This window comes from Homo sapiens, chromosome 8 (genome assembly GCF_000001405.40).
Source record: "Homo sapiens chromosome 8, GRCh38.p14 Primary Assembly".
NCBI lineage: Eukaryota > Metazoa > Chordata > Mammalia > Primates > Hominidae > Homo > Homo sapiens.
This window is the reverse complement of record NC_000008.11, coordinates 94,806,190-95,382,905: the sequence shown is the minus strand read 5'-3', so window position 1 is coordinate 95,382,905 and position 576,716 is coordinate 94,806,190. Positions and strand designations below refer to the sequence as shown.

Genomic DNA, 576,716 nt, shown 5'->3' with positions numbered 1-576,716 from the left:
CATCCAACTAAGGGCAAAATCTAAAGATAGATTGGGGGGTGGGGAGCAATCAGGAAGCTATGTGGGAGAAGAGGGTACCTTCGTGGGCAGGCACAAGACGAGCTTCACCCACTTCATATCCTTGTTGAGGATCAGGCCTGACTGGTATGCCAGGGTCCTCTAGACATGAAGGATAGCATGGTTCTGGTAAAGTTCCAGAACTGGAAAAGGACTTTCTAAATCATCAGGCCTACCGTCTATTCTGGAACGTAAGACCACCTAAGAACTATAGCAAAGGCAGAAACATCTGCTTAATTACTGAAGAGACCATTTCTCATGAGCCACCAAATAGATTTTTTTAAATCCCTTTACTGCCTCCCCCAACTCAAGAAACACTTGTGGGTTGACCTCAACCAGCTCTGAGTGACAAGCAGAGAAAACAAAGCAGTAAAGAGAAGGGGGAAACGTGTCCAATTAAATCAGTCAGACTTAATTGCCCATATGGAGTTAAGCTGGACGAGGGTGATATCAAAGGACAGCTGGAGGTGAGAATATCTGCATGCTTTAGGGGCTGAGTTTGGGGGCTAAGAAAACCCTGTGGCTATTTAACCCACTTCTGTTTAGTCCTCAGGCTGTGCTGATGTTAATATCAGTGTAACTTCCATCACTAGATTGCTCTCAGGGAAGACCAGAAACAAAGCAGCAACGCCTACTCGTTCATTCTGTCATTGGAAGCTTGCTGTGTACCAAGGGTGCACCCAGGCCTCTGCCAGGAAGTTGGGTGGACACATGACGTTGCCACCCCTGGTCAGAGAAGCCTTTGTAATCTGAAACACCCTCTCCAGACTGACCATGACCACGCGTGAAAGCAAGATGTATACTCTGCTTCCCTCTTTTCATGGCTCACATCAACATAGGGCTAGGCACCTTGGAGGTGCTCGATAAATCCTCACTATTTGATAATCCAGAAGACAAGTTCCCTGACCTCAGGATAGAATTTAATCCACAAAACACAACTTCTTTGGAAAGACCTGTTTTATAGAGTAGATTTCAAAAGACTAACTTTGTGCTCAGAATAAGCAAATTGACATGATAAAGGCCACATTCGGGGTGCCCCTAAAGTATGGGCACATGTGGTACAGGACATGAACGAGCTCCAAGCTTGCAATTGCTTTGTTTTAACCTTGGCAGCCCTGCAGCTTGGCTCCCACATTCAAAGGGATGATGTATTTCCCCATATTTATTATTTGCAGTAGACTACTGAGGAAAAGAGCAGAGCAGCAGGCGATGTGTCTCAGTGTGCCTGCCAGGAATAACAGAGAGGCCTTGCACCAGCGCCTCATTAGCTTATGGAAAACAGTTCCCTAAGGAAACTGCAGGGTGTAAGTAAATTTAAAACATTTCAGCCTTTTGAGGCCTGTAGATGCCAAATTTGTAAAAGAGTGGTGGCTCAAGAACGCCGTAACATTCTGTTGCACGTCTCACAAATTTAGCATAAGTTCTATAGTCTGTTTATAAGCAAAATAATGTGATATCATGAACATACTCTTTTAATGTAATATCTAATACTTTATTATTTATAAAAAGAAAAACTATTTGGTAAATTCAGTAGTTAAAAAAACAGGATAGTTCTAGAGATAGTCATGTATATACCTTCCTAATTCGGGGCCCTGTTTAAGAAATGTCATCTGTAGACGCTATACAGTGCCATAGTATATGAGCAAAGCTTGATGCATCTCCATGCATTATCCATGCCTCAAACAGGGTGTTAGAGCATTAAACATGAGAGAAGTGAATGAAGTCTAAACTTAAGCCTAACTGAACATTTCTCTACTGACGGTTAATAAGGCATGCAAAGAGAGTGGTATCATAGACTTGAAAGTCATAGACAGCATTTAATCTAAACACCTCACTTCATAGACAAGAACACAGAGACCCAGAGAAGCAAAGTGATTTACCAGAGTCACACTGCAGGTTAGTGGCAGAGCCGGGAGAACAGCATGAGAGTCTTTGTCCACTGCTCATGAGACTAATAGAATAAGGGTTGCATAGCTCTTAGCACCCTGCCTGGCACATCATGAGCACTTAGCATGTACTAACTATGACTGCCACTCTTATCATCATCATTTCTGTTACCCCAAGATGCCAAGTAATACAGCTTATTTTCATCTCTTTGCCAACAGTGATGACTTCTCTAAGAAACTCAAACTAGGGTTACTTTCGCACCTGCTATCAAAAAATGTTAAAGTGTCATTTTAACCCAGTTTCATCATCCAATTCATTAGGTGATCCTCCCTAATATTAACTCCTGAGTCCAAGAAATCCCAGAAACTCTTAGTTTCCCTTAGTAATAAAGAATGTACTATGTTCTGCTAAATCATCATAACTTTATGAGGGCAAGAACCACATCTGTTTTGCTCATCGTTGTAAGCCTCAGATCCTAGTGCATAGTAGGTGCTCAACAGACATTTGACAGGCGCGGTGCTAGATAATGAGACACAAAGGCAAATAAGGCATACCCCTCACCTTAAGAGTTTCACAGTCTCATGACGCTAACTCTTCTTGAACCTATTTCAATATAGTCCATGCCATCCCATATATTTTATATTTACCTCTTCACAATGTAATCCATATTCCTACTAACCCAAGAATAGTCTTCAAGCAAGATTTCATACAAGATATGCCTTAGATAATAGCCCTAACAATAACAATAAAGCACCCCAAATATATTAAAGAAGGGTGACTCTTAAGAGACAAATGGACACTTGGGCTATATAATAAAAGAAAGCTGTGTAGCTTATGCTAAACAATAAGTCTACATCATTTTTTCAAAGAAGCAAGTGAAATTTAACCTAAATTTAATTCCAATCAGGGAAAATGAACCACCCTCAATAATTAAGTTCTGTGAAGCTATTTGGTGTCTAGCACATCAAAAGGTGTCTAGCCCATCAGTTAGCAGAGCCAACAACTCAACACAAGTATAGGATTCAGAACATACAAACTAGTGCCAAAAACACCTGGCCACAGGCTAAGGCTAGCCCAAAAAGGGAGTAGCTGGGCAGCCTAGAGAGGTACAACCAAGGTCCCAATTCATAGAACTTTCCAGGGGGTTCTAGCAGTGCTTCTCAAACATAAATTGCATCAGAATCCCCTGGAGGGCTTGTAAAAACACAAGCAACTGGCCACACCCAGGGTTTCTGGAGTGGAGACAGAGTCTGTATTCGTAACAAATTGCCAGGTGATGCTGATATTGCTGGTTCAGGAACCCTTGGTTAGGGAAAGCACAGTACACATGTGCCCCAAGATGTCTAGACAGCAAGGAACTAGTGCCAACAGCCTGTAGTAGATGTCCTATTTTTGCTTTTTTAAAAATTTCTTGTGGCAGTCACCAATTATATCGGGTGACTCTCAAGCCAAAGGAGAACATAAAAGAATTAAGAAGCCATCTCAGTAAATGGGGCAGAATGTAGGAAATAGGCTGAGATGAAAGTCAAAAAGGGAAATAAAAAGTTTCTGTGATAGAGAAGAATCAGAACCAACTCAAGGGGGTGGTTGGAAGAACTTGACCGGGGAAAGCGGATGAGAAGAAACGGCACCGCAGAAGCCGTGTGCCGAGGAATTGGGATTCCCCAGACTGTGAACACAGATCTTGTAACAGCCCCATTTACTGAGCTCATACTACTGTTCCAGGCCCTGTCCTAGGGGCCACACATCTCTATCAAACCTCACAACATCCTCTGAGATAGTTATTATCTCTCCTTTACAGATACAGAAAGGGAAGCTGGCCAGGCACAGTGCCTCATGCCTGTAATCCCAGTGCTTTGAGAGACCAGAGTGGGAGGATCACTTGAAGACAGGAGTTCAAGACCAGACTGAGAAACATAGTGAGACCTCATCTCTACAAAAAAATTAAAAAAGAATTAGTCGGGTGTGGTGTCATGCACCTGTAGTCCCAGCCACTCCAGTGGCTGAGCCAAGAGGATCGCTTCAGCCCAGGAGGATGAGGCTGCAGTGAGCTATGATCACACCACTGTACTCCAGCCTGGATGACAGAGTGAGACCCTGCCAGAGTGGGAGGATCACTTGAAGACAGGAGTTCAAGACCAGACTGAGAAACATAGTGAGACCTCATCTCTACAAAAAGATTAAAAAAGAATTAGGCGTGGTGTCACGCACCTGTAGTCCCAGCCACTCCAGTGGCTGAGCCAAGAGGATCACTTCAGCCCAGGAGGATGAGGCTGCAGTGAGCTATGATCACACCACTGTACTCCAGCCTGGATGACAGAGTGAGACCCTGCCCCCCAATCCCCCCCCCAAAAAAAAAAACATAAGAAATGAAGGTTCAAAGAGATGAAATAATGACACAAAGGTAGCAAGTAAGTGGTAGATTCAGGATTCAAACTTGTGTCTGATTCCCAGGCTTGACTCTTAACATCTAGGTAGTCTGCCTCCCCATCCCTCCTCTCCAAAGATGAAACCTACAGGGGAAGGTACTGGGGGAACCACAAGTAATACATATGGCTGTAAAGAAGAAGGGCAGGCCAAGCATGGTGGCTCACATCTGTAATCTCAGCATTTTGGAAGGCCGAGGCGGGAGGGTCGTTTGAGCCCAGGAGTTTGAGACCAGCCTGGGCAACACAGTGAGATCCCCCTTCTCCACCAAAAAAAAAAAAAAAAATTAGCCAGGCATGGTGGCACATGCCTATAGTCCCAGCTACTCTGGAGGCTGAGGCAAGAGGATCACTTGAGACCAGGAATCCAAGGCTGCAGTGAGCTATGATGGCACCACTGCACTCCAGCCTAGGCAACAAAGTGAGACCATGTCTAAAAAAAAAAAAAAAGATAGAAAAAGAAGTAGGGCAAACAGTGGGTGTCCTATGCTGACGCAAGCTTTGGCTTTGGAACTGGATAGGTCCGCATTCAAATCCCCACTTCAGGGGATGTAGTTTTGGGCAAATCACTTAATTGGACCCCAGTGTCCTTATCTGTCTAATGGGGATATTAATATCTACCCTCTGATGTTACTAGAATGAGTGTAGGCCATTTTTACATTGAACTGTAGACACCTACTACATTTTTTTCAGTACATTTCCTAGCAAATAGATATTCAAAACTGAAGGTCATCGTGGTGATGATGGCAAAGGCAAGACTGAGATCCTAGCAGTGGAGGTGCTAGGAAAACATTTGACAGCTTTAAATAAGTTTCAAGTCTCCAGGTTTGAATCAAGCCTATACTCAATACGAAGAGAACCTGCCACTGTCAATTCCCAATGTGGAATGTGAGAAATGGAGACAGAGACGAAGACTGGAAATGAACAACTTCTTATCCTATTTTCAAAAATATCATGTATATTCCAGAAATTGCAGACTTTCAAGCTTATAGTTGAACTTGTATTTATGCAGCAGTCAGGTATCACAATGGAACATTTATTAATAATTTAGAGATGGCCGGGCACGGCGGCTCACGCCTGTAATCCCAGCACTTTGGGAGGCTGAGGCAGGCAGATTATGAGGTCAGGAGTTCAAGACCAGCCTGGCCAACATGGTGAAATCCCATCTCTACTAAAAATACAAAAATTAGCTGGGCATGGTGGTGGGCGTCTGTAATCCCAGCTACTTGGGAGGCTGAGGCAGGAGAATCGCTTGAATCCGGGAGGTGAAGGTTGCAGTGAACAAAGACCGCACCATTGCACTCCAGCCCGGGTAACAGAGCAAGATTCTGTCCCAAAAAATAATAATAACAATAATTTAGAGATAAAACAAGTTGCCCCCTAAGCATTATCCAATAAAATCAACATATAATGCTGGAATTAGACCAGAAGCATTCAAAGTCACCTTGAGGAGACATTGGCTCAGTCTCCAACAGTTTTCACTGGAACCTAATGGAACCTAATATTTAAAGAATTAAAGGAATAACATAAGGAGGTTGATACAAAGTAGACATAAGAAAAGATGGAAGTTGGCAACAGTGGCCAGTAACTTTACCAAGAAGACTTTGTGCTGGTCCAGTCCCTGGCATTGAGCCAAAAGCTCCTTGAAGACAAGAACTGTTCCTATTTACCTTGGGGTCTCCAGGCACAAGCACAGTGCCCAGCGATGCAACTTATGAAAGCCCCAGTGTGATGACAGCCTTCACAGAGGATGGGCTGGCCCCTGTGCTCTGCTTTTACATGTCATTCAAAAAGGTTCCTAGGTTTTCCATGGGAAACCCCTAGTGTGAGGTTGCAAGTCATTCCTAGCCTGACATTCTAGCCTCATTCTATTTTCCTTTCTACTGGGGTTCCCCATTCCATTTCCTAAATCAGCTCTCTACTCTTTCCAAACTGATCTACTCATGCCCCTGCCCCACAGAAGCCTTGTATTATCTTGCCTCTGTGTATTTTGCTACACTATTTGAACCATAAATGCTCTCTCTACCTTTCTGCACCTTCTGAGATCCTATCACTAGAAACTCCCTCCCTCTGACCATCTCAGGAGAACTTTCTCTTTCCCACTTTCAAACTCTTTGAGCCATTGTTCTCCTACCACTCATTCAGCAACCACCAAGTACCATCTTTTCTTAACATTTGTGTTTTTTCAAGTAATTTTGTCTTATCTCCCCAGACAAACCACAAACCTCATGTCTTATTTACTGTTGCATCTAGCCTTGGGCCTTACACAGAGTTAGCACTTAATAAATGTTTGTTGCTGTTGTTAATGACAAAAAACTAACACTTCGGTAATTCTCAGGCATCTGACACACCCAACTCCACTCAGACTTTATGTCATCATTTCTTCCATTGTAGGTAAACACTGTCCTTCCACCAGCAATTTCCCCCAGTTTCTCCCTGACTAACCAGGGACAAAAGGAAACACTTGTTATTTGTTTTATCCCTAATAGAGGCTCACAGGCCCTCACACTCCCCGCAGTGTCTCTCTAGACCTTATTTTGGTTGCCAACCAGCTATAGGATCTTCTAAAAAGCACTCAACATCCCTGGACCTCTGGCCCTAAATGTCTCTGCCTTTCCACATGAGGTTGTCACTAAGATAAGAGAGATAACAGATCTGAAATTGCTCTGAGAAGTTTAAAGTCCTATCCCCAAGAGAAGTAATATTTTTAGGAAGCCCACTTAGCTCTTTCAGGTCTCTAGGAGATCACTTAGATGGTACCTTGGCACCCTAGCCACTTGAAAGCATTGTACTCAGGCTAGGAGGAGGAGCCAAGATGGCCGAATAGGAACAGCTCCGGTCTACAGCTCCCAGCATGAGCGACGCAGAAGACGGGTGATTTCTGCATTTCCATCTGAGGTACTGGGTTCATCTCACTAGGGAGTGCCAGGCAGTGGGCGCAGGTCAGTGGGTGCGCGCACCGTGCGCGAGCCAAAGCAAGGTGAGGCATTGCCTCACTTGGGAAGCGCAAGGGGTCAGGGAGTTCCCTTTCTGAGTCAAAGAAGGGGGTGACGGACGGCACCTGGAAAATCAGGTCACTCCCACCCGAATACTGCGCTTTTCCGAAGGGCTTAAAAAAGGGCGCACCAGGAGATTATATCCTGCACCTGGCTTGGAGGGTCCTACGCCCACAGAGTCTCGCTGATTGCTAGCACAGCAGTCTGAGATCAAACTGCAAGGCGGCAGCCAGGCTGGGAGAGGGGCGCCCGCCATTGCCCAGGCTTGCTTAGGTAAACAAAGCAGCCTGGAAGCTCGAACTGGGTGGAGCCCACCACAGCTCAAGGAGGCCTGCCTGCCTCTGTAGGCTCCACCTCTGGGGGCAGGGCACAGACAAACAAAAAGACAGCAGTAACCTCTGCAGACTTAAATGTCCCTGTCTGACAGCTTTGAAGAGAGCAGTGGTTCTCCCAGCATGCAGCTGGAGATCTGAGAATGGGCAGACTGCCTCCTCAAGTGGGTCCCTGACCCCTGACCCCCGAGCAGCCTAACTGGGAGGCACCCCCCAGCAGGGGCACACTGACACCTCACACGGCAGGGTACTCCAACAGACCTGCAGCTGAGGGTCCTGTCCATTAGAAGGAAAACTAACAAACGGAAAGGACATCCACACCAAACACCCATCTGTACATCACCATCATCAAAGACCAAAAGTAGATAAAACCACAAAGATGGGGAAAAAACAGAACAGAAAAACTGGAAACTCTAAAAAGCAGAGCGCCTCTCCTCCTCCAAAGGAACGCAGTTCCTCACCAGCAACGGAACAAAGCTGGATGGAGAATGACTTTGACGAGCTGAGAGAAGAAGGCTTCAGACGATCAAATTACTCTGAGCTACGGGAGGACATTCAAACCAAAGGCAAAGAAGTTGAAAACTTTGAAAAAAATTTAGAAGAATGTATAACTAGAATAACCAATACAGAGAAGTGCTTAAAGGAGCTGATGGAGCTGAAAACCAAGGCTCAAGAACTACGTGAAGAATGCAGAAGCCTCAGAAGCTGATGCGATCAACTGGAAGAAAGGGTATCAGTGATGGAAGATGAAATGAATGAAATGAAGCGAGAAGGGAAGTTTAGAGAAAAAAGAATAAAAAGAAATGAGCAAAGCCTCCAAGAAATATGGGACTATGTGAAAAGACCAAATCTAAGTCTGATTGGTGTACCTGAAAGTGATGGGGAGAATGGAACCAAGTTGGAAAACAATCTGCAGGATATCATCCAGGAGAACTTCCCCAATCTAGCAAGGCAGGCCAACGTTCAGATTCAGGAAATACAGAGAACGCCACAAAGATACTCCTCGAGAAGAGCAACTCCAAGACACATAATTGTCAGATTCACCAAAGTTGAAATGAAGGAAAAAATGTTAAGGGCAGCCAGAGAGAAAGGTCGGGTTACCCTCAAAGGGAAGCCCATCAGACTAACAGCGGATCTCTTGGCAGAAACCCTACAAGCCAGAAGAGAGTGGGGGCCAATATTCAACATTCTTAAAGAAAATAATTTTCAACCCAGAATTTCATATCCAGCCAAACTAAGCTTCATAAGTGAAGGAGAAATAAAATACTTTACAGACAAGCAAAGGCTGAGAGATTTTGTCACCACCAGGCCTGCCTTACAAGAACTCCTGAAGGAAGCACTAAACATGGAAAGGAACAACCGGTACCAGCTGCTGCAAAATCATGCCAAAATGTAAAGACCATCGAGACTACGAAGAAACTGCATCAACTAACGAGCAAAACCACCAGCTAACATCATAATGACAGGATCAAATTCACACATAACAATATTAACTTTAAATGTAAATGGACTAAATGCTCCAATTAAAAGACACAGACTGGCAAATTGGATAAAGAGTCAAGACCCATCAGTGTGCTGTATTCAGGAAACCCATCTCACGTGCAGAGACATACATAGGCTCAAAATAAAAGGATGGAGGAAGATCTACCAAGCCAATGGAAAACATAAAAAAGCAGGGGTTGCAATCCTAGTCTCTGATAAAACAGACTTTAAACCAACAAAGATCAAAAGAGACAAAGAAGGCCATTACATAATGGTAAAGGGATCAATTCAACAAGAAGAGCTAACTATCCTAAATATATATGCACCCAATACAGGAGCACCAAGATTCATAAAGCAACTCCTGAGTGACCTAAAAAGAGACTTAGACTCCCACACATTAATAATGGGAGACTTTAACACCCCACTGTCAACATTAGACAGATCAACGAGACAGAAGGTTAACAAGGATACCCAGGAATTGAACTCAGCTCTGCACCAAGCAGACCTAATAGACATCTACAGAACTCTCCACCCCAAATCAACAGAATATACATTTTTTTCAGCACCACACCACACCTATTCCAAAATTGACCACATACTGGGAAGTAAAGCTCTCCTTAGCAAATGTAAAACAACAGAAATTATAACAAACTATCTCTCAGACCACAGTGCAATCAAATTAGAACTCAGGATTAAGAATCTCACTCAGAATGGCTCAACTACATGGAAACTGAACAACCTGCTCCTGAATGACTACTGGGTACATAACAAAATGAAGGCAGAAATAAAGATGTTCTTTGAAACCAACGAGAACAAAGACACAACATACCAGAATCTCTGGGACACATTCAAAGCAGTGTGTAGAGGGAAATTTATAGCACTAAATGCCCACAAGAGAAAGCAGGAAAGATCCAAAATTGACACCCTAACATCACAATTAAAAGAACTAGAAAAGCAAGAGCAAACACATTCAAAAGCTAGCAGAAGGCAAGAAATAACTAAAATCGGAGCAGAACTGAAGGAAATAGAAACACAAAAAAACCCTTCAAAAACTTAATGAATCCAGGAGCTGGTTTTTTGAAAGGATCAACAAAATTGATAGACCGCTAGCAAGACTAATAAAGAAAAAAAGAGAGAAGAATCAAATAGACGCAATAAAAAATGATAAAGGGGATGTCCCCACCGATCCCACAGAAATACAAACTACCATCAGAGAATACTACAAACACCTCTATGCAAATAAACTAGAAAATCTAGAAGAAATGGATAAATTCCTGGACACATACACCCTCTCAAGACTAAACCAGGAAGAAGTTGAATCTCTGAATACACCAATAACAGGAGCTGAAATTGTGGCAATAATCAATAGCTTACCAACCAAAAAGAGTCCAGGACCAGATGGATTCACAGCCGAATTCTACCAGAGCTACAAGGAGGAACTGGTACCATTCCTTCTGAAACTATTCCAATCAATAGAAAAAGAGGGAATCCTCCCTAACTCATTTTATGAGGCCAGCATCATCCTGATACCAAAGCCAGACAGAGACACAACAAAAAAAGAGAATTTTAGACCAATATCCCTGATGAACATTGATGCAAAAATCCTCAATAAAATACTGGCAAAACGAATCCAGCAGCACATCAAAAAGCTTATCCACCATGATCAAGTGGGCTTCATCCCTGGGATGCAAGGCTGGTTCAATATACGCAAATCAATAAATGTAATCCAGCATATAAACAGAGCCAAAGACAAAAACCACATGATTATCTCAATAGATGCAGAAAAAGCCTTTGACAAAATTCAACAACCCTTCATGCTAAAAACTCTCAATAAATTAGGTATTGATGGGACGTATTTCAAAATAATAAGAGCTATCTATGACAAACCCACAGCCAATATCATACTGAATGGGCAAAAACTGGAAGCATTCCCTTTGAAAACTGGCACAAGACAGGGATGCCCTCTCTCACCACTCCTATTCAACATAGTGTTGGAAGTTCTGGCCAGGGCAATTAGGCAGGAGAAGGAAATAAAGGGTATTCAATTAGAAAAAGAGGAAGTCAAATTGTCCCTGTTTGCAGATGACATGATTGTATATCTAGAAAACCCCATTGTCTCAGCCCAAAATCTCCTTAAGCTGATAGGCAACTTCAGCAAAGTCTCAGGATACAAAATCAATGTACAAAAATCACAAGCATTCTTATACACCAACAACAGACAAACAGAGAGCCAAATCATGAGTGAACTCCCATTCACAATTGCTTCAAAGAGAATAAAATACCTAGGAATCCAACTTACAAGGGATGTGAAGGACCTCTTCAAGGAGAACTACAAACCACTGCTCAAGGAAATAAAAGAGGATACAATGTCTTCTTTTGAGAAGTGTCTGTTCATGTCCTTCGCCCACTTTTTGATGGGGTTGTTTGTTTTTTTCTTGTAAATTTGTTTGAGTTCATTGTAGATTCTGGATATTAGCCCTTTGTCAGATGAGTAGGTTGCGAAAATTTTCTCCCATGTTGTAGGTTGCCTGTTCACTCTGATGGTAGTTTCTTTTGCTGTGCAGAAGCTCTTTAGTTTAATTAGATCCCATTTGTCAATTTTGGCTTTTGTTGCCATTGCTTTTGGTGTTTTGGACATGAAGTCCTTGCCCACGCCTATGTCCTGAATGGTAATGCCTAGGTTTTCTTCTAGGGTTTTTATGGTTTTAGGTCTAACGTTTAAATCTTTAATCCATCTTGAATTGATTTTTGTATAAGGTGTAAGGAAGGGATCCAGTTTCAGCTTTCTACATATGGCTAGCCAGTTTTCCCAGCACCATTTATTAAATAGGGAATCCTTTCCCCAGAAGACATTTATGCAGCCAAAAAACACATGAAGAAATGCTCATCATCACTGGCCATCAGAGAAATGCAAATCAAAACCACTATGAGATATCATCTCACACCAGTTAGAATGGCAATCATTAAAAAGTCAGGAAACAACAGGTGCTGGAGAGGATGTGGAGAAATAGGAACACTTTTACACTGTTGGTGGGACTGTAAACTAGTTCAACCATTGTGGAAGTCAGTGTGGCGATTCCTCAGGGATCTAGAACTAGAAATACCATTTGACCCAGCTATCCCATTACTGGGTATATGCCCAAAGGACTATAAATCATGCTGCTATAAAGACACATGCACACATATGTTTATTGCGGCACTATTCACAATAGCAAAGACTTGGAACCAACCCAAATGTCCAACAATGATAGACTGGATTAAGAAAATGTGGCACATATACACCATGGAATACTATGCAGCCATAAAAAATGATGAGTTCATATCCTTTGTAGGGACATGGATGAAATTGGAAACCATCATTCTCAGTAAACTATCGCAAGAACAAAAAACCAAACACCGCATATTCTCACTCATAGGTGGGAATTGAACAATGAGATCACATGGACACAGGAAGGGGAATATCACACTCTGGGGACTGTGGTGGGGTCGGGGGAGTGGGGAGGGATAGCATTGGGAGATATACCTAATGCTAGATGACACATTAGTGGGTGCAGCGCACCAGCATGGCACATGTATACATATGTAACTAACCTGCACAATGTGCACATGTACCCTAAAACTTATAGTATAATAAAAAAAATAAAAAAAAAAACAAAAAACAAAAAAAAAAACAAATAAGTCAATCTGGGTAAATGGCAAAAAAAAAAAAAAAAAAAAAGAGGATACAAACAAATGGAAGAACATTCCATGCTCATGGGTAGGAAGAATCAATATCGCGAAAATGGCCATCCTGCCCAAGGTAATTTACAGATTCAATGCCATCCCCATCAAGCTACCAATGACTTTCTTCACAGAATTGGAAAAAACTACTTTAAAGTTCATATGGAACCAAAAAAGAGCCCGCAACACCAAGTCAATCCTAAGCCAAAAGAACAAAGCTGGAGGCATCACACTACCTGACTTCAAACTATACTACAAGGCTACAGTAACCAAAACAGCATGGTACTGGTACCAAAACAGAGTTATAGATCAATGGAACAGAACAGAGCCCTCAGAAATAATGCCGCATATCTACAACTATCTGATCTTTGACAAACCTGAGAAAAACAAGCAATGGGGAAAGGATTCCCTATTTAATAAATGGTGCTGGGAAAACTGGCTAGCCATATGTAGAAAGCTGAAACTGGATCCCTTCCTTACACCTTATACAAAAATCAATTCAAGATGGATTAAAGACTTAAACGTTAGACCTAAAACCATAAAAACCCTAGAAGAAAACCTAGGCATTACCATTCAGGACATAGGCATGGGCAAGGACTTCATGTCTAAAACACCAAAAGCAATGGCAACAAAAGCCAAAATTGACAAATGGGATCTAATTAAACTCAAGAGCTTCTTCACAGCAAAAGAAACTACCATCAGAGTGAACAGGCAACCTACAACATGGGAGAAAATTTTCGCAACCTACTCATCTTACAAAGGGCTAATATCCAGAATCTACAATGAACTCAAACAAATTTACAAGAAAAAAACAAACAACCCCATCAAAAAGTGGGTGAGGGACATGAACAGACACTTCTCAAAAGAAGACATTTATGCAGCCAAATAACACATGAAAAAATGCTCATCATCACTGGCCATCAGAGAAATGCAAATCAAAACCACAATGAGATACCATCTCACACCAGTTAGAATGGCAATCATTAAAAAGTCAGGAAACAACAGGTGCTGGAGAGGATGTGGAGAAATAGGAACACTTTTACACTGTTGGTGGGACTGTAAACTAGTTCAACCATTGTGGAAGTCAGTGTGGCGATTCCTCAGGGATCTAGAACTAGAAATACCATTTGACCCAGCCATCCCATTACTGGGTATATACCCAAAGGACTCTAAATCATGCTGCTATAAAGACACATGCACACGTATGTTTATTGCGGCATTATTCACAATAGCAAAGACTTGGAACCAACCCAAATGTCCAACAATGATAGACTGGATTAAGAAAATGTGGCACATATACACCATGGAATACTATGCAGCCATAAAAAATGATGAGTTCATGTCCTTTGTAGGGACATGGATGAAATTGGAAACCATCATTCTCAGTAAACTATCGCAAGAACAAAAAACCAAACATCGCATATTCTCACTCATAGGTGGGAATTGAACAATGAGATCACATGGACACAGGAAGGGGAATATCACACTCTGGGGACTGTTGTGGGGTGGGGGGAGGGGGGAGGGATAGCATCGGGAGATATACCTAATGCTAGATGACGAGTTAGTGGGTGCAGTGCACCAGCATGGCACATGTATACATATGTAACTAACCTGCACAATGTGCACATGTACCCTAAAACTTAAAGTATAATAAAAAAAAAAAAAGAAAGCATTGTACTCCTTAGAGCCTAGCTCTGTTTTTTTTTTTTTTAATCAGAAAAAGATTAGAGCATTAGAGAGACATTGGCTCAGAGAAGAATCTTTAGGCAGGAGAGCATTTTAAGAGTTCATTACATTGTGTTGTGTTCATTTTCTTCTATGGCCAAATTCTGCAATTAGACATGCTAAAAGGTGCTTCGTTTCTTTCAAAAGCTTCAGAGAATAGCCCTGAGAAAACAACAGAGATGGCTTAAACATGCAAGACAGCTGAGAACAGAAGGTCAGGCAGGCTTGGGAAACCTCAGTCCCTCCAGATTTCTCCAATTCCATAGGCCGTGGTTAGATGTGGAGACTCCACAATAACCCCCAATTGGCTGAGAAGAGTCAAGGGAAAAGCACCAGGCTAGAACCCCTGGTAGTTCTTTCTTCTACTAAGAGGCTGCTTCAAGTTGACAATGTCCCCAAAGAAATGTTCTTTCTCCTCTACAGGATGCCCCAATTAGTGTCTACTGATGAGTAGATGCTGACATGTTCAGCTAACTAACTTTCAAACATCTACTGAGTGCTTACTGTATGCCCAGCAGGGCCACAAGGCTAGCATGCTTTGGATTTCCCATATATGACTGGAAGGACCTGACGTTTGATATACCACAGTTAGAAAATCCTTTGGCCAAAATATTAGTGCCTGCTCCACTACAATTCCCCTTGAAAGGGTTTCTTCTTTATCAGGTCCCACCATTCATGCTGCTGATTACATCAGGCCTTTCTTGAGAGCAGATATGGATAGGTAGACAGATGATGATAAAAGCACACGGAAGGTGGACAAGAAGGTAGAGGAAAAAGTAAGAAGACCTTTCCCTGACCTATCACACATTAAAAAAAAAAAAAAAAAAAAACTGGTGAGGCCTGTTTTAGTCAGCTCAGGCTGCCATAACAAAACACCATAGATAAACCTTCAGTCCATACACGTATCTGTCAGAGAGTGATGTTCACATCATCAGAGTGGTTCCAAAGATTTACTCAAAGCACAGCATTGAGCCCTGCAGGCAGTGGATAAAACACTGCTGGAGTTCTCAAAGGAGCTTACCGTTTAGTGCAATAGGCAGACAACATACAAATCAGACAAGGGAGTAGAGGGGGTGGGCTGCAGATGAAGGTTAGGTGCTGAGTGGGAATCTCCGGGTTCTAAATCTGGGTCCCAGAAAGAACTGCTTTTTAGTGTCGAGGTTGTGCAGGAGCAAGGCCAAGACTCAGTGGGTACACAACTGTGCACTATAATGGCTGTTAAATATGGAAAGACCAGTCCTGGTGAGTCAATAAAGGGTCTGGGAACAGCAGGGGCCTCCAGGACCCAGGCCAGCCATTGTAGGTCTATGGGAGTGGTTGGATGGCAAGTGTTTTGAATATCATGCCCATAGGTGAGAGCACACTCTGGAGAGAGATTCAGACCAAGGGGCCCCTGGGCAGAAGCAGGAGATGGGAGAGACCATTAGGCTTTTTAGCATCCTTAGTCTTTTATTAAATTAGTTCCTAGGTGCTTGTGTAGAAACAGAATTATAAGTGATATTATGCTTATGTTGTGTGCAATATGTGATAAATTCCTAATCTCTAAGACTGTAAAATAAAATAAATGAAGGAATAAGGGTGAGGGCAGAGGTTCAGGGCCCACCACTCTTCTCGACTTCCAACTAAAGCCAAGTGGAAGTCAATGGGATTGCAGGCTGTGTAGAAATTCAAGGCCATTATCTTACTAACAGAGGTGAGGTTCTGATTCTTCTAGTGGTGTAGAGAACAGCTCCATAGATCCTCTGTGGTGCTGTTATGGACTGAATGTTTGTGTCCACCCCTACACACACACCATTCATATGCTGAAGCTTTAACCCCTGTGTGATCATATTTGGAGATAGGGCCTTTGGGTGGTAATTAGGATTAGATGAAGTCATGGGGGTCAGACTCTCATGATGAAATTAGTGCCGTTCTAAGAAGAGACACCAGAGAGCCTGATCTCTCTCCCCACCTCTCTCTTTCTCTCCCTCCTCTGCACACAAAGAGATCACGTGAGCCCACAGAACAATGGTAGCCACCTACAAATCAAGAAAAGAGGTCTACGAACAAAACCTACCTAGACAGCACCTAAATCCTGGACGTCCCAGCCTTCAGAATTGTGAGAAATTTCTGCTGTTTAAGCCACCCAGTCCATGCTATTTTGTTATGGCAGCCCAAGCTAAGACAACATGACATTCTTGTTTCTCTCAAGACAATGCTGTGAGGTAGGTACTATCATCTCTGCATAATAGAAATAAAAATTGAGGCTTAGAGAGGTCACTTAATCCATCCATGATCATAGAGACAGTAAATCCAGAATCAGGTTCAAGTCTACATTCAATGGAACCATAGGAAAGACTGCCACCTAGAATTGCCTCACAATAGAAATAACCGTCATCATCAATGCAATAATTATAGCTAACATACAAGGTATCATGCTTAGCACCTGGTTTTTTTTTTTTTTTTAAACAAGATCTTGCTCTGTCACCCAGGCTGGAGTGCAGTGGCATGATATCGGCTCACTGCAACCTCTGCCTCCCAGGTTCAAGCAATTCACCTGCCTCAGCCTCCTGAGTAGGTGGGATTACAAGCACACACCACTGTGCCTGGCTAATTTTTGTATTTTTGTAGAGACAGGGTTTTGTCATGTTGCCCAGGCTGGTCTCAAACTCCTGAGCTCGGGTGATCTGCCTGCCTCGGCCTCCCAAAGTGCTGAGAATACAGGCACGAGCCACCGCGCCTGGCCAGGCACTTGCCATTTAAACTCACTTCATCCTCACAACAACCCTCCGAAGTAGGTGCTATCATTCTCCCCACTTTAATAGCACCTATGAAAGAAGCCAAGGGCTTTATGGCTCTCTTCACTCTGACTCCTATCAATATTCGACTGTATCCCATGTGTCTCCCTATGACCACCTTCACCAAATATTTATGGAGACTCATGTGCCATCTCATTGGGCTGTGTGCATCGTTCCAAAGAGCCCCTAAATTCTTTCTGGAACAAGGCAGGGTATGCCCTGACTTTTCTTCTTCAAATCCACAAAACAGCAGGATGTCAGAGCCCCACTGGGCTCACAAGGACGATGTCTGGAAAAGAGCCAGACAAGATGCTTTCTGCTGGTGGTTTCTTATTTTCTGTCAATTCACACGAAGCCTGCGGTCTGGTACTGAGGGAAGCAAATCACATCCAGGCACACGCCAAGGAACAGGTCCAGCCCCACTCCGCTGGCAGAGCTACAGCCCCCACCCTGCCTCCTCCTCCCTGCTCAAGCAGGGCTGGAGCAGGCCGCCAGCACCACACTTCTCAGGTTACACTGAAGGGTGGAGGGGCTACCACTGCAGCGGCAGATGTTGTCCAGTGCACCACCATCCATCTTCCCTGCCTCTTCCAGGATGTGAGCAGAAGTTGCTAGATTGATTCTTTTCCACTGGGAGTCAGAAATGGAGCCCCTGCCTTCAAGCCCAACCTCTCTCCCAAAGCTCCTAGAACTGACCGCATCTCCTCTAGACTCCCAGGCTTCCTGGGGTTGGCTTCATCCCTTTGCAAGGCTTCGGGGTAAAGTCTGACATCACAGCATGACCAGAGTGTGAAGTAATAAGTGGCCATGTGCCAAAAAACTGTCTTTTATCCTTGCTGGACCCCCGGAGCGGCCCAAGGAAGGGCTGTGTACCCTCAGAGCAGGTTTGCAAAGTTGAGAGCAGCACATTCAGGCACCTCACTGATTCATTCAGGAATCAAATGGGGTAAGATGGCTCCTGGGAAGATCAACTCCATCCCAAGTGCTGTGGCTACCTGAAAGGGAGCAGGGGATGGACATATTCTTTTTTTTTTAGAAAAGGGGGCCAGGTGTGGTGGCTTACACCTACAATCCCAGCACTTTGGGAGGCCGAGACAGGCAGATCACAAGGTCAGGAGTTCAAGACCAGCCTGGCCAACATAGTGAAACCCTGTCTCTACTAAAAATACAAAAAAAATTAGCCAGGCATGGTGGTGGGTGTCTGTAATCCCAGCTACTTGGGAGGCTGAGGCATGAGAATCGCTTGAACCTGGAAGTCGGAGCTTGCAGTGAGCCGAGACCACGCCACTGCACTCCAGCCCAGGCGACAGTACGAGACTCCATCTCAAAAAAAGAAAAGAAAAGAAAAGGGGACACCTCGTGGTTCAGTGCTTGTTATTATCAACCTTCCCTCTGGTTATTTTCTTAAAATAATAGTATTGCTGTTATCTTCTGACTAGTTATTTCTAAGGACATGTGTTTCCTCCACAGTCACTAAAGCATCCTCTGATATGGGAAAGTCAGCTCTATCCACACCCAGGGCAGTTAGGACTCACTTGGTTGGACAGGTGGGGTCCTGAAAGGCCCACCTCACCAAATCTCTCCTCCACCAGCCTGGCCTACTGATCTTGCTGCAGGAATGCCCACCATAAAGTTGTCCTTTAGTCAAGAAAGCCAATCAGAACAAACTTAGCCAGAATTCATCACTGTTATTGAAAAGGATTGCAATTATTTTTTCTAAGTGGTAATATCTGTATCAAGGGTCTTAAATTAACACACTGCCAATCTAATGTGCAAAACAGTTGCTTCTTGGCCAGGCACAGTGGCTCACACCTGTAATCCCAGCACTTTGGGAGGTCGAGGCAGGTGGATCACCTGAGGTCAGGAGTGGAGTTCAAGACCAGCCTGGCCAACATGATGAAACCCCATCTCTACTGAAAATACAAAAATTAGCCAGCCATGATGGTGCGTGCCTGTAATCCAAGCTACTCAGGAGGCTGAGGCAGGAGAATCGCTTGAACCCTGGAGGCGGAGGCTGCAGTGAGCCAAAATTGCGCCACTGCACTCCAGCCTGGGTGACAGAGCAAGACTCCGTCTCAAAAACAACAACAACAAAAAGAAAAAAAAACAGTTCCTTCTTTTATTTTTCTACATCTGAATGGAGACTGTTCAAAAGCCCATTCCCCGGCATGGTAGAAAAATAATAATAAACTTGCAAGTTAAGTTTACTCGGTCTCTTCCTATTGAAAGCAGTTTCATTTGGGGGTAAATATTCTCTCAAAGTTCAAACTCACTTTCAGTTGGGATTGTTTCTTTCCTCCAAAAGGAAAACATGGAGAGTGGGCATGAGGTGACACTTTTGCATCCTTGAGGCACTGAGAGGAGGGGTGTCCCATACCACCCTTCTCCGTTGATCACTGTGATGACTCCTAGTACCTGGGAATTGGCCTCTGTCTACTGCAAACTCTAAAGTGTCCATAGCTGGTGATGCATGCGGTCTGTTTCCTTGGCCAAAAGAGGGCCCAAGGACCCCCACTTTGGCTCTTGCTGTGCTATAGGTCCTCAGAGTGTCAGCCACATGCTTCCTCTGATCTATGGACTGTCCACTTCAAAGTTCCTGGGCATGCTCACTTTGCCCCATCAGCACAGCAACCCCACAGGGCAGATGCATTCTTTCTCCACGCTCAGATGTTTTCTTAGTTCCCACTAAAGGCACAGAACCCAAACACTTCTTATCCCCTACCTTTCAGACTAGACCAAACCACACGGTCTATTGTTTGATTTTGCAGTGGCTATTCAACCCACTACCTTGTTCACGCCTTTATCTCCTACAGCCTGTTCTCAACACAGCAGTGATCCTTTTAAAATAAAACTTAGTCATATCACTCTTTTACTCAAAACCCTTCAATCGCTCCCATTTGACTCAGAGTAACAGCCAAAGGCCTTAAAATAGCCTACAAGGTTGCACAGAGTGGATACCCACGTCCTCCCTAGCCTCATACCCTCCTTCCAGTCACCTGCTTACTCCACTCATCACAAAGGCCTCATTGCTGTGTCCCACCTAGGGCTGGAAGGGGAAAGGAGGAAGGAAAACAATAGAACGTAGAATCAGAAAGGGGGAAGGTATGGAAGAAAGGGTTAGAAACCAGAGGGAAGAGAAGCATATGTGTATGGGGCCTCACAGTGGGCTTCAGCAGACACAGGAGAGGACACAAGAAGCTGGCACCTCAGCCCCCATCACCTTCCCCCATACGTGCATGTGGCCAAATGCCTGTCTCCTTCATGCCTTTGTTCACCCCTCACCCTCTGCATGAGGCCTCTTCTGCCTTTTAATACTGCAGTCTGCTCCCTGAAACTCATGGGGCCCTTATCCTATTCTCTGTTTCTATCTTTCTATAGTACATATTACCTAACATACTCTGTGAACTACATATTTATTACGTCTGTCTGGGTTATCTTCCCCACTCCCTCACCTGCCTCATTCCTCCAGAGCAAGGATCTTTGTTTTGTTCACTAGTATATCCCAAGTTCCCAAGTGCCTAGAACAAGGTCTTATACAAAGTAAGATTTCAATAAATGACACTTTTTTTTATTTTTTTGAGACAGAGTCTCGTTCTGTTGCCCAGACTGGACTGCAATGGCATGATCTCGGCTCACTGCAAACTCCACCTCTCGGGTTCAAGCGATTCTTCTGCCTCAGCCTGCCCAGTAGCTGGGATTACAGGCGCACGCCACCACACCTGGCTAATTTTTGTATTTTTAGTAGAGATGAGGTTTAGCCATGCTGGCCAGGCTGGTCTCAAACTTGTGGCCTCAGGTGATTTGCCCCACTTGGCTTCCCAAAGTGCTGGAATTACAGGCATGAGCCACCATGCCTGGCAATAAATGACTTTTCAATGAGCAAGTGACCCTTATGGATCCTTTCCATCCATGACGGAGGTGGAGGAGGCCCGGGGAGTCTCCCAGGCCCTTTTTCTGCTGATGTATTCCATCAGGCTACCATTCCCACCTCAGCCACCCTGTGTCATGGGGCAGCATCCCCTGGAATTCCAGGTTGAGTTTGGAGACTCAATATCACCTCTGTTTTTGGCTTCCCCTTCAACCTATCTGGCATTTATCTTTTCTCCCTGTCCCACCATTCTCTGCCCTCCCCCTATCAGGTGGGAGGAACTTCTACATCATATCCTATATGGCATAAATAGAAAGAAAATAAGATCTGATAATCCACTAAGCTTTACTTTTAATATGAGAATTTAGGAAATCAGGACTCCTTTTCATCTTTCAAGAAAGCCTGGGTTTCTGGGCTGTTAGCTCCTTATGATCCCAAAGGCATAGCAGTGACAGCTGTTTCCTGCTGCTCCTGCTCCTCCCTTCTCTGGGGCACCCAGCCTGGAGGCTTCGCTGTCATGATGGGGAAACAGGCTGGCAAAGCAGGTTGTGGTCCACTGACAGTTGTCCCCAAAAACTATTTGCCCATTCTTCATTGTTGTAGAATTATACCTGGGCACATGGATGCCCAGATGAAAACATACTTCTTAGTCTCCCTAGAAGCCAGTGTGGGGATTGGACTGTGTTCTGATCAACTGAATGTGAGCAAAAGTGATGTGTGCAACTTCTGGGTCTTGTCCTCAAAAAGATTAGATGTGGGCATCCCTGACCCTTTCCTGTCTTCCTGCCAGCTACTGGGAGATGATGAGAAGTAGAGTAATGTGTTGAGGGTACTTCCCATCACCCTGGTCCTCTTCCCCACAACTCTGATGTAAGAGAGAAATGAACTTTTAGCTTTATATAAGCCACTGTATTTTGAGGCTCCTTCTGTTACAGCTGCTTAGACCATGCCCTAAATAATACAAAAAGAAAATACATTTATCATTAAATACCTAAATATAGAGACCCTCACCTGAGATCCAGAAAACCTAAATTCTAGTCTTGCCCCAGACCAATTAAATCTCAATCTTTGGGAGTAAAGCCAAAATAGGCATACTTTAAAGGCTTCAGGTTTGAAAATTATGGAAAAATCAAGAATATTTTTCTGAGTAGTAAATCTCAAAAAAAAATCTCAATAGGTAGCAACAATTAGGCTTTATTCACTCACCAAAAAGAAACGAATCTAAAAATTAAACAAAAATAAACCTTACAATCAAGAGAATAAAAAACAATTTTAAATAAATTATATCAATCTTAGAGCTTAAACTTTTGGCCAGATTTGATTCCCAGGCTAATAGGGCAATATAACTAAGTAAATGTTAACAGATACTTACATAATTTTATAAATAAATACATGTACATGTATGTTGATACATATCAACATTTATCTAATTTATATATGTATATATGTATATACATATGGGTGTGTTCATTATCTTCTCTCTAATTAGACATTCTTGATTTTTTTCTCAGTAAATCCTTCATTTTTTCCTTAAACTTAAATATGGCAATTTCAACTCAGAAGCAACCAATTATTTTAAAAGCCTAATGTACAAGAAAATGAAAATAAGTATTTTATAAGTAATAAAGCATTTTCAACATTAAAAAAATTAAAAAATAAATTATATCAAAGAGAAAAGTAATAACATAAACTCGAGATATCAGTTCCCTTAAGGACAAGGGCAAGGTTATGATGGAGAAGGAATAGACAGCTTCTGGGGTCTTGCCAGAGTTATTTTCCTTTACCTGAGCTACTCATGTAAAACTAGACATCTTAAACTAGACATGTAAGTTTTATGCATAATGAAAATGTTTCAGGGAAATAATTTAAGAGATGGTATCCAGAGCATCCTCAAAAGTAAATGCAGTTTTCAATCCATGTATCACTACAAAAGGGTATGGGTTGGGAGTTATGCAGATATGGGTAATAGATCTCCCTTTTATGCGGACAAAAGGGAGGTCCTGAATTCCTAAACTCCCACTATATTAGAAGTACAGTTTAGTGGATTAGAATCTAAGGCATAAGTATAGAGAAAACTGGACATGATGCAGATGGAGTTTGCATCTCTGTCTGCCACAACTACTACGTCCCTTCAGGCAGGTTACAAAACTTGCCTGAGCTTTATTTTACTTTGTCCATCTATACAACAGAGATAATATAGGTATCTATTCTCAGAAGGTTGTTATCAGGATTAAATGAGATAAAGTAATAGTTTCCCCAATGCTGGTTTTCTAATTAGGAAAGTATTCACATAGTTAACACACGTGGAAGGTCACCTACCTCTGCCCTTTCCTACACCATGTATTCACCGCAGATACTGGCTGGATGCACTAGTTGGGACTATGAGAGGCCTGGAGACCAGAAAGCACATTGGGTGCCCAATGTTGACAGCGGGGAAATCATTGCTCATGGAGCCTGGCCCCTGGTAGGTACTCGATGTGTGTTTATTAATAAAATAAGTATTTAAAAAGGCTTTTTCTCAATAGAACAAAAAGTATTTCCAGGTTTAGAAGATTCTATGAGCAATGCAGTTCACTTAGATGAACTGCACTTACTTATTTCTAGACTGTAAATAAATGCAATTCATTTAAAGGTCAGTGGATAAAATTTGAGCCTTCTCCCTTTACATCTCAAATCTGACCTGTGTCCCATACATCCTCATATTGTCTCTTAGAAAGCAGCAAGTTTAATAGGTGAGAGGAAATGACTTTCCTCTGTGATGTCAACCTCATAACTTTAGCATGTACCTAATGGTTTCCCTGAAGAATTTACCCTCCATGACTTAATTGTATGCCTCTCAGACCTATTTATAACTTGCTCCTAGACCACCCTGTAGATATGGTACATTCCTTATGTCCACTAGCAATAGTGTTACGTTGGAGCTTCCAGCATAGCCCCCAGTCTTACTGGATTTTATAAAATGTAATCATATGCCCCTTGCAGACTAAAGAGTCTTGTTCTTCATAGGGATGCCCCTGTGGCCCCAGATTATTTAAAATGTCCTTCTCCATATGAGAGAAGAGATTGCTGGATCTGCCTGGAGCCCTAACATAAGGTGTTTGAGAAAGATTTCCAGCACCCCCTTTCTCTTCTCCCAAACATCTCTGCAAAGCAGATTTTATTCTCTCCTTTCCCCCACTGCATTCCTACCCCCTCCTCTTTCTGCCACATACCCTAGGCTAACCTCACACTTCCTATAATACAAGTTCGATCATTTTCAGAAACCTACACCTCAGTGTGAATGAATCTCAGATGCTTGCCCAAGTGCAAGACCAACGAAACAAGGGGAAAAGGAGAGGGGATCTGAGTGCCTTAAAGAACCAGGAAGCAACGGCCACTGAGGAGAGGAAAGGCAGTGAATAGGAGGCACCAAAGAAAAAGAGAAATAAGATATGGTATCTTTTCAACATCTGTTGTATGCCAGACACCATGGTATGATTTGACTTTACACAAACTTATTTCATTTAGTCCTTTTCCTCTTTTCCATTTTCCATTTTCAAAGGAGAAAACTGACTGGTTCAGAGGTAAGGGATCTTTCATGAGATTAACTCAGTCAACAAAAATTTAATGTGCTCTAGGAAGAGGCATGAAGGAAATTAGCAAGGCGCAGCACCCATCCTTAGAAGACACTACCTGCTAAGGCCCAAGATAGCAGAGGACACAACCAACTTCTAAACACCTGGTGCCACATGCTTTCCCCTACACTGAATTGCCCACATCCCTGCTTTTCCTGAAGCCAGCCCTAGCAAACATGGCCCCACTATGGGCATCTGGATGATTCCTCTGAAGAACAGTGCTTAGCGCTAAGGCAGGCTGACCGCTCTCCCTTTGCACCACCAGATGGGAGCCGAAGGAGACACAAAACATGAGCAGTGCCTTCCCTGCTCTCCATTGTGCACAGAGCAAGATGAGCCCGGGCCAGGAGTACTACCTGGAGAAGGTAACACTTGCCACCTCCCTCCTCCAGATCCCTCTAAATACTGCCCAAAATTTCTAACAACCAGAAGTGCCCTACAAAGAATACTGAACAGTGTAATCCAAGGTTAATGTTTGAGTCTTTGTACTGGAGAGATGTGCTTCCCCTGCTCAAGGAAACACTCAGAAGACAAGAGTGGATGTTTACTTCCACGAGGCCCACACAGACATTGGCAACAGGCCAGTGGGTAGAGGGGTCATTATCAGCGAGATTTACACTCCCCCAGAAGGAGCCGAAAGGCAGCCCAGAGTTACATGGCTCACTGAAGTTCAGGGTTAACGGATATATCATTAAGAACATAAACCAGTGGTTTCTGAAGGTGACCATTAACCACAGCACTCAGTTTTCTTGGGTCTGGTTGGCATTCTTCAGAGCATCCCACTAAAAGCCTTTTTATTATCAGCAACTCTCCTTTAAAAGATCCATGCAGCTAGCCACGCTGTAGTGTGCCACTTTTCCTGCCAAGATAGGCTCAGGGAAAGTAAATTTTTTCCACTTAAAAAAGTCATATTAAAGTCATTTATTTTAACAAAAAAAAACAAAGCCACATATAGAAAATTTTCACTTAGAAACCAGGATGCTGCTTTAACAACACTCAATCACAAAATCAAGTTGCTAACACCTGGACCATGCTGGCCACAGGCTCCTTTGCACACTGTACCCTGCCAGGGTCCAATCTGATCTGTACCCTGAAATGGGTGCTGTGTCTCCTTACAGTTTGGTTACATATATTCCATCTGAAAAAGAATGTGAAAAGGACTGAGGATTTTTCCTAAAGTTCAATCACTCTGCAAAAACCAGGATACAAATAAAAGCCTTCTAACACTTTAGAGGTGATCCTGAAAAGAAAGCAGACATTGGAAAGCGAGAAAACAAAAATACGTTCTTATGAAAAACGCATAGGAAATATTCTTGAATAGTTGCCCTTCTGTCAGCTTCTTCTCGAAGGACTTACAATACCCGCAAATACCTGGATGGCAAACAACAGTGATTCCTTGGAGGCCATTCCCAACCACCTTTGTCTTTAGCACGTTCCCACCACAGAGGATGAGAAAAGCCAGATACTCAATTTCCAAGCCTCCCTTTCAGTTAAGGTGATCATGATACCCACTGCTGGGCAGGGAGATGCATAAGGACATCTGGGACAGATTTTTCTGCCCTAATGAAATGAGAGAGGCTCATTTGCCCTCAAATTTCAGGCTTGGTGACTAGACTATGCAGCCATCGTGCAACCATGAGGGGCAGATAAAGAGAATACCGGAGACACAGAGCATCAGGGCATGCTAGATGTGTTCAACCAGTCCTGGAACCACCTGACTCCAGACTTCTTATTAATAATAAATCGTCTTTGCTTAAGGTCATCATTTGTTGGTTTTCCTGTTACTAGCATCCAAAAATGTGATGGCTTACAGTACCTCTTCACCCAACTGTACTTATATGCGCCAATGCTATGATCTCCCCTGCAGCGCAGAATACAATGGGCATCCTCTGTTCTTGCTTCCCTATCTGCCTTGAAGCAGAACTTGGCACTTCACTGCAGCCCCTAAAAGCAAATCCCGTTCTGCCAAGTATTAGCAATTAATTTTTGCTGAAAATCTTGTGGGCCTATGAAGAAGATGATTAAGCCACATAACACCTAGTAAAATTTAACAAAAATCCAGAAAAAAAATCATTTGTTTCCCTCCAAAGTCCCAGTTTGGTCCCAGTGACCTTATTTCCACTTGACTTTTTTCCCATGCAGACTTCCCAGCCTTGTGATTCTGTCTTTGCTGGAGTATTGGAAATTCCCAATTCCCAGCCCTATTTTTTTAATCTCTGACAATTTAGCCCTCTCCTGGATTCTCCAATAATGAATCATTATACTTATCACTCTATTTGGCAAATAAAAGGCATTATTTAGTAGGATCAGTCCTCTTTAGAAGACAGAGTCTATGGATAGTAAATAGCAAATAATCCTTCTTGTCACAAATAATTTGTTTCTTACCACAGTATACTTTCTTCCACTGCCAGAGTTCAATTGGCTAACTGGGAGGGAGAAAGGAAAATTAGGGAAGTGGAAGAGAGGAGGGGAGAAGTGACCAGAGGGAAGGGAAGAGGAAAAGGAAAAAGAAGGGAAGGAAAGAGAAACGAAGTGAAGGCTTCTCTTCATTGCTCACTTTACTCTCATTACCCCTTTGTATTAGTCTGTCTTCATGCTGCTGATAAAGATATAGTCAAGGCTGGGTAATTTATAGAGGAAAAAGTGGTTTAATGGACTCACAGTTCCATGTGGCTGGGGAGGCCTCACAATCTACATGGCAGCAGACAAGAGAGAATGAGAGCAAGCAAACAGGGAAACCTCTTATAAAATCACCAGTTCTCATGAGACTTATTCACTACCAGGAGAACAGTATGAGGGAAACCACCCCCATGATTCAATTATCTTCCACTGGGTCCCTCCCACAACACATAGGAATTATGGGAGCTACAATTCAAGATGAGATTTTGGTGGGGACACAGCCAAACCATATCACCCCTTCATCACCCCCTCCCAAAAAAAAATACTTTCTTCTATTTTTCCCCTCTATATTTTGCCTTTGAGATCTTCTTCCATTAGCTGGAAAAAATTTTGAAAGAGCAACTGACACTCCCTGTTTCTCTTTTCTTGCCTCTCATTCACATCTGCACCCGATCTATGGCTCTGACCTCTCAGCATCACTCTGGAACTGCTTAGGTGGAGCCTAAATCCCCACGGTACCAAGACAACCCATTCAAGTGGACTTAAATTGCTGTCATGACAGTAAGGGGCTGCTTTACTTTAATGTAAGTTCCTATTACAAGCTAGGACCCCCATCTGAAAGTATCTTTGGACTGCAGCTCAAATTAAAAGACAAAACAAATTACTTTTTAATCCCCTATCACTATCAAGACATACACACACTCTACAGTCATTGCTTTTTAACAAGAATCTCTACCTAATTGTGACAATACTGGCTTGGGCCCCAGAGACCGGGGAGCCACATCCACCCAGGACCCACTTGGGTAGAAGCCGGTGCCTAAGAAGGTGGAAAGCGCAATCTATGACACAACAGGTGGCAAGCAACGGTGCTGAGCAAATGAATGCACGGGCATCAAGGTTTTCCAAGATACTTGCTGCGCCACGGGTAAGGCAGGTATGCTATGCTGAGATGGCCTACAGCACCTTTTCACCTGACTGTAATGACATATGCCAATGCTATGATCTCCCCTACAGTGCAGAGAAATAAACCACAGGCCTCAAGAAGCTTTTGCCATGGGTTTTTTTTTTAACATTCTTTCTTAAAGCATGGACTTTTTTCAAGTTCAAAAGATTCCCTACCCATCAGGGTTAAAAGTTGAAGGCCAAGAGTGTGGTTCTAGCCCTTGAACATCAGCATGGGCTGCCTATAACCAGAGGAATGCATGAGGCTCTTGGGCCTCCTTTCCTGGGCTTACAAAGGGAGCTTAGGATGGGGGCCTGGAATTTGGAACTGGAACATTCTTTTGTCTTACAACTGCAAATGGCATGAAATTGAATCATGTGGAAAGGAGGAGGGAGGAGTTGCTGGAGCTATGGGGCTCTTGTCTTATGGCAGCACCATGGCTGAGCTTGGAGCTAAACGCCTTTGCCATCCCCTGAGAGCTAGGCTTGATAGGGTGACATATTGCTGGCCTCATCTTAGCCCAGCCATCACTTTCAACTCAATTTTTGTCAGGCATCATGAGGCCAAGGAAAAGGCTAGAGAAGTAAACCAGGCATCTGTTTATTCAAGTGTTTTTTTGTTCAAGTGTGTGTGTCATTGCACTTTGCTCTTTCCCAGCCCCGCTTGTAGAAAGAGCAACTTTACCAGAAAACCCGGTAGCACCAGCTGCTTCAGAGAGGTGATTCACTCAGAGCCCAGTGGAGGCCAATTACCTGTTTGCTTGTCTAAGGAGGTTTCATTCAGCCAGGATTTGCTAAATGCAAGCTGCCTTGGAGGGCGCACAATCACTCAGCTGATTTGATTTCGTATACATGTACGTAGGGCAGGGATTCGTTAGAAAACATGTATTGAGTCTAATCATTGTGCATATCACAGAGCTGTTTTTCTGCCATATATTGGGGGTTAGGGAAAATGCAGGGGAACTGCTTTCTTGCAATTAAAAGGGGGAAAAAGTGCTAGGGGCACATTGCACTACATCCTAGAGCCTGACCAGAAGACATCCTCATCTTGCTTGTATCCCTACCCCTCTTGTTCCTCTACTAGCACAAACAAGGCCTCCAAAGCCCACCCAGGACCCTTCCCCTGCACCAGCACTGCCCTCTAGGAAGGAACTAGGAACTACTGGGTGGAGCTGGCGCCTGTCTTTATATAGCCAAATTAATCCCATTGTCAGCTCTTTATCTTATAAGAATCGTATTTTGGTAAAATTATCAAATTATGTGAGTCTCCTCCTCTAGACCACAAGCCACTTGAGGGAAGAGACTGTGGCTTATTCATCTTTCTATTCCAGCCTCTTACTTGGCACACAAGAGTCGCTCTACAAACAGTGAAGCCAAATTGATCATTTCCTGGAATTAAATGGGTTGAGTTCTCTTTTTTTATATTCACCAAGCAAAGTCCCAGTTATCAGCTTTTCTTACGTCTTTAGGAATCTCAAAGTAAGCCAAATTTCTTCAAAAATTTTTCCTTAGGTTTCCTTAGGCCTGCCCTGGTTTACTGCTATTAGTTTTATCATCATTTTCATTATTTCATTCCAAACATGCCTCAATCTGAAGTATAAATTATATGGTCATCTGTGTTGATCTAGGCCCACTGAAAAGCAGTCACCAAGATGAGATTTCACAGGCTAGACCTTATTAGAAGAAAAACCTTTATGAGAAGAAAGGGGGAGGAAGCTAGGTAAAGCTGAGAGAGCTGCTAGGTCACAAGGCAAGACTGACTCCCAGTAAAGAAAAGAGAGAGAGGAGGTGGACGAAGTTTCTGCAAAGCAGTCAGGGAGCTCTGGAGCCAAGCTTGGCCATCAGAGGATACACATCACTCCCAGGAATAGGCCTGCCTCAGGATCCCTGTCCTGCTCAGTCATTGGCTGGGAGCAGGCTGTGAGAATCATGACCTCAACATGAAAGTGGCAATGGATGTGCCAGGAGAGCCTGGCGGCTAGAGCCTTCGGTCAGTTACCTCACTCCCCTACCCGCCCCCCGCCGTTCCCCAGCCCTGTAGGTGGCAGTCTTCGAGAGAGGAACACTTCCATGGCCACCACATCACTCTACTTAGGAGAGGGATTATTAATCTCTTTATGTTGCTATGCCATGCCTCTTGCTCTCTTCTCAGCCTGATGAAGCCCCAAGTTTTGGAAAAACAACCATTACAAACAAATCAGCTGTCCTCCTGGAAGTCAGAAGGACCCTGGCTAAATCCAACTATGGTTCACCTTCCTCTGCCACAGCCAGGCCTGGGAAGTGACAGAAGCAGCTAAGAGCTACATATCTTGGCAAAGGATACCTCTTTGCAGAAGGAATTAGCAGAAGTGCCTTGGCAGGGACTCTGCTGCACAACTTCAGGGGCAGCAGTCACACTGTACCCTACATGGCTGGTACCTGCTTGACCTGTGTAAGGCAACGTCCACTTGAAGGGGCTTTGGCTAAACCCCTGTTACCTCTATTGGACCCTGTAGCTGCCCATAATAAACACATTCTAAGTTAAAAGCAGTGTCCTTGTTCGGCCAACAGGATGCTGCTATCTCCATGCAGAAGCAACTTAAGAGCCCACAAGGTATACGACAGCCCACATTCTGCACTTCCCAGGCAGGCAGGCTCACCAAGGGCAAAGAGCCCCTTATGCCAAGGTCTGATACAGAGTCATCCTATGCCCTATTTTTGTTTTGTGTCTATTGATTTGAAAAAAAAAAAAAAACAAAACAAAAAACAACAAAAAAAAAAAACAAAGAATGAGACTGCAATGGGAAAGGCTGGCAATACGAAGTCCTGCCTTTTCTTCCCAGAAGAAAGCCGTCAGACAACAACATTTCTCCCCTCCCCGCCCCCATCACATCATGAACCTCCCTCCTTTACCAGAGCAGTCAATCCAACACCAGATTTTATAGCCTTCCTCTAAGACAAGAGAAGGCCAAGAGAATTTGGTGGCAAGGTCTAAATTTATCTTGAAGTCTGGCGAGAAAACTGCCCCAGCCCACCAAAATGTCCACTCCGTTGTTTCACCATGAAGAGTATGCACACGGAAAGACAATTATCTCAACTTACCTTCCTACTCTCTAGGCACAATCACTCACCCAGGCATTGGGGAGAGAGGAATGTTTCCGAAACCATCAACCCCAAAGGTCTCAGTTCTGTCTTTAAGTTCTGTATTCTCCTCACGTTCTCTCTGCACTCTGACAAGTCATTTGTCCATGTGCCCTTTACATAGCCTTGCACATGGGAGATGCCTGATGAAGGCTGGCTGACATAATTGCCCATCCCTGCTGTCCGCAATGACAGCCAATCTCCTTATGCTGCCCATGTACCCTGCACTGAAACAGGAGTGGACCCCTTGAAAGCCATGTTTGTACTATATAGGTCACAGCTGATAGGGTCCAAATGAATACCCAGCCCAAATTGGGCCAATCAGATCGTCTATCCTAGGGACTTGGAATTAGAATTTTAAAGCTGATGGGATGTGTATTTGTGGCCGGGAGTGATAGAAAGTCATATTCCATCATGTTGACAGAGAGAAAGAGAAAGCCCATCTGCAGAGATAACAAGTATCTAAAGAAGATGGAGAAATGCAGGTGTGGTCTGTGCCCCACCCAGCAACCTTGGACTTCTCCGCTTTAGTGCACACTTATCAAATTCCAGCTGCCAGCATTTGCCCAAGAGATTTCTTCGAAGTCTCCATCAGCATATAAACATCCCAGCTCCCTCACCACCCAGGTGGGAAAACTCTGTGTGTTCTAGAACACTGGTTATAAACTAGGGGCAATTTGGTACTGTCTGAGGATGTTTTGGGCTGTCACACACTGGGGAAAGGGAATATGACTGACACCTCTGGATAGAGACCAGGGATGTTGCTAAATATCCTACAATGCTCAGGAGGGCCCACACACAATAGAGAATTATTCAGCCCCAAATGGCAAGAGTGCCAAGGTCGATAAACTACTCTAGAGAAAAAGATTAAGGACTAAGCTCCAGTCACCCACAGCTGGCAACCAGCTCAATAAAATAACCTTTACTGGCTGCCTTCTCCTTCTTCTCTCACTCTCCTCTTCCCCTACCAGTGCTTGCCTTCCTCTCTCAAATAAGCAACTTGCCCTTCTATCCTTAACTCAGGATCCACTTCTGAGGGAAAACAAACTAAGAGACGAAGATTCTATTTTCAGTTCCTGATTCTAATGCTTCCTAAGGTTCAAAAAATTCAGGACAACTGCAAGAGTTAGTCAACTGTACCGTTTTAGAGAGGCACTGCGGATATACAAAAGTGCCCTCACTTCTGCCACCAATTGCAGACTCAAGGGGCTATCAAACCCACCCTCATTTTCGACCCAGAGGTTAAACCAGGCTAGATCTGCTCACTTTGTGCAGCTTTCTTTGATTGAAGCACCCACTGCATTCTCCAATCAGAATCTCTAATGAGATTAAGATGACCAACATTTCAGTTTTCCCAGAACTATCCTGGTTTTAGCAATTTAGGTCCCACTTCCCAGGAAACCTTTCAGTGCTGGGCAAATTGGCCATCCGAATTAAGATTCAGCATTAAGACGGTTTTAGGTTATTGGAAGCTTGCTTGGCCAATGGATACTTTGGTCTCCATCTGAAATCAGTGTGCACACATTTTATGGGTCAAAATATCTGGGCAGGGTAAGAATGAGTGGTTGGATTTGGGCACATTCCCCAGGCTCATAATCTTATGAACACCAAAACTGCAGACTGGCTGGACTGAGAGACCTCACCCAGGGCCACATGGAGTCCCTTGGCAGTGAGGCATCACAGCGTGGTGGTGAGGTCATGCCTAGAAAGACTTCTGAAAATGTGAACTGCTAAGATTCATCATTAATTATATATTAGATGGCACTCAACCAGGAGATTCTCCAATATTATTCTTGGAGAATATGAAGATTGCTTGGAGAGAGACTCAGAGATACCCCACAGGCAATAAAAATAAAATTGATTGTCCCTCAACATTGAGTCTGAGAGAATCTAGTATTATCCTGCATTCCTGGTACAGGTACAATAGTCTCAAAAAGCTCAAAATCTGTCCATAGAAATGACAAAAAGAGTGCAATGTATAAGCAACCACCACAATATGTGCAATAGACAGCAGGCTCTCTAGGAGTTTGTTACATTCGTTTGTCCTGTAAGTGTTGTTGAGTATTACTGAGCATGTCAGACACTGTGCTAGGCACTAATAATGGGGAAAAGTCAGGTATCCCTGCCCTCATGAAGCTCATATTCTAGCAGACACAAAACTCCTGATGACATAATTATATAAGGAACAAATGTTTGATAAACACCATGAAGGAAAATGAGAACAATAATACCATGTGAGCAATAATGTTTATTGTTTTAAGCCGAAAAAAAAAATCAGCATTGTCATAACTTAGGTGAACACAACAGGGAGAATTATAGGGAAAGGGAAGTCTTGACCAAATAAAGATCCCTTCTCGAGGGCTGGAGTGAGTCTAGCAGGCATTGATTCAACTGAAGAAGGAAAAAGGGTGGCTTACTTTCAAACCAATGTAGAAAGTGAATGAGAGTTATGAATGTATGACTGGCTGGTATGGTTTAAATGTCTACTCCAAAATTCATATTGAATTTTTTTTTTCTTTTTTTTGAGATGGAGTCTCACTCAGTCGCTCAGTCGCCCAGGCTGGAGTGCAGTGGCGCGATCTCGGCTCACTGCAAGCTCCGCCTCCCGGGTTCACACCATTCTCCTGCCTCGGCCTCCCGAGTAGCTGGGAATACAGGTGCCCACGACCGCGCCCGGCTAATTTGTTGTATTTTTAGCAGAGACAGGGTTTCACCGTGTTAGCCAGGATGGTCTCGATCTCCTGACCTCGTGATCCGGTCTCGGCCTCCCAAAGTGCTGGGATTACAGGCATGAGCCACCGCTCCCGGCCCATATTGAAATTTAATTGCCATTGTGATAAGAGGTGGCGCCCTTAAGAGGCAATTAGGTCATGAGAGCACGTCCTAATGAGCTGATCAATGTACTTATCACGGGAATGGGTTCCTGATAAAAGGATGAAGTTCCAGCCCCATCCTTTGCCTTCCCCACTCCTCTCTCTCACCACATGATACCTTCTGCTATGTTATGATGCAGCAGAAAGACCCCACCAAATGCAGCCTCTCAATGTATGACTTCCCGGCTTCCAGAACAGAGAGCCAAATAAGTTTATTTCCTTTATAAATTACCCAGTCTGTAGTAGTCTGTTACAGCAGCAGAAAACAGACTAAGATACTAGCATTTTGTGAAAACTACTGGTATCTTCCTTTGCTACCTGCTGTTCTCATCCTCCACCTCCATTGATTCATTCAATAGTTACTGAGTCTCCCCACTCACTATGTGGCAAGCACTGTGCTGGATGCAGAGTTTGTACAGTGCCAAAAGAGATGTAAGTGCCCTCAAAGGACTTGCTGTCTGGTGGGGGAGCAAGGCAAGTAAATAAGTCATGTCAGTTGTGGTAAAGCCACAATGGGGGTAAGTATAGAATGTCAAAGTGCTCAGTTCCCCACTAATGCCTCCCACTACTCCAGCCCGAGTCACTAATTGTGGCTCCCCTCACTTTGCTGACTATGGATGTTGTTCCTTCCCTTAATGCCTTCTCCCATGCTGTTCCAGATGCTTGGAGTTTCCTCCTGCTTCCCCCCTTCATCTGGCTAAGTCATGCTCATGTTCCACCATTCTCCCATTCACATGCTGTGACTTCTCCTTTTTTCTGTCATTATACATACCACTCTCCTACATATTATAATACTTAACACACTGTACAGAAATTCTTGGCTTATGTAATATTTCTTCCCTACTAGACATGAGGAAAGAGCCTGCCCATGTATTATTTTTGTTGTTTCCAAATTTATTCATTCAGCACAGTAGTGGTTTTTGAATGAATGAGTGAACTGAAAAAAATGAATGAAATGGAATTATCAAAAAAAACTATCTTCCAGGAAATCTAGCTTCTAGGAAAAATAGGAAAATGAGATTGATAATTCTGAACAAAGATAGGCAAAGATGACTGTGCCATTAGGTAGGATTTTGCTGGCCCTTGAGAATAAATAGAATGCAGACTTGCAAAGATGAGAGTGAAGGGCCTTGTGCATGAGGCCACCAGAAGAGCAGAGGCACAGGTAGGAGAGGGGTACCAGGGACATGTCACTGAGGAGATCCTCAGTCTCTTGCAACGATGAGGTAGGATGGGCATTCATCACGGTAAAGAGCCAAGAAATTAGGATATGATCCTTCTTATTCTTGCTAACCAAAAATATTCTGAGGGACACTAACCAAAGATCTTCCATCAAGGGCAAAAGATTATTGTAAATCTAAGCTTTAAAATAGCAGTTAAAAAGAAAAACCAGGCCAGTGTGGTAGCTCACACCTGTAATCCCAGCACTTTGGGAGGCCAAGTCAGGAGGATAGCTTGAGTTCAGGAGTTTGAGACCAGCTGGAGCAACATGGTGCAACCCCGTCATGAAAGGAAAGGAAAGAAGAAAGGAGAAAGGAGAGGAAAGGAGAGGAAAGGGGAAGAAAGGGGAGGGGAGGGGAGGGGACGGGACAAGGAAAGGGGAAAGGAAAGGAGAAAGGAGAGAGAAGAGAGGAGAAGGGAAAGGGAAAAAAAAGGAAAGGAAAGGAAAAAAGATAAGAAAAAAAGGAAGAAAAAAGAAAAAGAAGGCAAGAAAGCAAGCTAGCAAGAAAGAAAGACCATTCCAGATCAACCAATACACCCTATGGGCAAGATGCGGAGACCTCCCAGTTCTTTGTCCCTGCATCCATGCAGCTGCAAGGGGGAGCTGGTGGTCAGGACTTTGATGGGAGCATCAGAGGCTTGAAAAATAGGCAGACACTGTTCGCCTCAGCAGTTCAATGTCTAAGCACCTAGCCTAAAGAAATAAACAGAGTTATGAGCAAAAATGTGCAGCTCAAGGATGTTCATTGCTGTGTTGCTTATGGTAGAGAAAATGTACCACCAAACCAAATCTGTAAGGTAAGAGATAAAATACAATGCATATCCTTGTACTTAAATTCGGTGCAACTATTAAAATCCTATTTTAGAAGAATATTTAATGACATGAACAAACTGTTCATGAAGTATTGAGTAAAAAGAACAGATTCCAAAACAAAACATACTATACAGTGTAGTATACATGCTACACCACGTGATGATTAAAACTCAAACTGAGTTTAAAGGTTCCTTTGCCACTTACTATCTGTGTAAGCTTGGGCAAGGAGTTAAACTTTCTGTGATCAGTTTCTTCATCTATAAAATTAGATTAAAACAGTACCCACTTTATGGAGTTATTGTGAGGTTATATTACTTATTATACAATAAGGCACATGCTAAGAATTTAAACAATAGCAATTATGAATATTGCATGACCTTAATTTGTGATAAATGTATGTGGTATATGAACATATATATATACTTGCACTCACACATCGCCATAATATATATGTATGTTATGTATGTTTTCCTGCCTATACTTGTACAAGAGGAAGAGAGAGGGAAGGGGAAACAGAGAAAGGAGACTGAAAGTTTTAAAGGATTAACACAGAGAATGTTAAAAGGGTTATCCCAATAGAATTATGGATGACTTCTCTTCTTTGCATTTTTCTCTATTTTCAAATTTTTCATGAGAATGATTACTTTAATGACTATTAGGGTCAGAGAAGATCCCCTACTTCATCCATGCTCTGAACCAAGTTAGAGAGTGTCAAGGACTCAGCAAGATGGAGATCCCAGTATCATCCTTATTATTAATAAACATTGTGCACATGTGTATGTACGTATGTCATGGCCAAGACTGGCCAAGAAACATGATAACTTTCCACGGGATTGAGCTTATGCCAAAACCCCAGGCTCCAGTCTGGGAAGAGTTCATGCCTTGCCAGGCTTCCTGCCAGTCTAAAGGTAGAGAAAGATGCTACTGCCTTGGGCTCCCAGAGAGAGGGCTGACCTGGCTGGGCTCTCAGCCCCATTCCTTCTCCAAAGCTCTCCCACCTTGAAGGAGTAAGAAAGGAGGCCAGGAGTATCTCTCCAGTGGAGCTCCCTTTGCTCTGAAATGTGAAGTCTTGGGAAAAGTCCCCCAATCCCAACCACCTCCCAAACACAGTAACTAGAAAAGCAATGTTAAGGGAAGTCCAGACCCTCCAAGGTGTGGGTTCCAGACTTTCAGAGCAATTTTGAGATTGTGATCCCTACTGTAATATATTCGACAGGACCTCTCAATAATCACTGATAGTTCAGGTTCCCCTCTGAGATGTAAAGGAAAACCTCACATCAACTCTGATGATCTAAGTTCGTCGCTGATTATGGGAAAGAATGACCTGCTGAACTTTCGCTTTCAAAGGGTATTTAAAAAAAGAAAAGGAAGAGAGGCCATGCCGACTTTTAGATTCAATCACATCACAGTGATCTGTGATATTTACAGCGCCCAGGTGCATTTCACCTGATCCAAAATATAAATACCCTTTTGCATGCATAGGTACGCATGACCTGCTGTTTAGCCTTTTAATCACAAGGAAAAAAATACATTTATTTTCTGAGAACTGTAATGTATAAGCCCCTGAAGCACTCTGTAGTGCAGCATCTGGAATTCATCACCAAGGTTATGCTATTCAAACAGCCAGAATAAGGGAGATAGGCTAAGCTTTCAAATGTATACAAACATGGAAGTGGGCTGAGGCAGGGCAGATTAAAAGCCCATCTTCAACTTGATTTTGCTCCTGAACAATTAATTTGCAGGTTGAATGGAATTTACTAATAGGACTAAGGCTGCCAAAGCCATTAAAAACATTGATCTAGAAGCAAAAAGCTGGGGGAGGTTGAAAGTCTTCAAAAAAATCCAGATACCTCTCAATATATGGCTGTTTTTTTAGACTTAAGGGTGTGTGTGTGTGTGAGTTGCTTCTCATTGCTGAAAACCAGAATCCTACCACATTTTTACCATAAAATAATCAGGGTGGTGTTCTGTAAACTGTCCCAGGTACCTTACTGGGGCTTCCTGCCCCTCAGAAGTGCTGCAACTTTGATGAGCTTTTAAGTAATGGATCATTCACCAGGCGTCAGACTGCCTTGTGCCGAGCACTGCTCTTAGTGAGGGTTTTATAGCCCAGATGAGCACCTAAGTCACCCTGACAAGGCAGAGCACACCTGCAAAAGAACCAAGAGCCACATGAGGGAATTCCCAGGTCAGACACCTAGACTGAAGAAGAGTATGAATCATAGAATCACAGCTGACTTTAAATCCTGGCCCTGTTTCTTTAGAGGTTGGAAGGCTTTGGGTACTGACCACAGATTCCCAAAATGTCAGAACCAGAGAAAGCCTGAGAAATGGTATAGGCTGAGTGCTTTTTAAAATTTTCTTTAGACATAGACGTTGACCTTCAAACAATAATTTTCTGTAGAAATTCAGACGTCACAGAGCTAATTTGTTTTTTGCAGGGTGAGGCGGGGAGCAGGGCAGAAAATGCCTGCTTGCTACTCACCCCCATGCCTGCAGTGATACCCTTGAATCACATCCACAAGACTCCCAAGTACCCAAATAACACAGAAAACTAGTGGTCTCATACACCCCTTGTGTTTTACAGTTGGAGAAACTGAAGCCCAGAAAAGCAAAGTCACTGCCCCAGTGTTACTCAAGGGCTGAATGACAGAGCCAGATCTGGGATCCAGGATGTTTTGCCATGTGATGATGATGGTCAGCCCCTCCAAGGGATCAAAAAGAAGGGGAAAGAAGAAACTTGTCTCTGTGGTATTCCCCACCCTCCCAGCTAGCACCCTCTTTCTGTATTATCTCTCAGTTACCCAGTGCCCTCATCCTAACCTTCTGTTGACAAATATTCTCCCTCCACCACTCATGTAGCACACTCTGGTCTTCCCTCCCTGAAGTATCCTATCCTCCAAACCTCTTCTGTCTCTTACTCCCTCTTAAAACTTATCTGTCCACTCTCTTGTTCACTTAAGACCCCACTTGCTGATCAACATGTTGGCAAATAGATCCATAAACATATTTTTGGATGCTTATATATTATCTAATTAATTTCTATAATTACATTTTGACAACAGCCTTCTAAATGCTCTTTTTAAAAAATAACTGTAAGAGGATATTCATGCTGATCACCAGGAAGTTTTAGACATGTGTTCTTTCAACTCACACGATGCCTTACCTGGACAGTAAATACCAGGATGACTCCACCAGCAGCATCAGTCACTCTGGCCACACCTCTGACCCCAATCATGCTCTCATTTCTCACTCACCTCCAAACCCAGCCAACTTACTACTATTGTGGGTTATCACACAGAGAGAGGACCTTGGTAAGTCACAGAGGAAAGTAGGAGCTGAATTAAACATACTGCTATGGTCTGAATGCCTCCCAAAATTCATATGTAGAAACTTCATCGCCAATCTGATAGTATTAAGAGGTGGGGCTTCTAAGAGGTGATTCAGTCATAAGGGCAGGGCCCTCATAAATAGGATTATGGCCCTCAGGAAAGGGCCTGAGGTGGTGAGTTCACTCTCTTCCACTCTCCTGTCATGTGAAGACTCAGCATTTGTTCCCTCCAGAGGATGCAGCGATAAAGCACCACCTTAGAAACAGAGAGCAGCCCTTCCTTGGAAAGAGAGAGCAGCCCTTACCAGACACCAAACCTGCCAGCACCTTGATCTTAGACTTCCCAGCCTCCAGAACTACGTGAAGGTAAATTTCCATTATCTATAAGTTACCCAGGCTGCGGTATTTTGCTATAGCAGCACGAATGAACTAAAATATCCTAAAAGGAAACCTGATTCCACAACCCCCCTGAACTTTCCACAAATACCCTCCTCATTCACTGTTCTCAAGCACCTGATGGGTAACTACACCTGAGCGGTGCAAAAATCACAAAGACTTTGATTGGACATAGTGCCACAGAAATAACTGGCAGTCAACGGACCCAGATTCCAGACCCAACTCTGCCATTAACTAGCTAAACAAGCTGGAAATTCTCATTATCCCTTTAAGCCCAGGTCTCTTCAGCTGTAAAATGGAAATGGGAATATAATGGCTCTAAAGTCCCTTCAGATCTAATGTTGTATGGTTCTTTCATTTTTCAAGTTGTTTACCTTCTGGAAAGGATGGTGAAGATAACAGGCCTCCAAACATGTGGGCTGTTCCTTCTGGAGCTTCCCCTCCTCCACTGGGAAGCAGCAGCCTCACCAGGGGCTACTCCCAACATCCTTGAGCCTGGGTGCAGCCATGTGATGAGTTCTCACCAACAGAATATGAATGGAAGTGGGCCAGGTGTGGTGGCTCATGCCTGCCTGTAATCCCAGCACTTTGGGAGGTCAGGGCGGGCACATCGCAAGGTCAGGAGTTCAAGACCAGCCTGGCCAACATGGTGAAACCCTGTCTCTACTAAAAATACAAAAATTAGCCAGGCATGGTGATGGGTGCCTGTAATCCCAGCTACTTGGGAGGCTGAGGCAGGAGAATTGCTTCAACCCTGGAGATGGAGGTTGCAGTGAGCTGAGATCGCACCACTGCACTCCAGCCTGGGTAACAGAGCGAGACTCTCAGAAAAAAAAAAAAATAATAATAATAATAATAATAATATGAACGGAAGTGGTGCCCATCACTTCCAGACAAGGCAATTAAGACAGACATCCCTTTCCCACACTCTCTTCCCATCTCTGGCTGGATGCCAGGGGCCTATAGGAAGCAGAACCACAAAATAAAAGGAGCCTGAAAATAAGAATTACCCCATGGAAGAAGCTACCTCTGACCAGACACACTCTTGCTGGACAATTCCATGAATGGGAAATAAACTTTCCTGAGTGAAGCCACTGACATTTGGTAGTTTGCTCCAGGCAGCTATCCTTACCCTAACTACTACAAGAAGTACGGAGTGCTGTGAGATTTAGAGTCTCACTACAACTTGAAAAATACTCATGCAAAGCAGTATGATAAGAGCTGTGGATACTACACAACAAGAAAAATATAGTCCCCTCGCAGGCTTGAAAGTAGCAGAGCATAGAGACATATATTCAAGTTACTAAATTACGAGGCAAAAATGAGGTAAGTTCCATAAGAAAAGCAAAGATCTGTAGAGAAGGTAGAGAGGGAGAATGAATAAAAGCTACCCAACTCACCTCACTGAAGACTGCTCTGGAAAATATCCAAGTGAACCATAATTACTTCCCAGATTGAGTTGAAAGTATTTGTTCCAGTTAAGTCATGTCTCCTGGTACTCAAAGTGACCCACACCACCCTCTGGTTAACACACATGGTGTGGGGGCAATGGCTGCTTCCTCTGAATACAGCATGACTCCCAGCATGCCCTGTGCTAAGCCCAGGCACAAAGAATGTGACTTGCCCCAGAGCAATAGTTCATCCCCTCCTAACTCTTTAATTCTCACAGATAAAGGAACAAGATATGTCAGGCCCACCGACCACCCAGAGGGACTGGGGGGAAATACAATTATCATCATGGGAAAGCACTCTAAAAGAACTTATCCCAAGGTATTTCAAATTTGCTAACATATCTGAAAAGAGAACAGTTGGCTATCAGGTGGTCACTAGCCACTGAAAGTTACTCTAAACTACTCAGAGTTTGAGAATATTGCCATTTATTATTTGGGGACTTGTCAAAGTATTATTTTCATTTCACTAATAAATACTGTAAATGTCAAAATAAAAAATACTCTAAGTTCTGGAACTTGTCTTATCTAAATCTATATGATCTGGAAATATTTAGCAAGGGAACTCTGTAATACAAAACAGATACAGAAAAAGGGTCCCGAGGAAAGCCCTGGGGAAATGCCAAACTATTAATTACATGTTAAACTGAAAGTCTCTTTAACAGCAATTGCCTATGCTGCAAAGAACAAAGCCAAATGTATTCCAGGGAAAGGAGTAGAGAAGTCCAAGTTCTTTGGCTCCTTTGAGTAAAGGCCCTTTAAAGATAAAATTGTGATGGGTATGTGAATTTTGTTTGGATTATGGGGAGAGGGAAGGAGAAGTTGTTGTATTTTGTTTCTCAGATTTAAAATAAATAATTCTGATTTTTTATTTTACTATAATCATACCCAAACTAAATTTAAGTAAAGATGATCTGAGCGAAACTCCAAATGGGACAATTTGCCAGAAAGACTCTCACTCCCTGCAAATCTGTCTACAAGCACTCTTTCCACATGAAATTCATGTTATCTATCAAAATATTTTTATTTTAAATCTAAAGAAGAAAATAAAAATGACAAAACATGAACATTCAAAAGTGACCCTAATACATATGCATGGCTAAATAGCTCACCCTTTTTAAGGATGCCAGCATTAACGTAGAGCTTGTAACTATGTGATATGTGTTCTTTGAATTATTCCACGTTAAGAGAGCTTAAATAATTATTAAACAGCAATATTGACAATGCAGATTGATTCCGTCAAATTCAGAATGAAGATGACTGTGACCTGCATACAGAGGACACAGTTTGACCCAGTTTGCAAACAGATCATAAAAAGATCTCAACCTCCTACCTAAATCCAGCAACTTACCTACACTGCCCAGCTCAGCTCTGCGCTTTTCCAAAAGCCATAACCACCCACAGTGACGCATCCTTGGGCACCAGCAAAGACTCCATAACTACTAGTACACTACACCAGGCCTATAAAGCCTGTTTTTAAGTTTGTTTATCTTTTATTTATGTGCTGAATTCCCCCACAGCCTTCTCTTTGAGGCCATTAAGAGCTCATTTCTGAAGCTGGTGCAATCCTTATTTTTCCTTTGGCTTTTGCCATTTAAATCTGGGTTTCTGCCCCTGAGTCCCTGGTAGCCAGCTGGCTCTTGGATACCTGCTTGGCACAAGTTACTTACCCTTTTATTCCATGCTACCTGGCTTCTTCCTGCCACAAGGAGGTTTTCCCAGAGCGGATGGAAGGCATTTCACACAGGATGAGCAATTATTTGTGTTGTGTTTTACCACCAAGTCTCTTTATTGCTCTCCCAGGCAGATGTGATAGAGTTCCTCTGAACAGCCAGAAAGGATGTGAACCTGGGGAAGTTTCTAGTCAGTTATTTCATTGGCTATGATTATGGCATTGACAAATTTTATAGTGTTTTAAAAATCTACTTGTTTCTTCAAAAGACATTTCTGCCAGATATGGATATATTTTTAATCTGTTGTTAAATATTAGTGATAAAATAAGAATTCTTTAGGGTGTGAGATACTGTTGAAAACACTTTTCAGACTCTTCGAACTTACATGTGGGTAGTGAGTACTAGTAAAATTCAAATGATTAACTGCTTTCATATTAAGACTAGTTTTATAAATTCAATCTTACCTTGAACCATATTTAAAGTTACAATAGTAGATTCATAGAAGTTGTATAAAGCTTAGTCAGGTGATGGTGAACAGAACGCACATTGTTCTACCAAAACACAAAAAAAACTTCAGGATGGAAAATGACAGGCTTACAGAAGAGCAGTCGATATCACATATTCCAGTGAATTATACATGGAGAAGCTCCTCATCCTGCATTTGGCCCTACCAGCAGGGCCTCAACCTGTAAAGATGTCTCTCTGGCAACCATGAATTGACTGCCTTTAAATCAATTCCTGCTTCTCCAGCCACTGCAAAGACCAAGCACTGAGTGATGAGTTCTCAGTTGAATGATCAGTCCATTTTGCTTACTTCAACTCCTCAAATACATGTCAACAGAGTGGCAAAATACATATAGGCACAGCCTACACAAAGTAAAAATGAATTCTAACTTAAATACTAATCCAGACTCTATAGGAATATATAAAGTATGTAAGTATAAAGTAAACAAAGAATATATAAGTAAAATATTTCAAGCATAAAAGTATATAAGTACATATACTTACATAAGTCAATAAGTATAAATAGAATATATAAGTAAAGCAAATACACCTAAAGGTATAAGTATATAAAGTATAAAAATACTGATTCAGACTATAAAAACAGTGATTTCTTTTAGATTAGGTGTTTTGGGAGAATTGCTTCACAATTCCTGTGGGTTGAGGGGGGACCGCTACAGACATCTACAAATGAACCAATCACCTCTCCACTTCAACACTACAGACACAGCTAGTACAGACAAAATAACTGGGAAACGTTAGACCAGACAGTTTTTCTTATAAATAGCACTTTTTTTCACATAACCTTTTTTATTTATTTATTTATTTGGTATAGCTTTAATATTACTAAGAAACTTGACATGAAATAAAAGTCTCTGCTTCTGATGTGGTTTTGCACTTCACCCAACTTTTACACAGAGAAAAACACTGAAAAAAATGTGTCAAAAGCAAGTAATTTAAAAAAAACAAAAGAGCGGTAACATTTCTAATTTGTATAGTACATTTCAGGATATTCACTAATTTTAGAAAAATAGACAATATTCTGCTGAAACCCTCAGCTGTTTCCCTATAAATTTCTAAGGAAAAAACATGGAGAAATCCATTTCACCACAGAGTAGTCCTGGTGTTCATGACTTCAGAGTTTCAGATCAAATTTGAACCTCTTAGGGTTCAAGTTTGTTCGCTCTCTGTGATACATGGTTTCCTGTTTATAAGAAAAAAGAAAAGTCCTTAAAAAGCTTATAAAAAACTCAAAAGGCTTCTTGGACCTTGAATCCCTCTTGCAAAACAACATTTTGATGAGTTAAGTGTAAATAAATCTGAAACATACGATTAAATTTCCATTAAAATGCACATGGGTTTAAAAATTAGAAGGAAAAAAATTCTAGGCAAAAGAAGTTTTACGCTTTGCTGACCCCATAGCACTTAAAAAGTGGTTGGATGCATGCACACGGTCACCAGCTTTGCCATCGGTATGTGAATATACCTTTCCAAATTTTTAATGTAATGCTCTTCATTTGAGTGCACCATTCATCACCCCAGAGCTCTGCCACAGGAACAAGTACCAATGTGACCTTCATTCTGCCATCTGGTATGCTCCCCTCAGCTTGCACCCCAGAGTCTAGGCTCCCCACCCCCTCCTGAGGGAATGGGTCCAGACCAGGATGTGCTAACAATGCCAGAGCTACCCTAGGTGTTTGGGCTGCTTCCAACAGCTCAGAAAACAGAGAAGTGTAGGAAAAGGGGAGGGGGTGTCTTGGCTGTCCACACTCAGAAGCTATCCTGGAAGACCCCTCCCCAACATGAAGAAAAGAACTGGATTTGCAGTGCATTGGTTGAAGTGACTATTTTTGTCATTTGGCCTTCTTTACTGTACTCCAACCTAAACCATCCCTTTGGTTCACTTCAGCAAATATTGGCAGTGAATCAAAGCAGTACTGTAAGACCATGGATCTCATTTTCAAACGAAACATGGAAAGTAAGCAGGGAGAGCAGGAGGTAAGGATCTGAAGCATGCTCATTTTCCTATGGGACATGTTCCTTATGACACCCCACACTGCCTACATCATGGAAAGCACCCTCAAAGGAGTTTCCAAAAGCCACTGTTCATGTCTCCAGGTACTCTATAAAACCCAAGAATTGTACAGCTGGAAGGGACCTTATAGGACTGTCATCTCTATTCTGCCCTTGCTCTACAGATAAGGAAACTGAGACCCAGAGAAGCTAAAGAAACTCACAGACATCACACAGTTAGTTGGCAGCAGGTCTCCTAAGCCTGGGCCCAGAACTATCTGCACTGCACCAGGCTTGCTATTTGCCTTTAGTCTGTGGCCCTTAAGGCCCTGTTTAAGAGTGACAAGGTAGGAATTTTGCAGCTAGCTGGGAGAATCGTCTCAGCTAAATGATGATACAGTCTGCTGTACCATCTGCATCCAACCAGCCGATCCTCTGAAGCAAGGAGAAGAGCAAGTCTGGAGAATTCATAGTACCTGACAATTCCTATGCCAGACACAATGTGATTTGTCAGCCACAACAGCAAATCTCTTTCAAAATTAAATCTAACGTTAGGAACAGAGATTAGAATTCAACAATGGAGGTGTGGCACACAGGACCCTGAACCATGCTAGGTGTCACCAAAGAATGAAATCAGCAGAAAAAGAACATTTTAAAAAATAACAACACACATGCATGTACACAAAGGGCACATGTAAGCCTTAGGAAGTGATGAGAGAAGCTGCCCCCTTTCTGCTCTCTGAAAAGCTCCCTGCAGTGCCGTCTGGAGTCAGGAATAGAGAATAAAGCCTGAGGTGCTTAATGAGGTAAAACCTGCAACAGTTAAGACCTTTGCATGGTTTCTGTGATTATGTACTTGCACATCAGCACCATTTACAAATTGCATTTACCTTTTCAGGGAACTATTTAAGCATTTTGCCCTAAGTTTAAGTAAAATAGGTCACTGCCTTTTTCAAAGGCTCTAGAAAAACCCAAAGATCAAAAATACCACCTTCACCCTGGCCTGGTGTCTAGAATGTTCCTCTTGGGGCTTGTTTTGATTATCTATGGCTGCACAGCAAACTGACCCACATATTAGTGGCTTAAATAAACAACTATTTTACCATCTCTTATAATTCTGGGCTGAGCTGGGCAGGTCTTCTCTTCCATGTGATGCTAGCCAGGGCTGCAGTCATCTGAAGGCCCAATTGAATGGAAGCATTAATGTCACATGGTTGGTAGTTGAGGTTGCTTTTGACCAGAGAGCCCACATGTGGCCTCTCCACATGGCTTGGGCTTCTCCACGGCAACTGTGTTCCAAGAGTATGCATCTCAAGAGCACAAATTCCAAAAATGAGAACATAGAAGCTGCCAGTTCTATGAAAGGTAGAGCCTGGAGCAGGCAAAGTGTTATTTCCACTGTGCCCCATTGATCAAAGAGCCTCTGACCCAACCCAGATGCAATGGGATGGAGAACTAGATGCCACCTCATGGTGGAGGGAATGACAAAGAATACGTGATCATCTTCAGTCCCACCATGGAGCTCCATTTCTTTTCTTATTGTCATATGTATAAAAGTAGATGGACATGGTAGTGGCAACACATTAGGTTTTGCACAAAACCATCATTGCAGCTCAGTGGAAATGTTGCTTAGATCCTTTCCTGAAGGACAGTTGTATAGGAAGAAAGGTATATTATACCTTTCTATTCCTATACACCAAAATCATGGCCCCAATTATTTACCCCTTTCCATACCCATGCCCTTTGCCATGTTATTTGGCAATACCCTCCACTCTCACTCTGGGATCATCCATATTATTTGCTTTGGCCAATGAGATGTTAGCAAATGTGATGCAAAAAGATTTCAAAAGTGCTTCACAATGAAGCTTTCCCTCCTGCTCACACCTTGCCCTCCTGCTTCCACCTCTAACAACACAATGAGAACATGTCTGGGCTCACCTGCTAAAAGATACAAGACACCTAGCACAAGCCAAGTTGCCCCACCTAAGGTCATCTTAGGTCACTGGACAGCCAGCTGTCCCCAAACAGGTGAGAAAGCCCAGTTAAAATCAGCAGAGCCCTCTAGTGAAACCCTGGCCAACTTAAGAATGAGCAATGAATGCTTGTTATGGCACTGAGGTTGCATAGTTGTTTGTTATGCAGCATTATTGTGGCAATAGATAACCAATAGAGAGTGTTGAGACTAGGAATGTCTGAGAATGGTCAAGGTTGTTATCAAGAAAGAGATAGAAGACAGAAATCAAATAATATCTAATCGATTGAACTGTAGGTATTTCACAGAAGTGATTCATTTGCAGCAGGGAATCATTTGGCACCAAGAGAATGGGGCTTATAAACAGCTTGTGATGACAACAGGAAAGTGCAAAGAAAGAGCCCCACTTGGTTTTGCTGGAATGAGTCACATCTATGGGCACTTGGGACTAGATGCAGCTCAGTAGAACCCAGAGCAAAATGACAAATGGGGCCCACTGACTGCGTATACACTGGAGGGAACTCTGACCTTTGGCTTCAGTTCATTGACGAGATTGAGGTTTCTTCTTGAAAACCTGGGCAGCAGCTTTGAGAGTCCTTCCAGGGATTTAGTCCTGAGTTAACAGGCAGATGTAAAGGCTCCTTTTGTCTAAGTCTGGGTGTTTTGCAAGGTTTTAGCCATTGAGCTTATTTATTTTGTTTGCCATAAATTACAAGCATAATGTGTGTATGTATAATATATGTGTATAAGTATATAACTATATACACATCTGTGTGTCTGAATATATATCTATCTCAATCCATGTGAGTATGCAGGGGTAAGTCCTATAGGAGCTATAATAAATAATGGGAAATGCATGGAGCCCTTAAAAATGGTAATAATCCATGATTCACATTGTTTATGACAACCACACAGAAATTATAGCCTCCTTGCAGGTGCAGTTTTACAGATATTGCTATCTTTTCTTTCTAGCAAACAGCCTCTGTTATCATGATGACTGTAAATTGTCTTATTATGTAACACATTGCCCTGAGCTTATGCAAGCTAGTTTTAACAAGAAGTTCTCAGCAGTAGATGGCTTTTTCCATTGTAGATATACCCCCAAAATGTGTAACACTGTAAAATACAAGCAAAACTACAGTTAACTATAAATTTGGAAATAATAAAAATAAATTGAATTTTCATGGTAACATTAAATTATTGCATTCTAGCCCTCTTTCATTTAAAATCTATAATTAAATAAAATATGTATACAGACAAATGAACAAATGGTTATGCAACCAATAACAGAAGAGATTCACACTTCATTTCTCAGGCATGACAGATGTGTTTTATTTGACACATAGTGCTCAAGGTCATATAAACTTGAACACAAAAATGAATCTAAAGGAGCTAAGAACACAAATTAACAGAACACATACTTAGGTGCTTACACATTTTTCAAATATCTAATTAAAACTTATAGAATTCTCAAAGAATATATTCAACTATATGATGGTTGGATCCATACATCTTAAAGTTCTTCTTTTGCACTATGAAAACAACAGTAACTAGAACAGTTTTAGGTCAAGAAAACATCTTTGGGGGTGGACCACTCCACAAATGGACAAATGTAGTCCGGTATGCAGTCTCCCTAAGTTGTGAGTACACTGTGAGGTTGGGTTGGAGGAGAGAGAAGAGTTGAGAGAAATGGGAAAGTGGGCCACTTCTGAAGATCTAGCCAGATTTACAGAGCTTTGAGTTGCCCTTACAGATGGCCATGCTCTCTAGGCAGGTAGGTGGCAAGTGTGGAAGCCTATATCAGAAAGAATGAAAGAAACCGATGAAAGCAGATGGATGTTTTTCACAAGACTCAATTATCTGTTTCAAATTTATTTTTCGCACTTGTAGCTTTAAAACTCTTTGGGACAATAGTTTGCACAAATATATATATATATATATATATATATAAATATATATATATATATATATATATAAATATATATATATATATATATATATATAAATATATATATATATATATATATATAAATATATATATATATATATATATATATATATATATATATATATATATGTGCCAGACTATTTCCAAACAAAAATTTAGAAGAATCATCATCTATTCATCAATGACTGGTACTTACTTTTTTAAATAAAGAACCACAAAGCTGTTTGTATCCAAAGAAAATTTGACATCCTTAGTTTCAAATTCAATTCTGAAATCTACCTCCTACCTGGATGCAAGGAAAACCCTTCCTTCCCCCAACCCCTCCTCTATTCCTCCCTCCAGACACATTCTGGGTGGCAACTAGCCCTTTTTACTTAGAAATCTCAGAACCTTACGATCATGCCAAAGAATAACAATATTAATCACTTACTGAGCACTTAAAAGGTACCTGGCACTATGCTAAGTGGATTACATCATCATCTCACCTAAATCTTCCCAACACTACTCCAAGGTTTATGCCATTCTCATCTAACGGGTGGGAAACTGAGGTTTAGGAAGCTTTGTGGATCATGGAAGACAATTCCTCTGTCTTGGGGTAGAGGTGACTTGACCAACATCAGCCAGCTGGGAAGTGACAGAGGTAGGATTAAAATGCAGGTCTTCTGACCACCCAGCCAGATCTCTCTCAGTCACACCTAGCTTGCTCCTGGAAGACTTTCCCAGGGCGGGAATGGGACAGTGCCTACGAAGAAAAAATGGCACTAACCAGCTATCTCTGGGAAGAGTGGAAAACCATATCCTCATCCTCCAAACTCCTCCTGCCACCCTATCCCACCACCCAACATCATGGGAATCTGTCAGAGCTGCTTTTTGCATTTCCACATGAGTCCAGGCCCCACCCCACTGCAGGAGAATGGGACTCAGTGTTTTTGTGTTACCTGAAGATGCTACATAAGTGTTCAGTGTCATCCTGATATTGTTAAAGTATTTCCAACTTTCCCCAAGAACTTAGTGTTCGGTTCGAACAAACCTAAAAGATATTTTGCCCTGAGCTTTTTCACATAACTTTAAACCTAAAATTATTTTATGAGAAATTTAATCCATATGTTTCTGATTAATTTGTTAAGAGTCATTTGATGTCCAAGGGCCTTTTAAGTTTTTATAAGCCTTTTAAAGACTTTCACTTAGAGATGTTTTACCAAGAGAAAATGAACTTAGTTCTCCCATAGTTTTAGTACCAATCTCAACAATGATGGGACTCTGCTGAAACTATACTTCTTGCTGCTCTAAACTGATCATCTACAGCTCCAGGTGTAATTAACTCATCCCTTATTCCTTTTCTCAAGGCTCCTAGTGAGATATTGCTTATCTCATAAATGGGATGATGGTTAAGTCACATTACCAAATACGTATCTCACAATTTAGCCTACATCCACACCAGAGAGACTCTTGCAGCTGAGTTGAATAACTGATTCCATAAAGCATTAAGATCAATCGCTATAGAAAAGCTCAAGATTTTTTTCTTTACCAAATAAGATTATTTCTCTATTGACAATCTGGCTTCTACTCTCAGGTCTATAATTTACTAGTTGTATGACCTTGAACAAGCCACTTACTGTCTTTGAGCCACCATCCCCTTAAATTATAATTCCAATGTTATAGTTATGTCCATTTCAAGGATTAAAATTATAATGCCTGTCAGGTTCCTGGAATATAGTAGACCAGTGGTTCCTAAATTTGAGTCTATAGACAGAAAAACAGACAGGATGAATAGGATTAGATAGATGATTGATTGATTTAGAAATCATCTGAGGAGCATGTTGTAAGTGAAAATTCCTGGACCCCACTCCAAAAGTCTACTTCAGTAAATCCGAATCTGTATTTTTAAAAGTTTCTTGGGTAATACAAACTAGCTGAGGACTGTACTTCGAGAAACTTTGGTAATGTGGGAGGAAAGAGAATAAAACATAATAAAGGTATAATGAGATGACGATGATAATGAGGACATGTTGGCATATCAAAGGAAGGTTATGAAATACTTAAGGGAAAATGATGCACTACAGTTTCTGGACACTTTCTTAATTATTTGCATTTCTCAAAGGGAAACATAAGCACACACACAAAAATAAATTCATAAATGTTTCTAGTTAACATTCAAATTGATTCAGTCCCTTGCACACTGTTGGTGGGAATGTAGATGGGTGTAGCCATTATGAAAAACAATATGGAGGTTTCTAAAAATGCCACCTGACCCAGCAATCCCTCTTCTGGTATATACTCAAATGAAATAAAATCACCACCTCATCAAAATATCTGCACTCCCATGTTCATTGCAGCATTATTCATAACAGCCAAGATATGGAAACAGCCTAAGTATCTGTCCACAGATAAATAAGAAAATTGTGATATATATAGATATGTACACAGATATAGACACACAGACACACACACACACACAATGGAATATTATTCAGCCTTAAGAAAGGAGATCCTGCCATTTGCCACAGCTTGAATGAGCCTGAAGAACATTTTGCTAAGTGAAATAAGCCACTCACAGAAAGAAAAAGAAAAATACTACATAATCTCACTTATATGGGGAATTTTTAAAAAGTTGAATGCATAGAAACAAAGAAGAATGGTGGTTATCGGCAGCTGGGGAGTTGGAGAGATGGAAGTCAAAGGGTGCAAAGTTGCAGTTATGTAGGATAAATAAGTCTAGAACAGCATGAGTACTAACTATAGTTAATACTATTGTATTGTGTACTGGAAATTTGCTGAGAGAGTCTTGGTGTAATTTTACCCCCCAAAAAACACACACTCACAAATAAGATAACCATGTGAGATGATGGATATGTTCATTTGCTTGACTGCAGTAATCATTTGACTGTTTATGTATATCAAAACATCATGTTGTATGCCTTAAATATGTATAATTTAAACAGGTAAATAATGTAAATGTTAAATTTTTTAACTTAACCTATAATGTGAATAGGTTAAATTTTTAAATACTTCCACAAAGATAGAATTGAGTAGAAGAATTGAGTAGGAGAAATGAGTTCAATTTTATGGCAAAGATTGTTAAAATTTTAATTATAATGCAACTTGAAATTGAAGAAAACTATTTTATTATGATAGAAAATGGTAAATTTTAATTTATAAACCAAATTTTCAAATTCAGCCCTAATTAATAGCTCAAATCAGAAGACACAGATTTTTAATAACAGGAAAGTTGAGAGATTGAGAAATTTTAAATTTCTTACTCAGGACTTTGAAAATACCAGTGCATTATAGGCAACTAGAAAAATATGAACATCTTTAAAAGAAAAGATTCTCTGAAGACATTACAGATAAGTGGAAATAAATGAAGGCCAACCAAATGAGAATAGGTGAAAGCTATTTATTTAGAGCTTGCTTTAGTAAGAGTCAGTTCCCACAGTTTGCAAGGACTCAAAAGCAGGTAGGGGAGTGGGAAAGCTTTACAGTAGAAAAAGAGGAAGCCATCAGATAAGCCCTAATTAGAGGCTGTTGACAGGGGGAAGCTGTAGACCTGCTAACTAGAAGTGGGGCATTACATGTTTAGGAGAGTGCAGTTGGCTTTTTCTTATTGGTTTTATGTTGGAAGTAGAGGCAAAAATTAGGAAGTTACTAATTAAGTCCTTGTCATTTGGGGCCAATTGTTACAGGGGCTATGGTTTGGTATACTGGGTTGTTACTACAGATAGCAACCTGACTTCCTATAAGTCTGACTTATAACAGGTTGGCTTCCTGGGCTGCTTTTGTAGATAAAGGCTTGGTTTCCTATCCAGGTTGTAGGTTAGAATTCTATTTTTATGTATAGTCAGGTCATTTTCCATTTAGATATTCAGTCTCCCAGATAATAAATTTTTACCAGGATCAGGGTGAAGGTCTTATTTCAGATTTATATTTGTTTTATATCTTGTCATTGTAAAATGAAATATTTATAAGAAGAAATGAATTCTAGTTAATTAAAATGATTTTATATAACCTTAAAATTGAGACTACAGTATATATTTACTTATAAGAAAATATGGCCAGGTGTGGTGGCTCATGCCTGTAATCCCAATACTTTGAGAGGCCAAGGTGGGAGGATCACTTGAAGCCAGGAGTTCAAAACCAGTCTGGACAACATGGCAAGACTCTGTCTCTACAAAACAATAAATAATAAAAAAATTTTAAATACATATTTACTCACTGATTATCAGAAAATTAGTATAGCACTATTTAACCTAACTGTAATTTAAATGATACTGTTGTAATTAATTCAACCAATATAAAAACTATTCACATCTTGAAGATGGGAAACACTCATCTTTTATCAATCATGATACAAATAAAAATACACAGTGACTCCAACAGAAAAATACTATGCCATCCTTCAACTTCTTCTTCACAATGAAGAACTAACCCAGAGGCAGATTTAACCCTCTCTAATTGGAAACACCTAAACAAAGCTTTTGCTATTTTTGTAGGTAATCTGTAAGAGTTACTATTTTTGTATGTGATCTTAAAAAAAATAAATAAATACCTAGAGATATCATCAAATTGCTGGCTAACCCTAAATTCTTCTGGTTAAAGAAAGAGCATTAGAGAGCTGATCTAATGAAAGATCTGTGATCAGATGTGGTGTATATGCTGTCACGGATCATTCATGGCCACAGAGAATGGACCGTGGGAGCGTATCCAGGTCAAGACTGAGTTGGGGGCTGGAAGAACTGAGTGGCCATTGAAAGAGGTAGTCTTATTCAATCTAAGCATAGGATTCAAAGACTACAGCAAGTTCATGATGCCTCAAGCGACAGCTTGCACTGGGCAGTCCATCCAGACAGGTAGAGTCCTGCAGGGGTACTCAAACAGAGAGAAAATCTGGGGGTCAGCCAGGCAAGCAAATGCCAATCAGAATACCCACTCATGGCCATAGGACAGGCTTGAGTCAAGACCTTCATCCCAGAAAGCGAGCCTCAAAAAAGGAAGGCAGGTACCAGGGTCTGCAATCACTCAGCCTGACCACATGACCAAGAGAACCTCAACAAACTTAGAGCACAGGAATCATATCTGGCAGTGTTCAACTGGAGGAAACAAAACCACTCTAGCAATTTTCAGGAAAAAAAAAGAATTCAACATAGGGAAATCCTGCCTGGAATATCATTGGAAAGCTGGAAGTTTGGGCTCTAGGATGAGAATCCAGAAGTAACTCCAGGAACACTGCCAAACTGGCCCACCAAAGGAGCTGCTCCCTCTGCCATAAAGGAGGAGGTGTGGAATCAAGAAGCATCTACCAACTACACTATCACCACCACAACTTCTTGGCCCCACAAAGCTACGGAGTGGGCATTGGATGCTGCTGCAGTCAGGGCAATCTGTACCAAACTACTGCAAATGTCCCTACAACCTTCCCATGACCCTCACGGATACCAGAGCACTGCTGCAGAAAAAGCCAACATCTCCTCTATCTTGCTTGGCAATAGAAAATAACCAGTGTTCCAAATATCACACTAGGGTATCTGATTGGTGGAAATGGATTCTCATCCAGAATCCCAGTGGGCTTCCCAGCCTCCACCATTCAGAAAGCCATGTGGGAGCAAGGATAGATGCTGAGTGTAAAACCTCTAAGCCCAGATCAAGTCCCATGGAATGGAAAAATAAATTGCTTTCCTCAGAGTTAACAAGTACCTAGTGGTCACTCTTGGAGTATCCTAGGGATGTTTAATAATTGAGCAACTCAAGAAGTAATAAGGGAGTCCAGTAGTAGTCATAATTAGAAAGACAGCTACCATTTTCTGAGCATCTATGGGCCACTTTATATACAGTTTCTGAAAATTAATCCTGCGAAGTAGATAGTATCTCCACTTCGCAGGTAAGCAACTGAGTTCTAACTAATGTAAGAAACTTACGAAGACAGACAGCTAGTAAGTAACAGAGCAGAAACCAGAGGCTGAATGTAAATCCAAAGCCTAGGTACCTCCTACTGTACTACACTATCTCACAGTGTTAACTAAGCCACCAGTTCCAAAGTCCCAAAGAATAATTTAATTCTAAACCCTACCAAAGGTTGGCATCATAGCTGCTGAAAAACCCTTTCGTAGATCAAAACTGACTCTGGACCTGCTGTTGCCACAGCCTTCAGGTAAAGATGCAGCCCAGTGAGATAGAAAACATAAGTCAAAAGCTGGTGTTATAAGTCTCTGTAAGTAACCGAAAGAATGCTAAATCTATTTTAAGTAAACAACTGGAAAGTTATTGAAAATATGCATATAGAATGAAAGGTTCTAGAGAATGAACTTTGATCCAGGAAAAGGTTCTCACATTTACTGTAGTTTATTCTCAGAGAATAGTAGGTTTATTCTCAGAGAACCAGTAGGTTCTATGTTCTGCTACCATCTGCCTTAACCTTTGTCTTTAAACCAAGAGGCCTCAACAATGTCGCCCCCTCCCCAACCCTATTTGTGGCAATTGGTCAGAGGCTTTTCTCACCCTGCTTCTTAATTGGTCTTGTTTCTTTTTTTTTTTTTTTTTGAGATAGAGTCTTACTCTGTCACCCAGGCTGGAGTACAGTGACATGATCTTGGCTCACTGCAACCTCTGCCTCCCAGGTTCCAGAAATTCTCCTGCCTCAGCCTCCAGAGTAGCTGGGACTACATGTGCCCACCACCACACCCAGCTAATTTTTTGTATTTTTAGTATAGACGGGGTTTCGCCATGTTGGTCAAGATGGTCTCAAACTCTTGACCTCAGGTGATCTGCCCACCTTGGCCTCCCAAAGGGCTGGGATTATAGGCATGAGCCACTGCGCCCAGTCAGTCTTCTTGTTTCTAAGACAATAATTCTATTTTTCCTCTGGGTTACCTCATACGAGCCACTTTGAACAACTGCCCCTCCTAATTGAGTTCCAGCTCAATCAAGAACATTCCAGCCTCCCTTCATTTCAGGCTTCCCTCAAAGAGAAACAGTCATCAGTGGCCCAAGGAGAATCAAGAATATTCAAACAAAACAGAAAAATTAGTTGTGCCCTAATATAAAACTGCTGGAACATTGTATAAAAATTGATAATCAGATGTTAAAAAGCATATCATGAAATGAGGACATTTTTTGGAAAGAGGCAAGAGAAGGTGGTAAAAGGCAGGCACAATACATGCAGATTTGACTACTCATGAAGGAACACAAGAAACTCAAAGAAGCCATGATCAAACTATATAAAACCATGAACCATTTGGATAGGAGGTGAGCAAATCCTGCTGAGACCTATGGTGGTTAAGTTGAGGGCTGGAATTAAACTACTGGAAATGTGTTCACCAAGTACTGAAATGTAAGAATTCTAGACCACCTTTTAAAACTTAAGGAACTTAAATTTAGGAAAAAATAGGGAGTACTGTTCCCAAAGTATAGATTCATGGAACTCATTACAAAAAAGTGGTAAAAAGGAGAAGTGTAAATTAAGCCCCAAAAGATTTGGAAAAAATTATAAATGACCAAGCCAGAAATAGCTACTAAGAAAATCTAAGTTACAATTAAGTTTTAAGATTTCCATCTAGCGTTCCTTTGTTGAGGAGGGATTGTGAGGAGAGTGGAGGTTGGGTCCTGCAGTGAGGAATGTCCAAGCGGGCTGATGGCCCAACAGTGGCCAGAAGATCAGCTACATTCAGAGAGATTAAACAAGTAAATAAATATATTAAAGAAAATGGAAATCAGATTTATCACTATTGGAGAAAGGAGGTACAAATATGGAAAGCATGAAAGATAAATGAACTCTGTCATGTGTGACTGGAATTGAAGATAGCAGAGTGAATTGTCTTTAATATATACAGATACAAAAATAAATACAAATGCAAATATGTGCAAATATATTTATACGCATATATATTTCCTAATGCTGCCTTCTGAGATAGCCTGGAATCAGTTACATCTCAGTAATAATGAGCACACCTACTGTTCAGATACTGATTTCTAAATGCCACTCTTCACTATAAGAAACCAAGGCTCCTTGGAGAAATGGTTGATTCCAAGACTAACACAGGGAAAACATAAGATGAGCCTTGAACATCTTGTTCTGTGAAGCAAATAGGAAAGTGCTCAAAGAATGATAGGGACATGTAAAAAGGACACAGAAGCCAGCTTGTAAGGTTTCCTACTGGCAAAGTCTGGGACAATCTGAGCATCAAAATAAATAATGATAGTAACGGACTAAGAACCATTGAGTAAAATCCAGGAGTGCACACTCATATAAATGAAAAAATAAATAGAGACAAAAGAAAGATCTTCCTTACAGTAGAATGCCAACCACCAAATACAGAAAGAATGACAGAACTACAAAATCACCATTTGGCAACATGATAGTAGTCACTAATTGAGACAGGAAACATCAATGTATTTGAAAACTAGTGGATAAAAGTGGTGTGAGGAATGAGTTTTACAGAATCTCAAAGTATCTGTCTACAAAATTCTTATGAATTGTAAAGGGGAAAGAGGGAGGAACTTCATAGTGATAGAACCTGGCAGACACCATCTCCAGGAAGTTATCAATGCTAGCACTACCAGTGATGGAGCAGATCAACATCATGTGCCACAGTATAAGATATGATATCAACACATTCACTTCTGTGGTATTCCAGCCAAAAATAAAAAACTTGAGGCCTAGTCAAAAAGATACATTGGACAAAGCCAAGTTGAGTAATATATTACAAAATGGCCTGTAATCTTTAAAAATATTAAAATCATAAAAGCCATGGAAGGACTGAGGAACTGTTCCAAACTGAAGGAGACCACAGAGACGTGATAACTAAAAGCAACATATAACTTTGACCTGGATTCTTTTGCTCTAAAGAACATTATTGGGACATTGGCAAAACTTGAATGAGGTCTCTGGATGAAGAATATACGGGAGTTCTTTGTACCATTCTTGCGACTTTCCTGTAAGTTCAAAATAGTCTCAAAATATAAAATATTTTGTTAAACCCTTCTTAAGTTGTTTTATAAATATCAACAGATTTTTCAAAAATCAAAAATAAGGTCAAAAGGTAAATGACAAACTGAAGGTTTGCGAACAAGGGGAGACTGACATTAGGAAGAAACACAAATGCTCCTGATGACATTACTTGGGATCAACCCTTTGCAAAGGAATACTGAATAGGATTAACCATAACTCCAACTCAGTATGGCTGTAGCTGTCGCCCCAAACTTAAAGTGGAATGTTGTCAGTGAAACCACAAAGATAGAGGCAGACAAATGCCTAGGCAGATAAGGGAGGGTCCCCAAAGAACCTCTGGCCCACCCAGGTCATTGTGCACAGGGGGTTTACCTAAACATGCCCAAGGTGAAAAATTCCATCCCTTAACACATGCACAGTAAGGGAAATAAGTCAATGTAGAGTGGCTCAGACTAAGGGCCTGCATGCACACTGGAAAAATGGGGTGGAGCCACCAGAAATTTGGGCCTTATGCAGGGGAGGAGCCTGGCCTCTTCAGCTCGTGTGTGGTGGCCTGGTATTCAATTTGTGAGGTGGAAACCTGTGTACAGGACCCCAGCTCTTTGCTGAGAGCTTTCCTTTCGCTTAATAAATTCCATCCTCCTCACCCTTCAATGTGTCCACGTGCCTAATTTTTCCTGGTCATGAGACAAGAAACCAGATTTCGCTGAACTAAGGAGCAAAAACTCCTGCACCAACAGGATCCTAAAATTATGCCACTATATTCAGAATCACCTTTGAAAGTCATGGAAACCAGTCGTATCAATTATCTATCATATTACACACAGAGACACATCATAATTTACACCTCAGGGCACTAATTTTATGGGATAATAATGGATGTGATTTTAAAGGGGGAAAGGGGAAAGAAGTGAGATTTATACAGGCAAAGTTTGTGGAAGGATGGGATACAGGACTCAGTTCACATGCCTCTCCGCCTTTGCTTGGCCCTCTCTTTTCCCATACCATCAGCCACCAGGGCCTCCTCTCCACAATGCCACAGGCTGTCTCAGCCTTCCCCAGAGTAAGGACAAGGCCTTAACAAAGTCACCATCACATCCTCTGCAGAGGCACAACAGAAGATTCAATGTCCAGATCTAACCCAAGGGCCCAAGGCCATGTTGCAGAGCATGGAATCTGTCTAACCCAGCAGCTGCCCAAAGACACCCGGTAACACAACCCCTAAGTGCAGTGACATTAATACTCCATGGTTAAACTCTGAACAAGATAATTCCAATGCATGGTGGTTCCATACAGCCTGTCTAGAAGACATAGCCCTTGCTTGGTCATGAGGTGCTCCTCCTTATGAAACTGCAGCCAGATGGGTACTACATCAACTAGCACTTGCTTTTCCTCTTTCTCTATTTCACGTCCCTTCTGGCCTCACTCTTGCTGCCCTAGGATTGTACCTCCCAATAAATCTTTAGACTGTAACTTCAGCTCAGATTCCATTTTCTAGGAAACCATGTAAAGATCACACTTTTGAAGTTAACCCATTTTCTTTAAAAGACTTTTATGAGCCTTTAACATGCTGATATTCATTGTGAGTCTCCAAGATGGCATATTTTGTGCTACAACCAATTATATTTTAACAGAACCCTTTCCTGGAGAACATCTTGCAGAAATACCGCTCCATGCAACAAAAATTTAAAGAAAGCCAATGTTGTAGATTTCCATTACAAAAATCATTATTATATGAATTTAAATATTCCACCAATTTAACCTTGTCTTCCAAAACATACAATTGATAAATTTAAATAAAACCATTATTCTTGAACCTAGGTTTTAAAATCAATGATATAAAATGGGGACTCTCTAGAGAGTCAGAGGATGTGAAAACACTTCATAAATTGCAGTTATGGCTGGGCTGGGATCATGCCTATAATCCCAGCACTTTGGGAGGCCGAGGCGGGCAGATCACCTCAGGTCGGGAGTTGGAGACCAGCCTGAACAACATGGAGAAACCCCATCTGTACTAAAAATACAAAATTAGCCATGGTGGCACACGCCTGTAATCCCAGCTACTTGGAAGGCTGAGGCAGGAGAATTGCTTGAACCTGAGAGGCAGAGGTTACAGTGAGCCAAGATCGTGCCATCACACTCCAGCCTGGGCAACAAGAGTGAAATTCGGTCTCAAAAAAATGCGATTACATAATGTATTTATTATAATAGTTAACATAAAAATTCTATGTGCCAGACAAAAGTCTAAGCCTTTACATACCAACCTAGGTAGACATTATTATCATTCCCATCATGTAGATGAGGAAACTGAGGCATACAGAGTTTTGTTAACTTGCCCAAGATGACACAGATAAGGAGTAGCCAGTCCAGGATTTGAACCCAACACCTGCATTCTTAACCACTGCATTGTCATCTCTACATGATAATTAGCTCGTATATTGCACTTTCCCCTAACGAAGATGCAAAACGTGATAGGATTTTTTGGTTTCTACCCAGCTTAATAGGGAATAAATAAGTCAGACTGTTGAAAGAATCCCAAAGCTTTGTCTTCCTTTGATGCCCCAGATCTTTACTACCCATCTCTTTAATTCTGCCAACACAGCAAACTGGTACCAAAGAGGAGCATCCTGTTTGGTAGGATTTGCCATGATAGCTGTGCCTCTCTAGGTCATTGCCTGTCACATGGCTTCCTGCAGTTGGAGACTCTCTTCTATCAGCTGGTATCTACTCATAAATCTCATATGCCTCCATGTGTCTACCAGATGGGTAGGTAAGAGTAGAGGCCAGGGGAAGGAACAGTGAGGAAAAGGAGCAGAAATGGAGAAAAGGAGGAGGTGCATTAAATCCAGCAGAAAGTAGAACAAAATCCTAGGTAGAAGAGAGTAAAGATTAGGAAGAAATCAGGTACATCTCCAAGGAGGTAGGTATGTGATTTAAGGTAATCAGGGGAAGCAGGTGTTAGAAGGAAGGACAGAACAGAAGGGGCTGGTGGTCAGGCTCTCGGAAAATTAGGTGCCCCTTCCTTGTACTAGTCTTCTAGGGCTACCGTAACAAAATACCACAGACAGTGGCTTAAACAACAGAAATTAATTTTCTCACAATTCTGCAGGCTAGAAGTACAACATCAAGGTGTTCCTGGTTTCTCCTGAGGCCTCTCTCCTTGGCTTGCAGATGGTCAACTTTTCACCGTGTCCTCACGTGGCCTTTTCTCTGTGCTCTGCATACCTGGTGTCTCCTCTTCTTCTGAGGACACCAGCCCTATTGGATTAGGACCTTGCCCCTGATGGCCACATTTAACCTTAATTACCTCCTTAAAGGCCCTATCTCCAAATATAGTCACATTGGGGGTTAGGGCTTCAACATATGAATTTTATGAAGACACAATTCAGTCCTTAAAAGCCTCTTAAAAGCAAAAATGTTTTGGTCCTACAAGAATCATAAGCATACAGCAGGAAAATAAACCAAGGTACAGTGTGGAGTCTCTGCTCAACTATTTCTTCCTGACATTTGTCTTTTTTAACAGTCACGTAACTTATCTGTAATGTAAGAACGCTGTGGAGATGGGTAGGAACTGAAAACCTCACTAAGTAAAAATGTTCCCAAAAAACTTGTGGAGAATGGACTTCCTATCAGTCTCATCACCCCCTTTTTACAGCTGTCTGTACAATTCTAAAACTAAATTGATAAATTATATAACATATATTTACAATTTCAGAAAACTGATCTACTAACTACAATGTAAAGGATAAATAAAAGTAATTTATAATAAAATGATTTGTATGTTAATATGTAAATGCTTATGCAGGACTGCAGTAGGAAACAATGAAATAGTCTAACGCATGTATTCACGCACACCGAATGCTTGTATTTGAGTAAAGACCAGAAGACATTCTGTGTGCATACAGAAAAATGAAAGAAGTGGGGTGCTGATGGATACTAAAATTTCTTATGATATATGTCAACCTATGGCAATTTCAAGTCTGGAGATAATAAGAAAAATGGAAGGCCCTACCTCGAAGATCAAGACATTTGAGAAGTAACTGGGAAACAAGATGATTATTGCAGTGTGGGGCAATTCTACACATTAGAGAATATTGTGCACCCTTGCGTTCTGACCACTACATGTTAGCAGCGCTTTGCAATAATAATGCTCCCACAGATTTCCAAAATGCCCCCAGTGAGATCCACTGACCTGAAAGTATTTGCCCAGAAATAAGCTACCCTCTTGACCTTTGGTGTATATCCACTTGGATCATCATAAATACTGGGTTCACTAGCAAGAGTTTAGAATTCTTTTTTTTTTCTTTTTTTTGGTGGGGGGATGGAGGGAGGGGCCAATACAACTAAGTCTATACAACAAATACAAACTGAAAAGCTTGTTATCATACATCAATTATCAAATGATCATTTATAAAGCTGAAATGCTCAGGTAAATAGTCCCATTCTTTTACTAAATCATAAAAGATAAACTTTGCCAAAAAAAATTCAGGTTTACATATTCTGCTTCAGATCATTAGGTAACTGCAAGTCTTCTCTATCATTAGACACCTTGCAATTCAAACCCTTTATGTTAGAGTTCCAAATATTAGAACCACAATTCTCATGTGGGAGAAATCTTAGAATGTAAAAGGAAACAAATGTATTGAGTCACTATTACGTAGCGGCCTCTAACTAGTTTGCTTTACGTATATTATCACATTTAATCCTTATTATAACTGTATAATGTGGGCAATATTATCATTGACATCTTACCGTGAAGAACCTGAGACCCAGTAACATTAAATAACTTGTCCTGGTCAAACAGCCAGTTCATGGCAGAGCCAAGTTCCAGGTTCCCACTCAGGTCAGACTCCAAAGCCAATGTTAACATCAACCATTGCCACCAAGAAATCAAAGCAAAAAGAGGCTGATATATTTTTTATGTCCAATCCACATGTCTTCTCTGGACCTATATTTCACACACATCATCCTTATAACCCAGAGAGAGGGAGATACTGTCATTGCCACATTACAGATAAGCAAACAAGCCCAGAGAGGCATTTAATTAGAATCACATAGCACAGATGTGTCTTAAGATGAGATTTGAAAAGCATAGCATGTGCTTTTTTTTTTTTTTTTTTTTTTTTTTTTTTGAGTTGGAGTCTCATTCTGTCATCCAGGCTGGAGTGCAGTGGCATGATCTTGGCTCACTGCAATCTCCATCTCCCGGGTTCAAGCAATTCTCTGCCTCAGCCTCCCGAGTAGCTGGGATTACAGGCATCCGCCACCACGCCTGCCTAATTTTTGTATTTTTAGTAGAGACTGGGTTTCACCATCTTGGCCAGGCTGGTCTTGAACTCCTGACCTCATGATCCACCTGCCTCAGCCTCTCAATGTGCTCATGTGCTTTTTACTACATCTTTGTGTTAGCCAGCATTCTTCCAGAGAAACGGAAGCAATAGGAGATAGATAGATAAAAGTGGAGATTTATTATGGGAATTGGCTCAGACAATTACGGAGGTGGAGAAGTCTCATGATATGCCATCTGCAAGCTGGAGAACCAGGAAATCACTGGTGTAATTCATCTGAGTCCAAAGCCTAAGAACCACAGAAGCTAATGATACAGGTCACAGGTCAAGTCTAAAGGCCTGAGAACCAGCAGCAGAGGGAATAGGGAGCTGGCGTTGGCTACTGGGGTAAGCCCTGGAGTCCAAAGGCCTGAGAACAAGGTGCTCCGATGTCCAAGGGCAGGAGACGATAGATGTCCTGGCTCTAGAAGAGTAAATTTGCCCACTCTCCACCTTTCTGTTCTATTCAAGCACTCAATGAATTGGATGATAGCTGCCCACATTGGGGAGAATGGATCTTCTTTACTCAGTCCACAGATTCAAATGCTAATCTCTTCTAGCAACGCCCTCACAGGCATACCCAGAAATAATGTTTTATCAGCTATCTGGGCATCATTTTACCCAGTCAAGTTGACACCTTAAATTAACCATCACAGTTGCTGTCTTTCATGAAAGGAGAACCATCACATCCATGTTCAACAACTAACTAGAAAAAGTTATCAGGCCTTTGCCTGAACCTACAAGAAAGTTGAGAACAAAGAGCTACAGTTGTTGCTTAGAAAATTTTTTAGATCATCTAAGAAGACAAAACCATTTTATTGTTCTCAAATAAAAAGATCTGTTTGCCTCAGACTATCATTTAAACAGAGTTTTTGGCTCAGTGGTGTACAGTCATTTGGTTTACCTTTCAGTAATATCCTGATGTCAAAAGGTAAGGAACAGGCTAACATTTTCAAACAGCGCATGGAAGGTTTGAGTCATATTGTTCCCTTTGTCAGAATCTGGAAGATCTTGACTTTCCTGCAGTTTCCTTTAGCCTTTTTGTAGTGTGGAGGATCTGATTCTTGGTGAGCTTCTGATTATTAAGTTGTTTGGTGTTTTTTTACACCACTGTGACCCACAGTCTCTGTGCAGGCCATATGGCTGATAAGAAACAGTATGTCCCTTGTTGCATAATTTCCTATCCGAAGTCATGCCAGGAAGACAAGATATGAAAGTTAAACAGACTGGAACTCTTCTACCCTGCTGATAAGAATGTAAATAGGTACAACCAGCTTGGGAAAATGTTTGCCTGGCAGTGCCTACTAAAGCCAAACACGTGTATGCCTGTGATATAGTCTTTCTTCTCTTGGGAATATCTCAAACAAAAATCAGTGGTTTCAAACACTAAAAGACTTGTATAAGATTGTCACTAGCAGCTTTATTGTAGAAAGTCATTACTGGACACAACCAAAGTGTTCATCATCCATAGACTATGACATGGCAATAAAGAAAAAACTACTGATACTCTCAACATCATGGATAAATATCACAGATATAATGTGCTTCCCTATCATGTCAGTAGCCTGCTCAAGGAGCTACAGGAGCCTCAGGTTGTCTTTCCTATGAGATATAAATGTGCCTTCACTGTCCCAGTCCCAAGGAATCAAATTCTTCTCTTGATTCACCCCATGAAGACCCCTCCCTTGCAGCCAGGGAAGTATCTCCTATGTTAGTCTTATTCACTTTCATTATTTGGAGTCAAGTAACCCTAAATTCTACTATCACCTCTAATATTCTTTGCATAACCCTAGTCTTAGTTTCCTCCTCCCAAATAAAGCAAAAAATTCCTACCACATTGTAAATTAATAAAGGAGATTTAATTTTTGAAGACAGTGGTAAAGCACTAGCACAGTGTCAGGCACGTATGACTGCTCAACAATAATTAGTTTTCTCACCTACCTGGCTTTTCCATTCGCATTTCTTCTCAGCCATCTTCCAGCCTGGAATTAGCACTTCCCACCAACAACTCCATAAACTCCCCTCTAAGAAACATGCCCTGACAAAACCAACTCTGTCTCCACTTTGATTTCCACATAATCTGCATTATCTATAGTCTAAACTAACTACAAATATGCATGCTTTATCTGTAAATACTTCCTTTATCACATCCCTCATTCAGGCCCCATCCTGGAACCCAGAAATGTACACACAATGAATTCTCAATCACATGTGGGCAATTTTAATTGTTAGGTATGGGAAGAACTGGTGAAAATGCTGCATGATGGTAACAACTACCTGTTAGGCTGACTTAAAAAGAAGGATTTAGACATGTTAATAAACGATCTACACTTCGGTAACTATTAGTCATGCTTGCCCAAGCAACTCAAGAGTAAGGAAAATATCCATTTTACTAAATTACAAGACTAAAGAACTATTAGGATAATTATCCCATAACAAATGCCAGAAATAAGTGGTTATATTGACTTAATTTTATAGACACTTTCCAAAGTATATATTCTAGCCTTACCAAAAAAAGGGCAGTACCATTGCTCAGATTTTACTAATCCATGAGCCCCTGGGAAGAAAGCCCTAGGTTTATCCTATAATGGCAGCTGGCCACTTTTTCTGTGGACATAAAAGAAATTCAATTTCTCCGGACACTTTTTTCCTCTGCTACCAATGAGCTCCAGGGACTGGTAAACTCCTAAAGGAAAACTATTAAAAAAAAAAAAAAAAAAAACCATAATCCAGAAAAAACAAAATCTAGCTAGTTAAACTATCACCAATAAGAAACATAAACAGGAACCATTTTCAGTTGCTTGGAATCAAAAGCTCAATTTTTAAAAAGCTTCAAAACAAGAGTTTACTGTTTCCCGGACATCTGCAGTTGAAAAAACACAAAAACAGTTCTGGAAAGTGCTATGGTTTACTTCATACTGAGTGATTCCCAGGTGCAGAGGGGACTACTGGGGCAGAATAAAAAATGAAATGAGCATGAAGCAAAAGTTTTTCAGAGCCACATTCATATGCACCTTTCTCCAACCTGGTTGGTGACTCTTCAGGTATAAATGTGGCATGGGGTGGATTGTTCGAGAACAGCCTTATCCTTGGGAGAGTTTAATGTACATTTCCCTCTGCCAGGCTCCACACAGACTTCTAACTTGGGGATCCTTGGAAGAAGGGCCTGGCTTAATATAATTTGTCATTGTCCCCATGTCTGGAACAGCAGGCAGATTCAAAACCTTTAAGATGGGGAGTGCCACAGCTTTAGAAGCAGAACTGCCAACCAGCTGTGTATGTGCCTCAGACTGTGGAACAAGCAATAAAAAGAAAAAAGGAAGAAGAAAATTGCCAACTTCTTGCAACATGGAGCCAGAACTCTCAGAGCCAAGCTGGTCATTTTTCCACCCAGCCAGCCCCAAGGTTGGCATCTGACATCAGTGTGGAGAATGACATCAGAGAGTCTCCAGTCACCTGCCTGCCTGACAGGCTTGCTCAAGAAATGCCATGAGAGCCAGCAAAGATGCAAGGAGGAGAGGAGGTGAGAGGAGGTGAAAGGAGGACTGATGTCGGTCAAAGTTCCCTTGCTTTTTGTTAAACAGACTACTGTTTTGACCAACAATGTAGAGCTAGTTTTGCAGAACAAGATGAAAGAACAAAGCATTTTTATTTTGGAGTTCAGAAGGAAAAAATAAGACTAGCAAATTTAGATTTAGTTTCCTGATTTGCAAGCAAGGAAAACTGACCTTGGCTAGTGTTATGGACTGTAAGTTTGTGTCCTCCCCCAGAGTAAGTTCATATGTTGAAGCCGTAACCCCACAGTGTGGACTGTATTTTGAGTAAGGAAGTAATTAAGGTTAAATGAGTTCGTAAGAGTGGGACCCTGATCCAACAGGATTAGTGTTCTTATAAGAAGAGACATCGGGGAGCTTGCTCCCTCATGCATGCTCTGTCCTTTCTCCTCTCTTCCCACATACATGCACAGAGGTTTCTTTTGGCCATGAGAGGCCAAAGTGGCCATCTGCAAGCAGGGAACAGAGCCCTCACAAGAAACCATAACACAAACTTACAGTCTACAGCCCCTGCTGGAACGTCAATCTTGGACTTTCAGCCTCCAGAACTGTGGGGAAATTAATTTCTGTTGTTTCAGCCTTGCAGTCTGTGGCAGCCTGAGCAGACTAATCCAGATGGCTAACTCCAGCCAAGTGAAATGAGGGGCTTGAGGAACTGACCAGAAGCTGCAGAGCCAGCCTGGAAGCAGGCAGAATCCAAGCCAGCTCCAGAGAACCAGGAATCAAGAACTAAGCACTGGTCAGGGCACCACCACTGAACTACAGAAATTCCAACTGTTTCTCTCATTTTTCCATCACTCACTCAAAATTCAAAGTCCCAGGAAGATGTGTCTGATTTCTAAGCTTTGGTGATATGCCACACCCATACCCTACCCCAGGCTATGCCAGGATAGGGAGAGAAAAAATCTTGTCCTTTTCACTTCCATAACAGCTAACTGACATAGGGATTGTCCCAAGACATCACAGTGAGCAAAGCCTTGCCTCAAAAGGAAATCAGGATGTTTCTAGGAAGGACGAATGAATGCTAGGTAGTATAAACATTTCAAATGTCCATTACACTAATGATCATTACAAATTCCATCATTCTCCTGGTATGCATACTGTGTGTACCTAGGATAGATTTCTGTGGCTATAGATTCAGGAACAGTGAATCCCAGAGGGGCACCTGCCCACAGGCAGAACGACAGGGTTGGACTTTCCCTCTGAGATCCAGACCTACACAGCATCTGTCCATGTAGCTAACTTCCTGATGTCAGGACTATCTACATAGTATTTGGCAGTCCTTGATCAAAATATTGATAAAAAGAAATGTCACTGACTACTCTATACTGTCATTCATTCATCAGTTCCATCACATTCTAAATACCTTCTGATTGTCCAATTATGTTTGTTGAACAGCTGTTGTCTATCATGCTTTTTGCAAGGAGTTTTATCCACACCAGCTTATTTATTCTTTAAAATAGCCCATGAAGTCAAAAAGGTCAACACTGAGGAACAGAGAAGGTAACAAAATAGTAGTCTAGTTCCTATCCTCTATGACCTTGGAAAACAACAAAAACTACAAATTACATAAACACAAAATAACCAGAGGGTAAATAAGCGACCTATGAAGAAGTAGGAAATTGGTGTAAACTAATTGTACCAGTACCAATAAAAGTGGAAAATACCTGGTTTAAGGTCTTGAATCTGCCACTTGACCTCAGACAAGTAATGTCTTTTCTGGGACTCAATTTCCTCAACTGTTCAGTAAGGCATGTATTAAATCACCTATATGGGGACTTGCAGCTTAGAGAGGATGTCATTCAATGCCTCCTAATGAGTTGAGTAAACAGAGTGGTGTGGAATTAGTCAGGAAAGGTTTCTTGAAAGGGGAGACATTTTCAACCTCTTCTCTGCCCGCCTAGAGGCCAAGTCCAGTGATTGCAGCTCAGCTCAGGCCTTACCCTACTTGACACATCTGTTGCCTCTGCACTGCTGACTGGTCTACCTTGCTTCACATTTCCTCCTCCTTCATGTCCCTGCAGCTCTCTTCTCCTGGTTCTCTTCTTGCTCCCCGTTCTCTTCTTGCTCCCTGGACTCCCCTCTTCTGGCTCCTCTTCCTCAATGTACCCTTAATGCCAATGATCCTGAGATCTGTCTTTGGCTTTTCTCTTATTCTTCCACATATTCTGACAATTTCATCCATACCTGCAGCTTCAAATACTAATTGCACAGAGCCTTATCTTTCTCTTTAATGGAGATACCTTCCCCAAATTCTGGATTCATTTATCAACCTTTATCAACCACCTACTAGATAACATGTTCTCAAAGGCCTTGACTGCCCAGGTTCAAAACTGAACTCGGAATATCCCCATCCACAACCTTGCTTTTGCCCTGGTTCCATGAATGATGCTGCAATCTACCCAGGCATCTGGAAGTCATCAGACCTCCCTTACATCACTGGTCATTAGGTCCTATCATTCTGCCTTCAACATGTCTCACAAGTCCTACCCCACCTTTTCATCCCCACTGTAACATCTCAGGATAAAGCCTCAGCATCCATCTCTCCTGATCACCCTGCCTTCCCATTCCGAACACACCAGAGTAGTCTTTCTAACATTTAATCATGACCCCCTCCCCACCAGCTCAATATCCTTCATATGTCAAACGCTGATGGGATAAAATTCGAACTCCTTTACAAGGCAAATTAGATCTCTGTACCTGCCCCCACCGGAGCTTGTATTGCCCTGAACTGTGCTGTAGCTGCTTGACTGTGTCTATCTCATCATCATATGCCCACTGCTTAGCACGATGCCTGAACATAGGGGCTCAAGAAACTACTAATAAATGAATTAGCAAATACCTAAAATACCTAAAGTTTCCTCACAAAATTTCTCCCTTTATACAATATTTCATTTTTGATAAAATGATATCAGTAAAGATATATTCAATTTTATTTTATCTTAGAGTTTTAAATCAGCTAGTGAGCATCAAATTCAGTGGTTCCGAATCTTGGGTGCACATTAGAATCAGCCGCAGAGATTTTAAGCTGGCTTCCATCCAGACCAATGGAATCAAAATTCAGCCTTTGTATTCACTGTGGCCATTTGAGTGATTTCATTGGAAAAAGAAAATAGAGATAACATTAAAGAGATTCACATCATGCTTGATGCAGAAGATTTTATACATGGTATCTTATTTACTCTTTAAAAGAACCCATGAAGCAAGATTCTCTATTTATTGGGCACTTGAAACACAGAGAGATTAATTTACTTGAATGGGGTCACCCAAGTCGTATGTGGTGGGTCTAGAATTCTAATCCAAAGCTACTTCCAAAGAACATGTACTTCCTTCTGCCTGATAAGCCTCCATGTAGGCAGTGCAAAACGTGTCAGAGGAGGGAGACAGGGAAAGAAGAACAGCATTTGCAGACACTAGATTTGAATGTGGGAACGACCCACAGTTTCAACACCACACAGTCGCCTTGAGTCCAGTGTGGTAAGAGTGAACCATCCATGGGCATACTGGCTTGAAGTTTTACATAAACGTTACCATTTGGCAAACACCTAAGCAATCATTGTTCCAGGCAAGAACTATAGATGCTAAAATGAGAGAATGAATGGGAAAAGGGAGACTTATATAGTCTCAAAGTATCCACCACGGGATATTCTTTTAAAGAGAAAGTAGTAACTTTATAGTGGAGAAGTCTGGCAGACCCCGCCTTAACTGACTGAGCAAAGTTTCATTTGAGTAATAAGACAAATTGAGATTATGCACCTCCTGACATAACATGCTGAGAAAGCCACAGCATCTCGTCCATGGCCCGCTTGCCAAAGATGCACAACTTTAAGTATGAAGAAACATCAGATAAACCCAAATTAGGAGAAAATCTACCAAATAATTTCAAAAAGGGTAAGAGAGACCACAGAACTGTTCCATATTAAAGAAAACTAAGAAAATATAGCTAAATGCAAATGTGTAGTCCTAAATTAGATACCGCCCAGAAAAAGGTCATTAGTAAGACAGTGTGTGAAATCTGGATAAAGTATGCAGATTAAGTAGTATTATAGTAATGTTAATTTCCTGCTTTTTATTATTATATTGTGGTTATACAATAAATCAATATTTTGGGAATTTGGATGAAGGGTATGTGGAACTTCAAACTATTTTTGCAGCCATGTTGAAAAATTTTAGACTTATAAAATTTAAAAGTTTTTAAAAATTAAAAAGTGAAAATGTGTGACAAAGTTATGAGACTGGATTTCATCCATGAATCTGAAGACAATTCTAAAAGCAGTACCAAATTATTTTGAGTGTTATGCGTGGCACTTGCCTCTCAAGATACTTTTTAATGAGACAGGGTTATTTTGCATGCATAAAATGTCACACTTGTTACATTACCAGTCTCATTTCATTAAAATTCTATACTTAAACCTCTATAGAATGTTTCTCACTATCCACTTCACCAGATGTCATTTGACACGTAAGAATCTGAGTGACTCCCACAGCTCACAAGGCCATAAACAGCAGAGACGGAACTGGAAGCAGGTGTCTGCTCCAGCTTCAGGGCTCCTTCCACACTGAGCTACACTGCCTTGCAGATCTTCTAAAGTTCACCCAAGACCCACAATTCAAGAAGTCAGAGAGACCAAAGAAGCTGAAGTCGAGGGAAAGCATGATAGACTCCATATCTATGAATTACTATACTGCAAGGTTCATAAACATCTCTCTCTCAAGTTAACGTTATAAAGTATATTCATTAAATATTTTACCTTTTGGGTTGGGGGGAAGCTAATCTGTCCTTTCTCCCGAGACCTTTAATAATAGTGATAAGAATAGTTAACATTTGTTGAGCAATTACTATTGCCAGTTATTGTTCCAAGTTCTTTTTTTTTTTTTTTTTTTTTGAGATGGAGTTGCGCTCTGTCGCCCAGGCTGGAGTGCAGTGGCGCGATCTCGGCTCACTGCAAGCTCCACCTCCTGGGTTCACGCCATTCTCCTGCCTCAGTCTCCCGAGCAGCTGGGACTACAGGCACCCATCACCATGCCCAGCTAATTTTTTGCAATTTTTTTTTTTTTTTTTTTTTTTTAGTAGAGACAGGGTTTCACCATAGCCAGGATGGTCTCGATCTCCTGACCTCGTGATCCACCCGCCTCAGCCTCCCAAAGTGCTGGGATTACAGGCGTGATTTAATCCCAGAAACAACCCTGTGTTGTAGATGTATTATTCTAGTTTTATAGATGAGGAAACTAAGTTACTGAGAGTTTGAGCAAGTTGCCTACAATCATATAGCTGAGGGATGAAAAAATTGGTCCAGGATCTTTTTTAGCATTTCCAGGATGCTTTTGCGTCTCCTACAGGCACTCTCAAAAGTTCTCTATTTGCACACATCTAGTCCACATCCCTTTCTTAACACTGCCTTCCATCACCACAGGCTCCTTTGAGATCTTTAGGGGAACTTGTTTCAAATAGTAAAATACAGATCATCATTTTGTCAAATACACTAATAGTGCTCATTCTGCCTAAAAGACCACACCTGAGAAAATGAGAGGCAAGGACAAGATAAAAGGAAGAGGGTCTGGTCCCTACCCTTAAGGTGTTTAAAATCTCCGCAAAGAACACCTTTAAAAATTAACTTGAAATTTTTCACTATCCTAAGAAAAGGCAGTGACTCTCCTCTCTGTTCATAGGGATTTGATGGGATATACATTTTATCCTATATCAGCCACTGCTGGATACTAATCCTACACTTACCAATGGTCAGGATACATAATGAGAGAGGGATCTGGTCAAAAATAATTGATTTACTTATTCAAAATGGTCCAGATTGTAAGAAACTTCTCAAATGAGATATAGTTAATTTTATAAGTCATCTGACTATGTCTCTTCAACAAGAGTATTTTCTTCTTGTCACACAGAGATATTATTGACTACACAGTGGTAACAATGGGAGTGAAGAGATTCATGGGGAGCCTACCCCTCTGATCAACAGCAGCAAGCTCTTTCTGGGGTTGGCAAACCTGCCAACAGCCTCTGAGGAAATCAGACCCTCACTCTTGACCTTGTCAGTTCTCGACTCTTCAATTCAGAGGCTGATTGGCCAATCTAGGACCTTTTGGGGCAGGATCATCTTCTGTATTCTGCTACATGTTATTTTCCTGTGCAAACTCATTTCAATCAAGTCTTCAGAGATTCCCCATACTATGGTGAAGCATTTCTTGGGCAGGATGCCTTCTAACAGATGGCAGCACAGAAAGCAGATTTTGAATTCTTTTTTGAAGATACACAAAACTTTCCAGGTATTTGCAGAAAAAAGAGAATCTCAGCATTTCTTATAATCCCACACAGCATTAAATGTTGAGTAAGACAGAATATTTGGGCCATCAGGCTTTGCTACTGCTATCTCTATAGAGTCAGGAAACCTTGAAGTTTAAGGCATAACTCCTTTTGTCTGCTACACACACACATTGTACTTCCCATTTTCTCTTCTGATTTACATTGAAATTCAGATAGAAATTCTGAGACAGTAAACCTCATAAGAATGGGGAAGGGGTGGTAATGCTAGTATAATATTAAGAATCATGAGCCCGTATACCAATTTTATTATTATATAGTATATTTGTAGACATTTCATAAGTTTGAAAAAAGCTTAGCTTATCAATGCTGGAAATCTTTCTTAACTTCGATATAGAGAATAATTTGCTATGATGTGGGGTGGGAAATGAGGCCACTCAGGGGCTTTTAGATGTGACTCGTAAATCAGAATAGCTTTTCTGATTCCTCTGTTATCTTTTGATGGGCCAGGGCTACAAGCATTCACTATGGAGAGTTTTTTGTTGTGGTTTTTTTGTTTTGTTTTCTTTGAGATGGAGTCTCCCTCTGTCACTAGGCTGGAGTGCAGTGGCGCGGTCTCGGCTCACTGCAACCTCCACCTTCTGAGTTCAAGCGATTCTCCTGCCTCAGCCTCCCAAGTAGCTGGGACTAGAGGTGCGCGCCGTTACACCCTGCGAATTTTTGTATTTTTAGTAGAGATGGGGTTTCACAATGTTGGCCAGGATGGTCTCGATCTCTTGACCTCATGATCTGCCCACCTTGGCCTCCCAAAGTGCTGGAATTATAGGCATGAGCCACCATGCCCAGCCTTCACTATGGAGAGTTTGTAAGTCAAAATCTCTACTGAACTCCTCTTCCTGCCACAGCCAAATCTCCTCCAGACACAGCAGACCCACAGAAAATGTCCCTAAGAGGTGAATGGTACCAAAAGCAAAGGCTAATGTTGATGGTTCAGTCTACCTACAACATAACAAAGACGTGCACACACGCGCGTGCGTGCACACACACACACACATTCCTCCTCTGGAAGATGGAGTCAGATTGAAATATGCTTCCAGCGGGCTATTTAACCACACCATGTTTAGAATCTTTTCAACCTGTCTAAAGTCCAGAGAAGAAGTTATTACTGAAAAAAATCAATATCTAAATACTTTCATATTTTTAAAATCAACTAAATTTTAAGTACCTTTTAGTCTCTCTTCTTCCTATGAATGGTGTCTTTCTGCCTGCCTTGGACACCCTTTCACATTCAAGAATCAGCTCACATAGGAACAGAAAACCAAATACCACATTCTCTCACTTATATAAGTGGGAGCTAAATGATGAGAACACATGGATGCATAGAAGGGATCACCACACACTGGGGTCTACTGGATGGCAGAGCGTGGGAGGAGGGAGAGGATCAGGAAAATTAGGCTTAAAACCTGGGTGATGAAATAATCTATACAACAAACTCCATGACACATGTTTACCTATGTAACAAACCTGCACATCCTGCACTTGTACCCCTGAACTTAAAAGTTAAAGAGATTATACAACAGGAAAACATGTTACAAAAAAAATTTTTGAAAAAGTTATATTTTCTATAAAATGGACTTCTTCCTCTCTCTCAAAAAAAAAGAATCTGCTCACAAACGATACCTGCTGATCAAGCCATGAATCTGAAAGTCAGATGAATGTCTTCCCTCCTTTATTTCCCAAGTTCTTACCATTTTTTCAGGGGAGGGGGGCCTTCCCTTCTTCCCATCATCTCACCCAGACCTACTGTTCATGCTCTAATCCTCTGGTCTTTTCCCTTCTTGGCAGAGTCATTCTAATTTTCATAATTTATGTAGAAACTGGTAGACGGTAGATCACAAAAGAACCCTAGATCCCTGTGAATCATGGTAACCAGTCATTATTATAATCTTGTCACAGACATAAACAGAAAACCTTCCAGCTAGTATCTGTTTCTTTTCACATAATCTTCCACAGATCCTTACAGCTTCTCAGAGTTAATTCGGAGATTCTACAGAATACTATCTGCACAGAAATAAAGAAGAAACTAAGACACCACTCTATATCATACCTCATTTTTATCTGGGCTTTTATTAGAGTTCCTCCTAAATTTCATCTGGTTTAAAAAAAATAACAACACTGGTTTAAGAAAAGGTCTGAAAACAACTTATACTCCAGCTTTCCAATTTTACACATGAAGAAACTGAGGCCCAGAGAAGACAAAGGAACAGGATGAAAAGCCAGGAAGTTCTTGAGTATCTACACAGCAAGACCTTGGTACAAGCAAATGTTTATAAAGATTATAACTAGCCTTGGATTGGAGCTGATGTCAAAGATTCATAGACTTTTACAATCTTGGGTTGGTGGGTATATAAAGACCTCTGGGGTCCCTCTGAATACACCCTCTCCATGGCAGCCCCCATGAAGCAGCCTAATACTGAGCTGACTGCTTTGGGAAATCTTAGTATACTCCCCAGAGCTCTAGCTTCCTATATAAGGTTGTCCAACAAATCCTCCTCTGTAGTAGGGAACAGCTAAAAATAGCCCAGATGTATATCCATGGACAATGGAATATTTTACAGCAATAAAAAAGAATAAGAAAACACTGTAGTACTAAAATAGAATTATCTCCAAGATATAATCATATTACAACCATAAAGCTAAGATGATGCGTAATTTGTAGAATGCATAAAATACTTCTAGAAAGCTGTGGGGAGGGGAAATTGGTGCCTGGTAGAAAGGGGTGGAAGACTTATAAACTTCTTTGCATCTTCTGATTTGAATCACATGAATGTATTCCCTGACGGAAAAATAACTTTGTTTTAAATTAAAATGCCCCAATTTCAAAACCTGCGTTGGGTTTTTGTTTCTGTATCTGTGACTCTTAAAATCTAAGATTTGTTTTCTATTTTCCATGGGTACCTCAATTTCCCTTCCTTGACAAAAAGAACTGTTTGTCCCTTCTTCATTTGATTTTATAATAAACTTGCTGCTGGCTTTAAGTTCAATTGCCCGACATGCAATAAAGCATCCAAGTATCCAATAAAGTCAGCATAAAAGATAGCTTCTTCCTGACATTTAAAAACACTCAGCTTTCATGCCTCTGGCTCCCCCGCACCCCCAATATAAGGCTGCCAGATCCTTCTTTTGGTGCCCTGTCCAAATACATCATAGTCACACAACGGTCATGTCTGAGACATTTTTCCAGGGACGTTAGGGTCCAGTACTTCACAAACACCTAGTTAGAACTGATCCCCTATCCTTCAAGCTAAAACTTCCTTCTTTAGCTAATCACATCTCAAGAACAACCGAGATCTTACATTTATGAGTAATCAATTTCTCAGCAAGTATTACTGTAGCTAAAATAGGTGTATTATATTCCATACTTCATGTTCCAATAACTTTTCATGAATGGGAGGTGCAGGAGGCCTGGGAATCTCACCCTGCAGTGCCCCCTACTGGTCATTTTGAGAAGCGGCTAAAAGGGAATGAGGGGAAGGGCACTGGCTTTCTAGACGGTGCTGTGGGAATAATCTACATGGGAGGGTTTTGTTTTATTTCCATACACCTTTCAAATTGGGTATCATTTTGGTCCATATGCCATCCTGGTTACAAGCTTACAGAGAATGTCTGTGACTCACGTTGGTGACGACCCAGTGTCAACAGAAGGGAAAGGCACTTCCACCTCCAGGGAAAGTAGAAGAGGACCCTCTAAGGAGGGACGCAGAGCGCCTTGAATCTCCACAGGCACTGCCCCGCCTCACTCCTGGCCCTAGACGGGGTGGCCACAACTGGACATAGTGTGAGTTTCATCTGCCAGAAACTATGCTGAATTTCTGTTGGATTTTTTTCCCTCTCATGAATTTTCCGTCTCTTTCAACACGCAGATAATTCTGGGAGAGTTAACTGCCTTGGTTTTGCATTTGTTTTAATGAGATTTCCTTGAAGAAGATTAGTTTTGTCTGACAACTAGTGAAAAACAACTTAGTTTGGAGTTAGATGGGACTAAAAGAGTTAAGACTTTTATTAAGGAGTTTGGGACATGGACAAGGGAAGCCCAAAGGCCTCCAGGTATCCAGGGGAAGCAGAAGGATCCTGAAGGAAGTGCCTGCAGTCCTGGCCATGAGAACACTTAACCTTATCTTGGTGAGGCAGGATGTTCAAATGGGACTCTTCCCATCTTAACATTTTGGCCATGCCCCAAAGCTGAGACAACAGATGTCAAGGCCTTCTCTTCAGGATTTGGAAGGGAGTGACCGAAAACATTGTTCTTCCAGTGGGAGCCCACCATGCACCTCCTGACAATATTAAAGAAATATAGAATTCATCAGGAAGACAGAAGTTAGGAGGTAGTTGGGATTTTCTCTGAAGAGAGTTATGGGTGTCCAAGAGTCCCCAAGGACAAGGAGAAGGTGGTGCTTCCCCCTCCTAATGCCAAGAGGGCTCTTCAAGAGGGCAACTTGGAGAGTTTTCTGTTTGTTCCCTGGAGATTGTGGACTAAAACCTGACTCGTCCCTCTAGTGTTGAAGATGAAAAGCTGGCTGGAATGGCTACCCGGTAGCAAAGAGGCAGAATGAAGGGAACAGCCAGGCTTTCCAGCGTTGAGTGGGAAACAGACATCCACAGAGTTCTCACTAGGCAACTGGAAACCCCATGGAAGAGAACCAGACTCTGGTTATCTTAAATGGATCCCCTGGAGGGATAAGGTGACCCCAACAGAGAGACAGACTGCCAGGAGCCAGGGGCTGAGGGGAGAGCCACAGATGTCCAACTGCAGGAGTAACTGCCCACATTAAGCGAATTGCATGTAGAAAAATGCTAAGACCAGAGTCCCTGAAAACTCACTGCAAACTCCCTCTGCCCACCAAGAGTAAGCACTAACACTGCATCATCCAAGCCGCCTCAGTGGCAGGTTACTACTGTCCTGCCAAACAGGACTTTCCCAGCCCCTTCACCTTCCCTTTCACCTCCACCTCCATCCAGGGCAGCAGAGTGAGTGGTGCAGAAGTAGAACAAGTTAGGGAAAGAGGCCCCAGCCATGCCTTTCCCCAGTTCCACATAGGCTTCAGCCCAGAGAGCCTGCGCTGAGGAAAAGGAAAAGCTTGGCTTCACCCGAACTTTGCAACCACGGTGATTATTCATTTATTTATCATTAAAAGAGAAAGAGAAACCTAGGCTCAGATCCCAGAATACCACTGCAGTTTGGTAATGATGCTGGAATACATTTTGTGTATGCCTATAGGTGGATCAAAAAACAAAAGACAAACTCCTGAGACCCCATGAGACATCCAATTTAATCTTCTAGGAAATAGGACTTTGGAAGCATAACGACTAATATTTAAATGGCACTCTACAAACCACATTCGCATACATTAGTAGTACATTTAATTCCCATAATAATCCCCATTTCAAAGATGAGAGAAATCAAGGTTCAGAGAACTAACTTGCCCCAGGATCAAGCACACTAGTGAGGGAATTTGAACCTAACCTATCTGACTTCAGGCTACTGACTCTGAAAACCATTTGTAAAACTCAGTCTGTAGTTTTGTGGGAAATTTCTGAAAATTTCAATGGATAAAAAGTGTTAATGCCCCCCACCATGCCCCACAAAAATTCATGTATTGAAATCCTCAACCCCAAGGTGATGGTATTAGGAGGTGGATCTTTGAAAGGTGATGGTATTAGGAGGTGGATCTTTGAAAGGTGATTAGGTCCCTTATAATGGGATTATTGCCTTTATAAAAGAGTCCTAAGTGAGATCTCTTGTCCCTCCTGCCATGTGGAGTTACAGCAAGACCATCCATCCATGAACCAGGAAATGGGCCTCCACCAGACACCAAATCTGCCACTGCATTGATCTTGGACTTCTCAGTTTCCTGAGAAATAAGAAATTTCTGTCGTTTCTAAGCCACCCAGTCTATAGTAGTTTGTTACAGCAGCCTGAATAAACTAAGACACAAAGAATCTCATGTTTTATTTCCTAGCTACTAATCCATAAATGTAACCTACTGGTTAACTATTAGATGCCTAACCCACCAGCCAATAAATACCCCTTTAAAACTAGCCTAAAAATATTGATTTTCTTGTGCTTTCTTGAATACCCTAAAACACATTTTTCCTTGAGAAGCGGTCAGCTTCAACTATCTAAAGAGAACTAGAAGATCCCTTTTACCTGGTCAAGCTCTTGACCTCTAATCCTGCCCATCCAGTCTCTCGATAATTTCACTGCACAGGCATATGTGACATCCTGTGTGCCGCCTTTGTCCATAACCCACAACCCACAGTAGGCTGCGGTGGTTCCTCAAAGCTGAGACAGGGTACTTTCATTCTAACAAATCCCAGCACGTGCTCCCCTAACATGTCTGTTTTACTAATTTTACATTATATACAATTTTTCATTTTAACCTAAAACAAAGCTTTCAGTTTTTCTCAAATAGCATGGCAGGTTTCATTAAATCAGATTATTGCCCAGTTCCCCCTTCTCTTTCATCAAAAGAAGGGAAGATAGAAGCAGAAGAAAAGTAGAAACAGTCCAAGGCAGTAATATAGCAAAGTGAAAAAATGTAAAGGAAGTTTAACTCTCATCCCTCCTCCTAGAGATCCAAGGTCTCAGAGACAGAACAGCAGCTTTTCTTTTTGCACCTCACACATTGAGAGAGACTAGACTTCACTTCCTGGCAGCCCTTTCCATTCCCATTTCACAGCAACGGCTGTAGACACAGCATTTCTATCTTAGTTACACCAACCTTTTGAGTTCTGAGCAGAGCACTAAAGACTCACGATGTGTTTAAGGCCAAGGTCGCTTGGGGACCAAGATAGAGAACCCAGAAACATGTTTGGAACTTCAAAAATGCTGGGGAGGTTGGGAGGCCTAGGAAGTGGGGGTGCAGGATTCACTGCAGTTGCCTCCATCCCCACCCTTCCACCACTAGCCTTAGATAAGCAGACAAGGGTTCCAGTCCTGGCTTTGCCTGGGACCTTGGAATAGCTCTGGCCCGAGATAAGCCTGAGAAGGGCTAGAGTTTGGAATGGTGGGTTTGTCTGCTTCATAGGAGTCCTTAAACCTGGGCCCAGGCATTTTCCTCCTGTCGGCCCCCAAGAGCAAACCCCAAACGAGCTGACTTCCTAGTGCATTGTAAGCACACCTGAGAGAAATCACAAGCATACTCTGAGAACAACCTCATATGGCAGACGCACCCGAATGTGTTCCGAGATAGGGAATCCGTAAGTCACCAACCCGGAGATTCATTCCTTGTCTGTTAGGAACATCTGAGCCCTCAGGCCGTCCCGTGGAACATTGGCCCTATGGGGGATGGAGGCCCTGAGTTTGGGGGTGGGGAGTGCGGTACATGAAAGCTACCAGGTGGAGATCATTAAGGAGAGGGTGTTAAATGAAAATGCTGTATAAACTGAATGCTGTTTGCAAGCAATTGTGGTTTTCCTGCCCAGCCTGCTGCCACTGGACCATACGTACAGTGGTTATATTGTCCAGCCCACCACCACTGGATTGTTTCTATAGGTAAGGTGTCCAGCTCGCCACCACTGGACCCTCTCCCCTGTAAGTAAGTCCCAGTAAAACCCCCAAGTCACATTTGCTAGCTCTAGGTCTCTTCTTTGGCCTCTTGAACTTGGTGCCTTCTCTATTGAGGTTAATAGGGGTTCAGCACAACACCTAGGCTTCCAGCACACCTCCCCATCACACCCCCCACCTCTTCTCCCCCATCAGATCCTGATTCTTTCCCTCAGCCTCAGAGTTCTGAACCCTGGCCCTATCCTCTAGCTATCAGCCCCAACTCTTGCCCACTGATATTTGAAGGTCTTCTTACCTCTCCTGCAGTTGCCGTTGTTCTCCCATAGATCCCTCTGTGGTCCCTCCATCGGCAAGTTCTTCCACGGCCTCAGAGAAAGACATCACCCTTCAGACTTTGGTTCTTTAGAATTTCATCCTGGTAGCCCCGCCTGTCCTCACCTAGGCTGCACTGATAAAGGTGCTGAGTCAAGCCCCCACGGCCCACCAAGGCAAGTTCTCAGGGCACCCCATCTTCCCAGTTGATCCCAAACCATTCCCTCTCACTCTTGTCTTGCTTACTATAAATCTTGCTTCTGTCTTCAGGCCCTCCAGATTAAAGACTTACCCATGCTCTCGTAGCACGGGAACCTCAGCTTTTCCCCATAGTTGGTGTCAACTCCCTGATCAAACTCAAACACCCCCATAACATGCTTCTATTGTTATCCCCATTTTACAGACACGAAAGTCTGCCAAAGAGAGCTTAGGCTGCTTGCCTAAGGAGTCTGAGTACAGACTCAAAATCTTCCTACACCAGTGGTTCCCAAATTTCAGTGGACATCAGAATCACCTGGAGGGAATCAGATGGCTGGGATTCAATCCCAGAGTTTGAGTCAGTAGGTATAAGATCTGATTATTTGCATTTCTAACAAGTTCCCAGGTGATGCCAATGTTATTGGTCTAGGGACCACACTTTGAGAACCACTCACCTACACTCTTGCTTCTGTACTTTTCACTACACTTTAAATAGGCCAATGAAGTCATAATCATTAGAGGTGAGCCCTAGACACCAGTGTTTTTTAAAAGCTCTCCAGATAATTCAAATGTGCAGGCTGATTTGAGAACTACTAGATATAGTCTTGCCAATCAAAGCATACTGGCAGCATCAACACCACCTGAGTCCACTCAGACCCTATTACCGGATGGAAGGTCTTGACTGAGTTGTCCAGGTTCTTGGCATGTTGAACAAAGAACGGAATAAAATGCACAAACAAAGCAACAAAAGAATGAAACAATGAAAGACAAACAACAACAAAAAGTAACGAACGCACAGATTTATTGAAGCGAAGCTACAATTCACAGAGTGGGAGCAGACTCCAGCAAGTGAAGCAGCACAAGAGCACCCCCCCCCACCAACAACAATTAGGCTTTTTATTAAGTTACAAAAGTTTAATAACTCCCCTAGATGCACTTTAGAGGCCTCCAATTGGTTACACCCTATGAAGGATTGGCCTGTGACCAATTAGAGGCTGAAGTGGAAACTTCTGTCTTGTTATCAGAGGAGCAAGGATGTGGCCTGTTTGCTGCCTAATCTTGCCTAGAACTCGCTGCACCTGCTGTTCTTTCCGTATACCTTAACCCTTGGTTACCCTAATTCCCTGTTCTCCTGCCTCACCCCCAGGTGATTGATATCTCATTAAAATTTAAGGAACGCTGATAAACACTCTACTGCCTCACAGTTCCTCCCCAGCTGTTCAGCCCTTTAACAGAGATCCCAGGCAATCGCTGTATCAGGTGGGGTTCTACCAGAGAAACAGAACCAGTAGGAGATCTTAGTAAGAGATGTGTTCCAAGGAATTAGCTTACAAGATTGTGGGACTGGCTAAGCAAGTCTTAAATCCAAAGGGCAGGCCATCACCCAGGACAGGTTGCAGCTCTCAGGCAAAGGCTGAAGGTGCTGTCCCCAGGCAGAATTCCTTCCACTCTCAGGGATACCTCAGCCTGCTTTTAAGCCCCTTCAATTGATTGAATCAACTCGGATTATTCAGGATAATTATCCCTTACTTAAAGTCAACTGCTATGGACTTTAGTCACATTTACAAAATACCCTCATAGTTTGAATGAATAACTAAGAACTGTAGCTTAGCCTCGCTGACACACAAAACTGACCATCACAACCACTGAGGTTGCTTGATGTAGTAATAGAGCCCATGGTTGGGTACCTTCTCTTTTATGAACAACCAAAGTAAATAGATCAGGCAGGGGCTGGTGGCTCACGCATGTAATCCCAGCACTTTGAGAGGCCAAGGTGGGTGGATCACTTGAGGTCAGGAGTTTCAGACCACTCCAGGCAACATGGTGAAACTCCGTCTCTACTAAAAATACAAAACTTAGCTGGGCATGGTGGCGCCTGCCTGTAGTCCCAGCTACTCGGGAGGCTGAGCCAGGAGAATCGCTTGAACCCAGGAGGCGGAGGCTGCAGTGAGTCAAGATCGTGCCACTGCACTCCAGCCTGGGTGACAGAGTGAGACCCTGTCTCAAAAAAAAAAAAAAAATAGATCAATATGTCTTTACCTAAGCATTGATTAATATATTGAGTCAGCTAGTGGCAAGTGATTACTTCCACTTCCTTCAGGTTTCATCACTGACTAGGTGCTCATAGATGACCATAATAAGTAAGCAACAAGAACCTCCTCTTTTTCTAAAAGATCCATCGGCTGATTTAAAACATAAGAAACACTGGTCATATAAGCAATAGAGTGTACTCATCTTTTGTGGATCTGAAGACTATACAAGACTATAGAGCCTATACAGTCTTCAAGCCTGTGCAAATTACAAAAGCTTATTCCCACTTTGAGCTGGACTCTAAATAATGCACCCTAATATTGTACGACATTTTCTAGCAGCCATGTCACATTCTTGGAGTGTTTTGAGCTTGAAAGCTACTGAATAATTCTCCCTGTTAATTCCTAAAAGACTGAATTTCTGCCGGTCTGTTAATTATTTGTTATCTGTTTATTATTTAAACCAAAGTTGGGGCTTCACAGTTCTTCCTTTATTCATTTACACAACAAATATGCTAAGCACACAACACACAGACAAGAAACTCCCAGCCAAGTGGGAGAGCAAAACCATGTGAGATGTCATGTCATAGAGATAAGCACAAAGTAAAAGTCCATTTTGCTAATTTGGGATCATTCTTATAACTTTTAAATTTTTTTCCTTCTGTTTTTAAGTGCATATCTATCTAACCCAGCTTCATCTTAACCACAAATTCAATAGGCACTTTTTTTTTGTCCAAATTGTTGCATATATATATATATATATATATATTTTTTTTTTTTTTTTTTTTTTTTTTTGAGATGATGTCTCACTCTGTCACCCAGGCTGGAGTGCATTGGCATGATCTCAGCTCACTGCAACCTCCACCTCCCGAGTTCAAGCGATTCACCTGCCTCAGCCTCCTAAGTAGCTGGGACTACAGGCGCACACCACTACGCCCGGCTAATTTTTTGTATTTTAGTAGAGACAGGGTTTCACCGTGTTCCCCAGGCTGGTCGCAAACTCCTGAGCTCAAGCAATCCGCCTGCCTCAGCCTCCCAAAGTACTGGGATTACAGGTGTGAGCCACTGCGCTCAGCTGCTTATATTTTAATAGCATTGGTTGGTACCTCAGAATTGATCCTCTTTGGGTTTGACTGTTTAATTACTGTAGTGGTCTGAATGGTGGCCCCCAAAATGTCAGGTCCATGTCCTCACCCCGGGACCTGTGAATGTGACCCTATTTGGAATAGGGCCTTTGCAGACATAATTAATTGAAGGATCTCAAGATAAGATCATTCTGGATTACCTGTAGGGGTCCTAAATCCAATGACAAGTATCCCAAGAGACACCTAGAGGCAGAGATTGGAACTACACAGCCACAAGCCAAAGAATGGCTGGAGCCACCAGAGCTGAAAGAGGCAAGGCAAGATTCTGCCCTAGAGCCTTCCAAGGGAGCTCAGTCCTGCCGACACCTTGTGATATGGTTTGGCTGTGTCCCCACCCCAATCTCATCTTGAATTGTAGCTCCCATAATTCCTATGCGTTGTGGGAGGGATCTGGTGGGAGATAATTGAATCATGAGGGTGGTTTCCCCCATACTGTTCTCATGATAGTGAATAAGTTCAAGAGATCTGATGGTTTTATAAGGGAAAACCCCTTTCACTTGGCTCTCATTCCCTCTTGTCTGCCACCATGTAAGACATGCCTTTCACCTTCCTCCTTCTGCCATGGTTGTGAGGCCTCCTCAGCCACGTGGAACTATGAGTCCATTAAACCTTTTTCTTTATAAATTACCCAGTCTCAGGGATATCTTTATCAGCAATGTGAAAACGGACTAATACATCTTGATTTCAGACTTCTGGCCTCCAGAATTGTGAGAGAATAAATTCCTGTTGTTATAAGCCACCAAGTTTATGGTCATTCATGACAGAAACCACAGGAAGCTACTACTACATGTTTAACCACTGCCTGTTGTGTGCCTCCTTGGTGGACATATTAGTAGGAGTCAGATGTTGTGTGAAGGGGGCAGCCAAAGGCACATACAGGCCCCAATGACACAAGCTAAAAGGCGTGAAGACAGAAATACAAGTGACTACACTCAGGGTCCTTCATAAGAAGCCTGGACTAGCCTGAAGGAAGGAATGCTGGGCTAATGGTGAGCAGTCAGCTTCAAGAGGAGAGCAGGAGATGGCAGGAGTTTGGACTTGATTTGATCCAAGGGGCAGCCTTAGGCTTTTGATTAAAGCCAGGTATTTTAATGGTTAAATTGGAAATAATATGCAGTATGGATGAGGATGTGGGCAGGGAGGGTAGTTTCTGAAAGAACGCTGTCTCAAGATTCCAAGCATTAGATTAAGACTGTGTCAAAGGAAGAATCCACGAGAATTAACACATTATAGAATTTCAAGGTAACAAATCCAATGTCAAACCTCAGAATACAAAAAAAAAAAGGGAATGGCTCTGTCCAAACTGGAAATACGAGAACAAAAATTTAGTTTGAATGACAGTTTAACCAGTGCCCATTTGAACATCTGATGCCTGCCCCTTGTTGGCACATACACAAGTCACTACTCCCTTACTCCTTCCACCTTTTCCCTGCAAGTTTCCCTTTGCAACTAGCAGTCACTGTCACTGGGCCTCTCAATAACCACAAAGTAACCCTGGTGCAGTCATGAGAATAAGCTCTGACCCATGTGGCCAGCTGCTCGATGTGCAGCAGGTACAATGAAACTCAAACAGATGAGGCTCAATTTGCTCCACCTCTCTCTGCTAATGAGATTTTCATGAGAACTTAAATTTTGGGACAGTGGGGGTGGTGCCTGAATGTCATTGAATTGGTAGATGTTTTAGCCCGATAAAATGAAGAGATGTAAGAAGAAACAGGTTAGCAGGCAGATGGGGAGGGGGGCAGGCATAAGCTGTACCCACAGATATTTGTCAAAGACATTTCTTCTAGGCTAAACAATTTTTAGCTTCAGTTTTGTTAAAAGCACAAAGTAGTCCATTATGGTCAATAATCCATTTAAAAAAGACAATGCAGTGAAAGTTCTAGGATTGAATCTGACTCAAAATCAAGATCAGTAGCTGGGACAGAACTGTACAGGGTTGGGGGACACACACTCACTGAGAATGTTAAGTACTAAGAATCAAGATATAATGGGTTAAATCCTTTCAGAAATGTTTATTGGGCATCTGCTGTGTGCTAATCCCTGTTCTAGATGCGGGGTATAGAGTGGTAAACAAGAGAGACTTATCCTCCACCTCCTTACATGGCTTGCCTAAGGGTGAGCTGAAAATGAAAGCAACATAACTTCGTAATCCAGTCAAAAGGACCCAAATGTTGTTATGTCTGTGAGATAAGCAGGATGTAGTCACACAAAAATATTAATGAAATGCAAAAGATATAAAGGAGACTGTAACCTCAATTACATCTTAGCAGCATGAGGTAATAGTGCTCTCAGAAGTGGATGTTTCCTTTTTAAAAGGAATTCAAGGACCTTTGTGATGATAGAAGAGTTCTGTATCCTGATTGTGATGGTGAACACACAAATCCACACATGATAAAATTGCATAGAACTATTCACACACACCCAAATAAGTGCATGTAAAACTGGTGAAATCTGCAAAAGATCTGTGGATTGCACCAATGTCGATTTCCTGGCTTGATATTGTACTCTAGTTAGGCAAGATGTGACCACTGGCGGAAATGAATTAAGGGTGTACAGCACCTTTCTGAACCATTCTGGCAGCCCGCTGTGAATCTATGGCTATTTCAAAATAAAAAGATTTTTTTAAGGAATTTGAGATTAAGGAATGTTATAATTGTGACTATGATCCACCCAGGACAGAAGGTGTCTGATTCTGCGACCGCTGTCAGAGTTCTAGACACAGCCCTGGAAGGAGACAGGGTAATCCATCCAGCTTCCTCAGCGTCCTAGAAACAAGTCTCCTCCTATGTAGCCCCTTTAACTATCCCAAGGATCCCACACCAGAGGCACACGTAAAAACCTATGGCAAATTCTGGACTCCAGCTCAGGAAATTCCTCCAGATGCCTCCCCAGGGCCAGCTTGAAGTCTCCTCATCACACATGCTTCTCGATTCTCTTGGCTTCTCGCCTTGGCTCCCTCGTGGCTTGTTGCCCAGGGTGGGGCTAGTAATGGTGCCCCAGACTCTTGGCACGGACCTGAGACTTCATGGGGCAAGACTTGGTCCTCACTCCTCAGCTCCAAGTTCTGATGTGCCTCTGAAAAATCAGGCTGAGGCCGTGTGACCTGGAGCCCAGAAAAAGTAATGATGTCCCCTGTTTCCTTACCCCTCCAATCCAATGAATATTTGTTACTGTCTTTGTTCAGGTTGTATTCTCAGCTAGCAACAATTAATCAATGATTTGGACTTTCCAGTAGATTCATTCACTGGGAGACAGTGATCAGAGAAAATAACCAATATTTATTATCATAGTTATTATACCCGTCATTGTAAAGAAATCCATTTCCACTCTGGTTTCAGCATGATTTAAGGCAGTCCCTCAGTACAGTATAGCAGTTATGACTCCAGAGCCAGGCTGCCTAGGTTTAAATCCTGGCTCTGTCCACACTTGCTCTGAAACCTTATATACTGCCACTTACTTGCTATGGGACCTCAGGCAAAAACCTCATTTCTCTGAGGCACTTTGTTTCCTCATCTGTAAAGTGGGATAATTAACAGAGCCTACCTCATAGGGCTGTTGAGAACATTAAATTGAGTAATACATCTAAAGTACTTCAAGTAGTGCCTACCTGCAGTAAGGGTTATATGGTAGTTATTATTACTGCCTGGAAGTTAATAAAATGTTGAAGACTGTAAAACTAAGAGACAGTCCTGTACCTATAAGGACTGAGTTAACCTTAAGCCCTGCCTCACTAGCAGACCCAAACTGAGAAATGGGCCAGCTTCTGAGACTTCTCTTGCCCCCAAGTCCCTATAGAATTGGTATTTGTTCTGCTTGTTGAGTTTTTAAAAAGGGCCACAAACCAATGCTAAGTTTTGCCCTTCAACATTAAAATCATCTGGCAAGTGATTCCGGGCAGAGAAACAACCTGCTGGGAGTCCATACAGACCTGTTGCTGCACTGACTCACCCATGGAATAAGAGTTGCAAAAACAGTCCATGTAAAGGTCTCTGAAAATATCTCAGGTAGCAGTGTTTTGACACAAGTACTGCTTGGGAAAGAAGCACAGTCAGTGAATACTTCGCATGGGACTAGGAGAAGTGAAACTGTTCTAGGCTCTATGATAACAGATCAACCAACTATTCCAGCAAAGTTGACCAAAGAAACTAACAAACTAATCATTTCATTCAATTAACTTGCCAGTTTAGTGAAAGATTCAGTTAACTTTGTGTTCAATTCCATCAAAAGTATTAAACATGTTTTGCTATGATCACAAGCTTTACCTGTAGCTCACTTGACAAAAAATAAAAATGACAGTTCACCCAGGGAAACATACAAGAGTTAGAAACTGGCTATCCATTTCGCAAACTTACCAAAACCAAAAATTAAGTTTGTATGGAAAGAGCTTAGAAAGTCAAGCTATAGTACCTGTCAATATCATTAAAATCTGGTTGCCCTAAAATGTGATTCTGGCTAAGCTGAAAGAAAAAAAAAGGAAAAGACATACCTTAAAAGCTGATCACAACACAATTAATAAATACCAAAGTAATGGCTGTATTTGAACAGGTGATGGGGTAATTAGGCAGGGAAAGTTGCTTGGGGCTGATTCCGACTGATTCCATTAAGTCAACCGGTGAAGTAATACTGCTGTTTCTCTGGAGACACAAGACATCTCTGAAGACCTCTTTTATTTTCCCTACCATGGGTCCCTGGGCCCCTGGAGGAGTTCCAAATGCAAAAATCCTACATCCATACTTTGCACAGATTTCAGAAGTTGGCAAAATAAAACCAGAGATTTTTTTAAAATGACACAATCTCAAGGATCAATAGAACTACTAATAGAAGACCAAGACCTAATAGAATTCTCCTAATTGTCCATTCGTGGAAATGTTATTAGAAGTGGGGTGGGGGGTTGGAGAATGGAGCTGGAACACGAAAGTACCAAATAACAGCCAATATTTGTTGGGTGCTTACGATGAGGCAGGCATGCTTCTAAGCGCTCCTGTGCATTAATTTATCTAATTCTCAGGAGAGTGGTGTTATCAGTTCCATTTCACAGATGAGGAAAACTGAGATGCAAAAAGATTAAGCATCCTCCCCAAGATCCACAGTGAATAAGTGGCAGAGTTGGGATATTTTATCCAGGCAGTATGGCATCAGAGGTTATTTAGTTCAATACTACACTATGAGGCCAAACAGAAGACCCTCCCTTAAACAATGCACCATGGGGCCAGATGAATCCATTGTGACCCCATCAGCTTAGGCGTACCTCCAGCAACAGTGGAGGTACATCTAAGAGCATGGGGCCAGTGTTTGAAAAGATACAGGCACTGGGACCTGTGGAGCAAACCCAATGACATCTCTTTTTTAAATGTATTTTATTGTCTTAAAATGAATTAAGTGTACAATACATTATTGTTGACTATAGGTACAATGTTGTACAACAGATCTGAGAACTCATTTGTCTTGTTAACTAAACTTTTATGCCCAGTGATTAGTAATCCTCATTTCCCTCTTCCCCCAGCCCCTAGTAATTACCGTACTACTCTTTGATTCTTTGAATTTGACTATTTTAGATATCTCATACAAGTGGAATCTTCTGTGACTGGCTCATTATTGTACTTAGCATTATGTACTCAAGGTTCATCTATGTGGTCATATAGTGCAGAATTTCCTTCTTTATTAAGGCTGAGTAGTATCCCACTGTATATATATACATTTTCTTCATCCGTCTCTCAATGGACACTAAGTTTGTTTCCACCTTTTTTGCTGCAATAAACACTGGAGTGCTACTATCTCTTCAAGATTCTCATTTCAACTGTTTTGGATAAACACCCAGAAGTGGGATTGCTGGATCATATGGTAGTTCTAGTTTTTAGTTTTTGAGGAACCTCCACACTTTCTCTTAGCAGCTACACCATTTTGCATTCCCACCTACAGTGTACAAGATTTCCAATTTGTCCACATCCTCACCAACAGATGTAGTCTTTTGTTTTGTTTTTTGATAATAGCTACCCTAACAGGTATGAGATAATATTTCATTGTGGTTTTGGTTTGCACTACCCTGATGATTAGTGACATTGAGCATTTTTAATATACTTGGCCATTTGTGTGTCTCCTTTAGAGATTAGACCATTATCCTCTATCATACACAAAAATCAACTCAATGTGGGTCAGAGACTTAAATTTATGACCTGAAATTATAAAAACTCCTAGAAGAAAACATAAGGAAGAAGTCAATGATTTCATGAATATGGCACCAAAAGCACAGGCAATGAAAACAAAAATAAGTCAATTACATCAAACTAAAAAGCTTCTGAACAGCAAAGGAGACAAGTAAGAGAGTGAAAAGGCAACCTATGGAATGAGAGAGAATACTTGCAAACCATACATCTGATACAGGGTTAAACTCCAGAATACCTCAGAACCCTCTACAACTGAATTTTTTTTTTAAAGTAACCTGATTTGTTCTTTTTGCTTAGAATTGCTTTGGTTATTACACACATACTTGGTTTTATATAAATTCTAGCACTGTTTTTTTCTAATTCTGTGAAAAAAACACATTGGTAATTTGATAATTGCATTGAATTTATAGATTGGTTTGTGTAGTACACTTATTTTAAAAATATTGGTTCTTTTGAAAAAAAAACTGGGCTAAGAACTTGAATAGACATTTCTCCAGTGACATATTTATAAGATTGGGAAGAGGGAAAAAAAGGAAGAAATTAGTGCTGTAACAAAATATTCACCAGGTATCAGTTTTTTTCTTATGAGCCTTTGCACAGCCTCTATAGGCTGGCCACATCCACAGGGGTTCTGTGCCTGGGAGGCATGGAAAACACTCTAAAACAGTGTCCTGGTAGCCATTTAAAAAAGGGTGGACTTAGAAAACAGCAATAATGAAGTGTGATTCCCCATTACTGCAGCCCTGCCAGGCCCTATAAACCATCTGAGAGCTCCTAGCACCTGTGGCACTAAGGCCCCAAAGCAAGTGAGGGGAGAAGGGAGTGGCTACCTTTCCTGTTTCAGAGATGTAGAAAGAGGTGAAGGATGATAAAGCCTGCTAGTGCACAGAAAGGAACACTCTCATCACAAGGAAAAGATATAGCCACCTGAAAAGTAAAAGTAATTATTATTATTATTAGTGAGAAATGAAATAATTAGTCTGGGAGCAGAGACCTGGCTATTAAGTATGTGTCTCACGAAACAGTCAAATATGGGCAAAGATCACAAAAAGAACTAGAATGGAGATAAGTGGAGTTATTTAGAAAATGAAAAAATATATATTTTTAAATCATCAGCTACAGTTAAGAATGGCCAAAATCTGAGCGCTTGTTTACAGAGGAAATTGACTGGAAACCCAGAGAGGTGTCCTCGGTCTACTCAGAGTTCTTGTTGGACCCTTCTAAGGAAGATAGAGGTGTTTGCTGTCCTTCATCCCAGGAAGCTGTCCTGAGTAGGGCAAGGCGGCATCACCCAAGCCATATGGAGCTTTCAAAGGAAAGAAGGAGAGGACAGTGAAGGTAAACCAGCTGTTTCTCACTGGGTTAGAAAAACTTCCAGAAAACCACACAGAGCCTTCTAAATGATGGGACATGCTGAACATGCCAAAGAGAAAGGTCCCATTGGGATGGCATTGGAGGGTATTTTCCCCCTTTACTTGTAATGATTCAAACACTGATGGATGCCATGCAAAATTGAGGAAGCAGTGGGGGGAAGGGGGATCTTGATGGAGCTCATGTATGCAACATATGGAACAAGTTATTGAAGAAAGTGCTTCTAACAGAGTTTATGAAAGTTAAGAAGAGGCAGTTATGCTTCTTTTAGAGACAGCAAAGATTAAGGGCGTGGTGAAAAAAATAGCGAAACAGGATTAAGATAAAGCAAAACAGAGGAGAAATATTGGACCAGATGAACTTTCACCTTCCCTAAAATGATTTATGTACTTATGAAGAGCTAGACTGGACTTGATTTCAGGGGGTGAGAGTTGCTGGTGAACCTGCATGTACCCAGTATTTCTGCAGAAATTCTGGACAAATCTACACTTCTACAGGCAAAGCCAACACTGAACATGCATGGTGATGAGGTTCTCTATTTAAATAGGACAAACACTTACTTGAGCACCTCATTCAGAGTAACAAAGAGAGAAGGAAATAAAAAAGGAAACAGCATCTGAATATAAAGAAATCTAAGTAAAGAAGTGGCTTTTTGTAATGCTCCAGTTTTTTTATCTTTGTTCTAGAAAATAATCATTTCTCTCTGTTTCATTTATGACTTATTGGTGTCAGAACTCAAGAGAGGCTCAAATGTGACAAAAGGCCCTGTGAGGACCCAACAAGATCTAACCAGTCTATTTCACAGTGGCTTAGGCCAGAGAGGATTGGGCAGAACAAAAATGGTTAGCATAGTGGTGAGCTAAATGTCAGTGTGTCTGACTAACTGTCACAGGGGAAAGCAGGAGCCAGAATCACCAGGAGATGAAGCGTAAGACTTGGAAACTTTACTGCATTGCAGGTAGTGGATGGGGAGGTTGAGGGAATGCAGACTAGCCAAGTCCAAGGCCCAAAGAGCCAGCTGAGGGTTGAGCCTGGAAGCTTTGCTAAGGGTTGAGATCCATGGAAGGGTCATGAAATCAAGGTAGCCAATATTTCTCCAGAATTTTAAAAGTAGAATAAGATAGGACAGGATAGGATAAGATATACAATAGATTATACTAGAAGAGTGAATTACACTCTACTAAGGATAAGTATTGTTTAGTGAAACTTTTAATTCAGAGGGGGTATATGTGGGTGTGTGTAGTGTTTCTGTGTACTGGGTCATTATATAATGACTCAAAAAAGTTTGAAACCACTGATAAAAGAGGCTCAAATAAAAATAGAGGAGGAGGAAAGAAAGTGTTATAAAATAGGAAAAACCCTGAGATCACTACACCTCTGGATTTAGATGTGTCTATAACTTTCCTTATTGTATTACCTTCCTTATTGGGTCAGGTTTTCTATTGCTTGATGCTGACTAAATCACAAGGTAGCAAGGCTGAAGTGAAGATTCAATTAGATAATCTGGAGTTGGACATGGTAGCTCACACCTGTAATCCCAGCACCTTGGGAAGCTGAGGCGGGAGGATCATTTGAGGCCAGGAATTGGAGACCAGACTGGGGAAGATGGTGAAATCCTGTCTCCACAAAAAATTTAAAAATTAGCCAGACAAGCCATATGCAGAAAACTGAAACCGGACCCCTTCCTTATATGTTATACAAAAATTAACTCAAGATGGATTAAAGACTTAAATGTAAGACCTAAAACCATAAAAACCCTAGAGGAAAACCTAGGCAATACTATTCAGGACAGAAGCATGGGCAAAGACTTCATGACTAAAACACCAAAAGCAATGGCAACAAAAGCCAAAATTGACAAATGGGATCCAATTAAACTAAAGAGCTTCCACACAGCAAAAGAAAGTATCATCAGAGTGAACAGGCAACCTACAGAATGGGGGAAACTTTTTGCAATCTACCCATCTGACAAAGGGCTAATATCCAGAATCTACAAAGAACTCAAACAAATTTACAAGAAAAAAAAACAAACAACCCCATCAAAAAGTGGACAAAGGATACGAACAGACACTTCTCAAAAGAAGACATTTATGTGGCCAACAAACATATGAAAAAAAGCTCATCATCACTCGTCATTAGAGAAATGCAAATCAAAACCACAATGAGATACCATCTCACACCAGTTAGAATGGCAATCATTAAAAAGTCAGGAAACAACAGATGCTGGAGAGGATGTGGAGAAATAGGAACACTTTTACACTGTTGGTGGGAATATAAATTAGTTCAACCATTTGTGGAAGACAGTGTGGCAATTCCTCAAGGATCTAGAAACAGAAATACCATTTGACCCGGCAATCCCATTACTGTGTATATACCCAAAGGATTATAAATCATTCTACTATAAAGACACAGGCACACGTATGTTTATTGCAGTACTATTCACAATAGCAAAGACTGGAACCAACCCATAATGCCCATCAATGATAGACTGGATAAAGAAAATGTGGCACATATATACCATGGAATACTATGCAGCCATAAAAAAGGATGAGTTCATGTCCTTTGTAGGGACATGGATGAAGCTGGAAACCATCATTCTCAGCAAACACAGAAACAGAAAACCAAACACCGTATGTTCTCACTAATAAGTGGGAGTTGAACAAGCAGAAAACATGGACACAGGGAGGGGAACATCACACACCGGGGCCAGTTGGGGGTGGGGGGCTAGGGGAGGGATAGCATTAGGAGAAATATCTAATGTAGATAACGGGTTGATGCATGCAGTAAACCACCATGGCACGTGTACACCTATGTAACAAACCTGCACATTCTGCACATGTATCCCAGAACTTAAAGTATAATAAATTAAAATAAAATAAAATAAAACATTAGCCAGACATGGTGGTGTGCACCTGTAATCCCAGCTACTCAGGAGGCTGAGGTGGGAGGATCCCTTGGGCCCAGGAGATCGAAGCCGCAGTGAGCTATATTGTGCCACTGAACTCCAGCCTGGGCAAGAGAGTTTTTTATTTTTTTCTCAAAATAAATAAATTAGATTATCTAAAAGTATTTTGTAAACTAGAGACAACTTATACAAATGAGAGCTTTTCTCCAAAATCACAATGTTTCAACTAACCTAGGTAGAAGGGATTTTTTAGGAAAAATCCTCAACTGTTGTAAGCCTCACCTTCTCTTTGTTGGGACATACTTGCCCTCTCTCTTGGCTCTGGAGCAGGGATTGCATTCTGTACAACACCTAGTGCATTATCAACACTTAATAAATGCAGAATAATGTGATAACTAACAAATTGCCACCAGATGTTCTTAAGGCTTTGCAACCTTCAGGTGAAACTGCACAAAATAATAGTTTAATTATTACAACATCCCTGTCAGTAATGATGAGTGTCTGTCTGTTTTAAGGCTGAAACCTCAAGTTAGGCTGCTGCTATAGTGTTTAAGACTAAATGCTCAAATATGGTCCCCAAAGGCAGATCTTGGGAACAGCTAATAATCAGCTTCTCTATACATCACCATGTTGAATTATTTTACTCAAAAACAAAGCTCAACATTCCAAATCAATATGTCAAAAAAAGTTTCTGGCTGAAATGAAGTTTCAAGAAGACGACAAGTACTATCAGCAGAGGCAGACAAGAAACAAAAAGCATTATCTGTAAGAGGTTAATGAGACGGTAGGATGGCAAGGCTGCTTGGAAGAACTCAAAGGAATTGCCTCCTCCAAAGGACATCAGGAAAGGAACTGGATCCTTCCATTCTCAGAAAATGTTTCTCTTCTCCAGTGGGGTCTCAACCCTGGTGTAGATTGGAATCACCTTGAAAGGTTTTTGGTATTTGGGGCTTTCTTTTAGCATCATGTCCCTGAACCCCACTCTAAACAGTTAAATCAGAATTTCTTGGAGAGGAACTTAAACTGTAGATACTGGACCAACATCATGAACACCACCTAGGAACTTGTAAGAAATACAGAATCTCAAGCCCCACTCAAGACCTATTTAATCAGGATTTGCATTGTCACAAATCCCCAGGTGATTCTTGTGCCCATTATAGTTGGAGAAATGCAAGAATCTTATTTTTTCTCACATAACAGTTCCAGGGTAGCAGTTCAGGGTAACAGGGAAGCCCTGCTCCACATGGTCTTTCAGGTACCAAGGTTCCTTCCTTTGTGCTGCTCATCATCCTCCAGGACATTGCTCACATCTGCCTGGTCAAAACTGGATTACTATGGGGTTCCAACCAGTAGCAGTGGAGGAGAGCATGGAGGAGATCCTTTTATTGCCCTGAGGCCCACACCGAGAAATGCCACACAGTATATCTGCTCTGAATGTGGTCACAGGAACACATCTAATGCAAAGTAGGCTGTGAAATGAAGTCTCGTTACAGGCCTAGAAAGAAAGAGAAAACAATTTTGGTAGACAAAGAACAGTCTCCATGCCAGACACACAGTGCCCAATAAATGATGGCTATTATTATTAACCAGGATGTATACTTCACCAGCTTAGAGTACAAATAGTGTTTCACTTATTTTTCTAGTGACTTGCTGAGGCCCAAGGACCTTACCAACAGAAAATCTGGTATTCCTTTCTTGGGGCCTTTCCCAATACTCTATCTCCAGACGATCCAACATTCTAGGGCCTTTCTCACTTCTAAAGGGTCAATTACACTTCCAAATGCCAGGTGGGAGAAATAACTAGAAAGTTCTATGAACCCACCAGCACCATTGCTTTGGTAGTTACCTCATAGGCATACTAAACACTGGTCTCGCTAGCCCAATGGCCAGTCATCCTTGTTTTGGAAATGTCCTTGCTGCTCACAGGTCACAGTCATGTCTTCACTTGTATTTTTAGGTCATTGCACTTGCTCAGTTGTCATTCCTCAGTGAAACTGTGCCCAGCTGGCTTGGTGTGGAGGTTCATCCCTCAGCCAACTACTAGAAGGAACTATCCTTCCCCATGAGATGCTGACCAAGTACCAATGTTGAATTCAGATCACCAAACCGGACATGCCCATGGTGAACTCCAATCTAGCCCCGTTAGTGTTCTTTCCAACAAACTTCAGTCCAGTTCATCTCAATACATCAGTATCTAATGACATTAACCCTCACAAGAGAAGGGCCAAGGACTTTATCCCTTTCCTTCCAGGGACTCCTTGCCCTCTTGGCAAAATTGTCCAATTCCTTACTCAGGACTAGTTTTATACACCAAGGGCTATGGTAAGGGGGCCACCTTTGTCAGAGCACAAACAAAAATCCCCTAATAACATTCCCCCAGGAGTAAGAGGTATCTACTGGCCTGACATTTTTACAACTATGGGGTGCACTCATGTGATTTTTTTTTCCTATTATAATGAAAATCTGCTCCAAGTCTGCTGCTCAATGTTGAAGAGGCAGTTACCATTTTTTTACATTTCATCTCACTGGTTCTCAATAACATCTAAGGTCTCTTTAAGCCAAGTATCACTACCTCTGTTTACCATTATAGAAATGAACAGTTTAAGAGACTTCCTAGTCTCCATGACCACAAAGCCAGGATTCAAAACCTAGTCTTTCTAACCCTAAAAACAATTAAATATATATATCATTTATTATACATTTTTTATTCACCAGCTACTTTTTAAAAACTTTTTAAAACAATTTACGTGCAGAAAAATACACAGATCCCAAGTATACAACTTGCTGAATTTTCACAAACTGAGCTTCTTAATATTGAGCAGCAGACTTGGAGTAGATTTTCATTATAATAGGAAAAAAATCATAGGAGTGCATCCCATAGTTGTAAAAATGTAAGGCCAGTAGATAACTCTTACCCCTGGGGGAATGTTATTAGGGGATTTTTGTTTGTGTTCTGACAACGGTGGACCCATTACCATAGCCCTTGGTGTACAGAACTAGTCCTGAGTATGGAATTAGCCCATGTAATCAGTACACACAACAAGAAACACACATTTCCAACGACTCCTAGAAAGCCATCTTATGGTACTTTCTATTCATTCTCCCAACTAGGGTAGTCATTATCCTATTGTCTAGTTTTGCCTGGTTTTAAGCTTTAGATAAATAAAATCATACAGTATTTACTCTTTCATGTCTGGCTTCTTTCATTTTACATTATATGTGTGAGTTTCATACCTGTTGCATGTACATGCAGTTTGGTCACTTTCATAGCAGTATAATATTCTATTACATAAATATACTACAATTTATCCCTTCTATTGTTGGTGGGCATTTGGGTAGCTTCCACTTTGGGGATATCACAAATACTGCTACAATGAACATTCTACTACTTGTCTTTTGGGAAACATATGTATTCATATCTATTGGGCGTATACCTAGGTGTGGTAAAGCTGGTCATATAGTATGTATAGTGTTCCAATGGTAGATACCAATCATTTAAGTGCTTTACATGTATCAACTCATTTAATCCTCATAATAGTCCTAATAATGTAGGTATTATTATTAGCTTTCATTTTTACATATGAGGAAATAAAGGCACACAGGGAGCAAATATATTAAATAGTACAACCAGTCAGTAAATAAGTTGACTTTTAAACTCAGGAAGTCTAGGTCCAAAGCCTGACCCATAACCACCATCCTGTATTCTTTTTTTTTTTTTTTTTTTTTTTTTTTTTTTTGAGACGGAGTATCGCTCTGTCGCCCAGGCTGGAGTGCAGTGGCGCGCGGTCTCTGCTCACTGCAAGCTCCGCCTCCCGGTTTCACGCCATTCTCCTGCCCCAGCCTCCCGAGTAGCTGGGACTACAGGCGCCTGCCACCATGCCCGGCTAATTTTTTTGTATTTTTAATAGAGACAGGGTTTCACCGTGTTAGCCAGGATGGTCTCCATCTCCTGACCTCATGATCCACCCACCTCGGCCTCCCAAAGTGCTGGGATTACAGGCCTGAGCCACCGCGCCCGGCCATCCTGTATTCTTAAACCAGGATTGACTCTATAACTATACCATTCTGTTATTTGCTAATTCATTTCCCTTGCCATTTACAAGAAGAGTTAGAGTACATGCACACATACACATGCACACACACACATATGCACACACAAACGAGAGTTCTAAGGAATGACAATTGTTAACACCATTGATATCATTGACAGAAAACCAGCCACAAGCTGGTCACTTACATGAGCAGTTTGTATATATGTGAAAGGTTTAGATCCACCGGGGGGAGTAGTATTTTTACTTATTTTACTTCTGGTAAAATTTGAAATATATGAGAAGAGGATTCCGGGAAGATGGCAGAATAGAAGCACCAGGAATCTTTCTCCCCACCTAGACAACAATTGCCCTGGCAGAATCTGTCTGATGTAACTATTTTGGAACTCTAGCATCTGTTGAAAGCTGGAAACTTCCAGGGGAAGGCCTGAACGGTAAAGTGGGGTTGATTTTGTTCAATTTCACCTCTTCACACAGCAGCAGTTACCCATCCTCTACCCCTAGCTCTATGGCACGCAGCTCTGCAAGTGTTCCTGCAGTAACCTGCACATAGCTTGCTGAGGCCAGGATGAGCAAAAAGGACCCTGTCCACCAAATACTGGGGACCTGTGCTCTGAATGGTGATTACTGCCTCTGGTCACAGAGGTGCAAAGAGGTAGGTGACCATTGTTGTTGCATCTCCCCACAATTATTGCAAGCCCCATCTCCTCTGGCATAGGTGATTACCAGGGGATTTAAAGAGCAGACACCCCCTTTGTTTTTCCTCTGTTCATTTTTCTTTTTCCCATTTTGGGGGCCAGGCACTGAAGACTAGGACATTCAAAAACAAATATATATATATATACATATACATATACATACATATATATATATACACACATATACATACAGAGAAAATTAGAAAGTGACTGTGCATGCACAGGGGAAAGTGAAGGCTCAGAAAAGACCTGAAAAGACTAAATGTGCAACTCAGGATGATCCTTGGCACAGAGGCAGCCTACGACAATCAACAAAACAAAAACAAAAAATAGCAAACAAAAACAATTTTTAAAAAACAGCAAACTCTAGGGAAGGAAGAGAATCTGAGTTCCAGAGTTACCACGTTATTAAATTCAAATGCCTAGTTTTCAACAAAAAAAAAAATCACAAGGCATACAAAGAAATAGGAAAGAATGGCACATTCAATAGAAAACAATAACAGAAACTCTTCCTGGAAAAGACCTTTTAGAAGAATTACTAAACAAATATTTTAAAATAACTCTTAAAGATGATTGAAGAACTAAATGAAGCTATGGGGAAAGTCAAGAAAATGATGTGTGAATAAAATGGAAACATCAATAAAGAGACACAAAACCTGAAAATAAACAAAAAATTCTGGAGCTTAGAAGTACAAATACTGAAATAACAAATATCACTAGAGGGATTCAAAGGCAGATTTGAGCAGGGAGAAGAAAGAATCAGTGAACCTGAAAATAGAACAATGGAAATTATTAGTCTGAGAGACAGAAAGAAAAAAGATTGAAGAAAAATGAACAGAGCCAAAGGGACATACAGGATACCATCACATGTACCAACATATGCATTGTGAATGTTTCAGAAGGAGAAGAGAGAGAGAAAGGGGAAGAGAGAATATTGAAGAGATAATGTTTGAAAATTTCCCAAATTTGATAAGAGACATGAAAGAAACATCCAAGAAGCTCAATAAACTCCAAGTAAGATGAACTCAAAAGAGTCCCACATTGAGTCTTGTGGGAGTCAAGTCCCTGATTTGAACAGTACTTTCTTCTTCCTATTAAATAAGAAAAAAAAAAAAAAAAAAAAGAGTCCCACATTGAGACACATATAATCAAACTTTGAAAAGACAGAATCTAGAAAGCAGCAAGAGAGAAGTGACATAACATATCATATACAAGAAATCCTCAAAAAATATTATCAGCAGATTTCTCATCAGAAAATTGGGAAGTCAGAAGGCCATGGGCCAATATATTCAAAGTACTAAAAGAAAAAAAACTGTCAGCCAAAAACCCTTTATCCAGCAAAATGGTCCTTTGTAAGTGAAGGGAAAGTTAAGACATTCCCAGATCAACAAAACCTGAGAGAATTTGTTACCACTAGACCTGTCCTGTGAAATGCTCAAGGGAGTCCTGCAAGGTAAATAAAAGGACACTAGACAATAACTTAAAGATATCTGCTGACAAAGATTTCAGTAAAGGTAAATACATGGTAAATTATAAAAGTTAGAATTATTGTAACTTTGGTTTTAACTCCATATTTTGTTTTCTATATAATTTAAGAAACCAATGCACTTAATAGAGTTATTAGTTTGTTTGGAGGCACACAATGCATAAAGATATAATCTAGTGACATCAACAGCCAAAAGGCATGGACATGGAGCTGAAAAGGATCAGGGTTTTGTGTGTTATTGAAATTAAACTGGCCGGGCGCAGCGGCTCACATCTGTAATCCTACCACTTTGGGAGGCTGAGGCAGGTGGATTGCTGGAACTCAGAAGTTTGAGACCAGCCTGGGCAACATGGCAAAACCCCATCTCTACTAAAAATACAAAAATTAGCCAGGCACAGTGGCATATGCCTATAGTTCCAGCTACTCAGAAGGCTGAGGCAGGAGGATCATTTGAGCCCAGGATGCAGAGGTTGCAGTGAGCCGAGATTGTGCCATGGCACTCCCGCCTGGGTAAGCCAGACCCTGTCTTAACAAAAAAGAAAAGAAAAGAAAAGAAATTAAATTGCTATAAGTTCAAATTAGAGTGTTATAACTTTAGGATGGCAAATGTAATCCCCACAGTAAGTACAAAGAAAATCACTTAGAATATACACACACCCAAACGAGAAAGGAATTTAAACATTTCACTATAAAAAAAAATCTACTAAACACAAAAGAAGACAGTAATACAGGAAATGAGGGGCAAAAAAGAAATAAAGCATATAGAAAACAAATGATAAAGTAACAAAAGTAAGTCCTTCTTTATCAGTAATTGCTTTACATGTAAATGAATTAAACTAACCACCCAAAAGAAAAAATTAGCAGAACGGGTAAAAACACATGATCTCATTATATGCTGTCCACAGAAACTCATTTTAGATCCAAGGACACAAATAAGTTGGAAGTGAAAGGATGTAAAAAGATATTCTACACAAATAGTAACCAAAAGAGAGAGCAGGGATGGATATACTAATATGTGAAACAGACCTTAAATCAAAAAACTTTACAAGAGACAAAGAATGATATTATATGTTAATAAAAAGTTAAAAACTGTAAGAACAGATAACAATATAAACATTTACACACCTAATAAAAGACCATCAAAATATATGAGGCAAAAACCAACAGAACTGAAGGGAGAAATAGATAGCTCTACAAGAATAGTTGGGCACTTCAATGCCCCACTTTCAATTGTGGATCAAACAACTATACAAAATATAAATAAGGAAATATAAGACTTAAAAAACACAATAAACCAACTAATAATAGATTTCATAGACATATACAGAACACTCTACCCATTGACAGCATCCACATTCTTCTCAAGTACATATAGGACATTTTCTAGGATTGGCCATATGTTAGGCTACAAATTAAGTCTCAATAGATTTTAAAAGATAGATATTATTCAAAGTATCTCCTTCAACCATAATAGAATAAAGTTAGAAATCAATACCGAAGTAACTGAAAATTTCACAAATTTTTGGAAATCAAACAACACACTCTTAAACAACCAACCAATGGATCAAAAAACAAATCACAAGGGAAATTAGAAAATACTTAGAGACTAATGAAAATGAAAACAACATACCAAAACATATAACACAGTGAAAGAAGTGCTAGGGGAGACATATATGGCTGTAAACACCTGCAGTAAAAAACAAGAAAGATCTCAAATCTACAACCTAAGTTTCAACTTAATGAACTAGAAAAAGAAGAGAAAACTAAACCCAAAACTAGCAAAAGGAAGGAAATAATAAAGATTGGAGCAAAGATAAGTGAAATAGAGAATAGAAAATCAAGAGAAAATCAATAAAATGTGAAGTTAGCTTTTTGAAAAGACAGACAAGATTGACAAAGCTTTAGCTAGACAGAACAAGAAAGAAAAGACAGAAGATTCAAATTACTAAAATCAGAAATAAAAGTGGGGACATTACTACCGATTCTACAGAAATAAAAAGGATTATAAGAGAGCACTATGAACAATTATATGCCAACAAATTGAATAGCCTAGAAGAAATGGAAAAATTCCTAGAAACACAAAACCTACCAAGACAAGATCATGAAGAAATAGAAAATCCGAACAGACCTATAAGTAGTAAGGAGATTGAATCAGTAATCCAAAATCTCCTGACAAAGAAAAGCCCTGCACTTGAGGGCTTCACTTGTGAATTCTACCAAACATTTAAAGGCAAACTAATACCAATTCTGCTCAAACCTTTCCAAAATATTGAAGAGGAGGAAACATTTCCTAACTTACGCTAGAAAGACCAAGGGACTTAAATAGCTTTCGGTTCTAAGAGTTTTAGTCATACTGTACTTAGAGCATGGATATTGATCTGGATTTCAGTCACAGGCCAGTGTGCAAATTCAGCACATGACTCCTTCCTTGAAATACAGACTTATAAACTTTTCCTGGCTGACTGAACTTGCTGGCCTTTTCCTTTACACTCATGTCTCTTTTCTGTGTATGTAGGATGGTTACTGGAAAATGTTAACAGTATACAGACACATGTTACACAAAACATGGCAATAAATGTAGAATAATGAAACTGGCAAGAGGATTACAAACTTATATGCAATAACAGACCTTGAACTGGAAAGATCCCCCAAACAAAAATTTAAGAATTAAGTTGTCTGGTTGAGAAAATTTGTCTGCCAAGTCCTCACAAGTAATTAGAAAATCAAATAAAGCTTATTCCTCTCCTAGTCTCAGTTTTGTTTTGTTTTAATGAGAAGGAGAGACAACAATAAGATAGATAATAAAGCATGTAAAATATAGTACAGCATGGTAAAATGAACATGAATTTTACAGTTAGACCCAGGTTATATGACCTTGGACTAATAACTTTACCTCTCTGTCCTTACTTCCTTTTTTTTTTTTTTTTTTTTGAGATAGGGTCTTGCTCTGTCACCCAGGCTGGAGTGTAGTGGCGCAATCTTGGCGCACTGCAACCTCAATCTCCTGGATTCAAGTGATCCTCCCACCTCGGCCTTCCTAGTAGCTGGGACCACAGGTACACGCCACCACACCCAGCAATTTTTGTATTTTTTTAGTAGAGACAGAGTTTCACCGTGTTGCTCGGACTGGTTTCCAACTCCTGAGCTCAAGTGATCTGGCAGCCTCAGCCTCCCAAAGTGCTGGGATTACAGGCATGAGCCACTATGCCTTTCTCTGTCCCTGTTTCCTGATCTACAGTGATTAAGTAAAATAAGTTCTATAAAGAGCTCAGAATAAGGTAGGTATGCAAAAAAATATGTTATACACATGATGATACTATAGCCAACACATCATTGCCAAGAGGCATGCAGAGACCTCGATACCAGGATGACAAGGAGATGGAAGCCATTCCAGTATGGCTCAAGCTAAAAGAACTGACCTGAGCTTGGGCTTATTTGTCCATCAGACTACATCACAGTATTTAAAGGCAAGCTTAATCTGATCCAGGCTGGCACTTATACCCAAGGGCCTAGAAATGGAGGCCTAGAAAGATATGACTGTGGAGATAGTCATAGTCAAGTGGTTAACAATTTGATTCCAGACAGACTCATTCATGTTAAAACATACCCTTGGCCAGGACCAAAAGAGATAAGGGGCTGATCCCCCAAAAACAGGGGTCAGCACAAGCCAGGAGTTTGTCAGGGCCCTTGTACTAGGCTGAAAAATGGCCCCCAAAATGATATCAAATCACATCGAATCCCTGGAACCTAAAAATGTGACCTTATTTGGAAAAAGAATCTTTGCAGATGTGATTGAGTTAAGGATCTGAAAAAGAGGCACTTATCCTGAATAATCTGGGTAGGCCCTAAATGCAATCACCTGTATCCTTATAGAATAAACACAGAGGAGAAGGCAATGGGAAGACAAAGGCAGAGATTATACTGATGTGGCTACAAGCTACAGAATGCCAAGGAATCCCAATAGCCACCAGAAGCTGGAAGCAGCATGGAGCAGATTCTCCTTTAGAGCCTACAAAGGGAGTATAGTACTGCCCATAACTTGATCTCAGACTTCTGGCCTCCAGAACTCAGAGAATAAACTTCTACTGTTTTAAGTGGTGATTTGTTACGGCAGCCCTAGAAGACTCCTACAGCCCTGGACAACGCTTTGGGGTTTGGACAAAATTTCAGCCCAAGAACAGAAATGGAATTCAATCTAGAAGTTGAGTAGAAGCCCATCCACAAGGGTTCATGGAGAAGACAGCAGTGTGGCATTTTGCTCAATGCGTACCAGACCTAGGCCATCCAGACCAATTCCAGATCTAACCATGATGGGGAGGAGCAAGTCTTGGGTTAGCTAGGAATTGGGTTCACCTTGCAGATGGGATATTTCAACAGCCACAGCCAGGCTGGGCAAACAGGAACTGGCAAAGCAGTGGGTGATGTTTTGGCAATAGATGATAAATGTCTTCTACAATCTGACCACATATAATTAGAGATAATGTCAGTTTCAAAAGGAAAAACACAAAGGGTCAGAAAATATGCTGCTCTTGCTGCGGAAGGAATCTGTCCAAGGACCTGGAATCACTAGTTCCTTCCCTTCACAGACCAGGCACACACTAGCCCTAGCTCTGGGGTACGGAGTGTGCCATCTGTTCTGGCCCTTTCTGTAGCCCCCATACCCTCTCTGGAACTAAGATCTCCCTGTGTGCTCAGGGAGACTCCTTCTTCAGCCAAGAGCTTCTGTGACTTGAACAGACCATTCTGTACCCATATTAGTAAGAAAGGAGAACTGGGAAAAGGAAGAATTTACTATCCCTACAGGGTTCAGACTCATGTCTGAGACTCAGCCTCATTGTTAGAATACAACAAGGATCTCTTACCTCCCCCACAACAACAAAAAAAAATGGTATCATAATGGGCTCTCAATTTAGATGTTCTCAAAAGCTATACTTCTCCCTCCCTATAGGAGAAATAAATGTGCATCAGTTATAGTCCCTGTCCTTCAGAAGTTTGTGTCCTCATACATAATATGAGGTCAAAACACAGTCACTAATCTGGAGAGATGTGAGTACAGTAGAGTGGCACAAGCTATCAGAGTTGAAGAAGTTGAGAACAGAGCATGAGAGATATTTGTATTAATATGTCAATGGCAGGAATGAAAGGATTCCAATATATGGCAATCTGACATTAAATTCATAGCATCAATTTTATGGCCACTAGACATAACCTGGGCAACATGGTGAAACCCCACTTCTACAAAAAATATAAAAATTAGCTGAGCATGGTGGTGTGTGCCTGTAGTCCACACTACTGGGAGGCTGAAGTGGGAGGATGGCTTGAGCCCAGGAGGTAGAAGTTGCGGTAAGGCATGATCATGCCACTGTACCCCAGCGTGGACAACAGAGTGAAACCCTGTCTCAAAAAAAGAAAGAGAAAGAAAGGGAGGAAAGAAAAAGAAAGAAGGAAGGAAGGAAGGAAGGTGGTGGGGAGGGAGGTAGGGAGGCAGGGAGGAAGGGAGGCAGGGAGGGAGGGAGAGAGGAAGGAGTCTTATCCAGAATGACCATCATGATGTTGAAATAAAAGAATGCAATGTATGGTTATAATGAAAATCTCTGAATAGTCAAAGAATTTCTAAATCATTTCACCACTCTGGGCTTGATCTTGATTGCTTTATCTATCAAATGAAAGAGGTGTTTTTTTGTTTTTTGAGACACAGTATGTTGCCCAGGCTGGAGTGGAGTACGGTGGCGTGATCTCGGATCACTGCAACCTCAGCTGAAAGAGTTTTATACATTATCACTAAAGTCCTTTCCAGCCCCCAAATATTCCTTAGACAGTTCATGGCAAGGTCGATACCAACAGGTACCTTTTGTAAGGCCATAAAGATTGGTTGACATGTGAGTCGGTAACTGAGGAAATAGAGCAAATTGGTCTGCATAAAACCTTGGGTTCCTTCCCAAGAGGCAATATGGCCAATCAAGGGAAATGGAAGACTGATGGACACCAAACCTAAGCCCAGGCCTGTGGAACATGTCCCATCACCTCCATCAATTTGGTTTCACTTTGCCTTCATTTTAATGCCTGACTGAAATTGCTATTCCCCTCCCCTATTTCCCCAATTTTTTTTTGAATTAGGCTTAACTTTCTAAAGCTTAAAAATTATAAAACAAAAAACAATATGAAAAAGGGGGGAGGGAAGGAGCTGTACTCACATAACTGTAGAATTGAAAGGACCACTGTGATGTTAAAGCCTCAAAAAGAGGCTGAACTACTGACTCCTCAGAGGGTTGACTGGTTTGAGCCACATATATTAGCGCTTGCCTCCTCAGACTCATCTGTTTGTTGGTTGCTATGTGGATGGTGATAAAATACCCATTTGGGTGGGGTCAAAAATTATATTACACTCTTATAGCACATCTGCAAATCCTGGCCTTTTGAACAAATGACCGCAGTACACCAGGCCTCTGTGCTGTCAGAAGCTGTTTCCCAAATACCAACTTTGAACCTAGCCCTACCATATGGACTCATGGGGTCAATGAAAAATGGTGTCTGAGGGGCCCCAAAGCATGAGAAGTTCTGGCAAAAAGTGACAGGTTTTATCCAGGCTGCTGAAGAGAAATGTACTGAGACTGGAAAAGCTAAGGAGGTGCACGCCTTCAGAACGTGTCTGTGGATCAAAATACACCCTAACAGATTCTAGAGAGAGCCCCTGGTGGCTGTGTTAATCTTGGCATTGTTATCATTAAGAGGCTATGCTCATTTCTGGCACCTAACACTGGACATATTGACAGCAACCGGGTTGATGGAAGAGGAAAGAATCTGTTTTGCAGTTAAAAAAAAAAAGTTCTCAGATTTCTCAAGCTATTTGAAATCACGCCACAGAAATACTTGATTTCAGCATTCTTCAGCTCTCTGCGATGATGCCGCAAGTGGTGTCCCCCACATGTGATGATGTATTTCAGAGCCAGAGTTTTCTCAAGATGTTCCAAGCCTGCAGGCTCCTGATCCTTTTTCAAATTACCAAGATAATAGTATCCCAGTGAGAGTTGTGATTAGTCTAAACTCTCCACAGCTGTGAGAGATGAATGTACAAATTCCAATAAAGATTCTGCATGTTCTGGGCTGAATTTACCTACATGACATCGAGGCCTAATTCAGGGACCACTTAAAAGAACTGGAGCTGCTTCGGTGCTACTCCATTCTTCCATGGCATCAGCTGCTAGGAGGCTTGCAACTGATCCAGGAGGATGCCTCCCCTCATGCCAATGTCACCGCCCACCAGTGGGTATTTGTTTAAAAGGCCTGCAGTATGCAGGGGAAAGATGCAGGGAAGGGAAAATTAAACCTAAGTACATGGGAATTCAAAGAAGCCTTGCAATTCATTATGTGAGCAGCCAGGGAGATTACAGAACACCTTGTAACTGAAGCAGTTGGCCTGAGGCGGCGTGGGACAGCAGAACCAGCTGCCTCACCACCTCTAACTCATTTATAATGGTGCTAGCAAGAAACCAGGCTCAGAGAGTTCTTCAGATTCTTGGGAAAGCCAACAGTGCTTTGGTTTCCTAATTTGGACACCTTTTACCTAAAATACTTCCTTGAATACTAAGTGAATGTAATAATACATGACATGCCCCTTTACCATGTTTTTTGTTTTGTTTTTAAGACAGTCTCATTCTCTTACCCAGGCTAAAGTTCAGTGGCACTATCTCGGCTCACTGCGGCCTCCACCTCCTGAGCTCAAGCCATCCTCCCACCTCAGTCTACCACATACCTGGGACCACAGGTGCAGCGCTGCCATGCCTGGCTAATTTTTGTAATTTTTTTGTTAGAGACAGCGTTTTGCCATGTCACCTGGGCTGTCTCAAACTCCTGGGCTCAAGTGATCCGCTCGCCTTGGCCTCCCAAAGTACTGGGATTACAGGCATGAGCCACGGCACCCGGTCTCCTTTACCATGTTAATAATTGTATCACCTGGAGGCACTTGCCTATTCTTTACGAAATACCTGACACTCAGCATGCTTTCCATGACTGGGAAAGACAGGGGACAAGGATTCACGACATTGTCTACACACGTTAACAATTATGGAGAAAGAAATAAGATTGTTAGTTAAACAGAAAGTTATACCAAAGGAATTTATAGCCCGGTTTAAAAAAAAATGATCTAATAGGATTTGCCTGAATGTAGAATCTTCTAAAGCCACACTACCTTCATCTTATACATCCACATCCATTGTTTAGAGCCCACTGAATTTTTAACTGTATAACTTTCTTTCTGACATCTGGAGATTTTAATAGTGCACTGTAATTTTACAGTTTATCACACAGCCATACACATATGTTACTCTTATGTGACATATGGCATTTCTCCTTGTAGACTCTGAACTCAACCTTTCACTCTCGGTGGCAAACCAGAAAGAGAACATGACTCAAGTCAGGAGACCCACCGGAGAGTTGAATGAGCCATAAATGAAATTCTCAAAATACCAAACTCTGGATGATCCATACATCCATTTTATTAAAATGGGAGTGGGCAGGAATGGAAAACCAAGTATCATATGTTCTCACTCGTAAGTAGGAGTTAATTTATGGGTACACAAAGGCATACAGAGTGGCATAATGGACACTGGAGACTCAGAAGAGAGGAGGACGGGTGAGGGGTAAAGGATAGTAACACTATCTATTGGAGGCTGGGTGTGATGGCTCACGCCTGTAATCCCAGCACTTTGGGAGGCTGAGGCGGGCGGATCACCTGAGGTCAGGAGTTCGAGACCAGCCTGAACAGCATGGAGAAACCCTGTCTCTACTAAAAATACAAAATTAGCCCGGCATGGTGGCACATGCCTGTAATCCCAGCTACTTGGGAGGCTGAGGCAGGAGAATCACTTGAACCCAGGAAGCAGAGGTTGTGGTGAGCAGAGATCAAACCATTGCACACTCCAGCCTGGGCAGCAAGAGCAAAACTCCGTCTGGGAAAAAAAAAAAAAAAAAAAGAACACTACCTTTTGGGTATAATGTACACTACTCGGGTGACAGGTGCACTAAAATTTCAGACTTCACCACTATACAATTCATCCATGTAACCAAAAACCGCTTGTACCCCAAAAGCTACTGAAAGTAAATAAAATCAATAAAATGAAATTTTAAAATGTAAACGGAATAAATTATCCAATCAAAAGACCAGAAAAATGGGAGTAGAAGTGAGGGAGCGAGGGAACACACTAATTTTTTTCTAATATACACAAAAAACAAAACACAGAAAACCAGAAACATTTTCTCTTTTATTTTTTCACCATCTCTCATTGCAAATCTTCTACACGCTAATAGATTCTTTTTTTTTTTTTTTTTTTTTTTTGAGACGGAGTCTCGCTCTGTGGCCCAAGCTGGAGTGCTGTGGCGCGATCTTGGCTCACTGCAAGCTCCGCCTCCCGGGTTCACGCCATTCTCCTGCCTCAACCTCCCGAGTAGCTGCCAGTACAGGCGCCCGCCACCACGCTCAGCTAATTTTTTGTATTTTTAGTAAAGACGGGGTTTCACCGTGTTAGCCAGGATGGTCTCCATCTCCTGACCTCGTGATCCGCCCGCCTCGGCCTCCCAAAGTGCTGGGATTACAGGCGTGAGCCACCGCGCCCGGCCGCTAACAGATACTTTCAACATTGGTACAGATCCCCTCAGATTTCATCTTCTCAAGAGCAAAATCAAATCATTAATGTAAGCCTGTTAAACTGGATGGCCACTAACTATGACTTCCCCTGGAACCATGTTGCAAGGACCGCTTTTTCAAGCAGCTTTTCCTTGCCTTTCTGCTAGAGACCGGTTCTAGGTAAAATCGCCCAGCAAGGCAACTTGGAAAAAAACTTTAAAAAATTAATTAGTTGGAAATCATAGAATATGCCAGGATTCTAGACAAATAACTAGTGTCCGAGTCCCCTCCTTGCCCCAACATTGTCTCCCCACCCTCTAGAGTTCTCTACTCTGACTACAAGGGTAATACATGTCAGGGTGCCTCTAGGATACTACTTAAGCATCCTGACAGTGTCTGATCTGAGTGGTCAGTGCTCAATGTTAAGTATTTTGCATAAAAATGCTAGTTTCCCCTGTGTGTGTAAATATACATATATGTTTATATGCATATTTGTGTGTGTGTGTGTGTGTGTGTGTGTGTGTGTGTTTAGGCCAGGATTCTAATAGCTAAAACAAAGATTCAGAGACAATAAATAGAGCAGCCCTGCAGAAAAGGGGAGTGTTGCCTTGCTGAGAATATTCACAGTTGGTCTGATGGTAACATGGGGTGTTCTACTAAATGACAGTTTGATCTAGATGATTTGTTTGTTCAAAGTATCTTTCATCTCCTAGGGATAAAAAGCCCTGCTTTGTCACATTTGCAATTTCCCTCATGTAAATAACACCCACTATGGCTCATTTCAAGCTTCCCAAGTGACATCACTGAATGGAAAGTTAAAGAGAGAAAGTCTTTCAGATGTAAACAATCTCAATTATATTTATAAATAATAGTAAAAGGTAGTGGAATCACTAGCATATGAATTTTGAGTATCATATTTGCTTTTAACATAATGTAATTGCAAGTTTGCATAATTTAATATTTAATAATAATTGCATTTAACAACTAGCTCCCAAAATCCTTGAAAATTTATCACTGGGTAGGAGTGAGCATGTCCCATTGGCTCCAGCACACCACTACATGTTGCTCTTCAGGGACCTTAAAAGATACTTTGAACAAACAAATCATCTGGATCAAACTATCTCCAGAGTTCCCAAGGGTGCCAACCTCTTTGCTACCCCACTTTAGAAATACCCAAAACACAGGTTAAACTATGCACAGTATTTATTAAGAATGCCATTTACAATACCTTACACTTGTATCACGCTTTACACTTTTCAAAGTAGTGCTTTTATGGCACGGTGGGACTGTCTGACCCTGCAGAGTGAATTTAAATCGCTGGGTAATAGCTTTTTAATGTATAATGGGTGAAAAGATAGTCCTGGGAGCCGTTTGTCAAAGAGAAAGGCGAAGGAGTGGAACTGGCAGCCCCACAAGGAAGTCGGGAAGCTGGTTGGCCCCTACCCGGTTCCTGGTTCTCTCCTGGAAATGGCTCCAACATTGTGCAAGCAAGTGGGTGTGCAATAGTTTTGAGCACGCATCTCTCTCTCTGTCTCTCTCTCTCTCTCTCTCGGATTTAATTAGAATTTCCGTTTTTTCCAACAAAGAGTTGGACGGGATACGTTCTAAGACTTTTACAAACTGTAAAATGATGAGCGAGGTAACATTCAAATATGCTCTTAACAGAACAGCTCAGTAATGGTTTCCTCCACATCAAAACGTGCCTATTGCTGCAGCAGACGCTTATGCAGAGTCTACATGCACTCTCACCGCAAAAATTCACACAGCCAGTAGTCGTGGCCGAGTGGTTAAGGCGATGGACTAGAAATCCATTGGGGTCTCCCCGCGCAGGTTCGAATCCTGCCGACTACGGGAATGTCAGCTTTTTGCCGTCAACACTTACTTTTTGTGTTTTAGAGCGTTCTGCTCAAACCTTCCACAGATTTCAGGAATTTACAAACGGCTGAAACACAACAGGGACCCAAACGGGAGAGGAGAGAATGAAGGGGCGAGAATGCGTGCTTGTGGTTACAACGTGGGCCCGGGAGGGGGAGACGGGAGGAACCACGCCAGACATGCTGAAAGGAAGAAACGCAAAGCATCGCGAGTCACACAGACACACTGCAGAGACAGCTCCGAACTCTGTCCCTGCATACGCCCGCCCCTCACGAACCCACCGCGTTCTCTGCCGCGAGCCCTCGTGGGCGCCGGGTTGCCACGGGAAGCGGTGCGCATGCGCGGGGACGCCTAACGGGGCAGGAGCCCGCCAGGTCCCCTCGTTACTCCTGGAAACCACCGGAGCCTTGGCGATTGGAGGGGAAAAGGCCAGGCGATTCAAGATGGCGGAGGACCTGGACGAGCTCTTGGATGAAGTCGAGTCCAAGTTTTGCACACCTGACCTTCTAAGACGGGGTATGGTCGAGCAGCCCAAAGGCTGCGGCGGCGGCACCCACAGTAGCGACCGGAACCAAGCCAAGGCGAAAGAGACGCTCAGGTTAACCGGGCGGGAGGGGTGGACTGTTCTGGTAAAGCCCTGCTCCAGGCCCTAGAGCTGCCCCTCCGCCGCCCAACCCAAAAGAAACGTGCCCGCGACCTCCAGCCCCTCCTTGCATCAGGGTTCAGACCCTCAGCGCCCTACCCTCCGCGGCAGCGCATTCGTCGACCCTCTTCGCGGATTCTGGCACCTCTTCACTCAGCGCAGACTCCGCCCCCCGGCATGCCCCAGAGGGCTGGCCCCCGCCCCGCCCCGCCCCGCCCCGCCCCGCCCCGCCCCGCCCGCAGAGCCCGCAGTCCGCGCCAGTCTCCTTCATCCTGTTTCTGGCTGCCAGCGCGTAGGAGGTTCTAGTCGGGGACCGGGATACCCCTCAGGCGCCCCGTTCTTAACCCCGAGAGGGCTGTGCTGACCTCGGCCGCATTTTGCCTCTGTGTGGCCAAGCGGTTCTCATCTCCCTGTGAGGTGCCCTGTTAGACAGCCTCATCCCATTGCCTCAGACCCCACTCCCCAGGTCAATCCTATTTGTCTTTAGCTCAGTTTTGTTGTTTTGTTTGTTTTTTGAGATGGAGTCTCGCTCTGTCGCCCAGGTTGGAGTGCAGTGGCACGATCGTAGCTCACTGCAGCCTCCAACTCCCGGGTTCAAAGATCCTCCCACCTCGGCCTACCCTAGCTGGGATTACAGGCACGAGCCTGTAATCTGGGATTACGTAAACTGGGATTACAGGCACGAGCCCGGTTAATTTGTATTTTTTGTAGAGACAGTCTCACTGTGTTGGCCAGGCTGGTCTTGAACTCCTGAGTTCAAGCTGTCCTCCCGCCTCTGCCTCCCCTAACTGCTAGGATTACAGTTGCGAGCCATCGCACCTGACTCAGTTTGTTTTATTTTTTTAACTCAGGGAGTTAAGATGAGATTAAATTCATTACAAAAGGGTTAATTATTGTGAACATTAAACCGTCTACCTTCCTTCTCTCCATGGCCCCCTAGTTAAGGGTGCCAGACATACATATGGAAATTTAAGGACATTTCTTAAGGTATTTTGGTTTTTTATCTAAAAACTACCTTTCAAATTTACCAGTCGTTTTTCCTCCATGTAATTATTAAATAATAGGATTTCCTTCACTTCCTCATTTCCCCCACAACCCCTCAAAAAAAAAAAACAAAATGTTTGCATAAGAATATTGACCTTCAGTAACTCTTGCTAGAATCTTTTGGAAATTGCCTCTTGCCTAGAATATTTTGGAAACGCTTGTGAAATTACACGGAGGCAACTTTGGATCAATCTAAGAACGTCATCTCCGTTAATTTTTTTGCTGCATCTTTGGTTTGGTTTTGGTTTTTTGGTGTGTGTATGTGTGATTTCCCAAAGTATTATCCAACTCTGTTACTATCCAGTTCACCTGGCTTACCTCCAGTGATATTTATTTATTTTATTTACTTATTTATTTATTTTTGAGTTTCGCTCTGTCGCCCAGGCTGGAGTGCAGTGGCCCACCTCAGCTCACTGCAAGCTCCGCCTCCCATTCCCCTGCCTCAGCCTCCCGAGTAGCTGAGACTACAGGCGCCCGCCACCACGCCTGGCTAATTTTTTGTATTTCTGGTAGAAACGGGGTTTCACCGTGTTAGCCAGGATGGTCTCGATCTCCTGACCTCGTGATCCACCCACCTCGGCCTCCCAAAGTGCTGGGATTACAGGCATGAGCCACCGTGCCCAGTCAGTGACATTTATTTATAAAAATTCACTCTGCGAAGATAAAAGCATCGAAAAAATTCTAAAGGAGTACATAAACAAAATTTCTAAAAATTAGTTGAGTTCTGAGCAGCATTTTAAAACAAAAATTAGAAACAACTATAATTACTATGAATGGGCTAACACTCATTTGGCTGGATGTTGTAAATATCACTCTCATTAACTTTTATTATCTTGTGTACTGGAATTCCTTATGTATCTATTAGCGCATCTACCATCCCTATCCCACAACAGTGTTGCTTTGCAATTTCTTTAGTACTTTTCGTTTGTCCTTCTAGGGGATAGAACTAGTCTATCAAGGAGCTTTTCAGAGCTGTTCATCTTAGGAGAACTAGCATGCGGAGGGGCAGGATGTATTGAAGCCAGCTGCTCAAAATGGAAAGGACTATTTATGTGGATCTTCTCCAACCATGGGTTGTGTCATGCCTGTTCTTGCTCTACTAAAATTCATCCATAATATTTCTAGTACCTCAGCCCACCTTAATACATTAGATTTTTTTAGTACTAAGTAACATAAAAGCCTTAGTGAAACAGTACTGTTGTCATTTATATTAAAACTTTTCATCTGGCAATGTAGTTGTAAATTGTACAAAAAACAGCAACAAAGGGCCTAAACCTTATACCAAATATAGTCCCAACCTGGTTTATAATGTTATATATTAAAATTTTTCCTTGAGCCAAAATTTATACTTAAAAGCTAGGAAGCAATTTATGTTTGAATTTATTGACAGGAGATTACCTACTAATTGTATAGCAGTGTAACCTGTATCTCTTATAAGAGTTAAAATACTAATATTACCTCTTAAAATGATACTATAAATGCAAATAATACTATAAATGACCATGCTACATCTGGATACCAGGAACAACTGCTAATGTAAGAGGTCAAAACATGCAATTTGTTGAAGTGTTCAAAATGATAAAAAGAAATATGTGATTAGTAAAAAAATTAAAAAAGACTGATGTGGGTTGAGAAGAACTGCAATAGGAATAAAGTGGTTCAGGATGATACAGATGGGAATATTTAAAGATAATATAGCTTTCTAGATGATAACTATAATAACAGCCAACATTTATTGAGCTCTTTCTGTATGCTAAGTGCTTTGTATATGTTATTTCATTTAATCTTCACAATCCCATGCGTGAATACTGTTATCCCCATTTCATTGACCAAATCAATGCTTAGTTACTTGCCTAAAGTCATATTGCTAAATCACAAGGACATAGTAGATCTAGATTTAAGCTTTCTATATAATACCTCTCACATTTAATTATAGGTTTAAGTGTTTATATTTTATCTTAAATATATGTTTTATTTTCAGCAGAAACTATATCTTTAAAAGATTAGAATGTCAGAAACAGAGTCAGAAAGGGAACCAGTAAAAGCTTATTAACATTTGATTGAGATTATTGTCACATCAAAAGACCAAAAAGAGTCTTATACAGTCCTTTAAAATTATGAGTTCTCAATGAAATGTTGACTTTATTGTTATTACTATAGCAAAGCATAGGCAAGTGTAGGCATTTTGAAATTGTGTGATCTAAGAACAGACCAGAATCTTATGTAAGCTGGTAATTTGGATCTGTAACAGTACTGATTAGGTTGGTGGAGTTTGGATGTATCTGATTCTTGAAATTGTGAAATTGCATGAGGGAGGAGAACCCGGAAAGTATGTCCTGAAAGCCAAAGGAGAGAATTTTAAGAGGACATCTTAGCAACCTCTTATCGAAAAAGAAATATAAGGAATTGGTACCCAACAGTGTCAGATGCTTCTGAAAGATTAAAGAGGATTGGAACTGAGAACCACCATTAGATTGTAGTGATTTGGGCAGTGGAAACCTTCGAGAGAAGAGTTTCACTATAGTTGAGGGATTAGAGGCCAGAAGTAGAATATTATACCTGAAAGAAATTTTAAATAGTCATCTAGATATCATTTTTATAGATAAAATATTTGAGTTTCAGAGAGATTAAATAATTTAAACTAAGTCGGTATCTCTAGACTGGTGATGATTTTGCCACCCAAGGGGCATTTGGCAATGTCTGGAGACATTTTTTATTGTCGCACCTGGGGAAGGGTGTGCTATTATTTAATAGCATCTAGTGGGTAGATGCTGTAAAATGTCCTGCAATATACAACAGTCTCCTGCCCCCACATACACACCCCAGAGAATTATCTGACCCAAAATGTCCATAATTCCAAGGCTGAGAAACCCCCGCCTAGGATTAGCACCCAACTGATTCTAAATCTAGTCTACTTGTAAGGAAGTAGAAATCGTGGATATAGACTATTCTTCAGTAGTGAGTAAGAAAGGGTGGCAGCTTCAAGACAGGGGTTTTTTGAAGTGTCTCTTTGAAGAAGCAAGCCTTGAGCATACCTCTAAGTCAAAGGAAGAAACCAGTATACAGTGAAAGACATTAAGGGTAAAAGTTACAGTACAACTGAAGAGGCTAAGCCTGGAGACAGAATCAACCATTAGGTAGTAGGCAGCCGTCTCTTGCTTTTCTTATATCAGGTTAAATTATTTTACTCCAAGATGTAATGAAGAAGGCCTATGTTAAAAATTGTCAGAGTAAATACATTTCTGAAATTAGAGAGTTTGACTAAAAAACTTGTCTTCTAAAACAAATAATTTAATGAAGTTATAAAGTTGATGTACAGCATCTACTTCATACAAACGCTAAAGAAAGTTAATCTTGTATAGTATTAAGTGCACGGACTGCCCTAGATTCAATTCCAAGCCTTTTCTCCCACTACTTATATGACCTTGAACAGATTTCTGAATCTCTCAGTGCCTTTTCTTCATCTATAAAACTGGGGTTAAATAAAGATATACTCATGTAAAGACTAAGGACAATGCCTGGGTTATAGTAAGTATTCAGTAAATACTTACTATTTAGTTATTAGCTATTTAGCATCAGCTATTAAATAGAAGTTCTATGCAGTAGTGGTTTATATTAATAATCCAGTGATGGCTTTGCCTGCAGAAGGTAGAGGTAGTTGAGTAGTTGAGATATTCTGTCTAACAAATAGCACCTTTTTTTGGGGTGGAGGTGGTCATTTGATTACATGACCTTCGGCCCCTCTAGTAAAGAGGTATGGTTGACTTACAATGCAACCTTTAGGGGAAAAGTCAGGAAGACTCGTTAAAATTATCTTTGTTTATAATATCAGGTTCTGCTTATTGCACATATTTTGTATTAAATACATGCTTTATGTAATTCAGATAAGTACATACCCAGCTTCCTCTTGAATATAATGTATATAGCTGTAAATGTCTGAAGTATGTAATATCAAGTATGTAATAGTATAGAACATATGTGAATTTGTACCTGATAAAGTATATCTTTGTCTCAACAAACTTAGACTATATCCACAGTGAAAAAAATTAAAATCACTTTTATCTTTCTATTATCAGCTCTAATAATGGACTTTAAGCAAAACTCTTCTGATACTAGCTTTCTCTGCTCATAAACCTCAGGTAAGTTTTCTTTGTGTATGTCTTCTTTTCAGATCAACAGAAACATTTAAAAAAGAAGATGATCTTGACAGTCTTATTAATGAAATACTTGAAGAGCCCAACTTGGACAAAAAACCCTCTGTAAGTCAAGTGTTATAAATATGTAGTAATTCTGTCATTATTTCAAGACATGTTTAGAATAGTCTTAAAGATGACACAAGTAGCTACCCATTATCTTTTGAATTCTGAGAAATACAATTACTTAAAGAAATTATTACACTTAAAGAGCAGTAGAAGCAGTAAAATATCAGAAACTCTCAGTATGTGTTTCCCTGTGCATTTCTCAGTAAGAATAACAAATTAGAAAAGCTGTTAGCATAGAAGTCAACTCACACATCAAGCTGGTCACTTGTATTTATTTGTAGTATCTAAGGACACTTTTCTAAAAGGCCAAAAACAAACAGCTTTCATTGTAGGAATGTGCTTAGCACCTCACATGCAATGCCATTGCTCTTATCCCATGAAGCAATGACTAAATTGTTAATATTTCAGTTTTTTAAATGTTTGTATGTCTATTTTAGCTGCATAAAAAGTTCAGAAAGTAATATAACAGCAACCTATATACTGAACATACCATGACAGCCACCCATATTAAACATATATTAATGTTTTGCCACATTTGCTTTACTGGACCTTTTTTTTTAAAAAGAAGTACAAATTAAAGATATAGTTTAAGACCTCTCTAAATCCTATTCTATTGCCTTCCTTCCCAAAGATAACCATTTATCCTTTCCATCCATACATTTATACTTTCATTACATATGTACATAACCATAAACAATTCTAACTGTGTACAGTAGTCCATTGTATAACTCTGCCACAGTTTATCCACTTCCCTGATGATGGACATTTAGATTGTGCTCAGTTGTTTGCTATTACAAATAGTGCTTCATCAGATACCTTTTTTTTAATCGGAGAAAAGGCATACAAATTTTGACATGTACACAGGGAAAACCAGTGATTACGCCTTCATTAGATATCTTTACATGGCTTCTTTTACCCATATACGGAAGTTTCTCTAGGGTGTATAAAGCTAGAAGAGGAATTCCTAGGTCATAAGGTGTGCTCATCTTCAACTTTTCTACCCATTGCCAAATTGTTTTCCAAAGTGACTTTATCACTTAACATTTTTCATACTGGGCAGTATATGAGAATTTATGTATTTTAATTTTTATCAGTATGGTGTGTGTCAAGCATTATCTGTTAGATTTAAAAGAAAGATACAAAAATAGAAGTCTAATTTACAAAGATCACAAAAAAATTTAAGAAATAACTATAGTACCAGGGTTTTGTTTTTTAAAGGATAGGGAAGATAAAAGCAAAACAGTGGACTGAAAATACCTAGGTAATGGTTGTGGTAAGAATATGGATAGGGACCACTTACATTTTTGTCACCCAGACTAAAAATCAAGTGACTAGTATAGATTTTAGAAAATTAAACTTTTTCAATTCACCTGAAGTAAATTAATAAGCACATGCCAAGTTGAATAATATGTAAACACAATAGCAATATTAAATACAGTCATTCCTTGGTATACTCAAGGGATTGGTTCCAGGACCCCCACATATACCAAAATCCATACATACTCAAGTTCCACAGTCAGCCTTACAGAACCCACCTTATGAAAAGTTGGCCCTCTGTACGTGGGGTTTCGCATGCCACAAATACTGTATTTTTGATCCTTGTTTGGTTGGAAAAATTCCACATATAAGTGGACTTGTGCAGTTGAAACGCATGTTGTTCAAGGGTCACCTGTACCCTGCAAATAGAATACTTCCTAAATACTGAGTAAGTGCATAAGCACTGAATAGTAATGCCAATTAGTAGTACTAATTAATGGTAGAAAAAAATTACATCATTTTGTTGCTCTTCATTAATCATCTGAGCAATTCATTGTTTATTAAGTACCAATAGGGTGCATATCTGTATATGAGGCGCTATCTTTTCAGTTAAGGTGTTTCAGAAGAAGATAAGTACTTCTCTGGTTTGGCTTTAAGATATACTAATTTGAAATAAAAGTAGCTCTTATAATCATGAAGAAGTAAATTTTTAATCATGATCTTTTCCTTTTTTAGTTATGTATTATGTCCAGTTTTCCAACCTTCAAAGGAGACAGCAGGTCTAAGTAAAACATTTATTGGGAAAAAAAAACATGTATTAACAAAAGAAACATAGATAAACAGATAGTCTATGCCAACGTTGTCATTAGAGGCTATATTATGCCCTGACAATACTACTCCCTTACCGCACCTCCTGCTCTCCCATTCTGTCGCATTTCTGAACTGTTCCCAGACCCACACAAGAAAGCCCAGGAACCAACAACAAACCTCAGAGTGTGCCAGCTTAGAGTCATAAGCCTGAGTCTGGATGGCACATGAAACATGCTCCCCAAACAGAAAGATTCGTGCATATTATTATTTTTCAAACATGTACCAAAATTTTTTCCATTTCTGCTTAACATCAAATAAGAGTTGAGAGACATAGTAAAACAATATTTTCGCCTCTATTAAATTTCCTCACCCACTATGTAAAATGAAGGCATGTCTCTGCATAGTTTAAATTGCCTTTTCTCCATCTCACTTCCTCTCCTTGGCGGTGGTCCTAGTGTGTGGTTGGTTTATGTTGTTTGGTACCATATACCAGTTAACACTTAATAAATGCTTGCTAATGATGATGATACTATGTAACCATATAGGAACTACTGTATGGTTGTGACTAGGTAGTTCTACATTTTCCTTGCACATTTATTGGTTGATGCCATTCCATTTGATCAAAATTAATATTCCTGAAGTTACACAGGAGCTTGGTTAATTTTAATTCATATGACGCACATTCACAGCCTTTAAAAATGAGTCTGAGGTTTTTTTCCTCCTCAATTGAATTTTTCTAGAATGAAGTTTTAAATAGCAGGTCCTTCATATTAAATCATTGAACTGTAATATTAACTGAAGAGTTATAAAGTGACTCTAAATCTTAGCATGCTAATAATGGCAATATATCAGTTTCCTAGCCTAAAAGTTAGTAGAGTAATTTGCACATTCCTTAGGGAGTTCTACTTCCCTTTTGCCTTTAAAAGGTTTTGATCATTGTTTTTATTTCAGAAACTTAAAAATGATGCCATGAAAATTTGTATTTAAGTCATTTAGAAAATATTCTTGTTATAAGGAATATTAGTTTTCATGTTACAGTTTTCTAAGTTACTCATGGCCTTTTATTGTTTTGCTTTTTTAACAGAAATTAAAATCTAAATCTTCAGGTAACACATCTGTCAGAGCTTCCATTGAAGGCCTTGGTAAAAGGTAAGTTGAGATTGCTTTGGTGAATTATACACACTATTGAGCAAACACTATGAGCATAGTCTAGTAGATTTTGTTACCATTTAAACAGCAGTGACATTGAACAACAAAGCATTGGTTGGCCTTCAGGAGAAAGACCAATAGCAATATCTTCAGTGTTCTTATGGTCTGTGACCCCCTTTGTGTAAAGGAAATTAAATGGGGGATTATTGCTATTGTAAATAATTTTCTGCCATTTAAAAAAAGTGTGAACAGTTTCTCAAAATTAATGTTCTGTTATATTCTTCAGTATTTACTTTGTCCCTTACATTATTTGGCAAACACATTTTTCTTTTACTCATTTTAATTCCTTGAGTGTTCCTGAATGTACAGGTTATATCCAATAAAGCAGTGATCCTACAATAAATATCTCTTCTTTGAAATGGTTGGCTTGCTAGGGAAAATAGACAATTTGATTACAAGAACATAAAGTCAATAAAACCAAAAATTTTTTTAACATGGCCAAATTAACTTCTCCTATTTTTTGTTATAACTTCATATTTTTGCATCTGTTGAACACATCTAGTTGCAGTCCGGTGTACCTTGGTGGAAGCTCTATTCCATGTGGGATTGGAACAAATATTTCATGGAGGTAGGTTGTCAGAAATGTATTATACTTTCTTACTAGGTTTTTTCCAAATGGATGCCCCATTGTTAAAATGTAGTTATCATCTTCACATCAATCTGTTTTATAAGGAGAGGTATTTTTATTAGCTAATCTAAGAATTCTTTGTTTTTTATTCTTGGGAGATAGCTATTGAAAGCTGTGATGTTAGGTACATATTATTCATTTTATGCCCTTTTCTAAGCCCCACTTGAAATGCCTGGATCACTCCAGTCCCAGCTTTGTTTCCACAGGACACAGGAGAGTGAACTTCCTTCCAGGCAGTGGAAGCAAAGTGGCCATGCAGATACATGATGCCTTACCCACACTGCCTTGGCCAATTAGCATGCAAAGCTACAGGTCTGCATTGCCCAAAACATTCTCAAGCGTAGTTGCTTGATTTTACATGTTTACATATTTCAAAAACAAAAACCTTATGTTCTTTGTCTCTTCCCTGCCCTTCCTGCCTCCACTTTCTCACTCAGTACCTCTTTCTGGGCAGTCTTATAGTCATGATGCCACCTACCCCAAACCCATATTAGCCCCATAGTCCTAGCACATTCCATTGGCATTTTCATAATGTGGGCAAACAGTTTGGCTTTAAGCAAACCCTACTCTCCTGCTGCTTTTGGTTCTATTTTTGGCAGAGGTCTACTTACCTAACTTACTTTATTAAAATACTTTTATCTAATTATTTCTAAAACACTTATTTTCTGTTAATTTTTTAAGAAAGAATGGCCTAAGTTATATGATTGCATGTTGACCACATTTCTGGAGGGCTAACTGTTGTATAGTCAAGTGTCACCAACAAGGATACATTCTGAGAAATATGTCATTAGTCATAAGTCATTATGACTTCCTCATGTACAAACATCATAGAGTGTACTTACACAAACCTAGATGATATAGCCTACTCCACACCTAGGCTAGGTGGTATACTAGCCTACTACATACTACTAGGCTATAAACCTGTGTAGCATGTAACCGCACTGAATACAGTAGGCAGTGGTAACACAATGGTAAATATTTGTGTATCTAAATATTAAAAAGGTACAGCAAAAATACATTGTAAAAGATTTTTCAAATGGTACAGCTGTATAGGGCACTTAGCATGGACAGAGCTTGCAGGACTGGAAGTTGCTCTGAGTGAGTGAATGAGTGGTGAGTGACTGTGAAAGCCTAGGATATTACACTAGTATAGACTTTATAAACACTGTAGCTTAGGCTACACTAAGTTTACTTTTAAATGTCTTTAATAATATTAACCTTAGCTTACTGAAACTTCATTTATAAATTTTTTTATTTTTTTAACTTTTGATTCTTTTTAATAACAATTTAAAATACATCGTACAGCTATACTAAAATATTTTCTTTCTTTGTATCCTTATTCTATAAGCTTTTTTCTATTGTTTCATTGTTTTTTACTTTTTTTTTTTTTTTTTTTTTGAGACAGAGTCTCGCTCTGTCGCCCAGGCTGGAGTGCAGTGGCGCAGTCTCGGCTCTCTGCAAGCTCCGCCTCCCAGGTTCACGCCATTCTCCTGCCTCAGCCTCCCGAGCAGCTGGGACTACAGGTGCCCGCCACCACGCCCGGCTAATTTTTTGTATTTTTAGTAGAGACGGGGTTTCACTATGTTATCCAGGATGGTCTCCATCTCCTGACCTCATGATCTGTTCTCCTCGGCCTCCCACGGTGCTGGGATTACAGGCGTGAGCCACTGCGCCCAGCTCTGTTTTTCACTTTTTAAACTTTTTTGTTAAAAATGAAGACACAACACTCACATTAGCCTGGGCCTATACAGGGTCTGGGTCATCCATATCACTGTCCTGCACTTCCACATCTTGCGCCACAGGAAGGTCTTTGTTGCGGGGGTACAACACGCATGGGGCTGTCATCTCATAGTAACAGTGTGCCTTCTTCTGAAATACCTCCCGAAGGACCTGCCTGAGGCTGTTTTACAGTTAACTTTTTTTAATAAGTAGAAGGAGTACATTCTCAAATAATGATTCAAAGTATAGCATAGTAAAAGTATGAACCAGTAACATAGTTTATTATCATTATCAAGTATTATGTACTATACATAACTGTATGCACTACTTTTATACAACTGGCAGCTCAGTAGGTTTGTTTACATCAGCGTCACCACAAACACATGAGTAAGCATTGTGCTATATAGGACAGCTATGATGTAACTAGGAATAGGAATTATTTAGCTCCGTTATAATTCTATAGGACCACTGTTGTATATGTGGTCCGTCATTGACCAAAACATCACTGGGGCAAATTAATTATATTGAATAATAGAAGTGGGAGTTAAAAAAAACATTGTTGGAGGGTTGTGGTGGTGCCAGCCTACATCGAAGGACAATGCCCAGAAGGTAGGGCTATAGGACAAAAGTGAAATTAGGAGTCTGGAGAAGCCTTATATGGGAACACCAGGCAGCCAACAGGCTAATATAAATCCACTGGAATGTTACCTACTGTTAGAGCTATAAAGAAGAATTAATAGTAATTGAATCACCATGTGTTGAGGACTCTCTGTACAAAAAAATTAGAGATACAAACTGCCTGTAGAGGTAGTGTTGTTGCTGTCAGTCCTAAATTGCCTGTCTCAACTCAGTTGGGACTTGTCTCCGTCATTTTCAGAGCCATGCCTCCTCTATTCCAGGCATCTCTCAAGTCACCCATGAGCCACAGCAGCAGTTTCCCAGTTATCATCCACTTACATCTTTTCTAATATCACCCACATATAGCATTCAAGATAATATCCCTAAAATACTATTCTGAGTGCCTCTCCTCTATTCAGAAGGGAAGTGAGAGTTGCCATTTGTCTCACATTAACTCTAAACTCACTATTTGCTTTACCAAATTGTTATCCTTGTTGTTCCTCTTCTCTCTTTAGTTCCTTCAGCTCCAATTAAAGCCTGGGTCAGATATTCCACTGCCACTGGGATGCTTGTCATTCTGTACTTTCCACTTATGTTTTTCTGTGTCTGAGTATATTTACATTTATTCCCTATCTGGAACAACACTCCCTTCTAATGCATGTCTCCTGCTGCCTTATCTGTTTAATTCACACACTGCAGATTGATTTTTCTATTTAAATTTTTTCGATTTTTTAAATCCATTGAATGCCCATGTCCTAAACCCTGTGCTAGCTTATCAATAAAAGGCAAAACACTGGCCAGTAAGGAACAAAGAAGCAAATGATTACTCCTGTGGCCTGAAATGGAAGGGCTCTGATGACAGAATGCCTGAGTTCAAAGCCTCACTCTGCCACTTACAAGCTCTGAAGCCTTAAGAAGGGATGTTATCTTCTAAAACCTGTTTCCTCACTCTTAAAAACTAAACATATTTCATGGAGATACTCTGAGGATTAAATGAAATAATACATGAAAACTATGCCTATGGTGCAAAAGACAGCTAGGTACTGCAGGCACACTGGGTTCTAATTAAGGTGTCTTTCTCATCCATTAGTCCTGCTTTCTTGTTACGTTATATCTCAGGGACAAGAATCTTTATTCTACTACTAGTTTTCCATTTTATCTCAGGAAATACATATAATTACAGGTGCCTTCTGTTTTTACAAATGATCTTTTAAAAAAATACATTCTGGTTTACTTCTAAAAAGTAAACATTTCATTAAGATTTTCTTATGTATGAAATATTTTGTACGTACTTTGATTTAGTTGTAGCACAGACAAAATCTATGTTAGATGGAATTTCAGTAAACCAAAGAACAGCCTGTTTTCATAGCTCGAGGCTCCTATCACATACTATTAGTCCAAGTGGGATGCCGAAATCAATTATACCTGATTTCTACCTCCTGCACAGCTGTAAGAAGAGATACCAGTTGCATATATATGCGCAGGTAAATGTTTGTATTCACAGATTTTTTATTAGTTGCCCCTTTCATGAAACAGAATTTGCACCCATAGAAAGACAAACACATGTGTTCATCTGCATATGCAAATTTTATGTGTGAAGTACTTTATACTGTCCAGAGCACTTTTTATATATGCATATTGACTTACCTGCTCCACAAGAGAAAAACCCAAGATGCTGATCAAGAATTTTTACCTCCATTTTATAAATGAAGAGATTGAGGTACTTGTGTTAAATTCATCAAACACATATTAACCACCTGATAGGTCCTAAGGATTAAATGAACAAATTTTGATGAACAAATAAATGGACACTTCCTGTCTTCAATGAGCTTTCAGTCTAGATGAGGAGATGGGCTTTAAATAGATTATTCCACAAATAAGTATTTATTTTCCATTTGATATGTGACATAAAGGGAACATATGGGATACTATAAGCATAGATAATGGACACTCTAACTAATATGAAGGGTCAGGGAATACTTCTCTGAGCAGATAATCAAACCACAATATGAAAAATGAGTAGGAGTTAGACAAAGAGAGGTGACCATTGGAGCCAGAGCACACGCATGTTTAGAAGCTCCCTGAGAAGGGGAGGAGCTGGGGGTGTTCCTCTGGTGGAAGGAACAGAGAGTATCTGGCCATGCTGGAGCATAATGAGTAGGGAAAGAATGGCCACTGACTGGGCTGGAGAGAGAGTGGAGGGACATTTGGCTTAGGGTCCTGTAATCCTTTTGAGGATTTTGGAAAAAGTTTGTCCTGTGTTCAATGGGCCAGATTTGTGTTTCTTAAAAAAGTCATGTTGGCTGCTGTGCAGAAAATGGCTTGGGAGTTGGAGGGGCAAGACAGGAAAGGACACAGGAAGACTAGTCAATGGGCAGTAGTTAGAGTGGTCCAGGAAAGAGAAGATGGGAGCTGTGACCTGCGTGGTAGCAATGGCTATAGGGAAAAGGTCAAATTTGAAATATTTAGAATATAGAATTGACAGAATTCAGTGATTGACTAAGGAGGGTAAGAAAGAAAGTTGTTAAGAATGACTCCCAAATAAGGTGCCTTGCTCAAGGTCATATCAGTTATTGCAAAGCAAGGATCCAGATTGGTTACTTGATTCCTAATCCATTATGCTTTCTATTATACCACTTAGCAGAAAGCCATGTAATATGGGAAGAATCTTAGCTGATGTTGCTGTTGGAACTGCTGTTATCTTCAAACTATCCAGACATCAAGTTTCTTTAGTCCCATTGTGCAGATCTGATAGGATTTAACAGAGAACCACAGTGTCTGGGCAGAAGATTGTATTGGGTTGGATTTGGGGCATTCCTGTCGTAAACATCTTTAAAATAGTGAATTCTACTTTTTAGCTGGACAAAAGAACAAAGCTCTTGGTGACATCTTATGTGTGATTCCCTCTACATTTTAGAGGGAAAGACCTGACAGTTTGTCTTTCACTGGAGTCATGACTTTATATTAGATATGCTTTTATGTACATAGTTATGAAAGAGAAATATATTTCAGCCCTGAAAAGAGTACTGATTTACATGGCCAGGGCATAAAGGAAATTGAATCTATCCTGCCTATTTGCGTTGTTTGATTTCTAGATACAGCTCTGGCTTGAGGTAATGCTGAATGACTTTAGATTTTAGAAAAAGATTTGTCTTTCACTTGTTGGTGGAAAAGGGGAGAGAATAGTAGTAGGAAGCATGGTGGCAGTAATAAGTACTACAGATAAAACGAAGGCATTTTCAAGCCAATCGAATTTTACTCTCAATTATTTTTTAAACAACTTGCAAGACTGGATTATTCCATAGACTGGTACTAATTATGATCTAATAGAGTAAATCGTAGCAGTGGAATGATTTCTTAGCTGCAAGTTAGTTTTATGTTTCTCAAAGGACAGTGTTTGTAGGAAAATGTGGTGGTGTGAATAGATTTGAATAAACTACTAAATTTTAAATTAAATTAAAAAGCTGTATTTAGCATTATGGTTGAGATTTTACACATACAAAATGTCAGGAAATTCTAAATTATAGTTCCCACAACAGCAATAATTCAGCCAAATTGCACATATGTATTAAGGCATTAAAGTTAACACTCTGTGCAATCATGTAATAAACTATATATGCATAAGAAAGCAGGTCATAGTAGCTTTGGGAACTATCAATTTGCATTTCCTGACTTGTACATTCGAAGTCTGAGTTCAAATGTGTACAAATGTAGTTGTTGAATTTCCAAATGTAGAAATGCAACTTCATAAATTGCTAACAGTTTGAAAGAAAATATGGACTTGCCTATGAAACTTGTATAGGTTTTAAATGTTTCATTATTATTATGGTTAATAGTATTTTTAGAAATACAAAGCATTTATTCTCAAAGAAATTTTCAGGCCAAAAGTATTTGCATTTTGAAATTAGCGTATCTGAACTTTGAAGGGAAATAAATGAAAAAAATCTAATGATGAGTTTATTTTTTCATTACAGAAGTATTATGTGCTTAATGAAAGAATAAAAACAAAATTGAAACATGTATAAAGAAAAAGATAATAATCTCCCTTCCTTCCCTTCAACCACTCCTGATGCAACCAGGGTTACTGTGTAGTATATAACTTTCTACATTTTGCTCCATGTTCTTTTTTTTTTGAGACAGAGTCTCGCTTTGTCGCCCAGGCTGGAGTGCAGTGGCGCGATCTCCCCTCACTGCAATCTCCGCCTCCCGGGTTCACGCCATTCTCCTGCCTCAGCCTCCTGAGTAGCTGGGACTACAGGCGCCCGCCACCATGCCCAGCTAATTTTTTTGTATTTTTAGTAGAGATGGGGTTTCACTGTGTTAGCCAGGATGGTCTCGATCTCCTGACCTCGTGATCCGCCCGCCTCAGCCTCCCAAAGGGCTGGGATTACAGGCGTGAGCCACCGCGCCCGGCCATTTTGCTCCATGTTCTTATAAACTTCTAGCCACCTATATAGGAATTTTTTGTGGGGGTCGTTTTTACAAAAATAGGATCATGCTATATATGTTAGTGTGCACCTTGCTTCAGATATCCCTCCAGGTTAGTATATAGTCTAGTTATCATGAGCATTGTTTGTTTCTTCTCTCACTGCAATCAAAGCTCTATGAAGACAGAATCTCATTAGCACATACCAGACTCTCAATAAATATTTTTTGAGTGAATGAATGCATTATGCCAAGTTGTGAGGAAGCAAACAAATACAATCTTTTCCCAGCGCTTAAGCAGCTTATCTGAAAAACAGATTCATTTCAATGTCATGTGACATATTCTTCGGTAGAGATATTCCTGAAAATTTCAGTAGGAAGGGGAGCATTTAAAGAAGTTAGCTTATATGACGATCTCCCTCAGACGTAATTTGAAAACCATGGAATTAAAAGATCTACAAATCTATTTTCTTTCATATCTATATAATATATGTGTAAGTTCAGTGTACAAGATCATAGTAAAATAGGTAGGTTTGTGCAAAAATTTAACCTTAAGGTTTAGACCGTAAATAATGCTTTAGTATAAAGATTTATAATCAGATTAATCTGTACTTTTCTGTTGTTTATTCAGTAATCTGTAATATGTGGTGTATCCTATAAATAAATCACCATGTTTTCATTGGTATTTAAAGATACCAATAATCTTTAATATACAATTTTTTTTCTCTGAACAGAGCATGTGACCATCTGCGTTGTATAGCCTGTGATTTCTTGGTAGTCAGCTATGATGACTATATGTGGGACAAATCGTGTGATTATCTGTTTTTCAGGTATGTTGCTAAAGAACTTCACTCTGAAAAAAGTACCAAGTAGTTTATATTTCCTATTTTGATATATTCTCTCTGGGTGGATTCAGCCAGATCTTGTGGGCTTCACCTCTTCAGTATAGTCATGTGCTGCGTTATGATGCTTCAGTCAACGATGGACTGCATATATATATATACATGGTGGTTCCATAAGATTATGACGGAGTTGAAAAATTCCTATCACCTAGTGACATCATAGCCTTTGTAATATTATACTGCAATGCATTGCACATGTTTGTGGTGATGCTGGTATAAACAGTAACATGCTGTAGAGGTTTGTAGCCTTGGAACAGTAGCCTATACCATATAGCCTAGGTGTGTGGTAGGCTATACCATCTAGGTTTGTATAAATTCACTCTTTGATATTCCCACAATGATGGAATTGCCTAACAAAGCATAAGCAATGCATGACTGTGTTTCTGTCATCCATCTCCTTCTCTCCATCTGCCTGCTGTCAGCCTAGATAAGGACATGTTACTTCTGGACAAGAATACAGAAGTAACCTCCTCACTGGTTTTTCTGGCTACAATCTCTTCTCTCAGACCATCCTTCCCTTGTTCAGAATTAAAGCATAGCTCAGAGTATACCGTCCTCCTGCTCAACACCCTTCCACTTACAGAATAATGTCCAAATTCCTTAGCATGGCATTCATGACCCTCCATAATCCAGCTCCCATCCATCCATCATCCAGCTTTGTCTTCCCACAATGTATATTTCACCTTTGCAAGATTTTAGCTACATCAGAGTACTCAAGGCTCCCATTCCCTCTGACTTTGTACAACCTCTTTACCTCTTGGGATGCCTTCCCACCATTTTATCTACCTAAACCCTACCTGTCCTTCAGAGTATAATTCATCACATGTCTTCCATGATTCTTTCACCACTCTCTCAACTGGAAGAAAACTCTTCCCTTCCTGTGTATTCACGGTGCTTTGGACCTATTATATACTGTAATATAAAACTGAAGCTCTTAGGTTGGTGTATGACTACCTCCCTCCTTGTGGCTGAGATAATGTCTTGCTCATATTTATATAATTTGTACATTCTTATACACTTACAGAATACCTACTATCTTTAAGGTGTTACAAGTTATAAAAATATATTTGAACTTTACATTGACATTTTCAAATAAAAATTTAAAGCTAAAAATTAATACAGTGTAATATTGCAGCACTTTTCAATAGCATAAAGAAAAGGGTAAGAGACTTTCCCCTACGCCTTTTTTGGCAGCCATTCTTGGGTAAATCTATGAGTATACCCTAATTTAATAGTTTTTAAACTTTTTCACATCAAGAACCACTTTGCAAATCTTATGAAAGCTTTGAATGCCCCTCATACACATACAATTCAAATATAAAAATACATGGAAAAATTATAACTTGAAAAATTTTACAGTTTCCAACCCAAATAAAGCCTAATGTACTCCCAAAATCTGAGGTTAGGAACCCATACTTTTAGGCTTAGCCCACTTTTTACCCCATAAGTGGAAAAGTTGGCTTTTAATTACAGGTTGACTTTCCCTTTTCTGACTTTTCTAAACCCTCTGCTATTTACTGTCTACTAGTTAATCTAATAAGTGGTTAATAATCCCCATATGTCACCAAGATGAAGCATGAATTTTTATAAAACTATCATAGGATAATAAAATGCATGTAACATCAAGGCAGTGGTGAACACAGGCATAAAGTAAACTATGGATAACCTAGTCGGTACTTGAGGAACTTGCAGCATCTCAGAGTTATCAAGAACACCAGTTGGTTTACCCTAGATCTGTGGCAGCCTGGTTTAAAAAATATATGTACTTTTAGATAAAACAGTGACAACTAGAGGATTTATTATACTATTAAAAATAAACAAGTAGTCATTATTTAAATCAGTAGAAAATACTGTCTCAGTTCTCAAGACACTTAGGAATATGTTTGGGAGATAAGAGAATGGAACAGCTAAAGAATAAGGCGGTCTCCACCATTAGGATATAAATCACTGATAGATTTATTTTGTACAATATATTGGTGTTTACCAGTAGACATTATTCAGCACCTAGTCTATGACACTCTTAGATACTGGGCTCATAAGATGAGAGGAACCCAGGGGAAGGGAGACATGGGTGGGGACAAGCATGTGAGCAGCAAGGTCATAGAGACAATAGGGTCAAGAGCACTGATGGGAGGTGAGCCTTGGATAGGAAAAGGAAGACCTCTGTGACTGAGAGGAAGCCAGCAAGGTACTGATGTGTTCAGGGTGAGCTTGCCAGGAAATTGAAGGCTTTCATACCTGGCGACCTGGTTTTGAGAATGAAGATGTGATCTGCTGAAAATAAGGGAGTGGAGGAGGATGTGGAATAATCACTGAGGAAACCAGAAGTGGACAGTGACCAAAGACAAGTTAAATGTTACACAGTGGAATGCTGTGCAGTTGTTTTATTGTCCTATTTTACAGATGAGAGAAATAAATGTATCCTATCTTTGAGAAGTTTTAGAACTTTTTTTTTTTTTCTGAGCCAATCTTGCAAACCCTGTTACCCAGGCTAGAGTGCAGGACTGCAGTTTCAGCTCACTGCAACCTCCACTTCCCAGATTGAAAGGATCCTTCGGCCTCAGCCTCTCGAGCAGCTAGGAATACAGGTGCGCACTACCACATCCAGCTAATTTTGTAGAGATGGGGTCTCACCATGTTGCCCATGCTGGTCTCGAACTCCTGAGCTCAAGTGGTCCACCCACCTTGGCTCCCCAAAGTGCAGGGATTACAGGCATGACCCACCACACCCAGACAAGTTTTAGAACATTGTAAAAGAAGTGTCAGCTATACTTACTGACCACCTTGCCACAACAGCTGAAGAAAATGCTTTTATTTTTCTATTAAATCGTGTTTTCTTTAAGAATGGAATGATTTTTCCCTAAGCTTTTAAGATACGTGCATTTTAAAAACCATTTCAAATGTCATAATTAGATCCCTGCCTATTCATGATTCCTAATCCTAAAATCGCTAAGGATTCAGTCAAGTATCAAATGTTAAGTTTTCAAAATATTTTGCAGATCAAATAAAGGACATTTTTCCTCAACAACTTAGTTTTGGCGGGGTTTTTTTCTTTCTGTTAAAATTTAGATTATTCATTTCTTCCCTTAGCTAAGTCGTTTAGCTAGTCAGTCTGTTTCCTGAAGTCAGACAGTTGGCTTGGAAAATCTGTCAGGTTTTGTGAGGTTCTAACCTTCTAAATTGTGCCTGAATTTCGTACAGTTTAATACTGAATATGGTGCCCATTGACCACCAGAGGGCACTTTGTAGCCTGCCTTCTGTTGCAGTGATATCCACAAGCAATGGTTAGGTACCGTATCTCTTTTTCTGGTATTCATACTGTATTTCGTCCTTTCACTTTGTATTTTTTCATCTTTTTTAAAAATTTTTTCTACTTTTCTTTGCCATGGAATGTTTATATGAACTCATTACATGGATTATCATGAAATCATAATTGATGTTTTTATTAATTAAACTTCTGTAGTCTTTTTTATAATAGTATGAAATCCAGTGTTTATCATTTTTACGATGGCCCTACTTGTTGATTTAATTATTTCAACATTATTAATATTTATTTCAGGATAGACATTTTTGTTGCTGATAGTATGAATAAACAGATCATTGAAGCTAATGAAAATTTTCTATAGTTAATTCATCAGAAACCTATGATCTTTATGCCTCTAATGTTCTCTCAACTTGCCATATTACAGGCTTTTAAAATATGGCATAGGTGAGTATCTGAGGTAGGAAATGAACCACCATCCTTTCCACCCTATTTTCATATTATTTCATCTCTGATAGGGCGTTTGTAATTCTTCAGCCTTTAGGTTATTGTGTTCTTCAACATTCAATAAACTGGCCTAGAGGATTGCCATAAAAAGTACAGATTATCAAAGAAATACCATCAGAAAGAGAACACTGAAGCATATCTTCTAGTGTTAGTGTGAGGGGATCTAGGTTGTTTAGTGTTCAGATACGGGGAAGATAAGAAAATAGGCTGGGCACCATGGTTCATGCCTGCAATCTCAGCACTTTGGGAGGCTGAGGTGGATGGATCACTTGAGCCCAGGAGTTTGAGATCAACCTGGACAACATACTGAGACCTCATCTCTACAAAAAAAAATTTTTTAAGCCGGGCATAGTGGCACATGCCTGTGGTCTCAGCTACTTGGAAGGCTGAGGGGAAGCCTGGGAGGTCAAGGCTGCAGTGAGCCATGATTGTGCCACCGCAATCCAGCCTGAGTAACAATGAGACTCCTAAAAACAAAAAAAGAAAAGAAAAGAAAGCAATGACCTTTTTTTTTTTTTTTAATCATTAAGCACTGAACAAAGCCACTATGCTAAAACTTTCCTGTTTTACTAATAGGAACAACATGCCAGAATTTCACAAATTAAAAGCAAAGTTGATAAAGAAGAAAGGAACACGGGCATATGCCTGCCAGTGTAGCTGGAGAACTATTGAAGAAGTGACTGACCTTCAGACAGATCATCAGCTTCGCTGGGTTTGTGGTAAACATTAAGAATGCAGACTGCACATTCGGACAGATGCATCCATGAGAGTGGTCTCCATGAATCATCATCATGTTTAGACAATAGTCCCTAGCAATACCATTCCCTGTGGGAAAAGGCAGTGAATTTTATTGATACAACTACATACATTTTTGAAGACCAAATGGACTAAGGAAGATCATGTATTATAACACTTTGGAATTATTCCTGATACATGGATGTTTCACTTAGTAACAGGCATCTACATTCTTTACTAATCTGTCTTCTGTTTAATAGAGGTTTGATTATGGAGTTCCATACAAATATCTAGTTTTTCATTAGCAACTGCAATATTGATTGCTAATACGTTTAGCAAATCATTCCCCAACTTGTAGCAGTTAAAGTGGATAAAGCCGGCCAGGGCAAAGAGATCATTTAGGGGTGTCTACAACACTTCTTCCAGTCAGATCTTTTGTTGCCAAAGATCATAATTTGGACATGGCAGAAACCAGGTGATCAGTGGCTGACTGAAGGGTGTTCAGAAGTAGTTACAGGTATTTTGCAAAAACACTGCCTCATAGCTGATCTTACCTCATCAACTCAAAGCAATGTTATGCACAATATTAAATACATGTTACCAGTTTTAGCTTATTTTTCCCTCTTTTGTTCATTTAACTATCAAAAGTTATTTTCTATTTTGATTACCCAATAATATATAAAAAGAGTTTGATGCACCCAAAATCACAAAAATCCTAATACATACAGGTTATTGTTGGATTTTCCAAGTACTTTCTATCCTTTAATGCCTAAAACTCCATCAAGGGAAGTAAACAGCAAGTAATATAATTTTTCAGGCAGCCTGTGGACTTCTCTGGTAGGATCAGGTTGACATATCGTTTATTAGGTGAGTAAGTGAAAAGACAAGTAAAGCATAACTGAACCAACAGGTAACCTGTTGGGCTCCTTCCTGACATCACTGAGATCTGAGGAGCCCTACAATAGCAGCACATTCAGGAAATCAGGTCCCTCAAAATTTCTAGCTCCCAACCCCATTGAGAGATTTTGGGAGCTTTCCAATCTGCCACAAACTCCCTGCTACATATGTACTATATAGTTCAAATGTGTGATACAGAGCACCCTGAAAGGGAATAATTGAAACAAAGTTATAATCTTCTTAGTCTTATGCTAAATTTATTCCAGCCACCCTACTGAAGGGAGGAAGATCTGATCATTAGAATCCTTTTCCTAGCCATGACACATTTACATACTTGTAAAATTTATTGTAGTAAGTCTAGCATTGCAACAGAATAGATCTTATAATGGCCAATCCTCACACTTTTGTATTAAGGATATTATGACAGACTAAGCATGGTAGCTCACGCCTGTAATCCCAGCACTTTGGGAGGCTGAGGCAGGCAGATCAGCTGAGGTCAGGAGTTCAAGACCAGCCTGGCCAACATGATAAAACACCATCTCTACTAAAAATACAAAAATTAGCTGGGCGCGGTGGTGCATGCCTGTAATCCCAACTACTCGGGAGGCCGAGGCAGGAAAATTTATTGAACCTGGGAGGCAGAGGTTGTAGTGAGCCAAGGTCGCGCCACTGCGCTCCAGCCTGGACAACACAGTGAGACTCTGTCTCAAAAAAAAAAAAAAGACATTATGACAGATTTTATCTTTTAATAAAAATGTATTATATCCCTAAAGTTATATCTATATGTAATTGAGTCAGAAACCTAGGGGGATGTCGATTGAAGTCGACTGCTGGAAAAAAATAGCAGAGCAACAAGATCCACACATTTAGAACCTCATAGAATTTGACACATTATTCATAATGGTGCAATTCTTTCTTTTTTATTCCAGTAAGCAAATTTACTAAATCACTAATTTGAAAAAAAAAATTTTTTTTTTGAGATGGAGTGTCACTCTGTTGCCGGGCTGGAGTGCAGTGGCACGATCTCTGCTCACTGCAACCTCCGCCTCGCAGCTTCAAGTGATTGTCCTGCCTCAGCCTCCCCAGTAGCTGGGATTACAGGCACACACCACCACGCCCAGCTAATTTTTGTATTTTTAATAGAGACAGGGTTTCACCATGTTGGCCAGAATGATGTCGATCTCCTGAACTCGTGATCCGCCCGCCTCAGCCTCCCAAAGTAGCCTACATTGCCTCTACTTTGAAGGGACAAAGTTGTCCTGGTTTTTTTTTCCCTTTTATTATTTCATTATAACTATCCTAAAACTTACATACATTGCCTATGTTTGGCATTCCATAACATAATAATTATAATAATCCCCCAATGTCAGAAATGTATGTGTGAGTTCCCATGTTTATTGGCAATTTATAAGCTTTTTAATATTGTACTATTTTAAACTAAAATGTAGAAAGAATATTATGTTTATATACAGTCAGATAAATTATTAACTGTTGTAATTTAAGCTGAAAATGAAACTATTTTAGTATCAGTATAGAAGAAAAGTATAGTTTCTAATCATCTATAATTTTAAAATGCAAAGCCTATAAAACTTTCAAGATGTTTTGCCTGTTTGTTTTTAAGATTTATAATAATTTTCTATCTTTAGCAAGTAGCTATTTTTAAGCCAGGTAACTTCTTTATTTGAACTGTATTATACTCTCAGACCCTCATCCTGCCTAGAAATGAATAAGTAATAAATAATTACTCTGTATTATTTACTTCTTTTATTTTATAGTAAAATATTCATTTGGATGGACATTAATTTGAAATCATTTTGATGTTTTTTTTTTTTGAGACAGAGTCTCTCTCTGTTGCCCAGACTAGAGTGCAGTGGTGCAATCATAGCTCACTGCTTCCTTGAACTCCTGAGCTAAAGCGATCCTCCCACCTCAGCCTCCCAAAGTGCTGGGATTACAGGTGTGAAGCACCATGCCCAGTCAAAAAAAATTTTTTTAATGTCAACAGAAAAGTTTCCAAGCATCCAGTTAAACAGATAATTTGTCTACACTGGGGAGGAGAAGTATGCCATAACTCTGATGTGTGTGTGTGTGTGTGTGTGTGTGTGTGTGTGTGTGTGTACATGCATGTGTAAAGAGAGTATGTGTGTGCATGCATGTGTAAAGTACCATGGGTATTCAAAGGAACAGGTCCAAGTTTAGGAAGAACAGGCCATGCTGACTTGGCGGTGTATACCTAGAACCTGTTCGTTGATGTCAGTAAACTTAGTACCTTTTTTTCTTAGGCCAGAGAATATGTCATCAGACTATGAATCTGAATTGCTTTCTCTCTTTTTCTTACTGATATTTAAGAATATGAAAGAAAAAGGTCTTTGTATCCAAAAGCATTGTGATGAAGCTTAGCCATGAATTTCAAATGCTGATATTTCTAATGTTTTAACAAAATCTCTATCAGCCAACCTAATGCTCCCAGTAATCAGCAATATCTCTTGTATAAAATAGTTCCTGAAAGAAAAAATTTAAAATACGCAATCTCTTTAGAGATTTCATATCTTATTGTATTTCATTGGGTTTGTGACATCATTTTGTGCCCTATTTTAAGAATGCACTAGAAAAACCAAAAAAGAAAAAAGATTGCATTAGATATGTATATATACAAGTACATGATAATTAAATTTGACTTTCCCCAAATGCCTTGAGATAAGGGATGACCAAATGAAGTTTAACAAAGTCAGAGTTCAGAGTCGTGTCCCTTAGAAAGTCACATGACATTTTGGGCTTCGTTCGCCTTAACTGTATGAATTATAATACCACTTTTGTAAGTTTGTTGTAAGGATTAAATCATATAACACATGAAAAGTGACTAGCATAGTGTTTGGTTCAGAATAGGTGCTTAATAAATGTTCTCATTCTTTTGTTATTATTATACTTTAAGTACTGGGATACATGTGCAGAACGTGCAGGTTACGTGCAGGTTTGTTAAATAATTATACACGTGCCAGGGTGGTTTGCTGCACCCATCAACCTGTCATCTATGTTAGGTATTTCTCCTAATGCTATCCCTCCCCTAGCCCCCTAGCCCCCAACCAGCCTCTGGTGTGTAATGTTCCCCTCCCTGTGTCCATGTGTTCTCATTGTTCAACTCCCACTTATGAGTGAGAACATGCAGTGTTTGGTTTTCTGTTCTTGTGTTAGTTTGCTGAGATGGTTTCCAGCTTCATCCATGTCCCTGCAAAGGACATGAACTCATCCTTTTTTATGGCTGCATAGTATTCCATGGTGTATATGTGCCACATTTTCTTTATCCAGTCTATCATTAATGGGCATTTGGGTTGGTTCCCAGTCTTTGTTATTGTGAATAGTACTGCAGTAAACATACGTGTGCATGTGTCTTTATAGTAGAATGATTTATAATCCTTTGGGTATATACCCAGTAATGGGATTGAACTTCTGGTTCTAGATCCTTGAGGAATCGCCACACTGTCTTCCACAATGGTTTGTTCTCATTCTTTTTCCTTTTAAAATAAATACTGTCTAAATTGAAGTAATAGTGCAGCATGATTCTTACAACAAGTAATTTGTAAAGATGTTTGTTTTATTTATTCCCTATGAGGAAAGCAGCAATGCGATCATTTATTTATAACTAGTGACTGTACACATGGCGACCTTTATTTTATATAAGTTGAAGCCACAACTTTTCTATTAAAAAAAAAAAAAAAGATGCTCCCCCTAGCCTGCCTCTTTCTGTGTGGCTTAAACCTAAGTGGGTCATCATGAAGGCATTCAGGCCTTTCACGATATCTTTTCAGTTTCATCTGCCTCTGCTTTCCTCCTTCTCCAACCAAACTGCGTACCTGCTGTTCTTCAGATATACTCCCTCATCTTATCCTTTCAAAATCCAACTCATTTTTCAAAGCCAGTATCTTGTACAACAGCAGTTCTCAAAGTGAGTTCCACTCTCAGGGGTCTTTCAGGTAGTCCACAAGATCAAATCTATTTTGAGTCAGAAGATATCAGTTTCCTTCTTCACTGTGTTGACGTTTGCGCAGATGGCGGAAATGGTAGCTAGCACTGCTGGCACCTGACTTAGCACCATTCAAAGCAATGATGCTATGCACCTCCCATAAAAAAAAAGCCAGTTTCAGTTAAGAATGTCCTTGATAAAGGCAGTAAAAATTATTATCTTAGCCTTCAACAACTTGTCTTTTAAATATTCTGAGTGACTAAATGGGAAGTACAACTAAAGCACTTGAGCAATTGTCTGAGTTGTGAGCTGAATGAACTGCTTTTTTCGTTGAACCCATTTTTGCCTAAAACAACAGCTGACAGACAAAAACTATGAGTACTCAGAAAAGTAATAATATGAGTCTCCTTCAAGAAAATAACTGACAGAATGTTAAGTGAAAATTAGAATTTCAAAATATTTGTATCCACTGCGAGCATGTCCCCATTATTTAAATTCTTTCCAGATAAGACTAGTGGTGATATTAACAAGCAATTTTTTATACTATATAATGAAATGTGACAATATTTGGAAGATCTGTATAATTCAGCAAACCAGTATTGCCAAAAGAACCAATACATGATATAACAAAACTATACATTTAAAATGCAAGACAGACCAATAGATTTTAACATAACTGCATGCTGAAAGTTCATTTGATATGATTTCAGTTTCTACATTGCAGCTAACTTTTAAGAAACTACTCCTTGTGAAGTTTTGATGTAGTATTGATAAATAGGTACAGTTATCTGAAAAGACTATTAAAATACTATCCTCTTTTCCAACTGTAAGTCTGCATGAGGCTGAGTTTTCTTCTAAGGCCTCAGCCAAAACAACCTATGTCAAGAGAGCGAATGAGCAGTAAATATGAGAATCCAGCTGTCTTCTGTTAAGCCAGAGATTAAACAGAGCAGCAGAAATAGAAAACAAATGTCACGCTTGTCACTGCATTTGTTTTGGAAAATGTAGTTATTTTCATAAAAATGTGATAACATATAATGGGTTTATTATTTTTAAGTATAGTCAATGTATATTTTTAATGTTCTTAGTTTTAATTACTAATACAGTAAAAATCAATAGATATAACCCCAAAAAACCAAGCTCTTGGGGTTAAGAATGTAAAAGGGCCAAAAACATACACTAAGGAAAAGACAATAAATGATGCTGGGAAAACTGGATATCCCTCTGCAGAAGAATGAAACTAGACCTCTATCTCTTGCCCTATACAAAAATCAAACCAAAATGGATTAAAGATTTAAATGTAAGACCTCAAACTATGAAACTACTAAAAGAAAACATTGGGATACACTCCAGGACATTGGTCTGGGCAAATATTTCTTGAGCAATACCCCACAACCATAGGCAATCAAAGCAAACATAGACAAATGGGATCATATCAAATTAAAAAGTTTCTGCACAGCAAAGGAGACAACCAACAAAGCGAAGAGACAACCCACAGGATGGGAGAAAATATTTGCAAACTTTCCATCTTACAAAGGATTAATAACCAGAATATATAAGGAGCCCAAACAGTTCCATAGGAAAAAACTAATAATCCAATCAAAAATGGGCAAAAGATTTGAATGGACATTTCTTAAAAGAAGACATACAAATGACCAGTAGGCATATGAAAAAGTGCTTAACATCATTGATCGTCAGAGAAATGCAAATCAAAACTACAGCAAAATATCATCTTGTACCAGTTAAAATGGCTTGTATCCAAAAGACGGGTAATAACAAATGCTGGTGAGGATGTGAAGAAAAGGGAACCCTTGTACACTGTTGGTAGGAATGTAAATTAGTACAACCACTATGGAGAACAGCCTAGAAGTTCCTCAAAAAACTAAAAATTGAGCTACCATATGATCCAGCAATCCCACTGCTGGGTATGTACACAAAAGAAAGGAAATCAATATATTGAAGAGGTATCTGCACTCCTATGTTTGTTGCAGCTCTGTTTACAATAGAAGCAACCTAAGTGTTCGTCAACAGATGAATGGATAAAGAAAATGTGGTACATATACACACCGGAGTACTATTCAGCCATAAAAATGAATGAGACCCAGTCACTTGCAACAACATGGATGAAACTGGAGATGATTATGTTAAGTGAAATAAGCCAGACACAAACATCACATCTTCTCACTTATTTGTAGGATCTAAAAATCAAAACAAGGAACTCATGGACATAGAGAGTAGAAGGGTAGTTACCAGAGGGTGGGAAGGGTAGTGGGGACCTGGCAGGGTAGGTAAGATGGTTAATGGGTACAAAAAAAAATAGGAAGAATGAATAAGACCTACTATTTGATAGCACCACAGAGTGACTACAGTAAATACATAATTAATAATTAATTGTACATTTTTAAATAACTTACAGAGTATAATTGAGTTGCTTGTAACCCAAAGAATAAATGCTCGAGGGGATGGATACCCCATTCTCTATGATGTGCTTATTTCGCATTGCATCCCTGTATCAAAACATCTCATATACTCCCATAAATATATACACCTACTGTGTACCCACAAATATTTTTTTAAAAAATTTTAAGTGTAAAAAAGTTATGAGACGAAAAAGGTTGAGAACCGTTGTACACAATCCTGATTACCCTTCCTAGGCCACCCTACCGCAGCCTAAAGATGTAATTTCTCCCTCTCCCATCTGCTTTCAGACTTTGTTTCTCATATAATACCTTGAATTGTAATTATTTGTGTGCTTATTGTATTGATCTTGGAGATTAGATTTCAAGTTCTTTAAAGTCTCTGAGTGGTACAGGGGAAACTGGGAGAGTTTTGTCACTAACTTCCTGGGATCACTGTAAGTAAGCCAGAGTGTCTTTGGGCTCATCTGTGAAAAGAGGGTTGGATTATTAAGTTTTCTTTGTTTGTTTGTTTCTTTGTTTGTTTTGAGATGTAGTTTCACTCTTGTTGCCCAAGCCGGAGTACAATGGCATGATCTAGGCTCACTGCAACCTCCACCTGCCAGGTTCAAGCAATTCTCCTGCCTCAGCCTCCCGAGTAGCTGGGATTACAGGTACCCACCACCATGCCCAGCTTATTTTTGTATTTTTAGTAGAGACGGGGTTTCACCATGTTAGCTAGGCTGGTCTTGAACTCCTGACCTCAGATGATCTGCCTGCCTCGGCCCCCCAAAGTGCTGGGATTACAGGCATGAGCCACCATACCCGGCCTCTTAAGTTTTCTTATAACTTGCAGATGGTATGAGTACTGTTCCTCTAAAAGTAGCTTGGTGCACCTGGTGTTGTCCTGTCCACACATTGGGAGATGTGATGTGTGTGGTGGGGAAGATCCCAGATTCTGGGGTCAGAGAGACATGGGTTCCAAAAGGCATCATCTATCTTCTCTGAGGCTGCACTAGAGACATAGGTAGGATTGACTTAAGAATTCAGTCTGTCCCATACAGTCCCATGAGATACAAATTGAACTAATTGTAAGAAGCAGTTGAGAGAGAAAAATGACAAGCACTTTTTCCAAGTGTGGTACTGAGAGTTATTCTCTCTCCTCTCCCAGAAGGATTGTATACCCTCACCTGTTGAACTCAGGAGGAGAAGAATGACATCCCACTCTTTGACATCCCACTCTTTGAGAATGAAAGGACCTCAGGAAGACAGTCCCAAGAAAGCCATGTTCAGTTAAGGCAGGGTGAGGGCACGAGGAGCTCACTTACCATGAAGCGGGCATTCCAGAAGGCATTTATGGCGAATAATTTGGCCAGGAGGCAACAGTGGGGGGTGGTAGGGGAGGCAGGGGATGGCAAGAGATGAGGAAGAACGAGCAGTATTAGGGTGAGAGCCTGGAAGGAACTCATATTTTAACCAAAAAACAATAGGGATCAGAGCCCTGGGGGGATTCAGCAGCCTTGATCTAACAGCAACTGGTCTCTGCTAGAACAAGGCGGTTTCCTTGTGTGATGTAAGCTCAGGCTCTGGCCCTGGGTGGTAGCTCAGGCTCTGGCCCTGGGTGGTAACCCAGGCTGCAGGGCAGGGAGGGAGGTGGGGGAGAGGGATTGTCACGTTGTTTGCATCCAGTCCAGCAGCCTACATCCTTTGCTCTCACTTTTGAGTAGAATCAATTTAAACAGAATCCAATTTGTTAGGAGACTGCGAAGTTCATCTCTGGCTAGAGAAGTACACAATACCCAAGAAAAAAATGTGTCGAAGTATTGTGTCTTTGGAAGGCCATTTCCAGGCGCTCTGAGTACTTGGGAATGAGGCCTAAGCACTAACTCTTACCAAGTCTTTGTTCATAAGAACAAGTTAGTATCAGGGATTAAGGGGATTGTGTGGTTCAGATAGATTTAAAAAGCAGGAAAGACTGAGGGTCCAGGCTTCAGTTTTGCTGGAGATTAATGCCAGAGAAGAGACATGGAAGAAACTGAGGCACAAAAACTTGCCCAAAATCACACAGGTTGTAAATAGCAGAGTAGTGTTCAGACCTAGCTCAGTTGAGTCACACAGGGCTTTCACCCTGGTATTCCCCCATTGAGCCTTGACAGACCAATAGATGAATACACTGGACTGTGAGAATATACAATCACAGTGTTACCAGAATAATACTTTCAGATATTTTGTGTGATTTTATTTAGAGGAACCAAGATACAGTGCCTGACTGTAGCTGTGTCTCAGGTTGTCTTCCCAATGCTCATGGACAGGCAGCAGATGAACAGTATGAGAAGGCCAGGTTAGGCACAGCAGGAAACAGTTCAGTGACCCATGAGTCAAGTCTGCCATGGGCTCAGGGGTGCGGAATGAGAGACTGCCATGGGTTTGCTAACACTGGCAGTCTCGGGACTGGGGGCTGGGTTCTTGTCTAGCTCAGTGCTTCTCCACTCTGGCCTCAGATAGAGTCAGCTGGAGAGCTTTAAAAAGTGCCAGTAACCCAGGCTTTAGGCCCAGAAAATCTGATTCATTAGTCTGCAGTGAGACCCAAGCATCGGTACTTTTCAACAACTCTCCCAATTATTCTAGCGTAGTACAGCCAGGGTTACAATCCACTAACAGCAATAAGACCTTGGGCATATCACTTCCCTCTTTGGGCTTTAGTATCCTCACCTATTAAAAAACAATTCTCTAAGAGTCCTTACTGCCAGTATAAAAATATGAGGTTATACTAAGTGATTTTTAATGTCCCTCCCAGAATAAAAGTTCCATGAATCTCTTTTCATAATGTAATCATTCAGAAAAGATTATTTCATTTAGGTTGAGTGTGTATTATGATCAATGTTTCTTTTAGTCCCCTAGAAACAGTCAATGCCAACTTCAAGGTTTGAGTTCCCTAATGACCAATTCACTTTACACAGAAAAAAGTAACAGCCTCCAAAGGTTGACAATACCAATTCCTCCCACTAGGAGAAGTATCTTAGAGTGCGTGGCCCTCTAGAAAGTGAGTCACTGGCACCATCTTCCATTGCAAAGAGCAGCACTTATTAGCAATGTTAGATAGAAAGCAGGACTCTAGAAAGTGGATGGAAAAAATAAAGAAAGTACATAACATAGAAACCATTTTAAGTTCTTAGAGTCAAGTAAAATTGACATTCACAGGTATGTAGGAAAAATTGTAAAAGATCTCTCAAAGAATATAATGTTTTATCCTTACATAATTTTTTGAGGGATGGGGGATTAGACAAGAGTTTTCCCCATGGAGTAAGGTATATTCTATCATAAATAGCTATAGCCTCAGCCTCTGGTGGTGGAAGGACCCCACAAACGCTTTTCAAGTCCCTTCCATCTGGCCTTGGTTTTCCTCCACAGCTGACTATGCACTAAAGGACTTCTTTCCACTCTTTCCACTCAGATTTTAAGGAACAGTTTTAGGTATTGTATTCGGTTACTAGCACAAATTTATTCTGAAATAGCCTAGGTCCAGTGATAAATCAAGGGAGTGAGAAGGAAAGGATTTGCATGGCCCATGACCCTGCCCCCAACCTTGAAGGCACAGATAATGTGTGCACTCATGATGCTCAGCACCACGTCCTCGGCAAAGGAGCTCCAGGCCACTTCTTGCCTTTGCCCCTGTTAATAAGCAGAGTCTCACATTAACAGGCTGCTGCATTGTGTGAGGTTATGAGCACAGGCCTGGGGTTAGACTGCCTTGATTTGAATACTGGCCCTATACCTTATGTGGCATGTGATGTTCTACAGGCCACGCATCCTCCCTAAGCCTCTTCTCCCCAGCCTGTGCAACAGGGTTAAGAATGCTCACCTCACAGAGAGTGATGCTGGGAGGAAGTGGATGGGATAATCTATGTAGAGCATTTAGCGAGGCTCCTGGCACATAGTAATTACTTAATACGTGTGAATTATTTGCTGAGATCTCTGTACAATGTAAAAATGCATACCTTAAAGATGGCTTTCTGCCATGATTCTACATAGGTTTTTTCCTTCAACATTCTTCTTTTTTTGCCTTAAAATGTTTAATTCCCACCAACTTTCATCTTACAACAGGAGGCTCAAAGTGACAGATTTAAAGAGAGCCTTCAAAGCGAGGACCATTTCACTTAAATGCCCACCTGCACTGTGCTAGGCATGGCAGTGGACCCAGAGGTGCCAGACACCAGACAGGAGCAAGGGTTGGCAAAACATGGGTCATTTCCTAAGGCATTGTAATCATTGGTCTTTTACGTAAGGTGTCTTTGACTCTGCTCAGTACCAGACATCAAGTACTACAGGCATAGTCCGTGTGTTTAGGCTGTTTCACAACTGAGTGAAATTCAACAGTGGCCATCCCCCTGTTGCTCATCATTGATTGTAATGTGACCAAAATGGAAACTGCTAACCTATGTGTCAATGCTTGTGCTGGAAACATACTGCTTCCAGATAGGGGGAAAAAAGCAATTCAGTTAAACGTCTCTTTTATGGTCTATAATTCTTACTGCAACTTCAGGTCGGCTGTTGCGTCATCAAGTCACATTCTGAACCCAACTCTGGCTGTTTCTCAGGCCTGAGGGACCCAGCAAAGGAGGGAGGTCCTGAAGCAGCCTTTCCAGGGGTAGAGTTAGTGACTTACAGCGAAGAAGAAAGAGACAAATTTGTCTCCAGGGACTCAGGGTTGTAAAAGACCCACCATCCTGAGCCCTCCAAACAGTGAAACAAGTTGAGAATCTAACCCATAGCGGGCAGACCTACACTGAGGACCAGATCTCATTTCTTTGTTGGGCTTTGGTCTCTCAGGAAAAGCACCCAGAACACTTCATCCAAATCTGCCTGCTGTTAACAATATCCCATAGTGGTGGAGGTAAATGTTTTTCTCTGGCTGAAAATAGAAATCCTCCCTAGCGTAAACCCCCTGTCTTTGCTTTTAGGAGAAAAGGATAGGCACCAAATATTAGGATCTTTCCAGGGAAGTTTACCAGCCCTTTCTACACAGAAGCACTTGTCATCTTGAGCTTGTGAGCTTGAGCTTGAGCGTAAGCTTGTGGGCTTGAGCTTTCTTTCTGGGAAAGAAAAATTGGAACCTTCTAACTGATTCACTTAAATAATCAATTCCGTAGCACTTAAAGGAATCTAAGTGGATCTAAAGTTAAAGAGAAACAATGAAATGATTCCTCACTCACAATGAAAGGTTGAAAATCGAGGTAACGACCTTGGTGAGCAGAGAGAGGAAATCGCAAGGGCAAGTGGGTTAATGCTGATGGGCTTTTTGAGACCAGGAAACCATATCTTCATGACCTTTGAGCATGATTGTTCAGCACAAATATTTCCAGAGTACAGTGATTTGGTTTTGTTTTTAATAGTTGTTGCTTTTTTTGATGGACTGAAAAACAAAATGAAAAATTATTTCATGTTCTCACTTTTTTGTGCATTGAAATATAGTACATAAAAAGCAGAAATCCCTCCATTATCCCAAGAGAAAAACACTGCTCATTTAGTGTCTGTCCTTCCAGATTTGGGGATGAATGGATGGATAGATGATAGAGATATTTACTGAAATATTTTTCTTAACGAAAATGGGTCCTGTCCTGTATATTATCCTGCCATTTGCTTTTGTTTTACTAAACAGCATATCATGGCCGTCTTTCCTGGCCAATATACACATATTTCTTAGAATGGCTTTGTGGTATTCATGATGTGGGTGTTCCATGAGTTCTCTAACCCTTCTTCTGTTTATGGAGATCTTGGTTTCAGTATTCTCCTGTTATAAAAAATGCTTCAGGGAATATCTTTGTACATATATTGGTACACATGCTTGCTAGTATTTCCTTAGAAACAGATTATTAAAAGTGGTACTGCTAGGCAGAGATTATGCATTTCTAACAAGCTTCAAGGTGATGCCTGTTTGCTGTTCTGTGGACCATATTTTGAGCAGCAAGGCCATGGATGTAGTCTGCCCTGCAACAAATTCAACTAATCAGATCAGCATGCCGTAGAGGCCACATGTGGGCATTCTGGTGGATAGTGCCAGTGGAGCCCACTCTTGCCAACTTCAGTGAAGCCATCTTGGGCCCTCCAGACCTGCCAATCTGCCATGCAAACACCAGCAAGTGACTTCAGCTGATGTGGAGCAGAAGCATTGCTGCACCAGGCCTGTCTGGTTTCATGGTTCATAGAATTGTGAGATGTATAATAAAATGGTAGTTCTGTTAAAACCCCACCCCAAAAACACAGGGATTGCTTGGTCATAGAATTTGCATGTTTTTAATTCAGATGATATTGCCAAATTACCTTTTCACAAGATTGTGTCAATTGCTATTAGTACAACTATGGATAAGAGCGACTAATATTTTTCCTAAAGGCATGGAAAGAGTCTGTGTTTGTTGAGCATTATTGACTGTTTAAAATATATTTTATCATGAAATATTTGAAATATACAGGAAACCACAGGGAATAGGATAAAATAATGGTTCAAACATTTTTGTTGGTTCTTGAGTCAAATTTAATGGTAATTCTGGCTGGACACACTGGCTTATGCCCATAATCCCAGCGCTTTGAGAGGCCGAGACAGGAGGATGGCTTGAGGCCAGGAGTTGAAGACCCTAGGTAACATACTGAGACCCATTTCTACAAAAAATGTTTTAAAATTAGTCTGGCATAGTCCTAGCTATGCAGGAGGCCAAGGCAGGTGGATTGCTTGAGCCCAGGAGTTCAAGATTACAGTCAGCTATGATCAGGCTACTGTGTCTAACCTGGGTGGCAGAGCAAGACCCTGTCTCAACAACAACAACAACAAAAAGTAATTATTCTTGTTCAGAGAATTGTCCACATCATACTTCAGCTAAATAGTTAAACTGAGATTTCAGTCAAAATGTGTTTGACTGCAAAGCCCAAACTCATTTTGTTTGCCAACTTCCCTTCTTATATAATATGACTCATAGTGTAGATATACAGTATTTAGCAGATGTCTAAGACTTTGGGTCATGTTGCCTAAGTAGCTTCTGAAGATCACAGAACTAAAAAGAAAAAGAACAACATCTGGCCTATCCTCTGGCTGTCTCTTCATCTCTCCCTCCCATAGCTGAAGTATCTCAGCCCACTCCCTTTACCTTGCCACCCCCAAGGGCTGTAGACAAGTTTGTGAACCATCACCTTGCAATCAGGGAAGCCTTCTACCAAGGGCTTCTTGGAAGAAGGGGGTGGGACATGGGCAGGGAGGGAGAAAGTGGATTTGTCAATGAGATTCCTGTTGGCAGGGATTGAGAATGGGAGAAGGTCAGGGAAAATTAGGGAAATGAAAAATGTTTAAGAAATACAAAGTAAGAGGAGTCAATCGAGGTCATATTTCTAAAAGAAATAGGTGTGTGAATTATGACACTCTGGGCAAAGAGAGTTCAGGCCATCTAATGCCAGCCACCAGGTGATAGGTACACAGAGCTCCCAGCACACAGGCCCCTGGCATGGGAAGGCACCTGACATCCAAAGGCACTTTCTTCACCCAGGGCAGCTGAAGGGCAGGGGAAGTTGGTAGAGGTAGGAAGACGCATGCCAAAGCCCTGTGCTCAAGGTTCCAGAACACAGCCAAGTGCCTCCAGCGCCATTCCAGCTCCCCATTGGCTACCTGGACAGCCATGAGCCACACTCAAAGGAGGGCTCTGGGGCCAGCCATATCCCAACACAGCCTCCCAGGGAAGAAGAAAAGCCTGGGTTACCTTCACTTATTCTGGCTCCAAGTCAGTTATAAAGATCTCAAAACAAGGCCACAAAATTCTGATACTGTTTAAATTGCTACATTGAGTAAATATATTAACATAAAAATACAAGACATAATAACTATAGAATTACATATACCATATATATACTAGATAACAGATAAACTATATAGAGCTGTATAGAGTTTAATTTTGTTTTTTACAGTGCATTATAGGCGGTGGGTTCTGCAGGGCTTGGAAGGCATCTTTCTCCCCACTCTGTTCTCTCATCTGTGAACAGCTGCTGCTGTTCTTGCCCTACCATAAGGGCTGAATGCCAGGAGCTGACAGCTTTAAGTGATATGAGCATATTTCAGTGCTGTCACCGTATTTCTGTGCCTGTATTTATTGTCCCATTTGCAATAATATCACAACCTAGGCTGGGCGTGGGGGCTCACACCTGTAATCCCGGCACTTTGAGAGGCCGAGGCGGGCAGATCACTTGAGGTCAGGAGTCCGAGACCAGCCTGGCCAACATGGTGAAACCCCGTCTCTACCAAAAATACAAAAATTAGGCGGACGTGGTGGCGCACGTCTGTAATCCCAGCTACTCGGTAGGCTGAGGCACAAGAATCGCTTGAACCCAGGAGGCAGAGATTGCAGTGAGCCAAGATTGCGCCGCTGCACTCCAGCCTGGGTGACAGAATGAGACTCCATCTCGAAAAAAAAAAAAAAAAAATCTAAACCTGAAGACTTGGTGAACTCCTGCCTTTCCACCACTTAGCAGCCTCTGTGCCTATGGCCCATGCCTACCCTCCAGCCCCACAGACCAGCCTGGCTGCTCCACCATCACCCGCACCAGGTCTATGTCCTTCCAGCCATCCTCAAATGCTGCCATGCCCCCTTTGCTGCCTCCTGGCCACTGCCTGACAACCACAGAAGCTGTCACCACTTTGTTCCTAAGGTAAGGGAGGGCCCTTCCTTCCCTGTGAGAATCTGAGGAGAGTGAGTACAGCAGCCTTTCTAGGGTCATGGCCACCAGCACAGATTTTTCAGCTCTGCTGAAGTCCCTTGGCCAGTGAGGGAGTGCGCTGTGTCACAAGGGTGTCAGAAGGCCTGTAAGGGAGCCCCAGAGGGTGCAGGTGAGCAGGTCAGGAAGTACATTGGGCAGCTGCATGCTCAGCTAATTCATCACCTGCTCCTCTGCTTAACCTCCATGAGCCATATTTAAACACAGGAAGGAACTGTGAATGCCCCCAGTAAATGCTTTGACACTGAAGCTCTCTTCAGTGTTTAAGCTTACTGTGTTACGAAGGTACAGGTTGTGTTCCCTGGTAATAACTCTTATCTTTTCTGAACAAGAGTGGGGCTTTAGGACATGGAGAGTCGGGGAGAAGACAGCGACGTCGAATGAGAGCGGCACAGGTCGAAGGGACAGTAGACTAAGTAACTCATCCAGCCCCATCATTTTACAGATGAGTCCACAGGCTCAGAGCCCTCAATGGACATGCCTGCAGACACACAGCATTGGTATAAGAAACTTTTTAAAGGAATAAAAGAGTCTTGGAAGTTATCAAGTCCAGCCAGGGGTTGCTAGGCCCCTGAGAAAGTATCTTTGATGTCCTACCCCTCTGTTTAGCCTGCCTCATTCTTCTCTCTCAGCGACCTGCCCAGTCCAGGCCTCTCCAGATGGTCCCCTGGCTTCTGCATCCCTCTTTCACCTCCTTTTTCCTCAACCAAGACAAACCACTCCTGTCCAGTCTATCAGGGCCTCCCCACTGAAACCAGGTACCCCAGCTGAAAAACAAACCAGTAAATAAATGTCCTCCCCCACAGCTGGGAAGAGCTGCTAATGGCTTCTAGTGGTTCTGTACTCTCAAGGATGTTCTTTTATTAATTTAATTTTTGAAAAGCCAATACATGCATATGGCTCAAAATTCAAACACTATAAAAATTCCCATTCCTGTGCCTGCCTCATTGCATCGGGGCAATTCCCATCCCAACTCTCAGTAACTGTCTTTTATTAGTTTCTTGTGTATCGTTTCAGTGTTTCTTTATACTCATATAACCAAATACAGACATATTTACAGAGAATTCTTAAGTGTTCTCAGAACCATAAGCCAAAGGAATCTTGCTAACAATAGAACTTCAGGCACTTTGTAAATTTTATTGAGCAACAAGTCTTTCCCAGGGCCCCTTTTGTCACACCGTATAAGTGGCTACTTTCTTGTAGTTGGAGTTCCTTGCTCTGAAGAAAATTGGTTCCAACAGGACTTTGTAACAATGTCATCACCCAGAGAGAACCACAATCTGCATCTCATTTCCAGGTATGAAAGGGTGAAGGGGTGGTGTTGGAGAAGTCCTGAGACCCCTCTCTTTATTATTCATTCCTTTGTTGAATACTCCTAGGCACCAGGCATTGAGCCAGGTCCTGGAGACACAAATACAGCCCCTGTGCTCATGGCAGAAGGAAGACAACATAGGTCGAGGAGACTGTTCAGTTGTGACTCACCAGATCCAACTCAGGCAGGTCTATATTTAAAAAGAGAATTGATTGACTCCTGTAGCTGAAATGTACAAGGATAGATTTGACTTTAGGGACAGCTTGATTTAGAGCTTAAATGATGTCACTAGGAGCCATCTGGCTGTGCACCCTCTGGGCTGGTTCAATTCTCAGGCTACTCATGGTGGCCCAGGCAGCTTCAGCCTCACATCACCACTGTAGACCATGGAAGTAAGTCAGGATCTCAAGAATTCAAACCAAAATTCAGGGACCAAGTGTCCTTAGCCCTGATTGGCTTATTTAGATCACCTGCCTATTTCTGAACCAATCACTGAAGCCAAGGGGCATGGATTCTCCTGATTGGTCTAGCCTTGGTCACATGGCCCACTCTTGGCTCCTAGGAGTCGGGTCAACTTTACCCAACGCACACAGGTTGACAGTGGAGGAGGTGTGGTACCTCAAAATAAAACCAGGGTACTATAGCCACACACCAAATAAAGAGAGAGGCTGCCAGGCCACAAAAATAGGTGCTGTCCCCCGCACCCATGTAATTACAAGTGAAGTGAATGTTTCAGAAGGGGAACTGCAAGGTGCCCTGGGAGGCCTGACCTGGGATGAGGCATTGGGAGTTTTCCCTGAGGAAGGAGCGGGCATCACCAAGTGAAGGTTGTTGGTTTATTCTTGGACAAGGTGACTCCAGCTGTCATGGGAAGGCCCAGAGGCAGGAGGAAACAGAGTCCTTCCAAGGAACTTAGAGCTTCACTGTGACTGGAGCTCGGAGAGCAGGGAATGGGGAGTGATGGAGTAATAGAGAGCAGAGGAAGTGACACAGGCGAGGTGGGAAGCCTGGATGCCCTGCGCCTTTCATCCCCACCACCTTTAACCCCAGCCAGGTTCCACTGCCGAGCTCCACACATAACGGGTTCCCCTGTGGGCTGCGTGTTCAGGCCTGTCTTCAGGCACCGTAGCTGGAAGCCAAGTGAAGATCAAATCTGACCAGGCCGTGTCTCTGCGTCTCTGCTTAAAATATGAACGAAGTTCCAGGTTCTCAGCATGGCCATCAATGCCCTGCCCACACTCCAGCCTCCTATCTCCCTGCCTTATCTTCTCCCTGCTCTGCAGGCCCCACGCCCCAAGGCCTCCTAGTGTTGCTCATCACTAAAGCCACAATTACTAAGGACATCCTCGGGAAGAAAGAGGGCTGAGGGGAGCTGGACTCTAGCCACAGGGTGCATGTTTCTTCTTAACAGAGCAGGTGGAAGAAGGCTGGCCAGGGGACGTGGGCCAGGTGTGGACATCAGCTGTGGGCCTGTTCTTAGGACTCGGTCTCAGGCACAGCATCAGGCCTCCTGGCTCATCTCAATGTACTCACAGAGGCCCCCTTGCCACTGGATGCCCATCATGGGAGCTGAGATCAGGGCAAGGGCTTTCACAGGGCAGAGATCACGGGCCAGAGAAGCCTGTGCTCTGTCTCTAGGCTCAGAAATCTGCCAAATGCTGATCCAGACTCAAACTTGGGACTCCTGGGGAAATTTTTCTTGACTTATTTGGAAGGATCCATGAGAAATGCAACTCCAGCAGAGTCACATATATAAGAAGGTGAAAAAAGCAAGACGAGAGGCTCAGAATTACATTTACTACCTAGTACCTCACCTTAGATTCTGGGCAGAACTTTCTCCCACTTCCTCTCTATGGTTTCTGATCTCTTTCTGACTTATTTTTAAGCTGCCCAGTTTACATATGTGGTTTTTTTTGTCTTGTTTCATTTTTTGAGATGGGGTCTCGCTCTGCCGCCCAGGCTGGAGTGCAGTGGTGCAATCTTGGCTTACTGCAACCTCTGCCTCCAGGGTTCAGGTAATTCTCCTGCCTCAGCCTCCCAAGTAGCTGGGATTACAGGCACCCACCACCACGCCCAGCTAGTTTTTGTATTTTTTTAGTAGAGACGGGATTTCACCATGTTGGCCAGGCTGGTCATGAACCCCTGACCTCAAGTGATCCTCCCGCCTTGGCCTCCCAAAGTGCTGGGATTATAGGTGTGAGCCAGCACACTCGGCCTACATATGGGTTTTTAATTAAAGTTGCTTCCATTACTTTCTTGAAGCAGATAAATAAATAAATAAGATGATGAAAGTGGTGTTTTTTAATTCCACAGAGGCACCATAGGTGTAAAATAATGTGTTATGGATCAACTCCAGGTCCTCAAATGTTTTAAAGCATTTCCTTTATATCTAGTCCATCAGAGGGGATCACAGCCATCACCAGTGGACCTTTAGCTTCCTCTGTTTAATCAGTTTCTCATGAATGCACAATATACAATTTCCTCCTGACAGCCCAACAAGTGTAACTACAGCTGCAAGTGCACATCTGTGTTTAGCTAACAAACCAGCCGGGCTCATGCCAATCATCTCTTTTATGCAAGAAGACCAAAAAAGTAAATAAAGCTTCACAGGGGTCCCAGTGTCCTCTTGAATGTGGTTTATGTGCAGTAATTATCATCTGCATTCTTTCATTCGTCAGCTAGAAAATTATGTTCCTCCAGATCTTCTCTTAGAATCTGACCTTAGAGATCAACCACTGCAACCCCTGGTAGCCAAATCTCTGACTGCAGCTCAGGACTCTTTCTTGTTACACAGCTCCTCCTTCGTTTCTGCACAATTCAGTAAATCTCAGTTTTGTATTTCTTGACATTAGAATTATGTGAAGCCAGCACAGTGCTTCTTACCTGCAAAAGCCAATGGCTAACAGAAAACTGTGGGAAGGCATCCCAGTTGAAGGCAAGGCCTGTGTGGGATCTAGACCCCAGCAGTGCAGGCAGCCACTTGACTGGGACATCAGCCTTACTCCTCAACATCCATCTGCATGTTTTCCTCTTTTCTGCAGAGTATCTCTGAGCACATAATGGAGATGGTTACAAGCTCTATAAAGCAAGACTTAATCTGTCTAAACGTCTGTGTGACCGTTGTTTCTTAAAGGCTGAACTGAACCCTTTCTTCCCCACCTCCCACCTTCCACTGGAGCCAAGCAGGAATGGAGTGATACGGTGGGAGAAGGTGGGTCTGGGCCCTGCATCCAGCTGCCTGCCCAGAGCAAGTTCCCCTCACTGACAATCCCAGGTACCTGCTAAGCCCTTTTTCAAACTCTTGACTTCAAGTGATCCTCCCACCTCGGCCTCCCAGATTGCTAGGATTACAGGCATGAGCCACCGCGCCCAGCCCCCACTAAGCCTTATTTCAACAGGCCTGGCCCCCACTAAGCCCTTTTTCAACAGAGAAACTGAGTCACAGCAAATAGCCTAACAGCCACCATCCACACATGGAGATCATGTCTGAAATAGCTATCCTGCTAAGCCTGGGATCACTTAAGATCTCCTTAAAAGCAAGCCCTGGGTGCCTCATCTCCCTCACACCAAGCAGTCTCCAAGGTGTTTTGCTAGATAAAAGGCCATCTCCTCCTGAGAGAATCATGTCGTCCCCTGCCCTCACCCCCAGCAGAAGCAGCAGTTCCTCTGATCATATGTGGCTGTGTATCAGCAGTTTCTCCTACACTTCAAGAAGAATCATGATGCAACAGTGAGCTGCAGGCATGGAGGTGAGGAAGGCTGGACAAAGCCAAACCCATGAGAAGGGCATTACCTGGGCCCTGACGGAGGGGAGAGGAGCCCTGGGGTGGAGTGGGGCTGGGGGAGGAAAGTGTCTGGAGCCCTGTGCTCACCATGTGGTCCTGCAGAGCAGCCAGGGCATCACCTGGAAGCTCATCAATCATGCAGACCCTCAGGTCCCACCCAGGCCTCCTGGATCAGGTTGTGCATCCTCCAGATCCCTAGGTGATTTGGTTATAAAGTTTGAGAAACACTGAGTCTGCAGGACTCCATGATCATTAGATCAGGGGAGAGAGTCTCTAGGTCCTTTCTTTGAACCTTCCCACACAGCAACTGTGAATAATAAATGCCAGGCACAAAGCTCTTCACTGTGTTAAGTAAGAAAATGCATGTTTTCTTATTTAATTCTGGTAACATGCCTGGGAAGTGGGCCTTATTACTCCCATTTGACAGATGAAGGAAAGAGGCTTGAAGAGGTTAAATAACTTACGCCAGGTCAAAAATTGAAGGAGCTGGGATTTCATCCTGGGGGCTGCTTGACCTCTACACCTACCACTATGATGCAAGAATTACGGCTTTTTTGCTCTGGGTGCTGCAAGCCTTAAAATAAAGCTCCAAGCAAAACATACCCCTCTCTAAACCAGAGCTGGAACTCACTTTAGGAATCTGGGCTGAGGCTCCTTGGGGCCTCCCTGCAGGGGTGGGAGGGACAGAAGGGGCCAGGCAGGGCTCCAAGCTGCTCCCATGAAACAGAGCTGGGCACAAAGTCCCAGCAACAGAGGCCCTGTCCAGGCTTGTCCTTCAGCTGAAAGCTCACTTGGAACAAAACAGAGTCCTCTGGGCCTCGGTGTGACTCAGCGGCTTCTAGGGCAGGGGACCTTGCCACAGATCGCATTGCTGTGGCCTCTCCTCTGGAAGCTGCCTGGCCTGCAGCTTCACCTAGCTACAGCCCCCAGGCCAAGCCCCAGGAAGTTTATCTCCAAGATCTCTCTCCAGAAATGTCATTTCCAGCTGCTTTCTCTGAATCCAGTGCTAATGTCTCCTCCGTGAAGTCTGCTCAACTGCCCCAGGCAAATCCAAAGGCTCTAGGCTCTGTGCTCCCATCAAATGAGGCACATTCATTTCTGCACACATTACTTAGGCGTATATTATTGCCCAGTAACCATACAGGTTGTGATTACATACTTTATCTCATTTAATCCTTGAGCTATGAGATAGGTACTACTATTCCCATTTCACAGCTATGAAAATTTAGGCTAGTGGGTTTTGAAGCTAGAATTTAAACCTGGAGTCCTAATTCCAAATCCAATACTTCTTAACCACACAAGTGCAACATTTTTCATAGATTTAGTATAGGACTTATATTATGCAAGTGTGTCTTTACCACTAAGCTGCACCACCTTCCGGGGTCCCCATCATATCTTATTCATTTGTGTTTCCCAATGCAAAGTACAGTACCTACGATAGAATCTATGCTGAATAGACTAGGTTGAACTGAATTATTCAGCAAACAGTTACCAAAAGAGTGTGTGCTGGACCATTTGCAAGGCACAAGGACCATAAAGATGAAAAGATTACCCCCCACCACCACATCCCCCACCCCACCAGCAAAAAACACCCCTGCATAAGACATAAGGACATTGCTATTTATTTAGGTTCTTCTAGCAATGGAAGATGAACAGAGTGTGCTGGAGGCCTCAGGAAGGAGCACTGGAGTCTGCATACAGGAAAGGGCAGGTGGGGGAAGCGGCCACCACAGCAGATGCAGAGCCTGAGCAAGACAACACAAGAGAGAAATCTGCCATGTGGGCAAGCAGGACAGGACATTTCCAGGGAAGAGCAGAGGCTACAACACAGAGGTGTGAGAGAGCCTGGTTTTCCTAGGACTTTAAGGGAATAATAAATAGCACTGTGGAGGGAGTGGGTTTCCTAATGAGTGACCCATATATTGAACTCCTTCTACCCAAAACTAGGGCCATTCCTACCCAAAGCAGAGCCCACCCCAATCCATGAACGTTGGAAAACAGACCTGAATGCATTTTGCTTCAAGACAAGAAAGGGTCGATGCCCAGCTGAGTGTGTTCTGTTTCTTTTCCCAGGTCACAAAGAGCCCACCCCAGCCCCAGGAGAACTGAGAAGGGGTCTGTAAGAAGCTCTAAGTATCTCTTCTTTACAGTTCCCTCTGGTAATCTGAAATTCCCTCCAGTCTATAGAAAGACAGATGCTGGGAATCAGTGTCCCCCACCCCAACCCAAACCCAGCAGGGTTCAGGAACTATTAGCTGTCCAGAATCACTGCTCATGAAGTGCTGCAGGGAGTGGCCAGAGGCTGGCAGGTAGCCTGGGCCATGCCAACATGGCCTTATCTGCTGTATGTCATCTCCCAAAGGTGATGGGAGCTACTGAAGAACGTTGAGGAGGAGGTGACACCGGGAAGGTCACTCTGAACCATGGAGGGTTAGGAGCAGAGAGGAGGGCACAATGAGGCAAAAGTGCCTGTAAGGAGTTTCCCCTGTAAGGATTCACCCCAAAACTCTGGCTAGGGCAGCAAGGATGGAAAAAAAGAGAGGGACTCAAGAGATGTTTAGGAGGTGACACATAGGGCCTTATGATTAACTACATATGACAGACAAAAGGAAAGACGGATTCAAGCTTGACCCAGGGTTCCAGCCTGGGCAGCTGGCTGGCTGGTGGTGTCATTCTGGAGGCTGAGAACAAGAGAGAGAGAAGTTTGCAGAAGAGAGGAGCTCACTTTGGGTTTGAGGTCTGGGATATCTAAGGCAAGACGCCCAAGAGGTATGGATATCAGGAAAGAAAGCCAGTCTGGAGAGAGAGATTGGGAGTCAGCCGACTATAAGAAGGCACATTTCCTAGGCAACAGGAGCCTGGAGTCAAAAATAGCATGACAGTGAGTCACCCAGGACAGCCTTTCTCTGCCTCTGCCTCCTCCCACTATTAGGGAACTCCAGCCCCTCTCAACATATTCCAGGGAATCCTGGCAAACCCTGGTATATGTGGGGGCAGGTGGGGGGGAACAGGAGGTTACATAAACTTACTTCTTGTACTAGACTTCTGTGCCACCTGGTATCCATGGTTCCCCCTTCCCTGCTCCTGCTCACTATGGTGGCGTCCTGGACCACCCAAGACTCAGAGCCATGCCTAGGTCCAGATGCTCATTCCAGGAGCCACCACAGTTTCCCTGTCTCACTGGGACCAAAGTACCCACTGTCAAGGGCATTGCTGTCTGCATTGAAAAGGAACAAATGCACAAAAAGCATGTGAGGTATGACCACAATTAGAAGTAGCTTCACTGGAAACCAACAGGACCCAGCCCAACCCTAGTCCCTCACCAGCCAAGCCTTTTCTAGGTCCTGGTCTGCCTCTAGATCAGGGCTAATTCATTCAGCCTCCACCCCCACCATCACCAACAACACCAACGCTACCATCACCAGGAAGGTCCCCAGCATCTCTGCCCCAGTCCCCACTGACACCCTGGCCCCTATCCAAGCATGCCTCTCCTACTTCAGGGTTAGCATCTTTCCACAATGATAGACATTGGGAACATCCCTTTGCTACAAGGAAAAAAGACCCTAATCCCACACTGTGCAATCTGAAGGCATAGCCCAAGTAGACAATAACACCCACCATCTGGATTACTCCGTCTTAAATAGCATCATCTGTGGGTCCACCATGAGCAAATTTTGTTTGTACTACTCTTGAAAAGGTAGCAGATTCTAGTCTCTTCTTACTACTTCCATTGCTCCCAGCCCAGACCCAGCCACCATTTTCTCTTGCCTGGATTATTGTCATAGGTCTTCCTGTTTCTGCCCTTTGGTATATTCTTAACACAGTGAGCCTTTTAAAACATCACTCAGAACACATCACTCCTCTGCTCAGAACCCTCCCTAGTCTTCCTGCCTCAGAGTAAAACCCAAGTTTTTACAAAGCCCTAAGTTATCAGCCCTAATACCCCCACCCTACACGCACACACACACACACACACACCCCTCCACCACTATTGGCCTGACCTTATCTTGGGGCCCTCCTGATTCACTCTGCTTCCTTCAGTTCTCAAGCAAAGAATTTTTGCTGTTCTCTCAGGACTGTTATAAAAAATCTTTTTAAACAAATTTAGTTGAAAGATCTACTTGGCTTTTATTAGCAATTCATGAATTGGGCAGCATACTGTCTACAGATTTAGAACAGGTACTCTGATGCACTGAGGTGGGGGGGCGGGGCTTACAGGCAGAAGAGGGCTGAAGAAGTAGAAATGGAGGACAAAGCGGGATGCTCGTTTCGAAGTGACTTTCCTGACAGTGTTAAAACACAGGGGTTTTCCTTATCATGCCGGCTCAGGTAAGCTGGTGCCCTTCTGATTATTTTCCTTTTTTTTTGGAAAATTGGCCCATTTTAAAGTTAAGTTTAATTATATGGCAAGCACAAGTGGCTCCATTCTGGCTTGGTCTGGTCTGTCGGACCCAGCACAAAAGCTCAGTCCAAAGCAATGGCCTCCCATAAGCTTCATTAAACCTGCTGTCCCTCAACCTGGAATACTCTCCACGCGCATGGTCACACACCAGCCCTTCAGTCTCTGCTCAAATGTCACCATCTCAGTGACTGCCCTATTGCAAATGTCAACATGCACACACACACACTGCACACACACACAGACACACACACACTCTTCCTATCGCTTCACCCTGCTTTTTGTCCTCAGCATTTCTTGCAATGTGGTCTTACTTATCTTGTGTCTGTCTGCCTCCATGAAGACCAGAATTGTGTCTGTTTTGTTCCCTGCCATACCCCCAGTTTCTAGAAGAGTGCTTATTAATGTGTGTAGAGTTAAATATGTTGATTGGTTGTCATTGAGGAGGCAAAACCACAGCTGGTTCTTTTCCGGGACACTGCTAGTTCCCATACAAATAGACCTGGGGTAGTCCGTTCACCAGGTCCCCAGACATGCCCAGAACTGCCTGAGGCCTGGCAAGCTCAGCTCCGCTCAAACCAGAAAGCTCTGCTGGGGGTAGGCAGCAGCCGACATCCTGGGTTTGAAAGATCACTGTGGGGAGGAAGATGGGCCCTGCGAAGAGAAGAGCCATGGGCTGCGGGAACGCTGGGAAAACAGCATTCCCAACACACCCAGATGAAAGGGGCTGGCCTGGGAGACAGCAGAGTGGAGAAACAGTCCTGCCAGGAAAACTAGAGGAGCAGAGGATTGCCAAGGGGTGGGGTGTGGCTGATGGTGTCTCCTGCCCCAGGGGAGTCTGTAAGTAGAGCCCCGGAAAGCCCACCTAAGTAGGAGCCTTTGCCCAGTTTCCAGGAAATCGTGAGAGCAGAAGCCAGAGAGGAAAGGGTGGGAGCCCAAATGGGGTGGAGAAGTGGATAAAGGGAGTGTAGACAACTTTCTCAACAAACTTTGCTGCAAAACAATCTATATAGGCCAAGAGATCGCAATACGTGGAGGACTTTTGTAATTTGGAAGAGATCTTCATATTCGTTTCCAGGGAGGAAGAAGCCGATGAAGAAGAGATTGAAGGCACAGGCGATGGAAGGATACTCCAAGGAGTAATCCAGAGAAGGCAGGAGGCTCTCTGCGTGTGGGCAGTTCAGTTTTAGCTCGGCAAGGGGACCACCCTTCCTCAGAGAAGGGGGCAGGGAGGAGAACGCAAGCAGAGAAGCTCGCTGGTGACAGGGCAGGAAGTGGAGGCGGCCACACCTGAGGACATCTCTTCCAAAAAACAGGAAGCAGTCATGGCTGGGAGGCAGGGAGGCTTGCGGAAAGTGCTAGGGTCTGAAAGGGCTGAGAAGGGAAATGGGACAAGGAGCTAACAAAGTCCATGCGAGAGGCTTTGGGAGCAGCATCTCCCAAAATGAAGCAACAACAAAACATGTAACTTCTCTTTGGGATGCAGCTGCTGTCTGAGGCTGCATAGTCTGCGCAGCAGAGGAGCGGGACTCAGCGGCTGAGGTGGAGGCAAGGGCTGGCTCAGCCAGGAGCAGGAGGAGCAGGGAGTATGTGCACAAGGACGGGAGACCATGAGGCTGGCAGGCAGTGGGGCAGAAACAGAAGTGCATTGAGGATGGGCTCTTTTACTTGGTAAGTGGGGAGGAGACCAGGAACTCAAGATCCCCGGGAGATCCTAGAAGAGGTTTCGTGAGAGAGAAGGGCAAGCAGGAAGGATAACAGTTCGGTGAGCTGGATACTTCCAAGTTGGGATGACAAGCTCCCTGCTGTGGCCTTGAGGATGGAGGCTGGATGGAGGGAGAGCTTGGATGGAGGCATCGAGAGATGGTTGATGCAGTGCTGAGGACTCCCAAGATGATGGCACAGTTTGAGGGAAATGGGCAATGAAGTCCTCGGAGCTTGTGAGGGGATACCTAAGATGTGTGGAGGCCAGTAATGAGGGTGATGTGGGAGAGACTGAGACCTCCCTCCCATATCCATCAGCCTCTTCTTCCTTAGCAAGAAGAGGTTTTTTAGCCAGAGCCATTGCATCCAGACTTTTTAAGATCACATTGCTCATCCTAGCTGGTCAGCGGGAGTGGCTGTGTCCCTGCTCTAGGGTGCTCTGGAAGCCCTTCCTGTTCCCTTCCCTCCGTGGCCGACCTGGAGCTCTGACATGGTGGCTGAGGTGTGGGCTGCATCCTGGGCCATAAGACGAGGCTCCCACCTTAAGAATGGGAGAACCATGAGTGGGAAGAAGCGTGGGTCCCCGAAGACTTCATGAAGCTAAATTACCTGCTCGGGACAGTCTGCTTCAGAGACTTCTTTAACTTAAAAAATAAAATCTCGAGTGTTTGAGATACTGTTATTTTGGGTTTTCTGTCAGCAAATGAACTAATTCTAAGCATGACAGATGGTCGAGGAGGAAGGCACAGATCTCAGTGGAGAAGCGTTTTCTAGAGGAGAGTGAACACATATTTGCCTGTAAACAGCAGTAAGAAGCTTCAAGAACACCAACAGTGGGTTCCAGGCCTTAGGTAAATGGGGGGCAGGAGAATGAGCAGCCTCCACTCGCAAGGGCTGTCACCCATTGTGTCCTCAGCTCCAGTGAGAAGGAGGAGAGGGCCCCAGCCATGGGGAACTCCTGTCAATGGAACAAGCTTCCTAGAAGGCAAAGCCGAAAGCCTTAAGAGCCAGGCAGTGCTGTAGTAGGAAGAGTTGGGAGCTGTGGAGTCAGAGTACTGTGTGGCTGAGTATAAGAAGGGTCCATATTGGATACAAAGGTCAAAAATGAGGCCCAGGGTCTCACCAGACCCAAAATTTCCCAAGAGAGTTTAGCCATTTCCTGCTGTGATTGTCAGGCTGAAGCCGACTCCGGTTCCTTCCTGCAGCTGACTCCTGAGGGCAGGAGGGGGAGCTGGCCAGGGCTAGAAGGGCAGGGAGAGAGGACGTCCCCTCCTGCAGTGAGGGCCAGCATGCCGGGGATTAGGCAGGGGAGCAGCCCAGAGCTGAGAGCTCTTGAGCCTGGGACAGCCATATCCTTTCCAGGGGTCATGATCTTAGTCTCAGGTTTCCCATTTTCTTTCCTCAAGGATATTAGTCTTGTTTTTCTAACCTAATTTCCATAGTAACTTCAGAGGACCCTACTGTATGTTTCTATTTTGAAGCGCAGATCCTATTTAAGCATTGGAAATGTAGATTCTGGACAAGCATGTGGGCCTTGAAGAGGGACTTTGTTTTTGTTTTTGTTTTTATTTTTGTTTGAGACAGAGTCTCGCTCTGTCACCCAGGCTGGAGTGCCGTGGCACAATCTCAGCTCACTGCAACCTCCACCTTCCTGGTTCAAGCGACTCTCCCACCTCAGCCTCTAGAGTAGCTGGGATTACAGGCACATGTCACCATGTCCAGGTAATTTTGTACTTTTAGTAGAGTCAGGGTTTCAACATGTTGGCCAGGCTGGTCTCGAACTCCTAACCTCAGGTGATCCACCCTCCTCGGCTTCCCAAAGTCCTGGGATACAGGCATGAGCCACCACACCCACCAAAGAGGGACATTTTATAGGAGGCAACCTGCCAGGAGGACTGCAGTGCAAAACTGGTCTGAGGAAGACCTGCCTACTCAGGCACGGTGGTGGGAAAGGAATTTAAGACTAAAATAGAAAGGGGCAGCTCCAGAGATCAAAGGCTAACAAGAAGACAAGATTCTCTTTCACTAAGTGAAACGCAGGGGCCACATGTGAAAAGGGAGCCAGGTTCCTGAAGAGGTCCTAAGCCTGGAGGAGCTGGGCAGGCCTGCAGTTACCCTAACCAGTTTCACAGTGCAGACCACAACCTGCTTATAGGAACCCAATGTCAGTGTGGGTGGATTAATAATCAGGAATTCTTGCTGTTGGCACACACTCTTGAGCTACGGCTGCCTTGATTCCCCCCACCCAGGGTGAGAATTGGGCTGTGGGCTTGGGGCAGAATGGGTGAGGTGGGGTGGAACTGGAATGGGGCTGAGATTAGGTTTCCAGCTGTGGGGAAGAAAAGGCCGGCAGAGGCCAAGGATCAGACAGGGCCAGATAGATTGTGCAGGAGCCTGCAGCCACAGCCATTGTCCTGAAACTCATTCCCCTTCTCTCTGTGAACCCCAGATGGAGGAATTTAGCCATGCTGCCAGGGACAGCTACCCAAGTCACAGGCGTGGTACCAGGCAAGAAGTAAATAGCCTCTTTAATGTAAACATGGACTCTAGAGCCAGGGTTCTTATTAGAATGCCTGGTGTGCTATGAAAAAAAACAAAACCAAAGCTTGTGCTCTGGCTGCACCCCAAAGCAATAAAATCAGACTCTCCAGGGATGGGAACAAGGCAGCAGTGGCTTTAAAAGCTCTCCAGGTGGGCCGGGCACAGTGGCTCATGAGCTGGTCGCCCAGGCTGGAGTGCAATGGCATGATCTCGGCTCACCGCAACCTCCGCCTCCTGGGTTCAAGTGATTCTCCTGCCTCAGCCTCCTGAGTAGCTGGGATTACAGGTGCGCACCACCACACCAGGCTAATTTTTGTTATTATGAGCTAATTTCGGCTCATGTCTGTAATCCCAGGCGAGTGGGTCACAAGGTCAGGAGTTCAAGACCAGCCTGACCAACATTGTGACACCCCATCTCTACTAAAAATACAAAAATTACAAAAATTAGCCTGGTGTGGTGGTGTGCGCCTGTAATCCCAGCTACTCAGGAGGCTGAGGCAGGAGAATCACTTGAACCCGGGAGGCGGAGGTTGCAGTGAGCCAAGATCGTGCCATTGCACTCCAGCCTGGGCGACAGGCTCATATGAGCATTGAATGTGCTTAGGCAGGCCCTGGCTCAGAAGAGCTCTTCAGCAAGTGCAAGCTGCTGTCATTTGTGGTAGTTAAGGATTCAGTTTGCAAATGCAAACCTGAATAGTGATGGCTCGCCTGTTTGGCTGTTTTGGGATTTGTCAAATGTCACCCTTTTGCAAAGTTGAGTGATTTGTGGGGTGGGGAGGAGTCAGGTTCTATGGTGCTGATGGGAAATGCATGTTGGTATTTCTAAACAGGACAGGGTCAGAGAGAAAAGTAGGTCCCACTCAGGCTGATAATTATATCTTAAAATGAGAAACTACCTTTCCAGGAAATCATCTACTTTTCAGCATTTAATTTTTTTTTTGTAAAAGTTTTATTGAGATATAATTCACTCATTTAAAGAGTATAATTCAATGGTTTTTAGTATATTCACAGAATTACACATTTTGTTTTGTTTTCATAAATCATATTCTGAGGGCTTGTTACATTTCTACTATATTTGGTGTTCCTGGTCTAGTCCTAGAAAAATGCTGTTTATCCAGCACTGACCTGCTCCAAACTTCAACATGCCCAAAATAGATGGTTCCTCAGGATGTGAACTGTGACCATTTGAACAGGGCACTGCTCCGAGTGTTATTTTCAAGTCCCTGTTACAGAGATCATGTCAGAAGACTAAGGCACCACCAGCAGCACCGGACTGGGTAAGCAAAGCTTCCCCTTGGCAGCCAGCTCCATGGAGGAGACAGAGAGAAGGTTCTAGAATCATCCTTAGAAAGACATGGGAGGGCAGGGGCAAGAACGGCAGCCTCTCCCTAGCTCACATCTCACCAGGGTTGGCTAAGCAGTCCTCCCCTTGCCCCACGAGTGGCAGGACAGCTCCCAACACTTCTCTAGGCTTAAAGTACATGTGGAAGGGCGAGCCTCCCAGGATTCTCAAACAGAAGCAGCCTGCCAGGCTGAGCCATCCAGAAGGTGAGAGCTCCACGTGGGGACTGCTGGCTTTCAGTCAGGGGCCTCCACTCTCAACTGAGTCTCCCGTTCCCCCCGTCTGTCCATGGGACCCCTCCTCATCCTTTGTTTTTATTTAGCGTTAAAGTTCCTCTGAGCACTGTGTTGGCTCTCAACTTCTACAATTTTAGCCAGTTCTTTTTTCCTGCCATCATCGAGGTAGTTTTCAGAAGTGTGAGGGTGTGTGCACACTTACATGAACACATACACAGACCGACAAAGACTGTGCTTTGCAATCTCCAAACACAACTAGCAGGCTCCACACCATAAGTGACACTTCCCTCCTAGATAGAGGTGGTGTTGCCACAAGGAATTGTGGATAACAGGGGAGACAGCCTTGGCTGGTCAGGGTGGCGCCAAAACCTCTCTCAACCACAGAAGGTTAAACCCACTTTAAACCAGTGCTTCCTTAACTGCTGAAAAGTTAAGAAGTACCTGATTAAAAATGTAAATTCCAAGAACCCATCTCCAACACCAAAAGCAGAATTTCCCAGAGAGGCCAGGCCGTGTCTTCAAGTGCCCCCAGGTGATTCTTACCAGAGGAAAGCTTTCTCTTTTTCAAAAAACTCAGACACCCCCCACTAGAGATTCCTCTGTTTTCACAGATGGGAGGGAAGGATGGGGAAGGCATAAGACTGGGGAGGGGCCACTAGACTGATGTTTTCCAAACACTTCCCAGAAGGGGTCTGATGTGCAGGAGAGCTTCAGCTGGGCTTTGTAATAATGATTTCTGTGAAGTTTTCTTTCTTCTGAATAAGGTTTTCATCATCATACCTTTTTGAAAAAGCTCTGAGTTATCAAATGCTGTACTATGCACCGATGAGGCATTTCATGCACATGCTGGCATTCAGTCCTCTCAACACTTTTTGTTGGTTCTATTGGTGTCCCCATTTTCCAGATGAGGAAATCAAGACAGGTTAAATCGTTTGCTTCAGGCCACTTGGCTGAGAAGCAGCAAACCTATTTCCAACAAATCCCAGGCCAGCCGCTGAGTGCCACATTGCTGTGCTCAGCCTGCCCGCGAGGGCCCATGGGGACAGGGTTGTTCTGAGAGCTATGGGGCGCTATTGGTCATATCCCAAGGCCAGTTCCCCAGGAGAAAATGGGGATCCTTCCAAAAGTGTGCACAGCTGCTTTGTACTGGCATGGTGGGCTGTGTTGGAAACACCTTTAGGCCAGTAATTCTTAGCTGATGATACATCAGCATCATCTGGGATCTTATTAAAAATGCAGATATCTAGGTCCTAGCCACAGAGATTCAAACTCAGTCTGTCTGGGAGGCAGTTCGGGAATCCACTTTTGTATAATTATAGCCAGTGATTCTGAGGCAAGCAATTGGAGGGGACTGCGCCGAAGAAAAGAAAGAGGAAGTCCTGAGTGAGGAAACCGCCCCCCGCCATCAGGATAAGCACCCCTCTTTGAGGGCAGGGGAGGCTGCATCCTGTATGATATTTTGTCCTTTTCCCCATATCCGGATAGTTTTGCTTCTCCTTTAAGAGAAGCATGTGACACCTCCCATGTCACACTTGCTCTGTGCCATCCTTCTCCATGGCTTCAGGAAGCATTCACCTCAGGAATTCCATAGACCTTTAAATCCAGGCTGTCCCTGGATTTAAAGGCAAAATCCAGGCACTGGTGCGTTTTCTTTAACCTATTGGCTCAAACGGTAGTTTTCTCTGCCTAAATCTCTGTGGGTAACTTATTCACCTCGAGGTGAATAAGTTACAAGTCCTATGCTGCTGTCTGCTGAGCTGCAGCTGGACAGCCCAAAAGCTGGAGAAAGCCCAGCTGCTGAGCTGAGGCTGGGTGGCCTGAGCAGATGTCCAGAGACTGGCAGGCACTGTTCATGCTCCAGAGGTGATATGGCCATGCCCCACACCCACACAGGCCAAGGCTCCAGGCCCCTTGAGAACAGTGGCCCTGCCAGACCCTTTTCTGAGCTGCCTGAGCCAAGTCCAGTGTTAGGGACCTGGTGAGCACTAAATCACAGCATGGAGTGTGACAGCTCCAGTCATGTGGCAGCAGCTGCCAGAGGGCTCTGTGGGCAGGATCAAGGGTGGTGCCGGGTTCCCCAGAAGGGATACTGAGGGTGATTATTGGCATCCTCCTTAGGTGTAGGAGGCACTTGCCTGCCACATGTTTGCCAGCTGTGTTCATTCCCTGGGGCTGCGGCAACAAATTACCACAAACTTGGTGGTTTCCAACCACAGAAATTTATTCTGTCATGGTTCTGGAAGCCAGAAGTCCAAAATTAGCATCACTGAGCCGAAATCAAGGTGTTAGCAGGGCCACACTCCCTCCAAAGCCTCTAGGGGAGAAGATTCCTTGCCTTTTCCAGCTCCTGGGAACCCTAGGCATTCCTAGATTCGTGGCTGTATCACCCCAATCTCTGTCCCCATTTTCCCATGGCCATCTTCCCCATGTGTCACAGTTCCCTCTTCTTTCTCTTATAAAGGCAGTAGATTCAGGCTGGGTGCGGTGGCTCATGTCTGTAATCCCAGCACTTTGGGAGGCTGAGGTGGGCAGATCCCTTGAGCCCAGGAGTTTGAGACCAGCCTGGGCAACATGGTGAAACCCCAACTCTACACAAAATACAAAAATTAGCCAGGCCTGGTGGTGCACACCTGTAGTCCCAGCTGCTCGGGAGGCTAAGGCGGGAGGATCTCTTGAGCTCAGGAGGTGGAGGCTGTGGTGAGCTGAGATGGTGCCACAGCCTGGGCAACAGAGAGACCCTGGATTTAGAACCACCCTAAATCCTAGATGATTTCATCTCGAGATTCTTAACTACATCTGCAGAAGTAGCTCATATTCACAGGTACTGGGACATATTTGGTGGGGGCGGGGGGGGACACAATTCAACCCACTGTGCCAGCCTTGCACTAAATCAACATCAGTGGTTAAGTACTTCCTCTCCCCAACCCCTTCCGCATGCAAATCTTTCAACACCTAATGCCAGTACACCTCTGCTTTCACCATGGATGGGCCTGCCTTGGTGTCAGTTTTGCCTCATTGCAGGCCTCCTCTCCAGCCATGAGGACAGCAGGGGATGTGGAGGGCCAAGAGGGACAGAAATCCTCCTGCACCAAAAGGATGATAAAATGAGCACCAAACCAGCTCACCGAGCTGAGTATGCCCAGGGTTGTGCCAGAGTCAGAACCCAGTGCATGCACGGGAGCCAAGGCCATGGTCAGGTGCCCTTGCCCCACCGACTCATGTAGTCCCCTGTGAGCAGCATGTGCTACCAGCAGCTATGCCTCTCCTGCTCAAAGGGCACCCACATCACAAAAGGCAGTTGTGGTATAGACCAGGCTGCAAAGGCCTGCCCTTCAATCCCCCTCCACCATCTTCTGTGCAACCTGGCCTGCTACCACTCATTTCACTTCTCTGAACCTCACTGTAAAATCAGCCTAGTGATAATACCTACAGGCTTAAATCCTTTCTCCAGCCAAGCATCAATAAGTAAATGCATTCTTCCTCACAGCTTTATGGAGCAGGCTAAATAAGTGAGTGTGAAAGCTCCAGGCCCACAGTAGCCATTGCATCAACTTCTTATGTGGAATAAAAAGCATCTGACAACACCGCAGGTGTGTCATTCAGTATTCACTGGCTTTGGACACACTCCTTATCTTTAACCTGCACCTGCACACTGGAAACTCCAAAATCTTTATCTTCCTCCTGCATATCTGACTGCCTGGCCCACCTCCACAGTCAAGCACCTCATCCCCCACCCCTCACCTGCTCCTTCCCCTGTCAGCTGGTTCTAAAGGAGTAACACTGCCAGTCCAAACACCTCACTGTCCCATCACCTTCTCCTTCTCCTTTACCCCCAAATCAGTCACCAAGTGCTATTGATTCTTCTTCCTTAATATTCCTCCAACCTCTTTCCACCTCCTTATGTCCACCTTGTCTTCACATGTTTAAGGCCACATCATTTCTCACCTGACATATTGCAACAGCTTCCCTTCTTAGTCCAGTCCCTAACTTATGTTGACAAGACTGACATTTCTAAGATATGGATCTGATCATCTGCCAGGATGGTATAGAGCCTGTGGGCAAAAGCCCAAATTCCTCAGCAGGGCTGCAAGGCCCCTGTGACTAGCCCAGCCTATCCCTCCAGCTGAATCCCCCCTCCTCCCCCTAAACCACAGCCACACTGAGCCCCACCCTCTCTCATTTCTGCATGACTTTGCTAAGCTGTTGCCTTTGCCTAGAACATTGTTTTATCCATTCCTCATGATTAATGTTATTGACCCTTATTCAACCTCCAAGACTTAGCTCCTTCAGAAGGCCTTCCTCGCCTTCTCTCTCCAGGCTATTATAGCATCTTTTTCTGTGCTTCACACAACATTTACCAAATTATGTCATAAATGCCTATTACTTATCTGTCTGCCTCACAAGCCACATATTCGCATCCCCTGCCCCAGACTGTGAGCTCTTGGAAGTTAGGGACTGTGTCTCTTCTCTCTATATTCCCACCAAGCACCTGGCCCAGTATCTGTCAATAGCCAGTGCCTTGATAAATGTTTGTTTAGTCTTGAATGCCAAGGACAAAGCAACAGGATGTCGCAAGATATAGAGCCTGTGGTTGATTTTTATTTAAAAATACCATGTTATACCATGAACAAAATGTGAGCAACATCCTCAATAATGTTTTGTTGGAACATACCAAAGTGTTCTTCGTGTGGCCATCTCTTCCAAGAGCTTAACATGAAACTCAACATGGTGAAGGGCTTCTGCTAGGAGACTGGGCTAATGTAGTCCTTCATAGAACTTTCTGGGATCAGCATCAATACATACAAGAATCATTGCTTAAAAAAAGTAGTCAAATAGCATACCCTTAGGAAGCCAAGATTTTGATAGGATCTAGATCACTATCAGCTCAAGGTTAAATTTCCTGAGTAGGGCTCAGAGAACATACATCCTGTGTGGTTGGTTAAAGAAGAATCAAGTGTTTGGGATAGCAGGTGTACAGGTGGCATGGTTACATTCTATTTGGAAGGCTGAGCAGCCTGTTAAAGAGATGAGGCCTGCCCTATCTCCACCTGTATGTAGGTCACAACCTCCTTTACAGAAACCCTACACTTCAGTTATGCTGGATATTCACTTTCTCTAAATACATCTTGCACTTTTCCTTACCTCTGACATTTTCTGGAAGGCACCTGAATGCCCTCTCATTCTAATTTTTACTTAGCAAGGCTCTATTTATATGCCAAGGTCCAACTCATTGTGATAGAGTCATGGAGATAATAATCCCTGTTATCTGTTTCGTCCACATTAAATTTTTGGCTGGGCACTTGGCCACCTGGCTATTGACTACATTTCCCCATCTCCTTTGTAATTAGATGTGGCTAAATGACCAAGTTCTGGCCAACAGGATATGTGAGCCACTTCTGGGTCTGGGCCCTAAAGCACCTGTTGTATATTCCTCCATCCTCTCCGCCCAGCCCATAAGCTGGAACACTAATGTGGCAATGACCAAGTTTTAGCCGTAGAGATGAGGCCAACACCCTGTGGAACACCGGAGCAAAGTAACAAGATAGAGCAGAACTGAGTCCCCGAATGACCTTGTGGAGCTGAGCTATCCCAGCAGCCTCAACTGCCACCTACATCCGCACCGTCACAGGAGAGAGAAATACAATTATATTTTAAGATTGATCTTATATAAATCACTGTGTTTTTGGGGTCTCTGCACTTTAACTTAGTTATTTAGACATCATTTCCTCTGGGAAGCTTCCCTAAGAGCTCTGTCTGAAGTCCCGACGTGCGTGTTTGGTGCTAATGCTCTCACCACACTCCACATGGTATCACAGTGACCTCCGTGCATGTTAGTGTGTCCCTAGTGAACTATAAGATTCCTGAGGGCAAAGGCCACACCAGTTTCATTTTTCATATCCCCCAGAGTAATCAGCACAGTGTCCTGTGCATGGAAGTCATATTTGTTGAAGAAATAAGAGAATAAACAGTACTTGCCACTCAAATATTCTTTTCAGAGGTGAAACAAAGATAGCAGCAGCAAAGTCAATACACACCATAGTTAAACAGAAACAAGAGAGAAAGCAGCTGGCAAATAAGAGGTCCAGTGTGCTGAACTGGGGGTGCTAATTCTCCAAAAATAAATGTATTGTGGCAACAAAGCCTGAGGAGACTTAGGGGAAAACACAGATGGTTACTGCAGCCCTGGATCAGAGCCTTCCCTCCACTCAGTGACCCTGTGTCCCTCAGAAGACCCAGGTGGAGGTGGCCACGTGCTCTCAGCACCTGGACTATCACTTCTGCAGACTGGACAACCATGCTGTGGGCACTTGTCCATAGAGCCAGACCTGGAAATACAGTTTCTCAGAGGTACCCGGAGAGGGGCACCAACTGTGTTCTCCCAGGCCATCCCAGAAAAGTGGAAGAAGAGAGCATTTCACAGACCATCAGGAAAACACTCAACCATAAGGGTGTAGGGCCTGGGGCCAGACTGTCGGGTTTGAAACCCAGCTCTGCCGCTTATCAGCTGAGCAAACTTGGATGAGTGACTTCACCTCTCTAAACCTCCATTTCCTCACAGAGATGATAATATTGCCTAGTAGTGAGGTTGTTGCAGGATTGAATTTATACATTAAGGCACGCTTTGTTCCCAAAATGGGTATTTTGAGTACAAAATGGGTATTTTTTACTCAAAATACCCATTTTGGGTAACGCTTTGTGCAATAGAGCAAACAAAATACCAATTTTCCAGGTTTTAAAGAAAGAACCCGAGGCTCAAAAAGATTACATGATTCGCCAGAGGTCCCGGTCAGAGATCAGGCCCCAGGCTCTCCCTCTAAACCGTATGCTATTGGGGAGCTCTGCAGCCTTTACCTGGGTGCTCTCATCCTGGGTCCTGGCCTCAGGAGGGAGCAGCCCCAGGAGGCTGAGAGCCGAGGGTGCTGTAATGCCCCTCTCCTGTTTCAGTGGTTTCTCAGGAATTGAGGGTGAGGAGCCCGATCTCTGCGGGCACCACCTACCTATCGCCCATCCCCAGCAGGCCCCAAGGAGCTGAAACTTCTGTCAGCCTGGGTCTGGGCCAACAGGATGGGACAGGGGGGCACCAGGAAGATGCCTGTATATTTGCTGATAAAAACGGATGAAAATATGTGAGGGGACTTGAAAGGCACGGATGACATTGTGAGCACGTGTTAAAAGAAGGGATGCATGAGGAAGTGTAAAGGAGAACATGGAAAAAGTGCTTGGGCAGGGCCGGAGCACAGGTGCTTCCTGAGGTGTCCTGGCCCTTCAGCTGAGGTAATAGGAATAAAGCCAGGCTCTGTATGAGAGACAGCAAGAGAGAGAGAGAGAGAAAAGCAGAGACACAGATGTGAGTGGTAGACAGAAATAGAGACCCGATGTCAAGGAGACACACAGTGAGAAAAGGAAAGATGGAGGGAGAAGAGAGAAAGAAGGGAAGGGGAAGAGAGGGGCAAGAAGAAAGAGAGAAACAGAGGAGAGAAGAGAGACAGAGAGCCACCTGGCACCCCCAAAGCTGTGGCTGCCTTCACCATGTCTGACTTTCAAAGTGCCATCCCCTTTGCCCCCACAAACAAACAAAAAGAGAACAGCGGCTTCTCTTCCTGAGGAATGTGGTGGAATGTTCTGATCGCTGGGTGCTGACTGGTATCCTCAACCTTGGGTCCTGGCTAAGGACGCCACTCCCCACTTTCCTTTCTCTTCCTGACAAGACCCCCTCCCTCTTCCCTGAGCTCTGTTTCTTCCATGAGGTTGAAGAAAAATGCCGTCGTGGTCCCCTGCCTGCTTACTCAGCGTGTCAAGCAGGAGTTCTCAGCTCCAGTGTGCCATGGAGGGCCTTGGGAAGAGGTCACATACCATTCCCATCCCCAGGTGAGAATCACATAAAAACCAAGGTCCAAGGTCCAAGGTCCAGGCCACACCGCATGCCCACCAAGGGTGGAGAGGCCTGGAAGCTCCTCTGACCCTCAGGGACTCCACCATCTTCCAGGGCCCAGCAGTGACTGCAATCATGGCTCCTCTCTAGCCTGAAAGAGTGCTGTCCCTGGAAAGGGCTGGCAGCTCTCTGGCCTGCTATTTCCAGTCCCCCCGCCCCCCCCCCTCCCCCACACACACACACCCTCGGCTGCAGGTCTCTGAGGCCCCTGGAGCTTGGCAGCTTCACACTTCAGCCCATGAACTTTCTTCCAGGTCAGGCTAGACTCCAGGCCAGGTTCCTCCACTGCCCTTGTGTTGACTACAGGAGAAACTTGAGCCAACACCTGACCTTGGGCTAGCTCCCTCCTCACATCTGCTTTGGAGATTCCAGTCTCCTCCTGCCCAGGCCTGTCTCTTAGCAGGGCCAGCAGGATGGGCTGGGGAATTCCTGCACCCCAACAGCTGCGTCCCCAGCTCAGTACCTGGACAACATGAATCCACCCCCATCGTCAATAAGCGTCTTTCAGAGCTGCCAGCTCCCTCTGGGGAAAGCCCTTTCCACTCGTTCTTTGAGGCCCAAAGCTGATTCTGGTCTAATTATAACTGTATTCCCAGCAGGTGTGACACAAAGCAGGTGCATAATAAAGATTCCTGGATGGATGACTCAATTTCTGACTCCTGGAATTCTATAGGCCATTTTTTTTTTTTTGAGACGGAGTCCCGCTCTTTAGCCCAGGCCGGATTGCAGTGGCACAATCTTGGCTCACTGCAAGCTCCGCCTCCCAGGTTCACGCCATTCTCCTGCCTCAGCCTCCCGAGTAGCTGGGACTACAGGCGCCCGCCACCGCGCCCGGCTAATTTTTTGTATTTTTAGTAGAGACGGGGTTTCACCGTGTTAGCCAAGATGGTCTCGATCTCCTGACCTTGTGATCCGCCCGCCTCGGCCTCCCAAAGTGCTGGGATTACAGGCGTGAGCCACCGCGCCCAGCCTATAGGCCATTTTGTAAAGTCCTCTTTTGTCCAACTCCCGTGCAGCTCAGCCTCTTCCTACCATTTCTGCCACAGGCACAGGAGCACTGAGGACCCTTCTTGACCTCCTGGATCAGAAAGGCAGAGGAAATGCTGGGCAGAAGTCAAGGTGTCAGTGGGCTGCCCTCCCTCCGGAGGCTCCAGGGGAGAATCTATTCCTCGCCTCTTCCAATTGCTGGTGGCTGATGGCACACCTTGGCTTGTGGCCACAATACTCCAATTTCTGCCTCCATGGTCACACTGACTTCATTTCTTCTGTGTGCATCAAATTTCTCTCTGCTCTGTGATTGCATTTAGGGCCCCTGGATCAGCAATGTCATAAAAGACCCCAGTTCTTCCCCTGTCTCCTCTCTGCCGTCTTTGGGGTGTTGATTTGACCCTTAAACTAATTTTCCTTATGGCCACAAGATAGCTGCCACTGTGTCAAATATTACATGCAGTCTCAATGAAGGCTAGAGATAAAATAGAATCATCTCATCCTCGCCTCTGTCTTAAGAATAAGGAAACCTTTCGCAGAAGCCCTCTAGAAGAATGCCCCCTTTCGTGCTTCCTTGGTCCTAATGGGTCACATGTCTATTCCTAAGCCAGTCCCTGGCAAGAAGAATGGAACGACCACCTTTGGCTTCCATTATGAGGATTCGCTCTCTGGGGTGGGAACATCCATACACTTATGTCAAGGAGAACAGATACCTGTTGGGAAGGAGGAAAGAGGGACAAGCGTTGGGCAGGCAACCCAAGGACCCTGCAGCAGTCTCCGTGACAACTTCTCTTCCTGGTGCCTCTGCGACTCTGATCATTTTTTCTTGGTGTCCTCTTTCTCTGAAGGTACCCTGAATTTTTATTTCCTTGAGTGTTTTATGCCCAGACTTTTTCTGGTCTTACTCCATACCCTCTCCCTGGCAGTCTCATTCACCCCTATCACTTTAATTTCCATGTATAATCCTGAATGACAGCAATGGGGATACATTCTGAGAGATGAGTTGTTAGGTGATTTCATTGCTGTATGAACATCATAGAGTGAATTTACACAGACCTAGATGTTCTAGCCAACTACACACTAGGCTGTGTGATGTAGTCTATTGTTCCTAGGCTACAAACCTGTACAACACGTTACTGCACTGAATACCGTAGGCAACTTTAACACAGTGGTAAGTTTTTGTGTATCTAAATGGAGATAAACATAGAAATGGTACCGTAAAAATATGGTAGAATCATCCTATGGGACCATATGCAATCTGTCGTTCAGTAAAATGTTGTTATGTGGCACATGACTGTATATGTCCAGAAGTCCAAATCTATATCTCCTGCTCTTACCTCTCTCTTGAGCTTTGGTGCCAAATGTAAAACTATCTGCTTCTGACATGAAGCCCCAAGAGATCCTCAAACTCAATGTGTCTAAAACAGAACCGCCTTTCCCTTCCCAACTTTCTCAAAGTTGTTCTTCCTCTCTCTTGTGTCTGTAGTTTGTGTTAGTGGAATCACCTTCCACTCTTGACTACTCCTTCTACCACATCAAACTAGTCATCAAGCCCTGGGACTCAAGGCTGAAATCTCGAACTCACCCATCCTCCCTATCCTTATACAGTGCATGGGTTGGAGCCTCATCATGTCTCTCCTGCTGCATCACAGCAGCCTCTCACCGGCCACTTTACACAGCCACCAGAACAATATTTCCAAACCACAGGTCACATTATGCCCCTCCTTACCCACATCCCCCAGCTTCTGAAGACATCCACTGGACCTTCCATGAGCAGGTCATGCCTTGGCCACACCTTCGCCTCACCCCTTGTCCCCTCACTCTGCATTCCAACAACAGTGAGCTTCCATAAGACGCCACCTCTCTGAGTCTTTGTGCATGCTGTTTCCACTGCCTGGTATGCCCTGCAAACTTCTATTCTTCCTTCAACACCTGGCTTAGTCATCACCTCCTCCAGAAAATCCTCCCAGATTCCCCCACTTCTAGAGTGAACCAGTGACTCCTCTGTGCAACAGCTTTCTTCATTCATTCAATAAACATTTCCCGAGTACTTACCATGTGCCCGGCACTGGGTTACAACAAGGAACAAGACTGACACGGTTCCTGCCCTGCAGGAGGGAGAGGAAAAGGAAACACAGGTTTCTAAGATTGTCGAACAACAGCAATTGGCATAATGAAGGGAAGGGCCTCGGGGAAGACTTTCAGGAGCACCTGAAGTATAACTAGGAGTTTATCAGAGGAAGGGGAGAAAGGGGTTCAGGCAGAGGGAACAGCATGTGGCAAGGCCTTGAAGTGGGAAGGAACGTGGTACATCTGGGAAATGTCAAGATGACAAGTCTGAACCTTGTACACACCTAACTTGTTGGGCTCCTCGTACCGGGTTCACCTGCCCATCTGCCCTACGAGGAGGAACCCCTAGAGAGTGGGCTTCACATCTGACTCACCTCTGCCTCTTACCAGCCACAGGACAGTGCCCAGGGAGAGCTCAGGACATTTCTGATGAAGTGAAAATGGACCTAACAAAAGTATCACTTGTTGTTATGCTCAGGGTTGGGGTCCAGTCCCAGCTGAGGTCCGAAAAGAGGGGATGGATGAGCAGATAGCTGAAAGAACACTCGGGGTGCTGTAGGCAGGTGAAATGTAATTTTATTCAGCAGCTCTCTCATCAGCAGCTTACACTAGCTCGTTTACACTGTTCACCTTTATTTTGGCTGCCTGCTCCAGCTCGGCGGCTCCTCTCAGCAGCCAGCTCCCACACACACCTGCGTGGCCAGCTCTCCCTTGCCTTCAGGGTCAGCAGCTGAACTCTTTCTCTCTCTGGGCATGAGTAGGCTGAGCTGTGTCCTGGCTCCCCCTGTCCATCTGCAAAGACCGACAGCTCTGGCTCTCTCTCTCTTTCTCTGGGTGCAAGTGCACCTGTACAGAGTCAGCAGGGCAATTATAGCTTTTACAGACAATAGTGGCATCGGGCCACATGGCTACATGGCTGTGATAACAAGTGGAGTTATATGCCTGCACTCTAAACTCACTGAGTCATGCAGGCCTGGATATCCACCTCGGCCTGTTCTTGACCAAAGCACATCCATATACCTTACACTTGTAAACTGGGAGGCTCTCTGTCCAGGCAAGCTTATCCTCAGGGAAGGGGTTGGGATGGAACTCCCTTTCCCCACCTCGTGTTCATGCCCAGACTCCCCAGCAGGCATCTGGCCTCATGGGCAGCAGGAGTGACACTGCCACCACTGACCCCTCAAGGACAGTGCTATGTTGGTGGCCCTCCCCACCGCCCCAAATTCATATGTTGAATCCCTAATCCCCACTGCAAAGGTATTAGGAGGTGTGGCCTTTGGGAGGTGATTAGGTCATGAGGGTGGAGACTTCACAAATGGGATTAGTGCCCTTATAAGAAAAGACATAAGAGAGGTGACCTCTCTGTCCCCATGTGAATAGACAGTGAGCAGTCGGCTGTCTGCAAGCTGAGAAGACAGCCTTCCCCAGAACTCAACCATGCTGGCACCCTGATCTTGGAATCCCATGCTCCAGAATTGTGAGAAGTGAACGTCTATTGTTTAAGCCACCCAGTCTATGGTATGGTGTTATAGCGTGAATTAGACAGACAGCCACCTGCTGATACATCCCTTCAGGCTCCTCTGCCCAGCAAAAGGACATGCAGATCCACCCCATGAGAGAGCTGCAGATGGGAGGATGCTGGATCTTTCTGGACCCCCCTACCCCACTCCACCCCTGCACCCCTTCCTCAGCCCCACCACCTGGCCCCTGCCCACTCGAGTGTGCCAAAGACGGCCTGTCCTCTCCTCTCTGAAAATGCGAGGTCCAGGCTGCTCTTTCACATATTTGACACAGAGCCATGTGCCACCAAACCAGCTCATCCCGGCACTTTAAAGGAGGGCCACAGATACAGGCAGAATAAAGCCTGGGCTTCAGGATCCAGGCTGGGTTTTTGGTTGAGCCAATCCCAGCACCACAGAGGCCCGGAGTGCCACCACTGGAAAGAGGCTTGTTGATCACCCCGTTTTCCCCCACTTCAGACCAGCAGATGGAGGAGGCCCAGAGATGCCTTCTGATCTGTGAAAACTCAGCGATCCAAAGCAGAAGTTCACCCAAGGCCACCTGAATCGTCACGCAGGACTCTGCCCAATATTCCACAATAGCTCTTGGTGCCCACAGGTGATGAATCAGATAAAAGGGAGGCAAAATAGACAAAGATTCTGCCCAGGGCCCCTAGGAGGCAGAGGTGAGACTACCAGGGAGGGCAGCCCATCCAGGCTGGAGACAGTTAAGCCCTGCAGGAAGGAAAATGCAGACTCTGTACCTACCCAACCCCCACACCAGCTGGGTATTAACAGGACTTGAGCCGAGAGGTCCTGGAATTATACTCTGCTGTACTCCCGCCTGTACCTGGGCACTCTTTACCTGGGTGGTCTAGGATACCCGATCAAAGCAATGATGACATCAGGGCAACTTACGAGAATATCTGAAGGATATCCCCTCTTATCCACTTTTTGAGGTTCCAGTTACCTGTGGTCAGCTGTAGTTTGAAAATATTAAATGGAACATTCCAGAAAGAAATAACTTATAAGTTTTAAATTTTGCACCATTCTGAGTACTGTGATGAAATCTCGTGCTGTCCCACTGCGTCTTGCCCAGGATGTGAATGGTCCCTTTGCCCAGCATCTCCACACCATAGATTCTACCTGCCTGTGAGGCACTTAGTAGCCAGCATCACTGTCAAATCAAAAAAACATAGTAGGCCGGGTGCAGTGGCTCACGCCCGTAATCCCAATACTTTGGAAGGCCAAGGTGGGAGGATCTCGAGACCAGCCTGGGCAACACAGTGAGGCCCTATCTCTATTAAAAAAAAGAAAAGAAAAGAAAAAACATGGTACAGTATATATAGGGTTCAGTACTCTTGGAAGTTTCAGGCATCTGCTAGGGGTCTTGGAACCTATCCTGCATGGATAAGAGGGGCCTACAGTATACAGGTCCCTAGAACAATAAGCCAAAAAGGTATTTGGAACCACTGCGGGCAGGGGAGTTCCATTAAGAGGGTGATGTGGAGTGGGCGTGTGTATAGACAAGCCTACTATATGCAGACACCCAGCCCCTTTCCATTTTCTTTGATCTTTCTTTTTCACGATCTGCTTGGAGACAGAAGACAGGTGCAGCAGCTTCAGGTCCCGGGGAATTTAAAAAGCAAAATTTACCACGTTTTGTAGGCTGCCAGCCTGAGGCTCCTTCTTACCTGACCTTTCCTTATGTGGCATCTGACCTTTTAAAATGATCTTCCCTTATCTCCCAGCAAGTTGTTCTGCTTCTTCCACTAACCCCTGCCCTCCCCATGGGAGAGTGACTAATCAGCACTGTTCAGGAGGAGATGGGGTGCCCATCAGAATGCCCAGGGGGCCCTCGAACCCGGGCCCTAGTGAGGATGGGCTCCCTGCTCCTCCATGTGCCACTACAACATGAGAGTCAAGTCTGGGATCTGCTTTGGCGACGCGAGTGGAGGTCTGCTGAGGAATGGGCTCTAAGGGCAAAAGGAAGTGGTTCTTAGACTTTCCATAGTAATGGAGGCTCCCACCCATGGGCATGACAGCTTTCCCTATGAACTGGAGTCCTCGTCGACACCTCTCCCTGAATTAGAAGTGTTTAGGACCACGTGTCTTCTCCCCAACCAGGCTCCTCAGTGAGGGAGTGACCAGCTCCCTTCAGGTTTCCATCCCCTTCGTGAGTGTGGCAGATAGCCACCTCCTGATCCCCACTCCCTGTGGCTGCCACCGATACAGAAAAGAGGGAGGGGCACTTTGCTACCGGATCCAGGATTCTGAAATGAGGAGATGATCCTGGATTATCCAGGTGGCCCTAATAAGGCGGAGGCACACACAGGAGAGGAGAAGGTGATGTGACCACGGGGGCAGAGACTGCGACCACAGCCAAGAAACGCTGCAGCCGTCAGAGGCTGGAAGACATGGATTCTCCCCTAGAGCCTCCAGAGGGAGCGCAGCCTGCCAGCACCTTGATTTCAGCCAGTGACACTGATTGTGGACTTCCAGCCTTCGGAACTGTAAGAGAAGAAATGCCTGCTGTTATAAGCCACCAGGTTTACAGTAATATGTTACAGGAGCCACAGGAAACTAAGTCAGTGAGTAGCCTCATAAGATTCTTTTCTATTTATTCATTCAACAAACATTTAGCAAGTGCTGTACATGCCAGGCACTGTCATAGGCGGCAAGATGCAGCTGTGAACAGGACAGGGCAGGCCCTGCTCCATGGAGCTGCAGCCCAGTCAGATAACTGCCTGAAAGAGTGGTGCTTCCAATAATTATGGACGAGCATCACAGGTAAGCAGGAAGCAAAAATGGCAGCTAAAAAAACCACACAGACCTCCATAAAATAGTGCCAATTCCTGTACAAATTATATACAAATGCACTTGTGAAGACAGATGTCACCTTCAGAGAAAACACAAGGCTATCTAGATCCCAGCTGCACCCCAGAAAGCCTGAGGGAACAGTACAGGTCAGAGGGAGTGGGCAGAGTCCCAGACACACTGCCTTTCTTCCCCTTCAGGGGGTTCAGCCTCCTGCAGAGGAACCAGGTACAGCCATTGCCATTGCAGCTGCAGCCCCACAGAAATGGCCTAACCCCCCAGGGAAGGCCCCTAAAGGAAAGCGCCCTGAAAGAGTGGCTTTCCAATGTTTACACAGAGATTGCATGGAATTTACACCAAACTTCAGGGTGAGGTCATGACCCTGGGTGAAGGCTTGCTTCAGATGAATCAAAACATGTTGGACCTCAGAGACTCCAGCAAACAGCCTGCTTTCCCACAAGTAAGTTGGTCACATCAGGTGGGCAGTGACCTCATGTAATCGCCCAGTGTGGTGTACTCCACAACAGGTCATCTCCAAAGCTGCTTAAGCTCCCTGCACAACCCTGGCATTACCAGATACCTGATTCTGCAAAATATCTGCTGATCTTCTTGACCACAGGACTCGCTCTGTCTGAACAACCTGGGAGGAGGAGTCAGGGTGTGGCAGGGTGAGGGAAGTAGCCAGGACCCTCCACATGCTGCCCCTGCTCCCTCATCCCATGACCCTGGTGAGCCCCAACCTCCAGGCCAGGCTTAACAACACCCCTTCTTTCCACCTCTTTTGAGGATTAAATGAGACAACAGATGGAAATACACTGAAAAGTGTTAGGTGCTAAACCCAGGCCAAGTGATATTTTTAACCTGGAACTACTCAGTTGCCTCTGAAAGCAATGAACTCTATGCTGTCTTTGCAGGTACAAAAAGAAATCTTCCACTAAATTGTGTTTCAGTGGCTACAACTATGTGTTAGCTAATTCTTCCACCCTCTCACCTACCTCCAGCTGCTCCAAGTGTGCAGCTCTGTGGCAGTTTCAAGAGTAGGGTACTGTGTAGTAAAGAATTGGCCTTATCCAGAGATGTCCAGAGGTTCCTGGGAGGTACCTCTAAGCCCTGGGGATGTCCTGCCTGATAAGAGTGTCTTTGTTTGCCTGGGCAGTCTTGAACCACATTGAATAGCCTAACAGCGTGATTTATGTTGGGGGCTTTGAGCCACATAGTATCAGCTCGACCTCCAGAAGGGCTGGAGATTAAAGGTCAGTCACACAAGTAGTCCACCATGTCTACCTGTCTGAGACCCAGTAAAAACTCTGTACACAAAGGCTCGGGTGAGGCTCCTTGGGTGGCAGTACTCCACATGTACTGTCACATATCCTGGCCAGGAAAAGTTGGTGCTGCCCATGAGTCTACTGGGAGAGGACAACTAGAAGCTTCCCTTTCGGGACTTTCTGCTCCATGCATTTCTTCCTTTGGCCCATTCCTTCCACTGAAACTATAAGTGTAACAGCTTTCAGTTGGTAAGTCCTCCTGCTGATTTATCAGATCTGAGGGTGGCCAGACCTGATCCCCTCCCACTCCCACCACCCCTCAACAGATAATTGGCATCAGAAGTGAGGTGATCCTGGGGACAGCCTTGCACTCTGTAACTTCTTAACTCTTTTTGTGCCGCGGATGCCTTTGGCAGTCTGGTGAAGCTGTGGACTTTTCTGAAGATGATTATTAAATGCACAAAATAAAATATATAGTATTCAAAAAAACCAGTTATATTGAAATGTAAGTATCAAAATATGTGCTTCTTTATTAAGATATTAAATAATGAGTTATAGTAGAGATTTACTATCTACCATAATTTTGAAGTAGCAACAAACACCCAATATTTCAAGATATCTGCAACAACTATAAAGAGATGCAGATTTAAACCAGGCATGGTGGCTCACACCTGTAATACCGGCACTTTGGGAGGCCAAGGCAGGGAAATCACTTGAGGTCAGGAGTTCGAGACCAGCCTGGCCAACATGGTAGAACCCAGTCTCTACTAAAAACACAAAAATTAGTAGGGCATGGTCATGGGCACCTGTAAATCCAAATACTCAGGAGGCTGAGGCAGGAGAATCGCTTGAACCCAGGAGGCAGAAGTTACAGTAAGCCAAGATGGTGCCACTGCACCACTCCAGCCTGGGTGACAGAGTGAAACTCTGTCTCAAAAAAAAAAAAAGAAAAAAAGATGTAGATGTATATTAGTGTCAACATCACAGGTGATGTATTTTGTTTCCTACATTCACAATTGAAATTAATTCTAAATTTCAGTTAGAGGTTATTGGAAATAAAGGTCTAATTTTTTTTCTCATCCAAGGTCACAAACCCCATAAATTCTATCCCCAGATCACCAACAGGTCCATGGGCACCAGATTAAGAAGCCTAGTCTAGGACTTGGGTGATTATCTCACCCTTCCTAGCAGCTTAAGTAGAGCTGTCACTGTCAATGTTGTTTTTAATGATAATAATCGTAGCTAATCCTCATTGAGCATTTGCTCTATGCCCAGCACAATGAATGTGAAAGTGCCATACACATATGAACCATTATTTTTATGTCATATCACTTAACGAGCTTTCTGATTGAGTTAGGAAAACAAGAGCTGTCGCTTTTGGCATGCTTAATATGGGCGAGGCACATACCAAGCACTTACAATGCATTCTTTCATTAGGCCTCACGGCAACCTGATGAGGTGGAACTGTTATTCCTCCCATTTTATAGACAAGGAAAGTGAGGCTTTGAGAGTTTAAACAACTTACCCAAATGATAAGGATAGTAATTGGTAAAGCCAGATATTCAAATCAGGTGTCAGACTCAAGACAGAGCACAGCTCACAAAAGTTAGCAGAATGGCACTCAGCAAACCCGGATGGCCATGGCGGTGCCACTGGATGACCTGACCACAGTGGTCCTGTGTCCAGACAGAAAAGACTGACCAATGAATGGAAATAGAGATAACTCAGCACAAGGTCCTGAACTGCATGGATTAATAAGTCAATGATTACTGAGGCTGTGGGGAAGTTTCTGTGCTAATCATTAGTGTTCCGATTCCAGAACCATGGGCGTCATGAAGATTAACCTGCTCAGCGAAGAGTTTCCTGATTTCTCTAAGGGTGCCCTTGATTGGCACACAAAGGATCCTGTGGGTGCTTCACGGCCTAGCAGCATCCTCAGTATCAGGCCATGTGGTCTTTGCTTTCTCCAGAATCATCATCATCATCATCATCATCATCATCATCATCTGAGAAGGTTCTTACAGAGCAGCTCTTGGCATCCAAGCCCATCCACGGACCAGGATGCCCTACAGAGGCAAAGGCAGATGGGGAGGGGAGGGCTGAGACAGACACAGGGAAAAACAAACCTTACAACAAGACAAGTTATAATACAGGAATGGAAATGATGTGGCACCAATGCCACCACTCCCCACTACCATATCCAGTAGCAGAGATGCTACTCATAGTACTACTCATAGGACACTATATAATTTCCCCTTAAATGAGGTTGATGCAGCCTCAGAATCCTTCTCAACACAGCTCTCCAGGTAGCTACAACCAATTGGTTGAACTTGACATACAGGTTGCAACCTATTTTTCATCAGATCCATGATACCAGAAGGAAAGGAGAAAAGTTATACTCTTGAAACAATGACATAAAACAAGAGTAGCTAAAACTTATTGAGCATTTATTCATGCCAATTCCTGTTCTAAGCACTTTACATGTATTACTCACATTTTCTTCTCACTACAACAATCTTACGATGTGAATACTATTATTAGCCCCATTTTCCATAAGAGAAACCTGAGGCACGAATCGGTTGTTCCATATGACTTGTTCCATGTCACCCAGTGAGAAGGGAGTAAAGTTAGGTTTCGAATCCAGGTGGTCTGGCTCTAAAACTTGCATATTTAATTAGCCACTATGCTGTACTCATCCTGTCCAGTGCTGGGGGTATTTTTAGCTATTGACCATAGCAAAAGACAAAGATGAAATGGCTTTATAGTTTTGCATGTTGATATAAGCAAAAGTGACATAACATTCTCAAAGACTGTTCTCTAAAGTTTTCAGAGAGATGCCTTTGTCAATCAATGCACTTTGCTCTGGTCCTGCTTCTCAATGCGGCCGGTCTCTTCACTTTTTACTTCCCCAATGCAGCTCATCTGTAGGCCCAGTGCTGGCCATACCAGAGCCCAGCACGCAGCATCTACATTGAAGACTCCTGGCTGAGGCAGGGCCTCCCCGCTCTCCCTCCTCACCTTGTCAGGTCCTCCAGTGCCTGTGTATTTTTCTGACCCAACTGCTTGCCTAATTACAGATCCCTGGCACAGTCTAAACTGGCCCGGCTAGACCTGGAAGTCCCCGGAATCCAGGCATTCTGTTAACATCAGGTGTAGAGGAGAACAGATGCAGAGAAAGCCAGCTCCACCCCGCCCATGTTGCTGATGGCAACGAGTCAGATCTCCAAGAAAACAAGTTCAGTGGCAGAATCCAAGCGCTTAACTCGGCCACCATATTACATCTTTTATAGACGGAACCGAGGGGAGCTTTAGGAGAGGGATACAACCCGTCTCAGCAACAGAAAAAACCCATACCTGCCCTTGTAGGTAGCTGCTCTTGGCAGCAGAAACAGGTGTATCCTTTGAGATGGCCCCAAGGTCACCTCCAATCCCCCCTCAAGGTTCCAAGCTCAGTGACTGCTGGCCAAGGCAGCCAGCAGGTGGCCGTGGCAGAGCGGGTAAGGTGCTGTCCACTTTGCCTCCGTTTCCACCCAGACCAAGAGCACTGCCTCTTCTATGGGTGCAGGGGCAGAAATAAGAACTAGACCAGCAGCTCTGCATGATTAGTACTGGCAGTTCTAGTTATGACCCAGATTGGCATGGGGCCCACTGGGCTCCCACACCCAAATCCTGACAGGGAGCGAAGTAGAAGCAGAGTCCGGGCGGGTTGGAGGATCTGGCTGGTTCAGTCCATCAAAACCAAGTCAGCATCAGCCACCATTTGGAATTAACTCGACTTCCTCTCTTCCTACCACCCATGCAAAAGGCAAATTTTCAGAAACCCTATTTAAAGCTCTCCAAGCACTTTCAGTATATTTTGTAGAGTGTTTGGCAGTATATAATATTATTCCTTTTGCATGTAGTATTTTATTTATTCTTATATGAAGTCTGAGAGCATGAGGCCAGATCTCTATGAGGAAGATAGAGTGGAAAAGCCACCAGCACACAGCAAGGAAGATGGCAGAAAAAAAAATCCTAACCCAGATCTGACTGAGTGAGAAGGCCTGGCTCTTCCCACTACACCAAGCCAACTCCCCGCTGTGCTAATACCTCACAGGTGGTTCATTCATCCCGTAGAAGTTCCTGGGTGTACCAAGAAGCAGACGCAGAATTAGACATAGATCTCTGGGATCCCCTCACCCTCCCCTAATTGGCTGCCTGGCCCTTTGCCTCCCTCTTCCCTTCCTCCATCCCCTCCCTTCCTGGTAATTACCACTGGAGCAAATAAGTTAGGCCATTAGACACTCACCAACATTTGGTCAGCTTGCATCTAGCACTGGCAAGGCAGGGAGCAGCTGAAATGAGAGGGTTAGGCAACCCCGTCTCTACTGGGATTATAAATGTATAATTCTCTGCATTATCTTCAGCTTTTTTGTAGAGAAAGCATTTCACAAATAGGTCAGGCTTAGGGTGAGTCAGACAGATAGAAGCCATTCACATTTGCTGAGGTCAAGAAAACCAGGTGGAGAGAGACATTCTCAGCAGTTCCCTGTGGCCAGTGTGATCGTGGTCATGTGCAATTCTGGTGAAAGCTTTGCTTTGGGAAGTTTTCCCGGAAGCTGTCCAGAGGGCTCCAGGCACATAACTTTGAGAGCACCCCATATTTTTCTTTTTGATGGTAGAATTTGGGATTGGTTCACCAAGCTGCTCAGGTCCAGTCTCAAGAGATGCCCAGGCCCCCAGAGGTCATCAACTTCATACGTGGTCCTTATTCTTGAGGTGCCCTCCACCCTCACTGTGGTGCCCAGCCATCCTCCCTGGCACAGAAAAAAAGTAATACAGTAAAATGATGGCATGGTAAGATGTGCGTGTCACTCTTCCCAGAAATGATGCATCCACTTCAACAGAGGACACAGCACGGATGCGTAAGAACTGGTAACTGGCTTATTGACCATTCTGGACTCCTGGTTGTATAACTGGGTATTGCCTTTACCTTTCCTCTCACCCTGCCTTTCAGACCTTCCCTCTCGGTTTTCTCTTCCCCAGCTGGCTTGATATCTTGATAAGATCCCAAAACATTTTGGTCATTTTCAGATATTAACCAATGATGTTTATTTTTAGATATTAAAATTTGCAGGCCAATCTAAATGAAAACTTGAATCGCTTGGCCCATGCAGGTTTTATTCCCTCTCCTTCATCTTCCCCTATTTTCTACCTCCACGCCTGACCCGGAGTGCAAAAACCTGCCGTGAGGAGGGTCACGGTCTCTTCTTTGTCTCTCCCCACATTTCTACTCCTCCTCACATGTTTACCACCTGCTTCAGGCTCTCCAGGTTCAGGGCAGGGAGGAGAGATGTAAAACAAAGGATAAAAGTGTTCTTTAAATAAGTTGGTTGGTTTTCTTCTCTCTTCTGGCTTCGAGTTACCAGATTTTGCCAAAAAAAAAAAAAAATTAAAGGATGTCAAGTTAAATTGGAATGTCAGATAAACAACAAATACTCTTTTAGTATAAGAATGTCCCATGCACTACTTGGGCATCCTGTGTTTTCTCTAGCAGCGCTCCTCAGCTGCTGGCTGCCTCCAGAGCAGGGCAGGTGGATTCATTTCCCATGGCTGCTGGAATGAATTGTTTCAAACTCAGATGCATAAAATAACACACATTTGTTTTCTTGTAGTTCTGGAGGTCAGAAGTCTGAAATAGGTAAGCAGGGCTACACATTCCTTCCAGAGGCTCCGGGGGAGAATCCCTTGCCTTGCTTTTTTCAGCTTCTAGAAGGCACCTGCGTTCCTTGGCTTGTAATCCCTTCTCTATCTTCTAAGCCAGCAGCTTAGCATCTTCTCTCCTCTCTGACTTCTGCCTCCATCCTCATATCTTATAGCAACCTGTGACTCTCTTATCACAACCCTTCTTTCTTATAGCAACCCTGTGACTGCACTGGGACCACCCAGATCATTCAGGATTTTCTCACCTCCAGATCTTTAACTTAAACACATCAGCAAAGTCCCTCTGGCCAGGTAAAACAGTATATTCGGAGGTTCTGGGATTAAAATTTGAATATCTTTGGGGGGCTGTTGTTCAGTAACTGTCCGGGCAGGCTCTTTCCCTATCCCTCAAGGAGGGGATTTTTGTGGATTTTTGGAGACCTGCTTGCTGAGGATCCCCAGCGTGCCCCATTCTCTGATGTAAGCAGCATGGGCGATACCCTCTCCAGCTGACTTCCTACAATTCCTCAGCTCCTGCTTGTAGGTACCCCTCACCGGGGCTCTTTCTGCTGGGGTCTCCTCTCCTCGGCAGACAGAAATCTTGAGTGGAGTGCTTTCAAGTCCCTGGGGCCTGGATACCACCCAAGAGATCATGTCACCTCGGACCCCAAAGAAACATTCCAGCCCTGGCCCCAACAAATTGTGAAAGTGCATGCCACTCCCAAGTGTTTAATGCTCAGATTCGGGAGCCACAGTGGGGAGCCACAACAGGGAGTCGGCACATTCTTTCTCATTAAAGAAATCTGCTTTGAGCAATCTTTAGCCTTTGATTGGATCTAGGCTGGAGGTAGATGAAGTGCCAAGACCAGGACTTGCAGGACCAGTTGGAATACTTCTTAGCAAGTTCTGCCTGGAGGGTCTAGCACCTGTCTTTAAAATGTGTGTGTTGCGGGAAGAGAGGAGCATGGCAAGGGAGACTGCCTGTTGTTCTAAGCTTTGGGTTTCAGCCGGTACCCCCAGACAACCGGAAAAGTCTAGCTTATCCTTCTCAACAACAACAACAAAAAAAATCCAGAAGGTAAATTTGCAGTAAAGCACAGGTGTTACCTATCCCAGAGGTACTTATGTCTTAAAAAAGGAGAGGGCAATGATTGACTCAAATATATGGATCGCTAATGAAAAAACTCCCACATCAACAATAAATCCTCGCAGGAAACCCTGACTCTTCCCTGCATGCCTATACCTGGCCCTGCCTACCTGAACCAGGCATCAGCATTCTGCAGAGGAGCTGGGCCCTAAAACCCACCTGAGCTGACACAAAGAGCCCAACAATGCCAGGTGGAAGGCAGCATGAATGGTGCTGGGATGGCCCACGGGCTTGGTTTGCATGCCCACTCTTAGTCCATGCAGGCTGCTGCAACCAAATACCGTAACACGGTGACTTAAAGACAGCAGAAAAAATACTTCTCGCAGTTCTGGAGGCTGGGAGATCCAAGACCAAACACTGGTAGATTTGGTGTCTGGTGAGAGCCCACTTTCTGGTTCATAGATGGTGCTTCTTGCTGTGTCCCAACATGGTAGAAGGGACTAGGGGTCTCTCTGGGGCTCCTATGATAAGGGCACTAATCCCATTCAGGAGGGCTCCACTCCCATGACCTAATCACCTCCTAAAGCCCCCACCTCCTAATATCACCCTGGGAGTTAGGATTTCAGCATATGAATTTTGGGGGGAAACAAGCATTCAGATCATAGCCCCCACCCTGCAGGTTGGTGGTGGCTGGCTGTATTTGCAAGAGTACTAAGGCTGCCTCCTGATGCAGCAAGAAAGAGTGCCACAGTCAGTGCACAGCATCTGCCATGGCATGGGGGACAGAGCAGTGGCTTGAGGCCCTCTGTTGCCACAGAGTCAGTCTTGGGTGTGAATCCTGGCTCCCTCACTTACAATTGCATGACACTGGGGGAGTTGCTTAACCTCTGGGCACCCATTTCTATAAACTGATAAAACCTATCTATGATATAGGGTTCTAAGGAAGTTTGAACAAAGTGATGTTTACAGAGCACTTGGGGCCTAGTTGCACCCAAGAAATGTCATTTCCCTTCTTTCCACATCTAAAATGCCCACATGGCAGCGTTTTGGGGTAACTTTTCTTGGTGGCTATATATTGGTGGGCATAGAAACAAGGAGGAGTACTTACCATTTAAACTCTACATCACACAGATGCAAACCCATCTGTCACCGAGGACAGAGGCATCATTAAATTAATCACTAGCCCTTCCCGGGTGTGACAAAATTCCTCTGGCATTGTTTTTTGGGTGTGCCTGCTAGTGGGAATTCTGCAGAGACAGGTTTTCAGCTTCTAAAAGTCAGGTGGTGGTTTTGTTGTGAGATAATATCACCCTCTCCATACTACACACACACACACACACACACACACACACACACTCACTCACTCATACACACTTCCTGGAGGCCAGGGGGAGGGAAGCAGGAACTGGAGCCCACCCCTCATCCCCCAGGACATCTGCACAAAGCATGGCTTCATGGAAATCTTTTTGGCTTGCTCAAGAGAAGCCATTTCAACCTGACTTCAGATCAGCCTTTGCCTTCTCTTATTAATATTTGGTTCTAGACCAGGCACTTCTGTTGCATCTTTTCATTATATCTTCCAGCAACCCCATGAATTTGGCATTTTATTATACAGATTTGCAGACAGAAAACTGGGGCATAAAGAAGTGCTAATCTGAGGTCCCAGTGCCTGCACCGGAGCTGGATCCAGGTCTATACCCCGGGGCCTCTGTTCTCCCCTTGGGAGAGCCGCTCAACCATCCACCTGCATGTCACCCTGATACAAGTTTGTAAATAGCTTGAAGTACATTGGGAACTTCTCCCCTCCTAAAGGTGACTGAGAGCTTTGTAAGGTGTCTTTCCCTCCACCTCAAGCACTTCAAAAACGCAGAAAGAGCGTTCACTTGCACCCATCTGCTGACATCCCAGTCCTCCACTCGGGCAGGTGGGCCATCACTTTACCCAGCCGGCGGGGACCACAGCCACAGAATGAGACCGGCAGGATCCAGGAGGTAGCGAGTGGACAGTGCAGGTTTCTGCAGTCCCTCTCCCTGCTCAGGAGACACAGGAGACACAGCAGAGGCAGCACCCAGGGCACATCTGAAGGTGTGGGCCAGGGCTGCCAGCTGCCCTCTCCCTTTATAGTTCTGAAGGCCCCAGAAAGCCATCTCCACAAGAGGCAGACAGGAAGGGCTCATGCCTTCAGGGGAGCCAGAATAAAGTGCTGACTCATAGTCAGGTGTGAGGAGAGCTCAAGAGGGGTGCGGGTTGGGGATGCAGCTTTGCAAGCATGGAGGTGCTAATCCCGTGTGCACCACTTGGCCCTCCCAGAGACCCAGGGGAAGGTGACGGATTAAGCTCTACATTAAGCTCCTGAAAGAGAACAAATGCTGTCCTGGAGTTTCCAGGCTAAAAGGAGGCCCTGAACCTGAATGGTCACCATAACACCAACAGCTCACAACGGAACAGCCCTTGACCCTTGCCAGGGTGTTTCATAACACAAGCTCAAGCCAGAAATCATGGTGAATCTGTGTCCTCTGCCTTTGTTCATCTTCTGTACCAGCCCAACAAGCACGTGTTGGTTGAATGAGTTCATGGGAATTAATGAGACCCTCACAATGAACCAGAAGATGGTCAGAGTTACAAATTCATGCGTACACATGATAAGGGGGGAAGAAGTGACATTTGTTGGAGGCAAGAGTACCACATTTAGCAAAGAAAACTATAAGATTTCCAGTAAATGTGAATTTCAGAAAAAGAGCAAATAATTTTTTTGTCTTTTTTATGTTAGATTTACTGTGCTCTTCTACCGAAACAAATAATTTTTTTAGTGTAAGAATGTTCTGTGAATATTTGGGGTATATTTATACTAAAAATGCCTGTCGTTTATCTGAAATTCAGATGTAACTGGGTGTCCTGCATTTATCTGGTGACCCCAGTTGGGGGTCTACTGTGCATCAGATGCTGTCTGCACATCTCTCCTTCTGTCCTCATACAGCACTGGGAGGGAGCGAATATTAGTTATGTTGACCCGACTGTATGGATGAGCAAAAGGATACATTGAGAGGTAACCTGATTTGCTTAAGGCACCACAGTTCAGAAAGGCTGGGTGGGCACTGGAAACTTGAGCCTGTGATCTCCCTGTCAAGGGCTGCTTCCCCAGCCCTTCTTTTTTGGTGGGAAGGGGATTTGTAAACCGAGAAGAGGCTGTGGTTGGCGCTGAGCTGTGGGGGATCCCACATCATTATGGCCAGGAGCGCAGGCACATGAGCCAAGTCCACCAGCATTCCTGTGGGCAACACCACACAGGCAGGTGGGGCACAGGCCTGAGGCCCCTGCCACCACAGTTCACAATGAGTGCCTTTGTACCCAAGTGGTTTAGGGTCCTGTGTGGAATGCCTGGATGCTACACCAATAATAACAACCTCAATAATAGTAATAATAATAATATAGTGACAACAATAACAATAGGTCATATGTTTCAGGCATATAACTCTTTGTATCCATTACCTGTTCAATCCCCACCACCACCAAAAAACATTAATCTTATTAGTATTGCTAATAGCTACCACTTGTTAAGTATGACCATGTGCCAGACCTACACCGATATTTTGTGTTATTATCTCATTTAACACAAACGACAATCTTTTTTTTTTAGGGTGTTTTTTTTTTAAATTTTATTATTATTATACTTTAAGTTTTCGGGTACATGTGCACAATGTGCAGGTTAGTTACATATGTATACATGTGCCATGTTGGTGTGCTGCACCCATTAACTGGACATTTAGCATTAGGTATATCTCCTAATGCTATGCCTCCCCCCTCCCCCCACCCCACAACAGTCCCCGGTGTGTGATGTTCCCCTTCCTGTGTCCATGTGTTCTCATTGTTCAATTCCCACCTATGAGTGAGAACATGCGGTGTTTGGTTTTTCTGTCCTTGCGACAGTTTGCTGAGAATGATGGTTTCCAGTTTCATCCATGTCCCTACAAAGGACATGAACTCATCATTTTTTATGGCTGCATAGTATTCCATGGTGTATATGTGCCACATTTTCTTAATCCAGTCTATCGTTGTTGGACATTTAGGTTAGTTCCAAGTCTTTGCTATTGTGAATAGTGCCGCTATAAACATACGTGTGCATGTGTCTTTATAGCAGCATGATTTATAATCCTTTGGGTATATACCCAGTAATGGGATGGCTGGGTCAAATGGTATTTCTAGTTCTAGATCCCTGAGGAATCGCCACACTGACTTCCACAATGGTTGAACTAGTTTACAGTCCCACCAACAGTGTAAAAGTGTTCCTATTTCTCCACATCCTCTCCAGCACCTGTTGTTTCCTGACTTTTTAATGATCGCCATTCTAACTGGTGTGAGATGGTATCTCATTGTGGTTTTGATTTGCATTTCTCTGATGGCCAGTGATGGTGAGCATTTTTTCTGTGTTTTTTGGCTGCATAAATGTCTTCTTTTGAGAAGTGTCTGTTCATATCCTTTGCCCACTTTTTGATGGGGTTACAAACAACAATCTTATCAGGGAAGTACCATTATCCATGTGTCAGATGAAGGTCAGAGAAGTTAAGAAATGTGCCCAAGATCACACAGCCATCACAAATCAAACCTAGGTCTGCCTTATTCAGAGGCCTGCTGCCTTCTGCTTCTCCACCAAACCCTGGTGGGATCTCAAAGAGGCCGCTGGAGCTCTTACCAAGGCAGTTTGTCCCTATTGAGGGCAGGGAGTTGGAATAGGGCAATGACAGTTCCAGCCTGCTCTTCCACACCCCTTCACCCAGACCAAGGGATCTGTGTCAAAACACACCTTGCTTCCCCTTGGGCAAATCCATCCTGGAGTAAAACTTAATAAGTCTGTGGCCCATAATGCCACTAGTTTGTAAATTCTCACAGGGAGTGCCCCTGCCTTTCCCATGATTGCTGGCCCCTTCCTTACATAAGCCAGGCTAGTGAGGGCCTGTCATGGGTCTCGTGGCCACCTTCCCATTGAGGTCAATTTCCAGCTCCATGCCCTATGGCCTGGTTGGATTAATGAGCAAAATGATATGACCAAGAACCCATAGGTTTCCTGCAAATTAGAAACCAATGTGTCAATCTTCCCAAATTAATTTATGGCTTCATTAATTTCATTTAAAATTCGAATGGGATATTTTTAGTGAAATCTCACAAATTTGGAAGAATAAACAAGAAATGTAGGGGGAAAATAGTATTGATTAGTGACTGGTACTTCTTCCTTTTAATATTTATTAAATTAAAACTGCAAGTATAAGCAAGTCATAGGCAGACACATTAACAGAGCAGAATTAAGAATCTAGAAATGTATCTTATACAAAGAACTTGACACACGATAAAGGGTACACTTCAGATCAACAGTGAAGTGATGAATTATTTAACAAAAGGTTGTGAGGAAATGAAAACTTGGAAAAATACTAATTTAAAATACCATGTCACTTTACAATCAAAACCCTTCCAGGTAATTGTCAAAATGTAAAAAAATAAAAATAAAAATAGAAAAGGGAAGAACTACATAAGCATAAAAGAAACCACAAAGAAAATGATCAATTAATTTAACCACCACCAACTTAAAATTCGTATATGGCAAAATGTTAACAGTAACTCAGAATTTGCACGCTTGGCCAATTATCTCCTTAGGATGCAGTCAGATGACAGGACTCTCTAAGTCAATGAATACACCTATTTCCATGGTAACACATGCTGGCAAGCTGCCCTCCAGAAAGTCTGAACCAATTACACCCCCAGCAACAGTTTCTTTGAGCCCACTGCTCTCCACACTGACCATACCTGATAACTGAACCTACCATCACCACCAACCTGGCAGCAAATCGTGGACTACATGGTTTTAATCTGTATTCCTTTCATTATGAGTGAGAATGACTATATTTTCACATACTTATTTCTCATTTGTTTTTTCTTCTATGAACTGCCTCTTTATATCTTTTGATCACTTTTTAATTAAATAACTTGTCCTTGTCAAATTAATTTGTAAATTTCTTTTGTATTATAGAGATATTAACCCAATGTCACATGTATGGTTAACATTTTTTTAGTTTATCATTTGTACTTCAACTTTGTTCATTCCCCTTTTTTTGTGTTTTTTTTTTCTTTTTTTGAGACAGAGTCTTGCTCCGTCACCCAGGCTGGAGTGCAGTGGCACCATCTCGGCTCACTGCAAGCTCCGCCTCCCAGGTTCACACCATTCTCCTGCCTCAGCCTCCTGAGTAGCTGCGACTACAGGCGCCCGCCACCACACCCAGCTAATTTTTTGTATTTTTAGTAGAGATGGGGTTTCACCATGTTAGCCAGGATGGCCTCGATCTCCTGACCTCGTGATCTGCCCGCCTTGGCCTCCCAAAGTGCTGGGATTACAGGCGTGAGCCACCGCGCCCGGCCTGTTCATTACTCTTAATATGCAAAAGGACTTTTAGAAAATGTTACTTATGTGAATCTATAAAATATTTTATAGTTGCTTTTTGGTATCATGACTTACGCACTTTAAGGCTAAAAATAATCACCTATATTTTAGCATTTTATGGTTTCATTTTTCATATTTGAATTTTTTATTATCTTCCATTTATTTTGGTATAAAAATATGAGATAAGGATCCAGCTTTATGGTTTTCCTATTAATAAACAGTTGCTCTGGTTGGGCGCGTGGCTCACGCCTGTAATCCCAGCACTTTGGGAGGCCGAGGCAGGCAGATGGCTTGAGCTCAGGAGTTTGAGACCAGCCTGGGCAACATGGCAAAACCCTGCATCTACAAAAAAGGCAAAAATCAGCCAGGCATGGTGGTGTGCGCCTGTAGTCCCAGCTACTTGGGAGGCAGAGGTGGGAGGATCACTTGAGCCCAGGAGGTTGAGGCTACAGTGAGCCAAGCTTATACCACTGAACTCCAGCACGGAGAGAGACCCTGTTTCAAAAACAAACAAACAAAAAAAGACAATTACTCCAAATATTTGAAATGCCCCCTCTATCAGATACTAAATTCTGATATATATATTTATATGCAAATGTACCCACACATATACATGCATACTCACACACTCACTCACTTGGATCTTTCTGAACTAACTTGCTCGATTGACCTGTCTTTTCCTGTATCAGTATCATACACACTTAGTATAGCTTTGTGTTAATATGTGGTAGTCATTCACTACAATGGCAGGCTTAGAACAAAAAATAATAATAATAATAATATTTACTGGGAGGAGTACCTCCATTTTACTTGCCTTTTCCATAATGGTCCTGGCTATTCTCATGCTGAGTTTTAGAATTCACTTGGAATCCCTTAGGGATTCCTTTTGAGATTACATAGGATTTAGAGATCTGTTGGAGAATGTGCCTCTTTCTGACATTGCATCTTCCCATCCAGTAACAAGATTTGTCTCTCAGTTCATTCTAGTCTTACTTCTCTCAGAACTGGTTCATAAAGATTTGATTTGACTTTGTTTTGCTTTTGACTTTGGTTACATGTATTCCTAGGTGTTTTATTTTATTGCTGCTGATGTGAATGGAATATATTTTTCATTTTACTTTTAAGTGGTTTTGCTGATATATAAGAAACTCTAAGTTTTTATGTATTATTTTAAATATATATTAAATATATGATTTTTAAATATTTGTTCTACATATTTTCATATACTTATATATTTATTTTGTACAGTCTATTGAACTATATTATGTCTAAAATTTTTTAGGATTCTCTTTGTAAGCAATCATATTATCTTCAAGTGAAGATAATTTGGCCTCTTTCTTGTCAGTGTTTAGACATCTTGTTTAATTATCTTGCTCGTTGTGTTGACTAGGATTTTTAGAACAAGAAAATAATGATGACACTCATCTTTTTAGACTTTAATGTGACTATGTTTAATTAAACATAATGCTGACTATTAGTTCGAGATTTTTTTAAATCACAGAAATTTTCATATGACTTTTCAGTATCAAGATAATCATACAGGGTTTTTATATAAGGTTGATTATATTAATAGATTTCCAAACATGTTCTAATCTCTACATTCCTGAAATGAATTTCAACTGGTCATGATACATTTCTTAAACCATATTGCTGGATTCTATTGTCAATATTTTGTTTGATATTTTTCATCAAGGTCTATAAGTGAGATTGAGATATAGGGCTTATGTGTGTGCTCTGTGTGCTATTGTTTCTGTCTTGTGCAATTAAAGTGTGTGCCATGTTTTTTTGTTCAGGAAAATGCTTACACTGTAATGTAGATTTAGTATTTGACTTTATATGCATAGCAAAAAAACAAAGGGCATCATAATAGCAACACTGGTTATCTGAGTGGTGGCATTAAAAGTGTTTTTCCTTCAATTCTATAATATCCGAGTGTTATGTTTATAACAAAATGTTTGAAATACATACCATTAAAAGAGGCTCCATAGAAATATATTAGCAGTTATCACTAGGAAGGGGAAATGAGGCACGATATTGACCTTCTTCATCCTCTTGTAAATCTCTTTAGCTATCAGCACTTCCCCCTTCCTGCCCATCTCCCCGCTCTGCTGAACCCAAAATAAAAGTACATATTACATAAAATATAATTCCTTTTTTAAATGCTACAAACTCAAGTCTTCTTAAATCATAATAAGCCAGTACAAACAGATCCAAATGATTCCCAGATACAATGAACAGGAAATTCTGTGGCTACGGAGTACTAGCAAGATAGAGAAGGCTGTTAGCTCTAAACATTGCATTTTCGAAACTAGAGTCAGGTATAAGCCATGCCTTTGCTCCTATGAAAGCAGACTATTTGTCTAGGGATCTAAGCAAAACTAGGAGGTATTGCTTCTATAGAAAGTGAGCATTTTAGGTTGTGTGGAACAAGAAGGATTTTAAACAGCCTACAGCCACACTGATGCACCTGCAGCTTCATGCCACACACCTGCAGCCTCGCACGATGTAGCTGTGTCCTCACACAATGCACCTGAGACCTTACACAATGCACCTGGGACTTCATGCAATGCACTAGGACATAGATAGTGGCATCTTTTTTCCAAAGTTCCCTAAGCACTTTGACTAAACTTCCTTAAGATGTTTTTTAAAATGTTGACATGAGTCATAAAAAGCAAAACTTTTTCTTTCTTGGGCATATTCCACTTTAACCAAATGATAAAGTTATTCCTCAACCGAAGACAAGGGTAAGGCTTGGACTGGGAGTGCTCTCTGGCTCCTGAAGACATTTCATCAGCCCACCAGAGGGCTGCACTGATGATTAAAGGAGAAAAATTAATCGCTCAGTCCGCAAAAGACTATGTTTTTTCCCATCTCTACAGGACATCAGAGCTTGTCCATTCATTGCTGTTGGGCCAACTACAAAAGGTATAACACAACAATTTTTCTTCCCAAGGACTTCACAGTCTGGGCAAGAGACAGATTTTTAAAAGCAATTCCACTGAGATGAGGACTCACAGAAAGACTCGTACAGGGCATGATGAGAGCGCAGAGGATGGGCCCCTACCCAGCTTCTCCAGGAGCCCCTCCCCAGAGGAGCTGGTGCTCAGGCTGAAAAAACACATGGAGATGGTGAGGCCAGGAAGGCCCAATACAGAGCTCAGAACCCCAGCCCTTGGGGGAACTGTGCCCACTGTATTTCCTCAATTCTAAGATGCTGTGGATTATAAACCACATGGTGGACTTCTCAACCATTTAGCCTTGTACCGGCACAACCCCAAGAATGGGCATCTCCTTCCTTTTGCACCCCAGGTATCTCATTCACCTCTCCTGAGTCCTGTCCTTGTTTAAATTATGCATTTTTAAAGGCTTTATGTTTTAAAGCATTTTAGATTCACAGCAAAATTAAGAGGAAGATACAGAGATTTCCCATCTATTCCCTGCCCCAAACACACACAGCCTTCCCATTATTAACACTCCCCGCTCTGCCCCAGAGTGTTACAGTTGTTACAATTGATGAACCTACATTGACACATCATAATTACCTAGTTTACATTAGGGTTCATTCTTGTTGGTGTACTTTCTACGGGTTTGGGCAAATTTATAACGACATGTATCATCCACCGTTATTGTATCATACAGAGTAGTTTTATGGCTCTAAAAATCCTCTGTACTCAACTGTCAATAGCATACATTTATCAAAACACTAATACATCACTTTCTTCTTTAGTATCATAATCAACATTTAAGTCTTAGCCTGCTTTGTATTCTGCATCTGGAGATCCTTGGGAATAATACTGGATCATCAGTAGCTTTGCAAAACATCCTCGGTGGCACACTGCTTTCCATAACCAGGACTTGTGCCCTTGACCTCTAAAATACTTCAAAATATGAGTTCAAGGCCTGCACAAGAATCCTAAGTTTGCCTGCATTTTCTAGTTCCCCTTGAAGTTTCTTCTTTCTTTAGTGGGATTTCACATTACGGAAATTACATGACTTCTCCTGAAAGTCAACAGGAAGTTTTTGACAAACTGTCCATTACTCTAACTTTCTGAATTTTGGAAATTCCGGGATCTGTCCTGAGAGATTTGGCCATCTTTACTGCCATCAGTTCCACTGCCTGGTGTGTGCAAGCCATCTTCTGAAATTTCAATGCTACATCATTGTGTGACCTTTTTGAAGATATTAGGTAATAATTAAGATTCTAAATTTAAGTTAAAATGTAGTCATTCAGGCCAGGCGAGGTGGCTCACACCTGTAATCTCAGCAATTTGGGAGGCTGAGGCAGGTGGATTGCTTGACTTCAGGAGTTTGAGACCAGCCTGGGCAACATGGCAAAACCACATCTCTGAAAAAAGACAAAAATTCACCAGGCACAGTGGTGTGTGCCTGTAGTCCCAGCTACTTGGTAGGCAGAGGCAGGAGGATCACTTGAGTCTGGTAGGTCACGGCTGCAGTGAGGTGAGGTGAGATCATGCCACTGCACTCCAGCCTGGATGACAAAGTAAGACCCTGTCAAAAAAACAAAACAAAACAAAACAAAACAGTCATTCAAGATGCTGTCTAAACAAATAACTCAGTGAGGTGCACATGGGATAAGCAGATAAGCCAAGCCAGGCCAAGGTCACAGGTATACAGAGGCCAAGCTTTATTAAAACACACTTATTCCCTGTTCCCTGCCTGGACAGAAAACAGGACACATCAAAATACTGCCACTGTAGATCCCCAAGCCACAAACAAGCCATCAAGCTGCATCTCTGGCTCCCATTGCAATGCCTTGCTGGGGTTAGATGTTCTTTGTCAGTGGCCCGAGCCAACTTCCCTTTGCAAAGCAGTCACACCATGAAGCTGGCGGTACGAGACACCATGTGACCGGGGGCTTGTTTTATTTCCAAGCTGCCACTATCACGAGATCTGCCACTGTTGAATTGCTTCATCTCCTTCATCCCAACTTCGTGCTTTCATGTGAGTGTCACTGTCCTATCCTCCCCATTGTCTGCCAGAGTGCTGAGGAAGAAATGCTCCCTCCAGCTTTGAAGAGTCATTTCAGAAGGCATAGTCCACGGTTCCCCGAAAGCTGAAGGTGGAGGCATTTATAGACACATCCACTTGGCAGAGGGCCTTTGTTGTGGGCGAGGAGGAAGTGGTAACCCCCGGACGGCTGGGCCCCCTCCATGTGACTCGGCTATCACCTGCCATCAGCCAGTTGGCGGGAATGGGATGCAAACCACCATCCTTTGGGGGAGAAGCCAGGATACAACTTCCCGGCTGCAGCCTTATTTTGGTGTCACACTCCAGAGGCCTCCTGGCCGCAACCATAACCCATGTTATCCCAGCGGCTACACTTGGGTACCTCCCAGCATCGCTGGCGTTTCCCTCTTGCTTGTTTGACCTCTTGGAAATGTTCTTAAATACACTCTTGAACCCCAAGCAAGTCACCGAGTCTTGCTCTCTTTGTTTTTCTTTTATTACATGGCAGGGATATCATTAGTGTTAAAATTCTGAGTTTCTATTTCCTTAGAATCTTTCCTGAGATTCTACATTTCCTTAGAATGACCCAGTTTCAATGGTGGAAGGATGTTCGATATCATCTGATTTCCTAAGGGAAAATTTTCACAGGAAAAAGGCTGAAAACTCTATATAAAATTCTTAGAATTGGCAGCATAAATTTTAATGAGGAAGCAGCGCCTTGTGTAGACAGAACTTTCACCAGGAATAGCAAGGCCCCTGACTCTCAGGCTAACTGTGGGGCCGCGAGCTCTCTGCTCCTGTGTTAACTCAACTCACCCAAAAACTAGGAGGTGAGGCAGCCTAGCAGTCAGGAATGTGGGCTTCGGGGTCAGACCAATATGGGTTTAAGACATGGTTCAACCAGTTATAAACCATGTAAACTTGCATGAGTGACTTGACCTTGTTAAGGCCTTGGTTCCTTCATCTGTAAAGTGAGGACATAAGAATTTGCACAAGTTAGTTAACCCCCTTAAGTCTTCGGTTCCTGCAGATGTAGACTGATTGTACCTAACCTCTCTTTCTCTAGCTCTGTCTCTCTTGACTCTCATATAAACACACTTACGCATCTCCTATCTTAAAAATATAAGAAAGGCATCAGCAAATAAACTCCTCTTTGACCTTTGTCCCTCTCTAGCTACTGTCCCATCTCTCTGCATCCCTTCTGTCTAAACATCTGAGGAGAGGGTAGATACTTCCCATTCCTTTATCAGTTTCATCCAAAGACATTATAGCTTTTCACATTGGACTATTTCTAAAATTGGACTGTGTATCTTTTGCACTGGTAACAACTCCAAATTTCAGTGGCTTAAAACACAATGGCGGATTTCCTGCTCATGCAACATGCCTATCACAGTCCACCAGGATTCTGCTCTGTGTCATTCCCAGAAGATTACCAGTGACTGTGGCAGGAGAACAGAGCACCCTGGAGGGTCTCACAACACCCACTAAATGCTCTGGCCCTGGCCCAGAGTGGCACCTGCCACTATTCACAGCTCTTTGGCCAGAACCAACCAGAATTCCCCTGACCCCACCCAACTGTTAAGTGCAACCCCACAGTGCAGTATTTGGCAAACCACACAAATGGTCTTCAGCTACATTATTATAACAGCAAATAGACTGTAGACAATCAGCTGTGTTATAGCTTCAGTATGCTTTTGTGGGCTAGCTTGGAAACCTGACCACTATTCAAAACAGTGTTCCTATGAGAAAACACGTGCCAAAATCCAAGCTGCTGACTTATAAAACAAGCTGGAACACAATCTGTTAGTAAGTTGAGGCTTCTTATACTTAAGAAATTATTTTTGAAACATGGCCCCAGAATTTGACAGGCTGGATTGAATTATTCAGCCATAGCTATGAGATCCAGAACAAGCTACATAATTTGTGGGGCCCAATGGTGGGGAACCTTGTTCAAAAAGCAGGGGGAAAATGCAGTTAAAGTTACTAAAATATAAAGCTTTTTTCTTTCTCCAAAAGTCTCTCTCTTGATTTATCATAGTGATTTTATTTGCTATTTAGGCTGAGCATGGTGGCTAATGCCTGTAATCCCAACACTTTGGGAGGCCAAGGCAGGAGGATCGCTTCAGCCCAGGAGTTCAAGACCAGCCTGGGCAACATAGCAGGATCCTGTCTCAAATATTTTTTAACAAATAATATGATCAAAAAATTGCTATTTATTGTTGTTCTCAGTAAAGGTAAATTTTTAAATGATTAGAATGAACTGTTCTGTTCATTTTTATATTGTGCAATGCCAGGTTTAAATGCAAAGATAAGAGCATCTTACACACTTCCTATTTCAGAGTTGGTACATGCACATGTAGTTAATTCTTTTTAAGAGACAAGGTCTCACTCTGTTGCTCAGACTGGAGTGCAGTGGCACAATTTTGTCTCACTGCAGTCTCAGACTCCTGGGCTCAAACGATCCTCCTGCCTCAGCCTACTAAGCAGCTGGAACTACAGGCACCCACCACTGCACTGAGCCAGTTTTGTTTTGTTTTGTTTTGTTTTGTACAATCAGGGTCTTGCTTCGTTCCCCAGGCTGGTCTCGAACTCCTGGCTTCAAGCGATCCTCCCACTTCAGCCTCCCAAAGTGCTGATATTGTAGGTGTGAACCACTGAACCCAGCCTGTAGTTCATTTTTTTTTTTTTTTTTTTTTTTAGACAAAGTCCTGCTCTGTCACCTAGGCTGGAGTGCAGTGGCGCAATCTCGGCTCACTGCAAGCTCCACCTCCCAGGTTCACGCCATTCTCCTGCCTCAGCCTCCTGAGTAGCTGGGACTACAAGCGCCCACCATCACGCCCAGCTAGTTTTTTTGTATTTTTAGTAGAGACGGGGTTTCACCATGTTAGCCAGGATGGTCTCTATCTCCTGACCTCGTGATCTGCCCGCCTTGGCCTCCCAAAGTGCTGGGATTACAGGCGTGAGCCACCGTGCCTGGCCAGTTCATTCTTAACAGAACAGTGGAACTGCTGCACCAAACTAACTCAACTAATTTCAGCTCACTTCCTAATACAAATCAGAGAACTAACATTCTACTTTCAGCTTACTGACAAGGAAGGAAGGGGTAAAGGAAAAGGTACTATTGGTTGCAGTATCTTTCCCTCTCCTATGTCATTTTCAGTGTTAGTGGTTGGCTAATACAGAAAAGGAACAGGAGTAAGAGCAGATGATAGGATTCCTTGATCATTTGTGTTTCTGGCTTTATTTCTATGTTCAAAGCAAATTCTGATTCAGACAAAAAGCACGGGCTCTTAGCCTGTGACAGCCCCTGCTGACTCAGGCATAGGCATAACACCCTTACTTTTGTTAAAACAAAAAAAAGGAGACAAATTAAATTTGGCAGTGTTTATTTAAGCAAAGAACAATTCATGAATTGAGCAGCAGTCTGAACCAGGAGGGGTTCAGAGAGCTCCACCCAGCAGTGCAGGCAGGCAGTATCTACAGACAGAGAAAGAAAGTGATGTACAGAAACAGTAGATCGATTGCTTACAGCTCTGCATCGCGTTATATGGACATGGTCTGATCAGCCGGCAGCCTGTGATTGGCTGAAGTTTAGCTGCTGTGATTGGCTAAGACTTAGTTATTTGTTATAAGAATACACTCCTTAAGTTAGGTTACAATTTGTTTACTTACTAAGTTACACTGGAGTTTGCTATGTACAGATACAGCTTTAGGTCAAATTTAATTTAACACCTTGTACCTGCTTTGAGTCTCACTAAACTCCCACAGATTGTGGGTCCACTAGATTTTTGTGTTCCTGGGGTGTCATGAATGTTATATGCAAATGGAGTGGCAAAGAACAGAATTGGACACTCACATTACATGTGTCTCTCTCTCACCTGTGTGTTTGGTTATCCCATTAGATTTCACTTATAAAGCAGAAGTTCAAAGAAAAAAATATTAAGAATTTTTGGCAGTGACAGCAGAGCATTAAGCCAAGTACAGGACCCTTTTGAGTCCCTCTGCAACTGCACAGCATACTCCCATGATGACAACCATATCTTCTAATCCTTAACCCTGCCACAAAATCAACTAGACCCATATTTGGCAACCAGACCTCTGAGTAACATTGGACTAAGAGGTATGAAGTGGGCTTGAGCTATAGGGCCTGCCATCATTCATTCATTCCACAAGTATTTATTGAGCATCTATGAGGTGCCAGGCAGTGATTTAGGTGTTGAGATTACAACACAGGCTGGGTGCAGTAGCTCACACCTGTAACGCCAGTACTTTGGGAGGCCGAGGCGGGCAGATCACTTGAGATCAGGAGTTCAAGAGCAGCCTAGCCAACATGGTGAAACCCCGTCTCTACTAAAAATACAAAAATTAGCCAGGCATGATGGCACACGCCTGTAGTCCCAGCTACTTGGGACACTGAGACAGGAGAATTGCCTGAACCTGGGAGGCAGAAGTTGCAGTGAGCCAAGATTGCGTCACTGCACTCCAGCCTGGGTGACAGAGTGAAACATCATCTCAAAAATAATAATAATAATAATAAACACAAACAAAAAGCCCTCAGCCTAATGAAGCTTACTCTCTAGCAGGAGAGAGAGATGATAATAAAGAAAATGTTTAAATAAAATAAATAGTATGTTAGATGGTGATAAATGGTAAGGAAGAAAAAAATAAACAAGGGGTAGAAAGGATTGAATTGGGGGTACAGCTTTAGATGTTAATGTCTTAATGCTTTTACAGCCATTTACCAAAACAGATGGTCAATGAAAAGGGTCAAAATCTGTAACACGTTTTAAGAAATTTATTCTGAGGCAAATATGAGTGACCAATGGCCTGTAACACCACTCTCAGGAGGTCCTGAGAACATGTGCCCGAGGTAGTAGGGCCACAACTTGGTTTTATACATTTTAGGAAGACATAGGCATCAATACATGTAAGATATACATTGGTTTGGTCCAGAAAGGTGGGACAACCGGAAGGGGTTGCGGTGGGGAGGTGGGGCTTTGAAGTCACAGGCAGATTCAAAGATTTTCTGATTGGCAATTGGTTGAAAGAGTTATCAATAGAAAGGAAAGTCTGAGTTACAATAAGGGGTTGCAGAGACCAGTGTTTTGTCATGCAGATGAAGATGAAGCCTCCAGGTAGCAGACTTCAGGGAGAATAGATCGTAAATGTTTCTTTTCTTTTTTTTTTTGAAATGGAGCCTCACTCACTCAGGCTGGAGTACAGTGGCATGATCTCGGCTCACTGCAATATCTGCCTCCCAGGATCAAGCGATTCTCCTGTCTCAGCTTCCTGAGTAGCTGGGATTACAGGTGTGTGCCACCACGCCTGGCTAACTTTTGTATTTTTCAGTAGAGATGGGGTCTCAGCATGTTGGCCAGGCTGCTCTTGAACTCCTGACCTCAGGTGATCCGCCCACCTCAGCCTCCCGAAGTGCTGGGATTATAGGCGTGAGCCACCATGCCTGCCCAGTTTCTTATGAGACTTAAATAGTCTGTTCTATCAGTAATTCCAAAAGGGAATAGGGCATAACGAGGCATGTCCAGCTCCTCTTTCCCATCATGGCCTGAGCTAGTTTTTCAGGTTAGCTTTGGAATGCCCTTGCCAAGAGGAGGGGTCCGTTCAGATGGTCAGGGGGCTGTGAATCTTATTTTTGGTTTACAAGGTAAAAGTAGAAAAATTATCACAGGAGAAAGCTAATAGGGAAAATGGAAGATGCTGGTAGTTAGAGAATTGGAAGCTTTCCAGCAGAGGGGGACCCTGTCTGCAATCACGCTGGCCCCCTTCCACCGTGGGCCTGCACAGGGAGCCTCCTGCCCTTTCCAGCCAGTCTGGTCCAGTTTGTATAATGTGAAACGAGGTTCATTTAAAAAGAGAGTTTCACTGAGTGTAATGGCTGAACAAAGTATCAGTTCTTGTAGCCCCAGGAAAGTTCAGTAGCCCACATTTAAATAAGCTTTTCAACCTTTCACATTCATGGTTAAGTGAGCCAGTTGATGATGAAACAACATACGGTAAGCCAAAAGAGGTATAGGTTTTGTGTGTGTGTTTTATTTCCCAGTCCTGTAAATCAGATGCCCACTTTGCCAAAGTGAAAGACAGAGGGTGAGGTGTCTTCTGTCTGTCAGCGCTGTTTCATTCTGCTCAGCTGAACACAGACCATCACCAGACCTACAAAAACACCAGGCAGGTGAGTCTGTCTTTTGAAACATCGCTAGAAACTATTCCAGTTATTCTCCAAGAGAATTGCTTCATAAGTTCTGTTTATTTTTTTAAATGAGGTTATAATGCATTTCTTGACAAAATACTTGACAACAGACATGAAGATGGAAAAGTCTAAAAAAAGTGAAGATTTCCTCTTCATCTTTTGTTTTTATGATGTTTTTCTTCCTCTTTTAGTAAATCAATAGACAGAAGTTACCAGGAGGCTTTCTGAGACCTTGTTCTTGGCTCATTTTTACATCTCAGGTTCAAATTCCACTTCTATTAACTTTTAAAACATCTGGTTGTTTGGAGAGAAGAAATAATATTATCACTTCTGTAACTAATAGCATGGTGACCTTGCAAAAAAGAAATCAACATGGAATATGCTGACCATCCAGACACAGTTCTGAGAACTCTATATACCCCGTCCCTCTCTTTAATTTGGGCAGAGCTGAATTTGAAAGTTAATGCTTAGCTGCGTCTTCCTGCCCGATTCTCCAAGCTTGTGCCTGCATGCTGGCCAGAGGAGTGAGCACTGGGGCAGCCGGGTTGAGGAAACAGTAACTGGAGGGTGGGATCCTCGCCGCCCCGGCATGGTTTATTCTGTGCTATCATGCAGAATGAAGAGGGCTGCTGGGGACACTAGTTACTCATTCACCACTCCCACTGGGACCTCGCTCGGGCTCAATGGACTGTGGTGTGATTATTTGTCGGCGGATTCTGCCCACGTCCCTTCAGCGTAAACACTGGCATCTCTGAAGCTGGCTTTGTCTCCCACCCCATTGTCGGGTTCCTGCTGCAGTTCTGCATTTTGAGGTCCTTAAAGAACTTCATAAAGGAGAAGAGACAAGAAAAGGGACAGTCAGACAGGACACACTGATTGTACTATTCTAACCAGTCCATCCAATTCCAAGTAGGTCCTGCATCTTGAAGAGATAATGAAAGGTTAAGATGCAGCTGTGCCCCTTTGACCTGCTACCTTATCCTGAGAGTATTATGATTAAAAAAAAAAAAGCCATTTGTAGGTTCATCGATTGTAAAAATGGACCACTCTGGTGCAGGATGTTCATAGTGGGGGAAGATGGGGGGTGGCAGGGACAGGGAGTGTATAAGAAATCTTTGTATTTTCTGCTCAATTTTGCTGGGAACCTAACACTGCTCTAAAAAACAAAGTCCATTAAAGACTAAAAGAAATAAAAAGATATGAGGAAATCTCCCTACTCAAAACAGTTTCATAGCCCAACCCCAAATGTTCTGTGGGGATGAAATAAAATGAGATGATAACTAACAATAAAAATATTCTTTATCCTCAGGCAGCAGCAATTTGCATGTAATTTAGAATGCAAGTATTATGTTAAAAACTGAACATCTTAGTTGTTCCCATTAATTAAACATTTGCTGTACTAGATCAGTCTGCTCTGATTGCTGATTGCTTTATTTTCATAAAAACAACTATGAGGAAAGTGCTGTTATCATCCCTGCTTTACAGAAGAGAAGCAGGCTTCAATAAGTTAAGAAAATTGCATCAGCCAGGAGCGGTGGCTCACACCTGTAATTCCAACACTTTGGGAGGCCAAGGCAGGGGGCATAGCTTGAGCCCAGGAATTCAAGACAAACCTGGGCAACACAGTGAGACCCCATCTCTCCAAAAGATACAAAAATCAACCAGCTACTTGGGAGGCTTCAGTGGGAGGATCACCTGAGCCTAGGAGGTCGAGGCTGCAGTGAGCCTTGATTGCACCACTGCACTCCAGCCTGGGCAACAGAGACCTTGTCTCAAAAAAAAAAAAAAGTGTCAAAACAAAAAATAAAAAAAAATTAAACAAAGTGCCAAATCACACTGCCAATAAATGACTGAGCTGGGAAATTAGAATAATGCAATAGAGGAAAAATTGAAGGAGGGGGAAGTCATTAAATATGATTTTACCTAAACACACCTCCAAGATGATAAACATATAAAATTTTTTTTAATTTAAAAAAAAAAAAGCCCTTACCCTTACCTCTAAAGAGTAAACAAGCTGTAGCTGACAAGCTTAGAGAAGGGAATAGACAAAAAAGTAAATAGAAGGACATAGAAAGTGAGTATCATTTTCTAAACAATATATAATTAGTAGGAGTTAGCAGGTGTTTAAAATAATTCTACTAAAAAAATAGAAGATATGTTTGGCAAAAGTAAGTAAGTGGTGGGAAGAAAGTACATAAAAGAAGAGAGAAGTCTGTTGACGGACTGAGACAATCTCATTTAGATGACTTTTGTATTGGAATTAATTGGTTTCAACAAAATAATAATCTATGGTGGCATTGACCATGCAAATATGCTTTTAAATTATTTAAATACAGTTATCCGATTACAATTTAAAACCTCTAGAGAGTTTTTTGTTTTCATGTAGCATAGATGCCACTGTCTGCCCTGCTCCCTCTGAGCTTAGTCCAGAGTAAGCTGGGATGAAGACTGACCCTACTGTCGCCTCAGTTAGCCGTGGACCATGGGCCTCTGGAAGGGTGAGCGTCTCATTGCTCAGTGGCAAAAGAGATGTGTGTTTGGGGCACACCATGGCCCCTAAATGCAAACCAGTGACTTCCCCTAGTGCTTCCATGAAGAAACTGTCACCTGTCCAATGCGGGAGGAAATGCTAGTTGTTTTGTCTTCCTGAGACACTATGCCAGTCTCTTCCTAAAATATTTTCAGTGGGAGGCCTTCACTTTGCTACATTTCTGCCCTGTGTGCTATTCTAGAATGTAGCCCTCATGTATGGATGTCATGATGAGGGAGGGTGCCTTTCCCCTCCAGGCCCGACGGCACCCAAACACCAGAAACATCCACACCTGTGAGATGAGCCCTTAGGAGAAGCTCCACCCAATGCCAAGTTCTCCTGCTTTCTATTCTCATCCTTAAAATATTTATTTTAAAGGACAAATCTTCATTTCTGCATTCTCCATCAAAATTACAACAGTGTTTCAATTATCCTGATTCACAGATGCAAACCGAGTAACTGGGAGGTCAAGAAATGTGGGTTCTGGTCCTGCTCTGTCTCACTGCCTCTGCATGACTTCGGGCCAGGAGAATAGGATGGATCAGATAACCTAAGGCCCCTCCAGCTACAAACTTTATTATCATGTCTGCACAACACCTCACAGCAGGTGGAAGCTGGAATTACAGAGAACTCTTAAGTTTCAAATTCTGACTTTGAATCTGACCCAGGACCAGTTCACTCTCATGTACAAGAACGCACACACTTGCATGCAAGCACACAGACACACACATATATCGATGGCCTGTACTCCATTTGTCATCATGCAGGTTAAGGAACTCAGACCACAGAGATATACAATAAGAAAAACAGTCTCTATTACTGTATTGGGCTCCAGAATGTAAACAAGTGGCTTCTAGTAAGATGGAATAAGACTTTTAAAATGAGAAGAATGAACAAGCAAATGTTCATTCAACTGGAGAGTGACCACTGGTGAAAAATCTTGTAAAATAAAGACGTTTGGCTCCAACTTGGAGACGATGGTCATGAAAACATTGTAAGACAAACTAACGATCAGGAGGTCAGCAAAAATAATCTACCTATTACCTATCATGGGACTGAACTTCCCAGTCTATATAGACTCCTGTTTTTTTTGTTTGTTTGTTTGTTCATTTTTTGAGATGGAGTTTCGCTCTTGTTGCCCAGGCTGGAATGCAATGGCATGATCTCAGCTCACTGCAACCTCCATCTCCCAGGTGCAAGCGATTCTCCTGCCTCAGCCTCCTGAGTAGTTGGGATTACAGGCATGTGCCACCACGCCCGGCTAATTTTGTATTTTTAGTAGAGACGGGGTTTCTCTATGTTGGTCAGGCTGGTCTCGAACTCCCGACCTCAGGTGATCCACCTGCCTCGGCCTCCCAAAGTGTTGGGATTACAGGCATGAGCCAGCATGCCCGGCCAGACTCCTGTTATTATCACAGGAGAACAAAAGGAATAAAATAGTGATGAGTTAATATTAAATAGTTTTGTCAACTTCCATCATGGAGAAATCCAGATAAATTCAGAATGTTTAAACAACCCAAGGGTCAACAACTGAGAATTTCACATCTAATATTCACCGTGTGAATTCATTAGTCTCCGTAGCTCTTCAGAGCACTAAATTTTACCTTAGGTCCCTACGTAGACCTTTATTTTAGTTACCTTTTAATTCTCTAGTCTGTCCTCCTCTTTCTGAATTACTTTTCCCTGGAATCTTTAATTAAAGAAGACAGAGCATGAATAAATTTACAAATCAAGAATAATGATGTCTCATTTAAGGATTTTCAGGTGATGTGGTCACTGCAGCATCAATGATGCACATATATTTGGTTTCTAAGTGATGCAGGATCTGAATCTAAATTGCAGGAGGTTTATGACAGTTGATAATCATCATTTATTAAAAGGAAGCATAACAAACAGCTACTATACTTATCTGTTCACATCAGATGCAAAAAAGCCAAATGTACAAAAAGATCCATTCCTTAGTACCTGTGTTACTGTTCAGATGTTCCTGTGGTATAAGCCTGGGCAGACCTTAGTGTTCTGAAGTTTTCTCCCTCTTCTCAGCACCTTCTCTCTCTGTCTCTCTCTCTCTTATGTCTCTGTCTCTCTTCTCTCTCTCTCCTCTCTCTCACCTATCTCTCTACTCCCATCCCCTTATTTCTCTCTCTCTGTCTCTAGCTCTCATTCTCTCCTATCTTTCTTTCTTTCTTTCTTTCTTTTTTGAGACAGAGTCTCACTCTGTCGCCCAGGCTGGAGTGCTGTGGTGCGATCTCAGCTCACTGCAGCCTCCACCTCCTGGGTTCAAGCAATTTTCTGCCTCAGCCTCCCGAGTAGCTGGGACTACAGGCACACATCACCACACCAGGCTAATTTTTGTATTTTTAGTAGAGACGGGGTTTCACCATGTTGGCCAGGCTGGTCTCGAATTCCTGACCTCAAGTGATCCGCCCACCTTGGCCTCCCAAAATGCTGGGACTATAGGCATGAGCCTCCGCATCTGGCCTCTCTCCTAGTTATCTCTCCTCTCTTCCCCTGCCACTTTGTCTCTCTTTCTCTCTCATTGGGTATCACTTCTGACTCCTCTGTAGCTCTCATCACTTTATGTTCTCCGTGCCAGGAATGTCCATGCTCCTGGTCTCCTGCCTGGTCTGCCCTCAGTCCGCCCTTCTCGCTGGCATCAGGGAACTCTCATTGCGTCACATCTCTGCATAAAGTCTAAAGTCCTGAGTAAGTGCTGCAAGGCTTCTCATAATCTGGCCCCACCTGACAGGCAGGCACTCTTCCACAAACACTGCATCCCAGCGGCACTGACCTACTTAGTTTCTGGACCCTGGTATCGTGAAACTCCCTCTGTGCCTCTGATCATGCTCTTTGTTCTGTGGGAAAATCATTCCTCCTCAGTCCAAGGAAGGCTACCTCCTTCTAGAAGGCCTGGAGTCCCACTCTACCTCCTCCCATGCACTAGACGACTTCTGGAACTCATTCTTTTAGAAAACTTGTAGCCAGCTAGTGTCTCCAAACACCAAATTCCCATTTTCTTTAGTCAAGGGCCAAAATGCAGGCTTCTCAGGTCATCTCTTTGGCTACACTCTAACATCCACAAGAGATCTGATCTTCCTCGCCATTCACCAACCTCTCATTGCTCCCTCTCTGCATAACCTTTATCTGAGCCCTCTAGAACTTCATTCCATGGTAAAAATCTCTCATCTGAAGCCATATCACCAATGGGTCCTTCTCTCCACCTTGCTCATCCTTGCAGGGACACTGCGTCTCCCCTGTTCTCCTCTCAAGGGGATGCCACTTATTCTCCCTCACCCCACAGACTGCACCTAGGAGTTGAGAGAAGAACCACAATGTCAGTTCCAGGTGACATTTCCTCTATTCATTCAGGCTGATGCCAAACCAGCCTTTACAGTCCACATTGCCAATGTCAGATGCCAACCTCCAGTCATTCCTCCTCCTCATTCCGGAAGCCTTTGGCAACTTGCCCAGTCTTCCTTTTCACACCAGGTCCTTTATAGCTTCAAGATTTCAGTTCTTTGATCTCAGAGGAGTGTCCTCTCAATGACACCTAAACCACCCTTTCTTTCACCACTCCCTGGACCTTTTCACCATCCACAATTGCTCTATCTCTGAAGCCTTTAATCCAGTCTACTCAGATCTCAAGCTACCACCTTTCATTCCAGTGACTGCTACCACACCTGTATTTTATTTCAGCAAGAGGTTCAATATCTTGACTCCTCTACTTTCTCCTTTTCTATCAACCCCTTCCTGTTTTTACTTCCTTCCCTATCAAACCCAGACTCCACGGTGCATCTGTCTTATAAATCTCTTTAACTCCCCTGCCATGTACATTATCTTTACATTGCACTCCCCTGGCAAATCCCCAAACCTGGATAACTCTAGCTCCGCCACCCCCAACTCCCACTTCTAAACTTTGGCTTCAAAGGGAATTTGCATAAATGCCTCTGGATCTCATGGCTGGGCAAGTACAAGTTCATGGTCTCCGACTGCAAGGGCCCCCAGGGCAGACCAACAATCCCTCTGGGTATCCCGATCAGCTCTCCCTGCCGGTCTCCATGGCAGCCAATTCAAATTCTTCCCATTCCTCAAATCTCTTGTCCCACCACTTCTTTCCAGAGTATGGAGGGAACCATACTCTGTTCCTTCCAAAGAATATCACACTCCCAACTTCATAAGGAATGAGAAGTCGTGGGAAGGAAGCTGTCCCTGTCTACATCTATACCCTGGTGGTTTTCCTCCCTCCAGGCACAATGGAAGTGCTGTTTTTCCTCTAGTATTCCCACCTTTCCTGCCTCCTTGGGCTCAAAGATCCATCAGTTACCCCCCACCTCAACCCCTCTCTCTCCACTGGCAGAGGGGCTCACTTCCAGAGATTTGCCCTCTGACTTTGAGGATGGCATTCCTTAAAGAGATTATTCCACTTCTGTGCTGTATTTTTTGAAATTACCAGTTGGTCACAGTCTTGGCCCCCGCTGACCCAAAAGCAAGCCATAAGCTTTTGGCTTCTCACTTCATAGGAAACATAGTAGATATAAGTAAACAGATTCAAATTGCTCCCAAAGAAAAGTTAGTAGAAACATCTTCCCTCCTGAGAGGCAGTGGAAATCAATTTGAAGTTGGCCTAATGTTTAGTATTCTCAGACTTGCCTAGGAAAAAATTGCGAGTAACCAAAGTAGGAGAGCAGGAAAGAGGTGATAAGGAGTGGAAGAAACATTCTTCACCTTTGCTAACACGGTCCATCTGTCACTTCCAAAGCTCACTTTAACAAGAAAAAACCTGCTGACTCTTCTTTTTGAGGATATATGAAAATCAAGAAATGGCTCTTGCGAGTGGCTTGAGCAGTTCAGCAAAGGCAGAGCACAGAACAGTGAAGTGGCACAGATGTCTTTTCAAAGGGAAATCCCTACCACTGTGGGCTTGTCCTTCTGGCACTTGGAACACGAGGCCGGACGGGCCACCCCTCCTGTCACACCCGCAGGGCCCACCCGTTAAGCGGGAGCAGGTGGCCAGGCGTGCCTTGGCACTTGCACTCGGAGAATTGAGTATCAACAAGCAGCAGGGCTTCATTTCTGCTTCCATTGCCTGCTTTAAGAAGATAATGTAGGCCACAGACTCGAAGGCACTTCTCTTTCTCCTAAGAGAGTATGCTCAAGTGGACCCTTTGATCAAACTCAATTCCACCAGAAATTATTAAGAACCCACCATATGTCAGGCGCTGTGAGCTGCTGGGGATAACAGGATGGACAAGGCAGCTCCCAGTCCTGAATGGGTCCCAAAGTAGCCTAAGGAGGGGGCACAGATAAAGCAGCACTAATACAACAGGAGCCGAGCTCGCCCAGGGTTTGAATGCGGCTCTGCAGGGAAGGGGGTGTGGAGGAGGCAAGGGGTGAAGAGGCGAGCGCGGGAAGGCTCTCAGAAGTGGTCACATCGGAGCTGGGTGTCCTCCAAACTTCCAGTGCCAGGATGCAAACCCCAAGCTTTCTAAGTTCATTGTTCTAAGAAGAACTGGCAAAGGCTTGGAAACAGCTACATCTTTAGATACATAACGTCCTAATTAGTGGTTGTCCTCCAATGCCAAACAAAGCAGCCGAGAAGCCGGCTTCAAAGCAGCTCTTCTGATGACAGACTAGGACACAGAATGACTTTAAATGAGAATGAGCCCTGGCTGAGCTACATTTTGGCTAGCTTCCCAATTATCACCATTGCTGGCATGTCTAATTTATTCACTCAGAAAAGTCCTTTTCTCTGTCATCTTAGAGCCAGCTAAATCCTTCTTCAGGTCCCCGATGGAAAATATTAACAAATTCATTAATTAAAAGATGCCTGTAAACTTGACCCTGAAAACTATCATTCTGTTTTAATTCAGTAAGTGAGCAAGTTCTTGAATTCAAGTCAAGTATTTCCTAGCAGGGCTGAGCTTCATCTAGGACTGGAGCCTGACTTTATTTTTAAGCATGGGTTACTTTAAAAAATATTCATCCTTCAGAATAGAATTATAACATTATAGTTCATTCTAGTTTGGGACAGTAAACTTGATGTCTATCTTGAGCTTTAACTTTCATTCCAGCTTTTATTTTTTATTTTATTTATTTATTTATTTATTTATTTATTTATTTATTTATTTTGAGACAGGGTCTCACTCAGTCACCCAGGCTGGAGTGCAGTGGCGTGATCTTGGCTCATTGCAACCTCCACCTCCCTGGCTCAAGCCATCCTCCTGCCTCAGCCCCCAAAGTAGCTGGGACTATAGGCGCACACAGCACCACGCCCAGTTAATTTTTGTATTTTTTGTGGAGACAAAAGGTTTTGCCATGTTGCCCAGGCTGGTCTCGAACTCCTGGGCTCAGCATTTTTGAGGCACCCAGTATGTACACAGTAGGCTGTCAAAACTGAGCTCTCTCTACCACTTTCAATCCCCAGAACCCTTCTTCATTTTCTATCACAGCACTTAGACTACCTGACATTGTATTATAAATTAGAACATAAGCTTCCCAAGGGCAGAAACTTCAAACTGTTTTGATCCCTGCTATAATCCCACCACCTAAAACAGTGCCTGGCAAGGAAGGAAGTACTTGTTCGAGGAAAGCACTTGCTCCCTCACGCAGGTGAATGAATGAGCCAGGGATTGTGCTGGGATGTAACTGACAAAAGGCTGCAGAATCTAGTAGCATCTACTCATTCCATATAAAAGGAGTTGAGAGGTCCCATTCTAGAATGGGAAGGAAGACATTTGCCTAAAAGCTGGTTTGCAAGGCCAGCACATTGTTTCTAATTAGATCATGATTTAGGCTGATTTGTTGAGAAAAATGGATCCTCAATTACTGCCCTCCCATTGTCTCACATTTACTAGTCAAGTCCCATTTACTAGGGTAGACAGACATGTAAATGGACACATTAGGATCAACATGGTGGATGCAAAACATACATAAATTAAGTGCTAGGCAAGCCTCAGGAGATTAACAACCAAATGGGGAACACAGATGAGGCCCTTTGAGCTGGGGCTTACTATAAAAGTAGGAATCTGCCAGTGTTACTCATTTGCTCAAAAATCTTTGGTAGTTCCTTCAAACACACACAGGGACTTTCTTGACTTTGAATAGCCTCTTTAACTTAGACACTGGTGCATGAACTCTGGAGCCAGACTTCCTGGGTTCACATCCTGGGCCTGCCCCTTATTAAATATGAGACCTACCTCTCTATGCCTGTGAGTGAAGGATAATAATATTATACCTACCATACAGGGTTCACATAAGAATCCAATTGACTTAATAAATGTACTTAGAACAGAGCCTGACATACAGAGTGAAATTGAGTGTTAGCCCAGGCACAGTGGCTCATGCCTGTAATCCCAGTACTTTGGGAGGCCGAGGTGGGTGGATCACTTGAGCTCAGGAAATCAAGACCAGCCTGGGCAACAATGCGAAACCCCACCTCTACAAAAAAATATAAAAATTGCCAGGCATGGTGGCACACGTCTGTGGTCCCATCTACTCAGGAGACTGAGGTGGGAGAATCGCTTAAACCCAGGAGGCAGAGGTTGCAGTGAGCTGAGACTGTGCTACTGCACTGCAGCGTGGGCGACAGAGCGAGACCCTGTCTTAAAAAAAGCAAAGACAAAAAAAAAAAGATAAAAAACTACCAACTATGATCTAAAGGCAGTTCTACTTTCCACCATAGACAGTGAGAGCAACTGGGACTCCAAATAAAGGCCTATACCAGAGAGAAGGCCAATTTTAATAGTGCAAGTAAATCTTGCCCCTAAAACACCAGCATAGCTTTTAATGTAAAGGTAAATCAAATTGAATGATTCTTAAATCCAAAGCATGGCTACACAGAAGCAATGAAGGAGCAATGAATGGACTCTTGGCCCTGTGCAAGAAACTCCATAAGGCTCAATAAGTAATAATAATAAATGTTTTTGTTTTTGAGACAGAGTCTTGCTCTGTCATTCAGGCTGGAGCACAGTGGCACAAACTCGGCTCACTGCAACCTCTGCCTCCCAGATTCAAGTGACTCTCCTGCTTCAGCCTCCCAAGTAGCTGGGATTACAAGTATGTGCCACCACACCTGGCTAATTTTTGTATTTTTAGTAGAGATGGGGGTTTCATGATGTTGCCCAGGCTGGTCTCGAACTCCTGACCTCAAGTGATCTGCCCGCCTCAGCCTCCCAAAGTGCTGGATTACAGGCACAAGCCACCGCACCTGACCCATTATTTGTTTATAAAGTGTTTTAGGCAGATCTGACGTGGCCTACCACCAACCCATAAATTGGAATGGTCCCGTTTTTCTTTCAAGATTCTTACTGCCATATTCATTTAATTAAGAATATCCTAAATGTTTGTTATATATCAAAGCACATGAATACTTTAGAGAGAAAAAAAAAAACATATTATTTTTGGTCCTAAGAAAACAAATGTTTATTCATTTATCCAAATGTTATCAAGCCATTTTTATGTGCAAGCTGCTGGCTTATAATGTATTTTAATGCACCATACTTTTGTTAAAGGGCTGGCAGCAAGAAAAAATAGCTACAACTGGCCAGGTGCAGTGGCTCACGCCTGTAGTCCCAGGACTTTGGGAGGCCAAGGAGGGCAGATTACCTGAGCTCCGGAGTTCGAGACCAGCCTGGCCAACATGGTGAAACCCTGTCTCTACGAAAAATACAAAAAATAAAAATATAAAAAGAAATAGCTACAACTAAGCATAATTACAAGGTAAGACAGAACACATTGTCAGAGGGAGTATGTCAGCTCTGAAGGAGGGAGGACAGCTTCAAGTAGGTAGTGTCTGAGGAAGGAGAAAACGGGGTAAATACACAAGGGTTGCATAAGCACTGGCACTGCCATGAGAAGAACAGTGTGAGCAGGAAACAGAGGTGACAACACTTCAGAGCATATTCAGGGAGCAGCAATGGTTCCAATTTGCCTGAAACCTAGGTGTACAGTGAAGGAAAATACTGTACAAAATCTGATTCAGGTATAACATCACAAAAACCAAAGTATGAGTTTAAGGATGCAATTCAGCCTTGGCAACATGGTGAAACCCTGTCTCTACAAATACGAAATAAAAAATTAGCGGGGTGTGGTGGTGCATGCCTGTGGTCCCAGCTACTGGGGAGGCAGAGGCAGAGGATCACTTGAGCCCGGGAGGTAGAGGCTACAGTGAGCCAAGATCATGCCACTGCATCCAGCCTGGGCAACAGAGTGAAACCCTGTCTCAAAAAAGAAAAAAAAAAAAAAGCAACTTCAGACATTTTTCCTCATTCACTTTTGCAAACACATATTACCTCTAAACATTTCAAGAAAGTTTTCTATCTTAGGTATAAACAGTTAATTAAATTTTAAAATAACATCTTTACAATGATTACTATAACCAAAATAAGTGTCTATAGCCAGAAAACAGAGACAACATATTCATGACAATAATCACAACTAATTTTATGGAGCTTTTCATTGATAAAATATAAATTTTCCCTTATCCACCATAGGAAAAATCCACATTAAAGAATGCTTTTAACTTCCTTTTTCTACTTTACAAGTAACCCAAATATCACATTCCTAGCACCTCATGCTCTCTAAACTGAGGTAACTCAATGAAACCTCAGTTGCTGTGTACAAAATTAAAACTTCACAAATAGAAGTGAATTTAATTCCCTTATAACACATACATATATATCATGAGCATAGATAATAGTTGTACACATTACATAGCAGGGAAGCTCCTGGTGAAAATAAGGAATTACATTAATCTACCATTTAGCCTAGACTCTACAACTTGCTTTGGTTAAAGTTAAGATAATTTGGCATCTTAGCCAAGTGAAAGCTGCTTTTAACGTTTTGCCATTGATTCTTTCTGCTTTGAAGACCTTAAAAGCTACCATTAGGTTGATGCAAAAGTAAATGCAATTTTTGCCATTAAAAGCAATGGAAATTACTTTTGCACAAACCTAATACTAAAATATTCCAAATCACAGAAGCTATTTCTAAATCACTGCATGTAAAATATTAAATCACTGTAAACTTTATGATGTTACCATTGACACTTCCCTATTATGAAATATACATTTCAGAAAATCAGTAAAAACTTTCTAAGTCATTTGTTTACGTTCACACAAGGCATGCTTTTCACACTTCTATTCATACAAAGGAACAGGAAACACCTTGACCTTTATTAGCATAGGCCTCAGCGTCTATGCTCAGAGATTTAGATGTTAAGACATCCACCAGATTCTTGCAGATGTTTTTCTTGTAATAAAATATTTTTAAAATTTAAGTTATCTCCCAGAAATGCTTTTAAAAGATAGAAGCCTTTGAAATTGGGAGTAATTACACCTCAAAACCAACTACATGTTTTATTATACCAAGTTAAAAGTAAACTGGTTTTCAAAAAAAACAAATTTTTCAAATGTAATCTCTTTTAAACTAATTATCCCTGTTTGCTGTTTTTTTCTATTCTTCAATGACACAGTATTTTGTATAATTATTATTATCACTATGTTTTTGAGACAGGGTCTCAATCTGCTGCCCAGGCTGGAATGCAGTGGCACAATCTTGGCTCACTGCATCCTCAACCTCCTGGGCTCAAGTGATCCTCCTACCTCAGCCTCCCAAGCAGCTGGGACTACAGGCATGCCACCATATCTGGCTAATTTTTGTATTTTTTGTAGAGATGGGGTTTCGCCATGTTGCCCAAGCTGGTCTTGACCTCCTGGGCTCAAGCAGTCTGTCTGCCTCATCCTCCCAAAGTGCTAGGATTACAGGCATGAGCCACCACATCCAGCCTGTATAATTATTTTAACTATCAATATTCCCTTTGTACTTTAACATGTGGATAACGAAGTTTTTCTTTACAGATTTTTTTTTTTAAATACGCCATGATTTGCCATACTGGCCCAAAACACAAATACAGAATTGTATACAATAGTGGCTACTTATTTTTCACATCACAAAAATTAATTTTCAAACAATTTCTGGAGAATTGTGTACTTGACTTTTGATTCATTTCACTAAAACTCTCTTAAAAATCCAATAAATTCAATTCATGAATTCCTCATCTAAATCAAGATCCTAAGTCTCCTCCTTCCAGCATGTTTTAGGTCTAAAAACATACAAAAATTAGCCGGGTGTGGTGGCAGGTGCCTGTCATCCCAGCTATTCGGCGGAGGCTGAGACATGAGAATTGCTTGAACCTGGGAGGCAGAGGTTGCAGCGAGCTGAGATCGCACCACTGCACTCCAGTCTGGGAGACAGAGTGAGACTCTGCCTCCAAAAAAAAAAAAAAAAAACAAACAAAACTCTCCCTTCCTTTCCTTCTCTTCCCTTCCTCCCTTCTTCATTCCCTCCCTCCTCCCAGGTGAATTTGTTTTAAAAATATATTCTCCTGGCCGGGTGGCTCACGCCTGTAATCCCAGCACTTTGGGAGGCCGAGGCAGGCAGATCACTTGAGTTCAAGACCAGCCTGGCCAAGATAGTGAAACCCCATCTCTACTAAAAATACAAAAATTAGCCAGGCGTGGTGGTGGGCACCTGTAATCCCAGCTACTTGGAGGCTGAGGCAGGAGAATCGCTTGAACCCAGGAGGCAGAGGTTGCAGTGAGCCGAGATCGCACCACTGCACTCTAGCCTGGGCAACAGAGCAAGACTCCATCTCAAAAAAAAAAATATATATATATATATATATATAATTATTATATATTATATATAATTATATTATACAATTATAATATATAATAATAATTATATATATATTTTTTTTTTCTCCTTTCTTCTTCTCTTGGTTCTCCAATCCTTTCTTCAGGCAAAACAGCTTGAGAGCTCTGGTTTTATCTGTCTTATTTGTTTATGCTGCCAGGTGAGTTTGTTTTAAAAAGATCGTCTCTCCCTCCCCCACCCCCAGGTGAGTTTGTTTTAAAACCATATTCTCCTGGCCGGGCGCAGTGGCTCACGCCCATAATCCTAGCACTTTGGGAGGCCAAGGTGGGTGGATCACCTGAGGTCAGGTGTTTGAGACCAACCTGACCAACATGGAGAAACCCCATCTCTACTAAAAATACAAAATTAGCCTGGCATGGTGGTGCATGCCTGTAATCCCAGCTATTCGGGAGGCTGAGGCAGGAGAATCACTTGCACCTGGGAGGTGGAGGCTGTGGTAAGCTGAGATTGTGCCACTGCACTCCAGCCTGGGCAACAAGAGTGAAACTCCGTCTCAAAAAAAAAAAAAAAAATATATATATATATACACACACACACACACACACACACACACACACACATATATTCTTTCTTCCTTCCAGGTGAGTTTGTTTTAAAAAGACATTTTTTCTCCTTCCTTCTTTTTTCTCTTTCTGTTATGTGTATAATATGGCCATAACCCTTCCCTCCTCCTTCTGAACAACTCAGCCCTAAAGCCATTAGGTGGGCCAGAGAAAGGCAGGCACCTATGCAGAGAAGCAGCCTGGTGTGAGGGGTCAAAGCCACAGCTGGCTGAGGAGAGCAGCAATGGTGACAGTAGAGGGTGGTGGGGGCACTGGGATGGTACAGCCAGTGTAGAGTAAGAGCCCAAAGAGAGTCAGGTGTCCACATGGGGGAGCAGCCTGACATGCTGGTTCGAGCCTCAGCAGAGGGAATGGGGAGGGCACCCTCCTACGTGGGGAGCTTGGTGCCTAGTTCTGGATCCCACACAGAGGACTGTGAGGACAACCACACAGAGGAAAGGCTCAGGGCCTGGTGTCAAGGCTCATGCAGGGTGAGGAGGGCACTCAGAGGTGCGGGTGACCCAGTGAGGGGAATCAGAGATCAAGCAAGTAAAATGTACTCACATGTGGGTAGCCCAGAGTGGTGGGTCAGAGCTAGGTAGGGTAGAGCATTCCCACGCCACAGAGGAGGTCCAGTGTTGAGTGCTGGAGCCCAAGTGAGGTGTGGAGAGCATCCATCTGTGAGGGCAGCCTAGAATGCAGTACGAGAGAGAAGGATGTCCATGGCAGTGCGGGCAAGCCAGCAGAGGGTGTTGGAGCTCAAACAGGGTAAAGGGGGCATCTATGATAGGAGCAGCCAGGTGTGAAGTGTCAGAGCCTTAGGAGTGCAAAGAGGATGTCCATGTGGGAGAGGGGCAGCAGTGGTGATGAGAGATTGGTTACATACAGGGAGATTGATCAAATAATTTAAATATCTTAGAGCTAGTGAGACCCAGTTCCTCAATGTCAAGAGAAGGATGGAGCCCTACAGTATTGTTAGAATTGGAGGCATCTGTATGATGTCATGGATTTCAATAGATACAGAAGTTTAAATAGGAACATGTAGGTATGTATATACTAATGTTCTCTAAATGTGTCCCCTGAAAAGGCCTGGGAGTGGCACTTTCCCCAAGGCAATGAGCACATCTGGTGCTCAGATCTTGGCTTCTAAGTACCACTTAGCACTAAAAGAAACCAGGGATCCTTGAAGAAATGGCCAATTCCAGGGTTGGGGCAGGGAAAGTACAAGATGAGCCTGGAACATCTTACTGTGGCAAAAAAGTAAAGAAGGGTTCAACTAATGAAGATTTGTCAATAGGCCACAGAAGCCAGTTGGCCACTGACCAAATTAGAGACAGTTTGAGCATCAAAATAATGACAATAACAAGTAATAAAATGTGGTCCCTGGGCCAGCAGCACTAACAGTACCACCTGGAAACTTGTTAGAAATGCACATTCTCAGGTCTCACTCCATACCTACAGAATCAGGAACTCTAGAGATGGGACCTGGCAGTCTTTGTTTTAACAAGCCCTCCAAAAGATTCTGACGCACACTCAAGTTTGAGAACCACTGAATCAGGAAACTATGAGTTCATATTGAAAAGTAAATGAACTGCAAGTTTGATGAGGAGCATAGTATTTACATAATCTCAAAAGTACCACCTCAAAAGTACTATAAAGAGAGTAACTCCACAATGAATTCTGGGATACACCACCTTAATCAAGTGATCAAAGTGAACATAAGCCACGAAACAAACTGAAATTGGGCACCATCTGATGTGATAATACAACTTCTGTGATATTTCGGCTACACAGATGCCTAACCTGAATTTAATAATGAGAAGACATCAAACCCTAATGAAGGGTTATTCTACAAAATCGCTGGTGCATGATCTTTAAAAAATATCAAGGTCATGACAATAAGGGAAAGAATGAATTGCTATTCTAAATCATTCTGATAGTAGACATATTAGAAGTGTTCAATAATGCCAGGTACTGTGTGGTTCGTGCCTGTAGTCCAACCTACTCAGCAGACTGAAGCAGGAGGATTGCTTGATGCCAGGATTTTGAAGCTGCAGTATGCTATGATCACACCTATGAACAGCCATTGCACACCAGCCTGGGTGTCAGAACAAGACTTCATCTCAGAAAAAAAAAAAGTACTCAATACATATTTATTGAGTGAAATGGTTTAAGTAGCTCTGGAATTTTGGTTTCAAATCATTAGAATATTTCTGTAAGAAGGCAGGATCTATATCAAAAATCTAAACTTATTATTTTACCCTATCACTTTTGTAATGTTTAAGTCAAAATAGTTTATCTTGAGTCATTCTTTTGATATGTACTTACTTTGTGAGACAGGGTCTTGCTGTTGCCCAGGCTGGAGTGCAGTGACATGAACACAGCTCACAGCAGCCTCAACCTCCTGGACTCAAGCTATCATCCCACCTCAGTCTTCATGTAGCTATGTAGCTGGGACCACAGGTGCATGCCACCATGACCAGCTAATTTTTTATTTTTTGTAGTGTCGGGGGTCTTGCCATGTTAGGCTGGTCTTGAACTCCTGAACTCAAGTGATCCTTCCACCTTGGCCTCCCAAGTGCTGGGATTACAGGTGTGAGCCACTGCACCTGGCCTATTTTTAAAAAAACTGACAAAAATTTATATATATCTAATATGGTACTGTGTAATATATAATTATACATTATATATCATTATATATATAATATATATATATGGTACTGTGTATTTGTTTTGAAAGATGGATACATTGCAGAATGGCCAAATTGAGCGAATTAACATCACATACTCATCAGTTTCTGTGGTGAGAACACAAAATCTACGCTGATTTCCAAGGATACATTGTTATTAACTATAGTCATCATATTGTACAATAGATTTGTTGAATTTATTTCTCCTGAAATTTTGTATCCTTTGGCCAGCATCTCCCACCCCCAACCCCTCAACCAGCCCCTGGTAATCATCATTCTACTCCTGGTTCTATAAGCTCAACTTTTTTAGATTCCACACCATATAAGCAAGATCATGAAGTATTTGTCTTTCTGTGCCTGGCATATTTCACTTAATGTCCATCAGTTCCATCCATGTTGTCACAAGTAACAGGATTTAATTTTTTATGGCTAATATTCCACTGTGTATACAGACCACCTTTTCTTTATCCATTCATTTGTTGATAGACACTTAGGTTGATTCCATATCTTGGCTACTGTGAATGCTGCTGCAATGAACATGGGAGTACAGATTATCTCTTCAACATACTCATTTTCTTCAGATATTAATATATACTTAGTAGTGGGATTGCTAGATGCTATAGGTAGTTCTATTTTCACTTTTTGAGGAACCTCTACTGTTTTCCATAATGGCTGTGCTACTTTACATTCCCAACAGTGTGCAAGGGTCTCCTTTTCTGCATATCCTTGCCAACACTTCTTTCATCTTTTTGATAAGTCATTCAACAGGTATCAGGTATTACCATTATCTCATTGTGGTTTTAATTTGCATTTCCCTGATGATTAGTGATCTTGGACATTTCTTCATATACCTGTCAGCCATGTGTATGTTTCCTTCTGAGACATGTCAATTCAGGTCAAGTCATTCCTTCTAACAGTAATTGGACAGCAAAGCCAAATTATATTAAGGCACTTCCCAGTAACATTAAGCCATATCTTCAACACTTGGAAGAATGTTTTCTGAGCCTTCGTGCGGTAAATCCAAAAGGGAGTTTTGTTCACTGCTCTAACCTACTGCCTAGAACAATGCCTGGCACATAGCAGGCACTCACAGTTGTTGAATTATTAGGCAAAATATGCATAATATCTTTATTATCTTAGCAGAGGGGGTAAATCCTCAAGTCACAATATACAGAGAACAGAAAGTAAGTTGTAAAATATTTTTTATTGTAAAAACAAAGTCAATAAAGGTTGACAATGTAAATGTTATCTCACAACATTTCCCCTTGGTTCCTGAATTTGCTAGATTCCTATGTACCAGCAAATCTCCATTAGCATTTCTCAGGTTTCATGATCCTTTTCAGATATGTTGGTTGATTTTATGTATATATTGCTTAGAAACAAAAATCCACCTGATATTAAAACAAACCAAAAAAAATCATAAAAGCAAGCAAATGAACAAAAAACCCTAGTTTTGTTGTGCTTTTCTTTCACATTTCCTACAGGGAGATTTGTATATCTCAGATACTTTCAAAATCTAATAGGTAAGTAAAATTAGTGCCTTAACCAAACAGTAAGATACCAAAGAATCCTCCATCACAAGTTACTGAATCAAACTTCTCATGACATTTGCGGTATATTCAGATTTGAAGATTTTTTAAATTTAGAATTTAAAACAAACTTTAGACTGCTGATTTTCCATATTTCAAAGACTGTAGTTGTTTGCAGCATATAAATGGAAAGAGTAGTGCAAAACGCATCAAGTTTTATATGATAAATATATACTTTCAACCTAATGGCTGCCTCAAAAGTAAAGAGTGAACAATTACTTCTCAAAATAAATCTAGATTGACTTAAAGTTCACAATTTAGAAATAGCAATTGCTACTCTATTTCCATAGATTGCAAAATGATTTCAAATACAGATTATACATACAATTGTTTTACAAAAATAGAAATATTGTTTGGGATTTTACAAAACTTTATAAAATATAACACTATATTTGCAAATTCAAGATAGTTTCACACTGAAATAGACAATACTTCCACGATATGAAGTCTAGCCAAACTTAAAGTGGTCTGCCTTGAGGCCATTCTTACATATTATTTCTTCCAAATCTTCAAGCCTAGGTAAATCTGTGCTCTAACACAGGCTTTGTAAAAAAGAGACTGTTTATTTTCAAGGGTTTTATAAGATTTTCAATCCAGAAATAATGTTAAAGCATAAGAATTTATACCTAAAAAATATGTCTTACTAAAGGTAGAAGCTAATGCAGTATGACAATTCTGTATAACTGATAAATTTCAAACCAAATTCCTAAGAATGACAACTTTTATTAATTTAAAATATATATTTGACAATTATAATTTGGGACCTATATAAAACAAAAATATAATCACAACTATTTTATGGAAAAATATTTATTCATATAGAGTGAAAATACCTCCAAACTTAGTTATTTGTAGCTGTCAGATGAGAAGTATTTCCTAATTACACCCATTCATAAACACTCATTTTATCACTTCAAAGAGCACCAGTGTATTTTTTCAACAAACCAGAAAGTAAGAAGGTAGGGGCTTATTTCATGTAACAGTGCTATTATGATAAGGCACCACTAGGTATATGAAAAAGCCAAAGTATTTCCAAATCATGTGTTTTTGTTACTGGTGTCTTAACCATTAGACAGGATGGTTAGAAAAAAGCTGCTAACATTATTAATGAACCACATTATAGCCCCTTTCCCACCATTCTGTGCTTTTAGTTTTACTTATAACAGAAATGAAAACAACAACGTAGTACATGACCTGTTAAAACAAACATCTTTTCCCAACCTTCCAAGAAAATAACCTAAAAATAAACAAGAAACAAAAAATTTATCTGATATATTTGCAAAAGCCTATCCCTGTAGAAGAGTGTGAGGAGTGGGAGAAGGCAGGGGGACCTACTTTCTATGGAATATATTGAGGCACATAGGTTACAAGTTTCTCAGGCAAATTCATGGCTAGAACAAAACAGAGAGAGAGCTCAGAATCTTACATTTCCCCCAAAGTTGATTTCTCAGATAGCCACACCTGATTAAATACTCCCAAATGTGTCCTTAGTCACTGCTATCATCATCGTCATCATCATCAGACATATCATTTAAAGGAGACTTCAATGACTGGCTGTAAGAGTCTGATCTAGCAGGCTGGCATGTGGCCATGTCCCCAGCAGAAAGCAGGTCATAGCAGAAGTCACAAATCCGCACAGGCTTAGAGGACTGGCTGGGAAGAAGAAATCTCTTTTCAGAGCAGGGCCCACAGACAACAAAACCACATTTGCGGCAATGGTGGCGACGATTAACAGGTGTGAATTTTGCTTTCTGACAACGCATACATACAGTTGCCTCAGAGTCAGGAACCCAGACAGCAGCATGTTCATTACTGGGTGTCTTCCCACTTTTGGAGAGTAAATCAGTAACACATTTATTTATATGATTCATCCATTCTGATTTCTCCGTAGCAGTGGCAGCATAAACTGCAAAAGATTTAGTTGGTGTCTTGATTAGCCATCCATTCCTTAAGTCTCCCTCATCTTTGATGGAATCAATAGTGACATTTTCCAGGGGAATAATATGTTGTTTGTTATATTTTTTCTTCTGGATGACAATATTGCCATATACAAGAATATCATTAAACAAGAAAAACTGCCTTGCTTTGGGCTTTTTCCTGCACAACTTAGTCAATACTCCTTCTCCAATAAGAACTCGTCCAGGTATAGTTAAAGGTTGACCAGCTGCTCCAAAACAGTTTTCCACTATACTTATACGTCTAGTATTTGCTTCACTGTTTGCCAAGCGATCCACCATCTTTCACTAATAGCCTTTTAAAAAAAAGAAAAAGAAATTAGCACATATAAATTATAAATTCCTATAAGTTAATTATATATAAATTAAGCTAACAAATCATTGCTTTTACACAAAGGCAAAATGTTCTAAAATTCTTTCCCTCTAAGATAATCACTAAGCACATCAAAAGGGCTAACATTTCTCAATTTTTAAAATGATGAAAAACACTTATTTATCATCTCCACGTAGCACCATACTAGTTAAGCAGGTATTTGTAAAAGTATAAACTTCCTACAGACATAATTGAATGAAAGACGATTGGATAATTAACATAACTTATCTCTGCAAAATAATAAACCCCATTCAATGAAATGTAATCTCAATGGGATTCTGAACAATAGGGAACAAAATGTTACATAAACTAAGAAAAATGACTACAATTTTCCAAGTAAGCTATTACCACTGAGCTACAGCCTTAATTCTCTCACCTGGATTACTAGAACTGTTTCCCAACATGTGTCCTGGCCTTCAATCTTGCCCCCAAATCAATCTTTGGGCAGTGATCTCTAAAACCCTAATTTGACCCCATCATTGCTCAAAATGATCCCTTAACCTATTAAATACAGGGTGTTCACGGCCTTTCATTACTTGGTTCTTGTCACTCCAACCTCACCATAAGTCAGTCTTCACCTCAAATGTCATATTCTAAGAACACTCTACTACTTGTAGTCCATTTCACTGTTGTTCCTTTTACTACTTACTACTGCAGCTAACTCATATTCATCCTTCGAGACTTAGTTTAGGTAATCGTGTCTCCTCCAGGAAGCCTCCTTTAAACTCCCATGCTAGACTAAAACCCTTCCTGTGAGCTATCCATATTCCATGTATATTCTAGCTTCACTTTTACCAAAGGACTGAAATCTGTTCCTCCAGAGACCATGCAGAACCTAAAAAGCAGAGATCATCTGATAGTTTTGTTTGAAACTGATACGGTTTGACACAGAAAAGGTACTAAAAAATGTTAATAACATTTTAACAATGTGCAAAACACCCTATTAATCTAAACATTTAATCTCTAAGTCCAATATTGACTTCACTCAAGTCCCAGAGTTGTATCCTATTTCAAACCTACTAAACTAATACTACTATACTATAACCAAGTCATATTAAAGAACAACAAGCCTTGAGAAGAAGACCATTTAAAGTTTAAAGACTAACAGCATAGTATGTAAGTTCCAGTATTCAGCTCAAAAACTGACACTATAGCCCTTCTTGGCCTTCATTATAAAGGACACTAGAATTCTGGTTATTTCTGAATTCTGTCTCCCTGCAAATCTTGGGTCCTTATAAAGCCCTCTTGTCCTCCACAAAAGTAGGATGTAGCAGGCCTAAAAGTTGTTCCCAAGAATTAATAGGATAATGCATGGTTCCAAACTGGAAAGGTTTCTAATTAGGACTAATATGCCAGCCAATTAAAAGCCTACTATCCTATGCACAAGTACATCACAGAAAAGGAAATAAAAACGGCTAATAAACAGGAAAAGAGGTTTCAATCTCTATCATAATTAAAGAAATTATATTAAACATTAGTATATTTTTCACTTAGATTAATAAAAATTTTTAAATTTACTAAGATTCAGTACTCATAAAGGTATAGGGAAATAGGTACCCTTGTACACTACAGAGAATATGTGTATTCACCAATCTAATTAAATAAATTTCACTCACGTGCATAGAGATATATACAAGGATAATCAGCACAGCATTGTTTATAACAGGAAAACAATTGGAAAAGCTCCAAATAGCCATCAAGAGGAACTGATTGAAAAAGTTATGACACACCCTTAATCATATATCTTGAGAATAAGACAGATCTAAAACCAGTGACAAGGGAAATGCTCAAGATCTTTAGGTGGGGAAAAGAGATGAACTTCCTGATCTCATTTTTATTTCAAATAAATACCACATTTCATCACATCTAAGGTGCTATAGATTTTAAGACATATTTATGTGCAACTCATAAAGAGAAAAATGTTGCCAATTAAACCACAGCATACCGTTGATTATAAGACCAATTTCAAATACATATAGTAAAAAATGTTTATCTTTAGACTCAATGGAATACATATTTCAAAAGCATAATCATAGACATCTGTATCTGTAAGCACACACACAACATAAAGTTAAAAAATATATACTATACTATCAACAATGGTAATTTATCTCTGGAAAGTATAATTATGGATCATTTTTTCATACTTTACATTATATTCAAGCATTCCACAAGTATTTGTCAGGCACTTAGGATCTAGGTGCAGGAAAAGTAAAAATAAACACCACAGGCGATCATACTTGAGTATGTGACAACAGATAAAAATTTTAAAAAATAATAAATTAAACAATACAGGCAAGGTCCCTGCTCTTCAGGGTTTACATTCTAGTTGGAGAGAAGGAAAGAGAAAACAAAATTGAAATCTAGTACTAATCAATGCTATGATTTTTTTTTTAAAGTGATTTTTAAAAGAAACTGAGAGCTATTCAGACTACATGGTCAGGAAAGGCCTTTCTACAATGTTGTCATTTCAGCTGTACTAGATGGACAGACATAAGAAGGGGTAAGGATAGGGGAGAATATTCCAGACAAAAGGAGTAACTGCAAAGGCCCTAAAACAGGAAAAGACATTGGCACTTTAAAAAAAAAACTGAAAGGATCTATTTCTCTCCACCTGAATCAACTACTGAGTCCACCCATTTGAACATATCGTTATTAACTCATATACAACACAAACAGATTTCCTATTATTGCTACTATGAGAATTAATACTATCATAAATTTGTACTGTGCTTTTCATATTATTTTCTGATTTGAACTGTTTGAAATGCCTATGAAGTTACTAGAGAAGTTTTTATTGTCCCCCAAAGAAGCATCTAATAATATTAGCTGAACTGTGAGCTGATGAAGAAATTAAGGCACAAAGATATTTAATAATGTAAAAGCAAAACTTAACCTGGAATGAACTCTACTCATAGGGAGTCCAACCAATGTGCTGAGCACTTTGCACTTATTACTGTATTTCCTCCTCACAGCAACCTTATGATACATGCACTATTAGCTCCATTTTATGGATGAGTAAACAGCCAAAGAGGGGTTAAATAACTTGCCCAAGGCTGTCACAGCAGAACAAGCCTCAAATCTGATTTCTCTGTGATGTTACAGTATGTTATGGTACACTAATTGTTCCTAAGAACTCCACTGAATCTACAAGAACTCTAAGGAAGCTATTAACTAACCTCTGGACCTTCATTGCAAACCCTAAAAATACTGAAGATAAGGGAATACTACCTTGAACAAATCACCTGAAAGGATGGATATGTCATGATTTACCCAGCTGGTGTCTTGATAATCTTTCATTGTCCAAATGTTTCAATATATTAAGTCTAAATCTTTGTTCATAAATCTTTCTCCCTGTTTAATAATGATGCAACTTAAGCAAGGTTTGGGGCATTATTAATTAGTATTTGGCTGCAGCAAAGCAAATAGCTTTCAAAGTTTGACAATGACCAACATAAACACATTTTATATTGCAAGGTTACAAACACTCGTATAATTATTTCAACAATGAATGATGCATTCTTTTATCTTCATTTATTTTAATGATTCTGGCAGCCCACTTGATTGATTGGTGGGTTGTGACATATATCTGAAAAACTATGGGCATGCACAAAACCTAAGGCCTTTGGCCTTAAGCAGCCTCTTCCATTATCCTTTTTGGTCCTGAATATTTTCTGTATGTGTCAGACATAAAAAAGATGGTAAGCAATGAACTAAAAAACCCAGGAATACATAAATGCTGCCCTGCACACACACACAAACACATATAAGAGAGAGAAAGAGAGAATGGTGGTAGGGAAACAGGAGGCAGCAAGGAAAGAAAGGAGTGGAGAGAGGTTATCAAAAGGGAAATCAAAGTACCACTTTTATCTGGGTTACAGCTAGATACCCCAAATAATGTTCTTTGGTAAACTGGATTAGGGCACTACCATTTGGTTCAGGGCCTAAGCAAGGCCTCTCCCTTCCCCTTAAGCCCAAATCTAAATTTACCTCCAGCACACTGAGGTGCCCCAAGCAGTAAGAATGCTACACTTTTGTGAGAGGGTTAGAACACAAGATTACAGGGCCTAGCCAAGGACTGAGTCCTTCCCATATCCTACTCATTGAGGGGAGGAAGCAGAAGAGAGCTATAAACATGGCCCAATTTGATTAATGTCTACTTTTCTTGGGAAAGAATACCAGTGTATATAGGAAGAACTAAGAGAAAGCTTTCCCGTCCCCTTGCAGAAATGGCTTCATAGAACAAATTTCAAGAAGTAAATAAAATTACTGGCTCAAAAGGCATGAATAAAGAATCTTGCTACCTTTTACAAAATTTCCATTCTGGAAGTAACACCAATTTACCAAGCAGCACAATGACAGTATCCATTTCATCTTGTCCTACATATGGTATTTTTCTTTAAAAATTTCAGCAAGCATGACCGATTTTTAAAAGCATCTTGCTTTATTCATTTTACTCACTTTTATTTAGTGTTTATTCATTCAACAATTATTCACTGAGCACTCTATAGATGCTGGGTATTACGCTTTTCTTCTCAGAGCTTAGAGGCCAGTGGAAGAGAAAGCCCATAAATAAATAAATAGGTAATTCCAAAAGATGAAGTACAATGAAGGAAATAAGCCGGTTGTCAAGATACAGGGGAAAACTCATTTAGACTGAGTAGTACAAAAAGGCCTCACTGAGGTAGTATTATAAACTGAGTCTTAAGGGATGAGGAGTCAGCCATGCAAAGGAAATACTATAAGCAAAGGTCCTAAGATAGGAAGGAAAAGTACTTTTAATTTAATTTAATGTTTTCTTCCGTAGCTACCTAATGAGGTCAATGATTTTCTAATGTGTTTATTAATCACTTGCATTTTAAAGACTATATATTTAGAGGTTATTAATCTATGAGTGTGTTACACATAAAGACTATTAATCCCTTTTTTTTTGTTTTCCTAGTATATTAATCTATAGTTTTATGGTGTTTGACATGAAGTCAGTTGTACTTCTTAAGCAGTTAAACTTACAGATCTTTTCTTTGCGCTATTTTTCTTCCACCACTCCTAAGCTTCCCTATCCAGATATCAGATGCACCTATTTATTATCTATGCTTTATGATACAAACTCTACATTTAATTATTTTATCCACCTAAAATGTATTCTGGCATATGTGAAAATACTTTTTTGCTTTTCAAATATTTGCATTCTAAAAGAGCTAATTAATTGTTCCAGAAACACCAAGAACTGTGTGACCTCAGATATCCTTACTTGTACATGGGAATAATAGCAGATACATCAAGGAAAAGATGAATGAGATAATGCATATAAAACATTCAGCAAGCAGTCAACGAGTGGTAGCTTGCATTAATGCTGTTAGTAATCTAATCTACTGATTGATGTCACTCTCGTATTAAATTTTTACCTATTCTAAGATCTGCTTCTGGGCTATCTGCTTTAATCCATTAATCTGTTTCATAATTCTTATGTCAGTACCTTGTATCTGGTAGCTGTATTCTAGACCATTACTCAACTTTCTTAAAAACATTTTAACTAATCTTGTTTATTTGTCTAGATAAAATCTACTTAGAATAGTGCTTCTCAACCTTAGCTTCACATTGGAATCACAAGGCAGATTTAGTCTCTGGCATATCAGAAAAAAATGTTCACCTCAATTGACTATCTGGGTCGAAAATACTTTTTGTCTTTAATATTTTAAGTAATTTTATGACGAATTTACAAAAGTGAGAATAAAGGGGTAGTTTTAAAAAAAACTTTAAGAGAAAGCTTTATAAAAACTTATAACAAATTTTTTAATTCCATCTTTCTCTGATATTAAAGGTATATATATCTGAAATAGGAAACATCCTTTGAATGAAACTTTGAATGCATGAACGTGTATTATTTCCATTTTTTGTCCTTAGAAATATTGTTCATTAATTCTTGAGTTTGAAAAAAACTCATCTAGGAAATCATCATTTGAAGACTCACAGTCTAAGGTTTCACTTATACAATTAAATTCACTATCATTATTAAGTGTTGTTTCTTTGCATTTATCTTCTGACTTGTCTAATAGTTCTGAAATGTCTTCCTTTGCCTTTTTTCTTTGCTATTAAAGACAGAAAATAAAAAATGAAAAAATATGAATTCCCAAATATGTTAAATGAAAGCTTAGAAGAAAAATGCTAAAAAGGATGATCTCAAAACTGTTTTCATATTTTTGAGAAATGATACAGTAGTGATGCTATATTTCACCATTGCATCATCCTTCTTGGCAATTCTATCACTCTTCCATTTGCTTCTTTTTGGCATAATTGGGGGAAATTAATGAATAATGATTAAATAATTCGCAGGAAAATGAAATAGCAAAATGCTTCAAGATATAGGAAAAGCAAAATCACTAAGAACCCATAATATATCTTAGATTTATAAATGCCCAATGAAACCATATGGTAACTGCACACTAGAATGAGTTTTATTTTGCTTTTTAAAATAAGTAAATTTTGTTTTTGTTCTTTGGAAGACTCTATGAAATGAGTTATAAAATATGAAATCAACATAATAATAACTACTCAGAAAAGAAACCCAAAACCCAAAATTAAGAACAATGAACTCTGCTGATAAATATCAAGGGTTAAGAAACACCAATACCTAGATTCTTCCCCCAGACAGTCTAATTTTATTGGTCTGGGGTATGCAGGGTAAGACCTGTGCACCGGAGTTATTTTTAAAGCTCCTCAGATAATTGTAACATGTAGCTAAGGTTTAGAACCATTTTTTAATTACAATAAATAAATAAAAGAATAAAATCCCACTGAAATGTTGATGAAACTTACATTATATCCATAAATTACTTTAGAATTAACATCTTCACAGTTTTGAGCATTTAAGGGTGATAGTTATCTCCTCCCAAGGCTTCAAATCTTTTATGGCATAGTAATTTTGTATGTTTCTTCTGTAAGATAGTTACACTTTTTAAATAGGCTCCCAGATTTTGTATACTTTTTGTTGCCACTTTGAATCTAAGCTCTTTTTTACAGTATGTTTTCTAATTAGTTGAAACTGTTAATAGGAAAACTATTGATACTTGTTTCTTTTCACATTCAGGTACTTCATAGAATTCCATTAATTTCAACAGTTTTCCATTTGACTTTTTTTTTTTACGTTGTCTTCTTTTCCAGCAGTGCCTGGCAGTGTTAATTCACAGTTAAAACGTAAAAATTAGAGCAGAAGCATATCTTTTATAAAGCCAGCTTTTATATACCAATTTTTAAAAATAATGAAAGGTTTCAAGTCATCTTCTTCACACTACAGACAAGAACTGCATTTACATTGTCTAAGCTCCATCCTAGTCTTTAGGTAACATCTTGCTTTTAAAGTAACATGTTCTTCAGTGGGGTGTCTACCACCTGTTAAAAATGTAATACTAGAAGATAAAAAATTCTTAAAAAAAAAAAAAAAGACACAGAATCCTACTTACAATTGAGAAGAGAGACCAAATGTCATAGACTACTATGTCTTAGTTCTCCCTGCTGGAAATCAATACTTCTTATCTCATCCTTACAGGTGAGTTTAAAATGAAAACAAATCTAATTTTATTTCTTACATATACCCATGATATCTGTTACCAGTGAGCTTCAGTATTCAACTGTGCATTATAGTGAAAAACCAATGAACTATGAACTAAAGGACCTGGATTCTAATCTTGGTTCAGACACTAAATAAGTGATTTCATACAAATTACTTACCTTTTTTTTTAAAGAAGAAAACATAAATAATTTTTAAAGCCCTTTCAGTCCTTAAAATAGTGAGTCTTTGATAGTAAATGGGCCATATTTTCTGGTTTACTGTAGACTTACTTGTCTACAAGTTAATTTTTAATCAAATTTATGACTCTTAATCTCAATCAAGATTTTAAAATCCGTGTCACTGCTGGATTGAAACTTTACCGAAAATGTAAAAGGAAAGGGAGAAACTAACAAGCAACTGGAGAATGGAGGTAAAAACAAACAGCAATAAACTACCAGAGGTACATCCTCCTGAGCAAATGTATAACAGTAAAGCAAACTATTCCTCTCTTAACACATCTAAGTCAAATGAACAAATATTCTGAGTACCTACCATCTGCAAGGGACAAGACAGTTCTTACTTTCAAAAGTTCTACAGTCTAGTAACCAGAATAATAATCAGGGAATTCTTGGTAAGAGTCTCAATAAATCATTAGGATGATAAAGCAAAAAAGAAATACTTGGCCAGGCGCAGTGGCTCACGCCTGTAATCCCAGCACTTTGGGAGGCCAAGGTGGGCAGATCACAAGGTCAGGAGATCGAGACCATCCTGGCTAACACGGTGAAACCCCGTCTCTACTAAAAACACAAAAAAATTAGCCAGGCGTGGTGGTGGGTGCCTGTAGTCCCAGCTACTCGGGAGGCTGAGGCAGGAGAATGGCTTGAACCCGAGAAGTGGAGCTGGCAGTGAGCTGAGTGAGCCTCGGTGACAGAGCAACACTCCATCTCAAAGAAAAAAAAAAAAAGAAATATTTCAAAATTTAGTAAATTGCGTTTGGAATTTTATAAAACTCTACTTATTCCATCTAAAAGAGAGGTCAAGATTTTTTCTGTCCCTTCCCACCAGCATTTCTGCCACTGTGGCCAACCGATTACACAGTATGTGTTGTAGAAATTATTAGTGATAAAAGGAAGAGGTTCACTTCTTTGGTAAGACAAAACTTTCATATGTTAATTTTAAATGTATTAAAACTGGATTGAGAAACATGGAAACTTCAAAATTCTGATTCACATTTAGAGAGAGGTCAGTTTTTTTTTCCTTTAAATCTCTCATAGGCACCAAATATGCCTATTACTGAAAAGTAGACTTATTCTACAGTCTCAGCCAAGAAAGAAAAAAAGGAAGTTAACATTTACCCAGCACCCACACATGTGCATAATAGCACATTCACATTATACTCTTTCATTTAATAATCTCGATTTTGTTAAGTGATCATTACTTTAATTTTACAAAAAAACTGAGTCATGAACTAACTAAGCAATTATCAAACGGCCTCACAGTTTTTTGTTTTTTTTTCTGGGTTTTTTTTTTTTTTTTTCTTGAGACAGAGTTTTGCTCTTGTCACCTAGGCTGAAGTGCAATGGCAATATCTCGGCTCACTGCAACCTCTGCCTCCCGAGCTCAAGCAATTCCGACTCAGCCTCCTGAGTAGCTGGGATTACAGGTGGCCACCACCACATCCTGCTAATTTTTGTATTTTTAGTAGAGACAAGGTTTCATCATGTTGGCCAGGCTGGTCTTGAACTCCTGACCTCAGGTGATCCACCCGCCTCGGCTTCCCAAATTGCTGGGATTACAGGCGTGAGCCACCGTGCCCACCCATTTTTTTTAAATGCATATTCTTTCCATTATACCTTCACCTTCAGAAATAAATATGACAGAAATATTTTTTGCATATGGACCTATATTATGTATTTGGAATGGCCACTGACAAAATAAGAGGAAAAAAATTACATATCTATGGTAATAACCATAAGATATACTCAAAATGATTCTTCAAATACTAAAAGGAAGTAAAAGGCAAAGCTATGACTAATTTAGGGTACTAGTAAAGGCAGTTTCAAATAGGTTAGATTTGATAGAGAAATAGTACATAAAAACAACTAAGTCATAGTTGAATATTTTAGAAAATGAGTTTGGAAAATCAGAACAGTCACACTGGAGGTTTAAAAACATCTTTAGAGAGGTAGGAGAGAGGGAACAAATATAGACTTCAAGTTCTAAACAAGCCCTCTAAATTTTTATTATTTAAATCAGGGGTGTCCCATCTTTTGGCTTCCCTGGGTCACATTGGAAGAACTGTCTCAGGCCACACATAAAATACACTAACATTAATGATAGCTAATGAGCTAAAGAAAAAAAGAAAAAGAAAAAAAAAATCACACACACAAAAAATCTCATAATGTTTTAAAAAAAGTTTACAAATTTGTATTGGGCCACATTCCAAGCTGTCCTGGGCTACATGCACCCCGTGGGCTGCAGACTGGACAAGTTTGATTCAAATCATCCTACACAAGGCAAGATTAATATTCTTTAACTATAGCTATAATCAGGTAAGTCTACTCAGAAACCAGATTCCTTGGCCAACAGAATCAAATCTAAAATCCTTAACTTGGTATTCAAAGCCCTTCACAGTCAAGTCCTAACCTGCTGCAATCTATCTTTCCAGTTTTACCTCTTTCTCTACATTCTCTGTTATAGTCAAACCAGACTACTAGCTATTACCAGAATATGCTCTGGGCTTCTTTCCCTACCTCTAAGCTCGGCATGTCCTCCCTCCTTTGTTCTTCTCTATTTACTGAAATCTCACCAATTCTTCAAGACACACTCAGTTCGATAGCCTCACAGCCAAATATTGTGGCTGGGTATATCCTGTGGCCAGGTGAATCCTCACACCATTTTATTTGCACCACTTTATAGCACTTATAGTCTATTTGTTTCATAAAAATGTGTGTACTTGCTCATTCCCAACAGATGTGGAGGTTCCTTAAAAAAAGATTATTTCCAGGCCGGGCGCGGTGTCCCACGCCTGTAATCCCAGCACTTTGGGAGGCCGAGGCGGGCGGATCACAAGGTCAGGAGATCGAAACCATCCTGGCTAACATGGTGAAAGCCTGTCTCTACTGAAAATACAAAAAATTAGCCGGGCACGGTAGCGGGCGCCTGGAGTCCCAGCTACTTGGGAGGCTGAGGCAGGAGAATGGCGCGAACCCAGGAGGCGGAGCTTGCAGTGAGCCGAGATAGTGCCACTGCACTCCAGCCTGGGCGACAGAGCGAGACTCCATCTCAAAAAAAAGAAAAAAAAAAAAAAAGATTATTTCCTCCAACTTTGTATTTGCAACAGCACCTAAAAAAAAATGCTTGCATAAATGGCATCAATGTGCCAATGTGCACTGAACTGAATACAATCAGCAGTTAGAAGTGGCAGCAGCTCCCAATCTTGAGTTTGATGAAAATCAAAGACTTCATTTTTAACATCTATATTAATTTTCACAGAAAACAGGAACCACACCCTACCCATCAACTGCTTCACTGGACCCACAGATTTTAAATTTACAAGCAAATGTTGTGGCCCATTTAAGTACAGTATGTAATTAAAAATTCTAAGTATTGAGCAAGGCAGATCCTGTTTTTTAAAAAATTTCAATCTCATGGTAATATATATAAATGATTTCTTTCTCCAAAAAGCACAGCTGTTTAGTTAGTAAATAAAAAATGATGATTACGTGCATATTTTCATCATCACAAAACTCAGATTCAAAAACTCACATCATTTCTAAAAGTATTTGTACAGGGGCAGCTGTACAGTGCTGACAGCTGTAAAGAAAGCATTGGATAATATCTAAAAAATAGCTTGGGCATAATGGCACAAGCCTGTAATCCAGCACTTTGGGAGGCCGTGGCAGGCAGATCCCTTGAGACCAGGAGTTCAAGACCAGCCTGGACAACATGGTGAAACCCCATTTCTACCAAAATTACATAAATTAGCCAGGTGTGGCGGTGTGCACTTGTGGTCCCAGCTACTCGGGAGGCTGAGGCGGGAGGACAGCTTGAGCCTGGGGGGCCAACGCTGCAGTGAATCATGACTGCACCACTGCACTGCAGCCTGGACCACAGAGCCAGAACCTGTCTCAAGAAAAAAATTAATTAATTAAATAATATCTGAAAAATAAACCTGGTAAAGCTCAACTAAAACACTACTGAGGAATTAGTTATCCTGTGACATCCCTGACCAATTTTCTTTAGTATCATTCAAAACAGTTACAACCTGCTCACTACATTCAAGGTTTATGTTTGGTGGAAAAAAAGAACAAAGCAGACACTAGGAAATAAGATATACGCCACAAGGTTAATACAAAACACAAGGAGATAAGTACTATACTAAAAACATTAGCAAAGTAGTAAGGAAGCAAAAAAAGCAAAGAGTGAGGGCATGGCACAGAGAATACAGCATTTGAACACTGAAAACAGGTTGTGAAGAATGAGCGGAATTTAAGAAGGCAAAAAAATGGCTAAATAAAGGCACAAAGCTTTGCAAGTAAAAACGCACATAAAAAGTCACACTGGGCAAGGTGCAGTGGCTCAAGCCTGTAACCCCAACATTTTAGAAGGCCGAGGCAACCAGATCACTTGAGGTCAGGAGTTCGATACCAGCCTGGCCAACAGTGAAACCCCGTCTCTACCAAAAAAAAAAAAAAAACAAAACACAAAAATTAGTCAAGTGTGGTGGCATGCACCTGTAGTCCCAGCTACTTGGGAGGCTGAGGCAAGAGAGTTGCTTGAAACCAGAAGGCAGAGGTTGCAGTGAGCCAAGATCGTGCCACTGCACTCCAGCCTGAACCACAGAGCAAGACTCCCTCTCAAAAGAAAAAAAAAAGTTACACTGTACAGCTGCAGCAGAGGCTGTAGGGGAGTTATTTAGTGGGAAAAGGGGGGAAAAATAACACAAAATCTTGTTAATATCTAAGACTTCCTTCTGAAACTTTTGGAAGGAGTGGCCTGATCTGATCTGGATTTTTCTTAGATAACTATAGAAACAACGAAAGATAAATTGAGAAGGAAGAGACTGAAAACAGGATCCAGTTGAAAAGTAACTGCAAAAATAGAGGGGAAAGTTGATGAAGAGTCTGAAGCTTACAATAGGAAAATAAAGGATAGGTCAGATTCAGAATTGCAGACTGGATATAGAAGAGTAAAGCTAAAATTAATCTCCAGGGTTTTAGTCTAAGTGATTAATTCAAAAGCAAATAAAACCATTAATTTTTAATGAATTTCAAGTAGTCAAACATTTATTATCACTTGCTCTGTGCAAAGCAGTATTAAAGGACAGAAGATACTCAAAACTGAAAACCTCTGAGGAAGAGAAAGACAGCTATATTCTCATATTTATATAGACAAGTATATATAATTCAGTTGTGTTTCTATAGGAAAGATTATCATGGGAGTAACTGACAAAGAAGGAAAAAAACAAAACAAGGAAGGGGTTTGGTATCCCTATAATGTGCTATAAACTGAGGTATACAATTAACTTAAATCTGTGCAAAGTCTAAAACAGCAGAGGAAAAACAAGCCAAAAACTTTTTAACTTAAAACAAACCAAAACAAAACAAAAAAAACAGTGGTAAAGGTCCCAGGGCCAAGGAGTTGAGGTGGGATGTAATTTTGACCAGGTAGAACATCTAGGAACAGGTCTTGTAAGGACCAGAAATTCAAGCTGGGCCTTAAAGCAAAAGTAGTAGCTCAAACTATCTGGGGTTTGGGGATGGATGATGGTACACAAGACTATTCCCCCAGAGAGGAAATAATGGAGCCTAGGCCAGAGGAGGCAAGGTCAGGAGAAGGCATAGTGATAAGAAGTCTGGTAAGATAGGGATGAGACAAACTGCAAAAGAAAGCAACCATCAGATAGAAGAGTTTACACTTTATTACACAGGCCATGGGAAGACAAAGGTTTTTAAATAGGAAAATATTAATCAGACACAGAAGCAGTACACGGGATGGACTGAAGAGAATATGAAGAAGCAAGACTGAAGACAAAGAAACCAGTCATATGAGGATTACAACAATCTCTAAATGAAAGGTAAGAAAAGCCTGAACCACAATAATTGGCAGATAACTGAGGCATAGCAGATAGGATTTAGGAAATAACTGAACACATGGATGAAAAAGGACTGTAAGATGACTTCAAAGGCTTAAGGGTAAGCCACTGGGCAGATGCTAGCTTTGTTTTAGGAGAGAGAAGAAATCAGTTTGGGACATGTTTATCTTGAAGTCCTCCAGGGCATCCACAAGACAAACACATCTGCGGGACAGAGATGCCAGGATGGGCAGGGAGCTCCAGGACAGAGAGATTTGGTAGTCACCCACCTAGAGATGCTGGCTGATGCTGGAAGAAAAACGAGAGCAGAGGACTAAACTTTGGGGAACCCCTAGTTTAGAAAGCAGGAGGAAAATTTAAGGGAAAAAAGAACGGGACACAAAGGAGCACAAAGCACCTTTTCAACCTGCTCTCATATGTTTCACAACTCTCAGAGACTAAATAACCTGCCAAAAGGTCACAATCAGCAGTGGGACACATGGGAAAAAAAAAAAAAAATCAAGGACTAATGGCAATGTGTAACAATAAAATATCTGAAATTTTTACCCACAAAAATTTAACCTGGAGAAATAAACTGGAGAAAGGGGGTGGAGGGGGTGTGGCACATAAAAAGTTTTCCCTCTGGCATTAACTCTAATAGTGAAAAATAAAACCTAAATTTCTAGCTGAGGAATAGTTAAATGTATCACAAAAAGCCATCATAAAAGAAAAAATTTACTACCTAAACTTTTAAAACTTCATAATTGGGGGAAGAACATTAAAGTAATATGGCAAAGGGTCAACATTTATTGATTGATTGACAGGACAGGGTCTTGCTTTGTCACCCAGGCTGGAGTGCAGTGGCACAATCTCAACTCACTGCAACCTCTACCTCCCAGTCTCAAGCGATCCTCCCACCTCAGCCTCCTGAGTAGTTGGGACTATAGGCATGCCACCCTGCCCAACTAATTTTTGTGTATTTTGTAGAGACGGGGTTTTGCCATGTTGCCCAGGCTGGTCTCAAACTCCTGGACTCGAGCAATCTGACCTGCCCATCTTGGCCTCACAAAGGGCTGGGATTACAGGTGTGAGCCACCGCACCCGGCCAACATTTGTAATATGCAAAGGGCTCCTGTAAATCCACAAGAAAAGAGGAAAATATCCCAACAGAAAAATAAGAAACAAATGTCAATTTTAAAAAAATGAAAATGACCAGTAAATTTAAAAAATGACACTCAGTCCCAATCAAATAAAAATTAAAATGATATTCATATATTACTCACCTAAGATGTGGTAAAAATGGACCCTTATATTCTTGACAATACTGTATATACACTGGAACAACTTTTCTAAATGCCATTTTGGCAATAGAAATGCTTTAGAAAGTTTATACAACAATTCTATTTCCAATAATACATACAAAAATTAAAAGTGTACAAAGTTGTTCACATGAAGTTCACTGTAGCTTTGTCTATAATATAGAAAAGCTGGAAACAACCTAAATATTTAACAATAGGAGACTAAATAAATTATGGCACATCCATTAATTTTTAGGCAGTTTTTTAGAAAACACAATATTTAATGTGAAATATTGTTAAAGCATTTTATTAAATAAAAGTTTCTAAATAGCACATATAGTATAAGCCTACTTGTTATTTAAAAGTGGCTGATATGCACCAAAAAGTCAGTAGTGGTTATCTCTAAGCACTAGACTAATAATATTTTGATACGCCTAATTATCTTATAATGAACACATTCTCTCATAGACAAAGCCTTTTAGTTTGGGAAGAAAATACAAAGAAGAATGTGTAGAAAAATATAAGTATAAAAAGTAAAATACAGTTATATGTACAAGTAATAAAAATGTGAGCAAAGAACACAAAAATCTTTCTTTTTCCCCAACTGTTGTTTAAATGAAACAAGTACAAAGAATTAAAAATAGTTCCACTTCTGAAAAAGGGGCGGGGGGGGGGGGAAGATGAAGAAGTTGGTGCAAAGAAGAAAATAGAAAATTCACATCATAAAATCTTAATCATTTTAGAAGGAAGTAAGGTCATCTGCTCAACATGTTTCGAGACTGGGGTTAGCAACCTGACTGGAGTGAAAAAGCAACAGAGAAAATAAGTCAACTTGGGGATAAGAAAAGGATTAGAAAGTAACTAGTATAAAGCAGGTAGAAAACAAGTATGTAATGATCACCAAAAGCGTGACTTTGGGGGAGAGTGTAGGGCAGGGACAAAGGTAGAAAACTGACCAGTTACACCCAGCAAAGGTCAAGGAGAGGAGGGACTATGTGGTCTAGTGAGTTCATGGTTAGAACATGAACTACAGAGTTCAAGGTTGAAAAGAGGGAAGACAACTAATGGCCTAGGAGGGACTGGAGGTGACAATAAGGACAAAAAGCTGCTTAACCAGTTATGACAGAAAAGAGAAAGAGAAAACAGACCCTTGCATCGCCATCTGGCCACAGGGTTTAAGACCTGAGGTAGAGTGGTTCTGAATGATGACAAGTAACATGGTCACAACATGCAGGCTGCTGTTGTAGAGTAGCAGTGGGGGTCACCGGAGTTAGTGAAGTGTAGTTCCAAATGTGGCCATTCTGGCCAGAAATGAATGTAACCCTTACTTAACCTCTATGCACTTCACTTTCCTCAGCTGCAAATATTTAATACATCCTTTCTAGCCTGACTGATAGGAATCTGGCTGGCAGCTAACCCCTCTGCATTTTACTCAACTACAAAATGAAAAGCATAAGAAAGGAGATGGGAAATTGAGTTAAATCAAAGGTTCTCCACCTGACTGAACACTAAAATCGGGGATGTTTTAACAAAGAGGCAAAATTACCTTTGTTCTGTCCCCAAACCCAGTAATTCTGATTTATTTGTCCTGGGGTGGGATCCAGGCAATATTCTTTTTAAGTAGCTCTTCAGGAGATTTTAATGTGCAGCCAAGGCTGAAAACTGAACTAGGTATTCCTACAGGCTGCTTCCCTTTAAAAATTTTTAAATTCTATGATTCTATATAATTCACTGCCACTCTGTTCATTTGTTAAAATAATAGCTACTATCGTATTCCAGGCCCTTCCACAAACATCGAATCTTGGGTGACCCTCACGCTAACACTGAGGCAAATATTTCTGTGCCCATTTCACAAATGAGTCCAGTGAAGCTTACAGAAGTGAAGCGGCTTGTTCAAGAGTCACAAGCCAGCAAGGAGCTGAGTCAGGACAAGGTTTATTTGTTCCAGTCCATCCTACATGCAACTTGCTTTCTTTCCAGTGCATTCACAGCAACTATTTGAATGCCTTTTATTCTCTTCTCAGGACCTCCCTAAATTGAGCACATTAGTTTGTGGTTTACAGTTTGACAGGGGAGAAAGTTATCTTGGGTGGGGGCAGGAAATAAACCCCGAATTCTATAGGCATTATAGAATTACAAAACACCTTAACCTAGAGAGGTTTTCCAACTTAAAACAGCACTGTGAAAGTGTATCCATGAAGTATTTTTTATTCAGTTAAGTCAACACATACATTGCTTTTAAATATTAAGCAGGCAGCTCATGTACAAAGCTGGTTCATCAAAGATAAACAACAACAAAAAAATTTTTCATATACTTTCTATTAAGCAGGGCATTCTAAAAATTCTAAGACAATTCCGGCAAAACAATAATTGATAGAGCTATAATGAGATTTGTTCCAAGAGCTTAAATGTATAAATATGACCTTTAAATTTTTCAAGCATTAACAATATTTCCATCAAGTTCAAATACATTCAATCACACTTAAAATTATGATTATAATCCTTTTGATGATCCATGGCTTCTCTCTCATACATCAGTAATTATACTTTAATCCATTATCTACTTAGAAATTTCATAAATATTCAAGTTCTGTACCCCCAGGCGAAAATTCACTCAGGTACTAAGTTAAATTCTCAACAAAACAACAACAAAACATGTGTGTGTGTGTGTGTGTGTGTGTGTGTGTGTGTGTGTGTATATATAATAAAAACCAATCTGTGGATTTAATGGAGTTGATGGCATGTATTGGGAAAAAGACTACAAAGAAGATTTAACTATGATGCTCATGGAATTTACAATTTCAAAAGAAATTCATGAAGCATATTTACAAGGAACAAACATACGTGTACTCATCCATTCAAACCTTTCCTGAGCATCTGCTATGTTCTTGGCATGCAGGGAATGAAGAGGCAAATCAGACCCGATGTGTTGCCTGCTGTCAAGGAGATGTCATGACAGAATCTATGCGATATTTACAGTAATACCATGGGAGAAATTAATTGATTTCTGGAGAGGGCAAGGGAGTGGAATGAGAGAACAGAGCAGAAAAGGCTTCAAAGAGTATAGGCTTAAGTATTTTTAAGGAAAAAATTTCATCACAAGGATCACCTGTAAATCAGCTCGCTGGGAAATAAGTATTTATACTGAAGAACTAAATTCAAGTCAGAGCAGTGATAAGAGCAAACGAGATGGACAGATTGCTCCAGAAGACTGAGTTATGTATCCTACAAAGTTATGCTACAGGAAAAATGAAAAGGCTTCAGAGTCATAAGATCTCAGTTAAATACCAGTTTGGCTGCTACATTTGTGAAATTAGTTAATTTCATTTCTAAATAAAAAATGTTATAATGCCATTTACTTGACAATGAAGCAAAACTAAAAGAATTTTTAAGAACAACAGAAATTGGCAATACAGCCTGAGCAACATGGCAAAACCTTCTCTCCACAAAATTCAAACAAAAATTAGCCAGGTGTGGTGATGCGCTCCTGTAGTCCTAACTACTCAGGAGGCCGAGGTGGATCACCTGGGCCCCGGGAGTTTGAGGCTGCAGTGAGCGGAGATGACACCACTGCACTCCAGCCTGGGCGACAGACAGAGACCCTGTCTAGGAAAAGGAAAAGGAAGGAAGGAAAAAGAGAAAAAAGGAAAAAGAAATTGACAATCAAATATGAGCAGAAGCTGTATTTTTAGATCTAAAAAGTAAAATTCTCCAAGAATTTGGGGTTTTAGGGCTTACTGTATTTGTGTTTAAGAGCCTTTTCAGTTCATTTAACAGAATTTTAAAGCAAGATGTCTTTATTTAAAAATCATTTAGATTCATTTACTGAGGCTGAATATTTTCTTCTGAAGCTTAGTCACTATACTAGTTTTATTTAGAGGCCGATTACGTGTGCTTTCCAAATAAATAGCTTAATACCATTCATTCCCCGTGTGGTCGGGACCCAAAGAGATTATAATGAAGCCTTCGTTAATACTGAATTAACGTGAAGACCCCACGAGCTGCCAGAGTATTTAAAAAAAGTAAATGCTCAAAACGCGGTAGGCATTCACCCTTAAGAAACTAAAGGGAGGGGAAAAAAACTTCAAACTGTCAAGATCACTTCTTATTCTTAAGAGAACACATGCCTTTAAGACTCTCAAAGTTTCTGTCTAAATCTTTCTTTAATGAGTCTCTTCAGCAACGTACTACACAACACGACAAAGAAGGCATTTATCAACAACGCGTTTTGTGAGTCTATGAATTACCGAGGAGGGCTTAGGTGTCTGTAACCTTCATACCCACTTCCACCGCACACTCAAGTTATTGCTGGAATGTACGGAGAGCACACAAGGCTATTCAAGCAACACCGGCAGCGCGCTCTCGGCCTTCAATCACATTTTTAAAAAGAAAAATAAATTCGTCAAAGGATCATAAAACTTGAAAAGGCTCCAAATAAATAAACCATCGCTTCTATCAGAGCAAGTTCTGCGGGGCCATTTTCGTCTCCCAAGTGACATACAAATATGTAGTTCAGGTCATAAGGTCCCCGACACGCAGACCCTGCAAACTTTTCGGCCAGAAATTTGTCGCGACCCTGAGACGCCCCCGGCCGTGTCCAGGACCCCCGTCCTCAGGCCCCACAACTTCTCGCCCGGCCTCGGGGCTCCTTCCCGCGTCCGCCGGCCCCCGCCCCGCAGACCCGTGGACCGGACCCTACCCGGCGGCCCCCGTCCCCCCGCGGCGGCGGCGGCGTCCTACGGGCGGGCGCGGCTCGCTCCCGGGCTGGCGGGACGGCGGCGGCAACTGGCCCGCGGGCCGGCCCCGGCGCGAGGGGAGCGGCCGGGAGCGCCCCGTTTCTCACAGACCCCAACATGGCGTCGGCCGCCACCGCCCGCGACGACGACACCTCCCGGCGCTGCGACGGCTCCGGGACCGCGGGAGGAAGCGCCCGGAAAGTTTCGCGTCTCCCCTCCCGGCCCGTCAGGAGCCGGCGGACCACCCACCCGGGCTTCACCTACCCCGACGGCCGCGGGCGGCGGCGGCGGCGACAGCGAAGGCGAAGGTCCGATCCTCCTGGTCGCGGACGCAGGGCGCGGACTCTGCCCGTTCCCCGCCGGGGCCTTCCAGGGTGTGTGCTGTCCGCAGCCCCGCGCAGCCGGCGCGATCCAGACGCGGTGGGCGGGCTGGCCGCCAGCGCAGCCGCTCGCAGGTGACTCCCCCGCCCCTCCAGTCGAACCCGACAACGGCTGCCTGGGCTGGCCTCTCCCCTGCGCGCGCACGGGCGCGCCCCCGTCCACACTCCGGGCGCGAGCGCGCGGGCACGAGCACACCCACACCCCTCGCTCCCCGCCCTTTCTTGCCAGTTCCCTCGCCCCGCCCCTCGCGCCCCTCGCGACGCGCTCTAGGGGCGGGGCCTTTGGCGGAGGCCACACCCACTCAGGCCGGCCGCGGGCGGAGCTTGTCCATGTGTGAGGTCGGGACGCGCTCCCGCGACGCGTTGAGGTGCACGTGAGGCGCCTTACCTGACTTTCCTGACTCCGACCAGCCCTTAGAAAGTATTGCTCAACTGTCTACGAAGTTCTTAGGGAGACTGGAATAATAGAAGGAAGACACCTCCCCACCCACAACAGGCCTCCCCGGGGAACTGAAGAACGAGAAAGGCAGGCTTTGGATCTAAATGCCCAAAGGCATCGGTACTGGCATTTGCTGCTCCCATTTAGCACAGCAATCCTTTCCGTCACACTTTCCCTTTGCTTTACCTAAAATCCCTCCTCTTGAAACCAAGGGAACTGCGGCGACACACACATACCCTACGTGCTCCACCCAGCCCTTTCTTTTAAATGCATACTTTAGAATTCTGGTCTTCCCAAAACTTTGACGACACAAAACCCCATCAGCCTACTTCACATACCTAGAAACTGTAATTATTGCATAGTATATAAGGTTAAATGTGCCCTAATTGATCTGATAGCTAAGCGCTCTGATGGGTTCGTAGAGAGGTAACGAAGTTGCTTAGGGTAGACTAGGGATGGGGGCGAAGTAGGGAGAACAGCATACTTATTTTAAACAAAGTGTGTGTGGTGTGTAGGAGGAAATTGGGTTTTGGTAAATTTTATATTTCTTATTCATCTATTACTTCAGTAAGTTGTTTTAACCTGTGTTTGATTGCTGTTGAATTAGAGTCACTACCAGCCAAGCTGCACGTGGATGAGCACCTAGGGATGAGAGCAGACTTGGGTTCCGCCCTGCTCTTCCACCTGGGATCTTCCTCCTCCAGGCTTGTTGCCTCCTATCCTCCCCTATTTCAATAGAGTTTGTCTCTGAAACAAACAAGTCTTTTTTTAAATTAATAATTAGAACAAAATTGGCAAAGATGAACTTTTTTTAAATGGGGAAAATTGTATGATCACACACACACAATCTTTCGTGTGTTAGAGTTGTCTCTAGATGAGTACAGATGTCACCAGGACGCTTGTCCGTACCATCACTCTACCTCATTCACCTCTACGTGCACAGCAATATCTATCAGTGGGGAAAAGGCAGGACTAAATAATGCCTAAAATCCTTTTAAATTTTGAAAGTAGGAATTGCTATGTCTGACTGGTTGTCTAAGGTCAAGCCTAGAGCATTAGTTATCAAATATTTTTGGTCACTCACATTAGTAAAAATGTTTGCCCTCCTCACTTCCCATGTACTTATTTAGCTTAAGTAAAGTGCATAGATAGAAGCCAGAATGACTGTAATCAAACATTGGCTTTGTCTCTAACAACCTTGGCACATCCAAAGATAACTTTGGTTTTTTCACTTGTAAAATGGAGATAATAAAAGTATATCACAGAGTCATTATGCAGATGAAATGAATTAATATATGTAAAGCATATACCTGGCACACAGTGCTTTACAAGTGTGAAATAAAATTATTACATACATAATATACACATTTATATAGTGCTACGTAAGTGTGAAATAAAAGTTGTTACATATGTAATATACCCAGCTACTCAGGAGGCTGAGGCTGGAGGATCACTTGAGGCCAGGAGTTTGAATCCAGCCTGGGCAGCATAGCAAGACCCAGTCACACATACACACAGAATTATATGTATGATATATATAGTGTGTATTTATATACACACATACACCTATTATAATATACCTAGTATGTTAGGTACATTAAAAAACAACATACACACACAAAAAAATCAGAAATAATGATTTTAAATATATATATGTATGTTTTCTTTCTGTACTCTTCATAGTCTATGCCCTCCCTGGGCTGCGTGCACCCCAGTTTGGAGACCGTTGATTTAGATCTGTGCTAACAAATACAGTAGCCACTAACCACATGTCTTAATTAAATGTAAATTTATTTAAATTAAAAATTTAGTTTCTCAGTCACACTGACCACATTTCAAGTGCTTAATAGCCACATGACTATTGGACAGTGCACATATAAAACATTTCCATCATTGCAGAAGTTCTATTGGATAGCACTGACCAATCTGGAACAAAGCAGGGAACTCAAAAGTCACTGAAAGGAAGTAAGATTCACTCCTACCCGAACCTGTAATTGTGGTACCCTGTTCAAGTCAAGTGATAAGACAGCTCTTTGAGCCTCACATCTCAACCGTAAAATGAAGATAAAAATAGGAATTACTGGCCAGACACGTGGCTCACGCCCAGCCCCATCCTCCCACCCGCCCAATTTTTTTTTTTTTTTTTTGAGACAAGAGTCTCACTCTGTGGCCCAGACTGGAATATAGTGGCGTGATCTTGGCTCACTGCAACCTCCACCTCCCAGGTTCAAGTGATTCTTCTGCCTCAGCCTCCCAAGTAGCTGGGATTACAGGCATGTGCCATCATGCCTGGATATGTTTTGTATTTTCTTTTTAGTAGAGACGAGTTTTCACCATGTTAGCCAGGCTGGTCTCAAACTCCTGACCTCAAGTGATCCACCTGCTTCAGCCTCCCAAGGTGTTGGGATTACAGGTGTAAACCACCACACCCGGCCTATAATCCCAGCACTTTGGGAGGTCGAGACAGGAGGATTGCTTGAAGCCAGGAGTTCAAGACCAGCCTGGGGAACATAGTGAGACTGTGTCTCTACAAAACAATTTTTAAATTAGCTGGGCACTTGGAGTCCCATCTCCTCAGGAGGCTGATGTGGAAGGATTCCTTGAGCCCAGGAGGTCAAGGCTGCAGTGCAGTGCAGTGAACAATGATCCAGCCACTGCACTCCAGCCTGAATGATGGAAGGAGACCCTTTCTCTTAAAAAAAAAAAAAAAAAGAAAGAAAAAAAAAGGAACTTCCTCATAAACTGCTGAATGGAGGAAATAAGATAATGTGTAAAGTGTATGACACATTGTTAAAACATAGAGGAACTTGAAAAGATTAGTAAAACTTGAGTTTATATTTCCCCAATTTGTTTTTTTAATTTTTTACATTTGAAAATAAGAGATTGGGTCTTGCTTTGCTGCCCATGCTGGATTCAAACTCCTGGGCTCAAGGGATCCTCCCTCTCAGCCTCTTCAGTAACTGGGATTACAGGCATGCACCACCAAGACTGACTAACCCGATTCTTTAATCCTGAAAGGCAAAAAAGATCACGTTATTGTTCTTGAATCTAACGTGTATCTTGTAAAAGTGAATAGTTTGGTTAAGTTTTAATTGAAAATAGAACATTCAAGAAATGATAGGATGGCAAATACCTGGATTTTAATTACTCCTTGATTTCTTTGTCCCCTCCACTTTTAAAGGCTGGTCTTCTCCCAGTTTTGCCCATCTCAGTAAAACGGCACTGCCATCCACAAACCTGATGAGCCATCATCCTGTCATCCTTTTTCCCATGTCCTCCATCCAATCTCTTTATCTCCAAAATATTGTAGGATCTACCTTCAAAACACTTTATCTCATCTGTTCTCCTCTCCTCCTGGCCCCTCCACACAGGAGCCACACAGGATTGTGTCACTCCCTGAAGAAACATTTCCATGGCTCCCCACAGAGGCTGCCATATAGAATTGTACAGTTGTGGTAGAACAACCCTATGGGAGAGTGCATTCACATTGGAGGCACTGGAAATTTAATATTTATTATGAATATTTTCTGGCAGATTTTAGTGAAATGACTCATTCTAACAAAATTATCTTACAACAATTTTCCAACAAGATGGAAATCTAATTTGCCCAGACATGCCACATAGAATAAGAGCGTTTCTCTTTCACTTAGTACGAAATACCAGCTCATCACCTGGTTCTACAAGACCCAGCACAATCCAGCCCCTGCCATCCCCTCCAACTTAAAATGATGCTACACTCCACCAACTGCCATTCACATTGACCTTCCATCATTTCCTAAAATAAATCAAGCTCAAAAGAGCTGCTGTGGCGCTCACTGCCCTGGACACCTCTCTACCTGGATAGTCACAACTCCACAGTCTCTGCCCTTCACATAGCTGCGGCTCCTTGTCATGTTTCAGTCCTCTGAGAGGCCTTTCCTGGACACTATGTCCTCAGTTACTCTCAGTCACAGCCCTTTGCTTGTTTCCCTCACAGAACTTACAGGTCTCCCTGGAGTCTGAAACCTGCATGAGGCCAGGGACCTCATTGTCCTCTCCTTTCTACCCATAGGCCCCAACAGGAGCATGTGCCAGCTTGTCAGTTGTCAACTCGGCATGATTGCCACCCCCTTCTACATTCTCTTCTGTACCTATAGGGAGACAGCCTAGCACTCTATTTTCCAGAGAACTTACTCTAAATGTTTCCAGGTTAAATTCTGCCAGTGGAGACACATGTATAAGGATTGAAAGGCAGAAGAAAAGCAGAACCCGTCATTCTCCAGTTGCTATGTTCTGAATGTTTGTGTCCCTCTAAAATTCATGTGCTGAAATATAATCACCAATGGGTTGGTTTTAAGAGGTGGGCCTTTGGGATGTGATTAGTTCATAAAGATAGAGCTCTTGTGAATGGGATTAGTGCCCTTAGAGAAGAGACCTGAGAGAGCCTGTGTGCCCTTCCACCACATGAGAACACAGTGAGAAATGTGCCATCTGTAAGGAACAGGCCTTCAGCAGACACCATTTGTTCTGGTTCATTGATCTTGGATTTCCCAGCCTCCAGAACTGTGAGCAATACATTTCTATTGTTTATAAATTACCCAGTCTAAGACATTTTGTTATAGCAGCCCAAATGGACTAAGATACCAGTATAAATTTGAACATGCAGCTCAAATCCTAAGGGGCTATTTTCCTGAACTTCTGGGAAAATATTAGGTACAAAAAACACAAAAAGGCAGGCATGCTGGCTCACACCTATAATCCTACCACTTTGGGAGGCCAAGGCAGGGAGACTGTTTGAGCTCAGGAGTTCAAGACCAGCCTAGGCAACATGGCAAAACCCGGTGTCTACAACAAATACAAAAATTAGCTGGGTGTGGTGGCACACACCTGTGGTTCCAGCTACTCCGGAGGCTGAGGTGGGAGAATTGCTTGAGCCCAAGAGGTCAAGGCTGCAGTGAGCCATCATCATGCCACTGCACTCCAGCCTGGGTGACACTGTGAGACCCTGTCTCAAAAAAAAAAAAAAAAAAAAGCAAAAATCTGAATATACTACTTTTTAAAGAGGAGGGATACGTATTATTACTTTTTTTTTTTTTCTTGAGACGGAGTCTGGCTCTGTCGCCCAGGCTGGAGTGCAGTGGCGTGATCTTGGCTCACTGCAAGCTCCACCTCCCAGGTTCACGCCATTCTCCTGCCTCAGCCTGCCGAGTAGCTGGGACTACAGGCGCCCACCACCACGCCTGGCTAATTCTTTTGAATTTTTAGTAGAGACGGGGTTTCACCGTGTTAGTCAGGATAGTCTCGATCTCCTGATCTCGTGATCCGCCCGCCTCGGCCTCCCAAAGCGCTGGGATTACAGACGTGAGCCACCACACCCGGCCAAAGGGGAGGGGGCTGTATTCTCGAAAAAAAAAAAAAAAAAAAGCAATACCTGACCCTAGACTGGACCCTGTACTATAAGGGGAGGGTGCTATAAAGGACGATATCAGGTCAACTGACAAAATTAAACATGAATGGAAAATTAGATAAAAGTGTTATGTCAAAGTTAAATTTACTGTTCTGGTTATATAAGAGAATGTACCTATTCTTAGGATGTATGCACTAGTGTATTTAAGGGTAAATGATGTGTGTATAAATGTTATATATAACATAATTTAAATATTACATATAAAGGAGAAAACTCACATACATAAAGGATAAAGCAAATGGAGTAAAATGTTAATGGGTAAATCTGGGTAGAGGGTATATGAATGTTCCTTATATTATTTCTACTTTTGCAACCTGTCTGTAAGTTTGAAACTATTTCCCAAAAAACAGTTAAAATATATAAAGCACTAAATAAACTACTCTGAATAATGCAAGACAAACTAGGATAGTTGTTGTAAATATTCAGTCTCAAAATGGACCTAAACTGACTGTTACATGATTAAACAGCAATACATTTTACACTTTTTTTCTAATTCCCCAGAGAACAGAAAGTGAATTTACTGTTTTTACAGAAGACAAGATGTTCCCTGGCTATAGGAAAATAACCCATCGTACACACAGCATCTTTTTAAGCATTTCAATATGCAACATTTGTGGCTTTGCTGCCCACTGTGACCTGCGACCCAGTTTGGCACAACCATATTTGCTGCAAATCCTGGACTGCATGAAGTGGGATCAGATATTATATTCCTTATAAAATTCATTATGTAAAGAGAATAATCCAACATATAGCCTCATCCCCAAATTGCAGCATCACATACTTTTTGCTTTGAAGCAAAAAGGCCCTGGGCATGGAAATACAGTTCTGTGCCTTTTTGTTTGTTTGTTTGTTTGTTTTTTTCAGACAGAGTCTCGCTCTGTTGCCTAGGCTGGAATGCAGTGGCTCTCTGCCACTTCCACCTTCCAGGTTCAAGCCTCCCAAGTAACTGGGATTATAGGTGCCCTCCACAATGCCTGGCTAATTTATTTTTTGTATTTTTAGTAAAGACGGGGTTTCACCATGTTGGCCAGGCTTGTGTCAAACTCCTGACCTCAAGTGATCTGCCTGCCTCAGCCTCCCAAAGTGCTGGGATTATAGGCATGAGTCACCATGCCCGGCCAGTTCTGTGCCATCTTATCAAAGACCCTTATAGTCAGCTCTTAGAAAACCGTTTAGAAAAGTTTCCCAGTTAAATGACATAGAAGGTTCCTTTAAATATATTGCAAAACCAGGCATGGTGGCTTGTACCTGTGATCCCAGCTACTCAGAAGGCTGGGGTGGTAAGGATCTCTTGAGCCCAGGAGTTCAAGTGCAGCCTGAGCAACATAGCAAGACCGTCTCTAAAATATATACATATTGCAAGACCCTGTCTCTAATATATATATATATACACACACACACATATATCTAATATATGTATATATATAGCTAATATATGTATATATATGTATAATAGCAAAAAAAAAATCCTCTGTGCTCTGCCTATTCACCTCTCCCTTCCCCCAACACCTGGCAACCACTGATCTTTTCACTGTCTTTCTGTATATATATATATGTAGTATATATATACACACACACACATATATAGCATATATATGTACTCCTATATATATAGCATATATATATCATTCATATATATATGTATATATAGTGCATATATATATAGAGAGAGAGAGAGCAAGACAGTGAAAAGATCAGTGGTTGCCAGGTGTTGGGGGAAGGGAGAGGTGAATAGTCAGAGCACAGAGGATTTTTTTTTTTTTTGACAGAGTTTTGCTCTTCTTGCCCAGGCTGGAGTGCAATGGCGTGATCTTGGCTCACTGCAACCTCCACCTCCCGGGTTCAAGCAATTCTCCGGCCTCAGCCTCCCGAGCAGCTGGGATGCACCACCACGCCCAGCTAATTTTGTGTTTTTAGTAGAGATGGGGTTTCTCCATGTTATGTTGGTCAGGCTGGTCTCAAACTCTTGACCTCACGAGAGCAGCCTGCCTTGGCCTCCCAAAGTGTTGGGATTACAGGTGTGAGCCACCATGCCCAGCCGCACAGAGGATTTTTAATAAAACAACTCCATATGATACTGTAATGGTAAACACATACCATCAGACATTTGCCCAAACCCATAGAATGTACACCACTAAGAGTGAACCCTAACATAAACTGTGGTCTTTAGGTAATATTGACTTGTCAGTGTAGATTCATAGATTGTATGAATAACAACTGTATCACTCTGGTGTAGGATGTTGATAGTAGAGGAGGCTGTGTGTTTTGGGGGTCAGGGGATATAATGGGAACTCTGAACTTTCTACTCAATATTACTGTGAATATAAAACTGCTCCAAAAATAAAATCCATTCAAAAAAAATGACACACATGTCTCTTGGAGAGGTTGAAATTTAAGCTTGGAGAGTCATTTGAGAAATTTTTTGGCAGGCAATTAAATTCATCACTTGAAAGATTTATTGTAATCATTTTCCTTCGGCAACTGCTCTTTTAACCATCTGTCAAGCTATTTCACCTTAGAATCAAAAAGTGATGTTTAAATTTGAACTGAGATACTTACCAATATTTTTAAAAATTAAATTTTCTTGGCAGAAATTTGATCTTGATCTTGGGAGTTTTAACATAAAAATCTAGTATACGTTGCATCCTGTGAATTTTTCCAACAATCAATATAAATTGAGTATTTGCCTTACTGCAAACTAAGTTTATATATTTCTAAAAGGGACATCATTTACTTGTCATATCGGAAACTAAGGAACTAGGTTTATAATCACCTCTGTCCTATCAAAAACATAAGACTTAATACCCTACAATAAAATACATTATAAGTAGATTAGTAAATTATGTGTAAAATATGTAAACTTGAGTATAAAAAATCCATATAAAATACACCACTCTATTAATTTTTTTTCTCTGACTAGCATGCTTCTTTTCCTTTTTTCTTCTTTGTATCTAGCCAATCTTCTATAATAAGTGTGTATTGTTTTATTTTTTAGAAAAACACAAGGCACAATCATGGGTACATTTTGGATCCAATTCAAATACTCATTCACAAAAATACACAATAGCTGCTTTATTAGTCCATTTTCACGTTGCTGATAAAGACATACCCGAGACTGGGAAGAAAAAGAGGTTTAATTGAACTTACAGTTCCACATGGCTGGGGAAGCCTCAGAATCATGGCGGGAGACAAAAGGCACTTCTTACATGGTGACAGCAAGAGAAAATGAGGAAGATGCAAAAGCGGAAACCCCTAATAAAACCATCAGATCTCATGAGACTTATTCACTACCACAAAAACAGTATGGGGGAACTGCCCCCATGATTCAAATTATCTCCCACTGGGTTTCTCCCACAATACATGGGAATTCTGGGAATACAATTCAAGATGAGATTTGGGTGGGGACAAAGCCAAACCATATCATTCTGCCCCTGGACCCTCCAAATCTCATGTCCTCACATTTCAAAACCAATCATGCCTTCCCAACAGTCCCTCAAAGTCTTAACTCATTTCAGCATTAACTCAAAAGTCCTCACTCCAAAGTCTCATCTGAGACAAGGCAAGTCCCTTCCGCCTATGAGCCTGTAAAATCAAAAGCAAGCTAGTTACTTCCTAGATACAATGGGGGTACAGGTATTGGGTAAATCTGTTCCAAATGGGAGAAATTGACCAAAACAAAGGGGTTACAAGGCCCATGCAAGTCTGAAACCCAGCAGGACAGTCAAATTTTAAAGCTTCAGAATGATCTCTTTTGACTCCAGGTCTCACATTCAGGTCATGCTGACACAAAAGGTGGGTTCCCATGGTCTTGGGTAGCTCCACCCCCGTGGCTTTGCAGAGTAAGCCTCCCTCCTGGCTGCTTTCACAGGCTGGCATTGAGTGTCTGTGGCTTTTCCAGGTGCATGATGCAAGCTGCCGGTGGATCTACCATCCTGGGATCTGGAGAATGGTGGCCGTCTTCTCAGAGCTCCACTAGGCAGAGCCCCAGTGGGGGATCTGTGTCAGGGCTCTAATCCCACATTTCCCTTCTGCACTGCCCTAGCAGAGGTTATCCTTGAGGGCCTCTGCCCTGCAGCAAACTTCTGCCTGGGCATCCAAGCATTTCCATACTCCTCTGAAATCTAGGTGGAGGTTCCCAAACCTCAATTCTTGACTTCTGTGCACCTGCAGGCTGAACACCACATGGAAGCTGCCACAGCTTGGGGCTTCCACCCTCTGAAGCCACAGCCCGAGCTCTACATTGGCCCCTTTCAGCCATGGCTGGAGTGGCTGGAATACAAGGCACCAAGTCCCTAGGCTACACACAGCATAGGGACCCTGGGCCTGGCCCATGAAACCACTTTTTCCTCCTGGGCCTCTGGGCCTGTGATGGGAGGGGCTGCTGTGAAGGTCTCTGACATGGCCTGCAGATATTTTCCCTATGGTCTTGGGGATTAACATTAGGCTTCTTGCTACTTCTGCAAATTTCTGCAGCTGGCTTGAATTTTTCCTCAAAAAATGGGTTTTTCTTTTCTACTGCATCATCGGGCTGCAAATTTTCTGAACTTTTATGCTGTTTCCCTTATAAAACTGAATGCCTTTTATAGTATCCAAGTCACCTCTTGCGTGCTTTGCTGCTTAGAAATTTCTTCCACCAGATACCCTAAATCATGACTGTCAAGTTCAAAATTCCACAAATCTCTAGGGCGGGGGCAAAATGTCACCAGTCTCTTTGCTAAAGCATAACAAGAGTCACCTTTGCTCCAGTTCCCAGCAAGTTCCTCATCTCCATCTGAGACCACCTCAGCCTGGACCTTACTGTTCATATTGTTATCAGCATTTTGGCAAAGCCATTCAATAAGGTTCTAGGAAGTTCCAAACTTTCCCACATTTTCCTGTCTTCTTCTGAGCCCTCCAAACTGTTCCAACCCTCTGCCTGTTACCCACTTCCAAAGTCGCTTCCACATTTTCGGGTGTCTTTTCAGCAGTGCTCCACTCTACTGGTACCAATTTAGTATATTAGTCCGTTTTCACGCTGCTGATAAAGACATACCCGAGACTGGAAAGAAAAAGAGGTTTAATTGGACTTACAGTTCCACATGGCTGGGGAGGCCTCAGAATCACGGTGGGAGGCAAAAGGCACTTCTTACATGGCAGCAGCAAGAGAAAATGAGAAGGAAGCAAAAGTGAAAACCCCCGATAAACTCATCAGATCTTGTGAGACTTATTCACTATCAAGAGAACAGCAAGGGAAAGACCGCCCCCGTGATTCAATTACCTCCCCCTGGGTCCCTCCCACAACACATGGGAATCCTGGGAGATACAATTCAAGTTGAGATTTGGGTGGGAACACAGCCACACCATACCAGCTGCTTTCTTCCATAGAAAATTTCTAAATTATTGGAACATTACCTCCCCTGCCATTAGAGGAAAAATACACAGCAAATGCTGTATTCCTCAACATTAAATCCTATAAATGGCAAAACATTAACCTCAACAAGCAGTTATTTAACAAGCTTATGTCCTATGAAACTAGCTCAAAATAAGTATAAAATCTGCAAAGTTAGAACACTGTATTAGGTTTTTAAAAATTGGTGCCAGATTAAATAAAATTCAGCAGAAACCTTAAATCCAAATGTTGCCAAGTGAATCTATTTAAAAAGCAAGCCGGGCTGGGTGTGGTGGCTCACGCCTGTAATCCCAGCACTTTGGGAGGCCAAGGCGAGCAGATTGCCTGAAGTCAGGAGTTCAAGACCAGCCTGGCCAACAAGATAAAACCCTGTCTTTACTAAAAATACAAAAATTAGTTGGGCATGGTGGCACACACCTGTAGTCCCAGCTACTCAGGGGGCTGAAACAGGAGAACTGCTTGAACCTGGGAGGCGGAGGTTGCAGTGAGCTGAGATCACACCAGTGCACTCCCACCTGGGCAACAGAGTGACACTCTATCTCAAAATAAATAAATAAATAGCAATATATTTTTCTAGAGTACTCGCATAAATATGTCATTTATATTCCCATGCAAATACATGAAATTTAAGCATGATTTTATTTTTAAAATGTATTTTTAAATAAAAACTTTTATAGTTTAAAGCCAGAGAGACCTAGATTCAAAATCTGATTCTATAAGTTTTTAGTTGGCTAACTCTGTGTAAGTGGCTTAATTGCTCTGCACCTCAATTTCTTTCTTTCTTTTTTTTTCTCAGACTCCCAAAGTGCTGGGATTACAGGCGTGAGCCACCACGCCTGGCCTGCACCTCAGTTTCTTTATTTGTAAAATTTATAAAATGAGGAAAACAGTCCCTATCCCCTATGATTATAAAGATTAGTGATAATATTAAGCAAAGCACACAGCACGGCACCTAGCAAATAGTAGATGCTCAATAAACAGAGGATGTGTTGACAATAGTTGCAGTAGCAAATGTTGCTGCTGTTGAAATTACTAAGAAAATATAAATTTTTGCCACTCATGTGAAAAGGCAGAAAGTGGTATATTAATCCTTGATGTGTCTGATTCACAGGTCCCTGGCCAATTCTTGCAAAGGTCTTTCCACCATCTTTGTGCCTCTTCAATGACTTTATATTCCTGAAGTTGAGAACTCACAAGGGCTGTTCACAAACAGGACAAATGCCATGTGAACACACCGTCATTCAGTTGTAGCCACCCAATCCCACTCCTCACCTGGTCTCCCTTTGACTCTGTGTGAAGCTATCCCCTACACTCATCTCCAGCCCTGACTTCTACCCAAATTCACCCACGTTTCTCCACTTCTTAGCTCAAATTCAGCCACCAGGCCTGGTGGGCACCAGGACAGGCAGGCATGGCTGGATAGAGGGGAAGGTGGCTGGACCAATAGTGCCTCAAAGAAGGGTCTGTGTTCCTTGCAGAGCAGTTTGCCCATTCTACCTCAATTGGGCCTCAGCACATACAATCGCCATTGCATTATGACTCACACATAAGGCAAATCATCTTTTAGGAAAGGAAACCAAAATTTGGAAATGAAACTAAGGGCAAGGCAGCCAAGAAACAGGGAACAGAGGCAAAAGGCAGAGAGGCTTATAGCCAGAGACCACAGGACTTGGTGCAAAGGTCTGTTTCTAAAACGAGGGCCAAAATTCCTAAGTGTTAGAAAGGAAATTTTGATCTGGAAAACACTAAATTAAATAGCTTTCTGATGGCGATGCAAAGTTACGAATGGCCTCTTCCCACTATGCAACACCTTCTTCCCACTTTCTCCGTTTACTGAACTTTTCTCCTGTTGTTTCTCTCCCATTTCATCTCCAGCATATCTTCACCTTATTTTCACCTTGTCTCTGCTTTCCTACAAGAAGAGTCTTGTTACACATTCAACTTTCCCAGAAATGGAGCACTGTGGTTGTAAAGAGAAATAAAAATATGTTCATCATGAATTTGAAGACCAAAATTATCATGGAAATCTTCCACTTGGGGATAAGGTTGGAGTGGAAAGAAAATATAGAGTAAATTCATCTTATTTATTTATATATAAATTCATTCATTTATTTACAAATATCTATTGCCTGCTATGAACTAAGTATTGTTCCTAGAGTTGGGGATGGCCTGGGGTAGGGCAGGTAGGAGAAACAGACAGAGTCCCTGTCCTCATGGAGCTCACATTCTAGCAAGGAGAGAAAAGACAGACAGTGGTGAGTACAATAAAGGAAATAAAGATGATAGGCAGCATGATGTCACCTAGGAATCAAGAATCATTTGACATACTTAGTTTGAAACATCTATTAGTGATCTCACATAGCAATATCAAGTCTAGAGTGAGGGGAGAGATCAGGACTGAAAATACAAATTTGAGCATTGTCTACAAAGAGATGGGGAAGGAGAATAGAGTTAAGGGTGCTTGCAAGAAAATCTTAAGAATAAAATCTTTCAAAATCAAAGATACAAAGATGAACGAATATAATCTGTCTGTTATGAACTGAATATTTGTGTCACCCCCAAATTCATGTTAGAATCTTAACCCCCAATGTGATAGAATTAGGAGTTTGAGCCTTTGAGAGTTAATGAGGTCATTAATGGGACTAGTCATAAATGGGACTAGTGCCCTTATATAAAGGACCCCAGAGAGCTCTCTCAGCCTCTTTCCACAATGGGAGGATCCAAGAAGCAGGCAGTATACAACTCTTGCCAGAACCCAACTATGTTGGAACCCTGATTTGAGACTTCCAACTTCCAGAAGTGTAAAAAATATGTTTCTGTTGTTGATAAGCCACCCAGTTTATGGTATTTTGTTATAGCGCCCAAACTAAGAAACTATTATAAGAAATGATGCTTTATGGAGATACCATCTCACACCAGTTAGAATGGCAATCATTAAAAAGTCAGGAAACAACAGGTGCTGGAGAGGATGTGGAGAAATAGGAACACTTTTACACTGTTGGTGGGACTGTAAACTAGTTCAACCATTGTGGAAGTCAGTGTGGCGATTCCTCAGGGATCTAGAACTAGAAATACCATTTGACCCAGCCATCCCATTACTGAGTATATACCCAAAGGATTATAAATCATGCTGCTATAAAGACACATGCACACATATGTTTATTGCGGCACTATTCACAATAGCAAAGACTTGGAACCAACCCAAATGTCCAACAATGATAGACTGGATTAAGAAAATGTGGCACATACACACCATGGAATACTATGCAGCCATAAAAAATGATGAGTTGATGTCCTTTGTAGGGACATGGATGAAGCTGGAAACCATCATTCTCAGCAAACTATCGCAAAGACAAAAAACCAAACAGCCCCATGTTCTCACTCATAGGTGGGAATTGAACAATGAGAACACATGGACACAGGAAGGGGAACATCACACACCGGGGCCTGTAGTGGGGTGGGGGTAGTGGGGAGGGATAGCATTAGGAGATATACCTAATGTTAAATGACGAGTTAATGGGTGCAGCACACCAACATGGCACATGTATACATATGTAACAAACCTGCACGTTGTGCACATGTACCCTAAAACTTAAAGTATAATTTAAAAAAAAATGATGCTTTATGCTCAAAGGTGTTTTTTGCAGTATTCTAATACCATTAATAAGTGGGAAACACTAAACGTCTATTTGAGAGCAGTTGAATACTTTGTCACAATGAAATATTATGCAGTAATTCGAAGTCTTTACTAAGACTTCTGATAGAAAAGGGATACATTTATATTATAATACTAAGTGATAAAAACTACAAACCTATCTATATAGCATGATAACAATATATAAAAAATATCAATAAAAAAAGAACAGGACAGCTACTCGAGAGGCTGAGGCAGAAGAATCACTTGAACCTGGGAAGCAGAGGTTGCAGTGAGCCAAGATTGTGCCACTGCACTCTGGCCTGATGACAGAGAGAGACTCCATCTCAAAAAAAAAAAAAAAAAAAAAAAAGAACAGGAGAAATTACATAAAAGGGTAACCATAGTAATTTTTTTTAAAGTCTTTTCTATATTGTCTACAATTCCCATTTTATTAATCAGCTTAGGCTAGGCTGATGGTGAGGCAACAAAAAACACTGGACATCTCAATGGCTTAACACATAAAATTTATTTCTCACCCAAAGTCAGCTGTAAGTTAGGTGCAGTAGATAATAAAAGATAACCATTATTAATACTTTCCCACTCTGTGACATATGCTACTCATTGCACCAACGTTAGGAGTCTAATTCCCCTCCCTTTGAACCTGAACTGGCCTTAGTGACTTGCCTTGACCAACAGAATATGGCAGCAAGGATGTTCCAGGACATCCAGGGGTAGCTTGTAAGAAGCTTTTTGAATCCCATCTTGGTCTCTTGGAATACTCACTCTTGGGATGCATCTGGTGGGAACCCAGAACCCATGCAGTGAGACTCTAAAGCCACATAGGTGCTCCAGTTGACAGCTTCCTTACACTCAGTCAATAGCCAGCATTAATTACAGCCAGACAAGTGAGCCACTTTGGAGATCCAGATCAGATGAGTTGTTAGGGTGACTGCAGCTCCAGTCAACACCTGACGGCAATCAGATGAAAGACCCAAGCAAGAACTGCCGAGCTTAGCCCAGTCAGCCGACACAGAATCATAAGAGATAATAGTAAATTGTTGCTTGAAACTACTAAGTTTTTTGGGGAGTTTGAACACATGGAAATCAATAACCAGAACATCTACTGGCTCTCCAAAGCAGCTGATATCCATGCAGTGACTCAGTGATCCAGGCTGCTTTGTTCTTACAACTCCACCATCTTAATATCTGGCCTCCACTATCACTCTGAAGGAGAAGAGAGAACTGAAAGTTTGCATAGGAATTTTTGCTGCCTTGGCCCGGAAGAGACATATGTCATTTTTGTCCACAGCCTAGTCATACGGCCTGTCTAACTAAAAGGAAAGCTAAGAAGTGCAGTCTTCCTGCACCCAGGAAGGAGAAAAAATGATACACTGGTGAACACTGGTAATATCTGTCAAGTCTGTGCATTGCGTTCACTTTTTAATTGTGAAATATTCCAAACATAACAAAAGTGCAATGCCCAAAATAACAGGCATTCATCTACTCACTATCCAGACATTTAACTTGTACAACCACACACACAAAAAAAGCTTTATTTGTAAAAAGATTATTGGATATTAAATATCCCTGGAGAGCTTTCTGTGGATGTTGGGTGATAATCGCTGACTAAAGTCTTTCAAAGATTTCAAGTTCAGACTCTTTAAAATCCACTCTCACTCCTCAGCCCACCTTTCCAGGGACCTCACAGTTTTTCTACCAGTACACTCAATAGAGAGTGTTGGTATTTTTTGCCTCCTTGCATCCATTTACTCTTTCTAAAACAACACCCTAATTTTCCTTTGCATAACCATTCAAACCCACTCTCAGCAAGGCAAGCATAATCTGGATGGGATTAATTCCCCCGCAACTCCAGTGATGAGCTGATCTATGCTCAGCAGGGTATCCCATGCTCCTGGATACAGCCACCAGTCCCATTAGTATGAAGCCCAGGAATTTATCTGACATCTGAGGGCAGAGAGGTTCTCTCTCTTGCTGTCATGAACAAGGAAACATATGATCCCAGGACTGTTGGCATCTGCTTTGGGACTCTGAAGGAAGACTGCCCTAGGATGCAGTTCATACAGTGGAAGCCAGAACAAAGAGAGGAAAAGAAACAAGATCCTTAATCAAGCCTTATCTAGAGCCTGAACTGCCTCCTGACTTTTTAGGTGAGACCATGAATTCTTTTTATTGTTTAAGTCAGCGTAAGTTGGGTTTTCTGTTGATTTCAACCAAGGCTTCTAACTAATAGTGTCAACACAATAATCCAGTCACACAGAGTCACTTTCAGTTCTCTTAAATACATGTACTTTTTACTTCAAAATATGGTTAAACTCAGCCTTCAATGTGGTTAGGCTGGGCACAGTGGCTCACACCTGTAATTCCAGCACTTTGGAAGGCCGAGGCAGGAGGATCACTTGAGTGCAGAAATTCAAGACTAGCCTGAGCAACACAGCAAGACCCCGTCTCTAAAAAAAAGAAAAATTAGCTGGTTGTGTTGGCATTCACCTGTAGTCCCAGCTACTTGGGGGGCTGAGGTGGGAGGATCGCTTGAGCCCAGGGGGTTGAGGCTGCAGTGAGCCATGATCGCACCACTGCACTCCAGCCTGGATGACAGAGCAAGATCCTATCTCAAACAAAACAAAACAAAAAAGTAGCGAGTACAGTCACTTGTAAAAAGCATGATCCAGGCCCCAGTGATCATGGCTGAAGAACAAATCACCATCTGCGGCATCTAGAAAAAAAAAAAAAAACTTTAAAAACTGAGAATATTCCAGCTGTTGAGCATTCCTTAAGTGTTGGCTTGTAGACATCTGTCACTTTTGTTTGTTCGTTTTTTTGGTTTTGTTTTGTTTTGTTTTGTTTTGAGATGGAGTTTCGCTCTTTCGCCCAGGCTGGAGTGCAGTGGCGCGATCTTGGCTCACTGCAACCTCCGCCTCCCCGGTTCAAGCGATTCTTCCGCCTCAGCCTCCCGAATAGCTGGGATTACAGACACGTGCCACCACCCCCGGCTAATTTGTGTGTTTTTGGTAGAGACGGGTTTTCACCATGTTGGTCAGGCTGTTCTCTAACTGCTGACCTCAGGGGATCCACCCGCCTCAGCCTTCCAAAGTGCTGAGATTACAGGCGTGAGCCACCGCGCCCGGCGGACATGTGTCATTTTAGGGCACCTGCCTGAACAAGTGAGCAGCTCTCACACTCTGAGGTCACACCTTCTCTCAAAACTATCTGCCAAGCAGTCATGTTTGGAGCAACTGAAAAGATACCTTGAAGCTGCGTAAAGACCCTCATCCGAGGTCTGACAGCTCGCGTATGTGAAATACGTGGCTAGAAAAGCCTCGACTGAGTCAAAGTTATGCTTCTAACTTCCTGATGCAGTCGTTTGAATGGAGAAGTGTGCGTTCCTCTGAGTATGTGCAAGAGAGCTCCAACCAGTGTGGCTGAGTCAACTGGAGAAAGTTTCAAGGACTGAAAAAAAAAAAAAGAAGGGAAATGGAGAAACAGTTTTCAATCAGAGAAGCAAGACTCTTCCTTCTCCTGTTATAACTCTGTCATCTTCTCACCACATTTAAACAGCTAGAGAAGTCTCCAAGAAATGATAATATAACATTTAAAAGTTGCCAAGGGATGCCTTCCAGAAATAGCATAGTAAGTGGAACATGTGGCTTGCAGTCATCTCAGTCATACAGATCCATCTTTTCTTGGGTCACTATAATTTTTCCTTCTCTCCTTCCTAAATAAGACCCTTCAGCCTTCTTGGTGCTGACAAATATTGAGGTGTTCAAGACAAACTTTTTAGACTCCAGTAGAAATGATGAATAAATTAGATTGATTAAACATAAAAAGAATTTTTGAAGAGTTGGCAATTTGGCAAGTTGAGTACATGATTTGCTTGGCCCTTCAAATGCAAGCCTATCTCAATAGACACTTTTTTTTTTTTTTTTTAAACAGTCTCGCTCTATCCCCCAGGCTGGAGTGCAGTGGTGTGATCTCAGCTCACTGCAACCTCCGCCTCCCAGGTTCCAGCGATTCACCTGCCTCAGCCTCCCGAGTAGCTGGGATTACAAACACCTGCCACCACGCCTGGCTAATTTCGAGACGCTTTCACGTATTATTTTCTGCAAATCTCAGGAGAACATTTATATTAGCTTATTTTTCATTTCAGATCTAATTTGAAGCACTGGTATCAAAGTCCATTTCACAAATCTCAACAATATGTTAAAGAAAACCATACCTGACTTTTTTGTTAATGTTGCTATTTTAATCTCACAGAAAGAAAAATATGGGAAAAGGAAAGAACATAATTATCACCTGTATATACCGGGTGAATGAAAGAGATTATAGAACAGTGGTAGAAAATATATACAGAAAGTCAGCAAGATGACTCATAAGTACAGTCACTGAAATAGCTCAGCTTTTGTATACGGTGTGACAGATCTGCCAACAACTAACTAATGGAATAGAATAATGAATCACTTGGGACTAAAGTTATTTAAAAGTTCCTGTGAAGTACACCTCCATAGGCAGTTCCAGAAAATGCCATTGACTTTCAGCAAACATGGCTTTTGGTATAAGCGGGGAAATCACAGGAAAGTCACTTACTGGTGAACTCACAGCACCAGCTGCTTTTGCGGTCCTGTGGGCCTCCCTCACATTCACCTCCACCTGCCTGTCAGGGAACCACTGGGGTTCAGTGGTTAAACTTCTGGGACCATGCCTCTGGCTAAGGGTGAGGCACCCACTCCCCACCCTTCTCCTTTCTTCTCTTGTGCAAGCCTCAGGCCACTGAGGGCCCTTCTCCCTTTAAAGACAACACCATTCATTTTTTGTTTGTTTGTTTTATTATTATTATACTTTAAGTTTTAGGGTACATGTGCATATTGTGCAGGTTAGTTACATACGTATACATGTGCCATGCTGGTGTGCTGCACCCACTAACTCGTCATCTAGCATTAGGTATATCTCCCAATGCTATCCCTCCCCCCTCCCCCCATCCCACAACAGTCCCCAGAGTGTGATGTTCCCCTTCCTGTGTCCATGTGATCTCATTGTTCAATTCCCACCTGTGAGTGAGAATATGCGGTGTTTGGTTTTTTGTTCTTGCGATAGTTTACTGAGAATGATGGTTTCCAATTTCATCCATGTCCCTACAAATTTTGAGACGGAGTCTCTCTCTGTCCCCTAGGCTGGAGTGCAGTCGTGCCACCTCAGCTCACCGCAACCTCTCTGCCTCCCGGGTTCATGTGATTCTTGCCAGTGGCACTCATTTTATCTCTGACTTCTCTTCTCTAGTCCAAGGATGGAGGTGCAGATTGCTTGTCCAATGCAGTCTTTGCTCTTTCCTAACAAAAGCACTTATTTCCTTTCCTGGCTAAGCCTTCACTGCAGATGACCTCAGGAAGGCAAGCAGGGCTTGAAGGCAAGAAGAGTCAATGCAGGAAAGCCTCAGGGCTTAAGAAATCCCGCCAAGTTCTCACCTCCCGGAACCTGGATACAATTCCTGACCCCTGGAAGGTCCCTCAGACTCTGCGTACTCTGCACCTCACTGTATCATAAGCTCTGAGCTCTCCTCTCCCTGGGATGGGGATGGCGCAGAGTTGATCATTCCTCCATGAGACCTCCCTCCCAGCGCTTATACCTGCAGCTCCAGTGGGGACTGAATGATGAGTCAGCTACTATCCCCTCTGGCACCATTTGTCTGAAGTAAATAATTTAATTTTCGAAGGCCCCTAGACTGATGACACATCTTTTTTAAGTATTCCCTACTCCATAGAGAAATGATTCTCTCCAGGATTTTCCTCACACTCCCCACAAAAAATCAGACTAAAGTCAGGCCACCAGGTTTCCAGCCCTTCCTCTGCCACTTGCTTACAACCTGTGTGACCTCCGGCACATCACTGAACTTCAGTCAGTCTCAGTTTCCTCACCCGTAGGACTGTGGTGGTCTCAAAGAGATCGTCTACTCAGCACAGGCCCTGGTATACAGTGAGAATTAACACCAGGAGTCTTGCCAATATCTGCTGGCCAGGATCCAGCACCTAAGGGGGCAATGCCTGGCCTGGCAGTGGGCCATCTGGACTTTGCTCCATCGTGGCAACTGGCGTCCATTCAGATTTGTCAGCCCATGGGGCATCCTGGTTGCTAAACATTTTTAATCTTAGTGCTGTTTGTTTTTAATCTTAATGTTTGTACTGTGTGTGCTAAAAGCAAAGTCACACAGAGAAATATATACTAATGGGTCATCAAAGCACTGGGGAGGAGAGAGAGGAATCGGCAGGAGCATGGAGGGACAGGAGGGAGCAGGATGGCAAGGTGTCTTTTGTCTGCAACGTGGTAGGCAAACAGGATCTTAATGGTTTATGGTGTAACAGAGGAGTGTAGGGAAGATTGTTGTGTTGGTTTCCTGTGGCTGCCAGAACAGATTGTCACAAACTGAATGGCCTAAAGACAATAGAAATCCACTCTCTCATAGTTTTAGAGGCCAGAACGTTCAAGCTCTCTCTGAAGTCTCCAGGAGAGAATCCTTCCTTGCCTTTCTAGCTTCTGGTGACTGTAGGAGTTCACTGGCTTGTGTCAGTGGAGCTCCAGTCTCCCCCGTGTGTCTCTGCATCTTAAATCTCCTCTGCCTTTCTCTTATAAGGACACCTGTCACTAGATTAGGGCCCACCCTAAACCCATGATGATCTCATCTTGAGACCTTTCATGTCATTGTATCTGCAAAGAACGGTTTTTTAAATAAGGTCAAATCCACAGGTTCTGGGGGTTCAGATTTGAACATATCTTTCTGAGGGCCACTATTCAACCCATTACAATTACATACAAAAGCAGAGGCCTTTGCACTCTTAGTCTTTAACTTAAGCACATATGCAAAGCCCCTTTGGCCATGTAAAATAGCATAATTAGGTTCCAAGGATTAGGAGGTGGACATCTTTGAGGGGCCATTATTCTGTCCGCCATAGTTGGAAGCATGGGTTTCTTTCTAAGAACAGTAGGAATCAATGGGAGGTTTTAAGCAGAGGAGTGAAACCAGCAGAATCAGGATGCAAAAGCAGAAGAACCATACTGGAAGCAGGGACAAAAGGCTTATCCATAGCTGGAGGATATAAAGTGAACATAGGAGCCCGCTAAACAGTATTTTAAAACTCATATAATATATGGTCATTTGTATGATAATGGTAAATAATATGTTTTTATTCTTTTATAGTCTGGGCTTGGTCTTTCTCAGTTAATCCTCTGAGGTTTTTATAAGGTCCTGAGTTCCAGGACCCCTTTGGTTATTGTTAGAGGTGGACAGCTGGCCATGGTGGATCCCAGATGACTATTTTGGTCAAGATACTGGTGCCCACGATGAGCAGGCAGGTGTGTGTGTGCCTGGAGGAATGCTGCTTTGGCAGGCACATTTCCACAACACCTTACCAAGGCACTACCTACACGAGCAAGATGTTGGAACCATCTCAAGAACAAGCAAATGGCTAAACAGCAAGAGGAAAGAATGTCATCAAACTATAATCCAGGAATGTGCAGTATGTGGCTTCTTGGAACCACTTTATAAACACCAAGTAAAAAGAGTGCACAGAATCGATCATACTGAGATTACACGTGTATTTAAAGGATACATATGTCAGTAAGGATTTGAATAGAGTTTTATATTTTCTGTGATGTTTGTGAAGTGTATTCCAACTTGTCTGTGCATCTGGCAACAGCTTCCTGTCTCTGATCTTGCATAGAGTTGCTCAGAATTGCCTGGAATGCCTTCCAATGACTCCTTTTGGCTTGCCTCTTCTTGCTCCTGTCTTCACTGGCCTTCTAATCTCATTCCTCTCTGCTTCATCTCTCCCTACCTATCTCAATGCTACTTGTTAGAATAAAAGTCTTGAGTTCGCTGGCTACCCCCTGGCTGCTCTTGGTGTCTCGGCTCCCCTGTCATTAAGTGTGGGTAAGAACCTCTGGCTTCCTGCCCAGGCCTTTAGGGTCAATCAAGCCAGGCCAGCCCACAAGGCTTCACCTCCAAGGAGGGGGATCAGCGAGTTGGGATGATAATTCCTTTCTAGCAATGCATTGCTTGGAGAAGTTACAAGTGATTTACCAATCAGCATAGGAAAGACTGCATTCAGCCAGAAATTTTCCATAGCAACAGAAATCTTGGAGCTGACTCTGAATTGTGGGATCCAGAAAGGACATTATCCAATAACACCTTGATGGAGCAAAATAAAGAGGGGAGGCAAATTTTCCTTTAGAAGATTGGATAACAACATGGTTCTAATGTAGAATTATCCATTATATCAATTTAACAGTTACAGAGGAGGCAGAAGAACATAAAAATTTAAAAGCACAAACTCTGGGCCCAGATTTTCTGGATTCAAATCCCAGCTTTGCTACTTACTGGCTGTTGTTTTTCAATCAGTGGCTTAACTTCTCTTTATCTTTGTTGCTACACCTCCACAATCAGGATAAGAATAGTATCTGCCTTATTGGGTTTTTTGAAGACTATAGAAAGCACTTAGAATAGTGCCTGGAACATAGAAGCACTCAATGTATGTTAGCTAACTTATTTTTACTGGAATGTGTCCAACACTGTACATCACTGATATTTGAAATGGCTTTGCTAGCCCATCTGGCTTCTTAAGTAAGTGGCACCCATGAACCATACCCTACAGAGCAATGAAATTGTGCCTGTAGATAAAGAGCTCCACAAAGGCATCTTGACAGTTGCTGGGTAAAAAGCTGAAGCATGTTCTGCCTGGTGCAGTTTGTTGTAGGCGAGATACTAATGAGATCACAGCTGTAGAATTAAATACATTCATTCTGTTCTGTGACTCCAAACTAAAGTATTTGCTCCTCCAACCATCTCTCAGGCATATGCCACTGCTCCTAAGGACAGCCAGTCACCATCATTGGCTATTATAGGACTAAGAGCACCATTATTGGAGAAACTGCCACAGGTCCACAGATAACACATAATGGATCATTAGAATATTCCTCCTAAATTAATAAGAATGCTTTTTACCACAATCCAGGGGATCAAATTAAGGTAATTCAAAGATGATAAAGAGGAGAAGAATACTTATAAGAACATACTGGTACACAACTTCACAATTTTTTTGTAAGTGTAGCAAAGTATTCCATACAAAGAGGCAGAAACAGACTCACCTGCATGATCTCGGATAAGTCATTTTCACTTTACCAATCTGAATTTCAGTTTCCTTATCAGCAAAGCAGGCAGGGGCTAGTCTAGGTGACCCAATGTAATCACAAAGGTCCTTATAAGAGAGAAGTAGGAAGTCCAGAGTCAGAAAAGGAAGATGTGATGATATAAGAAGAGGTCAAAGTGATATGGGGTCATGAGAAGACAAATGGACAGACATATGGGTTCATCATGAAGGTCTCTCTCTCTCTCTCTCTCTCTCTCTCTCTCTATCTATCTATCTAACGCTACATCTCTATCTATGATTACATTTTCTGCAAATCCACGCATTTATACATCTTATCATGGAATTGTAAGGCATTCTCTGAAGAGTACAAAGATTTCCAGATGCTCTTCCAATGGATAAACAGCCTGCATGGGAAGAAGTTAGATGAAGCTAAGAAAGAAGTTTGACTCAGGCCGTAAAGATCATACAGACCTTACAGACATCTCTGGATATTATTCTGTTGGCAGCACAAATCCATCAAATGTTTTACATTTGTTAATCGTTTATTTTGTTTTGTGAATTCTAAAAACGTTATAAAAGGACATGCCTGTACATTATGTTGGACAAATAGACTTTGATTTCTATTGCCCAACTAACTAATATTAAAGTTTTTGGAAGGACATTTTTAACAAGTGAGCTGAGAAGCTTTGGGGGGATTTAGTCTGAGGTGTTTGTTATCCTGAAAGAGCTTGGAGCTGGGAAAAATCCTGCAAATGGGATAAACTGTAAATTGTTTCTATATCTAACTCCACCCAAACATCACAAAATTTTTCACATATTGAGAAAAATGAAAAGAATAGTACAATGAATACCTGTATTCCACTTAGGTTCAATGATTAAAATGTTGCTACATCCACTCTATTTATCTATCTATTTTTATTGTGGTAAAATATACTTAACATAAAATTTACCATTTTAACCATTTAACTAATCAATATTGGAATCCCTGCTTTCAATTCTTTTGTGTACATACTCAGAAGTGGAATTACTAGATAAAATTGTAATTCTACATTTAATTTTTTGAGGAACTGACATACTGTTTTCCATAGCAGCTGTACCAATTTACATCCCACCAGCAAAGCACAAAGGTTCCAATTTCCCCATATCCACGCCAACACTGGTTGTTAAATGGACAGTTCAGTGGTCTTAAGTACATTCACACTGTGTGCAACCATCGCCACTATCCATCTCCAGAACTTTTTCATCATCCCAAGCAGAAACTTTCTACCCATTAAACAATAACTCCCAATTTGTCCCTTCCCCCAGGCCCTGGTAAGCACTGTTCTACTTTTTGTCTCTAGGTATTTGACTATTCTTCATACCTCATATAGGTGGAATCATGCCATATTTGTCCTTTTGTATCTGGCTTATTTTACTTAGTACAATGTCTTTGAGGCTCATGCATAATATGGCATGTATCAGAATTCCATCCCTTTTTAAGGCTAGGAAATATCCCATAGTATGTATGTACCACACTTTATTTAGCCAATTATTAATCAATAGATATTTGGGTTGTTTCCAAAACATTCCAAATAGTGCTGCTATGAACATGGGTGTAAAATATTTGAGTCCCTGCCTTCAATTCTTTAGTGTACATACCCAGAAGTGGAATTACTAGATAAAATTGTAATTCTATATTTAATTTTTTGAGTAACTGCCATACTGCTTTCCATAGCAGCTGTCCATTTTACATCCCACCAGCAAAGTACAAGGATTCCAATTGCCCCATATCCCACACCAACACTGGTTATGTACTGGTTTTTTGTCGTTGTTGTTTTTCTATGGTAGCCATCCTAATGGGTGTGAAGTGCCAGCCGATGTTTCCAAGATCATTTGGGTGGGAGGACTTGCCAACACAGCCTAACCAAACTCATGTGGCCCAGACAGTTGAATACTAGGAGGGCATCTTTCTCCATCTACTTCTGGTACTATCGAAGCTCCTAGGTCACAAATCCAAATGACTCCAGGTCATTCAGTTATACCCTCCCAAGCTCCTCTAGCTCCTGAAAGGCAGACTCATTCTGTGCCTTACATATGTCCTTGATGACTTCCTTGGTACCTTTAAAAACTCAATAATCTGTACTTACATTAACATTTTAAAAAAACACTTTTTAATAATAGCTTTACTCAGATACAATTATCATAAGATAAAATTCACCTTTTCAGAGTAACACTTTTTTTTTTATTACACTTTAAGTTCTAGGATACAAGTGCAGAACGTGCAGGTTTGTTACATAGGTATACACGTGCCATAGTGGTTTGCTGCACCCATCAACCCGTCATCTACATTAGGTATTTCTCCTAAAGCTATCCCTTCCCTGTCCTCCTACCCCTCCGACAGGCCCCGGTGTGTGATGTTCCCCTCCCTGTGTCCATGTGTTCTCATTGTTCAACTCCCACTTATTAGTGAGAACATGCATTGTTTGGTTTTCTGTTCTTGTGTTAGCTTGCTGAGAATGATGGTTTTCAGCTTCATCCATGTCCTTGCAAAGGACATGAACTCATCCTTTTTTATGGCTGTATAGTATTCCATGGTGCAGCCACATTTGCTTTATCCAGTCTATCATTGCTGGGCATTTGGGTTGGTTCCGAGTCTTTGCTATTGTGAACAGTGCTGCAAAAAACATATGCATGCATGTGTCTTTATAGTAGAATGATTTATTATCCTTTGGGTATATACCCAGTAATGGGTTGCTGGGACAAATGGTATTTCTGGTTCTAGATCCTTGAGGAATCACCACACTGTCTTCCACAATGATTGAACTAATTTATACTCCCACCAACAGTGTAAAAGTGTTCCTACTTCTCCACATCCTCTCCAGTATCTGTTGTTTCCTGACTTTTTAATGATCGCCATTCTAACTGGTGTAAGATGGTATCTCATTGTGGTTTTGATTTGCATTTCTCTAATGACCAGTGTTGATGAACTTTTTTTCATATGTTTGTTGGCCACATAAATGTCTTTTTTTGAGAAGTGTCTGTTCATATCCTTTGTCCACTTTTTGATGGGGTTGTTTGGTTTTTTTCTTGTAAATTTGTTTAAGCTCCTTGTAGATTCTGGATATTAGCCCTTTGTCAGATGGATAGATTGCAAAAATTTTCTCCCATTCTGTAGGTTGCCTGTTCACTCTGATGGTAGTTTCTTTTGCTGTGCAAAAGCTCTTTCACTTAATTAGATCCCATTTGTCAATTTTGGCTTTTGTTGCCATTGCTTTTGGTGTTTTCGTTATGAAGTCTTTGCCCATGCCTCTGTCCTGAATGATATTGCCTAGGTTTTCTTCTAGGGTTTTTATGGTTTTAGGTCTTATGTTTCAATCTTTAATCCATCTTGAGTTAATTTTTGTATAAGGTTTAAGGAAGGGGTCCAGTTTCAGTTTTCTGCATATGGCTAGCCAGTTTTCCCAACACCATTTATTAAATAGGAATCCTTTCCCCATTTCTTGTTTTTGTCAGGTTTGTCAAGGATCAGATGGTTGTAGATGTGCGGTATTATTTCTGAAGCCCCTATTCTGTTCCATACACTTTTTTTTTTTTTTTTGAGATGGAGTCTTGCTCTGTTGCCCAGGCTGGAATGCAGTGGGATGATCTCAGCTGACTGCAAGCTCCGCCTCCCATGTTCACGCCATTCTCCTGCCTCAGCCTCCCGGGTAGCTGGGACCACAGGTGCCTGCCACCATGCCTGGCTAATTTTTTGTATTTTTAGTAGAGATGGGGTTTCACCATGTTAGCCAGGATGGTCTTGATCTCCTGACCTCATGATCCGCCCACCTCGGCCTCCCAAAGTGCTGGGATTACAGGCATGAGCCACCGCACCTGGTCCATACACATATTTTTAAAGACAACTTTCTGGTTCCTATGATTAAGATGGTTGCCCCTAGGCCAGGCAAGGTGACTCATGCCTGTAATCCCCGCACTTCAGGAGATCAAGGCAGGAGGATCACTTGAGCACAGCAGTTCAAGACCAGCCTGGGCAACATAGCAAAACTCCATCTCTACAAAAAATACAAAAATTGGCCAGGTGTGGTGGTTCACGCCTGTAATCCCAGCAATTTGGGAGGCCAAGGCAGGCAGATCACGTGATCAGGAGTTCAAGACCAGCCTGGCCAACATGGTGAAACTCCGTCTCTAGTAAAAATACAAAAAATTAGCTGAACATGGTGGCGCATGTCTGTAATCCCAGGTACTCAGAAGGCCGAGGCAGGAGAATTGCTTGAGCCCAGGAGGCACTCCAGCCTGGGCAATAGAGCCAGACTCCATCTCAAAAACGAAACAAAACAAAACAAAAATTAGCTGGATGTGGTGGCACGCACCTGTAATCCCAGCTACTTGGGATGCTGAGATGGGAGGATCTCTGGAGTCCAGAAGGTTGAGGCTGCAGTGAGCCATGATTGCACCACTGCACTCCAGCCTGGGCAACAGAGTGAGACCCTGTCTCAAAAAAAAAAAAATGCGCCTAAATTCAGGGTCACTTTTTAGAAGAGGAGTATTTTGTGATAGAGCAACAGTGTGCTATACCTCAGCTAGACATCTGCTTACAGGCATGGCCAGCTGTCTTGGTCAGGCTCTCTTTGTTGATGGAAACAAAGACTTATTTATTCCTTAGAAAAAGGCCATTTATGATAAAGTTCTTTGTGAACAGAAGCTAGGAAGCCATCTGGAACTGAGGCTACTTTTTCTTTCTCTTGGGCTACGTGATCTCTCTCTCTCTCTCTCTCTCTCTCTCTCTCTCTCTCTCTCTCTCTCTCTGTGTGTGTGTGTGTGTGTGTGTGTGTTTCTCATAGCATCATTGCTTCTCTGTGCACTTCTGTTACACTCAAAAATTTGACTTGCTCTTACCCTCCATGGCCCCAATTCTAATCTTCTGTCTTTCTGGGCATCCTTTTGTTTCCTGATCCTGTCACTAACAACTTTATTCTCTCAGAGAGAAACTCTGGCTGCCGCAGCTCATCTTTCCCAGCCAGGCCACATGATCAGTGCTGACCAACCAATGTAGTGCTGCTCGAGGGTCAGGTGCCCAGCCTGGAACAATCTACCTTGCTGTGAGGGGGCTGCAGTCACATAACAAAAGAAACACAGAGGAAAGGGTGAAGAGAGCCCAATGGCAACTGCACACACAATGGAGTGTGTTACAGTGGGATGAGGAAGCCAAAGATTAGGAAGCATGACTCTTTTAGAATGGGCAGTTATAATGGCCTTTGCTCCAGAGGGGACACTATATCTTCCAAGGCTGTTCACTACATAAACATCCTTAGACGAGGCTGAGAAAGACAGTCCAGGACAAAAGGAAAGTCAGTACCTTTGTGTTTAAAGGTACTGACTTTGTGTTTAAGTGCAACTGTAAGATGCCTACTTTCATAGGGAGTTACAAATGTAAATGCGTACAGGGACCAGGCAAGTAGGTGTGTGAGCGAGGTGACTAGATATAAGAACTGGGAGTAGTGGGGATTGCAGAAGATAGGAGAGGCCATGCTCTATTTGAAACTGGCAGCCAATACTCAGTTCCAACTGATTATTTCCACGGAAGAATGAGGATCCCAAGTTGTTTCACCTCTTTTTTCCCAAAAGAACTAGGAAATGTGAATTTTTATGTGCTATATCACCCACCCTTTAAATGTTGGTAATGAATTAGAATTTAAAATACAGGTGCAGTGGCTCACAGCTTAATCCCAGTACTTTGGGAGGTGGAGGCAGGAGGATTGCTTGAGGTCAGGAGTTTGAGACCAGCCTGGGCAACATAGTGAGACCTTGTCTCTATCACATTAAAAAATAAAAATAAAATAATGTTAAGTGGCCAAGAGAAAACCCGAAGAAGCAGTGGTTGGAACTGATGGAGCAGCCTTATAAAGGAAGAAGCAGGCTCTGATAGACACCTGATCTCCCCCAAGTGGGTAGTTAAAGCCCTGGTTGATCACAGCCTTAATGGTAAGCCCAATCAATTAAGAGAACAAAAAGCTAGGGATTGTGGAGAGAACTCTGCTAGAATCACAATCCTGTCCTCTTGCCCTACTCCAACTTCTTCTCCAAGAAAGAAAGAATAGCTTATTTTATTGGGAGTTCAGACAAAAGAACCATGCATGCCCGGACTGGCTCACTCCTATCCTTCTCTTTGAGATTTGCCTATCTCCAAAGAAAGTCACTGGATGTCTATGCCATATGTTTTACAGCAGCCAATCTACATAGCAAGAGGGGCAGGAGGTCAGGGAACAGGGTCCTGTGGGCTGTTTAACACTACCAGAGACCATGACACAGGGTCAGCCCCTGAATGTTATTCAATATGAACTTTTCTCAGTAATAAAGCTGACATTTTATTTGCCATCCTACTGATTTTTGAGACAATTTCTCAATTGTTTCTAAATTTGGTTAAGAAAAAGGTGTGGCATTTATTTATCCATTCCAACTCAAACAGGCATTATTATTATTTCCACTTTACAGGTGAGAAAACAGTCATTGATTGATCGAGCTATATCTGGCCCCATACTCTGTTCCTAACAACCACCAGTACAGTAGATTTTTGCCTGCCTATCAGCCATTTCTCCCTCTTCTGGTATCAACAGGTTGATTTTCCTTGGAATTTCCTCCATACATTTGACAGGGGTAAGGTTGACTCACTCACACCTAAGGGCTGACCAATCAGAGCCACAAAACCACCTGAACACTATGATTGGCTCAGGAACAAACATGTGACACAAGCTTGGCAAAACAGAGTCAAACTTAATCTGGCATAATGCTGGGGGACAAAAGTGCTCTCTTTGCATCGGGGTCACCAAAATGAAGGGCTAAAAGCCTGGAGTTGCCACCCACCATCTTGTCGTCATAAGGTACATGAGACTGTAGAGCCTGTAGAGAAAAAAAGGAAAGCAAAGTTGGTGTGCGGCTGTCAGTTTATTGCCTCTCAGCTCCATATTTACCCTTCATCGTTTGTTGAGCAAAAATCTAGCTGGGCCCCAAAGTATTTTTTTACTATTTGTCATGTTATTAAACTTTTTCAGTAGAGGGCGCTGAAGAGACACTGCAGAAGACATACAGTTTGCTTCCTGGTTCCAGTGTGTTCACTGGGAGCATGGCTGCTTCTCCAGTGTCCAGCTCTTGCAACACTGACAGCTCCTCTAGCACCTGGCTCCTTCAGTACCAGCAGCTTACCAGGGCACCTCCCTCAGGTACCCATGGGAAATACTTTCCCATGAATTGCTTTCCTGAGCATCCTAGAGATGAATTTCCAGCAAGTTCCAGGGAATAGATTTCTAGCAAGTTCCACTGACACTGCATAACAGCAACTCCTCTGTCAATCAATGAGACACAGCCATGTGCTCTTTGACAAGTTCTGGGTCTCAACCCAGGGGGTCAGGAGTGGGGGGCCAGCAGTAGCAGATTCTTCCTTAGGTGCTCTATCTCAGCCCTAGGAGAAGTAGTACTCCTTAAATCTGCTATTCCTGCATTCTTTCAAATTCTCTTTATTTCTTACTAGCCAATCCACTGTTATCCCAGCCCCCTGTTAATAGTTAATAATTCTTTAGATTGGCTGGGTGTGGTGGCTCCTGCCTGTAATTTCAGCACTTTGGGGGACCAAGGCATGTGGATCACCTGAGGTCAGGAGTTCAAGACCAGCCTGGCCAACATGGTGAAACCCCCAACTCTAGTACAAATACAAAAGTAGCTGGTTTGGTGGCGGGCACTGTAATCCCAACTACTTGGGAAGCTGAAGCAGGAGAATCACTTGAACCCGGGAGGTGGAGGTTGCAGTGAGCCGAGATCATGCCATTGCAGTCCAGCCTGGGCAACAAGAGTGAGACTCCATCTCAAAAATAAAAAAAAAAAAATACTTTTTTAGATTACACTTTTCCTAATGTTCAAATGATCACGTGGCTGCTCTCTCTTGATGGAACTGTGAATGACACAGATGGCAGGTGACACCAGGCCCTGATGGCACTGGCTGAGCCTGGATCCAGCTGGGTCAGAAGCTGCCTCTTCCTCTGCACTTTTCAGTTACAGAAGCCAATTTTTTTTCTTTACTCGAGTCATTTTGAGTTGGGTTTTCTGCCTCTGTTAAATTGAAGAATCCTGATTACAGAAGCCACAAAAGGGGAATGAACAATTAAGATAACAAGAAATGTTTACCTAGGAAGAGTCATCTTCTGAGGGGATGATATGAAAACTATGCATGTGTCCATCACGTGAAAGCAGAATTTCAACGTTAGGGTGCACTTGAATTATATGACTGTAATATAATTTGTCATATGATGACCAAATTAGGGCCAAGGGGTGGAAGTTACAGAGACAGTTCATCATGACAGCATGAGGAAGAGCCTTCCAGCAATTCAGTGTTCAATAATGGAATGAACTGTCCTGCCCAGCTGTGAGCGCCCTGTCTCTGGAAGTTGGGAGACAAGGAGTGCCCGCCACTCTCAGGTATGTTGTGGAAGAGGTGATTGCATTGGGTGGGAATTGCAACCAAGTAACCAATAAAGTCCCTTCCAAATCTAAGATTCTACTATTATGCTTGCAGAAATTCCTTAGCCTAAATCCCATTAGATGGTCCCAGCTAAGAGAAAACCAGACAAGGGCAACATTGTGCATTATGTGACTCACTTGGGAACTGAGGGTGCTGCCAGATGTTATCATCAGATGAAAAGAAAATGGACTAAGTCACCAGATAGGGGTGTTTAAATAAAGCCTTCTTTGCCCTGTTAAGAACACAATGTATTGCAGGCAATTACTATAAGTAAAATCATTCTGAAAATAAGCACATTAAACACTTGGTTTTAATTTGACTCAAGCATATTTACCTTGAGATTGCTTAAACAAATAGGTAAATTAAAAGTGCTCTGAGATTGGCTTAACCCAAGAAATGGAACATTAAGCTAGGAGGCAGCCAACACTGATTCTATTCCCGCTTTTTACGGTAACCTTGGGGCGAGGGGGGTCGGGAGGGAAGAGAGCAAAATAACTTGGTTTTGCTGAGCTTTGGTTTGTCCAACTGAAAGAACAAACAAAGTAATAGGCACACCTACTTTACAGAGTATGTGAAAGTTAAACAGGAAATGTCTACAAAAATAGAAAACAATGTATTAGTTTATGGACACAATGGATATTTTGAGTCAGAATCTTCATGCAAAGGTTTCTGGGTATAAATCATACTGGAAGCTGCGTCATTTAGCCAATACTTCCCAACCCCTTCTGAACTAATATAGCTTCTAAAGACGTCCAATCCAAAACTAAGCTAGCTCTCGCATACAGGATAAATTGGTTTAACATAAACAAACATAGAAAGTGAAACTAAGACTTACAGTAAATCAGTAACACAGTATATTCAAAGGCATAATATATTCAGGAAGCAGAGGCAACTTTGCCTCTGACATGGAGTAGCCCTCTAGACCAAACATTTCAGATCATTTCCTTTTCATTATCAATAACTTTTTCCTCTTCTTTAAGAAGAAAAAAATCCAGCCATACCTCCACCACAGTTTTTGTGGAGCAGAACCTGCTTTCAAGTTAAATTGTTCACTTTGTCTTCTATGTACTGTTGTTCTATTTATTTAATTTTTTTTTTTTTTTGCATGCAGACCACATCCTGAGGAGGAAATCACTTTTAAAACCTAATTCTTACGGGTATCCTCATTTCAGGAATGTTTGTGATTGCTCATTTATTCCTTACACAGCATGAACTAAGGCAGGAAATGATTAAGAGGGGAGAAAGGTAGGGAGAGCCCTGGATTGAGTCCCCACTTGGTTTAAATCAATTTCTAGATGAGATAGGCTAATCCTTGTTCAACTCACTCCAAGCCTCACGTATGATTTAAGCATCATTATCTGTAGCCCAGACCAGCACTAAAGAGCCTAGACACACCTGCGCATGTTCTCCCAAAGCCTGGGGCAATGAAAAGGCATCAGAGAAAACATTTAGAAGCTAAACTTCCATTAATGAAGGATTATTTTATAGGCACTTGCAGATGCCGTATTATAGGAAACGATTTAGTGATGAGACAACAGTAGTGGGGTAGTTAGGAATGAGAAGAGCTGAACTTCAAGATGGCTTTGTGCCCCCACCAAGCCCCGGTAAGATGAAGGCTGAAGCTCCATAACTGGGAGTGAGTAGAAAGAAAAAGTAGAACATCCAAGAAGAATCTAGTCTCCAGAAGCTACTGCTAGGGGAGCTCTCCTCTCTGCTAGGGGCAGGCGAAACACTAGGAATCCTTTGTTTATTCTTTTTCTTTCTTTTTCTTTTTTTTTAATTTTGAGATAGGCTCTTGCTATGTTGCCCAGGCTGATCTTAAACTCCTGGGCTCAAGGGACTCCCCTGCCTCAGCCTCTTTAGTAGCTGGGATTATACCATGCCTGGTATAAGAACTCTTTACGCTCAACCCCTTACATGAACTATCAGCAGTTTTGGCCAGATGACAGAAGTGGGTGCAGGCAGAGAATATGGAGGAAGGCACAGATGAGAGTGGCCATTTTTTTTCTTTTCTTTTTTTTTTTTCCAGCTGGAAGCCTGAGAGAATTGGTAGTCTCTGGTGGTTGCCCAGAAGAAAGAATATACTCTGAAAGAGACGCCAGCTTTTGTTTTGTTTTGTTTTTTGAGACAGGGTCTTGCTCTGTCACCCAGGCTGGAGCACAGTGGGGCAATCACAGCTCACTGCAGCCTCAACATCCTGGGATCAAGCAATTTTCCCACCTCAGCCTCCAGATTAGCTGGGACTACAGGCACCTGCCACCACGCCCAGCTAATTTTTTATTTGTAGTAGAGATGGGGTTTCACTATGTTGGCCAGTCTGGTCTCAAACTCCTGACCTCAGGTGATCTGCCTGCCTCGGCCTCCCAAAGTGCTGGGATTACAGGCGTGAGCCACCACACCCAGCCTAGAGCCAGTTTTTTGTTTTTTGTTTTTTATGTTTTTGAGACAGAGTCTTACTCTGTCGCCCAGGCTGGAGTGTAGTGGGGCGATCTTGGCGCACTGCAACCTCCACCTCCTGGGTTCAAGCAATTCTCCTGCCTCAGCCTGCCGGGTAGCTGGGATTATAGATGCGTGCCACACGCCCAGCTAATTTTGTATTTTAACATGGCAATATGATCTACTTTGAATTAGATCCAGTACTTTTGCAAAATGTTCATAGAGTTTTTAATAAGACTTAGTTTTTTTGTTTGTTTGAGACGAAGTTTCGTTCTTGTCGCCCAGGCTGGAGTGCAGTGGTGCGATCTCGGCTCACTGCAACCTCCGCCTCCCAGGTTAAAGCAATTCTCCTTCCTCAGCCCCCTGACTAGCTGGGAGAGATTACAGGTGTGTGCCACCATGCCCGGCTAATTTTTGTATTTTTAGTAGAGACGGGGTTTCACCATGTTGGTCAGGCTGGTCTTGAACTCCTGACCTTGTGATCTGCCCGCCTCGGCCTCCCAAAGTGCTGGGATTACAGGCGTGAGCCACTGCACCTGGCCAAGACATACATTTTTAGTAGAGACGAGGTTTCACTATGTTGGCCAGTCTGGTCTTGAACTCCTGACCTCAGGTGATCCACCCACCTCGGCCTCCCAAAGTGCTGGGATTACAGGCGTGAGCCACCAGCCCGGCCAGAAGCTAGTTTTTAAAGAAAATGGATCACTCCAGATTGGGGTATCCATTGCTTTAAACATCTTTCCCCCAGTTAGGAACGCTCCAGATGTAGCAGTAGAGATTCATTTTGCTTACTCTGTTAAGAAAATTCACTTTTGGAAAGCAAAAGGGACTCCAGATCAAAACATCACCACCAAGACATGAGCTGCTCTCAACAGAAACCTGTTACAAATGAGGAGCTGTAGAAAATAAGGAAACTCCTCTCACCTTTCTTACTGTTGCGTAGCAACCCCAGACAAAGGGATCCAGAACCAACCACAAGTCTCCCTCAAACTGTTGCATGATACTTTCTGCTCCAGTAGGCCTAGAGATCTCTCACTAGCCACAGATGAGGAATTTGCAAGGTATCTGACAGTCATCAGATCCTAAGCTTGCCAGTGCCTTTGCATTTTAGAAGTTAGGTCGTTTGGGAGCATACCAACTTCTAAATGCTTAATTTTCAACTGAAGAGCCACCAATACAGGCAGAAGATGGATTCTGTAACTATATTTTATTTTATTTTATTTATTTTGAGATGGAGTTTCACTCTTGTTGCCCAGGCTAGAGTGCAATGGCGTGATCTCAGTTCACTGCAACCTCCACCTCCCCAGTTCAAGCGATTCTCCTGACTCAGCCTCCTGAGTAGCTGAGATTACAGGCACATGCCACCATGCCCGGCTAATTTTCTGTATTTTTAGTAGAGACAGGGTTTCACCATGCTGGCCAGGCTGGTCTCAAACTCCTGACCTCAGATGATCCACCCGCCTCAGTCTCCCAAAGTCCTGGGATTACAGGCGTGAGCCGCTGCGCCCGGCCAACAGTATTTTAATGTATACTATTCTACATCTATTGTCGAACATTTAGGTTGTTTCCAATTATCTGCTTCTACCAATTAGGCTGTTACCAATAAGGGGTGTACTTTTGCTACATGAAATTGAGATGTCTTAGTTTATTTTTTTGTTATTCATTCTTAGTCTCATTTCATTTGTTGTCAAGGAATGAAGCCTACACCATTCTCCATTTGGAAATTTGAGGCCAGGGGCATCATGTATTTTGGTAATTTCCCATGGACATTTGAAAAGTTGGGACGTTCTCTCTAAGTTCATAATGTACATTTCCAGCCAGAGATGAAAACGTACAAATGAGTCTGTTCACTGGCCCAGGGGCCCAGAGAGTGTGCGTCTCTCCTTAACCCCCTGTTAGGCCTCATTGGGTAGGATCCCACCAGTATTGCTGCTGATGAGCTGCTAGAGGTCCCTGCCTAGCCCCTGGAGGTCTCCTCTCTGAAATTGCACAACATCTCTGCCTCCACTTTGGCAATTACGAGGAAAATGGCAAACACAGAACCAACCCCTTCCTGCTGTGTTTCTTGTGAGAAATTCACAAAAATCAGACTTGCACGTTCTTGCCCCATAGAAACTCAGGTAATGAACCTGGTATGGCAGTTTTGAAAAAAGTCAGTGTGGACTAAGGGCTGAGAGAATGATACAGGTGAAAACATGGTGATACGATCTGCTTTGAATCAGATCCAATACTTTTGCAAGATGTTCATAGTTTTTAATAAGACATACTGCAAATATTGTCAGAATGAATTCAGTCTCCTCTACTTACTACTTGTACAGCTTTGAGGTGCAATTTTTACATCCATAAAATGAGAAGAATGATACTAACCTCATCAGGTCACAGGGAGTGCTCAATAATATTAATTCTCTCTTTCATCAGCTATTGTTTCTTGCTGTATTAACTAAGGACTCCTTTTCATCCCCCCATTCATTTTTGTCACTTAGATTGTTTACAAAACCCGAAGGTGCTTTCAGATCTGGACTTGTGGAGTCCTGGCCAGTGACTTGCCCCAGGCATTGAGGTGATGTTGCAGGGAGGCGGAGAAACAGAACTTCTCTGCCTGACCTCCCCAAAAGGCCAATACTTTTGTTGAAGTCCTGTCTGCAGTGTCTCTTGCCCAGCAGTCTCCACCCTCCTGGCTGCTCAGCCAGTGCTCTCTCACTCCAACTTTCCATACCCACTGCCCCTAAACTTTCACACCCTTCTAAATAAAGGGAACCCTTGCATCCTGATTCGACTCCTTGTCAGCAATTAAACTATTTGTAAATTGGGCCAGGTATCAAAGACCCCTTAACAGTGATTGCTAAAACCTGCTACACTTAAAACAAATGATGTATAAACTTAAAAACTGAAGGAGCTAGGCTTTAGAAGGTGTTACGATAATAAATGAAATATTCATTTTAAACTTCAAAAACAGCGAAATCAGCCGGGCACGGTGGCTCACGCCTGTAATCTCAGTACTTTAGGAGGCCGAGACAGGCGGATCGCTTGAGGCCAGGAGTTCGAGACTAGCCTGGCCAACATTGCAAAACCCCATCTCTACTAAAAATACAAAGATTAGCCAAGCATGGTGGCAGGCGCCTGTAATCTCAGCTACTTGGGAGGCTGAGGCACAAGAATCACTTGAACCCAGGGGGCAGAGGTTGCAATGAGCTGAGATCATGCTACTGCACTCTAGACTGGGAGACAGAGTGAGAATTGGTCTCAAAGAAAAAAAAAAAAAGCGAAATGATCTTTTTTAGACACAAGAAAACTCTTGTATTGGCTAATGGGGGTGGAGTGAGCATGGAATGCACAAAATTTAGGAGAGACTGAGGAGCAATCAGCCCCAGGGAATTTAACAGCCTCAGGCCAGAACAAGAAAGTCTTGGGGGACAGACCTTCCCACGTGTGCTGGATTCCCCTGCACTCCACCCTGGGGTTCAGGGTGAATTGCCTTTAGTTTGCACCTTGGTTGAGAGGAGGCCACTGGGCACAGAGAGCGGCCAAGGATTAATGACCTGGATCCCATTCGGATGACTGTGTCCACCAAACCCTCACATCCTTCCTTCTCCAGCAGTACTAAGGTGACTATCTTCTCAGCTAGCTTCACCCCCATCTCTGGGTTGGTCAAACCACCAGATTTTCTCCTGATTCACGCTCTGAGGCACACTGTGCAAATTAATCATAGATGCCTGCCTGTGAGAGGGAAAGAATCCTCTACAACCATGGGTCAAACCCAAATCTATGGAGTCCACGGCTTTTTCTTTTTTTAATCTTTCTCCTATCTGACTGCGTGATGGTTAGTATCTGTTGAGTGCCAACAGACTTAGGTGAGGATCAATAGAAAAATGTGGGCCAGGCATGGTGGCCACCTCACTTTGGGAGGCTGAGGTGGGAGGATAGTTTGAGGCCAGTAGTTCAAGACCAACCTGGGCAACACAGTGAGACACCCCCCGCCACCCCCAAACTCTGCAAAAAATTAAGAAATTAGCTGGGCGTGGTGGTGTGCACCTGTAGTCTTAGCTACTCAGGAAGCTGATGCAGGAGGGTGTCTTGGGCCAAGGAGTTCAAAGTTGCCATGAGCTGTGATCATGACACTGCACTCTAGCCTGGATAACAGACGAAGACCCTATTTCTTAAAAAAAAAAAAAAAAAGAAGAAGAAGAAGAAGGAAAGAAAAAAGAAAGAAAGAGGCCAGACGCAGAGGCCCACGCCTGTAATCTCAACACTCTGGGAGGCCGAGGTGGGCAGATCACCTGCGGTCAGGAGTTCAAGACCAGCCTGCCCAACATGGTGAAACCCCATATCTACTAAAAAAATATAAAAATTAGCCAGGCATGGTGGCAGGCGCCTGTAATCTCAGCTACTTGGGAGGCTAAGGTAGGATAATTACTTGAATCCTGGAGGCAGAGGTTGCAGTGAGCCAAGATCGTGCCACTGCACTCCAGCCTGGGCAACAGAGTGAGACTCTGTCTCAAAAAAAAAAAAATCCAAAAAAAAAAAAAAGAAAGAAAAGAAAAGAAAGAAGGAAAGAAAAGAAAAGAAAGAAGGAAAGAAAAAGGAAAGACATAGAATAGTTGGGCACAGTGGCCAAAGGAAGTGGAAGAGGAAGGGGTGAAAAAGGAAGTATTTCTTGGTCGGGTGTGGTGGCTCACGCCTATAATCCCAGCAATTTGGAAGGCCAAGGTGGGCGGATCACCTGAGGTCAGGAGTTCAAGCCCAGTCTGGCCAACATGGCGAAAACCTGTCTCTACTAAAAATACAAAAAATTAGCCAAGCGTGGTGGTGCATGCCTGTAATCCCAGCTTCTAGGGAGGCTGAGGCAGGAGAATCGCTTGAACCCAGGAAGCAGAGGTTGCAGTGAGCCGAGATCACGCCACTGCACTCTAGCCTGGGCAACAGAGTGAGACGCTGTCTCAAAAAAAAACAACAAAAAAAGGAAGTATTTATTTCAGGTCTAAAGAAGGCCTTGAGGAGAGAAAACAAAAGAAAAGAAGGTAGCTAATTAAGTGAGGGAAGAACAACTGTGGGCCCTTTGCAGGGAAGATGTGTGGCAATCATACCACTAGCTACCTAACATTAACTGAATACTTAATATGTGTTAAGAATTTGTTATAAGGACATTGCCTATATTATCTCATCTAAGCCTCCCAACTGTTGACCTAAGGAAAGAAACTGAGGCAAAATTAATATAGTTTATTTGGGCCAGGGTTGAGGACTGTAGCCCAGGACACTTCCAATTTGCCTTGGGGAATGCTGCCTTTGGCCTTTGTTACTTTGTTACAAGCAGGTTTTAAAGACAAAAAGGGGACAGGGAGTGGTCTGATAAAAAAATCTTTTGGAATCCTCATTAGTTTACAGAAGTAACATTAACGAGTGATTGGGTATACATTGTTGAACTATAGGGTATGAGTTATGGTGTCCAGTGTATGCAATTTTATGGAGTCTTGGCATCAGATACTCTAGAGCTCACATAAGCAAGTGGCTTCAAGAAGTAATTATTTAGCTCAAGGGGCAATGAGACATGACTTCTGTCACACATTGTCATGTTTCAGTGCTGCTTTGGGCCTGATAATGAAAGGAGGCCTGCATTCCTCAGATAAGAAGTTTCTTTCTCACAACCCCAAAGATAGATATTATCATTCTGATTTTGCTGATGAGGAACCCAAGACATAGATAAAGTAGATTGTTCAAGGTCCTGAAATGAGTGGTGGGTCAGAATGCAAATCCACCAAGGCGGACTCTAGAACCCAAGTTACATCTCCACCCCTCCCACCCACCCCTTACACTCCCAAGGGATTAGAACAGCTACCCAGTGAGAAGCATAGGGTGAGCACTATGGTTATGAACTCAGCTCAAACTGACTCAGGGAACTCGGCATATGTTTTCTATAATTCAGATTCTTAGGGACAAATGTTCTCATGAAATTGCCGATCAGTAGAGAAACCGGTTTTATTTTGGATACTATTTCTGCAAAAGTAAAATGGATATAGGATTTTGTATTGCCCTTAAAAGGCTTCAGCAGGCCGGGAGCGGTGGCTAACGCCTGTGATCCCAGCACCTGGGAGGCCAAAGCAGGCCGATCATGAGGTCAGGAGATCAAGATCATCCTGGCTAACACAGTGAAACCTCATCTCTACTAAAAATACAAAAAATTAGCCGGGCGTGGTGGCACACACCTGTAGTCCCAGCTACTCAGGAGGCTGAGGCAGGAGAATCACTTGAACCTGGGAGGCGGAGGTTGCAGTGAGCTGAGATCGTGCCACTGCACTCCAGCCTGGGCGACAGAGCGAGACTCTATCTCAAAAAAAAAAAAAAAAAAAAAAAAGGCTTCGTGAGATATTAAATAGCTTTAGTGAAAAATGCTGACCAGTTTGGGGTTTGGCCTGGAGACAATTAGTGTGGAATCAAATTATGTCATAGGGGGCCAGGTGAGGTGGCTCACACCTGTAATTCCAGCACTTTGGGAGGCTGAGGCGGGTGGCTCACTTGAGATCAGGAGTTCAAGGCCAGCCTGTCCAACATGGTGAAACCTCGTCTCTACTAAAAATACAAAAATTAGCCAGGCATGATAGCAGGTGTCTGTAATCCCAGCTACTTGGGAGGCTGAGGTGGGAGAATCACTTGAACCTGGGATGCGGAGATTGCAGTGAGCCAAGATTATGCCTTTGCACTCCAGCCTGGGTGACAGAGTGAGAGTCCCATTTCAAAAAAAAAAAAAAATTGTGTCAAAGGGGAATTTTAAGTTAACCACATGGTAGATAGTTTCATTTAGAGACAGCAGAAGACACACAGGTGTGACTCAAAACTCGGAGTGCAGTGTGAAGTTGGGAACACTAAGTCCTGATATAAATAAATGAGAAAGGAGTAAATATGACAGGTAAATGACATCTGCCCTTTACAGTTAACATGCACTTAGGCAGTTTATCCAAGAGCATAATATTATATAATGGAGGTAAACAGAGTTGGGCTTGCCTTAAAGGAATTAAGAAACAGGAAAAGTCCTGGTGCAGTCATGGTGGAAGTATCGCTTGAGACCAAGAGTTTGAGACCAGCCTGGGCAACATACGAGATCCCTGTCTCTACAAAAAAAAAAAAATTAGCCAGGGGCAGTAGCACACACCTGTAGTCCCAGCTACTCAGGAGGCTGAGCTGGGGGGGATCGCTTGAACCCAAGAGGTCAAGGCTGCAGTGAGCCAGGATGGCGCCACTGCACTCCAGCATGGGTGCAGGACTCTGTCTCAAAAGAGAGAGCAAGAGAGAGAGATGAACAATTGAGTTATTTTCTTCTGCTTGAATAAATGCAGGGAAGAGCTTTTTGCAGAAAAGACTGACAAGGTTTTTTTGGAAGAGCTTCAGCATGAACATCAAATAGAGTTCAGCCATGGCGGGTGATATGGTTAGACTCTGTGTCTTCACCCAAATCTCATCTTGAATTGTAACCCCCATAATCCCCATGTCTCTAGGGAGATACCTTGTGGGAGGTGACTGTATCATGAGGACAGTTTCCCCCAGGCTGTTCTCATGATAGTGAGCGAGTTCTCATGAGATCTGATGGTTTTATAAGAGGCTCTTCCCCTTTCCCTCCTCACTCTTGTTTTTCCTGCCGCCATGTGAGAAGGTCCCCTTTGCCTTCCACCATGATTGTAAGTTTCCTGAGGTCTTCCCAGCTATGTGGAACTGTGAGTCAATTAAACCTCTTTCCTTTATAAATTACCCAGTCTCGGGTATTTCTTTATAGCAGTGTGAAAACGGACTAATACAGCAGGTGTTTGGCGAATGGAAAGGTCACCCTCTGTATTAGTCAAGGTTCTCTAGAGGGACAGAATAGGATATATAGGATATATATATATATGAGTTTATTAATATATATATGAGTTTATTAATATATATATGAGTTTATTAAGTATTAACTTACACTATCACAAGGTCCCACAATAGGCTGTCTGCAAGCTTGAGGAGCAAGGAGAGGCAGTCCGAGTCTCAAAACTGAAGAACTTGGAGTCCAATATAGAGGTCAGGAAGCATTCAGCACGGGAGAAAAATGTGGGCTGGGATGCTAGGCCAGTCTCTCCTTTTTGTGTTTTTCTGCCTGCTTTATATTCGTTGGAAGCTGATTAGATTGTGCCCACCAGATTAAGGGTGGATCTGCTTTCCCCAGCCCACCAACTCAAATGTTAATCTCTTTTGGCAACACCCTCACAGACCCAGGATCAATACTTTGTATCCTTCAATCCAATCAAGTTGACTGACACTCAGTATTAACCATCACACCCTCCTAGTATTAAACAATCAACAAGATGGGACAGTAAGAAACGGCGGGGAGAAGACAGGAAATGGGCGAACCATGACTCAACTTTATCTGAAGCCCGCAGAGGAGAAAAGCAGGGAGGGGAGAGTAGAAAGTTCACTGTAAAGAATCTCAAGTCTCCAAGAAAGGAGAAATGTCAGAACATAGAGCTGGAGACAAGGAAAGACATGAGATAAAGGCAGAACCCAAGAAGTCAAAAACAAGAGAAGGGGAGCTCAGGCCATGAACTAAAGAATGAAGTAAACACAATCATACAACAACTCACGTTATCATACTTAAGTCACAGGTGCAGGCGTGCTAGGTAAATGGCCTAGGAATGTGAAATTCTAGAGTCAGAGGGAGGAAAACCCTGATTTGATACAGAGAACCCACTTCCTGTGCACAGAGGCAGCTGTGGGGTTCTCCCCACAACCGGTGATTTGGGAAAGGGGCCACACCGAATAGACAGACATAATCTGAAATATTTAATAAGGAGCACCCACCTTAAGGTGTCTCTTAAGAAAAGACACCTGCTGAGGTGCAGGGTCTTGTAAACTGTCCCTCCCACCTCTTGCCGGGATGCCAGAAATGTGGGAAGTCATTTGGAGGAGGGGCTTGGAAGGACCTGGGGTAGAGGACCCGCAGGGCAGCAGATATTTATCCAAACAGTAGGAAAGTACAGTAAAACCCATAATAGTGAGGTAAGTGGAGTCTAATATGAAAACACAACACATGGGCCCCACTGTTGTGACGTTAACTAAAAATAATATTTTTCAACCTCTCTGGGATTTCCCAAAAAGCACATAAGATAAAGTTAGTCTGTGCCCACTGACTCCACAATGAGCTGAGCAAGTGCAGATGACCACTGGGCAGTGAACTAGTGACCTCACCTCATGCCTGAGATAGGAATTTGGGTCCATTTGGAAGAGGGGTACCCATTGCCAATTGTGGCATATCCTAGTCTGTGTTACGGAGGGTTTCACTGGGTTTGAGGCAGTGAGTGGCTGATACCACCATACTAGAAACTTCCTGGAGAATTACTGCTTCCATCCACTCTGTAAAACTCTGAGGTTGTGGAAAGGAAATTCTATTTATGAGATGTGAAAAGTAAGAATATTGACAATCTTGTCCTCTCCCTTTTATATATATATATACACACAGTTTACACTATGTATATATATTTCTTCTATATACAGTGATACTGGATGGGAATTTCAAAGAAATTTTCAGAAATGTGACTTGGAGGCTGGGTACGGTGGCTCACACCTGTAATCCCAGCACTATGGGAGGCGGAGGCAGAAGTTCATGAGTTCATGCAGGCATGAGTTCATGAGTTCAAGACCAGCCTGGGCAACATGGCGAAACCCCTTCTCCACAAAAATACAAACATTAGCTGGACGAGGTGGTGTGTGCCTGTAGTCCCAGCTACTCAAGAGGCTGAGGTAGGAGGATGGCTTGAGCCTGGGAGGCAGAGGTTGCAGTGGGCGGAGATCGCACCACTGCACTACAGCCTAGACGACAGAGCCAGACCTTGTCTCAAAAAAAAGAAAAACAAGGCTGGGCGCGGTGGCTCATGCCTGTAATTCCACCACTTTGGGAAGCTGAGACCAGTGAATCATTTGAGGTCAGAAGTTCAAGACCAGCCTGGCCAACATGGTGAAACCCTGTCTCTACTAAAAAAATACAAAAATTAGCCAGGCAGTAGTGGTGCACCTGTAATCCCAGCTACTCAGGAGGCTGAGGTAGGAGAATCACTTGAGCCCGGGAGGCGGAGGTTGCAGTGAGCCGAGATGGCGCCACTGCACTCCAGTCTGGGTGACAAAGTGAGACGCTGTCTCAAAAAAAATAATAAAATAAAATAAAATAAAAACAAGAAAACAAAAAGAAAACACACACACACACACACACACACACACACACACACACAAAACCCCAAAAAAGTGACTTGGCTGAAATTAACCTAAAATTGACTTCTGAAGCCAAAGCCTGAGATCACTATGAGAGAATACAGGGTCTAATCTCCAGTGTACATGTCAAAAAGGGGAATGGGCTGCAGCATCTAGAGAGGAGACCATCCTGTAGACCCATCCTGTTGTTTTACAAAGTGTGGGAAACCACTGATGAGGTAGGTGTGTTTTGGGTGGAGAAGGAAAGGCAGGGTAGAAGAGAGCGGAATCCAGCCAGGCAGCCCCCAATGGAAGAATATTCAACTCTAGCTCAACGTGGGGAAGGTAATGACTTTGATCCTTCCAGTTACCTTTTCTAGAGGGAATATGGAAAGAATCCAGAGTGGACAAGGGCAGCCTCACATTAGGACCCCATCCAATGGGCATATCTGTCACTTTCCAGCACACCAGGACTCTAGGGCGCCAGGATGGGCATAGCTGTGGCAGAGGTGAGAGGCAGCCTGTGGGAGGCTGTGAGCCCAGGTGGCCACCTGGTCCTTATAGCCATGAGGTTTGCAGGCAGTGCCTCAAGCATCACAGCAGCTGCAGTGCAGGCACCTGGCTGTGGACAACCTCATGGGGGTGGCGAGCAGGTGGCCCAAGGTGCCAGGGCCAGCATGGCATCCGCAGGGTCAGCTAGTCTTCAGTGCTGCCAAGAAGAGTTTATGAGCTGCCTCTCCTCTGCTACCAGGAAACAGCCTGATGGGGTGCGTAGGGACTGAAGTTTCCACAATTAGCTGGAGGAAGAGGAGATCTTGAGAAACAGTGGTAATTTCGCTGTAATTGTATGTGTGCCACTCCCCGGCCCTGAAGGGCATGAGCAAGAAAGACTGAAAGTTGTGAAATGTACCAGGGAAGACACTGCGGTTCTGTGGTGACGGTGAAAATGAACGTCTCAAAAGCTGGGTGATGGCTCAGCTGGACCCAGCATGTTAGCAACCCGTGTTTGAACAGAAGGAAATGAAAAATAAAGTAGAAGGACAAGGGAAGGAAATTGGGATCTCTTTTCATGGAGGCACAGAATGGTGAGAAATATCATTAAATGTTTTAAAGTAAAAGTGCTTTTGGAAAGGAGGAAGCCAAAGAAAGGTTTTATACTGCAAATAGAGTTGGCTGTATGGAAGTTTAAATGAAAGGCATGAAAGGCATGGATGCAGGAAACAGGTAGAGAAATGAACCAGCAGCCAGAAAAATGCAGAAGAACAATTGCTACAGCCAAATGATGGGATGAAAAAAAGTCCCAGGAAACTTTGGAGGAAATAATCGGGGGAACTTCAGTCATGACGAAACAGAGCCTCTTACTCCAAGAAAGGAAAAAGTACAAAGAATCACAGATATGGGTATAAAAAAAATCTTTGGGGATGCCTGTTAATGTATAAGAAGCAGTCAGTGGGTGGGGAGGGAAAACCACTGCAGGAAAGAGAAAACGGAAGATGCAAGTATGAAAAGTTGTATTTGCAGATCTTTCTGGACCTTTCCTATGTTGGCTACTCTTTAAGAATGAGAGCGCCTGTGTGTGTGTATCCATCACATTAAGCTTTCTATATTTTTGAAAGTTTTACCAAAAATATGCACCATGCAGAATTTTTTAAAAAAAAAGGCAAAAGAAAAGTTGTATTTGGTCCCAGGTAACTCCCACAAACTGCTAATGGTGCACCCAGTGGACAGCTTGCCCCTCCCTCAGATGACAGTGCCCATCACCCCTGCAGGGACTCTAGGATGTGTTGACCTGATCACACAGGGAGAAGGCACTCAAGAGACAAGAGGGGCCGGGGCGCGGTGGCTCACGCCTGTAATCCCAGCACTTTGGGGGGCGGAGGCGGGCGGATCACGAAGTCAGGAGATCGAGACCATCCTGGCTAACACGGTGAAACCCCGTCTCTACTAAAAATACAAAAAAAATTAGCCGGGCGTGGTGGGGGGCGCCTGTGGTCCCAGCTACTCGGGAGACTGAGGCAGGAGAATGGCATGAACCCAGGAGGCAGAGCTTGCAGTGAGCGGAGATCGCGCCACTGCACTCCAGCCTGGGCAACAGAGGAAACTCCGTCTCGAAAAAAAAAAAAAAAAGAAAAGAAAAGAAAAAAGAGAGAGACAAGAGGAAGGAGGGAGGTGCCTTTTGTCAGGTTTGCCTTCCCACTGAGGGATTCTGAGGAGGGTTTAAGGGAAGGAGGCCATTTCGGACAGTTTGCTATTTCTGAGAACAGGATCAGGAGAAGCAGGGATTAACTAGGGACTGGGTGCTGCCATGGGGCTAAGCAATATATCCACAGTAACAAATGAAAATAGCAAAGTGCATCTGGGGTGCCATTGGTACAAATCAGTAATCACTCAAAGATAGGATTGTGGCATGTTACAGTGTTGAGGGGAACACTGTTTTCTGTTTATTTTGCAGTTGGCATTACCTGTCGCTATCCTCACAGCCCGATTAAAGGTAGGGCTGCTTTTTTTCTTTCTCAGTTTGAGGTGATTTTTATTCTTCCAGTCCTGGTCAGGTTTTTCTCCTTCAGTCCCCTGTTTTGGCCATGGGTAGACAGGACGTTATTCTGGATTCTCACCATAACCCAGGCTGGTCTAGAGGCAGTTATGAGAACATAGCCTATAGATGCAAGGAAGTTTGTCGCTCTTCCTGTTGCTGGGTAAGCTGTGGATCATGTGACAGGATAATGGCTTTGCAAAAGTTAGCGTTTGGGACTCTGGAGGTCACATATTTAAACACTGCAACACAAATACTAGGAGAATAGATCATGATCAGAGTTTGTAGTTCATTTCTAAACCAAGACTCAAGTTTACTCAAATTAATAAAGCCCCATCCCTAATCCGCAGAACCTGCAGAACCAGATATGTGGGTATTATGTAAATTATCTCATCTGATTTTCATGTTTATGTCTTGAATCTTTTTAGAAATGTTAAAGAGTCTACAGAGGTCTGTGGAAATGCAAGCAAAGCATTCTTTTAAGGTGGCATAGTTTTTTAAATATCTCTTAAAATTTTTTTTTTTTTTTAGAAATGAGGTCTCACCATATTGCCCAGGCTGGAGTGCAGTGGCTATTCACAGGCACGAGCACAGCATGCTACAGTCTCAAGCCTCCCGAGTAGCTAGGACTACAGGCAAGTGCCAGCGTGCCTGGCAAAGTGGCATATGTTTCACCTTAAGAGGCCTTTTCAGGTATCTGGAAGAGTTCTGTTCCTAATCACCGCCTGTCCAATTTTATGAGTCTCCTGGCTGAGGTTTTCTATGACCATGGTGATATTGACAAGCTCTCCTGCTATTATTGAACCATAGTACGTAGGATTTTCTCATTCTTTAAGCCTTTGGTAAAGTGTAGAATGAAGAGGCATGGGAGGAGGAGAAGACAGCCCACAATTCCTCTTCCGTAGTTAAAGTTTTTGAACTTAGATCAAGGTCTAACTTTTCTCATCTTGAATCACATTATCTAAAGACTTCTTTTTCCAAAAAGGGAACTTTATGGGACAAACCGACCCTGGATCCTGTTAGGGCCTATCCTTGAAGCAGGCATTGATTACCAAGATAACAAATCCCTGTCCAATATGCAGGTAATAGCCAATGGGCTTTCATGCTCCAAAGCCAGTAGCCATTAATAACGGCCATCAGTCTTTGGCCAAAATACTAAGGAGTTGACAAGTGGTATTATAATGCCTTATGCCTCTATTGAGTGTGATTCAGGCCAATGATGTTTTTAGTATAGAGATTTTCAGGTAGATCTAAACCAAAATTACTTGGATCTGACTCTGTCCATATGCTATGCCTTTTTAAAATAAGGGCTATAAAAGTAAGGCAGCCTCTAACCATTCCCCAGTTCTTTCTCAAGTTCTATTTGTGGGAAAGTTTGGTTGCAAAAGCTAAATCCTACGACAGGTACCCAAGTGTTGTTTTGGTACAGACAGGAACCTCCCTGTCTAGGTAGGACACATAAGAAATTTTAGATTTCTAGCCATCTTATTTAGCATTTGCCATCTAAAGTCTCTCCATGTTTGAGTCCAATTACCTAGGAAGCCAAATGAATTCACACCAAGCCATGGAATTGGTACCCAAGGATGCTGAATAGCACGTATTGGAAAGTGACGCCAATGTGTTTTAGCCAAATCACAAGTTAACTCTAGCCAGGTGTTGGACTCAAACCAAGGAGAGACTAAGGATGCAAAAAACAATATGAAGAGTAAGGTATGGACTTTCTTTGAATCCTAACTTAAACAAAGCACTAAGTTTTAAAAAATATGATGAGGCAGTTGGGAAGATTTAAACACAGATGACGTTTTCTAGTATTAAAAAATTATTTATTTTTTAAAAGATGTGGTAGTAGTTTTTTAAAGTCTTTATCTTTTAGAGATATGTACTGAAATATATATAAAGAAATAATAGGGTGTCCAAATTTTGATTCAAAATAACTAGGGGACTTAAAAATTCATTAAATGGAAAATTTTTGCATTCACAATAGAAAAAAAATCCTAGGAATACCACCAAAAGAAATGAGAAACTTCTATGTGAAAAGCAACAAAACTTGGGTTTACTAATGTTCTTAGATAAATAAATAATGAAATAATAAATATAGGAAGAATGAATTTTTCATACCAGATTGATTTATCAAACTTACACAATTCCCAGTAAATATCCCAGTGAGTTTTTCTAAAATGTGACACATTTTTTTTCAGATTTTATCTACAACAGAAGTCCTTAATCTAAGATGCATGGATAAAAGTCAGGGGTTCTGTGATTTTGGATGGGAAAACATTATGCTTGTCTTTTTACTAGACTCTAACTGAAATGTAGCATTTTCTTTATTTATGAATGTAGGTAACGAAACATGGTCATATAAGCAGTCTCTGGGACTTTGTCTCCATTAGAAATCACAGATATTTTCGTATTACATTATGGTTGTTACAGTTATTTAGAAATACCACCTATGATCATTGCTACTTTGAGACTGTGGTAGTAGGGATGAGACCTGCTGCTAGATCTTGTAATTAATGCATTAATAAAGAAGTACATATTTACTGCATCATAAGGTTTTAAATATTTTGATGGCTATTTTTAAATTAAATTGACTTTCTTTTTAATCCTGCTTATTTTATCCGTTTAAAGTCATTATCTGAGAAAGGGTTCAAAGGTTTTAATAAAGGGAACCATAGCACAGTAAAGCTTAAGAACTGCTGTTCTAGATGAGTAGGCATGTGAAAAGTGCTAAAATTAACATTCAAGAATAATGTGAAAAAGTCTTAGGAAGTATTAAACACATTTAAAGAGCTCAAGAATTAAACAGATGCGGTCCTGATACAAAAATAACTAGATGGATAACTTATAATGATAGCTAGACTGATAAATGCTACAGAATAGCATTCAAAGCTGATCAGGTACAAATAAGAATGTAATGGATGATAAAGACAGAGCCCGTTTAGTGGAGAAAGGAAGAATTATCTACTACATGAAGCTGGGAAAATAGGCTGGCTGTTAGGGATCAAAAAAATTTTAGCATCACCTTACACAATTTACCAAAATTAATTCCATTTAGATTGAAAAGTTAAATGTAAAAACAAAGACAGATAAAACCCTGAAAGAATTCTAAGGAATATGGGTCAAGTGCAGTGGCTCACACCTGTAATCCCAGCACTTTGGGAGGCTGAGACGGGAGGACTGCTAGAGGCCAGGAGCTCGAGACCAGCCTGGGCAATACATACAGACTCTGTCTCTACAAAAAAACAAACAAACAACTCACGTCTGTAATCCCAGCACTTTGGGAGGCCGAGGCGGGGGATCACGAGGTCAGGAGATCGAAACCATCCCGGCTAAAACGGTGAAACCCCGTCTCTACTAAAAAATACAAAAAATTAGCCGGGCGTAGTGGCGGGCGCCTGTAGTCCCAGCTACTTGGGAGGCTGAGGCAGGAGAATGGCGTGAACCCGGGAGGCGGAGCTTGCAGTGAGCCGAGATCCCGCCACTGCACTCCAGCCTGGGCGACAGAGCGAGACTCCGTCTCAAAAAACAAAACAAAACAAAACAAAACAAACAAACAAACAAACAAAAAGAATGCTAAGGAACACATGAACATATGAAAGCTCCTCCCACCCCCGCCCCTACCACAGGAGAGAGATTATTTCATAAAACAGGAAATCCAAACTATTTTCATAAATTCTAGGTATCTGTTTGGAAATCATACAGTGTATTAAGTACCTTCGAGTGATTCTGAACAGAAGGAGATGATTCTGACAGTATGAGAATACAGCTGGGCACCAGGGCCTCTCTATTTACTCCTCACACCCTCCCATCCCAACAGCAGCAGCACAGCACCCACCCCATTTCCTACCATTGCTGCACTATTAGTTTTTCTTTTTTATTTTTTTAATGAGACAGGGTCTCGTCATGTTGCCCAGGCTGGACTCAAACTCCTGGGCTCAAGTGATCCTCCTGCCTCGGCCTCCCAAAGTGCTGGGATTACAGGCATAAGCCACCGCACCCAGCCTAATTCTTTTCTGGTTTCCACCATATGCCTCTTATTCCTCTTACTTCAGTTATTTCTACTAGCTTCAGCTTTGTTTCTCTCTTTTTCAGATTTTAACAACAGGAGTTTTTTTTTTTTTGTTGTTTTTTTTTGAGACGGAGTCTCACTCTGTCACCCAGGCTGGAGTGCAGTGGCGCGATCTCGGCTCACTGCAAGCTCCGCCTCCCGAGTTCACGCCATTCTCCCGCTTCAGCCTCCCATAGCTGGGATTACAGGTGCCCGCCACCACGCCCGGCTAATTTTATTTTTGGATTTTTTAGTACAGATGGGGTTTCACCGTGTTAGCCAGGATGGTCTTGATCTCCTGACCTCATGATCCGCTCGCCTCGGCCTCCCAAAGTGCTGGGATTACAGGCGTGAGCCACCACGCCCGGCCCAACAGGAGTTCTTAAACTAAGATGCATGGATAAAATTCAGGGGTTCTGTGATCTTGGATGGGAAAAACATTATGCTTTTCTTTTTACTAGACTCTCACTGAAATGTAGTATTTTCATTTCTCTCTTCCCTTGATTAATTTCTTTGTATTTGTGCTCTTGAGTATTATCGGAGTCCGTGGGTCATTAAATGTTTTCCTCTACCATCATCCTTCATCATTAAGGCCACCAATCAGCGTATCAGGATAGCTGAGTAAGCTGACAAAGAAGGTGGGCTGGGACCTAGATCTTTAGAATGAGGAATGCAAGACTAGCCAGGCGCGGTGGCTCAGGCCTGTAATCCCAGTACTTCGGGAGGCAGAGGTGGGCAGATCACCTGAGGTCAGGACTTAGGGACCAGCCTGGCCAACATAGCGAAACCCCATCTCTGCTAAGACTACAAAAATTAGTTGGGCATGGTAGTGCACTGTAGTCCCAACGGCTCCAGAGGCTGAGAGGCTGAGGCAGGAGAATTGCTTGAACTTGGGAGGCAGAGGTTATAGTGAGCTGAGATCGCACCACTGCACTCCAGCCTGGGCAACAGAGAAAGACTCCACCTCAAAAAAAAAAAAAAAAAAAAAAAAAAAAAAAAAAAAAAAGATGCAGGACTCAGGACTCCATGTAAACTCCCAAAGGGCGGAACCTGTGCTGACTTTTGTTCACTCTTTTGTTCCCAGAGCCTAAGACAGTGCAGCCATCAACATGCAGGCTCAGTATTTGTAGAAAGGATACATGAAGAAGCTGGAAGATCAGCACTCTGTCCTTGAGTACGAGGCTAGGTGGGCTAACATGGGGTGAGAGCACAGTGGGTGAACTGAGACATATTGGCCCAAGGGTCCAGCATCAAATCCTGGGATAACACAGCTTGGCCCAAAGCTAAGGCTCCGATTGCTGTGCTCAAACAGCTTGCTCCAAGAAAAGAAAATAAGTCATTTGGCCGGGCACAGTGGCTCATGCCTGTAATCTCAGCACTTTGGGAGGCCAAAGTGGGAGGATTGCTTAAGCCCAGGAGTTTGAGACCAGCGGGCAACATGATGAAACCCCATCACTACAAAAAATACACTACAAAAATACACTACAAAAATACACTACCAAAAATCACTACAAAAATACACTACAAAAATACACTACCAAAATACACTACCGAAAATCACTACAAAAATACACTACCAAAATACACTAGAAAAAATCACTACAAAAATACACTACCAAAATACACTACAAAAATACACTACCAAAAATCACTACCAAAAATCACTACAAAAATACACTACAAAAATACACTACAAAAATCACTACAAAAATACACTACAAAAATACACTACAAAAATCACTACAAAAATACACTACCAAAAATCACTACAAAAAATACACTACAAAAATACACTACCAAAAATCACTACAAAAAATACACTACAAAAATACACTACCAAAAAATCACTACAAAAAATACACTACAAAAATACACTACAAAAAATCACTACAAAAAATACACTACAAAAAATCACTACAAAAAATACACTACAAAAATACACTACAAAAAATCACTACAAAAAATACGCTACAAAAATACACTACAAAAAATCACTACAAAAAATACACTACAAAAATACACTACAAAAAAATCACTACAAAAAATACACTACAAAAAATCACTACAAAAAATACGCTACAAAAATACACTACAAAAAATCACTACAAAAAATACGCTACAAAAATACACTACAAAAAATCACTACAAAAAATACACTACAAAAATACACTACAAAAAATCACTACAAAAAATACACTACAAAAATACACTACCAAAAATCACTACAAAAAATACACTACAAAAATACACTACAAAAAATCACTACAAAAAATACAAAATTTAGCCAGGCGTGGTGGTGGGTACCTACTTGGAAAGCTGAGGTGGGAGGATCAAGTGAGCCTGGGAGACGGAGGTTGCAATGGGCCGAGATTGCAGCACTGTACTCCAGCCTAGGCGACAAAGCAAGACCCTGTCTCAAAAAAAAAAAAAGTCTAAAAAAATTAAAATGAAGTTATTTCTTCTTCCTTCAAGAATCAGTTTTTATTTTCCTCTATTAAGAGTTTGGTCCTATAGTTTAATTGTTGTCAATAAATTTCCTCCTTCTCTCATCCAGTTTTCTCACTGAATCTTCTTTAGTTCAATGGTTTTCAAACTTTCATCTTTAGAGACTTAGTGATTCCACAAACCTTTGAATGGAATGTCATGGGTACTGAAACTAAAAGAAAACCAAAATCATGGAGCTCTCTGATCAAAGCAACCTCACTTATCTCAGTGATGTACTTAAAAATAAAGACCTGCTATTCTTGGGCATTTACAAAGTAGATTTAGTCTAATAAGATATCCTTAATGTTTTTTATGTATTGCAAATTTTACAAAATATTTTATTTTAAAAAGAATTTATTGCCCCAAACTGGAAGCAATCAAGATGTCCTTCAATAGGGCCAGGTACAGTGGTTCACGGTGGCTCCCAGCACTTTGGGAGGCTGAGGTGGGCGGATCACTTGAGGTTGGGAGTTTGAGACCAGCCTGACCAACATGGAGAAATCCCGTCTCTACTAAAAATACAAAAATTAGCCGGCCATGGTGGCACATGCCTGTAATTCCAGATGCTCGGGAGACTGAGACAGAATTTCTTAAACAGAGGAGATGGAGGTTGCAGTGAGCCAAGATCACACCACTGCAGTCCAGCCTGGTGGATAGAGCAAGACTCCCTCTCAAAAACAAAAACAAAAAAAAAGATGTCCTTCAATAGGTGAGTAGACAAACTGTGGTGCATCCATACAATGGATGCCTGCGTGCATTATTCATCAATAAAAAAGAATGGGCTATCAAGCCACACAAAAACATGGACAAATCTGAACTGCACACTGCAAAGTGAAAGAAACCAGGTTGAGAAGCCTGCAAACTGTATGATTCCATTTATATGACATTCGAAATGATGCAAAACTAGAGAAACAGTAAGCAGATCAGTGATTGCCAGAGGTTCTGGGGAAGAGGGGAAGGCTTGAATAGGTGGAGTACAGGGGATATATATATATATATATATTTTTTTTTTTTTTAACAGAGAAAGGGGCTCACTGTGTCACCCAGGCTGGAATGCAGTGGCACAATCACAGCTCCCTGCAGCCTCAAACTCCTGGGATCAAGCAATCCTCCCCACTGAGCCTCCGGAGTAGCTGGGACTACAGGTGAGTGTGATCATGCCGGGCTAATTTTCTTTTTCTTTTTGTAGAGACAGGGTCTCATTGTGTTGCCCAGGCTGATCTTGAACTTCTGGGCTCAAGCGATCCTCCTGCCCTGGCCTCACAAAGTGCTGGGATCACAAGCATGAGCCACTGCGCCCAGCCTGGGATTTTTTTAAAGGCAGTGAAACTATTCTGCATGATTCTGTGGTGGTGGATACATGACATTATGCATTTGCCAAAACCACAGAAGTTCTCCACACTAAGTTCTCCACACTCAATGCATGCAAGCATATCAGCTGCAGAGCCATGCCTCAGGGGACCGACCCCAGCCAGAACCCTCTGAAACTCTCTCCACTCCAGTGGCCCCATGATGCCTGTGGCCTCCATCTCCACCTTTGATTCTCTCCATGGGCTCCTTTGTCCCAGGCTCACTGTTTAGCCTCTTCTCTGCCTCCTGGGTCTGCTTTATGAGTGGCCTCATATCTGTGGTCCCGTGGCTGCTGTTCACTACCTTCCTTCCGCGGCTCTCAGCTTCTTTTCCTGCTGCTGGCTCCATCTACCAAGGCAGATGTGATTGACTTGGCTGGTCCCTCACCATGAGCTCCATCTCGGGGGGCTGGCCATGCACCTAGACTGGCTTGCCTTTGGCTCATGTAGAAGCAGGATGATGAGATCCACAGCAAGCCCACCCATGCCTAAGAGCTTGCTTCTGGTCACCCTTGCACCCTTGGAGGGACAGGCACTTCTCATGACCTTTACAACCCAGAATAACATCCCCCTGGGAAATGTCCTAACACTACTCCTCGTCTCCCACAACTGAGAGTTCTATGCTTCTCCTGTCATGGTAGAGTAGTGCCCTCTTGTCCAAGGTTTTGCTTTCTGCAGTGTCAGTTACCCATGGTCACCTGCATCTGAAAGTACTAAATGGAAAATCACAGACATAAAGACTTTGTAAGTTTTAAATTGCATGCTGTTCTGAGTTCTGAAATCTGCCATTCGCTCTGTCCTACCTGGGACATGAATCATCCTTTCGTCCAGCATCTCCACGTTGTAGACGTTCCTATCCCTTAGTCACTTAGTTAGTGACTTAGTCATCTCAGTTACCGGATAGAAAAAATATAGTATATATAGGGTTTGGAACTATCCAAGGTTTCAGGCATCCATTGGAAGTCTCGGAACATATTCCCCATGGAGAAGGGGGAATGACTGTGCTTACAAGGCTGTGTTGTTCTTGCTTCTTTTCTTATTTGTCTCCCTCTCCAGACTGTAAGCCCCTTGTATTCATTTACTAAGGCTGCCATAAAAACATGCCACAGGCTGGGTAGTCTAAACAGAAATTTATTCCTCACAGTTGTGGAAGGTAGAAGTCCAAGATCAAGGTATCCCCAGGGTTGATTTTTTCGAAGGCCTCCCTCCTTGGCTTATAGATGGCCATCTTCGCCAGGTGTCTTCACATGTGTGCACGTCTCTGGCTTCATCTCCTCTTCTTATGACATCAGTTATAGTGGATTAGGGCCCACTCATATGATTTCACCTTAATCACTTCTTTAAAGGCCCTGTCTCCACATACGGTCACACTGTGAGGTACTGAGGGTTAGGACCTCAACAAAGGCAAAAACCAGGTGCTATGAATTTTTTTTTTTTTTTTTTGAGACGGAGTTTCGCTCTTGTTGCCCAGGCTGGAGTGCAATGGCACGATCTCGGCTCACCACAAACCCTGCCTCCCGGGTTCAAGCAATTCTCCTGCCTCAGCCTCCCAAGTAGCTGGGATTAGAGGCATGGGCCATCACACATGGCTAATTTTGTATTTTTAGTAGAGACGGGGTTTCTCCATGTTGGTCAGTCTGGTCTCGAACTCCCGACCTCAGGTGATCCACCTGCCTCAGCCTCCCAAAGTGCTGGGACTACAGGCATGAGCCACCGTGCCCGGCCTATGAGTCATTTTATACTCAGCATTCAGGGCCATAACTGGCACACAGTGAGCACTCAATTTTTTAAAAGGAAGAAAAAGACGAAGAGAAAGAACACAGGCAAGAGGGACAGTTCAGGGCAGCTTACACCAAGGTGTGGAAAAGGAGTGAGCAGGACTCATGTAAAGGAAATACAGAGACTGGCACGACCAGGGCAAAGTGTTCATTCTGGAGTGGGAAATGATGTTGATGGCTAAGGTCAGGCCCAATTCTTGAAGCCCTGAGTGCCTGGGTGAGGTGTTTGGAATTTACCCTGTGAGTACCACAGCTGCCCTGAGAGGTCAGGAGCAGAGGAGGAACTTGAGGTAAATTGTATGTGAATATTAGTGAAAAATCTAGCATTGGAGAGCTTCTGCCTAGAGATACGCAATTTTTATTAATAATTCCAGAAAATTGTGAATTGTGTGAGGAAGGAGGGAACTGCCTCTTTCTGGTCAAAGGTTGATTTTTCTAATGATGTCACATTAAGTAAAAAGACCATTGAGACCTCATGTAAAAATTGAGCCCTTTTATGATATAACCAGGGCAATTTCTAGGAGAGGTGAGTCACCACTCTTTAGAGATTTCAAAGCCCCGGAGTCCACCCCACCAGCCTTCTGGGAGATTCCAGCAAAGTGGCTCTCCTTTCCTGATTTTGATTTTGTGTAGTTGCCCAGTCTGGCTCACACTAACATCGACCTGTGTTTGTCAAAGATTCTCCTCTGGTAATTCAAAATAGCGCAAGGAGAAGTGTGTGCGTGTTCGAGTGAAGCAAGATTGGCCTAGAGCTAGTTAAGCAAGAAGGTTTCCAAGCTCAAGTACCTGGAGAAGTGCGCATGCCTAGAACCAGAGTCCTTCAAATCTCTCTCCCAGTTGGCTTCATTTTCCCAGGCTGGCTGGCTGTGCAAGACACACGCCCTGAGTGTCTGCATCCTTAATTTCCTGCAGAGAGGAAAGAGGACACTTATTCACCAAGCCAACTAGAAAATTCTAGGGAAACATTCCCATGCCCCGAGAGATGCTTATGGTTGGCCTGGGGAGGATAAAATCCCAGCTCCAAAAAGGGAGTGCTAATCTAGGCTGACAAAATAATAAATGTCTGTTTGGGGGCATCAGAGAAATATTGTTTTCATTCCAAGCATTTTGAGACTGTGTATTTGGCCCTGGTGACCTGACAGACTGAATTTTCCTGTATGGTCCTAATTTTATTTAATGTATTTTTTTCTTAATAAAGATGATTTTAAGTGTATAACTAAAAATGACATTATTGTATGCTTTTGTAAATTTCATCTGAATGAATGAATTCACATATCTGAAAGTCATTTGTCACGTCTTGTGTCCATGGTTTAGAAACCTGGTGTATTGCTCCATTTTAGAGCACGCTAGAAAAATCAGCAGGAATCTCTGGACTGTTCTGTCATTTGAGCTCTTTCATTTGTCTGTTGACCCACATGAATGGGATCCTTGTGACCCTGGGTTCTGCTTGTCAGCTGTCCAAGTCTGGGCCGTTGTTGACCTACCAACAATCAGTGAGGGATGTGTTTGCTTACCAATTGAGAAATAATGTTTTTCACGTTAGACTCTATTTGAGGGGTGGGGTTGCTGGCTGCCTGATAATCATTCCTGCTTTCTTTGAATGAAATTTTTGAGGTTGTAAAAGAAGGAATTTGGAGTTTGCAAAGCCTAATCATAACATGAGGCCCTTGATCTAAGGGCTCTCCAATGGGCAGTGGCAGGTGGGATCGCTGGAAGGAGGAATCTAAGGACAGGAAACCAGTGAGGAAGTAAATGTAACAGAGAAAATCCACATCTGGGATTAGACAACAGCAGTGAGAGTGGAGAGGAAGAGATGAGTCTGAGAAACAGTGAACAAGGAATCCACAGAACTTGGTGACTAAGTGGAGGGACAGAGAAAAGAGGAGGGGGAAGTCAAAATGGCTAGATGGCTTCTAGTCTGTGACAGAGGCAGAGGAAATGCTCTGCTATTCATAGAAATGGGGAAGTTAGGAGGTAGTGCATAAGGCTGTACAGTTTTAGACATAGGACATTGGAGGAGATGGAAAGTCATCTTCAGGTGGTTAGAAACCCAGGGCCACTTTTGGTTGGTGTTCAGGAAGGGAAGTGCAGAGAGGTGGAAATCTCAGCCACAGGTCAAACACTTCCCTGGCCCCAGATTAAAGACCAATCCAATTAAGCATGAGAGCACACGAGCCACACAAGTCGCACAAGTCAGTAACGAAAAGGACTCCCAGGTGATCTTAAGTCACATAATTAACATATTTTCAGGGCCCTACTTGTATGTGGCCCTGAAAACGTTGAGACTAATCAGCTGGAATATATCCATTTTTTTTTCTCCTTCTTTTTAAAACCTTATTATAGAGAATTTTAAAAATATACAAGAGTAGAAATAATTCTAGAACGAACTCCCATGTTTTCATTACCCAGCCTCAACAACGATCAAATCATAGCCAACCTTGTTCCATCCCAACCCTTACCCACTTCTCCCTGCGTTATTTTGAAGCTAATTCCAGACATAAATATTTCAGTCTGAATTTCTAAAAATAAGGACTCTATCCTTTAAAAATAAGCACAATGCCATTATCATGCCTTAAAAAATTAACTATGGTTTCTTATATCAAATATCAAGTCAGGTTCAAATTTCCACTAAAGTTTTAAGTTTCCATTAAAAGCAGTTGATTTGAATCAGGATTCAAATTAGGACATCAGGTTGGGATTGGTTGGCAGGTTTTAAAGTCTCTTTTACTCTTTGGGTTTCTCCCCTACCCTCTGGAGAGAGCTCCCCACACCGTGGCTTTGCTGACTGCATTCCTTGGGTGGACTTTCACTTGTGCCTCTGTCCTCGACATGTCCTGTAAGCTGGAAGCCGGGATCAGATTCAGATCCATTTTTATTTTAAGTGTTATGCAAAAAGACACCCAGTGAAGGTGTTAGAATGAGCCATGGCAGTGGATGGGGTTCGCAGGACCCCTGCGGAAGGGGGACGTTTAAGGGGCAAGCGGAAAAGGAGACACCTGGAATGGGGGAGGAGGAGCAGCGGGGCGAGGCGGGGGCGGTGCCGCGTGGTCTGCGAGCCCGGATATTCCCTGGGGAGCGCACCTGCGACTTCACCTCCAGTCCCTCCCCGGCTGGGGCAGCGGGGCGCGGGCGCTCGGGAGAGGTGGCGCTGCCTACTCGGCCTCATCTTGCTGAGAATGCGACGGGGCGACAGCTTCCTGTCTTTTCCAGTGGCTTTTGGCATCCCCAGAGGAAAAAACGGGGAGACCCGCTTTGGCCTCAGGAAGCGCAGAAACACTGTCCTGGCTGCGCGCGCAAGGGCGAGAACCTAGGGGACCCGCCTAAAGCGCCGTTGGGGCTGAGCACCGAACTCGCACAGCTCCGGGCAGCGACCCGCGATGCGGCATCCTTCCGTCCGGTCGGAGCCCTCCTAGCCCTCAGCGCGTCTATTCCTAGCTTCGGTCCCCGCAGCCATATAAGCAATGACACCCTCGCCGACTCGCCTGCCAGCTTGGCCGCCTCCCTGCAGAGGGCTGACGCTTCTCCAGAAGTTGTAAGAAAAGGAGGGAAAGCAGGCCAACCTCGAGGATCTCCCCAGCCTTGGCGTTCAGGTGCTGAGGAGATCGTCGAGGTTGGCCTGCTTCCCCTCACTCCTCGGGCCTTGCTCTTCCCCCAGGTGCCCACTGCCCTCCCTGCTGTGTACCACTTTCTTGCTGCCTGTGAAGGTATTTGTCCTCACTCTTGTGCTGCTCCTTCAATGATAGAACTTTGGGACTTTCTCATCCAGCAGCACCAGCCTGAAAAAGCAGTGGCTTGCACCACCACACACATACCTGGTCTCAGGTGGGTGGATCAGGGCAACTTGGCCACTAGTGCCCCAGTAATGCCCATCTGCCCAACCTCAATGCAGGAGCAACAAGTATTTCTCTGTCTTGGAGAGATCTAGAAAAAGGCTGAACATACCACGAGGGTGTTGCTTCAGAAGAAAATGCTGGTCAGGGTTCCAAGCCATCATAGGAACTTGTGAGCTGAGAAACATGGTCAACTCTACTCTCTCTCTCTTCTCTACCTACCCAGGCAGCCACAAATCTCAGTGTCAGTCACTGCTTTGGTTTGACATCTAAGGGCTCTGTTACAAGGGTAACTAAGATGAGTACCAGTAGATGCCCAATGACACTTGTAAACATGAAAGTGTATACCAGTATAAAGGATGCTGCAGCCTCAGCCTTGAAAAGTAAGGCTTTTAGGGAATGAAACAAAGGATAGTCAGGTTCTTAGGGGACAGGGAGGGTTCTGGCATGGGGAGCAGCCCTGGGCAGGTCTGGGGGTGCTGCGAAGTAGGGCACCGCAACATAACGGCCCTGTGTCTTAGGTGGCCAGGAAGGGGAAGGCAGGAGATACAGAAGGAAAGGAAACTAACATTTTATTGAGACAGGCATTGTGCTGGTCCTGAGGTTTATGCGAAGATTAATTTCTGGGGGTGAGAAGGTAAAAAATGATGAGGTGGAAACCAGCATCTTCTGTTACTCCCATCTGTGCAGAGTTAAAGAAGACTTGAAAGAAGGGGATGTGAGTGGCAGGAAAATCCCCAGTGACCGGCCCTGAACCTTCTGCCAGCGCAGCTCACCTCCTCCCCAAATGCCTCCCAATAGGATCTCAGCCCTAAACAAGCACAGGGCGTGGGGTGGTACAGATGATGATGTAGCTGCTTCTGAGATGCCCCTGGGCGCTGCTGGAGCTGAGCCCTGGGACTGGAATGACTTTTGCCCGCTGCCCTCAAAATTCCCACAGGCCACACCGCTACCACCTCTTGGGTAAAGTAGGAGGGACACATCTCCACCACCATCCAAATTGTTACCTAATGAGGAATTTTGCCAGGAACTACTTACAGCCCAATGGAGCCAGGCTGGGTATTTCCAGGACATGAGCCATTTTCTCTGTGCCCACTAAACAGGGTGCAGGTCCCTGAAGCCCTCAGGGAAGCTGCAAAGGTTACTGGGGTCGGCTCTGGGGCAACAGCTGACCTCTTAGCTCCCACTGCAGGCGTAGGAACCTCCAGGACAGCCTGTGGGGGTGGTGAGTCTGCAAAGCTGGCTGGCTAATGAGGGTGCAGTGCTGGTAGTGTCTGCCTTATGCTTTTTTTTTTTTTTTTTTTTCTTTTGGAGACGGAGTCTCGCTCTATCGCCCAGGCTGGAGTGCAGTGGTGAGATCTCGGCTCACTGCAAACTCCACCTCCCAGGTTCACGCCATTCTCCTGCCTCAGCCTCCCGAGTAGCTGGGACTACAGGCGCCCGCCACAATGCCCGGCTAATTTTTTTTTTTTTTGTATTTTTAGTAGAGACGGGTTTTCACCGTGTTAGCCAGGATGGTCTTGATTTCCTGACCTCGTGATCCGCCCACCTCAGCCTCCCAAAGTGCTGGGATTACAGGCTTGAGCCACCGCGCCCGGCCGGTTGCCTTATGCTTTAATATTAATCATATGGTATGAACACATGCAAAGCTAGCTGGTTTTACTGTTTAGGAAAGTAGATTTAATTTCTATGTGATCTGGATTATCACCATTATTATTTCCTTGGTATAGAAATTGCTTTTTACTGCTTGTGTTTTTCTAAAATTATATTCTCCCTCTGACCAAGGCAAGTAATAAAGGGCAGATGACTCGGGGAGGGGAGGGGAATAGGAAAAAAATCATGGGAGATATGCTTCAAAACCAATAGAGAGTTTTTCTGTTTTTAATTTCAGTTGAATTGCAAAGCAAAGACCCATAGAAGTGAACTGTGATACCAGAAATTCTCTGCCCAGCTTGAAGTTGTTGATATATTATAATCCTTATGTGTGACGTTAATGGTTTTAGTATATATTATCTGCCATCTAGCCTGTTTATTTCAAATATAGCTTCTGAATTCATGGATTTTTATGTGATTTTTGTTTTGTTTTATGTATATCTTTTTAATTTCATAATCCAAAGTGGAAAGAAACTCAACACTCATTTTTAGAAGCTCATTCTCTGAAGTTAGAAGAAGTAAAAATGTGTTTACTTTCTTAAATTTGTTTGATAACCTGAAATCTTAAAGCATCCAAGATGGAAAATATCAAATTTCAAAGCTTAATGTTAGCAATATTCCAAAAGATAAAATCTAGTGACCTGGTTTTCTCTGAAAGTGACACAGTATGTATATAAATAGATTAAAATGGCAAACACATATGTACACTTAGTAAGTGCCAGCCACTATTTTCGGCACTTTACAATTATTAACTAACTTAACCTTCATGATAATTCTAGGAAGTAGGCACTATCACTAGGCCATTTTACAGATGAGAAAATGAAGGCACGGAGAGGTTAAATGTAATAACTTGCTAGTGGTCAATCAGTAGGCAGTAGAGGAGCCAGCATATAAACCCAAGCTGCCCAGCTGCAGAACCACATTCTTGTCCCATATGCTATGCCTCTCAAAAAAGGAGGCCCTCTCCTTGGGACACAAAGGTAATAAAAATGCCTGCCCTGAGCTGTGTCTCTGTCTAGGTACACAGTTCATGAGTGAAGGAGCTCCTGGAGTCATGAATAATGGAAGTCCAGATTGGTCAAGTAACTTGTCCCAGCCCCAGCCTATGCATCTGGTATGTGGCTGGACAGGTTTCTAACTCATTATGTAACATCAAGAACATTTTAAACTGCTTTGAGACATTTGTGAATTAAGATCTTTGGAAAAAAATAATATTATACATATATATTATATATATATATATTTATATATATATATATAATTTTTTTTTTTTTTGACGCGGAGTCTCACTCTTGTCACCCAGGCTGGAGTGCAATGGCATGGTCTCAGCTCACTGCAATCTCTGCCTCCCGGGTTCCAGCGATTCTCATGACTCAGCCTCCCGAGTAGCTGGGATTATAGGCGCCCATCACCATGCCCAACTAATTTTTGTATTTTTAGTAGAGATGGGGTTTCACCATGTTGACCAGGCTGGTCTTGAACTCCTGACCTCAGGTAATCCTCCCACCTTGGCCTCCCAAAGTGCTGTGATTACAGGCGTGAGCCACCATGCCGAGCCAATATTTTATAATTTTAATTCAATAGAATTTTTAAAGACCAACTATGTGAAAGCAGAGCTTTAAAGCAAACCATCATACGAGTGCATATAAGGTGGTAGCAGTAGTCTTCTGTAGATAATGCAACTCTTACCCCCCGTAGTTTTTAAATCTAACAGATAATTGGGATTATGCATACAAAAGTTTACAAGTGTGATTAATATTGCTGATATGCTATGTGCTCCATAACTGTTGTTGTTTGTTTACCTCTGTGTCTCCCATTAGATATAAGCTCCATGAGAACAGCCACCTTGTTTACCTTGTTCATGGATACAGAACAGTGCCTGGTGCTCAATAAATGAACAGTGAGTGAATAAGTGAGTGTTGAGTCATCTAAGTGAGCTTAGATGAACTGACAATGAGACTGTGCACAATGAAGAGAAAGGAGGACTCTTGAGGAATTCCACCAGCTTGAAGATGGCTGAAGAAAGATGACAGAAAGCAATCAGAGGGATGGAGGGCAAACTAAGAAAGCAGAGTCAAGAGTAGGAAGATTGGGAAGTGGTAGACAACATTAGGAAATACTGCAGAAAAACCTAAAAGGATGAGAATTAGGAAAGACACTATTGAATTTGGTCTTTGGGGCTGAAAAAAAAGGCAGCTGCAGAAAAGAAATTGGAGTGGAACCCCATTTGCACAGAAATTATGGAGTAATTAGGACACCAGGCAGAAAGTTTGGCAATGAATGGAAGGAGAGATGACAGCCTTGGGCATTCGCTCGCAGAACGCAAGGACATTCATTCTTAATTCAGTAGAAAAGTGTCGTGTTGTTACTGTCTCAAGTGGAAGCGCCCTCTCACTCCTTCATTGTCCTAAGAGAACAAAAGGGGCCTTGAATTTCATGACTGCCCCAGTGATGCTTCTGAGAGCTTGAGCTTTGGAATCAGACTGCCCACATTCAAACCCCAGTTCTTCCTATTGCTGGCTGTGTGATTTGGGGAAAATTACTTGATTCCCTAAGTTTTCTCATCTGTGAAATGGGGATTCACTCAGTTAGTGAATATTATTCAGCTCCTACCATGTGCAGACACTGTTCTAGTGGGGGATTCAGCATACCAGCAGTAAATGGATCTCTGTACAATGCCAAAAACATGAAGCCAACTATTCATAGTATTTTTAAGTGATATCCTGGTGCTGCTTCCAGGAAGATGGAGTAGATATACTTTTCCCTATTGCTCCCACTAAGTACAACTAAAACCCTGGACATTATGTATAAACATGCATAAGAAGATGCTGAAAGGTGGTAAGAAAGCAGACTGGCCAGGGACTTTGCGATCCAAGGAACAACCTGGTGATGAGTTTCCTGTACCCCAGACTTGGGATAAAGGAGCTGGCAACCCAGAAATGCCAACGGGAGCAAATAAAAAATCCCCAACAAAAGCCTGTTTCTCTAGACAAAGGACTAGGACAGGGGCAGCCTAACAAAACAGAAAACTCTTAGTAACAACTTACTCCAGCTAAATAGCACAGAAAAACCTATGGTCCACTCCCACCCACACCACCCAAGGGTGTGGGAGTCCAGGCTATCACAAGGGGCCTCGCCTCCACTGGTGTGGTATCGCAAAAGCCACAGGGAGCTGGTTCTTTCATCCCCATCTGACAAAAGGCTCCCACCCCCATGGTGTCAGCGGAGACCACACTGGGAGCCTGAACTTCCACCCACTCACAGCTGTAACAAGGCAGTCCCTCCACCTCCCTGCTGGGGTGGTGTCAGAGGAGGCCAAGTGGAGAGTCAGGACTTTCACCATAGCCCAGTGACAATGAAGCCACCTCCCTATGGTGTCAGTGGAGGCCATAAGGAACAGTAACGAGGTCTAGTGGGAATCCAGAACTGCCACCCTGCCCAGCAGTAACCAGGAGCCCCTCCCCTCCGTGTGGACAGAGGCCAAGTGCTGAAGCTGGACTTTGCTCCCCCTAGCCCTGCTAGGTGGCTATTAGAACAGCCAGCTAAAACTGGTTTCACCAAGACAGATTTAGGAAGACAGTGCCCCGGGCAGGAAAATGAAGGCACGGAGAGGTTAAATATAATAACTTGCTAGTGGTCAATCAGTAGGCAGTAGAGGAGCCAGCATATAAACCCAAGCTGCCCAGCTGCAGAACCACATTCTTGTCCCATATGCTATGCCTCTCAAAAAAGGAGGCCCTCTCCTTGGGACACAAAGGTAATAAAAATGCCTGCCCTGAGCTGTGTCTCTGTCTAGGTACACAGTTCATGAGTGAAGGAGCTCCTGGAGTCATGAATAATGGAAGTCCAGATTGGTCAAGTAACTTGTCCCAGCCCCAGCCCATGCATCTGGTATGTGGTTGGACAGGTTTCTAACTCATTACGTAACATCAAGAACATTTTAAACTGCTTTGAGACATTTGTGAATTAAGATCTCAATAAATAGTCCTCCCTGGCACCAGCTCCATCCACATTAAATGAGACTTGAAAATTTCTTTGAATGGATATTAGTTTAGAAGGAGCTAAGTTATTAGTTGGCCTCACATTCCTCAGTTGGGCCCTGGGCCCAGCATGCCACTTCTCCTGGTTATTATGGTTCACATCTGAGGTAACCCATCGGGAAACTGGATGGGACAACAAACTAAAAATGTTTTAGTTTGGACCTGTCCAAAACCAAGAGAATAAAAACAAAATGGATAGTCAAGATGATTCAGAGCTATGGAATGTGTCATTTTTGCTCAGAAGCGTGCTAACTTGCAGTGTGGTTTATCAAAGCCTTGAATTTATCGTCTTCCTTGTTTCTGCTGCCTTTTCACTGTTAGAAGAGGGAGAAGGAGGAAAACAAAAAAGGAAACCAAAAAGAGAAAATGCCTTATTTTTCTCATTCTCATTAAACACAGTGAAAGAGAGAACTGAAGGGATTGACTGAAATTTGATTTTCCTAGACTCTACCCCACTTTAGACAATGATTTAAAAAACCTAGATTTATGAAAATGATCAAGTGAAGAGTGACTACCCACTTCAGAGTTTTTATTTTTAATAAAAGGGTTTTAGGAGAACTTTTTTTTTAAAAGTGATTTCCTTTATTTAAAATACCCTTCATGCTGGGCACAGTGGCTCACACCCATAATGCCAGCACTTTGAGAGGCCAAGACAGGGAGATTACCTGAGCCCAGCCCAGGCAACATAGTGAGACCCTGTCTCTCAAAAAAAAAAAAAAAAAAAAAAAGCAAGCAAGCAAGCCAGGCATGATGGCACATGCCTATAGACCCAGCTACTTGGGAGGCTGAGGTGGGAGGATCATTTGAGCTCAGGAGTTCAAGGTTATAGTGAGCCATGATCACTCCACTGCACTACAGCCTGGGTAACAGAGACCCCATTTCTCAAAATAAAATAAATACCCTTCAGGCTCAGATATATATAGAAATTGAGTACAGATATATGCTCAGAATGGCTTTTCAAATCTGATGGTATTGGCTTAAGTGGACAACCATCTGTGGATGCATACTTCACACCTTGCTTCAAATTCATTCCATGTGGATCTAAATGCAAGAAATGAAAACATGAAAGTACTAAAAGAAATCGTGGGAGAAAAGGTTTTATAAACTTCAAGGGGACAAATATAAAGAACTAAATCAAAGGATAAACAAATGGATTTTAAATATATAAAAGGTGCTCAAATTCACCCATAATAAAGGCAAATGAAACTATACCTAGAAGTGACAGAAGTATATAAATCCCATGTTCTATCCCACCCTAAAAATCCTTATCAATACTAGCAAAGGTTATGCTGGCTTTTCAGAGAATATTCCATGGGATGGTGGCTTAAGCAACTTTATTTGGTTATTAAAGGAAAGGTAGACCTCATAAGGCTGGGAGGCCTTAAGTACATTTGGATTATAACTGCAAAATAAGAGAAAAGAACATACTCCCACTAAATAAAACATCTTCTACAGAAAAATTAAGAATATTTTTCTAATCTCTTCTTTTCTACATTATATTACTAAATTAAAATGTAGACTAAAAAACAATATGTAGAATGTACTTATATGTATGCCAAGGGGGAAAAAAATAGAGGAGGACATAGACCAAAACGTTAATAGTGGTTGTCAGTAGAAATATGTGGAAATTTTTCCCCACCAGCAAGCCAGCAGTTCTGCAGCGGACACCAGCCAGGGGACTTCCCATTTAATTCCAGCACTATTTACCTAGAGATAGCGTCAGATCCAAGTTGAAGGCTCAGGCCCCAAGACTGCTCCCTATTTCCCATACCAATTGCATGCCCAAGGTTGTTTTACCTGTGCTTCTGACCAAACATCTATAAATTGGGGTGTCCATGACTCCTTCCTTGGGTTCAATTAATTTGCTAATACCTAGGCTCACAGAACTCAGGGAAACACTTGTTTACTGGCTAATTATAAAGGATACAGATGAAGAGCTGCATGGTGACATATGGGGGAAGGGGCATGAAGCTTTCATGCCCTCCCTGGGAGCTCCACCCTCCAGGAACCTCCACATGTTCAGCTATCTGGACATTCCAAACCCTGTTCTCTTGGCCTTTTATGGAGACTTCATTGGATAGGCATAATTGACAACTGTGCAGAAATATGAATGAACAAAAAGGGTATGATCTAAGCTCGTAGACTGAGGAAACCCAGCAAGGCCCGTCCGTTTAGATTCTTCTTGGCTTCTCTGAGGAGCATTCCTTCCCCCAGCGTATGAGGCAGCACCCCTTCTGAAATGGGAGTCTTATCACCCACAATCAGAAAGGTGAGGGAAGATTAGAGTCTTGCCTTGAGAAAAAAAAAGGAGCAGGTGAAGGGAGAGCAGAAGGTCAGAGAGATTGTTTTCCGAGGCCTGCTTCTGAGGCCTAAAGCACTCCAACATTATAACAAAAGACTGTAACAAGGGCTATGGGAGTTATGAGCCAGAAATCATGCACACGCACGCGCGCACACACACACACACACACACACGAATAAATGATAATATCACAGTGGCTATCTCTTACCTGGTGAAATTATGGGTGACTTTTAAAATATTTTCCCTTTACACTTTTGTGTTTATTTTTTCCCCCATGATTTTTGCAATGAACACATGGGAGTTAGTTGTGTAAGAAGAAAATAAACATATTCATTTTTCAAATGACCTCTTAAGAAAGAGTGTATTACAAATTCCCTCAAAGCAAGATTCAAACAGATCTATTTCTAACATCTTAAATGGAACAACTTACAAGAAAGGGGTGCAGGCAGCGTCTTTATGTTGATTAACTTGAGAAATTTCTTAATCAATTTAGAAAACTGACATCATATAAAACTGCAACAAGAGGCCGGGTGCAGGGACTCACGCGTGTAATCCCAGCACTTTGGGAGGCTGAGGCGGGCAGATCACGAGGTCAGGAGATCGAGACCATCCTGGCTAACACGGTGAAACCCTGTCTCTAGTAAAAATCCAAAAAAAAAAAAAAAAAAAAAAAAATTAGCCAGGCGTGGTGGCGGGCACGTGTAGTCCCAGCTACTCAGGAGGCTGAGGCAGGAGAATGGTGTGAACCCTGGAGGCAGAGCTTGCAGTGAGCAGAGATCACGCCACTGCACTCCAGCCTGGGTGACAGAGCAGGACTCCGTCTCAAAAAAAAAAAACTGCAGCAAGAAACAAATATAGGACATAGCAAAATAGCTTCTCAAATCAATGTTGTATTCCTAAAGAATCCTTGTGACACCCATAAAAGAGATCCTGAGGTTTTAAAAAAAAAGCTCTTGAACTTACTCCCTGAGAAATTCATTATGTAGGCCTGTGTTTAAACACACAGGATATTATTATATAACTAAGCAGCTGGGAAGATTAATCGTGATTAAAAATAAAAGGGAAAACAGAGTACACCAAGGCAGGACTGTTTTTTTGTTTTGTTTTGTTTTGTTTTGAGACAGAGTCTCGCTGTGTCACCCAGGCTGGAGGGCAGTGGAGCGATCTCGGCTCATTGCAACCTCTGCCTCCTGGGTTCAAGCGATTCTCCTACCTCAGCCGCCTAAGTAGCTGGGACTACAGGCACCTGCCACCATGCCCGGATAATTTTTGTATTTTTAGTAGACAGGGTTTCATCGTGTTGGCCAGGCTGGTCTTAAACTCCTGACCTTGTGATCCACCCACCTCGGGCTCCCAAAGTGTTGAGATTACAGGCGTGAGCCACTACAGGAAAACAGTATTTGTGGAGGGGAGTAAAATGTCAACCCACAGAGTTATCAAATAACAATAAAAACATTCTATCTCATATCTGATTCAAAAGGCACTGCTTATCTAAAGATATGATTAAATTAGAAACATTGTAGATAATCTCCATTAGGATATACACAAAATACATGTGTTATGGACCACCTGTGGAGAAGTGCTTGTTTTCAAATCTCATGTCACTCTTAAAATCCAAACACCTTAATGTGGCCTATGACTTCCTTATCCTTCCAGCCTCACTTCTTCCTCACTTTGCTTTCCAGCTGTACTTAACAACCTGGTTTCTTGAACGTCCCATGTGTTGCCCAGACACCACAGCTTTGACACAGACTCTTCCAGTTCCATCTTTCTCATATCCAGTTTGTACTTCACACATCAGACAGAATCCCCATTTACATTTCCTGAGAGCCCCCAGCCCACATTATACTACAGCATGTTCATTCGAACCACAAAGATTTTTGGAGCAGCAACAGGATCTACTTTAGGTTCTGGGTATACAAAGACAAATAAAACATTGTCTTACACTCAAGTAATATGGCTAAGTGAGGGAGAAATGTCTAACTAGTTAAAAGACAACAGGCATTTTGGGAGAAAGCATGGCTGTGCTTTGTGAAGTCAGCCTCAAATTGCAGATCCCTTGTTATTTATCTACCATTCACCAATTTTCCTGAACCAATTGGTCACAAGCACAAGTATTTAGAGTAAGCAAGTAACATGAATGTTTGAGTCAGGCTGAGTTTGAGATAATAGCTCATGCCTGGACCTGTGGCCAATTGGAGAGGACACATCCTGTCTAAAACATTCAATTTCTCATTCTTTTTCAAATGCCACTCTTGCAAAACAAAATATGCCTGCAGGCCTAATTTGGTTCAGGCTTCCAGTCTGTGTCTTTTGTACAATATTAACGTGTGTTTTTTACTAGATGTAGGTCACTATTCTAAGCACTTTACATGGAGAAATTCACTTATTCCTCACAACCACCACTGAGGTTGATATGATTTTGCCTATTTTACAAATGGAGCAACAGAGGTTTGGGGTAACTTGCTGAGGTTACACAACTCTTAGGGTGGCAGAGCTGGGACTGAACCCACACAGGCTCCTCTGGAGTCCAAACACAATTTTTTTTTTTTTTTTTGAGCCACGGTCTCTGTCGCCCAGGCTGCAGTGCAGTGGCGCGATCTTGCTTGGCTCACTGCAACCTCCACCTCCTGTGCTCAAACAATCCTCCCACCTCAGGCACCGGAGTAGCTGGGACTACAGACATTGCCACTATGCCCAGCTAATTTTTATATTTTTTGTAGAGATGGGGTCTTGCCATGTCGCCCAGGCTGGTCTTGAACTCCTGGGCTTAAGGGATCCACCTGCCTCGGCCTCCTAAAGTGCTAGGATTACAGGCATGAACCACCACGCCCAGCCCACACTCTTAAAAGTACTTCACATCACTGTACAATACTCTACTGTCCTGTAGCTAATAACTCTTTGTATCTTTCAGCGTATACTACAGAATGAGTTACATATTAAATAATTTATTGTGCCAAATATTCCTTTTTGCTGAACAAACTCTTAACTACTATATACTGATAGGATAGAAAATGAATGTCTACCTATCTATTTATTGTTCCATAAATTTAATCACCTTCGCATTCTACAAGCATCTTTCTCATTTGGAGAGTCCTAACTTTTAAGAAATAACTTTGTAGTTTTCCAAAAAATATACATTCATTATAGAAAAAAGTAGGTAAAATGAAGTGTCAAAATTATTTTAATGCATTCCCTCAACTCTTCTCCCCTCCTTCTGACCCATTTCCAACACCCTTCCCAATTCTGGACCTGTGTTCCTTGCAGGAACAAACAGTAGGATGTTTTGTTTTATTTTCAGTAAAGAACCACATAATGTTTACAACTGTAAGGATCTTTCTAGACAAGGCAATCGATTAAGCCAATATCTTCAGAAAAGTCCAATTTATATGAGCTAAAACAAATCCAAGGGCACCTAGGGATTTGCTGAAATGGAAAAAATACAAACTCGCAAGTCTCTGATCTTAATTCAGTGTTTCAGTAGATCAGGGGATGTGGTCACTTTATTCACAAACTTTCCTAAGAACTCTGAACATTCTGTTCTTTTTACATAAGTTAAAGGCAAAAAAATCAAGAGTCTTGACATAGACCATCCATTCCGTTTCCTGGCCTTTGTACACACTGCTTCTTCAGCCAGGACCTCCCCACAAAAACGTCAACAACCCCTCCCCAAGCCCTGGGTCCTACCCAATCTTCCTGACACTATTCACATGCCATCTCCTCTGGGAAACCTTGACTGCCAAGCCGGTGAAGCATCCCCCCACACTCCCCCACCATATACACCCAGTGACCAGCACCTAACACCTATTTCGATTGTCTATTTCTCTCTCACCTAATTTGTAGTTGGAACTTATGTAGTAATTACCTTTTTTAACCTAATTTGTATCTGAAATTTAAGCAGTAATACTTATTTCTAAAAAATGTGCCTTTGAGCTTTTAAACTTGGCAGTTTACTTGACAATCTCAAGAATGGTAAAAAAATAATGGGCTTTGGGCTTTGGCATTGAACTAATGTGGATCTGGCATCCAGCTCTAGTACTAATGCCTCCATGACCTTGAACTTAACATCTCTGAGACTGTTTTATCATTTGGAAAATAAAGGCCTACTTCACTATGAGAGTTAAAGCATAAAAGTGCGAAGTACACCACCTGTTCGAGTTTGTGTTCAATAAGTGTTAGCTACAGTTACATTTCTCAAGAATTCAATTTCATCAAAAGGAGAGCTTCAACCACAAGGAGAGAAAGAATATTGCCAATTGAGAACTACCCAAAACTTATTTCATAATGATATGCAACTTTACCTACATTGAGAATAATCTGTAATTTATACTTAATATGTTATCTGCTATCCACTTATTCAACAACAAAGCACATCTAAAATGGTTTGAAAATGTATCTGACTCCTTTAAAATATTCTAATAAAAACCCAGAGATTTGAAAAAATCAAAAAGAATGCCAGCATCATCTAAGGGAGTATCTTTTACACCAGGAAATTAATAGTACAGTAAATTTCACTGATAAAGACTCCACTTGAATCTCTAGATTGGTAACTTTAGTTCATCCAAATCTGTAAGCATCAAATTTAAAATGGTTTAGAAAGTATTTTGAAATTATTTACTTAATAAATTGGCTTCTGAGCCAGCAAAGAATCCACTAATCCAGTCGCGTAATTAAACCCTCCTTTTAAGACCCTTAGAAAGGAACCAAGACGCCTAGATGATTGCTGCCAAATTTAACTTGGGAAGACCTGCAGACAATGCTCCCTAACAAAGACTCTCTGATGAACTTTTCAACCCTGGATCACTCAGAATCCCAAGAGGAAACATGTCCCATTTCCTTGTATTTTTTCTTTTTTCTTTTTTTTTGAGATGGAATCTCGCTCTGTTGCCCAGGCTTGAGTGCAGTGGCACGATCTCAGCTCACTGCAACCTCTACCTCCCAGGTTCATGTGATTCTCCTGCCTCGGCCTCCCGAGTAGCTGGGACTACAGGCTCCCACCACAACACCTGGCTGATTTTTGTATTTTAAGTAGAGATGGGGTTTCACCATGTTGGCCAGGCTGGTCTTGAACTCGTGACCTCAGGTGATCCACCCGCCTCAGCCTCCCAAAGTGTTGGGATGACAGGCATGAGCCACCACGCCCGGCCCCATTTCCTTGTATTTTCATTTGAAGATAAGCTGAATGGCTCTCGAAAGCCACAGAATTAAAGAAGGGGATCTACTTTCAACATCAGTACCAACTAAGAGTCTACTAGCATATACAACCACATTGCACATTCATTCAACTATATATTTATTAATCTCTACTTGCTCTCAATCAGAAGCCATTCTAGGTGTGTGGTGGGGGTGATGTCAAGATGAATGAACAATGCATTCTTGTGCTCCAAAAGCTCTCAGTTTGAATTTGCAAAAATGTAACATTTTAAGCCACTCACAATTTAAGTAGGCACTAATTCATAGCTGATACCAAAGACTTAAATGAGAGAGCCGAATGGGGCAGGAGACAAGACTACTGAAAATACAGGAAAAAGGAAACTGGCATAATCCTGGTCCTGAGAGTGAGATTCATTTAGAGTCAGATCGACCGATTACCAGCAATGTAAAAAATTTGGGTTTTTCCAATTGGGATGCATTTTCTAAAAGTTTTATATTATTATTAATTATTATTCGTTTGTCTTTGAGACAGGGTCTTGCTCTGTTACCCAGGATGGAGTACACTCATGCCTCACTGCAGCCTCACCCTCCTGGGCTCAAGTAATCCTCCCACCTCAGCCTTCCTAGTAGCTGGGCGTGCACCACCACACCTGGCTAGTTTATGTATTTTTGGTCGAGATGGGGTTTTGGATGTTGCCCAGGCTGGTCTCAAACAATTTAAAAGTTTAATGAACAAAAATGTGCCTCATTTCACAGGTTTTTAGGAAAACCAAATGAGAACACTGATGCAAGTATACAGCACAGTGCTCATCACTGGGAAGCACAATGTATAGCGCAGAATGTACAGTATAAAGTGTAGCAACCCTTTAATGGATGTTCAATACAATACCGTTCATATCACTTATACAAACTTTCTCAGTACAATTTTGTTCACGATCATGATAATGCTGAATGACAGAGTGAGGAAGTGGGATTAACAAAAAAGTAAAAGCTTCCAGACCAGCCAGAGCTAAAGTCAAATTAAGGCTCTGCTCTTGCCAGCCACTCCAACCTTAAAGAAGTTATGTTATTATCATGGATAAATTTTTACACAAGATTGTAAAAATTAAACGTTAAGGATAAAAGCCCACAACACGTGACTGATATTCCTCAAATATTAATTTCACTATTTGTGACCCCTAAATAAATGCATCTTCCAGGTGTTCTGAACACCTAGGTTATAGCTGCTCAGCATGTAAGCCCCTATGATAACTTGAGCCCTTTCCCCTTTCCTTCCCCAGTGGTGAAGGGAGAATGACATTCCTTCTCCCTGCCCACTGGCTCAAGTGTGGCTTATGGCCTATGCACAGCTACACCAATATTCCCTGTTGGAGCTCCAGCTTCCAGGGACAGCACAGCAGACACTGTCTGGGCCAGGGGTGCCAATGGCAGTGCCTCTGCCAGAATCTCAGCAGTCTTGGCACCCTAGTCCCACGGCAACTTCTCAATTTTGTGAGCTACTTGACATCCCATTCAATAAATTCATTTTCTCCTTAACAGTCATTTCCTGTTGTTCCTAAATAAGAATCCTAACTTTTATAAAACTAATAGACTAGAATTAACATCAATGCCATGAAATTATTTTAATATGTTTTTCTCCATGACTGAATATACAAATATAATGGAAGTAATGTATTCTTCTGCTGTAAAGATGGGTGGAATATATCAAAATCCACTCGCTGAATTTTCTTTAGAAAGTCCTCTAGAGAAACCTGGAAAAAAGAGAATAGTGATCACCAGATCATAAAATGATCAAGACTTAAAAAAAAAAAAAACTAACTAAAGAATAATTACAAGTATTTAGGCTATTTTAGTTTCCCTGAGATGGTTTTCTATTTAAGTGAGAATTTTAAAAGAGAGAAAGAAAAAGACATCCAAGAAGTTTCTATTAGACCAGTAAAAGGGTATCACAGAGCTAGTACCAGAAAAGCCAAGCCTCTTCTGCTCATAATATAAAAAGCTTTGGTTAAGACAAAAGGATTAGCAAAATCACGTTTGCCTGGCCTTATTACTAGATTTGGTGGAATGCAAACAGGCTGTTTCAATCAGGGAAAATGAAACATCCCCACCCCGACCCCCCAAATGTAGTGTACCATGAGGGGGAGCTCAAGTTGTCTTTTAAGAAATTATTTTGTGAAGAAGTTGAACAGGTCTCCACGTTGTTGCTAGAGCACATGATTTTCAACCAGGCAAAATTATCACCCCATCCTTTCCCCACCACAAAAAACTTGACAAAGTTTTTACAAGGATAGCAGCAGGATAGAAAACACCAACGATGTGCAGTATCTTTCTTTTTTGGCTTTCAATTGTCTTGATTAATTTATAAATTTTTATTTCATTTTAATAACATTTTTGTTAAACAGGCAGGTCACTTAGTTTTGTGCTCCACCTTTCTAAGCGGCACGAGACCTCCTCGTCCACATAAGCAGCGCCCCCTAGAGTTCTGCGGCACAGAACCTGGGGGATTAATGCAGGGATTATGACTATAGATTCTTTAGAATATGCAGATGAGAACAAAAACAAAAAATATTTTCTTCCAGACTTTTTTTTCCTATACTTTTATAAATATATGAGTGAAATACAAACAAATTCATTATCTACTTTTTTTTTTTTTTGAGACAGAGTCTCGCTGTGTTACCCAGGCTGGAGTGCAGTGGCATGATCTCGGCTCACTGCAACCTCCGCCTCCTGGGTTCAAACGATTCTTCTGCCTCAGCCTCCAGAGTAGCTGGGACTACAGGTGCATGACACCATCCCCAGCTAATTTTTTGTGTTTTTAGTAGAGACAGGGTTTCACCACATTGGCCAGGCTAGTCTTGAACTCCTGACCTCGTGATCCATCCTCCTCGGCCTCCCAAAGTACTGGGATTACAGGCATGAGCCACCGCACCCGGCCATTATCTACTTTTTAAAACCCTAAACTTACATATACAGACAACAGGAGACACATGCATCAATGTCCCAGCTGCCTTGTTTTGTATTAGGAAGAAACTTAGAAACAATCCAGAGACCACGCGTGGTGGCTCACGCCTGTAATCCCAGCACTTTGGGAGACCGAGGCAGGTGGATTGTTTGAGCTCAAGAGTTCAAGACTAGCCTGGGCATCACGGCAAAACCCCATCTCTCAAAAAATACAAAAACAATTAGCTGACTGTGGTGGTGTACACCTGCAGTCCCAGCTACTTGGGAGGCTGAGGTGGGAGGATGTCTTGAGCCTGGGAGGTCAAGGCTGCAGTGAGCCTGCACTCTAGCCTGGGTGACAGAGACCCCATCTCAAAAAAAAAAAAACAATCCAGAAATTCTTTGATCGAAAAAAAGAGGAATCGTTTGTACAATGAAATATTAATATTATACTACAGTGAAGTGAAGGTACTATAGGTAGATACAGTAATATGTACAAATCTCAGAAACATTAAGAGTGTGTACATGTCCTAGAAGACATCAATAGAAAATGATCCGTTTTTATAAAGCTCAAAAACAAAACTAAGCAATATGTTGTTCAGGAATATATAAAATGATGAAAGACTTCTTGGAATAAAAGCAAGGAAATAATATGCACAAAATTGAGGAGAGCTACCTAAAAATGAAGGCAGTGGCAGGGAAATGAGATGGGAAAAACTTGAGTCCAATTTAATGGTGACAGACTAGTTCCTGGCTCGAGTGGTAAGTTCATCGGTGTTTATTATGCTATACATTGCAATATATATACCTAGACAGATATATTCATTTAATATATAGCAAATATTAACAAGTTTAAAAGAGAATAAAAAACTTTGAAAATATTTCAGTGTACTTTCTTTCACATGTTCTCTTGGTTTTGAAAATATTTTAGTGTACTTCCTTTCAGATGCTCCCTTTCTCTGCAAAGAAAGCTCATGCTATTTCATGTTCTGTAACTTGCTTTTTTATCCCTTAATATACTGTGATCAACTTGCTATCTGTAAGAATTATGCTAATTTTAATAGCTTTATGACATTTAATTATAAGGAATAGTTAACAAAATTAAGGTATAGACACATAATAGATATTATATAGCTATTAAGTGTTATATTTATACTTTTTTTAATGATTCAAAAAAATGCTCAATAAACAGTACACTAACATGAAGTGTAATTTCAACTAAACATAAAAATTCATTTCCAAAAACCCCAGAATGACTAGCAGTTATCTTTTGGTGTTAGAATTATAGGTGATTTTGTTTTTTTAATGGAATGCTTCATGAATTTGTGTGTCATCCTTGTGCAGGGGCCATGCTAATCTTCTCTGTATCATTCCAAATTTAGTATATGTGCTGCCAAAGCAAGCATGGGTGATTGCTATTTTCTCCTAATACTGTTTATATTGTCCAAATCTTTACTACGAAAATGTATTGCTTTTAGGATTAGGAGAAAATTCCATTAAAATACCAAGGAAATGTGACCTCAAAATTAGAGCTCAAGTGGGTATTTTTACATCAGGCTTTGGTTCAAAGGAAAGTCTGGCTGATGGTAAATAAACTGAGTAACAAATTGATTGTGAAACTCTCAAAGACATTATAAATTTCTGAATATGAATTCTTGAAACCTCATCTATGAAGAATATACCATACCTAGATTAGTCATATTCAAAGAGTTTTTAAACTGCAAATCCTTTCCTTGAACAAAATAATTAACAGATGCCCCATATATAAAACAATTAAGAGGCCCTGTCCAAGCTGGAATGAGGGTGTACGACAGAAGCAGCACCTCAGGAATTGCCATGTTGCCACTCTAGTCTCTCTTGGCACAGGACAGAAACTGAGAGCTGGGGCTGGGCACAGTGGCTCATGCCTGTAATCCCAGCACTGTGGGAGGCCAAGGCGGGTGGATCACCTGAAGTCAGGCATTCGAGACCAGCCTGGCCAACATGGGGAAACCCCTCCTCTACTAAAAATATAAAAATTAGCGGGGCATGGTGGCGCATGCCTGTAATCCCAGCTACTCGGGAAGCTGAGGCAGGAGAATCGCTTGAACCCTGGAGGCAGAGGCTGCAGTGAGCCGAGATCATGCCATTGCACTCCAGCCTGAGCAACAGAGCAAGACTCCGTCTCAAAAAAAAAAAAAAAAGCAGAAGCTGAGAACTGGGCCCCACCCCCCGAGTTTCTGATTCGGCAGGTCTGTGAGGGAGCCCAAGATCTGCATTTCTAACAAGTTCCCCAGTGAGGTAGATATTGCTAGTCCAGGAACATTTTGGGAACCATTGGTCTATGACAGTAGTTTTTAGGCCTAGCCACACCTCACAATTAAAACTAAAGGGGGCTGGGCACGGTGTTTTATGCCTGTAATCCCAATACTTTGAGAGGCCAAGGCTGGAGGATTGCTTGGGTTCAGAAGTTCAAGACCAGCCTGGACAACATACTGAGATTCCATCTCTTCCAAAAATAATTTTTAAAATTAGCTGGGTGTGGTGATACATGCCTGTGCTCCTAACTATTTGGGAGGCTGAGGTGGGAGGATCACCTGAGCCTGGGAGGTTGAGACTGCTGTGAGCCATGACTCCACCACTGCACTCCAACCTGGGAACCTGGGCAACAGAGTGAGATTTTGTCTCAAAAAAAAAAAAAAAAAAAAAAAAAAAGCCGGGCACGGTGGCTCACACCTGTAATCCCAGCACTTTGGGAGGCCAAGGCAGGCAGATCACTTGAGGCCAGGAGTTCAAGACCAGCCTGGCCAACATGGCAAAACCTGTCTCTACTAAAAATACAAAAAAATCAGCCAGGCATGGTGGTGCATGTCTGTAATCCCAGCTACTCAGGAGACTGAGGCCTGAGAATCACTTGAACCTGGGAGGCGGAGGCTGCAGTGAGCCAAGATCACACCACTGCACTCTAGGCTGGGCAATGGAGTGAGAATCTGCCTCCAAAAAAAAAAAGAAAGAAAAAGAAAGAAAAGTAAAACGGGAAGCTTTTAAAAAGTATCAATGCCTGGGTCCACCAATATAATTGGTCTGGAACGGGGAGGCCAAGCATTGTTTAGGTCTTTTTAAAGCTCTCCAAGTGATTCTAATGGGCAGCCAGGGTTGAGAACCACCTTTTTCCACAGAAGTTAATAAAACAAAGTCCTTAACCTTTACGAAGCTTACTTAGTATGTTAAACAGCTGATGGTATATCCATCAGATAACCACTAAACAGGGTGATACAGAATAACATGTTGACATACACAAAATACATGTATGATTATATGTATATGAAAGGTTCAGAAAGATGAACAGACATTATCTCTAGATACGGTAGAATTGTGAGAACTCTGATTTCTTCTTTTGTATTCTCTTACACTACGAAAATTTAAAATATTAATGTACTACTTTTATAATTAGCAAAAGCTCAATTAAGAAGCAAAATGACTTCTCACATACAGACCTGAACACTAAGACAGAGGGTGTGAAGGGATTGAAATGAATTTCTAAGTATATTTCAGGGGAAAAGGTAGAAGATATGTTTGGTATTACAGAAAATGTGTAAGTTTACAATTTTCAAAGATTACAAATCTTTGAACCTTCGTTTCTATCTATAAAATGAAGTAACCATATTTTTGCTAGGAAGACTAGGAATAATGATGGAATGACCTAACCCAAGCCCTGTCTCATAAAAGGTTCTAAGTAACTGGTAGCAATTATCACTTCTCTATGTAGTTTTAGAACAACAGTTCCCAAACCTGTCTACGCATCAGAATCACCTGGGGAACTTCTTAAAATCACAGATTCTCCTAGGAACTGGCCTCCTCCTCAATCCCAAAAGTCTTACTAAAAAAGAAGACTCCAGGAATCTATATTTTTAAAAAGTTTTCCAGGTTACCCCACTGCAACCAGCTCAGCAGTGGGCTATGAACCACTGTTCTGGAACTGGTGCTACAATACGGTCAGGTCACAATGGAAAAAAAAATGAACAGAATAGTAATACTTATATAGCTATAAGCAGCCTAACAATCCCACAAAGTAGTTTCTCCTATTATTCCCATTTCACCTAAGAGTAAACTGAGGAATGTGGTTCTTAAGGAATTTAAGGTCCCATTGCTAGTAAGGGGCAAAACAGATTCAAGCCAATGCAATCTGGCTGCAAAGTCCGTGCTAAAAACTCAGCTCACCTGCCTCTGAGAAATACAGAAATGGCCCTCAGCAAAAGCATCAGTAACTAATGAAAGCCGCCATGAGGGAGGGAAACAAAAACAAAGGCTCCGAACTAAAGAAGTTCATTGGGAACTTTATAAAATATAAAAACAGATCATACACATCTGCTTCACTAATTATACAGCCTTCTCTGTTAATCTACTTACCGTCTGAAGAAAAGCAGGAAATGCTTTCACAGGAACAGTTTTGTGAAAGGACCTAGCCTAAAAAGGAAGAGGAGAGGAAGCTCGTTCAAAATTAAGCAAATAAACACTCTCCCTCTGAAAGCAACACCAGCAGTTTAACAATACTGATAGGGCCTCTCTCAAATGCAAGAAAACAGCTCATCTCCTGCAGATTAAGATTAGTTTCCTAGGCCTAAAGGACTCAGGAAAAAGTAACTACTGTAGTAAAAATTCCATCCTTTCTTACAGATTGGCTTTAGCATTTTCCAGCGACCTTACAATATCTCATAATAATTTTGACTCCCCAGCTCTGTGGTAAGGGGAAAATGAAGAAATACTTGCATTACCAAGTCCTGTGCACCCCTAGCTTAGACTGACTTTCTCTCCTGTTTAAATGAGTAAGACCCTCCTAGGTGATCTTGCCTGTGTTCCCTGACCTTTAATTCGTTCCACGCAGCCGGACAAATTAATGTCCTCACATCATCATTTCATTTTTACCTTCTTTAATTCCCTGATAGGTCAAGTTTCAACAATTCATCCTGGAATTCAAAGGCCTCCACATCTTGACTCTAACCTCGTCCATCCAACCTAACTCCCTACCACTCTGAGCTACGAACACCTGGTCACTCAGGCTGATGCCCATCATCCTGTGTTCGCCAAGCCCACTCCTGTCTCCATGTCTTCATTTATATTGTCCCTAACACCAGGAAAAGCCCTCTACTTCCTGACTTACTTCTTAACCCATTATACTCCAGTTTGACCCCCAACCATCTACTGAAATTACTCTATGATCATCCATGATTTACTAATCACCACATCTATCTTTTCTCTTCAATCTCTCTGTAGCATGTAAAACTCTGATACTCCTCTTTCTTAAATCTTCTCCTCCCTTGATTTTCAAGACACTGGCTCTCAGTTCTATTCCTCTGAACATTCTTTCCTTCTCTTTCCTCCTAATAAATGGCCCTTTCTCCTTTTACCTTGTAAACAGAAGTGGGCCTTGGGGTTCTGCCCCTGGTCCTCTGTACATTCTCCTTCAGCAACACCATCCAAACTTGGAGCCTTAATTATAAGCCTTTTATGTGGATGACTCCCAAATATATCATCTTTAGTCCTGACTTCCTTTAAGTCACAATCCTGCATTTTTTTAATAGTCCATCTCCTTCTAATCCCCTCAAATTCAATTATGTCAAGCAGCTAGTCCAAAGTCTAATGATCCACACCAAACATACCTTTAGTTTCCGTTGTCACTGTAGCTTTTGAATGGCACCATCAAAGTGCCATACTTGAATTCTTCATGCAACCTTCAACTTTCCCTCTATCTGGTCTTGCCACAATCCAATTAGTTATCAAGCCTTGTTACGTGTGGGATTCTACTTGTTATGTGTGGGCACGTATGTATACATATATATATAAATGTATATACACATAAACATCTACTGTCTCTAAATCAGACACTCTTTCTTCCTCTCCTAAGTCTCCTAACTGATCACCCAACCTCTAAACTCTCATCAAACACTGCTAGCAGGGTTTCCTATTCTGCAACACTCATATCACTGCTTTATTTGATGATGATGATGAAAACTAACATATTTCATGTACAATATGCTGCACTTCATTATAAACTCTTCATATATGTTAACTCATTTATCCAAATAACCCTTTAAGCTGGGTGCTAAAATGATCCACTACTACAGATGAGGAAACTAAAGCACAGAGAGGTTAAGATTACATGATTAGTAAATGGCAGAATTAGGATTTAAAGTCAGGCTTCTGGTTCCAGAGTTTGCACTCTCATCCACAATACTCTAATGCCTCTCAAAAGCCTCTACAACTCCATAATCTCTTCAATCCACCATTCCAAACCTATCTCCCAGGACCATGTTTCGCATAACCCATACACCACCAGTGGTGTTCAAATCTGGCTGTTTAAAATCATTTGGAAATTTTAATTCCTGGCCCCATCCCAGATTTACTACCCCAGTCTCCAGGGAGTGAGGCCTGGGAATCGGTATTTCTTAGGTGCCTTACATGTCCATTGACTGGGACTGCTCAGGTTCCACACAAAGCTTTCCTGCCTCTCATGATTCTGTAGTGTGCTCAGATCTTACCCAAAACTCTGCTAGTTAGTCCTAAGTAATTTCTCATCTAAAGTTCCATGTATTTTATCTATACCTCTGTCAGGGCCGAGAACTGTTAGATATTCATGAAATTAAAAAGAAGCTGAAGATAGTCTTTGCCCTCAAAGAGCTTACAATCTGATTACTTACGTATTTAATATTTCACAAGTATTTACTGAGTGCCCATAATGTACCAGGTACTTTAGATGCTGAAGAATATACAACAGAATCAAACAAAGTAACTTACATTCCAATGAAGTGGGGAGGCAATAAGCAAACTTTTAATGTCAGGTAGTGAAAAGCACTAAGCCAGGTAAGGAGACTGAGGGTGATGGAAAAGGAAGATGTTATTTTAGGTAACGTGGCCAGGGAAGACTTTTGTGATAAGGTGACATTTGAGCACTAACTGGAGTGGAGGTGGGGTACAGGGGAAGAAGCAGGAAAAACAGCAAGTGCAAAAGCCCTGTGGTATGCAGGTAAGTGTCCAACTCTTTAGAATCTACTGAAGGCTAAAAAAAAGAAAAGGTTCACAAGAAGTACCAGGAAAAATTAGCATTATGGGAGCTAAGGAAATAGAAAGTTTCCACCAAGTCTTCAAGAGCCACTGAAATCAAGACACATTTCAAGGAGAACCAGAAAGGAATAACACCATGGAGATGAATGACAGACAATTTCAAGAAAGAGGTGTATAGTCAACAGTGTCAAATTCCAAACAAAAGTCCTGGAAAAGTTAAGAGGTGAAGAACCAACTCTTAGGGAACAACTAAAGTGACAGGCAGGAGAAATCAGGAACCAGTTCAGGAGCCAAGTCAGAGAATCAATGGAAGAAAAATCAGAAAGTGACACAGAGAGAGACGTCTATGGTGTCAAAAAAAGAAGAAGAGTTCAGGAAAACGAGTTGTAAATGACCATTAAATTTGGCAATAAGGAGAACTGCCAAACTCGTGATTGTTTATTAGAGTGGGCAGGATAGGAGCCAAATCATAGCATGATGAGCAGTGCCAAGGTGGAAAGGGCCCGAGGTAACAGTGAATGCCGACCACCTCCTTCCAAGAGTTCACCTAGGAGAGAAAAATACCAACAGAAGGATCCACAGGCTGCCTGTAAATTCAGAAGGCAGCAGCAACAAACCAGAAGATAAAAGAGGCCACCTATCAGAGAAGCAAACTGAAAACACCAGCTGGGGGTGGCTGAGGGTGCAGCCCCTGGGAGGGGGACGAGAGGCATCAGCCTTGGAAGGCAGAAAGACACCCTGTCTTCCAAGAGAGAAGTGGATGGAGCACAGAGGAGCCCACATGAGAAAGCTCAGGCTTGATTTACTCAGTAGAGAACGCATTCATATGCTGTGAGGTGGGGGGAGGGACTTTTTTAAGTGAAAAAAGTTTACAACAGACTCCGAGATAAATCTACTGGGAAATCAATGAAAAATGGAAAAAAGACTGCCAAGTTGGGAATATCATAACCATGTTCTAAGAAGAGCCACATCTAGAAATGATTATTCCCTAAATGATTTGGCAAAAAAAAGCCGACTTACATGCTTTAGGTGCAAGTGTGCTTGACTGGCAATGTCATATATTACATCTCTCACATTTTTATCTTGGTTCCTCCGTAGAAAGTCCTCTTGTGAAACACCATGCTGTGTGGGGAAATATACATTATATTAGGAACCTAAAAGCACTTCCTTCCAACAGTTCACCTAGGAAAGAAAATTAAACTAACAATTAAAACTAACTTAGCACAAGAGAACACGTGACAGAACAGTATGTACAGTTTAATGCCTATTTTGTCTTTAGAAATGTATGTGAGCACGTGCGTGTGTGTGCATGTGTGGAGAGAGAGAAAAAAAAACAAAAATGAGAGAGTGACACCTGGAACATGCAACAAGATTTTTTGTTTTTTGAGACAGGGTCTTACTCTGTCACCCAGGCTGGAGTGCAGTGGTGCAATCATGGCTCATTATAGCCTCAACCTCCCAGGCTCAAGGGATCCTCCCACCTTGGCCTCCTGAGTAGCTGGGACTATAGGTGTGCACCAACACACCCAGCTAATTTTTGTATTTTTTGTAGAGATGGGGTTTCCCAATATTGCCCAGGCTGGTCTCAACCTCCTGGACTCAAGCGACCCTCCCAAAGTGCTGGGATTACAGGCATGAGTCACCGCACCTGGCCACAACAAGATGTTAATTAACAAGTTGTAGGTAGAATGAAAATATACAAGCAAGAAAAGAAACATACAAAAAGTTTGAAAGAACAAATAATGAATCTCATATAGAAAACAAAGTTCTCGCCGGGCGCAGTGGCTCATGCCTGTAATCCCAGCACTTTGGGAGGCCGAGGCAAGCGAATCACGAGTTCAGGAGATCTAGACCATCCTGGCTAACATGGTGAAACCTCATCTCTACTAAAAATACAAAAAATTAGCTGGGCGTGGTGGCGGGCGCCTGTAGTCCCAGCTACTTGGGAGGCCGAGGCAGAAGAATCGCTTTAACCCAGGAGGCGGAGGTTGCAGTGAGCCGAGATCACGCCACTGCACTCCAGCCTGGGTGACAGAGCAAGACTTTGTCTCAAAAAAAAAAAAAAAAAAAGAAAAGAAAAGAAAACAAAGTCCTCATAAACAGATATTTAAAATGACTTACTCCAATAAAATAAAATAAAGAACAGGCTAAGGTGAACGCTAGGAATAATTACTGCAGTTGTTTGGAAGGGAGCAAGGCATCAACATGAAGCTATACCAAATGAGGTTCTCTAGACCTTCCTACTCATTGCTCCTCCAGAGACCTAAAATGCCTGATGGACACAATTCTGACTTGATAACTCTGGGATAAAAAGAGGAAGGCCATTTTTAGTAAGCAATAAGCATTCCTTTCAAAGCAATTACTTGAATAGACTAAGCAAAAAAGCAAAAGATAACTTCCTTCCCCATATTCCTGAGGTAAATTATTCAAAGGTACAAATTACAGCCTTACCAGCATACAAATATCCATGGGAAGGAACACCTTTCTTCTGCTCCCATGATATGGTGTTGCTCTCAAGCAAGTGACAATGCCTTGTGCTTTTCCAATATGACTTGCAGCATGATCTGCATGAAGATCCTTTATACCTATGATTTCAGAAATTACACAGGGCTGCTCTATTCTAAGTGCATAATAAATCAATAGAAATAGCATAGAGAAATAACCTAAACATGTAAAAGGAGACATTTATCCTGTTTTACATCTGAAAAACAGGATTTATGAGTGAAAAACTGGGCACAATAACAAGTTGACCATTTACCACTAGCAGATATCTAAATCTCAATCTCAACTTTTAAATAAGAGTTTTCCTCAGACTACAGCACACTAAGAACACATTTAGAATTTTAATCGGCTATCATGGAAAAACTTTACAAGTCTTCCATTTCTTCTCCTCTGTGCAATTTCCATATGATCTCATTTTAAGAATATGCTTAACAAACATTCTACTCTTTGCTCCCTCCTTTCATTGTGATGGCAAACATGTCACCAGAGCTGTGGGCCAGAATAGGCCTGGGAGATGCAATGGGGACTTGTATTATTCTTTTAGGGAGGTATAGAGATATATATTACCTTCTTCAAATGAGATGGTATTGTCCTTGGCCCAAATAATTTCCTTATTTCAATAAGACCTCACTAACTGGCAACAAAGTCAGAGAAGAAATCCTACCATCAAAATTTTGTTTTTAAAAAAGCAGAGAAAGAAAAATCTCAAAAACTTTTATAAATGCAGTTTTAGGCCAGGCACTGTGGCTCACGCCTGTAATCCCAGCACTTTGGGAGGCCGAGGCGGGCAGATCACGAGGTCAAGAGATCGAGACCATTCTGGCCTCGTCTCTACTAAAAGTACAAAATTTAGCTGGGCGTGGTGGCACGTCCCTGTAGTCCCAGCTACTCAGGAGGCTGAGGCAGGAGAATCACTTGAATCCGGGAGGCAGAGGTTGCAGTGAGCCGAGATTGAGCCACTGCACTCCAGCCTGGGGACAAAGCGAGACTCCATCATAAAATAAAATAAAATAAATAAAATAAAATAAAATAAAATAAAATAAATGTGTTTTACTTCTTCTACTTTTCTTTTTCCATGGATAAGTACTATTAACACGAAAGGAAGAGTCAGGCTATAGGCCTTCCAAATTGTAGGAGATGCTATAGTAAAAAAGTAAAGCCACTTGCAATTACCAGATTATTAATTTCAACATTCCCATGAGGTAAAGTAGTTGTATGAGAGCCTGAGTCTTGGATTACTCTGCATTACAAAGAAAGAGATATAAATTCTTCTTCTTGCTAATAATAATAACAAAAAAAACTGTTCCTTTACAGATAGTATAAAGGAAGGCTTTAGTGCTAAACTGGTTAGATTACCAAATTATGAAAAAGTGAAATCTCATAGGTATTTTATTGGAAAAAAGAAGTATGAAACAGAAAAACAACTTACCCAATATTTCTAGTGTTAAGTAAAGAAGAGAGCTCTGTGTGTTTTCAGCATAATTTTCCAGTTCCTTGATATTACGATATGCTTTGTCATCCAGATTTTTTTCCTACATCAAATAAAATGCAAATAAAGTCTGTTGAACTGTCAATATTTTAGAAAGAAAAGGTGCTGTTTTTTGCCCCAAAGAACTGAATAACGAATAAAAATATTCAGTATATGTTATTTAGTACACAATAAGATAAAACATTACAATATTGAAGTTCTACACATTCAATACTTTGAAATCACCACCTCAAAATAAGACATCAGGAATAACCTCAATATACAAATCACCATGGACATGGCATTTTTTTTAAATTTCATCTGAAGCCCAAGTTATCAAAATAAACTGACTTTACTGAGCTCTTACATAGGCACTTTAGACATTACGTAGGCACTTTAGACATTATCTTCTTAACCCAAACAACCCCCCCTCCAAGAGATAAGGAATTAATACTTTTCCCATTTTACAAATGAAGAAACTGAGGCATGGACACATTAACATGTCCAAAGACACACAGTTAATAAATAAATGGTGGGGACGGGAACCCACATATTTGACTCTTGAATCTACATGCTCAATGAGGAAAAGGTACCTAGAAAAAGAAAACAGAAACCAGTGCCCACCTCATCCCCTAAAAAGAAACCATGCTCAATAAAATAACAGGGTTGATTCCCTAGATACACTATATGCAAGAAACAGAAAAATGAGAATCTAATAGCGAGAACACTTAGCCACTTTTACAAAGACTATTATTAGGGCAAAATATTATCCCCTATTTCACCCTCTTTAAAATCAGAAAAAACTAACACCAGCATCAAATGCCACATGCAGGGTTTAAAAAAAAAAAAAAGAGGCTGGGTGCGGTGGCTCATGCCTGTAATCCAAGCACTTTGGGAGGCCGAGATGGGCAGATCACCTGAGGTCAGGAGTTCAAGACCAGCCTAGCCAACATGGTAAAACCCTGTCTGTACCAAAAATACAAAAGAAGTCAGCTGGGCATTGTGGTAGGCACCTGTAATCCCAGCTACTCGGGAAGCTGAGGCAGGAGAATCACTTGAACCCGGGAGGTGGAGGTTGTAGTGAGCCAAGGTCGTGCCATTGTACTCCAGCCTGGGCGACAAGAGTGAGACTCTGTCTCAAAAAAAAAAAAAAAAAAGAAAATGACATCAGCAATGATTCCAGGAAAAAAAATGCATCCTTTATGGTTTTTTTTGAGACATAATTAACATACCATAAAATTTATCCCTTCAAATAATACAATTCAGTGGTTTTTAGTATATACACAAAGTTGTGCAGCTATCACTACTATCTAATTCCAGAATATTTTAATGACCCCCAAAAGAAAAGTTGCATCCATTAAGCAGACACTTCCCATTTCCCCCCCTCCTCAGCCCTGGCAAACCACTAATCTACTTTTCATCTTCATGGATTTGTCTATTCTGGGCATTTCATACAAATGGAATCGTATAATATGTAGCTTTTTGTATCTGGCTTCTTTCAATTAGCATATTGTTTGCTTCATCTATTGGTACTTTATTCTTTTTAGTTGAATAAATTATGAATAATATTCCATTGTATGGATATACAACATTTTGTTTAACAACTCATTAACAGACTATGAGTTCTTTCTACTTTCGGGCTTTCATGAATAATGTTGCTACAAACATTCATATACAAGTTCTGGGTGGACATATGTTTTCATTTATCTTGGGTATAAACCTAGGGGTAGAATTTCTGGGTCTATGATAACTCCTATGTTTATCTCTTCGAAGAAAAAGTTGCCAAACTATTTTTCCAAAGCAGCTGCACCATTTCACATTCCCACCAGCAATGTACGAAAGGTTTTAACATCTCCCTGTTCTCACCAATACTTGTTATCGTGCATCTTTTTTCTTTTTTATCACAGCCATCCCAACAGCTGTGAAGTGATGTTTCTTTGTTTCAATTTGCATTTCTCTAATGAAAAGATGCTGAACATCTTTTCAGATGCTTATTGGTCATTTGTACACCTTATCTGGAGAAATGTCTACTCAAATCCTTTCCCCATTTTTAAATTAGGATTTTTTTTTTATTCTTGAGTTGTAAGAGTTTCTTGCATATTTTAGATAATTGTCCCTTATCAGATATATAACTGGCAAATAATTTTTTTCTTTTAGTCCAATCTATCTATTTTTTCTTTTCTTGCTTGTGCCTTTGGTATCACATCTAAAAAACCACTGCCTAGGGCGCGGTGGCTCAAGCCTGTAATCCCAGCACTTCGGGAGGCTGAGGCGGGTGGATCACGAGGTCAGGAGATCAAGACCATCCTGGCCAACATGGTGAAACCCCATCTCTACTAAAATACAAAAAAAAAAAATTAGCCGAGTGTGGTGGCGCACACCTGTAGTCTCAGCTACTCAGGAGGCTGAGGCAGGGGAACTGCTTGAACCCAGGAGGCGGAGATTGCAGTGAGCCGAGATCGTGTCACTGCACTCCAGCCTGGCAACAGAGCGAGACTCCATCTCAAAAAAAAAAAAAAAAAGAAACCACTGCCTAACCTAAAAGTCATTAAGATTTACACCTATGCTTTCCCCTAAGAGTTTCACAGTTTTAGCTCTTACATCTAGGTCTTTAATTTAGTTTGAGTTCATTTTTGTATATGGTGTGAGGGAGGGGTCAAAACTTATTCTTTTGCAAGAGGTATCCAAGTGTCCCAGCACCATTTGTTGCAAAGACTGTTCTTTCCCCAGTGAAGTGTCTTGACACCCTTGTCACTCAATTGACTATAAATATATGGGTTTATATCTGGACTCTCATTTCTATTCCATTGATCTATATGTCTACCCTTTATCAGTAACACACAGTTTGATTACTGTAGCTTTGTAGTTAAGTTCTGAAATCAGGAAATGTGAGCCCTCTAACTTTGTTCTTCTTTGTTAAGATTATTCTGGCTATTCTGGGTCCCTTGCATTTCCATATGAATTTTAGGACCAGTTTGTCAATTTCTGCAAAAAAGAAAGCTGGAATTTTGAAAAGGATTGCACTGAATCTATAGATCAATGTTTGTTCACAGTTCTTTACTTTTAAATATCCCCCCCTTCAAAAGCCAAGTGTTATTTTTCATTAAACTAAAATGGTATCTCTGTCTTGAGTTCCCTAATTTTCTTTACCTTGTAAAACAGAAAAGATGACACCTGAAAATAGGTCTTCTTAGCTAATATATCTTTTTGGCTTCTTCTTGTTATTGCTACAGCCTATAGTTAGCAAACTATCTAAATAAACTAAGTAAACTTACATATTTCCATGACAACAGCATGTAATTAATATCAGGCCAAGGGGAACACAGACCTAACAATGCATCAGAAAGGTCACACATGTTAGGCCAGGTCACACAGCAATTCACTGACTTGGCTGGACCTAGAACTCAGTTCTAAGAATTTAGTACAGGATTCCATTCACTGGAACTGTCAGACTTTCTTTATGCCCTCTACTATTTAGACACCGATCCAAGTACTGGGGTATATTTAAAGGTATGTGTATGACTAATCAAGTATTTGATGATATTAAGGAATAATTAGTAATTTTTAAGGTATGATAATCATATCATGGCTATGTTTTTTGTCTTTATCTTTTTAAGATATATATGTATTTACAAATCAAATGATAAGATGTCTGGGATTTTCTTTAACATGTCACCAGATACTCTACACATGTAGAGTAGTCTCTCTACTTTTATGTAAGTATGAAAATTTCCTTTTGAAAAAACCAAAATAGTGGAGTGTGGTTGTGCATACACATGCCTCTGCCTTGGTGCTTGTCTGTCTCAATGTGAGGGTATGGGGGGTAGCATGCAAGGGTAAAGTATGAATAAAATGGCATAATTCTCTAAAAGTTTCCTTCCTCCAAAATATTAATATACAGTCAAAAAATGTCCTTCTTGAAGAATTAGCTTAAGAATTAAACAGGAAGAAAAAACTTAAGACTTGAACAATTTTGACTCACTCTTTCATCGACGATTTTCATAAGCCATCTTTTAGTCAGATTATGTCTTTTAACAGCCTAAAAAACAAAGAGCATTATAAGTTTTTAGAAAGTACTAGAAATGACTTCTGTAGATCTGAATAAAATGAACAAACCAAATACAAAACTAAGTAAGGGAACATTTGTAATAACATCACCATATAGACAGCTATGTTAAAGAAGTATCAGGGAAAAAGAAAATGTCCCTAGAAAATATTTCAAAACATTTATAAGACTATACTTCTAATACTTTTCTACTAACTTGTCTTTTTTTCCTATACTGCTAATAATTTAACAATTCCACTTTCAAACAAAACAAAACCAGAATTAAGCATTAAGTACTGAGCTTCTCTATTAAGTGATATACCCTGACTTTTTTATTTTTTTAAATTGTAGAGACAGGGTCTCCCTATGTTGCTGGTCTTGAACTTCTGTGTTCAAATTATCTTCCTGCCTCAACCTCCCAAAGTGCTGGTATTATAGGCATGAGCCACTGTGCCTAGCCACCCTGACTTCTATACTTACTCATTATACGCAAATTGTTTTCCACAGGATAAAGATTCTATTTAGCAAAAATAACCACTCCTCGAAAAATAGAGTAACTAAAACTCCAACAAAAATAATCCACATGGTAAATTGTTACCTTAGCAAGTAAAGACACTCCAGTAGGAAAGAGCTCACCTAGTGCCCAGACACTTGTCTCTACTACCATTCTCCTTAAAGGAATCAGGGCTCTCGAGAAATGGGCGATTCCAAAGGTGAGGCAGGGGAGAGATTCAAAAGGATCCTAGAATATCTTATTGTGTCAGAAAATAAGAAAGTGCTCCAAAAAATGACGGAAGCGTGTCACAAGGACATAGCAGCCGCTGTGAAGGAGTTTCCGCTGTCCAAAGCTGGGACAACCTGAACACCAAAATCAGTACATGAGTGAATTATAAACTGTAAAAAACAAGAAATCATGAGTCTACACCAATAATTAATAAACAAATAAATATAGGAAAATAAGAGCTCATTCTTATAGCAGAATACTAAGTGCCAACTGGTAAATGTGGACCAAGTACTGAAGTTGAGAAGTTATCATTTTGCAACTATAAGAGTAAAGACTGAATCAGACAAGAACCATTAATGGCTACTAAGTTTAGGGAGAAATTTTGATGAGGAGCAGGATATTTGCAGTCTTAAAATGTCTCCTCAAAAACTGTTGATTACTGCAAGCAGAATTATACAGTGGGAAAACCAGGCAAAATTGTGACTAAGTAATAAAAATTAACAGTGCCATAAAGGACAGGTAGACGAATTGTGCCTCTACATGTGATACTCTGAGAAGGACATACCACCTATGAAGTATGGCTGCCAGCTAAGAATCCATAACTTCAATCTAATCATGACAAAACATCAGACAAATCCAAAATTAGTGTTTTAAAAAGACGAGGTCGGGGGGATACTCTTCAAAAATATACATGTCATAAAGGGCTAAAAAAAGCTACGGAAATGTTCCAGATTAAAACAAACTACAGAGACAAGACAATTAAGTACATGACCCAAGATCAGATCCTATACTGGAAGGGAAAAATGATACTGTAGACATTATTAGGTCATCTGACAAAATTGGAATATGAATGGAAAATTAGATGAAATTGTTCTATCAAAGTTAAATTTACTAAAGCCAGTAACTGTTCTGGCCGGGCACAGTGACTCACGCCTATAATCCCAGCACTTTGGGAGGCAAGGCAGGAGGATCACTTGAGTTCAGGAGTTCAGGAGTTCAAGACCAGCCTGGGCAACATAGCAACCTCATCTCTACAAAACATTTAAAAATTAGCTGAGCTTGCTGGTACGTGCTTGTAGTTCCAGCTACTCAGAAGGCTGACGCAGGAGGATAAAGCCCAGGAATTCAAGGTGGCAGTGAGCTATGATCACCACACTGCACTCCAGCCTGGGCAACACAGCGAGATCCTATCTTTAGGAAAAAAATAGAAATAAAAAAAAAAACTGTCCTGATTATAAGTATCACTATTCTTAGAAAATATTAGGCCGGGGCGGTGGCTAATACCTGTAATACCAGCACTTTGGGAGGATAAGGTGGGAGAATAGCTTGAGCTCAGGAGTTTGAGACCAGCCTGGGCAACACAGTGAAACCCCCCCTTTTTTTTTTTTGAGACAGAGTCTCGCTTTGTCGCCAGGCTGGAGTGCAATGGCGCAATCTTGGCTCACTGCAACCTCCACCTCCCCGGTTCAAGCGATTCTCCTGCCTCAGCCTCCCGAGTAACTGGGACTACAGGCGCACACCACTACGCCCGGCTAATTTTTGTATTTTTAGTAGAGACGGGGTTTCACCATGTTGGCTTGGATGGTCTCAATCTCTTGACCTCGTGATCCACCCGCCTCGGCCTCCCAAAGTGCTGGCATTACAGGTGTGAGCCAACGTGCCTGGCCACGAAACCCCATTTCTACAAAAAAAAAAATTAGCCAGGCATGGTGGCGGGTAACTGTAGTCCCGGCTACTTGGGAGGCTGAGGTAGGAGAATGGCTTGAGCCCAGCAGGTGAAAGTTGCAGTGAGCTGAGATAATGACACTCCACTCCAGTCTGAGCAACAGAGCAACACCCTGTCTCAAAAAAAAAAACAAACACAAAAAATAGGCCAGGTGCGGTAGCTGACACCTGTAATCCCAGCACTTTGGGAGGCCGAGGCAGGCAGATCACGAGGTCAAGAGATGGAGACCATCCTGGCCAACAACCCCGTCTCTACTAAAAATACAAAAATTAGTTGGGCATTGTGGCACACACCTGTAGTCCCAGCTACTCCGGAGGCTGAGGCAGGAGAATTGCTTGAACCCAGGAAGCAGACGTTGCAGTGAGCTGAAATCACACCACTGCACTCCAGTTTGGTGACACAGCAAAGCTCCGTCTCAAAAAAGAAAAAAAGAAAATATTTACTGAGGCCAGGCATGGTAAAGACTGAATCAAACAATTCGCTCACGCCTGTAATCTCAGCACTTTGGGAGGCCAAGGTGAGTGGATCACTTGAGCTCAGGAGTTCAAAACCAGCCTGGGCAACAAAGTGAGACCTCACCTGTACTAAAAATTAAAAAAACATCAGCCAGGTGTGGTAGCATGTGCCTGTAGCCCCAGCTACCCGGGCCTGGGAGATCAAAGCTGCAGTGAGCCAAGACTGTGCCACTGTACTTCAGTCTCAGTGACAGAGTGAGACTCTGTCTCAAAAAAAAAAACAAAAAGAAAATATTCGCTAAATTTTTTTGGTTAGGATTATGATGTATATAACTTACAATCAAATGCAATTTGTCACAAAAAAATTATGAATGTGGATACACATATGGGGGAATAGGAGAAGGAGGAGAGGAGAAGAGCGAGAAACTGAATATGTGAGTGAGGAAAAATGATTAAACAAATGGGATAAAATATTAACAATAAGTGGGCCATGCACAGTGGCTCACACCTGTAATCTCAACACTTTGGGAAGCCAAGGTGGGAGGATGGCCAGGAGGCAAGGAGAGGCAACACAGTGAGACCTCATCTCTAGAAAAAAAATTTTTTAATTAGCCAGGTGTGGTGGCGCATGCCTGTGGTCCCAGCTACTCAGGAGGCTGAGGCAAGAGGATCGCCTGAGCCCAGGAGGTTGAGGCTGCAGTGAGCCATGTTTGCACCACTGCACTCCAGCCTGATGAATCTGGATAAAGGGTATAGAGGTGTTTGTCCTGCTTTGAATTTCGTAACCTTTCTGAAAGTTTGGAATTATTTCCAAGTAAGTTTTTAAAATGTTTTTTTTTCTGCCATGTCAGCATTAAGCATAATATATTTTCACAAAAAATAAACATAGTAGTGAAACATAAAATCTAGGGATATGCTATACTTCAACTAAGACTCTCAGATGTCACTGATACTAAATGTAAAGGCCAGCGTGCTCATCAAAATGCATTACATGACAAAGGTGTATGTATGGAGAACAGAGCCCACTTTGCCTGGCAGGAATCTAATAGAAGTTAAAAAGGCGTTAGTTCTTAAGTGTTCTCGGCACTACTACTACTACTACATGGCAGGACTCTCCCCATAGGCCTCTCTTCCAAATTCCAGGAATCAGCCAATCGGTCATTACAGACTCATGCTCTTGTTTTATTTTACACATCTGGGCCGATGGGCATGTTTGATTTTGTGGACCTTCAAGCACCATTCCTAGCACATAAAAAAGTACTAAATAAATATTTAATAAATGAAAAGCCAAACTCCTATTTACTCAAGGCTGAAGCTGTAATGGCTGTAGATCCTTGATTATAAAATATAGCTCTGATTCAGAAGGAAATCGGAGACCAAGGTAAAAAAGTAAATATTTTAAAGAAGTTGGAAATCTGCTGAATGAAGTGTGAACTCTGGAAACTGAAGCCAAATAGAAGAAAGACCTTGGTTATAAACATAAATTCAAACTGCAGCTAAAATTCATACAGAGAAATGGGGAACCCATCTAGAATGGATAAGAAATTATAAATATTCAAGTATCTTGTACCCTAAAAATACCAATGAAACAGTGCAGCAGAAAAGTGCTCTCTGGATAACACATTGTCATTGTTCCCTCTATTTAATCTCCTCAAGAACCCAACACTTCAAATACCCAATATGCCCCATATGCTCCAGCAGAATGGGGAAGGATAGAGAACATGCAGCAAGGACAACTGCACTGAACATGACCTGCATCTTTCAAATATTCACGTTCAGCTTCAACACCGGTCACGTCAGAAAGCCAGCCAACATTAACCATCAAAATTTAAGCAGCTATTAAAATCGGACAATTTAGCAATCCTAAATTGGCAGATATGTAAACATTCTGTAATTCAGATTTGTCTTCTGGTTTTTTAAGGGAAGCCAAGGAAAGATAAATTTGCATCAAAGGACTCTCTAATCTTCCACATATTTCCCAACAAAGGCCAGAACCTTTTACGCAAGTCTTAACATAAACCTCCACCTCCACTATACTCCGATTTAGGTGTAAAGTAATAAATAGAAAGGGTTTCTGGATTTTAGGAAAACTTTTTAGTGAGTCACCTAGGTTGAGCTTCTTGAAGTGGGATGAACAGAGGTAAAGAACTAATCTAATACTCACAGCTTCCCATCCACTTTTTCTTCTCAATCCCCAGTTGGGGGGTTCTGGCTTTCCATCTTTACTGGGGCTCTGTGAAGTCAATCTGGGGCCCAGAAACTGGGCCTGCCTCTGCTGGTGTGCAGACCTGAGAAGAGGTGTACCACTGTCAGGTCTGTGGGTGGCTCCTGTTACAGAAACCCTCTTTTGGCAATCACTGCATTACAACAGGGACACAGATCAGTGATGAAAGGTATCTAATTCCCTTCCTCCTCTCATAGTTTAGAATATTTCTAAGCCATGTGTGGCTGCTTATGAGTGAGGGATCCATACAGCTGCTTTACTATAAAACCATTTATGGTATATATCTAGCTATACAAATAATACTCTAGCCCATAGGTTTCCATTCTCTAACACCTAAAACTCAACAATGGATAGATAATTCTATCAAACTAGACAAGGCAGTTTTAGATTTGTATCTGGACAACACTGAGAGCAAGTCTCCCATCACAAAAGATTAATACATGTTCTACAGCCCAGAACCTGGATTAAAACACTGGTATGCCCAAAACCTGGATTAAAACACTGGTATAAGGAGCTGCTGCTAGGCAGAGAGAACAGAACATTTTACTTGCTATTATATCAAAATGTGTAGGATTTAAATTCTGCAGGCAAATATGGAAATGTGGAAAATACAAGTTATTATGTAGAGACTAATTCTTCCTTTTTCCTTTAATAAACAAATATACAAAAGATGTGTGTAAATTATCAGTGGGTGATTTTAAATTTCTGTGCCAAAACTATAACAGCTCTGAATACATAAGCCTAAGAATATTTTCAGAATAGATTCCACTATAATCACCAGTACCCAAATTATATCCATCAAAAAGTAGACTCGAATAATATTCATACAAATTAAAAGTGGTATTTTTTTTTTTTTACCTTCCATAGTTCAATGGCCACAGGCTGATGTGGTGGATTGTCACAGTATATATCTTCCACAGTTTTTTTCCAAAACTGCATTCGCATCAGTCCAATTGTTTTCTCAGAGACTGAGTCTTTAACCTATAAACAGGGTTTAAAAACTTTAGCAAATGCATTGTCTACTGTCTAAAAAATCAGTATCTTTGAGGGAATTTTTTGAGTTAATGTAACTGTTCTGTATTATGACTATGGTGATAAATACATGACTACATTTTTTGGAACCTATAGAACACAACAAAGAGAGAATTTTACTGCATGTACTTTTAAATAAATTCATTCATTCATTCTTTAAGTAATTTTTAAAAAGAAGATTATTAGATTGTCTCCCTCACTCACTACTAAGAATGGCCTTCTGGTCAGGCACGGTGACTCACATCTGTAAACCTTAAACTTTGGGAGGCCAAGGAGGGTGGATCACCTGAGGTCAGGAGTTCAAGACCAGCCTGGCTAACATGATGAAACCCCGTCTCTACTAAAAATACAAAAAATTAGCCGGGTGTGGTGGTGGGTGCCTGTAATCCCAGCTACTCAGGAGACTGAGGCAGGAGAATCGCTTAAACCTGAGAGGCAGAGGTTGCAGTGAGCCAAGATCACACCACCACACTCTAGCCTGGGCGACAAGAGCGAAACTCCATCTAAAAAAAAAAAAAATGGCCTTCTTAGGTTCAGGCAAGAATCACCAACACAAGCTAAATCTAGGAGGTAAATTTTGATGAGGAACATGGTCTTAAAAGGTCTCCTCACAGGCTGCTTATTAGTAGCAAGGGAAAAAGTATTAACATCTTGACTCAGTGACTAAAATTAACATTACTGCTGGGAGTCAGACGGATATTTCATGCCTCCTTCTGACTCTGAAGAGGACACAGACCACTTAGGTAATATTACGCTAGGAATCCATAAGTTTAATATAAACCTGATGAAAAATAAAATAAACCCCAAATGAGAAACATTTTAATTCTTAAAAGGAATAGTATTGCTTAAAATATGTCAATGTCACAAAACGCAAAGAAAGGCTATGGAAATGTTCCAGAATAAAGGAGGCTAAAGAGACAGAAAACTAAATGTAATACATGATCCTAGATTAGATCCCATACAGAAGGGGGAAAAAATGCCATAAAAGACCTTACTGGGTCATTTGAGAAAACTGGAAACCAGATGGTAGATCAAATAAAAGTACTGCATCAATGTTAAGTTTATTTTTTTGTAAGTGTACTGTGGTTATGTAAGAGATTATCCTTATTCTTATGAGACACACAATCAAGTTTATAGCGATAAGGGTCATGATATAGTCAAGTTACTCTAAAATGATTCATAAAAAGAGAAATGTGTATATATACATATGTAGACAGAATAACGCAAATGGGACAAAATATTAACAACAGGGTCATGAGTATTGTTTGTACTACTCTTACTTTTCCATATGTGAAGTTACTTCCAAATATCCTGGTGGTGGGTGGGTTTCTTAGCAATGTTTAGTGTTCAGATCCCAGTGGCATACAGTACAGCAAGACAGCAGCAAGAGTAATCCTTTCAAAATATAACCAAGAGGTGATGTCTCTCTGCTCAGAACCCTCCAGTGGCTGCCTATCTCACTCAGCCAAAGTGATTTCAATGGTGTCTCCAAGACCTTACCTTTCTGACCCAGGTGCCCCTAACTGAATCTCCTCCCATGCGCCCCTCCCTGCTCTGCTGGACCACCTGCCTTCTTCTGTTCTTTAAGCAGGCACAATTGCACCTTAGAGACTGCACTCGCTGTTCCTTCTGCCTAGAATACTCTTTGCCCACATATCTGTACAGCTCACTCCCTCACCTCCTTCAGATCTCTGCTCCAATGCCACCTTCTCCGTGAGGTTTCTCCTAACCATCCTACATAAAATAGGAACCCCTGGTGTACCCAGCCTTCGAAGCCTCCTTATCCTGCTTTATTTCTCTCCATAGCACTAGTCTCCATCTGATACATTACACAATGATTTATTTGTTCATTGAGTGCAGACCCTGTTTTATGTCACGTGGGTATAGCATTGAATACAGACTATGTAAAGTCTCTGCATTCAATCAACACTTGTTGAATGAGTGAATAAACAAGGCTCCATGTGCAAAGCAGCAGCAAGATGTACAAAGTGTACAAAGAAGTACAAAGTGACAGAATTCAGAAGGAACTCTGGGGGTTTATTAAAAATAAAATTGTATTGACTGGGTGCAGTGGCTTATGCCTGTAATCCCAGCACTTTAGGGGCTGAGGCAGGAGAACCATTTGAGGCCAGGAATTTGAGACCAGCCTGGGCAACATAGCAAGACTCTGTCTCTAAAAAAAAAATTGTTTTTAATTAGCCAGGCATAGTGGCACATGTACAGTTCCAGCTACTTGGGAGGCTGAGGTGGGAGGATTGCTTTAAAGCCCAGGAGTTCAAGGTTACAATAAGCTGTGATCATGCCACTGCACTCCAGCCTGGGTGACCTGTCTGTAAAATTAAAAATTAAAAAATTAAATTTTAATCATTTAAAAATGATAATAAAGACCAAGGTGGGAACTATTTATGGCTAAACTGTGACTGATTTAACATGCTTATGTACAGTTTACACTTGAAAAAGGATGAGGTGAAAAATCATAACCCATGACTTCCAGGAAGATACCAGAGGAAAAAACAGCCAGTCTATTAGACTCTCTACAGACTCACAGTTGTGAATCTCAGTTGTGCCTCGGTGCCATATTCATATCCTTTTATTTGTTCCTTGTTCACTTCCTACCATATTCCCTGAGAATCTGTGTCAAAATTTGCTACTCTCTTCAAGACTCTGAATCCTCTCCTGCTCCCTCACTCCCAATATCTGACCTCTCAATTTATTACTGAGAAGACTAAGGCTGTTCCAGTTTTCACTCTCTCATCTCCATCCACCATTCCAATTTATTTTGTATTTGTACATATTCTTTCCATTCTAAAGAAGAAAAAAGAGGATCTCTCCTTCCTTTGGAATTCTTAGACAAAAGTGAATTAGTATGATCTAAGGTCCTGGTTTGCTACAATTGCTTTCATTCCCTACTGATATTAAAGCTAAAACCTCAATTTAAAAAATGCTTTGAAAAACTGCTATATACATGTAAATTATGCAATTGTTGGAAAGAATAAGCAGTAATTCTCTGACTAACCTATTTAATTAGCAGACAAATGTGCAATGTTAATGGCACAGTTTTATAATATCCTCGGGAAGAGAAATAAAAAATTCCAGAATGGCATTTCTAGAACCATTAAGTTCATTAGATAGTTTTATTTTTGGTATTGAATTACTAAGCCTAAACAGTTAGCAGGGAAAAGAAATCACTAGCAGAGACCTTAAACACATCTAACATATAAATTACAACTATATTTCTTTATTGTTCAGCATTAAACACCTTATATCACCATTTCGCAAATAATATTTTAAGGTATCTTAATACCAGCCTGAGCCAGTTCCACATTAAAGGCCCTCAGTGCAAAAACAGAGCTTCGGGATTCTGCAGGGAGCAGCAGGGAGCATAAATAACCTTCATAATCCCGTTTCCTGTAACAGACAGAAAAAAAAGACAGTTACTCTTCACTTTCCAAGCTGCACAAAAAAATACTGACTAAAATTAACTGAAAACAAAAAGGCTTCAAGTTGGGCGCGGTAGCTCATGCCTGTAATCCCAGCACTTTGGGAGGCCAAGGCGGGCGGATCACCTGAAGCCAGGAGTTCGAGACCAGCCTGGCCAACATGGTGAAACCTCGTCTCTACTAAAAATACAAAAATTAGTCGGGCATGGTGGCATGTGCCTCTAATCCCAGCTACTTGAGTGGCTGAGGCCCGAGAACTGCTTTAAGCCCAGGAGGTGGAGGTCACAGTGAGCCCAGATTGCGCCACTGCACTCCAGCCTGGGTGACAGAGCAAGACTCTATCTCAAAAAAACAATAACAACGTGAGGCTTCAGTTCAGAAAAGGCCTGACATGTCTTATTTTTTATAACCGTTCCTTAAAAGTTATGAAAAATGTACCCCAATGCCACCTAATCTCTATCAATTTACTATGACTTATGTAGTACTTATAATTTTAACTGTTTCAGAATCACTTTTGTTTTAGTAAGAATTCAAATGAGCTTCAAAAGAATAAATCAAGTTAAAATAGTTCAAGCAAATATTGGGGTGAATGTATGGTTTTTAAGACATATAGACAGATATACAGAAAGGCAGAGATAAGACATAGAAATTCATGTAGGACTGTGTGCACACATACGTTTCCTTGCAGCACCTGCTGAAAGAGCCTAGAAGTAATAATGCCCCCAGCCCCCACCCCACATTCCCGGTATTGGTGAACACACCTAGCACCCAGATCTTGGTTTCTGAAACCATTCTCCACTGAAAGAAACTAGGGCTCTGATATCTGGATATTTGTCTCCTCCAAATCTCATGTTGAAATGTGACCCCCACAATGTTGGAGGTGGGGCCTAGTGGGAGGTATTTGGGTCACAGGGGTGGATCCCTCATGAATGGTTTGGTGCCATCCCCTTGGGGATAAGTGAGTGTATTAGTTCACGCTACAGCTGGTTGCTTAAAAGAGCCTGGCACCTCCTCCCTTCTCTCTTTTGCTTCCTCTCTTGCCATGTGATACACCTGCTCCCCTTCGTCTTCTGCCACAAGTAAAAGCTTCCTGAGGCCTTGCCAGAAGCTGAGCAGATACTGGTGCCATGCTTCTTGCACAGCCTGCAGAACCATGAGTCAAAGAAACCTCTTTTCTTTACAAATTACCAAGTCTCAGATATTCCTTTATAACAATGCAAAACAGACTAACACAGGCTCCTGGAAGGAATAACTGACTCCATTCCTAGGGCAGGGAAAATACAAGATAAGTCTGAAACATTTTCTTGAGCAAAAAGTAAAGAAATGTTTAAAGGATGGAGGAAACTTCTCAAAAGAACACAGAAACTGGCTTGACAGAGTTCTCACTGGCCAAGTCCACAGCAATTTCAGGATCAAAAAATAATGACAGGGCCCAGCATGGTGGCTCATGCCTATAATCTAGCACTGTGGGAGGCAGAGCAGGGAGGATGGCTTGAGGTCAGGAGTTCAAGACCAGCCTGGACAACACAGTGAGACACTGTCTTTACAAAAAACTTAAAAAATAAAAAAATTAGCTGGGCATGGTGGCATGGGCCTGTGGTCCTAGCTACTTAGGAAGCTGAGGTGGGAGGATTACTTGAGCCCAGGAGTTCAAGGTTACAGTGAGCTATGATCATGCCACTGCACTCTAGTCTGGGTAACAGGAGATCCTGTCTCTAAAATAAATAAATAAATAAATAAATAAATAATAGTAACAATTTGAAACAGGACTCTATGAGCTTGTACCAATAAAAATTAATAAATAGGAAGAGAAGGAAAAGCTTGACAACCAATACAATGCCTACTACTAAATTTAGAAGACATGATGGAATTTTTAAAAATCACCATTTGATAACTATCATAGTATTAACTGATTCAGATAAAAATCATCAATAAATGCCTGAAAATGTTAAAGGGGTAAAAGTTTGATGGAAAAAGAATACTTACATAGTACTGAAGTATCTCCCCACGAAGTAAGTATGCACTTCTTGCTTATAATTAACATTCTTAATTAAATTTACAAAAAAAAAATCTGGAAGTCACCTTTTCAACCACGTAGTAAGAGGTTAACATCATAATAATAGGACAAATCAATGTCATGTGCTGCCTGATATGATATGGAGAGAAAAGCTGAGTGTCCCTTCTGTGATATTCCTGCCAAAAATGCATGTCAAGAGAAAATATTAAAAACCCAAATCAAAGGAGATTTCTACAAAGTAACTGGCCTATTCTCTTCAAAAAATATCAAGCTCATGAAAGATAAGATGTGAGGAATTGTTCCAGATTGGAGAAGACTAGAGAGATATAACTACATGTAGCACATGATTTTGGATGTATGAAAGACATAATAAGATAATCAGCAAAATTTGAATGGGGCCTGTGGATTAAATGGTAATACTGGATCAATTTTAATTTCCTGATTTTGATGGCTGTACTGTGATTCTACGGGAAAGCGTCCTTGTACTTACAATATACAGACCAAAGTATTAAGGGCAGTTAATGAAGTATCATGTCTGCATCTTATCCTTAAATGTTTCAGAGTGTTAAAAAATGAGGGAATCTGCTAAAGAGTATATTGGCTCTCTGTGTACTATTTCTGTAATTTTTATGTAAATTTACAATTACTTGAAAATAAAATGTTATGAACATATAGACCTTACCATATTCACTCCAGGAAAGATGACTTAAGTATAAGGTACTTACCTACTTTAATACATTGGAACCTTCTTATAAAACAATATTTAATATGAGTCTAACCTGGGCCTCATCCCATAGAGTTTAGGTACTAAAATTCAGATTTCTCCCACTTTTCAACTGGTTCACACTTTGTCATGTTCCTAACAGAGAACTTAAACTGCTTCTAGCCATTCCCTTGACAGTCTCCTCCAATTGCCACATAAACCAAAAGAAGAGGTCACAAACAGTAACCTTGCTATCTCAAGAGTACTGCTAAAAAGATCTCACCCTAAGCAGTTTCACCTTTGGGGAACAAAATGGTTCCCCAAAAGTTTCTAAGGACAGCGAAGGCAAAGCAGCTCTATAGTTGACATTTTTTAAATTGTATTTTGCCATAAAAAGTCTCCAAACTTCAGAAGTGTTTAAAACACTTGAAGTTAACATGAAACAGTGAGAAAAACACTGAATGGGAATCAAACTACAATCTTAACTTCCATCACCGAACTGGTTATTAATAGAAATGACACCAATCACTCCTGTCTATTTCCCAATTTGCAAATGAAGCTTAATAACCTACCAAGGTTATCTTCTAAAAAAAAGCAGTATGTGAAGTACTTCAAGCTTCTTAGAGGGAAATGAAAAATGAAATGAAGACATAATAGAACTGTAGTAACATTTGGAAAATAAAGTCTTCCACACAGCCAAGGATCTGCCGTATTAAATATATTTTTAAATTTTGGATGGAAATTTTTCTAAACAATATTACCCCCTTCACCACATTAAACATGATATACTGATTATTTAGCCATTTCTTCATCACTTAGGATCATCGTTATAAATGTGAATTATTGAACTATGGATATACAAGAATGTCCTAAGCATCTAACCAAGATCCAGTTACCTGAGATTATCCAGTCCCAGATAATGAGAAATGCCATATTACGGATGTATATATAACAGCTTTATATGGCAATAGGGCAAATAACCTCTCATTCATTCTAACATCTATGCAGTGCCTACTATGTGCCAGGCACTGTTCCAGACACTGAAGATGGGTACTGACTTCGATTGAGTTGAGAGAGACAGACATATAAGAAACAAGCACACGGGGTATTAGGATTGTTGTGTGTTAGTACCATGGACCTGTGCCACTGAGGCACAAAGGAAGTGATTCCCTGGTGAGATTGCAGCAAAGTAAAGAACATTAGTGCACTCCAACACCACCAGTAGTACCTCCTCACCTTCTCACTACAGCCTGAGGCTCTGTGTTTATCCTCCTCAAAGCCAAAGTCGGAGAAGCCTATGTAAATTAGGTTTGAGATTTTCCCAAAAACCTAAATTGCTAGGAGAGCCGAGGATGGTGAACCCGAAGTTATGGCCTGCTATTTTTCCTGCTATTTAGAGGCCTTGCATAAAATGCACGTCCAAAACAACCCTGCATAATTTCAGAGGCCAAATCTTGCAGAGATTATTGATGGACAATTAGAAGCCAGAAATTCTATTTCAAGTTTATTTTTATTTTTTAAACTTATATTTGTCATGTGTCTGAACTCTGCTAAGCATTTTTTACTATATCATCACATTTAATCCTCACAACACCAGGCTATAAGGTAAGAGTAAACATTTACAAATGAGGAAAAAACCGAATCTTTTTTTTTTTTTTTTTTTGAGACAGGGTCTCATTTTGTCACCCAGGCTGGAGTGCAGTGGCAAGATCTTGGCTCACTGCAGCCTCAACCTCCCATGTTCAAGTGATCCTCCTCTCTCAGCCTCCAGAGTAGCTGGGACTACAGGTGCTTACCACCATGCCCAGCTAATTTTATTTATTTTTTGTAGAGAAGGGGTCCCACTATGTTGCCCAGGCTGGTCTGGAACTCTTAGGCTCAAGCAATCCTCCCTCCTCAGCCTCCCAAAGTGCTAAGGTTACAGGTGTGAGCCATGGTGCCCAGCCAACATGGAATCTTAAAGAAACCTTCCCAAGTGATAGAGCTGGGATTAATACTCTCAAATCAGGTCTGCCTGCAAAATTCAGCATTTGAAATAAGTCACTAGAGTCAAGAGCCCCCATTCCACACAAATAACATGGACAGTTTAAGTAACTGACCATTTGTAAATACAGTATATATACTTGAGAAAAACTAGCATGTGACTGAAGTAAAAAATAACTAATAATGTACTTAAATATTTTTGTTTGTTTGTTTTGAAACAGGGTCTTGCTCTGTTGCCCCAGCTGGAGTGCAATGGAGCAAACTCGGCTCATAGCAGCCTCAGCCTCCTGGAGTGAAGTGATCCTCCCGCCTCAGCCTCGCAGTAGCTGGGACCACAGGCTGTGCCACCAAGCCCAGCTAATTTTTTTATTTTTTGTAGCAACAGCATCCCGCTATGTTGCCCAGGCTGGTCTCAAACTCCTGGCATCAAGCAACCCTTCTGCCTAGGCTTCCCAAAATGCTGAGATTACAGGTGTAAGCCATTCCTCCAGCCTTAAATATTTGTAAATCCACAGACTATCCCTGGAAAAATAGATAAGAAATTTTTAAAAGTGATTATCTCTGCAAAGTTATGACACTAGCGGCTATTGGGTGGTATACTCTGGCAACTTAAAGTTTTTATCATCAAAATATAACAACTTAAATATATAAAAATAATGCAATCTTTTCACAATTTTGGCTTTTACAATTTTTTTTGGCTTTTACAATTCTTAATGCCTGATTTCCATTACTGCTATCTTGTTTCTCTTACAAGTAATCAACAAATAAGGTAGGAAATAAATAATTTTTGTTTTTGTTGTTTTTGAGACTGTCGCCCAGGCTAGAGTGCAGTGGAGCGATCTTGGTTCACTGCAACCTCCACCTCCCAGGCTGAAGCGATCCTCCCACGTCAGCCTCTGGAGCAGCCGGGACCACAAGCGCGGGACACAACGCCCAACTAATTTTTTATTTTTTTGTAGGGATGGGGTTTCGCCATGTTGGCCAGACTGGTCTCAGACACCTGGGCTCAAACAACCCACCGGTCTCAGCCTCCTAAAGTGCGGAGATTACAGGCGTGTAGCCACCGCGGCCGGCCCACAATTTTTAAAAGGGATTATAAACAAAACACTGAAATGCATGCATTTTGTTGTGTTATGCTGCTTTTCTCTAAAATGGAATTAAAAAAAAAACGGTTTTACTTGCATGATCAACTTCAAGGTAGTTTAGTCATTCAAGTACTTTTGGTAAGTCCTTGAGACCAAGTACTTCAAGACCTTACCCCAGTCTTTCAAATGAGACATAGCAGAAGGGCAGAGGGGCTAAGCCACTGGTCTCAGCAGTCAGGCCTGGATTCCCAGGGGTCCCTGCCGCATGAACCAGGTGACCTGATTGATCCAACCCACCTCCACAAATGATTAAGGAGCGACACCCAAGTGCCAGGCCTTCCCAGCACTACGCCCGACAAACAAAACACTTCAGGGCTCTGACTTTATGAGGCTATTCTTGTGAACCTGTGGCAAATTCTCTAATCACTATAAAACCCAGTTTCCTTGTCTGTTAAATGAGATAATAATGACTTCCACTCACTGTGCCCTTACTATATGCCAGGAATTGTTCTAAATGCTTTATAACTCACAACCTTAAATGATAGGTCTACATTTGTCCGTCGCAACTTGTAATGAAGACTAATTACTCGTAATCTGCTTTGCATAATGCCAGGCACACAGAAAGAACTCAAAGTTGGCTACCGTTGTGGTTAAAACTAATAGACGTTCTGTGAATAACAAAGGTTATTCATGCAAAAACGCTGAATTCGGCTAAAATTAAGGTTCAGATAAGGCGACAAGCGTGGGCAGTCGAAGGAATTTTGCCATAATTTTGTGACCCATGTGAATGTTCCTGTGGGCCCGCTGCCTCCGCACACCCGCACCCGACGCCCACTAGAACGCACACCCAGAGGGGCACGAGGAAGGCGCCGGTCCGCTCGCTCAAACGTCAGGCCAGACGCGAGGCGCAGCCGCTCCCACCCCGGGACCCCGCTTCCCGCCGCGCCAGGGAAGGTCGTGCTCGCTCACCGCAGCAGCTCCAGGCAGTAGTGGTCAGTGCCCCAGGCGCCCGGTCCGCTGGCCGCAGCCACGCTCCGCCCAGACACCTCCGGCCCGGGCAGCCGCCGCATGCGCGCGTACAGACCCAGAGGCGGCCGGCGGCAGCACAGGCCGGGGATGCCAAGCCGCAACGGCCCCCAGACAGAGCCGTGCGCGGAGGCCGCCATGACGCCGGCACTGCGTGCCCTTCGACCCCCCGCCGTCGGCGCGCAGCTACGCCCCGGCCACGCCCCTGCAGGTTCCCCTATGCTCCTTTGAGTCGCGGGAAGGCAGCCTCTGGACGCCGCTCAAAGAAGAGCCAGGTGTCGCTGTGGTCCTCTGCATCTGGGCCGCCGCCGCGACTCTTTGGCCTTCGTTCCAGGAAAGACCCGCCCAAGTCCGTCCGACCCCTCCTGGGCTCTTCCCCTTCCCCCACGTGCATCCACAGGCGACCTCAGAGCACCTACAAGAAGTGATGGGTGCTGCTGGTGAAGGAAGTAGCTGCCAAAATCACGCCCCGCCGCCCCTATACCCCAAATCCACCATGAGAACAGAACACCTTGCACTGTTTCTCAACAGGGGCTGCCTTGGCACTTTGGGCGCAATAGCGCTGTCCCGCACGTTGCTGGAAGTTTGCAATAGGTGAATGCCCAGTCTTGGTGACCACCAAACGCCCACACACCACCAAAGGCCTCTGGAAATGTCGCCCTGTTTGGGAACCACTGGCCACCTAACACCTCCAGCAGAAAAGCACACACATCTCTCAGAGAAGCCACACAGTAGGCCATTATCAACCACTACCTATAGCTAACCTGCTTGCTGACTTTTTTCTCCCAGTATCCTCTGGGTTCCATACGGGCAGTGCCATTATTTTGTTTCCTGCTTTACCCCAATGGCTGTCACTTGAAAATTGTAGAAGCTGAAGTGCCTCAGTTCACATAAATAGTAAGTAGTCGGGTAAGATCCAAACATTCAAAATATCTGTGTTATTCCACAATCTTATTTGGACAGGGAAAGGAAGTGAAGACGGCCATAGGCCAGAGCCTGCTTGTCTGGGCCTCCAAGGTCCAGCATGGAACTCCAAGGAGTCAAAATTTTCAATGTAAACCTGACCTTTCAGGTCCTTAGGAAGATGTATTTATCAAGGCAGGAAGACAGAGCTTTTAACAGTTTACTAACTTGATTTATAACTTTTTTTTTTTTTTTTGAGACAGAGTCTCACTCTGTTGCCAGGCTGGAGTGCTGTGGCTTGATCTTGGCTCACTGCAACCTCCGCCTCCCGGGTTCAAGCGATTCTCCCGCCTCAGCCTCCCGAGTAGCTGGGACTACAGGTGCACGCCACCACGTCCAGCTAATTTTTGTCTTTTTAGTAGAGATGAGGTTTCACCATGTTGGCCAGGATGGTCTCGATCTGACCTCATGATCCGCCCACCTCAGTCTCCCATAGTGCTGGGATTAACTTTGAATATTTGTTCACATGGTATGTTGGCTTCCTTTGGTACTCTTACTTTCAGGGCCCTCAAATATTAGAGGTGGGTCTAGCTGCTACCAACTAGCTGATCCCAGCCAGCAGCTGCCTACACTTGAATCCCTCTTGCCTCCAGATTTGCCTAGACTTTTCTTGCTATGGCCAGACTGGTTCTTTCTAAAATGTCCATCTGATCATGGCGTTTCCCTACTTGACAGCATTTACTGTGTGTTATATGCAGTCCGTCCATGATGTGGCCTCAATTTACCTTTCTGCCTCAACTCTGGCCACTTGCCTTTGTGACTCCAAGTTAATGTTTTTGTTTAAACCCAAGGTAAAGCACCTTGTCCTCTGGCCCTAAGAACTCTAACCAATTCATGCAACTTTGGTTTTTACTCTCTGAAATTACCTTTCTTCATCCTGTGTAGTAGCAGAACCCCGGTGGTGGGTGTTACCCTTTCATCACCAGTGACTGGTCCAGGACAGTGCATATTTCCCTGATCTGGCCAATTAGACTTGAGAACAAGTCCACTGTGGTGCTTCTGGGAAAGTTGCTTCACTAATAAAAGGAAACATAAAATTCAATATACTACATATGAAATATTCTTGGCAAAAAGGCTTAACATAAAGTTAATTAAGCTTCTAAATCTAATTTTAAAGTTTATAAGAAAAAGACAAGAAACAAGATAAATCGACACCACAGGGAAACAAATCAGAAAAATTCGAAAGAAAAACCCAATGTCACTCCTGCGATTAGGTTATAAAAGGTCTGCACCTTCCATATTTCATCTTGGGTGCTCTCTCTCTCTCTCTCATCACTTACTCTGTGGGAAGCTAGCTGCCATGACACGTGAGGGGGATTAGTCCTTTGTCTGTAATATAGATCATTATTATTTTCCTCAGTTAGGTTTTAGTTTTGTCTTTGCTTGTGGAATCTTTGCCATGCAGAAATTTTGCAATATATTTTTATCTAGTCAAATTTACAATATTTACTTTTATGGCTTCTGGATTTTGCAGTCTTTAAAAAGGCCTTCCCCATTTTAAATGTGTTAAAAGAATCCCTTGCTTTCTTCTAGTCCTTCTGGTTTCTCTCGTACTACTTGTAGATTTCACTTTTTTACATTTCTTTTTTTTTTTTTTGGAGGGGTAAAGATTAGGAAGGTATGAATCTAACTTTTTTCTTTATATCTAGTAGTTGTCTTACTATCATTTATTCAGTAGTCCACCTTTTCCTCCTTTGATTTGAGATGCTTCCTTTTTCACAGAATAAACTCATGCATATACTTTGTGTCTATAGTGTTCCATTTGTCTATTAATGTTCTAGTAGTAAACTCTTTTAACTATTGCGTCTTTAAAATATGTTTTCATAGATATCTAGTAGGGCTAGTCCTTCTTCATTACTCTTTTTCTCTTCCCCGGTCTTCCTGGCCATTCTTGTTTATTTTCCCATTTGGCTTTTAGGATCAGCCATTCGATTAAAATAATTCTGAAGGTATTTTCATTACAGCTATGTTAAATTTATACCTAATGTATGGAAAACTGGTATTTTTATTATATTGAACCTTCATAAACATTTTTAATTACAGCATTATAGTTCATCTTATCAACAGATATAACACATTAACTATGCCCTTATTCAATCCTTATATTTTCCACAATTAAATACTTTTTAGATGAACCACTACTAAAAAGGAAAAACAATTTTTCTATACTTATGCAACCCTTCTGACACTACATGTATAGATCTTCCACACCAAGCATTTTCAGGACTACACAGTTAGGACAGAATCCACAGGTTCAGAGTTCAGTCTCACAAGGCTGCCCCCTACTTTGGACACCAGTAGCAATTAGTGAGTCCTTAGGTTACCCATGCTTTTGTTTGACTTGGCTACAAATCAAGGATTTTCAGGACCTTCCTCCTCAGGTTTGATAATTTGCTATGATGGCTCCCAGATATCAGGGAAACACTTATATATATTTACTGGTTTATTATAAAGGATATAGATAAAGGTCAAAGAACAAATATAACACATTTATAACAAAAGATGCTGTCCCTTAATGGTCCAGAGAACATGTTTCTGACTTCCTGCCAAAAGGACACATACTGAGTTTTTTTCTTAGAATGACAGTGACTTGTGAGGAGCTGTTCTATGCACATACTGCCTCCTGATTCGTCTAGCAACCAGTAGCACGTGCCAAGAAGGGAAAAGGCTCACAGAGTTGGAAATATAGTCTGTTGCCTTGGGATAGTGTTTCTGGACAAAACATTCTTCTAGGGAAATAAGAAATTTCATCCTAGCTGATCCACAATTCTATTGCATAACTGAAGGTCACACCTGGTGCTAAGTTAAATGTTTGTCACTAAAGAGATTTCCATTTGGCAAACAAAATATTGTGGGATTATGCTGTTCCCTCTTTCTGGATTGTCCTTGTGTGCTGTATCTTCAAGGAGGCCATTTGGTGATAATCCCAAATCCCCAGCCTTTAACCAGCCACCTACGGCCTCTACAGACTCCCAAGAGAGCTACACAGAGGACAGTCCTGGCAAATGGGCAATGTTTATTACACTGTTTTTACAAACCCCACTGCTAAGCTTGTCTGGATCACTTCAAAGGCAAAAAGACATGTAGAAAGACAAACCCAACAAAAATGGTGTGATTCAAGACCTAAATCAAAGTAAGCCGCAACCCAAGGCTTTCCTGAGATTTGGGGTTATAGGAGGAGAGCTCTAAGTTTGTCCTTGTCACCACAAAAGTTCTAATGCCCTTTTTCCCTTTCATGAACCTCTACTCATCCCCCAAACACCTAATTAAACACCTCTTCCTTCCTGAATTTTCCTTGACCATAACCCCATCCAAGAAAAAAAGAGTTGTTCCCCCAGTTTTGATCCTATAACAATTTGTGTTCATGTTTGATCACTTTGCCAGGTCTTACTGTGGTGATCTGCTTATATGGCCCTCTTCCCAGACTGCCAAAGGTAGATGTTTTCTTACTCCTCTTTTTATCTCCAGTGCCTGGCCAAGTGCCTGGCATTGGGAGGTGTTAGTGTATCGTTCTGAAGGCCAAGTTTTTTGGCACCGGAAATAAGACACCAGGTTATGCAGTGTGTGCACTGCACAAACATGCCTGGCTAAGGGAGCAAGAGGGGCTGGTGTGGGCTGGTGTGGCATTGTCTCTGCTCAGAGGAAGGGTAGCCTTTCTCTTCACACAGAGAGGCATGTGCCTGCAGGGCTGCCTCAGCCCAGATGGGGACCTTCTCATTTATAACAAGGCACCATACAGGCTTGCAGTCTTAGTGACTGAAAGAGCAAATCAGACTCAGCAAGTTTAAGAAGGGCAGAATATGAAGAAAATACAAAGTTGAAAGGAATATTTCCCCTTGTGAAGGGTTTCCACTATTCGTTTAATAGTCAAGCCTTACAGTTATCTGATTTTAAGGAACCTATTATCAGCAGCTATGAAAAAGAGGAACTTGAATGCATCATGCTTTTTGGGTAGTTTACTTATCCTCAATTACCTTTGTTTTTTTGAGACAAAGTTTCACTCTTGTCGCCCAGGCTGGAGTGCAATGGTGCGATCTCCGCTCACTGCAACTTCCACCTCCCGGGTTCAAGCAATTATCCTGCCTCAGCCTCCCAAGTAGCTGGGATTACAGGCACCCACCACCACACCCAGCTAATTTTTGTATTTTTAGTAGAGACAGGGTTTCACCATGTTGGCCAGACTGGTCTCAAACTCCTGACCTCAGGCGATCTGCCTGCCTCGGCCTCCCAAAGTGCTGGGATTACAGGCATGAGCCTTCATGCCTGGCCCTCAATTACCATTTTTTTAAAAAATATAGAATTGTACAATTTTAGATTTGAAAGAAAGTCATCTATCAATTCAATAGTTTTTGAGCATTTAGTACTGGTTATACACGTAGTATGGAAGGGGCACTAGAAACTAACAAAATTAGCCAATGTCAAATACCTATTAGGTGGCATATTTTTCATTTGCTAAAAGGACACCTACACACTGTTCTCTCAGAAACAAGAAGAGGCAAAGTGGTCACTATGTTATGCAATTGCAGTTTTATTCATTTCACTCTTTGGTTTCCACTATGATCTTATATTGCCAATTTTTCAATACCAAAGCTGTCATTTCTTTAGGTTTTTTTTCTCTTATCTTTTCACACCTACCAAAAATGGACCATCAGCCATTCTGGGGCATACCTGCGAAATGTTCCATAGATTTAATGCATACAAAATCACATGTAGGAAGAGGAAGATTGATGATGACCCCTACATAAGACACAGACAAGACTTGTCATAGTTGTCACATGGGTATGGTGGGTTGTCTCTGCACAAGTTGTTTCTAATTACAATAAAGAACTAAAGTTTGAAAATACTATTGTTTGCTTTGTGTATATATTAGAGATGAGGCGGGGTGCAGTGGCTCACGCCTGTAATCCCAGCACTTTGGGAGGCCAAGGCAGGCAGATCACTTGAGGCCAGGAGTTTGAGACAGCCTGGCCAACATGGCAAAACCCTGTCTCTACTAAAAATACAAAAATTAACTGGGCATGGTGGCGCAAACCTGTAGTCCCAGCTACTTGGGAGGCTGAGGCAGGAGAACCGCTTGAAGCTGAGAGGTGGAGGTTGCAGTGAGCCAAGATCATGCCATCGCACTCCAGCCAGGGTCTAGAGCGAGACTCTGTCTCAAAATAAATAAGTAAATATATATATGAGATGACTCCAAGTTATCCTGATGATAATGTCATTTTCAACATGGGAGAGAAATGGGTGGAGTTACAGCTATGTACCAGAAACCACAAATACCTTGCCTATGCCATAGCCCCTAAGTCAAGTACCCAGGGAATATAGCATATCTGTGATCATCACCCCATCACCCATTGTGTGTATTGTAGGGGGAAGTGGTTAGGAGCCTAAAGGCTTATGATGTCATTTCTTCTTCTTTCTTCATCTTGTCCTGTTCCTTCTCTTTCTCATTTCTCTTTTGGCACCTGAATTGGTTGCTGTCCACTAATGTACCAAGATCAGTTCAATCAGTTCAATACAATTTGTGTTTAATGGGCATCTTTATGCCTGTGTTTTTATCCCAATGTCTGGGTTGCACACCCCCTCTTCCCACCCCCACCTGTCTTCTCAGATGTTTTCTTGTCTGTCCCCACAAAACAGATTGGGAGCACCTTGAGGAAAGGGAACAAGACAAGCTTATTTGTATTTATCCCCTGGCTTTATAGTCTAGTGAGTAGTTGCTCAAACATTTTTCTGACATGAAAGTTAATGGATGAATGAATGAATGAATGAATGAATGAATAGGAGGTAATGGGAGGTAAAAAGAAACCCTCACTGTATTGGTGATATTTTATTTATTTAAAAATTCTAAAGCAGGCCAGGTGTGGTAGCTCACACCTGTAATCACCGCACTTGGGGAGGCCAAGGCAGGAGGATTGCTTGAACCCAGGAGTTCAAGACCAGCCTGGGCAACATAGGGAGACCCCATCTCTACAAAAAAAAAAAATAGCCAAGCATGGTGGTGCCCACCTGTGGTCCCAGCTACTCAAAGGCTGAGTTGGAGGGATTTTTCAAGCCCTGGAGGTTGACACAGCAATGAGCCACGATCACTGCACCCAGCCTGGGTGAAAGAACGACACCCTGTCTCAGAAAAAAAAATATTCTGAAGCAAACATGTCAAATTATTAAAATTTTCTAAATCAGGATGGCAGACATATGAATATACATTATCTTATTCTCCATATTCTTCATGTTTGGAAACTTCTGTAATACTGAAAAACCAAGATGAGCAGTGGAGGTGATAGCAGTATGACAAAATGTCTTTCTTCAAAGGATGTCATCATTTAATTAGGGACTTGTTCCAAGTGCACATGATTGCAGAAGTCTGTTGGATTGTTCATTTTTAGGAGGTGACTGGCTAGATGTTAAAACAAAAAAAACCCACAGTAAATAACTCTGAAACTAGAAAAGCAGGAGTTGACACTACCTATCCAATTTGTAGGGTATCCTAGGAATCAGCAGATAAACACTTTTGTTATTTTCTAATACATACCCAGCCTCTATGAACTATGAAATATTATCAGGAAAAACTGGATAGAAGTAGACAACCAGCTACTGGCTAGCTAAACACCTAAGGGTTGGTAGAAAGTCTGTGGAAATTTATGGCAAAATACATTTGCCTCTCTAGGTCAGATCTACTCTTCCTCTTCATCCTACTTTCTACCTGGAGGGCTGACCTGTATGGACCACATGGATAGATGCTCATGACTTCTGGCTTCTAGTTGGGTTCATATAGAATCAAAGAGAGGGAGGGAGAGATGAAGGAAAGGAAAGTCAGGTTGCTTAATCCCCTTGTTCCCTTCCTGTAAGGTTGTCTCCATGACTCTACATGACTCCACATGCCTCTGTATGACCCCTCACTTCAGTCTCCTCATCCCTTTGTGCCTACAGCTCATTAAGAAGCACCAGATGGGCGGGGCGTGGTGGCTCATGCCTGTAGTCCCAGCATTTTGGGAGGTCAAGGCAGGCAGATCAGCTGAGCTGAGGAGTTTGAGGCCAGCCTGGAAACATGGTGAAACCCCATGTCCCCAAAAAAAAAAAAAAAAAAAAAAATTAGCTGGGCATGGCAGTGTACACCTGTGGTCCTACCTACTCGGGAGGCTGAGGCAACAGAATCACTTGAGCCCAGAAGTTGAGGCCGCAGTGAGCCATGATTGTGCTGCTGCACTCCAGCCTGGGCAACAGAGCAAGACCCTGTCTCAAAAAAAAAAAAAAAAAAAAGAGGAGGAGGAGGAAGAAGAGAAGGAAGAGGAGGAGGAGGCACCAGATGCCTGCACACATAGACCTATGAAAATAGTCCCTTTGTATATAAAGCACCCCAAATTATTTTCTTCTGTCTCCTGTTGGGACTCTGATTGATTAAGGACTTGGACCATGATGTTCAAGTTTTGTTTTTTGCTTTTTGTTTTTTTGAGATGGAGTCTCTCTCTGTCGCCAGGCTGGAGTGCAATGGCGCAATCTCAGCTCACTGCAACCTCCACCTGCCGGGTTCAAGTGATTTTCCTGCCTCAGCCTCCCAAGTAGCTGGGACTACAGGCACACGCCACCAGGCCCAGCTAATTTTTGTATTTTTAGTAGAGACAGGGTTTCACCATGTTGCCAGGATGGTCTCGATCTCTTGACCTCATGATCCGCCCACCTCAGCCTCCCAAAGTGCTGGGATTACAGGCGTGAGCCACCACGCTCGGCCAGATGTTCACGTTTTAACTGCTCACCAGTAGTTAGAACCCAGGTCTCCATCCTTCACTTAGCAGACGCCAGAAGAGAACTTCCAAGAATTAACTTTAAATGTGAAATTCCTATCTACACTTGGTGTCTCCAGCTCTTTCTAACTCATTTCATCCTCTTTTTCATACCATGCAGTTATAAAAACAGAAATGTTAAAAGATTGCAAAACAATTGAAGACATATTGTCAACATGAAATAATTATATAATCATCCTTTAATAAATTCTACCTTTTGAACACTTTTATCACTTTGTGATCTTCATATATTAATACATTAATATATGTAAGGCACAATCGGAGGGGAGAAGCTAAACATTCAGTCTACCAGGTAATGATGAAAAGAGGATGTGTATGATTTAGTTCATTTGAAATATTATGAACATCAATAAACAATGGAAATGGTAAGCATCCGGGATAACAGTGGGCCTGGCCAGGAATGTCTGGTGATATCTTAAGCTCTTTAAAGCCTTTGCGTATGTCATTTCCTCTGCCTGGGATATTCTTCCTCTCTTTCTCATTCTTGATCTGGCTAATTTCTATTTATCCCTTAGCACTCTTCTTAAATGTCACAACCTCAGGTAAGTCCCTGGTCCCAGTCTAAATCAGCTCCCCACTTCTTGCTAATTTCTCTAATAGAACACAGTTCTTTTCCTTCTTGGTACTTATCACTATATAAAAGTATGTATTGTATGTTCATTGCTAAGTGTCCATCTCACTCTTGAGGAAGGGAACCAAGTTTGTTTGGTTCTTCTACTATATTTGCAATTTCCAACACAGTGCCTATCAATATGAATAGTTATCAAATAAGTGAATGCTCAAAGTTCTTAGAAGGAAGAACCATTGCATTTATGAATTATAACTCCATTTATACTATTGCTGTCAAAGGTGAATTATCTGCTTGTCCTAAGTTTAAAAGTGTACCGCAGTTAGGACTATTAGGTATTGTTCCCTGGGTAAATTAAAACAAATGTATTTATGTATCTACTGTAGATTAGAATTTTATGTCATATTTTGTTCCATGAAGCCAGAAGCCCAGCCAAGACCTTGTCATAAATAGTCTTTTCTTAAAAAAGTCCTTTCTTAAAATTACAAATGACTAACTTTGTAATTAGATACAGTAGGGGATGCCTGCTGTTTGGGCTGCCCAGCTTCCTTTCCTCCTTATTTAGGTTATAGAACCAAGAACCACTCTGTATGGCCTCTCAGGTTGTACACTGCACAACTCCAGGAGGTCCCAAACAGATGGACTACAAGATGGATTCGAGTCTGGAGCTGTGCAACACCACCCTGACAGAACTCTTTCTTTTGGTAAATGCTCATCCATCCAGACAGTCCAACCTGTGGGTCCGCTCTCTTTCCACTGTAGTAGACATGATCCAGGCCAGCCAATTAGAGTACTATCTCTAGAAATTATCATTGATTACTGCAGGTGTTGACACATGACCTGAGGAAGCCAAACAGCACTTTCAGGGGGGATTATATAGATGGTAGAGAAGAGAGAACATTGCCTGATATTTCCAACACTGGCAAGCATGCAACTCTAGAACTGGTAGGGGTTCTTTTGCTGCAATACTGTAAGAGCCTGCCTGCAAATGAAGTCAACAGAGAAAAAGCAGAGCTGAAAGAGGAATAAAAGGAGACAGATTTTTGACAATATGGGTTGATCCCCAAATCCTAGCTGTGCCTAAAGTATTCATAGACTGGTTGTTGGTTATGTGAGCTAGTAAATTATTTCCCTTGCTTAGGAGAGTTTGAGTTGGATCTTTTCACTTGCAACCCAAGAGTCCTGGCTAACACAGATGCATAAACAAAACCATAAACCAGGAACTTGGAACTTAGTTTCTGCTTAACCAAAAACTGAATTCTCTACTTGTGACAATGGGGATGTCACTTCTCTGCTCACAACCTTGCAATACCTTCTCATCTTACCCAGAGAAAAGGCCAGCTGTCCACACATGGCCACAGGTCACAACATGGTCTAGCCTGTCTCCTCCCTTTCCCCCCAACTTTGTTCATTATACATCAGGTACCCTGACTTGGTGTTCCTTACACATGCCAAGCATTCTCCCACCAGAGGACCTTCACATGTGCTGTTCCCTCTACTATTATATGTGACTCACAGTGAACTGTTTGACACAATTCAGTTATCTGTTCACATGTCAACATTCCTCACACTCCCCGCCCCATCTAAAATCTTCCTTTCCCTCTCTGTATTAGTTGCCTAGGGCTACCATAATAAAGCACCACAAATTGGGGTGTCTTGAACACCAGAAAATTGTTGTCTCACAGTTCTGGTAGCGAGAAGTCTGAGATCAGGGTGTCAGCTGAGTTGTTTTGTTCAGCAGGCTACAAGGAAGAATCTGTGCTGTGCCTCTCTGCTAGCTTCTGGTGGTTTGCTGACAGTCTTCAGTGTTCCTTGGCTCATAGAAGCATTGCCCTGATCTCTGCCTTTTTCTTTACATGGCATTCTCCCTGTGTGCATGTCTGTGCCCAGATTTCCCCATTGTATAAGGACACTAGTCATCTGAGATTAGGGTCTACCCTAGTGATCTCATTTTGACCTGATCAAAGAACCTCTTTCCAAATAATATCACATTTCCAGTACTGGGGGTTAGGATTTGGGGGAGGGGGAACACAATTCACCTTGTAACCCTCCACTTATGCTGCCCTATTTTTTTCTTTGCAGTATATATCACCATCTGACATATTATATACTTATGTTTTTACTGGCTTAATGTCACTCTCCCCCATAACTAGGATGTAAGTTCCACGAACATATGGATGTCATGTTATACCCACGGCACTTAAAACAGTGCCTAGTATATCGAGGTATGCAATCAATATCTGTTAAGTGAGTGAATACTAAACAGGGAAATAGGCTGTCTGATTTTAAGATACTAAAATTTGAAACTTCTTTTTGCATAATCAACTATTTGAAGAAAGCAAGACTTCTCAGATGTCATTTATGTATATATTTAGAGTTTAAAGGCTCAGTGGAGATCAATGCAAAATCTCTATCAGTGTGGGAGCAGTAGCTCACACCTGCAATCCCAGAACTTTGGGAGGCCATGGTGGGAGGATCCTTTGAGGCTAGGAGTTTAAGACTAGTCTGGACAGCATAGCAAGACCCCTGTCTCTACAAAAAATAATTTAAAAACATTAGCCAGGTGTGGTGGTGTACACCTGTACTTCCTAGCTACTCAAGAGGCTGAAATGGGGGGGATTGAGCCCAGGAGTTTGAGGCTGCAGTGAGCTATGATTGTGCCACTGCACTATAGTTTGGGTTGGAGAGCAAGACCATGTCTCTAGAAAAAAAAAAGGAGAAGAAGAAAAAGAAACCATATCTCTATCACAAACTTACAAGTACCATTCCTTTGAAAATAGAAGAGTAGAAAGAAACATTCTGAGGAAGAATGGAATTTGGGAGTAGTAGGTTGATAAGGGACGGGATAGAAGTTGAATGAGGTTGAAAGAGGTCAAACTCTGGCAAAACTAAAAGTACTGATCTTTTCCCTGACTTAATAATGAAAGTATGCCAGTAACCATCTATGGAGTTACATAGTTTTTATTACCCATTAAAAGGGGTTTTTGCTGTTTTTTTTGAGACAGAGTCTTACTCTGTCACCCAGGCTGGAATGCAGTGGCGCGATCATAACTTATTGCAGCCTCTACCTCTCATGCTCAAGCGATCTTCCCACCTCCCAAGTAGCTGGGACCACAGGCATGTGCCACCATACCTGGCTAATTTTTATTTGTTTATTTATTTATTTATTTATTTATTTTAGAGACAGAGTCTTGCTGTTGCCCAGGCTGGTCTCAAACTTCTGTCCTCAAGAGAGCCACCTGCCTAGGCCTCCCAAAGTGCTGGGATTACAGGCATGAGCCACTGTAACCAGCCTAAAGGTACTTTTAATGAGAAAACAAATTTAGCCTTCAAATATTAGAAATGCCCCATCTGACATTTATTGAGATGTATTAGCTGTGTGTAGCTTTATCAGGTTATCTGTCTTTCCTCTGATGCTTTCACTGGAATATGAGCTGAGGGGCAGGGGACTGTGTCTTTACTAGCCTATAGATAGTCAAAAGACAAATGGTAAATTAAATGAGCATAAACACGCAGAAAAGAGTTAAGAGCCCTTACTTACATAAGGGTTTTACAAAGCAGTAAGAAGACAAAAGATCCAGTGTATCAAAGGAAGTACAGATGCTATATAAGCATATAAAACAGTGCTCAATCTTGCCAGTAGACAGGGAAATGCAAATTAAAATAAAAACAAAATTGAATTTTTACCCATCTGCAGTTGAAAAGATTGATGATTTTCAGGCCAGTGATGTGCAGTTAATCAGAAACTCATACTTTTGAGGATGAGTCAGTATGTGGAACTCTATGTTGAAATTCAAAATACACTTACCCTTTGACCTGAAAATTCCACATTTAGGAACCTATCCTATGGAAAAGACAGTCTTCATAATGATGCATATCCATAAGGCTCCAGAATTTCAGTACAGGAAAGAGATAGGCATGCCCATTTGGTTTTAAACAAATACTCAGAAGTATAAGATACTTACTAGACTTTTGAGTTTGTAGAGTAAAATTTCTTCTTTGTACATAATTAATTATTAATTAAACATCCCAATCAACACTTATCAAATGTCAACTAGAGGCAAGGGGTGGTGTCTGAATCCCTGAAATTCTGTTTTAGGAGTTAAGGCATGAATATTGAATAAAGTAACTCTTTAGCTTCTATACCATTCCCACCCTAAACCCAAATCTGATCTATGTAAAACTTTAAGCCCCAAAAGTGAGCTTAGAAGGTGAAAGGTCAAAAGAGTGTACACCAGGAGGGCACCAGCTGCATCTAGGGCAGTAACATTCTCATATTCAGCTCCCAAATGTCACTCTCCGTTCTTACCATGCCCAGTTATTTCCCTCTGGAATAAGAAGTGGAAAGTGCCACTTAAAGCAAGAATTTCCCACAACCATTTTATCAGATTAAGGGAGTGACATGTTCATATCCAGGGAAAATACTCTTTGAAGATGACTCTGTCCACTAGGAAAGAAGAATTATTTTGATTGTGCTGAACTGCTCTGCGTAACAAAGTGAGAGGAACCTAGACTTGTCTCTTTGGGAAAGGGACAAGATGAGGGGCAGGGAAATGGATAAGATTTGAAGTTTTTTGAGAATGAAAGGTGGCGTCTCCTCCAGAAATGTAGTAAAAGTGTGGCTAGCACGTGTCACTGAAGGCCCTGGTGCTTCTCTGATGCTCCCACGACACATGGAGCCCAGCTGGAAGCAGCGTGGCTGGTGACAGCCTCCCGTTTACAGCTCCCTAAGGACTAGCATCAGCTTTGCAGCCAAGATCCCACTCTTTCCAGGGCGGCCCGCAGCAGTGATGGAGGCAGGCGGTAGACAAGGGCATAGACATTTCCGCCGCACAGAAGACTCCTTTAATGTACTATCTGTGCTCACGGCTCCCCTGGCTTTGCCAGAGTCTTCATCAAGTCTGATTGGGTCTGCTGGCTCCTTCTGCCCAAGCCTGCTTCCTTCCCCTTTGTCTTGACGGCCTTTACTCCCCACAAAACCTTTCCCACACCTACCGTTTCTCAGCATCTGCTTCCCAGAGAGCCCAACCAGCACCACTAGAGACCTCTCATTTGAAACTGCTAAACTTTAACACTAGTAGGATTTTTTTTTAAAGAGTCTGAAAGGAACTATTTCTCATATTCAAGTGTGGGAATTAAAACTGAATAGCTGCCAGTTGTTCTCTGAGGCATAGTCACTACTTGACTTAGTTGATGACTGACTTTGTCTTAGTGAACAATCACAAATTCTCTCAGGAACACAATCCTTTTCTTTTTTGCTCTTAAAGAGAAAGAAAGGGGGGAAACCCTATAAATATTGCTACAGTACTTTCTAACTTTTGTGAACAATAGATTCCAATTTTAAAATTAGAAAGGATCTTGACATTTATTCTGATTAAAGCCCTTCACTTTGCATAACAGCATATGTCCATAGAGCCCTTGAAAATTGTGGTCTAGGCCAGGTGCAGTGGCTCACACCTGTAATCCCAGCACTTTGGGAGGCCGAGGCCTCCTCCACTTGAGGTCAGGAGTTCGAGACCAGGCTGGCCAACATAGCAAAACCCCATCTCTAGTAAAAATACAAAAATTAGCTGGGCATGGCAGCACACGCCTGTACTCCCAGCTACTGGTGAGGCTGAGGCAGGAGAATTGCTTGAACTCGGGAGGTGGAGGTTACAGTGAGCCGAGATGGAGCCACTGCACTCCAGCCCCAGTGACAGAGTGAAACTCCATCTCAAAAAAAAAAGTACAACTAAGCTTTTTGTGTTTGTTTTCAGAAAAGCAGCATCCCTCACATAGGGGCCACTTGGCACTTGACCTTCCCAAACTCTGTGCTGGGGAATTTTGCAATCACATTAATTTGATACAGTGTACTTGGGGGAGGGCATTCTGTATTTTGCTAAGAAGAAAAAATACTTCAAAAATGTGTAACTGTTAAAAGAAACAACAATCATTACTTTAATAAACTTTTAAATATAATATTTAGGAGGAAACTGACATTCAAACGAGTATTCTGTGTGTTCAATAGAGGGATATATTTGTAAATTCCCTTTATTCTCTAAATACTCCTTTCTCTGCCCTCTTTTGAGATCTCTGCTGAAATTACATCTCTGCTTGGCTTTTCCTCCTTTACAAAAAGGAGAAGCTCAACTTTCTATCCAGACTGCTTAACCTTCATTAATCTACTTTCTGTCTGGGCTGGCCCGAAGCAGATGGGGTTATGTGAGCTTTCTCAGCCTCTTAGGAAGACCATGGCCCCTAAACCTTTCTCCGTTGCTGTTATGGGAATCTCTTCAGTGACATCCACCCTCTCTCCCATAACCCACTGACCCAGATGGCTGAGGATCTAAATCCAACTATATCTGGTTTCTATCAACACCATGGAACAGCCAATTTGTCTACACAAAAGGGTAGTTTCAGCTACAAATTACATGCAGATGGTTGAGCATCTCTTCTGTGACTACAGTTGAAACGGTATTTTCAAATCAAAGGCAATTATGTGAGTGAGTGATATTTGCTTACGTATGGAGGTATATATGTATTATGTGCTGGCTGACAGTGGCAGTGTCTGTGTTCACAAGTGTGGAGTTCAGGATATTTCCACATCTATACATAATTTTATTTTTCGTTTTTTTTTTTTTTAGAGATAGGGTCTTGCTCTGTGGCCCAGGCTGGAGTGCAGTGGTATGATCATGGCTCACTGCAGCCTCAACCCCCTGAGCACAAGCAATCCTCCCACCTTAGCTTCCCAAGTAGCTGGAACTACAGGCATGTGCCACCAAGCCAGGCTAATTTTTTTTTCTTTTTTGGTAGAGATGGGATCTCTCTGTATTGCTCAGGCTGGTCTCAAACTCCAGGCCTCAACTGATCCTCCCACTTCAGCCTCCCTAAGTGCTATGATTATAGGCGTGAGCCACCATGCCCAGCCCATATCTACAAATTTGTAAATGTATTACAAAATTGTAATGAAATGTACATGAAATGGAACGTCAGTGAAAATTGTTTTTCAGTTTAAATATTAAAACAAACAGTTTAGCCAGGCACAGTGGTTCATGCCTGTAATCCCAGCACTTTGGGAGGCTGAGGGGGGCAGATCACCTGAGGTCACGAGTTCAAGACCAGCCTGGCCAACATGGTGAAACCCTGTCTCTACTAAAAATACAAAGAAATTACCCGGGCGTAGTGGCACGTGCCTGTAATCCTGGCTACTCGAGAGGCTGAGTCAGAAGAATCGTTTGAACCCAGGAGGCGGAGGTTGCAGTGAGCCAAGATTGTGCCACTGCATTCCAGCCTGGGCAACAAGAGTGAAAACTCCATCTCAAAAAAACAGTTTAAATGGGCATTAACTAATAATATTAATTACTGTTTTTAGTACTAGCTCTGGATAGAATTCCTTTGTAAGGAGCTTGTGATCTAAACAAGACATAGCAAACTGACACGAATAAAAATTAGCTAAGGAAAAGCTAGGCTTTACCATTTGGGAGAGAGACTGATCTTAGAATCTGCCCTTTGCTGCACTTACCCAAGCTGGGATTATTCAGAGTTTTTCTTTACACAGTTGAAATGGGTAAGAGTTGATGATGATCATCTTTAATTCATTACATATTATTAAATAATAATGTGCTTTCCCCAAATCAACTAAATATTCTTGGCTTGTGGTAAGAGAGGAGAAGGATAAATGAGCACAGAGCTGAAAGCCATCTGGCCTGGGCTTTTAGGATTTAGGCTTTTAACACTGCCTCCAGAGGAAGTTACACAAAGATACTTTGGTGGAATTGAAAGAAGACACTCTCCTTCCAAGTTTAAAATTGAGACTCAAGGCTGGGTGCAGTGGCTCATGCCTGTAATCCCAGCATTTTGAGAGGCCAAGGTGGGAGGATTGCTTGAGCTCAGGAGCTCAAAGCTAGCCTGGGCAACATAGTGAGACCCCGTCTCTACAAAAATTCAAAAATTAGCTGTGCGTGGTGGCGTGTGCCTGTAGTGCCAGCTACTCGGGAGGCTGAGTTGGGAGAATCGCTTGAGCCTAGGAGGCAGAGTTTGCAGTGAACCTAGAGAAAACTACTCCAGCCTGGGCAACAGAGGAGACCCTGACTTAAATAAATAAATACATAAAATTGAGATCCATGACTAAACTACATGATCTTTAGTATACCACAGATTAAAAAAAAAAAAAAAAAAAAAAACAGAGCCTCACACTGTTGCCCAGGCTGGAGTGCAGTGGCATGGTCATGGCTCACTATAGCCTCAACTTCCCAGGCTCAAGCGATCCTCCTACTTCAGCCTCCCAACTAGTTGGGACTACAGGCTTGCACCACTATGCCTGGCTAACTTTTGTATTTTTTGTAGAAATGGGGTCTAACTATGTTTCCCAGGCTAGTCTTGAACTCCTGAGCTCAAGTGATCTTCCTGCCTTGGCCTCCCAAAGTATTGGGATTATGGGCATGAGTCATGTGCCTGGCGCATGGATTTTTAAAATTAAATATTTTAACTATATCCTTATTGGCACAACTATATTGTGCTGTAATTTTTTTTTTTTGGTATTACAGGCATTAGTTTGTTAAAATGTAAACACTTGAAACATCACAATTTTTAAAACCTTATTTTATCATTTTAAAAAATGTTAATATACAAGCAGCCTCAAAAAAAAGAAGGCAGCTTGGGTCTCTCTCAGCCTTTCAGAAGCTCTGAAATCAATTGGTTAGAGTGCAAATACTTCCATGAGGTAGCAGGAGCGTTTTTGTATAAGCCAAAGGAACTATAGTATAAGAAACCTGGAAATAAGGAAATGATAGTTAAGAATAAGTTGTATGTTTGCAATGAAAATTCAACGTATGCTTTTTTTTTTTTTGCCCTTATATTGGATTATATGGACTCCAAGGAGTCTTTCGGTCTTACTCTCCCAACATGTTAATGCATACTTAAAATATACAATATTGCACCTTTAAAGTATGCTTTTCTTTTGAGACAAGTCTGGTTCTGTTACCCAGGATGGAGTGCAGTGGCATGATCTCGGCTCATTGCAACCTCCTCCGCCTCCTGGGCTCAAGTCAACCTCCCACCTCAGCCTCCTGAGTAGCTGGGAATGCAGGCGTGCACCACTACACCCAGCTCGTTTTTGTATTTTTTGTAGAGACGGAGTTTCACCATGTTGCCAGGCTGGTCTCGAACTCTTAAGCTCAAGCGATCCGCCCGCCTTAGCCTCCCAAAATGCTGGGGTTACACGTGTGAACCACTGTGCCTGGCCTAAAGCATGCTTTCTTAATCTGAAGTTAGTAGCTTGCCTTGGTAAACTTATAACAATAGCATGTCTGTAAAGCTGTAAATGTTCAACCAGAGTAAACTACATGATGATGAACAAGTGTTCTTGGACACCAAGTCCTGGAGTCTGAAAATAAAACCTGATACATAGAGATTCTTTGAAAGATAAGTCTTACAGAGATGTCTTTTTTTCTTTTTCTTTTCTTTCTTTTTTTTTTTTTTTTTTTTTGAGACGGAGTCTTGCTCTTGTCGCCTAGGCTAGAGTGCAGTGGCATGATCTTGGCTCACTGCAACCTCCACCTCCCAGGTTCAAGCAATTCTGCCTCAGCCTCCTGAGTAGCTGGGATTACAGGCGTCCAGCATCACGCCCAGCTAATTTTTATGTTTTTAGTAGAGACAGGGTTTCACCATGTTGGCCAGGCTGGTCTCAAACTCCTGACCTCAAGTGATCTGCCCACCTCGGCCTCCCAAAGTGCTGAGATTACAGGCGTGAGCCACCGCGCCTGGCCTTACAGAGATGTCTTAAAGGAGAAAGGAGTGACAACAGAAACAACAGGAAAGCCAACTCTCACGAGTTAGAAGGGAAAATTAATTCTGGGTGTAGGTCAATAGAGGTCATCATTTGAATTAAAAATATCTTGAAAGGGAAGTTCTTCCTCTCGTCTGCCCGGTTTCTGGAACTGCATTGTCTCCTGGGGAAGCATGCATAGTTACTCAGCAAAACCATTCTGGTTCCTCTTAACAGACTAAAATATGAAGCCAGCTGTCCAGTTGGGGTGGAGACATTCTATCTTTGAGACCAATACGAATTGGTCTAATTAAAGGCATTTAGAGAAGGATAGAAGAGAAAAGACACAAAGGGCAGAAAAGGTGGAAGAGGGCTTGAGTCTGAATTCCATCTCTGCTACAGGGTTAATGTATTCCTAACAGTCTTATTCAAGTGCTTAAAACAAAGGCACAATAAAATGATGAGGGCTTATAATAATAAAAATAATAAATAATAAATATATTATTTATGTTAATATATTTTTTATATATATATATATATATATATATATTTAAAAGGACCAGTCCTCCCCTGAGGAGCTCAGAGTTCTAAAGTAAAATCCAATCTGTTGAATAATGATGGCACAAGTTGTAACTTTCTAGGATTCCATAAAATGGAAGGTTGAAGGAAGATTAAAAAATCTGCTGTGGTATTCCAGGAAGGGGTGTAAGAGACACAGGTAACCAATGGCTTGTGTCCTGGTAACAAGAAATGTACTTCAAAGAAACCCTTGTGAATGGTTCCTGATGCCTTTCGGTCTCTTTGTCACATCTCAAGATATCTAGCTTGGTGGGGGTCTCTCTCAGAGTGACTGTACGTTCGGCCTATATCATCTCAGTTACTCCCGACAGCAACACTATGAGTTGGAGACTTTTTTCTCCCATTTTACCAAGAAGGAAACTGACCTCAAAGAAAAGTGTCAAGTCATTTACTCAAGATTGGATGGGAAAGTTGGGATTTTAGATCAATCTGACCCTAAAAATCCTGCTATTTCTATACTGTCATTCTGTGTTATTATTACCGACTTTAATTACTACTTGCACATTAACCTGACTCCCCCCTTACTTGGGCCTACAGATTTGAACCTCAGAATTATCTTTGACCCTTCCGATAAATCATTTCACCAATATTTATTGAGTACCAAGAACTAGCTATTGAGGATAAAGAATGAATGAAATAGAATTCCTGCCCTCACAGAACAGATGGATCATGTGGGGAATCAGTTGCTAAATCTTGTAGGGTTCACTTATTATACATCTATCCTCACTTCTCTTTTCTGTTTTTCCCTGGTGCAAGCCCTCACTACCTTTGTTTGTCTCTGTTATTAGTCAGGATCACAGAAGAACTAATTACAGAGTTGTGGGTAGAGTTAAGAATTCAAAAAAGTGGGCTGGGTGTGGTGGCTCACGCCTGTAATCCCAGCACTTTTGGAGGCCAAGGCAGGAGGATTGCTTCAGCCCAGGAGTGAAAGACCAGCCTGGGCAACACAGAAAGACCCCATTTCTACAAAATATAAAAAATTAGTTGGGCATGGTATCATGCACCTGTAGTCCTAGTTACTTGGGAGGCTGACGTGGGAGGCTTGAGCCCAGGAGGTTGAGGCTACAGTGAGTTGTGATTGTGCCACTGCAGTCCAGCTTGGGTGACACAGCAAGACCCGGTCTCAAAAAAAAAAAAAAAAAAAAAAAGTAATGGTGAGACACTCAGAAAATACCAGCAGTGGGAAACCATGGCCATGCCAAGGGCCAGTGTTCCTGGAGCCCATAGCGAGCTGGAGACGTGCAAAAGCTGGTGCCCTTAGGAGCTATAGTCATGAAGGGAGGCAGCTCAGAAACTCAGCTTCTCTCTCCTCTTGCCATCTGATCAGCTGGCATCCTCCTCTGCTCAAACTCAATCAGAAGTCCCCCAGCCAGGAAGCCAGGTCTGCAGAGGACAGCCTCCCCAGGTGGAGAAGTCAGGGAATGGATCAGGCGAGGTAGATGGAAAATAACCAGCACTCTCTCTACTCGTTCCTCAACAAATACACACTGAACGTGTAGTCTGTGACAGGCACAGTGGCTACAGTGGCAAGCAGAACAGAGCTCCTCCTTTCCTTTCTGGAGGTTACAGCTTGGAGGAGGCTGCTGGGAGAAACCCAATAAAGCATTAATTATCCCAATTTAGACAGCATGAATGTAATTAATGCCAGTGAATTGCACACTTAAAATGGTTAAAATCACAAATTTTATGTTCTATGTATTTTACCACAATAAAAAACTTAGTAGCTAGAGAGTTTGGAAGGAAGCAAGAGAGTGTGGCATTGAGGAAGCCCAGGGAAAAGAATGTTTGCAGAAGGAGAAAGGAGATAAGAATGTTAAGAAAGGTGAACAAGAACTCCTTAGCAAGAACTCGCCAATGGAAAGATGGTAGTGAAGCCAGACACAAAGTGTTGAAGGGTAAGAGAAAGAAGAGAAAATGTGGCTGAGTCTCTGTTGTGACCAGCCCTACCCAGTAGGGCCCTGAAATAGCATTTTAGACCTGTCTCTAATAGCATTTTAGACCTGTCTCTAAATTCTCCTCTGTCTCCTTCTGCTCCTCTTAGTATACCTACCCAGTACTGAGCCAGATTGGACCACAAACAGCTCCATTGCTTTCCTACCTCTGTGTCCTTACTTATATATTTTGCTATCCCAGGAATGCCCTCTCCGTGACGTAAGTCACTCCATTATCAGTGTTCTAATGGCACTTAATACATATCTCTATTAGAGCCTTTGTCATATTTTATTGTAATTTTTTGTTTTCCTTCAGAGAGTCTCTTCTGCTCATCTGCCCAACATCTCTTCCTCCACGGCCCCTCCTTCCTTTGGTACCAGTTGCAACCTGTAGTTAGAGAATTGCCCCTCCTTCATTCATTGTGGATCTGCTATGGCTTCTGAATATGACTCCAGGGCCCTCTGGCTATAATTGTAGGTACATGACCAAAGCTGAGCCTACAAGCATCTCTTCTCAGGGTCATATACATGAAAGGTGAAAAGATCTCTCTTTCTTTGGGTCTAACAGCTGAGATGATGTAAGCCAGAAGTTGTCTGTGGCCAATTTCCACGCAATGCCTTCTAACCACTACCACATAGAGGAAGTCCAATTGTAAAGGGAGAAAAAAGAGGAGACCTAAGCAACAATCCCATTATTTGAGTTCCCGGATCCACTTACGCCTGACACCACCTCCCCTCCTGGACTTGTCAATTGTATGAGCCAACCAGGTGCCTCTTATGCTTAAGCCAGCAGGGTCTCGACAAATACATGTGTTGTATTCCCTACTAGTCTCTAAGTACTCTACAGTTGCAGAGACTTTGCATCCCAGCACCTAGCATAACAGGTACTGAATAATGTTAAGTAATGGTTGAAATCTTAACAGTCATCTAGATCCAATTCAAATTTCATTTACTAAAAACAATTTTACTGAACCCTCAAACAGGATCATTCAAATGCCTGTGATTCCTGGTAGCACTTTATAGATTCTGCTTCTTATTTTAATTGTTTGTGTTCTTGGGCCTTTCTATCAGATGATACATAAGTTGGATGCAAGGCTTAAGTCTGCATAGTAGGTGTGTTCACTAAAAGTTAACTGTTCTAAATTGGACTTGTATGTGTTAGTTTTTGCACAGAGGGGAAAAAAGAGAAAGAGAGGTGAGACTCATTTCTGCTCTTGAGGGCTCACAGCGCTTGTTCAACAAATAATGTTGTGACTTGCCTTGGCCTGAATAGAAAATGAATAATAGAGAAGAAAGAAAGTAACATATATTCTTTATGGAGAAACAAAGCTCTAGACTGACAGCAAAAGATATTTTTATCAGGAAGTGTCAAAAGAATGGGGAACAAGATCAGAAAAATTTTATAAGTAGATCAGGAACCAAATATTCTGGAAATATAAAACCACTCATAAATAAAGTCAGATGCAGCATTCCACTGAACATAATTTAACAACTACCATAAAAGTCACTAAATCCTCTTTTCATTGTCTTCAAACTTCTTTCCAACTAAATAAGTGCAGGTTAATCTGATCCTCTGAGTGTCTAATCCTGGGTGAACACAATGGCTGTAAAATGCTCTGCTTCTCCAAAGAATGTTCCATGAAGCTTACAATGTTCTAGCTCTCTGTTAAATATGGTGGAGAACTTTGTTCAACTTTGAGGCCCTCAAGGCTCCTCACACAGAAATCTGCAATCTGCAGATGCTCTGGGAATATCTGTGAATGACTCAAACCAAATCTTTTCCTCCAATGCATGATTGTATCCAACTTCCCCACACTATTTCCTCTTCAGCCTGCTTCAGAGGTTTAAGAGCCCAGCCCTGGACAGCCAAATTGAAGCAGAAGTTTATGCAAGAATCCAGAAATCTTAGTCTAGTTTTTGGATAATCTTGGGGGGATTCAGGCAAAAAAATACCTGGGCAAAAAATACCAAAAGTGATGATATAATCTTAGCAGTAATGGCATTGTTCAATGTCCTCAGTTACCTGGAAGCTTTCCTGCTGCAATTAACATATGGACAGGCCAGTTCGTTGGCCTCTAAGCAGAATGTCATTGAAATATGGCAATGTCAAGTTGAGGCACCAAAGGTTGAGGGCCTGGTGCTCAACTCTCCTGGATTAAACTAGCTCTCTCGAGGTGGGGATGATGAAGCTCTGGCAAGCAGAGTCACACTCCCCCAAAAGATTTCCCAGGGGGTCAGAAATTCAAGCAGAAATTCAGTCCTTCTATTCGAATAAAATAAATACAGAAACTTTATCCAAAAAAAGATAAGGAGGGCCAGGCACAGTGGTTCACTCCTGTAATCCCAGCACTTTGGGGCCAAGTAGGGAGGATCACTTGAGTTCAGGAGTTCAAGACCAACCTGGGCAACATAGCGAGACCTCAACCCTATTAAAAATTTTAAAAAATTAGCCACACATGGTGGTGCTCCTGGAGTCCCAGTTACTCTGGAGGCTGAGATGGGAAGATCACTTGGGCCTGGGACATCAAGGCTGCAGTGAGCCATGATTGTGTCACTGTACTCCACCTTGGGAGACAGAGCGAGACCCTGTCTCAAAAAAAAAAAAAAAAAAAGTAAGGGGAAGCAATTTGGAAACAGAGCCTCACTCTGTTGCCCAAGCTGGAGTGCAATGGTGCAATCTTGGCTTATTGCAACCTCTGCCTCATGGGTTCAAGCCATTCTTGTGCCTCAGCCTCCCTAAGTAGCTGGGGGTACAGATGTGTGTCTCCACCCCTGGCCAATTTTTGTAATTTTAGTAGTGACAGGGTTTCATGATGTTGGCCAGGCTGGTCTCCAGCTCCTGACCTCCAGCAGTCTGACCGCCTCAGCCTCTCAAAGTGCTGGGATTACAAGTGTAAGCCACGACGCCCAGCCAGAATTTTTTTTTTTTTTTTTGCTTACTATGTTATACTTTTTTATATAGTTTGAATTTTTTTACAATAAGCATATTTTACTTTTAGATTAAAATATGCATTTTTGCATATCTTATCTAATTCTAATAAAAAGATTAGAATATGCATTTTTAATTATTGCAAATCATTCAGGACACCGATTTTTGGTTCTATGAGGGTAGAGGCCAAGTTTCGTTTTCCTTCCCACCGTATCTCTAGCATGTATCATAGTGTCTAAGAAATTGTAGCTGCTGAATAAATATTTCTGAGTGAATGTCCAAATAAGCTTTCATTTTTTTCAGACAGGGTTTCATTCCTGTTACCCAGGCTGGAGTGCAATGGTGCAGTCTTGGGTTATTGCAACCTCCGCCTCCCAGACTCAAGTGATTCTCCTGCCTTAGCCTCCAGAGTAGCTGGGACTATAGGCATGCACCACCACACCCAGCTAACTATTGTATTTTTTGTAGAGATGGGGTTTTGGCATGTTGCCCAGGCTGGTCTCGAATTCCTGAGCTCAATTGATCCACCTGCCTCAGCCTCCCAAAGTTCTGGGATTACCGCACCCAGCTAAGCTTCTTTAAAAAAAAAAAAAATACAGCCTGTCTCACTATGTTGTCCAGGCTGATCTCCAATGCCTGGCCTCAAGGGATCCTCCCCCATCAGCCTGTCAAAGTGCTGGGATTAGGTATGAGCCACCACATCTGGCCCCCAAATAAGCTTTTTGATTCCTGTCAATATCTTCTAATTCAGAAAGTGGTCATGGTCATATAAATCAGGGAGAGGCTGACTAGGTTATAGAATATTAGTGTCTGTAGACACAATGTAGTCCAGAATTTTTCAACTCACAGATAGTGCCTATTAGTAGTTTGCAAAATCAATGTAGAAAGTTATGACTAGCATTTTAAAAAATAAATAGAATGGGCCCGGTGTGGTGGCTCACGCCTGTAATCCCAGCACTTTGGGAGACCGAGGTGGGTGGATCACCTAAGGTCAGGAGTTCGAGACCAGCCTGGCCAACATAGCAAAACCCTGTCTCTATTGAAAATATAAAAATTAGCCGGGTATGATGGCATGCACCTGTAATCCCAGCTACTGGGGAGGCTGAGGCCAGAGAATTGCTTGAACCCAGGAGGTGGAGGTTGCAGTGAGCCAAGATTGCACCACTGCACCCAGCCTGGGTAACAGAGCAAGACTCCATCTCAAAAGAAAAAAAGAGGCTGGGTGTGGCAGCTCACGCCTGTAATCCCAGCACTTTAGGAGGCCGAGGTGGGCATATCATGAGGTCAAGAGATCGAGACGATCCTGGCCAACATGGTGAAACCCCGTCTCTACTAAAAATACAAAAATTAGCTGGGTGTGGTGGCGTGCACCTGTAGTCCTAGCTACTTGGGAAGCTCAGGCAGGAGAATCGCTTTAACCAGGGAGGCGGAGGTTGCAGTGAGCTGAGATCATGCCACTACACTCTAGCCTGGTGACAGAGTGAGACTCTGTCTTCAAAAAAAAAAAAAAAAAGTAGAATGGAATTTAGTAGAAAAATACCGGAGTACATTTAATAAATATTAAATGTTTTATGACATTTTATGTCTGTTTTACACACACACGAACACACATATACACTGTGTGGTGGTGTAAAATACATTTCTTAACTGGATTGTGGTCAAGAAGTTTGAAAACCACTGATCTAATTTCATACACACACACACACACCCTGCTCTCCAACCGTAACAAACCCAAACAAACCTTCAATTCCCCAAAACACCAGGCTGTTTTATAATCTATAGGACTTGGCATTTATTGCTTCCTTTACCAGGAATAAACTTGCCTTCCTTTTCTACCTGCAAGTCCTTGGTTTACCCTTCAAGATGCTGCTCAAGCAGCATCTGAGCAAAGCCAGACACCCTCCTGCGTGCATCCACCTCCCCTTCCACCTGACCTACTCATAGCACTGTGCACTGGGCAGCAGCTGCTTCCAAAGGTGTCTGCCTCTTCTACTCATGTGGGCTTCTGAGAACAGGGACTTTGTGGTCCTCACCTTGATGTCACTAGGGCCCCACACCATGTCTATAGCACTCAATACATGACTGCTAAATAATTACAGGGAAAAGCTCTTATAAAGAACAAGGCAGCTCTTTATGTAATGAAATAGAATGGCACCCAACTTTCAGTAGTAAGTGGGGAAAAAAAGTTACAATACAGTATCCTTAATATGCTGTCATTGCGTGTGTGTGTGTGTGTGTGTGTGTGTGTGTGTGTGTGTATTTGATTGCAGAGAATAACTTTAGAAGAATACAAAGGAAATGGGTAACAATAGTTGTCATCTGGGGACAAGGATAGAAGGGAGACTAATATTTCACTGAATGCCTCTTGATTTTTGTGCTTTGTGCACGGGGCATCTGTCATTAAAATTAATTAATAAATATTCCTCCAAAATATTTTATAGGCAAAGAATATAAGAAAGACAAGATTTATGGCTTCCAAATATTCCTTAATATAGAAAGGCAAAATTGTTTTTCTCGAGTAATTTTTTTAAAAGAGTCTTTATTTTCTGTGAAGCTTAAGGTAAATCTAGTCTTTCTCCGATTGAGAGCAAGAAGGAGAAGATGCATTCCCTCTAACTCAAGAGCAGCCCAGGTGTAAGAGGCAGATGGGATTGGACAGCATTTCATTTTCTAAGAAATAAGAAAACCTCAATCTTTACGGAAAACCACAGATCTTCAGGGAGGTCTGACTAAAGAACACTCAGTAGTTGTCAAAGAAGGCAATTGTAACAAAGGACAATCTAAGCTAATTTTGTAACTGTTTAGAGAACAACGTTCTTCTTCCACCAGACCTCTGGCTGGGCTCTCTAAATTCTTCACCTCATTAAAATATTCTTTTCTATAAGCCTAATTGTCAGAATTGAAAGAGCTGCTTATTACAGACCTGGGTTCCTATGGCAACAGTAAATAAATGCCAAATTATCTAAAGCATTGAGAAAAATAATATACACTAATAATAGGTAGCCCTGTGAATCCTTTTAATAAGACAGCTAATTGAGAGCCAGCTATTCCTACATGTTGGAACAAGAATGGCTGTGGAGATCTTCAGACTTTTTAAAACCCAGTAAAATGTCCTCTATTAAAGTCACTGAAATGATACTGAGTCAAAAATACATTCATGGCTACTTTAGGGATATCATCATGATGTTCTAAGCATATCTGCTAGTGGAAGAAAAAATCATTTTTCCTTTTTACATTAAATACTCAAAATCTGTCTCTTACATTCTCTCTGTCTCTCTCTCTCTCTCTCTCTCTGTGTGTGTGTGTGTGTGTGTGTGTGTGTGTGTGTGTGTGTGTGTGTGTGTGTGTCTTTCTTCTTGCTTAAGTGCCTACTGAAATCCTGGCAGGGTCAGGTTGGCCCCAGGCCATTGCCTGCACTGTGGCTGCACAAGCCAGCCGGAAAACACAGGGAGCTCTCCCCATTCTACCACATCTGTCACGTTCCTCTCCACAAAATGAAGGATAAACTCCAAACAGGAGGGCCCTGAGATGGGACCTTTCCACTTCGTATTTCCTGAACATAAGTTCTTTTCCAAAATCAGCTCTTTCCTTGACTTATGGTGGCAGGTGACATAACCCTTTGTAGTAGTCAGCTCAGGCTGCCATAACAAACCACCAGGTACTGGGGCTTAAACAACAGAAATTCATTTTCTCACAGTTCTGGAGGCTGGAGGTCCAAGATCAAGGTGCTGGTTTCTTCTGAGGCCTCTCTCCTTGGCTTTCAGGGAACCATCTTCTCCCTGCGTCTTCATGTGTTCTTCCTTCTGTACCTGTTGGTGTCCTACTCTCTTCTTAGAATGACAGCAGCCATGTTGGATGAGGGCCCACCCTAATGATGTCATTTTAGCTTACTTACCTCTATGAAGACCCTATTTCCAAATCCAGCCACATCATAAACTACTGGTGGTTAAGACTTCGACTTATGAATTGGGGGAAGGCGGTGGGGGCACAATTCAACCCAAACAGCCTTTCTACTTTCTCTGCACGGTGAGCAGACATTGTATTTACCAGCACAGGTCACTGGAACCCAGGCTCCATCACCACAAGATCAACTATCCAATTATCTAATTCTATTTAGATAAGAGGCAATAATGATTATCTCCTAGGTAACAAAGATAAATGAAGAATTCTCATTCAGATGCCCCATTTTCATACTTATATGTCAGTTAAATACATGAAAATAGTTATAGACAACCCAACAGCAATAAGAGACTCAGGTATAAGTTATGGAGGACGTGATTAATTTTGAGGGTATAAGGAAAGTATCTTAGAGAAGATGTGTGATTCTTGACCTGGTTCCTGGGCACAGAAGGGATGAGAGAAGAGAGGGCATTTCCAGAAAAAGAGAGTGGCATTTGTTTCATTGTACTAAGCTGGTTGTTGTGTATGTCAGGAGACCCTGGAGGCTTGGGATTGCTATATTGAATCCACAGTGCCTGACCCAGGGTCAGTTTAACTTAACGTGATACATTAATGTGATGCACTATTTTGACTATCTAGGAAGAAACAGCTTGAAGGGAGTAAGCAGCCGGGTGCAGTGGCTCACGCCTGTGAGCACTTTGGGAGGCCGAGGTGGATGGATCACCTGAGGTCAGGAGTTTGAGACCAACCTGACCAATATGATGAAATCCTGTCTCTACTAAAAGTACAAAAATTGGCTGGGCGTGGTGGCATGCACCTGTAGTCCCAGGTACTTGGGAGGCTGAGACGGGAGATTTGCTTGAACCCAGGAGGTGAAGGGTGCAGTAAGCTGAGATCGCACCACTGCAATCCAGCCTGGGCGACAGAGCGAGACTCCGTCTCAAAAAAAGGGAGTAAGCAATGTAGCCTGGAACACTGAGGGAAGTCAGGGCCAGAGATCCAAATCTGAGAGTAGACTTGGTAGCTGAAACTGGAATGAGTTCTTGAAGGCAAGGATATACTGAGCAAGTCACTGCCCTGTTTAAAACTATGAAGCGATTTCTCAGTGCTTTTAGAATAAAGTCGGCCATTCTTTTTTTTTTTCAAGTTTTATTTTATTTTTAAAGATGGGGGCTCAAACTCCTGGCCTCATGCAATCCTCCCGCCTCAGACTCTCAAGTAGCTGGGATTACAGGTGCAAGCCACCATTCCCGGCTCAAATTTTATTTTTAATTGTGGTTACAAACACTCAACACTAACCATTTTGAAGTGTATAATTCAGGAATGTTAAGTATATGAATGTTATTGTGCAAGAGATTTTTAGAATTTTTTCATTTTGCAAAACTGAAACTGTATGCCCATTAAACACTAATTGCCCCTCCTTCCTCCCAGCCTTTAGCAACTACCTCTCTACTTTCTGTTTCTATCATTTTAACTCCTTTAGATACCTCATATGAGTGGAGCCACAGTATTTGTCCTTTTATGAATTTTTATCACTTAGCACAAAGTTCTTGAGGTTCATCCATGTTGTAGCATGTGACAGGTTCTCCTTTTTAAGGCTGCATAATATTCCACTGTATGTACAGACATTTTGTTTATCCATTCACCTGTCAATGGACAACTGGATTGTTTCCACCTCTTGGCTATTATGAATAATGCTGCAATGAAAATGGATCTCTTTGAGATCCTGCTTTGAATCCCTTTGGATATATACCCAGAAGTGGAATTGTTAGATCATATGATAGTACTACTTTTTAATTTTTTTGAGGAAGCTTCATGTTGGTTTCCATAGCAGCTGCATCGTTTTACACAGAATAAGGGTCCATCGTGTGTTTTTGTCTTGTCTTGTTTGGTTTGGTTTGGTTTGGTTTTTTGAGACAGGGTCTCCACCCAGGCTAGAGTGCAATGGCATATGATAGTTCACTGTAACTTCAATTTCCTGAGCTCAAGTGATCCTCCTGCCTTGGCCTCCCCAGTAGCTAGGACTACAGGTACATGCCATCATGCCTGGCTAATTTGTTAATTTTTGTAGAGACAGGGTCTCACTGTGTTGTCCAGGCTGCTCTTGAACTCCTGACCTCAAGCAATCATCCCACCCTGGCTTCCCAAAGTGCTGGAATTACAGGCATGAGCCACCGAAGTCCATCTTCTTTTTTTTTTTTTTCCTTTGAGATGGAGTTTCGCTCTTGGCACAATCTCGGCTCACTGCAACTTCTGCCTCCCAGGTTGAAGCGATTCTCCTGCCTCAGCCTCCCTAGTAGCTGGGAATACAGGTGCCAGCCACCATGCCCAGCTAAGTTTTGTATTTTTAGTAGAGATGGGGTTTCACCATGTTGGCCAGGCTGGTCTCAAACTCCTGACCTCAGGTGATCCACTCGCCTCGGCCTCCCAAAGTGCTGGGATTACAGGTGTGAGCCACCGCGCCCAGACCATCATTTTTAACATGGCTTTCAAGGCCCTGAATGACTGGCAGCTCCCAGAGGCCAGTAGAACCACACATTGGTCATTTCTAACCATGAACCATTGGCTCAAGAAAACCTCATGGCCAAGCCCAACATAAATGGGGCAGGGAAACATATTCTTCCCATGGAGCACAGGGCAGGGGAGAGAGTGAGTATTTGAATAGAATCTGACCTATACCTTCTCCTCCTACCCTTTACTCTCCCAAATTTGCCTCACTACTCCTACTCATCATAAACATCTCAACTTAAACATCCCTTTCCCAGAAGACCTTTTCCCCTTCCCACATGAATTTGGCTCCCACTATTTGCCTCAACATGTATTTTTCCTTTTATGAAACTTAATGTGTTGATAGTTTTTATATAATTTCTCTATCTCCCCCAATATCAATGACTGTTGTGTGTAAAAATAGTGATTTATAACAATAATCATGTTTTAGTGGCTTAAAACAACTACCGTGTATTCTTTCTTATTATTTTTGTGGGCTGGATGGGCACTTCTTTAGCTTGTCTTACCTGGGCTTACTCATGCAATTGCAGTCAGATGATGGCAAGAACAGCTGGATGGTCCAAGCTGACCTCACTCAAATGACTGGCAGTCAGTGCTGATTGATGGCTGTGATGCATTAGCTCTCCTCCTCCATGCCCACTTATCCTCCAGGAGGTTATAGCAACATCCATCCCTATATGGTGGTCTCAGGGCAGTGTTCCAAGAAAGTATAAGTAGAAACTGCAAGTCTAGACTTGGAGGTTGGTCAACATCACTTCTGCCACATTCTATTGGTCAAATCAAGTCACAAGGCCAGCCTAGCTTAGGAAGTGAAGAAAGAGATTAAACCCCTTACTGGGGAGGACAGCAAAATCATACTGTAAAGGGCATGCTTAAGGAATGGGCTGAATTGTTCCTCCCAACACATATGTTGAAGTCCTAACTTTTGGTGCCTCTGGATGTGACTGTATTTGGAGACAAGGTCTTTGAAGAGGTAATTAGGTTAAAACTGAGCTTGTTAGAGTGGGTCCTAATCCAATATGATTGGTATCCTTATAAGAAGAGGAGATAAGGTTCCTGACAGGTACAGAGGGAAGACAATGTGAAGACAAAGGAGAGGATGGCCATCTCTAACCCTCAGAAAAGAGGCTTCAGAAGTAATCAGCCCTTCAAACACCTTGATCTTGGACTTCTAACTGCCAGGATTGTGAGTAAATAGGTTTCTGTTGTTTAAGTAATGCAATTTGTGGTATTTTGTCACAGCCACCTTAGCAAACTAATACACTTACAGAGGCAGGAGGAATTGTCTCAACCACCTTTGCAAACAATCTGCCACACCCCTAAGACCTTAAACTCCTTGTGGTTTGGGGTTCTGTTATTCTTGTGCATCATCGGCATTCAACAAATATTGCCTATTATTAGGCCTGTTTTTTAAGGCAAGAGAAGAGAAGCCAGAGAAGATGGTAAAGGATCAGAGAATTATGAGCGAACCAAAAGAATGTTTGCGTCATGAACACCAAAGGAAGAGAGGATCTTGGGAATAGATCTTTAGATATCTCAAGGAGGACAGAAACTGAGAAATGGCCACTGGATTTAACAATTATTAATTGACACACCAAATAATTCACAACATGGGAAAGACTGGGACTGGTTGAAGGGAAGAAGAGTATCAACCAAGGGACACTTTAAATTCTTACCATATTTTACAATAAGAATATAGACCTATATGTAAACTTTTTTAACATGTCATTTTTTTTTCTTTTGAGACGGGAGTCTTGCTCTGTCATCCAGGCTGGAGTACAGTGGTGCAATCTCAGCTTACTAAAACCTCCACCTCCCAGGTTCAAGTGATTCTCTTGCCTCAGCTTCTCGAATAGCTGGGACTGCAGGTGCACACCACCATGCCCAGCTGATTTTTATATTTTTAGTAGACATGGGGTTTCACCATGTTGGCCAGGCTGGTCTCAAACTCTGACCTCAGGTGATCTGCCCCCCTTGGCCTCCCAAAGTGCTGGGATTACAGGTGTGAGCCACCGTGCCCAGCCACATGTCATATTTTTAAGGACAGTTGAAATTCTCTCTGGGCCCACCTATCCTACCTTCTGTAAGTGCCCACTTCTAATAGTTTACTGTACACCCTCATACATTGCTGGGTAGTACAAAATGGCACAACCCCTTTGGAGGGCAATTTGGCAAAAGCCATCAAATTACAACTGTAATAAATTTTATGTTAATAAAGTTGTTTTTAAAAACTTCAAATGTATAAACCCTTTAGATATACTCACATACATGCAAAATGACACTCTGTACAAGAATATTCACTGCAGCTTTATTTGTTGTAGGAAATATTTGGAAATAATCCAAATGTCTTCCGATAAAGAATGGTTAAATAAACTGTGCTACAGCCACACAATGGAATCTCGTGCTGCTTTAAAAAAAAAAAGGGGGGGGGGGCGAAGAATGAGGAAGCTCTCCTTGTACTGATATGGAAAGATTTCCAAGATAGATGAAGAGAAAAAAACAAGGCACAGAGCAGTTATATGCTACTTTTATGTAAGCTAGAAGGCAAAAGAAAAAAATATATTTAATTTGCTTATATTTCTGTAAAGAATCTCTGGAATGATAAGAAACAAAATTATCTAGAGAAAAGGAAGTAGATAGGGACAGGTATGGGATTATTCTAGATTATGTTCTCATTTACATACATAAGCTGATTAGATTCATATAGCAAATCTGAGGCTATTATTATTATCCCCATTTTACAGATGAAAATTAGAAACGCTGAGTCACTTCCCCAGTTTACCAATTTAGACAGCTGGTGCACATGGAGTCTGATTCTAGCCTACCTCTGCCTGACTCCAGAGTTCACGCTGCAGCATCACTCAAACTGTTGCCTGAGCAAACACAAGCCCCTGATCTTCAGATCTAAAATAAATAACATCAGAGGCAGAATAATCAAAAGTCATAGCCAAACATATTTTAAGATGTTTATCAAATCAGGGAGCTGGAGATTGGAAGATATTTTTTATTAAGGGAGCTGGTTTTACTAGTGGTTTGTGTTTGTTTCTTTCTTGGTTTCCTGGCTTTTCAGATGTCTGTTTTGGAAGAAATCAGTGGAGGAGGGGATGGAAAGATGATCTACTTTGTGTGGTATATACAGTTCCCTTAGACCAGTCATTTTTCACAGATGTTTTTGAAGTTTAGGGTATACTGCTGTTTAGCTCCAGGACATGATGTCCAAGTAAGTGACTAGAGGTACAGGGAGGAAAATAAAAGGTTAAGAAAAGTCCCTTCGCGAATAAGGCTTCTGCTGTTACTGCTGTCAGGTCTCCTGCATAGGAAGGGCTTATTGTCTGAGCATAAATGGGGAAACCTGGAGTTCATCTATCTGCGAGGAAGCTTTGGCACCCAGTTAAATTTCACTGTCTCAAGCTTCCCTTGTGTGTCCTAGAGCTTTTCTTTAACAGTTGTCATGAGGAAGTCTCATTTGTCAAGTTGACCAATTGTCCATTTTTTCCCTGTCATGAGGAAATCCTTTCTTAAGCCAGCTTTATTTTCTAAATGGAAATTTCCAGCCTTGAATGCAGTAGCTGTTGCTCTGGGTAGTCCAGGTCCTAAAGTTCAGTTCTTCAACCACGTTTCCATGGCTGTTACTCACACACAAGACATGAGTGGTCCTTCAGAGGGGTTCCAGTTAGAGTTTTTGGGTGACAAGGATTTTTTTTTTGGAAAGGTTTAGTGAAAAGAGAGCAGGGAACTCAAGAACCCATCAGAGGAAGTGGAGTGTTCTCCCCTAGAATTATTCTCCTTTTGATTTCAGCTTTTCGGATGTAAATGGCACTTGTTTGCCATGATGTCAATTTGGTCCCAAACTCACAAGTCTTTTCCCAAATGGCAAAAATAGAGAAATAGAGAATGGAGAATGGTTGCTTCTCCCCAAGGCTGGTGATTCCTGTCCCATCACAGTGGCCTACAATGGCAGGACTACACAAAATTGTTGCCCTAATTCCAAACCACCTTATATATGTGTTGTCCTTGTCTTTCAGCAAAGCAGACCTCTCAGCTTGCTCCACAGTCACTCAGGACTCCTGGCATGACTAGACCAAGCCTTAAGATCCTTTTGTTCTGGAGGCCAACCCTTTCCTTGACTCATAACAACTAGTAGAAGATAGAGTGAATCATAGCCACAATACTGATGAAGTTTTTTACATTAAAACTTTTGGCCAGGCGTGGTGGCTCACACCTGTAATCCCAGCACTTTGAGAAGCCAAGGCAGGCGGATTGCATGAGCCTAGCAGTTCAAGACCAGCCTGGGCAACACAGTGAGAGCCCATCTCTACAAAATAATAAAATAAAAAACTATTTGGGAGGTGGTGCGCACCTGTAGTCCCAGCTACTCAGGAGGCTGATGTAGGAGGATCGCTTGAGTATAGGAGGTTGAGGCCATGATAACGCCACTGCACTCCAGCTTGGATAACAGAGAGAGACCATTGTGATGTGCAACACGTGAAAGAGAATTATCACTCTCTTAGCAATGGAACAGGTATAATCCCCAAAAGTCCAAGTCACTGTCAACATTAAAATACGAACCTGAATTTGTGGGCTGGTAAAAGTTTATTGGCTGAGTGAAAGTGCCTCATCATTTTCATTCAGACCCCCAGTTCATTAGTTTGACCATTGATTCATTATTCACTCATTCACATTGATTGAGTCAGGCATTGTACTAGGCACTGGGATTACAAAAGAGAACAAGATAAAAATAATCCCTGACCTCAAGGATCTTACAAACCAGCCATTTTTTCCCTCCCCTCAACACTCTCACCAACTTGAAACTGTTCCTCCTCCCTGATCTTCATCCACAGAGCTGTAAGCAGAGGTACAATTCTGGTTTATAGAAATGCCAACTGTCACTGGAAAAATTCCTTTAGTATATCAGCCTCGAATTTAAGAAATAATTAAGTTTAAAAATAATTTTCATTGTATAGTTTTAAGTGGTTTTCTTATTTGTAAAAACAATTCATTTGAGCTTCACAACATATCTGGGCTGGGTGGAAATCACTGTTTCATTTTTTTCTCTTTTTTTTGAACAACTTTATTGAGATATAATTCACATAGCATACAATTCACTCATTTAAAATGTACAATTAAATGGTTTTCAGTATATGCAGAGTTTTAAATACAACCATCAGCACAATCAATTTTGGAACATTTCATCAACCCAGAATGAAACCTGTACCCATTAGCTAACCTACTTTATGTCCTTAGATTTAGCTATTCTGTACATTTCATGTAAGTGGAATCGTGAAATGTATGGTCTTTGTGTCTGGCTTCTTTCACTTAGCATAATGTCTTTAACGCACATCCACATTATAGCACATGTCCATACTTCATTCCTTCTCACAGCTGAACAAGATTCCCTTCTGTGGATATATCACATTTTGTTTATCCATTCATCAGTAGATGGTGTGTTTAATTTTATAAGTGAAGAAACTAAGGTAAATAAGTGCCTGGGTTGGGACCATTCAAAGCCAGGTCCCCTGGCTCCCAATCCAGGGCTCATTCCATTAAATCTACTAGGTCCCATAATTTTAAAGTGCATGTTCATTCCCACACATTTGCCTAAGACATTTTTGAATAGGGAATGAAACTAAGAAATGCAAATGCAGTGCAGACTAAGCTGCTTTCTTGGTTTGCTGTTGTTATTTGAGAATTTTTTCCCACTTTTGAGGGAAAAAAAAAAGAATTTCAAGAGAGAAAATGAATTCAATTAAAAATGGTTCTTTGTAAGACATAGCCCTCACTGTTGCCCCTGCTTGTTTATCTAATTCTATTTTTCTTTTCTCTGTTGTTCTGTGTATACAAGTCATGAGTCACCAGAATGGGCCTGTGGGAGCTGAGAGAGAAAGAGGGAAAATAAGTTCTTGATTAAAAAGTAGCACATCAGAGGTCAACAACCATCACAGTTTAGCTTCAGTTGCCAAAGTTGTCTCCAGGGATATTCCAAATTTAGAAAACCAATAAAGAAAGACATGGGGATGATAAGCACTGAATGCTGGATAGCTGTTACCTCTGGGTGACAAAGCAATGCATTCAGGGAAGGACACACATGGGATTCAAAGATATCAGTAAAGTTTTATTTCTGAGGCTTAGTGGTGGATACACCAATGTTAGCAACAACCACACAGTTCAGCTTCAGTTGCTGAAGCATAGGCTCCAGAACCCACAGGCCTTAAGAAAATGCTGTGCAGTTCATCCTGATTCCTCTCCTCTATTTAACAGCTTTATACACACTTAGATGAGACCTTTGAGAGGTAGGGGAGAACGCTAGGGGAGGCTACTATAGTAAGGATAATAAAGTTGAATAAATTAACCCAGAAGCATTGGAATTAAACACCAGCCTAGTAAGCCAGGCTAAGAGGAGGAGGCTGATATAAACAAGAAAACATTGTTAGAACTTATTATGCAAAATGTTACCTTGAGGTTGCAATCTGATTAGTTTTTTGCAATTCATCTCTTGCTTCCTCTTTTTGTCTCCAGCTTTCCTCTCTTCATAGGAGGGGGTGGGGCTTCTTATTCCAGGACCCCTGTTCCCCTAAGCAGCCTAAAACTAGGCAGATCTATTAGCCAGGACCGTCTCTGTCAATAATGGCTGCTCTTCCAGTGCATTTTTCAGTGTGTAAGATGTAATTCTAAACATATGCTGATTCCCACATGTTAGCTCCTATTCTAATGTAATGCTCTGTTGTGGCTGGGAACATATTGAGTCCCACAAATGAGTACTTGTGGACAATGGACCTCTTTGGGGGAAGGAGCCCCAAGGGAGAGGAGGGAAGAGTGTTTATTCCATTAATGTGTATGTGTGTATCTCCACCATAATTTCTGAAGGGACTGGAAACAAGACATCAAGGCAGCTAATAAAGTACTAGAGAGAACTGCCCCTCTGCTTTGGAGGGGGTTGGGTGACCAATGGCACCTGGAGGGGTGGATGAACCAAGTCAATAAAAGTTCCAAAATAATACACATACTGTGTTATGGCTGCATTGGCTTAAAAATTTTAAACTGTCTCTGGGGATATTCTAAATTTAGAAAACCCATAAAGAAAGACATGGGAATGATAAACACTGAATCCTGGATAGTCTGTACTTCTGGGGGACAAAGGAATGCATTCAGGGAAGGACACATATGGGGATTCAAGGATATCAGTAAAGTTTGATTTCTGAAGCTGAGTGGTGGATACACCAATGTTAGCATCATCTATTCATAATGGTGTTCCTTTGAAAAAAAAATCCCAGTTTTACTGACTACTAAGGTAAACATTGATAGGCATAGCCCACATAAACAAGAGCTCCTGTAGAGCCTCAATTTTTAAATATATACAGTGGCCAAATATGCATAACATAAAATTTACCATTTAACCACCCTGGTGTTTTCTTAGTCCTAACTGGCTCTCATGTGACAGGTAATAGGGGAATAGAATCATCATGTCACAGAAACCAAATTAGCTCATATGCTATTTTTCCAGTATGTTTTGAAGTGACTAGAATGAGCTTTCTCACAAAGACAAAGCCTTCCTCATCTTTGAGGACCCTAAGGAAAAAGCAGAAAACCGAAAACCCCATGGAATTGCATTTTTTTATTAGACTTAGTGGCTTCAAGAACCTCTCAATTTTTCACTATATTAAGCTATTTATGGAAATTGACAGTTCAGATGAAAAATTTTTAAGTCATATCTCTTTATGTTTAAAATGATTTCAGAAAGCTACCTCTAGATTGTATTTTTAATTTTGGTGACAATTTTCTCTCCAGGAAGCAAATGTCCTCAAGGACCTTCATGTCTCAGGAGGAAACAGGTGTACCCAGATACAAAGCTGCAAAGGAAGGCCTGGCTGTATGGTTAGCTGCAAACAGCAATAGAGAACAAACTGTGCCAAGATATTTATTAGTAGAGTTGTTTTTATCAGGGCTCTACTTAAAAACTTCTTAATGTTTTGAGTGGTCTGCCCTTGACCCTATTTTTTCCATAAAACTTGTGATGTATGATTTTGCTGAACATGAGATTTTTTAAAAATAGAAAATTGTGCCAGGCGAGGTGGTTCACACCTATAATCCTAGCACTTTGGGAGGCTGAGGCAGGCAGATCACGAGGTCAGGAGATCGAGACCATCCTGGTTAACACGGTGAAACCCCATCTCTACTAAAAACATGAAAAATTAGCCGGGCATGGTGGCACACGCCTGTAGTCCCAGCTACTTGGGAGGCTGAGGCAGGAGAATCGCTCGAACCTGGGAGGCAGAGCTTGCAGTGAGCCGAGATCACGCCACTGCACTCCAGCCTGGGCGATAGAGTGAGACTGCGTCTCAAAAAAAAAAAAAGAAAGGAAGAAAAAAATTGTACAAAATTGTATAAAAATGTATTGTTGCAGGGCATGGAGGCTCACACCTGTAATCCCAGCACTTTGGGACGCCAAGGCGGGCAAATCACAAGGTCAGGCATTTGAGACCAGACTGGCCAACATAGTGAAACCCTGTCTCTACTAAAAATACAAAAATTAGCTAGGCATGGTGGTGCATGCCTGTAATCCCACCTACTCGGAAGGCTGAGGCAGGAGAATTGCTTGAACCTGGGAGGCGGAGGTTGCAGTGAGCTGAGATTGCACCATTGCACTCCAGCCTGGGCGACAGAGTGAGATTCTGTCTCAGAAAAAAAAAAAAAAAAAAAAAAAAAAAAAAAAAAAATATATATATATATATATATATATATATATATATATATATATATATATAATTATTGTTTTTCTTTTCTACTTTCTGGGCTGATACTAACCCAGGGGTTGTGCAAATCAAAATGGCCTAAGTAATCAGGAAAATGTATCATTTTATACAATCTGATATTCCAAACAAAGAGTGGCATATGTAGAGTGGCATAATGATGTCATCAAGCACTAAATACTTTATATTATCTCCTCTGCTAGCCTCAGCACCTTGGCTTTCATCAGCAGCTTTTCCTCATGGTTACAGGATGGCTGCCATAGCTCCAGTGCTCACAGTGTCACACAGCTATGTTCAGAGGCAAAAAGAAGTTTTTGCTATAGAGTCTTTTTTGATTAGGGAGAAAATTATTTCTAGAACCCCCCACCTTAGATTTCCCTTCAGGTCCTTTTGGCCAGACTTGGATTACATGGCCATCCCCTAGCTGCAAAGGAGGCTGGTAAATGAGTATCTAGCATTTCTAGCCTTCAGAGAGGAAGGCAGCCCTACCACCAAGGAAAATACATTGAGAATGGCTCTTAGGTTGGCAATCAGCACTGCCACCTGAGGCAGGAGGTAACCAGACAGGTCTGTCTGCCAACAGAACCTACGCCTTTAACCTCTGCTCCATGATGTCACCTTTAAGATTCATCCAGCTCTTAAATTACCTTTCCATCACAAACACTGTAATGTAACCACACCCCCAAACTCACTCTACACCTTCTTCTCTCCCATCCGTGTACATGAAGTTCCCTCAACCTGAAATTCTGCCTCTTCCACATCTGCTTTTAGACATAAAGTCTACTCTTAATAGATGCTACTCAAACACCACTTTCCCAATAAAGTCTTCCAAACAACTGTGGATAGGCTTTGCAACTCCTCTCTGGTCTCCTGTAGCATAAGGGAACACCCTGTGGACTCCACAAGTTTGGTGATTGAATTGGACTGTTTTGCCCTCTGAGTTTCAGAAGGAAATGTAATAAAAAACAGATTTCTCTTCACATAATAGGGTATTGGGGAGGATTTGAGTAAAGTGATATTACACAAAAGAGCTACCAAAATACTTAACATTATCAGTTTTTTGTTTTATGCTATTTGTAATATATATACATATATGGCTCTTGCCCAAATCATTTAGGTAATTTACTTAAAAATAATTAATTTCACCTCCCAAATTATTTGAATGACGATTTTAACTCCCTGTTTTTTTAACTGTTAAGCACTGGTCTCTATGAGTTTTTAAACTGCTTCTCAAAATTAGCAAAATTATAATAATTATTGAACCTAGGTGATGGATACATAGGGATTCAGCACATTGCTCTACTTTTGTGTATGTTTAATACAATTTAAAACTATTTTGATAGGACCTCTGGTTTCTGCTTCTGCACGTAAGGAGCTTGGAAGTCCATTCTATCTTAACAGCAACTACAAAGCTGGACAGGCTGAAAAATCAACAACTCTTCTTGCACCTGTAAGAAAGGTGAGGCCATAGGAAAAACTGCTGTCCCCAAGATTGGAGACAGACAGGCAAATACAGCTCATTGGAGCAGAGGCTCATGAGTGGAAACCACCACAGAAACTAGGTCCCTCCCCTAGAGACCCTGATTTGCTATCTCTGAGGTAGACCCTGGAATCTGTACTTTAATAAGTGCCCCTTGGTGACTCTTCGGTACAGACACATTTAGGAAACCAGGTGAGTGATTAAGATGTGGACCCTGGACACTCTCTGGATGCACACCACCTCGGTTTGAATCCTGGCTCTACCACTCATAGTATGATCTTAGAAAAGTTACTTAATATCCATAAGCCTCAGTTTTCTCATTTGTAAAATGGTAACAACCATAGCTATCCCACAGTATTGTTGTGAGGTTTAAATGAGATCATGATAATGAAATAATACCAGTACAAGATTTGGGGGACTTGATTTAAGAAAAATTGGCTGGATGTGGTGGCTCATGCCTGTAAATCCTAGCACTTTGGGAGGCCGAGGCGGGTGGATCACTTGAGGTCAGGCGTTCAAGACCAGCCTGGCCAACATGCTGAAAACTTGTCTCTACTAAAAGTACAAAAATTAGCCAGGCAGTGGTGGCGCACACCTGTAATCCCAGCTACTCAGGAGGCTGAGACAGGAGAATTGCTTGAGCCTGGAAGGCAGAGATTGCGGTGAGCCAAGATAGTGCCATTGCACTCCAGTCTGGGCAACAAAGTGAGACACTGTCTCAAAAAAAAAAAAAAAAAAAAAAAAAAGAATAGCAAAGATATCTTGAATTTACAATTTTTATGAAACCAAAGGACTATGTGAACACATTGTTAGGGCCCAGGAAACTTTATTAACTTCATGGAAAATCTGCCTCTGTGTAGTTATTATTCTATTTTGCCTAGACTTCATGTATATCATTTCTTTTAGTTTTTGCAATGACCACATGCAAAAAGTGTTATTTTTACCACTTTATAGTAGAAGAACCAAAATAGAGGCTTAGGGAGATGGTGGTCTGCCCAAGACTACACCAAAAACAGTAGCTGTACAAACCCAGGACTACCATGTTCCAGGGCTGACCAGTATTGTGAGGACCACATAACGAACATGCACATTCTGTCTTTATTAGTCCTCCTTTTAGGTGAACAACCCTGTGGAAGTTAAAGAGAGATACAGAGTCTCAACTTAGTTGGCTCTTCCTTCCATATTACGGTGGGTCACCATGGAGCTGGGACTGTTCTCAGCTTTGAAGCCAGAATCTCAAGGTTTCTATTACATGCATGCTCTAGCAACTAATTGGTTAAACAAACTTGCAAAAGGCTGACTGAACAAATGTAATGCCAGTGTGTTCACGCATAATGGGAGGGTGCCTGCCTCATAATCAGTGCAGTCAAAGGGCTAAACCACAGATCAGAGGACAGCTTGGTAAACCTGGAATCAGAAATAGGAGTTGGGTTTCATGATGAGATAGTTTCATCAAACTAGGCTAACCAAATGAATTGCTATTTCTTCAGGGGAGATACGCAGTCATGCATCACTTAAAGATGAGGACATGTTTTGAGAAATGCATCATTAAGTGATTTTGTCATTGTTCAAATATCATAGAGTATACCTACACAAACCTAGATGGCTTAGCCTACTACACACCTAACCTATATGGGATAGCCTATTGCTCCTAGGCTACAAACCTGCACAGCATGTTACTGTACTGAATATTGTAGGCAATTGTGACACAATAGTATTTGTGTATCTAAACACATCTAAGCATAGAAAAGATGTATAATTTTTTTTTTTTGAGATGGAGTCTCGCTCTGTTGCCCAGGCTGGAGTGCAGTGGCATGATCTCAGCTCACTGCAAGCTCTGCCTCCTGGGTTCACGCCATTCTCCCGCCTCAGCCTCCCTAGTAGCTGGGACTACAGGCACCCACCACCACATCTGGCTAATTTTGTTTTTGTATTTTAGTAGAGATGTGGTTTCACCGTGTTAGCCAGGATGGTCTCAATCTCCTGACCTCGTGATCCACCCTCCTCAGCCTCCCAAAGTGCTGGGATTACAGGCGTGAGCCACCGCGCCTGGCCAATTTTTTTTTTTTTTTTTTGAGACAGGGTCTCACTCTGTCATTTAGATTGGAGTGCAGTGGCACAATGACAGCTCACTGCAGCCTTGACCTCCTGGGCTCAAGCGCCCATCATTGACCAAAATGTCATTATGCAGTGTGTAAGTGTACATCTGCCAATCAAATAGTGGTTGAGGTCAGGAATCAGAATATCAGCTCTCTCATGGAAGCATTGGTCAAAAGGCAACAAATTCTCTCTGTCTAGTTCTCTTTTAAAGCAAATTGCCGTAAGCATAGTTTGACCTGTTTTGGTTATCAGTGTCTAAAAACATAATTTTACCTGTTTTAGGAAATGTATTGGCTCACATAACTAAAAAAATCTAAGGGCAACTCATGGCCAAATTGGGGCTCAAAAGATGTGTTCCCTTCCATGTGTTGCTTAATTCTTAGGCTTCACATGGAAGTAAGATGGCTATAGCTGCTGCAGCCATCAAACTTCAAGTTCAAGTACATTAAGGTTCAAGTACAACATATGTCTTAATCCGTTTTCTGTTGCTATAACAATATACCTAAGACTGGGTAATTTATAAAGGAAAGAGGTTTATTAGGCTCACAGTTCTAGAGACTAGGACGTTCAAGATCAGGCAGCTGCATCTGGTGAGGGCCTCCTGCCACATTATACTGTGGCAGAAAAGTGGACGGGCAAGCAAAAGAGACCAAACGCAAAAGGCAGCCTTGCTTTATAACAACCCACTCTCATGGGAACTAATCCAGAACTGAGAGAACAAGAACTCACTGCAAGAGTAAGGCATTCATCCCTCTTAACCATCTAATCATCTCTTAAAGGCACCACCTCCCAATACTGTCACACTGGAGTCCAAGCCTCAACGTGAGTTTTGTGGGGATAAACCATATTAAAACCATGGTAATACTGGGGTGGGGGAAAGAGCCTCTTTGTGCTGGCACTAATTTAACTGATTTCAATTACTTGCTCACCTTTGAACCAACCATGAGGAATGTGAAATGCTGATTGGCATAGGCCTGGGTCATGTGCCGTTCCTCTTGAGCAGAGGGTGGAGCTCCAGACACTTCATGGGTTGTTGAGAGGTGGCTGCCTAAACAAATACAAGGTAGTCTTGATGGAGAAAAGGGGTAATGGAGGTAAACAACTATGCACTAAACTAAGGTTTTATGCCTTATTCATTAAAGTACAGTTGACAGGCCAAGCACGGTGGCTTACACCTTCAAACCCAAACTTCGGGAGGCCAAGGCATGCTGATCACCTGAGGTCAGGAGTTCAAGACCAGTCTGGCCAACATGGTGAGACCCCCCCACCCCCCTACTAAAAAAAAACAAAAATTAGCCAGTTGTGGTGACAGGCACCTATAATCCCAGCTATTCAGGAGGCTGAGGCTGGAGAATTGCTTGGAGCCAGGAAGTGGAGGTTGCAGTGAGCCGAGATCACACCACTGCACTCCAGTTCAGTGACAGAGCCAGACTCTGTCTCAAAAAAAAAAAAAAAAAAAACAAAAAAACCACAGTTGACAGTGTTATTTGTGTCCTAACAATAACCACATTCCCGTCACACCTTTCTTGGGATACACCCCAGTAGCTCCTTTGAGCCTGGGTGTCTCCCACAAACTGTTTCTTATGATATGTAACTTCTGCAGTTGACTAAACTCATTTAACATGAGTGGTTCAATTTCCCACCTATTATAAAAGGAGAATATACTCTTTTAAAATATATATATATATAATAAAAATGCATAAAGAACAAAAGACTTTCCCACATATAAGTAAGCATTTATCTCACCATGTAAGCATAACCACTATTTCTTTTTCTGGTTTTTTTTGTTGTTTTTTTTTTCGCTTTGAGACAGAGTCTCACTCTGTAAACCAGGCTGCAGTGCAGTGGCATGATCTCGGCTCACTGTAACCTCCGCCTTCCTAGTTCAAGTGATTCTCCTACTTCAGCCTCCCGAGTAGCTGGGATTACAGGTGCGCGCCACCACACCAAGCTGATTTTTTTTATTTTCAGTAGAGATGAGGTTTTTGCCATGTTGGCCAAGCTGGTCTTGAACTACTGGCCTCAAGTGATCCACCTGCCTCGGCCTCCCAAAGTGCTGGGATTACAGGCGTAAGCCATGGTGCCCAGCCCATTCCGGCCTGTCTTCTATGGATAAAGTTCGTTTTTTGTCATGGTCTTTTTTTACATTGTTGTGATCCTCCTGCACATATGTCTGCCTTTTCCCTTAGCATTATGTCATAAACATTTTCAAGGTTATTACATAGGCTTTATTAATATAAATTCTTTTTATAAAAACACTTGAAAAAATATTACAAAAACAATGTATTTGTGGCAAAATAATTCAAATAACACAGAAATATATAAAGTTAAAAAGTAAAATCCCCAGATTTCAGGAATGTGGACTAAACTCATGCTGAAATCTCCTTCATAAGACCCCAGGAAGAGATTTTTTAAAAGATACAAAAAGAAAGAGAGAAGGAAGGATGGAAAAGAGAGAGGGGTGTGAAAGACAATATAGCCACTTTTGAAAACAAGGAAGGACCCTCTCTTTAAAGGCTGGGCAGCATTCCTCAAGGAAGTGAGGAGATAGGAAAGCACAAGTCAAGAAGCCCCAGGTCCTCACCTCCAGGTGGGACTTGAAGCCCAGGGTGTAGGCAGAGGTGTAGCCCAGGTGGCAGAAGGTAAGCTTGGTCAGCCTCTGAAAATGGCCCACACCATCAAAAAGAAAATCTCAACAAAAGCGGGGATTTGCATCTGAGAAAAAATAATTACCAGAATGATGAGGATCTGAAAAGTAGTGACTTCAGATCCTCAGGACGGCTCTCAGTTTTAGCCGCATGCTAAAATCACCTGGGAGCTTAAACAGGAAACAAACACTGTTTTGCTCTACTACACTCAACCCTTCTGACACAAAATGTCTCAGGGCTTATTCTACCCCAAACACCCCAAACAATCCTCCAACTCTTTGGACACCAACTAGGTGTACCACAATTTAATTATGACACTAACTACCTGGAGTTACTGTAGATGCCACAGGTTAAGGGCTCAGTCCCACAAAACTGCCCCCAAACTTCAGATGCCAACTGCAGGTAGTGAGTCCCTAGGTTACCCACACTTCTTTCTAACTTGGCTACAAATTGGAGGTTCCCATTTGCTATGATGGCTCACAGAACTCAGGGAAACACTTATGTTTACCTATGTTTGCCAGCTTTTTTTTTTTCTTTTTTTGAGACAGGGTCTTGCTTTGTCTCCCAGGTTACAGCAAAGTGGAATGGCTATGGTTCACTGCAGCCTCGACCTCCCAGGCTCAAGCGATCCTCCCACCTCAGCCTCCCAAGTACCTGGACTATAGGCGTGCACCTCCAAGCCTGGCTAAGTTTTTATTTTTCATGGAGATGGGGTCTCACTGTGTTGCCAGAGCTAGTCTCAAACTCCTGGGCTCAAGTGATCCTCCCACCTTGGCCTCCCAAAATGTTGGGATTACAGGCATGAGCCACCATGCTTGGCCTGTTTACCAGCTTATTATAAAGGATATGATAGAGAATACAGATGAACAGCCAGATGAAGAGGTACATAGAGTGAGTCCAAAAGTGTCCTGAGGGCAAGAATTGGAGTGCGCCATCCTTCTAACACGCAGATGTGTTCACCAACCTAGAAGCTCTATGAGCCTTGTAGTCTTATGGAGGCTTCATCACATCGGCATGATGGGTTATTAACTCAATCTCCAGCTCTGCTCCCCTTCCTGGAGAATAGGGGATGGGACTGAATGTTCCAAGCTTCTAATCATGGCTTGGTCTTTCTGCTGACCAGTTCCCATCCCAAAGCTATCCAGGAGCCCCCCAAGAGTTGCCGAATTATTAATAGAACAAAGGACTCTTCTAGTACCCGGGAAATTCCAAAGGATTTAGGAGCTCTTTGTCAGGAACCAGAGTCCAAGACCAAGTATTAGAACAAACGATGTACCTAGCACCCCTGTCATTCAGGAAATTACAAGGGTTTTAGGAGCTCTGTGCCAGGGACTGGGGAGGAAAACCACTGATATGTTTTATTATATCATAATGTCACAGAGCTTTTCAGGGTTCATTGCCCACTACTCCCCAGAACAGATATTCCCTAGACTTAACTGTTCATCAGTTAAGTCAGAATTTCAAGTTCAAAAGCTTCAAAAGCAGGAAGCCAACAGTGCAGCCCTCAGTCTGAAGCCAAAGGCCTGAGACCCCCACAGAAGGCCACTAATGTAAGTTCCAGAGTCCAAGAGCTGAAGAATCTGGAGTCTGATGTCCAAGGACAGGAGAAGCGGAAGCAAAACATCTGGCACAAGGAGAGAGAGAGAGAGAGAGAGAACCCAGCAGGGTGCTTATGCCCCTTCTTATGCCTGCTTCGTTCTAGCCAGGTCAATTTTTTTTTTTTTTTTTTTTTAGAGACAGGGTCTTGCTCTTTGCTCAGGCTGGAGTGCAGAGGTGTGATCATGGCTCACAGCAGCCTCAATGTCCCAGGCTCAAGTGATCCTCCCACCTCAGGTCACCTGAGTACTATGAGTACTAGGGCTACAGTTGTGTGCCACCACACCCAGCTAATTAAAAAAAATTTTTTGTAAGGATAGGCTCTCTTTTTGTTGTCCAGGCTGGTCTTGTACTTCTGGCCTCAAGTGATCCTTCCACCTTGGCCTCCCAAAGCACTGGGATTACAGGCATGAGCCACTGCACCCGGCCCATATCAATATTTTTATGTACTTTTTATTGTAGTAGAAAAGCATAACATAAAATTTACCATCTTAACCTTTTTTTTTTTTTTTTTTTTTCTGAGTCAGGGTCTCACTCTGTCACCCAGGCTAGAGTGCAGTGGTGCAATCATGGCTCACTGCAGCCTTGACCTCCCTGAGTTTAGGTGATCCTCTCACCTAGGTGGGACCACAGGTGTGTGCCACCACGCTTGGCTAATTTTTGTATTTTTTGTAGAGATGGAGTTTCGCCATGTTTCCTAGGCTGATCTCAAACTCTTGGACTCAAGCGATCCGCCTGACTGGGCTTCCCAAAGTGCTGAGATTACAGGCCTGAGCCACTGTACCTGGCCTCTGAACCATTTTTAATTGTATGGTTCAGTAATATTAAGTACATTCGCATTGTTGTGAAACAGATCTCCAGAACTTCTTCACCTTGCAAATCTGAAACTCTATACCCATTAAACAACATAAACAACAACTTCCCTTTTCCTTCTCCCCAACCTCTGATGACCATCATTCTCCAAACATCAGTATTTTTTTTTTTTTAGATGAAGTCTTGCTCTGTTGCCCAAGTTGGAGTGCAGTGGTGTGATCTTGGCTCACTGCAACCTCCACCTCCCAGGTTCAAGCAGTTCTCCTGTCTCAGCCTCCCAAGTAGCTGGGACCACAGGCACCTACCACCGCACCCAGCTAATTTTTTTTTTTTTTTTTTTTTTTGAGATGGAGTGTTGCTCTGTCACCAGGCTGGAGTGCAGTGGCGGGATCTTGGCTCACTGCAACCTCCACCTCCTGGTTCAAGTGATTCTCGTAACTCAGCCACCCAAGTAGCTGGGATTACAGGGATGCGCCACCACACCCAGCTAATTTTTGTATTTTTAGTAGAGACGGGGTTTCACCACGTTGGCTAGGATGGTCTCAACCTCCTGACCTCGTGATCCGCCTGCCTCTGCCTCCCAAAGTGCCGGGATTACAGGCGTGAGCCACCACCACCCGGCCCAAACATCAGTATTTTTTTTTTTTTTTTGAGACACAGTCTCTGTCACCCAGGCTGGAGTGCAGTGGCACGATCTCGGCTCACTGCAAGCTCCACCTCCCGGGTTCATGCCTTTCTCCTGCCTCAGCCTCTCTGAGTAGCTGGGACTACAGGCGCCCGCCACCACGCCCGGCTAATTTTTTGTATTTTTAGTGGAGACAGGGTTTCACCGTGGTCTCGATCTCCTGACCTCGTGATCCACCTGCCTCTGCCTCCCAAAGTGCTGGGATTACAGGCGTGAGCCACTGCACCTGGTCCAAACATCAGTATTTTTAAGCTTCTCAGATATTCCAATGTGCAGCCAAAGTTGATTTCTTGTGCTCAGAAAACTAAAGCAGGGAATTATATCCACAAAATGAGAATGGGTGGCTGTAAAATAACAGCACATTATAATTAGAAAGAATTAGCAAAAGATGCTGAAAATAAAATACATGTAATTTTTGGAAGAAAAAAAATCAATAATGCTGTGAATATCAGGCTAGACACGACCATGAAGGCAGTCCCTTCGGATGCCTCACTTCCTAGCACTCATTCAGCCTCTTTCCTCCCACCTGTCCTCTCACCCTTTCTCTAACCCAATCCTAGACCCTGTGAATGTAGTTAAAAGAGCATCATAACAACAGTCTTCCAACCAAGAGCAACAAAGGAAGCTTCCAGGAGGCCAGCAGCTGCAGGTCACAGGGTTTCTGCGAATGTGCTCTTTCTAACTGCTATAGCTCCCCGCTGCCTGAGGCTCTGCTGGATTCCGACTCCCAGCATGGGAGACTCACCTGCAACTTTCGTTGAGAGTACATGGGGAGGGGCCTTGGCAGGAGCAGTTCAGTAGACATCTCACCATACCATTATCTCTTTTCTCCCCAACCTCCACCTTAGATTTATAGGAATATAAAATCTGATTAAAATAGCAATTAGGACAGCTTTAAAGGGAAAAATCAGCTCAAGGAAGCCACCTGCTGAATGTGAATGAAAGGGGATCCTCCAACCCACCCACACCTGCCCTCTGTCTCTACCTGGCCCTAACAGTTACAGGGGGTGGAGGAAGACTTGCTCTATCCCAGGGGCAACTCAGCATTGGAATGAGACAGTGGGAACTGGCAAACACATGACTTGGTTCAGGCTCCTCCAAGTGGTTATGTTGGTGGGCTGAGAAAGGAAGAAGCAAGGAGCTGGTGTTTTGGAACCTCGCAGATCTTGGTTTGACTTCCTGGGCTGCTACTTGCTTACTTGTTTTGGGCCAGAAGGCCCTGGGTTTGAATCTCAGGTTGACCCTTGGACAAACATCTACAGGTGTGGAAGTGAGCACCACGCCTCTAGCTGGACAGGCTTCTGAAGCTGGCAGGCTATGTACTTCCTGCATACGGGGAAAGGGACGTCCTTTGAGACCCCCTTAACAAGGAAAGGCTTGGCTACTGATACACTGGGAGCGGATGGACTACAGGCTCCAGGTACCTCTGCCCACAAGTTCCTTAGCATCTCTCCTATGGCATTCTACCTCCTGACAGCTTCCATGCCAGGTATGATGCTGCTTCCTTCTTCATCAACACAGCCTCACCGCTCAGCATATTGCTGCTTAAGCTGCCCCAATTCCATGGGGTTCCTATCTGCAGCATCAACAAATCCTGAGGGCTTGAGCTGGGGAAGGCATTGAAACAAACGGCTATAATATCCTTCCCTTCTTCTCCATACTGTCTGCAATATCTTGAAAGCTGGAGAACAATATACCCCTTCTTAAATGCCCAGGAAGAGAAGAGATTGGAAAATGGAGCTCCTGGGCCCAGTCTTGCTGGGGGCAAGTTTCTTTGAATCAGGAAAGTAGGTGAGGTAAAGGCCAACTCACTGTCCTCCCTCGCAGGAAGCCATGTCTGGTCATTATATTTTTCCGTGTCTTCCACCCCTACCACCTACCAGGTCTGTTTTACTGTGGTTTTTTTTTTTCCTTATAATAAAGATAATTTAAAAAAAAAACAGATTTGGCTCTAAGTAGACACCTGCTGCAAAGGGATGAGGAGATGGTATGGCCACAAGAGCTGGTCAGTGCCCTGAATGACCTTCCAGTTCCTGACTAATGGCCACAGTGCAGGGTGGTATGATGTTCCTGCTCTAACCTTGAGGACTGGCTGAGTGGCTTTCTGGAGTTCCCATAAAGACATTATTTGTTTTCCTCACTTTCATGAACACCCTTATCTTAGTTGGTTCAGGCTGCTATAATGAAAATACCATAGACTGAGTGGTTTATAAACAGCAGAAACTTATTTCTCACAGTTCTGGAGGGTGGGAAGTCCAAGATCAAAGATTCCATGTCTGGGGAGGGCCTTTTTTTTTTTTTTTTTAGAGACAGGGGTCTTGCTGTGTTGCCCAGGCTGGTCCTGAACTCTGGGCCTCAAGTAATCCTTCCACCTCGGCCTCCCAAAGCACTGGGTTTGCAGGTGTGAGCCACCACGTCTGGCCAAAGGTCACTTTCTTTTTTTTTTTTTTTTGAGACAGAGTCTCACTCTTGTCGCCCAGGCTGGAGTGCAGTGGTGCGATCTTAGCTCACTGCAACCTCCACCTCCCAGGTTCAAGCAATTCTCCTGCCTCAGCCTCCCGAGTAGCTGGGACTAAAGGTGCCCGCCACCACACCTGGCTAATTTTTTGTATGTTTAGTAGAGACAGGGTTTCACTGTGTTAGCTAGGATGGTCTCGATCTCCTGACCTCGTGATCTGCCCGCCTTAGCCTCCCAAAGTGCTGGGATTACAGGCGTGAGCCACCGCACCCAGCCCAAAGGTCACTTTCTGATTCATAGTTGGGCATCTTCTCACTATGTCCTCATGGGGGAGAAGGCATGAGGGAGCTCTCTGGTGTCTCTTTCATTTTATTTTATTTTATTTTTTGAGACAGAATCTCACTCTGTCACCCAGGCTGGAGGTCCTATCATCTCCATTTTACAGATAAGGAAAAAATACTGAGACACAGTGAAATTAAGTAGCTTGCTTAAGGTCACACAGCTAGGGAGTGGCAGAGCCAGGATTTGAACCCAGATAGCTTGCCTTCAGACATTTCAGTCCTAATCACATGGTAATTATTAAGGGTTTCTCTTAAGAAATGAGTATTTATTAATTTAGCTAGTTAGAGACAGAGTCTTGTTCTGTCACCCAGGCTGTAGTGAAGTGAAGCTATCATAGCTTACTGGAGCCTCGAACTCCTGGGCTCAAGCAATCCTCCCAGCTTGGCCTCCCAAAGTGCTGAGATTACAGATGTGAGGCACCATACCTGGCTAAGAATTGAATATTTATTTATTATTTATTTTTGAGACAGTGTCTTGCTCTGTCGTCCAGGCTGCATGCAGTGGCACAATCATGGCTCACTGCAGCCTCGACTGCTGGGCTTAAGCAAGCCTCCCACCTCAGTCTCCCGAGTAGCTGGGACTACAGGCATGCACCACCATGCCTGGATGATCTTTTTTTTTTTTTAAGTTTCAGTAGAGACAGGGTCTTGCTACGTTGCCCAGGCTGGTCCTAAACTCCTGAGCTCACACAATCCTCCCACGTTGTCCTCCCAAAGTGCTGAGATTATAGGAGAACTGAATTTTTAAATTGTACTTAATTTTATGATCAAAAACTCATTTTCCTTTAGGTTGGTCTTTGATCTATTTTAAAGATCACATTGTGGCTGGGTGTGGTGGCTCAGGCCTGTAATCCCAGCACTTTGGGAGGTTGAGGCGGGCAGATCACTTGAGTTCAGGAGTTAGAGACCAGCCTGACCAACATGGCGAAACCCCATATCTACTAAAAATACAAAAATTAGCCTGGTGTGGCGCACGCCTGTAATCCCAGCTACTTGGCAGGCTGAAGCAGGAGAACTGCTTGAACCCGGGAGGCAGAGGTTGCAGTGAGCCAAGATCGAGCCACTGCAATCCAGCCTTTGCAATGGAGCGAGACTCAGTCTCAAGAAAGAAAAAAAAAATCATGTTGTATCTATTCTTTGCTCTCTAAATCTGCCTTGCTACTCCATGGACCAAAACAGTTAAAGAATAACCTGGTTGGACTTTTCAGAAAGTAGCTTTCTAGGAGAGCTTTCTCTCTGACACTATCAGAATCTTTGTTTTTCTGATTTAGCATTTATTAAATAACTACAGTTTGATAGGTAAAGGAAGCAAGATGGAGGTAACACTGCCAGAAAATTTTAAAATGCAGCTAGTTGATTTCCAGCTACCAACTACATCATTCTTCAATTTGCAGATGAGTCAGAATTTTTTTTGAGACGGAGTTTTTTTTTTTTCCGCTCTTGTTGCCCAGGCTGGAGTGCAATGGCACAATCTTGGCTCACTGCAACGTCCGCCTCCAGAGTTCAAGTGATTCTCCTGCCTCAGCCTCCCGAGTAGCTGGGATTATAGGCGCAAGCCACCACACCCTGCCAATTTTTCCATTTTTAGTAGAGACGGGGGTTTCATCATGTTGGCCAGGCTGGTCTCGAACTCCTGACCTCAGGTGATCCACCCGCCTCCGCCTCCCAAAGTGCTGGGATTGTAAGCATAAGCCACCGCGCCAGGCCCAGAATTTTTTAAATATATGTGAAATATACATAAAAGAGTCTAGAAATACGAGGTGTCATTCTGTCATCTCCACCTGTGAGAAACCTGAAAATAGAGGCATTCCCACTGGCCCAATCCTGACACTGCAGCAGGAGCCTCCAAGCTAGTCATTGCCAAAGAGTGGGGCTCAAGAAGTAACCCAGGATGGAAGAAGCCCAATGATCCATCTGGAGTCACTCTGGTGGTTCTGAGCAGAGGCTGGGCAGAGGCACTGTTACACCAAACCACTTATAGCAGGAAGTTAGGCAACAATATTGTTTGGGAGTATCAGCTTCACTCTATGAATTCTATTAGCTACACCCTGACTTTCATTCCTTTGGAGTCAAGGCCATCTTTACTCTAGCACTGGGGTTTCCAAGAACTCAACTGACAGCTAAGTACGCTCCAAAATTTCCTATTGCCTCTGGGCAGCATCACTGTAGGCCCAGCTGTGTGGTCAACATTTACCTTGCAGGTGTGTTCATTTCTGCTGTGATATTTTTGGATTCGAATTATGCTTATAGCTTTTGAGGCTTGATTGTTTACTCACACAGAATAGTTTTTCGGATCATAGATGCAAACTCTTCAAGGGAAGGACTTTCTGAATTATCTTTATACTCCCAGGACTTGGCAGAGAAGCCAGCACAGAATTTAACAAAGTTGTGCTGGCTCATGCCTGTAACCCTAGCACTTTGAGAGGCCATGGTGGGAGGATGGCTTGAGGCCAGGAGTTCGAGACAAAGGTGTGCTGCATGAAAGAATGGTAGTCAGTCTTCCTGTGTGATGCTGAGGGAACATTTTGGTGAGTTTCCCTTTTTCTAGAAATATGTTCCCATAGGTGAGAAGAAAAGGTATATACAATTTACAATCCTGCTTTTTAAAAAAGTTAATATGATATAGACATTTTCCTGTGTTACCATAAATTCTTCCCAAGCATTTTTGGTATGTGCTTGATTAATATTCTATTGTATGAATGTGCCATACTTTTCTAAGCCAGTCTCCTGGTGTTCAGCATTTTGATTATTTTCTGTTATTTTTAATTTTTTTTTAGAGATGGGAACATGTCACCCAGGCGGGAGTGCAATGGCAAGATCATGGCTCACTATAACCTCGAACTCCTAGATTCAAAAGATTCTCTTGCCTCAGCCTCCTGAGCCACTGGGATTACAGCTGTGAGCCACCATGCCTGGCTATTTTCTGTTGTTAACTATTATAAACAGAATTGTGACTAGCTTTTTCATTTGCATTTTGGCTTAGTTTCTTAGGATTCCCTGACCTGGAATTTCTGGGTTAAATGATATTAGTAACTTTTTGCTAATTCAATAGTTGAAAACACGTCATTTTATGTTTTTTTCCTTCTTCTTTTTTTTTTTTTTTTTTTTGAGACGGAGTCTTGCTCTGTCACCAGGCTGGAGTGCAGTGGTGTGATCTCGGCTCACTGCAACCTCTACCTCCCACGTTCAAGCGATTCCCCTGCCTCAGCCTCCCAAGTAGCTGGGACTACAGGTGCGTGCCACCACACCTGGCTAATTTTTTGTATTTTAGTAGAGACGGGGTTTCACCATGTTAGCCAGGATGGTCCTGATCTCCTCACCTCGTGATCCGCCTGCCTCGGCCTCCCAAAGTGCTGGGATTACAGGCATCAGCCACTGTGCCCAGCCCATCTTAAGGTTTTAATCTGTATTTCTTTTCTTGCTAATGGTGCCAGTTTTCTTTATCTTTGTTTACTAGTTGTAGTTCCTCCTTTTCAAACTGTCTGTTCATGTCCTTTGTCGATTTCTTGGTAAGGTCTTAGCATTTTTCTTATCAATTTGCATGAGTTTTTTTCCATTGTAAAGATCCTAAGCCTCATTATATTTACTGAAAACAATTTACCTCTTTCTGTGTTCTGGGTTTTATTATAATGTTTGGTTATTGATATCAATATATTCTAATTTTGCATAACTTAGTGTTTTCCCTTGTGCTTTGTTTCCAACTTTAAAATTATCTTATTTAGAGACAGGGTTTTGCTCTGTGAACCAGGCTGGAGTGCAGTGGTATGATCACAGTTCACCGCAGCCTTGAACTCCCAGGCTCACCTGATCCTCCTGCCTCAGCCTCTTGAGTAACTGGGATTACAGACACGCACCACCAGGCCCAGCTAATTTCCCTTCCAAATCCAATATTGTCCAGCTGCTGACCTTATGACTTTGCAAGCTGCTCTCTCTAAAGTAATCAATGACCTTCTGCTACTTTTCAAATCCAGTGGCACCACTTGACCCTTGGAGGCATGTGAAAGGGCAACAGCACCTCTCTTCTTGCTCTCCTAGGTGGACCCTATTGGTTTTCTCCCTAGAATCATCTACCCTTTGTCATTGGTTTCTCTTTCTCAGTTTCCTTTGCCAGATTCTCCTCATCCTCTTATTTCCAAAGGTTCCAGGTGCTCCAGAGCTCATTCTCCATTAATACTTACTCCCTAGGTGATTCATCTCATCTAGTTCTCTGTTTTTAAATGGCAATTTGATCCTGATGCCTCTCCAATTTCTATTGCCAGCCTCCACCTCTCATCGGAACTCCAGACTCCAACTTCTTCTGCAACATCTTCATTTGGCTATCTAACAGGTGTTCCAAACTTAACATGGTCAAAATCTTGATTTGCTCTCTCAGGTTCATCCTCCCCACCTGAGCAAATGGCATCCTGACCTTAGAGATTCTTATGCTGAAAGGCTTGCAGTCATCTTTGACTCCTCCTTCTGTCCCACCCTAAGTCAATCTTTCGGCAAATCTTATCAAATATATCTAGAACCCAGTCACTCCTCCCCACCTGCATCAACATGACTCCATGATTTTGCTCTCTCTCCCCTGGGCCACTGCAGTAGAATCCCAACTGGTTTACCTGCTTTTACTCTCGCCCTTGGTACCATCTGCTGCCCACATCGTAGATTTTTAAAAGTAAAGCAGATCATGATATCACACCCCTGTGCAGAACCTTCCAGGAAAGTCTCTACCATCTTCTCTAAGTCTCTTCGTGATCCCACCCCACCTCTCTGACTTGGTCTCCTCCCTTGCTCACTCAGCTCCAGGCACCTTGGTTGTGTGATTTGTGAAAGACACCAAGCATGCTCCTGCCTCAGGGAGCTTGCACCTGTTCTTCCCTCTGGCTGGAATGCTCTTCCACAGATGCCCACATGGCTTGCTGCCCCGTGTGCCAGGTTTTACCTAAATGACATTTCATAATAAAGGCCTTCCCTTACTCTGCGTTGATTTTCTTCCTAGCACTTATCACCCCTGACATATGATACACGTTTGTTTATTGCCTGTCTCCACTGACTAGAATATTGTGGTAAGCAGTCTCAAAGTGGTTCCCCATGATCTGAACTTCCTGGTATTCATGCCCTTATGTAATCCCCTCCCCTTCAGCGTGGCCTGGACTTATTGGCAGTAATTCAAAATAAATAAAATATGGTAAAAGTAATGGGATGTCACTTCTGAGAATGTTTTACAAGAAGACTGACTTCTCTCTGTTCCTTTCCACCCGCAACTCCCAGCCCAGTAGAGATGTCCACGTTGCAATGAGCTGACATCTCTGGCCAGTAGCCAGCAGCGACCTGGGGCCTGCCAACTACCATGTGAGTGAGCTGGGGTTAAAGGCTGAATCCTCCCCTGGTTGGCCTTAAGATGACTGTAGCCCCAGCTGACTTTTTTTTTTTTTTTTTGAGACAGAGTCTCGCTCTGTCGCAAAGGCTAGTGTACAATGGCGCAGTCTTGGCTCACTGCAACCTCTGTCTCGCAGGTTCGAACGATTCTCCTGCCTCAGCCTTCCAAGTAGCTGGGATTACAGGCACATGCCACCACGCCTGGCTAATTTTTTATATTTTTAGTAGAGATGGGGTTTTGCATGTTGGACAGGCTGGTCTCGAGCTTCTGACCTCAAGTGATCCACCCACCTCGGCCTCCCAAAGTGCTGGGATTACAGACGTGAGCCACCGCGCCCGTGGTGCGGTGGCTGACATTTTGATAGCAGCCTTATGAGAGAACCGAAGCCAGAGGCACCCAACTAAGCCCTGCTCAGTTTCCTGACTCACAGAAACTGTAAAATAATAAATACTTGCTGTTTTAAGCCTCTGAGTTTCAGGATAATGCAACAGATGACTAAAGGATCTCTGTCATTATCTCTGGCACCTAGAAAAAAACCTGGCACACAGTAGGTACTCAGAAATATTTTGGAATGAATAAATGAATTTCAGGACTTTTTCTAGGAAGATGGTCAGTCTTGCTGTGGATGATGTGTGCAAATGTGAGTCCTGGAACTGCTTCAGCCACTCCATGGCCATTTGTGAGGTCAGCCTGAATGCAAGGCCAACACAGAGGGGCATATCCAAGAAAACAGTGAAGTTGCAAAGCCAGAGCCCCAACAAACACATCTGCCCTACCTGTAAATTGTTTTGGCTACTTTATCAAAGTTTAAGCTAGTTTGGTCTCAGCTTTCAAGAACTTGTAACTAAAAGCATCCTAATGATTACACTTTTCATGGCATCATTCCCTTTTTCTCTCTCTCCGCATGTTCCTTTTTTTCTTTCTTCTGCCTACCCCCTTATGGTAGAGATTACAATGGTCTATCCAATTTCCATTCCTTTCATTCCTTACCAAGGGAACCTGATTTAGTTGGTGCAGTGAGGGGCCTAGCTAAGAACTGCATTTCCAGCCTCCCTTGAAAATAGTTCTAAGTTTTGGCCAATGTAAGCAGAAGTTATGTAGTGAGTCTCCTGGAAAGACTTCCTTAAAAGCAGCCCCACTTGGCTGGCAGACACCTTTTTCCTTTGGCCTCTTCCGCTTTCCCGCTGCCTGAAATAGGATGATGGGACCTAAAATGACCATTTTGTGAAACTAAAGCAAATTTGAGGATAGGCCACACACACTAAGTATGGTGGAAGAAAAAGAGAGCCTGAGTGTCTAATGAAGCCAAGAGTCTAACCCTGAAAGCCTCACTGCTGAACTCTGTGATGAGAAGAAACCAATACTAATCTTATTCATTGCCTTTGTGTTATTTATTTATTTATTTAGAGACAAGGTCTCACTCTGTCACCCAGGCTGGAGTGCAGTGGTGCAGTCACAGCTCACTGTAGCCTCAAACTTCCGGGCTCAAGCAATTCTCCCACCTCAGCCTCCCAAGTAGCTGGGACCACAGGCGCGTGCTACCACACCTGGCTAATTTTTTGACTTTGTGTAGAGATGAAGTTTCACCATGTAGCTCAGGCTGGTCTTGAACTCTTGAGCTCAAGTGATCCTCCTGCCTCAGCCTCCCAAAGTGCTGGGGTTACAGGCATGAGCCATCATGCCTGGCCGTCCTTCCTGTTACATGTATAATAGTTTAACATCAACCTGACTGATATAAGCCTTACATGTGAAGTCCCCAGGGTCCGTCCCTGTCTTCTCTTTCCCCCGCATGCTCTCCCCAGGTGATCTCATCTGCTTCTGTAATTTAAGAATGATCTCCTTTATAAGGACTTACAAACCGATGCCTGTACCTCATGAGTATCTCCCAAGCTCCAGACTCAGAGTCTTGAGTGACTCCTATATGTCCCAAACTAGATGACACTTAGAAGCATACTAGGGAGCAAAGCGTGGGTTACAGATTATGGAGCCAGCTGGCTATAGTTTCCAATCCTGACTCACTTTCTGAGTAACCATGGGTGAGCAAACATTATTTCTCAGCCTTTGTTTTCTTATCTCTGAAATGACCATAAAAATATTACTTCATAGGGTTTTTATGACAAAAAATATCTCTAAAACAGTGCTGGCATATAACCAGTGCTAAATACATTGAGTTCTCTCCTACCCCATCACCTGTCTCCATCCCTGTCCATATTCCCAGTCTTCTGACTTCTCACCTTCAGGTAAATGACTTTACGAACTACCTAGTCTTCCACGCTAGACATCTTGGAATCTTCTTCAATTTCTGTCATTTGCCATCATTCCGTCATGGCCAATTGACTAAATTCTGTTGAGTTTTTATCCCAGAACCGTGACCTCGCTTTCCTACCTCCATTGCAACTCCTGGCTTAAACTCTTATTAGCCCTTGTCTGGCTTATTCCTATGGCCAACCACAGCCTCTTCACAACTTAATCTCCCACCCTTCTACCAAGGTTGTTTCCTTAAACATAAAAACAGGATCATGTCTCAGCATAGCTTACTGACCTTTCCTGACTTGTGTGGCCTTCAGAATAAAATCCAAATTCCAGAAGCAGTCATCCAAGGCTGTCCATCAAGGCCCTGACACCCTCCACCCTGTCCCAGCCTCTTCTTCCTCATTCCCCGGGGACTCACCATTCTCCAGACAGATCAGGCCCTTTCCTGACTGTCTTTGCACCTGTTGGAATGTGTGTATACTGCCCCGGTCCTTTAATTATATCATCACCTTCGATATGTATATGGCCCAGTAATTGTTTCAAAGTTTAATTTGTTTTTCTCCCTGCAGTTCCCCTTTTTTCTGTCCCCATTCTAAAAGGATCTGTTCTCAGCCTCAGGGCCGACTGGGCAGGATGACCACAGAGTTGACTGCAGACTCTTCCCTTTCCTGGCTCATATTTCCCAAGCCCTAAGCTCACTGAGGTGAACAGAGCTTAAGGTGAGGGTCTCTGATGGAAACAGTGCTAGAGGGAGGGATTTCCCTCATACCAAGAAGAGATGCTGGACCTGAGAAGAGGAAAGAGACATCTCTGGCGCCCATCAGTGGCAGGGATCTATACCATGCTTTCTGGATGTATCAGGCACTGGGTGGAAATTCCCATGGTCCATCAGGGAGATGGAGTGTGATATAGTTTGGATATTTGTCCCCTCCAAATCTCATGTTAAAATGTGACCCCCACCAATGTTGGAAGTGGGGCTCAGTGGGAGATATTTGGTCACAGGGGCAGATGATTCATGAATGGCTCGGTGCCATCCCCTTGGTGATGAGTGAGTTCTCATTCTATTAGTGCACATGAAATTTGGTTGTTTAAAGGAAGCTGGCACCTCCTTCTCGCTCTCTTGCTCCCTCTCTTGCCATGTAACATGCCTGTTCTCCCTTTGCCTTCTGCCATGAGCAAAAGCATCCTGAGCCCTCACCAGAAGCAGATGTTGGTGCCGTGCTTCTTATACAGCCTGCAGAACTGCGAGCCATATAAACCTCTTTTATTTATAAATTACCCAGTCTCGGGTATTCCTCCTTTTTTTTTTTTTTTTTTTGAGACAGGGTCTCTCTCTGTTGCCCAGGCTGGAGTGCAGTGGAATCATCATAGCTCACAGCAGCCTCAACCTCTTGGTCTCAAAATATCCTCCTGCCTCAACCTCCCAAGTAGCTGGGACTACAGGCATGTGCCATCATGCCCAGCTAATTTTTAAATTTTTTTGTAGAGATGGGGTCTCCCTATGTTGCCCAGGTCGGTCTCAAACTCCTAGGCTCAAGGGGTCCTCCCACCTCAGCCTCCCAAAGTGCTGCGATTACAGGCATGAGCCACTGTGCCCTGCCCAGGTATTTCTTCATAGCAATTTAAAAAGACTAATACAGGGTCCTACCGCCAGGGTTCCTATGTCACAGAAACAGCAGCACCAGGGACTGAAGGGCCCTTCAGGCTAACTAAGGCCACAGAATTTTAGCACAGCCTTGGGTGCAGGGGGAATCCCCAGGAAGGACTAAGATGACTTTCCCACAGCCCTAACAGGATGAGGGCTGAATGTGAAAATGAAGTTGAATGATAAGATAATGAAATGGGCTATTTATTGACCTGCTGAGCTTGTGCACTGAGCTTCTTAACTGCTTGAGAAGCAGGCCTCCACCTGTCTTCCCCAGCTACTGCCCTGTTCTCCCTAAATGCCCTCTGCTCTCTGGCTCTTGCCTTTCAGCCCCAGATGTCTGGCTCCCTAGACCTGCTGTCATGGGTATTTGCCAACCTTCACAATTTCCCACCTGGTTCTTTGGACTTTTGAGTTTCCTGAAGTTGGCTCTGCAGGCAGCTTGGGTTTTGGAATCCTCTATTACCTAGTTAGATGTCTGGCTACGGCCCTTGTTCCAACCCGTCTCCAGCTGAGCCAGCCTCTGGCCCTCAAGGGTAGAAGAAAGAAGGGACTCAAGCACAGAAAGCTTTTTTCTCTTTGCTTCCTGACATAACTGTATTCATCCTTCAAGTCCTTTTTCATATGTTATCTCCTGGGATCATTCCCTGACCTCCTTAGGTAGGGTTCCTTTTCTGGGTTTCCATAGCATTTTGTTTATACATCTGTCCCCTCACAGTGCATTCTTTATATGTTTATATGGTGGTCTTTCCACCCTGACTATGAGCACCTTGGGGGCAGGACCACTGCTTCATTCACTTAGCACAATGTCAGCTACAGAGTAAGCCTCAAAAATGCTTGTTAAATGCCATTTTTCATGCAGTCTCCACACTGCCATGTACTCTTCTTTTTCTAACCTTCTTTTTCTCTGTATCAATAAGACATGCCTTTGGCTGCAGGTAATAGAGAGCCTGACTGCAGTGATTTAATAGTTAGTGATTTTTTTTTCTCACACGAAAAGGAGTTTGGGCCAGGTGTAGTGGCTCACGCCTGTCTGTAATCCCAGCACTTTGGGAGGCCGAGGCAGGTGGATCAGTGGAGGTCAGGAGTTCCAGACCAGCCTGGCCAACTTGGTGAAACCCCGTCTCTACTAAAAATACAAAAATTAGATGGGCGTGATGGTGGGTGCCTATAATCCCAGCTACTCAGGAGGCTGAGGCAGGAGAATCACTTGAACCCAGGAAGCTAAGGTTGCAGTGAGCTGAGATCACGTCACTGCATTCCAGCCTGGGCAACACAGCGAGACTCCATCTCCAAACAAAAAAAAAAAAGAAAAAAAGGAGTTTGGAGGCCAGGTGCAGTGGCTAATGCCATAAAAGCAATTTGGGAAGCCAAGGTGGGAGGATCACTTGAGTCCAGGAGTTGGAGGCTGCAGTGAGCTATGGTCGCACCACTGTACTCAAGCCTGGGAAACAGAGTGAGACATTGTCTCAAAAAAAAAAAAAACAAAAAACAAAAAACAGAAGTCTGGGCTAGGTGTGGTGGTTCATGCTTGTAATCCCAGCACTTTGGGAGGTCAAGGCAGTCGAATTACTTGAGGCCAGGAGTTTGAGACTAGCCTGGCCAACATGGCAAAACCCCATGTCTACTAAAAATACAAAAGTTAGTCAGGCATGGTGGCACATGCCTGTAATCCTAGCTACTTGGGAGGCTGAGGCACGAGAATTGCTTGAATCCAGAAGGCAGAGGTTACAGTGAGCCAAGATCTTGCCACTGCATTCCAGCCTTGGCTATAGAGCAAGACTCTGTCTCAAAAAATAAAAAGCAGTCTGGAGGTAAGAAACCTAGGACCGTCAGAGACCCAGTCTCCTCCTGTCTTTCTATCCTGTCCATTTTAATGTGCGGAACATAAGGTGGCTGCTGTGCCTCTGAGCATTGTGTACCTGTTCTGGGCAGGAAGAAGTAGAAAGGGTGAAGGGCCAACTCTGTCCCTTTTCATCAGGAAAGCACAGTTGTCCTAGAAGACTTCTGCTGACATCTCATTGGCCGGAACTATGTCACATGGCCACCCCTAGCTGGAAGGGAAGCTAAGAAGGGGGAAGGCAAAGGACAAAGTGGAGAAGTGTGGGTGTGAATGAGAAAATTCTTGGGCCTCACTCCAGACCTACTGAATCAGAAATGCTGGAGACGGGCCCTGGCAATCTGTGATACAACAAGCCCTCCAGGGGATTTTGATGCAGCTGACACTGGAGAATCATAGCAAAATATGAAGGCCAGTATTATGGTAGGAAAAAATCCTGGACTAGAATTCAAATCAATTTCTTGGTACAAGTTTTGTTATGGCTAGCCAAGAGACCTTAGTTTTCTGTCTATAAAATGGCAGTAATAATGGTTGCTCTAGGCTGGGTACAGTGGCTCATGCCTGTAATATCAGCACTTTGGGAGGCTGAGGCGGGTGGATCACAAGGTCAGAAGTTGGAGACCAGCCTGGCCAATATGGTGAAACCCTGTCTCTACTAAAAACTACAAAAAAATTAGCCAGGTGTAGTGGTACGCGCCTGTAGTCCTAGCTACCTGGGAGGCTGAGGCAGGAAAATCGCTGGAGCCCGGGAGGCGGAGGTTGCAGTGAGCTGAGATGGTGGCACTGCACTCCAGCCTGGGCGACAGAGCGAGACTCCGTCTCAAAAGAAAAAAAACAACAATAATGGTTGCTGTGACTTCATTCTCTGAATTGTTGTGAGGACCAGTTTAAACAATGCAGATGAAAACATGTTGAAACTGTAAGTCATTAGACAACTGTACTGATTTAAAATGGTAAAAGTTCTTATTGAATGAATGAAAGGTTGGATGGTACTAAGGAAGGAGGAGAAGTTTTATATGAGGTAAGCCTGGAGTTCAAGGACAAAAATGAAATGTGAGAGAGTGTAGTGGTGAATTTTACGTGTCAGTGGAGAACACTGATGAATAAGAGAAAAAATTTTCTAATTGGGACCGAGTGGTTTATTTTGCTTCTCTGTATTGTTCGTCAAAATTCCAAAAGAATGATAGTCTCTTGACACTGTTTCTGTGTTCAGAGATTATTGCATATAATTAATAAAAGGTGAAAAATGTCTATGTGCTGGCCTTTTAGAGTTTTGGTCTCTCACAAGATGTTTTCTTGGGTAATAATTATAGAGCAATCTTGCAATAGCCTTGTCACAGTTTATGTAGCTGACGTGTTGGGCAGAGTGCAAATGCCTGGGAAAAGCAAAGCTACCCGTAAAAGGTATGAAGGGTTTGTTCGAAAAGTTACAACAGTCAGGGACAAAAATAGAAATTGAAACCACAGACGTTCAGAATACACTGTTATCAAAAACAAATGTTTGCAGCAGCTCCACTGGTTGCTGCTACAGGTGGTTTCCATGAGAGGAAAGAGGACATAAACATACATGGTCTCAAAACAAACACTTTGGAGGATACTGAAATGGAGCATTTAGCAGAAAGGTTGGTAAGAAGATGTGAAACAAATGAAAGGGATTTAGCGTTCTGCCAATTGGAATAAAATTACTGAGATGTCATTGTCTGTGCACCAAGCAAGGCATCCATCCTTTATTGTATTAAAACTGCTCACTCAATTCCTTGTTCATTAGTTCCACAACAGCCACCCATATAACAGACATGGAGCAGTTTCCACCGGATGAACTTAGACAAGTCATCAGCTGCTAACGAGGCACCAGGGAAGTCCCAGTCATATCTACATTTGCCTTCAGATAACCTTTACGGGTTTGGAAATTGCCATGATGAAAATAGCAGAGTCGTACTGAGGTTGGGAGTTTGACCTGTCTATTCAGGTGAAAACCACAATGTCAAGAAGGAAATGTTGGCAGCTATGTGAAAGCACCAAAAACCAATGAGTTGCGCGTCTTCAATGGATGAAGTATACAGTATGTCAATTTTATCTCTATAAAGCTGCTACCAAAAAAAAGAAGGAAGTGTTTTTAAGGCAAAGATCTGGTGACACAGAGGCTATGCAGTAGCTAAGAGACTTTGTTTGTATATGTCTTGGTTAAGTTTGTCTGCACAAAATGTGAAGCCAAGGTTTACTCATTGATCGATCTGTTTAACATCTGGACTCGGACATGCAAGTGCTGTGATAAGAGAGTTTGTAGAAGTAAAATCACAAAACCACGTGATCCTTGGTGCTGGGGACAGAGAATATAATCTGCACATGAAAAGCTGATGAAATGTAAACATCCGAAACTGGGGGGGACCCAAAGCCAAGGTCAGTTCATACAAATAGGCCAGGCCAGGCATGGTGGCTCATGCCTATAATCCCAGCACTTTGGGAGGGCAAGGCGAGAGGATCACTTGAGCCCAGGAATTCGAGACCAGCCTGAGCAACATAGTGGGATCTCATCCCTACAAAAAGTAAAAAAAATAAAAATAACAGCCTGGCATGGTGGTATGCACCTGTAGTCCCAACTACTCAGGAGGCTGAGGTGGGAGGATCACTTGAGCCCAGGAGGTAGAGGCTGCAGTGAGCCATGAATGTGCCACTGCACTCCAGCCTAGGAAACAAAGCAAGACTGTCTCTAAAAAAAAAACAAAAAAAACAAAAAGCAACAACAAAAAAATTGGCCAATGCTAAGTCAGGGATTCAAAATATTCAACCACCTTTGGAACTGGACTTTCTGAGGGTGTTTTAGTTGTCAATTAGGCAAATGGAGTCTTATCTGTTTGTCCTCTTCCCCTTCCAAGAACCCATTGACCTCCTTCCTCCTCTTCAAGCCTTGAGTACCTAGTATGTAGGTAGCCAGGACAGCTGTAATTTGATATGTGAATGTGTTTCCTCCTTTACATCCTGGGAGATTGTTATGGTTACTGCTGCTCTCAAAGACAGGAATTGAAATGCAGCTTGGTTGGACTGGAGAGTCTCAGAGTGAGGATTCCTGAGGTCAAGTGCCAGCCCCATCACTCACAGGTTATGTGACCTGAGTAAGTCATTGGATACTTCTTGATCCCATCCCTTCTCAGGTACTCAGGCTTTGCTACCGCAATCACCCCCTCTTTCCCGCAGCCATTTTCAGCTTCTCTGCCATATCATTCTTACCAGCAATACCAGTAGTTGTAATTCCTCCCATAGTAAAAGCCCAAAGTAAAGACAAAACCTCCCTGTCTTCCCATTCACATCTAGTTCCACTTTGATCTTTTGCTTTCCTTTACAACAAAATTTCTAAGAAAATAATTGCTTAGTGTTATGGGCTGAATTGTGTGCCTCGCAAATTCATATGTTGAAGCCCTAATCTCTAGCACTTCAGAATGTGACTATACATGACTGGGCGCAGTGGCTCACGCCTGTAATCCCAGTACTTCGGGAGGCTGAGGCTGTCAGATCACCTGAGGTCAGGAGTTTGAGGCCAGCCTGGTCAATACGGTAAAACCCTGTCTCTACATGGTGGCGTGTGCCTGTAATCCCAGGTACTCAGGAGACTGAGGCAGGAGAATTGCTTGAACCCAGAAGGCGGAGGCTGCAGTGAGCTGAGATCATGCCACTGCACTCTAGCCTGAGCGACAGAGCAAGACTCCATCTCAAAAAAAAAAAAAAAAAAAAAAAAAAAAAAGAATGTGACTATGTGTGGAGATAGGGCTTTGAGACAGGTGATCAACAGGTCATTAGGGTGGCCCCTAATCCCGTATGACTAGTGTCCTTACGAGAAGAGGAGATTAGGATGCAGACAAACACAGGCAGAGCATGTGGGCACACAGGGAGAAGACAGCCATCCACAAGCCAAGGAGAGAGGCCTCAGCAGAAACCAGCCCTGACAACACATTGATTTTGGATTTCCAGCCTCCAGAACTATCAAGAAAATACCTTTCTGTTCTGTAAGATGCCCAATCTGCAGTTCTTAGTTATGGCAGCTCCAGAAGTAAATACATTTAGACCTTCTATGTCTGCTTCCTCACCTCCAGTCTCTCTTTCTTGTGATTTTCCTCCTTCTTTTTAACCTACTCCAGTCAGGACTCCATGGCCACCAACCACTCCTCACGAACTGCCTGTGCCGAAGTCACCACTGACCACCATCTGTTGTGCTGGACTCCTGCTGACTCCAGTAGGGCTGGCACCATGTCAGAAAGGCCGAAGAAGAGACCTGGAGACAACAAACGAGACATAGGGTTTGTTGGATGGATTTACAAACAGGGATGGTCCAATGGCGGTGAGCTGGACAGGAGCACCACCACCATTTGTAAAAAGCATGCAGTTTGTATGGCATTTTCACTTAGCAACCTCCACCTAGCAGCAACCTTCATTTAACCCCAAACAAAGAGCCTCTTTCCCCTGTACAACCCTCATTCCAAGAGGTGGCCCGGGGGTTCAGATGTCCTTCATGAATAATGAGTGAATTTCTGGGTTGGCCGCTTCCACGTTCCTCAGCTCGTAACTCCAAACACACATCTTCTTAGACTACAAGGTCATTCTCAGGGTATGTGTAAGTGAAGTTATTGCTATCAATACATCTGCTGTAGACCATCTTGCTGGATCTAGAAGCCACCTCACTGTTCTCATTGTATCTGGCTTCTCTGCAGGTGGTCACACTTTCCTTCCAAAGACAGTTTCAGTACTTGGATCAGGCTACCACGCTGTCTTATTTTTCAGTCACCCCATTGGCTGTCCCTTCTCACTCTTCTTGGCTGGATATCCCTTATCTTCTTTCTTCTAAATGTCAGAGCCCTGGGCCCAGCTTTCAGCCCTTTCCTCTGTCCATAATCTCTCCCTAGCTCCTTGATCCAGTCCTATGGCTATAAATATTAAAGCTGATAAGTTGCACATTTACATCACCACTCCCACCTCCTCTTTGAGCTCCAGACCCAAATATTCAATTGCCCTGGAACTTCCACCTGGATATAAAAAGCATTTCAAGCTCAGTTTGTGTCCCTCATCCTTTCTTTGTTTCTCCCCATTTTTTATTTTTTGAGATGGAATCTCACATTGTCGTCCAGACTGGAGTGTAGTGGCATGATCTTAGCTCACTGCAACCCCCGCCTCCCAGGTTCAAGTGATTCTCCTGCCTCAGCCTCCCGTGCAGCTGGGATTACAGGTGCATGCCACCCCGCCCGGGTAATTTTTGTATTTTTTAGTAGAGATGGGGTTTCACCACATTGGCCAGGCTGGTCTCGAACTCCTGACCTCAAGTGATCCGCCCACCTCAGCCTAACAAAGTGCTGTGATTACAGGCATGAGCCACTGCGCCTGGCCCCCATTCCCTTTAATAGTATCATTATTCACAGTGGGAGATCAGAGCCCCAAGCACCATCCTTGATTCTCTTTCACATTTCACATCAGTCCACTAAGCAGCCTTATTGTCTCTATCTTCAAAATAAATCTTCATCTCAGTCATTCATTTACCTCCCCCTCCACTGCTGCCATCCTGGTCCTAACCCCACCCTCCATCCTCTGAATCACTGCATCTTATTTCCTTGCCTTCCATCTACCCACTACGAGTGTTTCCTACACAGTAGCCAGGGGGATTCTTTTGAAATTATTGAATCCTTTCATTTCCCATCACATTTTGAATGAAATCTAGACTTTTCATTCTGGTTTGCATGTTCTCTCCTGACCCAGACCCTGCCCACCTCTCTGATCTGGTCTCCTTCTCCAGTCTCTTTCCCTCACTGCACTCTGGCCACACTGCTGGTCCTCTAAGCACCCCTGTGGCATGGTGGGACCTTCACACTCACTGTTCCTTCTGCTACTAGTCACTGATTAGAGCTTCACAGAGCTTGCTTGCCCCTTTCATCATGCAGGGCTTGGCTCAGAACTCACCTTCTGGAGAGGCCTTCCTTGACCCCCCAGCTTATATAGCACTTGCCCAAACGCTGGAAAACCCAGCACACTCAGGTTACTCTTATGACCTTTTAATAAGCTCTTACTATAGTGCCAAGCATTGTATTAAATGCTTACATGCATTATCTCATTAACCTCGGAACCACTGAAGGAGGCATTCTAATCATCCCCATTTTATGCAACAGGAAATGGAGGCTAAGAGAGGTCAAGCCTAAAGTCATTCAGCTTGCACTAAGGTCTGATTCTAGAATTAGGGCTCTTAACCATTAGATTCAGCTGATTCAGCTGCTTCTCACTTTAAATTCTGTTCTGAGTTATGGATTATATGGCTTCCAGGAGTTTAATTTACAGGACTGATTGGTTTCTATTGCACTTGTGTTTGAGCAGGTAAAGTAACTCAGGTGTATCAGTGTGTGCTAGGGAGGGACTTCTTTTCCAAACTATGGTTTTAAACATTCACATAATACAAAATGCAGGTTAGGTAGGCACAAATTCAAGCATAGGTCAAGACCACCTCTGTGGTTTCTACTTATAGACTTATTAAAGAAGATGAAGATATTTTGCTGTTGACTTTATGGTTTGAGGGGGCTCAAGTTCTCAGAAGTTATTAAAGCTTTTAAGCATTTTTCCTTTTATTTTCTTTTAAAATCCTATTTCCTTTTAATCTATTTGGGGTTCAAAAAAGGGAAATAGATAAATAAATAACATCCTATTTCCACATGGTGATTAGAGACAAAATACTTCAAATGAGAAGCACTATAGTTTGAACGTGTTCCCCAAAGTTCATGTGTTAAAAACTAAATCCCCAATGCAACAGTGTTGACAGGTGGACCTTTAAGAGGTGATTAGGTCATGAGGGCTCTGCCTCATAAATGGATTAATGCTGTTATCCCAGGAGTGGGTTAGTTATCACAGGAGTGGATGCCTGATAAAAAGGATGAGTTTGACCCCCTTCCTCTCATGTGTGTGCACGTTTTCTTGCCTTTCTGTGGGTCTGTCGACCTTGGATTTGGCAGACTCCACAACTGTAAGAAATAAATCTCTGTTCTTTATGAGTTACCCATTCTCAGGTATTCTGTTATAGCAACACAAAATGAACTAGGACAAGAAGGGTCTATGTGCTGGTAAGAACACACACTTACCAAAGACCTACATGTGCCAGGCACCTTTCTGCCTTTATTGTCTCTCCGAGCTGGTATTATTGTCCCTCTTTTACAGGTGAGGAAACTGAGGCACTTAGAAGATAAGCAACTGTCCCCATTCCAGAGCAGGAACTCCATAATTATCTGTTCTTTCCTTCCTTACCAGACAGCACAGAGTGTATTTATCTCCAGGATGCAACAGAATTGATTACCTGAGGCCCATTCTGTGAGACCTGTTCTCAGGGCTCTACAATTTAGTTCCAGGTTATAATAATAAACACAAAAAGTGACTTCTCAGAGATCTGTGGGCCTTTCTGGAAGTGTTGGAAAAGCCAAAAAGACAGCAAAACAATTCAAAGTTCTACGGCTCTTCAGCTTATAAACCTATGGGTCTGGTCAGGTCACCATCAGATACCAGATCATGCCAAATCCTCAGTTACACTGTGTAGCCTGAGAACAGCACTGCTCTTAAGCACAGCAAAGACTCTTCTACCTCAGGCCTTTGCACTTGCTCTTCCTGCTCCTGGACCACTCTTCTATGCCCTTTGGTTCTCAATGCTCAAATGCCACCTCCTCAGAGAGGCCCTCCTGACCACACTACCTCCCCACCAACTTCTCTCTAACCCTTTACCCAGCTTATCTTTCTTCACAGCACCCACTAAATTATATATTTACTTGTTTATTGTATCTCCTCTACTAGATGGAAGGTTCTTGAGGGCCAAGACTTTTCTGTTTTGTTCACTGCTGTATCCCTGGTGCCTGGCATAGAGTAAGTGCTCATTAAATAACTGTTAAATAGGTCAGGTGTGGTGGTTCATGCCTGTAATCCCAGCACTTTGGGAGGCTGAGGCGGGCGGATCATGAGGTCAAGAGATCAAGACCATCCTGGCCAACATGGTGAAACCCTGTCTCTACTAAAAACACGAAAATTAGCTGGGCTTGGTGGCACACGCCTGTAGTCCCAGCTACTTGGGAGGCTGAGGCAGGAGAATCTCTTGAACCCGGGGGGCGGAGGTTGTAATGAGTGGAGATCACGCCACTGCACTCCAGCCTGGCGACGAAGCGAGATTCCATCTCAAACAAAAAACAAAACAAAAAAATTCATCTTGCAAAATGTAATGGATATTTAAGAGAAATAAATGCCTACTCCTATCAAAGAGGAATAAAGCAGGAAAAGAGGCCCCGAAAGGATACTATAGAAATAAAAAACCTTGCCTTGGATGATCAAAACGTTTAGGCCTGGCTTTGCCAAAGCCATGAGAAACATGGACATTTAAAAGCATAAATTCATCTTGCAAAATGAAATGGATATTTAAGGTAGTTCATTCATGCAAAAAGAAAAAAAAAAGAATCCAATAAACGAGTTTTCCTTAAATAGGTAGATTATTTAGGCAGTGTGTGGCTTATGTAAGTAGTAACCATATCATCTGCATCCTTTTGAGAAGAGCAGAAAGGCACTTGCACTCATGCTGTCACCCTAACAAAGCAATTCATGATTACAGACCCACCTCAGGTTGCCTCTGGCATATGCGGACTGTTGGGCAGTGCCCAGAAGTATCAGTGTGAGTGAAGAAGTCGCTTTGGCAGCGGGAGTTACAAAAGCCCTTTGCTCACACACTTCAACTAATCTCTGACAACCGCCCCAAGAACGAGTCACATCTGCCCCACACAGTGCGCCTCTTCAAGCTTCATGGCTCCTTGGAGCTAGGGTGGTGTATGAAGGGCCATTCTGTATCATGTCTCTAGACCATATCCAGTAAGGGATGACCTTGCTTTCTGCTCAAAGGTTTTTTTTTTGTTTTTTTTTTTCTTGAGATGGAGTTTCCGTCTTGTTGCCCAGGCTGGAGTGCAATGGTGCGATCTCGGCTCATGCAACCTCCGCCTCCCCGGTTCAAGCGATTCTCCTGCCTCAGCTTCCCGAGTAGCTGGGATTACAGGAATGCACCACCATGACCAGCTAATTTTGTATTTTTAGTAGAGACGGGGTTTCTCCATGTTGGTCAGGCTGGTCTTGAACTCCCGACCTCAGGTGATCCACCTGCCTCGGCCTCCCAAAGTGCTGGGATTACAGGCGTAAGCCACCGTGCCCAGCCTCTGCTCTAAGTTTTAACATAAATAATTGGGTTACCTGTACATTCAGCCAGAAACTAAGAAGCCTTGAAAGTACTTTCCAGAAACTAGAGAAAATACTCTAGGCCTGAAGCGATCATTAGTTACAATCCAGCGCAGGCTATCCCACCTCTTGGGGACTCCCCCCTAGCACTGGTTACTGAATGAAGGGGGCCCGCCTCCTTTTTCCTTTCTGCTGCCTCAGCCAGCACACAGACCCTTTTTATTTTAAGGATTTTATTTCTAATCACCACGTGGAAATAGGGTTAAACAAAAAGACAAACATACAAAAGTCACAAAGGTTGCAGGGTCTTGAAAAGCTATTACACTTATGGCCCTGGAATAATTCTTGACTCCTTTCTGAGATGGTAACTGGCAGCCCAGTTAAACGCCTGTTTTCTGTTTTTATTTCAGAAAGCAGAAATCACAGAATCTCTTGCTTCTTTGTTCCAGGCTTTCTGGAGACCCAGTCAGATCCTTTCTTCCCTTAAGACAATAGATGTCACTGGAATGCTAAGTGATTGTTTATCTAAAATGCAATTTAAAAAAATTCTTGTCTTTCCCAGACACTTGGCAACATGCTGTGTCCATGGTAGAAGCCCAGCAGATCCTAACTGTTGATGGGTAGATAGAAAACGACCTAAGTGGACTTCACTTTGCCATTCTCCTCAGTACAGACAGAACAACTTGTTGCTTTGTGTTCTGAGGCTGCCCCAAGTAGCCATCCTATGGGTTGGTAGGAAACAACATTCTTTAGCAGCCTCGATGCAACTGGCAGGGTTATGGCCACAGCCTGCTTTCATAAGCAGGAGGCAGAGGCATTAGTTGCATTGTATCTGTTTGTTGGTGTGAATGTGGTCCTGCACTGTGAGTCTTCCAAACAAAACTTGAGGTTGAATCCCTTTTGTTAGGGTAGATAAGGGAGCGTATTGAGCTCCATGGAAAACAGACAGGAGAACTCTGACAGATGGGGAAAGGGTCACCCCCACAGCAGGGGGTCAGCCTGGAAGTGGGTACTATAGCAACACGCTAAGAATTATTCTGTGAATTAAAGGATGGTTGGATTCACTGGATCTGCCCAGGCAGGGAACCTGGCTGGGTCTTTGTCAGTGAACAGATGAAAAGCTTGCTTGCATTTGTGTAATTTGACAGTTTGGTTGTGTTCAGACAGCTCTACGCTATGGAGATGACATTACTCCTGAGTTTCACTGCATGCATTTATGTAAACCAGTGGCATACCAGGAAGGGAGGCAGTGGGAGTGATCCACCCCAGATACAGGCAGTACACAGTAAATTTGTGTGTCTGCAAAGAATTTTAAAATAAAATTGACTAAAAGTCAGTTTGCTTTTTATTATTATGCTCCAACAGTTCCAAACAATGTCGTGGTAAAGTACTCCTCCCTCCTAGGGACAGACTTCACCTATGCTGCCCTGAGGCACGCCCTCCTTGGTGCACCACTGGGAATAAACAAGCACCAGGTGGGAAGATTATAAATCAGCAAGAGAGTAAACAGAAAGCAAGTGACTCCTGAGACAAGATGTTTTCATCACAAACACTATTTGGTAGAGTTTAGAGTCACTGATCTGTGATGGGCATTTCTGTTAGCTTTGTGTTTTGGTTATCGCTGCTTTAAAAACTACCCCAACATTTAGTGCCTTAAAACAATGATCATTTATTTGTTCACAATGCCGTCATTTTGGCAGTGCTCCGTGGGGATGGCTTATCTCTCCTCTGTTCAGTATGGTGTCTGCTGGAGCTGGAACTTCCTAAGGGCTTTTCCACTCATGTGTCTGGTAGCTCAGCTGGGATGAGCTGAAGAGCTAGAGCTGGCCAGGCATCTCTTTCTTTTCACATAGCCTCTCCCTGTGGCTAGCAGGGTGGTCTCTCCTCATGGGTGGCTGGCATTTTCCAGAGTACAAAGCAGAAGCTGTGGGGTTTGCTTAATGCTTTTGCTTAATGACGAGGCTTGGAAGTCCTAGAACATTCTTTCTGCCACATTCTATTGGTCAGAGCAATCACAGGGTCAGCCCAGATTCAAAGGGAAGAAAAATACACCCACTTCATGATGGAGATACTGTTGTGGTCATCTTTGGAAAAATGATCTACTTCATATTGAATTTTTCTATCATAACAAGATGATGATTTCACATGTTGCTTTAACCATGATAAACCTTATCAAACTGGAAAAAGGTAGGCCTTTTTCTTTTTAAAAATTAGCCCCTTGTAATTGTCATCATACCTTGGTTCTGAATGTGGAGATGGCCTCTTCAATGGATTCCTAGGGAGAAACAAGAGATCATGGGGCTCCTACCATAGCATGTGGGAGAAAATATTAGAACAAGCCTGATTTGCAAAAACCTAAAATCCAAAGCATGTTCAAGTCTGTGAGACTATCTAGAACACAGTTTTAGCTCTTTCTCCCAAGATAAGGTCCAATGACCATCATATTTTGATCATTACTCCTTGGTGTCTGACAACTCCCTGCACTGCAATTTACATCCTTTAAAACCAGCATTGTTGGAAATGGACTGACTACATTGTGAGGGTCAGAATGTGAGTGTCTTTCAGATACTGTAATGTGTGATAGGCATCCCTCCAGGGTTGCTATACAGCTCACCCCAGGTCAAAGAACTACATCCCAGTCCAAACAGTATCCACATGAGAGCTGATAGGCATCAACGTTACTCACCTGCCTTTGCCAGACAGTTAATCCACCTATATGTGGGACAGAGCCTTGGTCTGGAAAACACTTTCAAGCCCACTGTCTCACTCTCTTGTCACTATAAATAACCTGGTGAGTTGGCAGTCCCGGCGTGAATGCCCACAATTTGCAGGTATGCAAACAGAACAGAGGGGCTAAGTTCCGTGGGTCACATGAGAGCTAGGCTGCAGCGCCTGGGGAGGCGGCCGTTCCCGCCCGGTGCGCTTGTTGTCCGCTGGAGCAGAGGCCCCCGAGCCTGCTGACCTCTCTGCCTTCAGGCCTGGTCTCGCAGTCCCTTGTGCCTCGCCTATAGGCAGGCGGAATCCAGAGCGTGCAGCAAGCCCGGCCGGCTCTCGGTGGCGGTTTCTACAGCAGGTGGGGCCTGGCTCCGTGATTGAGCGGCCTCTACCCCTCTATCTGGGGCCCAGCAGCGGCCCCCTCCCAGCACCCTGGCTACACGTCTAACCCTAGGCTGACCAGGTGGGGCTCTCGGAGGCGTTAGCCCCAGCCCTCCCAGGAGTCTTAATGTTCCTCTCACAGGAAAAAACGTTCTGCGCCCTTTGTGCCCCAAACCCTCGACCCTTCACTCGGCGAGAGGGGTCGCTGAGGGAGAGATCCACCTCTGCCCTTCCCGTTGCCCGCCGGTTCTTCCTCGCCCGCCTCTTACGCACCCCGCTCCCGCCGGCTCCTGGAAAGCCGGCCCCGGCCCCAGCGCTTCCCTCCCCGGCCTAGCCCCTCTCTCCCACCCTTCCGCTCGCCCAGGCCTTCACGCTCAGCTCCCGGTTTTTGTTGCCCGGGCTTGTTTCGGAGCTGAGCGCGCCGCCGGCCGGGCGCCAGGTCACGTGCGTTGGTGACAACCTCTCGCAGGGCGGCCCCGGGGCCCCCGCACCGCCGATTGGTGGGGCCCGGCCTGGCGCGGCCCGGGGCGGGGCAGCGGGGCCCGACGGCGAGCGGAGCGGCCGATCAGCTGTTGCGAGCGCTGCACAACAACAAAAGGACTTGGACTGGCCGGCCTGGGCGCAGCGACCCGAGGGCTGGAGCCGGCCCCGCGCCTGCCGTCTGGGTACCTGAACGAGGTGCAGCGCAGCCCGGCCCCACCGCAGCTACCTCAGCAGTCCCGCCCCGCCCGCGTCCTTCCCCGCCGAGCCGGCGGCCGCTCCCTTCCCCGCGCAGCCCCGCACGGCCCGGGCCCACGTAAGTGCCGGGGGGGGGCGGGCGGGCGTCCGTCCAGGGCCGCCTCGCTGCCGGTTGGGGCCGCAGCGCTGCCCGCTCCTGAGCCCGGCGGGGCCGGCCGCGCGCCCTGCCTTCGGGGCGCCGGTTGCGCGTTCACCGAGCCCCCTCGCTGCCTCCCCTCGCCGCCGCCGGGCCCGGCCGCCCACCCAGTGGGTCGGTCCTCGGCGGCCCCCGGGGCCCAGGGCGCGGACAGAGGCTGACAGAGGCGGCGGCGGCGCGGACAAGGGCCCGGCCTGGCCCCGGCGCTGGGCGGCGGTTGGGAGTTTGGTCTCTGCCTCCTCCCCCGAGCGTGGCTTGTTTTCTTGGCCGCGGCGGGACCTCCTCCTCTCACCCCTCCTCACTCCCCTCCACTCCTCCTCCTCCGCCTGCTCTCGGCCGTTGGATGGGGCCGCCCCTTCGGGACTCGGCGTCGGGGCTCCCGCGGCCACCCCCGGGACGCATCTCCGAAGACAGCGGCGCTTGGGCTTGTGGCCCGGCGCTCTGTCCCCGCCCTGCGATCCCGTCCCCTGCGCCTGCCCTCCGAGTTCCGGAGGCCCTGCGGCTATGGGGAACCTGCTCCGTGACCCGGCCACCGGCCCCCGCCTGTCCGCGGCCTGTCCCTTGCTTGACCTGGCTTGAACTCAGTCTTCGCTACCTGACTTTGCACCTGTGGAAAGAGCGCTCTCCTTGGCCCTTAACATTTAGATCCTTTGGATCGCTCACGCTTACTGAGCGCTGAGTATGTGCCATATACTATGCTGGGGGCTTTGCTTTATCGCCCCAGTTGATTCTCATAATAACCTTATATGAAATAGGCCCGGCTATCTTACACATAGGAAACCCGAGGCACAGAGAGATTAAGTTGCTCAAGGCCACACAGCCAATTAATAAAAGGAAATGGTGTTTGTATTTCAAAGTGGCAGCTGAATTTTACCTGGAGAGTCTGTTTTGCTTGTATTTTCTGATTATATCTGCTCAGTAGGTTAATTCCAATACAGAGTGGATTAAGGAAGAGCCTCTTTACAACTGTGACTCCCAAGGACTTGGGCATCTATTGCTAAAAAAGCCTTTTCTCAATGCACAATAGTTTTGGGAAAAGGGGGAACAATGTGACCCTTGGGGTCACTGAACAGAAGTCATAATGAGTTCCCCCACGATACTGAAATCACCAGCCTGGTAATTGAAATACATTTTCATTTGCAGATGTGAAAAGCACTGGGAAGCTTTTAAGTCGCAATCAGTGTAATTCTGAACTGGCAGCATAATTTTAAAAGGCCCCTGCCTGGAACCAGGACCTTACTAATTTCTGTGACCAAGGTCTTGTTTTCTCATCCTATCTTTTGTTCTTTCCTGCCATTGCTTCCTCTGATGTCTGCTTTCAAAATTCAAGATTATCAGGCTATGAATTACCACTTACTCTTGTCTTTGTCCACTGTCTTTCAGCCTTAGGGGCAGACAGGGGTGGATCCCTGGGGGAATAACCTCCCTTGCACACTAGTTGAACAGTCTTCACATAAGTGGAACAAGCAAAGACAACTTTTTTGGCTTGGTTTTTTCTGCAGTTCAAAATCCATTTTAAATTACTTGAATCTAGTCTTCATATAAGTGGAACAAGCAGAGATAACTTTCTTGGCTTGGTTTTTCTCCAGTTCAAAACCCATTTTAAATTACTAGAATCTGCACGTTTTTAAAGTAGTGGAAGAGGGTGGGATAAAAAGAAGGATAATTCTGAAGCTGCTTTTCAATGACGGTACGTTTAGCCACCTGATTTCCTGAAACTGTGAAGGAGCCACAACTGTACACAGATTTAGAAGTTAGATCATCAAACTTGCGGGTTTTTTTTTTTTTTTTAATATTTTTTGGAGCCGCCTACTGGCAGCTGAAACTAACTGAAAAGGGCTGTTTTCTGAAGTTCGTAGACCCATAGTTGAGACTGGGAGCCTAAAAGAGCATGTATAGGGAAAACAAGGAATTGGAATCAGATGGATTTTTGCCCTAATGCTGACTCCACCCCAACCAACTCTGTCACTTTTGAACAAGTTAGTTAATTCCTCAGCCTCGGTTTCCTCATCAGTAAAATGGGACAAATAAGTACTTCAAGGCCCCGTTACATACAATAAGCATTCTGTAAATTGTAGCTCTAATTATTAAGTAGACATTTTATGGATAAAGAAACTCAAATGCAGCGATGCTAAATGACTTGTTGACAGTCTCACAACTGGCTTTGAATGAACCGAGGTCTGCTATTCTAAGTAGTATACACTTAATCCTTACACTGGCACTGTGAAGTAGGTATTATAACTATCATTCCCATGTTAAGGATGAGAAAACAGAGACACCAAGATGTTAGTAAATATCCTGAATTCACATAGGTTGCAAGTAGCAGAGCCAAGATTTCAAACTCCAGGGCCTGTCTTTTTTTTTTTTTTTTTTTTTTTTGAGACAGGGTCTTACTCTGTTGACCAGGCTGGAGTGTAGTGGTGGGATCACAACTCACTGCAGCTTCAAACTCATGGGCTCAAGCGATCCTCCTACCTCAGCCTCCCTGGTAGCTGGGACTACATGCACATACCACCACACCCAGCTAATTTATTTTTTGTAGAGATGGGGTCTTGCTTTGTTGCCCAGGCTGGTCTTGAACTCCTGGCTTAAAGTGATCCTCCTGCCTTGGCATCCCAAAGCACTGGGATTATAGACATGAGCCACTGCGCCCAGCCTCAGAGCCAGTCTTTAAGTACCACAATATACTGCCTCTTGGTGGGCTGTCTTAAAAGTGACAAAATAAATTATGCTAACAAGATCTTCCAAATTAGCAGTTCCTTTTCTAAGTGGTCAAACTAGAATGCTCTTCCCCGTGAGTATTAGACTCAGTCAGCCACCTTTCTCTGCCTACAAAGCATCTCTACTCATGTAATAATATGAAAACCATTGATGATAAAATGTTAAGTAACAGTGAGATACAAAACAGTGCATTCACAAGACTATAACTATGATAAAAAGAAGCCTTATGTGTAGAAGAAAAAAAAAAACAGAAGAAAAGGCACCAATGTGTTAAGTGGTGGGAACAAGGCAATGGAATAATACTTATTTTTCTTATTTTCTAGACTTTTTATAATGTGGTTTTGTTCAGTTTATAATTGAAAAGACATAATTTATTTTTTAAAGGGAGGGATGGAGGTCTTTTGAGCCAAGCAGAACAAGGACAAAGCTGCCTTCTTGAAATGCTAGGGCCCAGACACTTTGTTTCTTTTCTGTATTGAGGGGTTCTTTTCTCTTGTCGGGGAAACTGCTGGACTGACGCTGGTTAAAGCTGTTCAAAGAACAACAGCGCTACTTCACCTAACCTTCTTTGCTTCACCTCTTTGCTGAATTCCAGAACTGTATTTGTAAGTTTGTCCTCTTAGGACACATGCTTTCTCTGGAATTTTTATTTTCGTTCTATGATTGCCCTAGCATTGTGAATATTAGTGGTGATCTGGGGAGGAGAGGAGTCTAAAGCTCTACTTTTCCATTTACCTCCATGTAGAACCAGCCCAGTTGAGAGCCTCCATCCCTGGGCAGGAGCCAAGGTCAACAGTAGCAGTGACTGGGCAGGGACAGTCTCTGGGTCATCAGTAGGAGGGTAGGCCTTTAAGACTTTTTCTAGAACAGTCCTGTTCAACAGAAATAGATAATGTGAGCCACATGTATGTTTGAATTTTCTAGTAGCCATATTTAAAAAGGAAAAAGAAACTGGTGAAGTTAATTTTATTAATGTATTTAATATACTAAAATTATTTTTTCAACATGTAATCAATATAAAAACTGTTTTGCATTTTGGGGGGTACTAAGTCTTTGAAATACACTCTAGTGTGTACTTTACATATACAGCACATCTCAATTCAGATACAAAGTTTTCATTTGAAGTACTTGATCTATATTTAGACTTCGTAAAATTTATAGGTGAAAAAGTAGATTCATACCCTAACTGTTCCAAACATACTTGAAAGTTTTCAAAAAACTAAATTATCAGCTTTTAAGTTTAACTGGATTAAACTTAGTAAATGGATTAAATAGTAAAATGAAAAATGCAGTTTCTCGATGATACTAGTCACATTTCAAGTGTTCATGTGCACAGTGTGCCTGGTGGCTACCTCAGTGGACAGTTTTAGCAATGGGGGGAGGGTCTCTCCAATAGCTCCTTGCCTTTTGTGACACCTGCAGAAAGCAGGGCCAAAGGAATTTGGCTTTGCTAGTTAAACCAGCCTCACTTTTTTGTGCTAGAAGTTTGTGGGGAAAGAGAGTGACGAGGTGATTCAGCGCAGTCTCCCCATTTTCCCAACAGTGAGACTGAAGCTCAGAAGGGCCAATTTAGCTCCAGCCACCTGTAGTAGAGCCACAGCCAGAACTGCTGCTGTGGATGGCCAGGCCCCTTTAACCCTCCCCAGGAACTCCATTCTGTGTTCTTCCCACGGGTGTCAGCAGATGTGCCATGTAAACACCAGCAGTGGCTTGAGTGAGATGAAGGATGAGCTCCTCCCTCACTTGGCTGGGCTTCTGAGCACTCTGTCGCCCAAGGTTGGTTGTCCTTGCAGAGATATGGGACATCTGGAGGCAGCCTCTGACTTTGGGAAACCAAAAGAGCACTGACTTGTACTGCTCCCTAGAAAGCTCCTCCAGAGAAGCCTTTCCTGTATCTTACTTGCTACTTGCATATATTCCAGGCAGAAGCTGCCTTCCTGGGTTTGGACCTGTGGCCAGAGGGGGCAATTTGCATGTGGGAACCCAGCAGCTGTCACAACTGCAGTGGCCCCAGCAATGTTTTTTGGCCTTACAGCTGCCAGTTATCTGACCTGGGCCCCAGTGCCTTACTCTCATGCAGCATCACAGGTTGGGGACAAGGCATTCGTTCAGGACAAGCAAAGGTTCCCCTGTGTGGTTCTCCCCTCCCAGTGGCTTTAGCTGATTCAGGGCTAGAGTCCAGCACCATGCTCTGCAGAATTGGGCTTATTCTCTCAACTGGTTCAGCAGACACAGAATTGTACGTGGGGCCAATATCTGCCTCCACAATTTAAAATAAATGGAGGAAGGATTTTGAAAATATGTTTTTCCCTCTAAGCATGTATCCTCAAAAATCTTTATTTACATCAGACCTTATGATAACTTATTTTGGAATATAACTATCACACCACAGCAGGTCAAACAAACTACACTTTTCTTCTGATTGTTCTTACATAGAGCATAAAGCTGACTTTGAATTCTGCTACAGCTCCAGCCTTCATGATTTGGCCGTGCTGCTTTCCAGAAGGTTTCAGGAAGACTGGTTATGCAAGTGACACTTCCTGTTTACCTATTTTTAATAATTAGTGGCTGAAGAAGATGAATTGTGACCACAAAGTGTTCTAATGTTATTTATTTGAAATGTTTAACTTGTGTAGTAGTGTGCCAAACAACTGTAGCAGTTCAGTTTACACACAAGGAACTGAACCAGGAATCTCATTAGCTACAGATCCCAACTACTTTTACAGCTAAAGATTATTTTGAAAGTGAACTGTCAGGAGCCTGAAGTTGTAGATTCAAGGCTGATGCTTGTGATAAAAAGAGGTGGTGATTAGTGAGGTGCATTTCTTCAGCCCTGGATGATCTCATACATATATATAACTTTTTTTTGAGACAAGGTCTCGCTGTGTCACTCACACTGGAGTACAGTGGCACAATCATAGCTTACTGCATCCTTGAACCTGGACTCAAGAGATCCTCCCACGTCAGCCTCCCAAGTAGCTAGGACTACAGGTGCACACCACTGTACCTGGCTAATTTTTTAAAATTTTTTTGTAGAAACAGGTTATTTTGTTGCCTAGGCTGGTCTCCAACTCCTAGGCTCAAGCATTCCTGTGGCCTCAGCCTCCCAAAATGCTAGGATTGCAGACATGAGCCTCCACACCTAGCCTCATCCATTCCTATGCTTTTTATCACTGTCTTTGTGTCATCAGCTCCCAAATCTATGCCCCTAGCTGAGACCACACTCCTGAGCTCCAAAGCTCTATATCCTGCTGCCTGCTGGACATCTCCAACTGCATTATTTTGCATATCCCCCCAATTTACCATATTCGAAATGCCTAACCTGTACTTTCTGCAGGATTCATTCCTGTTTCCCTAAATGGTTCCACCATCCTCTCAGTTGGCCAAGCCAGAAACCTGGGTCTTTGACTTTTCCCTTCCCCTTTTCCAGGCTTACAAGGCCCTGCAGGACCTGGTTCCTGCTCAGCTCCCCTAGCCTGCTATTGTGACCCTCCCTCTGGACCTTGAGCGGTACTGAAGGTGCCACATTCTCACTCATCCACAGGCTTCCATAGTGTTCCTTTGCCCCCTTCCTCCATTACTGACCTCAGCCACTCAAGAGTAAAGTCATTGCAGGAGTCCACCCAGGTAGCCTGGAGAACACCAAATACTTCTTCCATGGCATTCATCACACTGGATTGTTAAACTTGTGGGAGGGCCCTGTTCACAGCCATCTCCCCTGTGCCCAGCACTGCACCTGATGCATAACAGGTGCTCAGTAAATACATGTAGAATAATAGTTGACCTGGACTGAGGACTTTATTCGAAGTATTTTGCTAAGTCCATTGCCTTTAACAAGAGTAGGATCAGGGAGACTGTCTAGTAGACAGTTTTGGCAAAGTCTCAGAGACAACAGTTTGGCTTAAACTAGGATGAGAGTGGTGGATGGAAGCAGGCAGATTCGAGCTGCCTGTGCTCCTGGGGTTGACGGGACTTGGTGGTTGGGATGAGGGGTGAGTAGGAGGGAGCAAAAGGCATGCGGGTGCGGCAGCTCACGCCTGTAATCCTAGCACTTTGGGAGGCTGAGGTGGGCGGATCATGAGGTCAGGAGATCGAGACCATCCTGGCTAACATGGTGAAACCCTGTCTCCACTAAATAAAAAAAAAAGAAATTAGCCGGATGTGGTGGTGGGCGCCTGTAGTCCCAGCTACTTGGGAGGCTGAGGCAGGAGAATGGCGTGAACCCGGGAGGCAGAGCTTGGAATGAGCCAAGATCGCCTCACTGCATGCACTCCAGCCTGGGCAACAGACAAAGACTCCGTCTCAAAAAAAAAAAAGCGTGAAGGGTGACTGCTAGGGTGTTGGCCTGAATAACTGCCAGCTGCTGCTGCTTCCTGAGAAAGGGATGAAGGGCAGTGTATATGAATAAGTTTGTGGGGGAAAAAAACCTATCTTTGGTATGTGTTTGGTTTGATACGCCCATCAGGTAGCCAGGTAGAAATGGATAAATATTCCAAGATCAAGCAAGCCTGGAGTTCTTCATTTAGAACTCACCAGAACTCCCTAAGGTAGGAGCTGTTGCCAGCTGAAGTCACATAACTTCCTAACTCACACAGCAAGTGAGCAGCTAGCCAGGGTTTGAATGCAGGTGGCTGACCCAGCACCCACCTGCTGAGCTGCTACACAGGAAGGGTGTTTCCAGTTCTAGGTTTGGCCAAGCTCAGTTTCCTACAGTGTAAATTTCTTCATGCCAGCTGTAGGAATTGTTTAGAAGGTCAAAGTATGCTTGCTGGGCTTACAGATTTTAAGTGTAATCAGGTGTGCTTACAGTTATAGACAAGAAGTACAGAGTAGAAGAGAAAATGAGCCAGAGGAGGATGAGGGCCTGGCATAATGGTGGTCACCAGGCACTGTTGCTGGGACTTCTGAGCAGTTGAATAACATATAGCAAGACTGTTACTATCTAGAATTTGCTCATCTGCTTGCAGAAAAGTTTGAAGGATATTATTCAAATTCACCTTATTATAAAAGCATAAATATGAAAAAGAACCAACTCTTTCCCTTTTATTTCACATTTTAAGATATTTATAGGTTGAATTTGAGTAAGAGTATTTACAAAACATTATGTTGCATTTCTTGTGTTTGACTCCTGCAGAAAGGGAATAGCTGTAGAATGTAGGCCAAGGCATATGCTTTCTTCTAAGGGTATGTGTGTATGTGTATGTACTTATGTATATATGTGCATGCTGATTTGAAATAACTTCCTTTTTCTGTTTTATTTTAGGTACAATGACTCTTCTTGCTTTTCACCTAAGTTGAATAAGCACCCTGTGCACTTTAATCTCCTGTCGGTACCATTGGGCCAACTAAAGACAAGGTTTTGAAATCTCAGCTATAAAAGACATCCAGCCAAACTCTCAGTCTTGCCTTAACAATGTTCCAGAGGCTGAATAAAATGTTTGTGGGTGAAGTCAGTTCTTCCTCCAACCAAGAACCAGAATTCAATGAGAAAGAAGATGATGAATGGATTCTTGTTGACTTCATAGGTAAGGTACACTTGGTTACTTGGTGGTTCATCTTCACAGTAAAAATGGAAACTTGCATCTCAGTTTTTGCATAAGGAAACCAATAACTGAGGGGTTTTCAGCCTTAAAAGTAAGCAGGAGTTTGTCTTTAAAAAATTGCAGGAAACCATCTGTGCTAGATAATGTCAGTGAAATTGACTGACATCAGACTTTTTAGTTTTGCAACTCTCACAGATTGATTAGATCAAGGGCACTTCATTAGAAGCCCCTTTTATTAGACAAGTAGTAACCAATATGTCTCATTACATAGTTATCCAGCAGAATAGAAACAGTCTTAAAATCACTCCTGCAAAGCCAACATAAATCTATCCCATATAGTGACACACACACACACACACACACACAGAATTTCTGTGCTCAGAAATAAATTTATAGTCATATAGATGAATATAAATGGTTTTCTGAACTAAATAAAAGAAGATACGTGAGCATCAGCTAATAGTATCATCTCTTCTTTTTCTGTGCTGTGAATTTGATGGGTGACTTTATAATGACTGCCCAATGTGATAATCATCCTCCTGTGGGACTCTTCAACAACACATGTGGACTGCAATGTGGACTACGATCTAGATACTTGCACTGGTTTCTCAGCAGAAGAAGAAGAAGAAGAGGAGGACATCAGTGAAGAGTCACCTACTGAGCACCCTTCAGTCTTTTCCTGTTTACCGGCATCTCTTGAGTGCTTGGCTGATACAAGTGATTCCTGCTTTCTCCAGTTTGAGTCATGTCCAATGGAGGAGAGCTGGTTTATCACCCCACCCCCATGTTTTACTGCAGGTGGATTAACCACTATCAAGGTGGAAACAAGTCCTATGGAAAACCTTCTCATTGAACATCCCAGCATGTCTGTCTATGCTGTGCATAACTCCTGCCCTGGTCTCAGTGAGGCCACCCGTGGGACTGATGAATTACATAGCCCAAGTAGTCCCAGGTACGTTACAAGTATTTAACTCTCTGTAGGCAGTCCACTGAGCATGCATTTTGTCTCTACTGTAATTCAAAGCTAAGTTATTAGAAGATGCAAAACTAATTTTGTTAGAGATTTATGAAAGCATGTGCATAGTACACAAGATGGTCCGTAAGATAACTTGTTGACCAGTCACAGTGTCTCACACCTGTAATCCCAGCACTTTGGGAGGCCAAGGCAGGCAGATCACTTAAGCTCAGGAGTTCAAGACCACCCTGGGCAACATGGTGAAACCCCGTCTGTACAAAAAATAACAAAAAATTAGCCAGGTGTGGTGGTGCACACCTGTAGTCCCAGCTACTCAGGAGGCTGAGGTGGGAGGATGGCTTGAACCAGGAGGCAGAGGTTGCATTGAGTCAAGATTGTGCCACTGCACATCAGCCTGGGTGACAGAGCAAGACTCTGTCTCAAAAACAAAAACTTGTTCATTTTAGATTTTTTTAAGAAAGTTAGATGTAGCATGGCCCCAGTTATATAATAGCATTCTCATTTACAAAATTCTGCTACTGATTAGAAATAAGACTGGCATTTCTGTTAAGTATCTTAGAACATAACTCTGACTTTATAGACTGGATTATTTAGGGTATCAAATTCAACTAGAATATCATGTCTTAAAATTTATTTTCTTCCAAGTATTTCTAGCTACATCTCATCAAATGATGTAACCTTGAAAACCTTGTCTGAGAATTTAACAAACTCAGTTTCTTCCTGCAATACTCACACTGCACAGTCACCCAGTGCTTCTGACACCAGATGTGTGGGTTTTTTCCACACACCAGGCAAACAGTCCTCCAGCAGTGGACACCCTCTAGTGTCCTCTGATTCAATTCAATTCTGACACTGTCTACCTCGAGATGGCATCAGATCCCATAGGTTAAAGGCTTAGTCCCAAAAGACTGCCTCCCATTTCTGATGCCAATCTCAAGCCCCAGGTTTTACTTATGCTTCTGACCAACCAGCTGTAAACTGGTGTTCCCACGACCCCTTCCTTGGGTTTGATTAATTTGCTAGAGCATCTTATAGAACTTGGGGGAACATGTTTACCAGTTTATTAAAAAGGATACAGATGAAGGGATGCATAAGGCAAGGCCCATGCCCTCTGTGCACCCCACCCTCCGGGAACCTCCACATGTTCAGCTCTCCAGAGGCTCCCTGAACTCAGTACTATTGGGGTCTTATGGAGGCATCAGTACATAGGCATAATTGATTAAATCATTGGCCATTGGTGATTGGCTTAACCTTCAGACCCTCTCCCCTCTCTGGAGTTTGAGGGGTGGGGCTAAAAGTCCCAACTGTAACTTGGTCTTTATAGTGACCACATCCCATCCTGAAGCTGCCTAGTTGCTGCCAACCACCAGTCAACTAATTAGCATACGCTTTCCACATTGGAGGTTCCAAGGATTTTAGGAGTTGTATGCCAGGAGACTGACAAGACCGAATATATATTTTACAGTATCACAGTCCAGCCTCAGTCTTCAAACTTGGATTCCTTACAACAAAAGGATATGGAACTCAAAAAATACTGGCACAACACCAGAATCCCATTCAGTCAGTAATTCATTCCATCCATCATCGTACTGTATGAGCATGTCTCCCAGGGTGAGGCCACTCAGGTTTGCAGGTTAATTGATCTTGTTGGTTTCCAAAAGCAGAAATGGTTTTAGCAAACACGTAGCTTCACCCTTTCAGGCATCTGGTATACCTGAGCTTAGAAACAATGTCATCTTTTTCTCTGAGCCTGTTTCAAGGTATTAATATAATGAATTGATCCCAATTCATAACCTATTTATTCATTCTTTTATCTTCTTTCTCTTCATTTATACCCAAACTTTTCCATCTCTGGAAGGGACGTTAGCTTTAGCCACTGTGCTGGTCTAGATTGCAGGTAGCAATACTAGTTTAGCAAGTACCTCTCCCTCAGTCCACTCCCATTCAGATAGGGTAAGGTGACATAGGTACAAAATTAGTAGGCTGTTTTTACCACCAGACAATACAGCTGCATTCGTTGTTGGCTCCAGTTTTGCAAGATGGGGTCTAGGTAACCCCCATAAGACCCTTAGGAATTTTGACATAAGGTTTAAAAACATAGTTACAGCTTCTTGCTCAGGAACCATCCCTGCTTCCAGTACTTGTAGTTACAGCCCTGGTCCTAGGACCATTGCATCCAGTAGAGGAAAAAAAAATGAGGTGATGTGGGAAAGAAAAAGTTAAAGTCATTATACTAGCATACTTAACCCTTGGCTAGAATTGCATAAGTCATGCCAGCATCCTCCTCCCCATCCCTTCTTCCTCAGATACCAGAAAAACAGGAAAATCTTGTGGGGACAGCCAGCCCTTCATGCTTTTATCCCCCCATTTTGTTTTTGGGTTTTTTTTTTTTTTTGAGATGGAGTCTCACTGTGTCACCCAGGCTGGAGTGCAGTGGCAGGATCTTGGCTCAGCGCAACCTCTGCCTCCCGGGTTCAAGTGATTCTCCTTTCTCAGCCTCCCAAGTAGCTGGGATTACAGGCGCCCGCCACCATACCTGGGTAATATTTGTACTTTTAGTAGAAAGGGGGTTTCACCATATTTGCCAGGCTAGTCTCGAACTCCTGACCTTTGGTGATCCACCGCCTCTGCCTCCCAAAGTGTTTTTGGGCATTATGGGCTGTATAGTGTGTCCTTTGGTCTGAAGAAATGACAGTTAACTATCCACATCCAGGCAGTATCTTCTGTTGTAGGTTTTTTTGGCACTCTGAGCATTTGCATCTTCCATTGGTTAAGTAAAGCCCACTCCAGAGACTGTCTTTTCTTCTCAAGACCCATTTTGTAGCTCCCCAGGGCTACCAGCACTAGTCTCACTTGCAGCTATGCTCAGGGCCTTCCCACCAGGGAATCTGCCCCTCATCAGTAGTCTGTCTCTTTTGCTGGCTGGCAGAACGGTTCTCATTGGTATTTGTGCCTGAGAGAGTAGAAGAGGAATGTCTAGATGCAGCCTGTCTCTGCACTGCCTGTACCACTCATTTAATGAACCCAGGATGGCACCTCCAGGGAGCACACGGAGATATATCTGCTTCCAGTCCCAGTCACCTTCCAAACCTGGAAGGGAGTTCTTCTGATGGCCACTGGCATGTCCTAATATACCCCTCAAATTTCCGTAGGGTTGTGCTCCCTATGGAAGCCATCCCTTTAAAAGTCCAGGTTTTCATTGTGATTCTGCCTGACCATGTCCACTAGCCACTGCCCATGAGTCAGTAAAAACCCAAACCTAGGGGCTTCCATCATCGCTAGGAAAACAGCGTGCAGTTCAGCCCACAGAGCCGATTTGTTTTTACCTTCTTTGATCAAAGTAGCATCCTTCCAAACAAGATGCTGTCTGTTCACGTTGGAACTGCCATCCACAACCAAGCAGCTCTTTGTCAGTCAGTTGAGAGCTATTGGCAGTGTGGAATCCAGCTCCTCACACAGTTCCAGAGTCAGTCCAAGGTGGGGAGAGGCTCCCTGCTTGTGGGTGTGTCCTTCTTACATTCCCTACATAACATGATCCTGTATAAACCATTTCCATTTATTATGGAACTCTTCTGGGCACTGCCCTCCTAATTAGTGTTTCTCTGACATCACCAAACACAGCATGGGTATTTCAGGTTTCAAGATCATTTTATGTCCTTCAATCCTAGGGGTAGCTTCAATTAATGTCCTGTGGCAAGGGAGTAAATGCCTCTCATGTGGAAATTCTCTAGTCCAAAGTGCTAGTAGTTGTTACTGAGAGGTGTTCACAGTCTTTTGCCATAAGTGCCAGTTTCCCTTCCACATAAGACTATCAGACAGATAATTTGTCCCTACCACCACTCCAGCTTCTACTATACACCATTGGGCCTGGGCAGTGCTGTTGGTCCCCATTTAGCATGTCCAGTTAATATTGTCATGAAGGGCAGATTTACATGCCTTTTGTTTTACAGTACTAGGTAGGGGAAGTGTGTCTCCAGCCAGACATATCCATTCTCATAAAACATTTAGGTAAAGGGGATATAACTTCTTTACGTAAAGCTCACTTAAACATCCTAACTTTCATAATTCTATCAACCCTTGCATTTTTATGTTCTCCAATCTAATTGTAGCCTGAATCAGGGCTTTACCAATAGATCTTGATACCACAGTACATGGAGCTCCCATACCAAGGAGTCCCAGGAATTTATCTTCACCACCCCGACCATTTTACCCACTTGTGTAGGAGAGGCCTTTGGTTCCCAGCAGAGACAGAGAAATAGATCCTTGCCCATTTGTCAGTCATTATCTTGATTAATCAATCTGTCTATTGCCCCAAGCAATTGTTGGTCACTTTTCTTGTAATCTCTGCCTTCTGGCTTTTTAAGTTTCCCCGAATTTACAGACATCATATGACCTTTGTCCAGAGAATATAGCTAGGAAATATCTGAGATTGCTCCCACCCACTAAAGTAAACCCCATTACCCAGTTAATTAGCTGAAAGTCACACTGTTCTATCGTGTACCTTAGTGGAATGTTTCCTGTTAAAGTATTTTGGGAATGTTGGCATTCCCTCTCTTAGGTTGAGGGTCCAGGTGGATTTGGATCCTTGGAGCAGTTCAGAATATCCCTATTGTTAGTGTTGTCATGTCCAGGCTCTGACTCTAAGAAAAGTATTGTATTATATCTATCTATCTATCTATCTATCTATCTATCTATCTATCTATCTATATCTATCTACCTATGTACCTACCTACCTACCTACCTACCGTTTCCTGTTTTCCAGATATAAACAAACCCTAGGCAGCACATTAATTTATTAACTTTACCAGAGTTTGCCATACTCTCAAGTCTCAATATTGTAGATGATTTTTTATGAGGCTAAACATATTTCATTTTGCTTGTACCAAAATGAAAACAACTTTCTTATGTTACATGATGCCAGGCTATATCCTAGGTAAGGTCATGGGTGGGGAATGTTACTTTAACTGGCACTTTATTCAGTGCTACAAGTTTATTAAGAGGTGTTTCAGGCATTCCAACAAAAATTTAAAATATAACTTTGTGGAGTTGCTATTGATTTAATTGCTTTAGAGTTGCTTCAGATTCATTTCTTGAAAATTCTTCCCTTCTGATTATGATTTTACCTCTGAGGAATGCCACTCAAGAATTTATAATTAGGCCAGGTGCAGTGGCTTACACCTGTAATCCAAGCACTTTGGGAGGCTGGGGTGGGTGGATCACGAGGTCAGGAGTTCAAGACCAGCCTGGACAACATGGCAAAACCCCATCTTAAAAATACAAAAATTAGCCAGGCTTGCTGGTGGGCGCCTGTACTCCCAGCTACTAGGGAGGCTGAGGCAGGAGAATTGCTTGAACCCGGGAGGCAGAGGTTGCAGTGAGCTGAGATCACGCCATTGCACTCCAGCCTGGGTGACAAAGCAAGGCTCTGTCTCAAAAAAAAAAAAAATAGAATTTATAATTAATAGTCACTTTAAACTTACTGGCATTTATATGTTTACTTTGCAGTGTTGTGTGTGTGTGTAGTCAGCAGCTTTGCAAAAGAATTTACTACAGAAACAGTACAAATGCAATGTAAAAAAATTAGAAAATACAAATATGCAAAAATTGGAAATGACATTTTCATGACCCAGAGATGAATACTTTTAACATCCTAGAGTATATCCTTCCAGATTGTGTTTTTTTTTTTCTGTGCCTGTACGTACACATAAACTTTTAACCTAAATGGCAACATGCCATATATACTTCTTTTTTTTTTTTTGAGACAGAGTTTCACTCTTGTTGCCCAGGCTGGAGTACAATGTTGCAATCTTGGCTCACTGCAACCTCTGCCTCCCGGGTTCAAGCAATTCTCCTGCCTCAGCCTCCCAAGTAGCTGGGATTACAGGCATGTGCCACCGCCACTACGCCCAGCTAATTTTTGCATTTTTAGTAGAGACGGGGCTTCACCATGTTGGCCAGGCTGGTCTTGAACTCCTGACCTCGTGATCCTCCCCCCCCCCCCACAAAGTGCTGGGATTACAGGCATGAGCCACCATGCCCAGATGTATAGTTGGTTTTTTTGGGGGTTTTTTTTGAGAGAGTCTTGCTCTGTCACCCAGGCTGGAGTGCAGTGGCGCGATCTCAGCTCACTGCAACCTCTGCCTCCCAGATTCAAGCAATTCTCATGCCTCAGCCTCCCGATTAGCTGGGACTACAGGCGTGCACTACCACACCTGGCTAATTGTTGTGTTTTTAGTAGAGACAGGGTTTCACCATGTTGATTAAGCTGGTCTCAAACTCCTGACTTCAGGTGAGCCACCTGCCTTGGCCTTCCAAAGTGCTGGGATTACAGGTATGAGCCACTGTGCCCGGCCCAGATATACTATTTTATAAACTACTTATTTAGGCAATGATCTCCACCATTTTGTTTCAGTAGATTTCTTCTTCTTTCTTCCTTCTTCTTCCTTCCTTCTTTTTCAAGGTTGTTATGGTTTTCTAGTTTTGGTACAGTGAGAATGTTGTTTTTATATCTTGTTTGTTTTTGCATTCATATATGATAGTTATATAGGGATAGTAAAACAAATACATACTTTTCCATATATAAAGGGTCAAAGGAAGGCACTGAATTTTATTTATGTATTTTAACACGGAGTCTCACTGTTGCCCAGGCTGGATTGCAGCGGCGCAATCTCGGCTCACTGCAACCTCCGCACTGGGTTCAAGTGATTCTCCTGCCTTATCCTGCCGATTAACTGGGATTACTGGCACATGCCACCATCTCCAGCTAATTTTTTGTATTTTAAGTAAAGATGGGGTTTCACCATATTGGCCAGGCTGGTCTCAAACTCCTGACCTCAAGTGATCCGCCCACCTTGACCTCCCAAAGTTCTGGGATTACAGTCATGAGCCATTGTGCTCGGCCAGAATGCACTGAATTTTATGTGAATCCTTTTTGTACACAGGAAACTCCTGTAAATTATTAGTTTTAAAATAGTAACTATAATTTTTTTAACATCCTTATTTTGGGATTTGAAATTCTTTTTTTTTTATTTTTGAGACGGAGTCTCGCTCCTTCGCCCAGGCTGGAGTGCAGTGGCGCTATCTCGGCTCACTGCAAGCTCCGCCTCCTGGGTTCATGCCGTTCTCCTGCCTCAGCCTCCCGAGTAGCTGGGACTACAGGCGCCCGCCACCGCACCCAGCTAATTTTTTGTATTTTTAGTAGAGACGGGGTTTCACTGTTTTAGCCAGGATGGTCTTGATCTCCTGACCTCACGATCCGCCCGCCTCAGCCTCCCAAAGTGCTGGGATTACAGGCGTGAGCCACCGTGCCCGGCAGGGATTTGAAATTCTTATAAGGAAGTCTTGCTAAATCAAGGTGGAAATCAGGTGTTACCAAAATTAGGCTAGCTTTGTAGTAAATATCTGTTTTCTTAGCAGGAAATGAATCATATGTCTTTCAGAAGTCAGATTGCTTCCATTGTGTCTATCATTGGGGATATTACCATAAAGCACAGAAAATTGAGGTGCTTTGTAATTACAGTGGGCTTCAGGGTATACATTTCATTGCATTTTAGCCTTTATAAGTATTGTTTTTGAAGGTTTTACATGTTATCTTAAGCACATGTACGTGCCTTTAATGGCACATAGTAAACCAGTTTTAATAAAAGTTGACCACGTCCTAATAGTAAAGTTACAATAGCATTTTAAATCTTACTAGTGATTTAATAGTTCACCATTTAACATTTGTAGGGCCAGGAAAAGCTGCTTATAAGACTCACGGGCACAGAGTAAGTATATTCACTTTGAGACTGTGTGATATATGTATGCATAGGGAGGCAAAGGACCCAAATGCTGACCTTTTAAAAATGACTTTCTTTCTTTTTTTGAGATGGAGTCTCACTCTGTCACTCAGGCTGGAGTGCAATGGTGTGATATTGGCTCACAGCAGCCTCCACCCCCCAGATTCAAGTGATTCTCTTGTTTCAGCCTCCCAAGTAGCTGGGATTACAGGCTTGCATCACCACACCTGGCTAATTTTTGTATTTTTAGTAGAGATGGGGTTTCACCATGTTGGCCAGGCTGGTCTTGAACTCTATTAAGGTGATCCACCTGCCTCAGCCTCCCAAAGTGTTGGGATTACAAGAGCGAGCCACAGCGCCTGGCCTAAAAATAATTTTCTTTATATTAACTTTTTTCTATTAGTTTCTTATTGTGGCCTCTTAAAATTCTACTTTAAAAAAATTTTATGTGTGTGTGTGTGTGTGTGTGTAATAAATATGTGTGTTTCCTCAAGTGATTTTAGGCAGAATGTGTCACTGCCCTTCCTGTGTAAAATAACTCTTAAAAATCATACAGCTCTTCATGTTACGTGTTGACATAGTTTACAGCAATCCTACTTGATTAGCTTTTTTATATGGAAAACATAATCATACTGTGTGTAGCCAATTTTAAGATTGTGTTATTCAAGAGTCTTATATTGCCATGTAAATACCATCTCAAAATGTGCCCTGTTGTGAGATAAAGAAAAACTTAAGAGATTTATTCTATTAAGCTATAGCTTTTTATCTAGAAAAATGGCAAATGAGTAGAATTTCCATATGCAAATTTCTATTAAATAAAGATTTAAAGCATGTTTCCTGGAACATTTTACTTATAGACAGGAAATGTCTTGTGAAGGTATTGTGAGCACACTGCTTTCTGATCAGTAAAATTTGGGAATTAAAATATTTTCCTTTTAAGATTATGGTGAGAATTAAAATATATATTTGCAAAAGAATTGGCAAATGCAGATATTCAATAAATGTTAGCTCCCCTCCCAGACAAGCTTATATAAATGTGTGTGCTCCGTAAATGAAATTCAAAGTTTAAAGTGTATTTTTAGAAAACAGTCTACTTAGTGAGCCATCTGGGGCTTATATGGCATCTTTCTAGTAACAGTTGGCTCTCCTTTCCACCACTATCAGTCAGTGGGGTCACAGAATAATAAACTTGTCTGTCAGCCATGAAACACAAGCTCTCATTCAGCCATAAACAAATTAGCGTGGCAAATTGAATTGCTAAGTAACTTTTCCAGTTTTGTTAATAACATACTCTGTTATTTAATACATCCCCACTTTTTTCTGTTTCAGAGTGGAAGCTCAAAATGAAATGGGGCAGCATATTCATTGTTATGTTGCAGCTCTTGCTGCTCATACAACTTTTCTGGAACAACCCAAGAGCTTTCGCCCTTCCCAGTGGATAAAAGAACACAGTGAAAGACAGCCTCTTAACAGAAATAGCCTTCGTCGCCAAAATCTTACCAGGGATTGCCACCCTCGGCAAGTCAAGCACAATGGCTGGGTTGTTCATCAGCCCTGCCCGCGTCAGTACAATTACTAATAGTTTCAAGTTTTGTTGGTTGGTTTCTCTTGGTTTGTGCTTACATGTATGGATGTGTGTATATGTACAGTGAAAATGTTGTCTCTTTACAACCAATTGATAACCAATCACATAGTTTTATCAGTGTATTTAGACACTATCTTGAAAATCAGATTTATATGCTGTGTATCACATAATGCCTTGCCTTTAACATTTACTTTTTTTGTACACTTTTTCAGATTATTTCTGGAAACATATCAATATAATTACAGTGTTTGGGGGTGTCTTTAAATATATTAGGTTATACATTAGTCAGCATTTTAAAGACATTTCTTCCCAAGTACGAGAATAGGCATCTTTCATTTTCATTTTATTTTGTATTACTTAATCTTTTAAGCAAGCAAAAATTTATTCTCAGGGTCAGCTGTACACTTTATTGACCAGTACTTGATAATCTCTCTGTATATGATGAATACATTTTTACACACTAACATTAGCATTAACAGGTGATAGTTGCCATGGATATAATGGAATTATGGCTGGACTTTCTTTTGAAAGAAAACTTGATGTATTCTGTGTGTATGGTTTTTCCCCAGATTAGTCATACAGTTCATTTGGAATTCAGGTACATTAAGCTTTAGTGAAGAGTGCATGCAGTAATTCCAATGTGACTGCATGACGTGGTACAGACATTACAGGTGTTGTAGACAGAGGCACTTGTCTCGTGCAGAGGGATTAAATTAGACCTGTGAGATTATATTTGGAAAAATTCATGTCTGTAACTAACCCATTAGTGCAGTATTTAATTTGTTACTATTCCTTCCCGCCAATTCTGTCCACTCCTCACCTCGCATCAGCTATAAATTTGGAAGTACTTGTCCAGGCACTCAAGTGACTTCATATTTCTCTCTGCCCATGGGAAAAGAGATAGGCTTTATATTTCCACAGAGTGAAAAATCCTCTGTCATGGAGCCTGTCCTGCCAAGTGGCAAGAGTGTGGGGACTGTCTGGTGATGATGTCTTTCATGGCATCTGAGTGAAGAGTGACAGGTTGGCTCAACTTTTTTCTTTTTTTTTTTTTAATTGCCTTGTATTGTAAGTATTCTTCCCTGCAGTCCAAGTGACTTTTCATTTTTTGTTTTAACTTCAGGCAAAATCTTTAACCACTCTGGCCTCTGTTTCCCCCACCAACGGGGAGCAGTGACATTTACCTCCCTCACAGAGTCACTGTGAGGATTCTATACTGATTTGAAGTGGAGCTGTTCAGAACTGAACCTTGTAGGAAATTCCAAGGGCCTTTCTACTGAATCTGGTGATGGGGTGGGGCCGTGGCACTTTCTCTGCCACAGCTGTTCTTCACAGTGTTGGTGCTAATGAGGCCAGGGTGCAGGGTTCGATTCACACGTAGGCCAGTTAACTTAGAGAAAATCTATTTCCTTACCTCTAGCCAGTCACTTCCTTTTTCCGCAGTTGTGATGGGTTTTGCTGAGCCATCCACTCTGACTGATTTCCTCTGAAGTAAACATATTTACAATCCAAAGCAATTCTACTGACAGAAGTGTTGCCTTCATAATCAAACAGCTTGTTTTTCCATCTCCTCTGCAACCCTAATTAAATGAGTACAGGTCTACAAAATGTTTTCAAGGAGAAAAGCAGCATATCCTTAAGTGAAGTATTATATTTTTCAATAACCCTGTAGTGGCTTGATGCAGGGAACCCTGGGGGACTTTCAGCGAAGAGCTGTGCTCTTTTCTGACTAGATTAGAGCGTTTGGAGTGGAAGACGTCAAATGTGTAGTGAGATGGAGGTTTTACATTGTTCTTCTACTGGCTGTGATGAAGTGCCAGAATGTCTCTTTAGAACAAGAGTTAGATTCCCCCTTTCTCCTTATTGCCCCTTCCGTTTTGACTTCCCCTTTATTTATTTGTTGTCTAATTAGGGGCCAAGTCTGTAAAGTTTTGTCAAAGTGAGTTAGAAGTTGTTTTCTCTTACTATTTGTGTTTACCAGAGTTGGGAGATAAGATAGTTTCCATGAAGGTGTGTATGTTTTATACGATGTTTGTTATAGGGCCATGCATTGGTAACTTGAAAATAGACCAGCTTAATGTCTTCAGGATGTAAAACTCTGAATACACGGCGTCTCTTTTTCATACATTGCATGTAAGTTGTTAGTACCTCACAAGCTACAGAAGTTCAGCCATGAGATTTTGTTTGGCAACATGAACAGATTTGTGTATAACTGCAATGGCCTTTTTTTCCAGATTTCCTTATTGACTTTTTGTTTGCCTTACCTGGGGCTAGTTTTTTATGCTTTGTACCTAGAAAACAAAAAATTACATTCGTTGGGCTTTTTTTCAAGGTTGGGATTACCACACCACCTGGAATATCATACTGTGGTTTCTGCCTAAAATTGGCACATGTAAGTATTGAAGAAAATGGTTATATAATTCAGTTGAAACTCTTGGTTATTAGATGTTAGGCATCTCCTGTATGTAAGACACAAGGCCAACCACAACACAGAACGATGTTGACCTGTTAAGTATTCTCTGAAACATGGCCAAAATGCATTTTATGAGCTTTTTTTTTTGCTATTGTAAATATTAGTGGTTTACAATGCGCTTTAGACATATTTCTTTAAAATGCAAGCAGTGAGAAATAAGACCTCTCTGAATTAGTAGCTCTAAACTGTTAACATAGAATGTTACTTGGAAAAAGTCTGGAATATGTGGTGTACACAAGCAGTGCTTCGTGAATGAGTTTCTTAGCTTTTATAGTGCGCCATGTTTCTCAAAGTTTGTTTTTGTTGACAAAACATTTTATAATATATATCTTATGTTTATTTTTTTTCTCAACTAATTGTGTACTGCACTGTAAGGTGAAAATTAGCCATCCATTATTTATCTTCTGTGGCAATGCATTTATATGGTTGATTGGGTGGGGAATTTTTTGCAGAAAGATGCAAAGTGATTGGGTTTTCGACTTCCTATCGCAGGGAGCTTTTAAGAAATATTAATTTCCTATACATTTTTCCAATCCCCATGCAAACTGTTCCTGTTTACATACCTTCTCTGTTGTATCAGTACTTTGAGTGAGAAGACAGTTTATTTAAAACTTGAGCAGGCTGTTCAGCATTGTTTCTGCTTCTGAAATCTGTATAGTACACTGGTTTGTAATCATTATGTCTTCATTGAAATCCTTGCTACTTCTCTTCCTCCTCAATGAAATACATTATATATTATCTTTATGTACTCTTAAGAAAAACGAGCAAGGAAGAGTATCTTCATTATTCTCATTTTCTCTGAGTTGGAAACAAAAACATGAAGGACTCCAACTAGAAGACAGATATTTACATTTAAATAGATTAGTGGGAAAACTTTAAGAGTTTCCACATATTAGTTTTCATTTTTTGAGTCAAGAGACTGCTCCTTGTACTGGGAGACACTAGTAGTATATGTTTGTAATGTTACTTTAAAATTATCTTTTTATTTTATAAGGCCCATAAATACTGGTTAAACTCTGTTAAAAGTGGGCCTTCTATCTTGGATGGTTTCACTGCCATCAGCCATGCTGATATATTAGAAATGGCATCCCTATCTACTTACTTTAATGCTTAAAATTATACATAAAATGCTTTATTTAGAAAACCTACATGATACAGTGGTGTCAGCCTTGCCATGTATCAGTTTCACTTGAAATTTGAGACCAATTAAATTTCAACTGTTTAGGGTGGAGAAAGAGGTACTGGAAAACATGCAGATGAGGATATCTTTTATGTGCAACAGTATCCTTTGCATGGGAGGAGAGTTACTCTTGAAAGGCAGGCAGCTTAAGTGGACAATGTTTTGTATATAGTTGAGAATTTTACGACACTTTTAAAAATTGTGTAATTGTTAAATGTCCAGTTTTGCTCTGTTTTGCCTGAAGTTTTAGTATTTGTTTTCTAGGTGGACCTCTGAAAACCAAACCAGTACCTGGGGAGGTTAGATGTGTGTTTCAGGCTTGGAGTGTATGAGTGGTTTTGCTTGTATTTTCCTCCAGAGATTTTGAACTTTAATAATTGCGTGTGTTTTTTTTTTTTTTAAGTGGCTTTGTTTTTTTTTCTCAAGTAAAATTGTGAACATATTTCCTTTATAGGGGCAGGGCATGAGTTAGGGAGACTGAAGAGTATTGTAGACTGTACATGTGCCTTCTTAATGTGTTTCTCGACACATTTTTTTTCAGTAACTTGAAAATTCAAAAGGGACATTTGGTTAGGTTACTGTACATCAATCTATGCATAAATGGCAGCTTGTTTTCTTGAGCCACGGTCTAAATTTTGTTTTTATAGAAATTTTTTATACTGATTGGTTCATAGATGGTCAGTTTTGTACACAGACTGAACAATACAGCACTTTGCCAAAAATGAGTGTAGCATTGTTTAAACATTGTGTGTTAACACCTGTTCTTTGTAATTGGGTTGTGGTGCATTTTGCACTACCTGGAGTTACAGTTTTCAATCTGTCAGTAAATAAAGTGTCCTTTAACTTCACACTTGTCAGATTCTTTTATCTTTATACTCATTAATATTAAAAGGAGGTACAACTTACTGTTTAGTTTTTTTGTCCAAAAGATGTATTTAATACACATTTTATATATGTTTTTAAAAGCTTGTATATATTAAGGCTGGGCGCAGTGGCTCATGCCTGTAATCCCAGCAATTTGGAAGGCCAAGGCAGGCACATCGCTTGAGGCCAGAAGTTCGAGATCAGCCTGGCCAACATGGCAAAACCCTGTCTCTACTAAAAATATGAAAATAAGCTGAGCGTGGTGGTGTGCACTTGTAGTTTCAGCTACTTGGGAGGCTGAGGCAGGAGAATCCCTTGAACCTGGGAGGCGGAGGTTGCAGTGAGCTGAGACTGCGCAGCCTGGGCAACAGAGCAAGACTCTGTCTCAAAAAAAAAAAAAAAAAAAGGATTTCTTTTTAACCTAAAATGAGGAATCACTTAAGTGAACAGGAATTGGATGGTGATCCCCAACCAGTACCTTTCCCTCCAATCAATGTTTAAAAATATAGAATGTAATACACTGGCTTTAGCCTTTTTGAAGCCAGGTGGATGAATTCCCAATGGATCTTCTCCCAAATGAATGGAGATGGAATCTTATAGAAGTGTTTTAGGACAATATGGCCTTCCCTGATGCCATTGATACCCCTATTGTGGAGCTCTAGTTTCAATAGGCCAGTAAACATTCAGAATAATGGAACACGAAGCCCAAAGAATAACTCCCATGTGAATGAATGTTTGGGGCAGATCAGCATTCTACAACTGTAGCTTATTTAAAGTCAGATTTTTATTATCTGAGTCTTTGCTGAGATGAAAAGATTGGGTGCCAGGGGTAAGAAGGAGTCACCCAAAGATGAAAATAAGGTCATGAACGTTGACTTGAGAAGCAGCAGGTTGAAATGAAAGCCCCACTTTGGGCTGGGCATGATGGCTCGTGCCTGTAATGCCAGCACTTTGGGAAGTTGAGGCAAGTGGGTCACCTGAGGTCAGGAGTTCAAGACCAACCTGGCCAACATGGCAAAACCCCATCTCTACTAAAAATACAAAAATGAGCCAGGCATGGTGGCACACGCCTGTAATCCCAGCTCCTCGGGAGGCTGAGGCAGGAGAATTGCTTGAACCCAGGATGTGGAGGTTGCAGTGAGCCAAGATCATGCCACTGCACTCCAGCCTGGGCAACAGAGTGAGACTCTGTCTCAAAAAACAAAACAAAACAGAACAAAAACCCTACTCTGGAATGGCAGGGGAATGGCTGCTGCTGAGAAGACTGTTGCTAGGCCCACTTACAGAGTGTCCAGGGAATCTAGCAGCTTGATCAGGTCTCAAGGCAGTGACTGTATGGAGTCTAGAAGTGGGCAGTCAAACATGAAGGTGGCTTGTGGGGATGGGCACATCAAGGCTTCACAGTTTGATATGTGGCCTAAGATTATCTTGCTCCTTTGCTGTAAATTTGTACAGACCACAAGGTTATTCATTGAAACACTGTCTGCTGTAAATGCAAAATTGAAAAACCTAAATGCTATGCATAGATTAGTTGAATATATTATAACACATCCCCACAATAGAGGTCAATGCAGCTTTTTTAAAAACTGAGGAAGGGGCCGGGTGCGGTGGCTCATGCCTGTAATCCCAGCATTTTGGGAGGCCGAGGCAGGCAGATCACAAGGTCAGGAGATAGAGACCATCCTGGCTAACACAGTGAAACCCCGTCTCTACTAAAAATACAAAAATTAGACGGGCGTGGTGGCGTGCCCCTGTTAATCCCAGCTACTCAGGAGGCTGAGGCAGGAGAATCGCTTGAACCCGGGAGGCGGAGGTTGTAGTGAGCCAAGATCGTACCACTGCACTCCAGCCTGGGCGACAGAGCGAGACTACGTCTCAAAAAACAAAACAAAACAAAACTGAGGAAGAGCTTTATGAACTGCTTGATTTGATTTCTAAACATACTCAAGTGAAAAAAAGCAAAATTCAGGCTGGACGCAGTGGCTCACGCCTGTAATCCCAGCACTTTAGGAGGCCAAGGCGGGTGGATCACAAGGTCAGGAGTTTGAGACCAGCCTGGCCAGCATGGTGAAACCCGGCCTATACTAAAAATACAGAAAAAAAAAAAAATTAGTCGGGCGTGGTGGCGGGCACCTGTAGTCCCAGCCACTTGGGAGGCTGAGGCAGAAGAATTGCTTGAACCCAGGAGGTGGGGGTTGAAGTAAGCCAAGATCCCCTCACTGCACTCCAGACTGGGCGACAGAGCGAGACTCTGTCTCAAAAAAAAAAAAAAAAGTAAAATTCAGAGTATCTATTGTAAGCTACACTTCATGTAAGAAAGGAATATAAGAAAACACACCACTATCAGCTCATTATGCAAAAGAAATACAGGAAGAAAAAGCCAGAAATGAAGGAGTGGTTACTTACAGAGGGTGGATAAAAAGGGTTGGAATAGAAGACAGGAAGTGGAATAGGTTAGTGGGGATGAGAAGAGAGCAACATTTCTTTGAGCATCTAGTTGTATAGATAGCTTTGGCCTTTAGAACTATTAGTAATGTTTCCAACAGTTCTTCAGTCATACTAGTAGTATTTCAAGTGCTCCACAGCCACATGTGGCTAGCAGCTACCATACTGGACAGTGCAGATAGAGAACATTTCTATCATCCAAAAGGTTCTGTTGGACAGTTTTCTCTGGACCTAACAGTTCCACAGACTCTATATAGCAATCTTGGACCACTACTCTGCTAACTTTTTCTCACACCTTACCTGCTTCATGCTATCAGAAACATTCAGGTTGTCACCACCTTTCTTCATGGCCACCCTCCTTCCTATCCGGCCTACAGACTCCCATCTGCACGATTTTGGCCATTCTCATGGTCGCATGTCAACTTTCAATCGTTTCTCTTTCCGACATGCCTGTTCTGCTAACCTCCAACTACAAGTCAATCTGAATGCAAGGCTTGCTTCTACATTTGAGCTGCCTAAGAGCAACTGGAAAAAAAAATGACTCTTGTGGGGATCACGGCCATGAGACATGGAGGGGGTACGAGCTCAAGTGCCAGTTTGGCAATTCTTTTGTGTGCAACTGGTCAATTCTCTATACGATTCCTTCTCTACTCTCAAGATCCCTAACATAGTGCTTATCAAACTTTAAAATGCAAACAAATCATCTGGGGGATCCTGTTAAAAATGCAGATTCAGCCAGCGCAGTGGCACATGCCTGTAGTCCCAGCACTTTGGGAGGCCGAGGTGGGTGGATCACCTGAGGTCAGGAGTTCGAGACCAGCCTGGCCAATGTGGTGAAAGCTCATCTCTATTAAAAACACAAAAATTAGTTGGGTGTGGTGCCGGGCACCTGTAATCCCAGCTACTCAGGAGGCTGAGGCAGGAGAATTGCTTGAACCCGGGAGGCGGAGGTTGCAGTGAGCCAAGATTACACCACTGCACTCCAGCCTGGGTGACGGAGTGAGACTCTGCCTCAAAAAAAAAAAAAAAAATTGCAGATTCTAATCCAGTAGGTCTGTTGTGTATGGGGCCAGAGATTCTGCATTTCTAGCATGATACGCATGCTGCTAGCTCAAGAGCCATGAGCAGCTAGGCCCTAACCCAGTGGTTCTCCAACTTCAGTGTGCACAATTTCCTGCAGCGCTTATTGAAACACGGATTTGGCCGGACTCGGTGGTTCATGCCTGTAATTCCAGCACTTTGGGAGGCCAAGGTGGGCAGATCACAAGGTCAGGAGATCGAGACCATCCTGGCTAACACGGTGAAACCTCGTCTCTACTTTAAAAAATACAAAAAATTAGCCGGGCGTGGTGGCACATGCTTGTAGTCCCAGCTACTTGGGAGGCTGAGGCAGGAGAATCCTTGAACCCGGGAGGCGGAGATGGAGGTTGCAGTGAGCCGAGATCATGTTACTGCACTCCAACCTGGGTGACAGAGTGAGACTCCGTCTCAAAAAAAAGAAAAAAACAAAAAAACACGGATTGCTGGACCCCATTTCTGAAGTTTCTAACTCAGTAAATCCAGGATAGAGCCTGAGAATGTGTGTTTCTAATAAATTCCCAGGTCATGCTGCCACTACTATTCCAGGGAATACACTTTGAGACCATTGCCCTAAACCACTGCTGGCCTTCTGCCTCCTATTTCACAGAGGCAATTGAGGCTAATGAGTGAGAAGCCCTATTTGAGCTCCTGTGACACCTGCTCTTCCCATATTTCAGCCATCATCACACTACTGAAGGATGTTAATCTGCATTTTTAGTAGGATTCCCCAGATGGTTTCTTTGCATTTTAAAGTTTGATAAGCACTGTGTTATGGATCTTGAAGAGAGTAGAGAAGGCATTGTATAGAGCATTGGCCAGAAGAATTTATTTGTAATTAAGAAAAACATTGAGTAAAGAAGGGATGTATTTGTGAACATTCTGCATCCATTTCCCTTCTGATAACAGTATCCCAATTTTCTTCTAGGGATCTATTTCTCCCTCCAGAATCGAGGTTAGTTTCAGATGGCATTCACTATTCCCAGCTCCAGGAGTAAGCATATGAATCAGGCCTGGCCAATCAGATATGCATTCCCCCTGGCCAAGGATAGCTCAAGGATAGGACTATGCCCCAGTCAAAGCTAGTAAGATACACTGAGGCTTTCTGGGACTGCCGAGAGAAGCTGAGACTCATCCCCACTTAACTTCAGTCAAGAAACACTTGAAGATTCGAGAACTATGGCAACTATCTTGCTCCACAAGTGGGGGAAGTTGACAGAGATACAGCCAATGTGCAAGAAGGACAGAAGGGGAGATGACTTGCCATAGTGACATAATTTAATATCTTGATCAAGCTCTACCCTTGGACTATTATGTGAGATAAAATTCCTTTTTGCTTAAGCTAGTTTGGGTTGGGTTTCTCTCACTTGTGAGTAGGCTGTTTGTATGTCTCATTGGCATCCAGTAGAGGACTTTAAGAGCTTTTTCTTAAATTTTCTTAAGGCTAGTTCTAGCCTTATTGAAGAGGATTAAGCAAGGTGATCCCAGAGCTGGAGAGGATGAAGGTGAATGCTTTAAGTGTGGAGATTGGTCCTAATAGGCAGCTAAAAACTATGAGCAGGGATGGGAATTAAAGGCTTTCATTTCTTCGGAGGCTCAGCTGCAGCTGAATGCAGAACCCTAAATGAGAGGCAGCTGCGGGATGCTCATAGAGAATGGCTGGCAACACAGCCTGTGAGCAGTGTGCAGCTTTCCAGGAGCAAGCTGGGGGTGGAGGGTCCAGTATAATAGGGCTCTGGAGTGGCATCCTGAAGCACCCATGCCTGGGCAGACATTCTGCAACAACACTGGGCTACAGCAGCCATGATGGAAAGCAGTGGGACTCAAACCCCAGCCCTCCCCTTGTTCCCTTCTACTGCATACTGGGGTTCATGTACCACCCTGGGTGGGGGACATGCAGGGACTGCAATCACTGCTCCAGTGATTAGGCCCTAAGTGCTCTGCCCTTACGAATGAAATTAATGTCCTTATAAAAGAGGCTTCAGAGAACTGCTTGGCCCTCCCCTCCTCCTGCCATGTGAGGATACTGCAAGAGGAGCCATCTTGAAGGTAGAGTGAGACTTTGCCAGACACCAAATCTGGCCTGCACCTTGAAATCGAACTTCACAGCATCCAGAACTGTGAGAAATATATTTCTATTTATAAATTACCAGTCTATTGTGTTATAGGGCAGGAATGAACTAAGACACCTAGTTAGGATCTTTCAATCTGTGATCCAAGACACCGAGTTATATCCAGATGGTTCTTATATAGTGTTATCACTATATGTATAGATATACACACACACTTACTATTATCATCTTATCCATGTAGTGTTATCATTATATATCAAACTGTTACAGCAGCCATCTCTACCCCCTTTTAACATTTTCTTTTGGAGGTCACATCCTCCAAGAAGAGTATTTTAACATGAAGTGTGACCTGCCAAAGTGAACAGACTATAGGAAATTCTATGTTAAAAAAAAATCCCACAGAGCCTTCCTGAATCTGCTCCACTTTAATTTTGAAATTTTGTGACCTAACATTTAGGTCCAAGTGTGGATTTCTTAATTTGTCATGCTTTAGACCTTGTTGCTAACTTGCTTGGTTTACAATGTTGATTTGGATGACAAATTCAGATAATACAGAGCACCTGGAATTCCTGACTTTCAGGTCAGCATTGAGAACATCAGGGCTCTCCTGCTGCATGTTACAGATGCAGGATATTGACCTGTTTCCAGGAGACAGGATAGTAATGTTCAGTGCCACCAGGGGGTTCCAGTGTGGCCTGGGAGGAGTGGCTATCACTCTAGAGGGCTTGGAGCATCCTCTCTGTCCCTGGGATGGAACAACAGTAGCCAAAACAAGTGGGCAGATTCAACGCTATGTATTCCTGGTAGCTCTGAAAATGACAGAGCAAATCATGGGAACTGCACAAAATGAATGACATTCTAAACTGTTTGACTTCTTACTTGAGAATAAACAAGTGAACTAGGAGTCTCTCTGAGCCTACTCTGGCTCAGGTAGCTGCCTGATAAAAAGAAAAATAAAGAAAAAATAAACAAGAACCAGTAATTATGGGGTACATTCAATAAAAAAGTAAAGTAATCACAGGCGCAGGAGCTCACACCTGTACTCCCAGCTACTCGGGAGGCTGAGGTGGGAGGACTGGTTGAGCCTGCGAGATCAAGGCTGAAGTGAGCTGTGATTGTGCCTCTGCACTCCAACCTGGGTGACAGAGCAAGACTCTATCTAAAAAAGGAAAAAAAAAAGTCAAGTAATAACCACTTAAAAGGACTTTCAAATAATTACACTGGCACATCTAGTCATCTATTGGGGTAAGATTTTATTTCTAAGTTCTTTAAGCTGGAAATAACATGTATTTCAAAAGATAGTCCTAAAAGAAGTGAGGAATTTGCTTCCTCTATAACAAGAATAAAACTTAAGTTTTTCAAGTTTTTTTGCCATTGAATTATCTGGCTAAAGAGAATGTGTCCCAAAGTTGCTTCAATACACCGTGGCCTAAAGGTTTTAAATAAAACTTAACTAAATTAAAACTAGTGTCATATCCAAATGCAAGGAATAAAAAGGGAAATGAATTGTATCAGTTGGTCAGCATTTACTAAACACCTCCCAAAGGTAAAACACAGGGAATGGGTTGGAAAGAGAAGGATGTTGGAGATACTGTGAACACAGAATTGAAGAGTGTGATTGGGGTGCAGGGGAAGAGGGCAAAAGGAGGAGGAAGCAAAGGATGGGAGATTTCCAGTTTGGGTGAACCTGGGGATACAAACAGAACACTCTGGCTTATGTATCCCCATGCGGGGTGCTCTCTAATGCCAAATTACAGGAATAAAATTATTCCTGTCAAAGAAACGTTTGACAACTCTATTCAAGACTATGTCATAACATAGAAATCAATGAAATGATATAGCTATCTCACAGGGTAACAATAGCCTCTAGAGAAGTCTGCAAAGGTGAAAAATGGATTAGTAATTAAAGAGCTGACCAGGATTGTCTGTGATCATCCCAGCCTCTGAAATAACATTAACAGAGTCTGAAGTGGTGGCTTCCCTGGCAGCTTATTTCTCCACCAGTCTCCCAGGGCCTACTCTGCACTATCACCTCTGGAAACCCTGGGAAGTGCAGGCCAGGGTTCTCTGCTTCAAACCAAGTCTGGGCCCTAGGGGACACGAGCCCCTCTGTGTTTAGATTACAGTGATTCTTTGAGGCTGGTTTTGTGTCTCTGGTGTGCCTGGACTGCTTCCATGGCACTGATCAGGAAGGGAGTCAGATTGGTCAGGTCGGTGCACTTAGAAGTTTGAGTTTTAAAAGTCAGGCAGAATTTCATTCTGGAAAAAAAATTACAAATATTTACCCAAAAATCCAGAGCAAGTTAGAAAGTCTTGGAACTAAGAAACAACTTACAAAGTTTCGCTGATCAAAAAAGAAACTTGACAAAACAGGCACTTGGCAACATGTGCTGCAGAATATCAATTCACAGCCCCCAGAGGGACCATGAGCATAAAGAGGCTTCCACTAATATTCTTGCACGTAAGAAGCAAACATGATGAAGAGATTGATGTATTTTATATTCTTAAAGCAAACTGAATAAACTTAAGAATTATCACTTGTACATCTTGTTATAAAATGGGCTTGGAAAAACACTAATGCATGTATTCATAACATTTAGGGGAGGATTTGACAAAGAGCAGGATAACATTAGTTTTAGCTTCCAACTAAAATGTTTGCCCTATTTTTTTAATAGAATTTGTACATTTATTTGACATTTTCTGTAAGCTCTATAGTGTTGATGCACTAAATTTTTTCTAAGACTGAGAGATTCTTTGTGGTTGAATTTTCTATTTTAAAACCAATTTTGGGGGATGCCATTGCCAATACACATTGGTAATTCAACCACCTGATCATTACACAAAAAGAATTCATTTTGGACCCAAAGTTTTGTATATCTCACTATCAACTTTGGCAGAACTTACATTAATTTCTATTTCGCAATTGTTATATTAGGAGGTAAATATACTAGTCTGAGAAATGTGGATTCTAGTTGTATTCCACAGCAGTACTTGTGTTATAGTATGAATTCCAGTAAGTACGTTAGACTACCTTGCTGATTTGAGGTTAATGCAAAGATATTTGTAAATGCCTCTGTAGCTCTCACAAGACAGACTGGAATAGGTAAAAACAAGAGGACTAAAATCCTTAGGTTATTGAAGTAAGGTTACTTTTTATTATAGAACCTTCTACGTTAACGTACACTGTTTAACCATTGGTCTTCCAAGTTTATTATTTGTGGCTTTTTTCTTTCTTTTTTTTTTTTTTTTTTGAGATGGAGTCTCGCTCTGTCACCCAGGCTGGAGTGCAGAGGTGTGGTCTCGGATCACTGCCAGCTCTGCCTCCTGGGTAGAGGATTCTCTGCTTTAGCCTCCTGAGTAGCTGGGACTACAGGTGCCCGCCACCATGCCTGGCTAATTTTTTGTATTTTTAGTAGAGACGGGGTTTCACCATATTAGCCAGGATGGTCTTGATCTCCTGACCTCGTGATTCGCCTGCCTAGGCCTCCCAAAGTGCTGGGATTACAGGTGTGAGCCACCGCGCCCGGCCTTTTTTTTTTTTTTTTGATATGGAGTCTCACTCTGTCTGTCACCCAGGCTGGAGAGCAGTGGCGTGATCTCGGCTCACTGCAACCTCTGCCTCCCAGGTTCAAGCAATTCTCCTGCTTCAGCCTCCCGAATAGCTGGAATTTAGGCACGTGCCACCACACCCAGGTGATTTTTGTATTTTTAGTAGAGAAGGGGTTTTGCCATATTGGCCAGGCTGGTCTCGAACTCCTGACGTCAGGTGATCCACCCGCCTCGGCCTCCCAAAGTGTTGGGATTATAGGCATGAGCCACTGCACCCGGCCCATTTTTGTTTTTTAATAGGTGGAATAAGCTAAAATTTGGCTTTATAGTAATTCCTTTAAATGTAAATACTAAGTAAACTTTAGTGGCTAACACTTAGGATGACAGCCGGGATGGGTCATTTATGAGGTGTTAAAGCCACAGCACTGACCTTTACCCCTTCAGACTGATAGACTAGTGGACAATAGTCCTATTGCAGGAAATTTCTTGTTGCTGGCTGGCACTAATCCCATGGGACAAGGGCATGGCTTGCCTCTGTTGTTTTGTCAGGACCACCTCCGATTCCATGTTGAATGTGCTACTGAGAAACAACAGATGGAAAGGTATTGCATCAGGCTGTAAGAAATTGCATGAACTTCGTTTTTTTCTTTTCTACACTATCTTGCTACTTCCCCCAGCTACCCAACAACCTTAAAACTCCTCACACTTTATGCCTCACTGCCTAAAGTACACACCATTTTGCTTAAATTGCACTGACCATAACTCATTCAATGGCCTCTCCTAGCTTCAAGGGAGAATGGGAAATTTAATTTTTATTTCAGCTAAATTAGGGGTTCTATTGCTAACAAAGAAGGAGAACACAGATATCAAAGGAGGGATATCCTCACAATCTCTCCCACCACCCAATACAATTCCACCTATCCTACAAGGTCTGGTACAAGTATCACTTATTCTGTAGTCCTCCTATTTGTTCCCCAGTTCCTAGACAGAAACTTAACCACTCATTTCTCTGAAGCCCCTTGTAAGTATATGATCTGTGTACCTGTTCTGGTCTCATTCTGAATTGTAAGCCCTGAAAATAACAGATGCTGACAAGGCTGCAGAGAAGAGGAAACACTGACACAGTTGGTGGGATTGTAAATTAGTTCAGCCCCTGTGAAAAGCAGTTTGGAGATATTTCAAAGAAGTAAAAACAGAATTACCATTCGACCCAACAATCCCAATACTGGGTATACACCCAAAGGAAAATAAATTGTTCTACCAAAACAACACCTGCACTCGCATGTTCATCACAGCACTATACACAACAGCAAAAGTATAGAATCAGTCTAGATGACCGTCAAAAGTGGACTGGATTTAAAAAACATGGTACACATATACCACAGAACACTACACAGCCATAACAAAGAACAAAAATACGTTCTTTGCAGCCACATGGATGCAGCTGGAGGCCGTCATTCTAAGTAAATTAATGCAGAAACAGAAAACCAAGTATCAGGTGTTCTCACTCATAAGTGAGAGCTAAATACTGGGTAAAGATGGACAGAAAGATGAGAACAATTGGCTGGGGGCAGTCACTTACATCTGTAATCCCAGCACTTTGGGAGGCTGAGGTGGGAGGATCACTTGAGCTCAGCAGTTCAATACTAGCCTGGGCAACACAGGGAGACCCCATCTCTTAAAAAAAAAAAATTTAAGATGCGAACAACAGACACTGGGGACTCCAAAAGCGGGGAGGGGGGAATAGGGGAAAAGTGTTGCAAAATGACCTATTGGGTACTGTGTTCACTATTTGGGTGATGAGTTCAATCAAAGCCCAAACCTCAGCATCACAAAATATATCCATGTAACAAACCTGCACATGTACCCGATGAAGCTAAAATAAATAAATAGCAATAATAAAACATAAATGGTAAGCTCTGAGTTGTGGACCTCTATGTATATGTGGTTCCACATGTTACTCACTTTTGTATTTTTTTTTTTTTGAGACGCCTCCGCCTCCCAGGTAGCTGGGATTACAGGTGCGCATCACCATGCCCAGCTAATTTTTGTATTTTTAGTAGAGACGGGGTTTCACCATGTTGTCCAGGCTGGTCTCGAACTCCCGTGATCCACCTGCCTTGGCCTCCCAAAGTGCTGAGATTATAGGCGTGAGCCACCGTGCCCAGCCAAGAACCTTAGTCTTGAGCAAATCAACAGTGCTGAAGAAACAGCTCTTTCCTGGTGGCATATTCTGGAAAAACATTTCACAATGCTAGTGAGTGAGCAACCATAGGCTTTGAGGAACTGGCTGACTATTCTGGGGTGTGCCACTATTGTTGGCCACATGAGATAAAACTGGCGGTGGCTGGAAAGAGCAACATCTAAAATGTTTGAGAGGTACATGTAACTCACCCAGGCCTTACTATGCAAACAAAACATGAGTAACCAGGTAAGTACTTTCTGGCTGGTCAATAACTACTCCATAGCAGCTGCATGAGTTCCCTGCAGTGGCATGGATGCTGGCTTACAGCGATGTTTGAAACCAAATCTACAGATGAAGACTTCAAAGGATTTTATTTCACTAATAAGAAGACTACCTTATTCCCAAAGTTTATCCACTAAAACTATAAAACCGACATCAAATAAATATTCCACATTGACAGTGAAGACCCTGATGTGCCTGTCTTAAGCAGAGAAACCACTGAAAAAAAAAAAAAAAAAAAAAAAGAGATAAGGTCTCAGGCCGGGCGCGGTGGCTCACGCCTGTAATCCCAACTCTAGGAGGCCAAAGCGGGCAGATCGCTTGAGGTTAGGAGTTCAAGACCAGCCTGGCCAATATTGCAAAACCCCATCTCTATTAAAAATACAAAAATTAGCTGGGCGTGGTGGTGCATGCCTGTAGTCTCAGCTACTCAGGAGGCTGAGGCAGGAGAATCGCTTAAGCTCAGGAGGCAGAGGCTGCAGTGAGCTGAGATCGCGCCACAGCACTCCAGCCTGGATGACAGATTAAGACTTGGTCTCGAGAAAAAAAAGAGACAAGGTCTCGCTCTGTCACCAAGACTGGAGTGCAAGGATGTGATGGGAGCTCACTGAAGCCTCAAATTCTTGGGCTCAAGCAATCTTCCCACCTTAGCCTCCCGAGTAGCTGGGACTACAGGTGCATGCCAGAATGCTAAGCTGATTTTTAAAACTGTTTCGTAGGGATGAGGTCTTGCAATGTTGTCCAGGCTAGTCTTGAACTCCTGGCCTCAAGCGATCCTACTGCTTTGGCCTCCCAAAGTGTTGGGATTACCGGCGTGAGCCACTGCGCCTGGCCCAGAAATGGTTTTAAATACAGATAATCATGAGGGTTATAGTGATGATGAAGAGGAAATTATAAACATGGGTGGAACAATAATCACTAGATGATATGGTGAAAATGTGTGATCAGTCAATGGTGGGCTTTGAGCCATGTACATTTATCAGTGAACATGAGTTTATGGCAGTTTTCATAATTAAAAAGGAACAGATGGAAACCCAAATTAATGAACCATTATGACATGGGGGGCAACGAGTCCTTAAAAAGGGCACCTGCTAGAGTGCTGCATTTAATCCTACTCCTGCTGGCATCAGATGTCCCCTGCCAGCCTACTGCTGGGACAGGCACTGATGTTACTCTCCTCTAGGATGTACAAACACCAGAGGTTACACATGTTCATCCTTTGTGTATGCACAGGCATAGTTAGCCAAATTTGAACCTGTATATATTGAAAGAGTTATAAAATGTTTTCCTTAGAAAAATGACTACCAGAGTACTTACAATCTATATTTGTTCCACTCTTTCACTGACTGGTTTATTATCTATTGATTGATTGAGATGGAGTCTCGCTTTGTCGCCAGGCTGGAATGCAGTGGCGTGATCTGGGCTCACTGCAACCTCCCCCTCCCAGGTTCAAGTGATTCTCCTGCCTCAGCCTCCAGAGTAGCTGGGACTACAGGCATGTGCCACCATGCCCAGCTAATTTTTTTTTTTTTTTTTGAGACGGAGTCTTGCTCTGTCGCCCAGGTTGAAGTGCAGTGGCATGATCTCGGCTCACTGCAAGCTCCGCCTCCCGGGTTCACGCCATTCTCCTGCCTCAGCCTCCCGAGTAGCTGGGACTACAGGTGCCCGCCACCACGCCCAGCTAATTTTTTGTATTTTTCTTTCTTTTTTTTTTTTAGTAGAGACAGGGTTTCACTGTATCAGCCAAAATGGTCTCAATCACTTGACCTCGTGATCTGCCAACCTTGGCCTCCCAAAGTGCTGGGATTACAGGCGTGAGCCACCGCACCCAGTCTACTGGTTTATTATTTAAATAAACTACAGAGTTTGTCCTAATTAGTTCTTCGTACATTTCACTGCAGAAATATTAATGCTTTATCATAGTGTGTTACCTTAGACCCTGCCAGGGCTTTTATGTGATGTGTGGTTTTGTATACATACATATTTCCTTTCAAAAAATCTGAAAAGCTCTGAATTCTAAAACTCATCAGGCCGCAAAGATGGATGATAGTGGACCTTATTTTACTCAAAAGGCAAATAATGCACTTGTAGGAAATCATTCCACTGTTCCAGGTTAAGATCCTTTTTGAACAATTCCTAATGTCTGTCACTTTTGGTTATGTATATTTCTAACTAAAGGCAGCTACTCTATCTTTCCCTCGTAGGATAGAGACCACTGTTAAATTCTGGCACTGATATGAAAACAAAACTTAGCAGAAAAACTGAGGGAGTTTAATCATATCTGGTGGTAATACCTCCTAAATGATATCATACTCTAAGAGCCTTTGCAAGATTATATGAAGAATGAATTAATTTCTCTCTAATAATGCAGCACTGTCATTACGAACAGCAGTTACTCACTGTGAAAACCAAGTGTGGGCCCAGACCATCCGGCTTCTTGAGCTATTGTGTTTGAGTATCAGTATTCCACAGACCCCTCAGCTCAAACCAGGCTATCACTTCTGGCTGCTCTCAAGGAACCTGCCATAGCATCCTCACTAACGTGCCAAAGCTGGAAAAACCTCATTTTGTTGTCTAAATTAAGAATAAATGATCCAGGTGAGCTTGAACTTTAGACATCTGTTTTGGCTGTTCAGAGGCCCATCTCCTTCCTTCCTGCTTCTCAGCTGGGTTAGTAATAACTGAGGTACCAGGTAAATAACCCCTGGAGGGCCAAGGTACCATTGTATATTATTCTTACTTTGTCTCTAAAAGGATTAAAGGGAGAAACAGTGATTATCTGCTGGATCTTTGTGGAGACACTAATCCACCTCTTTGGAAGTCCAAGGCCAAGTTGAGAACATGAAGAGAACACACACCAGAAGCGGAGCCAACGCATTCTGCATTTATTTTAATATTCTACTCCAAATCACTTATGTGGGAGGAAAAAGAAAGTAACATTTATAAAAGGATAATGTTACAAGCTTCGTATACTTCCTTTAATTATATACTGTGAGGTAGGTGTTATTCCCTTTTTATAGATGAAGACTGAGGTTAGGTAATTTATTAATTCCAAACCTCTCATGAATATTAAGTGATAAAAACTAGCTTATAATCCATCTGTTTATCTCAAACCCATGCTCCTCAAAATTTTCACTTTATTAAAGAATCACAATATCAATACATGCTTGCTGTAAAAGTCAAATACAGACGTGTTAATATCTCCTCCCCCAGCCCAAATCTGCTCTCACGGTAACAAATTTTAATAGCTGAGGTGGCATCTTGCCACTTCTTTCTCCAGGCTCATATAATCATGTATACACACGTATGAAGATTTCCTTATTTTTCTCCAAAGTAAGATCTTACTTTAACATTTTCCATTAACATCACTCTGCAATGTTTATCACTTACGAATGTATCACAGCTTTTCAAGTCCACATAGGTAATCTCAACTCATTTTTAAAAAATTGCATGATATATTCTATACTATACTATAGATGAACCATACTTTTTAAAACACTTCCTGATAAAATTTAAATTATCTCTAGGTTTTTGCTATTACAAACAAAGCTATAGTAAACTTTCTTGAACATATATTCTTAAAAATTGGAACCCTGATTTTCATAAACTAAATGAAAAGTGATATTACTGAATGTAATCTGTGAACTTTTTAAGACTGAGCTGTTCCTATTGTCAGGTTTTGACTCATAGAGATATGCAAGGCCAAACAATGGAATCCATCTTCCCGACAGTCCTAGTAAAGTCATTCCCACTGGACAGAAGGCAAGATTCTTTTAGATTCTGTGCAATGTGAACTCTCAGTAGGGCTAGGGTCTACACGAGGAGGTATCAGAGAAAGAAATGGGTTATTATTTTATTAACTTTCAAGCTCAGAGGCCTCTATCAAGACCAGTTCAGGCCAGGCGCGGTGGCTCATGCCTGTAATCCCAGCACTTTGGGAGGCCAATGCAGGTGGTTCACCCGAGGTCAGGAGTTTGAAACCAGCCTGGCCAACATGGTGAAACCCTGTCTCTACTAAAAATACAAAAATTAGCTGGGCATGGTGGCACATGCCTGTAATCCCAGCTACTTGGGAGGCTGACGTATGAGAATTGTTTGAACCCGGGAGACAGAGGTTGCACTGAGCCAAGCTTGTGCCACTGTACTACAGCCTAGGCGACAGAGCGACTCCATCTCCAATAAAAAAAAACCAAAAAAACAAACAAAAAAAAGTTCCTAAATGGGCAGGAGTAGGGAACCCTGGCTGGTTACCTTTTCCACAACTCCCGCCCACCTTACCCCTATGCAAGGTATACAAGAGAGAAGGAAAAAAAAATGAAGGAGAGAACATGAGTTTCCTACAAGAAGGGCCATGTCAGAAAGGGGCCTAGTTTTCAGGGGCCTCTGATGCAGACAAAGCAGAGGGCAACTTGGTCTCTCACAAGCTCAATGCACTCTCTCAGGCTGAGTGAAACCAGGTGACACACAGAGGCACTGGCTGGAGAAGCCAGCTTTTTGTAATTCTTTTATATATATATATGTGTGTGTGTGTGTGTATATATATATATGTGTATATATATACACATATATAATTTTTATTTATTTATTTTAGAGATGAGGTCTCACTATGTTGCCTAGGCTGGTCTCAAACTCCTGGGCGAAGTGACCCACCCACCTTGGCCTCCCAAAATGCTAGGAGCTACCACGCCCGGCTGGCTTTTTGAAAAAAATTTTTTTTTGTTTTTGAGATGGAGTCTCACTCTGTCGCCAGGCTGGAGTGCAGTGGCGCGACCTCAGCTCACTGCAACCTCAGCCTCCTAGGTTCAAGCGATTCTCCAGCCTTAGCCTCCCAAGTAGCTAGGATTACAGACGCCCACTACCACACCCGGCTAATTTTTTGTATTTTTAGTACAGACGGGGTTTCACTATGTTGACCAGGCTGGTCTTGAACTCCTGACCTTGTGATCCGCCTTGGCCTCCCGAAGTGTTTTTTTTTTTTTTTTTTTTTTTTTTTTTTTTTTGAGACGGAGTCTCCCTCTGTCGTCCAGGCTGGAGTGCAGTGGTGCAATCTCAGCTCACTGCAATCTCCGCCTCCCAGGTTCAAGCTATTCTCCTGCCTCCGCCTCCCAAGTAGCTGGGATTACTTACAGGTGTGCACCACCACACCTGGCTAGTTTTGTATTTTTAGTAGAGATGGGGTTTCGCCATGTTGGTCAGGCTGGTCTCGAACTCCTGACCTCAGGTGATCCACCCACCTCGGGCTCCCAAACTGCTGGAATTACAGGTATGTGCCACTGTGCCTAGCCAGCTTTTTGAAATTCCTAAACTGGATGTGTACCTTTGGATACATATATAAACTTTCCAATTCTTATTTTCCTCTTTTGAAAAATGAGTGAGGGGTTCAGGATTTGTGATGTGTGAGGCCACTTCTAATTCTATAATTCTAGTTATAAAATGTGGATAATTTCCTATGACATTTGTATGAATTCATACAAATATAAAATTAGGAGTCAAGGCTTGGGTTCAAGTTCCAATCTGCAAGCTAAATAATCTTAGAGAAGCCCTCTGACTCCTCTGAGTCTTATTCCTCAGCTATAAATCTGGCAAAATAAACCTCATAGAGTTGTTGCAAGACTCAAGTAAGGGGATACCTGTGAAATTACTTGTGAACGATAAAGATGTTAAAATAAATGTAGCATAGGCCACGAGCGGTGGCTCACATCTGTACTCCCAGCACTTTGGGAGGCTGAGATGGGAGGATTACTTCAGGCCAGGAGTTTGAGGACAGCCTGGGCAACATAGCAAGACCCCATCTCTACAGGAAATTTAAAAATTAGCCAGGGAAGAGGGTGCATTCCTGTAGTCCCAGCTACTTGGGAGGCTGAGATGGGAGGATTGCTTGAGCCCAGGAGGTTGAGTCCATAGTGAGCTATGATCATACAACTGTACTCCAGCATGGGCAACAGAGTAAGACTGTCTCTAAAAATAAACAAATAAATGTGGCATAGTATTCTTAGTAAATCTAAGCTACTAGTTCTCCTTTCTTTGCTCAACTTAAACTTCATTAATCAAATATTTAAGTCATTCATTCCACACATATTTATGGAATGTCTTCTGTTTTAGGCACTATACCTCAGTGAATAAGACACTGAATTTTTATTTACTGTCCAACACTGGCCAGGCACAATGCGAGGTACTGGGCACACAATGGTGTAATTGAGAGCTTTTAATGGGAGACACAGGCAAACTCAAGTCATGGGACTTAGACTTGAAAATGTCCTTTCACAATGTGTATCAAATACAGAAATTTAAACATAAATATTTTAGCAAGGCACACACAAGGGAAATAAACTGTATTAAACATAGTAGAGAGGTGAATGTAGTACCTGCTATGACCCAATACATAGGGGCCAGCCACTATTTTAGGTACTGGAGATTCAGCAATGAACAAAGCAGACCAAGTCCCTGGCCTTCTGGAGCTTACATTCTACTAGAAAGCCTGAATCACAGGCATATGTTCTCAGGACCTCCTGAGGGATGTGTCACAGGACTAAAAGAAAGGTTGAATCAGCCAGACTATTACTAATTACATATGGAAGATACAGGCAAAGAAAAGTATGAGGCTGATGTGAAAATTATGAGACAAAGTTCTGGACCCAGAGCTTCTGGCCTCTTCTCTTGGTAGTACTCAGTTCCCCTTATCAGAACTGAAGGCATGATGAACTCTGACTTGCTCACCTCATTTCTCATTCCAATTATTCAGCTTGGACAAGTAGCAGCTTTTACCAAGGAGTGAGATGTTTGGGTATATGGGATAATCACAGCTATGTTTCAGCTATGGTAAACTGTTATGGCTTTAGATTTTCAAACACCATTCATATATTCTGCAAATGTATGATTGAGCTCTACCCTTTTCTAGGGTCCTTTGAATCTATCTGTGTCTCACACAGCACGAGGACTCCTGCAGCCAATAATGGATCACTAGCCTCCATCTAACCTCTAACTATTGCTCACATATGCATTCAGCAGTGTATCCAACAACTGCAGATTCTTTAGTATGATGCACTGTGCAAGGTCCTTGCTACCTGGCATTTACATTCACATTGAAAACTTAAGAGAAATGCAAACTCTAGTATTAGACAGTATGAGTTGATGCCATTTGATTAAATGACATATAGGAGCTACAAGGAGAAAGACATCACTTCTGGCTAGAGTAACCGCAGGAGAGAAAGATGCAGCTCTTGTGAGACTGTTTTGTGCTGGCCACACTGCAAGACATTTTACATACATTCTCTCACTTGCCAGGAAAGCTTCATGAAGGACTTGGTAGTCTAAGACCCTGAGGAAGAATTTGGTAAGGCAGACACGTAGTTTCAACTGAATTTTCATTTACTGTCCAACATTGGCCAGGCACAATGCTAGGTGCTGGATACATAATGTTGACGGTGCAATTAAGAACTTCTAGTGGGAGACACAGACAAATAAACAGGCAATTACAACTACCCTATAGTGTAATGTATACAAATAGATAAAGCACAGGGGCAATGGCAGAACAAGGTCAAGTGTATTTGTCATGATCCTCTCAGTTGCACATGATAAAACTGACTCAAAATAATCTTAAGCTAAAATGTGATGGACTGGCTTTCATTACTAGGAACCACCAAGGTGGATCCACGACTTAAACCAGGACACTCCCTCTGCTCTGTGTCAGCATGTCCTTTAGTGCTGCAGATGGGAGGTCCCCCAGGTGAACATTCTTTGACACAGTGACCCTAGAGGCAAGAGGCAGGCTTCTTGGCTAGCTCACGTGGAGGGAAGGACTTTGGCCCTGCTTGGAACATTTGTCCTATCATGAAACAATCCCTGTTGCCAAGGGAAAGGGCACCACAATCAACAAACTGGGTTTACACACCTAGCCCTGCTGGTGAGTGGTGGGTTAGGTTCTTATACCAGCAGAAAGGGAGACGGGAGAAATACATATGGGGTCACCACAAACAACAGCTACCACATGGAAGCCCTGAAGTGACAGTGCAGTTATGGGAACAGCAGGGACACAGGGAAAGGGACGTGTGGGATGAGTTCCTGGGATGGTGAATAGATTAGTTCAGCTGGAGCAGTGGTCATACCTAAGAGCACAGAGAAGAACCAAAGAGGGCAGGGCAGACTGTGGAGGGCCTTGAATACCTGCTAAGGACTCTATAGCAGCCTGATGGGAGCACGGTGACAGCTTTGCTCAGAATCTGTAGGGCGATCCTTTGGAGTTCATAAACATGATGACTAGGTGTTCACGTGCACGTGTGAGATGTGCCGCCCTTGAACCTTGTTATGATGCTGGTACATTACCTATCTGACATGAAAAAATATAAACAATTTTTTAAAAAATCTACAGGGCAACAAGAATGAAAGTGTGAAACACCTACAAACTGTATCTTCGGTGAAATGAGGAAGTGACAAAGTTTACAAATTTCACATTGTGTGTGGCGTCACCCCCAAACCAGCACAGTAATCTACAACGTGTGGGCAGGTGCCATAGGAAACACCAGAAACTGCACAGCAGTCCAGCTGGTGGTGGATCCCAGCCATCCCCAGGGAAATTCAACCCCAAGAGGAGAAGACTCACCCTGGATGAGAACCACTATGAGCAGGACCAAGAAGGAAGAGGGCAAGAACACTAGGAGAGGAAGAAGGAAATCACCAGAGTGCCTAGAGGGCACCCAGGTAGCTTTGGGAAGTGCAGCTTCCAAGAGACAGAGGAGTACCTTGGTAGGAAGGGGCAGGATGCCTCCGAATCAGTGGCTGGGGAAGGACCAGGGAAGCTCTGGGCTTGTTGAAACCCACCCAAGTGAGGTTAGGATCCTAAAGTCAGAGGAGGTCTGGCTACACAGAGATGCCATTCAGTAAACAGTAGGCCTCTCACTACAACAGAGGAGGGAGCCCTCGAGCTGAGAATCAAGGAAAGCTGCCTCCCCTCTCACATCACAGGACTCACTTGCTAACTGTTGCCTCAGAAAAATCCGACCCGTCAAAAAATAAATGATTTTTAAAATCCACAAAAGGTTCTCCCAGAAAAAAAAAAAAAAACCTGAAAAGGAGTGGCAAAACTTCCTCCCTGCAGAAAGAAAACTCATCCAAAAAATCCTGCCACAAAGAAGAAGAAAAAAATTTTTTTTTCTTGAGACATAGTCTCCCCTAGTTGGGCTAGAGTGCAATGCCGCAATCTCAGCTCACTGCAACCTCTGCCTCCTAGATTCAAGCGATTCTCCTGCCTCAACCTCCCAAGTAGCTGGGATTACAGGTATGCACCACCGGGCCCAGATAATTGTTATGTTTTTAGTAGAGACAGGGTTTCACCATGTTGGCCAGGCTGGTCTCGAACTCCTAACCTCAGGTAATCCGCCCGCCTTGGCCTCCCAAAGTGCTGGGATTACAGGCATGAGCCACCGCGCCTGGCCAGAAGAAGAAAATTTTAACCCAATATTCTATTATGATTTTTTTTTTAAATGTAATAAGGCAATGACAGTTATGCAGGAAGATGACAAAGCAGAAATAAAGAACTCAAGGAAGGGGTGGTCAGGAAGCAGAAGGTGACAAACCATGGGAGGGCATGAAAAAGGAGCCTGGACATTAAAAACTGCTTTAGGAAAGAAACAGGAAAGAAATACAGAAACACTGCAAAAAACAAACAAACAAACAAAAAACAAATGACAAGGAACACAAGGGAGAAGAGACACTACTGTGAAAGATACCGTGGAAGACATAAAGAACAGAATCAAGAAAAGTAAAAAATAGAAACTTAAAATCATTAGAGAAGTGACAGGCAAATGAAACTGCATAAAGTTAGAGTCTCTGAAGAAAAACAATGGAACAGAACAAATTATTTTAAAACATGGTTCAGGCCAGGCGCGGTGGCTCACACCTCTAATCCCAGCACTTTGGGAGGCCGAGGCGGGCAGATCACGAGGTCAGGAGATCGAGACCATCCTGGCTAACACGGTGAAACCCTGTCTTTACTAAAAAAAAAAAAAAAAAAAAAAAAAAAAAAAAAAAAAGCAAAAAAAATTAGCCAGGTGTGATGGTGGGTGCCTGTAGTCCCAGCTACTCGGGAGGCTGAGGCAGGAGAATGGCGTGAACCCACAAGGCAGAGGTTGCAGTGAGCCGAGATCGCGCCACTGCACTCCAGCCTGGGCGACAAAGTGAGTCTCCATCTCAAAAAAAACCAAAAAACAAAAAAACCACAAAAACAAAAACAAAAAAACACATGGTTCAATTTTAAGTAGGGTTTGGAACTGGGATTGGAAGGACAGCTTGGCCCAGTTCACAGACCTAGATTTAGGAACCAAAAGGGGAAAGAAGGCCTGGAAGTTATCTCAAGACTAGGGAGCCAGGGGCAGGTCAGAGGTGCTCTTTGTCCACAGGATCCCTCTGCCCTGGGTCTCTAAGAAGAGAGAGGCACAGGAGTGGGAAAGGACAGTGCTGCCTGCCCCACACATCCTGGTTCAGCCTAGCATCAATTACCTACAGAAGCAGGGGTTGACAGGGTGGGGAGGAGTGAGTAAATAGTTCAGAAACAGCGCCTTAAAAACTAACAAGTTACCAACTAGAGAACCAAAAAGTAGAGATTAATCTCTGTGCATCCATCACTCAGTTTATTAACTATTAACATTTTACCCTACTTGTTTCAAATGCTTTTAAGGAAATACAAATGTTACAGATATAGCTGAAGCCTATTATAAACTCCCCCCGAACCCAAGATGCCACTGTCCTGAAATTGATGGCTACTTTGGTGAAGCACGCTTTTATGCTATTACTGCGTAAGTATGTATCTACAACTACTGTAATTTGTATTACATGCTTTCAAATTTTATATAAATGGTATCATATTGAATGTGACCTATAATTTGCTTTTGTTTTTGAAAAACATTGTTTCTGAGATTTATCCCGGTTGATACACATGGCTGTACTTCATTTTAACTATGACAGTTTTGTTGTTGTTGTTTTCTTTGTTTTTTTCGAGACAGGGTCTCTCTCTGTTGCCCAGGCTAGAGTGCAGTGGTACAATCTCAGCTCACTGCAGCCTCGACCTCCTGGGCTCAAGTGATCCTCCACCTGAGCCTCCTGAGTAGCTAGGGCCACAGGGGCACACCACCACACCCAGCTAACTTCTTTATTTTTTGTGGAGCCAGGGTTGCCCAGGGTGGTCTCGAACTCCTAGGCTCAATCGATCCTCCTGTTTCCACCTCCCAAAGTGCTGGGATTATAAGTGTGAGCCACTGCACCCAGCCCCTATTAGTTCTCAAAATAAAATATATACCTACCCTGTGACCTCACAATTCCACTCTTAGGTATATGTTCAAAAGAAATGAATACAGGCTGGGCACAGTGGCTCACGCCTGTAATCCCAGCACTTTGAGGCCGAGGCAGGTGGATCACCTGATGTCAGGAGTTTGAGACCAGCCTGGCCAACATGGTGAAACGTCATTTAGTAGTCTCTACTAAAAATATAAAAATTAGCTGGGCGTGGTGGTGGGCGCCTGTAATCCCAACTACTCGGGAGGCTGAGGCAGGAGAATTGCTTGAACCCAGGAGCCGGAGGTTGCAGTGAGCTGACACAGTGCCCCTGCACTCCAGCCTGGGGGTGACAGAGTGAGACTCCATCTCAAAAAAAAAAAAAAAAAAGTATGTCCACAAAAAGACTTCCTTGTGGACATACAAGAATGTTCAGGGTGACTTTATTCACAATAGCTAATAATTAAAAAATAACAAAGTGTAGCATATCCATACAATGGAATACTAAGCAACAAAAAGGAGCAAAGTACTGATACATTCAACAACATGAATGAAATTAAAAAACACTGTGGTGGTAATGTTCCACAACTTGATAAGAGTTTGGGTTACACAAGTCTATTTATTAAGATTATATACCTGAGATTTATATCTTTTTTTTTTTTTTTGAGACAGGGCCTCACTCTGTCACCCAGGCTGGAGTGCAATGGCATGATCTGGGCTCACTGCAATGTCCACCTCCTGGGTTCAAGCAATTCTTGTGCCTTAGCTTCCGGAGTGACTGGAATTACAGGCATGGGTCACCACACCAAGCTAATTTTTGTTTTTGTTTTTTTGATAGAGTTTCATCATGTTGGCCAGGCTGGTTTTGAACTCCTGGTCTCAAGTGATCCACCTGCCTTGGCCTCTCAAAGTGCTGGTATTACAGGTGGGAGCCACCACGCCCGGGCTATACCTTTCATATTGAACTGTTAATGCTAGGCATGCTAAAGTACTTAGGGAGACATGTACTGATATCTCCTTTTTTTTTTCTTTTTGAAATGCACCAGAAAATAAGATGGAATGATGGATGGATAGATGGAGAGATCTGTGATGAAGTAAGCATAGCAAAATGTTGATAGTGGAATACAGGTGGTATGGCATATGGGTGTTCATTATAAAATCCTTTCAACTTTGCTGAATGTTTAAAATTTTTCGTAAAAGGCTGGGCACAGTGGCTTATGCCTGCAATCCCAGCACTTTGGGAGGCTGAGGCCAGCGGATCACTTGAGGCCAGGAGTTGGAGACCAGCCTGGCCAACATGGCGAAACCCTGACTCTACAAAAAATACAAAAAAACTTAGCCAGGAATGGTGACGCATGCCTGTAATACCAGCTACTTGGGAGGCTGAGGCATGAGAATCACTTGAACCTGGGAGGTGGAGGTTGCAGTGAGCTGAGATCGCGCCACTGCACTCCAGCCTGGGTGACAGGGCAAAATTCTGTCTCAAAATAATAATAATAAAATGTAGAGGGAAGTTAAAAACATTTAACCTGTCCAAAACCAACTCCTGATTTTGTCCTATGCCATAGCTGTTCCTCTGAGTGACAGCCATTCATCCATCTAGTTGCTTGCCTTTTACTTGTCTCAGTCGCCTCAGTCTATTCATCAGCACAGCTCTACTTTCAGCGTATATCCTGAGTGTGCTTCTCCCAATCTCCACCACCCAGCCTGCTCCCACAAACTAACCCCTTCCCTGCATTGCACCCATCTCCTATCCAGTCTCCCTGCTTCTACTCTTTTCCCCTGCTGGAGTCTACGCTTCACATAGCAGCCAGCTGGATGCTTTTAAAACATTCTCACTGCATCTCCTTCCCATCACTCCCTTGCTCACTACGTTCCAGCCATACAAACCTCGTTGTGCACTAAATATGCCAAGGTCCTCTGGGCTTTGTTCCTCTGCTTAGGATGTTCTTCCTTCCTATTTGTATGGCTTATTCTCTCTTCATAGTTCTCTGCTCAAATGTCTCATCAGGAGGCCTTCCCTAAACAGCTAACATAGCACCTCCTGTTCTCTTACCCTGCTCTTATTTTTCATCTTAGTTATTACTATCTGACACATTTATTAGTTTCTATGACATTCCCCCTCCCTTACACTAGATTTAAGATCTAAGGGGCAGGAATTGTTTGCTTTACTGTGCCCTACTGTTGTTGAATTAATGAATGAACTAAATAAAATGTCACCTCCTCTGTGAGTCCTCCCCAGATCACTCCCCGCCCCTGCAGTCCCCTCTGCCATATCATCTTATATTTTGCATCATGCTTAACAATAGTTATCCGTTCCACATTTATCCTCTGTTCCCCAGTCCAACAGAACTCAAGCTCTGGGGACAGAGAACAGTGTTTCTTGGTGACTTCCATATCCTCCTCAGTGGAGAGCAGGGCCCCGCCCAGAGCACTCTGTGCCCTCCCGCCTACTCCAACCTCCCAGAGCTTCTGGATTTCCATCACTGCCGGACTTTTCTGTTCTCTCTCCTCACTGTGGAGTTTCAGGAATCATGAAGGAGCTGAACTGACCATCTCTGAGGTGCGCTGTCTACGTCTCACAATCTACAATGCCTTCCTTTTTAAGGGCCCTCCCTCTGAGGTGGCAGCCAAGTGCAGCACTGGCAGAGCCAGAGGCTCATCTACCTAGACTCCCTGGTGCCTCTGGTGTCCTCAGAGCTCAGGAGCAGAGGGCAGTGCTCTGCTGCCACCCTGCTGAGCCCTCCAAGGTGCCAGCTGCAAAACTCTTTCAAGGGACTGTTCCCTGGAGTTAGGTTCCAAGGGCCCCCCACCGAGAGCACACCTCTGCCCCCTCCCCTCCATTTATCCCACAAAGAGGGTTGCGGTCCACCAGGCCCCAGGCCAGCCCTGAAAGAGACAGCCCCTGTCCCCAGGGGCTCCCTACAGCCTGGCAGAGACAAGCAGGGGTAGAGGCAAGCATAAGTTGGAGAAGAGGTGCTACAAAGGAAAGTCCTACTTCAGAACAGGGCAAGACAGCTTTCTAGAAAAGGCAGTGTTTGAGTATTAATGAATAAATGGGATCTAGCTGGGGAAAGGCAATGGAGGTGGGGAGAATGAGGTGCAGGTGCCAAGGTCCCAAGGTGAGAAGGACAGGGGATGTGGACAGCTCCATGTAGGGGGATCTCCTGGGCGCAAGAGGTCTTGTGTGTTTAAGTTTTGGGGTTTGACTGTTAATCCAAGCGGAGGTACAGAAAGGTTTTAAGGAGTGGCATCTGTGCTTTGGAAGGGCAGTTTGGCAACAGGTTGGAAGGCAGACTGCAAGAGGCAATGCATGTCAGGAAAACCAGTTAGAAGAGTATTGCACTGAAGAGAGAATGGTGTCCTGAACTAAGGCAGAGGGAAATAAAGCATGAATGTGGAAATGACTTGGGAACAGAAGAGAAAGGAATTTGGTGATAAATGGAGGCAGCACAGCACAGGTGAGCTGGAGTCAGACTCTACTGTGGATCTTAGGCAAACTACACTTGTGCCTCAGCTTCCTCATTTATAAACCAGGAATGACAGTCATTAGCACCTGTCTTATAGTGTTGGTGGAAGATTGAAGGAGTTAATAGTATGTGAAGGCTTGGGGTACAGCCTAGCACATTATCTTACCCAGGAAATATTAACTATGATTATGAAGCTCAGAAAAGAAGAAAAAAGGAATGACTAAGTTCACTCCCAGGATTCTGGTTTGGGCAACTATGTATGCAGTTCTCAAAGTGTGTTCTGTGGACATCTAGAGGTCTCAATGACGCTTCAAAGTAGAATGTGAAGTCAAAACTATCTTACAGTAAAATGTATTTGTTTAACAATAAAATTGTTTTTAAAACTGCATCTCACCTGATTCTAATTTAAAAAATTGGCCAGGTGCAGTGGCTCATGCCTGTAATCCCAGCACTTTGGGAGGCCGAGGCGGGCGGTTGATTTAAGGTCAGGAGTTCAAGACCAGCCTGACCAACATGGTGAAACCTTGTCTCTACTAAAATACAAAGATTTTTTTTCCTTTATGTATGTTTTAGATAAGCATGAAGGATAAGCAAGTTTCATTAAATGGGAAGAAAATGTTTTATTCCTTTCTTGTTACATGAGAAATACTATTATTAAGCACCATTCATTTTTGCTTAGCTTCAAATGAGTCTCATGACAATAAAAACGTATGAAAAATACCTTGGTGAAAGTTTTGAACAATCTGACCAACAAGATAAAGTATTATTGAATTATAATTCAAATTATAAAACGAATATCCATGAGTGCATACTGATAGGAATAAATGACTAAGTTAATGAATGGGGAAAAAGAGACAAATCTCTAATGCAGAATAAATTAAAATAATACAGATACTTCACCCTAAAAAAGATCACTCCTCACTCCTTAGGTGTGGGCTGCACACAGTGACTTCCTTCCAAAGAGCACAGTATGGAAAGGGAGGAAAAAGAGTAATTTTACAATGGAGAAACCTGACAAACATTACCTCAGCCAAGCGGTCAAGATCAACATCAACAGTAATAAATCATGATGTCGGTATGAACTCTTAGTATGATGTGATGAAAATGGTACTTTATCTCTATGATCTTCCTCCCCAAACCCATAACCCCAGTCAACTCGTCTACCGGAATTCATCTGATGTTTTTGTCGCATGGTTAGCCTACAAAATACTTGACCAGCACTCCTCAAAACTGTTAAGGTCATCAAAACAAAAGTCTGAGAAACTGCCATGGCCAAGAGGAACCTAAGACATGACATCTAAATGTGATGGGTATCCTGGACGAGATCCTAGAGCAATAAAAAGATATTAGGTAAAAACTAAAGACATAGGAATAAAGTATGGACTTTAGTTAATAATAACACATCGACATTGATTCATTAAATAGCAAACACATCATAGGGTAATAAATATGCCATACTATAAGATGTCAATAACAGGGGAAACTGTGCATGTGTGGTGGGTGGGAGAGGGGAGTGAGTATATGGAAGTCCTGTTCCACCTGCTCAATTTTTCTTTAAAACTGTTCTAAAAAATAAAGTCTATTAATGTTTTTAAAAGCCTGGTATTTATTGGGAATAATTCCACCATCCGTCTATCATCCATCATGGTAACCTAGAGACCTAAAATTCTATAATGGGATATCCTACATACAATTCAAATCAGCATTTACCCAAGTCCTACTATATATGCCTTTGAACTGCTGAATACTGGCTATAAAAAGATGAACAAAACAATTTCCGAGGTCGAGTTGGAAATAAAAGACATTTAAATAAGTAATTTTTGTCCTGTAAGATGAGCATAACTGTAGCACAGGGAAAAGGATCTGTGAAGCTTCGACAGAGGAGATATACAAAAAAAAAAAAAAAAGGCACAGAATAAAGAAATGGGTGGGCTAAGCCTGAATTTTTTTTTTTAAGCCTGTGCCTCCAAGCATCTTCTGGGGTTTTTTCCTCCTGAAAATGAATGTCGGAGCAATCAAAATAGTTACCCCAGAGAAGCATGGTAGAGGCCAACAGTTTATTTACCATGGTGTTTTAACTTTACATGTACAATAGGGGAAATATACTTTAGGTGAATTTTAAAACGGATAAGTAGGAAAAGAGCAAGCTAAAAACAAACATACCCGCCCCCTACCCTTTATTTTCTCTTTTTTTAACAGACCCACTTGTCTATTGACCAGGTATCTGTAATATGGGAGAATTCACTCTATTCCTTTCCACACAAAGACGTCTTGGAATTTTCTAATTTCTCCTTTACTATGATTGCATTCTGTTCACATAATAGTCAAGGGTATGGAAAGAACATTTATAAGAGCAGTGTCTTTTAAAATCAATTTACTAGTTAACTCAGTACTGAGCATACATTCATCATTCAAAGATGATTCCCACAAACGTTACTCGACATACTGGTTTTCAGTATATTTTATCAAATTCAACCACGAGGGCCACCAGTTCTGCTTACGATCAGGTGACCCTTGTTGGGAGACCCCTGACCCCTTTTCTTGACATCATGCTGTTAGACCTTTAAGCTAGCTATACCGCTAACTGCGTTTTGAGTGACTGCAAAAGGGAGGCAACTTCTGCCCCGCCGAGAGCCATCCTAAGCGTTAGAAATGGCAGAAAGTTTCTTGGGACTGACAAGGCATGGGCTTCTCCTGATGCTGTCACCTTGGGCAAAGCTCCTACAGGTAAATTAGGGAGAGAATTATTTTGCCGGCGTCACGAGACGAAGAATCGAAAAAGTGTGAAAAAGGACTTCGCCCGCCCCAAAGCGCCCATCCGGCGGCGGCTATTTCCCGGGCCTCAAGCGCGCTCGAGCGGCGCAGCACAAAAGGCCGGGCGGGAGCGGGGGTCGCCGGGCGCCGCCTCCCGGTGCATCTCGGGAAGGGCTCCCGCCCGCGAGGCTCCGTCTCCCCGGCGCGGCCCGCTCGCCGTCCGGCTCGCTCAGGGCCTGGGCAGACGCGGCCCGCCCGAGCTACCGCGGGTTCCGAGACGCCTTCGCACTGCTCCTCCACCCGGGGGATCTTTGTTCCCGGAGCTGTTCCCCGCCTCGCTGCTCCCGCCGCAAAACCTGTTTGCGGAATACCCGCCGCAAGTCTGACTTGACGATGTGCAGTTTTGGGGTGCGCCAGTTGTGGGGGCATTCATAGAGGCAGCGAAGGGACCCCTAAGTTTAAACACCCGGGGAAGGATAAAGGAAGAGCGTCGGGCCCCCCTCCTCCCAACAGCGCTCGGGCGCGAACGGCGCCCTCCCGCGCTGCCGGCTCGCGCGGGCTCCGCAGGGCGCGCTGGCGGCGGCGGCGGGGCGGGGCGCGGCAGGCGGGCCCGGGGCCTGCACGTGGTGGCGATCTTTCTTCCCACCCGGCCAGGTCCCCGGGGACCACCGCGCTCAGGGGGAGGAGGAATGCCGTTCCCGGGCCCCGCTCCGGAGAGGGGTTTTACCCTCTGGGATCCCGGAATTGGAGGTGGAGAAGAGAGGAAGCAAGGGAGGGCGCGGCGTGGCGCGAGCGTTTCCTGCGCGGGGACTGCGGGGTGGCAGCTGGAGGCCACTGCAGGGGCAGAGCGGCGGGTTGGGGGAGCGACCGACCCATGGGGAGGGAAACCCGGTAGGGGGAGCAGGGAGCCGGAAAGCAGGGTTGATACATACCTGGGTGGGCGGGCTGGAAATGCCTTCCCTGGGCGCGCCGCGCAAGGCCGGCGGAGCGGGCTCCGGGTGGTCGCGGACCGGGACTGGGGAGAGCAGAGCCGCACTTGGCCAGGCGCGTGGCTGAGTGGTGTTTACATTCTGCAGCCACTCCACGTTGTGCTGCCGCCCGTGCCTCCCATTGGCCAGCTCTTCAGCCAACGCTTTGCTCCTCCCCGAGGGGCGGGCCCTCGGGTCCCCGCGTCGCTCAGGAAAGACCTGGGTTCCCTGAGGCCTTGGCGGGACAGCTAGGGCGCGCCCCTGGACGGTCACTTCCCAGCCACCCTATGGTCGCCCGAGTCGTGTCCCCCTGTTATGCGCCCGGGCTGAGCCGCAGGCTGACACCCCCGAAATCCAGGAGTTGCAGTGGGAGGAAGCAAAAGCAAACTGGCGGGAGATGCGCGAGCCAGGCGGCGGGGAGAACAGCCGCGGAGAAGGAGCCCCTGAGAGTTTCCCTACCGCCGCCGGCCGCGCCGTGGAGCGCGGTGGACGCGGGCAGAAGGCCCGGTAGAGTGGACCCCACGGCCGCTCCGGGTGGCGGGCGCGCACTGAGAGCAGGGCGCGGCGCGCGGGCACGCGGGCGGACGGGCGGGAGAGGGGAGCGCGCTGTCCGGAGGTGTCAGTCTGAGGCGCATGCGTGCGGGGCGGGACCGGCCCGGCCTATATATTGGGTTGGCGCCGGCGCCAGCTGAGCCGAGCGGTAGCTGGTCTGGCGGTGAGGAGTTGCTGCGCGTAGGGGGGATGTGGGAGGAAAGAAAGCCCAGTTGGGCCGATCACTTACCACAGGCGGGAGCCTCAGGGAGGAAAATCGGGAGGGCTGAGAACTAGACGACTGGGGGTCATGGGTTCCCGCGTTCCGTCCCTGTCAGGAACCTTGGCAGGGGACCGGGAAGCGGCTGGGCATGGAGAGCCGCCCCTCATTCTAGGGGCTTCTCTATCCCACCCTCATTTGGGGAGCTATCCCGTGGGAGAGAGGATGGGAGGCCGGGTCCCCTCCATGGGGAGAAAAGTTCCCAGCCAGCCCAGTCTCCCCTTTCTTTAGCTCCTTTTCCTGCCCTCCCCCACGCCCTCCGCTTCCCATCTGGAGTTGGGGTCCCGGCGCCCCTCCGAGCGGCGGTAGGGCGGCAGGGCCGGGAAGGAGGGAAAGGAGACTGGAGGCCGTGACACCAGTCTTGGTTCCTCCGCCCCCTGCTTCCCCGCCACCGCCGCTCTCCAAATTGGCGCGGAACCGGCTTCTCCACAGCATTTCGCCTCCACAACCCCCTCTCCCCGCTGGTCCAGGAGGGAGGCGGGACGTGGGGGCGCTGCCCAAGCCCCACTCCCGGTGTACGGGGGAGAGGGTGGAGGACCCAGAAAAACCCGTTTGAGGAAGATGTGCCTCCCTGCGCGTTCAAGGTGTCAGGAGTGCTTGGTAAATTTTTGGACACTCGCGTTCCAGCTGTACATTCAGTTGAGGAAATGCAGGCTTGTATCCAAAATGAATTACCATGAGCTAGCTAACATAGCACAGAAGATGGCAGGGTCACAGGGCCCAGGCCCCCTTCGGAGGGACTGAGCTTTCACCTGCGAATCAGCGTCTTACTGGCACTTGGAGAATGTGAATGACAATGTACTTGACTGCGGCTTTTCCTCTCCCCCCTTCAGAGGTTTTATACACCTGAAAGAAGAGAATGTCAAGACGAAGGTAACATTATCTGTCTTAGAGACATGTTTCAAATTAGTTGCTGCCTTTAACTTACTAATTACACTTCCTTTTTAAAAATTCACTACAGTAGCCGTTTACAAGCTAAGCAGCAGCCCCAGCCCAGCCAGACGGAATCCCCCCAAGAAGCCCAGATAATCCAGGCCAAGAAGAGGAAAACTACCCAGGTGATTTAAGGAGAAAGAGGGAGGAACGAAATTCCATGCTGGGACTTTAGTTTACCAATGGTCTTTTCTATTTTCCAGGATGTCAAAAAAAGAAGAGAGGAGGTCACCAAGAAACATCAGTATGAAATTAGGGTAATGCAGAACTGGGCTGGGTGGGTTTGGGGGAAAAATGGAGGATAGATGAATAAGAATAGAATTATGTGTTTATTGCTTTGCGATAGATTCCTCTGACACTTTTACTTTTAATGCCCCTAGAGGTCAGCAGGAAGGCGCCTATCTTTGGGTGGTTTCTATGTGCCCGAATCCTACTACAGCTGCAGAATAAGTGCCTTCAAGCAGCTGGTTCCTTTTTGTAAATCCCTCCCTCTTGGAACTGCCTGGTGCACCAGGGCCCGCCTAATCTGTCCAATATACTGCTCTTTGTTCCCTCGCAGACTCTAGTAGACGGTCCTAATAGCTGCTTCTTGGGCATAAATAGGATGTGAGATCACTGACAGCCTGGCACGCAGCCCTTTGGTACCTCTTCTTCCTATGTGTTTTACAGAAAGCAGCACTTTGGAGATAGTGATTGCGTTTGAAACCAGCATTATTGGGAAAAGAATCGTTTAAGTAATCGATTCCATTTTTAAGGTTTTGCTTTCAAATATTCAAAAGTATCAGAGCACACTTTTTTTAAAAAGAGCTTATTTGAAAAAAAAAAAAAAAGGTCCCTGCTACTATTGCTAGATACAGAGAACGATTCTGTGATCTTGAAAGTGATTAGTATTTTAGACTGCAGATGCATTTTGTTATTACTGTCCTTCTTCGACACCTGGTGTCTTCTATTACCAGAATTGCATTTTGTTGTCTAAAACATCCTATTACTCTTTATAAAAATCAATATGAGCTATATGGCTTGTTTATAAAATGTGAATGTCAAATTAGCTATATTGCCATCTATGTTAGCTAAAATTATGATTCTTTAGACATATTAGCTTTCATTTATGAAAGATCCATTACAAAAACTAAGGTTTTCCTTGCACAAATTGATATTTTTCTTTTTTTTTATGACAGAATTGTTGGCCACCTGTATTATCTGGGGGGATCAGTCCTTGCATTATCATTGAAACACCTCACAAAGAAATAGGAACAAGTGATTTCTCCAGATTTACAAATTACAGATTTAAAAATCTTTTTATTAATCCTTCACCTTTGCCTGATTTAAGGTAAGAAAAATTTCAGTAATTTTATTTCAAAGATATAAAGTTGTGCTGATTTAATACATGGCACTATTTTGTCTTTTGCTTTCATAAAGTAGAAAAACGTGTAAAAATTGTTTACTAATATTTAATCATATGTCATTTTATCTGAGAGTAGTGCTGGTTGCAAATGATATGGGTATTTAAAACACTGATTCTATAAAATTATTTTCATTTGCTTGCTGAGTACTATAAAGACTTAACAGGACTGAATTAGTTTTTTGTTAAGATAGAAACATTTTTACATGTACAGCTTTTTCCTTTAAAATTTTTATTCGTGTTTCTTGCAGCTTCAACTCAAAGGAAGCTTTTCCAATTGATGTATCAACCCTATTTATTTCTTACCAAACTTAATAAGGTCTATACTTAATTCTTTTTTCTAGTCCATGAGTGTAACTAAGAGGTACAGCTTATACAAAACATGTACTGTATTAATTTATGATTGGCCTTAATAAGCAATTTAATGGAATCAGACACTTAAACTCACCAATCCCCCTTTCCCTGCATTCTGTCCCACCTTACCCACCCCATAGGTGATCCTGCTGTAGATGATCTATTTAGAGGTGATTGAGACTTCTCTTGACTGTGATCACATGCCTTATGTGTTTAACTTTTTTGTATTGCTCTTGAGAAAACATTTTTTTTCACTTTTAATTGCATTTATTTTAGTGCTGAATTTACTCCTGTGCCATAAGTTTTTGTTTCTTCAGTTTCTTCTGGGATATCTTTTTCTTCTGGGCAACCGCCTCTTCTGGTTTAGGAACAATTTGTTCCTTTTCACTAAAGATCATTTCGATGTGGCAGGGAGAGATCACGTGTGAGTTAATCCGACCATGAGCTCTGTAGGTCCGTTGGCACATCGTAGGTGCTTTGTTCACTTGGAGATGCTCAATGACCAGAGAATCTACATCTAAACTCTTAAGTTCAGCATTACTCTCTGCATTTTTAAGCATGTGCAGCAAAAATTCAGCACTCTTTTTGGGCCACCAACCTTGTGTCCAGTCCCACTGCTTGGCCTGGGTACACCTACCAACTCCACCATTGTAATGTCAGAATGGCACATGCTGTTTCTGTAAAGTGACATTTTAAAAATACTTCATGGTGTTTTTTTTTTTTTTTTTTTTTGGAGACAGAGGTTTGCTGTTGTTGCCCAGGCTGGAGTGCAGTGGCACGATCTCGGCTCACTGCAACCTCCACCTCCTGGGTGCAAGTGATTCTCCTGCCTCAGCCTCCTGAGTAGCTGGGATTACAAGCATGCCACCACGCCCAGCTAATTTTTTGTATTTTTAGTGGAGACGGGGTTTCACCATGTTGGCCAGGCTGGTCTCGAACTCCTGACCTTAAGTGATCCACCCACCTTGGCCTCCCAAAGTGCAGGGATTACAGGTGTGAGCCACTGTGCCGGCCACTTTGTGGTTTTTCATATATGCATACCCTTGATAGCCTGGGCAGTTTCACGAGTGTTCTTACAGTGAACACAAAGATTTGAACCTCTTGATTTGCATGATTTTGTGGGGTTTTCCAGGTAAAGTGAATAGCCAGCTATTTTCACAGATTACTTCAGACCACTTATGGGAAAAGCAACGTGGTTATCTTTTAACAGCAACCTTTGTAAAGTATAAATAAGTGGAACTAGAAAGCACTCCCTTGAAATCTGCAGGTTTGGATGATCATAGTCCAGGTTCCCACTGTGTTACTTCAGGCTTCTATTTATTCATGCAAAGGAAATTGTTTCCAAAAATTAAGGCAGAAGTTTTTTTTCTTATTTACTTTAAGAGCTTCTTCCAAGTTCTAATTAAAAGTTGCATTTCAATGTCTGAAAGTTGAATTTTATCTATGTGAAACAGAGTTTGTATATTACATGGATTGCACAATTTAAATTATGTTTTTTAGCCGGGCATGGTGGGTCACGCCTGTAATCCCAGCACTTTGAGAGGCTGAGGCAGGTCGATCACTTGAGGCCAGGAGTTCGAGACTAGCCCAGCCAACATGGTGAAACCCCATCTCTACTAAAAATACAAAAACTAGCCAGGCTTGGTGGCAGGCACCTGTAACTCCCAGCTACTTGGGAGGCTGAGGCACAAGAATCGCTTGAACCCAGGAGGTGGAGATTACAGTGAGCCAAGATTGTGCCGCTGCACTCTAGCCTGGGCCACAGAGCGAGACTCTGTCTCAAAAAAAAAAAAAAAAAAATATATATATATATATATGGTTTTTTTCCTCTCTTTCCATAGCTGGGGATGTTCAAAAGAAGTCTGGCTAAACATGTTAAAAAAGGAGAGCAGATATGTTCATGACAAACATTTTGAAGTTCTGCATTCTGACTTGGAACCACAGATGAGGTCCATACTTCTAGACTGGCTTTTAGAGGTATGTTACAGCAATACAAATTTCCTTTGTCTCTGTATGATGGAAACATATTTAGCTGTAAATGTGCTTTCTATGTACTCTCAAGAGTTTATTGTTCATCCCCAGGAAGCTGTCTTTTTTGAGGTACTTACTGTAGTTGATTGCACCCAAAGTGGAAAGTGACTCTATAAGAGTAAAACCATGACAAAGCTACTACATATAACTAAACCCAATTCAGAATTCCTGTTACCTGTGGATACTGCTGTGTACCAACCACTTTCTGGGTGCCACAGATACTCAAGGTGAATGGAATGTATAGTTGATTAGGTTTTGAATTATGCTATACAAAGTGAAGAACTAGAACTAGGCTTCAGGGCCCTCTGAAGTCTTTTTCTGTATTAACAAAATCATGATGATGAGGAATCCTGATTTCTATATCCTAAACCATAATGAGACTATGGATATCTGGAAGCTCTACGCCCTCTATTGTCCAGATACCTTCTCTTTATTATATTCTTCTATTCTTTTCCGAAATATACCATTAATTTAAAGGAATAGTGATCCTGAAGCCCCTATAGATTTGTGCCAGATTTTTCTCTCTTGTTTAGGTCCATTCCCTTTCCTCTGGATAATAGCTCTAAAAAAGTTTCTAAAATTATTATTAAGGAAATCATTACTTATGTTGATGACAAACTGATTTTTCCTCCAACTCTTGGATATTTGCTCTGTAGTCTGTCTTTAAGACAAGAGATGAAGCATTCTAAGGGAAAAAGACCATAGACTTTTTGGAGGAGGAACACATGGCAGAATAGATCTCAGAAGCTATCAGAACAGTTTTTAAGACTAAAATGTTATCCTTTTGCATCAGGTCATCTTTTTCCTTATTCTGACTAGAAGGAAAGATTGTATTTTAATTGTGGGCACAAGAAGGCATTGGGTTTTGACTTTTTCTGACTGTCTAGTGATCATGGAATCAACTTAAGCACAATTATGTTAATTTTTAATTTGTTTCCTTTTTGTTATACTGATATTCATCCAGTGGTTATCCAATTCAATTTGTTCCTGTTTTTACCTAAATATGATTATGTATGCAACAGCATACAGAATATATCAAATCCAGCAGTGTTAAACTCTATCTTAGTGTATTCTTCAGTCTAGGAATGCAAACTTGATTCAACATTTGAAAATCTATTAATTTATTACCTTAACAGTAAATAAGAAAAATGCTAAGATCTCAATAGATGCAAAAGACATTTTTTGAAATTCGACATTCTTTTTTTTTTTTTTGAGACGGAGCCTCGCTGTTGTCACCCAGGCCAGAATGGAATGGCACGATCTCAGCTCACTGCAACCTCTGCATCTCGCGTTCAAGCGACTCTCTTGTCTCAGCCACCCACATAGCTGGGATTACAGGCGCAGGCCACCACACCTGCTATATTTTGTATTTTTAATAGAGATGCGGTTTCACCCTATTGGCCAAGCTGGTCTTGAACTCCTGACCTCAAGTGATCCGCCCGCCTTGGCCTCCCAAAGTGCTGGGATTACAGATGTGAGCCACCGCACTCGGCCAGCAAAAGAGATTTTCTTAACTCATTATTAGAAACTCATGTGGCCAGGTGTGATGGCTCATACCTGTAATGCCAGCACTTTGGGAGACTGAGGCAGGCAGATCAGTTGAAGCCAGGAGTTTGAGACCAGCCTGGCCAACATGGCAAAATCCCATCTCTACTAAAAATACAAAAAATTAGCTGGGCATGGTGGCACACACCTGTAATCTCAGCTACTCAGGAGGCTGAGGTAGGAGAATCGCCTGAACCTGGGAGGCAGAGGTTGCAGTGAGCCACTGCACTCCAGCCTGGGTGACAAAGTGAGACCCTGTCAAAAAAAAAAAAAACTCTGGTATATATCTCTATTTCCTCACCTCCAAAATGGGGATAATGGTACCTACTTACGGAGTTACTGTGAGAATTAAAATCTTTCCCTAAAAGTGTAGAAATGACAGATACTATTTATTATTAATAACAATAGTGAAACATCAGGGCAATTCCTATTAAAGTCAGAAACAAGGGATAAGATTTTGTTTATCACCAATGTTAACCATTCAGTATCCTTTGATAATTTTTAACAGTGCAGTAAAATATGAAAAATAAATGAGGTAAGAAAAACTATAAAACTAGTAAATGTGCATAGTAATAGATTTGTTTATCCTAATAGTACATCTTAGTTTCTTTTTTTCCTTTCCTATCTTAGCTTTGCTATCAGTTTGGCTTAAACATATTTTAAAGTCTGATATGCTAAGAGATGACTTTCTAATTTGGAGAAATTCAGAAGATAATATTTAAATGTTTGGATTCTTCTCTAGGTATGTGAAGTATACACACTTCATAGGGAAACATTTTATCTTGCACAAGACTTTTTTGATAGATTTATGTTGACACAAAAGGATATAAATAAAAATATGCTTCAACTCATTGGAATTACCTCATTATTCATTGCTTCCAAACTTGAGGTAAGTTCTTAAAAGTTTATCCTTAGATATATTTATCCCAAACTTTTTTTTAAATCAACATATTAATCCCAAAGAATACTATGTTTTATATTAACTCCTTAGAAAAGTGAATGTTTTTGTTTCTCAGTACATTTTCTGAACATTACCACAGGGATGAATGATAAATTATCATAGTTCCCTCTGTAATGTCTGAGCCTTATTACAAATCTCTAGTTTAGATTCTGGGATTAGTATCTAAGTGAAATGTCCCATGGCTCATTCTGCCAAACGAAACATATTGATGCTCTATTTATATACATAATTATAGCATTTGTATTCAACAGAATGACCTTTGAAAACTAAACAGCTAATAAAATGAAATGAAATGCATACTGTGTTGGGTTAGAATAATGGTTTATCCAGCCTTTTTTTTTTCTTTTTTCGAGACGAAGTCTCACTCTTTTGCCCAGGCTGGAGTGCAATGGCGCGATCTTGGCTCTCTGCAACCTCCGCCTCCCAGGTTCAAGCGATTCTTCTGCCTAAGCCTCCCGAGTAGCTGGGATTACAGGTGCTTGCCACCACGCCCAGCTGATTTTTGTATTTTTAGTAGAGATGGGGTTTCACCATGTTGGCCAGGCTGGTCTTGAACTCCTGACTCAGGCGATCCACCCACCTCGGCCTCCCAGCGTGCTGGGACTACAGGCATGAGCCACCGCACCCGGCCAGCCTAATATTTTTGTATCTGATGGTGCAGCCCTGATAGAAGGCACCTCCTTTCTTAAGATTTTCCTTCACATAAGCTCAATTTACTTTTCTTAATACATGATGGATATCATCAATACTTTCATCTAAGACTTTTATAGCTGGTATCATTTTGAGAGAAGAGGGATTGTGATCATATATTAATTTTTTAAGTGTTTTCCTTTTTCTTTTAAATGTCTTTTGAGCTTTAAGAGCCATCCCCAAATTCTGCTGAATTTGGCACATAAACTTGTGTTCAGTCTATCCTTACTTGAAATTATACTGTTTTAGACAACTTTCTAGACTGAAATCCTGATCTTTTAGCCTGTTCTCCTATGTGGGAGACACCTAATCCTTTGATGATTCTAATTCTTCTCAGGAGTGCTAAAACAGACCTGTTAGCCAAACTGCATGAAGTATTTTTTGATTAACTGTATTTTTGTACTAGGGTAAAGGAAATGTTTTTAGTTTCTAGACCTTATTTGTTGGGTGCTTTGCTTTTGTTTTTTGAGACAGGGTCTTGCTGTCACACAGGCTGGATGCAGTGGCACTATTGCAGCTCAGTACAGCCTCGACCTCCGAGGCTACAGTGATCCTCCCACCTCAGCCTCTGGAATAGCTGAGACTACAGGGATCCACCACCATGCCTGGCTATTTTTTCTTGTAGGGACAGCGTTTCTCTTTGTTGCTCACGCTGGTCTTAAACTCCTGGGCTCAGGTGATCCTCCTACCTCGACCTCCCAAAGTGCTGGGCTTATAGGTGTGAGCTGCTGCACTGCACCCGGCAGGGTGTCTCCTTTTGATCTGACTAACCATATCAGGCAATCTTAAAGCAAGTTTGGCTGTTCTTTAACTGAAATGACATATTCTAGTTGTATTAATGAAAATTCAAAGTCAATTCTATGAAAAGAAGTCTTGATAATCAATATAGTTACTAGATACCTAGATATGAAAATATCTTCCTTTGTTTTGACTTTAGAATTATTTTACTGAGATTTATAGTTAGTGAAGCTGTCCTTAAATCTGAAGCCTGTGTGTGATTTGTATATAGATGGTCCCCTACTTACCACGGTTTGACCTACGATGTTTTGACTTTATGATGGTTGAAAACAACCTGCATTCATTATGCCCCTTGACGTACAACAGGGCTATGTCTGCTTAGGTTGAAAATACTGTTAAGTTGAAAGTGCACTTTCTGGCCAGGTGCAGTGGTTAATCCCAGCACTTTGGGAGGCCAAGGCAGGCAAATCATTTGCAGTCAGGAGTTTGAGACCAATCTGGCCTACATGGTGAAACCCTCTCTCTCCTGAAAATGCAAAAAATAGCCGGGCACAGTGGCACACACCTGTAACCCCAGCTACTGGGGAGGCTGAGACCCAAGAATCACTTGAGCCTGGAAGGTGGAAGTTGCAGTGAGCCAAGATTGCACCACTGCACTCCAGCCTGAGACTCTGCCTCAAAAAAAAAAAAAAAAAAAAAGAAAGAAAATGTACTTTTTGTCTTTGCTTATTTCTCCAAGAAAATGAAAATGCACTTTCTACTTAAATGATATTTTGGTTTATTGGGATGTAACCCCATTGTAGACTGAGGAACATTTGTAATTAATTTCTATCTCAATTGTACTCAATAAAAATATTACAATTTAAAGGAAATCTATGCTCCTAAACTCCAAGAGTTTGCTTACGTCACTGATGGTGCTTGCAGTGAAGAGGATATCTTAAGGATGGAACTCATTATATTAAAGGTAATAATAATTATGTTTTCCTAGTTGCAAAAAAGAAACCATGTTACTAAGTAACATAAGTAGTTATAATTGAATCTCAAATACTACAATGTAAAAAGTCAAAACTGAGGTATTAGGATCCAGTTCTAAGAGGTTAATGCATCAAAATATTGACAATGGTTATGGTTGGATGGGGAATGTACTTAACCTCTAAGCTCTGCTGTATAATGTGGTGTATGTGTCTACATTCATTAACAGGCATTTTTAAATTTTGTTTAATAGGCTTTAAAATGGGAACTTTGTCCTGTAACAATCATCTCCTGGCTAAATCTCTTTCTCCAAGTTGATGCTCTTAAAGATGCTCCTAAAGTTCTTCTACCTCAGTATTCTCAGGAAACATTCATTCAAATAGCTCAGGTACTGACATTTTTATTGATTCAATGGTAATGTTATTAATTACAGGTTTTAGTGTATATATAGTCTTAAATAGGCTATACCACAAAATGACATATTGACTTCACTCCTTAATTCTAGAACAAAACTTTTGACGCATAAAGTTCTGTCCCCAGTGTTTATGTTGCTTAATATTTCTAGAAAAACAAAGTCCTTACACTTTTCTGAGTACTTTCATTCTTTAGGAGTCCAAACTAAAGTATCTCTTTTTGATATAAAATGGGGAAAAGCATTTTTTTCGCCAGTTGTGTTTAAGCTTTATAATGGCATAGAATTATTCTGTATGATGTCTTTACATTTGGATACACAGAGTGCCTATCAAGTTAAATATCAGAATTAAAATTACTTTGTTAAAAAAATTTTTTAGAACATAAATTCAAAGTAAACTTTTCCAGGCTAGCATATTTAACAAAGTAAGTAAGTAGAGGAGGAGGAGGATCTGGCCGGGCACTGTGGCTCAGGTCTCTAATCTCAGCACTTTGGGCGGCTGAGGCAGGCAGGCAGATCACTTGAGGTCAGGAGTTTGGGCGGCTGAGGCAGCCTAGCCAACATGTTACTTGGGAGGCTGAGGCAGGAGAATCGCTGGAACCTGGGAGGTGGAGGTTGCAGTGAGCCGAGATCGCACTACTGCACTCCAGCCTGAGCAACAGAGCAAGACTCCATCTCAAAAAATTAAAAAAAAAAAAAAAGAGGAGATCCCATTCTTTCTTGCTTACTTCTCGTAAGTAATCTTAAGGCTGCTGTATCTGCCATATAACAAAAGTGAAGAAAATCTACCCTCTTATTCTATGTGGGATGTGAAAATCTAACATATGGAAGACATTTGGGGATAATTATTAAGTCACCTAGGTTAAAATTTGTGGGCAGTGGTGCTTAAATCTAGCACATTATGAATACTCAAATTGGATAACCACTAAGTATACTGAAATTGGTTTATTTTATAAAACTTTTTATTAAAAGCTTAATTTTTTCATCCAGAATTCCTAGCATCCCAAATTGTCCTAGGCAGCTATACCCTTCTGATAGTGATGGTAAATCTTTGATAAGCCGATAAACAATGTGGACTTTCTAGAGGTATATAACAGTAATATTTCACTTCCAATTCCCAGCTCTTCTCCCATTTCTCCTACCTTCTGGACCAATGAGGACAAACAGAATTGAAGTTTAATTCCACTGCACAAGTATCTTCTCAAATCTGTGAAATCTACCCCTTTTACACTATACCATTCCACTGCTACTAGTTCAGCTCTTATTGCCTAGATTATACAGCCTTTTAACTAATCTCACTGCTTAATAAACATGTTTTCTTCTAGTCTGTCTGCTTCACTGCATTCTAAGGTATCTTTCTTAAAATGGAACTTTGATTTAAAAATCTTCCAGTAGCTTCAAGAATCAGCCTATAAAATTCTGACTTCTTAAAGACCCTTTGTGATCCAATCTAGACCATGCCTCTTTCTAGCCACCACCCCTCATCTTTCTTGATAAGAAATGAAGGTACTCCTTATTTATTTTTCACCTTAGGAGTTCTGAACTGTGAACTGAGTTCCAAGTAATGTCCCTATACCTAGAACATTCTCTGCCTCCTACTCTTCCTGGCTCCCTTATCTTTTAAGACCCATTTATGGCAATTTGAGGCCATCACTATCTTTTCCAATCTGGATTAGGTGCCCTTCCTGCTAGTACATGTCACACTGTATTGCAACAGTCCTTCCTTGTCTACTTCCTTCAGGTTGGTGGCTTGTTTTTTTTTTTTTTGAGACGGAGTCTCGCTCTTTCGCCCAGGCTGGAGTGCAGTGGCGCGATCTCTGCTCACTGCAAGCTCTGCATCCCGGGTTCACGCCATTCTCCTGCCTCAGCCTCCCGAGTAGCTGGGACTACAGGCGCGTGCCACCAAGCCCAGCTAATTTTTTGTATTTTTTAGTAGAGGCGGGGTTTCACCGTGTTAGCCAGGATGGTCTCGATCTCGTGACCTTGTGATCCACCCGCCTCGGCCTCCCAAAGTGCTGGGATTACAGGCGTGAGCCACCGCGCCTGGCCGGGTGGTGGCTTATTTATCTCTAGATCCCTAAGGTTTTAGCAAGAGACATTTAGTACTCATCTTTCTCCTAAATTGCTTGTACTTTTGTTTTTCCTGTTAGCTTTTAGATCTGTGTATTCTAGCCATTGATTCATTAGAGTTCCAGTACAGAATACTGACTGCTGCTGCCTTGTGCCATTTTACCTCCATTGAAGTGGTTAAGAAAGCCTCAGGTAAGACTCTCTATTTGTTGTCTTCTTACCTTTTCACAACTTCTAATGGGACTACAGTCTCTGAACTTTAACATTCTGCTAAACATGCATTTAAAACTTTGGCAAAAAAAAAATTAGCTGTTCAGTAATTATCTTTCTGTTAGAAGTACTTTCCAATCCTGAATGTGTATCAACAAAAAGACCAAATGGAATTTAAATACAGTTGAAATGAATCAACATTATAGTTCTGCTTTAAGAGTTCTTTGGGATTTGACCATTTCAATTTCATATGTAGAAGGTACTGGTTAAGAAGTTCTGAAGTCCTTTTTCCCTTCAACATAGTCATGTAAATAGTTTGAGAGTGATAATCTGTTTTGACATGCTAAACTTCTTGGTTATGATTTGGTTTCTTTTAAAATATCTCAAAAACAGCAACAAGTACATCAGACATATGTAAGATAGTTTCTGATGTACAACCTTCATGCTTTTCTAACTTTTTTCTATCTATCTAGGTTTGGAGTGGGACAGTATTTCAGAATGTGTAGATTGGATGGTACCTTTTGTCAATGTAGTAAAAAGTACTAGTCCAGTGAAGCTGAAGACTTTTAAGAAGATTCCTATGGAAGACAGACATAATATCCAGACACATACAAACTATTTGGCTATGCTGGTATGTTTTTTTGTGAGTTTTTTGGCTTTGCTATCTGAATCTAGTAAGTCACCAAAACTGATGGTAGGAATAGAGTACTCCTTCAGGCAGTTTCAGGGGAAAGAAAGTTCTAAGGGGCACACTGATTTCAAAATGTAGAAAAGTTAATAAAATTACTTTGAAATCAAAGCAAGATTTGTGAAGTGTCTCAAGATCAATGCCAACAGTCTAGATAAAGAGTTTAAAAAATATATAACGTTACAGAAACTTTCAGAATATGACCCTTCACACTTGCAAAGACATAAAAAGACTATTAAAATTAGGCCTAAATAATCTCAAATAAGTACCCAGAAGTCTGGTTTGACTTTGATTTATGAAATCAGTGCATGATTTCTTCCCATGTATAGGAGGAAGTAAATTACATAAACACCTTCAGAAAAGGGGGACAGTTGTCACCAGTGTGCAATGGAGGCATTATGACACCACCGAAGAGCACTGAAAAACCACCAGGAAAACACTAAAGAAGATAACTAAGCAAACAAGTTGGAATTCACCAAGATTGGGTAGAACTGGTATCACTGAACTACTAAAGTTTTACAGAAAGTAGTGCTGTGATTGATTGCCCTAGCCAATTCACAAGTTACACTGCCATTCTGATTTTAAAACTTACAATTGGCACTAAAGAATACATTTAATTATTTCCTATGTTAGCTGTTAAAGAAACAGCAGGACTTGTTTACAAAGATGTCTTCATTCCCAAGGTTACTGGATAGAAGCCAACCACAGTCTATACCATAGCAATGTTTTTCCTTTAATCCAGTGTTACTGTGTTTATCTTGATAAACTAGGAATTTTGTCACTGGAGTTTTGGACTGGATAAGTGCTACCTTAAAGGGTATACTAAGTGATACAGTACTTTGAATCTAGTTGTTAGATTCTCAAAATTCCTACACTCTTGACTAGTGCAATTTGGTTCTTGAAAATTAAATTTAAACTTGTTTACAAAGGTTTAGTTTTGTAATAAGGTGACTAATTTATCTATAGCTGCTATAGCAAGCTATTATAAAACTTGAATTTCTACAAATGGTGAAATTTAATGTTTTTTAAACTAGTTTATTTGCCTTGCCATAACACATTTTTTAACTAATAAGGCTTAGATGAACATGGTGTTCAACCTGTGCTCTAAACAGTGGGAGTACCAAAGAAATTATAAACAAGATAAATGCTGTGGCTCCTTCCTAACTGGGGCTTTCTTGACATGTAGGTTGCTTGGTAATAACCTTTTTGTATATCACAATTTGGGTGAAAAACTTAAGTACCCTTTCAAACTATTTATATGAGGAAGTCACTTTACTACTCTAAGATATCCCTAAGGAATTTTTTTTTTTAATTTAGTGTGACTAAGGCTTTATTTATGTTTGTGAAACTGTTAAGGTCCTTTCTAAATTCCTCCATTGTGAGATAAGGACAGTGTCAAAGTGATAAAGCTTAACACTTGACCTAAACTTCTATTTTCTTAAGGAAGAAGAGTATTAAATATATACTGACTCCTAGAAATCTATTTATTAAAAAAAGACATGAAAACTTGCTGTACATAGGCTAGCTATTTCTAAATATTTTAAATTAGCTTTTCTAAAAAAAAAATCCAGCCTCATAAAGTAGATTAGAAAACTAGATTGCTAGTTTATTTTGTTATCAGATATGTGAATCTCTTCTCCCTTTGAAGAAACTATACATTTATTGTTACGGTATGAAGTCTTCTGTATAGTTTGTTTTTAAACTAATATTTGTTTCAGTATTTTGTCTGAAAAGAAAACACCACTAATTGTGTACATATGTATTATATAAACTTAACCTTTTAATACTGTTTATTTTTAGCCCATTGTTTAAAAAATAAAAGTTAAAAAAATTTAACTGCTTAAAAGTAAAGTTTTGCCATTGCTTGGAGAAACTTTTTTTTCCTTCTCTGCGCTGCCAGCTGTAACACTTCTTCTGGATTGCTTGCATTCAACTCTGTCTGGCCGATGGCTTTGATCTTCCAAAACAGAAAAGTGATGTTATTAGAGGTGTGTCAAAAATTAAGTTTTGTTGGTACAAGTAATATAAAGCTACCTACGTGCTAACAACGATACAGTTTAATGATTAACTGAACCTCTTAACTGTAAAACCCAGGAGTCTTGGAAAAAAATTAACATAAAGATTAACCAGGGCCACTCTCAAGGAAAGATGGACTGCTGAGCCATAGTTTATGGAATTACTTAAGTGGCATTTTAATATATTAAGTAAATTCATGTAAATTTATTTGAAAGTATAAGTAAGCTCTACATGGCGATTTTTAGAGTTAAACTAGGGCTCCACTTGTTAATGTGCAAAAATAACTGGTGGCTCAGCACTATGGTAGCATATAGTTGCTCAACTTTTCATGATTAGAAAGAAGTGCCTCAACCAACTAAATATACACACTAGTTTTTTGCTATGGACTGTTTAGGGCCTTAAAATCTATAGATGATTTAAAAAAAAAAAAAAGGTTTTTTTTTGTTTGTTTTTTGTTTTTTTTGAGATGGAGCTTCATTCTTGTCGCCCAGGTTGGAGTGCAATGGCGTGATCTCAGCTCACTACAGCCTTTGCCTCCCAGGTTCAAGTGATTCTCCTGCCTCAGCCTCCCAAGTAGCTGGGATTACAGACGCCCGCCATCTCGTCCGTCTAATTTTTGTATTTTTTAGTAGAGACGGGGTTTCACCACGTTGGCCAGGCTGCTCTCAAACTCCTGACCTCAGGTGATCCGCCACCTCAGCCTCCCAAAGTGGTGGGATTACAGGCGTGAGCCACTGCACCCGGCCTAGAATTTCTTTAAACAATAAGACTTCTGATATGTAGCTTGAAGAGAGAAATGACTATTCAGATATGATCGTCAGGTATGGGAAGTTGGGGAATAGGAGAAATTGCTGGATGATGCCATTTCAACATGAAGGAATGCATGTGGCAAAAGTTGGTAGTAGAGTATAACCAGAGTTGTTTCAAACAGGTATCCCAAAGATAACTGGCTATAAAAACCCGAAGTGTGAGACAGAAGTTGGAATAGGAGCCAGATATTTGAGAGCAGTAATACACCCCATGTGGACAGTAATCAAAACCGAGAGTGGATTAAATTACCTAGGGAGAATGCAGGGTTACAGAAAAGTAACCCAAGGACTAACTTCTTGAGAAAACCAAGTTTAAGGAGTAGGCAGAAGGAGACACCCAAAACAAAAAGGAAGAAATAGAGAAAGTAATCCAATAAAAATGATGTCAGGGAAGCCAAAGGAATAAAGACTTTCAAGAAGGAAGGAGATGTAATCAGGAAAAGGACTGAAAAGTATCCACTGGATCTGGCATTTGGTGGCTCTTGAGAGAAAAGTAAGAGCAGTGATGGCAGAAGTCAAATTGCTGGCTTGAAGAGCTTCAAAAGCTAGGCAGAGAGGGCTGAGGGGGCTGGAGGTGGAGGCACAGACAACAAAAACTTGTATTAGGATGAAATATTTTATAGACTATGGGAGAGGTTGACTATATAGGAAATCAATTCATTAGAAGGTTATTGAGGGGGAGAGAATTCAAAGCATAAAAATTTGCCTTCATCAAATAGTATAACCTCTTATGGGCTGCATAGCGGGCTTAACAATGAGTACAGCTGTAGATTATTTTAAAGGCAGGAAGCAGCGAATGAAATAGGAATTTTAAGCTAGCACTCACAAGGTCACCATTCCCAAGACTCTTAACATCCATGAGGACAGAGCCTGGCCAGTCTTCACTGGTATATCTCAAGCATAGAAGAGGTAAAGAAGTTACTGAGTATGGAAAAGGTAGAGAGAGGACAGGGGCTTAAACAGGAAAGTCTAAAAATTAGAGTCCACGAAGAGAATGTGGACCACTGAACTAGTGGCAGGTAAAACAAAAAAGCTGACGGGTTGGAGACTTGTTTGGCAGTGGCACCAGTCGTAGGACTTTTTCCAATAGTCTCAGTGGCCCAAGAAAATAAAACACGTAAGTTTCTGGACTTATGCAGGGCTAGGGCTTTCCCAGGTGAGGTAAAGGATAAAGGGAAGACGCTAAAAATATTGATCAAGAGTAGTTCTATCATAGCAGGGGTTCCCACACCTGGTTCATCACCAGACTACCCGGGAAACTTAAAAACTGGATTCCAGGGTCCCACTTCAGACCAACTGAATCGGTACCTCTCAGTGTGCAGAATAGTATTTGTTGTATTTGAGATGAGCAGAGAAGGGAAGATGGAAGGGAATGACTGGGAAAAAAATGTCACAAAACTCAATATCCCACTGATCGTGAGGGGCTCAGGAGCAAGGAAGTAAGAGAAGGATAGGTTATGGGCAGAGAGTGGGTTGCAGTATAAGATCTAACAGAACAATTGTGCCTGACAGTAAGACATGGCTTTGGGTGTGAGTGGCTGGTACAGAGTAAAAATAACACCTCATAGATGTGAGGCTGGCAAGGACTTGTAAAGCTCAGGGTGACAGGTAAATTCCTCACGTCTTTTGACACATGTAGAGGAACAACCAGATACTTACAGGAGCTAGTAAGGAAGTAAGGTATGAAGCATAAGGGTCTCAAAAAATGATACAAGTAGAAGTGGTTTGGAAATAGCAAAAAGGAGCTAGGAAAATTTTTCAATATTGCCTTCCAGCCCCAGGTAAATTAGAAAAGGGAGAATGAATTGCCTCCAATCAAGTGGAACTGGCCTTCACATTCTTTTTCCTTTTTGTTTTTAAGTGCTGTTATTATTGTTTCTTCTAAACAATGGGCATATATTTTAGTCCGAGTACAAAGTTTAAAAGACCCTTAATAAATAGCATTTTTTTAAATTAATATAAGTGAAAGAGCAAAGAAAAGATCTGTGGTGATACTGCCACAGTAAATGTTAGACAAGTAAATATGGCCATACAATTTAAAATGTTTTGGCCCATACATCAAATTTAGATAAAGAGTTCATCTAATCAGTGATTCTGGGGCACCTAATATGTGCCAGGCACCATTCTAGGGACCAACTATGACAAAACAAGTCCTTACCCTCCTGGGGAAATAGATATTAGGAAAATATACAGTATGTTAGATGTTGATAAGTGTTCCGGAGAAAAATGTAAAAAGAAATGAGAGTAAGAGTACTGGAGGGAAAAGGGAAGCAGAAATTGTTACTTTATAAGATGATCAGGAAAGGATGATTGACGAGAGATCTGAGGGAAGTTGGATGTTCTTGGAAGAGAAAATTTCAAAGCCCCTTCTTAGGTGGTGAATGTTCTTGGCTTGTTGAAAGAACAGGAGGGGTACTGGTGTAGCAGAAATTAGCAAGGAGGAAAAGTCAGACGGACAGGCTAGAGGTCAAGTTGTATATAGCCTTATAAAGCCATCGTAAGACTTTTAACTTTGTATGAGATGAGAAGCCATTGGAAAGTTTGGGACTGAGAAATGACATGATCTAACATTTTAAAATAATATATAATGACATGGAACAGTTAAAATTATCAAAAAAGGATCTTTTATAAAGTAAACACTGATAATAAAATTCTGGCAGTAACTAGGTACACAAAATCTATTTTTTGTTGGTTCACATCTTAACAATTGTTTAATATTCTGGAAACTGTACCACTGAAGAAAGGCATAAGGTAACTTACTGCAATTTGTCTTTTATCTGTTTCTCCTCTTTTATGATGAAGATCTAATGAATCAGTTAAGGAAAATAAATCTGATAGTATTAAATATAATGAGAGAATCTCAACTCATTTTCAGTTTTGATTTGGAAAATATACAATATTAAATATTCCTTTAATTTATAAAAATGGATCATTCTAACATCACACACATGGATGAAAGGATACAAGTCAAGTATTCCAAAATGGTAACATCCCATATGTAGTCGTAGTAGGAGTCCATAGCATCATGACTGAAAGACAGAATTCAGTTACTTCTTAAGCAGAAAAATGTTGACCTCATTATTTTTAAAATATTATTCATACCTGTTTTGTTCTTGCAGAGATTTAAACGCTGTTTTGTAGTCAATTTCTCTGAGGAACTGACATAAAATGGCCACCTACATTAACAAAGATTTGAAAATGGTTTCATGTAATGAAAGCTTGGTTTTACAAGGTAATCTTGAATTACTCTTATATTAAGCCTTATAGATCACATTGAATCCGCTCATAGTTATGGATTCCATCCAATTTTAATTTCAAAAACCTTTATACACGTGTCTGTCTGACCAATATTCTCTTCATCAGTGACCTCAACCACAAATTTTAGAGGTTTGTTTGAATGAGAAGCTGGCAAAAAGCCAGTTCAGAAAACTGAAGGGGATGGAAAACTGCCAAGCAAAAGTGTCATGACATTCAAGGACATACAGAGTGTGCAATTAAACCTTTCATAGCTGGCAAGTATAGACGCTCATTTTGGAAAATTTAGGCTGCCAATCTGCTTAACATAGAAAACATTTCACTCAGGTCATAATGTCCATCTCTTTAAAAAATAGTTTTTATTAATTTAATTCAGAAACCATAAAAGTTACCCTCTTAAAGTACCCAATCTGGTGGTTTTTAGTATATTCACCAAGTTGTACAACCATCACCACTATGTAATTTAAAAACATTTTCATTACTTCCCCCAAAAAAGTCCATTAGCAGTCACTCTCCATTCCCTCTCACCTCAAGCCTCTGATAACCACTAATTTACTTTGTCTCCATACATTTGCCTACTCTGAACATTTCATATGAATGGAATCATAGACTATGTAGCCTTTTGTGTCTAGCTTCTTTCACTTAGCATAATCTTTCAAGGTTCAGCCATGCTGTACCACGTAACAGTAACTCATTCCTTTCTATGGCTGAATAATATTTCATTGCATAGATATGCTGCATTATGTTCAGTCATTCATCATTTGATGGGCATTAGGGTTGTTTCTACTTTTTGGCTATTATGAATGATGCTGCTGTGAACACTTGTGCACAATTTTTTCTGTGGACATATGTTTTCAGTTGTCTTGGGTATACACCTAGGAGTGAAACTGCTGGGTCATATAGTAATTCTTATGTTTACCTTTTTGAGGAACTGGGAAACTGTTTTCCTGAGTCTACACCATTTTGATGCTACACCATTTTATATTCCCACCAGCAACATATGAGGGTGCCAATTTCCCCACATCCTCACCAACATTTGTTTTTAAATGTGTTTAGATTACAGCCATCCCAGTGGGTAGGAAGTGGTATCTCATGGTTTTGATTTGCATTTCCCTAATGACTAATGCACATTTCTAAAGTATCTTTAAAAACCTGAAAAATGCTTTTTTCCCACTTAGGAGGTTTAAAGGTCAATGTTTTTAATTCATACTTTCATTTTAGTTGACATTCTATAAACTATTTAAAAAAATTTAAAGAATATGCCAAACTCTTACATACCCTAAGTGATTTTGATATGGAAAATAAAAGCTAATTTCCAGTTCAATGCTTTATATTTATTATAAACTCTAACATATGTAAAAATAAAACAACTTCATAATATTATAAACTAACCTGTGTGTGGCAATTCAGCAAAGAACAACATTTTATCATTCGTTTTATTACCTACAAAAGCAAAATTCTCATTATTTTCAAAAACCAGCTAACATGGATTCTAACAAATGTGTCACTCTGGTATGGGATGTCAAAAGAGGAAGCTGTGTGTGGAGGAACGGGGGATATATGGGAACTCTGTACCTTTTATTCAATTTTGCTGTGAACTTAAAAGTGCTGTAAAAAATAAACCAAAAATCTAATAAATGTTCAATCTTATTTTGAAAGCCATTATAAGTATTTTTAAAATATCATTTAAGTTATGGTACTGGTAGCCTACATCAGAGGAAATGGCAATGCATATCAAAAAAAAAAACGGACAAAATTTGACACCAGGTGCAGGAATGGGGAGGAAATGGGAAGAAGTAGGTCAAATGGCACAAATTTGCAATTAGATAGAAAAAGTCTAGCAAACTGATATACAGTATGAGGACTAGAATTCATTATACCATAATGTATACTAAAAAATTGCTGAGAGTAGATTTTAGGTGCTCTTATCACAAAAAATGGGTAACTAAGGAAGGCAATGGATATGTTTTTTTGTTTGACTGTAGTAATCATCTCACTGTGTATATTAAAACATTATTCTGTATATCTTAAATATATACCAAAGAAATTAGGAAAAAAAAATAGGGATTTAGGAGATAGAATCCACAAGATGTGAGAGCTAACTGGATGGTGGCAGGAGGGTCAGTAAAGAAAAAAGCCAAAAATGATAGTCAGGGTTTGGGCTTGAACTACTCAAATGGTTAAACAAAAATGTTTGGTATTTTGCAGGTTTTTTGTTTTTGTTTTTGAAAGGACAGGTGAATTTATTAGGAGTGTATTAGGAGTTTATTACTTTATGGTAAAGACAGACACAAATCAGTTTGGACAAGTTGAATTTGAGGTGTTTTGGGGGAATCAAGACAGCAATAGGTGCTAGAAATAAGGACAATGAAAATACACAGAGCAATGTGTTCTAGAGCCATGAACCTGGGACTTACGATCACATTACAAGGAAATGGGTAAGTTCAGCCAAAAGGGGACCCAGGAAGAACATATACAGGTAGGCAAGAAACCAGCCAGCCCACGAAAACAATTCACCTGGTCTGTATAAACATCAGGGGGCACAGCCTTGTTAAAGAAGTCAGAACACACAGCTCCTGCCTGGAGGTAATAGTGAAGAGCTGCTGAATACTGATTCGTTGCTGAAACAGAAAAACAGACATAAAGCATTAGAGGTAACAGTTGAAAAACAGGGATTCCTTTGTAAAGAGTCAGGTGTAACTTCATAAGTTAACAAAAGCAGATTCAAACCACAGAACTAGAAATAAAATGTTAGTTCGTATTTCTTGCCAAATGTCCTAGTACAGAATTTAGTATCTGGAGATTTTATTTCCCAAATGTCCAAACGAGAAACAAATTATAATTTTGTGAAGTAGTTCAGAATCGGTATATCAAGAAATTGACAGCTATCAAGCTGATATCTTGAACTTGATAGATATCGAGAACCTGATAGCTTCTTTTGGGGGCTGGGGTGGAAATGAGCATTAAAATCAGCATTTGCATCAAAATAATCCAGAGGAGAGAGGAATGATGTGGGAAAGGGAACACGTGAAACAAGACTGGCCATGAGCTAATTACTGTTAATTAGTAGCTGGGTGGTAGACCCACGGTGTTCAGCACACTATCCCTTTTATCTTCATATCTTGAACTTTCCCTTTAAAAAATTCAACTCATTAGGAAACAAGCATGATAGGAAAAAATCTTAAAAATTAAAAACCAACTCCTAAAACACAGATTCTGAAATGATTCTAGTCAGAAATTTTATTTGATCTGTAGAGTAATAGAAGCATTGAAAGTTTCGTATCAAGTGGGAAAACCTTATCACATATAACCCAGCAGAGGAGTAATGGGGAGAGTTAGGATCTATCTTCAAGAATAAAAATAATGATCAACTGTACCTGCAGAGATTTTAGAATCTCTAAACAGCATTTTAAAAAGAAAACCTCATTCTCCTTAAAGATTAATTAGATTTAAAAAATTCATGCTGGGCGCAGGGGCTCACGCCTGTAATCCTAACAATTTGGGAGGCCGAGGCGGGCAGATCACCTGAGGTCAGGAGTTCAAGATCAGCCTGGCCAACATGGCGAAAACCCGTATCTACTAAAAATACAAAAATTAGCCAGGCATGGTGGTGGGTGCCTATAATCCCAGCTACTTGGGAGGCTGAGGCAGGAGAATCGCTTGAACCCGGGAGGCGGAGTTTGCAGTGAGCCAAGATCGTGCCACTTCACTCCAGCCTGGGCAACAGAACAAGACTCCATCACACACACACAAAAAAAAATTCACTGTTTTTTTGAAAAAGAGAATAAAGGTAGTCAACGTAAAGTTAAAAGCATCTGAACCAAAGGCTCTACACTAAAAAAAAGTACAAATACTTTTACTGCTTTAATTTTACTAAAGACAAGTAAATCTCAACAAAACTTAAGTATTGAAATAAAATAGGTTATATATTTACTTTCACTTCAAAAAGTGCTATAAAAACAAAACACAAAGCAACTAAACATCTCACTTACCAAAGTAAATATCTGCCTGGATAATTAACCAAGAATGGTTATTTGGATTTATACTGAGTGTATATCGAACTAGCTCTTTCACTGTGATTGCCACAGCTTCAAAGTCCACAGACTGGAGGCTAAAAGGAAAGACACACAACATTAATCTCTATTTTAAAAGTCAACTTTAAATTCCATGCATGTATTTATTAAAAACAAAAACTCAGCCAAGATTTAGGTGAACATAAATATAATGCTAAATACTAGGAGTAAATGTATTATAAGAACTATCAACACAACTAAGTCTAAGAAAGTGTGATGGGCTTTTTATGAGGGGTTGAAAACAATCTGATTTTTGTTCTCTTTTCTTCAGAATGTCAAAGGTAGACAAGGCTGCACCAAGAAAGTGTATTTGCCTCTTTTACAAATGTTTAAAGCATACAGAAGTAGTGAGATAAAACCCTTACCTCTGCTTAGCACAATTTATGGGCAACAAAAGAGACTCATAAAATTTCCCCAAATTATTATTATCATTTTTTTTTTTTTGAGACGGAGTCTCACTCTGTCGCCCAGGTTGGAGTGCGGTGGCACGATCTCAGCTCACTGCAACCTCCGCCTCCCGGGTTCAAGTGATTCCTCTGCCTCGGCCTCCTGAGTAGCTGGGATTACAGGCGCTCACCACCACACCCAGCTAATTTTTTTTTTTTTTTTGTATTTTTAGTAGAGACGGGGTTTCACCATGTTGGCCAGGCTGGTCTCAAACTCCTGGCCTCAGCCAATCTGCCCATCTCAGCCTCCCGGTGCTGGGGATTACAGTCCTGAGCCACCACACCTGGCCCCCAAATGATTTTTAAGTTCTGTTATCTATGAGAAGTTACATAAAAATCAAGGACTCAGACACTGACAATGTTGCCTTGTGGCCTTACATCCACCTTAAGCCTTCTTGCAAGAGTTACTGACTCCCCTCGAGATGCTTCAGGGGCCTAATGGGGTCAGGGGCTGGATGTCCAAGTATATCATATCAGTGCATCTGGCAGCCCCCAAGAATCAAGAAAAGAGTACTGTGAGCCTGGCTAAATGTGGACACCTTCAGGTACAGAGTCAGAAGATTGAACTGTGAAGAGAAAAGCGAGGCCGGCACCCAAAAAACTGCTAACTGCTCCCACCTCCTAAGAGCAGTAAAGCACAAGGGTAGAGAATACAGGCTGTGGATTCAGACGCATGGCTCTATCATTTACAAGGTGAATTTAGACAAGGTACTTCTGTTGCCCTGAGGGGTTACAGTTTACCCTAACTCACCAGAGCCCAGTACAGTGGAAAATGAATTGTGGGATTATTAGCAAATAGTCCATTATTTATTTAAATTTAAATAGTTATATAAGTTAGATTGGCTTACAATTTTACAGACATTTACAAAATGTTACAAGTGTAAGAATTCTATATATCAAGTAGTTGGTTTTAAAAACGTAATCTTCAATCCAGTGCCATTCCCACTATTCTTGGAATCAATAAAGAGTCCCACTCAGGAGAAATACTTTTCTCTAGTCAAACATTTAGTCATATTTTGTTTTCTCTGGGTCAATTTAAAGTACTTTCATCATGAAGATAATAGTTAAGCCTACTATGTACCAGTCTTTATTCTAAATATCTAGCTTAGAAAATGTATTATTTCAGGCCAGGTGCGGTGGCTCACGCCTGTAATACCAGTACTTTGGGAGGCCGAGGCAGGTGGATCACGAGGTCAGGAGATCAACATCATCCTGGCTAACATGGTGAAACCCCGTCTCTACTAAAAATACAAAAAATTAGCCAGGCATGGTGGTGGGCGCCTGTAGCCCCAGCTACTTGGGAGGCTGAGGCAGGAGAATGGCGTGAACCCGGGAGGCAGAGCTTGCAGTGAGCCAAGATCGCGCTACTGCACTCCAGCCTGGGTGACATAGCAAGACTCCATCTCAAAAAAAAAAAATAAATAAATAAAAATATATTATTTCATCCTCACAATTCTTAGGCAGGTACTATTTTAGAGATGGGGAACATGGCACAGAAACCAACTTATTGAAGGTCATATACCTCTAAGTGAAAAGGCTGGGGCTCAAACCCCGTGAGTCTGACCCAGAGCCCCTAGGGTAAACAATTCTTTTGCCTCATTTACAAACACGCTGGAAACCAATCATTACAGTCTAAACTTAGGCCACAGAGGTAATACTACAGAGGCTAAAAAACACAACCATTAGGTGGGGCGCAGTGGCTCATGCCTGTAATCCCAGCACTTTGGGAGGCCGAGGTAGGCAGATCACAAGGTCAGGAGTTTGAGACCAGCCTGACCAACATGGTGAAACCTCATCTCTACTAAAAATACAAAAATTAGCTGTGTTTGGTGGCACGTGCCTGTAACACCAGCTACTCAGGAGGCTGAGGCAGGAGAATTGCTTGAACCCGGGAGGCGGAGGTTGCAGTGAGCTGAGATCATGCCACTGCACTCCAGCCTGGGCAACAGAGCAAGACTCCGTCTCAAAAAATAAAAATAAAAATAAGTAAATAAATAAATAAAAATAAAAATTAGCCAGGTGTGGTGGCACACGCCTGTAGTAATTGCTCAAACCTGGAAGGTGGAGGTTGCAGTAAGCCGAGATCGTACCATTGCACTCCAGCTTGGGTAACAGAGTGAGACTTTGTCTCAAAAAAACCCCCAAAAAACAAAAACACAACCACTGAAACCACCAATTAAAAAATGCAAAACTGGGCTGGCCGTGGTGGCTCACGCCTGTTAATCCCAGCACTTTGGGAGGCTGAGGTGTGCAGATCACCTGAGGTCAGGAGTTTGGGACCAGCCTGACCAACATGAAGAAACCTGTCTCTACTAAAAATACAAAATTTACCCAGTGTGGTGGCACATGCTTGTAATCCCAGGTACTCGGGAGCCTGAGGCAGGAGAATTGCTTGAACCAGGGAGGCAGAGGTTGTGGAGAGCCGAGATTGCGCCACTGCACTCCAGCCTGGGCAACAAAAGCAAAACTCTGCCTCAAAAAAAAAAAAAAAAAAATCCAAAACTGGGTGGGCATGGTGGCTCACGCCTATAATTCCAGAGCTCTAGGAGGCCAAGGTGGGCAGATCTCTAGAGGCTAGGGGTTCAAGACCAGCCTGGGAAACAGGGTGAAACCCTGTCTCTACTAAAAATACAAATAAATAGCTGGGGGTGGTGGCATGCACCTGTAATCCCAGATACTTGGCAGGCTGAGGCATGAGAATCGCTTGAACCTTGCAGGCGTAGGTTGCAGTGAGCTGAGACCTCACCACTGCACTCCAGCCTGGGCGACAAAGCAACGTGATGTCTAAAAAAAAAGAAAAGAAAAGAGAAAAGAAAAGAAAAGAAAAACTGTCTCTACCTGATTCTTGAATTGGTATCTAACAACAGATTTTATATAAAAATCAGGAACACAGGATGACGGACTCTGCAGTTCAAATGCTGTGGAGCATGCACATGTGCTTCATGCAGCATGGTGCTCCCTTGGGAAACAAGCCTCAGTAAGTGGAGGGCAGGGGCACTCACCTGCTCTGACCCTCCAAATCCCTGGATGAGACAGAGAGCTTTTCCAATCTCTAAGATTGAGACGGAAACAAATTCTTTACTATTATTCTATTATCAGCTTGTCTATGTACCGAAATCTTTTCTTCTTCAAAGATGCCACTAAGAGTAATAACATAAGGCTTGGACAAGCACAAACTAAGAAGACTGAGAGGGAGGGCAGGGAGGAAAAACATCTGTGAGGAAACAAGTTGATTCCCCTACATGAGAAGTGCTATGTGTGGGAAAAGAAAAATGTACATGATTTCTTCAAGTAAATGAACCCTTTTTCCTCCCCTAAAAAAAGTCCCCATCATCTTACTGTGATTCTCAGGTAGTGCATGCAAAAGGGAATATTTCTCAAAGTAATTAAAGAAGTTTAGTTTAGTTCCTACAGCAACTAAAAGAGATTGGGAGCCTTTTGATAACTGCAGCATTAGATGAGACATACAAAAAATTATGAAAAAAGAAATCACTTTCAAATAGATACTTGTAAAAGAAATAAGATGCTGGAAACCTGATAGAAAGTCATTCTTTCATTGGCCCCAATTTTCCAATTCTACTGAAAATCAGGACCACTTATATCTTCTGTTCCAAGGCTGATAAATCTTAACTCCTACTTAAGAGTTATGCTGGGCCAGGTGTGGTAGCTCCTGCCTGTAATCCCAGCACTTTGGGAGGCTGAGGTGGGCAGATCACTTGAGGTCAGGAGTTTGAGACCAGCCTGGCCAACATGGCAAAACCATGTGTCTACTAAAAATACAAAAATTAGCCAGGCGTGGTGGTGGGTGCCTGTAATCCCAGCTATTTGGGAGGCTGAGGCATGAGAATTGCTTGAGCCCAAGAGGCAGAGATTGCAGTGAGCAGAGATTGTACCACTGCATTCCAGCCTGGGCAACAGAGTGAGACTCTGCCTCAAAAAAAAAAAAAAAAAAAAGGGTTATGCCTTATCCACAATTTACAGGAAGATAATTATCATTATCATAATAGAGAAACACAAAGACTGTAGAATCTTAGATTTCTGGCCCTTTAATAAAATTATCTAAGGGTATCTATACTAGTCAGAATGGTTTCCAAATACATAACTCAATTAATAAAATAAAAGCTATACCACTACTTACTTGGGAATGGAAGATGGCCAAATAGAAATGTGTTCAGCTGTAATATCATTCACAATGTCCTCCTTTAAAAAGAAAAAAAAAGGTGTGATTTACAAAGAAATTTCTTTTAAATTTTTCTAAATGAAATTATGAAATACTTACCCGAACATTGTGAAGTTTCACAAAGAGTGATAAAATAATAGTCAAAACGAGTGGTTCCTATGAGAAAGAAAACACAGAATCCTTAAACAGTGTATGTATATTTATTTAATATTGCTCCTGTCAACCTCACAGACATCAAGCATTCTAAAAGACCCTTGCCTTTTGAAAATGTAGCATCTGTTTTAGCATGTGCTTTAGCACACTAAAAATCAACTTTTTAATCGCATGTGGGGGCGGGGCGTGGACCATAGCACATAATTTACATAAAATTAGCATAAATGTTTGGCTTATGGTGCTATCTCCACGCTCAACTCCTCACATGACTCTCAAGTAACTTTTTATCCCTTAAAATAATGTTCAAAGAGTGAAACCTAGGTTACGTCCAATAAGTAAATATGACATTGATCCTACTAAGCAAAAATTAAAGCCAGGCTTCACACATCTAGCCCCTATTATGAAGACTTCTTTACAATTTAAAGAAATACCTGCTCCGTTCACTAAAACATGGTAAAGTAAATGCAATACAAACTTTTCCAGTCAGAATATCCCACCCACCAATAATGATCACTGAAGAAAAGCACATTAACAGGTCACTTTAATAATTTAACCAGAGGCCAGGCAAGGTGGCTAACACCTGTAATCCCAGCACTGTGAGGGGCCAAGAAGGGATGATAATTTGAGACCAGGAGTTAGAAACTAGCCTGGGCAACAAGGGGAGACCTCATCTCTACAAAAAATTAGCTGGGCATGGTTACATGTGCCTGTAGTCCCAGTTCCTCAGAAAGCTGAGGCAGGAGGACTGCTTAACCTCAAGAATTAGAAGACGCAGTGAGTTACAATCACACCTCAGCACTCCAGCTTGGGTGACAGATCAAGACCCTGTCCCTTAAAAAAAAATTAAAAAACAAATAATAATTTAGTCAGTATTTGAAGTACCCAATAATTTTTAGTCATATTCTACAAAAACCAGCAATAGTAATTAGAGCAATTTTTAATAAAACTTACTCGTAATTTTTTGATAAAAGAAAGCAGTTCACTCCTACAAAACAAAAATTTTTGAATACACATTTAATATTAGAAATAAAAAATAAAATCAAGAAAGTAAATTATAGGTGAAGGTTTATTCTTAATGCTCCAATTCTGCAAGTGTGAAAAGGAATGTAATATTCTACTGTTATACTAACCTAATAACATTTCTTCCCTGTTTTAATCACATGTGAAGTCTTCAATACTATCCAACCTTAAATACTACTGATTTTGAATTCCAGTTGATTAAATGATTAATAGTTTCTTAAAATGACATATAAACAAAAGATCTTTCCAAAGGTGGCCAAGGCAGACAGGTTCATCACAGGTGAGTACTACAGAACTCGTAAGATTGTCCAACTTTATGATATACAGAATAAAAGCTGATGTTCTTGAAATCAACCTTTAATAGGTTAATAGTATAAATAGGATAAATATTAAGAACTCAAACACAACTAATAGAAACGTACCAATACATACCGATACATGATACCTAACGTAGATTCCCTCTGTTTTATTAAACTAACTCTGCCATCATTTCCTCGTTTGTGCTGACTGGACACACTACAGATTTGAACAACAACTTCCCAAAGGTCTTTGGCAGTCCGTCTACTTTCTTTAGGGCCTGGAAGTTCTTTGCATGTAGCTGCTAAAAGCTGTCCAAGCTATAACATGAAAAACAAAATACACAAAAGATAATCTGTAATGTCGTGCACATTAGTTCTATTATCAAGGCACACTGGAGGAAAGATGGAATGACTGCCCAAACATACTAAGCACAGTTATTTTATGCTGTGCATTCTGTACAACCTTTGAGGAATTTAGGGCTCATTGCGTACTGACAGATCTGAATCTGAGAAAGATCCTCTGGTTCGAGCATACGAACTTTGTTTCTGAACAGTTATAGTCTAATGAAAACGAAAATGAGACAACGCAAAGAGATAGGTGATTTATTAAGTGGAAAAAAAAACGAGTTGCTAAATACACATAGTATGATCCCACGTTACATAGGGAAAAAAAAGTGTAATGGAAGGCATACACCAAGATGTTAACTGTGGTAAAAGCCCAGGGGGTGAGGTTAAAATAGTGCTCAGATCTCTCTCTCTCCCACGTGCAAATACACACACATACAACTTTTAATCACTAAAAAAAAAAATTGTTTCAACGAAAAAAATAAGGAAAGGAATAAGGAAACTGAAGTTGGCAGAATTAAGGGATATAGATTTAAAGCAATTTTTCTCTAAGAAAATTGGTAGCAACTGGGAATGGAGCTACTGCTCTTCTGAGGAGGTAGAATTAAGGCAGGACAGGTTACACAAAGTGACTGGTATGAATAAAGGCAGCCTCAATGACCTAGGATGTAGGGAGGACCCAGAAATAAAGAGTGGGAAAGCTAAAAGCAAAAGACAGGGAAAGATTGACTTACAATAAATTCAGAATTTCTTTTATTTTCTTTTCTTTTTGGAGGCAGGGTCTTGCTCTGCACCCAGGCTGGAATGCAGTGGTATAATCTTGGCTCACTGCAACCTCCGCCTCCCAGGCTCAAACGATTTTTGTGCCTCAGCCTCCTGAGTAGCTGGAATTACAGGCATGTGTCACCATGCCCGGCTAATTTCTGTATTTTTAGTAGAGACGGGGTTTCACCATGTTGGCCAGGCTGGTCTCGAACTCCTGGCCTCAAGTGATCTATCCGCCTCGGCCTCCCAAAGTGCTGAGATTACAGGCTTGAGCCACAGCATCTGGCCAAATTCAGAACTGGGCCCCTTTACCCTTGTTCATATTAACTTTTATACTCCATCGCTCTTGTAGAGGGTGCAGTAGCAAGGATAATTTCAAATCCATCAGGAACCCCTGGTTTCTACTTAAAATGGACCTAGGGGTCCCTACTGCTTAAGGCGGCTTTTTTAAGGAGGTGGCAAGATTGTGACAAGGACAAAAATTGGTGGTTTTTCTCTACATTTTTTTGTTATGAAAAATTTCAAACAGAAAAATAAAAAAAAAAGTTCAATAAATACCTGACACATTGTGACTATTCTGCCATGTTTGCTTTATATATCTACATAAATTTTTTTGTTAAACCATATTAAACTAAGTTAGACACAATATTTCATCCCTAAATACTTCCACATACATCTTCTAAGGACGAGGACATTCTTCTCCATAACCACAACTCTGTGATCATGCCTAAGAAAATTAACAAGAGTACTGTGGCTTTCCGAAGCTCGTGAGAATAACATAAAAACCCTGCCTATACTAGGTGAATAGACATGGACCAATGGCCTAGCAGGATATTTCATCCTGCAAGCTTACCTAAAATACTCTTCTCTGACAAATGGAATCACAATACATGCAGCTATTCACTGCAGTGTAATGCCAGGGCTACTGTAGCTCTTAGCTCAAATTCATCTTCTGTTGTCAGGGATCATATGCTTTAAGGTCACTGAATTTATTACATAAATTTAATTTAAAAAATTTTCAAAGTCTAAGGCCTCAAATCAATTGAATTCCACAAACATTCTTGAGCACCTACTATGTGTGGTGGGCATCATGGAAAGCACAACATAAAAATTAACTGCCCTGAAGCAGTTCATTGTCTTATAGAGAAGACAAGTGGATATATAACTTACTATTCAGCATAAACACAACAAAAGAAATAAGTCAACAGTACAACAGTAGCAGGATCAGTACAACAGTACAAAGGAAGCAGGAAGAGGAAGTGATTTACTCATTTACAGAGAAAAGAATATGGGAAAGCATCAGAGAAATCACACAAACACGCAAAGCTGGAAAGGACATCCTGGCTAATGTGACAAACAGCGTGTGCACAGGTGCAGAATGGAAACATGGCGTGGGCATGCTGGTGCTGCCAGCACAGGGCTGGAACGCCAAGGGGCAGGGGAACTGCACCTGGAGGAGGAGAAGCATGCACACCTTAAGAAGCCTGGTAGGCCACATGAACAACCTAAGGTTTTAGCCTATACTAGCACCACTGTGGCTGCCAACCCCCCACTACTACCTAGGTTCTTATCATCCAAGTGCCTATAACCTGTGCCCTTTCCATTATGTGACACTGCCACCCACTCTGATCCAAGGGGCAGACTAGACAGTTTTATATTATTTCAAAAGGGTATATTTTAGTGACATGCTTAAGAATTTTCTGTTCCTATTTGTGATTACGTAATATATGAGTAGGAAAATATGTTCCTATGTAACAGAATAGAAAACATTAAAATCACCAAATTTCCCATTATCTAGAGATAATGGCTGTTAATATCCTTTCAGACTTTTTCCTACACGTGTGTGCGTGTGTGTGTGTGGTGCATTCCACACCAGCTTGGAAGTGTGGAAACTGATTCAGATTGTATTTTTTTCAAAACACAATCCCTCATTCTAAACTTCTTTCTCTAATTCCTTTTTCCTTGACATTAACAAGGCAGTGAGAGGCCAATTATGTATGGAAGGTGGCACACAAAACCCTAACCACCAGATGACATATGAAGAGACATCTAAGTGACAATTCTTTCGCAAAGTCACCACACATCCTTCCTCCTTTTGGACCAGATCAGGGGAACTGCAGGAAGCAGTGAGACAGCCTCTCCCAGAGTTAGGCAACCAACAAAACAATTTCCTGTGTCCTTACACATTGCAGACCCTCAAGCATTCATTACACAAACACATGCCTATCTCTCCTGGTGCACAGCTCCACAGAATTCACTGCCAGAGGTAAAGAGAAGAGTTACTATGCTGTCTTTGCACTCAGTGACAAGCTATGATTGTAAGTGTAAATGACAGTAACCTTGGAACACAACGGTTCCCTCATCTGATTTTCTTAAAGGCTAAGAAATTACTGGTGTCCATAATGAGACAAGTGCCCAATATATTAAGAACTCACATGCCAGAAAGTTCACTAAAGAGATAGAAATGATTCAGGTCGGGCACGGTGGCTTATGCCTGTAATCCCAGCACTTTGGGAGGCCCAGGCGGGGGGATCACCTGAGGTCAGGAGTTCTAGACCTGCCATGGCAAAACCCCGTCTCTATTAAAAATACAAAACAAAAAAAAACTACCCGGGTGTGGTGGTGCATGCCTGTAATGCCAGCTACTTGGGAGGCTGAGGCACAAGAATGGGTTGAAACTGGGAGGTAGAGGTTGCAATGAGCCGAGATTGTGCCAGTGCACTCCAGCCTGGGCGACAGAGGGGGACTCAGTCTCCAAAAAAAAGAAGAGATAGATATGATTCAATGTCTGAAATTTCAAAGAAAAGGGTAATTCAAGTATGGCAGTTTTCACGAGCAAGTGTAAAGATAACAAAAAGGGCCGGGCCGGGCGCGGTGGCTCACGCCTGTAATCCCAGCACTTTGGGAGGCCGAGGTGGGCGGATCACCTGAGGTCGGGAGTTCAGACCCGCCTGACTAACATGGAGAAACCCCATCTCTACTAAAAATACAAAATTAGCCAGGCGTGGTGGTGCGTGCCTGTAATCCCAGCTACTCGGGGGGCTGAGGCAGGAGAATTGCTTGAATCTGGGAGGCAGAGGTTGCGGTGAGCCGAGATCGTGCCATTGCACGCCAGCCTGGGCAACAAGAGCAAAACTCCGTCTCAAAAAAAAGGGCCGGGCTCGATGGCTCACGCCTGTAATCCCAGCACTTTGGGAGGCCAAGGCGGGCAGATCACGAGGTCAGGAGATTGAGACCATCCTGGCTAACACGGTGAAACCCCGTCACCACTAAAAATACAAAAAATTAGCCGGGCATGGCAGTGGGCGCCTGTAGTCCCAGCTACTCGGGAGGCTGAGGCAGGAGAATGGCGTGAACCCGGGAGGCGGAGCTGGCAGTGAGCCGAGATCGCGCCACTGCACTCCAGCCTGGGCGACAGAGCGAGACTCCGTCTCAAAAAAAAAAAAAAAAAAAAAAATTACAAAAAGGGGGGAAAAACTGAAGAAATCAATAAACTCAATAAATCCTGAAAGGGTTAAAATGAAATGAGCTCAGTTTTTAAAAGGACATACGTGAAGGAAGAAACAAGTAACCAAACACAAATGTTACAAAGTGGCACAGTTTTACAAAAGTTCCCAGAAAAACACAGATTTAAAGGATTTTTTTTTTTTTTTTTTTGAGACAGAGTCTCACTCTGTCGCCCAGGCTGGAGTGCAGTGGCGCCATCTCGGCTCACTGCAAGCTCCGCCTCCCGGGTTCATGCCATTCTCCTGCCTCAGCCTCCCGAGTAGCTGGGACTACAGGAGCCCGCCACTACGCCCGGCTAATTTTTTTTGTATTTTTAGTAAGGACGGGGTTTCACCTTGTTAGCCAGGATGGTCTCCATCTCCTGACCTCGTGATCTGCCCGTCTCGGCCTCCCAAAGTGCTGGGATTGCAGGCGTGAGCCACTGCACCCAGCCGATTTAAAGGACTTTGTATTACCAAAGACAAGTTGGGACAAACAAAGAATAACAAAAGGTAATAGGAACAATTAAAAATAATGGGAAAATCTGAAGCACCAAATATACCCAAAAAGGAGACAGGGACGTATAATGTTAAATCACTACATGTTTTACTTTGTTTTTTGGGTTTTTTTTTTTTTTTTTTTTTTTTTGAGGTAGAGTTTCGCTCTTGTTGCCCAGGCTGGAGTGCAATGGCACCATCTCAGCTCACGCAAACTCTGCCTCCCGGGTTCAAGCGATTCTCCTGCCTCAGCCTCCTGAGTAGCTAGGACTACAGGCACCTGCCACCACACCTGGCTAATTTTTGTATTTTCAGTAGAGACAGGGTTTCACCATATTGGCCAGGCTGGTCTTGAACTCCTGACCTTGTGATCCGCACGTCTTGGCCTCCCAAAGTGCTGGGATTACAGGCGTGAGCCACCACGCCCAGCCTACTTTGTTTTTTTTTTAACTGTAAAACCAGAAAGTGAGAAAAACCCACTACTTACTCAGAGTGTGTATAATATTAACACATGAAAGATATAATCTTAGAAAAAACCTCCAGTTTCTTATTAGTTTTGATATTTTCTGTACTCAGAAGCATTTTAGGTTGCAAAGGATATAATTAAGACAACAAAATAACTTAGTGCCAATTTACTGAATAAATTCTTTCACTAGGGGAATAATTACTAATAGCAAACCTATTGGAGATTCAGACATAGCAAACTTAGAAGGATAAAATTCTAAAGAAGAATAAAGTGTTCAAATGGAAACAAGGAGAAGTGCATCCCTGACGGACTCCATCAGTTCTAGAGTGTGATTAGAGCAACCAAAGCAAAGAAAGCGAATCTCTCATTACTTAGGATTACACCAATGTGTTATCTGTTAACTAAATAATCTGTGACTACATGCTCATGAATTACAGGGCATTAGAAAGAAATATTAGAACAAGGTCAAGTGCATGAATTATCAAAAACTCTATCCTTTAACTACAAATCAACAAGCATTTGTCCAATCATTTGTATCACAGAAATTAGACAAGTTCCCAAAGTAGTATAAAGTTAAAGAAACAAGTATAATAATACCATCCTAACAATCCTTTTATTTAAACATTAACTACCTTTACATATGGATTACTCTGAAGCAAAAATGCAGGAACTTGGAGTGTAAGGTATTCATTTTCTCTCCAGTTTAACATAAAGGCAACACATTCCTCAGCTATAACTTGACGAAGAGGAATATCTAAAAAGCAAAGAAGAAAACAGTTGGAATTACCATCACAACATTAAAATAGGAACAAAGCAAATACTTGCTCAGATTTCAACTGAATAAAAAAACAGGACGGGTATGGTGGCTCACACCTGTAATCCCAACACTTTGGGAGGCCAAGGCAGGAGGATCACTTGAGGCCAGGAGTTTGAGACCAGCCTGGGCAACAGAGTGAGACCTTGTCTCAAAAATAAAATTTTGTAGAGACAGGGTCTCACTCTGTCGCCCAGGATAGAGTGCAGTGGTGTGATTATGGTTCACTGCAGCCTTGAGCTCCCAGGCTCAAGCGATCCTTCCACCTCAACCTCCCCAAGTAGCTGGGACCACAGGTCCCACCACACCTGGCTAATGCTACCACACCTGGCTAATTTTTGCATTTTTGTAGAGATGGGGTCTCACTATGTTGTCCAGGCTGGTCTCGAACTCCTGGACTCCAGTGATCTGCCCGCCTCGGACTCCCAAAGTGCTGGGATTATAGGCGTGAGCCAGCATGCCCAGCCTCCTTCTTATTTTAAACACTGTTTATAAGCATAAGCTATAGGACAAGTTGCTGAACATTTAATAAGTTAGGAGTTTACAAAAATTATATGCAGAGCTATCAGTCCTTTACCCTCCCTATCCCCAAAAAAGTGATGTGAACTACAAACTGTTCAGCCAAAAAGGTAGCACAAAGAGACTAATGATTTAAAGGAACTTTCACCCATTCAAAGAGTAAGAGCACAGGCTTTGAAGCTGGGCTGGAGTACAGTCATAGTTCTGTCTCTTCCTGTGTGACTGTGGGCAAATTCCTCAACCTCTCTGCACCTCGGTTTCTTAGTTACAAAATGGGGATAAGGAAACAGTAGCTACTTCACAGAGCTGCTATGAGGACTAAATGAGTTATGCACCTGAAGCTTAGAACAATGCCTGACACGTAGTTAGCACTCAACAAACATTAGGGTTTAAACATTCTTTCTCATTTTAGAAAACCATGTATGGAAAACCTACCTCCCACTTTTAAAAAGTAAATATGTATACAGCAGCATGCATCCTTTAGTGCCAGCATATTATTAGATCAATCCTCATGAAGACATTACAATATTTAAGAGCACTGATGTGTTAAAGCTCAAAGGCATTCTCTCTATAGGGTACTAAAAAGTTATGATCTATAACTGCATGCCCCTGCTGGAAATTAGACTTTAATTAGAAATTAAATTAACCCATAGGACTCAAGACGGTAGCACTTGCTTCTGTTCTGACACATTACTATCACCTTCCTTTTATAATGCAATTCCACTGTTTATACTATTAAATGTGTACAGTATGATTTAATTGCTCTAAATACTTCTAAAGCAGAAAAATAAGAAACGGCTTTAACTAAGAAAGATTTATGTGTCGTAGATGATCATTTATATGGTAAGCCCCTTTTCATAGTAAGACATTTACAATTAGAATTAAACACTCAAGATCTGTTCCTAAAGTAGCCACAAGTGAATTTCTAGCCCACTGGCAATCAGTGTGAAGGCATTTTATGGCTGTAACAAGGAAATAAAACTTCAATCTGTACACTCAAGGACATTTTGATTCTTTCAAACACCTGAACATTGCAATATAGTTTCTCTAGTGTGTAGAAGTATCCCCCAAAATTCATGTGTATCTGGAACCTGAGAACGTGACCTTATTTGGAAATAGTCTTTGCAGATGTAATTAGCTATGATGAAGTCAGCTGGATTAGGGCAGAACTTAGATCCAATGACTGGTGTCCTTGTAAGAAGAGAACACAGACATACACAGGGGGAAGGCCATGTGAAGACAGCAGCAGAGACTGGAGCAATGCAGCCCAAGCCAAAGATTGCTGGGTCACCAGAAGCTAGGAAGACGCAAGGAAAGAGTCTTTCTTGGAGCCTTTGGGGGCAGCACAGCCCTGCAGACATCCTGACTTCAGACATCCGGCCTCCAGAACTGGGAGATAATATATTTATGTTGTTTTAAGTCACCCAGTTTGTGGTACCTTGTTACAGAAATCCCAGAAATGAACAGTTTCCTTCATTTTTCCCAATGTTCTCCAGTGAACACCAAACCCAAATTCTGTTTTAGGAGTGAAATAACTTTTTTCAAAGATGATAAAAACTCAGCTGGGCATGGTGGCTCATGCCTCTAATCCCAGCACTTTGGGAGGGCGAGGAGGGTGGATCACCTGAGGTCAGGAGTTCAAAACCAGCCTGGCCAACATAGTGAAACCCCATCTCTACAAAAATACAAAAATTAGCCAGGCATGATGGTGGGTTCCTTTAATCCCAGCAACTGAGGAGGCTGAGGCAGGAGAGTCACTTTAACCCGGGAGGCAGAGACTGCAGTGGGCCGAGATCGCGCCATTACACTCCAGCCTGGGTGACAGAGCTACACTCCATCTCAAAAAAAAAAAAAAAAAAAGATTACAAACTCAAATAAATCTGCTTTTAAATTTTCCCCCACAATTATGTGAGTACTGAGTTTCTGAAATTTGTCTTTGTGAACCAGTCTTACCAGGAAGCCTCATTTCCAGATAGCCTCGTACTCTACTTATAAGGTCGGATGGCGGTCTCTCTCCTGCCTGCCCTGTCCCAGCTTCGTGTGTATGAATATCCAAAAGCAACATCTCATTCAGCATGACCTGACGAAGCTTCGGTGAGAACTCTGTTACCAACTCCAAACAAGCAGCAAAGAGCTGTTTAGCATGGGAAAAGTCCTATGAAAAGAAAAAGAATAGCCTGGGTCACCTTTCCTTTGGCGCCAAAAAATGTGTGCCTTTATGTTGACAGAGCAAAGAGGAGAAGGATTATTTCAAATGGTTAACGTTGCTTTTCTCAGGCAGTAAGGCTAGATAGTATTTTCATCTCTGTATTGTTGATTTATTCCAAAAAATATTTAATAACTTTGTAATTTTAAAAAATCCAATAAACAATATAAAATACTTATATTATTATGCAACTTTTATAAAAGTTATAAGATAACCAAAGACTTCTGTATTACACAGGTGTAAATTCTATAACAAGCACCCTCCTCCATCCAACATATTCAGAATTAGACCTTACACCATTCAAGGGTTACACATTCCAAAATCTTTGCACACCACCGTACTAGACGATAAAATTGGCTAACAAATAAAATGAAATAAATCAGCTATGATCCAAGTCCTTTCCTATGCATCTCTTATGTTTCCAAAGACTATATTCTATTGCTCCACATATTTCATTCACTCCCATAATCTGGCTTCTACCCCCATCATTACAAAGAAGTAACTCTCACAAGCCAAAGATCTTTTAATTGTCCAATCTACTGAACACTGTTATCTTACAGGAATTAGGGGCTTCAACTCAGTGCTATGTATTGCCCTTTTCTTGACATTTTCTTTTCCCCTAGCTATTCTACATTTGTGTGGTCCTCACACCCATCACACCACTATTTCTTGGACCTAGTATTGCATTCCCTAGGGTCTCACGCTCTTTATATTCTCTCTGGGTGATCTTTGGTAATTCCCAAATCTGTAACTCCAGTCCAGACCATTCTCCAAGCTTTAGGCTGTTTCCAACTGTAGCTTCAAATTAAAATTGTAAAAATAAACTCATAATCTGCCCTGCAAAAATGTGTTTCTGCACATTCACTTGCTGGTATTGCCACTTGTTCTCTGACTCTCGAACCGGAAGTCTGAGCATCATGCTCAATTCTTTCTCCCTATCTTGCCTTCCACATTAAGTCAGTTGCCAATTGCTTCCAGATTTTACCTCCTAAATATTTCTCTAATATGTTCTCTTCTCTCTATCCCTTGTAACACTTGTGACACTTACTAGCTGTGTGCCCTTGGACAATTTAACACCTTTAAAACTGAGATAATACCTTCCACAAACTTTTTGTGAATAAATGAAACAATAAATGTATATGAAATTTCAGAAGTCTCTGTGCCCAGTAAATGTTATGTTAGGTGTAGAAGGAGATAAAGCTGCTAACTACATTCCTCCTATTAAAACTTTTCAATGGCTTACAATTGTCTCATGATGCATTGTCTAATATGGCAGCCACTAGATAAGATGTGGCTACTGAGCATGTGAAATGTGACTAGTCCAAGTTGAGATTCTATAAGTATAAAATACTTACTGGATTTTGAAGACTTAGCACATACATTTTCAAAAGAATGCAAAACATCCCAACTTTTTATATCGATTACACATTGAAATTAGACATACTGAGTTAAATAAATCATTTCAATCAACTAAACTTTTTTATGAAATTACAGATTACATATGTGGCCTACATTATGTTCCCACTGGACAATGATGGTCTAGAGCAGCAGTTCTCCAACTTTAGCATGCAACAGAATTACTTTGAGGGCTTATTTAAAAAGATGTTGGGCCCCATCCCAGAATTTCTGATCCATTAGGTCTAGGACAGGGCCCCAAAATTTTTATTTCCAGCAAGTTCCAGCCACGTGCAGTGGCTCATGCCTGTAATGCCAGCACTTTGGGAGGCTGATGTGGAAGGATTGTTTGAGCCCAGGAGTTTAAGATCAGCCTGGGCAAAATAAGGAGATGCTGTCTCTGCAAAAAAAAAAAAAAAAAATTCTTTCAAATAAGCTGGGCATGGTGGCACATGCCTGTGGTTCCAGCTACTTAGGGGGCTGAGGTAGGAGAATTGCTTGAGCCCAGGAAGTCGAGGCTGCAGTGAGCCATGATCATGCCACTGCACCCCGGTCTGGGCAACACAGCAACACCCTGTCTCAAACAAAAAGTTCCCAAATGTCACAGGTGCTGCTGGTGTGGGGATGTAGTTAACTTATTTAAGCCTCAATTTTAGTTCATTTCTGCCTTCCAAATGCTGCCTTTAACCTTCCTAAAGAACTCAGTGTATGATCAGTCACGCAACTGCACTATCTTATGTGATTTAACATTCCACTTATGTCTCAACATCCCAGACTGCAAACTCATGTAAAATACACTACAAAAGTATATTTTTAGAAAGTTTGTTTTTTAATCTTGGTACACAATCTTTACTAGCTGAATCCTAAAGAATACAAATAATATCTTTGCATGTTCTCTCAACTTTTAAAAAGGCACAGAGCAGTATTCATTTGATCAAGACCATTTTAGTATAATTATAACGGTAAAGCAAAAAGAACAAACCAAAATGCCTTTTTAAATATCCTTTTAGGCCTATGACTGTGACTTTAAAGATTAGGAAAAGATTAGGAAAAGGTAAGTTCTGGTTCCTGACTTCCTGCTAAAATTAGTAAAGCATATTCTTTTCTTTTTTTTTTTTTTTTTCCGAGATGGACTATCACTCTGTCACCCAGGCCGGAGTGCAATGATGCAACTCCAACCTCCACCTCCCATGAGATTCTCCTGCCTCAGACTCCGAGTAGCTGAGATTATAGTCACCCGGCTAATTTTTGTATTTTTAGTAGAGAGAAGGTTTCACCATGTTGGCCAGGCTGGTCTTGACCTCAGTTGATCTGCCCACCTCAGACTCCCAAAGTGCTGGTATTACAGGTATGAGCCACGGCACCTGACCATAAAGCATATTCTTAACAAGTGTTTGATACACACTTTTACTCACCTTAACAGTACTGCAGTGCAAACCTTTGGCCATAAGAATATAAACCAAATCTCTTGTTAAATTGTCTTTAATTCCCAGGATAACACCACTATAGACAGAAGGTACTTCCCACTAAAAGAAACAAAAAATACATATATATATGCACACATAGAGGAAGCCAAATCTAGATAAGAATCTTTCAACAATCTTCAATCGCATTTAAAACAAATAACTCACGGGTCGTCTCTTAAAGAGAAAGGAAAATGACAGCCATAATATAACACTAACGAAAATGAACACATTCGCTACAATCAACAAGTAATAAATAATGGACTGGGATTACTATTAGGAAAAAAAGGCACACAAAGACTAGGAGTTTTATATATATTAATTCAGGTAATCCTCACAACAATATCAAGGTAAGTACTATTATGCTACTACTGTCATTTTGCAAATGAGAAAACTGCAACACAAAGAAGTTAAATAACTTGTTCAAGATTATACGGCTATTTAAGTATGAAGCTGGCATTCAAGCTTAAGCACGCGGTTAGTCCCAGAATCCCCTATCATAACTATCATGCTATACTTGTTCATCTTAAAAATTTTTGGTTTGTTCTTGATTTTTGAGATAGAGTCTCGCTCCGTCACCCAGGCTGGAGTGCAGTGGCGTGATCTCTGCTCACTGCAATCTCTGCCTCCCAGGTTCAAGTGATTCTCCTGCCTCGGCCTCTCAAGTAGCTGGAAATACAGGTGCGCGCCACCATGCCCAGCTAATTTTTATATTTTTAGTAGAGACGGGGTTTCGCTATGTTGCCTAGGTTGGTCTTGAACTCCTGGCCTCAAGTGATCCACCCATCTCAGCTCCCCAAAGTGCTGGGATTACAGGCAATGAGCCACTGCACCTGGCCTTCATCTTAAAAATTCACACTAATAAATAGCATCAATGCTAAAAAAAAGCCCAACTAATTTTTAGAGCAATTTTTTATTTTCTCTCTACTAGTATGTTTAAACCCAATTTTTAAAAATACAGGTCGGGCACAGTGGCTCATGCCTATAATCCCAGCACTTTGGGAGGCTGAGGCAGGCAGATCACCTGAGGTCAGGAGGTCAGGAGTTCGAGACCAGCCTGACCAACATGGAGAACAACATGGAGAAACCCGTATCTACTAAAAATACAAAATTCATCAGGCATGGTGGGGGCATGCCTGTAATCCCAGCTACTCGGGAGGCTGAGGAAGGAGAATTGCTTGAACCCGGGAGGCGGAGGTTGCAGTGAGCCAAGATCGCACCATTGCACTCCAGCCTGGGCAACAATAGTGAAACTCAGTCTCAAAAAAAAAAAACAAACCATACATTTCTGGCTGCCTTTTTACTACATCTTCAGCAGGGGAGGAGTAAGTATGTAGTTAGTTACGAGCATTACCATATTGCTTTAATTTCTCCTGTATCTGTCGATTACTTCCCTTGTATCTCTAAGCTACATTCCACTGAAATGGTGTTTTAAAAGCTATTTTTATTTGCACTTTCTATGCTGGAAAACTTTCTAATAGATAAACTCAGAAACAGGTAAATGTATTAGCTGGGAGTTTTTAAAGGAACATTTAAAGCCAAAAATGTTCCATAATGAAGCATTATGCTACAGAATGCATAAATAATATACCATTTACATATATTTACAACTATATTTAAAATGCAGCCAGACGTGGTGGCTCACACCTGTAATCCCAACACTTGGGGAGGCAGAGGCGGGTAGATCACTGGTGGTCAGGAGTTCGAGATCATCCTGGCCAACATGGTGAAACCCCATCTCTACTAAAAATACATAAATTAGCCGGGCATGGTGACAGGTACCTGTAATCCCAGCTACCAGGGAGGCTGAGGCAGGAGAATCACTTGAATCTGGGAGACAGAGGTTGCAGTGAACCAAGATTGCACCACTGCACTCCAGCCTGAGCGACAGAGTGAGATTCTGTCTCAAAAAACAAATGAATGAAATAAAATGCGTATATTTTGTCAACAAATGGAAAAACTCATTTTTAGATGTTACTCATTTAATGGTATCTTTTTGTTTCTGACATTTCCTATTTTCTCTGTCAATGGATGTTAAAAATGCAATTATGTTCATATGAAGGTCTTAAAACTGTTAAGTAAGAGGTCCTTATTATCAAAAAGGTCAGGGAACAGCTTTTCTATTAAATTACCTCAGAAAACAAGGGCAATTTTCTTATCTGTTCTTGACATAGGGTTTACCTTATTAGACACTGTCCAGAACTGGCGCTCTGAAGTCATACCATGTAATTCAATTAAAATTTGTCTAATCCTCCAAGGATCCACTGACAATATAAGTTGATGCTCTAACTGACCAATGTTGACACTTGCTGAAGCTAAAAAAAGATTTATATTTCAATGATTTAATTCAAAGATATACACGAGAATAACAATTTACTTAAAATTATGTATTTTGTATTATATCTATAAATTAAAAGCTGCTATCATCTTGAGAACTGATGCATTCAACATTGTATAAATTACACATTAACTTTATCCTCACACAGAAAACCTAACAAAATTTTACTATATCTACATTTAATAAATGAATGCATTTTAAAAATAAAGATAATGAAAATATAAACAAGATAAAAATCAATATTTCATGCAAAGAACTATGTGGAATATATGAAAATAATTAACTTACAGACTTATACACAACTTATACACTACTTTTGAATATAATGTGTTAACAGAAGCATATATAAAATGTTAATTTTGAGTAATAAACATTAAGCATGTGTTTTATGAGAGAAAGGGGCATGCTCTTCCCAGAGAACCAAAAATGATTACCAAAATCCCTAATTACAGCTCAGATATCAGATACGGTCTTCAATAATGCATTTCCAGCATTTCTGTGTTAACCTTACCCTTTTCCTTTACAACTGGACATTCAACCAGTTTAAATCTAGTGAAGGTCAAAGAAGCTAAAAGTTTGCTTTTGTTAAACCAATCGAATTCTCTCTCATCTATATTAAATGTTGAAGTTTATGTTTCTTATTTAAAAACAGCATTGTATTTTCTACTTATATTTGTAAGGGCAAAAATGGAAAAAAAAATCAAACAAGGCAAAAACAGCAATACTGCCAAGCTGTTCAGTCAGCAGATACTAGCACAGTGATATAGACTGACATGCACGAAAATCTGTCCTCTTTTTGGTCCCAGCATTTCTCACCACTCCTCTCCTGCTTTCTGTTTTTACCTCCATGAACATACTGGCAGCAGTGTTACCTTGGTCTATTTCTCCGGTGAAAATCTTTTTTTTTTTTTTTTTTTTGAGTCGGAGTCTCGCTCTGTCACCCAGGCTGGAGTGCAGTGGCGCAATCTTGGCTCACTGCAAGCTCCGCCTCCTGGGTTCACGCCATTCTCCTACCTCAGCCTCCAGAGTAGCTGGGACTACAGGCGCCCACCACCATGCCTGGCTAATTTTTTGTATTTTTAGTAGAGGCGGGGTTTCACCGTGTTAGCCAGGATGGTCTCTATCTGCTGACCTCGTGATCCGCCCGTCTTGGCCTCCCAAAGTGCTGGGATTACAGGCGTGAGCCACCACGCCCAGCCTTCCCCAGCTAAAATCTTTTATGTATCTAGGACTGAATCTGTACTAATCATTGGCTTGGCAGAGCTCCAGAGCATAACTGCTTATACAGAAATCTGATACGGAAGACAGGTGAATTTCTATTAATTACCAACACAAGTGTTAATTAAAACAAGAGAGAATCCTCAAATATATTTCAAGGTTAATTTGAATAGAGGGGCAAAACATGCCAACATTTTGGCTGGCCGACTAGAGAGCTAACCTGGGATATCATAAAATGAAGTTACAGGTTTAATGCACAGATTTACTCTAGGGGATCTCTTCCTCATCTGATCAACAAGTAGCTTTCGTTCTTCATCTTTCAACAATGTAATGAAAAGCTCATGTGAAGAAATCATGAAAACATACTGCAGATCTTCCAACCCCAGACACACATTCCTAGATCAGTAAGAAATATTGTAAAACAAAAAAGTGTATAATTTAGTTTGAGAAAAACAATCATATCAACCAATTTTAATAAGCCATTTAAAAAGCCACCATTACATAAACTGTATAATGATATTTTAAAATAGATTTTAAAATTTCCCTTTGGTCCTTATTTAAAATTGTGATGTCAATGCCACAATATTAAAAAAAGGTAACTATATAATCCTAATGTCTCACGTGGCTATACAAATTTGAACTTAATGGGTTCTCAAACACCAGTTACTGCCTGGTTAAAAGATACCCAAGACAAAAACAAAAGATAATACAGATATTTTGTTCACAGGACTAAGTTCAAAGTTAAAAAAAAAAAGAAAAAAGAAAAGAAAGGTACTTACTTTAGAAAAGCAGCCATGTTTCCTTTCAAAGACTCTGAAGCTTTTTCTAAATTTACTGATCTTGAACATACCTAGGAATTTGAGTAATTTTCATTTGAATATGGGTACTTATAAAAATGTAAATTATAATTTGAAAAGGCTGGATTTAAAAACAACTGAATTTTCCTTTTTCAACAATGTACCAATCACAGATTTAGTTAAGTAACTTAACAGAAGAGACCAGACCAAGGAATAACAATCCATCACAAAGAGGGAATGGAATGTGACCATTTTAATAAGTGCAGGTGTATACATGTAGCAAAGAATAACCTAGTTACCATGCTATACAGTTCTCACAGAATTTATCAACTATGTTGCCAAATTATATTAAGTGATAAACCATAGAAATCAGTAGCTCCTGTCAGAAAAGAGTTAAAAAAATAAAAAATTTTTAAAACCAAAAAGAAAATAATTGAAAAGAGTAAGTGATTTATCATGAATATAGAACTAATGGTTCTATATTCATGAGCTATTCATGAATAGTTAAAAAGGTAACCAAGGTTTAAAAAGTAAACAATGCAAACAAAGAATAGAAACTAGTTATGGTCATATTAGTTATCTACAAATAATATTTTCATATTATGTTGAATTTATTCATTAGATTAGGATTCCTCCTAATATATTATTTATAAGAAGCCAAAATAAAATATAACTAGTGTAAAAGTCCATAATCTCAAGAAATTGCTAAATATTTTTTACGTTGACACACACACAAAATAGAATGTTCATAGTAGTATTAATCATAGTAGCCAAAAAGTATAAGTAACCTGCAGTCTACCAACTGATGAATAAACACACAAAATACAGTATATATCCATTCAATTAAGTATTATTCAGCCATAAAAAGTGAAGTACTGATACATGCTACAATATTGAAAACGTGCTAAGAAGCCAGTTACAAAAGATCATCTATTTCATAGTTCCATTTACATAAAATATCCAGAACAGATAAATCTATAGAGAAATTAGATTAGTAGTTGCCTCAGGTGGTGCGAGATTGAGGGAAAATGAAGAGTGACAGGTAATGAATAAGAGATTATCTTTTTGGAGTGAAAAAAGGAAGTGAAGTGATAGCTGCACAACTCTAGGAATACACTAAAACGCACTGACTTATACACTTTAAATGCGTGAACTGTATGGTATGTGAATTATATCTTGATGAAACTGTTATTAAAAAAACAGGCTTGGTGCGGTGGCTCCTGCCTCTAATCCCAGCACTTTGGGAGGCTGAGACAGGTGGATCACCTGAGGTCAAGAGTTCCAGATCAGCCTGGCCAACATGGTGAAACCTCGTCTCTACTAAAAATACAAAAAAAATTACGTGGGCATGGTGACACGGGCCTGTAGTCCCAGCTACTTGGGGAGGCTGAGGCAGGAGAATCACTTCAACCCAGGAGGCAGAGGTTAGAGTGAGTGGAGATCAGGCCACTGCACTCTAGCCTGGGAAACAGAGAGAGACTCCATCTCAAAAAAAAAAAAAGCAGTGTTTTAAAAGTGCTATGTTCAAATACCATTTTCTGATTAACAAATTAACCTATCAGTAAATAACATCTGAGCATCTTGGAGTATGTATTATACACTTACATTCTAATAACTTTGTTTCTTTGCTGCCATATGTAAATATCTTATGGTGAGTAATAAATATCTGAGTCTCCTTTTACAACAGATTATTTATTCACATAGTGAGAAGCTTTGTACATGTGTCATGGAACAATGTAGGGAACATGTAACTTCTAATAAGCAAACCTAACAGATCATGTTATGTGAATTTCATGCACTTCAATTTAAAAAAAGAAAAACTCAAACTAGTGGGCATCTCTGTAGATGCTTTAATATTAAAATAATAAATTTTAATACTAATAAACTTAAGATGAAATGGACAAATCCTTAGAAAATAACTTCTTAAAACTAACTCTAGAAAAACGAGAATATAGTTCTATGATCACTGATCAAAAACCTTCCCACAAAAAAATTACCCAGGCCCAGACTTTACTGGTAAATTCTACCCAACACTGAAAGAAGCAATGACTTCATTTTTACACAAACTTTTCCAGACAATAAAAAAGACAGATGCCTCAACTTATTTATAAGGCAAGCATGACCTTGACACCAAAATCAAAGGAAGGACAAGAAAGAAAAAAATGTGTGCATCGGCCAGGTGTCATGGCTCACACCTGTAATCCAGGCACTTTGGGAGGCAGAGGTGGGAGGATCACTTGAGGTCAGGAGTTTGAAACCAGCCCAGCCAACATGGTAAAACCCCGTCTCTAATAAAACTACAAAAAAATTAGCTGGGCATGGTGGTGGGTGCCTGTAATCTCAGCTACTGTGGAGGCTGAGGCAGGAGAATCACTTGAAGCTGGAGAGGGAAGTTGTAGTGAGTCAAGATTGCGCCACTGCACTCCAGTTTGGCCGACACAGTAAGACTTCGTCTCAAAAAATAAAAAAATAAAAATATGTGCATCAATCTCATACATGAATGTAGAAAAAAAATCTTCATATATTGGCAAACCAAGTTCAGCAATTTCTATTAAAAAACGATCATGACCTAGTTGGGTCTATTCCAGACATGCAATGGTGGTTTAACACTTGAAAATCAATTATACTTTATCACATGAACAGGTAAGGAGAGAAATTATGTGACCATTTCAACAGACACAGAAAAAGCATTTAATACAATCTAAAAATAATTCGTTATTTTAAAAACAGGACCTTCAGTGAACTAAGGAGAGAAGGGAACTTCCTTAATCAGATAAGGAATAGCAACAAGAAAAACCTACAATAAACATCATTCTAAATGGTGAAATAGTGCAAGCTTGCTTTCTGAGACTGGGAGTGAGACGAGGCAGTTCTCTATTCCCACTTCTACTGAACACTGTACTGGAGGTAATAGCCAGCACATTAAGAATAAGTAAAAAGAGGCTGGGTGTGGTGGCTCACACCTGTAATCCCAGTAATCTGGGAGGCTGAGGCGGGTGGATCGCCTGAGGTCAGGAGTTCGAGACCTGCCTGACCAACATGGAGAAACCCCATCTCTACGAAATATACAAAATTAGCCAGGCGTGGTGGCACATGCCTGTAGTCCCAGCTACTCAGGAGGCTGAGGCAGGAGAATTACTTGAACCTGGGATGCAGAGGTTGCGCCAAGCAGAGATCACGCCATTGCACTGCAGCCTGGGCAACAAGAAAGAAACTCCATCTCAAAGAAAAAGTAAAAATAAATCAAAAATAAAAGGTTAGAAAAGGAATAAACAAAATGCATTCTTCACAGATGACTGCATACATAGAAAAATGGAAAAAAATATGAATAGAATTTTTAAAAGCTAAGCAAAGTTGTTGGATACAAAATTATTAGAAAGTTAAATTATACCTCTGTATCAATGCATAAACTATTTTCAAGTCTACATTTTAAGAACTATTTAAAAATTTAAGACTTCTATGGAAAAATTAGGAAGTTCTAAAGGACACTAAAGACTGCCTAAAGAAATCAAGAGCCATCATACCCGTTCATGGATTAGGACACCCAATAATGTAAACATGTAAATTCTTAGGGGTCTCCCTAAGCATACTTTGGCTTAGGAGGCCGCCCATAAAATTTTTTCTAATAAAGAAAAGAGACATAATTTCTTTCTAAACTGGCTTCTAAATTTAATGTAATTCCAAACAAAAATCCAACAGATTTGTGGAACTTGACAATCTGAGTCTAATGTTGACACATAAAAATGCAAAGGACTGCCGGGCGTGGTAGCTCACACCTGTAATCCCAGCACTTTGGGAGGCCGAGGCGGGCAGATCATGAGGTCAGGAGTTTGAGACCAGCCTGGCCAATATCGTGAAACCCTGTCTCTACTAAAAATACAAAAATAAGCCAGGCATGGTGGCGCGTGCCTGTAGTCCCAGCTACTCAGGAGGCTGACACAGAAGAGTCACTTGAACGCGGGAGGCGGAGGTTGCAGTGAGCCAAGATTGTGCCACTGCACTCCAGCCTGGGCAACAGAATGAGGGACAAGAATAACCAATACAACCTTGAAAACAAGGTAGAACTTGCTCTCGATGGTATCAGGACATGGACATAATAAGGTATGGATAGACAAATAGAAAAGTGGTATAAAATGGCTCAGAAACAGGCCCATACATGTATAAACACCCGGCATACAATAGAGGTGGCCCTAGAGATTGGTGGGAAAAAAATTAACCTTTCAGTAAATGGTGCTGGCACACTTCCTGCTTCACACAAAAATCAACTGTAGGTTGATCAAAGACCTAAACGTGAAAGGAAGGCTATGCTATAAAGCTTTTAGAAGATAATAATAGAAGAATATCTTCATGACACAATAGGAAAAAGCTTTCTTAAACAACACACAGAAATCACTACAACGGAAAAAAATCGGTAAATTTGATATTAAATTTAGGAGCTTTGGAACAATATAAAGAAAACTAAGCTGGGCGTGGTGGCTCATGCCTGTAATCACAGCACTTTGGGAAGCCAAGGTGAGTGGATCACCTGAGCTCAACAGTTCGAGCCCAGCCTGGACAACGTGACAAAACCCCATCTTTACCAAAAATAAAAAAAATTAGCCAGGCGTGGTGGCACATGCCTGTAGTCCCAGCTACTCAGGAGGCTGAGGTGGGAGGATGGCTTGAACCCAGGAGGTGGAGGTTACAGTGAACTGAGATCACAGCACTGCACTCCAACTGGGTGATAGAGTGAGACCCGTCTCAAACAAAAAAAAAAAAAAAAGAAAAACTAAAAGTCAAACTCAGTGAAGATATCTGCAATATTTAAAATTGGTAAAAAAGAGAATATATATAGATCTCCTACAAAAAAGAAAGCTCCTTCCAAAGAACAGACAATATAATAGAAAAATGAGACATAACATGGCCGGGCACGGCTCATGCCTGTAATCCCAGGACTTTGGGAGGCTAAAGTGGGTGGATCACTTGAGGTCAGGAGTTCAAGACCAGCCTGGCCAAAATGGCAAAACCCCGTCGCTACTAAAAATACAAAAATTAGCAGGGCGTGGTGGTGGGCACCTGTAATCCCAGCTACTCCGGAGGCTGAGGCCGGAGAATCACTTGAAACTGGGAGGTGGAGGTTGCAGTGAGCTGAAATTGTACCACTGCACTCCAGCCTGGGCAACAAGAGCAGAACTCTGGCCAGGCACGGTGGCTCACACCTGTAATCCTATCACTTTGGAAGGCCAAGGCAGGCAGATAACCTGAGGTCAGGAGTTTGAGCCCAGCCAGGCCAACATGGCAAAACCCTGTCTCTACTAAAAATACAAAAATTAGCCAGGCGTGGTAGCGCACGCCCGTAGTCCTAGCTACTCAGGAGGCTGAGGCAGGAGAATCGCTTGAACCTGGGAGGCGGAGGTTGCAGTGAGCCGAGATCACGCCACTGCACTAAAGCCTGGCCAGGCAACAGAGGGGGCCCCATCTCAAAAAATAAAAAAATAAAAAAAAAAAAGCAGAACTCTATCTCAAAAAAAAAAAGAGGCATAACACTTGGAAAAGGTACCTCAAAAAACAAAATCCATGAGTAAAAATTAAATGAAGAGTTGTAGAAATGAAAACCTCAATGAGGTACTGTTATACAACCACCTCACAGGCGATCTGACAATATCAAATGTTAACAAGGATGTTGACTGATGAGAACACTCAGGCATGCTGGTGGTTATAAGCCACTTGGTTTTTAAAAATTAATGTTGCAGATATATTATTCCCTAGGTATGTAACATAAACTGGTACGTATGCACACCTAGATATATGTACAAGTATGTTCCAAGCGGCAAAAACTATAAACAACACAAATGTCCCTCCATCATATGTGTATACAGCCAAAAACTATAAAACACACAAATGTCCCCCATCATAAGACTGAAGAAATTGTGGCGTGGTCCATATAATATTCTAACTTTTTTTTTTTTGAGATGGAGTCTCTCACTGTTGCCCAGGCTGGAGTGCAGTGGCGTAATCTCCACTCATTGAAACCTCTGCCTCCTAGTTTCAAGCGATTCTCCTGCCTCAGCCTCCCAAGTAGCTGGGATTACAGGCACTTGCCAGCACGCTCGGCTAATTTTTTGTATTTTTAGTAGAGACGGAGTTTCACTATGTTTACCAGGCTGGTCTTGAACTCCTGACCTTGTGATCCACTCGCCTTGGCCTCCCAAAGTGCTGAGATTACAGGTGTGAGCCACTGCACCCAGGCTCTAACACCTTAAAGCAATGAAAAAAATTGTTATTTATATACAACTTGAATAAATCTCACAAATAAATCTCTTTAGTGAAAGAAGATGATGAATACACATTGTATGATTCCATTTATATGAAGTTCAAAATAGGCAAATTAAAGAATGTTCTTTAAGGATACATACAGAGGTGATACAAATATAAAAGAAAGCAAGAAAATTATGATCACAAAAGCCAGGGCAGTAGCTACCTCAAGGGAAGGTAGAGGAGGTTGTAAAGACCACAACAAAGGCTTCTAGAGTGCTGGCAACGTTGTATTTTTGGAAGTAAGTGGTATTATCTGTGCTTTATGTACTTCTCTCAATGTCTCTAACATTAAGACTGTTAAGAAAGAAGTAGAGTGATCCAGTAGAAACACAGATTCCACAGCACACATGACAGACAAGAGGCTTGATTTGGGAGTTCTTAGTAAACAGGTGATGAAACAGATGAGTGAAGCTTTGGAAGTAAATAAAAAATGATGAGTGAGCCAAGGACAAAAGTTCTATGAACAGAAATACTAAAGGAAGAGCAATAGAGAAGTCAATGAAGGACTAAGGAGAATCCAATAAAGATGCTGAAGAAACATGGAGCGAACTAGAAAAAGAGCTACAGCAGAAGACCAGGCGGAAGGGCATAGTCTGTCAAAAGTGCCAATTGTCAGGCACAGAAACGCAAGGCAGACAGGAAAAAAGGAACTGGATTTGGCAATTAAGAGGTCACTGGTAAGCTTAAAGCAAATTATAAATCAAAAGGGGAAAGAAAAACATGTCATACCTCAAGAAGAAAGTCTATTTTCTCTTTATTTGGTCTAAGAAATAGCTGGTTAAATTGAACACTAATTGTTCTGCCTTCCAGTATATCACGGACTGTATTACAGGCACAAACTTTAAAACAGATTTCATCTAGAGCTTCATTTCTGTAGAATACAAAAGTAGATCAACTAATGTTATTTTTACTACAAAAGAAAGGTGTATATTATACAACTATATTCACAAGAATGAGCCATTTATTCTTAAGAGGTAAGATTTTAGAATATTCAAGCATACCAATAAATATATACCAAATCATGGGGAGAAAGAAAGCAGAATAGGTTTTGAATTTATCAAGGGACAATGTAGTTACATATTAGACAACAGAATGGAATTTTGCTATGTATAATTTTTCTCCCAAGCAGTTTTTTTTTTTTTTTCTTTTGAGACGGAGTCTTGCTTTGTCACCCAGGCTGGAGTACAGTGGTGCAATCTCGGCTCACTGCAACCTCCACCTCCTGGGTTCAAGCGATTCTCGTGCCTCAGCCTCCTGAGTGGCTGGGACTACAGGTGTGCACCACCATGCCCAGCTAATTTTTCTATTTTTTGGTAGAGACGGGGTTTCACCATGTTGGCCAGACTAGTCTCAAACTCCTGACCTCAAGTGATCCACCCACCTCGGCCTCTCAAAGTGCTGGGATTATAGGCATGAGACACCTCGCCCGGCCCTGCAAGCACTTTTAAAACAGACTAGACGGAGGAACACCAGAGTGTTCCTCCACCCTATGTTAATTTCCCTTATATTAACAACATGAAAATAATGTCACAGAGCCATAGGAAATTTGAAAATGTGGTTTTGATAAACCAGAATGCACTTGCTGTTTTATTCAAAAATCAAGAAGTAATTTTTCAACTTACTTACCCCTGTTGAGCTTTCTTAAAGAGTTCTCTTAGGACTGACTGTCGGAACTGGACAGGTAAACTCAAGGTTAAGTTGTCTTCAATGAAAATCTGTATTACCTCCTAGAACACACACATAAAGTTGCACCCATTTCAAAAATCATGGTAAAGTTTTTTTACTTTAAACAAGTCTTTCTATAATGGAAAATACAAGTTGAAAAACAATCACAAAAATATCTTACTATGAAAACCTTTTCTTCCTAAAATTCTAAAATTTGATTAAGGGCAAAAACAGCCCTGCTACCCCTTTTTTAAAACTGAAGATCACAGACCAAAAATGAGAGGTAAGAAAGGAATCAGTCAATGAGAGGCAATCCAGCTATGTTATTAGAAAAAAATTTTAGGCCAGGCATGGTGGCTCACGCTTGTAATCTGAGCACTTTGGGAGGCCAAGGCAGGTGGATCATGAGGTAAGGAATTTAAAACCAGCCTGGCCAACATGGTGAAATCCCGTCTCTACTAAAAATACAAAAATTAGCCGGGTATCATGGCACTTGCATGTAATCCCAGCTACTGGAGAGGCTGAGGAAGGAGAACTGCTTGAACTCAGGAGGCGGAGGTTGCTTTGAGCTGAGATGGTGCCACTGCACTCCAGCCTGGGTGACAGAGCAATACTCCATCTCAAAAAAAAAAAAAAAAATTATTATTCTCTCTAAACACAAGCTCATAAAACAAACTAAAAAAATACTAATTAAATGGCCAGACACGGTGGCTCATGCCTATAATCCCAGCACTTTGGAAGGCCAAGGTAGGTGGATCACGAGGTCAGGAATTCAAGACCAGTCTGGCCAAGACAGTGAAATCCCGTCTCTACTAAAAACTACAAAAATTAGCCAGGCACGTTGGCAGGCGCCTGTAATCCCAGCTACTCGGGAGGCTGAGGCAGAAGAATCACTTGGACCCGGGCAGCAGAGGTTGCAGTGAACCAAGATCGTGCCACTGCACTCCAGCCTGGGCAACAGAGTGAGACTCTGTCTCAAAAAAAAAAAAAAAACTAATTAAAAAATTCAGCTGAAAAAACATGCTAACAAGTGATTATAATAAATTTAAATGATTTAAAATATATTATCTGTGAACTACAAAAAATACCCAGATTATTACATACAGACTTTTTCTTAGCTACTTCTCAAGAATGGAAGAGCAGGAAAGAAAGAAAGGGTGTTAACGAGAGGAGGGGGAAAGGAGATATCTGAAAATTAAACTAATCAGCCACTACCAGAAAAGTACTGACATAAGTGGTTTCAAAAATATGGAGCAACCACTAGCTTCACCTCCATAACAAAACATGAGCAAGGCAGGGCTCCACAGGAGCAACACAGCAGCTTCTCAAGTGTGAGAAGACACACCTGTTACAGCTGCTCAACTCCTACTTCATCAGCACTAAACAAAACCCACATAGTTCATAAAAACACAATGCCATTCGAAGAAATACAATTTCTAAGAGAGTCCTGCATGTATAAGTAATGAATCTCAAAGATGCAACAAAATTCCTATTTTCCCCGTCTTAGCTACCCATTACACTATTTTCTGATTTTTGTGGAACTTTATTACAGTCACAGTAACATGTACTTGTCTCTGGGTGATATTCCTAAGGTCTTGTTGGCACAGGTCTTACCACTCCAGAGAGGTTTTTTTGTTTTTTGGGTTTTTTTGTTTTTGAGGCAGGGTCTTGCTCTGTCACCCAAGCTGGAGTGCAGCAGTGCTATCATAGCTCACTGCAACCTTGAACTCCTGGACTCAAGCGATCCTCCCACCTTGGCCTCCCAAGTGCTGGGATTACAGGTGTGAGCCACGGTGCCCAGCCAACTTGTTAAAGAATCTGTATTTTATGATAATTGATCTCACCCTTCATAAACCTTTACTAGGGAGCTATAACTGAGAGAGCTCTAGTCTTTATTAAATTCACCTGTGTCGGTAATTAAACTTCAAGAAAGTTTAATTTTCTTTCCTAGGACAAAGCAATACTTTTAAAAAGGGCCAAAGATAGGGGAAAGAAGTGCCATCTTGTTTCCTCTCTTCACCTATTTTCTGTGAAAAACAAAAAAACCCCTAGGTAAGAGAACTATAAAGCTGGAATAATACCCAATTGGAGACACAAAACTAAGTTATGGCTTTATCATTTCATGATTCCTATTTTGAGTTAAACATGAATGAATGCACTGTTTATTCTCTAGAATGGAGGCTTTCCAATAAAGACTTTAAAAGCACAATTCTAATTTCCAGTTATTTTCATAACAAAACTGAAGATAAACACCCAGAGGTGTGTGCGTGTTGGTGGGGAGGGTGGGGCGCGCACAATAAAAGTCTCAAGAGACTCATTAAGGCGTTTTCATGAACCAAATCAAGATGGTGAGTAGGCTCAAGAGCAGGTGGGCTCTGTTTCTAACAGACCATCCAAACCCACCAGAACAACTGCCGTGTTCACTGTGCTCCCTTTCTCCTTCAGTCTTACTATTTGGAAGGGCTACTAAAGCTGGGCTACAAGCCACACATCCAAAAGACACAAGACTTAATGTTTTGTAAAACTAAAAGCTATTAATATCTTAGCAGCCAACAATCCCAGCTGCTAAACAAATGCACACACACACAACTAAAAGCTGTCTACCTGCAATTTTTAAATGTTAAAAGTTCTGCTTACAAGCATTTCTTACAAAATTTATTTAAGATAGACCAACTCTATACCTTTAAGATAACAGCAATGATGAAGTAACATCTGTATAATGCTTTGCCTTAGAATTTGTGCACTATAACTTCTCACTAGATTCTCATAAGAATCTTAGGAAATGGGATAATTATTACCATTATGTTACAGGCCAGTATGACAGTGTAAATGACTTGCCCCAAAACGCGTAACTGGTAAATGGATGGTGCGAGGATTTGAACTTAGTTTTGTCTGGCTTCCAAAACTTCACTGCATCCCCCTCATACACCTTACCTGATAGTTGCCAGATCTCAAACAAATATGGACTTGACTATATGGAGTCAACTGTTGAGATGTACTATCAGAAGAAGGTACAAGAACATCACATGCTTGACAATAGCCAGCTAACCGCTTCTCATCTATGGTACAATGAAGAGATAATGAACCTATCTGTAAAGTAAGAGGTATACACCATTATCCATTCATGTAATATAAACAATAGTCTAGCACCCCCTTAGCATGTTTTAACAGTACAAGGAAATGCTAACGAAAAATTCAAGCCGGGCTGGGCACAGCGGTTCACGCCTGTAATCCCAGCACTTTGGGAGGCCGAGACTGGCGGATCACAAGGTCGGGAGTTCGAGACTAGCCTGGCCAAGATGATGAAACCCTGTCTCTACTAAAAATACAAAAATTAGCCAGGCATGGTGGCGGGCACCTGTAGTCCCAGCTACTCGGGAGGCTGAGGTAGGAGAATGGCTTGAGCCCGGGAGGAGAGGTGGAGGTTGCAGTGAGCCGAGAAGGCGCCACTGCACTCCAGCCTGGGTGACAAAGCGAGACTCCGTCCCAGGAAAAAAAAAAAAAAAAAGAAAAGAAAAATTTAAAACTGGAAGAATCAAAAAACAAAAAGGTTAAAGGTTTAGAACAGGGGTCAAAAAACTATTGCTCATAGGCCAGATCCAGCCTATGGTCTGTTTTTGTTCGTCCCTTGAGCTAAGAACAATTTTTGTGGGCCGTAAACTATGCAAAGGGGACCAAAAAAATGGTAAGAATATGCAATAGAGACTGAATGTGGCCCAGAAAGCCTAAGATATTTGCTAACTGACCCTTTACAAAGAAAGTTTGCTGAAGCTTAGAGTTTTCAGGCCAACATACAAAAGGTGGACATCATTATCATACCAAGTATGTATGACAAGACATTAACAAAGAGCAAACAGTGTTAAAATTAAAAACAAGCTTAAAGGTTTTAAAAGACACATACCAGCAGAGATTTAAAGGAGCGAGCAAAGAGCATAATCATCACTCAATTGGAAAGAATAGAAATGCTTCTACCCAAACAGGATTAAAAAAAAAAAGTTTGAAAAAATATTTGTTTTAAATTACTATACCTGAAATACCATAAAATTAGAAAGCAGATTAATTTCCTAGCAAAGTAAAATGAGTATTTCTAATGGGTCTATCTAGAATAGTCAGAGCATTTAAACCTCTAGGGCATTTAATCAATATCTCTACTAAGGACAGCAGATTGAAGTGGGAATTTTTCCAGGCACCAGCCATATAAAAACCTAGTTATAGATATACTAGGTTTACAATTCAGTCATCTGAATCATAAAAAAGAAAAATGCAAATGATAAACACAGTAAAAATGTTTACCCATATTAGGAATTAATGAAAGCCAAGTTTATAAAAGATACTATATTTCACCAATCAAGTTAGCAAAAAAATAAAAATAAAAATTTGTTAAACACTCACTGCTAACTGAAGTGCTCTGTGAGAAATGTACCTGGAAAGTAATGTGGTTTGATAAATTATAGCCTTAGAAAAATACATAACCATTGACATGGCAATAATTGTAGGAACTTAAACATATCTGAAATCTGAAGAAAAATTTAGGCTTGCAGATACAAATATTGCAGCTGTATAATAAACCTAAATGCCCAAACATAAGGGAAATGAAGTAAATCAGAGTACTTCCACATAATATGATACATTTATAATGCCTAGTCAAAGATTTAAGCAAGATACAGAGTATTTACAATATGAGCTTAACTGTACAAAAACAGAGAGAAAAAAGCTGGAAGAAAATTTACTAGATTTATAAAAGGGGCTATATTTCCAGGTTATATTACTACAGATTTTTAAAAACCAGTTTTAGTACTTTCTTGAACATCACACATTTATAATAATGAACACGTTTTTATCATCAGAAAAATCAAAGCCAAAAAAATGTATAGATGTTTTAAAGAACTGAACATTAAGTTCCTATTATGACTGGATTTACCTCTGCAATTAGTTCTTTGGTTCTAAAAAATTTTTCCCTGGCATTTTCATAGACAGCTGAATTTGTGGAGCCTTGCTGGAAGTATGCTGCGCCCAAATCATAGCACACCTGAAATAATAATGAACACCAATTTGCTTAACAATTTCTCAGGTACTTAAGAGGTGACAGAACCAAAACTGTCTTTATCTCACGAAAACACAGAAAAAAAGACATAAAAAAACACATATTCCAAGGAGAGGTGCTACCACCAGTGTTCTTAGTCACAAGCAACATAAACCAACTCTGGTCAACTTAAGCAGAATATTGATTTACTGAGTAGATTTTAGGTCGCCTACAGAATTATTAAAAAGGCTAAAGAATCTGACTAGAAAAAAGGGCAAAGGAGGCATGCAGTCAGGATGAGAGCCAACACTAGTCTGGTGAAGAATCTCAACAGTAGATTCCACAGCTCCTGTCACCCATAGCCACCCGGACCAGACCCTGAAAGCAGCAGCTACACTCCTGCAAGTGCTGTCCCCGGAAACTAGATTTTACTGTCGCTGTTGCCGCTACCCACCACCACAATGGATTCTCCATCACTCTCAATGCTATGACTTACTAGGACCAGCTCATGATTCAGTCTAAAAGAAGCATACCCATCTGTAAAACTTACGTGATATGCCTGCCCTCAAGCCAGATAAGGCTAGAGAAAGCTAGTATTGGGAGTTTTTAGTTGATTCTATAAGAAGAAGCCTGGCTGGGCGCAGTGGCTCACGCCTGTAAACCCAGCACTTTGGGAGGCCGAGGCGGGTGGATCACGAGGTCAAGAGTTCGAGACCAGCCTGACCAACATAGTGAAACCCTATCTCTACTAAAAATACAAAAATTAGCTAGGCGTAGTGGCGCACACCTGTAATCCCAGCTATTTGGGAGGCTGGGGCAGGAGAATCGCTTGAACCCGGGAGGCAGAGGTTGCAGTGAGCCAAGATTGCACCACTGCATTCCAGCCTGGGCGACAGGGCGAGACTCTGTCTCAAAAAAAAAAAAGAAGCAGGCTCTGCCTCCTACAAGTCTGAAAAGATCGGGAATTTTCTAACACAGGAGAGGGAAAAAACGCTGGGGAGCCCCTCAAAAGTGAAGATGGTGCACGTCTACCGTAACATACTGGTTAAAGTGAGAAATGTATGCTAACCATAAAACTTTTCCAGTCGTATGTTTCTATGACAGAATTTGTATGTAAGATGTGGACACTAGGCAAAAAAGAAAATAATTTGTATGTTTTTCAAAAAGCTTATATTGACACCTGGAATTACTAAATGCAAAACTCAAAAAAGACTCAGATTATTTAGTTCAACTTGGCCATTTTATGGATAAGAATACAAACGCCCAGAAAGTGACATGAAAAGCATATAACCAAGTAATAGCAGAGCCAAAGTTTGAATTCAGATTCCTAAGCTCGTAATATTCTGACTCAAATTTATTCTACACATGGCTGACAGATCAAGTCTTCTTGATCTGACTGACTTAAGAAGACTTCAATTACTCCCCAAAACAGAAGAAAGTTCAAACTCCTTGGCCTGATCTGTAAGGATCTCAGAATGTGGCCTAATCTCTCTTTCCAAACCTCTCCACTGTGCTCTATTTTAATCACACCAGTCTTCTCAAGTCCCCATTCACATGAGATACTAGAAATATGCTTCATTCCACACCCCTTACTCCTTTTATACCACAAAACCAACCTTTGGCAACAGATACTTACTCCTCTTCCAAACTCCTAAGCTATAATCATGCCTGGTATTCATCATGAAACCACTCTTCACTGATATGCTTTATAAATATGGTTCTGTCCAATTCAAAGAATCCAGGTTAATTCTCCTTAGCCTCTACAACATTGCTTTGCACTATTTAGTCCACACTACATGTTTGGCTGACTTTTTTTTTTTTTTTTTGAGATGGAGTTTCACTCCTGTCGCCCAGGCTGGAATGCAATGGGGTGATCTCGGCTCACTGCAATCTCCTCTTTCGGGTTCAAGCGATTCTCCTGCCTCAGCCTGCCGAGTAGCTGGGATCACAGGCACCTGCCACAACGCCTAATTTTTGTGTTTTTCGTAGAAACAGGATTTTGCCACGTTAGCCAGGCTGGTCTAGAACTTCTGACCTCAGGTGATCCGCTCATCTTGGCCTCCCTTGGCTGATTTTCATTCTAGAGAGTTCCTCCTATCTGGAGTAAAGGGATACTAAAAGAGCAAAAAATACACACACACACACACACACACACACACACACACACCCATGCACATATATGCATACTTACTACAGTTATATATAATTCCCCTTTCTAGGCAAAGATAGACTGCAAAATACCAAAAACATATTTTCAAGTATTACTCTAGCAACTGACTAGCCATTACAATGAGTTTAGAGGTTAAGAGGTGCTCAATAGATTTACTGTAAAAACAAAAAAGCCTGATAATGAAGCTGCCCTGAAGGGCATTAAGGCCTGGTTTTATTGGGGGAAAAAAATAACAATTTTTCTTTTTAAGTCTAAGGTAAATTTTAGTAATGTAAAGAACCTACTTTAGATATGATCTGGTGGCTCACACCGGTAATCCCAGCACTTTGGGAGGCCGAGGCGGGCAGATCACTGGAAGTCGGGAGTTTGAGACCAGCCTGATCAACATGGAGAAACCCCATCTCTACTAAAAATACAAAAATTAGCCAGGCGAGGTGGTGCATGCCTGTAATCCCAGCTACTTGGGAGGCTGAGGCAGGAGAATTGCTTGAACCTGGGAGGCGGAGGTTGTGGTGAGCTGAGATCACGACATTGCACTCTAGTCTGGGCAACAAGAGTGAAACTCCGTCTCAAAAAAGAAAAACATTGTCATGCCAGGAAATGAGTGTTACCACTAATTTGCCCTTCAAAAAACAGGAATTGTCACTCAGCTATGTAAGTAAAAGAACATTTGATAGTTTGCCTAGCACATACAGATGTTTTACAGGAGTTTTGTTTTCAGGTTGTATCATCCACCATGTTGCAAAAATCAGAAGTGTCATCAACAACTTTTAAACGGGTTCTGAAAGATTATGAGATACTACATACCAGTAACACTCCTATATGCAAGTTTCATCAGTGATTTTAAAATGTTACCAAGTATCCTGTAATCCCAGCACTTTGGGAGGCCAAGGTGGGAGGATCCCTTGAGCCCAGGAGTTCCGAGACCAGCCTGGGCAACATAGGGAGACCCTGTCTCTATAAAAAAAAAATTAAAATTTTTTTTTTTTACAAAAAGGGTTACCAAGTATCAATACTTCATTAACTCCTACTCCTGCTGCAAACTCCAGCTCATCAGGCCTTGAATAAATGATTACCTTCAGCTCTGGAAACAGCTAATCTGAAAACGCACCTTCCCAAAACTGTCATAACTATTTTTACCCCTTTCCAGAAAAGGAATTAGTGATAAAAGAAGCCATGCCAACTCATACGAATAAGGAAAGACAATACAGTTTAGAAGGTACAATCTTAGTAGCCCTCTCTAGACAATCACTGAATACTTTAAAATTTCTATTTTACTCAAGGTCCTACTCTGGAAAGTAAGACGCAGAACATATTAAAAAAAAAAGAGAGAGAGAGAGATGTCAAAGAGTTATAATCCAGTAGGGAAAAAGAAGACATAAACACACAAAGTAATATCTGACAACGGCCGGGCGCGGTGGCTCACGCCTGTAATCCCAGCACTTTGGGAGACCGAGGCGGGCGGATCACGAGGTCAGGAGATCTAGACCACGCTGGCCAACACGGTGAAACCCCGTCTCTACTAAAAACACAAAAAATTAGCCGGGTGTGGTGGCAGGCGCCTGTAGTCCCAGCTACTCGGGAGGCTCAGGCAGGAGAATGGCATGAACCCGGGAGGCGGAGTTTGCAGTGAGCTGAGATCATGCCACTGCACTCCAGCCTGGGTGACAGAGCAAGACTCCGTCTCAAAAAAAAAACAAAAACAAAAACAAATAATACCTGACAATAAGCATCAACTGAAAACTGTGAAAGGAACAAGGGGCCCAGAGTTATAGAAAGAGGGCAAACTTAAGATCCCTGAAAAGCTAGACACTCTCTCTTGAGGTCTAGATTTTTCAAAGTCTAGCATAATATTAGTTTTTATCTTCTTTTGGTCTGATCAGATTTCTGATAATATGAAAGAACTGTAAATCAATTACATATAACTGTATTCTCAGTACTTAAACTCTGTCTCCTAAATACAATCCGGAAACTATTTCAGAGACAACAGATGACATAAAATTTCTCTTCCATTTCTTTTAGAAAAATGTCAAATCTTATAAATGTATAAATTAAATACAATGCAGTTTTAATAGCATCTTAAGAGACAAAGGCAGAAATAAATTCTAATTAAAAATAGGAGGATGATCTCATATTAAGATTTTCCAAAAAATTGCCCTACGTAAATTAAGTATCAAATGAATACCTGGCACTGCATTTCTTCGGTTTTGACTTTCAATCCAGCAGTAGAACTCTCAGTTTCTCCATTTACCATGCCTGGTTCCATGGCCAATAAATCTAGAGTTCTCATCGTATGGACATAAAGATCCTTGTTTAATTTTAGGGCTGCTTCTAGTACCAAAATAGAATCAGCAGCTTGTTCTTTGAGCTACAGAAATCAATAAACAAATAAAAATACAAAAATAGCAACTGATTATAATAACCAAAAATATTTACAGTCTATTTAGTAACTCAGTACACTAAGCTATTAAAAAAATTTTTAACACAGCAAGAGTACAATTACATTTGTTGAAATAAAGTTACCTTAAATGAAGGGAAATAAGTTCCTATTGTGAGGTTAGAAAATATGAAAAACAGGAGGGCCAGGCATGGTGGCTCACGCCTATAATCCCAGCACTTTGGGAGGCCGAGGCGGGCAGATCACGAGATCAGGAGTTCGAGACCAGCCTGACCAATAGGGTGAAACCTCATCTCTACTAAAAATACAAAAATTAGCCGGGCATGGGGGCAGACGCCTGTAATCCCAGCTACTCAGGAAGCTGAGGCAGGAGAATTGCTTGAACCTGGGAGGTGGAGGTCGCAGTGAGCCAAGATCGTGCCACTGCACTCCGGCCTGGGTGACAGAGCGAAACTCCATCTCAAAAAAAAAAAAAAAAAGAAAAAGACAATACAAAAAACAGGAAAGACTGGTATCTTTTTTCTGTAGAAAAGTTGATACTTTAGGCCAGGGGCAGTGGCTCACACCCGTAATCCCAACACTTTGGGAGGCCAAGCGAGGCAGGAGGATCATCTGTGGCCAGGGGTTCGAGACCTGCCTGGCCAGCATGGAGAAATCCTGTTTCTACTAAAACTACAAAAATTAGCTGGCCATGGTAGCATACACTTGTAATCCCAGCTACTAGGGAGGCTGAGGCACAAGAATTGCTTGAACCTAGGAGACAGAGGTTGCAGTGAGCTGAGATCATGCCACTGCACTCCAGCCTGGGTGACAGAGTAATATTCTGTCTAAAAAAGAAAAGTTAATGCTTTAAAGATTTAGCTGGTGGCCAGGCACGGTGGCTCACACCTGTAATCCCAGCACTTTAGGAGCCCAAGATGGGCAGATCACGAGGTCAGGAGTTCAAGACCAGCCTGACCAACATGGTGAAACCCCATCTCTACTAAAAATACAAAAATTAGCCAGGCATGGTGGAGCACGCCTATAATCCCAGCTACCTGGGAGACTGAGGCAGAAGAATCGCTTGAACCCGGGAGGCAGAGGTTGCAGTGAGCTGAGATCGCACCATTGCACTCCAGCCTGGGCAACAGAGCAAGACTCCATCTCAAAAAACAAAAAAGATTTAGCTGGACACAGTGACTCATATATGTAATACCAGCACTTTGGGGGTCCGAAGTGGGTGGATCGCTTGAGTCCAGAAGTTCGAGACCAGACTGAACAACATGGCAAAATCCCATCTCTACAAAAAATACAAAAATTAGTCTAGTGTGGTGGCACATGTCTGTAGTCCCAGCTACTGGCAACACTGAGGTGGGAGGATCGCTTGAGGCTGGGAGGTGGAGGCTGCAATGAGCCAAGATCAGGCCACTGCACTGTAGCCTGGGCAACAGAGTCAGACCCTGTCTAAAAAAGAAAAAATTTGCACTGTTCCACTTGATTTATTCAAGAAATATCTGTATACTTCAATGTGCCAGTCATTTTATTAGGAACTAGATAACAACAATGAAATGATGTAGGCTTTGGCTTCCACATTCAAAATATTACAGCATATTTGCTATAGTGAGATACAGATCGTTTCTTACCTTTTTCTCTCCTCACCCAGCCCCTACACCTCACATGGTAATATGGAACATTGTAGGTGTTAATTACAGAAATCATTTCTAAATTATAGAAACTGTCAGGTTTCTAATTTTCCATTATGTAGATCAATTAAAAAATAACTGCTAGGCTAGGTACAGTGGCTCACACCTGTAATCCCAGCACTTTGGAAGGCCAAGGTGGGTGGATCACTTGAGGTCAGGAGTTCGAGACCAGCCTGGCCAACACGGTGAAACCCGTCTCTACTAAAAATACAAAAAATTAGCTGGGCATGGTGGCAAGTGCCTGTAATCCCAGCTATTCAGGAGGCTGAGGCAGGAAAATTGCTTGAAGCAGGGAGGCGAAGTTGCAGTGAGCTGACTCCGCCACTGCACTCCGGCCTGGTAACAGAGCAAGACTCTGTCTCAAAAAAATAAAAAATAAACTGCTGTAATTTATTATAAAAGTAATTTTAAAATATAAACTATACATGTTTGTCATAGAGTTTTTAGAAAATACAAAATATAAAGACGTCACCTGTAAAATCAGTTTCTCGTATCTACTAATGTATCACGAAACAGAATCAATCAGTAGTACTCTACTATTAAAACTGAAAGACTATGTGTGATTTAGAATATTACCTATATCCTAATAGTAAAAACCTTAATGTCACGGCACTTAGACCTTCACAACTCTCATGTCCCCAAGATTAGAAGACACATCTATAAATGGTATAAAGGCAGGGGTCCCCAACCCCCAGGCCATGGACTGGTACCAGGAACCAGGCTGCACAGCAGGAAGTGAGCAGCGGGTGAGCAAAAGAAGCTTCATCTGTATTTACAGCTGCTCCCCATCGCTCGCATTATGGCCTGAGCTCCACCTCCTGTCAGATCAATGGGGGCATTAGATTCACACAGGAGCGCAAACCCTATCGTGAACTACACACGCGAGGGATCCATGTTGTGTCCTCCTTGTGAGAATTAATGCCTGATGATCTGTCACTGTCTCTCATCACCCCCAAATGGGACCATCTAGTTGCAGGAAAACAAGCTCAGGGTTCCCGTTGATTCTAAATTATGGTGAGTTGGATAATTATTTCCATATATATTACAACGTAATAATAATGGAAATAAAGTACACAATAAATGTAACGTGCTTGAATCATCCTGAAATCATCCTCGCCCCCCGCCCCCCACACCACATCCAGTTTCCTGGAAATTGCCTTCCACAAAACCAGTCCCTGGTGCCAAAAAGGTTGGGAACTGCTGCTCTAAAGTTGTTCCTGAAGTGTTACTGTGTAACTGATGCCAATACTTACCACTTTCAAAATGTTTTCTGTTAGCTCTTTTTCCTGTTGCATTTGATTCATACTAAAAGAGAAACAATTGAAAACAAAAGTATCAAAAGTTACTCTCAAGACTAAAAAATTCAAAACTTAAGAGCATCATTCTTGAAAGTCAGGTTCAATTTAAGAGTGTTTTTAATGTTATTCATTTTCATGTTTGAAAAAACAAAACCCTCAACTATTATGATGCTTATTAACGTACCAGTATTTTCTCATTTACTTTGTTTGGGTTTTTTGTTTTTGAGACACCCTGTCACCCAGATTGGAGTGCAGTGGCAGCCTCAACCTCCTGGGTTCAAGTAATCCTCCCACCTCAACCTCCCAAAGTGTTAGGATTACAGGTGTGAGCCACAGCACCCAACCTCATTTACTCAACTGAAGAGCAAAACTTACAACAAAAGCTCATTTGTATCAAGTTAGAAACTATGCTTTCTAGCTCCAAATTTGGCTAGGCTGCCATGTGGAAATTAAGAATCAGGTTTAAAACTCCATCCTCCACTCCTGCTGCTTCACTTGACAAGCCTTAAAAATAAAAAATTTAAAAAAAGAAAACCTCCAGATACGATCAACTTTTGTATTGTACTCTAATATTGACATATATTAATTTCCCCACATACAAATCTTTTTCAAGACAATTTAATTAAATGAAAAAAATATCAGGCTGGGTGCCGTGGCTCACACCTGTAATCCCAGCACTTTGGAAGACCAAGGCGGGTGGATCACCTGAGGTCAGGAGTTCGACACCAGCCTGGCCTACATGGTGAAACCCAGTCTCTACTAAAAAATGCAAAAATTAGCCAGGCTTGGTGGCCCACACCTGCAATCCCAGCTACTTGGGAGGCTGAGGTGGGAGAATCACTTGAACCCAGGAGGTGGAGGCTGCAGTGAGCCGAGATCACACCACTGCATTCCAGCCTGGGCGACAGAGTGAGTCTCCATCTCAAAAAAAAAAAACAAAAAAAAAAACTTGACTGCTTTCAGATAAATGGCACAATTCCCAAAGCACTTCCCTTCTTAGAACTCTGTATCTAGCACATTACCTGACTCTCCAGCCCCTCTAACTCCTTCAAACAAACCTTCACACAGGCCTTCTGCCCTCCTATTCCTGCTCTACTTCTTCTATAACAGAGGTTATTAAAAACTTGCAAACATTTTTAAAACTCCAATGAAAAAAGTGCCAAGTAAAGGTCATAGCCACCAACTTACACACTTAACTGAGGGGGTCCGGGTTTTGCCTGTTTGACTGGAAAACTACTTTGAACAATTGTCCTAATTGCCCTGAAGAAAAGACAGGAAAAAGAAAATTTCATACATTATAAATGTCATCTCAATTATTTTTTCAAGTACTCCTTAGGTTTGTATAAATTATATGAAGCATTAATTGACACATGGTAAATCCTGCATAAGTCATCCACATTTTTATCAGATTGCTTTTCATCTATGCAGTCACAAATTTTCTCCACCATTAGACTCACAGTTCCCCAGATTTGAAAAATCCCTGCAGCAGAATGGGTCCATTAAAAGAATATCCTTGAAAGCCACAGTGCAATAAAACAGAGGTTGCCCAACGCCTTCTGAGTTTATGAAAACATTTACCATCTATTATAGAGAAGTACAGCCATGGCAGTGGTCGGAGGTAAAGTGGCCAGATCCATGTCTACATGCTTTGTCCCAGGAGGAACTTTACTGATGCAGAGTAGTTCATTTAGTAGCATATTCAATACTGGAACAGACAAACTTGAAGAAGCAAAACGTACATGTTTGCACATTAATTGTGAAAGAAACACAAAATACATACAAAATTCCATATCCTCGCTGAAAATACCTACATTGTTAAGGAACCACATCTCTGGGTTTAGCTATCAAATGTGAAAAAGTTTTTTTTTCTTTTTTTTGAGACAGAGTCTCGCTCTGTCGCCCAGGCTGGAGTGCAGTGGCACAATCTTGGCTCACTGCAAGCTCCGCCTCCCGGGTTCATGCCATTCTCCTGCCTGAGCCTCCTGAGTAGCTGGGATTACAGGCGCCCGCCACCATGCCCAGCTAATTTTTTGTGTTTTTAGTAGAGACGGGGTTTCACCATGTTAGCCAGGATGGTCTCCATCTCCTGACCTTGTGATCTGCCTGCCTCAGCCTCCCACAGTGCTGGGATTACAGGCGTGAGCCACCGTGCCCGGCTTAAATGCGAAAAGATTTTTAAAACTTTTTATTATGAAAAAACGTAAAACATAAAAGTAGACAGGATATAATGAACCCCTATGTACCATCATCTAGCAATTATCACCTGATGGCCAATCTTACTTCATCTCTATTCTTCCCCACTTCCCAAATCATTTCGTCCATAAATATTTCAGAATATATTTCAAAAAATTAACTCTTAACATAATCACAATATTAATTTCACATCTAAAAAACTTAGACTTGCTTACTGTCAAACAGCCTATCAGTGTTCAATTTTCCAGCTGCCTCATATATGTCATACTTCTTTGTACCCATTGCTATCTGTTGATGTCTCTTCAGTCTATAACGTATAGCTTCCCCTGCTCAGATTAAAAATACACTTTATGGTGGCGGGCGCCTGCAGTCCCAGCTACTCGGGAGGCTGAGGCAGGAGAATGGCGTCAACCCAGGAGGCGGAGCTTGCAGTGAGCGAATATCGCGCCACTGCACTCCAGCCTGGGTGACAGAGCGAGACTCCGTCTCAAAAAAAAAAAAAATTCACTTTAAAAATTCTAATATTTAATGCTGAAGAATGTGGTTAAAAAGAGGGTTTTTGAATACTACTGGTGAGAATATAAACTCTTTTGGAATGCAATCCAGCAATATTCATGTGTCTTAACAATGTTTATACTGCACGATCCAGCAATTTAAGGAGCTATCCTAAGAATACAACTCAAAATACAGATAAACTTATTTTATGGGCAAAGATATTTAAGGCCCTGTGATTTATATCAGTGAAAAACTAGAAATAAACTAAATGACTGTCAATTAAGGAACAGTTAATAAATTACCCATACAACGGAATTCTCTCCAAAAAATAAAAAAGGGGAAATGCTCATGATACAGCTAGGTGAAAAAACCAGGAATAAAAACAGTATATAGGGTATGATCACAACTTTAAGCCTATGGAGAACAAAGAAAAAAAATTACATGAAAATGTCAAAAAAAACCCCTCTCCTCCCCAATTATTTCCTATTTTTTAAATTTTTCCCAACTTCCTATAAGGGATGTTTTAAATTGTGATGAGAAGGGGATGATAATAAATCATTTTCTAATAAAAGGCTTGAAATTATTTATATTTAAGCAAATAAGCACTGACTCTAATCAGCTGTTTTAATAGGAGATAGTGATTTATGACCAGTAAAATCAACTCAATTATTCAACAGCAAATCATTCATATTACACAACATCTATCATTAATTTTTATTCATTTTCTTCAGATATGTAAAAGTCACTTGAGAAATTTACAACAGTTTAGGTGTGGATTTTCTCTAGTTACCACATCAAAAGTAATGTTATACTTGCATATTTTATCAAGAATATATAATATTTATTTTATTATTTTTTTTTTTTTTCCGAGTCTTACTCTATCGCCCAGGCTGGAGTGCAGTAGCGCCATCTCGGCTCACTGCAACCTCAGCCTCCCGGGTTCAAGCGATTCTCGTGCCTCAGCCTCCCAAGTAGCTGAAATTACAGGCGCCCGCCACCATGCCCGGCTAGAGACGAGGTTTCACCATGATGGCCAGGCTGGTCTCAAACTCCTGACCTCAAGTAATCTGCCAGCCTTGGCCCCCAAAGTGCCGGGATTATTATAGGCGTGAGCCACGGCGCCCAGCACGTAATTTTTAAGAGCCGATATCATAAAAGCATATATAGAAATAAACCAAGATATCTAAATAGCACTTCAAATGAAATTTCACTGAAATCTTGGATACCTTTTCTCTAATATGTCTAAGTCCCACTTCAAATGTGCAGCAACTTTAAGAGCAAGTAGTTTTAAAATACGATTTCTCTTGTTATCAGGCGGAGGTTGAACTTGGTTTTGTTCATTAACTGAAGGTTTGGAAGCCTGTTCCAAAAACTGAACTATAAGTTGAACTGGTGCAGGATCTAGGGTTTAAAAGAAAATAAATTCTTAAATTTAAGTTTTAATTATGTAGATACAAAAGGATTCACTATTGGTTTGGTTTTTTTGGGGGGGTGGGTGGGGGGGGGGGGAGTTTGGGTTTTTTTTTTGCCACAAAAGGAATCCAAACAGCTGCGCTGTTAAAATGACTAAGGAATACGTATGTAAGAAGTGTGCCTGGGGGTTAAAGGAGATGCGGAAGAGTGGTAAGGAGGAAGGGTAACAGATTAGAGTGGAAGAAAGCAAAAAAAAGCACCTTACGGGGAAGAACATAACAGTCATAGATTTCTGGTTCTGCAAATAACCACTGCCAATTAGAAGAATGAGATATAAATATTAGAACTATTATTTTGACACTTAATTAGGGGGACCTCCATCAAGTGACCTCTCCGTACCTGCTTCTTCCAATGCAAAATAGAGGATCATTTTGAAGATTAAATTAAAGGAGGTAACGGATGTGAGCAATTAAGCACAGTGCATGGCACCCGGAAAGCACTCAACAAATTATCTTTCAAAAGGAATGAATTAAGGGCATTATACAGGTGCCAAAACTGCCTAAGTACACTAACTTCTTACACAGTGGTCTCTATCAGTGAAGGCCAGTCTGAGACTGAACAAGCCATATCTAGATTTGAATTTAGAGAAATGCTATCCGAGGAACTTACCTTTTTGTGCCAATACCTTTTTTGAGAATGCCTGGAGTTTTCCTCCTCCCCCATCAATCACACCCATTTAACTGGGCTATTAATCATTATCATCACTATACAAAGCCATCTTGCAAATGTGCAGCAGTTCCTACTTTCAAAGATTTTCTTTTAACTTACAGCCCAACTTTGGAATAAGAGTCAATAAAATTCCCTCACTGAAGAAAAAAATGTTTAAATAAAACCTAAGATAATAACTAGCGTCACGATCAACACCCAACAGCTGGTTTCTCCCCAGCTCCCTGAATTTATTCAGCTTGGGGTTGAAGGAGGCGTCTGGTCAGCCTCCCCGACCCAAGCAACCACAAGACCCGCCTCGCAGCCTCTAAAACCCCAACAGTAAAAAGGTAAATCGTAAAAAGGACCAAAGGGTTTAGGATGACAGCACCAAGCCCTCCCCTCCGGGGGTAGGAGAGCCTTTGTTTCGAGCTTTTCTTTGACCCTCCACCCGGGCATGTTTAAGGGAAGCGAGGAGCCCGGCCGGAGCTGGGCTCCTGTGCGCGCCTCCCAGGCCGCAGCTTCGGTGACCGAGAAGGCGGGGAGCGGAGGGAAGCTGGGCGGACAGCGCCGGTGGCCGGGTCCCGCTCCCCAGGTGCAGGCGCCGCGCTCACCCGGGCAGGGCTTGCGCAGATGTTTCTCCAACAGTGACTCCTCCAGCAGAAACTCAAACCAGCAGGTCTGCGGCGGGGTGCAGGGCCGGCTGGAGGTGGCCGCCTCCCGGTCCGCCGCCTCCGCGCTCATCCTGCCCCCGCCGCCGCTACCACCAGGGCCGCTTCCCGGCTCCAACCTGACACTTGGATGCGGGCCGGTGCCTGGGGTATGCGGAACCCGGTGGGAGAGAGGCCACCCTCCGAACGTCCCGGAAACTCACACAATCCAAAATGGCGGCGCGGGCCAGCCGGAGCTGCGGTCCTGGATCCGCCTCCCCGCGCCACCGCCGCGCCTTCGGACCAATCGTTGTTCGGGTTGGAAGGAAAGGGGCGTGACTAACCTTCGAACCACGCCTCCTCCCGGTTGCCATAGGAGACGGCGCCGCATGAAGCCGGGTCGCGGGTGGGTTTTCCGTGTTCCCTGACAGTTCTCCAGCGAGAAAATGAGACAACCTCATCTAGGGTTGCAACGGGCCTCAATATTTTCGTAAAGGCGAAGCGAAGGGTTCTAGTTGTGACCCAAGCAAAGTTTATCTCCTGTGCTTTCAATTTCCCCGTTCCCATTTCTGAGATTTCCTCGCACCTGGGTCCTCTCCTCAGATGCTCCCGCCGTCCTGCCGAGAACACCAGCTTCCCACTCGCTTCCTGGACGGATGGCAGCATACGGTGAGCAGCCCTTGCTGCTAGCTCCCGATACTTAGAGCCTAGTTGATCCTTTCGATATCCCCGCTAGAGGCGCTGTTAACCCTATACATTTACCTCCGTTCTGTGATGTTCTTGTATTTTTCATTAACGATTAAAACTGAAAAAAGATGCATTCATAGATCGTGAATACAAGGCCAGCCTGACCAATATGATGAAACCCCGTCTCTACTAAAAATACAAAAATTAGCCGGGCTTGGTGGCGGACGCCTGTAATCCCAGCTGCTCAGGAGGCTGTGGCAGGAGAATCGCTTGAACCCGCGAGGCGGAGGTTGCAGTGAACCGAGATCGCTCCATTGCACTCCAGCCTGGGCAACAGAGCGAAACTCTGTCTCAAAAAAAAATTTTTTTTAAGTAGCCGGGTATGGTGACACACACCTGTGGTCCCAGCTACTCAGGAAGCTGAGGCGGGAGGATCACCTAAGCCTAAGAGATTGAGGTTGCAGTGAGCTGTGATTGTGCCGCTACACTCCAGCCTGGGCAACAGAGTGAGACCCTGTCTCACAACGAGAAAAAAAAAAAGAAAGAAAAAAAAGGAAATCAGTACAGATTAACTTGACATTTTGACATTTGTATTACATATGTAAAAATAAGTTTTAATTAAGGAAGAGTTCATTATTCCACTACCATCTAATACAATAACAACATTATATATTTCAAGTCCCAAGGTGTTTTATTTAGACTCAAAAATGTCTTGCCATAAAAGTGTTACAGCACTGAACTCCCCTTTTCAGAGTGGGTAATTGAATACTTGAAGGTTGACAGAGATCTTGAAGTTTATTAAACTTAGAGACCATCTCTTAGAGGGAGTCATAACTTAAGACTTCATCAACATTGGAGGAGTCTAATGAACTCAAGCTTCCAGCCAGGGACTCTTGTCCCTCTAATGCAGGGCAGGTGACCCCAAATTGGAACTTCACCCCAGAGAGTTCTTTGCTTTGTCCAGGAAAGAATTCAAGTGTGAACCAGTGGTAGAAGAGAACAGCTTTACTGAAGTGGCAGTGTTACAGCTCTGTGACTGCCCCTGCAGAGCAGGGCTAACCCACAGGCAGTGCGCTGAGAATACCAGCTCAGGGAGGTTCTGCAGGCATATTTACACCCACTTTTAATTGCATGCAGATTAAGGGGAAGTTTATGCAGAAATTTCTAGGAAAAAGGTAGTAACTTCTGGGTCATCGGGTCATTACCATAGAATGGGGTGGCAATGCCCAGGTGTTGCCATGGCAATGGTAAACCGACATGGCACACTGTTGAGCATGTCTCATGGAAAGCTGCTTCAGCCCCATCCCTGAATTTGGTCCGGTGTCCAAACCCTGACTCCAGAGTCGCATCTCACCTCCTACCTCACTTCTGAGCAGTATGTTTGGAGGGTGTCTGTCAGAAGACCCTCAAAACTACCAGTTGCTTCTGCTTTGATGCAAGACACATATCCCAGCTGTGGCCAAGTTTGCTTGCCTGGGTCTGGAGTGACACATCTTTCCCTGTCAGTGTGTGACAATCCTGGTGTGGGTTCAGTGTTCTTGAAAGGTGTCCCAGAATGTCAAAAAGCCAAGGCTTCTTCAACTTGCTATGTCTTCGGCTCTCAGAAACAACAGAGGCAAAAGAAATATTTAAAATTTTGATTTAAAAAATAATACACTTGGAAAGATACCATCAGGAAAGTGGAATGACAACCCAAAGACTAGAAGAAAATATTTGCAAATCATGTGTCTGATAAGGGACTTACATCTAGAATATGTAAAGAACTCTTACAACCCAGCAACAACACAGTGAGTAAAGGATTTGAATTGGCCAGGCACGGTGGCTCACGCCTGTAATCCCAGCACTTTGGGAGGCCGAGGTGGGTGGATCACCTGAGGTCAGGAGTTCAAGACCAGCCTGGCCAACATGGTGAAACCTCATCTCTACTAAAAATACAAAAATTAGCCTGGCATGGTGGCGGGCACCTGTAATCCCAGCTACTTGAGAGGCTGAGGCAGGAGAATTGCTTGAACCCACGAGGCAGAGGTTGCAGTAAGCTGAGATTGTGCCACTGCACTCCAGCCTAGGCAACAGAGCGAGACTCCGACAGAGCGAGACTCCATCTCAAAACAAAAAAAAAAAAAAAAAAAAAAGGATTTGAATTGATCATTCTCCAAAGAAGATATTACAAATGGGCAATATGCACATGAAAATGCTCAATATCATTAGTCGTTAAAGAAACACAAATCATCGGCCAGGTGCGGTGGCTCACGCCTGTGATTTCATCACTTTAGGAGGCCGAGGTGGGTGGATCACAAGGTCAGGAGTTCAAGACCAGCCTGGCCAAGATGGTGAAACCCTGTCTTTACTAAAAATACAAAAATTAGCCGGGCATGGTGGTGATGCGTCTGTAATCCCAGCTACTCGGGAGGCTGAGACAGAGAATCACTTGAACCCAGGAGGTGGAGGTTGCAATGAGCTGAGATCATGCCACTGCACTCCAGCCTGGGTGACAGAGTGAGACTGTCTCAAAAAAAAAAAAAAAAAGGAAAGAAAAGAAAAGAAACGCAAATCACTAGCCTGGGCAACAACGTGAGACCCCATCTCTACAAAAAACACAAAAATTAGCCAGGCATGGCGATACATGCCTGTGGTCCCAGCTACCCTGGGAGACTGAGGTGGGAGGATGGCTTGAGCCTGGGAAGCAGGCTGCAGTGAGCTATGATTATGCCACTGCACTCTGGGCTGGGTGACAGAGCGAGACTTTGTCTCAAATAAATACATAAATAAATAAAGCAAAACAAAACTGTGTGAAATACCACTTCACACCCACTAAAATGGCTATGATCAAAAAGACAAAAATAAGTATTGGTGATGATATGAAATTAGAACCTCCATACATGTCAAATGTAAAATGCTACAGCCACTTTTGAAACCAGTTTGGCAGTTTCTCAAAATGTTAAAAATAGGCCGGGCACGGTGGGTCACGCCTGTAATCCCAGCACTTTGGGAGGCCGAGGCGGGCGGATCACCTGAGGTCAGGAGTTCGAGACCAGCCTGACCAACATGGAGAAACCCCATCTCTACTAAAAAATACAAAATTAGCTGGGCTTGGTGGCACATGCCTGTAATCCCAGCTACTCAGGAGGCTGAGGCAGGAGAATCGCTTGAACCCGGGAGGCAGAGGTTGCGGTGAGCCGAGATCGCGCCATTGCACTCCAGCTTAGGCGACAAGAATGAAACTCTGTCTCAAAAAAAAAAAAATGTTAAAAATAGGCTTACCAGATGACTCAGCAATTCCCCTTCTAGGTATGTATCCAAGAGAAAGGAGAAAATGTACCCACACAAAGACTTGAATGTTTAGAACAGCAGTATCTACAGTAGCCTAAAAGTAGAAACCAAGGTCTATAACCTGGTGAATAGACAAATAAAATGTGACATACTCATTGTATCTGTTTCAAGTGGCTGCTGTAACAAATTACCACAAACTTTGTGGTTTAAAACAACAGAAACTGGCCGAGTGCAGTGGCTCACGCCTGTAATCCCAGCACTTTGGGAGGCTGAGGTGGAGAGTCCAGGAATTCAAGACGTATCTGGGCAGCATAGTGAGACTTCTGTCTCTACAAAAAAATCAAAATAAAAAATAAGGCTGGGATGGTGGTGTGCGTCTGTAGTCCTGGCTATGTGGGAAACTGAGGTGGGAGGATTGCTTGAGCCCAAGAGGATGAGGCTACAGTGAGCCGAGATTGCACCACTGCACTCAGGTGGGTGACAGAGTGAGACCCTGTCTCAAAAAAAAAAAAAAAAAGAAAAGAAAGAAAGAATGAGAACAGACTGTGGTCATTCAGACTTGGGTATTTAGCAGACATTTTCTTGAACAAAGTGAGCCTGTCATGTCACTTTATGGAAAACAACTAACACCATTTGTGGCGAATAATAACATTCAATTTTTTTTTTTTTTTTTTGAGATGGAGTTTTGCTCTTGCTGCCCAGGCTGGAGTGCAATGGTGCTATCACCGCTCACTGCAACCTCCACCTCTCAGGTTCAAGCGATTCTCCTGCCTCAGCCTCCCGAATAGCTGGGATTACAGGCACTGCCACCACCACACCTGGCTAATTTTTCTATTTTTAGTAGAGATGGGGTTTCACCATGTTGGCCAGACTGGTCTTGAACTCCTGACCTCAAGTGATCCTCCCACCTTGGCCTCCCAAAGTGCTGGGATTACAGACATGAGCCACCGCTCCTGGCCAACATTCAACTTTTTAAGTAAAATTAGAATTTTAGAAAACTGTAAACTTGGCAGCTTCCCAATACTTGACAAGACTTTTCTGATGACACCAATGGCGATATTAACAAATGTATATTTAAATGTGTCAACTTTCAGATGATCATCACAACTTGACAAATCAATCAATATTTTCCTAATATATGGCTAAAAGATTTATTTAAATTCCAAGACAAGCCGAGCACAGTGGCTCATGCCTGTAATCCCAACACTTTGGGAGGCAGGGGCAGGATGATCACTTGAAACCAGGAGTTGGAGACTGCAGCGAGCTATGATCATGCCACTGTACTCCAGTCTGGGTGACAGAGCGAGACCCTGCCTCTTAAAAGTAAATAAATAAAAAATTTCAGCTGGGCACGGTGGCTCATGCCTGTAATCCCAGCACTTTGGGAGGCCGAGGTGGGAGGATGACGAGGTCAGGAGTTTGGACCAGCCTGGCCAACGTGATCAAACCCTGTCTCTATTAAAAATACAAAAATTAGCTGGCATGGTGGCAGGTGCCTGTAATCCTAGCTACTCAGGAGTCTGAAGCAGGAGAATAGCTTGAACCCGGGAGGCAGAGGTTGCAGTGAGCAGAAATCGCATCACTGTACTCCAGCCTGGGCGACAGAGCAAGACTCCATCTCAAAACAAAACAAAACAAAAAATTTCAAGACAGACTGATGAATTGTAATGGAACGGAATTTGAAAAGTTAATTGGTATGATTTCAGATTTAAAATTGCAGCTAATCTTTAAGAAACAACCACTTTCTCAGGTTTTGGTGAAGAAAGTCCATAATTATCCGAAAAGATATAAAATACTTCTTTTTTTAACTACTCATCTATGTGAGCAATGCCACTCTTCTAGTTTTTAAAATGAAAATAGTTATTTTATATAAAATTGTATTTGTCAGCATGTAATAGGATTATTTTTATTTTTATATGATTATTTTATTTTAATTTAAATAAATTAAATATTTTTAAAACTTCTCAGTGTTAATTTTTAATATGGTAAATATAAACAAACACTCTTTTAAGTGCTTAATAATTTTTTGGTCTAACAGGGCCCTGAGACTAAAAAATCTGAGAAACTATTTTATTGAGGCATGCACATCAAAATCCTACTGTGTTTGGCTCTGAAGAGAAGAGGGAAGGAGGATAGAACAGGGGTGGGTTAGAGAAGGGGAGAGGAGAGGTGAATGGGGGGAAGGAGTGGGGGAGGGGGGTCACAGGTACTTCAACTTTATCTGTATTTTTTTTTTTTGAGACAGAGTCTTGCTCTGTTGCCCAGGCTGGAGTGCAATGGTGCGCTCTTGGCTCGCTGCAACCTCCACCTCCCAGGTTCAAGTGATTCTCCTACCTCAGCCTCCAGAGTAGCTGGGATTACAGGCACGCCACCATGCCTGGCTAATTTTTGTATTTTTAGTAGAGACAGGTTACACTATGTCGACCGGGCTGGTCTCGAACTCCTGACCTCAGGTGATCTACCCGCCTCAGCCTCCCAAAGTGCTGGGATTACAGACGTGAGCCACCGCACCCCGTTCTGGTTTTTGTTTGTTTGTTTTGTGATGGTATCTCTCTGTTGCCCAGGCTGGAGTGCAGTGGCATTTAGCTCACTGCCTCCTTGACATCCTGGGTTCAAGTGATCCTTCTGCCTCAGCCTCCTGAGTAGCTGGGACCACAGATGAATACCACCATGCCCAGCTAATTTATTTATTTTTTTGCAGAGATAGGGTCTTGCTATGTTGCCCACCCAGGCTGATCTGGAGCTCTTGGGCTCCAGTGATCCTCCCACGTTGGCCTCCCAAAGTGCTGGAATTACAGGTGTAAGCCACTGTGCCCAGCCATATATAGATGCTTTTAAAGTCCCTGATATTTCCTCAAAACCCATGAAAAATTCTATGGGCTCATAGAAACAAACTATTATGGAGCATTTGTTACATACCATGACCCAAATTAGGGCCTTTATATCCTCGTTTTCTCATTTGATCTTTCAACATCCTAGAAAGTAGGAATTATGAGCTCACCTTACAGCTGAAGAAGCTGAGGATCAGAGAAGTTATTGTTCTTAATTTTTTTTCTGTGGATTTACAACTATTTAAAAAACAAAAAATCAATAGCACACAAATTTGGTGGAACTTTTATTATAATTGCACCAAATCTATAGATAAACTTGATAATACAGTAATGAGACTCCTTATCTAGGAGCAGAATAAGTAGATCAGTAGCTTCGTCAAAGTCTCCCAGAGAATAAATGTTAGAACCAGGGTTTGGTCCCTGATATGACCTTCGTTAAATTGAACCACTGCTATGGTCTGAATGTTTGTGTTCCCCCCACATTCATGTGTTGAAAACTAGACCATGCATGGTGGCTCACGCCTGTAATCCCAGCACTTTGGGAGGCCGAGGCGGGCGGATCACCTGAGGTAAGGAGTTCAAGACCAGCCTGGCCAACATGGTGAAACCCTGTCTACTAAAAATACAACTATCAGCCAGGCGTGGGCATGGGCGCCTGTAATCCCAGCTACTTGGGAGGCTGAGTAATGAGAATCGCTTGAACCCAGGAGGCGGACGTTGCAGTGAGCCGAAATCGCACCACTGCACTTTTGCCTGGGCGACAAGAGCGAGATTCCATCTCAAAAAAAAAAAAAAAAAAAAGAAAAGAAAAGAAAAGAAAAAGGAAAGCAAACTAACCCCCAAGGTTAGAAGGGAGGGGCCTCCTTTGGGAAGTGATTAGATCATGAGGGCAAGATCGCATGTGGAAGACCTATATGAAGAAAATAATAAAAATGTTATTCAAAAACATGAAGGATCTAAATAAATGGAGAGAAAAATTCTGCTCCTAGAGAGGGAGGCTGATTACTGTATTCTCAAATTTATCTACAGATTCAGTGAAATGATAATAAAAGTTCCATCAAATTTGTATGCTATTTGTTTATTTACTTATTTATTATTTTTTTAAGACAGAGTCTTGCTCTGTCACCCAGGCTGGAGTGCAGTGGCACAATCTCGGCTCACTGCAACCTCTGCCTCCCAGGTTCAAGCAATTCTCCTGCCTCAGCCTCCCAAGTAGCTGGGACTAACCACCACGCCCAGCTAATTTTTGTATTTGAGTAGAGATGGGGTTTCACCATGTTGGACAGGCTAGTCTCAAGCTCCTAACCTCAGGTCATCCGCCCTCTTCGGCCTCCCAAAGTGCTGGGATTACAGGCGAGGGCCACTGTGTCCAGCCGGTTTTTTTGTTTGTTTTTAAAAATAGTTGTAAATACATGAAAAAAATTTAAGAACAGTATAAAGAACTCTCCTATCCCCTTCACCCAAATGTGTCCATTGTTAATATTTTACCATACTTCCTCTCACCCTCTCTCCACAACAGCTCCCTACTTCCTTGTATACTGGGTAGAGTGACCAACTCTCTTAGTCCATTTTGTGCTGCTATAATGGAATACCTGAGACTGGGTAATTTCTAAGGAACAGAAATTTATTTCTCACATTTCTAGAGGCTGGGAAGTCCAAGATCAAGGTTTAGCCTCTGGTTCTGAGATGTCACCTTGTTGCTGCATCCTACAGAGAGGACTGCTGTGTCCTCACACAGCAGAAAGGCAGAAGAACAAGGGAGAACGAACCACTCCTGCAAGCCCTTTTTTATGGCAGCATTCATACTTTATGAGGGCAGAGTCCTCACGACCTAAACACCTCCCAAAAGGCCTCACCTCCCAATACTGTTGCATAAGAATAATTATGTTTCCAACACATTAATTTTGGAGGAGGCAAAAACATTAAAACCATAGCACCAACTCATCCCCGCTTGGCCAGGACTATGTCAGTTTTAAAACTGAAAGTCCTGCATTCCGGTAACCCCTCAGTGTGGGCACACTCTAACCCCAGGCACACCACCTGTGCAACCACACCCCTCACCTTGTCCCCATCTGCTTGGATACTGCGTGCTGACATCTCCACATGGAGAAGATGAGAAAGGAAGCTTGTAGTTAATTATCAATTAGTCAAACAGCCTGGAAAATGTCACAAGGCCTGAAATGTTCTAGAGTGTTTAGCTTCAGATCAAGGAAAAATTCACAAATGAGGTGGTAGCAGATTTAGTAACATCATAAGAATAAGTGAAATTCTGGCAAACCCCTTTTATAGTGATAATTATGTATTTGCAGGGCCCCTGGCAAGGTTCATATGCTGTATATGTTTACCAGTTACCATCAAGTAGAAGTTTCTGTTTTATGTTGATCATAAACCACAGTATCTAGTCCTGCTCTCCTCCTTCATGATAGTTTAAAATGTTTTCTTTTACATCCTCCCTGCTTCCTTGTTATTCTGGTAGCTCAGAGACTCGTTGCCTCTGAAATCTGGGTCTCTACAAAGTACAGCAAACTAGATGAGCTACAGTGAAAAAATAAAAATAAAAAAGCAGAGATATTATACAGTCTAAGGATGAAAATTATTTTCACCAAGGACTTCTGAAAATCACATAAATAAAAAAATAAACTAGGACGGGCACGGTGGCTCACGCCTATAATCCCAGCACTTTGGGAGGCTGAGGCGGGTGGATCACCTAAGGTCGGGAGTTCGAGACCAGCCTGGCCAACATGGTGAAACCTCATTTCTACTAAAAAATAAAAAAATTAGCTGGGGGAGGTGGCGCACGCCTGTAATCCCAGCAAATCGGGAGGCTGAGGCAGGAGAATCGCCTGAACCCAGGAGGCAGAGGTTGCAGTGAGCCGAGATCGCGCCGCTGCACTCCAGCCTGGGCAACAGAGACAGACTCTCTCTCGAAACAAACAAAAAACTTGAAATCGGTTAATTTCTTTGGTATTTCTTTAAAAAAATATGCAATACAATTCAGACATAAACATACAATTTAAAACTTTATTCAATAAATATTTTTGAGGTGGGGGAAACTGGCTGATGGATTCTACTGCCATCTTGTGGCCATTAGGGATAGTGTCCATATCTACCGGTAATACCGGCTGGCTGGTATCACCTCTTCCTTATACTTTCCAGTATGGAAGAAGGAATATGACTTGAGGATTGTGATTGGAAGTAACTAATTCTTTGTACAAGCTATCCTGCAACACCTAACTGAATTACATCTTGTTAGGGACTTCCAAAAACAGATCTGTCAAGAGGTAATAAGCGAGTCCTACCAAACATGACTTTTCTCTGCGGTCTTCACTACCTCCTTGGACAGGTAGGCACCCTGTTGTATGTGGCCATAGAGCTGTGCATCCCGGTCATGGCATTCATATCACCTCCTTGCAGTTACCTATTTAACAGTCTCACTTCCCCGGTAGACTCCAAGATCTTGGAGGTGGGGGTGGGGGAGAGCAGAATGGTGGTTATACCGTTTACCTGGTACAGCCTCTAGTACACAGCAGGCACCCAGTAAATATTTGCTAAATAAATAAATCTTTTATTAAACACAAAGCACCTGCCTTTTACATGCATGCAAATGCTTCCCTATAAACCAGATCTACAAACCTTTATTTAATCTTTGCTTTATCTAACCTAAAGCATTATTAACCTGTTCTTAAGATATTTATGACTCACTCTATTGTCTAGGTTTTATAATCAGCAATAAACTTAAAGCTTGTTGGGGCTCAGAAAACGATACCCTAAAATGAAGGCCCCAGAGACATAAGTTTCTCTCTGACCCTCTCCTGACCTCCTGTCTCTGGACCATCATTCTCCCCTAAGGCTTGCCATAGAAACCAGAACCCCTTTTCCCTGGAGCTAGCCATCAAACCTAATAATATTACTCTAACTTCACCCTCCCACCCATTTTTCTGTGTAAAAACTGACATTAAAAAATTATGTGAGCTACCTTGGTTTTGGGGGTTTTGTTTGTTTGTTTGTTGCTTTTTGAGACGGGGTCTCACTCTGTCATCCAGGCTGGAGTGCAGTGGTGCAATCTTGGCTTACTGCAACCTCTGCCTCCCAGGTTCAAATGATGCTCCTGCCTCAGCCTCCCTAGTAGCTGGGACTACAGGCGCACACCACCATGCACATCTAATTTTTGTATTTTTAGTAGAGATGGGGTTTCACCATGTTAGCCAGGCTGGTCTCGAACTCCTGACCTCAGGTGATCCACCTGCCTCGGCCGCCCAAAGTGCCCAGCTATGTTGTTTGGTTATAGGTCATGAGACCCCCATTCCAGAGAGGGTGCTGCCCTGTCCCCAGTAGGAAGGAATGCTGCACTGAGAAGCCAAGAAGAATCTAGACAGACCTTGCAGGGTGTCCCCACTCAGTCTATTATGGTTAAGTCATACTCTTTTTGTCCAATTACATCTGTACATGGCTGTTCATACTTTGTTGAAACTAAGCATACAATGGACAGGTTCCCCGGTATCTTTGAGTCTTCATTCTGAAGGCTCTCATGTCACAAAAAGCTATGATCAAATAAACTTATATGCCTTTTCTTCTATTTACCTGCCTTCTGTTAGCTGATTTTCAGTGAACCTTCAGAGGATGAAGCAGAAGTTTTCCTTTACCTCTACAGCTCTTCCAAGCAGTGTCCATGTCTATACATCTGTATTTGTGTTATCCATACAGCACCTAGCTGAATGGATAACCGAATGTAGGCCTTATTCACCTAATGGAAGGAACAGGTGTGTCCTTATTGCCATGACATAGCCAGAGCAGAGGTCATTCCACTTTCATCTGGCAACCGCCTGCTACCTTCCTTTATAACCTTCTGTACAGTGATTGCTATAGTTTGGATGTTGTCCCTTCTAAATCTCATGTTGAATTATAATCCCCAGTGTTGGAGAAGGGGCCTAGTGGGAGGTAACTGGATCATGGGGGTGGATTTCTCATGAATGGTTTAGCACCATCATCTTGGTGTTGTCTTTGTAATACTGAGTGAGTTTGAGATCTGATTGTTTAAAAGTGTGTGGTACTTGGCCGGGCGCAGTGGCTCATGCCTATAATCCCAGCACTTTAGGAGGCCAAGGTGGGCAAATCACTTGAGGTCAGGAGTTCTAGTCCAGCCTTAACAACGTGATGAAACCTCCATTAAAAATACAAAATTAGCCAGCCATGGTGGCACATACCTGTAATCCCAGCTACTCGGGAGGCTGTGGTAGAGGTCGCAGTGAGCTGAGATTGCGCCACTGCACTCCAGCCTGGGTGACAGAAGGAGACTCTGTCTCAAAAAGAAGAAAAAAAATGTGTGATACCTCCCCTGAACTCTCTTGCTCTTGCTCTCACCCTGTGAGATGCCTGCTCCCCTTTGCCTTTTGCCAGGATTGGAAGCTTCCTGAGGCCTCCCCAGAGGCAGATGGCAGTACCATGCTTCCTGTACAGCCTACAGAACAGTGAACCAATTAAATCTCTTTTCTTTATAAATTATCCAGTCTCAATTATTCCTTTATAGCAATGCAAGAATGGCCTAACAAAAAGATAGACAGGCTTGATTGGGGACTGGGCCAGACAGACTCCTCCGTCTCCATTTCTGCATTGCCAGGCTCACTGTGGGGAAGGGCTCAGTTCTTCAGACTGGCTAGTGGTCTGTCATGTACATTCGACCAGCTGGCATCTAGAGGAGAAGTCACAGGAGCTTTCATGTTAGTCTCTCTTTTTGTTTTTACTTCCAAGTACTATATGTTTACACTAAAGGCTTTAAAGCATAAAAATCTCTCTGCATACAGATAAACAGGACAAAATTTTAAGGTGTGCTTTTAGAGTCAGAACTTTCCTGACATTCTCAGTAGGTAGAAAAAGATTGTCATATTAAAATACTATCAGGATACCACAGGCTGTATTTACTCCTGTATTTCCCCATGCTGTTGAAAGATCATAATTGTCTGTGGTAGGCACACAGCTCTTAGCAAGCAGTTGACTTCATTCGTTATAATGGAATAAGCCAAGTTTCCAAAGTCTTATCCAGACAATTTCAGAATTAGAGCAGATGAGCATGTGCGGGCAAATAATGTGATTTCTTCAAATATCCAGTTCTTAGACCACATACACACAAAGCAGAGAACAGAGATATTCAAAGTATGGTTTGAAGACTGGTGTCAGCTCCTAAACTGTTTCTGGTCGGTATCAAGATAAGCACGGGAATTGACAGTATGAATTTACAAATTTTTACTGCAATTTGACATTGTCTTGATAGCCAAGTTAATGATCAGTGGTCTTGTCTGGGGGAGCAGGGACAGAAGAGTTTGGGTGTTGGGGGACTTGGGTGGCAAATTCAACATGCAGAGCTGGGAACTAGTCCTAAACGGTAGGACCACATATCAGTGTGCAACAGATTGCAACATGGAACACAAAATAAAACTGCTTCTCCACCATAGATATTTCGAGAAGCACTATTCTTTTTTTTTTTTTTTTTTTTTTTGAGACAGAGTTTTGCACTTGTTTCCCAGGCTGGAGTGCAATGCCGCAATCTCTATCTCGGCTCACCGCAACCTCCGCCTCCTGGGTTCAAGCGATTCTCCTGCCTCAGCCTCCCGAGTAGCTGGGATTACAGGTATGTGCCACCACGCTTGGCTAATTTTGTATTTTGAGTAGAGACGGGGTTTCTCCATGTTGGTCAGGCTGGTCTTGAACTCCCGACCTCAGGTGATCCTCCCGCCTTAGCCTCCCAAAGTGCTGGGATTACAAGCGTGAGCCACCACACCCGGCCGAGAAGCACTATTCTCTAGAATTCATATGGAAGAAATTCTCAGCCACACTTATTTACACATTCCTTCATATTTTTTGATAGAGATGGAAATCTTGCCCTGTTGCCCAGGCTGGTCTTGAACTCCCGCCCTCAAATGATCCTCCTGTCTTAGCTGGGATTACAGGCATATGAGCCATCTCCTTGGGCCTCTCAGCCACATTTAACAAAATTGAAGTTCACTGTACTGTAGAGATGGGGTTTCACCATGTTGGCCAGGCTGGTCTCGAACTCCTGACCTCAAATGATCCTCCCGCCTCAGCCTCCCAAAGTGCTGGGATTAAAGGCATGAGCTGCAGTGCCTGGCCTAAGAGTTGATTTTTTTTTCTTTTTTTGTTTTTTGAGACAGCCTCGCTCTGTCACCCAGGCTGGAGTGCAGTGGTGCGATCTCAGCTCACTGCAAGCTCCGCCTCCTGGGTTCACGCCATTCTCCAGCCTCAGCCTCCCAAGTAGCTGGGACTACAGGCGCCCACCACCACACCTGGCTAATTTTTGTACTTTTAGTAGAGACGGGGTTTTACCGTGTTAGCCAGGATGGTCTCAATCTCCTGACCTCGTGATCCACCTGCCCCAGCCTCCCAAAGTGCTGGGATTACAGGCGTGAGCCACCATGCCTGGCCTCTAAGATGATTTTTAAAGAAGAATAATATTAGACCTAGATATAAGTATGCTATTACAGTGCTATTTATAAAAGCAAAACAAATAGTAAGAAATTAAAAAAATAACCACAATGTTCTATAGCAGGGGAATAATTAAAGCAGTGTATTTCACCACAAAATGAGACATTGTATAATAACACAATTTTTGCTTTTGGAGAATAATATATACATAATTATATAAATTTTATAAATATTATATAGTTTATATAAATGTCATACATATGATACATATATGTTCATGATAAAATATAAAGCATAAAAGCAGGACCAAAAAAGGGTACAGAAAATTTTCCTAATTTTGTTAAAATTAGAAACACACACACACAAACACAATACAGTCTGTAAAGAAATATACCAAACAAATCAATATAGGGGCCATCTCTGCACAGTGGAACTCAACAGTACAGCAGTTGTCTCAGGTGATTTTGTGGCTCTCCAGGACTCCAGGAAGCTGGAAACTAATGCTTTTCAGGGACATATGCAACGACTCTCCTTTTTCCCTAGAGGAGGCTGTGGCTCTAAGTCTGGTTCACAAACCAGGCAAGCCCAGGGTTTGTAAACATTCCCACTGGTGGCCACACATTCATGGTTGGATAGGTTCTCCCACGGAGGGCAGAGAAAGCCCCACAGATGCCTGTGATACAGAAGGAAATTTAGCTTCTCTGGTTTGGCCACATAGTGCCAGTAAGATTTTGCATTCATGACTAATTAAATCAAGATCTCAATTAACCTGAAGGTAAGAGTCATGTATAAATAAATGTGTGTGCACTCAAATGGTTTCTCCCCCACAATCCTCAGTCCACTTGAATTTCACACTTTTTTCTTTATAGGTTTCTCTCTTTTCCTGATTTCCTACACTGATCATGGATTGCTTTTGATCCATACTATTTAAGGATAGAAAAAACTAGCAGACAGAGGCAGCTTAGCCATTAGGTGAGGAGCAATCACCCAGGGCTCCCCAAAGTCCAGGGTGTTACTAGGCCATAGACTTCAACTGTCAGCACTGTGGCCTTCGAGCCTAACAAGAAAATATGAAAGATCAACCATTGTTTGTAAACACATTCCTGCTCCTCTAAAAAAGAATGAGATCCTGTCATTTGCAATAACATGGATGGAACTGGAGATCATCAAGTAAAATAAACCAGACACAGAAAGACAAAGTTCACATGTTCTCACTTATTTGTGGGAGCTAAAAATTAAAACAATTTAACTTATGGAGATAGAGAGTGGAAGGATGGTTAGCAGAAGCTGGGATGGGTAGTGAGGGGTGGGGGGAGGTGGGGATGGTTAATGGCTACAAAAAAATAGAAAAAATGAATAAGACCTAGTATTTGATAGCACAACAGGGTTACTATAGTAAACAATAATTTAATTGTATTAAAAATCAGTAAAAGAGTATAATTGGATTGTTCGCAATACAAAGGATAAATGCTTGAGGGGCAGACACCCCACTTACCATGATGTGATTATTATGCATTGCATGTCTGTATCAAAGTATCTCATGTGCCCCATAAATATATATACCTACTATATACCCATGTAAATTAAAAATAAAAAATGGAAAAAAGAATTGATTTTTAAAAAATTTGAGCCAACTAATAAAACACACCATGACTCCATGACTTCATCCTCTAGCAAAAAGAGCTTCTCTATTTATAAAAGGAATTTTCTGTGAAGCACCACTGAAATGTTTCAGAGAACACGGAAACGGGGCACCATGGAATCACAGCTGGTCACACACATGCTTGGGAGGAGCAGTGGAGAATCCCCACTCTTATTATCATGGAATGTTGAAAATAGAGAATGTGTTATGTGTTCTTTGAAGAAAGCAATGTATGAAGAAACCTTTAGTAAATCCCTGGGTGGTGGTGTTGGCTTCCAGACTGACCAATTCAAAGGGAGAGAGATACCTTCTCAGCCTCACCCTGCCACCTGTCCCAGCATTACCCATCACTTTCACTCAAGTTATAAGATATAAACAGGAAAAAAAAATTCCAATGACATTTTCTAATTTTTCTTCCTACTTGGAAACATCCCTCTTCATGACACAGCTTTTCTTTTATTTTTTTTATTTTTTTGAGACAGAGTTTCACTCTTGTCGCACAGGCTGGAGTGCAATGGCGAGATCTCAGCTCACTGCAACCTCTGCCTCCTGGGTTCAAGCGATTCTCCTGCCTCAGCCTCTAGAGTAGCTGGGATTATAGGTGCGCACCACCATGCCCACCTAATTTTTGTATTTTTAGTAGAGACGGGGTTTCACCAAGTTGGCCAAGCTATTCTTGAACTCCTGACCTCAGGTGATCCACCCACCTCGGCCTCCCAAAGTGCTGCGATTAGAAGCATGAGCCACCACACCCAGCCAAAACAGCTTTCCCAAACAATGTACTCTGCCTTGGTAGATATTATACAACTAAATTAAAGGAGAATCACCTGCTGCAGGACAGTTCTCTGGGTGACCCCGTTATTTCTTCTTTCTTGCTTGTACTTCTCAATAATAACTAGGCTGGGCTCAGTGGCTCAAACACCTGTAATCCCAGCATTTTGGGAGGCCGAGGCAAGAGGATCGCTTGAGCTCCAGAGTTTGAGACCAGCCTGGGCAACATTGTCAGACCACTGTCTCTAGAAAAAAAAAAAATTAGCCGGGCATAGTGGTGTGCACCTGTAGTCCCAGCTACTTGGGAGGCTGAGGCAGATAAGTTGCTTGAGCCCAGGAGTTTGAGACTACAGTGAGCCACGAGGCATCGCTGCATTCTGGCCTGGACAACAGAGCAGGATCTTGTCCCTTTAAAAAAAAAAAATCTGTGGAGTGGTGGTCACCTATGGAGACTACTGGTATTGGCTCTCGGTACCAATGAGCCACTGGGTTTGTGTGTGTAACTGCACTTTATTGTAGGTTTGTACAGCTGAGAGTTTTCTTTTTTCTTTCTTTTTTTTTTTGAGACGGAGTCTTGCTCTGTCACCCAGGCTGGAGTGCAGTGGCGCCATCTTGGCTCACTGCAACCTCTGCCTCCCAGGTTCAAGCAATTCTCCTGTCTCAGTCTCCTGAGTACTTTATTGTATTTCTTGCACGTG

At 42.1% G+C, this 576,716-nt stretch overlaps 6 protein-coding genes, 6 long non-coding RNA genes, 4 other non-coding genes and 2 pseudogenes across 68 annotated transcripts in view, besides 49 other annotated features; 9 read left to right on the top strand and 9 right to left on the bottom strand.

Annotated features, from left to right (window-relative positions):
• The window catches only part of CFAP418-AS1 (CFAP418 antisense RNA 1), a 541,308-nt gene extending 427,238 nt beyond the window's left edge, over positions 1–114,070 (bottom strand). For 5 of the 9 annotated variants that reach the window (NR_038202.1, NR_038207.1, NR_038206.1 and 2 more), the window contains exon 1: positions 114,016–114,070. This is a non-coding gene — a long non-coding RNA (CFAP418 antisense RNA 1). Of the gene's footprint in view, positions 1–38,460; positions 38,624–81,713; positions 81,785–114,015 lie in introns of all 9 variants that reach the window. The other 4 variants (NR_038201.1, NR_038203.1, NR_038208.1 and 1 more) reach the window with 2 other exon arrangements.
• Positions 112,964–113,043: an enhancer, noted in NCBI's record as "active region_27656". NCBI's record gives its function as "activates an Ori minimal core promoter by ATAC-STARR-seq in GM12878 lymphoblastoid cells {active_cell/tissue: GM12878}" and the evidence as "EXISTENCE:reporter gene assay evidence [ECO:0000049][PMID:35858748]".
• Positions 113,080–113,719: an enhancer, noted in NCBI's record as "H3K27ac hESC enhancer chr8:96281415-96282054 (GRCh37/hg19 assembly coordinates)". NCBI's record gives its function as "activates a minimal SCP1, AML or CMV promoter by ChIP-STARR-seq in naive H9 embryonic stem cells {active_cell/tissue: H9 hESC(naive)}" and the evidence as "EXISTENCE:reporter gene assay evidence [ECO:0000049][PMID:30033119]".
• TRS-AGA2-5 (tRNA-Ser (anticodon AGA) 2-5) lies at positions 113,168–113,249 on the top strand. The gene has a single exon. It is a non-coding gene; the product is annotated as a tRNA-Ser (tRNA).
• Positions 113,674–114,113: an enhancer, noted in NCBI's record as "active region_27655". NCBI's record gives its function as "activates an Ori minimal core promoter by ATAC-STARR-seq in GM12878 lymphoblastoid cells {active_cell/tissue: GM12878}" and the evidence as "EXISTENCE:reporter gene assay evidence [ECO:0000049][PMID:35858748]".
• CFAP418 (cilia and flagella associated protein 418) lies at positions 113,705–137,993 on the top strand. 2 transcript variants are annotated; one of them, NM_177965.4, is made up of 6 exons: positions 113,705–113,871; positions 119,132–119,219; positions 122,374–122,438; positions 123,001–123,066; positions 130,623–130,718; positions 135,136–137,993. In NM_177965.4, exons 1-6 carry the CDS (start codon positions 113,717–113,719, stop codon positions 135,287–135,289), a joined length of 624 nt encoding a protein of 207 aa, NP_808880.1. In that variant the 5' UTR covers positions 113,705–113,716; the 3' UTR covers positions 135,290–137,993. The 2 variants fall into 2 exon arrangements, with proteins under 2 accessions (NP_808880.1, NP_001350189.1); NM_001363260.1 differs by lacking the exon at positions 130,623–130,718.
• Positions 153,984–154,103: an enhancer, noted in NCBI's record as "active region_27654". NCBI's record gives its function as "activates an Ori minimal core promoter by ATAC-STARR-seq in GM12878 lymphoblastoid cells {active_cell/tissue: GM12878}" and the evidence as "EXISTENCE:reporter gene assay evidence [ECO:0000049][PMID:35858748]".
• Positions 154,224–154,363: an enhancer, noted in NCBI's record as "active region_27653". NCBI's record gives its function as "activates an Ori minimal core promoter by ATAC-STARR-seq in GM12878 lymphoblastoid cells {active_cell/tissue: GM12878}" and the evidence as "EXISTENCE:reporter gene assay evidence [ECO:0000049][PMID:35858748]".
• On the top strand, positions 166,532–175,899 carry LINC01298 (long intergenic non-protein coding RNA 1298). Its single transcript, NR_046232.1, has 3 exons — positions 166,532–166,588; positions 174,328–174,487; positions 175,598–175,899. It is a non-coding gene; the product is annotated as a long intergenic non-protein coding RNA 1298 (long non-coding RNA).
• Positions 169,692–169,741: an enhancer, noted in NCBI's record as "active region_27652". NCBI's record gives its function as "activates an Ori minimal core promoter by ATAC-STARR-seq in GM12878 lymphoblastoid cells {active_cell/tissue: GM12878}" and the evidence as "EXISTENCE:reporter gene assay evidence [ECO:0000049][PMID:35858748]".
• Positions 169,982–170,041: an enhancer, noted in NCBI's record as "active region_27651". NCBI's record gives its function as "activates an Ori minimal core promoter by ATAC-STARR-seq in GM12878 lymphoblastoid cells {active_cell/tissue: GM12878}" and the evidence as "EXISTENCE:reporter gene assay evidence [ECO:0000049][PMID:35858748]".
• A 19,280-nt stretch (positions 175,900–195,179) lies between the features above and the next one.
• Positions 195,180–224,743, bottom strand: LOC124901982 (uncharacterized). The gene is made up of 2 exons (XR_007061015.1): positions 222,910–224,743; positions 195,180–200,894 (listed from the first exon to the last, which is right to left on the bottom strand). It is a non-coding gene; the product is annotated as an uncharacterized LOC124901982 (long non-coding RNA).
• Positions 201,474–201,573: an enhancer, noted in NCBI's record as "active region_27650". NCBI's record gives its function as "activates an Ori minimal core promoter by ATAC-STARR-seq in GM12878 lymphoblastoid cells {active_cell/tissue: GM12878}" and the evidence as "EXISTENCE:reporter gene assay evidence [ECO:0000049][PMID:35858748]".
• Positions 207,252–207,501: an enhancer, noted in NCBI's record as "active region_27649". NCBI's record gives its function as "activates an Ori minimal core promoter by ATAC-STARR-seq in GM12878 lymphoblastoid cells {active_cell/tissue: GM12878}" and the evidence as "EXISTENCE:reporter gene assay evidence [ECO:0000049][PMID:35858748]".
• Positions 217,627–217,676: a silencer, noted in NCBI's record as "silent region_19384". NCBI's record gives its function as "represses an Ori minimal core promoter by ATAC-STARR-seq in GM12878 lymphoblastoid cells {active_cell/tissue: GM12878}" and the evidence as "EXISTENCE:reporter gene assay evidence [ECO:0000049][PMID:35858748]".
• Positions 222,560–222,764: a transcriptional cis regulatory region, noted in NCBI's record as "candidate enhancer chr8.2347 targeted for multiplex CRISPR interference". NCBI's record gives its function as "positively regulates INTS8 gene expression with high confidence in K562 cells {active_cell/tissue: K562}" and the evidence as "EXISTENCE:mutant phenotype evidence [ECO:0000015][PMID:30612741]".
• A 1,477-nt stretch (positions 224,744–226,220) lies between the features above and the next one.
• Positions 226,221–249,121, bottom strand: PLEKHF2 (pleckstrin homology and FYVE domain containing 2). Its single transcript, NM_024613.4, has 2 exons — positions 248,876–249,121; positions 226,221–228,875 (listed from the first exon to the last, which is right to left on the bottom strand). The coding sequence occupies exon 2, from the start codon at positions 228,859–228,861 to the stop codon at positions 228,112–228,114; it is 750 nt and encodes a 249-aa protein (NP_078889.1). The 5' UTR covers positions 228,862–228,875; positions 248,876–249,121; the 3' UTR covers positions 226,221–228,111.
• Positions 239,295–239,364: a silencer, noted in NCBI's record as "silent region_19383". NCBI's record gives its function as "represses an Ori minimal core promoter by ATAC-STARR-seq in GM12878 lymphoblastoid cells {active_cell/tissue: GM12878}" and the evidence as "EXISTENCE:reporter gene assay evidence [ECO:0000049][PMID:35858748]".
• Positions 244,898–245,047: an enhancer, noted in NCBI's record as "active region_27648". NCBI's record gives its function as "activates an Ori minimal core promoter by ATAC-STARR-seq in GM12878 lymphoblastoid cells {active_cell/tissue: GM12878}" and the evidence as "EXISTENCE:reporter gene assay evidence [ECO:0000049][PMID:35858748]".
• Positions 248,560–248,719: a silencer, noted in NCBI's record as "silent region_19382". NCBI's record gives its function as "represses an Ori minimal core promoter by ATAC-STARR-seq in GM12878 lymphoblastoid cells {active_cell/tissue: GM12878}" and the evidence as "EXISTENCE:reporter gene assay evidence [ECO:0000049][PMID:35858748]".
• Positions 248,740–249,379: a silencer, noted in NCBI's record as "silent region_19381". NCBI's record gives its function as "represses an Ori minimal core promoter by ATAC-STARR-seq in GM12878 lymphoblastoid cells {active_cell/tissue: GM12878}" and the evidence as "EXISTENCE:reporter gene assay evidence [ECO:0000049][PMID:35858748]".
• Positions 261,733–261,942: an enhancer, noted in NCBI's record as "active region_27647". NCBI's record gives its function as "activates an Ori minimal core promoter by ATAC-STARR-seq in GM12878 lymphoblastoid cells {active_cell/tissue: GM12878}" and the evidence as "EXISTENCE:reporter gene assay evidence [ECO:0000049][PMID:35858748]".
• On the bottom strand, positions 264,410–487,107 carry NDUFAF6 (NADH:ubiquinone oxidoreductase complex assembly factor 6). 33 transcript variants are annotated; one of them, NR_148914.2, is made up of 12 exons: positions 357,701–357,917; positions 350,808–350,911; positions 347,330–347,452; positions 346,412–346,604; positions 341,280–341,336; positions 337,259–337,361; positions 335,779–335,912; positions 334,348–334,449; positions 307,154–307,273; positions 273,053–273,162; positions 267,169–267,370; positions 264,410–266,636 (listed from the first exon to the last, which is right to left on the bottom strand). NR_148914.2 is itself a non-coding variant. In NM_001354514.2 (12 exons), exons 5-12 carry the CDS (start codon positions 350,826–350,828, stop codon positions 324,969–324,971), a joined length of 726 nt encoding a protein of 241 aa, NP_001341443.1. In that variant the 5' UTR covers positions 350,829–350,911; positions 401,933–402,051; positions 407,491–407,588; positions 424,727–424,911; positions 486,979–487,107; the 3' UTR covers positions 324,196–324,968. The 33 variants fall into 33 exon arrangements, 20 of the variants coding, with proteins under 20 accessions (NP_001341463.1, NP_001341443.1, NP_001341454.1 ...); NM_001354514.2 differs by lacking the exons at positions 264,410–266,636; positions 267,169–267,370; positions 273,053–273,162; ... (1 more) ...; positions 346,412–346,604; positions 357,701–357,917 and adding exons at positions 324,196–325,097; positions 330,676–330,732; positions 401,933–402,051; ... (1 more) ...; positions 424,727–424,911; positions 486,979–487,107; NM_001354525.2 differs by lacking the exons at positions 264,410–266,636; positions 267,169–267,370; positions 273,053–273,162; positions 307,154–307,273; positions 357,701–357,917 and adding exons at positions 324,196–325,097; positions 330,676–330,732; positions 406,927–407,089; positions 424,727–424,911; positions 486,979–487,107.
• Positions 265,075–265,124: an enhancer, noted in NCBI's record as "active region_27646". NCBI's record gives its function as "activates an Ori minimal core promoter by ATAC-STARR-seq in GM12878 lymphoblastoid cells {active_cell/tissue: GM12878}" and the evidence as "EXISTENCE:reporter gene assay evidence [ECO:0000049][PMID:35858748]".
• Positions 266,881–266,970: a silencer, noted in NCBI's record as "silent region_19380". NCBI's record gives its function as "represses an Ori minimal core promoter by ATAC-STARR-seq in GM12878 lymphoblastoid cells {active_cell/tissue: GM12878}" and the evidence as "EXISTENCE:reporter gene assay evidence [ECO:0000049][PMID:35858748]".
• Positions 267,351–267,470: an enhancer, noted in NCBI's record as "active region_27645". NCBI's record gives its function as "activates an Ori minimal core promoter by ATAC-STARR-seq in GM12878 lymphoblastoid cells {active_cell/tissue: GM12878}" and the evidence as "EXISTENCE:reporter gene assay evidence [ECO:0000049][PMID:35858748]".
• Positions 273,128–273,197: an enhancer, noted in NCBI's record as "active region_27644". NCBI's record gives its function as "activates an Ori minimal core promoter by ATAC-STARR-seq in GM12878 lymphoblastoid cells {active_cell/tissue: GM12878}" and the evidence as "EXISTENCE:reporter gene assay evidence [ECO:0000049][PMID:35858748]".
• Positions 282,022–282,081: an enhancer, noted in NCBI's record as "active region_27643". NCBI's record gives its function as "activates an Ori minimal core promoter by ATAC-STARR-seq in GM12878 lymphoblastoid cells {active_cell/tissue: GM12878}" and the evidence as "EXISTENCE:reporter gene assay evidence [ECO:0000049][PMID:35858748]".
• Positions 282,412–282,501: an enhancer, noted in NCBI's record as "active region_27642". NCBI's record gives its function as "activates an Ori minimal core promoter by ATAC-STARR-seq in GM12878 lymphoblastoid cells {active_cell/tissue: GM12878}" and the evidence as "EXISTENCE:reporter gene assay evidence [ECO:0000049][PMID:35858748]".
• Positions 289,892–290,021: an enhancer, noted in NCBI's record as "active region_27641". NCBI's record gives its function as "activates an Ori minimal core promoter by ATAC-STARR-seq in GM12878 lymphoblastoid cells {active_cell/tissue: GM12878}" and the evidence as "EXISTENCE:reporter gene assay evidence [ECO:0000049][PMID:35858748]".
• Positions 295,070–295,139: an enhancer, noted in NCBI's record as "active region_27640". NCBI's record gives its function as "activates an Ori minimal core promoter by ATAC-STARR-seq in GM12878 lymphoblastoid cells {active_cell/tissue: GM12878}" and the evidence as "EXISTENCE:reporter gene assay evidence [ECO:0000049][PMID:35858748]".
• Positions 309,418–309,517: a silencer, noted in NCBI's record as "silent region_19379". NCBI's record gives its function as "represses an Ori minimal core promoter by ATAC-STARR-seq in GM12878 lymphoblastoid cells {active_cell/tissue: GM12878}" and the evidence as "EXISTENCE:reporter gene assay evidence [ECO:0000049][PMID:35858748]".
• MIR3150BHG (MIR3150B host gene) lies at positions 309,724–316,098 on the top strand. 2 transcript variants are annotated; one of them, NR_132986.1, is made up of 2 exons: positions 309,724–309,977; positions 313,671–316,098. It is a non-coding gene; the product is annotated as an MIR3150B host gene (long non-coding RNA). The 2 variants fall into 2 exon arrangements; NR_132987.1 differs by lacking the exon at positions 309,724–309,977 and adding an exon at positions 309,986–310,189.
• On the top strand, positions 309,910–309,995 carry MIR3150B (microRNA 3150b). Its single transcript, NR_037484.1, has one exon. It is a non-coding gene; the product is annotated as a microRNA 3150b (primary transcript).
• On the bottom strand, positions 309,913–309,992 carry MIR3150A (microRNA 3150a). The gene has a single exon (NR_036105.1). It is a non-coding gene; the product is annotated as a microRNA 3150a (primary transcript).
• Positions 310,653–312,257, top strand: LOC124901980 (uncharacterized). The gene is made up of 2 exons (XR_007061013.1): positions 310,653–311,160; positions 312,089–312,257. It is a non-coding gene; the product is annotated as an uncharacterized LOC124901980 (long non-coding RNA).
• LOC124901981 (uncharacterized) lies at positions 317,208–318,802 on the bottom strand. The gene is made up of 2 exons (XR_007061014.1): positions 318,623–318,802; positions 317,208–318,182 (listed from the first exon to the last, which is right to left on the bottom strand). It is a non-coding gene; the product is annotated as an uncharacterized LOC124901981 (long non-coding RNA).
• Positions 327,592–327,691, bottom strand: RNU6-1209P (RNA, U6 small nuclear 1209, pseudogene; annotated as a pseudogene).
• Positions 357,626–357,995: a silencer, noted in NCBI's record as "silent region_19378". NCBI's record gives its function as "represses an Ori minimal core promoter by ATAC-STARR-seq in GM12878 lymphoblastoid cells {active_cell/tissue: GM12878}" and the evidence as "EXISTENCE:reporter gene assay evidence [ECO:0000049][PMID:35858748]".
• Positions 357,626–358,045: a biological region, named in NCBI's record as "Sharpr-MPRA regulatory region 2014".
• Positions 357,751–358,045: an enhancer, noted in NCBI's record as "tiled region #2014; HepG2 Activating DNase matched - State 1:Tss, and K562 Activating non-DNase unmatched - State 1:Tss". NCBI's record gives its function as "activates a minimal TATA promoter and a strong SV40 promoter by Sharpr-MPRA in HepG2 and K562 cells {active_cell/tissue: HepG2 | K562}" and the evidence as "EXISTENCE:reporter gene assay evidence [ECO:0000049][PMID:27701403]".
• Positions 358,012–358,858: an enhancer, noted in NCBI's record as "H3K27ac-H3K4me1 hESC enhancer chr8:96036276-96037122 (GRCh37/hg19 assembly coordinates)". NCBI's record gives its function as "activates a minimal SCP1, AML or CMV promoter by ChIP-STARR-seq in naive H9 embryonic stem cells {active_cell/tissue: H9 hESC(naive)}" and the evidence as "EXISTENCE:reporter gene assay evidence [ECO:0000049][PMID:30033119]".
• Positions 407,071–407,634: an enhancer, noted in NCBI's record as "NANOG hESC enhancer chr8:95987500-95988063 (GRCh37/hg19 assembly coordinates)". NCBI's record gives its function as "activates a minimal SCP1, AML or CMV promoter by ChIP-STARR-seq in naive H9 embryonic stem cells {active_cell/tissue: H9 hESC(naive)}" and the evidence as "EXISTENCE:reporter gene assay evidence [ECO:0000049][PMID:30033119]".
• Positions 420,822–420,978: a silencer, noted in NCBI's record as "fragment chr8:95974156-95974312 (GRCh37/hg19 assembly coordinates)". NCBI's record gives its function as "represses an EF-1alpha promoter that drives an FKBP-Casp9 reporter gene in an ReSE screen in phorbol 12-myristate 13-acetate-treated (for megakaryocytic differentiation) K562 erythroleukemia cells {active_cell/tissue: K562(+PMA)}" and the evidence as "EXISTENCE:reporter gene assay evidence [ECO:0000049][PMID:32094911]".
• Positions 422,616–422,695: an enhancer, noted in NCBI's record as "active region_27639". NCBI's record gives its function as "activates an Ori minimal core promoter by ATAC-STARR-seq in GM12878 lymphoblastoid cells {active_cell/tissue: GM12878}" and the evidence as "EXISTENCE:reporter gene assay evidence [ECO:0000049][PMID:35858748]".
• Positions 432,673–432,722: an enhancer, noted in NCBI's record as "active region_27638". NCBI's record gives its function as "activates an Ori minimal core promoter by ATAC-STARR-seq in GM12878 lymphoblastoid cells {active_cell/tissue: GM12878}" and the evidence as "EXISTENCE:reporter gene assay evidence [ECO:0000049][PMID:35858748]".
• Positions 432,893–433,062: an enhancer, noted in NCBI's record as "active region_27637". NCBI's record gives its function as "activates an Ori minimal core promoter by ATAC-STARR-seq in GM12878 lymphoblastoid cells {active_cell/tissue: GM12878}" and the evidence as "EXISTENCE:reporter gene assay evidence [ECO:0000049][PMID:35858748]".
• Positions 432,893–434,187: a biological region, named in NCBI's record as "H3K27ac-H3K4me1 hESC enhancers GRCh37_chr8:95960947-95961575 and GRCh37_chr8:95961576-95962205".
• Positions 432,929–433,558: an enhancer, noted in NCBI's record as "H3K27ac-H3K4me1 hESC enhancer chr8:95961576-95962205 (GRCh37/hg19 assembly coordinates)". NCBI's record gives its function as "activates a minimal SCP1, AML or CMV promoter by ChIP-STARR-seq in primed H9 embryonic stem cells {active_cell/tissue: H9 hESC(primed)}" and the evidence as "EXISTENCE:reporter gene assay evidence [ECO:0000049][PMID:30033119]".
• Positions 433,183–433,292: a silencer, noted in NCBI's record as "silent region_19377". NCBI's record gives its function as "represses an Ori minimal core promoter by ATAC-STARR-seq in GM12878 lymphoblastoid cells {active_cell/tissue: GM12878}" and the evidence as "EXISTENCE:reporter gene assay evidence [ECO:0000049][PMID:35858748]".
• Positions 433,373–433,752: a silencer, noted in NCBI's record as "silent region_19376". NCBI's record gives its function as "represses an Ori minimal core promoter by ATAC-STARR-seq in GM12878 lymphoblastoid cells {active_cell/tissue: GM12878}" and the evidence as "EXISTENCE:reporter gene assay evidence [ECO:0000049][PMID:35858748]".
• On the top strand, positions 433,528–456,934 carry TP53INP1 (tumor protein p53 inducible nuclear protein 1). 3 transcript variants are annotated; one of them, NM_001135733.2, is made up of 5 exons: positions 433,528–433,752; positions 441,815–442,076; positions 442,686–443,046; positions 450,799–450,836; positions 452,178–456,934. In NM_001135733.2, the coding sequence occupies exons 2-4, from the start codon at positions 441,965–441,967 to the stop codon at positions 450,818–450,820; spliced, it is 495 nt and encodes a 164-aa protein (NP_001129205.1). In that variant the 5' UTR covers positions 433,528–433,752; positions 441,815–441,964; the 3' UTR covers positions 450,821–450,836; positions 452,178–456,934. The 3 variants fall into 3 exon arrangements, with proteins under 3 accessions (NP_001129205.1, NP_150601.1, XP_011515688.1); NM_033285.4 differs by lacking the exon at positions 450,799–450,836; XM_011517386.3 differs by lacking the exons at positions 433,528–433,752; positions 450,799–450,836 and adding an exon at positions 434,562–437,392.
• Positions 433,559–434,187: an enhancer, noted in NCBI's record as "H3K27ac-H3K4me1 hESC enhancer chr8:95960947-95961575 (GRCh37/hg19 assembly coordinates)". NCBI's record gives its function as "activates a minimal SCP1, AML or CMV promoter by ChIP-STARR-seq in primed H9 embryonic stem cells {active_cell/tissue: H9 hESC(primed)}" and the evidence as "EXISTENCE:reporter gene assay evidence [ECO:0000049][PMID:30033119]".
• Positions 433,973–434,112: a silencer, noted in NCBI's record as "silent region_19375". NCBI's record gives its function as "represses an Ori minimal core promoter by ATAC-STARR-seq in GM12878 lymphoblastoid cells {active_cell/tissue: GM12878}" and the evidence as "EXISTENCE:reporter gene assay evidence [ECO:0000049][PMID:35858748]".
• Positions 476,787–476,889, top strand: LOC124902084 (small nucleolar RNA U13). The gene has a single exon (XR_007061215.1). It is a non-coding gene; the product is annotated as a small nucleolar RNA U13 (small nucleolar RNA).
• Positions 477,092–477,371: an enhancer, noted in NCBI's record as "active region_27636". NCBI's record gives its function as "activates an Ori minimal core promoter by ATAC-STARR-seq in GM12878 lymphoblastoid cells {active_cell/tissue: GM12878}" and the evidence as "EXISTENCE:reporter gene assay evidence [ECO:0000049][PMID:35858748]".
• Positions 486,116–486,335: a silencer, noted in NCBI's record as "silent region_19374". NCBI's record gives its function as "represses an Ori minimal core promoter by ATAC-STARR-seq in GM12878 lymphoblastoid cells {active_cell/tissue: GM12878}" and the evidence as "EXISTENCE:reporter gene assay evidence [ECO:0000049][PMID:35858748]".
• On the top strand, positions 486,213–502,682 carry CCNE2 (cyclin E2). 5 transcript variants are annotated; one of them, XM_017013958.2, is made up of 12 exons: positions 486,213–486,454; positions 488,659–488,698; positions 488,787–488,883; positions 488,962–489,015; positions 489,937–490,088; positions 492,356–492,491; positions 494,833–494,979; positions 497,348–497,443; positions 497,705–497,839; positions 500,014–500,125; positions 500,617–500,774; positions 501,161–502,682. In XM_017013958.2, the coding sequence occupies exons 2-12, from the start codon at positions 488,685–488,687 to the stop codon at positions 501,272–501,274; spliced, it is 1,215 nt and encodes a 404-aa protein (XP_016869447.1). In that variant the 5' UTR covers positions 486,213–486,454; positions 488,659–488,684; the 3' UTR covers positions 501,275–502,682. The 5 variants fall into 5 exon arrangements, with proteins under 5 accessions (XP_016869447.1, XP_047278367.1, XP_016869448.1 ...); XM_047422411.1 differs by lacking the exon at positions 486,213–486,454 and adding an exon at positions 486,672–486,796; XM_017013959.2 differs by lacking the exon at positions 486,213–486,454 and adding an exon at positions 487,286–487,521.
• Positions 486,616–486,665: a silencer, noted in NCBI's record as "silent region_19373". NCBI's record gives its function as "represses an Ori minimal core promoter by ATAC-STARR-seq in GM12878 lymphoblastoid cells {active_cell/tissue: GM12878}" and the evidence as "EXISTENCE:reporter gene assay evidence [ECO:0000049][PMID:35858748]".
• Positions 486,836–486,885: a silencer, noted in NCBI's record as "silent region_19372". NCBI's record gives its function as "represses an Ori minimal core promoter by ATAC-STARR-seq in GM12878 lymphoblastoid cells {active_cell/tissue: GM12878}" and the evidence as "EXISTENCE:reporter gene assay evidence [ECO:0000049][PMID:35858748]".
• Positions 487,016–487,115: a silencer, noted in NCBI's record as "silent region_19371". NCBI's record gives its function as "represses an Ori minimal core promoter by ATAC-STARR-seq in GM12878 lymphoblastoid cells {active_cell/tissue: GM12878}" and the evidence as "EXISTENCE:reporter gene assay evidence [ECO:0000049][PMID:35858748]".
• Positions 487,496–487,715: a silencer, noted in NCBI's record as "silent region_19370". NCBI's record gives its function as "represses an Ori minimal core promoter by ATAC-STARR-seq in GM12878 lymphoblastoid cells {active_cell/tissue: GM12878}" and the evidence as "EXISTENCE:reporter gene assay evidence [ECO:0000049][PMID:35858748]".
• Positions 488,332–488,893: an enhancer, noted in NCBI's record as "NANOG-H3K4me1 hESC enhancer chr8:95906241-95906802 (GRCh37/hg19 assembly coordinates)". NCBI's record gives its function as "activates a minimal SCP1, AML or CMV promoter by ChIP-STARR-seq in primed H9 embryonic stem cells {active_cell/tissue: H9 hESC(primed)}" and the evidence as "EXISTENCE:reporter gene assay evidence [ECO:0000049][PMID:30033119]".
• Positions 490,760–491,685, bottom strand: LOC100128548 (ribosomal protein L17 pseudogene; annotated as a pseudogene).
• On the bottom strand, positions 501,160–559,619 carry INTS8 (integrator complex subunit 8). Of its 5 annotated transcripts, NR_073444.2 has the most exons (29): positions 559,345–559,619; positions 557,839–558,013; positions 555,503–555,643; positions 555,113–555,184; positions 553,880–553,931; positions 550,732–550,914; positions 546,275–546,382; positions 544,288–544,443; positions 541,315–541,415; positions 540,418–540,559; positions 533,374–533,444; positions 532,815–532,990; positions 531,220–531,353; positions 528,991–529,101; positions 525,928–526,129; positions 523,274–523,395; positions 517,206–517,400; positions 516,715–516,748; positions 516,553–516,594; positions 515,710–515,766; positions 515,569–515,630; positions 514,093–514,214; positions 510,904–511,022; positions 509,429–509,532; positions 508,304–508,354; positions 506,759–506,832; positions 506,621–506,685; positions 506,417–506,460; positions 501,160–502,788 (listed from the first exon to the last, which is right to left on the bottom strand). NR_073444.2 is itself a non-coding variant. In NM_017864.4 (27 exons), exons 1-27 carry the CDS (start codon positions 559,472–559,474, stop codon positions 502,672–502,674), a joined length of 2,988 nt encoding a protein of 995 aa, NP_060334.2. In that variant the 5' UTR covers positions 559,475–559,619; the 3' UTR covers positions 501,160–502,671. The 5 variants fall into 5 exon arrangements, 3 of the variants coding, with proteins under 3 accessions (NP_060334.2, XP_047277907.1, XP_047277908.1); NR_073445.2 differs by lacking the exon at positions 516,553–516,594 and having other exon boundaries at positions 517,216–517,400; positions 544,288–544,412; NM_017864.4 differs by lacking the exons at positions 514,093–514,214; positions 516,553–516,594 and having other exon boundaries at positions 517,216–517,400.
• Positions 558,973–559,032: an enhancer, noted in NCBI's record as "active region_27635". NCBI's record gives its function as "activates an Ori minimal core promoter by ATAC-STARR-seq in GM12878 lymphoblastoid cells {active_cell/tissue: GM12878}" and the evidence as "EXISTENCE:reporter gene assay evidence [ECO:0000049][PMID:35858748]".
• Positions 559,193–559,582: a silencer, noted in NCBI's record as "silent region_19369". NCBI's record gives its function as "represses an Ori minimal core promoter by ATAC-STARR-seq in GM12878 lymphoblastoid cells {active_cell/tissue: GM12878}" and the evidence as "EXISTENCE:reporter gene assay evidence [ECO:0000049][PMID:35858748]".

Excerpts from the sequence above, each read along its gene's own strand:
- CFAP418 (NM_177965.4), top strand. The coding sequence starts at position 113,717 with ATGGCGGAGGACCTGGACGAGCTCTTGGATGAAGTCGAGTCCAAGTTT. Across the intron at positions 119,220-122,373 it reads ACTTGGACAAAAAACCCTCT|AAATTAAAATCTAAATCTTC; the intron begins GTAAGTCAAGTG and ends CTTTTTTAACAG. Across the intron at positions 130,719-135,135 it reads TGTGATTATCTGTTTTTCAG|GAACAACATGCCAGAATTTC; the intron begins GTATGTTGCTAA and ends TTTTACTAATAG.
- PLEKHF2 (NM_024613.4), bottom strand. The coding sequence starts at position 228,861 with ATGGTGGATCGCTTGGCAAACAGTGAAGCAAATACTAGACGTATAAGT.
- NDUFAF6 (NM_152416.4), bottom strand. The coding sequence starts at position 357,897 with ATGGCGGCCTCCGCGCACGGCTCTGTCTGGGGGCCGTTGCGGCTTGGC. Across the intron at positions 347,453-350,811 it reads TTAATGTGGAACTGGCTCAG|GTTAAAGACTCAGTCTCTGA; the intron begins GCTGGTATTAAG and ends CCCTGTTTATAG. Across the intron at positions 330,733-334,347 it reads CACACTTGCACCTAAAGCAT|GCTAGGTCCTTTCACAAAAC; the intron begins GTAAGTCGGCTT and ends CTTCCTTTTTAG.
- TP53INP1 (NM_033285.4), top strand. The coding sequence starts at position 441,965 with ATGTTCCAGAGGCTGAATAAAATGTTTGTGGGTGAAGTCAGTTCTTCC. Across the intron at positions 442,077-442,685 it reads GATTCTTGTTGACTTCATAG|ATACTTGCACTGGTTTCTCA; the intron begins GTAAGGTACACT and ends ACTACGATCTAG. Across the intron at positions 443,047-452,177 it reads CATAGCCCAAGTAGTCCCAG|AGTGGAAGCTCAAAATGAAA; the intron begins GTACGTTACAAG and ends TTTCTGTTTCAG.
- CCNE2 (XM_017013958.2), top strand. Across the intron at positions 497,840-500,013 it reads CATTCATTCAAATAGCTCAG|CTTTTAGATCTGTGTATTCT; the intron begins GTACTGACATTT and ends TTTTCCTGTTAG. Across the intron at positions 500,775-501,160 it reads CAAACTATTTGGCTATGCTG|GAGGAAGTAAATTACATAAA; the intron begins GTATGTTTTTTT and ends TCCCATGTATAG.
- INTS8 (NM_017864.4), bottom strand. The coding sequence starts at position 559,474 with ATGAGCGCGGAGGCGGCGGACCGGGAGGCGGCCACCTCCAGCCGGCCC. Across the intron at positions 541,416-544,287 it reads TGAGATCTGGCAACTATCAG|GAGGTAATACAGATTTTCAT; the intron begins GTAAGGTGTATG and ends TGTGTGTTCTAG. Across the intron at positions 516,749-517,215 it reads ACGTTAGGTATCATGTATCG|GAGTGAACTGCTTTCTTTTA; the intron begins GTATGTATTGGT and ends TTTGTTTTGTAG.